This window comes from Drosophila biarmipes, chromosome 2L, assembly GCF_025231255.1.
Source record: "Drosophila biarmipes strain raj3 chromosome 2L, RU_DBia_V1.1, whole genome shotgun sequence".
NCBI classification, from domain to species: Eukaryota; Metazoa; Arthropoda; class Insecta; order Diptera; family Drosophilidae; genus Drosophila; species Drosophila biarmipes.
The window spans coordinates 14,703,163-15,253,152 of record NC_066612.1 but is presented as its reverse complement, the minus strand read 5'-3'; the positions used below and the strand labels follow the sequence as shown (position 1 = coordinate 15,253,152).

General features: G+C 41.6%; 81 protein-coding genes, 2 long non-coding RNA genes and 1 other non-coding gene across 159 annotated transcripts in view; 44 read left to right on the top strand and 40 right to left on the bottom strand.

The window, feature by feature from the left end:
• The window catches only part of LOC108034093 (uncharacterized), a 20,436-nt gene extending 3,146 nt beyond the window's left edge, over positions 1–17,290 (bottom strand). The window contains 4 exon segments of the mRNA XM_017108860.2: positions 4,251–4,386; positions 5,304–5,512; positions 13,209–13,774; positions 16,655–17,290. Coding sequence (XP_016964349.1) covers positions 4,251–4,386; positions 5,304–5,512; positions 13,209–13,284 — 421 coding nt within the window. The 5' untranslated portion in view covers positions 13,285–13,774; positions 16,655–17,290.
• Positions 4,550–5,218, bottom strand: LOC108034095 (glutamic acid-rich protein). Its single transcript, XM_017108861.2, has one exon. The coding sequence runs from the start codon at positions 5,097–5,099 to the stop codon at positions 4,623–4,625; it is 477 nt and encodes a 158-aa protein (XP_016964350.1). The 5' UTR covers positions 5,100–5,218; the 3' UTR covers positions 4,550–4,622.
• Positions 8,001–8,504, top strand: LOC108034096 (uncharacterized). The gene is made up of 3 exons (XM_017108862.3): positions 8,001–8,075; positions 8,139–8,291; positions 8,359–8,504. The coding sequence occupies exons 1-3, from the start codon at positions 8,045–8,047 to the stop codon at positions 8,445–8,447; spliced, it is 273 nt and encodes a 90-aa protein (XP_016964351.1). The 5' UTR covers positions 8,001–8,044; the 3' UTR covers positions 8,448–8,504.
• Positions 9,298–10,529, top strand: LOC127010693 (uncharacterized). The gene is made up of 2 exons (XR_007763410.1): positions 9,298–9,816; positions 9,967–10,529. It is a non-coding gene; the product is annotated as an uncharacterized LOC127010693 (long non-coding RNA).
• A 58,414-nt stretch (positions 17,291–75,704) lies between the features above and the next one.
• On the bottom strand, positions 75,705–105,332 carry LOC108033619 (transmembrane protein KIAA1109 homolog). Of its 8 annotated transcripts, none has more exons than XM_050885435.1 (24): positions 104,686–105,332; positions 101,557–101,836; positions 98,344–101,497; positions 98,080–98,283; positions 97,300–97,843; positions 96,956–97,236; positions 96,772–96,892; positions 96,199–96,294; positions 95,030–95,610; positions 89,847–90,183; positions 88,567–89,781; positions 88,311–88,475; positions 88,000–88,252; positions 87,337–87,445; positions 87,120–87,235; positions 86,400–87,055; positions 86,205–86,337; positions 85,282–86,143; positions 84,603–85,218; positions 81,120–82,088; positions 77,390–81,056; positions 77,126–77,326; positions 76,925–77,055; positions 75,705–76,862 (listed from the first exon to the last, which is right to left on the bottom strand). In XM_050885435.1, the coding sequence occupies exons 1-24, from the start codon at positions 104,806–104,808 to the stop codon at positions 76,176–76,178; spliced, it is 15,501 nt and encodes a 5,166-aa protein (XP_050741392.1). In that variant the 5' UTR covers positions 104,809–105,332; the 3' UTR covers positions 75,705–76,175. The 8 variants fall into 8 exon arrangements, with proteins under 8 accessions (XP_050741392.1, XP_050741394.1, XP_050741393.1 ...); XM_050885437.1 differs by having other exon boundaries at positions 87,120–87,175; XM_050885436.1 differs by having other exon boundaries at positions 88,051–88,252.
• Positions 82,305–84,601, top strand: LOC108033621 (xaa-Pro aminopeptidase ApepP). The gene is made up of 2 exons (XM_017107994.3): positions 82,305–82,449; positions 82,565–84,601. The coding sequence occupies exon 2, from the start codon at positions 82,596–82,598 to the stop codon at positions 84,435–84,437; it is 1,842 nt and encodes a 613-aa protein (XP_016963483.1). The 5' UTR covers positions 82,305–82,449; positions 82,565–82,595; the 3' UTR covers positions 84,438–84,601.
• LOC108033622 (RNA-binding protein 34) lies at positions 90,644–92,325 on the top strand. The gene is made up of 3 exons (XM_017107995.3): positions 90,644–91,130; positions 91,198–91,575; positions 91,636–92,325. The coding sequence occupies exons 1-3, from the start codon at positions 90,692–90,694 to the stop codon at positions 92,142–92,144; spliced, it is 1,326 nt and encodes a 441-aa protein (XP_016963484.1). The 5' UTR covers positions 90,644–90,691; the 3' UTR covers positions 92,145–92,325.
• Positions 92,405–94,887, top strand: LOC108033620 (putative uncharacterized protein DDB_G0286901). Of its 4 annotated transcripts, none has more exons than XM_017107993.3 (5): positions 92,405–92,518; positions 92,571–92,769; positions 92,828–94,328; positions 94,388–94,625; positions 94,689–94,887. In XM_017107993.3, the coding sequence occupies exons 1-5, from the start codon at positions 92,453–92,455 to the stop codon at positions 94,698–94,700; spliced, it is 2,016 nt and encodes a 671-aa protein (XP_016963482.1). In that variant the 5' UTR covers positions 92,405–92,452; the 3' UTR covers positions 94,701–94,887. The 4 variants fall into 4 exon arrangements, with proteins under 4 accessions (XP_016963482.1, XP_016963481.1, XP_050741395.1 ...); XM_017107992.2 differs by having other exon boundaries at positions 94,679–94,887; XM_050885438.1 differs by having other exon boundaries at positions 94,388–94,629.
• Positions 102,292–103,766, bottom strand: LOC108033623 (uncharacterized). Its single transcript, XM_017107996.3, has one exon. It carries the CDS (start codon positions 103,386–103,388, stop codon positions 102,630–102,632), a length of 759 nt encoding a protein of 252 aa, XP_016963485.1. The 5' UTR covers positions 103,389–103,766; the 3' UTR covers positions 102,292–102,629.
• A 430-nt stretch (positions 105,333–105,762) lies between the features above and the next one.
• Positions 105,763–106,933, top strand: LOC108034337 (uncharacterized). Its single transcript, XM_017109220.3, has one exon. The coding sequence runs from the start codon at positions 105,843–105,845 to the stop codon at positions 106,803–106,805; it is 963 nt and encodes a 320-aa protein (XP_016964709.1). The 5' UTR covers positions 105,763–105,842; the 3' UTR covers positions 106,806–106,933.
• LOC108034338 (mitochondrial import inner membrane translocase subunit Tim21) lies at positions 106,866–107,897 on the bottom strand. Its single transcript, XM_017109221.3, has 3 exons — positions 107,682–107,897; positions 107,212–107,621; positions 106,866–107,133 (listed from the first exon to the last, which is right to left on the bottom strand). The coding sequence occupies exons 1-3, from the start codon at positions 107,809–107,811 to the stop codon at positions 106,963–106,965; spliced, it is 711 nt and encodes a 236-aa protein (XP_016964710.1). The 5' UTR covers positions 107,812–107,897; the 3' UTR covers positions 106,866–106,962.
• Positions 107,898–107,995: 98 nt separating this feature from the next.
• Positions 107,996–109,457, top strand: LOC108034152 (thioredoxin domain-containing protein 17). Its single transcript, XM_017108951.3, has 4 exons — positions 107,996–108,144; positions 108,209–108,452; positions 108,536–108,617; positions 109,201–109,457. Exons 1-4 carry the CDS (start codon positions 108,094–108,096, stop codon positions 109,352–109,354), a joined length of 531 nt encoding a protein of 176 aa, XP_016964440.1. The 5' UTR covers positions 107,996–108,093; the 3' UTR covers positions 109,355–109,457.
• LOC108034151 (vacuolar protein sorting-associated protein 52 homolog) lies at positions 109,373–112,052 on the bottom strand. Its single transcript, XM_017108950.3, has 7 exons — positions 111,807–112,052; positions 111,143–111,744; positions 110,870–111,085; positions 110,655–110,810; positions 110,479–110,597; positions 110,300–110,420; positions 109,373–110,081 (listed from the first exon to the last, which is right to left on the bottom strand). Exons 1-7 carry the CDS (start codon positions 111,949–111,951, stop codon positions 109,452–109,454), a joined length of 1,989 nt encoding a protein of 662 aa, XP_016964439.1. The 5' UTR covers positions 111,952–112,052; the 3' UTR covers positions 109,373–109,451.
• A 251-nt stretch (positions 112,053–112,303) lies between these two features.
• LOC108033652 (elongator complex protein 4) lies at positions 112,304–114,072 on the top strand. Its single transcript, XM_017108087.3, has 2 exons — positions 112,304–112,415; positions 112,466–114,072. Exon 2 carries the CDS (start codon positions 112,640–112,642, stop codon positions 113,975–113,977), a length of 1,338 nt encoding a protein of 445 aa, XP_016963576.1. The 5' UTR covers positions 112,304–112,415; positions 112,466–112,639; the 3' UTR covers positions 113,978–114,072.
• Positions 114,073–114,188: 116 nt separating this feature from the next.
• On the top strand, positions 114,189–124,352 carry LOC108033648 (uncharacterized). Its single transcript, XM_017108083.3, has 7 exons — positions 114,189–114,891; positions 120,647–120,933; positions 120,996–121,814; positions 121,872–122,035; positions 122,098–123,281; positions 123,348–123,601; positions 123,664–124,352. Exons 1-7 carry the CDS (start codon positions 114,189–114,191, stop codon positions 124,054–124,056), a joined length of 3,804 nt encoding a protein of 1,267 aa, XP_016963572.1. The 3' UTR covers positions 124,057–124,352.
• Positions 115,124–116,007, top strand: LOC108033655 (cytochrome c oxidase assembly protein COX11, mitochondrial). Its single transcript, XM_017108089.3, has one exon. It carries the CDS (start codon positions 115,229–115,231, stop codon positions 115,952–115,954), a length of 726 nt encoding a protein of 241 aa, XP_016963578.1. The 5' UTR covers positions 115,124–115,228; the 3' UTR covers positions 115,955–116,007.
• Positions 116,410–118,914, top strand: LOC108033649 (glycosyltransferase 25 family member). The gene is made up of 2 exons (XM_017108084.3): positions 116,410–116,774; positions 116,825–118,914. The coding sequence occupies exons 1-2, from the start codon at positions 116,581–116,583 to the stop codon at positions 118,467–118,469; spliced, it is 1,839 nt and encodes a 612-aa protein (XP_016963573.1). The 5' UTR covers positions 116,410–116,580; the 3' UTR covers positions 118,470–118,914.
• Positions 118,869–120,489, bottom strand: LOC108033651 (ubiquinone biosynthesis monooxygenase COQ6, mitochondrial). The gene is made up of 2 exons (XM_050885580.1): positions 120,473–120,489; positions 118,869–120,417 (listed from the first exon to the last, which is right to left on the bottom strand). The coding sequence occupies exon 2, from the start codon at positions 120,412–120,414 to the stop codon at positions 118,981–118,983; it is 1,434 nt and encodes a 477-aa protein (XP_050741537.1). The 5' UTR covers positions 120,415–120,417; positions 120,473–120,489; the 3' UTR covers positions 118,869–118,980.
• Positions 124,353–124,425: 73 nt separating the features above from the next.
• On the bottom strand, positions 124,426–125,317 carry LOC108033656 (uncharacterized). The gene is made up of 2 exons (XM_017108091.3): positions 125,093–125,317; positions 124,426–125,019 (listed from the first exon to the last, which is right to left on the bottom strand). The coding sequence occupies exons 1-2, from the start codon at positions 125,259–125,261 to the stop codon at positions 124,466–124,468; spliced, it is 723 nt and encodes a 240-aa protein (XP_016963580.1). The 5' UTR covers positions 125,262–125,317; the 3' UTR covers positions 124,426–124,465.
• A 92-nt stretch (positions 125,318–125,409) lies between these two features.
• LOC108033650 (glycoprotein endo-alpha-1,2-mannosidase) lies at positions 125,410–128,077 on the bottom strand. Its single transcript, XM_017108085.3, has 4 exons — positions 127,346–128,077; positions 126,681–127,276; positions 126,392–126,620; positions 125,410–126,325 (listed from the first exon to the last, which is right to left on the bottom strand). Exons 1-4 carry the CDS (start codon positions 127,697–127,699, stop codon positions 126,053–126,055), a joined length of 1,452 nt encoding a protein of 483 aa, XP_016963574.1. The 5' UTR covers positions 127,700–128,077; the 3' UTR covers positions 125,410–126,052.
• A 123-nt stretch (positions 128,078–128,200) lies between these two features.
• LOC108033654 (ATP-dependent RNA helicase WM6) lies at positions 128,201–131,091 on the bottom strand. The gene is made up of 8 exons (XM_017108088.2): positions 130,956–131,091; positions 130,498–130,752; positions 130,214–130,437; positions 129,864–130,047; positions 129,683–129,801; positions 128,894–129,025; positions 128,417–128,819; positions 128,201–128,358 (listed from the first exon to the last, which is right to left on the bottom strand). The coding sequence occupies exons 2-8, from the start codon at positions 130,694–130,696 to the stop codon at positions 128,345–128,347; spliced, it is 1,275 nt and encodes a 424-aa protein (XP_016963577.1). The 5' UTR covers positions 130,697–130,752; positions 130,956–131,091; the 3' UTR covers positions 128,201–128,344.
• A 227-nt stretch (positions 131,092–131,318) lies between these two features.
• LOC108033862 (lamin Dm0) lies at positions 131,319–135,081 on the top strand. 2 transcript variants are annotated; one of them, XM_017108501.3, is made up of 4 exons: positions 131,319–131,466; positions 132,284–132,762; positions 132,982–133,685; positions 133,747–135,081. In XM_017108501.3, the coding sequence occupies exons 2-4, from the start codon at positions 132,291–132,293 to the stop codon at positions 134,446–134,448; spliced, it is 1,878 nt and encodes a 625-aa protein (XP_016963990.1). In that variant the 5' UTR covers positions 131,319–131,466; positions 132,284–132,290; the 3' UTR covers positions 134,449–135,081. The 2 variants fall into 2 exon arrangements, with proteins under 2 accessions (XP_016963990.1, XP_016963991.1); XM_017108502.3 differs by lacking the exon at positions 131,319–131,466 and adding an exon at positions 132,055–132,181.
• Positions 135,082–136,184: 1,103 nt separating this feature from the next.
• LOC108033864 (glucosamine-6-phosphate isomerase) lies at positions 136,185–138,777 on the top strand. 2 transcript variants are annotated; one of them, XM_050884888.1, is made up of 6 exons: positions 136,185–136,337; positions 136,816–136,923; positions 136,980–137,107; positions 137,235–137,776; positions 138,070–138,129; positions 138,600–138,777. In XM_050884888.1, the coding sequence occupies exons 2-5, from the start codon at positions 136,826–136,828 to the stop codon at positions 138,112–138,114; spliced, it is 813 nt and encodes a 270-aa protein (XP_050740845.1). In that variant the 5' UTR covers positions 136,185–136,337; positions 136,816–136,825; the 3' UTR covers positions 138,115–138,129; positions 138,600–138,777. The 2 variants fall into 2 exon arrangements, with proteins under 2 accessions (XP_050740845.1, XP_043950031.1); XM_044094096.2 differs by lacking the exon at positions 138,070–138,129.
• A 224-nt stretch (positions 138,778–139,001) lies between these two features.
• On the bottom strand, positions 139,002–140,103 carry LOC108033476 (uncharacterized). Its single transcript, XM_017107814.3, has one exon. It carries the CDS (start codon positions 140,093–140,095, stop codon positions 139,103–139,105), a length of 993 nt encoding a protein of 330 aa, XP_016963303.1. The 5' UTR covers positions 140,096–140,103; the 3' UTR covers positions 139,002–139,102.
• Positions 140,104–141,346: 1,243 nt separating this feature from the next.
• On the top strand, positions 141,347–142,631 carry LOC108033508 (uncharacterized). The gene is made up of 2 exons (XM_017107851.3): positions 141,347–141,526; positions 141,661–142,631. Exon 2 carries the CDS (start codon positions 141,864–141,866, stop codon positions 142,464–142,466), a length of 603 nt encoding a protein of 200 aa, XP_016963340.1. The 5' UTR covers positions 141,347–141,526; positions 141,661–141,863; the 3' UTR covers positions 142,467–142,631.
• A 2,469-nt stretch (positions 142,632–145,100) lies between these two features.
• On the top strand, positions 145,101–146,352 carry LOC108033410 (transforming growth factor beta-1-induced transcript 1 protein-like). The gene is made up of 2 exons (XM_044094228.2): positions 145,101–145,431; positions 145,614–146,352. Exon 2 carries the CDS (start codon positions 145,634–145,636, stop codon positions 146,168–146,170), a length of 537 nt encoding a protein of 178 aa, XP_043950163.1. The 5' UTR covers positions 145,101–145,431; positions 145,614–145,633; the 3' UTR covers positions 146,171–146,352.
• Positions 146,353–147,177: 825 nt separating this feature from the next.
• On the top strand, positions 147,178–164,271 carry LOC108034171 (proto-oncogene tyrosine-protein kinase receptor Ret). 4 transcript variants are annotated; one of them, XM_044094210.2, is made up of 7 exons: positions 147,178–147,286; positions 150,639–150,934; positions 158,098–158,870; positions 160,615–160,780; positions 160,885–162,596; positions 162,654–162,794; positions 162,859–164,271. In XM_044094210.2, the coding sequence occupies exons 2-7, from the start codon at positions 150,865–150,867 to the stop codon at positions 163,705–163,707; spliced, it is 3,711 nt and encodes a 1,236-aa protein (XP_043950145.1). In that variant the 5' UTR covers positions 147,178–147,286; positions 150,639–150,864; the 3' UTR covers positions 163,708–164,271. The 4 variants fall into 4 exon arrangements, with proteins under 4 accessions (XP_043950145.1, XP_016964469.1, XP_016964471.1 ...); XM_017108980.3 differs by having other exon boundaries at positions 150,557–150,934; XM_017108982.3 differs by having other exon boundaries at positions 147,178–147,768.
• An 85-nt stretch (positions 164,272–164,356) lies between these two features.
• Positions 164,357–167,164, bottom strand: LOC108034281 (protein MCM10 homolog). Its single transcript, XM_017109140.3, has 2 exons — positions 165,909–167,164; positions 164,357–165,843 (listed from the first exon to the last, which is right to left on the bottom strand). The coding sequence occupies exons 1-2, from the start codon at positions 167,074–167,076 to the stop codon at positions 164,675–164,677; spliced, it is 2,337 nt and encodes a 778-aa protein (XP_016964629.1). The 5' UTR covers positions 167,077–167,164; the 3' UTR covers positions 164,357–164,674.
• A 468-nt stretch (positions 167,165–167,632) lies between these two features.
• Positions 167,633–173,380, top strand: LOC108033777 (GMP synthase [glutamine-hydrolyzing]). Its single transcript, XM_017108377.3, has 10 exons — positions 167,633–168,013; positions 169,757–169,864; positions 169,937–170,241; positions 170,506–170,806; positions 170,871–170,967; positions 171,160–171,529; positions 171,602–171,794; positions 171,853–172,254; positions 172,316–172,507; positions 172,565–173,380. Exons 2-10 carry the CDS (start codon positions 169,775–169,777, stop codon positions 172,664–172,666), a joined length of 2,052 nt encoding a protein of 683 aa, XP_016963866.1. The 5' UTR covers positions 167,633–168,013; positions 169,757–169,774; the 3' UTR covers positions 172,667–173,380.
• LOC122818901 (small Cajal body-specific RNA PsiU2-38.40.4) lies at positions 170,269–170,404 on the top strand. The gene has a single exon (XR_006368384.1). It is a non-coding gene; the product is annotated as a small Cajal body-specific RNA PsiU2-38.40.4 (non-coding RNA).
• On the bottom strand, positions 173,381–174,504 carry LOC108033778 (uncharacterized). Of its 4 annotated transcripts, none has more exons than XM_044093948.2 (2): positions 173,746–174,504; positions 173,381–173,672 (listed from the first exon to the last, which is right to left on the bottom strand). In XM_044093948.2, the coding sequence occupies exons 1-2, from the start codon at positions 174,298–174,300 to the stop codon at positions 173,436–173,438; spliced, it is 792 nt and encodes a 263-aa protein (XP_043949883.1). In that variant the 5' UTR covers positions 174,301–174,504; the 3' UTR covers positions 173,381–173,435. The 4 variants fall into 4 exon arrangements, with proteins under 4 accessions (XP_043949883.1, XP_050741372.1, XP_050741371.1 ...); XM_050885415.1 differs by having other exon boundaries at positions 173,381–173,657; XM_050885414.1 differs by having other exon boundaries at positions 173,749–174,504.
• Positions 174,505–174,641: 137 nt separating this feature from the next.
• Positions 174,642–179,377, bottom strand: LOC108033776 (probable aconitate hydratase, mitochondrial). The gene is made up of 4 exons (XM_017108376.3): positions 179,206–179,377; positions 175,828–177,465; positions 175,261–175,764; positions 174,642–175,199 (listed from the first exon to the last, which is right to left on the bottom strand). The coding sequence occupies exons 1-4, from the start codon at positions 179,236–179,238 to the stop codon at positions 175,011–175,013; spliced, it is 2,364 nt and encodes a 787-aa protein (XP_016963865.1). The 5' UTR covers positions 179,239–179,377; the 3' UTR covers positions 174,642–175,010.
• A 628-nt stretch (positions 179,378–180,005) lies between these two features.
• LOC108033986 (5'-3' exonuclease PLD3) lies at positions 180,006–181,848 on the top strand. The gene is made up of 2 exons (XM_017108710.3): positions 180,006–181,357; positions 181,421–181,848. The coding sequence occupies exons 1-2, from the start codon at positions 180,140–180,142 to the stop codon at positions 181,688–181,690; spliced, it is 1,488 nt and encodes a 495-aa protein (XP_016964199.1). The 5' UTR covers positions 180,006–180,139; the 3' UTR covers positions 181,691–181,848.
• On the top strand, positions 181,693–182,349 carry LOC108033987 (NADH dehydrogenase [ubiquinone] 1 alpha subcomplex assembly factor 2). The gene has a single exon (XM_017108711.3). The coding sequence runs from the start codon at positions 181,838–181,840 to the stop codon at positions 182,288–182,290; it is 453 nt and encodes a 150-aa protein (XP_016964200.1). The 5' UTR covers positions 181,693–181,837; the 3' UTR covers positions 182,291–182,349.
• Positions 182,297–184,762, bottom strand: LOC108033985 (nucleolar complex protein 2 homolog). The gene is made up of 2 exons (XM_017108709.3): positions 183,689–184,762; positions 182,297–183,631 (listed from the first exon to the last, which is right to left on the bottom strand). The coding sequence occupies exons 1-2, from the start codon at positions 184,715–184,717 to the stop codon at positions 182,354–182,356; spliced, it is 2,307 nt and encodes a 768-aa protein (XP_016964198.1). The 5' UTR covers positions 184,718–184,762; the 3' UTR covers positions 182,297–182,353.
• Positions 184,763–185,057: 295 nt separating this feature from the next.
• On the top strand, positions 185,058–187,634 carry LOC108034017 (exonuclease mut-7 homolog). Its single transcript, XM_017108752.3, has 3 exons — positions 185,058–185,954; positions 186,013–186,995; positions 187,053–187,634. Exons 1-3 carry the CDS (start codon positions 185,179–185,181, stop codon positions 187,178–187,180), a joined length of 1,887 nt encoding a protein of 628 aa, XP_016964241.1. The 5' UTR covers positions 185,058–185,178; the 3' UTR covers positions 187,181–187,634.
• On the bottom strand, positions 187,536–189,536 carry LOC108034018 (5'-3' exonuclease PLD3). Its single transcript, XM_017108753.3, has 3 exons — positions 189,249–189,536; positions 188,160–189,194; positions 187,536–187,974 (listed from the first exon to the last, which is right to left on the bottom strand). Exons 1-3 carry the CDS (start codon positions 189,426–189,428, stop codon positions 187,714–187,716), a joined length of 1,476 nt encoding a protein of 491 aa, XP_016964242.1. The 5' UTR covers positions 189,429–189,536; the 3' UTR covers positions 187,536–187,713.
• Positions 189,537–189,693: 157 nt separating this feature from the next.
• Positions 189,694–191,201, top strand: LOC108034086 (ubiquinone biosynthesis O-methyltransferase, mitochondrial). The gene is made up of 4 exons (XM_017108852.3): positions 189,694–189,862; positions 189,919–190,095; positions 190,159–190,691; positions 190,984–191,201. The coding sequence occupies exons 1-4, from the start codon at positions 189,834–189,836 to the stop codon at positions 191,112–191,114; spliced, it is 870 nt and encodes a 289-aa protein (XP_016964341.1). The 5' UTR covers positions 189,694–189,833; the 3' UTR covers positions 191,115–191,201.
• On the bottom strand, positions 191,112–191,785 carry LOC108034087 (M-phase phosphoprotein 6). The gene has a single exon (XM_017108854.3). The coding sequence runs from the start codon at positions 191,658–191,660 to the stop codon at positions 191,172–191,174; it is 489 nt and encodes a 162-aa protein (XP_016964343.1). The 5' UTR covers positions 191,661–191,785; the 3' UTR covers positions 191,112–191,171.
• A 224-nt stretch (positions 191,786–192,009) lies between these two features.
• On the top strand, positions 192,010–194,873 carry LOC108034085 (transcription factor E2F2). The gene is made up of 6 exons (XM_017108851.3): positions 192,010–192,391; positions 192,444–193,236; positions 193,300–193,409; positions 193,752–194,010; positions 194,182–194,521; positions 194,590–194,873. Exons 2-6 carry the CDS (start codon positions 192,919–192,921, stop codon positions 194,691–194,693), a joined length of 1,131 nt encoding a protein of 376 aa, XP_016964340.1. The 5' UTR covers positions 192,010–192,391; positions 192,444–192,918; the 3' UTR covers positions 194,694–194,873.
• Positions 194,874–196,166: 1,293 nt separating this feature from the next.
• Positions 196,167–200,239, top strand: LOC108034185 (protein deadlock). 3 transcript variants are annotated; one of them, XM_050885042.1, is made up of 3 exons: positions 196,167–196,365; positions 196,426–198,120; positions 198,178–200,239. In XM_050885042.1, exons 1-3 carry the CDS (start codon positions 196,222–196,224, stop codon positions 200,086–200,088), a joined length of 3,750 nt encoding a protein of 1,249 aa, XP_050740999.1. In that variant the 5' UTR covers positions 196,167–196,221; the 3' UTR covers positions 200,089–200,239. The 3 variants fall into 3 exon arrangements, with proteins under 3 accessions (XP_050740999.1, XP_016964494.1, XP_016964496.1); XM_017109005.3 differs by having other exon boundaries at positions 196,426–198,123; XM_017109007.3 differs by having other exon boundaries at positions 196,168–196,365; positions 196,426–198,108.
• Positions 200,240–200,569: 330 nt separating this feature from the next.
• LOC108034229 (probable ATP-dependent RNA helicase DDX47) lies at positions 200,570–202,549 on the bottom strand. The gene is made up of 3 exons (XM_017109075.3): positions 202,256–202,549; positions 201,935–202,193; positions 200,570–201,733 (listed from the first exon to the last, which is right to left on the bottom strand). The coding sequence occupies exons 1-3, from the start codon at positions 202,460–202,462 to the stop codon at positions 200,646–200,648; spliced, it is 1,554 nt and encodes a 517-aa protein (XP_016964564.1). The 5' UTR covers positions 202,463–202,549; the 3' UTR covers positions 200,570–200,645.
• Positions 202,550–203,192: 643 nt separating this feature from the next.
• On the top strand, positions 203,193–211,360 carry LOC108033624 (intersectin-2). 4 transcript variants are annotated; one of them, XM_017107997.3, is made up of 12 exons: positions 203,193–203,276; positions 203,522–203,929; positions 204,011–204,409; positions 204,703–205,142; positions 205,260–205,533; positions 205,591–205,738; positions 205,794–206,060; positions 206,133–207,023; positions 207,511–207,759; positions 207,844–208,117; positions 208,247–208,420; positions 210,918–211,360. In XM_017107997.3, exons 2-12 carry the CDS (start codon positions 203,766–203,768, stop codon positions 211,244–211,246), a joined length of 3,609 nt encoding a protein of 1,202 aa, XP_016963486.1. In that variant the 5' UTR covers positions 203,193–203,276; positions 203,522–203,765; the 3' UTR covers positions 211,247–211,360. The 4 variants fall into 4 exon arrangements, with proteins under 4 accessions (XP_016963486.1, XP_050741521.1, XP_050741522.1 ...); XM_050885564.1 differs by lacking the exon at positions 203,193–203,276 and having other exon boundaries at positions 203,291–203,929; XM_017108001.3 differs by lacking the exons at positions 203,193–203,276; positions 210,918–211,360 and adding an exon at positions 208,856–210,813 and having other exon boundaries at positions 203,292–203,929.
• On the bottom strand, positions 211,296–242,009 carry LOC108033626 (sodium/hydrogen exchanger 3). Of its 29 annotated transcripts, none has more exons than XM_050885542.1 (22): positions 241,791–242,009; positions 231,139–231,635; positions 229,682–229,904; positions 227,785–228,048; positions 225,976–226,175; positions 225,738–225,858; positions 225,524–225,662; positions 225,247–225,464; positions 224,891–225,183; positions 224,703–224,828; positions 224,173–224,360; positions 223,645–223,783; positions 223,120–223,134; positions 221,810–221,866; positions 221,631–221,717; positions 221,390–221,564; positions 220,557–220,679; positions 219,636–219,851; positions 217,952–218,164; positions 216,951–217,293; positions 215,631–215,909; positions 211,296–213,837 (listed from the first exon to the last, which is right to left on the bottom strand). In XM_050885542.1, exons 2-22 carry the CDS (start codon positions 231,550–231,552, stop codon positions 213,345–213,347), a joined length of 4,326 nt encoding a protein of 1,441 aa, XP_050741499.1. In that variant the 5' UTR covers positions 231,553–231,635; positions 241,791–242,009; the 3' UTR covers positions 211,296–213,344. The 29 variants fall into 29 exon arrangements, with proteins under 29 accessions (XP_050741499.1, XP_050741506.1, XP_050741502.1 ...); XM_050885549.1 differs by lacking the exon at positions 241,791–242,009 and adding an exon at positions 237,545–238,026 and having other exon boundaries at positions 216,951–217,254; XM_050885545.1 differs by lacking the exon at positions 241,791–242,009 and adding an exon at positions 237,545–238,026 and having other exon boundaries at positions 221,390–221,561.
• Positions 242,010–242,635: 626 nt separating this feature from the next.
• Positions 242,636–244,276, bottom strand: LOC108034286 (malectin-B). Its single transcript, XM_017109146.3, has one exon. It carries the CDS (start codon positions 244,075–244,077, stop codon positions 243,037–243,039), a length of 1,041 nt encoding a protein of 346 aa, XP_016964635.1. The 5' UTR covers positions 244,078–244,276; the 3' UTR covers positions 242,636–243,036.
• Positions 244,277–244,669: 393 nt separating this feature from the next.
• LOC108034006 (WD repeat-containing protein 75) lies at positions 244,670–252,575 on the top strand. The gene is made up of 7 exons (XM_017108736.3): positions 244,670–244,926; positions 244,989–245,375; positions 245,439–246,093; positions 246,160–246,338; positions 246,398–247,587; positions 247,655–248,025; positions 252,051–252,575. Exons 1-7 carry the CDS (start codon positions 244,835–244,837, stop codon positions 252,405–252,407), a joined length of 3,231 nt encoding a protein of 1,076 aa, XP_016964225.1. The 5' UTR covers positions 244,670–244,834; the 3' UTR covers positions 252,408–252,575.
• On the bottom strand, positions 248,100–250,226 carry LOC108034007 (uncharacterized). The gene is made up of 2 exons (XM_017108737.3): positions 249,863–250,226; positions 248,100–248,461 (listed from the first exon to the last, which is right to left on the bottom strand). Exons 1-2 carry the CDS (start codon positions 249,950–249,952, stop codon positions 248,318–248,320), a joined length of 234 nt encoding a protein of 77 aa, XP_016964226.1. The 5' UTR covers positions 249,953–250,226; the 3' UTR covers positions 248,100–248,317.
• Positions 252,576–252,641: 66 nt separating the features above from the next.
• On the bottom strand, positions 252,642–256,852 carry LOC108033550 (uncharacterized). Of its 4 annotated transcripts, XM_050885039.1 has the most exons (4): positions 253,539–253,589; positions 253,177–253,464; positions 252,889–253,117; positions 252,642–252,802 (listed from the first exon to the last, which is right to left on the bottom strand). In XM_050885039.1, the coding sequence occupies exons 2-4, from the start codon at positions 253,296–253,298 to the stop codon at positions 252,710–252,712; spliced, it is 444 nt and encodes a 147-aa protein (XP_050740996.1). In that variant the 5' UTR covers positions 253,299–253,464; positions 253,539–253,589; the 3' UTR covers positions 252,642–252,709. The 4 variants fall into 4 exon arrangements, with proteins under 4 accessions (XP_050740996.1, XP_016963384.1, XP_050740998.1 ...); XM_017107895.3 differs by lacking the exons at positions 253,177–253,464; positions 253,539–253,589 and adding an exon at positions 256,726–256,852; XM_050885041.1 differs by lacking the exon at positions 253,177–253,464 and having other exon boundaries at positions 253,539–253,580.
• A 175-nt stretch (positions 256,853–257,027) lies between these two features.
• LOC108034341 (uncharacterized) lies at positions 257,028–258,595 on the bottom strand. The gene has a single exon (XM_017109224.3). It carries the CDS (start codon positions 258,587–258,589, stop codon positions 257,312–257,314), a length of 1,278 nt encoding a protein of 425 aa, XP_016964713.1. The 5' UTR covers positions 258,590–258,595; the 3' UTR covers positions 257,028–257,311.
• A 951-nt stretch (positions 258,596–259,546) lies between these two features.
• On the top strand, positions 259,547–261,435 carry LOC108033278 (sodium channel protein Nach). The gene is made up of 7 exons (XM_017107544.2): positions 259,547–259,709; positions 259,762–259,888; positions 259,955–260,239; positions 260,303–260,390; positions 260,605–260,690; positions 260,747–261,228; positions 261,284–261,435. Exons 1-7 carry the CDS (start codon positions 259,547–259,549, stop codon positions 261,433–261,435), a joined length of 1,383 nt encoding a protein of 460 aa, XP_016963033.1.
• A 355-nt stretch (positions 261,436–261,790) lies between these two features.
• On the top strand, positions 261,791–263,768 carry LOC108033353 (uncharacterized). 3 transcript variants are annotated; one of them, XM_050885388.1, is made up of 4 exons: positions 261,791–262,087; positions 262,542–262,680; positions 262,748–263,176; positions 263,255–263,768. In XM_050885388.1, exons 1-4 carry the CDS (start codon positions 261,938–261,940, stop codon positions 263,626–263,628), a joined length of 1,092 nt encoding a protein of 363 aa, XP_050741345.1. In that variant the 5' UTR covers positions 261,791–261,937; the 3' UTR covers positions 263,629–263,768. The 3 variants fall into 3 exon arrangements, with proteins under 3 accessions (XP_050741345.1, XP_043950112.1, XP_016963152.1); XM_044094177.2 differs by having other exon boundaries at positions 263,233–263,395; XM_017107663.3 differs by having other exon boundaries at positions 262,748–263,766.
• Positions 263,769–263,999: 231 nt separating this feature from the next.
• Positions 264,000–265,448, top strand: LOC108034359 (uncharacterized). Its single transcript, XM_017109247.3, has 3 exons — positions 264,000–264,381; positions 264,439–264,713; positions 264,772–265,448. Exons 1-3 carry the CDS (start codon positions 264,030–264,032, stop codon positions 265,423–265,425), a joined length of 1,281 nt encoding a protein of 426 aa, XP_016964736.1. The 5' UTR covers positions 264,000–264,029; the 3' UTR covers positions 265,426–265,448.
• A 106-nt stretch (positions 265,449–265,554) lies between these two features.
• LOC108033279 (uncharacterized) lies at positions 265,555–267,189 on the top strand. Its single transcript, XM_050884995.1, has 4 exons — positions 265,555–266,148; positions 266,203–266,471; positions 266,530–266,689; positions 266,750–267,189. Exons 1-4 carry the CDS (start codon positions 265,833–265,835, stop codon positions 267,187–267,189), a joined length of 1,185 nt encoding a protein of 394 aa, XP_050740952.1. The 5' UTR covers positions 265,555–265,832.
• A 75-nt stretch (positions 267,190–267,264) lies between these two features.
• Positions 267,265–274,237, bottom strand: LOC108034278 (uncharacterized). The gene is made up of 9 exons (XM_017109137.3): positions 273,915–274,237; positions 271,557–271,702; positions 271,304–271,498; positions 270,493–270,584; positions 270,291–270,428; positions 269,377–269,531; positions 268,512–269,178; positions 268,186–268,284; positions 267,265–268,121 (listed from the first exon to the last, which is right to left on the bottom strand). The coding sequence occupies exons 1-9, from the start codon at positions 273,926–273,928 to the stop codon at positions 267,570–267,572; spliced, it is 2,058 nt and encodes a 685-aa protein (XP_016964626.1). The 5' UTR covers positions 273,929–274,237; the 3' UTR covers positions 267,265–267,569.
• Positions 274,238–280,401: 6,164 nt separating this feature from the next.
• LOC108033832 (estradiol 17-beta-dehydrogenase 11) lies at positions 280,402–294,003 on the top strand. Its single transcript, XM_017108459.3, has 8 exons — positions 280,402–280,975; positions 288,762–288,915; positions 288,980–289,104; positions 291,952–292,062; positions 292,137–292,262; positions 292,324–292,445; positions 292,546–292,662; positions 293,567–294,003. Exons 1-8 carry the CDS (start codon positions 280,766–280,768, stop codon positions 293,796–293,798), a joined length of 1,197 nt encoding a protein of 398 aa, XP_016963948.1. The 5' UTR covers positions 280,402–280,765; the 3' UTR covers positions 293,799–294,003.
• Positions 294,004–294,333: 330 nt separating this feature from the next.
• On the bottom strand, positions 294,334–299,046 carry LOC108033831 (integrin beta-nu). Its single transcript, XM_017108458.3, has 6 exons — positions 298,838–299,046; positions 298,697–298,773; positions 298,215–298,401; positions 296,093–296,843; positions 295,831–296,026; positions 294,334–295,733 (listed from the first exon to the last, which is right to left on the bottom strand). Exons 1-6 carry the CDS (start codon positions 298,941–298,943, stop codon positions 294,633–294,635), a joined length of 2,418 nt encoding a protein of 805 aa, XP_016963947.1. The 5' UTR covers positions 298,944–299,046; the 3' UTR covers positions 294,334–294,632.
• Positions 299,047–299,992: 946 nt separating this feature from the next.
• LOC108033735 (uncharacterized) lies at positions 299,993–373,621 on the top strand. Of its 2 annotated transcripts, XM_017108286.3 has the most exons (4): positions 349,473–349,608; positions 369,695–370,717; positions 371,540–373,097; positions 373,320–373,621. In XM_017108286.3, exon 3 carries the CDS (start codon positions 371,598–371,600, stop codon positions 371,898–371,900), a length of 303 nt encoding a protein of 100 aa, XP_016963775.1. In that variant the 5' UTR covers positions 349,473–349,608; positions 369,695–370,717; positions 371,540–371,597; the 3' UTR covers positions 371,901–373,097; positions 373,320–373,621. The 2 variants fall into 2 exon arrangements, with proteins under 2 accessions (XP_016963776.1, XP_016963775.1); XM_017108287.3 differs by lacking the exons at positions 349,473–349,608; positions 369,695–370,717 and adding an exon at positions 299,993–300,206.
• LOC127010640 (uncharacterized) lies at positions 367,749–368,252 on the bottom strand. Its single transcript, XR_007763363.1, has 2 exons — positions 368,138–368,252; positions 367,749–368,067 (listed from the first exon to the last, which is right to left on the bottom strand). It is a non-coding gene; the product is annotated as an uncharacterized LOC127010640 (long non-coding RNA).
• Positions 373,622–394,773: 21,152 nt separating the features above from the next.
• LOC127010697 (uncharacterized) lies at positions 394,774–396,460 on the bottom strand. The gene is made up of 2 exons (XM_050885135.1): positions 396,020–396,460; positions 394,774–395,156 (listed from the first exon to the last, which is right to left on the bottom strand). Exons 1-2 carry the CDS (start codon positions 396,258–396,260, stop codon positions 395,089–395,091), a joined length of 309 nt encoding a protein of 102 aa, XP_050741092.1. The 5' UTR covers positions 396,261–396,460; the 3' UTR covers positions 394,774–395,088.
• Positions 396,461–408,709: 12,249 nt separating this feature from the next.
• On the top strand, positions 408,710–413,286 carry LOC108034268 (probable multidrug resistance-associated protein lethal(2)03659). Its single transcript, XM_017109127.3, has 7 exons — positions 408,710–408,848; positions 409,044–409,292; positions 409,357–409,510; positions 409,579–411,332; positions 411,388–412,597; positions 412,657–413,073; positions 413,127–413,286. Exons 1-7 carry the CDS (start codon positions 408,781–408,783, stop codon positions 413,154–413,156), a joined length of 3,882 nt encoding a protein of 1,293 aa, XP_016964616.1. The 5' UTR covers positions 408,710–408,780; the 3' UTR covers positions 413,157–413,286.
• A 166-nt stretch (positions 413,287–413,452) lies between these two features.
• LOC108033350 (endonuclease III-like protein 1) lies at positions 413,453–415,120 on the top strand. The gene is made up of 4 exons (XM_017107659.3): positions 413,453–413,607; positions 413,669–414,175; positions 414,231–414,401; positions 414,461–415,120. The coding sequence occupies exons 1-4, from the start codon at positions 413,497–413,499 to the stop codon at positions 414,875–414,877; spliced, it is 1,206 nt and encodes a 401-aa protein (XP_016963148.1). The 5' UTR covers positions 413,453–413,496; the 3' UTR covers positions 414,878–415,120.
• A 96-nt stretch (positions 415,121–415,216) lies between these two features.
• On the top strand, positions 415,217–416,315 carry LOC108033387 (replication protein A 32 kDa subunit). The gene is made up of 4 exons (XM_017107707.3): positions 415,217–415,344; positions 415,405–415,466; positions 415,528–416,108; positions 416,172–416,315. The coding sequence occupies exons 1-4, from the start codon at positions 415,332–415,334 to the stop codon at positions 416,248–416,250; spliced, it is 735 nt and encodes a 244-aa protein (XP_016963196.1). The 5' UTR covers positions 415,217–415,331; the 3' UTR covers positions 416,251–416,315.
• A 447-nt stretch (positions 416,316–416,762) lies between these two features.
• On the top strand, positions 416,763–420,699 carry LOC108034144 (microsomal triacylglycerol transfer protein). Its single transcript, XM_017108938.3, has 6 exons — positions 416,763–416,991; positions 417,737–418,536; positions 418,592–419,522; positions 419,582–420,122; positions 420,187–420,354; positions 420,414–420,699. The coding sequence occupies exons 1-6, from the start codon at positions 416,925–416,927 to the stop codon at positions 420,562–420,564; spliced, it is 2,658 nt and encodes an 885-aa protein (XP_016964427.1). The 5' UTR covers positions 416,763–416,924; the 3' UTR covers positions 420,565–420,699.
• Positions 420,700–420,885: 186 nt separating this feature from the next.
• LOC108033709 (GTPase-activating protein skywalker) lies at positions 420,886–462,918 on the top strand. Of its 12 annotated transcripts, none has more exons than XM_017108237.3 (12): positions 420,886–421,005; positions 422,950–423,164; positions 436,954–437,492; positions 451,826–452,028; positions 452,097–452,301; positions 456,522–456,646; positions 456,712–457,040; positions 457,102–457,273; positions 459,102–459,158; positions 459,769–459,927; positions 460,070–460,290; positions 460,355–462,918. In XM_017108237.3, the coding sequence occupies exons 3-12, from the start codon at positions 437,342–437,344 to the stop codon at positions 460,494–460,496; spliced, it is 1,764 nt and encodes a 587-aa protein (XP_016963726.1). In that variant the 5' UTR covers positions 420,886–421,005; positions 422,950–423,164; positions 436,954–437,341; the 3' UTR covers positions 460,497–462,918. The 12 variants fall into 12 exon arrangements, with proteins under 12 accessions (XP_016963726.1, XP_016963724.1, XP_050741315.1 ...); XM_017108235.3 differs by lacking the exon at positions 459,102–459,158 and adding an exon at positions 458,425–458,511; XM_050885358.1 differs by lacking the exon at positions 459,102–459,158 and adding an exon at positions 457,557–457,586.
• A 116-nt stretch (positions 462,919–463,034) lies between these two features.
• Positions 463,035–464,388, bottom strand: LOC108033355 (uncharacterized). Its single transcript, XM_017107665.3, has 3 exons — positions 464,134–464,388; positions 463,481–463,639; positions 463,035–463,416 (listed from the first exon to the last, which is right to left on the bottom strand). The coding sequence occupies exons 1-3, from the start codon at positions 464,180–464,182 to the stop codon at positions 463,193–463,195; spliced, it is 432 nt and encodes a 143-aa protein (XP_016963154.1). The 5' UTR covers positions 464,183–464,388; the 3' UTR covers positions 463,035–463,192.
• A 212-nt stretch (positions 464,389–464,600) lies between these two features.
• On the bottom strand, positions 464,601–466,481 carry LOC108033361 (uncharacterized). The gene is made up of 3 exons (XM_017107672.3): positions 466,040–466,481; positions 465,710–465,883; positions 464,601–465,106 (listed from the first exon to the last, which is right to left on the bottom strand). Exons 1-3 carry the CDS (start codon positions 466,089–466,091, stop codon positions 464,889–464,891), a joined length of 444 nt encoding a protein of 147 aa, XP_016963161.1. The 5' UTR covers positions 466,092–466,481; the 3' UTR covers positions 464,601–464,888.
• A 479-nt stretch (positions 466,482–466,960) lies between these two features.
• LOC108034333 (uncharacterized) lies at positions 466,961–469,541 on the bottom strand. Its single transcript, XM_017109212.3, has 3 exons — positions 469,375–469,541; positions 469,144–469,317; positions 466,961–467,311 (listed from the first exon to the last, which is right to left on the bottom strand). The coding sequence occupies exons 1-3, from the start codon at positions 469,433–469,435 to the stop codon at positions 467,103–467,105; spliced, it is 444 nt and encodes a 147-aa protein (XP_016964701.1). The 5' UTR covers positions 469,436–469,541; the 3' UTR covers positions 466,961–467,102.
• Positions 469,542–472,252: 2,711 nt separating this feature from the next.
• On the bottom strand, positions 472,253–474,351 carry LOC108034336 (uncharacterized). Its single transcript, XM_017109219.3, has 3 exons — positions 474,176–474,351; positions 473,498–473,674; positions 472,253–472,733 (listed from the first exon to the last, which is right to left on the bottom strand). The coding sequence occupies exons 1-3, from the start codon at positions 474,234–474,236 to the stop codon at positions 472,525–472,527; spliced, it is 447 nt and encodes a 148-aa protein (XP_016964708.1). The 5' UTR covers positions 474,237–474,351; the 3' UTR covers positions 472,253–472,524.
• A 1,053-nt stretch (positions 474,352–475,404) lies between these two features.
• LOC108034323 (uncharacterized) lies at positions 475,405–476,323 on the top strand. Its single transcript, XM_017109194.3, has one exon. It carries the CDS (start codon positions 475,410–475,412, stop codon positions 476,151–476,153), a length of 744 nt encoding a protein of 247 aa, XP_016964683.1. The 5' UTR covers positions 475,405–475,409; the 3' UTR covers positions 476,154–476,323.
• LOC108034324 (uncharacterized) lies at positions 476,175–481,190 on the bottom strand. Its single transcript, XM_017109195.3, has 3 exons — positions 480,964–481,190; positions 476,992–477,204; positions 476,175–476,903 (listed from the first exon to the last, which is right to left on the bottom strand). The coding sequence occupies exons 1-3, from the start codon at positions 481,031–481,033 to the stop codon at positions 476,686–476,688; spliced, it is 501 nt and encodes a 166-aa protein (XP_016964684.1). The 5' UTR covers positions 481,034–481,190; the 3' UTR covers positions 476,175–476,685.
• Positions 481,191–483,830: 2,640 nt separating this feature from the next.
• Positions 483,831–484,860, bottom strand: LOC108033280 (uncharacterized). The gene has a single exon (XM_017107547.3). The coding sequence runs from the start codon at positions 484,799–484,801 to the stop codon at positions 483,953–483,955; it is 849 nt and encodes a 282-aa protein (XP_016963036.1). The 5' UTR covers positions 484,802–484,860; the 3' UTR covers positions 483,831–483,952.
• A 122-nt stretch (positions 484,861–484,982) lies between these two features.
• On the bottom strand, positions 484,983–493,869 carry LOC108034295 (uncharacterized). Its single transcript, XM_017109157.3, has 3 exons — positions 493,560–493,869; positions 489,141–489,326; positions 484,983–485,621 (listed from the first exon to the last, which is right to left on the bottom strand). Exons 1-3 carry the CDS (start codon positions 493,627–493,629, stop codon positions 485,398–485,400), a joined length of 480 nt encoding a protein of 159 aa, XP_016964646.1. The 5' UTR covers positions 493,630–493,869; the 3' UTR covers positions 484,983–485,397.
• Positions 493,870–494,627: 758 nt separating this feature from the next.
• LOC108033523 (uncharacterized) lies at positions 494,628–495,497 on the bottom strand. Its single transcript, XM_017107868.3, has 2 exons — positions 495,311–495,497; positions 494,628–495,256 (listed from the first exon to the last, which is right to left on the bottom strand). The coding sequence occupies exons 1-2, from the start codon at positions 495,383–495,385 to the stop codon at positions 494,732–494,734; spliced, it is 600 nt and encodes a 199-aa protein (XP_016963357.1). The 5' UTR covers positions 495,386–495,497; the 3' UTR covers positions 494,628–494,731.
• Positions 495,498–498,009: 2,512 nt separating this feature from the next.
• On the top strand, positions 498,010–502,044 carry LOC108033373 (intraflagellar transport protein 80 homolog). The gene is made up of 6 exons (XM_017107691.3): positions 498,010–498,156; positions 498,217–498,673; positions 498,810–499,037; positions 499,095–499,474; positions 499,538–500,065; positions 501,426–502,044. The coding sequence occupies exons 1-6, from the start codon at positions 498,020–498,022 to the stop codon at positions 502,021–502,023; spliced, it is 2,328 nt and encodes a 775-aa protein (XP_016963180.1). The 5' UTR covers positions 498,010–498,019; the 3' UTR covers positions 502,024–502,044.
• Positions 502,045–502,071: 27 nt separating this feature from the next.
• LOC108033953 (glyoxylate reductase/hydroxypyruvate reductase) lies at positions 502,072–503,722 on the bottom strand. Its single transcript, XM_017108647.3, has 5 exons — positions 503,587–503,722; positions 503,036–503,445; positions 502,635–502,972; positions 502,450–502,575; positions 502,072–502,261 (listed from the first exon to the last, which is right to left on the bottom strand). Exons 2-5 carry the CDS (start codon positions 503,434–503,436, stop codon positions 502,143–502,145), a joined length of 984 nt encoding a protein of 327 aa, XP_016964136.1. The 5' UTR covers positions 503,437–503,445; positions 503,587–503,722; the 3' UTR covers positions 502,072–502,142.
• LOC108033954 (glyoxylate reductase/hydroxypyruvate reductase) lies at positions 503,604–505,344 on the bottom strand. Of its 2 annotated transcripts, XM_044094137.2 has the most exons (5): positions 504,878–505,344; positions 504,273–504,604; positions 504,090–504,215; positions 503,901–504,025; positions 503,604–503,728 (listed from the first exon to the last, which is right to left on the bottom strand). In XM_044094137.2, exons 1-4 carry the CDS (start codon positions 505,279–505,281, stop codon positions 503,907–503,909), a joined length of 981 nt encoding a protein of 326 aa, XP_043950072.1. In that variant the 5' UTR covers positions 505,282–505,344; the 3' UTR covers positions 503,604–503,728; positions 503,901–503,906. The 2 variants fall into 2 exon arrangements, with proteins under 2 accessions (XP_043950072.1, XP_016964137.1); XM_017108648.3 differs by lacking the exon at positions 503,604–503,728 and having other exon boundaries at positions 503,827–504,025.
• Positions 505,345–505,883: 539 nt separating this feature from the next.
• LOC108033952 (glyoxylate reductase/hydroxypyruvate reductase) lies at positions 505,884–509,101 on the bottom strand. 5 transcript variants are annotated; one of them, XM_044094136.2, is made up of 5 exons: positions 509,003–509,101; positions 507,342–507,761; positions 506,655–506,992; positions 506,465–506,590; positions 505,884–506,130 (listed from the first exon to the last, which is right to left on the bottom strand). In XM_044094136.2, exons 2-5 carry the CDS (start codon positions 507,737–507,739, stop codon positions 506,012–506,014), a joined length of 981 nt encoding a protein of 326 aa, XP_043950071.1. In that variant the 5' UTR covers positions 507,740–507,761; positions 509,003–509,101; the 3' UTR covers positions 505,884–506,011. The 5 variants fall into 5 exon arrangements, with proteins under 5 accessions (XP_043950071.1, XP_043950070.1, XP_016964135.1 ...); XM_044094135.2 differs by having other exon boundaries at positions 507,342–507,770; positions 509,003–509,050; XM_017108646.3 differs by lacking the exon at positions 509,003–509,101 and adding an exon at positions 507,913–508,169.
• Positions 509,102–509,220: 119 nt separating this feature from the next.
• On the top strand, positions 509,221–511,710 carry LOC127010630 (uncharacterized). The gene is made up of 2 exons (XM_050884922.1): positions 509,221–510,074; positions 511,692–511,710. The coding sequence occupies exons 1-2, from the start codon at positions 509,722–509,724 to the stop codon at positions 511,708–511,710; spliced, it is 372 nt and encodes a 123-aa protein (XP_050740879.1). The 5' UTR covers positions 509,221–509,721.
• Positions 511,711–513,752: 2,042 nt separating this feature from the next.
• LOC108033536 (uncharacterized) lies at positions 513,753–514,516 on the top strand. The gene is made up of 3 exons (XM_017107881.2): positions 513,753–513,992; positions 514,056–514,232; positions 514,293–514,516. The coding sequence occupies exons 1-3, from the start codon at positions 513,753–513,755 to the stop codon at positions 514,470–514,472; spliced, it is 597 nt and encodes a 198-aa protein (XP_016963370.1). The 3' UTR covers positions 514,473–514,516.
• A 1,168-nt stretch (positions 514,517–515,684) lies between these two features.
• On the top strand, positions 515,685–516,402 carry LOC108033501 (uncharacterized). The gene is made up of 3 exons (XM_017107843.2): positions 515,685–515,924; positions 515,984–516,160; positions 516,223–516,402. Exons 1-3 carry the CDS (start codon positions 515,685–515,687, stop codon positions 516,400–516,402), a joined length of 597 nt encoding a protein of 198 aa, XP_016963332.1.
• A 536-nt stretch (positions 516,403–516,938) lies between these two features.
• On the top strand, positions 516,939–518,858 carry LOC108033961 (uncharacterized). Its single transcript, XM_017108666.3, has 5 exons — positions 516,939–517,760; positions 517,883–518,055; positions 518,120–518,208; positions 518,308–518,619; positions 518,676–518,858. The coding sequence occupies exons 1-5, from the start codon at positions 517,003–517,005 to the stop codon at positions 518,808–518,810; spliced, it is 1,467 nt and encodes a 488-aa protein (XP_016964155.1). The 5' UTR covers positions 516,939–517,002; the 3' UTR covers positions 518,811–518,858.
• Positions 518,859–519,274: 416 nt separating this feature from the next.
• On the bottom strand, positions 519,275–537,240 carry LOC108033962 (protein FAM107B). 2 transcript variants are annotated; one of them, XM_017108668.3, is made up of 3 exons: positions 536,492–537,240; positions 519,823–520,024; positions 519,275–519,746 (listed from the first exon to the last, which is right to left on the bottom strand). In XM_017108668.3, exons 2-3 carry the CDS (start codon positions 519,972–519,974, stop codon positions 519,467–519,469), a joined length of 432 nt encoding a protein of 143 aa, XP_016964157.1. In that variant the 5' UTR covers positions 519,975–520,024; positions 536,492–537,240; the 3' UTR covers positions 519,275–519,466. The 2 variants fall into 2 exon arrangements, with proteins under 2 accessions (XP_016964157.1, XP_016964156.1); XM_017108667.3 differs by lacking the exon at positions 536,492–537,240 and adding an exon at positions 523,035–523,357.
• Positions 537,241–538,046: 806 nt separating this feature from the next.
• On the top strand, positions 538,047–547,363 carry LOC108034000 (protein PALS2). Of its 2 annotated transcripts, none has more exons than XM_017108729.3 (10): positions 538,047–538,405; positions 539,082–539,179; positions 543,579–543,731; positions 544,255–544,689; positions 545,228–545,326; positions 545,393–545,554; positions 545,617–545,827; positions 545,962–546,293; positions 546,356–546,430; positions 546,592–547,363. In XM_017108729.3, the coding sequence occupies exons 1-10, from the start codon at positions 538,300–538,302 to the stop codon at positions 546,766–546,768; spliced, it is 1,848 nt and encodes a 615-aa protein (XP_016964218.1). In that variant the 5' UTR covers positions 538,047–538,299; the 3' UTR covers positions 546,769–547,363. The 2 variants fall into 2 exon arrangements, with proteins under 2 accessions (XP_016964218.1, XP_016964217.1); XM_017108728.3 differs by having other exon boundaries at positions 544,255–544,752.
• Positions 547,350–548,498, bottom strand: LOC108033999 (proteasome maturation protein). Its single transcript, XM_017108727.3, has 3 exons — positions 548,364–548,498; positions 548,034–548,299; positions 547,350–547,617 (listed from the first exon to the last, which is right to left on the bottom strand). Exons 1-3 carry the CDS (start codon positions 548,364–548,366, stop codon positions 547,482–547,484), a joined length of 405 nt encoding a protein of 134 aa, XP_016964216.1. The 5' UTR covers positions 548,367–548,498; the 3' UTR covers positions 547,350–547,481.
• Positions 548,499–549,990: the final 1,492 nt, after the last annotated feature.

Sequence of the window (549,990 nt, the reverse complement as noted above, 5' to 3'; positions counted from 1 at the left end):
AGGTTTCGGATTAGCAGGCTATCACTGGATTGTCGGATAAGGTGGACACTAAGTGGAGCAGCTGGTTGGGTAGCCGTCTGTGAGACCCCGGCTTCAGCTTTGAAATTTAACAGTTCTGGGTAACAACTCAAGCTTTAATGAACTCGGCACTGTTTTATACGACAATTTTTTTTTATTTTATCTCATTCAAATTTTTGAAAAATCTTATCAACCGAAAAATCAAAGCAATTTCATTCATTTTCAAGTAATTTTTTCGTTGAGCAAGTGTATTTTACATTTAAAATTTCAATGGTTGGGCCTATAAATCTATACCAACATGAAATGGTAATATTTAAGATAATGCTTTGAAGAGCTGAATATAATGAATATTCGCTGTGGAATCATTTGTTTGTGTTTTCTAATTTATCAATAATTATGTAAAAATAAAGATATACAAATCTACAAATTGCTCATTTTAATTGTGCAGAATTGTATTCCCAAAAACCAAAAATATTTAGTTTCCATCCCAAATTAAGTTGTATTCCCAACAAGATTGACGGTTAATTTGGTTTTAGTTTCCACCAAAATTCTATCCCCAGCTGCGAACTTTTTCCAGCCATCAAGTGGCCAATTAAATAGATTCCCATTCGCAACAAAGAGGACATGCTAATTTCGTTAAAGCCCAAATAAAATTGAAAATAATAAATATCCAAAAATGTCGAATGCATCTCCATAGTGTGCAGTTTTTGTGCGTTGTAGCATTTGATTTTTTTCTTGTTGCTGTCGTTTTTCCTTTGTGGGTCACTGTGTTATGGCCATGAAGTCCAGCTGCTGGACAAATGACGATGGGGGAGCAAGTGGTGGAAAGGGGGGTCTGGGGTAAAAGCCATGTCTGCTGGCCGACCTGGCTGCCTGCCAATTGGGTCAAAAACTGTGAAAATCGAACAAAACTAAAGCGAAACTTCAATTAAACATAATCGATAGTTTCGCACTGATGAAAAGTTTAGGAAAATGAAAGGAAACTTCAACGTTTATCGCACAAAAGAATATTTCTTTCACACTTTTTCATCCGCTCCTTAATAATGGTAATAATTGCGCCAGGACTTTGCGAAATACGAAGCGAAGACGATGAGGAAAATTTAGGAAGGATACACTGTAACCTTTCTTGATGGTTTATTTCCACTAAATAAATATTTTAGATTGGAAAAAAAATCATATTGATGCCCTAGTCAAACTATTTAAGTATTATATTATTTATTACATCCATCTTTCTAAATAGAGTCTCGGTAATATCTATTTATTATATAATTGTTTATTTATTTACCTAATTCACTTCTTTTTCATTAATAAATGTAAGCTTTTTGTTAAATAAAATAGGCAAACTCATTTGTGCGACTCTTTGTATAGAAGTGCCCCAAAAAGGGTCAGGAGAAATTCCTTTTTCCTTCAAGACACTTTCCTTTGTCCTCTCCTCCTTTTACTCCGTTTTGGCCTTCTTATTGTTCGGCTTAACCGAACTGAACTGCATAAATTATTATTTCCAGCGACTATTTTTACTCTGTCCTGACATTGATAAAGCTGTTGATATTCTGTGGCACTCCTTTACGTTTTTCTCCCTTTAATATTTGGCAAAATATTCAACATATTTTCCGTTGTCGTGCGGGTTGAGGGGGCAGGGGACTTACATTCATCCCCTCCTGGGCTCCGCAACAGTATCAATTGGTAATAATTGCTGGGCATTTTTATTCTTTAGCCGCCATTGTCCGGCATTGTTTGCCTCCGAGGGCCTTCAGACAAGGGATCAACATGGATCCAGTTTGTTTTGCGTGGGTCGTGCCCTGGGGTTCGTTTTTGTGCCGGCCCTGGGTGAACAATGGATTCAATTGAGCAACTGAAACAAATATCTAAGTAAATCGGATGCCTAAATAAACTAACAATTTTTCACCTTAATAGCTTTTTGGTCCACGCATCCACACAAAAGGGTCAAGGGGGCGCAACTGATTGAAAAGAAACGAGTTGCCAAAGTATTCTACAAAAGAACTCCAACTAGCCCTAAGTATTTTTTGTTAGCTAAGGTGGCTTTAATTGTTGATAAATACTCGACCTTAGTTATAGGACTTTTTCTCTTAAAGCAAAAAAGCACGAAATATTGCATTTTATAAATATGAACTCGACTAGATGCCAGATCAATGGCAATTTTAGAATTTCTACCTTAAGTGCAAATTGTAAATCCGTCTCCTTATCATTATCGACTACTGATATTTTGGTGACATTTAAAATAATTCTTTTTAACCATGTGGGCAAGCAAATTTCCACATGTGAATCTTTAGAAGGTATTTCCGAGATTACGCCTAACCAATTTTCCCGACCGGATGTGGCCATCATATGCAGCAGCACCGGGGCGCCGGTATTTTCCGCCATTTTCGCGCGTTTCCACCCGTTGAAATCCCACATTTTCAATTTCCGCGCATGCACTGCAGTTATCGCATATGTTGACTCCCCAGTTAATGAGGCCTAATTAAAGGAAACGGGTCAAACTGCATCATTTTTCGGCGTCGGAAATACTTCCTAACCGTAATTTCCTTCCATTATTTCGGTCACAATACAAAAATAAGAACCAATGCGTTCTATCACTTATTTCGGTAATTTAAATGAGATTTTTAGAAGGCAGCTTAAATTCATCCCTTTGCCAATTTCTCTATTTATCTGTGTTTTTCTGCCATTTCTTTTTCTGGCTTACTTTCTCGTTTGCCCTTTGATGGCATCAAGTTTTTCCACTTTTTCCGGCTCAGAAATTCATTAGGTTTATTGATCCGCAAATCGTCGTCGTCATTATGCTCTGATTTAATCCGCTTACATCTGAGCTGAAGAGCGGCTTTTCCCCGTCAACCCATCGGAATTTTTCCTCCTCCTATTCCTGCCCATTAAAGTCTAAGCGTAATTGAGTAATTTCCAGCTGAAAACGGAAGCTCTGATTGGTGGACTTTCCTCCTCTCTGTTTCCCCAGCTGAGGAAATATTTAGTTAGCATAATTATGCGATATACCAATTTTGATTGCCCCTCTCCGGAACCCTCTCGGCAGTCCAGTGGGCGGAAATGAAGGTGAAATTTACCTGGCTCAAACAATTGTGCCGACAACTGATGTTGATAAACATCATCACCATTATGGGGCTTACCAGTTGGATATTCGGGTCAGATACGTGTCGATATGCTGCGCATTTAATCCGTTTTGAGAACGCCGTTGTAGATTCTGCATCAGTTTTGATTGAATTAGCCATCTTTATTTGCAAATCTATTAGCAAATATTTATTATTTCTTTAAAACTATATATATTAGCGCGGATATCTTCTTAGTTTTCAAGGCTAACAAATTGTCAGAAGAAAAGGAAATAAGCATGGCTTCAATAAATCTTTCTTGCCTTTTTTATTTATACTTTCCCGTGCAGATCCACTTTAAGCTCATCCCAAAGTGTCTGATTAAACTTAAAATTTATATCTTCTTCTGAGTAAAGCTTTCTGCTCGCTTTCCACTGTTATTAAACACGTTTATTCTAAGTTTTCCTCCGCAGCAGTTTTTCATATTGCGTTTGGTCATATTTTTGCGCCATGTTTTGTTGGATTGTGCAAAAATTTCAAATTAAGTTGCAGACCGGGCGAAAGAGAGGGGAGATGCTGTGCGAAAGAGAGGGCCAGCGAGTCTGGGGCTGTGAAAAATCCCGAGCTGTAAGTGAGCAACAGAATTGCATCACGTACATGGGCAATTTGCCAGAGGAATACAATACAAAGAACGCACACACACACACTGGAAGTCTGTGTTGGCCAGGAAAAAAGGATGGCCGAAATCCATTCCGTCCCTCTTCCGCACGGTCTCTATCTCTGTCTTCCTGCGCCCGCTGGCTTTTTTGGCACAGGTTTTCTGCTCGAGAATTTGTAAATCGCAGCGAGAAACAATGCCGTGCATAAACTAAATAAATGTGAAATATTTTATACATTTTCGCAGTGGGCCAGACAGAGACAGGCTGATGGGGAGTGAAGGAGAGAGAGAGAGGTCGTTCGAGAGAAGGACAGGGATATTTCCAGAATAACAGATTACATTTCGTCGCTTAGTTCGCTCGCTGCAATTAATCTTGCCGCTTTTCTTCCGCCAAGTTCTGGTTCTCGCTGTCTCATTCTTTTGTTTTGCAAAACAGTAGCTTTCTCCCTTCCCCACATGGCGTGCTCTTTCTCCCACCCTTTCGGTGTGCACGCTTTTTGCTGGCCACTTTCACTTACCCACAACAATCATGTCCTCGTGACCGGAAACCGTCTGAAACGAAGGCGCCTCGCCGGACACTTCGCAGCGATATCGGCCAGTTGACTGAAGGCTAACTGAGCGCAGGACAACAACCACGTCCGTCGAGTTTTGCAACTGCAAGAAAAACGCAAGGGAAATGGGGTCAAGAAACGATGAGGCAAAAGTGAGAGCTCCCGAAAAATGGAAAACCATTGGGTATTACTTTTTACAGAAAGTATATTAAATAAGAAAAAATATATGCTTAGATCTATTTTAGAAATATTTAAATACAACAAAATTTCTCTTTTATAAGTTAGCCAATCTTACATTTATTTCGTGCAAATCCTTATCTAAATATTAAATTTATTTCCTTAAAATAAGTTTTTATTTTGATCTGAGATTTCCCTTGTTTTGTTGCTTGTTTCTTCACCATTGTCATAGGCATTGTTCAGGTCTTCATCCTCTTCATCATCATCATCCTCATCTTCGCCTTCTTCTACATCTTCATCCTCCTCCTCCTCTTCCATCTCGCCCTCATTAGCCTCATTAAGAATCACCTCCGTCAGGGCCTCCAACATCTCTCCGAGGTCCTCATCTTTTACGGGCATCACTTCATCCAGGGATTCGGCTGTAGGTGAAATGTGAAAGGACTCCATCGAATCCCTGAACTTCATGGCATCCTCTAGGTGCAGGATGCTCAGATCCGCCTTGTAGCCCAGACTCCGTTCAATGGGATCCATGAGAGGCTGGCGGATCTGGTCGGCAATCGAACGGACGACGTCCTCGTGGTCGACGGGTGCCACTGACTCCTCCAGCGACTGCAGCAATTTCGATTTCCTAATACTCATTATTAACCATACCAAAATAACAGAATAACTCAAGAATTTTCTCTTCCGAAAAATGGAATTTATAAAATTCAAACTTTGCCTACGACAGAAGCAAATAGAACGCCTGCTTGGATCTGTTAGGTTTGCACTTTATTTACAGGTAACATAATACTATTAGCTACTTTAAGCAATTCTGAAAATATAAGTCTCTGGATGAGTTCTTACCTCCACATCTACTCCGGGCAGCGGGAAAACCTGGCCCGGGGGCATGTCCCTGGGCACATAGCGATAGAACTCGAAGCCATCCTTGTACCACTTCACCGAGTACAGTGACTCCCCGTCGAGATCGAACTTGCAGCCGAGCACGGCGTCCTCATGGCGCATTATGTGCTTGGGGATTTTGATTTCGGTCATTGTCAGACCTTCCGCGGATTCTGCAAGACAAAAGTGGAGGGAAATTCAAATAGTTGTTCCTTAGAAATTCAGGCAGGCAGAGTGGCGCTTTAATAGGTCCTTAGTTCTGTGGTGGCTTCGCGGTTTCAATGCCAGTGGCAGGACATAAATAACTTGCAGCAAGTGCATAAAAGTCAAGGAAATCGAAGGAACCTCCCCCTCCGCAGTCTAGAACAATGCGCTTTTGTTTTGCCAACACAATGGTTAGTTGGCTGGGAGGGAAAGTGAATGCGACTAACTTGAGCAACGTGTCCTGGTTGGAAAGTCCTTTCCCAGGCAAAGAAGCTACCAGGGTGCCGGCAGTGGAAAGCTCTGGGGCCCCGGCAACATAGCTCAGCACTCGGCACAATGCTGCAGTGAAATGAAAAGTTGCCAACTTATTTAACAGCCCAAGACAAAGACGGAAAACTGAACTGTGGTAGGCCCGAGCACAACTGGGAGGGCAATTTGGGTCACGCAAATCGAGATATGAAATTAATATTGCAGGGCTGAAATGAGCAGTTCGAAAGTGGGGCAATCCGTGAGGCAGAGTGAAACGTGCAGCTTAACCCGTCACGGAGGACTCTCGGATGAGGCTTTGGTTGGTGTATTGCTAAACGGAATTAGGTGCTCGATTAGAAATTCCTATCCACAGAACAGCTCACTTGAATAATCATTTATGTTAAAGGGCCAAGCATTTAGATTTTCAAAAAATTAAACATAGGTGAGGGAAGTAAAGAAGTCAAGCTAAACTTTTTTTAATCTTATAGTAAGTATCTTATGAATTAAATGTTGTAAAATAAACTAAAAGTCTTTGGGGAATTTATTTATAAACAAGATTTCCTTGAAATTAACTGGTTAAATAAGTTTTTTCCTACCAATCCCTAATATTATCCCCATCCAAAAAACAAACTTAAGGTTTCTTTATAACAAATCTGCATCGAAATATAAACGCCTGTCATATAAACACACCTGTAACTAAGTAACAGAATTTACTTAACCTTTACTTTTGTGCTTTGCTTATGCTCAATTAGCTAGTCTTGCGTCACAAAACACTGAAAGGTGAGTTAAAACAAAACCTTCTATTAAGTCATCCTAACCAGTAATGTAATTCCCTTGCCTGCCTATGCTTTTACATTCAGGTGTCAACGCCTTGTTGAAATTCAATCAATTCCAACGCACAAGTACGAGAATATCTTGGCTGTCAAATCAGAAATAGACAAAGCAAATACCACACTTTCTCATTAAGTCCGTTCGAGGGTTCGAAGTTTATTTTTGGGCAAGTTCACAGATAACAAAGCAATAATGTTTAAAAATACAATTGTTGTGGTTCCAGAAAAGGACCGCGTGGGCCTAAAAATAAGGCCAGACTTTCATTACCTAACAGAAAGAGGTCTTAAGAGGTATTTGTAGTTTGGTGTTTTATTTTTGGAAAGAATTGGTCAAACAGTTCTATCTCGTCAAAATTTATAGAGATAACGTATTTACGAAAAATTACTTCGAATTCTAATGGAAAATATTTTTTCATGTACTTTAACTTGAGATTTCAAGACTTCATAAAAATTCGTATTAAAAATAGTTACTTAATTTCGCAATTTTTAAGACTTAACTAAATTAATTTAAGTGCTCTTTAAAATTTAATTTTTTTATTTTTTAAATTATTTTACTTGTAATTGTATTATTTTTAGTTTTTCTAATATCAGCACCACCTGACAGCGGCAGAGAGCTATGTTTTTACAGGGTATTGAAAGTTTGGAGTCCTCGCAGCACTCTGATTTCCTGTTTTTTGTGGTCGTTCAACCGCCAACGCAGCGACAAACAAACAAAAAGAGGGCACAATGCGCAAAGGTTGGAAAAAGGAGAACCGCCGCCATTGAAGCCGATGACGATGTTGTGGCTGTAGAAGTAGATGTTGCGGCAAACGGTGGGTAACCAGGAAGTGGCCACGCCCACCGTGGGCTTTGCTCCTTTGAGTGCATTTCCGCTTTGAGGCGGCGGCGTCGTTTGAGCTGCTTTTTCCGGCCGGTGCGTGGCTCCGCTTTGGTGGACACTTTGTGGAATCCACGTAGCACGCCTGTGTGTGCGGCTTAAGTATAATTTACCATTTTGCACTCTCCAGTAGTTTGTTTACTGCCGACTCTTTGGCGGAAGACAAACAAAGTGCGTTGCCAAAAGGTTTCCACCGCAAAAAGGAGCCTGCCAGTGGAAAACTCCTCGGCGCTCCTTTTTTCGCCGCACAAGTAAGAGAATTTTTAAGGAAGTACTAGAAAAACATCCTTGGGGCACGGGGAATTCCTAAGAAATTCCAGCTTGACTGTAAGAATTTTTTTAATTTGGCTTATACCCTTTTGCAAATGAATCTTCTAGAAGCTTAAAGAAGACGTTATCTTTTAAGCAAACCCATTAGCATAGGGACAACTAAGTAAAAACCCCTTGCCCTAATCAAATTTATCCGTTGCCAATTTAATTATTTATTTTTTAATAACATTATTCCTGACTAAGGCTTCAATCTTGCTACGCTAATACATTTTGTGATGAAGCTTTACATCGGTATAGTTCTTATTGGTAGGTCTAAAAGTATTTTATTTAACTTTTAAATTCTTTTTATTAATTATTTTTCTTTTGCAGCTGTGAATTGCAGAATGGCTTGGAGTGCGATTCAACCTTGCCTCCGCGATGACACTCCCATTTGTGTTGTTCACGAAGATTGCAGTTACACATTGTACAACCGCTGCTTATTAGACTTTCATAAACAGATTACAATAAATGAAAATAAGCCACGTAAGTAAATGGAACAATATTTATTTTTAAGAATTTTGAAAAAAATGTAATCATGACAAATTCACAGCTTTGAAAAAAGTTTTATCTGGATCTTGTCCCAAAGCTGCAAAAACGTGTCCCTACAGCACTTTTTTACCGGGCATAACATTTGATTAATGATGATGTTTTTTTAATATTAAAAAATAATATAAAATAAGAAATATTACAAGCAAACATTTCATAAGACTTTTTAACTTTTAGACTAAGGTTACAGATAAAATTCAGTTCTCTACAAAACTCACTTTTTATTACCCCAAGCCGAGTACACCCACAGGTAGTTGAGTCACGGATTCCCAGCGGCCAATTATTAGGCCAGAAATTGGAAAGTTTTGGCATTTAACCCGAGCTTAATTAGGAAAAGACAGTGCCAGAAAGCCAAGGTGGAATTGCCACGCCGACGGAGCCGTAAAGTTTTCCATTTGATGTCGTGTAAACGTCATAGTTACGGTCGAAAATGGATCACTCGGCACTTCTTTCGGTTCACCTTAAAACGAACTGCAGGACTGCCGTCACAGACAAAAGTTTGCTACTTAATTATTGTTGATTTTTAAATGATTTCATTTGCCGCCCGAGGGCAACAAATGTCAGCCGCAGACAAAAGTTGTCCGCCTCCCGTTTCCTTGCCCGAAATGAGTTCCTTTTTGGGGTTTAGTTGTGCTCGAAATCTAATTCAATGCTGGGGGAGGAATGAGTTGCTGGGGATGGGTGTCAAGTGCAGAAGTTTACGGAGCAAAGTTTAGCTTTGCATATCATTATGGCTTTTTGATGGGGTGCGCAGTGTCCTCAGTCGTCTAAATAATATGCCGGGGGGGTGGTATTCACAAGAAACTAATGAATTTTTCAAGGGTTCGTTAGTAGTCGATTTTCAAGAGGGCACCAGCAAGGCATTGATTTTGTTTGGCTAATGAATTCCTGGAACATATTGTAATACTCAATATACAAATCACTCAAATACTTTACCCCAAAATTTTTAGCCAGTATTTCAATTTTTAGATTACATGTTTGAATATTTCATGCTCCAAAGTTATTTGATATTTCAATGAAAAGCTGTGGAAATCCAAATGTTTATGAAATTCTATTGCTTTACAAAAGTTTTGACAAAGAAAATTTCCATAAAGTCAATCTTGTGCAATCTAATTCATATTTCGATGTGCCCCATGTAACAAATATTCAACATAGTATGCCAGTTTTGTTTGAAAACAATAACAAATAGAAATACAAGAAATATCATATTTAGCCAGAATCCCATTTAGAAACCAAATGACGATGGTACCAGCCCACTGAAACGGATTAGTTACACAATGCAAACATTGTGCATCAATCTCGGCAATTTTTTTCCCCTGATCCTCCGGAAAAAATAAGTCCGGAAAATTCTCGGCAGAACAATTGCAATTTGGATTGGAAATCTGACTGTCACACGACTCAGCTCAGCTTGGACTCTCCGCCCCTTGCCAATCTCCTACCATCAATAAAACTCGACAGGCAAGTGCAAAATGCAATTAATTTTATTAGAGTCCATTGAAAACTCATTGGAAAATCGGTCCACAAAGGGGGGCTTTTTTGTTCGAAGGGCTGCCGAGCCAAGAATTTACGGCCCTGCCAAGGCTTCACTTACAATGCAAATTTTTCCAGACAGCCCAGAGGAGACAAGAAAATTATGATGCGGCTTGGTTGGAGAGCTTACTCAGGGGTTGTGGGACCGGATGCGGAGCCTTGAGCAAATAAAGATGTTTTTTCCATGTTTCGCAGACGCCAGCAGCATCAATACGCATCAATCCCCGCCAGCATTCTCCGCAGATCCACTGGACCCCTTTCTCATCCGAGGCAGACGCCTAGGACGTGCTTAATCTGCAATCAGAGGCGGAAGTTGGTCTCCTCCCAGCGTCCTCCATCGACCGTCTGTCTCGTTGGCTTTCGGTCCAGCTTAGAGTCCTGTCCCCGTCTTTATTTCAGTTGCAGTCTGAGCCCTGGCCTGATACCCTTGGAAGGGGTGCCATTACTTGCACCAAAAAGTGATTCTTTCGAGACTCATTTAACAATAGAAAAAATAAAAAGTAATAAATTGACGCAATAAGTAATAATTTCTATTCATATGATTACGATTCAATAATAAAGAGAAACAAAGATATAGAAAAAGTGGAATAAATGAAGGCAAGGTTTAATTTCGCACGAATTCGGAATAAAAGATTTTTAAAACCATTTTTATATGATATTTTTTTTTTACTTTATTTTTACCTATATGATATATATAGCTAATGTTTCTGTTTACACTCTCCTCGTAGTCCCTTTTCCTTTGACGACCAGTGCATCCTCCTTGTCCTGGTCGTTGTCATTGCAGTCGGAAAACGGGAGCACGTCTGCCACTCCCCCTGGGCCGCCCAACGCCCCTTTAACCCCTTCTGGCCACCGAAGCCAACAGCTCCCAGTTGTCAGCTCAGCTCAGCTCAGTTTTTGCTGCATTGCAGGCGCACTTTCATTTGCATATTTTGCAAAAAGGAAAAACCCGTAGAGGAAAACAAAAAATATGACATAAAGTATAGGGAGAGATGGGAGCAGAAGAAACTTGGCAACAATCGATCGGATCCATTGAGTCTGTTTCTTGCTAGATGGTTAATCGCAGGGCGCATAAAGTCAAAGTTTCGCCATCGATTTGGCTTGAGGGAATTCTTTGACCATGTTTATGATTGCCATTTGTCAGCACGGCGAAAAGCCAAACAGGCGATTTCCATACCGATTTCAAATTGAATCCTTGCAAATACGTCTGTCAACAAATCCATTCATTTCACGCCAGCCCTCTGTTATTCCCCATAATTACCCCAAATTGTGTTAGGCTTCAAGCCGAAATGACAAATTAATCAGGTCAAGCTATGTCGTCCATCAAAGGGGCATGCATAATGCACATTATTTTCTTTAATTAGAAAATCAATTAAATTACTCCTCGCAGTCACAGCTGTAATAATATAATTAGAACGCACAGCGCCCTGCAAAATAATGTCAAAGACGTTACGTAGCCAATTACCGCAAATACACACATTCCCCTCCTCCTGAGTGTTGGTTAATTCAATTAAAATAAAACATGGATTTTGGGGTTCAGTGATTAATGGGGGGGGTCTACGCACATTATGATCTGCCACATATTATATTAAATATTTAAAAATAATATAAATTGGAAGGTCTAAAGGGCTTTCAAAATAAATCCATCCATCCATACGAATCATGTTCGCCAAAATCTAAAGGTAATTAACAGCCACCTTCCTACTATTCATCCCGTTGGCCAATAAGCCCTTACAAAAGCCGACAATCTGTTGGCACCTCCTAACTGGGGCCCCTGAATGGGCCCTCAAGAACACTTTAACCCCAACTAATCGCTAGAAAGGCACTTAATAATACTTATAGGTATTTATGATGCCTGAGCAAACCGAGCCAAATCTTTAATAAACTCCACTCGAAGGACCTCAAGTGCCTGGCGTCTGCAGGAACTTTCATTAACTGAATAAAGGGGATGTATCGGGAAATGGGGAGAGTGCGTGTCGCTCAACATTAGTTTCATGTGCTGCCAATAAATGTGTACTTCCCTCGGACATCGCTGGCCTTTCTTTTTGTTGGCTACAATTAGGCCAGAAGTGTGCGCCACGTTAACTTAATTTCATTATTTGTTGCTCGCTCCCAGAATTTTCCCCTCTGTGCGGCAGGCGTACGTGACCTCATAATAGGAAAATAAGATTTCTATCTATAATTCAGGCGGCGCTCGCTCGAACCCAAGCCGGCTAAGTGCCAGCAAATAATAATCATTTCAGTTCCCCCCTTTGTCTAGACAGAAATTGTGTTTGTCAGTCATTATTATTTCGCTCCGCTGTCGCAATTGAGCATGGTAGGGAAGCTAAGTTAAATAGTAAACACAGATCTGCCACAGAAACTTTTCGCTTTGACAACTCTGCCGCAAAAGGAACTGGCAACGGAAGTGGCAAAAATCTTGAGCATGTTTATTTATTTAATTAAATGCGGCAGCGGCAAAGTTTCATTGGAGTTTTCTATTTTTTTCCCGCTCTGCCCGCCGGCAATCAAGCTAATTAAGTTGAAGGTTTTCGCACACACACAAAAAATTAATATTAATAAAATGTATTAATTGCGGCTGGCGCTAATGAAAGATGTGCAAATAATTGAATTTAATTTATGGTTCAGTCAACTGTAAGTTTCATTAGCTCTGCGAAGTGACGGCTATTCAAACGGATATTGAGTTTTTTAGCACAAATAACGAATGTTTTTCAGCTCTGCCAGAGGGGATTAAGTAGTTATAATTTGTTTTCAGGGCTTTTCATTTTAAAGCAGTATTAATTACACTTAGTTTCAAAAATATGGCAATGTTTTTTTCACTTTCCATAAAATATGTCTCCCTTTAATCCCTTTCCGAATTTTCTTTTGAGGAGAATATATAGGGTGTCTAAAACCCATTCCCTCTGACATCTCTATCATCTTCGCGTAAAGTTTCTTACTAATTCCGCTTTTGAGTGGTTAACCGAGGCTTTCGCTTGTTTGCCAGTTAATTTTGCTTAGTTTTTGCTCCGCAGTTTGTTGAACTTAATTAAAAATAAATAACAGGCAGTGGTGGCAGTGGCAAACTTGTTGTGTATTAACGCCCTAGCAAGGTCTTGAGGGCGGAAGGGACTTCGAGAAGGGATTTATCTCGCGACCTGACAGCCTTGACTTTGCGCCCGACTTTCGCAACTTAACCAGGCCTCGAAAGGCTTTCGAATATCGATTATGGAATAAATTTCAAATGAGTTATCTCGCCGGGGAAACACATGGCGAATGAGTAATATTTCGAGGAAGGCAAAGTTAATTTTTGGGGTTATTGAAAACTTTTGACTTTTCTCTTACCGCGGCAAAGTTGGAGCAGCAGAATGACGAGGATGCCTTGGGCGATGAAATATCGTTTGCTCATTGCAGGATCCATGCTGCAGATCCTTGTTTTCTTTTTTGGCTTATATTCCTGCGAGTTTTCCTTTGGCTGAAACTTTAATTTTTCAATTTGTTACGGAATTTTCGGTTATTTTTCTTGTCCATGCTCGCGCTTTTTTATGTTTGCCTTTGCTTCGTTTGCGTTTTCTTCTTGTCTCATTTGTGCAATGCAATAAATTTTCCTTGACCGTCAACGAGGGAAAGCGTCAACCAATTGTTTTTCTTGTTGCCCGGCTTGTCGTTGTCGTTGGCTTATTTATATTTATTTTCCATGAGCTCGTTGCTATTTGCTTTTCCTATTAAGCGCTCGCCCACACAGAGACATCTATGGCCAGTCACATTTACATGCTATGTCCTGCCACTATTTGTATTTGCCCTCCCAGTTTTGCTTCCTATTTCGGTTTAGTTTCCTGCTTCGTTATTTTTCTGTGTCCCTCAACGCAGAAAATTTAATTGAAACATCAGCAAAAGTTTCCGTAGACAATCTGTAAATAGAAGAAAACAATGAAATATTGAATACTTATAGTTGTAGTTGAAGCTTACTCTTGTCATTTAATTAAGTTTTTCCATTACACCCAATCATTGAAATAACCGATTTGCTTACCACTTTCTGTGTTCGTCGCGGTAAAGGTAATTTGTCATTTGCGTTCATTTATTTTTGGTTACCAATTAATTTTTCCGGTATCTATTTCTCGTTTCCTAACAGTGACTTCTTATTTATGGCTCCCTAATGCTATTTTAATACCTGCTTTTTGTGGGCCTTCTGCGAGGAGGAATATGCCTTGTTCAAGTCGATAAAATGGAATTAAATAATTGCTCTTGGAAAAATATATAATAATCATACGTAGTGCATTCTATGAATCAATCAAAATTTGTAAAATGTCAAAAGTCTTGGATAATTTGCGACTTAAAACCATAATATTAAAGCCCATCATCCCTAGAATGCCTTCTTCTCTTTGTCGCATTGACCTATAATTTACAGAACTATTTACGCATTCCCAAGTGCCATGAATTTTACATTGAATACTTGAAATAGGCATTTAGCAACAGCCCAGAGCTCGCAAAGCGCCAGTTGGAAATGTCCCGAAGCCAAGAAAGACAATCGTTTGAAGTTGTCAACGCTCAGAAACAAGGAATCACATGAATTAATCATACAATTTATGGCCAATAACTGTTAATTTGAATTAAATGCTCTCCGAAGCGAAAGCCCTGAGGAAGAGGCCAGGGCTCAGGCTCAGAAATCATTGAGCAAAGGCATAAATTAACAATAATATTGTATGGCTGCGATTGTGTAATTGTTCTCAGGCAGGCAGAATTAAATTTGCATAAAATCAATTAAAACCAAAAACTCCCGGCAAGCTTACGGGCTGGCACTTGGGGGAAAAATGTGAAATCTGTGAAAGCCTTTTGGGCAGCAAGTTTTCCAAAATCATGTTTTGTAATTAGAGGCCATGAATAATTTTAGCACCTTGTTGTCAACTATTTTAAGAGCCACGCACACACCGAGTCACATGTCGAACGTTGAGTGGCTTATGCAAAATAGTCGAGTCGGACCCCGGGCACACACACGCTGCGTATACTTGATGTTGGCTCCCGAGCCGAGTCTTTTGCATAATTAATTATGTGGCAAGCATGGCGCTGGCTTGTTAAATATGCAAATATTCGGAGAACAAGGTCTAAGCGGACTTAGACACCGCAGGTCACTCACATCTTGGAAATCTGTGCTCCCAAAATTCTCCCCTTAAATTGAGTTCCCTGCCTGTGACATTCTAGAAGCGCTTTTTTGGCCAACGCTTTAAACAGATTTGCCTGTAAGGCCATGTCCAATGGCTTGTTGCAACACACACAAGCAACCATTTTTGGGGGCACCGAGGGAAAAGGGGCATACAGGGGCTTAAGCGCCTTGCATGAGAGCCCTCTGAATGCCGAATGAAGAATTGACTGAATGGCCATACGAGAAATGCCTCACTGACTGACTGACTGACTGAATGACTGGCATTGCCCTCTGTGCGAGGGTGTGTGTGTTGGCCATTGTGGGTGCCTGTGAGCTGGCGTTTTCTGGGGCCTTGAACGGCCCTTGATGTCGGTGCTCTGGGGCAGAAGTCGGCTTTAAAATTTTAGCCCAGAAAGCAGAGAAACTAAGCAGTAACAAAATGTAGAATAATTTTTATGTGATGTGAAAATTAATCAAAATGTTTATCTTTGTGATAATAAATATAATCCACAATCACGAGCAAAGAAAGAAAAAAGAAATTGAACGATTCATTTAATACAAATTATCATACAAGATTTAAAAAAAGCTGCAATCCTTACAAATCACAAAAGTAGCCCCTCAAACATATATGATGGGCTAAAATAAATCAATCAAATAAAATCGTTTTAATCAGCAAACAAACAAGTATTATATTCCCAAAATATGGCACATATTTATTGTCCTCGTGATAAATACAAACCTTATTTCCCATAACCGCAACCATTAAGCCTGAACCAATGAAATAAATTTGAAAATTGCCTGCCGGAACTCTAAAATATGATTTCCCCAATACGGGGAGCGGAAATCTCTTTATTTATCTTGATATTTAAGTTTTAAGTGTCAATTGATAAGGCCATAAAGACCAGTCAGCCGTGGTACTGACCTACGCTGGAGTTCAGGACTTTAACGATGTGCTGGTAGCACATCTGCCCTCAGCCTCGACTTCCCCTCTGGCCTGCCTCGAACTAAATGAGACTAATGAAAGGCCATAACTCAAAGACAGGACAGAGAATGCCCGGCTCAGCGACTCAAATTAATTGGTATTGTACGGGAATTTCATATATACGGCGGAAAGTGGAGGTGCCCACACGGCTGCGGTCAAAATTATAGGGCTTATAAGGGTGCTCTGTTTCTCTCAATTTTATTCTATATAAAATAATTAAGAGGGAGAAGCCAAGAAATTCTAACAAACAAATGTCTAATTATATAAATAATTTTAAGTTGGTAAAAATGCTAAAGAGTTATAGACCAAAAGAAAGTAACTAAGTAATATTGTTAAGTCCTTAACACCCATTGAATTGGTTTATTTATCGTGCAATTATGGATCTAACAATAACCCCTTGTTAGTCGATACTCTTGTGTCCTTGGCTGTGCCTTGTTTATTGGTTATTGCTGTTGGCCCGTATCCGGCTATGGAATTTCATAATTATAATAATTTATGTTGACACCTGAGGCGTGTGCACAAATTGAACTGGCCCCAAGGTCCGCGCCAAGTTAATAAAACTTTAAGTTACAATTTGTGTGTTGGTTTGTCGCCGCGCTGCTTGCTCTGCCTCGGCTTGGAAAATCCCTGGAGAAATATGAGGAAAATTGTATGTCGCATTATACTCACTTATTGCTGCTATTTCTGCTGCTGACGATGCCTTTTCCCCTATATATTTATTTTCTGTGTTGCTCTATTTTGTGCAGAGAACTTTAAAGAAGGTCTCGCCCACCGTCTGAGTTCCTGGGGGTGGTGCCTTTTTTTGTTGTTGGTTAGTGTCGGTGTTTTAGCAAAGTTTAGCTTTCGCTCTCACACTGTTTTCGCCTTTCCGCTGGCCCACGTGCATAATAATAACAAATGATTGGTTGTCACGCACGCAACGGTACTTTCATTCATAATTTATGCATTTTAATTTGTCAAACTAAGTAGGAAAAGGGGGGAGGCTCCTGCTGCTGGCTGATGCGAATGAATGCGGAGTTTTTACTGGGGGATAGAGATTAGTTTTCCAGTTCGCCAAGGTGAGTTGTGTTTGTTTTTCCCATATTTTTCTGTGCTACATTTTATTCATAATTTGCCTTTTCACTGCAACACAAGCACACTCTCGCCCATGAGCCACCAACACAGTCGCACGTCCGCACGAGTGTCTTCGGTTCCAGCGCGATTTTGGGGACTCGGGGACTGGAGCACTGGAGTGGAGAACGGAGAATCGAGAACGAAGAATCGAGAATCGAGGATTGCCGCACACGCCTTCGCCAACCACACAGCACCGACAACCGACCAAGACTAAAAGCTTCGCTCTCCTTATTACCTGGTTTTTACTTGGCGCCCAGCACGCACACCCCCGCACACCACCGCGCACCGGAAGCACACACACGAGCCAATTCCCGAGCCCGAAAACGACGACCGGATATCAGGATAAAAAACGAGCAGAACGCACAAACTGGTTCGCATTGTCTGAGGTTGCGACATCGCGCGCCAGAGAGACGGCTCTCTCCATTTTCCCCGAGAAAGTAAGAGAAAGCGGTGGAGAGCGCTTATCTCTCGCTCGTGATTTGTTTGTTTCAATTCCATGTTCTACAGTCGATTTTCCACAGCCATGTTAGGATAGGTAACCCTGTAAAGAGAAGTTATGGCATGAAAATAGTGGGAAATGTTCTGGTTTACAGAAGTACAACAGCATTCAGATTGGAACTGAAATATTGTTTACTCTTTGAGATGTGAATACAAGTACTAACCAAGGAATAAATTAAAAAAAAAAACAAAGATATAACCTTTTTGCATTAATATTTAATAAAAAAATATTTTTTAAAATTTTAATTTAAACAATTTTATAATTAATACAAACAATTTAAGCACATTTACATTTGCATATTCAACTTGCCTGTACTCAAAGCTCCATTGAAACAAAGTGGATCTTATTATAAAGAACAACATGAATGCCTAATGAATAAAACAAGTAAACACGACTATATTAGCCACATGTTATTCCAATAATAGGTATTCACAAAAGTAAACACGGTAAGGATTTGAACCCACAACTTAGGAGCACATTCTCAGCCTTCTCCTAATAAACCCGGAGATGTTGTTCGTCAAATGCCTAGTTAAGTCCTCGCAGAGCCTGCATCAACAGCATTTCTTTTGATACGCACACAACATTGGTAAACAACGAAAACAATGGAAACAAGTGGAAGAACAAGGAGCTGCCCAAGAAGTAGAAAAAGTCGGAGAAGTAGGAGCTGGAACAGAGATCCCTGCCCAGTGAGGCATCAATAGAAAATACCAATAACATCGGCATCATCCTCCGCATCATTAGCCCAAACAAAAACTGCTGACTGGGGCACAATGCCAGCAAGCAAATCGGGTGAGGAGCGTTCTCCCCGCCATCCTATGTCCCAAAACCCCTATCCCGAATAGTCTATCCCCCAAGCCCCCCTTCGTCGCGTTCATGTCCTTCCTAGACCATCGTAACCCTAGCTCAAGGGGCTCCAACTTTTTTTGTGCTGCACATGCCCCGCTGGCAATTTGAAGTTGAGCCAGCAGCTTGGAGTTCTCCTCGTTCTAGTGCTCTCCCTATATCTGGCTTTGAACCGCCCCATCTCTTTTTACACAAAGAAAAATGTTTATCTTTAAATGTAAAGAAAACCACTGAGCTTATACTGTGAAAACTTTATTTAACTATAATCAACATTTGGAGTGGGCACTAAAATAATCAAAAATAAAAGCTAACTTTTTTTTACACTTTCCAAAACATTCTTCTCATTACACTAGAATTTCTCACAGTGCACCTGCCGGCATCGGCTCATTGACAGTCATAACGCTGAAATGCGCCTCAACTTGAACTAATTTGTGCGCAATTTGCGCGAAGAAAGGCGTCGGAAACACCAAAGGCAAAGCGAAGAGAGAGGGACACACAGATATAGCCAATGAATGGGGAAAGAGACGGGGCGACCCTACGAGAAAGAGGCGGCTGATGGGCGGCAAAAGAATGGCAAGCATTTGCACTTTTACTTAAGCGTAAAACTTTTCTTTTGCAGGTTGCAGCCAACTAATTTTGCTTCCTTTTCCTCGAATGGATGGAAAAAAGTGATGGTGGCACAGAGACATTCAGATAAGGAGAGATAGAAATACTGTTACTGATTGCGTCAACTTTTTCTGCAACTTGCTTTGTTTCAAGTTGTTTGTATGCTCTGGAGTTCTCGATAGGAAGGTATATAGGTGCCAAGGAGAAGTTGTAGATCTAAGAAATAAAAAAAAGGTGTAAACTTGAACTTGAACTTGTAAATTTAAAAAATAATGGTTTACTTTTACCATTTGTATCTATTTTGACAGTTGATTGAGGTATTTGTTGGTAAAGTTTGACTTAACATATAAAAAGTGTGTGGCCCTTCTTGGCCAACAAATATCATTACTTAAAAAGCATTTATAATGCTTCAGAACCAGCTTTTAAAATATATAGGTTGCTGTTTTAATGAGTATATGTTAGTCTATGTATTGATTTTATTACCTTTATTTATTTTATTCTATCATGTTTCTCCGTTTTTGTTTTTCTGTTGCTGTGCAAATTGCATAAATTTGATTATTTAAAATTCAGTGTAGGTGAGAAATACGTATTCGCACTCCCTTCAAGCTGAGATCCAGTTAAGTTCGTGCCTTTGTGAGGCAAATCCAGTCCCTAATTGTCTTCGTCATGGGCTGATTGAATCTCTTACACTCCACAGGCGGCTTTATTATTTAACGTTTCAATTACACAGCGACGAGTCTAAGTCGCAGTCCGATTCAAAATCGGGGAGTGGCATATGAGTGGGGGGATTGAGAGTCCTTTGGCGAGGACAAGGCAAAGGCTATTTAGCATGTAAATGCGAGTCAGTGCCAAATAGTTGAGTCCCCGAGCCGAGGAGTCTCAGTTTTAGACGGAGGCAGTGTCTAGTTTGCATACAAATGGATTTTCTTTATGTTTATGGGGCCAGTGCGAGGTAGACTGGCAAATAATTTTGCAAATGTTTCATTTGATTACGGAGTGAATCTCTTCTTGGATCTTTCAATCTCTAATTGTCTTTTATGTCGAATGCAAATTACGCTCTTTTGCCCTGATGGCGGTAACCCAAAATTTGGATTACAAATATACAAATTTAATGCTAGTGCTGTGTTAAAAAAAGGCTTGTATATGCTATTTAATTTTTACAAAACTTCATAGGAAGTGGTAATTAAAATAAAAGTAATATTTATTCAACAAATGAAGTTTCCATTCCCCTGACCTTTATATTTTTTACAATTATTTGAACATTCTAAAATCGCCTGCATACTTTCAGCACAACCTAAAAAATTCCGCGTTTACATACCTAGTCACGAACAATTAAGCCTTTTAATTTTCTGTACTTCACATTTATGGCCAGAATAATTAAGAACCTGCCGAATGATGAAACTCAAGCCTCTAAGGAAAAAATTTCACTTTCCACGAACTATTTGCCGCAGGAAAAACACAATTTAGGCGAATGAAACCCCTCATTCACATGCAGCAAAAGCGACTTCGGGCTCATTGTCGAGGATTTTTAGTGCTGAAAACAATTGAAAGTGTTGGCAGCTGTGCGCTGAGTGGACGGGGTAGTGGGTGGCAGTGGGGCAAGGGGCTTGTTGCAAACACGACATGCAAACTCATAAATGCGGTCGCAAAACCAGAGTCGCACACACGCACACATGAATACAATGCAGCCACAGCCAACAGCAAAGGCAGCAGAATCAGAAGTAGTAACTATAACAAAGAACTCGGTCATTTGGTGCACAAAACGCAGCCAAAAGCACGCCCCAATGCTGCTAAATGCTGCACAAAAAAGGAGCAGACGGGAAAAAATGGAAAAAGAATGCGGCAAAAGGACGAGGAAGCACGCACAGGAGGCACCCGCAATTGCATGCCTGCATGTGTGTTTGATGGGTGTGAAATGTTTGCCAAGCAGGCTTCAAAAATGCCAGAATCGCTACGGATCTTTTGCTAAAAAGTGCACGGCAGTTGAAGGATATTTTGGGCTTTATAAAATACAAATAGGACAAAGGTTCCAAAATAATATTAATTTTTTGTTCTGTTTCTGATCTCTACAGGATTATAAAGTCAGGATATTAGTAAGCAGTTCCTAATATTGTATAATTTAATTTAAAGGATAATTACAAACCACTTTTCTTTCGATTGTAAATTTAAATGTGCCTAAGTGCAAAGATACAACAATTTGTTTAGTATTTATATCCTTAGGGTGCCTTATATTCTACTGAAAATATGTTAATCTAATCATTTTCATATTGAATGTAAATTTCAATTTTTATTTAGCTGTCCTAACAATATTTAACTATATATTTTTTTTTTAATTTTCACCTATAGCTAAATAATCGCTGATTTGATGGTGTGGAAATGATTTTGTTGACTTAAGTTATGACTCCGCACTTGGGTGAAGTCAAAAGAACTCCCCGGGGAGTAGGTGCTGGAATATTTATTCGATTCAATTTAGCTGCGACCGTAAACTGATTAATGTTGAGTGAGGTGGCCGCAGAGCTGTGAGGTTCCGCTGTTCGCATGCTATTTATAAGCCTGCGGCTTTCGGCATTCCAATGCATTGGCTTCAATGAATAATTAAGCGGTTGGCGCTGCCAGGATTAAGAAGCAGCCCCAACCGACCGCAGCCACTCACTCGCACTTGCGGGGCTCCTTTGCCACGCCCCCGTGGCGCAGCCAACGCCCCTAAAGCACACACACACGCCAGGCCAAGAAGTGGCGAGGATATGCGTGTGCGGGACATTTTTCACTTGTCAGGACATGGCGCATACGCCTCGTTAGCCAGGCAAGGCAACCCAAAAACCTGAAAGCGAGAAACGCCATCTAATTTATAGAACGTGGCGGTTATTTCTTTTAAGTGCTCGACAAATAGAAACAACAAGCACAAAGCACATTTCGTCACGTTCCCCGACAGCCAGCAGCAGCATCAATATTTTCATTTGAATGCTGTCTCCCTTTTTGTTTATAATTTATTTGCATTTGCTCATTGAAATGCTGCACAAACCGAACGGGCCCAAGTGCCACGAGCCTCGAATAAATGGCAATCGTGGGAAAAGCGGGGGATTGATGGCACGGGAGTGATATCGTTTTGCTGCTCAGGGACATTTTGAAAGGATAAGGCGTTTTGGGTTAGGCAGCCAAGAAAGTATGGTATTTTCACAGCACATTTCATAGCATACTTTTCAGGGCAGAAAAGTCAATTAAAATTAAAGTTTCAAAGATTGGGTTATACATAACCCACTTTGTCGTTTCTAAGAAACTGAATTTAAATTAAAATGTTTTTGTACAGTGTACACATTGAAAACAGTTTTTTATATTTAGCCTACTTTTGTTTATTTTGTGTGTCTATTTTTAGTCAAAAATTCTACAAATTCCCTAGGGATAATTTTCCCTACACTGTTTACCTATACTGATAAATATATATTTTCAAATGGGCCTTTTTTTCAGCACCAAAAAAGTAAAAGGAAGAAGAATAAAACGGAATGCTAAACGAATTCGAAACATGCAATTTCTGCTGTTTCTGCTGGTGCTGGTGTTGTTTGGTACCTTGCGATGGTCCGCATCCATGAAGTGTCCGTCATAAATTCTCGTTATACAATTTAAAAACATTTGCTAAACACGCATTTCCTGCATGGCAATGGCCAGTCCAAATGGCCAAGGGTTCCGGGTGTGAGAATGGCTCTGGGCCCGAAAACATAACATAAATTTACTTTTCGGCTGCCCAACGGCCGTCGCTTAGACGGTGCAAAAAAACGCAGAAAAATAAAGGACCCTCGAACGCCCGTGGAGATAAAATTGTCAAAATTGTTTGATGAATGCGAAACGAAATGAAAATTTATTTATATATATATATTTCCGTGTGTTATTGCGGATGTGTTTGAATTCCTGCTTCATTTGGTGTTATTTGGCTTGTGTTTTTTAGATATTTTCACAGCATAAATAGATCAGGGAAATGTTTGCAATTCGCCACTCCCACTCCCATCGTGTTTGCGTATGCAAAAAACGTTTTAAGTTAATTTGCCATGAAGTTTTGGCGATAGCAATAAACCAGGAATTCATTTTACACATACATCTTTTTTTTTGTAGGTTTTAGCCTTTTTGTCATGCCACGAAAATTGAGCTATTGGCATTTGACTTGCATTATTTATGTTGTCTGTCCTGTCAACACATCAAACCCAGAAGCCCTTTATTATTAAGGGCTTCGTTCGCTTGATTTCTTTAAAAGTACTATTGCTCACCGAAGCACAAAATTAGTGTTGAACTAATTTAGCGCCTTCTGGTAAGGGAACCCATAGATAGCCGTACCGAAAACACGTGTCGATTCTCCCACATACTCGCATCCTTCGGGGAGTGGCAAAAAAAAGGAGGAGGGACTTCGAATAGGCGCATGGACAACGTGACGTGCCACTCATCGCCATGAGCCTTGAAAATTTATTAACACATGCCAATCATAAAAAGCGCAAATCGCATTTTCATTCGAACAAAAGCCGCTCAACCAGAAATGGAAACTGAAAGAAGACCCTCACATAGAAAAAATAGGTGTTCCTGAAATGGTAAAGAAATCATGATTTCTAAAAGATGATGTTGGGAAAAAAGTCTTTAAGGCACAACACATCATATTTTAATAGAAATTTAAGTTTTATATATATTTTATTGAAAGTGCATTAATTATCTAAAATAGGAGGGCTTGAAAACTGTGTTATTCTACAAATAACAAGGATCTGACTACTTATATATTTTTTAAAATTTTTTCTGACAAGCGTTTTCAATTTCCAACACGAGAATTTCCAAGGAAAACCGATCTGAGAACGTCATTCAAATGGCAACTTGGCTAGGCAGCTCAAAAATTACAGTCACGTTTTCGATTATGAAAAATTTTATTTCCAATTTTTTCCCTCTTTGCTTTTTGCCATATTGTGCCCCCGCCCTTGTGGTTTTGTCCGTTGATTGTAGGTGCATTCAAACATTTATTTATTATTTATGGCCCGCAGACAAAGGACAATGGCCAGGACAAAGGGAAAGCGAGGCAGTGCCACCGTTGCAGCAATCAAACATAGAGGGGCGATTGGCAAATTCGGGCTGGGGAGGGGAAAAACTTTAAGGACCGCCTGCGGTTAGTCGAAAACTGTTAATTGATTTTGTCTCTCGCACCGACAAAGTTTCCAAGGCGCCCGGCGATCCCTTATCCCATGGAATGTGCACTTGCACCCACCTCCCGCCCCTCGGATTATTGTGGCTTTTGTGCAGTGGGGCGCGGCATTAGCCCTCCTGCACGCCGAACTGAACTGCTTAACTTTCATGCAATTTGCAGGCGGCCAGCAAAATAAAAATAGACTGAGCGAAGTCAACTACTTTTGGGCCCGCATAAATCTCGGCCGCAGTTGGGAGAGGGAGATAGCCAGCGAGGTCCTTTTGAACGACAAACAATTTTATTGTGCTGACCACGGGCAGCACACTCGCACACATCCCTGGACAGTGGTATATGAGTGAGGTTAGTGGCCAACAGCGACGAAAATTGCAAAAGGATATGGCTTGCAAACACTCGAATAGAGGCACAAACGCTCACAGTCACAGAACGCAATCTGGGGAAATAGCAGCACAGTTATGGGACATTCCATCTCAGCTTTATAGTACTTTATATATATTTATTTTAATCCAAATTATTTATGAAAAAAAAATATTTATTTATTATTAATTTGTTCTTGTCAGGAATTTTCTCTTCCTTACTCACATTTACTTCAATAAAAATTTACATTTGCAATATAGCAAATCCTTAGCTAATATCTCAATAATCGAAGTTTAAAATATTACTTTTTATAACTACTTTAATTTCTTATAACTTATAAATTTTCATAAATTAATCATTATACTTTAATATAAAAATATATTAAGGACGGATCCTTCCATCCTTCAAGGACTACGAGGTATTAAAAATAGGATGGTGCCACACTTCTGTGTATATACGTAGGTATATATGTATGTGCATGATACAGCCTCACATGCGATTGCAGCTTTGTGCGTCGGCATGGCTACCGGCCACGCCCCCTGTCACAAGGGGCGGAGGGGCGGTGCCGGCCACATAAGAGCATTTCCCAGCACAGCTTGATCCTTTTTTATCTTCTATTTGATTTTCATTTTTAATACGAAAATAAGTTTAGCTTAAAATTGAATTATTTGATTTATTTTTGGAGAGAAAGGCGGAGAAGCCCGGGCGAAAAGGGAGCGAGTGGAGATGGAGTGTGCCGAAAAGTTTTCTTATTTGATGCAACCGGGCCCCATCCCAACTTGGCCAAAAGTGGTTTGCCGGCCAGTGTTTGCTGGCCAGTTTTGTCTGCGCTTTTGACTTTGAGCATAATTTAATCGGATATTTGTTGCTGTTCCGGCTTCCGTTTGCCAGTTTCATATTATTTAAGTTTTTCCCTACGCTTCTGCCCCACCAAGTTTTTTTCGCATAGATATTTTACAGATTCCATTTGACAGACAAAACTAAATGGGAAAATTTTGGTAAATCAAATTTACGTTGCTCTCTGCGGGCAGTATATATATGCCCTCACTTTTTTCTTCCTTTGCCAGTCATGGCATGCAGAGCAAAACAAAAGATTTTAATCATCTTAATTAGTTTACGGTTCTGATTTCAACGAAGCGAAACAAAGTGCAACCGGAAAATGCAACAAAAACCATGGGGAAAGCCAAGGAAAACAAAAATCGACGGTGTAGATACTTTATAATTTTTGAAAAAGCTATAAGAACTTTTTTTTTAACAGAACTTTTTGAAATTCTGAAGTCACTTAAAAATGTTATTTAATCCCGAAACTATTGTACCTTATTATATATTCTCGATGAGGTGAAATTCAAAGTTCTTGACCCCTTGCAGAGTATCAAGATGGGGAAAAGTAAGACTAACATCTCCAGCAGCTATTTGCTAGGATGAAAAATGGCTCTGGCAAACAACTTCGCACATGTTGCAGCCAACTTGCAACTGTCTTTGTGTGAGTGCAACGTGTTTGTTAGCCAAATTGAATTTATGACCTGTGGCGCTACACTTACACCGATATACACACACCGGGACACACCTGCAGAGGAGCTTTTCCGGGGGATTCCCCAGGTGCAGGCCACTCCAAGGGGGGGCCGGAGGTGAGGTTGCCCGGGCGACATTGTTAAATTTTGCGTTCTAATAGCCAAAGTGTTGCACCTGACAGGTGGGACAGCCGGCAACGAGCCAGAATCAGAATGTGCCATGTCACACTTGACCCCAAGCCGAGCTCGTTGACTCTGTTTCCATTTTTTTTTTTTGTACTTTTCCCCGATGGCATGCATTTTGACTGTTTTAATATGCTGGCTTAGTTGATGGAGCTCCTTCACCCGTGGAGCGGTATAAAGTCAAAAACTGCAAGGGCTACAAATGACTTGGTAAGGAAGGATTTATGGTTGTTTTAAGGAACAAGCGGTCGGAATCTAGTTTTTGAAAAGCGAGCTACATTTTACAGACAGATACAGATACAGTACAATAATTATTTTACCAAGAGGATAAAAAATTATCAACACAAGGTTATTAAACGGGTAGTTACAAAATATAAAACTATCTAGTCTTAAACTGTTTAGAAAAGTAGTCACCTAAGCCCCTAACTGCCACTCGAGAAAACGAAGATATCTTTTTATTTTCTAAAAATTATTAGTTTTATTTTATAGGTTAATTGGCAACTTTTCCTCACAAAGTATTTTATATGTTAAAGAAGAAAAGCCAAACCTAAAACCGAGGTATCAAAACTCTAAGTATTTAATTTTTCTTCTATTTATGCAACTTTCAGATACTTTAACAATCTCTTTAACTTGAACAACCTTTCTCTATCGAAACGAACCTTGGAAAAGAACCTGTTCAACACCCACCACCAAACAAAGGTGATAACTTATCATTGCTCGTAGCACCCATTTACAAGCACGCCAGTTCTTGGCCAGCTTCAATTAATTGAAGCCAACTTGCTGCCGAAATGCAATCGACAATTTGCTGAAATCCCACGAGGACTTAAAGGTGAGTGACTTCTGCACCCGACCAATTTCCCTAAGCCAACTCTTGGATGTGTGGGGTCTGGATGGGGTGTCAGCTACTAACTGGGTTGCAGGGCATCATCAATATGTTGTCCACACCCAAAAAGTATCTATTGCCAGGGTTACACACACGCACAGCTCACACCATATTTTGCATGTGCATAACTTCCCCAGGTCGTTGGGAAATTGTGGGTGGAAATGGGGGCTTTTGGGAGTCCGGTGTTGGTGGCAGGTTAGTAGGAAAACTTATGCGCGAGCCGAAGGCAGTTCGAGGTGCCATTTGTATGCATTTGCCTAGCAGAGCCGGACTTCGAGCACGTTCCTCCAAGCGAATTCATGGATAAAATACAAAAAAAAATAAAATTTAATAAATTCCTAATGTAGGAAAAAATTATAGGATAGCTATTTATTTAGAAATTCTGTAACTTTTCCAAGGAACTGATACTACATACATTATACTTTATATTATAATAATAATATTATTTCATTTGATTTGTATTCGTTTATTATTTTTCATTATTTCAACATCATTCAAATTATTATAAAATATTATTATAGAGTTGTAAAGCATTAACAGTAAGTTAAAGGATTTTATTTAACATACCTTCTACAGAAAGAAGTATTGCAAGTACTCTTTTTTCCTCAGTACATGTGAGTATCTTTGTCTTGGCTACCGCCGGCTTCCTGGGACACATCCGAGTCCTTGTCCTGACCCGACCCATTCAGGACCTTTGCTCGTGTAGGAGCAGTGTTTCGGGCTCATTGTTGATATCAACACAATTTAGTGTCTTATACATGCGACCTGAGTTGCTGCTCTGCAGTTTCGCCTGCAACTAGGCAAAGCTTTAGCTAAATACCTGCCATTGGAACCGCCTCCACCTCCACCTCCGCCCAACCGGCACTGGATGCCTAAGCAAACACGCCACATGGAGCACTCCGCCCACTCACACGGTCACATAGTCCATGCACCTGCACGGAAAACAAAATGAGTTGCATGTTGATTAAGTCACCTGTACACACTTCTGCACAAGCAAACAGCACAGCCTGCTACTCCCACGCGGGGAATGGGAATGGGGATCGAGATGGGAATGAGGATGGGCATGGTGCAGAGGGTAGCACATGTTGAGAGCTCCCTGGCTTAAGCTGGAAATTGTTGCTTTTTATGCAGCATCTGCAGCAGTGGCTCCTGCGCCAGCAGCCTGCTAAAAATTGCTTCATTAAGTGTTTCTTGTTGGCCTCTCCGCATTCATGTATTAGTAGCGCTTTTATGCTAATGTGCTTCGAACCCAGGAAGGCCGCAAAACAAACCGAAAGCACTAAACGCACTTATGCAGTTGCAAAAATCATTGACTAACTGTTAAATAGTTTAATAAAGTAAAAAATTAATCCTGAAAAGTAAATGTCATTCTGCTTAGAAATATAAATGCATTTTCATTATATTCTTCATTAAGAAAGGGTTACTTTTTTAATAATACATAATTGATTTCTTTCTTTAATTTTCCATTTGCATTTTTAATGCATTTTTCTGTTGAGCCATTAGATTTAATTATAACCATATGTAATATTTTGATATCTTCGGACCATACATCTTTTGCTGTGTATTCAAAAGTCTAACATAAAATTTGGTATTCTTGAAGGTTTCTTCTGCACACGTGACCTAGACAATCTTTAGTTCCGATGACCCAACAATCGCTAGAAGATTGGGGTACGACCTGCATTGCATTTATATTCCAGCTTTAACAAAAAATTCGTATTAGGTTGATTAAACTAGTAGTAGGTGCTCTGTTAAATAACAATAAGCTTGCAAAAAAAGGATTATATCGCAGGATTATATTCAGGAAATCATATATTTTAGTTGGGCTGCCATTTGTTTATGGTTTCAATCACCTTCCATATAAACTAAGTTGCTTTAAGTTGAAGGCTTAATCTACTCCTGTTACTTCACTTGTGCCTATCCATTTGCCAGCAGTATCTTTAGGCTTTTGACAGTCATCCCAAGATTTACAACGCTCTAAATCTCCGTTTTCCTTCCTTTTCCCCACATCATCCACTATGCTTCTTTGTCTGTGCTTCAGCTTGACGTGTAATTTATTCTTGCACTATTTTTCAATTATTTAATTTCCTTCACAAACACACAGGCACACACTTGCATCGCATCTAGGCAGTAAATGAAATGTAAATTGAAAATTCTGCATCTGCTTGGCAATCAAGATAGGAATACAAGAACAACGAGCACTTTGTAGTTCTCTTTTCGCATATGTGCTGCAAGGCTAGGGAAAAAAATTGGAAAAATATAAATTTTATCTAAGCTCAGGTAAGAACCATTTTTGAGCAAACAAAATATATTAAATATTAAGCTTTAATAAATATTTTTAAATGTAATGCTTTAATTAACATAAAAATCAGGATATATATTTTGTATCTATAGAGTTTTAGGATTATAATCTAAGCGTCAAAATCTGACAGATACCTTCCTATCCCGAGTCTGCCGATGCTTCTAATTGCCACTATTGCAGCAGCCACATAGTTTCAATTAGACGCAGTGCGGATTGCCTTCACGATTACTGCCACCCTCCTCCGTGGGAGGCCTGACTTTTGCCACCTCCGCCGGCGGAATTAATTCCACACCCAATCACACACGCAGTCGAACCCTCGCACATATTTGTGTATGCAAATTTTTCCAGCTATTTGCTGTGAAATTATGCCACTGGCTGTCGACGCGCAAACGCGGCTAATAAAATACGCAGCAAACTACGCGATGCTTGAGTGATGAGGCAGCCAAGCGATTGCCATAATTTATGTTGCGGTAAACCCCATCCCCGTCCCCCGATCGCCCGGCCCATTTACCTTTTCAGCACCGGGACCGGCGGATCCGGATCCGGGCTGTTTATATTGCTTATTTAATATGTGCACGGCTGCCTGGCTGAGCAGCAGGAGCAACAGCCGGAGCCACAATGCCTTTCATTGAGTTATGCCGCTCATTTGAAGCGTCAGCAGCCGGCTATGGCCGTAGTCACAGCCATAACAATGAGCTCATTGCTGCTCCTGTTCCGGCTTTTCCGGCCCGCCTTTCACCGCCCCCCCTCGCAGACTTTCCCCGCCCATGTGCTGAACTTTAAATGGGGGCGCGTGTCAATTTAGCGCTAGGATATGACATACCGGCATCCATCAGCAGCTGCTTCGGTTTCGGGGTAATACTTATTAGTTTTCGTGGTTTTGGTTATACTTTATCACACAGTTTAGTTGAAGAAAACGGTACTAGTCGCTCCGAATAATTAGTTTTTTAAGAAAACATTTTTAATAAAGATGATAAATATAATAAATTTAAAAATAAGTAGTTGACAGAACTTGTCAGTTTAAATAGTTTCTTAGACAAGAAGATTTCCTAGAAACAAGCTTTATTTTAATTTTGTACAATGACGGGTATTACTCCCTACTTTTAAAACCGAATTCAATTGAGTGGTCTTCCCTTAATCTGTAAGTAAATATTGACCTTTAAACAAACCATCCAATAAGTAAAGACCCCAATCAATAACCCTGTATTTAACTGGCACTCCCATTAAAAACCAGAGATTGTGTCCACCGGCCTGAACCCGTAAATAAATATCCACTTGCTCCCATAAATATCCATATCACTTCATATTTCTCCCCACATCGTTTTCAAGCGAGTAAATCTGAATGGAAGCGAGTTCATTGAAATTATTGACAAAATGCAGCGCCAGCCATTGAATACTTGAACGAACACCTTGCATACCAAAGTCCCTTCCCTGTTTTTGAAAAGTATCGCAACAACTTTTGTCCGGCTCCATCAATGGATGCTCCTTATCAAGCATTCACAGCCAGTTGGAAAGTTTCTATGGCGGCCAAAGATGTTGCAAAAGAATTCCCACATTGCGTAAGTTCTCCCCGACACCTAGATAAATAAACCATCTTGTTTATAAATTCAAATATTTATTTAAAATTTAAAGAGTGCTATTTCAGTTAAGTCACTCTCTTACACAGATAGGATGCATATTTTGCAATTTAAACACTTTTAAGCTTTTTAATTTTTTACGGATTTTAAGTGTGGCTCTATTTTATTGAATTTTCTCGCCATGCACTGGCTCATTTTATACACTTTTTTCCTCAACCCTTTGACTATGACGTGGCAAAACGCAGCCTAACTGGCTGGCAAGCGACACTTTCCTTCAGTTGGGTTCAGTAAGTTCGGCTGGAGTTCAGTTTCAGTTCATTTTTCATTCATACAAAGCAACAGACGCAGTCAGCGGCAATGCAGTTGCTTTTGTTGATTTTATCCATTAGTTTGATACTCTTGCGAACAAAAATTTTAAACAAAAATGAGAACTTAGTGCAATGCTACGAGAAAAGTAATTAAATTCTTTGAGTAGCTGTTTATCGTAAAACAATAAACATTTTAATTTGTGTAAATGTGTTTCAAGGAAATTTGTAAAACCCACGAAATGCATAAAGAGTTTTCTATGCTTTTATATTTATAAATGCACATATTCTGTTTATAAATTATTTAATTAATATTTTTGACTATTTGATTTCTAAACTCTAAAAAGCATATTTTTAGAAGTGTTTAAATTATATGGGCATATAAATGGTCTGCCAGCCAAAGGATTGTTTACACAATTTTATATGTAATATCACAATAATATTATGACCTATTTATAAAAAATGGGAATATTTGCTTAAGAGTTTAGGTTTGAAATAACCGCAACGAAAAAAAAACTATTTTTTTTAATTACAAAGAAAAGCTTTCCAGGAAACGATCTCTATTTAAGGGTGTTTGAATGTCCTGCCAGCCCAAGACCGTCTTCCCATCTTATTTCGATGCATTCTTTCTTCCCACTCTCCGGGCTCCTTTGTGCCTGGGCTGCTTTTCATATAACAACAATATTTTATGCTCAGCTGTCTGGCTTTTTATGCATTTGCCCGGCTGCCTATGTGAAAAATTACAAAAAGCCAGCAAGTAGTGGCCAAGGAGGTGGCGCAGGGTCAGAGTGCACCGGGAACGGGGGGAAAGTGGCCACAGCCGCAGAGACGGCGTCTAGGGCCAAGTGTTTGCCATGCACTTGACTGTGTTATTTTTGCCTCCTGTCCGGGCCCGACGCATAAATCAACCTGCTGCAAGCACACAGGCACACGCCCAAGGAGCAGATACACTTATACATAAATATATGTATGTTTGGGGAAGGCAACCCCGTGACAGAGATCGGGATAACTATTAAAGCGAGTGGAGGACCTTAAAGATGAGCCCGCAATCGGATGCGACAAATTTTATTGGCCATCTGTTCAATGATGCAGCACAAAATGACAATGGTGCAACAGCGAGTGGGCAGGACCAAAGGGAACAGTATACCCTTTAAAATATATATACAAGTACATCATTGCGTTGGGGAAACTATGAAATATTTTGAGAATATAATTCTCAAAAAAATTAAAGACAAAGCATAGAAAATCCCCACTTCCCTTATAAAAACAAAGGATAGTCAACCTGGCTGTATTCCCACCCTTCCCCCGTAGTAATTGCCCATGCAAGAAACTTTTGCCCATTAAAAGAGTCAAGTTTTCCAGTCTCTTTGGCTTGCGAGGCAACGTTTATCTCTACAAGATGAAAACATGAAATGGGTTTGGTTTAATTAGCCCACAAAAGCGAAACAAAACAAATGCTCGCCGGATAACTCAAGGCGCCTTGCGCACTAAATATCTCCATTACCTTTCCCTTTTGGCCATAAAGATATGTGTTAATTTCGAGTGTTTGTGTGTGGTGCGTGTGTTGGTTGCCATTTTAATTGGGGACACAGCCAAAACTTAAGCCCTGATAAAACTATAATCAAGCGCAGGTTTCCGCTTCCAGGCGAAATCCAATGGCAGCTGCCAAGGCCAGGATACAGGACCCCCATCCCTGCTTCCTCTCACTTTTTCGCCGCCAACGCGCTGTTTGCTTAATGCGGTCATTATGTGAAGTCTTCTATTCCAGGGATCCGCTCGGAAAGTCTATCTCACATGGCTGTTGTCCCGACAACAGAGATTGCAACTGGTGTGCATGAGGTTATAATTTACAGTTGAAAAAATATTCAAAAAAATGTATTGAATTAAAACAGTTAAATAATATGAAAGCAAAGAAATTATAAAATTGGTAAATTAAGGTAAGCCAGAGTTTTGTTCATTTTTATTATTTTCTACATCTCAGTGTAACTATAAATATTTATAATCATTTTAATATTTTTGTTTATGACATATTTTCTTTATCTGTATTGAGCCAAAATATTCTTCGGTTAATGATTATCTAACATGAACACCGCCGCCGTTTCTTTTAGAAATTTTGCATTATTTTTTCCAGCAGTTTTCGCTCTTTTATGGCACTTTTAATGACAGTTGAAATTTGATGTGCATGGATTTAGGGTAGAGTTTGAAGCTGTCCTCGGGCTGAATGAGATTTTGCGGGTAAAAATGGCTTACTAAAAAATGAGCGGATAAAACCTGGAATATGGCAAAAGCTCAAAATGTTATTTGTGACTATATATATGTATATGTTTAAAAGAATATATTTAACTAATAATGCTGATGTGGAATTATGCTACTTGAAACAGTAATCCTAAAGTGTTTCGCCATTTATCTTTTAGATCGCCAGTGCAGTCTGCATTTTATTTTAAACCCTAGTCTTTTGCTTTCTGCTTGTTTTTGGCACTTTGTGGCGACTGCCGAATCCGTCGGAATGCTTTTGGCCACTTGTTAAATTTTGTACTCAGCACTACGCTTAATGCGTTTACACAATAACCATGCGTTCTCACTGGCCAGCTCCTCCCTTCCTGGCCCCCAAAAACACCCTTCCGACGCCCTGCTAATGGCCTTATAATTACTGTCCACGTCCGACGAAAGCCAGCAGTGGCGAAATGCGGAAAAGAATTGGCCCAGACCAAAGTTAACAAGAAGCAGAGGGAAATATAATGAGATTTTGCTACATAGAAATTCAGCGGGTTTCATTAAATGCTCAAATTATGTACTTGCTAGTAGTGGTATGTCCTTTTCTCTAGCCTTCCTTCCTTTCGCCCTTTTTTACACTCTCCCAGGGCGAGGCCAAAGTGTTGGCAAGCTTCAAAAAGTTGCCTGCCGCGGACAGCCTTGACTTGAACTCGAGAGCGGAAGTGCGTTCTTTGAAAAATGGGTAGACCATTTTTATAAATTATAGATAGTTAAATGCAAGTACTCTTTGTACACTCTATCATAAAAATGTATAATTAAAACTGTATTTTTCCGCTACTTTTTAAATCAAAACAAAAGGGGTGTTTCTGATTGCTTCAAAATCAAATAATAAAATCTTAGATCAGCAATAAAAAGGCGCAAGTATAAATATTTTTACATAAAAGTATTTCTTCTTTATTAAGCAAAAACGCAAAAGCACCTGTAAGGTCATGCTCTAACGAAGATATAATATTAAGTGGTCCCAAAGGAGAATCTAGGAACCACCAAAAGAAAAAGTTGCTCAGGACTGAAAGATAAAGCCTTCGAAGAAGCATCACCATTGGGCAGACCCACTGGCGTCCTTGGCGAAGCTCATAAACTATGCAGGAGCGTAAGGGCTCCCCGCTTATAAGGCAGCTGGAGAAGGGGGCGTCACATCCGCCCCCCTTGGCTGGCCACAACTTTCAAATAAGAAAAATGACTTTTGCATGCATGTGGCTCTAGTGGATAGATAGATGCAGACGCAGATGCGCGTACGGATACGCCGACGCCAGCGGATGAGGATGCGGATGCAGATGCGAAAACAGGGATGGATGAAAAATGCATCTGATGGAAATTTTCACGCATGCAAAATATAACAAAAACAAAACGAAAGCTGACAGGCGCCGAAATAAGTGGTAAGCTACAGTCATGATAAAAATATATCTGCTTTTATAAAAAAAACATAGAAGAAAAATTTTGTTTTTGTCTTATAATATCTTGTAAATGCAATTCCGTTGGTAGATACCAAAAAATACTAATTATGCGCTACACAAAACTTAAGAATATATCATTATTTGGAAATGTTATTTACGGTAGCGAGCCGCACTGTAGCAGCAAAACGCATTTCGTTCTTTGGCTTGCAAGTTGTGGCTTAAAGCGATTGGAGCCCTTAAAGAGCCAAGTGGAGCCAAGCTAATGCAGATGACTCCACGATGTTCACTCTCCTAGCAGGGTTATCGTATTTTTCGGTGGCTTCCAGGGGGCGGTGACTGGGTGTGTGGGTGGAAACAGGGGGTTCGGATGGTTAGTGGCGCCTCAAGTTGCGACCAAGTTGACTGCACGGTTAGTTGGATCCGTGTGGAGCGGAGCGTCTCCATTGTCATTTTGAATTTGTAACAACATGCGCACACGACAATTTGCATTTCCGCTTGCCAATGGGATAGTTTTTCAGCCATCCGGTCTCCCCCACATCCCCACTTCCCCACAACCCTTATCCCAATCCCTCCTGGGCCCGAACATTTGCTCGGGTTCTTTGGGGAGAATTTCATTTCACTTTGTGTGCATACTCCTGCCCGGCACGGACCTTTAAAGATGCACCGGAGTTCCCCAAAACAGCAGTAGCACCAACAGCAAAATGCAAAAAAACACCAAAGAAACCAAGCAAATTGACAAACAAAGATTCAGTGAAGCCGAAAAGGAAAAACAACATGCAAGCAAACACACGGACGACAGCGAAACGATGCCTGCAGCCCAAGCTCAGCTCAACTTAGATCTCACTGAGAAAAATTAGAATATACAAGGAATATATATCTATACGGAACAGGATGGATTGTATCAATAAAGTAAGAAATAGTATTTTGCAGATAGTGTTTGGATGTTGCTAGTTATACTTACCTTTAGTTTTTAAAGAAACACTCAGAGCAACGATTTTTTCCAGTGCCATTCGGGTAGTTTATAATTGAACTGTGGTCCAGTCAAGCGAATCGAATGGCCAAACGGCTGCCTGGATATACGAAAATAATGAAAATGCAACTTAATTTCTTGCCCAAAATGCAGAACACATGCCCACAAAAGGGCACATAGCAACGCACATTACCAACAGCAACAGCAATGAGGAGCAGGGGAAAAATCCAGGCAGTTGTGACAATTTTTGGTGTAGATGGGTACTCTGTCTGGCCCCCGATTGGGACACCCTACACCCATTCTTTGTGGCTCGGTGTGCATCAATAAAATGTTGGCATAAAAGCTTTGAGCTGGCCCACAAACTGGGCACTCATTGCGTATGCTTATTGCGTATGCAACGGAGTTGGGCGCCAATTGTGATTCGTGATCCCATAGTGTCACAATGTTGCGACTTCCTTATAAAGATATAACGTAGAGAGTAACGTATTAAGTAACACTGTTTTTAAATTTTTACAATAAATAGATAATAAAGTAAAGCAAATTACTATTTTAATATAAATTGTTGAATGGTTCACTCACCTTGTTAGATAATTTAAAAGTCCATCCTAGAGGTATCCCTTTCGTTCTCAATGAGCAATCAGCCTTCATTATACACCCTCTGGTAGCTTCTATGAATTTCCACTCAGCACGGGTTCCTGAAAAGAAGAGATTAGGGGGTGTGCCCCAGTAACCCTGGCATTGGACACAATGGACACTAACTAACTGGTACGTCTGATTTGAATGTAATGGGTCTGCGGCGCTTTTTTGCCCACTCCGTTTACCTTTGAACCTGGTCCCTTTGAGCTCCTCTCCCTGGTTTTCCAAAATCAAATGCAACCTCAACCTAAGCCCAAAAAAACCTGCAACAATTTGTGGCTTTTTGGGAGGGAAGGCGGGGCACTACGCATAGTTTTTCATTCCCAATTTGAAGACCTCAATCAGTTTTTGTGCCTTTTGAGTTTGAATTTGATTTGGCCCAGAATGCTGGTGTGTGCGTGCTCGTTGTGTGTTCGGGTGTGTGTCTTTTATGGCTGCTTATTGGTTTCATGTGGCAGGTGGGCCAGAACCGAGCAAACAAAAAACATTTTATGAGCTTGTTATTGTCGTCGTCGGCCACGCCTTTTGTGTAGTCCATAAAGTTGGCTTTTATTGCTTTGTCGTTGCCGCCGTTTTTGGTCAACTCCTAATTGGAAGTTCTAAATTTCATTGTTTGGCTTTTAAGCTTCAATTGTTTGCGGTTCCAATGGCCATAAATATTGAGTGCTGTCGGGCTCTAGACTTCGCTTCTATTCATTGCCAACTTGCATGACCTGTGCGGCGTGGTCAATCACTCGAACCAAGCCATGAGTCAATAGAAGGTGTCCAAATTAGGGGTAGAAAGCTACTTATGTGGCCATTAAGGTGAACTAGGCAAGTTCTTGTTTTAGTTTAATCAAGAGTTAGGTAAGAACATATTTTGTAACCGTAATAAAAGCCTACAACTCTTGAAAAAAATTTTAAAATTGCCCAACCGTCGAGCATTTCTCTGGCATCATTTTCAATAGCAACCGATTCCATTCTCCTCTTGGTTTCCCACTTTCAGCAGGAACATTTACCAATTTGGCCGGCTAATGTAAATCAATGACCTCTTATTAAAAACTTCGAGACCCACAAATTGTCTGGCACGCTAAACTTTTGAACTTCCCGCTGGCCAAGCTCATCCGGGGGCAGGGGCAAAACCTCTTCGCCGCACAATGGAACGCTTTTTGCTATTAGCGCACAAAAGTCAACAAACATACAGGGATCCAAAGACGTCGAAGCCAGCGGCCACTTGAAAATAAGTAGGAAGTGCAGAAGAGGAAGATTGGCACTCCAATCGTAATCGACCTCGGGAATATCCTTTAAATTTTATTATATTATTATTATAAACGAGAAATTATAGATTTAAATTGTTATTTTAGATGTAATGTTTACCTTGTTATGTTGGGTATATCCTTAGGATATAGACAACCCTAATAAACGCTAAATAATTATTTTTGAGTTTGTTTATGTTAATTCTCATAGTCATACGCAAAAAACAAGTAAATTAATAGTATGGCGTAAACGTACTAGATCTAAATGTACCCATACCCTACGGAAGAATACTGGATGCAAAAGGAAAATCCTGGCGAGTAATGCCAAGAAAACTTTTCAATTTGTAGGCAGCTGGCTCGGCGGGAAGAAATCGAGAAAATGCAAAAAAGTGGAGAAAGGCATCGGGCATTGGGAAGCCCTCGCCGGCGTTTGATCCGTGGGCGGTGGAAAAATGTGCGCAGCCACTTGGAGTCGGACTTCCGACTCGGGATTTGTGGGCACGCAAATTCTGTTTGCCCGAGTGTAATTTCTTAAGTAAAAGGTAAACACTTGGGGAGCTGTAACTGTAAGTGTGGTTACAGCCAGGCTCGATGCGAACGACAGGCGGTGGAGTGGTTTAGGCAGTGGGTGGGAAGTGGATCACCCACTTTCCGACCCCCCACCCCCCAAAGTGGTGGCGTCAAAAGCACTCGCACTGCCATTCGACTATTTGCAGTTCAATTTGAGTGAAACGCAGAAAAATATAATTTTTAAGAATGCTGGTACACAAATAAATAGCTGTCCAACATTTTCTATTCATTTATTCGCTGTATATATAACATTTCAAAACCACTTAAGAATCAATTGCCGTAGATCAAAGGAAGACAAATTTTAAAGTTGCACCTTCGCTGAAAATTAAGTAAATTGTCACAAATTAAGTTTTAAACGAATGCTCAAAAATACGATTTAAGTGCTATAATAAAACATATTAAATTGCTTTATTTTGTCATTTATATGTGGCAAAATGGGCCTGCAACTTGTGTTGCAATCTCTGCTATTTATGCATTGATCTCAAATTTGTTTACCTTGTAAGCTCAACTGCAAACACTTTTGAGCCACAATAACAACGGCAGCACATGATTACAGCATCGCAGCCAGATGAGATAGGCACACACACCCAGACGCCCAGTCACAGATACAGTCACAGACAGACACACTCACTTTACATAGATTTATGTTGTATGCCTCACTTAAATATACAAGATTCAATGAATTTTCAATTAACTTTGATTGGCACTTTTCCTTATACACAGAGCACACTCCTTCGCAGGAAGCATGATGTTGGATATTTGTGGTTGTTTTGGCAGACCGATGAAGATATATTTTTGGACCAGAAAATCAGGAGAGGAGCGTGGCCAAGCCGAAGCGAAGGACTAGACGATGCCGCAGACGAGATGAGAAGAGGGAATTAAAGTGTATGCATGTCCAAATGATGGACTCACTTGGGCGTTTTATGCAAAAATCATGCCCAAAAACTGTCAAATGTGAAGCCGAAGGCACAGTAAAAAAAATGTTTATAGTTGTTTACAAAATAAAACAATTTTTTTTTATTTCAAAAGGTCGAAATTGGTTTTAACAATAGAATGATTGTTTTTAAACTATATGTGTAACTACTTTAAAAGCATATTATTAGTATTACAATAAAGGGATCATTTTTAAATTAAGCTGTGGATCCAAATTAATGCAAACCAATATTTTTAGAATATAAGAATACGACATTTTACTACTTATGTTGTCTAAAATAATTTTTTAAATTTATATTTGATTAGTGCGAATTTAAGTTTTCAATAACACATTTTAACATATATATTTTGAAGTGCATTCCCGAGCAACAACCAGCTGTAACAACCATGGCATTTGGTTTGGCTATTTGCTTCGGTAAGTCCGCATCAGCAAGCCATGTCAAACTGGAAAACAAACATACACAAACAAACAACAGCAAGCGGCAAACAAACAAGTTAGGGATAACAAAAACCATGTCATCACAAAAATCCACCCATGGCTATTTACTAAATAAAATAATGGAACGCCAAAACGTTACAATAATAAAATCCGAAATCAAATAATTACTTTGACCAAATACTGTTTTTGTGGTAACTTGATGAAATTTTCCATATTTCGTTTATATTTCATACTTCCACTGCGCTGGCGTTAATTTGTAATCAAACAAGATATGCGAATGTCAATGTTGTCAAACACATTTTCTTTTTCCTTAGGCGTAAAATTGATTGCACACTTTAAGGTGTGGATTTTTAACACATGTTTACTTGATTTCTCACAGTCCAACAGCGGTCACTTAATCTTAAAATTAACGCCCCAAGAAAAGTTACTGAAGCAAATAATGAATTTATACATATTTATTTTGAATGAACTAAAGTAACTGGTCTTTACTTAATATAAAATATGCATGGTAGAAAATTATGAAGATACATTATTATAAAATGAAAATATTTTTTTTAAAGAATCATTTTTTTATTTTCCAAAATTTATGATTATTCCGAAATAATTTAATGTCCAACAGAAAATACGGAACACAATCAAGTTCATCCGTCAAGTTGTCCCAGTTCAGGCAAGCGTTTTTTGCCACATCTTTCACATCTCACAGGCATTGCCAAAACCGAATGGTCTAATTAATCCCACGCTGTCCACACACTCTGCCGTCAAGGTCTAAAAAAAAAACAGCAGTATATATGTATACCATAAGGACTATAAAAAGACCTGCGTTGCTACTCAACTTTTTACGCTTCAAGTTCAGCTGGGAGTGCAAAAAAAGGGTGAAATTTCAGCTGCAGCTGAAAATATTAGGCGCACAAATGCCAGCAATCAAAATGCAAAGCTGTAAATAGAAAAAGAAATCGGGCCGAGGGAGGGTCACTGGCAAACAAACTACGACACGCTTGGCAAAAGGCTTATTAAAAACTCATAAAAGAAAACGGCTCGTTTACAAAGCTGGCTCACACGCACACACACTGGCGGGCTTGCAACAAACACAGACGCACACATATGCACGAGGCACTCGGGCGCATAAATCCGCGCTAAATGAGTTTAACACTTGGCTTAATAGTTTGGTTTTATGAAAAGCAGAAAAAAACAAGAAAACCCAGCGGGAAAAGGAGAAAAACAGAAAAAAGAACTCAACCATGGAGGGAAAAAAGGAAAATAGGCAAGCAGGCAGTGGAAAAAACAGGTTCCATAGCATACTTTTATGCGCAATAGAAAACTTGCAAATCGCTTTTTGTTTTCATTGCAGGCCGTCGTGGCTAAAACAGGGAGGCAGAGCGGAGAGGGGGATGGGGCAGGGGTTTTATGTGGGTGGCTCTGAGCCAGCCGCCTTTGAGCTTTTAGCCCGGCTTAGTTGTGTGCAGTTTTTGTTTTTATTTCTATTAGCAGACTGGCTTGGTCCAGTGACTAAATGAAAAGTGGAAAATGGGCGGCGCTGTGCACCCACGTCGCTGCAAAAATATACGACTTTTTTCAATGAGCGAATCTCAGTCGGTTGGCCAGAGACTCAACATTGGCTACATCACTGTGGACGGCAGTCCACGTAGTGACGAAGCGCACAAGGAATGATAAAAATTGAGTATGTGTATTTGTGTACTATATCGTATAATACATTTTCGTCAGACAAATTGATATCAGAAGTCTAGTTTGTTGATATCAGAACTTTAGTTGTTGCGATCGTCACTAGATTTTCACCTCGTTAAGAGAAGTTTTTGTTTGATTAAAAAAATACACTACAGAGAAAAGCGTCCTGTTAAATATTTGATTTGCAACTGAAGGATCGGGAAAATGTTTGTATTTCTTTTGAATGCTCGTTTTTTCAAGAGTTGCAAAAAAAATCTTTTATAGCGTACTTTAAGGTAAAATATTCTGATGTATGGTACACCTACAATGTTAAACAGAATCCAAAGAATGCAGTGATGCAAAGCTTACCTATTTGCTTTAGAAAAATAATGAATTTCAAGGGTAAGCCGCCTTCTAAGATTCGCCCGAAAGTCGTCAAGTAATTGCAGCTGTTTTAAATATTTAAGATATAGCAGTGCAGCATGTGGAAAGGCAAGTCAGTAGTTAATATTTCACAAGCTTTTTACTTTCAACGTAATTACAGTTGCGGCGTCTGGCGGCACGCGTTTCGAGCACTTTGAAAAACTATTTGCACACAGGTCCTGGCGAAGGATGAAGGACGAGGGTCTGGAGGTTGGAGGCTGGGGTTTTTCCAGCAGCACTGGAAAAGGAAGAGGAGACAGACACACATGCTGGGCACATACATAATTTAGCACGGCACTTGGACAACATTAACGTGTGTAGCCTAGCGCTGAGTGCTGCTCCTTCGGCTGCTCCTGCTGGAAAACCTAAACGGATACGCCTCACAAACACACTGAGCGGCGGGCAAGGACACCCAGCACCTCCACACCTCCACTGCCCCACACGGACGCAGAAGTGCACCTGGTGTGCCTACATATATATAAACATTAGCTGACGTGCACGGCAAATACTTTCCTGGGCTTTTGGTCCGTACAATTAATGTGATTGCTTTCAGATTTATTTCACCTTTGCAAGCCAAATGGTGGAACTATATATTTATGGAAATCTTGGACTAAGGATTGGGGCCTTATCTCAGTTTTGGTGACCAAGTTTACTATTCTATATGTTTCTTTACTTAATTTTACCTATGCCAATATAAAAATAATTTTAAAAAGGTACATTTTTATTTACTTGGGCATACTGATATATATTTTAATATTAAAGTTTGATTTAAATTTGTAACCTCGTCATCATACATTTTCTTAAAGTTTTTTTTTTTTTTGCAGTGCATAATATATTTATCTCCATAATACATATATAATTTTGCGGAGTTTTTGCTGTTTCTCTTGTATTTTATTGGTAGCGCATCCTCTGCCAGCTCTGGCTGCACTTTAATGTCGCCGCTTTCTTTTTTCGACCGCGCTTCCTTTTTCGTGGGCCCTGTTTTTTTAATATTGTGTTTACCTTTGCTACTTTATGTTTAAGTGCAGCTGCACAAAATATCCTCGAAAAAAGGACGTCACAAGGCTGGGCATGAAGAAGAGCCCAACCATAACAAGCAAACAAGCGATGACAAGCTTTTCCTTGCCATCTGTGGGTGGCACTTTGTTTTGGTAAATACTTTCTATTTTTTGCGGTGTCTGCAAAAGTATTATTCATACGGAAAAGCTTAAAAGTGTGCAACGATTGTTCTTTAGCTGATAATCGCTCTATTTACAAAGTTTTTATATGATGAAATACCAGCGTTTAAAAATGCATTTTGGATCTTCTGTAAAATTAAGTATTTATACATTTTGTAAAATACTTTGGGTATATTCAATGCCTACATAACATAACATAACATAATAATTTCGGATTAGCCTAAAAAAATATCATTATAATTTATGAGTGAAGCAATATATTTTATTCAATTGAGATCTATTTTCCCACAACGTTTTAAAGCTGAAATGCATTCATTAGTGAATGCGGTGCCAAACTTCTTCCGCAAAACTTGGGCATTAAAAATTAACATAAACAAACAATGCAAGCCGGGTGCGTGCCTGTGTGCTGGAAATAGCCCCTCTTGCCCTGCCACAAACTTACCTCCCCCAACCCCAAAGGAACAAAAAACATTCGTGATGGTAAATCTTTACAGCTAACAATTAAGTCGCATAACGAACGCTGCCGGGTAGTTATGGATGGCTGGCAGAAGAGACAAAAACGAAAACTTTTTATTACCACACACTTGCGGGCTTTTGGGCAACTTTCCTGCTGCTTCCGATAAGCAGTTCCGACAAACTTTGCGCCATATAAAATCCCACACAGCTTACAGCGGGAAAACAGTGACTGCAAGTACAACTGTTCCAGCCAAAAGCAAAACTAACTAGCCGCAGTGAAAGACAAGTCGAGGCCCAGAACCCAGCACCCAGCACCCAGAACCCAAAAACCGAAGCCAAACTACAGCGGCAATTAATTTCGGAACCCCTCACCCCAAGCCAGAAAAATGAAACAGGAAGCCAATGAAACGTGCCGGTTCTGGGGTGTTATCATTATGGAGCATCTTGTACCATTTAAATAATTACGAACTAACTAACCGAGAAACCAACAAAAAAGTAAACGCATTGCGTGCCAAGCGACCGAATTTCAATGGGGTTTGGCTTGCATTCTTTTCCCAATGACGAGGCAGCACTAAAAATTACCTAAAATGAATTAGTTTCTGTTACCCCTTAGTTATAAATAGTTTGGTCAATTACTTTGCTAGTTGTACTGCTATTGCCGTTGATAAGGCAGCGAACTAATTGGGCTCAGATAGCGCAGGTTAAGTGAGCCCCAGGCTGTCTGCTAATTAGCAGGGAGAAGTAATTAAAGGTGTTATTAGCTTATCTTTGAGCATGTATGAATGTTTATTTTTTATGTTTATTTATTTATTTATTCTTCTTTAGGCAATTAAAACAAAATTTTAAAAATGTATTATTGAGAAAAAAGGGTAGAAATACAATGAAATTCATATTTATTTTCTTATTTTTTTATAAACTCAATGGTTTATTTTCCAGAAAGATTAAGTCAATAAAACTCGAATATGTCAGAAGTAAATCGGGAATTTCCAAGGATCTGTTACTGATTTATTTGTTCATTAATTCGTTAATTTGCACTATTTATGTATTATTGAACGATTTCCGAAGGATACCCCTGACAAGTGATGCCCTGAGCGCTTCTCGCTGCCTTTCGAGCCCTCGGATCAACTGTCCGGTGTAATAAAGCTCTGTGCGATATATTAATACCAAATTGACAGTGTCAGGCTAAAGTGTTGCACCGCTGGCCTCGAAACCTCGATTCTTTGCCGTCGTCTCCGCTGATGCATTTTTCACTCGATACATTTTTTAATTTTTTCCCTTTTTCTGTATTATGTACTTTTTGCCCCACTCGTTTTACGTTGTCAAACGAACGATGCTGGCTGAGGCTAATTTATCACACAGCTTGCCCCAATAGATTTAAATTGTCACGTCGTTTGTCATGAGAACAGCAGCAGCAACAAGGGCGGTTAAACGAGGGGGCGGGGTAGAGCATCTGATACTGATCCAAGTGAGCCAGTTTTTATGACATTATTAATACAAAGCGTGTTTGCATATATAACTATTAATTATTTTTCATAAACACAAAAACGAGGGGTGGAAAAAAGGTCGAGAGCATTAAGCCGGAAAATATATAATTAGGCAGGCGCATTGAGTCTAACTAATTATGAGCATCACATTGTTAATAACAATGACAACAAATTGCCAATAATCCGCTTCAAAATAAAAAAAAAATATAATTACATTTCAAACACCGAAGTGGAAACTTCCCTTGCTCTAGATAAATATTAGGGCTCCAATAAATTACACTACATGAATACAGATAAAAATTAAAATAGTTTTTGGTGTTAATTTTACCTACAATGTTTTAAAAATATTGTTGTGCTTAATATATATAAAAATAAATATAAACAATTTAATTTATTTTCTCTTTAAATAAAAAAAAGGTTGCCAATTACGACTAGTAATCGTAGTGCCACTCATTATTCACTTCTTTTCTCCTGCCCATCACCGACGCCATCTCTAATCAGGCAAATTCAATTGGCATTAATGCGACAGCTAAATAATAAAATAATTTATGCGGCGCACCGAAGTGCAAACGTAGTCGATGGCAAATGCTTATGGGGGGATGGCAAGGCGGAAAAGCGGAAAAGCCTGGCAATGGCGCCGAAGTAGAGCAGAGTGAGAGCATTTGGAAAATCCCCCGACAAACAATTGAAAACTAAAACGTAGCAAGTGTCTCTAAGCTATCCAGCTGGGATTTCTGTGTATATACATATCCGTCTCTGCTGGCTATGTGTGCTGGAAATGTGCTAGAAATTAAAAGATAAAATACCAATTAGTGGCTCTCCTAGACAGCTTTCGGTTGGAATTGCATGGAGTGGAATGGAAGTGTTTGCTAATTGAAAAACAAACTACATTTGCAACAAATTAAGCCATAGACACGTACTCCAGCAGGAACAGATCATGGGTAGGTGGTACTGGGAGATGTACGAGTACCTACCTACATGTTCCACATTCCACATTCAGAGCCAACAGAAATATTCGCAAATTATGAAATATTCAAATACAGTTCCGGGCTGGGCAAACACGATGATATGAGTGCGTTTGCAAACAAGGAGAAGCAATTGCAATCAGCCGAGCTGAGTGTTGAGCAAGCATTGTGTTTGACACTGTTCGGGATGCACTGCATCCTCCTCCCACTTTCCATTTCCCGTTTCCCCCATCGCCTGGCGAGCAACGGAAACGGAAGTTGCATTTGAGGCTTTGATGATGCGTATGTGGAACATCCCGGAGAATGCATTTCGCCCTTCTTGTTTGCTGTTTGTTGATTTCCAGCTGCCTCGTAACACATTTAGCCCGCATCTCAATGCAGTGCCTAGCAAAATGCAATCTTTTCTCTATCCTCTACACTTTTTTCAATATTTATATTTGAAGCGCCGACATATTTTTCATATTTGCTCGATTAGGGAGTAGATTTAAACGAAAAATGTGTGGCGAGTGCGGCAGAAATGGGTGAACACTATCGTTTGTTAGTGAAAAATAAATACCATTTGATAACAAAATATTTTTAAAACGTTGAATATAAATAAAACAGATGGAATACGCGATAACAACAGCTAATAAAAATATCAGTGACCGAGAATAATTTTGAAGAGAAGCCCAAACTTTATTTACACTAGTCCGCAAAAATTAAAAGAACGGATTTTCAAGGAATTAAGCATAGCAAGCACAAGTAAGGACTATTTTCGGTCACTGAAAAATATGTATATTGATGCAGTAGCCCATCCTGTGAACAGTAATTACCATGGCAACTGCATTGCGATTCCACTTAACCAAGCTGCTGGCTCAAGTCGAATGAGTGTGTCACACATGACGTATGTGCAATTAATTTACGGCCATAAATTCATAGCGACCCTACAACAAAATGTCACGCAGCGCAGATATATGCTTCGATATGTACACATAAGGTCCATCATTTTAAGAGCCCACATTGCAGCATGATTGCGACTTAAGCAATTGCGGCAGCTCCGAGCGGAGAAGGCAAGATGGGGGCAGAGTTATTGAAATGAAATGCTCGAAATATGGCCAATAAAAAATATGCGGGAAATAAACGAAACGCTTAACTCGAGCCGAGCAGCGGGCACTTGGCGAAAAATTTTTGCCAACCAATATCAATGTGTATATGGCCGGGCCATGTATGCATATGTACCAGTTAAATGCAAGCCGCACACACTGGCGAAGTTCATCTGGCGCTGCAGGCTCTCAAAGTATGATAAATGAGCGTAAGAGTTAAATGCCGGCAAAAGCAGCGGGCCGGGCTCAGGCCAAACGACCGCCATTAAAGCTGGTTTATGGTCAGCTTGTGCAGCCAGCTGGCCGGAATCGAATGGCCAATATCCTGGACATAGGCATAAATTCTCCAAATATTTTTATTAGTTTTCTAAAATTATTTTATTTACCATTTTCAATTTTATTGGCCTTACTGTATTATATATGTTTTACTTCTTAAAAACTTTTAATCAATATATAAGTTCTAATTAACATTTAACTTATTTAAAAAAGCCCAGTTTTCCTAATATTAAATTTAAAAAACACACTTAAAATTAAAAAATATAATTACACAATTACTCTAAGAGCTATCATTGCAAATTTTTAAAAATATTATATATTACTAACTTATAAATTAAATATTGTGAAAAATAAATTTTTGTAAACATTTTTAGACATGGGAATTGAAGCTCCTTTGGAAATATAATTTTCGAACCATTTATTACCGCTCATTTAAATGGAAGACAAAGGTAAAGGCCAACTTCTTCTTTGCCCGGTTAACTCGGGCCACGAATGAATGCGGAAACCCTTTTAACCCCCTTCCAATGTCCGCGTTCCGCTGTAATTGCCATTTTAAATACTTGCTCTCTTCTGAAGCACTTCTTTCCTGCCCCGCCATATTTCTCTGGCCAGTGATTGATCGAAATGAGGGTAGAAGGGGCCAAGACAGTCACCGCCATATGTCGTATTCCTTGGGCCATGTGCCATATGCTAAGCAGCTTACTGGAATGCCAAGACACGCATAAGGAGCTCAAATTAAATTTTTCCGCTCGCTCCGCTTTTGTTTTCCTCTGGCCAAAAGGAAAACTGTGCTTGCTTATGAGAAATTGCTCGAGCTGCAGCCAAACATGCGAATGAATTTTTCAGCATGTTCTCCTTAAGCTGTCTTAAACAGCCAGGCTAACACGGATCCTGGGATACAGTGGCGCCCATGTGTGTATGGTGTGTGGCCGTGGAGAAGCTAATAAATAATTGTCTGGTTAGCGGAGACAAAGGCGGCGCCTACAAGTGGATGGGTTGAAAAAATCCCCACACCATTGCAGTGCGAATAAGTACAAATAAATCATGTGTCTGCTGCTCAAGTTCTTCCCCTTTTTTTCTCGGCAAATAACAACAGTCTGCGGCAGAAATTAACGTCTTAGGGAGAGAAATGAAGTCCTGGAAGAATGTGGTAGAAAGTGACTGAAAGCGGCACTTAATAAAAGCTGATTTTAGGGAAAAATACTTAAAATAAAGGGGTTTCAGACTTTTATTTAAACATAATATTTACCCAGCAATGCGAACAATAATCTAAGGGATATCTTTCTGTCTTAGGCCACTTCTATGCAGGACAGCACCCCAATTAACTGCAATAGGCATCTGATACAGCGTCAAACAAAAGGTTAATTAGGTGGTTAAGTTTTGATTGTTCCGGCGGTTAAATTATATCCACTCACGCACATAATTCGTCAACTAAAATTGCATTTACAAACAATCGCGTTAATTTACACTACGCCTAGGTGATGAAATTTAAATTGACTTGGAGATCCGGTCACTTGGCTGAAGTAAATCGGATTCAATTATCTCCGAAATCAACACTACTCTTGGTCTTAATTCGATTTTAAATGAAGTTTAATTTCTTTGATTGCTTATAGATGAAGAAAAAACACTATTTATTTAATATTTAAGTCAAGAAATTAAAAGCTATCCATGTTTTCTATGATTTGTATGACCAGGATTGCCAGCCTAAGCCTTGATTTATTCGTTCTTTTGTGTTACTTCCTTGTTGTAATTAGATCCTTATTCATTTACCAAGTCCAGTGGATTCCATCAACTTTCATTGAATAATTCAGGGCCATTGCTCGAATGTGCAACTACGCACATTAGGAAAACAATGCTTAGACCACAAGCGATTTATAACAGGCTGCGTAGTGGCAACCATAGTTAATGAGATATTTTATCTAGGCATTAGCCAAAACACCTATAAGAACAGCTCTGGAGCAAATGCTCCTTGGAGAGTGCCTCGAGAAAGCTAACAAGTTATAGCAGCTAAACACTCAGAGAAATGGTATTCAACAACACTTTCAATTTGTGTTTATGATGCAATAAATAAAAAGATGTTTTTAAATCAAAAGATTATAAGTAAAGGACGGTTTTCTAAAGGGTTTACGAATATATAATAGGGATTCTAAAAAGTCCATTTTATAACTTTTTAACATCTTCTCAGCGTATTTTTACGAGTGCATCCGGAGACTTGGGACTTCTGGCAGCACCCACTCAAGAACAGTGCCTATACATATGTGGGTGGGTGTTTTTAGCAAATTAGGTTAACAAACTAATAGATACACGGGCATGCAGATGTGTGTGTATTGCGGCCCCATTGGTATTTGTGCGGGGGCAATCGGCAGTCGGGAGCAACAACAACTTCATTAGCTAATTCAATGCGGGACGCAGCGGATGTTGCCGTCGAAGGTGAGGGGCACTGCGGTCCCAGTCGTATGCCAATAAACACAATTTTACGCTAATTGGGTAACAAATATAATTGCCAAGAGCAGCGTAATAAACCACAGGCAAACACAAGCACACACACTCGCTCTTGAAACGGCATGTGTGCAGCCTAAATATCGCATTTGGAGTAGCATTCGGTACTACAAATGTTGATATAGAGGCCACCCAAAGGGGACGGGTTGTGGGGGTGGAGGATGCCAGTCATCCATTCCATTGGAATCCATTGTTTCTGGCCTGTCGAGCTCCTGCGATCTCGACCTCAACAGGTTCATTAACTAAGTAGCTGCGTTGTCCTGGCAACTCGACAACTCTCCTCCGCCCTCGCCCTCGCCCGGAATTTCATCCTGCGGCCCTATTCCAGGTGGAAATGCTAACTGGAGAGCAGCGAAGTCAAGTGGGGAACAATTCCACCCTTTGTAATTAGCGTCAAAACGCTTATTCAGCTATGGGCATCATCAGCGAAGGTAGAGCGATTGAATATGCCCAACCAATAGTCATATGTTTGCTCAAGGTTTGTCTAGTTTTTATACATATTTAGCTGACTTTATGGTAAGAGCGACGCCAGATATATAATCCATTGATTCCCAAATAAAGAAATCAAAGTCTTAAAACACAACCACTGAATTTTGATTGATTCAAAACTATTTAATTTATTTATTTTACAATGAAATCTTACTGTGTTGATCATGAAATCGCAATCTAAAAAAAACTGCAGGAATTTATATAACTGAAAGTTAATCCACCAATTGATCGACCTCCCCTCGCAACCACCTTGTGCCGTTTGTTTGCCGCCACGTAATGAGTTTCTCAATTCATTATTAATTAAAGCCTAAATAAACTCCGGCTAAATTATTATCAATCCAACCCAGAGCCATTTGCAAAGTGAAAAATTCGCCTCACTTTCGCCGGCAATTGCCCAACCTCCCCGCAAAAGTACACCACTCCCTGAGAGGAAACCCAAGGCAAGGGCAAAAAGCAAAGGCAGCGAGCGTAAATGTTTGTTTGCTTAACGCGGTTCGATTTATTTGCATTTGGTTAATTGAAATAATTGTCCTTAATTTGTTTGTGCCCCAGAGCAATGACAGAGCTCCCTCCACTCCCACTGCCACTTCCCTCGCCACTGCGATGAGTCCTTCTTTGGGCCACTCCGCAATCGATTGTCTGCGATTCGCGTCGCTAATGGCGGGGAAATCAATTACTCCTAAGCACTCGATGGGAAGTGAAGGCGGGGATCTGCACAAAAAATTGATTAAAATTGATTTACGGCCGACAACCACCGACAAAAGTCAAATGCCAGGCCAGACACCGCGCCCGTCTTCTGTCACCGCGATATTCCGCGTTATTTGCCTTGAATTTCGGTTGGAAAATCACTGAAAACCCTTAGGTTGTTAACTTTATTAAAAATACACTGATGCTGGTTCTGCAAATTTGTATTTCTTAATTTAATTTCAGCAGTAGTTGCCAAAACTCAGCACATTAGTTGTTTTATAATCTTGAAATCATTCATCATTTAATTTATTGATGGTTGCTTAAATGAAGCATCCTCCCCTAATTAGGAATAGACGATTAAAGTACTTGCGTAAGTAAATAAATATATATCAGTAACATTCAACTAAGCAAAATCATTGCTATATAATTGGATTTGCATCAGCCAAAATGCTCTGGCTTTATTTATATCAAATATCCCTGCGTTATTTTGACAAAAAGCTGTAATTTTCGCAATTAAAACAGGCAAGCTTAGGTGATAGACATCTTATTACCTTCTGATTATAAACTTTTAAGTGCTATACAATTGACAATCTCTGAAAGACAGTCCATTAATACTTTAAAATACTTTAATTTAAAGCCCGACCCCATAGGAGTATACCCATCTACCGCACTTTCCGGGGTACTTGTAAAGCTCTCGCCCCAACCAATTACCCCCAAAAACATTTCATTTCATTTTTCGCTGACTTAGCGTCGCCCAGCGATGTGTGCGAAATACTTTTCGTTGACTGGTAATTTTGCGAAATTTTCATAAGCGCGCATTATGAAAATATTTGCGGTTATTAACGAACGAGCGGGCGAATGGAATTGAATTGAATGTGGTCAGAGGGCTGGGGACAGCATCGAAAATTGTGTGTGTCTAATGCATTTGCTCCAACGACTCCAAATCAATATCAATATCGATAATAATATTCTGCCTGCAGTAATAGCAGCGTGTGTTTGTGCGCTGCTTTCCCATTTGTGTCTGTATCGTTTTGACCAGGCAATTAAAATGCGTCAGCCACAAAGTGTCGAGCTCCCCCTAATGCCCCCATTGCATGCACTGCTAGGAGTATAATTGATGCATTAGCCATCGGGGTCCTGCGGGAGGTCCTAAGCCATATCCCTCTCGAACTGTCAACTGTCGCGTTGTCTATTCATAAATCAAATGAGCGAAAATGCATTTTCAATGTTTTTTTGCTAAATGTTGATTATGACTATTCGACTATTGATATTTGCCCCAATCGAGTGCTGCCATGGTGCCGAGGGGGCCGGAGCTGGAGCTGGGATCTGCGTTGCAACCGCTGGCCAGGGCTAACAAAATATTCATAATGCGGCTTACATGTCGTATGCGTGATGTGTTATTCTTTTTGCGGCTTTCGGACTAAATCCTGCCGCTGGATTTCGATGAGGTGGCGCTGCGTGCTTAGCGGTTTTTCGGTTAGCTGCATGTTTTCACTAGCTCCCATATCCGTCGCCCTATTAGCACCATCTGACACTTTTTCCCGTCCCCCGCGGGCTTCATCCGTATCTCGTTTCCCCAGCCGAGGATTTTCAAATTGATATAAATTGAAATGCGTTTCCAGTGTTTGTGTCGTTTTCGCGCGGTTGAGGAATTTGAGGAGAGTAAGGTTGATACGGGGAGATTTATGGCAGTTGCGTTGGGTGGGCTCCCCTTACAGAGTAAACTTACTTAGGAGTTTATTTTAAAATTGGGCTAGTTACCACCATAATTCCTAACAAAAAAACGTTGTTAAAACTGAACTTAAACTTACTTAAATTCCCGAATACTATTGCAACTGCTTTTTATCGACACCTATTCAAATTTGTGTATGCCGTGCCAAGTGAGCTGCATAATGGACTTGCCATGGCCATATCAATGCGCAGGCAATGTGCCATTGGAGGAGGCAAAAAAGTGGGTGAGTTGGTGGCAACAGCTGCCCAGCCTGCCCCGCCGCCCTGTAAGGATTAAAAACAAAGCAAAATCGTAGCATACTTTTAAGCGCAGCAGGACACCAGAACAAAACATTTTTGAAATCAAGCAGAATGAAAGCAATTTATTTAATTTTAGCTCTACATTAAAACATAAACTTCTTTTAAAAAGAAGCCTCGAAAATTGTATTTGCTACTCGTTTTTCATGAACTTTTCTTATTGGCAATACTATAATTTTAAGATTTTCCTGGAATTTTATTTTGTTTGCCAACACAAACCTGGCATTTTGTATATTTATATCTATATTATTTAAAGGCATTTTATTAATTATCAGTTATTACCCATGTGTTTTTACTAAAAAATATCAGTGTACCTCGCCCATATTTATTTGTTGTCCCCTACTTTATATTCTGTTTTGCTCTGTTTGGCTTTTATTTTTCCATATGTCGCTTACTAGTTCAATGTTCGGTGCTTTCATTTTAACTATTTTTTGCCTACCATGTTTTCAATCGCATCGGGCGAGGCAGAGGTAACCGCGGCAATCATGAACATACAGGTGCACCGCAGCGGTAGCAAAAAAGCAATGGAAATAATAATAACAAACTCACCCACGGAACGAAGGAAACAATGCTTAAAAACAAAACAAAAATCGGATATGAAGCAAGTATTTTTATACGGAGAAGAGTGCAAATGGAAAACCGGAAACGGAATTGTTTATTGTCTCGCTTTTTCTGTTTTATGTTTTACAGTTCAAGTGCATAAATCGATTCATTTGGCAGTTCAAGCCAGTGAGACAGAAAATTTTAACTGGCGCTGAAGGCTTCCAAAATAAATACATAAAAGAATTCCATTGCCAATTGCCTTTTACTTATATAAATAATTCTTACTTTACCAACTTTTAAATGAAATTTTCCTTAAGGCCCTAAGGAAATATACCTTGAAAATAAATTGAAATCAATTCATTCACCAGATATAACCCAAAATCAGAACTGCAATAATTACATAAATTTTCAATTTTTTCATAAAACAATATACCACTAAAATGCAAACACACACTATTGTACAAAAAGGTAGCCGAATATGCAATTATTTCATTTATGCCAGTCAATTCATTTCCTTTCAATTGTTCCTCTGCCGAGGTGCACACATGGCGTATGCTTAATTTTGTGGGCTAGTTGGCTGAGGGCAAACAGAAATGGTACTTGAAAATTAATTAACAGGTAGGGGAACGGGCGCCCTCGCTTAAGAGAAAATAGTTTTTAAGCCACAAACAGAAGGGGATCAAATTAAAAAAAGGGAAAAACAAAAACGAACCAAAAGCAAAGTTGTACCTTCAAGTAGGAGCCAAAGCAAAGTCCCAAAAATTTCATTCAAATGCTGCAGATTGGATTGGATTAACCAAACCTAAGGTACGAGAAAAGCACTTGTTCGCATACACACATCTGCAGCTGGCGTAGTAAATCAGTTTTAATTGATATTTACCAAAGTGCTCGTTTAAGCAAACACTTTCCGATTTGCGTCTCTCGAGCAAAATTTCCACGATTTTCCCCACCCTATGCCGAATTTTTTGCCAAAAGACTGCAGCGGGGATGGTGCTCAAAAAATCCTAAAATAAAGTAAAAATAATTATATTTTTGTGTATGGCTCTGCGTTGAAATTGAGCTAGGTAACGTTTCGGTTTATTAGTTCGGTTTTCGTACCGTGTATTTTTTCTATTGGTGGCTATACTGTTTTTTTCGCGGGACCTCGGGTTAGTTAACTAGATAATTAGTCAGTTTACAAGTTAGTCTATAAAAAAAAAGTTTAATAGCTATTTTTTTGTTCCTAATTTATAAATACACACTGGGAGGAATGCGTATTTTGACAAAACTAAAGTTAAAATTACTCTTAATTTAAACTTGTCAGAAAACGTAGTACGAAAAAGGAAAGCATAAAAAAAATAATATATCTATATCTTTTTGCAGCTGCTATTAGTTTTTAGGCTTCAAAAAATTCTTGGTTCTATAAGATACAAAAATTAGACATTTTCAATGAGTTACTAAATGTCTTGTATCAATCAAACACGTCGATTCCAAAATGTACATAAAACAAGTTAAAGTTCTGAGAATATTCAGCTTGGTTTTTTCAAAATACTCATGGGTGCTAGTGTAATATAGTTACCTGTACGGGTTTAAAGACTTACAACATTTATTTTAAAGTATTCTGCTTTACTGCCTAGGTCAACGGATATGAAGGGGTATCCCTCGATCCCATTCCTTCGAGGGCTGCGCGTTTCCAATCCTTGTCATTGTTGGCAATCGGTAAACCAAAGCTGGACGCACTTGGCCAGCTTCTGTTGACAAACTGTTGAAAAGTGGTCGGTGGGAAATTAACGTTTCACCGCAAAAATGCTCGCCCGTTGGGGACTGGGAGCTTGGAGCCCAGAGACCCACTATGGATGGCAGTCGGAACCCGATTCCGGACGGGCAGGAGCATAGGGTTTTTGGGTTCCAGTTACAATTTCAGCTGCAATTGCACTGCACTTCACGCAGACACACAAAATGCTAACCAAAAAAGTGCAGGCAGTTTGAGTGGTTGTCACTACGTGACATGTGTGTGTTTGGGAGTGTGCGAGTGTGTGTGTCGGCGTATTGGTGTGAGTGCGGCTCTTGCGGTATTGCCTCTGCACACACATTCAACGTTAATTGATCCAGCAGCAAGCGGCAATAAAGGACTTGATTTTCAGCCTCACAAAAGACAGTAACTCGAAACTCGGACTCTATCATTTTCTAGCTCAGCCTGCCAACTGCTGCCCCTACACTGGAAAAAAATGTTGAAGTCAACGCTTATAACACACGAGAACTAAGAGTATTTCTGCCAACTAAGAAACCAGCTCAAGTCTCACTAACGACTTAAAAAATATCACAAGTATTTATTTAAAATTAAAAAAAAATGCCTAAAAGAAACTCATACCATCGGAATTCGTAAAATATACCAAACCATTTTTGTAATATTCATTCCAATCTTTACATTTTTTCCCAGTTCACATCTCGTTTAACAATCAACTTGTGACCCATTGCCTTGTAATTGAATTTTAAACTTTATTTACTGTGTGCGTCCCTCAATCCAGTTCTAAAACTGCACGAGACAGTTACGCCTACCGCCGAGGGGGCGTGGCAGTCGGCAAAAAAGTCCCCAAAGTGTAGGGGAAGTAGCGAAATCCCTGATGCAAATGTACTTACAGTTCAATTACCCAAGCAAGGAGTGCCAGTAGCCAAAGTTCTCCCTCTTAGCCACACTCCAGCCGGATTCCTCGATGGTTAGAATATACAAAACTCGGCAATTTTCAGCGATTTCGCGCTGTTCGACCTGTCAATCAGAAGAGCGCACAAGCCAGACAACAGACGAAGGCTCACCGAAGATTTTCGAGGGCGGAGATGACAGGGTGGGTTAAAGGGGGTGGCGAGTGGGGCAAGCGGGGGAGGCGAGCTGCCAGCGGAGACAGTTGGCAGCTGGCGGGCGTGAGTGAGTTATGGCCAAGTACTGCTGGGCCAAAAGGATACGGGGAAAAATCGGCGAGACTTCGGTTGGGAGTGGCTTAAAGTCAGGGAAAGGCACCGTGGGTATTAAAGCTTAACCCTCTTCATTCGAAATATTTAACCTTTAAGAGCCCCTTTGACTTTTATTCCGAAGATCAATAAATGCAGGTCTCACTATTTACAAAAATAATTTAGAAATAAAAAAAGAAACAAATATTTTTTAGTATTTTTTAAAGCAATAATTTGTTGAAGCTGAATGAAGTATTTATTTCGTTGTTGTTTCAATTTTAAGACAAAAATGTCAGTCTCCTTAAAAATTCTGAAACACAGTCATCACTAGAAAATAACATAAAAAATCTCAAAAATATTTGCATAGCCTTTTTTAATGCTTTACTGGGGTTTTTATCCCAAACCTGCATTGTTTTCCACTTGACAACTAAATTTGATTGTTTGGATTATTTGAAGCGCCGTGAAAGCCCCCCTGTGCGAGTTAACTGCTGTATACAAATTCCAGCCACAGTAAGCTCTTTTTGACACTCTGCCAAAAAACGAGAAATGCAGCTGGAGGAGAAGGGCTAGATGATCATGAATGTTGCGCCTCCTTTGACAACGACCAAACACAATAATTTTGTGCTGACTTCTTGTTGAAATTTGTAAATTTACGCTGAGCCAGGCCAAGCCTCGAACATGTGTCAGCCCATGCAGATGGAATCGCAATCCGGACTCGAATCTGAATCGGAATCCGAATCACAATCGAAATCAGACAGCTTGTAGATAATCACGCCAAGCTATTGACAGCTTTGGGCTCCAATTCTGATGCGAACAATGCAGCCGGCAATAATAACAATAATGAAAATCATAATAGGGAAAATCGAAATGGAAACGAGCAGACATAGTCAAAAAAGGCATAATGCTGGGAATATTTAACGTTTGTCTGCCCGATTACAGGTCCAAAATAACGTCAAAGGGAGCGGGTTGCTCTCCGGTTTCGTTGGCTGAAAATGTTTAGCCAAGCGGAGTCAGCAGAAAAAAATGCATTATTAATAAGTTGTTAAATTTGCCGAGTAAACAGAACATGGCAAATAAATAATTCACAAGGGTAGGGAAATGGAGGGGACAAAATAAGAGCAGCAGGAGCATTGCACAGAGCGAAAATCGTGTCCACAAACCATAAAAATATTCCAAAAATTTTTAGATCACAAATGAGAGAGAAACCATTCAAACTATAAACTAAATATACTATTTATAAACAAAAATACAGATAGATAAGTGGATATTTATATTCGTTTGTTTTTCATACAGATTTCTCTCAGTACCCCAGGGCAATGCAGCGAACTGCATCGAACTGAACCAAACTGAACTGGAAATTATGCACATCGACTGTCGGAACGATGAAAAGCAACTTTTCCTCTCCCGTTTTTCCCGCCTTGGGTTCGCATTCTGCGATTACAATATTTTGAATATTTTATGCCCGCGGAGGGGGCGGGCAGGGAAAACCGAATGTTCGATGACTGTGCCGCAGCTTCCTTCCATTTTTCCCGTTTTCCGTACTGTCATATCGCCGTAGATGAATATGTGGATGTGCAGGCGGCTGACTCTAATGCAATTTTCCCCGGCGAACGATGTGTTGCTTGATGTCAACGTGTTGTCCGCCATCGATGGCTGTCTTTTTTCGAAGGAAAAAGCAGCAGGATCCGTAGGAGAAGGACTGGGAGTCGCACCAGGACTCGATGCGCACAGCTGGCGATGGAATAATATCAAACTGTGTTTATGCATTTGCAATGCAGCACAAGGAGCCCACGGATAGGGTTAGGAGCTGTGGCAGGTCCTTAATGTATGCAACTGCAGCCCCGAAATTTCTGATCTATTTTTGCCAGTACACCAAGCTCGATAACGCCTTGAAGCTATTTTAGCTTTTAATATCCTTTCAAAGGACATGAGTGCTTTTAAAACAGTTGACAAATCTAACCGAAATTAACTGACCAAACCATGATGATTTATACATAATTGTATAACATCATCATATCAGAATAGTAGAAAGAATAGTATATAAGTATAATTATGTTCAAATCTTATATTTTCGTTGTGTGATTAAATACAAAAAAAATTTTAATTTTTAAGATAAGATTTTTTCATGCTTTTTTAAGGGCAACAAATTTTACAAAAACTTAAAAAATTATAAATGTACATTGGTCAATTAAACACTACATTTACAATTTTACAATTTTTGTAATTTATTTACTATTAATTAATCATTTTGCAGTATTTTTTTGTGCGGCTTAAAACAAAATCTTTTATTTGCTGATACGTTTCTTCAAAGATCTTCATCTCTTTTTGAATGTAATAACTTATCTATGATGAGCTAAAAAATCCGTAAGATTATCGGGGCATGATATAGCCAAAAAAATTCGATTCACTGGACACGCTGCAATAAACAGTTAATTTCGTGAGAAACTTGCAACCGCAGGAGGGTGGTGGATGGACAAGCTGCGGAGCAAGTGTCAATTACGCCTTAATAGCCAAAGGATGACCGAAAAGGCCGCAGCAAAGTGGGCGAGTGGTCAAACTGCTGCTGCTGCTGTTTCGCTTTTGCTGCTCCATTCTGCAGCTGCCACTGCAGTCATCCGCAGCAGGACGCGAAGGAAAGTGCCAGTGAAAGTGGCGAAAGGCGGGCGACAATCAACGCTTTTGGCCAGACAAGGATATTACCGAGCTTTGAAGTGGCCACCTCACCATCGCATCGGGGATGATGAGGGCCACGATGATGACAATGGTTTGACTGGCGTCGGTTTGGTTTGGTCTGGTTGAGTTTCGTTTGCTCTTCAAGGGGCAACAGAAACAGCAACACCAGGACATCGCGACATCAGCAACAGTCAGAGAGGCAGCAGCGACAGCAAGTGCGAAGCGGAAGCCAACAAAAAGCCGGAAACAGGAAATGTTGCAAACACTAAATCAGTGAAGAGCATTAGGACATTCCTGCATACAATAAAGACCAGCAAAATAGGTAATCAGCGATAGAAATTACAATGAAAATAAATCTAATTAATATTAAGACATTCTACAATTGATTGGATATATTTTTATTATCTGTCGAAAGCTTCTAGTTAATTTTAAATAACCCTTAAAAACCTACACCATTTCACATATTTATAACATCTTATAAGAAAGTTGAAAGATCTCTTTAAAATGTATAATAAATTATTTTTAATTTCAACAAAATATTATTCTTAAACAAAACTGATGTATCATTCAACAATTTGATTTGATTAATAAATCCAACTCAATAAACCCACTTTTAACTACTATTATTACCTCAATTGTATGTGCGTCCATATATTGTGTCCTTCCGCATGTGCACTTGATATAGGACAGGAAGTGCCTTCGGCTTGCCTTTGTGGTGTCCCCGATGCCACTGCTTTTGGCAAATATTGATGCCATTATAACAAATGAATTGAAAGGATCTTGAGCGCTTGTCTGGCAATTGACGTTTTATGGCGACAAGCGATGGTCATAAATCACATGGGAGGATGCCAAGCCCGAACACTTGTTCATTTCAATTAACTTTGGCATTCTCTTTGAAGTCGAAATTAGCTGTGCCAAAGAAAATACCATTCCAAAGCCCCAGGATACATGCAAAATATGTGACTACGTGCGACCAGCAACCCATTCGTGCATCTATGCCTGGTTCTGGAACGTTGTGCTCCTCTGGCAGCCTACAGCCACATCCTCGCGGGGATCCCTTATCAGTGCTGTTGCCCAATGTCAAATTAACCGCAGACATCGCAGTCTGCTATTGTTGACAATTTCCTGTCACAGCCCCTGTTAGTTGTTTTATTTTCTTAAAAAGTGTAGGAGTTGCCAAGACCTACTTAAGGGCGTGGCAAGCTCTCATTGTTATTCAAAGATTGCATCAAAAAGCGTTGAAAATATTTTTAAATCTCAAGCAGTAAAAAGCAAAACGATTATATTTTCTAGCCAGCAGGAAGTTATCAAAGATGTTCAATTGAGCTAAATAAATTAAATATAACTGGCTAATTTCAAACATTTCCAGTTTGCTTGCCGAAAAAAAGGGGCCAAAAGAATAGACGTTAATTGAGACACAGACAAGGAGAATAAAGAATAAACGTATGGCCAGTAAAAATCCCGAGGAAATAGAGTTTAAACGAAAGCTTTTTTGGAGAGACATTAAATGACTAGACAGAATAATTTAAGGGTATCATGAGAAAAAGAGGAATATGTAAAAAACACTTTCCTTTTTTTTAGGTTCTTGTGAAAATTCTTAGGGATTTTATAGGGTTTATAAGCTAATTTAACCTTACAAATACCTAACAAATTAACCTTTAGGATATTCTTGTACAAAAAAATAAGGATATCTTATAGAAAATGTAATTTATTTTAACCGCATTTCTAATGTAACTGGCGAATACTTGTAACTTATAATTTCTTATAAAAGGGTTGTGTGAAATAAGTAGAGCTCCATTTTACGGTGTGACATCTGAGAGAACGGATTCTACAAAAGGCAGGGATATGAGAAAAAACGTGCAACTCGACTCCCTTTTGTTGTGCTGGCTCCACTTTGGGTTCAACTGCTGCATCGCGTCCCCTGGGCTTCCTTGTCTTCTCACACGTTTAATGGACTGCGCCTGCCGGGTCGGTCCTTCCCCCTTCTCGGGCTCATGGTCCTTTCCGAAAATGCTGCTCCTTCTCCCGAAGCACTCTCCGGAAACCCTCCACCTGGTTGCTCCATTTTACCCCTTGTTGCGGCCGCATTGCGGCTCCAAGCCGACAGCTCCAACTCACGGCTCTGTGGCAGCTCCTCGTGCATCTCCGTCTCCATCTGCCGCGGACTGCCAGGTAGACCAGGTCCATCACACTTTGATTTGGCATTCCCTTTTGCCAGCCCGGTATTCCAGCCCTTTTTGTCCACTTGGATTTTTAATGGCATTCTCGGCATTCGTCCCGAATCCGGCTAACAAAAAATTCTCTGCTGTCTCCACTTTCGGGCTTATACTTTCCCTCGGCTCTGGTGCCCCGGCAAAAGCAGGTGATTACTTAGCGGTTTCTCACGAGGTCATCATGCGGCATCATTCAGGGTATGACAAACTAGTTTGTTAATCGGGGGACAAAGGCACAGGGTTTATTCTTGGATTCACGTTTTATTAATTCAAGATTCTACTTTAATAAAACAGGTTCATTATTAAATTACTATCCAACAAATTGTAAGTATAAAATAACATAAAACCGATAAAGGAAAAGATATATTAAATTATGTCTGATTAGGAAAAAGATCAACGGAGAAGGAAATATGCAAGTAGCAAAGCGTTTGTTTCCAAGCTCCCACTCTTCATTTGCTTATAACTTTTTGAAATTTTGTTAAAAATATACGGGTTTTAGTGTCATTTTATCAAACCAATAGTTCGTGTTAATGACATTTTAGGCTCCTGTGATATAAGATAGAAACACAAAAATTAAATTTAAATTTAAAATAACCCAAATCACCCATGTTTTTAATACCAATTCATGGTAATACCTATCCATAAGATGGCTAGTCAGTTCCGCCTTCTCGAGACACATTAAAAGGATCACACTTTTGCCTCCCAACCAAATTGAGAAAAGGAATTCCAAGCGTGGTGGACTAATAATGGCAAACTAGCCTGAAAATGGCAAATGGTCGGGCACATAAAAGCCAAGTATGTGTTTCTTTTCCAGCCCGTTTATACGGGTTTCCATTGAATTTCGAGTACACGGCAAATGGGTTACACATAAAATCAACTAAATGAGGCAATTTGGTGAAGGACTCCCATTTTTATTTTGAACTCTTTGCAAAGCTCTGTTGCATAATTGTGTGTTGCTCCTTTTTTCGATGATTTTTATTGTTATTTTAACATTGATTGCCACACGAAGGGGCGTTGGGAGGCGTGGCAACAGCAGCATTATTGAATAACAAAGCTGGTAGGATAGAGATGAAAATGGAAAGGATGGCAAAAAAGATGAGTTCATGTGTGCCATAGTGGAGACAAAAGGCATAACAAGTGCATGTAATGATGCCGCAAGGAAATCACAATAGTTACTATTATGCGACTGATTCCAAAGCCGGATCGACTTTTTAATATCCCTTTTTTTGATTATATGGTATTAATAATATAATCACTAGACATTAAAAAGAAAAGGAAATGGAAAAGAAAATAAAAGTAATCAGTAAAATCGGGGCCATTCCTAGGCTTGCATCCTTCACGCAAATTGGAAACACTTTCGTTTACTCATCGCAACAACTATTTCGACAAAATAGGAGAGCACTATGTGGAACAAATGCATAACTAAGATTTCCTATTTCAGTTAACAATTTGATAGCTACAACTGGTTTTTGTGTCAGCAGAGCGACAAACGAGCGTTTCTCTAGATTTTTGCATTGTTTCCCTGCTGACTGAACGGGTTTTATTTACTCTGCACACTGAAAATCAAGTATACGACATGGTGGTCGATATATACGGAATTAAATTATGCTCGGAAGTTATCGAATTGCTTTAGAAAAACTAGAAAGTGCAGAAAAAGAAATGTATAAAAATTGGGGCTCCCATGATATATATTTTTCTATGCCGGAATGTGTGTTCACATGCACAGTATAAAACATTTAAGCTTAAGTAAAAAGTTCGAATAAAATGTTTTTCCAAGTGCACTTTTCATACTCTACCATCCAATGTAATGCATTCAGGCATAACAAACAATGGGCCAGCAGCAATATGCCGCAAAAAGGCATGAGCCAGACTGAACTCCGCCATGGCTCGACTTCATCCAAGATGTAATTTTTCTTTTTGTTGGCCTCGTGTTTTTCCTTTTACTTGCACTGTGCTTTAGTTTTGCCCTGCCCAGTCGGCTGGCAAACGATGACAAAAATCATAGCACTGAAACGTATTCATTTGGGAAATAGATATTAACAAGCAATTAGTAGTCGGTTTCTTATGTTTTGCAACATTCTGCTTACAAGCAAGGGAATGTAGTTAGTGCTGGAAAATCGAGAAATGAGAGAAATTCCAATTAACGTACTTTGTATGGTTCGGTTGCCTTAAGGAACATAAAAATAATGAAAATTTAAGCAGTATTTGGAATTAAAATGGCATTGCCAAGTTGGGATTATCATTTTATGAAAATATAATATATATTATTATTTTTTGTTGACACCATCATTATGGCTATAAAGTTTCGATAGTGGTAGTGCCCCTTCTCTAGAGCAGCAGGAAAAGGGTGCCGATCCTGAACTCGTTAAGTTTTAAATTCGCCCCCTTACACGCCGTTTGCTCTCTGGTTTTCCGTGTTTTTCCCGCGCCCACCTCCTCCTCTGTTTAATTTTCCTTACTTTTTTGGCGTACACGCAATTGTCATTTATCACTTTTTATTGATTGCCGTGAATTTATCAATATCCGCTTTTGCCGAGAACAACGACAGGAGCCGCCCGCGGTGAGTGGTTGTAGCCATTTCCCTCTCATTGGCATATACCCACGTAACAATTTTTAATGCCTTTCAATGGGGGTTTTCTTTTGGGTTTTTCTCTTTTTTCGGGGCTTCTCCTCTTATTCAAGGCATGAAATTGATGCGCTCTACACGGGAGTTTCCGTGGGCGGGGATAATATTTAATGTGATTATTTTGAACATTTTTATTGGTTAAGCGTAAGCCGGATATCGGTCATGATATGAAGAAACGCGGAGTGACGTGAACAGGTGCATTTATTATCCGTGAGTGGGGCAAGAAAACTCACCTCGGTTATTTATAGCCCTCCATTCGTGAAAGAACAGGGGACGAAACGCCAATGTCAGCGGAAAGTGCTAAAAAATGTTTGCTCACAATGATTCGGCCATGAATGATAGCCAAAATTGGAGGAACATTAAAAGCTTCTTAAATATGCACAGCTACGTTCTTTGTAATTTTCAACGGAAACCGGTCTCTGTTAATTCAACTACGTGTTTCAATCTGTATCTGGAAATTGCTGTACAAGAAGTGTTTTTTATTAATAAATACCTGGTTTTAGCATTGACGTCTCAATGTCGTCTCAACTAATTTATTTAAAAACATTTGGTAATTTAAATGTATCTTGTGATAAATGTTACTTAAACGTGTTTACATTAACCGGTTTAACGACCACCGCTTACAGCAGATTTGGGTGGTCGAGCGCTTATCGTAATGCCGATTAGCATTATGGGCCCCCCTTTTCCAACTTGGCTTGGGTTGGGAGGGGTCGTAAAAATCCCGAGTTCATATCAAGGGTGCCCGTTACCCCTAAACCGAATTGGAATAACCCAATCCAAACCCTTTGTCCGCAATGGCAACTTAAGTCAGCCGAAATCCCGGGGACTTTGCGCTAAGACCCCACTCGCATGCAATTTGGCCAAATGTATTACATTCAATTTGAATACTAAGCCGCTTACCAACACTAAAAGTTTGATGTGCGCACAATAAACAGGATTTTTGGTTACAATTAGCATGTAAGCTTGGCTGAAATGGGTGGCAAAATGGCTGGGTGAAAGGTCAACCCGAGGTTGACTTGGGCACTGACTTCGCCCAGGCAGCGCAATTAACACAAAGGGAACTTTGCCCGTACATCTGCATGTAAATATGTATATATATTTTGCATTTGCGGGTAGATCCCTTCGAGTGCAAGGAGGCGGAAAGAGCGGCGAAAAGAAACGGATACTTATTTAAAATTTATGTAGCGTAATTACAAGCGATTTAACCCTTTGCCAAAGGGCCACGGAAAGCGAAACCTTTCTCCTTTTTTCTCCGGCTTCCCCATTTTCGCCGAGTTGTTGTTTTCTCGCATCAAATTAGAAAACCGTGTATAAAAAATAAAATAGAAGAACCACTTTTGGTTGGGGTCAGTTGTAGGGGACAATTGCGGTCGGTGAGTGGAAAAACTTGTGCGTAATCTTTATCGAAAACAATCTCATACGCTCGAGTGGTATAACCTTTTGGTGGCCACCTTTAATTAGCCGAGTGGACTCCCCGGTGTCAGGATAATGGGGCGGATAAAACAGCTGGACTTTCGTTGTAATGTTATCATTTATTGACAGGAGAAGAGGTGGAGGATTATTTGGAGAAGCAGCTTAAGGTTGAAAAACTGTTTTTTTTAATTCAGTACCAGGTGTTATAAGTTTTGTTTTTAAAGTCAAAACAAAAATTTTTTATAGGCAAAAAAAAAACTTGTTCATTTTTCGCATATTTTAGGACTAAAATCGGTTTTTGATACAAAAAGAACTTCAATAATCATTTATTAAAGTCCCTGATTATTATTTATGACTTTATTTTAATTAAAGAAAGTTATAAATAATAGTATATAAGTTGCATACAACATTATTTAATTTTTGAAATCTTATTTGAAATCGCCCATCATCTTATTGTAAATGTGCACTATATTTTTATGTATATGTTTATGACCTCGTGATTAAAAATATGTAAAGCTTAGTTAGGGATTTTTCAAGTGATTTAAAAACTCTCCTCATAGATCCCGAAACTGTTTATTTATAAAAATAATAGCTGTACAATTCTGTGATTTTCTACCACTGTGGGCTCTACCTCAGCTGCAAATACACTGCGATCTGTTAGATTTATGGCACCAGCAGCTCTTTAATTACACCTGCGGTGGGCGTTAAACCAAATCTGGTCCGTTCACCCACCTTGGTTTCTACGAGGGGTTCTGCTGCTGCCTGTGGATCTGCCTGCTATGTGTATAATTTAATTAGTGACACCCACGCAGACCGAGTGGAAGTGGAGCGGTTTGTCTCTGGCCTAATGATTTTCATGTCTCGGCATACTAATTTCCTTCAGGTAGCTCGGCTCCACCTCTTTCTCGACTGTCCGACTGCCACTGCCCACTCCAGCCCCATCGTCCTAGTGCTCCTAGTCAACCCGGGCTAAGTTATGGCGGCACATTACACCGAAGGCATAAAGAAATTACTCACCATTTGATGCCCGAATTTATTGCGTGGGGTTGTCAAGGGAGTGGCCCCCGCCAAAGGGGCCGGCGGGGAGATAACGAGATTCAAATCGAATGCTGATTAATGCGCCATGCAAATTGAAACTGAAGTGGTATCGTCTTTCACGGCCACTGAGGCTTGTTAATGCGCCCTGTCAAAAGGTTGACAATTTGCCACATTTCGCTCGAGTGCCATTTTGTGGCAAATTATCGCAATGAATATGCTGCAAGTGAATGGCTGAATGTGAATCCTTTTCAAATGGGGGCGGCATCAAATTTCTCGCTTAACTATGTGTCAGCGAATAAGTACGTCCCAAGGGCGAAATAAACCCATATTAGTTTGGAAAATGAGTTACAATTATGTCTCTGATTTTTAAAATTATTATTTTAATAATTTTATTCAAATAATAAACCCATTTTGGTTTTGAAAATGTGCTACAATTATTTCTTTGATTTTTTAAATTATTCTTTTGTTATTTTTTTTTTAAATAATTAGTTAGATAAATCTCCCAGTTAAACCAATAACCGAAAAACCACTTCCTCTTTCTCCCACACTGTCCCTTTTAATCAGGCCGTAAGTACGCCATGAAACTCTTAAATGTTGATTAGCGCCTTTAACTTGGGTCACTCAATTCGTGATAAGACGGTCGGTCAGGGCATTAATACTTTTGATTTAATAATTACGCAGCGCATAAATTAATCTGCGAGAGGTCGCGCCCGGACATAAACAACCCGGTAAGCCGAAGGATCCAAAAGGATCCCAATCTCCTCCTCGGACCCAGGGCATGAATAAATTCCTGGAACCGCGCACAGTTCGCCTTCGGTTATCAGTCAAGTCGAGTCGTAAAAGCCGCACACCACAGCCCCAGACTCTCGAAACCCAGAAAGCTTGTAATCTTAATTATATATTACAAAGTGTTGGGGTTTTCCGTGGGGCGGGGCCGGCGTAGCACAGTGCCAAGGCGGCTCGGTCTGACCCGTTTTGTCGTGAAAAATAAGCAGGAAATGAATGAATTTTTCAGTGGCATAATCCCAAAATGTGCCAATGTGTTGCCACCCCCCACGCCTCTTTTGAAACCGCAATCCACCAAACCATCTTAGAAGCTAAAGAGGCACCACCTCCCCTGCTCAGCCCACTTCTTGGCAACCCTACCCCTCCCCAGCACTTGTCATAAAATATTGTCTGGTTGGGAAAAGAAAAACTTTTCAATGCCCTGCCCCAAGACGACGAAAAGTAACCACACCGAAAAAAAGCGAAATATAATTTTGTTTCGTTTCTTATATGGTAAAAAAACGCTGAGATTCATATATAAACAATAAGAAACGTAAATATTTTAATTAATTTATTCAAACCAAAAAAATATTTCAGATTTCAATATTTTAATAGATCATGAAAGCAAACTTGGAAAAAAAGGTTTCAAAATAAATAAACCAAAATTAAAACGTATGAAATATTTAAAGATATATTCAGGAACTATTTTTGCAAATGCCATTGAAAGAAAAATAAAATTGTCTTGTTCTTCTGTTTTAGACAAGTGTTTGTACAATTGTATTTTAGTTTGAAATACTAATAAGCATCTTCAAGATTTCAATATTAAAAATAAAGCCAAATGAAATTAATTTATTAACATTTTTTTTAAATATCTTGCCCACCATTTTGAGCGTATTGTATTGACATTAGTAATTTTGACTTTAATTTTCTCAGTGCAGCCCCTTGCTAACCACCCGCTGCGTAGCAAGCCCGCCCAGTAGGGCATCCCCTCCTCTAGTGCCAGACATTGAAGTGTATAAGAATAAGTGTTGGGATTAGGCGCTTGACTTGAAAATTTTATAAAACAAAATTTTTGCATAAGCTCTGCGGAGGATGCCCTCCCAAAAAAAAGGGAGGAAAGGGAGGCTTTGTTGGTTAGCAGAGTTAAGCGCGTTAGCTGTTCAAGGATTTAATGGAAAATCGCGTTGGCGTTTGCCCGCTGAGGAAAAAGCAGAGAGCAGCTACTTGAGAAGTGGGAGAAAAGCGAGCCGGAAAAGCGGACGGCAATGGGAAACGGCAACGGGGTAAATCACGCATTTAATTCCAAAACATTAAACAGTTTATTTTTTGGCTGGCTCTTATCTAATATTTTACAAACCGATGATTAGCGTAAAGTGTTTTCGGTAGAGGAATCAAGTCGGGAAAATTAGAAAAAAACAGTCCAAAGAGAAAGTTTTAAAATTTTAAAAATAAGACGCATTACAGTTGATGCACATAATTCTAAAGGAATTTTATTTGCATGAATTAAAGAAGTACTTTTATTTCAGGAGATTTATGGAAAATAGTAACTGCATAACTTTCTTTTCTTTTGCCCGTTGAGGAGCATTAAAAATAATTGCACACTTTTTTCGCCGTCAGAAAACGGATGTCACGCCCCGGACCATGGAAATTAAGTGAAAAATTACAAGGCAACAAATAATTATACACTTTGCCCCTGCACTTGAGGCTGCCACACACTGCGGATGGGTGGGTGTTAAATGTGGGTGGATGGTGAACGGTGGATGATGGGTGGTTGGGTGGTTGGGGGCCCCTGCTAGGAGGCAGTGAGGTCACACAATGGCATTTGTGCTTGCATAATTATGAAATTACTCTGCCACAGTCGAGTGGCGAAATTCTTGTGTGTGCACTTCCTCAGCCACTTCCTCCCTTCCAGTGCTTTCTCTTTGGCCTTCGTTTCTTTCTTTTGTTCTAAATTACGAGCAGCGTGAAGATATTTCAAGGCATTCTTACACTATTTTTTGTTAAATTCTTATGCTATTCTATAAGTGGGGGGAATTTGTTTTATATATATATTTGCTCCTAATAAATGTCTTAAATATTAATTACTAGAAATCAATACAACTCTTTTATTCTACAAATATACACTTTATATTAACTTTCTTATAATATATCCCTTTTCTGGTAAGATCTTCCTTCCCTAAGAAGCCCCTCCAACTTTCCCTTTCCCCAGTTAATGCTCACTTTTAATTCCCCACTCCGCCGGGTAACGCTCATTAGTCTTACAAACTATGCACATGCGAGCCTTTGCCATTGTCCTGCCACTTCGTCCTCTTGGAAACTCCCCCCTGCTCCAGCTCCCATCGAGATCTCCATGAATGGCCGGCAAATCCTACTGCCAGGACCCACACGGGGACGCCTACGACGCCATTCAAGGACCGCTGCGCTGTGGAAAAATGCCTTTTTATGAATGAGTCGCGGTGCCATTTGCATATTAACGGCTTGTAGCCCTAATATGTGCACACTCCCGACCCTTGGCCCCGACCTGCCACGCCCCCCCGCCACCCCGTATTTGCATAATAATTTTATGGTTGGCTGCAGTGGAATAGGAATAGGAAAGGCCAGCACCAGAGTAAAAGCCATTGTTGCCGGCCAAGTAGCAGGCCATTAATGGAAGTAAAAGCCTCCGAACATGCAGCGCGAAGTACATCTACCATTTTTAGTATCTCGTGCTCTTCTAGAACTCCAAAATGTTTCGAAAGAGGCTATGGGCTTTTCACAAAAAATCGGAAATATATTCAAGGTTATTTAACATATTATTAAATTAAGTACTCTCACTAGAATTACGTAATCGGAGAACAAACCACCTACTTTTAGTTTTATAAACTTTACTATCATCTTTCATAAATAAATAAATATTCCAGGTTAATTAGATCTGAAATTTTAATTATTTATTTATTATTGAGGACCTACAAAACGTTTTTATTTCGAATTGGTTCTGAAAGCTAACATTTATACTTTTGGCATATCATTTAAACACCTGACAATTTGATGATGTATAATTAGATTATTATATGCAGCCCACACGCAGTTTAAAATATAATTCATAAAACACTTGACAAGAGTTTAAAAGCATTACATAATGGCTAACCAAAGAATCAATACATAAATATATAACTAAAATGTTCACATGTTTTCAAATTAACTATAAATAATTTCTTTACTTTGATTGATAATTTTTAAATAAACACCCGGAATAAATCCGAATTTTTAGCTCCCGAACTGGTTATTTTTAAATTTATTGCAATTTAATGTACTCGATACCCATTCCAGAAAACAATTCCCGATGGGACGAAGACGAACCGGGGAACATCATTAAATTTGACACTGCCCCGTTCCGCCCACAGGCTTTTGCTTTCATTTTATTTTCCCATGGACTGGGCATAATTGTGCTAAGAGGAATTGCTGCGAGGACAATAGATGGGGAGTGTCCTTAGCGGAGGAAGCTGGGGACGCTGGCCACAAAAGTGCCGCATCAAGTGACGGACATTTACATAATTATTAGAAACAGTTAAATGTCCACAAATTGTACACTGGCCAGCACGCGGGGGAGTCATTACTTACATTACCCACTGTTGGAAAGCAGGGAGCGAAGTGGGAGGCGGGTGCGGATGCGGATGCCCACGCTATCTGGCAGCCAAATATCTTGGTTGTAATTTAGAGACTCGACTCCCAGGACGAGGCTCAGACTGCTCCCGTTGACGTGCGTGCCCTCGACTATTTAAAATTGTTTGCGAGGACGAGGAAACGGCTGGAGGAGGGCGGGAAATAAAATAAAATGTAATTTTTATTAGGCTTGGTGGTTTTTATTGTCTGCTTTATCGTTCTTACAAGTCCTTGTCTGATATTTGTCTATGGCATGTCCTGGTCGGTCATGCCACAAGTCGCACACAGGCACAAGCACACACCCCCACACACAGATAAACAGTCTTGGCCACAGGACATGGCCTCACGGACCGCCTCCTTGGCCCCTTTGAGAATCTTTTGGTTTGGTTCCTTGTCTTCTATTTTTTTATGACTTTTTTATTGACTTGATTATTATGTTGTTTGTTGTTCTCGGCCAGCCAAAAGTTTTCTTAGGCCCCAGCAGAGGAAATTAAAAAATAATTTAGAGCCTGGGTTCAAGGGTTTCGCGGCATAAATTGTGGGGCACAGCCTGTGCTTGATTGCCATCGACTGGTCTAATAAATAACTCTGGGGAGTTTGGTCCTCGAGAACGAGCCTGGAGTGTTTTAATACCCTGTAATTTGTGCTAATATTGTTTCTGCGAGCTGCATTCTTTAATCGATGTTCTAATGAAAACTAATTTTAATTGCAAACTTACCAACAACTGGAAACCTTACCTTATGGATAAATTTCCCAATAACATGATAACTTTTGTGACTAAGATAAAGTAAAGTTAAACAATTTTAAGCTATTTAAGCTAAAAACTCGCAACTAAATACATTGTTTAGAGACATTTGTAGTTAATAACTTATCTTTTTTAGATGTGTCTTTAGAGCTTCTATACTCATTGTTTGCCTTTTTTTCTTTTTAATGTCGCCTAGAAAACTAAGGCACATTGCATTTGAAAGTATCTAGCCATATGCGATTGCTATTAGAGCTAGTCTCATATTTCACAGGACCCAGACACGAATGCCAGCTAAATCAGGTGTGTACAAAATATGCGATGAGTGTAATTCAAACCTGTGCGTATTCAATAAATTGCCAAATAAAAAATAAACAAGAAATAAGAAGAAAGTGAAATTTGAAGTTTCGCCAATTAATTGAAAGAAGTGTCCAAGACACCTTGAGAACATGCGTTGACAATTTATGGGGCAGATGCCAAATGAAATGCTACACGAAAATTCTTTGGCTAACTTTCCTCAAGCGTTTTCCGGGGAAAACTAATATCGAAATGGCTATCGAATGACCGAAGGAGGGGCCAGATTAGAAAAGTTCAATGAATGCATGATATCTTCTTTGTATCTGTGTACTCAGGGTCCTCGAGTACTTCTTGTTTAAAAACCCATTTGAGCAAGCCATTAAGCTGCTGGCGGTTTAAATTAAGTGCCACCAAAACGTCAAGGGCGTCGGGGAGCCACAAAAAACAAAATCCAAAGAAAATCAAAACAAGATGAGCCCGAGCACAAAGTCCAAAACGGGGGCCAAGAAAAGAAGCCCCGAACGAAGAGCAAGCCTCATAATTAAAAATTAAGCCATTCGCCTATTAGTTTTAACCCTCATTAACTTTAGATAAACTAATCTCCAAAGTAAACCACTCGCATTCAGGGCCCAAGTTAAACTGACACGAGACCCTTGCCAAAGGGGGAATCCCCCGAAAACCCTCCCCTACCGCTTTCCGCCCACCCCATTAGAACCTCAGACTTTTTTGTTTTTTATTCCGAGCGCGCCTACAATGCGTGAAAAGCTCATCAACTCGTGGCAACTGCTTTGCAGAAAGGCAGCGAAATGATGTAGAAACTGAAGCAAAAAACCAGAACCTAATATGCTAAAAAAGAAGAGGGAACCCATCACATCGAGAGCAGCCAGGGAACGGAAAGATAATTAAAAACGCAACCTTGATGGGAAATGAAATGTTTACAAAGACGCAGCCCCGCTCTTCTCAGCCTCCGAAAAAGAAAGCAGTGACAGGCGAAAGAAAACGATGAAAGGCGCCAAGAAAGTCGAGGAAAACATTTGCACTGCTCAGCCAGCGGGACAAAACGAAAACATAAACGGATACGCGCTGCGGATGCAAAGTTTACTCGGGCAAGAAAAACGAAAAAAAGCAACTGGGAGGCCTAGAAAAGTCAAAGGGTCTCCAGCCAAGGCCAAAAGGAGACGGCGGAACAACCGAAGTCAGGTCGAAATCAACCGGAACCTTTTCTCATTCAGTCCGTCAACAATCGCATCTTCAGCTAAAGCCCATAAATATAAAACGTTAAGAAATATTCGAACTTAAGCTAGCAATAATGTTTACTAAAAAATTGTACCGAACTTTGATCCATTCCGATCGTACTCCCCAAATTCCGCGAGGCCAGGTAAAATGTACTCAAAAATATAACTATATCACGGGAAGCACTTATTCATTATCCTATTAGTGTTGTGCTTTACGATAAACAGTAAAACAATGATAGCTTTAAAACCAATATGTTTGTGCCCTTTCGTTATACTCACTTACTCAGATACACTTTAATTTCGTATAGTTTTGCTGGGCCATGAAAACACAAAAATGTGATGAAAAAATTTAGTATAATTCAAAATACAGTTTAGGTCCGGTCGATGACCACTTTTTTCGTTTTTATAAACTGTTCCACTGAAAATAAGAAAATATAAAAAACAGTCTCCTTACTTTTGCACACAGTAGTTAATATTTTAACCTATCCCATAGCAACTTAAAAGTGCTGCGCTTTACGACAAGCAGAACAATAATAATGACTAGCAAAGCAAAATGAATATAATTGACTAGCGAAATGATGGGATTTGAGAACCCTCGCAGCTTCGTGAAGAAGGTAAGTATATTCAGCATCCAGGAAACTCCCATCAGGGCAGAGAGTCGTATAAACCTTGCGTAGCTGTGGTCGGTTATTTCGTTTCTTGATATCCGAATTCCGAATTAAATTTAACTTACTTCTGACTATCGAAGTTAAAGCAGCTCCTCGACGGCCTCTGCGTAAACTTCAGTGGCCTTTTCACTTTCCAAATATTAAAGGCCGTTAAGATAAACGTGACCAGATTGAATATGCCGAGGATCTTTAACGGCCCAAAATAATAGATCCAGGAATACCAAGTCCCAACTGTGAACGAAAATAAATAGGTAACTGAATGAATTGAGAAAACAAAAAACGGTCAAATAAAACATACTTCTCAAGAAGCATGCTGCGAAACCAAGCAGAGGCACCCAATTCCAATTATGGAGGTCATTACCCCAAACATTTTCCAATACAACGATAATCCCAGTCGCTGTGGCTGCAGTTCCCCAAGCAAGTAAGTTGTAGTGAAGGAAACGATACCGCGGTGAATTAGAATGAAGCGATCTGAACTCTTTCCATAAGTGGTAACCGATCACGCGGATCCAGATACTATAAGCCATTCTGAAAAAGTAAGTAATATAGCCTGCAAGGAAACAAATAATATTATAATCTTACCCCATCCTCACACATTTCTCCATTTTATTTCATTAATTCACCAACTCCCAACAGCTTTCAATCTACTAACCTGCTACTACGCACATCTTTTTCAGCAAAATAAAGTGGTAGCATAAGCTGCCAATAAGACACTTGCCTATCACATTCCGTAGCTTATTTACGAAAAGATGTACTGCGATTGTAAGAACATTACATACCACTGCTACCATCATGACTGAAATTGCAGAAATTGTAAGGAAATGCAAATAGGAGATCCTATTTTAGGGTGAATATTCTTACTCTCGAAGCTTTGTTTAACAATGCAAATTGACTTTGGGAATTCCAAGTTAAACTGATAGGGATAGAGGCAGTATTCCTTTCTTAATAAACTCAAGTTTAGCGATTGCAGAAACAAATTCCCGTCCTAAAAATCCTCTCTAGATAAAGGCACAGAAGACAATCGAAAGACGAACCTTAACCTTATAACGGTTATATCCTTAAGATTGTATCGTGAAGATACCATCGACCCGTCATTTGGGGCTAGCGTCAAATAGGGATTGACACGAGCGATCTTCTCCTTCAGACCATCGTTACACTCGCCGTTGTCCAACAAGTTTTTACGGGGACAGCAGATCGCAACGCAGGGCCTTAGTTTGCACACACAGGCAATCAAATGCCTTTCTGCAGACTCCTTACCTCCATTCATAATCGCGATGAGGTCCTTTTCCCCAGTTAAGGCATCAGGTTATCATATTTTGTATACGATTGGTTTTCCATTTCTATCATTGTTAAGTCCACTGTATCATAGTAGTTACAATCTGGTAAAGACGCCCAGCAATTTTGCAGAGCCACGAGAACCAAAACTGTTAGGAACAACATCCGCAGCATTTTAGAGCTTGATTTCACTTTTTTTTATATTTATCGGGATCCATTTTCATAAGCCTGAACGGCAGAGAAACTGATCTGTAATTGAACTAAAAATACTACGATTATCAAATCAAGGCCATTTCGTTATACTCACTCAGATAAAGTTTCTTATCGTATTCGCTGGACCGTGAAAACACAACGATAATAATATTTAATTGAATTCCAATCATGTGTTTCATATTTCTTATACGCAGGGCCAGTTTGTTACGTAACTCTGAAACTTTTGAAAAATACTTTCTGTCATTCTAGAATGGTTGTTGAATGGTCTATAAATTTTTGATGTCGCTTAGTTCTGGAACTATGAAAGCTAAAAAATAAAATTTAGCATGCAGATTCTAAAGCGTCTTGCCCATCGCAAGTTTATTTCCTCAGAATCCAATCTCCCAGGCTATTTTACAAACTCCTGACTAAAATTATTATACCCTCTGTTTATTTTTTAGTACGTATTTTCGAAAGTTTATTCACTTTACTTATCGATAGACTTACACGTTTTGTTGTATATAATTAAGTATACTATATTCATTTAGGGCTACTTATAGTTTAAACACATTTGCTTTGCTCATTGTTGCATAGTAAATCCTAGAATAACAAAACCATGTATGTAATAATAGTTACAAAGCGCCAAAATTGAGCAAATTACACGAAGCACTTGACTTTACACCTATAAAAAGAGTATACGCTTAAAAAGTAGGGAAACGAGAGCAAACCATTTACATTGTATAAGAAGCTGCCTTTCTGGCCAAATAATACCGCGAGTTTTCTTTTTAAAGCATGCTAGGTCAACCAGGGTAATAAATAATAAAAACTTTACACGGGTGAAAAATCTATACATCGCTACTTAAACTAAACCGAAGGACTTTGGGCAATTGTCACTTGTCATAGATGTTTCTCTGCCATGGCTAATTCGTTGGTGGTCGATGGTTCTGCTGTTGCTGCTTGCTACTTCCACTGGCCCCACCATCCCGCTCCACTTTGTTCTCGCGCACCATCAGCAGCAGTTGCAGCATCATCAGGGCCTGCACCTTGTCCAGCGGATCCATAAATCCGCGCTGCAGCCACTTGGGAATGGTGGTGCGGGCGTGGCTGAAGCCCAGTTTGTTAAGTATGAAATCAACGCCATATGGCTCAATGGACTTGCCCGCCCAGGAGAGTAGGCGCACTGTGGGCTCTAAATGCCAGGTCTGGCACTCAAAGTGCCGCCAATCGCGCACAAACGATTCGAGATCAAAGGTGGGCGGGGAGCCCTCCTGTTGCGGCTGCTTGCCATCACTTGCTTCGCTGGAGGGGCCTGTCGACGGTCCAGCAGCTACCGCTCCAGGCGACAAGGTTGTGGATGTTGATGTGGCTGTCGTCGTGTTCGTTGTCGCTGCTCCGGACGTATTGGCAGCAGTGTTCGCTAGGCTTGTGTGGCTGCCCTGCAGCGGATCCAAACTGCTCTTGCTGGCGCTCATCTGCTTGCCCTGAGCAGTCAGGTTCGTGTTAGAGGCGCCCTTCTTGTCCTTGAGTATCTCGTCGGTCAGATATGGCTTCAAGTTGGCCTTCTGCGAGAGATTAGGGGAGGCTGCCCTTGCCGACTGAGCTCCAATCTAGAGTGGGATATTGAGGTATAAGTTAAAATTTTCAAACAATCATCACCATCAATACTTACCACCTTCTCCTTTTCAGTCACATAGGAAGTGATGAGGTCGTGCAGGAAGAAGAAAGCGTCCGCATCAACGGTCACAAAGATGTGGTCATCGAACTCGGTGATGAAGCTGCACAAAACTTCCGGCTTGCTTTCTGCAATTAAATGAAACATAGGTCTGTGAGTTAAATTCTATTTTCAGATCATATACTAATAAGAACTTACCACTTGGCTCTGGTGTGGTTGGTCCCTGCTTGTGCTCAGTCTTGAAATGCAGCTGCAGGCTGGGTAGGGCAAAAATGACCTCCCGGTTGTGGTTGTGCTCCTGCGCCTTGGCCGCGCTGCTGCTTCCGGAGGCCCGCGTTCGTTCGATAGAATTGGAGGCGATCTCCCGTTCGCACTCCAGCATTGGGAATCGATCCACAGCTGTATGGGAAGAAACACAAGATTTTTGTCAAATTGTCTAAACAAAAGTTGGATTATACTCACCATCAATCTCACTGTTAGCAAAGGCATAGTGGAACCACTCATTAAGCGTCTTGAACTGGGGCGGGAAAATGATGTTCCTGGTTATTCGACTGACGATGGCCATAGAATGGTTCTGCTGTTGCTGCACCTCTGTAGTCTGTCCCAAAGAAGAGGTTAGAGTCTGAGTGACCAGCACTTCGTCTTCGCTCTGCCGCGCTTCCGTGGCGAAGTTGATGGATGGGGATCTCAAGCTGAACAGAGCCCACGACTTTGACTTAAAGTTAATGCCATGGAAACAGGCCAAGGAGATGTTCTGCCCACGGAGTTCTACGGTGCCACCCAGCACATTACCATGGCGTGGCAAACGGGTCACTAGTGAAGGCACCACCAAACCTACGGCCTGCGCCAGTGGCTTCTGCCAATGACGGTGATGACGTGCGTCTGTATTTTCGCCGATCAAACCCTGGATTTGAACTGGAGCAACGAGTTCTCCGTTCGCCAGCTTCTTCTTGAGCTGCTGCCGCCTCTTGATGCTGGCGGTGCGATCCTGCAAGCGTGGCTCCAGACTGGAGAACACCCTCTTGGAGGACTTAAACTGCTGTGTGAAGAACTCCTCCAGTTTGAAGTACATCTTCAGCAGATCTGCGGTTGTTGACTTGCTAATCATAATCTGCAGTTGGTCCCAGCTAAGATCACCATGGATAAAGATCAGAGCTCTGGGTTGATCCTTGCCATGGGACGGAGCTGCTGCCGCCTGTGAGGCAGTGCGCCACTCATCCTTCATGGCAGCAGAAAAGCTACTAATCCGTGTCATCAGCACTGACGTTCCCATGTAGTCTAGTCTTAGCTCCAGCGCCATGAAACTTAATCCCATGGTGTGATAGGGCTCCATACCGGCCTCCTCCTTGATGTGGAATCGTTTGTTAATCTTGTTCACCTCGAAACTGCCACCGACTATACCACCCTTGGCATCTAGAGCTGATCCTCCTAGATAGATCCCGGCATACATGTTCTTGTAGCCAGTGCTGCCGATGGAGAGGCGTCCATCCGATTGAAAGTCTTTCGTGAGCCACACAACATTGCCACACACATTACCAATGTTCATTTGCACATTTAGTTTAGTGAAGTTAACTGCAAATATAACCAGAGTTTCCCAGGCGGTGATTTGGTTCTTTTCGGAGGGCGGCGTTCCGGAGGATTCAGCGCTGGACGACTTGCCCAGGTTTTTCAGTTGTCTTACAGCTCCAAAGTGTCCAAGTTGCTGCTGCTGCGATGGCTGACCATCAAAGTCTAGGCGCATTTTATCCTTGGCCCTGTTAGCGTCTTCACTGGGTGTTGGTGTTGCAGGTGCGCAACCTGTGGGGGTTTCTGACCCATTTCCTTGTTGTTGTTGTTGTTGTTGTTGCTGCTGCTGCTGCACACTAAGATCGCCCAGGAAAAGCCTTCGCACAATCCTCCTGCGATACCAAGCCTTGGGAAAGGCTAGGATCTCCGTCAACCTCCTCATGTCGTACTTGAAACTGGCACTTCCAATATCCACAATGGTTGAGAACCGTATGACTGCTCGCGATTGGTCAAGAGATCTCTTGGAACTGGGCAACGGTTCAATGTACACCTTTCTGCAGCGCGTGATGTGGAACTTGACAAACTCAACGTTGATACTCAACGAATCCTTCCTCTCACTGTCGCTCAGAGGCGAAAACTGTGTTTCCTTGGAAGTCTTTTTGCCACCGTACGGGTGGAAGATGAACACATTAAAGTCGGCCAGGCAGCCGGTGACACTCAGTCCACCGGTGGGCAGCTGCTGCTCCGGATGTGCATGATTTCCGGGCTGTGCTGGGTTCTCCTCGTCGCTGCTTCGCTTGGAACTGAATACGATATCCAAACTGGGCAGTTGAAGCATGCACTCCACTCTAGAAACTGGCAAACAACTAAATCTGAAGGTAGAGGGTTGCATATGGAAGTAAACTATAACATCCACTGGAAATGAAGCATAAGTCACATAGTTGGCAGGCAGTATGTCCAGATTAACGGCTGTGTTATGGGATGGAGTCGGGGGAACACTACTGGATTGTCGAGCAGGAATCGGCTCTAGAGTCTGTTCTAGGAATTCCAGAATATGAGGTGATATGATAGTTTCCTCTGGGATACTTTGTAGGGTCATCCAAGCGCACAATGTAGCTCGCTTGCTGCCCATTCGACGACCCTGAGGCACTTGATCTCCAGTTAACTGCTCCGCCAGGGTTTTAGATTGGTAGTGAAGCTTTACATCCAGCCCTGGGATGTGGAAGATGGTGAGATCGGCCAGCAAAGCGTTGGCATTATAGCGAAGCTTGCTTTTGTCCCTCTGCCTTCTCGAGGGAGTTGGACTACCCCAATCATTTCCTATGCTCCTTTCCCGCTTGTGGGATTTTACACTTGAAGCAGGTACTCCGCTTGAAGCTGCTCCTGAACCACCAGCGTATCCTTGCGCTCTCTCCTCTCCAGTATCCTTTGTATGCAGCACGCACTTTCCAGAGTTTACCAGTACCTTGATGTCCAGTTCAAAGTCAATGTTGGGCTCGGGTTGTTTCTGACCGTGGCCATGCTTGCGTCGCATCTCCACGGAGGTGCCGTCAACATCTATCTCACTGGGCGTGATGTCACCTCGCCAATCAAGCTCGTTGTCAGCCGTCTCCGTATCCGTGTCTGCATTTGGTAGAGAAGTTTGTCGCATAGCCTCTGTAAAGGTCACTCTTCCGAGAGCATTGATACCTCCCCCAACTACTCCTCCTCCACCAGTATGTTTTAGGGAAGCACTGCGAGAGTGACAAGATGCCGGTGTGCTCTGCAGACTAGATATCTCATCATTGGAAGCAATAGTGTCAAGTCTCCTCCCTGCATAACTTCCATTGTCCAAAGTCTGGGGAACACCTACACCAACTACCGACGATCCCGCACCAATGTACGAATGCGAACGACCGTAGTTCTTCAGTGACCTTCGCAGCGAGGGTCTCTTCCACTTCTGGATCATATCTCTGCGGAAATACTTGTAGCAAATGGCTTGCAACTCTTGCAGTCGCCTCTCCTCATGGGCCACTGTATTATGAGAGGCTCCCAGAGTGCGCAGATCATTGATGATCTTCAGCTGTTCGGCCATTTCTTTTTCCATCATAAACGAACGCTTCTTAGAATCAATTGTGGGATCGAAAACAAACGATGGCAAGTTATCAAAATCTCCTCTTCTTCGCACAAACGTATCTCTGCAGCTCTGATCTCCTTCATCGCTGTCGGGCGATTCCATTTGGGTCTCATCCTCCTCAAAGCCCGTAAGCATTGTGAGAGTGTGACCCAGAGAACTTAGCTGTTTGCCAATATTTACATCCAGGTGGATGTCAACGCCCTCCATTTGCCATTTCACATTCAGCAGCCACTTGGCGTTCTCGCCCTTTTTGGCAGCCGTGGTGCGGGAACAGACCTCAAAGGTTCCCTCGGACACAACGCACACGTTCATGATTGGCTCTGCACTGTTGGGTTTCCAGTCATCCAGATTGGTTTCAAAATCGTCGGCAAAACGCAGGCACAACCCCTGAAACTTGCCCTTGGACACCAAAGCCCCTGAGTTGCAGGCCGAGATTATGGTGTTCTCCAGCGTGATCACCACAGCTCCCTTGGCATCAAAGTCCTGATAAGAACGGGAGCCGAATGTCTGCGAAAAATATGTTTTTTTAATCGCAAACCCTACAAAACATTGTGCAGGTTTTTTACTTACCGTGGTGTTGACCTGTTTGAGAGGCAGGCAAATGCCCATGTCCTCCACCGTGAGTTGAAGGAAGAGCGTGGATAAATTGGTGCTGGCTATCTGGCCAAAAGCCACGCGATCGAACACCTGTGGATTCTGCAAATTATGGTTCTGATGCTGCCCCGAATACTGACCAAACTGACTGTGTTGGGTGTTTTCATGGCAGAGATTCGCGCGCTTTTCCGCCCAATACTCGTAGGCATTCTTGTAGTTGAGCCACACCAGGATGGCCTTATCCACGGCAATGGGCTGGACATAAACCAGTGGTCTCTTCAGGGTGAGCAGAATCAACTCCTTATCCTCGTTGAGCAGTTCGTCCTGGAAGGCATTCCTTAAATTGATGGTGGTGTGGAAAAAGGCATATTGCTGAAACTCGGGCTCTGCCTCGTCAAAAATCACATTACGTATGATTTGCCCCAGGGATAGATTGAAATCGATGTGAGCCTTGAAGAAGAGCTTGCGGTTACTCATGTCCCCAAGGTTCTTAACGCGATTCGAGAGCTGCAGCTCCAGGATTCCGGTTTCAAAACGAACCGCAGAGGAGCAGGGCGTGGTGGCCGTCAGTTGAATGCGTTTCATCGAAATGTTGATGGAGAAGAGGATGCGTTTCAGAGAAGACTCCTGCACAGCTCCTGAGTTCTCGCCACTCTCCTCTGTCCACAGGGGAACGGGCTTCTCACCGCCGTACACCTTCTGCAGCACCTCGTTGATTTCGCGCATGAACACCTTCTGTACAAAGACCAAATGGTTTAGGAGGTCTGTGGTCAGGCAACGCTCGAACTCCCCGATCTCGGCACTGGCATTCACGTAGCCACCTTGACGCAGGACAATGCCCTCCACTGTTTCAGTGTGATCCTGGCGATGATCTGGAATATATTCAGCCAGAACGTGAACAGGTGGCAGTCCAATACACGCTTCCGATGGAAGATTCATTTCGTTCTGCAAAGGAAGCAAACAAGTTTTAATTTTACCATTGAAATATTAATCCATACAACTTATTTGGCATTGAAGAAAGCTTTATTAAGACCTATTAAACAGCGTTATTCGTATGTTATATTTTTTCAGAAAATATTTTAAACTTCGCGCCTTTTTTCGAATTCACGCAGCTGTTAGTGTTACCTTTTCTATTCAAAAGGCAAAAAATACTAAAAGCGAAAAAGCTTTATGATCTAATACCCAGCATTTTTGCGCAGCCATAAGTTGCTAAATTTAATTTGTCATTGCAAAAAAATTAAAAACAAGCAGCGTTAGTAAAACAAATCGCACCCTGTAGTTTAAACAATAGTTTGACAGTCGTTGAGTGAGTGACACCTAATGTTCCCGGTTATTTATGTATTTATGGGATAAAGTACCCGATTACGGATGATTATCTTATCGTATCAAGTTGATTAGATTCTCTGTTTTTTCCCCTTTAGTTACACATTTTGCTGCCATTGAGGAACCACGATGAAGCGGAGCACCACCGAGATTCTGGCCAAGCTGAGGCAGCTGATGCTGCGTACCCAAGTGGGCGAATCCAGCGGCATTTCGGCGTACATAGTGCCCTCGGACGACGCCCATCAGTCGGAGTATCAGTGCCAGCACGACGAGCGGCGCTCCTTTGTCAGCGGATTTGATGGATCCGCAGGCACGGCGGTGATAACCACCGATAACGCCCTGCTCTGGACCGACGGGCGGTACTATCAGCAGGCGGAGAAGCAGCTGGACTCCAATTGGGTGCTGATGCGAGACGGTCTGACCACCACGCCCTCGATTGGCGCCTGGCTGGCCAAGAATCTGCCTAAGGGCAGCTTTGTGGGCGTGGATCCCCGCCTGCTATCGTTCCGTGTGTGGAAACCCATCGAAACGGAGCTTATCTCGGCGGAATGCCAACTGGTGCCCATTGAAAACAACCTCATCGACGAGGTCTGGGGTCAGGACCAGCCCCCGCAAACGTCCAACAAGATTATCACCCTGAAACTGGAGTATTCCGGCGTGCCAATAGCCAAGAAGTGGGAGGTGGTGCGCAACCAATTAAAGGACAAGAATGCAGACGCACTGGTTGTAAGTGCCCTGGATGAAATCGCTTGGTTCTTGAACCTTCGCGGGTCGGACATTGACTTCAACCCCGTATTCTTCTCCTACTTGATTGTGACCCATGATGGGCTGCTGCTCTTTGTGGATTCTGGCAAATTACCCACCGATTTTGCGCAGCACCAGACGGAGAACAATGTACAGATCAGCGTTTTGCCCTACGCCTCAATTGGTTTGGAAATCAGTAAGATTGTGTCGACCAAGGAGTCAAAGATCTGGATTGCACCGACCAGCAGCTACTACCTAACTGCTTTGATACCCAAGTCACGTAGAATTCAGGAGGTAACGCCCATATGTGTGCTAAAGTCCATCAAAAACGATGTCGAGGTCAAGGGCTTCGTCAACAGTCACATTCGCGACGGAGTGGCTCTTTGTCAGTACTTCGCTTGGCTAGAAGATCAAGTCAAAAAGGGAGCTGAAGTGGATGAAATTTCCGGCTCCGATAAGTTGGAGTCATTCCGGGCTTCGAAGGATAAGTACATGGGCCTTAGCTTCACTACAATAAGTGCTTCGGGACCGAATGGCTCTGTTATTCACTATCACCCCAAGGAGGAAACCAACAGGAAGATAAACGACAAGGAGATTTATCTGTGCGATTCGGGCGCTCAGTATCTGGATGGCACTACGGATGTGACTAGGACTCTGCACTTTGGTGAACCCACCGAATTCCAGAAGGAAGCCTACACTCGCGTTCTGAAGGGACAACTTAGTTTCGGCGCCACAGTATTCCCGGCTAAGGTCAAGGGACAGGTTTTGGACACTCTGGCTAGGAAGGCCCTATGGGACGTAGGATTGGATTACGGCCACGGCACCGGCCATGGAGTGGGTCACTTCTTGAATGTCCACGAGGGTCCCATGGGGGTGGGAATTCGACTGATGCCCGACGACCCTGGTCTCCAGGCGAACATGTTCATCTCCAACGAGCCTGGATTCTACCAGGATGGAGAGTTCGGAATCCGTGTCGAGGACATTGTGCAGATTGTACCTGGTAAAGTGGCACACAATTTTGCCAAACGCGGCGCCCTCACTTTCAAAACTATCACCATGTGCCCGAAGCAAACTAAAATGATCAAAAAGGAACTCCTATCCGATGTTGAAGTAAAGCTTCTTAATGACTACCATCAGGATGTTTGGGACACTCTCTCGCCAATCTTGTCACGCGAAGGCGACGAGTTTACTTTGGCCTGGCTTAAGAAGGAAGTTCAGCCAATTTAATATCATTTTATCATATTCTATTCGTTATTCATATCTATTTTTCTGTCACATACTCTTTTTCCCAAGACTAAACTATTAATAATGCTTTTATAGATCTTAAAAAAGCTAATTATACAAATGCATTTTGAATAAATGATTTTTTGCAAAGAAAGAATATAAACTCACCTGAATCTTCGTGTTAAAGCTGAGCGTGTGCGTGGGCAGATCAATGACAAACTTGGCCCTCTGGCCGGTCACTCCCATGGAGCTAACATGATTCATGCGGTACTGGGCCTGTAGCGAGGGAAGCAGTGCTGCGTTGATAGACAGACTTTGCAACAGCACGTTGAACTGCATAACTAGGGGCTGGAGCAATCCGTTCTGGTGCTGGGCTGTTCCGGTCTTCGACTGCGCCAAGTGAGCTGCCCGACGAGCCGCCTGCTGTGGTTGCTGTTGGGCTCCTGCTCCGCCGGAAACAGTTCGCTCCCGCATCTCACCGGCCACTCCTGTGCCACTGCTAGCACCGCCAGAGTGTCGGGCATGGAACGGCGACTCCGGCTCCTCGGCCGTATGTGAACGGAGTGTGGACCGCCCGGAATTACGTTTTACTCGCAGCTCCTGCAGCGTTGACGACAATTGCTTGGAGCTTCGGGTCATCATTCCATGCAGGGCCACCGGATGTTGCGGAATGTCTATGTTAACAGCCCCAATCGATAGCAGGCCGCTGTTCTTATCCTTTCCCCGCTTTGAGAGGCTCGAATACAAAGTCTGGCTTTTGCCAACAGTAACCTTCACCACGGTTCTGAAGAGAAGTTAATAAAATTATTAAAAGTTTATTATAAACAATGTGTAAAATAACACTCACTGTTGACTGGGAGCCACTCCCTCAAGCAGCACAATCATGGCTCGACCCACTTGTCCAGTAAGGGAGCACTCCAAGGAGACAGGTCGAGCCTTCTTTCTCCAAGTGGCTGTGCTGTTGAGAGTGGTAATCTCCGACTCCAGCTTCAGACCGGAAAGCGTGGCCAGGAGACGAGTTTTGTGGATCTTGGCCACCCCGAAGACAATCAGACGCGTTCGCTCCTGGGAGGGCGCATCTACCAGCATCATCTCTCGGTGCTGCGGCAGTGGTGTGGGTGCACTGGCCAAGTCATCCTCATCATGAGCGAATCCCGCTGGCTTGCTCTTGTGCTCATTCAACGAGCTCCTTTGAACCACAGTCTTGGTCTCCGGCATTGTTCCGTATAACTCCAACAGGTGGTATATGGTCTTCCAACAGTTGGGCGTCTCCAACATCGGAGCCATCGTTGGCATTCCTGCCTTGGTCAGAGTGTTCTGGTAGTCCCCGCTAACGCTGGTGGCACAGGCCCCATTGAGGGAAGCCTTTGACTCCGTGGTCATCTTGAGGATGTTTTGCTCATGGAGCGACATTGTCGGGCTATCCCTCAAAGGCGATGAACTGGACTCATTCAGATTAGTGTAACCCAGCTTGCCCTTAACGGATTTTCCGGTGGAGCGAAGTTTCTGGGCGAAACTCTGGGGCCGGTTCTTGGCGTTTGGAGAGGGTGTGAGTTGTATAATGGGAGCCAAGCCACCAGGACGGGGCCGTGCCACCATAGTGGGCATTGTTTCGTTGAACTTGTCGTAGCGTTCATCCGAGTAGCTTTCCCCATGGCCAAAGCGTTCCGATAGCGAGTTAAACGGCAGGATGTCTGTGGGTTCTGAAGCTGCGATACAGAAAATTTAGTTTACTTTCTGGGTTTATTGTTTCAGTATTTAGATTCTTACCTAAGCTGCATTCATCTTTGGTCTGGCTCTTTTTGCTCAACTCGGGCTGGTCATGGAACTCGTTCTGGGCATCCTTTACGTTCTGGTACATATTGCAGATCTGATGAAGCAGTCTCAGCAGCGGCATATTCACCTGAGTTACGAAATAGTTTTAGTTACCTTACTTTAATACTTCTTTGTATGATTTCCACATACCTGCTGCGATATGAATCTCACATTGAGGCTGAAATTGATCACAGTGCTGGTGTGCTTCTTCAGCTGACGACGCGACATATAAATGACATTCTGGCGAGCCTGATCCACCATGCCATCGGACATTTTCAGAACTTCCAACTCCACACCCACTCGCTCGCATATGAACAAAGGAGTGTCCATCATTATGGAAGCTCTGCCGCCGTTTGCCTTCTTGTTCAGCTTAGCTGGTTTCTGGGCTGAGTTCTTTTTGTCACCCGCCTCGCTGACCACAATGTCCACCCGAATGGAGTCAAATGTTCCGATGAGGGACAGATTAGTGCCAAAGTTTTCCAGAGAAGATATGTCAGCATTGGAAAACTTGTTGATCATCTGCTGCGGCATCACTCCTAAGCAAGTGAGCAGTGGTTCAAAGATTAGATGGGCATCCAGCAGCTTAATGGAATCCTGCATTATGCCACTGCGAGTTTGTCCTGTATGTCCATGCAGCTTTGGCGGAGCCGGGCGAGCGTGTTCCTTCTCGGCAAAGTGTTTTTTCTTGTTATCCTGCTGCTTGGCCATCCAGAAATACAAATCCTCCTTGTGGTTCTCGGCTCCAAGCCAGAATTTGTTCACCGAGTTCGTGGAGCTCAAGGAACCCTCTTGCAAGGCACCGTATTCTAAGAAGGAAAAGCATAAAATAACCAACCGTTGCCAAGAACTCTTAAATCGAAATGAACAAACCGAATTCCGGAACCTGTTTCTCCACCAGCCCAGAAATAATGGGCAGCATCTGAATGCTGGAACGAGATGAATTGCCATGTGAATAATTCGAGGCTTTGCTGTGCACTTTATTTAGGCTGATGCACATGGATGGTTTTTGGAGAAAAGAACAGATCACAAGCATGACATTAATGAGGCGTAATGATGTATTGTAAGCAGGCAAAAATTAAATACTTACCCGCGACGAGGATGGTGTATATTTGGCGAAGTGGAAGTTGATCGCTGGGAGGCAGTTCCGTGGTTTCCAACCTCATGACCATACTGAACACCTCCGTACTGATTGTTTTCTATATAGGAAAGTCAGAAAATAATCGTAAATAAAGGAACATTTTGAATAGAGGACGCGCACTTTTTAAGAAAGCACTCTTCTCGGGAAGTTGTACACTGAACGAAAAACTTTTAAGGACTCGAAGGTAGAAGTAGGATTAGAAGGTTCTCGAATACTATTTTTCGCTTAGTGTACAACATACTTATGTTTAAATTTAGTTCCATAGATATAGATATAGTAATAGCCAGAAAGGATAGAAGAGTTGTATTGTTCTGTAGTATAATGCAAACGCAAAGCATCAAACAATATGAAGTGGTGAACACTCAAAGCGGTGAATAACATTTGTGTGGTAAAAGTATTTACAGAAGAGGAAAAGAAAGGAAACAGAGGGTAGATCAAAGCAACATACACACGCAGACACAATTTTTTAAGTTGGTTAACAAACAATCAACAAGTGCATCAAACAGGAAGGGGGAAAATAGAGAGAGTCTATAACTATACATATAACTAGGTTAAAAGGAGATAACCACCCGCCAAAGACGGCGGGCAGAAGAGCGTTAATCAAAAAAATACCAATGTGAGATCGATGATGCTGTGTTTGCCCAAGTAATAAAGCATTCTCACTCTCTTCCGGATTCTCGCCGACGCCCGCAAAGGCGCCCATTTCAACATCACCTTCGCACTCATCATTCTCCGCCTCCTCCTCGTTCTGTGGGAACGAAAAGGTCACGTTGATGGGTCGGGCCAGCTTATTCTTATACTGGTGCTCAAACAGAATGGGATTGTAAAGGGTGTTCTTCCACTGTCGACTTAGCACAATGATGCCCTAAAGGAAAAGGAAATAGTATTACTTTTAGAAAGTCATTTGTGGGTCGGTCACTAACCTGTCGGAGAGTGTTGAGATGAGGAACATCGTGCTGCTTAAAGATCGACTCAATCCTCTGAACACCCTCATCCAGGACCAGTTTCTGCATAATGTAACACAGCTGGCAACTGGGATCCTCCTGAAGCGTCTTTGACAGCAGCGTGTAGTTATTGGCGTAGCGACTCTGTAGGGGAAATAAATTATATGTATTAGGATTCCATAGTTAATTGATCAGAGGTCTACAAGGTGAAGCATAAGTATAGAAACCTTTATACCTCTTTTGTTACCTTCTTGATCTTGGGGTTTCTCTGGATTTTCTCGTTATCCATGGCCTCCGCCATAAGACAAGCAGCTACTGCCGTCTGCCTCGTGTGGAGAGCCTTCATGAGGGACACGATCTTGATGGCCAGTCGATTGCTGGGGTTCATCCATGCTGTGATTGCCGGTGAAGCAGTGCTCAGAAGATTCCAATCCAGCCGCGTTAGGTCGATTTTGCGGGTAATAGGCACGCACGGTGGAGCGGCAAAGTTAAACCAAACCGCTTTTAGTTCAATCACGCAGGAAGAAGTCTTATCTGTTTCCTTGACGTTAGATAAAACCTTGTCGTAGGCATCCTTTGAGTTGGTTCCCGCTCCTGCAGCGGGCTTTTGAGCTCCAGGCGGAGCGTTCGCTGTACTGGTGCCCTTTTCCACATCTTCATCTGGGGGCTTGGGTGTGGATTTTCTTTGTTCGGCTGCAGAGGAGCTTTCTCCCGCAATATTGTTATCGGAGGCTGGTTGAAACTTCTCCTTGGGAGTTTTGGGGGTGGGAGGCTTTTTAGTTATCAGCCTCCAGGCAGCCTCAGCCTTTGAAGTGGCTCCGCCATCTCCGGAAGCCGTTGCTCCGTCTGCTTGACCCACCAGATCATTAAGATTAAAGCCGCCGCCGGAAGTTCCTCCACCTGCGCCAGCTCCCGCCATTTCGGCTAGCTCCTCCTTGCTGTTCTCGGACTTTTCAAAGTGCGAACGCTTAACTATCTTCACACCCACTCCCTCCAAGCCACACTCGAACATAATGTAGCCAATGCTTTCGATGCCCGTGCTTTCCGGCATTTTCAGGCACTCAAACAGCACTTTGCTCTTGTGTTCTGGAATGGCGGTGACGATAATGGGTGAGTCCTGAGCACAGGATTGGCCCTCGGTCTTCAGGCGTCGCAGCTGGGCATGCGCTCTTCCAATGTCCAGTGTGATTACCAGTTCCTCCAACTGCTTTTCCGATGTCTCGATAAGAATGGGCTCCCCTTGAACATTGTCGGGTCGCGTCTGTGATGAGAGATGGGCCAAGAGAGCGCGTGTGCCCTTCATGATGCCACCCTTTTTGTTACTACTGCCCGACTGGACCGTTTGCTGGATATACACGTTATGCATGGAGGCTCGCGTCGTCTTACCCAAGTGGAACTTCGTGGAAATGCCCTCCATGTAGAAGGTAAGCAGTGAGACGCAACTCAGATCCTAAATACAAGAATGTTAATGGTCAGAATTATCCCATTTTTAAAGAATATTTAAGATAAACTTACTTGTACGTTATCCAACGCAGCAACCGAGATAATCTCCTCCACAATGGAGGACTGCAGCATGGTGATGCTGACCTTTGGCAGCACAATCAGTCCCTGAGTCTTAGTCGAGATGCTCTCCTCGTAGACATCGCTGAGGAAGGAATCCCCGGGTCCCTGGAGATGCCTTTCCGTTGTAGATCGTTTTGAGTTGGAATGAACCTGGGACCAGTAGCTGAGGCTCTGATCCCGCTTCAGGATGTTGTCGTTGTTAACCTTGGCAATGCAGGAGGTGTGGATGAAGTTTACCACCGAGAGCAAGTGCATCGATTGGATTGTTGGGACGGCGGCCTCCACCATTCTGGAAACCAAGAAACAGAGACAAATATGCGCTGTACTAATAACTATAGATTTATGCAACAAATTTTTATTTTTTAACTTTTTAAAGAACGTTAAGATATATTTGTATAAATTAACACAATATTAAAGGCTGGAAGCATTTAAATAAATAATGCTATAGTCTTGAAAAATTAAGATATGTTTTAATGGTTAATCAATGATTATCGGATGATAAAATTGAAAGGTGCCGCCTATACTTTTTCTCCTATTCTTTTTAAACATAACTTATTTTTCCAAAAATCTGATCTACTGCTGCTGTTAAGTGGATCTAATAAAGTTAACATTTATGCCAGTTAACAGTAGCGAATACTCTCTCCTGGCATAGCGGAGTCAACACCTAGGCGTTAGGGTGACCATTTTTTGGTATACTTTTTAGTATATTTGAATAAATGTAAGTGGTATATTTCCTTATTCCAACACGTGTAAGAAAAAAACATCATATCGATATCAGGAGAAGCAACTTGTGCAAAATGAAAACACCAAAGGCAAAAGAATTAAAAAAAGATGAATTAAAGCCGATTAAAAAAGAGCCCGGCGTGGCAGAGGATGGCAAAGTGAGTAAGAAATCAAAAACGAAGCCCAAGAAGAAGGCGGTCAAAGTGCCCACGGAGGAGGTAAAGGCCGCTGTCAAGGAGAGCCCCAAGAAGCTATCGTCCAAAGACCTGGCCAAGATCGAGAAAAAGAAGGCCAAGAAGCAGGCCCAAAAGCTGAAGAAACAGCAGAATAAACAGAACCCAAAGGAGGTCAAGAAGGAACCGGAAGCATCGGTAAAAGTTGAAGGAAAAGTCATCAAGAAGGAACCGAAAGCATCTGTCAAAGTTGAAGGGAAGGTTACTAAGGAGGAGAAAGTAGGAGCCAAGACGGCCTCAAATGTGACTAAGAAAGCCAAGGCCAATAACAAGAAAGAAGGTAAGCTTACGCCCATTCCACAACCCAATCATTTTAAAAACTAGTTCCATAATTTTTGTGCCCACAGAAGGTGTCAAGCGGGAACGCAATCCCGCGGATGAAGCAGCCACCGTGTTTGTGGGCAATCTGCCCATCAACACCAAGCGCGTCCAGCTGATCAAGCTCTTCCAGCAATATGGTACGACCCAATCCATACGGCTACGCACCGCCGGAGGCAAGCAGCTCTTCAAGCACAAGCAGCGCAAGGCAGCCGGTTCCCTCAATGCCTATGTGGTGTTTGCGACTCCGGAGATTGCGCAGCAGGCGCTGGCCCTTAATGGCACACTCTTCAAGGACAATCACCTGCGAGTCACTCCAGCGGCTAAAGCGGAAGGACAGGGCAAGGATGACCAGCCCAGTGACAAGGATGCCAAGCGCACCATTTTCGTGGGCAGCCTCAAATACTGTAAGCCAAGAAGCATATAGTTGTGTTACCCTGTTGCTAATTTAAAATGTATCCACCCAGCGGCCAACGAGGAGAAGCTGCGAGAGATCTTCTCCAGTTGCGGCGACATAGACTACATTCGCTGCCTCCAGGACGGCGACAAGGGCTGCAAGGGAGTGGCCTACGTCTGCTTCCAGAAACCAGATGCCGTGGGCCTAGCTCTGGAGCTCAATCAGACCCTTCTGGACGACAGGCCCATCAATGTGGAGCGGTATCAGGTCAAGAAACTAGGTGCCAAACAAGTGCGCGACGCTGCTGCCGCCTCGGCTGCATCCAGCACATCCTCAAAGACCAAAGCCAAGAAACAGAACTCAGCGGGTGCCAAGAAGCGACTGGACAAAAAGAAAGGCAAGGAGAACGGCACGGCGGGAAAAGAAACCAAGGGAGCGGCAAGCGGGGGTCAGAAGAAAAAGTCGGAATATCGGGGCGTGAAAGTCGACGGCATAAAGAAGGCCAAGAAGCCGAAGAAGAAGACCAACGACCAACAGACTGCACTGGCCAAAAAAATAGCTCCAAAACCGAAGAATTAATATCAAGCCTAGGTGTAAAGTAAAATGTAAGTTGCAATGCAGTCGAGGAAAATCCATTTGATTTTGTGTTACGAAGTTGACCACCGGATCAGTAAAGGATACCCAATGATTATGTTGACAAAGTAATCGTTGAAAGATTACTCAATACAAATAAACAGCGGATTTTTAAAATTGTTTAAAACTAATTGCGTTTTTGGGGTTTTTGATTGAAAAAGCATGTGTCAAAACAATATAGACCTAAACCGAAGAAGGTTCTGAAATTATGCTCAAACCAATTAACTACAAAAATTTACTTTTATGGAAATAAAATGTTTCTGCTTGGGATCTGTTTGCTTTTCAGTGTTAACCCTTTGTTATTGAAGGCTTATCCTGTGGTAAGTAAATGGAGGGTGGACTTTTCACCGAAATAAACTATTGATCCTACAGGAGTCCCAAGTTAATTCAAAAGAACCCAGCGACCTGACTGCCCACTTGTCCGATCCAGCCGACTACCCCGATTTAATAAATGGCCTCACTGATGCTGAGGTTCAGGAAAGCCTTCAAGATCTCACCCTAGATGATCTCAATTCCTTAGACAAGCTGCTCGATGAGCACATCGGTCGAGATGTAGAAGCCGACTCAGACGGTAAGTAGAAAAACCAGATTATCATCCATTGTCACCGGCGGAAACCTTTCAAAGCAAGCGAGTCGAAGAGCCCAGGTTAGACAAGCGAAGGCCGCCGACCGCAAGCAGGACCTCCGCTCCATGAATGCACCGCTGCCGCTCGACGATGGCTGCCGGGATGAGGAGGATTCCGATGAGGCCAAGCCTAATCTGTGCAGCAAGCGACCCACCTGTCCGACCACCAAGCGCTGCCCAAAGAAAACCACATGTGTGCCGAAAACCACTCGATTGTGCACCCCCCGACCGGTTAGCGACAACTGCAAATCAAAATCAGGTGGCTACATGGATGATGACATGATATCTGACACCACAAAATGCCCAAAGCCCAAGAACAAAAAGTGCAAGAAACCCAAAGATGATTTCGAATGCGAGGCTGATGATTTCCTGTGCCACGCCAGCAGGCGATCTAGGGGAAAGGAGAGCAGGAGCAATCTTCAGGGAAAGCCAGTGGATGCTCCAGCAGAATATGTTCCGGGTAGAGAGTCAACTGGGTTAGAACCGCTGAATGAGGAGATGCCAGCACTAAATGATCAAGGAGAACCATTGGATGAAACCTTTAACTTCGGGGACATTAACTTGGAGCAACCATTCCATCTGGATCAATCAAGCTCTGAGTTTGATTCTAAAATTGATTTAGGGCAAGGGAATCAAGTCAATTTGGAGCAGGGCCATCAGTCCGACTTAGAGAAGGATAATCCGATTAACTCAGAACAGAAACAAACAACTAATTTGAAGGATTCCGGGATTAACTTGGAAGACTCAAAACTAGATTGCAACACAAATTTAAAGCAAGAAGACACAAAACTAAATAGTAACACAAATTTAAATCAAGAAAGTAATTATGAGGTTGGATTGGAAGACACGAAACTAGATAGTCACACAAATTTAAAGCAGGAAAGTGAAGAAAACTTAAATAGTGAACTAAATAATCACAGAAATTCGGAGCATGAAAACATAGTAAAGTTAAAACACGAAGAGCAGGCCAACTTTGATCAGGATTATCAGGCTGAGTTTGACCGAGAACATCCCAATGACTTGGAGCTAAGAAATCCGGTCAATGCTATGCGATCGAGTCAGATAAATAGGGACCAGGAACAACATAACTTGGATTCTAGCAACCCCGATCATTTTGAGCAGGATCATCCGGACTTGGAAAATCAGTACAATGCTGGGCAGGAACTCAATTTAGAAGTTGGAAAGAAACACCATGCTAGCTTCCATGATGAACGCCAAGCTAATTTACATCAAGGAGAGCAGCTTATAGGTCAGGAACAGAAAATATCCAACGTTGAGGAAGTCGAGCATTCCGAAAATGAGGCAGAACTATCTCCTCTAGATCCATATGAACGCCATACGCTTTCCAGGATTGCCCATCGCAAGAGAGAGCAGGCTGATGCGGAGAAACGAAATGAGGCGCCAATTTACAATGCAAAAGATAAAAATCATTTTATTGCCAACGAAGAGCTTATGCCACTGAATGCAGATATCACCAAACAGGATCCTCTTTTCGATAGCGACAGGTACATCTCACATCTGTCACGATTTCCATAAAATATTATTCAACTTTACCTTCCCATAGTTTCATTGCTAACAATGCTCGAGATCCACCACGCTACTTGATTCAAATGCAAAACGACTGCATCCAAAGTGATAACGATCGTGGCGAACGGCGATTGCGAGAGGACCGGAGCCAAAGCGAAGCGTTGAACCTGGACAAACTCACCGAGGAGGATGCCAGCCCCGTGGAGGATTCGAATTTTGAATACGAATATAAGCGGAGCAAGCGAGAAAACAAAGAGACCGATGATGATCCCGAGGTAGGTGGGTAATCCCTTATCTCCTCATTGAATATATATTTGTACGCAATTAGAACTCCAAAGAAACGTATATAAAGAAGCTGATGGACTCATTCCCGCGGGACCAGGGAGGCCAGATCAATGCCAATGCGGCGTTGTGCTGCTCCAATCTCGCCCATATGCGCATCAAGCGAAGTTGAGTTTTTTTTTGTTTTGTTACACAGCCTGATAAATGTCTTTGTATATTTTATAAGCTACCATAAATTGATAATGCATAAATGCGCATTATTAGACTTTTTCGTCGCTTGGATTCATGGCAATATAGAGATAAACGCAAGGTTTCGAAGTATGTATATGGATAGCAAATGGGGTTTCCCTTTGAAAAATAATACGCAGTACTATTTAAAATTATTTTTATCACTCACCGTTGTAATCCCTCCAGCAGGAGCGGGGTGAGGAAGACATTCAGTTGTCCTTTTAGCCGGGCAACCACCGATGTACAGGCGGCTCCTCCCTCCGCCTGCAAACTCATAAACTCGCCATCATCAAACCCGTTGGTGGTCTTGTCCGATTCCTCCTCCTTCAACAGCACGCTGGGATCCCAGGGATGCGACTTTGGTCCACCCATGAAAGTGGCTGAACTGTTGCTGCCAGTGGCGTTCTCGTATCGAGGAACCACTTTAATCTCCCGCCAACACGAGTAGAGATCAAAGTGGGGCAGCATCTTACTACCAATGTAGGTCAGTCCACCGTCTTCGTTCTCGGAGAAAAGAGGCGTCGAGAACACATCTGTGCCCAAAGGAAAGGAGCATCCGTTCCAGTTGAAGCACTTCACCTGCGACAGGTGATTTAGGTAGCTGGCCATCAGCAAAGGTGAGTCGATTATTGGCCGGTTGACCTGCTGGTGCAGATTGACCAGAGCCACATCCTCCTGTGACGACATGGCCGATATGAAGGAGTTGGAAGACAATGACGGTGTGCCAGATGATGAGCCACGAGAGTCAGCCTGTAGAATGGATAGGAAACTGTCATATTAGAATGAATTGCCACAAAACAAGACTACTTTTCGGCTTCTACAACTAAAATAGCCAGATCAAAGGGCACAAGCAGAAAATCGTGAGAAACGTATATGTTCGGTGCAGCCTGTTCTAATCCCCAGAATTTGAAGATCCAAACTCAAATTTATTTATTAATCTTTGTAGTACTGTTAATGAAGGAAAGAAAAATGTAAGAACCAATTTAAACATGAAAAGAGACAAAAACTAACATAAGGCTCCTATTTAAGAATTGGCAGCTCTATAAAATCCAAAAAATACAAGTTTAATAAATGTTTGATCTTGAAACCTCTGAAGAGCTTTCAGCTTAAAACCAAAAATCCTCACATGCACTTATTTTCAACATCCATGCAATTGTTGATCGCCGAACCATGTATCAAAAAGGTAGAGAACTTTGGTAAAGCACCAAAAATAGAAATTCTATGGGTACATTAAGATTGTTCAGAACAGACTAGCATACAAATTTGGTTTTAGTTGCGCTACTTGTTAGTAAGAAGTGGTTGGTTGTTTGGTTGTTGTTGGTACTAAGAACTACTCACATCATGAACAAAATGTCGGTACTCAGGTCGTGATGAGATATTTGTTATTTTTCTTATTGGTGTGGCAAGACCGTGAATGCGTCTCGCGTCTTCGTTCTGGATGAGTTTTGATTTAGGTTTCGGTTTTATATCGATTTGGTTAGTTCATTGATTGATTTTGTTTTCGATTTAAGATGAGTCGAGTTTGAGGAAAGGAATAGATTTTAGGTGTGGTTTACAGTTTACAGAATTAAAAACGATCTCTCAACGCGTTTATCATGTCTTTCGATTTAATCGGACATTGAGAAATCGTTGCTTAAAAGTTATTCATAGTCTATATTATGTAAATGGAATTATGTTGAAAGCATGCACTGACAGAGACTCGAATCGAAAAGTTTTCGAAATGGGTTCATGTTGCCGCTTTGATTAATAGTTGGGTGATATTGGAATTAATGAGAAACATAGTGAAATATAAACTTGGCTTTAAAGCAGCAAAGCTAAAACCGCTTGGTGTACATAAATCTCTGAGTAAATCGGCCTAACATGGTAATATACATATTCAAAGTGTCTGAGTATTGGATGTTTCAGCTTTACCAGTTCTGTAGTGCTCTGCGGGCGTTTTGGAAGTGTTTTGTTGCCATCGGGAGCATGGATCTCCAGATCGCTGCGATAAGTGGGCAAAGTGTGGCTTCCATTGTCGTTTTGGGCTCCAATGCTAGTTATAAAGATGTAGTATTTATTAAAATTATATGGGGTTTAAAAAATTATTTGTACCAACCTTAAATCCGATGAAAATCGCTTCTTTCCAGACAGCACCACTGATCCACTGTTACCACTATTTCGCTGCTTAATGGATCCCCGCTGCGACATCACGTTGGATATGTCTTCTTCGGCGGAGAAGAACATCTCGGAAGGGTTCTCCGATGTCAGCGATATGGTTCGCTGCACTTCACGAGGCAGGTGATCTCCTCCCAGTCCCTGAACATGAAGCGCAATATCCGCAATCTCGAACTCCAAGGGATGCGAATGAGGCGCCGAGTGGGACATCTCGTCCGGTATCTGCAGTGGAAACAGAAAAATGTATTATTTTATCATATTTGGCCCAACAAAGGCGTAACTCACCTCATGCTCATCATCCAGAACATCCCCCGTAAGTCTGGAGTCGGAAATGCTCGTTTTGGGCGGCGACACCCGAAGCCTGTTCGAGTCCGAGCCGCGCCGATGACCAGTTCCTATGTCGCCTGCAGCCGCTTCGTGCTGCATCTGTAGTTTCTTGGAGGGACTATCCAGCAGGCGGGCGTAGGGGACCTCAACGGATGTCTGCCTTGTGCAGGGGTAACGCTTGCTCCTCCTTTCCAAAGTATTCGGAGAACCGATGCTCTCCCGGGACTTGTTGCGGCAATTTGGCTCTGGTTTCTCCACTCCGGCAGTTCCACTGGCCCCGATCTTAAACTTAGTGCCATCGGGCAGAGAGCAAAGGTCCGTCTTCTTGAGGCTTCCGTTCCGCAGATCACCAGCTGGCCTGTACAGCCGGCCTTTGCCATTGAAGTCTGCTGTGTCGTAGAGGGAAACGCAATGCAGACTGTAGGGTGGGGTATGGAAGACAAGTTGACCCTGGTGGAGTATGCTCTCGCCAAAACCGAAATCCTTATTATTGTTGATGATGCTGAAAATATAATAAGAGTTCATTAGTTGTATGTATACTCTTACGAAACGGTATCCTAAAATAATTGTGGATTATTGTGGACAATTTCAAACGATTCGAATTCTAATGATATCACTGTTTTTCATACGAAAAGCATTCTGTATTTATATCATTCTTGTGATTGTGTATTATAAATAATAACAAAGAAGTAAGTTGGATTCCAGAGTTTCTTTGAAGACGTTCGCAATTATACTTACAAGTAACGCGCAATGTTGTAGTTGTCATGAACGTCCTGTGCCGTTGGTTTAAAGAACTTCTGTCCATTTCTATTGCTTCCAAAGAAGACGCATCCACCGATACAGCCACAACGCGATATCTCACTGCCAGAGGACAGGGCACTTCCATTGTGGGACCACAGGAACCAAAGGCGCTTGAACTTAGCATCGTGCTCACGCAGGAAACTGCAAATCGAAGAAGATTATTAATTTTACAATCAATGAAGATATTGCTTGTGGTCTTACTTGTGCTGCACGAGATGCAGTTCGTGATCTGGAATGGGTAGGGCGGAAGCTCCCTCCAGCAAAATGGGTCCCAGCGAAGTGCAGCCCACCTCCACCCAATTCTCGGAAAGCTCTGATGTGTCCGGTGTTCGCTTGGTATGCGGCTCCGAAAAACTATCCCTTAGCTTTCGCGTCGCCTCCTCTCGAGAATCACGGCGTGAACAGGAGTATGAGCTGCGCTTTCCCGCCTTTCCGTGCGTCCCATAATGTGATACTCCGGCATCCTGAGACTTTAAGGAATCCTGGTCGGCTCGTCTCAGTTTTCCCGATCGATTGCTGCCCGTGGTGTTGGTGTTAAATGACGAACTCGTCGTGTGTAGCATAAACAAGCGCACTAGAATGGAGGGCAGCAGTCCGGAGATTCCCGACTTAACACGCTGGCCGTGAAGATTACAATTTGCCAGGCGGATGGGCGAGATCCAAGCATGCAATGCAGTGCCACTCTCTATCAGATAGACATCCACCGCGTCCACTGAAACCCGCGTCATTTTGTACTTAATATCCTCGGAGGAAGGACACTTGTACTTCTTCTCCTCCTTGGTTTGCGGGCATAGATTGCTGGGCACTCCATGGTGGCAGTTCCTTACAGTCTTAGGTGACTTCAGACAGTTCTCCGGGTCAATGGCCAGGAGGATGAGTGTCTCCAGACCAGTGACCACGTTCACCAGCTGTGGTAGAGTTAATTTACCGGTAAGTTTACCCAGCTGCACTTCCACTAGCCAGGAGTACTCTAATGTATCCTCGTCCAGAGCACAACCCTCATTACTGAACATGGCATGTCCTCTAACCTGGACTGCTGAGAGCATGAGGTGACCCTGGTTGATGTGCTGCTCCCTCTGCGAACGCTGCAGGCAATCTGAGGTTAGTAAATACGACGGACTCACTAGCACCTGCAGGGTTGTTTCATGATATTTCTTATTCATCTCGAAACCGAATCTCTCAATTAACACCACAGGACACGGGGGATCATTTTCATTGCAATTCTTCATTACATGCGCCTGAATGTCATGCACGATCACAGAAACCATCACCTCCAGGGGACGATATAGACGCGGATCGAAGGGTTTGCGCTTCTCCTCGGGCGCTTGAGTCTCTGAAATGGACTTGTTGGCCAGCTCTTTTTCTTTAGCCAGCAGTTGGTCTTTGGGGTTTAGCTGGGCAGCTCCGGGCTCCTTCATATTTACATTCGATTGCTCCATGTCCGTAAAATTCTGATCCTCGCCAAAAATATTCTCCTTAAGGTTTATAAAGTTGCGCAGCACATTTCCATAGGCCATAAGCACGGAACTACCTATTTCAAGTTCCACAGTAACATGATCCGCAGCCAGTGTTCCGGGATCGAAGTTACTATACTGTTCGGGTGGCTGTTGCCAGTTGCTCACTGGTGATTTTCTAACTTTAGGTATTCGCATGGGGCTCAGTAGAATCTCTTCTTTTTCCGGTGTGGTTATATCCGCTTGGGGATCCGGTCCTAAGGGCGGAACTGGGTGATAAACATACTGAATGGACAGCGCCAGGATAGGCACTGCCCAACAGTCGATCCAACCGGCAGAGCGCTGGCAAATCTTGCGCCACTTTTTCGAGTACAACTCCGGGCGCCGGATGAGCTTGCCCTCCCTGGTCAGCAGTCTTGCGTTCTCGTCTATAGCTAAAACAATAGGACGCACCGAGGACACTTCCGGTACGTACAAGCTCAAATCCAACCCCTCGCCGTGGATCCAGAACTTTAGAGTAACGGTTTTGGGAAGGAAATCATCAAAAGGTAGAGCGAAACTCATCTCAAACACGTCTCCACAGAAGGCCAAATGATTGTTCTCCTGGTTGGCACTACTGCAATCGATCCAATTATACTCGTTGCACAGCATTAGGATCTCGAACTCGTGCAATCTTATGCTAAAGTTGCAGGTGTACGGAACAAAACTGAGTATGTCCGGCCTGGCCTTATTCGCCCAATCCTCGATGAGGTCCTGGAAGAAGCACTTGTGTTTGTACACAATGAAAGCACTTGTCTTGCAGCCGGCCAGAGAGATGCTCCAATCTTGTGGTGCATTCCACTTGGTTGGATAATGGATTCGCACCTTGTACTCTAAGGACTCAAACTCCGCCAGGCTGCGATACTGCAGCGATGTGGTTGCTTCCACGTGAAAGAGCTGTCCCTGTATCTTGGAAGTATAGCCATCGGGATGCGTGACCCAGGGAATTGTAACCTCTACATAAGACGCTGGTCCCACGGTTATGTGCATGGCGTTCGTCTCTTTTTCTTTGGAAAAGAGTATGTCGATAGTGGCTTCATTGAGCACGCACAAGGTTACATCGAAGGATTGATAGCTGCGCAATTCTCCAGGCTGAGGAGTGGGTGTTACCTCCGCTTCCTTCCAATCCGAAGGATAAAAGTACCTGTAAAGGTGATCTCTTTGCCGATCTGCCCAGGGCCCGTAGCTGAAGTCGGTGCCTTTGAGGCACCTCGCATTTATTCCCCAGACTGGCGGCGAAGGCTCCACCACATCGCCGTTGGGCAGGACAATCTGAACGGGTTGCTCCGGCACAACGCCCGGTTCATCCATGTAAAAGTACAGATCCATTTGATTGGACATCATCACCACGAAGCCTTCGCCCATATATCGAGGTGGTTCATCAATCAATCCCGTGTATTTGGGACTCGGGCAGAAGAGCACTTTGGCATTCTCGACTTTGGCCTTCACGAAGTGCATAAAGTGATCCAATCTGCAGACAGCTGGCTTGGTACTGTAGGTACAGTGGGCCTCCTCCACGGAAATCGAGAGGGTAGTTGGCGTCAGTCGGTTTCCGAAGACAAAGCGACCGGAGCAGACGTCAATCTTGATCACTGGTATCAGATCCCGCCAGGTGGTGGCCTGCATTGCCTCCGAGTTCTTTACATTCTGAATCCTCTGGCTTTGACGAGCATTTTCCAGGTTCATGTGGTGCTCCTTCAACTTGTTTCTCTCCTCATTGCTCACCACATCCGTCGGTATGAGCAAAGATGGCTCCAGTCCAAATGTCTTCTCCAGCGTGTCGTACAAATCCGATCTATTGTATATGTGCAGTTCATAGCCATTTAGCTGGACCGAAAGTCGCGTGTCCGAGTGCGAAAGATCTAGTAAAAAAATTGTTAATCATGCAGGGTTAAGAGATCAAATTGCATTCCCAACTCACCCTCTGAAACATCCTTGGGCACATAGGACCGCCACCAGCGGAATATGAAGTATCCGTCCTGCGCTCGCACAGTGTAGTCATAGGTGATATACACAAAGTCTCGGAACATTATCTTGCCAGCCAGCGGGTTCAGGGCTACCGAGCCGATCTTGAAGTACGCTCCCTTGATGAACCAGCGGTTTGCGATCTTCGTTATCAACATCCCAATCACACGAGAATTGTAGAAGGTGATGTACGTCACCCAGGTGATCGTGGTCAGCAGCGAGGCGAGCAGCCATATCTGAAGTTATTGAGGATCAAATTAAGTACCAAGAAAAAGTATATATCGATTATCAATTATAAACTGGTTTGCTGTTTGGATCATCTTATGTAATATTTTTTACAAAACCCGTAAACGACATTCTAATTTGTTTTTTATTAAGTATAACCGTCAAGATAATGAATTTTTAAGTGCTCCAATTATGTGTGACTTTTAAGGCATTAAAGTTCAAATTCAAGCATTTGTCTTAATAATTTAAGGGATATTAAAATTCATTAATTATGTTTACTTACAACCTTTATTAAGTATAACGGTTAAGATAATGGATTTTTAAGTGCTCCAATTATATGTGACTTTTAGGGCATTAAAATTTAAATTTAAGAATTTTTCTTAATAATTTAAGGGATTATTTGTTGAAAAGTATTTTCTCATTCGTTTGTTCACACATTAACCAAAAACAAAGCAATGAATACAAATTCTCTGCCAAAATACAAGTTTATTACTACTTAATAAATTTTAAAAATTAAAAAACAGTATTTTATAAATCCTCCTGGAGAAAAAACGATCCAAGAATAATTTGCTCATTTGTGTTTAGTAGAAGAAATAACATCCAACTGATAAATTTTTAAATGTACTATAGATGGGATTGGGTAGATCCCCACAAACTTAATCGAAACAAAATTGCCAAAATTTACTACGTAAAATTTTCGGATATATCCCTCGTGTGGTCGTGGATTCGAATTCTCAACTGGACTTTAATGGGTACACAATCACAGACATGGAAATGAGCAGCTGGGCGACAACCTCGAGACCACTAGCAGATCCATGACTCGAGGACCTTGCAGGGTGTGTCGGTGAAGATGCAGCCGGTGAACTGATCACTCTGCTCCTCCTCGATTACGGTGCAGCCATTGGCATTGGTGAAGGCCAAGCCCCGGCCAAGGAGCTGGGACTCCCGGCACTGCTTCCGGCTACAGTGGGCGGGCCGGAAGTGGGCACGGCCAGTCAGCGGATTGATAAAGTCCGCCCAGTAGCCGTTGTGCATGATCTCGCGGGAATTGTGGCTGGCGAAGAGTACGAAGGAGCGCAAGGCATTGTCGACATCCGAGACCTGGAACCTCATCCCAATCATGCTAAAGTTCATCGAGCTGTCAAACCGGGCGTACGGATGCTGGAAGAGATGACGCATGTAGGCCACCAGCAGCTTGGGGCAAGCCACCACCCACATATCGGAGGGTGAGATCACGGACCGAAGGACATTATCGCTCCCCTTGATCAACGTCTGCGCGTCCTCCGGATAGTAGGAGGTGGTGTACGGCTGATCCACCGATGAAATGAGACCCTGGTACGCCGGACCCACGAGGTGCGGCATGTAAAACAGATCGGTGTGGCGGCTGTGGAGGATCGGAAACTGGGAATCCAGCACTCCCTGCTCATCCTCCGGTTCAATGTCCTGGTCGTCGGGGAAGGCCAGCACCGGAAAGCTGCTGCTTCCACTGGCCCGACGTATGTGGGTCATCACCTGGGCCTGCCGCGTCGCCAGGTAATGGATTAGCATCCGCAAAGGCGGCATATCTCGTCTGAGTTTCCGGTGGAAAAGTTTCGGATCAAAAAAAAAAACTAATGCTGCCCAATATCTTAGCGATTAGGGGAAATTTGGATGAACTGTTCGATGAGACTGCGTTTTAAAATAGAGATTGAAGACTGATTTGAGCTCTGATTTCTGGTTGATGACAGATTTTCGGGGGGTGTGTGCGATCTTGGTACTTTGAGTTTGTTGATTCTCAAGGCAACTTGTTCTTCTATCTAAGGACTACACAGTTCTGGCAAAGAGGGAATGTTAAATTGCAATAAACACTGACTTAGAAGATTAAATAAATAAATCGTTTATAATGGAAGATAGTCTGAGGGCTAGGAGTTTTTGAAAGGATCGAAACATCACAGAATAATTTTGAAGTATAATGCTACGTTTGCTAAGAACTAACTTGTTTGTTAGAAGGATAAACCGAAATATACAGACTTATAATTTACATAAGCTACAGAAAACTGCTTAAAGTTTGTTTTTAGAAAACAAATGCTTCTTATGGAGTAAACTTTTAACAAGTTGTTCAAGTTGTTAACTTCAAAAGAAAGAAATTCAATTCTTGTTATACATCTACAAAAGACTCTTTGTTGGTTTATTTTAATTTTCAATTTATAGTATAAGGATCAAGTTCTGAATTAAAAACGACAATAAGTGTATAATCTTGAGAGTCTTATCAGCTGAGAAAAAAATACTTCTAGTCAATATAAAAACTTTATTGTGATTGTTTTTACTTAAATTATTAAAGACCAGCAATTCCAAGCAGCGAACACTTAGATTTTATGGGTTCACTGAAAGGGCGAGAATTAAGGCACGTTATAAAAACCAAAAGGGAAATATTTTTTCTACAAATGCATTTTAAGCCTATCCAGTTGCAAATTATCTTTATTGCTGGCCGAAAAATGATTTTAGAACCCAATATTGTGAGATAAGAAACATTATTAAATTATATATATACGATTTTCAAAGGCAACACAATTACCCATTGTGTCGCCTTTTTAAAATTGAGTATTTTGGGTTTCTAATGATGATTACAGAATATATAGCTGTGGATCAGCCTAAAACCCCAGTAGTGTTATCAGTGGCCAGTGTGTCATTGACCAAATCCCGCTGATTGATAAGCCTTCCGCTTCTTCCTGCGGCCATTAAAGCATTAAACGTGGAGATAATGCCATTTGTCGGTTGATTCACTGGCATACCAGACTTATTAATCAAATTAAGTGTGCCCTCCTGATGCCTATTCAGTTTCGCATTCAACAGTATTCAGTACACTAAGGCCCCTTCTCACCATGCGCGCATCCAGATTCATGTCGTTCAGGGACACATTGTGGGTGCTGTTCCAGGTGCCCACTTCTGGGAACCCCATGGGCAGGCTGTCGTCGCTGGTGTCCTCCACTTCCAACGCCTCCATCGCTGCTGGTGTGTGTGTAACCGTGGGCGGGGCGGGGCGGCTTCGGATTAGGTGCGCCTGCTGTTTTTGCAGTTGTTGACGTTGTTGTTATTGCTGCTGCTCAGGTTTCGCACTCGCGATTATCGATTACTCATTGCCGCGCTCATTATCACCGATCACTGCAGGCTATATACATTGGCATCTTGCGATTATTGATTGCCTTACATTCGGCTTCTTAAATTTAAATTTAATTTACTATTCTACACACACACACAGTACACACTCAATACACACGCACACAGGTTCGATTTTTCCCACTTTGTTTCGGAGGTCGCGGGTGTCTCAATTTTCGATTCGTATTTCACGCCTATTTTCATCGAGGCAGCGCACTGCCTTCTATCACAGCGAGAGTTGCAACTACGCGGCCGCGTTTTAAGCTGGATTTGCTCGGTAATCGCTAGCTACTTAGCGCGAAAATAATAAAAATAATTTCGCCTCGAACGAAAACACTCCCATCGTTTCTTCTTCTTCGTATACAGCTGACCGACCAGGGCTGGACACGTGCCTCTTCGCGGCGGTCTGGCAACGCCGAGCGGCTGCGATAGTTACAGAGCGCACCAGAGACGCGCTCGTGTTTGATCGTGCATGTTGGTCGTTAATCATTTTAAATGTTTTAAAGTTAAACATGAGAAATTTGAAATTTTATTCCTGTTTGAGTTTATTTATTTAGTTAATAACACACATGTGTTTCGGAGCTATCTTTCCTACACTTTCTCGAAAAGGCACCACCGCATATCATTTTCAAATTCAAATTTGTTGTATATCTATAGATGGTACTAATAACAAATAAACTAACATACAGTTATTATTAAGAACCCAAACATGTAATTTATTTCGTTATCACCATCCTAAAAACTTTTAAAACGATAGTTTGATGCAAATTGGGATATGCCTTTCAAAAGGTTGCCTGGCAACGATTCAACGAAAACAATTTTTCACAAATTTCAGCTGACAGCAGGTGCTGGCTTTTAGTAGATTAATTTTATAAAACCAAAATGAGAATTATTCCGCTTCATACGACCAACACGGCGATCGTGTACAAGAATTCGGTGTGCTCCTTTGCCTCTCTTTTGGTCCTGGTTCTTATTGTACTTTCCGTAATGGTGCCCGTCCTTCTGGTGTCACTCCTGAGCCCCTACTCGGGTATATCTGAGTCCCGAGTTTTATACGAGCAGCCGAACCTAGAGTTTACCAACCAGTACATTTTTGTGGGTACAACTGAAGCAGAAGAATTCGAGGACGAGGAATCCCTAGTCGCCTGCAGCAGTTTCAGCAATTTCAACGACCAAATGGAAACTTTTACCAATAGCTGCACTACCACTAAGTATTGGACCGAAGATATGGACTACGATGGCCTGACAGATCGGGCGCATTTTCAAATAGAACTCCAGGATGTGCCAACCCGATTGCTTCGCTTTGATTTGCTGCTCTTCTTCAAAGCCAAACTGAAACACAAGTGTGTTCTTCAGCCTCCTTCCATGCTGGCCCATCAACTTCAAATGACCACTCGCTTCAAAAACGGGGAGATTAAGCTGAAAGGAGATCTAAGTCTTAAGCAATATGTGGACTTCACCTGCCCATTTCCGGGCCGCAACCTCAAGACTCAGTTTCGGGAAATTGAGGTGGACAGAAATGCCACCACAGAACAGTTCAAAATGGAATCCCTGCTAGCCCAAGCCAAGGCCAATCCGGCTTACTTCCAGCTCGCCGTTCAGGAGACATATTACAATACGTCATCTAGTTTTGAGCCAGGGCTCATCATTGATCTAGAATTCGACGTGCTCCAAGTGCCAGCCCGCTATCATCTTAGCATTTGGGAACGTCTTGGCCAATTTTGGCTGTACTTCGCCTCCTTCTTCGGGATCTCGTTTTACATCGTGAACAAGCTGAAGGACTATCTCTTCGGACGCCACATTGTTCGATCCTGGGAAATCATACCCTGGAAGAAGCTATACTGACACAAGCGCCGTTTTGGAGATGGACAACTTTTCGACTGGCGAGTGAGTTGGGCTGGCTGCTTTCGGTTTCCCAAGGCTTATTCATTGTCAGTCAAATAATAAATATAACAATTGTACAGAAAATTTAAGTGCAGAACAGAGGATCGAAGTGATCCGACTATTTATCCTGGTTATTGGACATCAGGGCCAGGTTGCCGAAGGAAGATGAAGCGGGCGTAGGCTCGGGAACGGGATCGAAGGCGCGGTTGTCCTCCAGAATGATAGTGGTGTGGGGATAGTGATCCAATTGCACGAAAAGATAGCGGTATTCCAGTTTGCCACAGCGAGCCTGAGAAAAGATAAAGTTAATAAGTAAAAAAGAGCTAGGGTTTTGTTATACAGCCTTATAAATAATACTAAAGCCTACCCTTCTCGACTCCAGTTGCACTGTAGCCTTGTTCCTCAAACCCTGAACATAGAACTGCATTCGCATGTGGGGCTTTCCATGGCGCTCGTAACTGGAGTGGGCCACATGCTGTCTACGACCCCGCCTAGATGTCTCGCCGAATCCCTTTATTGGCGCTCCAATAGCATCCTGAACACGCGGATCCTCAACAACACGTTTCAGTGCGTCTGCGTATATATTGTTTGGACTCTCACTGGAGAAAAGCTCCCGGAAAATGGCGAAGAACATCACGCAAGTGACCCCCAATCCGGCGATGATGATGGCCGTGTAGCTGGCCGTCTTCGTGTTTTCCTTGATCTTCTCACCGATCGGACGCACATCCGTGGACACTTGGGTGTTATCCTGCGCTCGTTGCAGTGATCCGCCACCGTCTGCATGATAAATTTAGTTAATAAATGGTAATAAACTTAACAGGAAGTCAATGCACAAACCGCGGGACGCTTCCTGGCGCAAATGTGGACTCCAGTGCATCGCCGCCGCACATCTTAGTCTGCTAAGGTTGGTGGGCAGAAGATTCTGCCGCTGGTTGACCAAATTGCGCAATAAAGCTAGCCGTGACATTGTTTAAGTGCAAATCAATGGTTAAAAAACAAATAAATGCACTTTACGAAAAAAAGAATTTTAATCAGCTGTTGACGAAAAGTGTTGCCACCTTATCGGGTATTAACTATCGATAAGACCCGCAGCTATATTTCTATTAGCCTTTAATTGGCATTTGCTTTCGTCTATATTTAAACATTTTTGTATCTCAGCAACTATTTACGTACATTTCAAAATCTTTTTAAATTCTTTAAAAATCTGTTTAAGTTGTTTATTTTCGATAATAGCTAATTTTGGCTTGAAATGGCCAAGTTCACAATTGCAAAAAAGCTGGCAACGCTGTCATCTGTTACTGTAAGCTTTTTTTACGTCAAAAATTCAGAAACCTGATAAAATAGGAAAAGTCATTCCCCTCCAGAAGCCAGTTACTCCACAGTTCGCCATCACGTCGCTCCCAACGTTTTTCGGTCGCATTCTCAGACGCTACTACGCGGTGAATACCAATCCCAGCAAGATCATGGTCGTCACACACAACGTCAAGGGATACGAAGAGTTCTCCAAGAAGATGGAGGAGCTGGAGAACGGAAACGAGGCGGTCCACGTCCTCTTCAGTGGCGGCAAGGACGAGAACGGACAGAGCTGGTGCCCCTACTGCGTCAAGGGTGAGAATCCCCTGATCCCAATGCGGTTAACCGCTTGCTATCCGATTTCCTAACCAATACATCACGTATGCGTACGATTGCAGCGGAGCCGGTGATACACGATGCCTTGAAGAAGGCCCCTGGCAATTCCCACTTTGTGCATGTGGATGTGGGAGAGCGGGCATAGTAAGTTGACAATTATAATAACACAAAAACAAATACAGCTGCGGTCAGAAAAATATAAGGGAATTATATCATATCTCCCCACCCTAGCCAGAGTTCGATATATTTTTGAACCTGGAGTTCAAGTAATGCTAAATTGAAATACGTCCCATTTTAAAACAAATAGTATTATTTTATGTGTTTCTTATCTGTAATGTTTATTTAAAAATATTTCTTATTGAGACATGTTTTCTGTTTATTTGCCATCGTTAAATAACATAAGTCACAATTGCTGCCAATCCTTGAAAACAATTTATAATTTAATAACGCGTACTCGCTAACATAATGTATTACTTTTGTATGGGGTATAAGTAAAAGCTAATTTATATACTACCGGATTTCGGTAATTTGCAGCTAGTCATTCAACCGCAACTGTGTGGTGATGAAATAAAAACTCGAGTGCTTATTCACACGCCGAGAACATTCATGATAAAAAACCATTAAACAGCGATAGCTTTACAATGCTCTTGAGTTGTGTTCATGCTGCCTGTTATCACTTGTTATCAAACCGTGGTGAACAATAAAGTAACACTTGTTTTCGCTGCAGCTGGAAGGACTTGAACTGTCCCTTTCGTAAGGACCCCAACACCCATCTGATCTTCTTGCCCACTTTGCTGCGCTGGAAGCAGCCTCAACGATTGGACGGCGAACGCTGCTCTAACCAGGATCTCGTCGAGATGATGTTCGAAGATGAGGATTAAGTCTTAGCGCCAGGGCAGTTTAACGTATGCATAAATATATTTTGGAACTTTACTCAAGTTGGAATACACAGAAGTCTACATACAATTAAAGCGTCCCTCAGTAGTTACTTTTGTACTTCTTGATCTCCACCATCACCACATGGATGTTGGTAAGCTGTGCGCGGGCATTGGGCGTGAGGAGCTTGTGGAAGCGGTGGTAGTACTGCACTAAACTGGCCAAAGCCAGCTGTAACAGCTGAGAGCCCGTTAACAGAGAAGGAAATGAGAGGAGCACTTCCCTGTTCAGCTCTTCCAGAGATTTTTTCCAGTTGGCCGAGAAGCTGGCCACCAAAGCAAGACTTCGTCGCTCCTGCTTTCTCAGCTCATCCATTTGGTCTTTCTCAAAAAAGTGCTCGCACTCCTTGACAAACTGAATAATACCTCCAAAATGTGGAGCCAGGATTTCCTCTACATACTCGGCACTCCGGGCAGTGAGCTGCTCCCTAAACGCCTCGGCTTCCTTGGAATTATCCCGCGTGTGCTCCATTAACACACCCAAAACCAAGTCGTAGTTATTTATCAGATAGATGAGCTGATCCTTGCGCGTTGGAAATATGGCAGCCATGCGCAGGATGAAGCACTCCACTTCGTTCTGGAGTTCCAGGAGCAATCTGCTAACCAATTCGTTAGGAAAGTGCTCCGAGATTCCAACAATAGCTGCGCTGAATTCAGCATAGCGGCGGGTTATCTGAAAAATATACGCATTTTATGACGGGGCATTTCTTTCAATCTGTTATCTATTATAAGCTATTGCTAAGGGTCTCCTCATGACATTCATTTTGCAGGTATTCATTAAAGGTGGTTTGGCAATAAGTTTTTGCATTTATATATCAAAAAGAACGTTATCGAATTTGGAATGGAATGGCATTCTATTAACAAAAAATGGTATGAACAAAAGATTCTTACATAGTGCGGTCCCAATTCCTTGTTGAACTTGGTAGGATCACAGTCATGAATGCTCTGTATATTTAAGCGGAAAACCAGCTCTAAACGTGGCCAAATAACCGCTTGCAGGGAGTCCCAATATCTGAATAGAAAATTGTTAGCAATGGTGGTTAGATAAAACGCCCACAAATTTTGCTTACTTGTCCAATGCAGGCACACAGCGTTTGTGGCACATTAGTTGATAGCGGAATATGAGATGGATGCATAGGAACATGGCTATGGTGTCAAAACAGTCGTGTATAGAGGTCTCCAGATTTTTCTAAGATCAAGAATTAGTTATCGCATTTGCATTTGAAAGTGGTTAACATAAACTTACAATCATGAGTGTTAATGTTTTGCCCATGATCTGGTTGAACAAATCTTGAGCTTGGGTACCGCGAACCATGAAGAATTCAGTAACAAAGAGATATTCCCGACAAGCGTTATCCACCAGGGCATATTGTTCCGAACGAAAGAGAGCTTCCACTGTGTACTATTAAAAAAAAGCAATTATAAAACTAATTATGAAAATAAACCAGCCATATATCCTACTCGATTCTTTAGCTGCGCATGGGGAACTATTATAGGTGCCTCTAGCTGCTGGTTCAGAATATCGCCTCGCTTTCCTATTGTAAAAATTGTGCTCTTGTGCTTTAAACTCGTTGTCTTGGAAAACAGTCCCTTGGAGACATTGTCCTCTATGCCCATTAGATCATCCTTTGTGCAGGACTCTTCGAATTTGAGGCTCGTCAATCGTGTGGAATAGCTCTGTAAAAAGGTATTCGAGGTAAAGTAAATAAAACTTTCACAATGTCACACACGAACCTTAAAGTAACTATAGTAAATCTTGCCCATCGTATCGATATATTCGCTGCATATCTCCTGGGCCACATGCCTCTCATTGGACAGGATAAACTCAAAGAAGAACTTGTGCTTCAACATGGCGTTCTGGGGAATCTGGTAGTTAGTCATGGGCTTGCGGAACTTGTATATCTGCTCCAGCAGATACGAGCGAATCTTGGACATGGCTTTGAGCCGGAGCTTCTGCAGCACATCGCTAACATCACTGGTGGACTTGGACTCGTTGAAGCTAAGCTCTTTGACAAGCGATAGCTTGTGATTCAGAACATTCAACTGGGTACTGAAATCCTTCTCCGTAACAGGGGTCTCCATTATTATATTGATCATTTCCTCGGAAACGGCCATGTCCTCAATAAACTGGGAGAGCTGAGCCTTGACTGATTGACGATTGGTCAGTTGAAGAGACATGGACACGGATTTTCTCTGCAGCTGGGTAATCTCTGTGCTGATGTTGTTCAAAACGCTCTGGAAGCTCATTAGCATGTTTTCCATTCGCTCCAACACATCGTCGCAATCGTTGATCTGATTGTGCAGGTTGGCTATATTCTGGGATTCGGCAATATAGTCTGTTGTTACAGGGAGATCATTTAAATATTTGATTACATATGTAAAGCAATGCCTTTCTTACCCTCTATGGACTTATTCTCCACCTCCTTGAACTCCTTTTCAATCTGTCGTGAGTACTGGCGCAGATCGGTGGTGTTTTTCAGGATTTCCCGCACCTCCTCGTTGTCCAATTGTTCCGTCATCTGCGGCGACGTCACCTCGGCCATTGTGACGTTAATTTTAAGGCAATTTTCCAATTGTTTTCCGCAATTACAAGAAAGAAAAGTATGTCATCAAAAAATGCACAGGTAAAAACAGCTGTTTTGTTATCGATGGGTGCAGGCTTTCTTGAATACCCCTAATGGTACTACAAATGATTTAGCTTTACAAATATAGCTATTTTTTAATGAATTTTTAAAAGCTTTCTTCAATTAATTGTATAAGGCCAGTTACCATGCAAAAAACATCGATACCATCTTAAAATTATATTAATTAGAAAAAAACAAGGAATAGGAATAAAAAAATGTATACCTAGTAAGCATTTCAAAATTGTTTTATTGACTTTGTAAGAGTGTTTTTTTATAAAGCTATCTGTGATTTTCTTATACATACTTAGCACCTGTGTCATTTGTTTGATAGAGAGAGCAGTGCTAGACAACTTACTTCTAGTCAGCAAACTGTTTAAAAAAAAGTAAGTCACTCCAAAACTTGGAACTAATTTAAAAATTAAAAACTTTTCAGCTTTCTTCAAGCTGTTTTCAGCAAGCCATCGCGCTTTTGCAAATTATCAGCTGTGCGTCTATCGATACACCCGCCGAGAGTGAGAGTGTATTGGCAGCCATCGAGAATAGTTTACGCGAAGAAGAAACACGGAGTACGCAGAAAATAAAGGTTAGCTAAATCCGTGCGAAGAAGATGCATAGTTTCCGAGCTTCAACGAAAGCAGTCACGAAGCCGATCCGCGGCACCCGCACCTCGCCGCACACGGCCCAGGTGATAACCTCCAGCGGAAATCCGTATTTGGACGTGGTCATCGGAGGTGGCTTGCCCATGAGCTCTATCTGCCTGATCGAGGAGGACCGCTTCATGACCCACGCCAAGGTGCTGGCCAAGTACTTCCTGGCGGAGGGAGTGCTCTCCAGACAAGCGATATTTCTGGGAAGTCTCGACGATATTCCGGCGGAGATGCTCCGCCGCCTGCCTAAGCCGCTGAACGAACTGGAAACGGAGGTGGAGCAGCGCGAGGATCAGGCCCAGGGCGCTGGCGGGGCCGAAAATGGCTTGCGGATCGCCTGGCGTTACAATGACCTGCCTCTGGTCAATTCTGAGCATGCCACAGCCAAGATTGGTCATCACTTCAACCTGATGGAGCAGATGGACTCGATGATGCTCTACTATGCCAATACCACCATGTGGGACGATAGCCACAAGGAGCCAGTGTGGGACGTTGTCGTTGCCGAGGAGCTCTCCAAGAGCAGCTCGGCGACCACTTCTTCGTTGGAGCAGCAGCCCGCGGAGGATGCACCGCCGATTCCAGGCGAGGAGAATGCTCCGCAGGATAATAATCCGCAGGAAACGATTCCGCCCCAGGAGGAGAGCTCAGCTAACAACAACAATAATAACAACAACAGCAGCAGCGTGACCAGCAGCACAAAAACAGGCAGCCAGGAGGCGCAATCGCAGGTCTTCCACAATCCCCGGTACGCAGGACTGCTAAACGACATCCAACACCTGTTGCGGGACGAGAGCTTCGTGGCCGGGACCAAAAAGAACCTGTGCCGCGTCTGCCTGACCTCGTTGGGATCGCCGCTGTGGTACGACGAGCACTTTGGCGAGGATCTGATCAAGTTCCTCACACTGCTGATGGCCAGTGTGCGGAACTGCAACGCGGTGTGCCTGATCACAATGCCCATGCACCTGATTGCCAAGTACGATGCCAGCCTGGTGCCCAAGATCCGCCAGCTGGTGGACTACGCCATCGAGCTAGAGTCTTTTGCCGGATCGGAACGCGAAACACATCCGGCCTTTAAGGAGTACAGTGGCCTGCTCCACTTGCACAAGATGTCGGCGCTGAACACGCTTGCCGTCCACATGCCGGACACCACGGATCTGGCCTTCAAGTTGCGCCGCAAGAAGTTTGTCATTGAGAAGTTCCACCTGCCGCCGGAGTTGCAGGAGTCATCTGCCAAGCGGGACAATTGCGCCTCCGGTCTACTGAGCAATTCCAATGCCACGGCCTCGCTGGATTTCTAGCTGTCAGCGGGATTAGAGACTAAGTGCGCGTATGTAACCACGAAACAAAAACTAAATTGCATAATAGTAAGCCAAGTAAATGCATTAATATATCAGCCCTGATTTTGTACGATTTTGAAAACTAACCGCTCTTCTGGTCTTTCCGTTTATCGATTGCTTGCTGAGCTGGAACAGCTGTTTGGGTTATCGCTTTCATTTATAAAATGTAAACATGGAGTTAAATCGTGTGTTTGGTGATTTAAGAGTGTATTATGAGCCGAATTTGCAGTGGGTGGATGTGGAGGAGTGGCTGTATGGCGAGGAAGGCGAAGAGGGTGTGCTGCAGCAGCGGGCGGAGAAGTTCTGGGCCCTGCCCATGTGCCTTCAGGATATTGGACACCAGGAGACGCAGTTGCAGTTGCTCCGGGATTTGTCCAGTGTCATACGCTCCATGAGGGACGACAACCAAGGATGCTATAGCAACACACATGACAACTGGGCCAATATCATCGGGGTTTCTCCGGCAAACGCATATCTTTCATACATCTATTCGCTTACGAGCCTGGTCATTCCGCCGGAGCATGTGCAGCAGGCTGCTCCGCAAGGCCTGAATGAAAACCTCAATCTTCAATTGTCCCTGAATGCTGCGAGCACCTACCTGCTAACTCTGACCATTCCGGGAGCCAAGAGCTATGGCATCTTTGATGAGGATGTGATCGAGCAGGTTCTCAAGATCTTTAGGCTGCTGGAGCTGAATAGCAACAAAAGCGTCCGGGCCAACACCATCTGGATGTTCTTTCTGACCATCTGCGACGACCTGAAGATTGTCTTTCGCTATGTGCACTTCAAGGAGCACCTGAAACCGCGGGACCGGATCATTCGATGCCTCATGGAGGTTCTGTACATGAACTTTAAAGTGGGATATCAGAATTCATGTGAGTGCAGATTTATATTTTAAAAAAGATATCCCTGATTAAAAAATGTCTGTGTTTATTAATTAATGGAAGTAGGCTAACTCTTAACATTTATTCTGAAGATTATTTTTTAAAACACTGAATCGTTTATGAAAATTTAAAAATGTTCAAGACATTTAGCCGGCGATAACAAGCGTATTCTTTGCCTATCGATAATTAACTTTTTCCGAACAGCTGATAAAACTAGGTGTGTACACACTTTAGCATACCTAACGACCTCAGATTATACAAACAAGTGGCAAACTAAATGAAAACCTTAAGGAAATTATCCCTAAAAGCTGAAAGTAAATAGTTGAAAATGCTGCGCAGCCTGTTTTCCCTCCGTGGGCCGTGCCAGCAGATGTTAAATAGCTCCCTGCGTCATCACAGCCCGTTGCAAAAGCCACAACAGTTTTGGCGGATGAAATCCACAGATTCTCCACAGGAAGCTGCTCGTAAACTGAGGGCCAAATCCACTTTGTACTATATAACAGCAGGCGGAGTGCTGATCGTGGGACTAAGTTATGCGGCGGTGCCACTATACAGCATTTTTTGCCAGGCGTACAGCTACGGAGGCACCACCTCGCAAGGACACGACGCTGAAAAGGTGGAGCACATGAAGAAGGTCGAGGATCGGGTGCTAAAGATCCGCTTTAACGCCGATATTGGATCCTCCATGCGCTGGAACTTTAAGCCGCAGCAGTACGAGATTAAGGTTGCTCCCGGCGAGACGGCCCTGGCCTTCTACACGGCCCGGAACCCCACGGATAAGCCGGTAATTGGCATCAGCACGTACAATGTGATCCCCTTCGAGGCGGGCGCCTATTTCAACAAGATCCAGTGCTTTTGCTTCGAGGAACAGCAATTGAATCCGCACGAGGAGGTGGATATGCCCGTATTTTTCTACATTGATCCCGAAATCACGGCGGATCCGGCACTGGAGCACTGCGACACCATCACCCTATCGTACACCTTCTTTGAGGCCAAGGAGGGTCTGAAACTTAACTTCCCAAGCTATGCGAAGCCCCATGCAGCGACGGCGTAAAGAGAAAGTTGTTTGATCCTCGGGATTTAAGCAATAAATGTTTGTTATATCTATTTTATAAAGTTCTATTCAATGTGCTCGTTTTGAGATCTGCTTTTAAATGAAAGGACGATTATGTTCTGCATTAATTTTTTCAGTCGTTCAACAGTTCCTCCGAATGATACTTCTATGAATATCAATTATCCGACCATGGATATTTAAAGTATTGTAGTTCATCAACTAATAAGCTTTCCAAATTGCTTTTCAATGAAACATTGCAATTTGAAAGAAGTGAGAGGTTAAGAGTGAAATCCAGAGCATTGGATAATGAAACAAATTGGATATAATAAATAGTACAAACTGAAGGCAAACACAAAATATGCAAACTAAATATTGATGACAATAAATTCCAACTGGAAAAATATTCAAACCAAGCCAAATCGATAGCAACCGATAACACAGTTTGAGATCTGCCACAGCTGATGCTGTTTGAGAGTCACTCCATCTGGAGCTGGAGAAGGAGGCAGTTTATTAATAGATAAGGCTGATTCTCCGGCATCTTCGAAACTAACCGGACGCTTCCGCTCCGCCAGATTGTGCGTAGTAACCCCTTTAACCCGGCGATGTGTTAAATCAATGACGTGGAGATGAAGAAACAAGTGATTTTTGGCCTGCTCCTGGCCAGCGTTTCGTTGTGCATTTCTGGACAAGAAGAGGAGGACTACCAGGAGCCACCAACGATACTGGTTGCCCTGATGGTGCGCAACAAGGCCCACACACTGCCCATGTTCCTAAGTTATCTGGAGCAGCAGGATTATCCTAAAAAAAGGATTGCCTTCTGGTGGGTATATCTCGAATTGCGAATTCACATCTAATTTCGGAATTTAATAGGCTGCGCTGTGATCATAGTAGCGATGACAGCATAGATCTGCTGCGGAAGTGGCTGAACAACTCTGGAGATCTCTACCACAGCGTGAGCTACGTTTTTGAGCCGGATGAACAGAGTTATGCCAACGAGAGTTCACCGTACGAGTGGCCCGCGTCGCGTTTCAAACACCTGATAGCCCTGAAAGAGGAGGCCTTTCAGTACGGTCGCGACATTTGGGCTGACTTTGTGTTTTTCCTGGACGCTGATGTCTTGCTGACTTCAAAAGACTCACTAAAGGTCCTCACCCGTCTCCAATTGCCAATTGTGGCTCCGATGCTGATCTCGGAAAGCTTGTACTCCAATTTCTGGTGCGGCATGACAGAGGATTATTACTACAGGCGCACGGATGAGTACAAGGAAATCTACCACGCGCGGAAGCTGGGAAGTTTCCCAGTGCCCATGGTCCACACGGCTGTTTTGGTGAACATGAACCATAAGGCCGTCAGGAATCTCACTTTCGATAGGAACAAGTTGGTGGAACTGCAGAGGAGCAGGCAGCAGGTACCGCTCTACGACGGACCAGCTGATGATATTATAGTGTTTGCCATCTCGGCCAACAGCTCAGGCCTTCCCCTGCATATCTGCAATGATATAACGTTTGGTTATATACTGCAACCCCTCGAACCAGGTGATACCCTGGACCACGATCTCCAACAGCTGGTGAATCTCAAAGGCATCATGGTTAACGATGTGGGTGCAGTGCCTCCCCTGCTGGACTACTTTAAACATTTAGAAAAAAAGCCTGAGAAAAGCAAGCTCTCTCTGGATCGCATATTTATGATAAATCTGAAAAGGCGCCCTGAGAGGCGGGCGAAAATGGAGGAACTCTTCCAGGAGCTGGGAATCGATGCAGAATACTTCGAGGCTGTTGACGGCAAAGAACTAACTGCAGAGCGGTTGCAGGAGATGGGCATTCGTTTCCTGCCCGGCTACGAGGATCCCTATCACCACCGCGCCATGACAATGGGCGAGATTGGCTGTTTTCTGAGCCATTACAGAATTTGGGTTAAGATGGTTCGCAAGGGGCTCAAGGAGGTGCTCATCCTAGAGGACGATATACGCTTTGAGCCCTATTTTAGGCAAAACGCGGTCAGAGTTCTTAATCAGGCTAGAAGCGTTGTGGAATACGACCTCATTTACTTTGGTCGCAAGCGTTTAAAGGAGGAAAGTGAGCCGGGAGTGACGAACGCGGATAGTCTGGTGCATGCCGGCTACTCCTACTGGACACTGGGCTATGTGCTTTCCCTACAGGGAGCCTTGAAGCTGCTGGCAGCCAAGCCGCTGGAGAAACTGATTCCCGTTGATGAGTTTCTGCCCTTGATGTTCAATCGGCATCCCAACAAAACCTGGAGCGAAGCCTTCCCTAAGAGGAATCTAGTCGCCTTCAGTGCCTCACCACTGCTGCTATATCCCATTTACTACACCGGAGAATCTGGTTACATTTCTGACACCGAGGACTCGAAGCAAATCAATGTGGATACGAGCGAAGAGGGAGAAGCTCAGCTAAAGAGCGATAGGGAGCTGGTTTTCGACCAGGAGGTGGAAAGCACCCCCGATCAGCAACTTAAGCTTGGCGAAAGTTTGTCGAAAAGCCACCAAGAGCTATGAAGTCCCCCGATTACAAACAAATCATGCCAAATTTTATCTAGACTAATCTTGCCAAATGTGCCTTCAACCCGAATCCACCAACTAAAAACATTAACAACGAATGTTAAAGTAGAATTAGGTTTTGTTTATCAGGCTGATTATTTTGTGCAATTAATTATGTTGATTGTGTTCAAGAATGTCAAATCTTCTACATTAGAAATATTGATTTCTATGATTTATGTTTAAAATAATTTGAAGCTGATTTTAACGATACAAAATAATGACTAATAGTTTAAATCAATCCAAAAGCAATATATCTGCTTAAGGTAAAATATATATTAGAATCGTTGCACAAATTAATGGCCAAATCTAACCTTTAGACTACGTTTTGAGCAGCATGCCATTGTCTTAGCCATTAAGTAGGTTTTAAGAACTGATTAAAACTCGCACTTTATTCCACTCACAAGTGATTTGAAAAACTTTAAACACTTAAGATTTGGCTACCCCGATTGAACCATTTATTGTCGTTGATTTACTGACCCATCGCTCCCCGCATGAACAAGTTTTTGATGGGCGGCATGTTCTGCGTCAGCTGAAGTCCCAGACTTCGGAGCAAAACCACAGGGCTGAACTGCGTGGAGTAGAGGGTGTGCAGTCCGTGGACGCCCAGCATGATGGGCACATTCTTGGCCAGACATTTGCGCTCGTACTTGATGAGGGGCTGCTTTTCGCCCAGCTTAAATCCTGCGTAGGCTCCAGCTGCCAGGGATTCCACCAGATACCTCACATCGCTGAAGCCCAGATTGACGCCCTGTCCGGCGAGGGGATGCACTCGATGGGCGGCGTCGCCAACAAGAGCTGCTCCATTGCATACGTACGAGGAGGCGTGCAGGAATCCCAGTGGAAAAGTGGCACGAGACTTGTCCTTGACGCCACACACTCTGGGAGGATATTGCACCTGATGCTGGCTGGCATTGTGTCCAAAGAGAGAGTTCAGCGCCTGGACTGCCTTGTCCGCTAGCTCCACGCGAGGATACTGCCTGCAAAAGGCTTCGTTGAGGGCATCTACAAACTCAGCCGGCGGAAGGGCTTGCAACTTCTTGGCCTGCTCATTGGTGGTGCTCCAGACCAGGGAACTCAGTCTATCAGTTAGCGGCAGCAAAGCCACTGGTCCATTGGGCAGGAAGCGCTGCCAGGCCACGGAGTTGTCACAAGCATCTTCACCCAGCTCCAAAGTGGCCACCAGGCCCATTCTGTCGTAGTTTAACGAGAATACATCAACGTTCATCTCCTTCCTGACAACAGAGTTGGCGCCATCGGCTCCAATGAGCAGATCGCAGGAAAAGGAGCGACCATCCTGTAGCTGTAGCTCGGAGAGATTGGAGGCGGAGTCTCTGGGCAAGCGGACGCATTCGACTCTAGCCTTGTTCAGTATCTCCACATTAGGAGCCTCCTTCACCCGCGCATATACGGCGTCCAGGATCAGATCGTTCTCAATGATGCAGGCCACATCGCTGGCAAAGTTATCGTGCTGGAACTGGATCAGGGCATCCGTGTTGGACTCCCACACCTGCATCTGCTTGACGGGCTTGTAGCGAGCGGACTCGATGTGCGACCAGGCATCTATGGACTTGAACAGCTCGATAGAGTTGTGGTTAATGGCGGATACTCGATTTTGGTACGGGCCTGAAGGATCAAATCCACGGAACTCCGGAGCGCCTTCCAGCAACAACACCCTCTTGTCCGCCAATGTGGTGTTCTTGGCCAGAGCGGCGGCCAAAGTGGTTCCCACCAGACCTCCGCCTCCAATGATAATATCAAAGTGCTCGCTGGCCGGCGATTTGGTCGATTCACACCTCGCATTTGACATGTCAGTGGAGGACCTGCTGGACAGCAGGCGGGCGGACAGGAGGCGTGCCTGTCCCACCGAAGCCACCGCTCCTTGGATACGCAGTACGCCCAACATTTTCTGGAATTTCGAAACTTATTCGCCGTTTTCACGATTATTTCATTATTTTGCTTGCCTTGCAGAGGTGCAATAAATTTCGATTATGTTATCGATAAATTCGATTTTTTAACCGTTGGCAATACTGCGATATCACTTTTTCTTATCGATTTTGTAACGTATTTTTGAACTCTGGTTTTAAAATTATTTTACTTATACTGACTTAACTTTAAAAATTCATATTACTCTTTAGGTGCTCCCGCCTTGCATGCGAAATGTTTCGAGCTTTTTGGCGAAATAGCCAACGAGCATAATGGAGACGTCTACGAAACTCTTCACTTGATTATGCGACAGACCTTTCCCATGCACGTTTACACGGATAGTCCCCACAGTGTTGGAGCAGGACGTCGAGGAGGGGCAATGCAGAGCGGGGAGCACATATCGGACTGGTTTATACAGCTTATAGACAAGTACCCCGACATTCTAATCCGTATTCTGCATTTCTACATTGAGTGTGTGGTTTCCAATCCCATTAAAGCGGTGAATATATTGAAAATCTGTACCTGTTTTACTATCTGTACCTACATCTTACTTTATTTCAGTGGAAGAGCAATGATGAGAAGGTAGCCATTGGCTATGCGGCCAAGTACGACAGGATACTGTTCTCCAAGTGCAATAAATCCTGCGCAGACTTTGTCCTGGAGGCAGTAAAGGCAGACGATGCTGTGGGGATTCAAACTCGAGCCTTGGACCTGATCGAGAAGATCCTCATGCAGCAGAGCGAGGTGGAGTGGAGCATCTTCCGGTACGATGTGTCCAAGGTTCCAAGGGAGGTCCCTCTCCTGAGGGAGGTGATGCGGTGTCTCAACGACCGCACTTTTACTGTACGTCGAAAGGCTTGTCAAGTGCTCATCCTGGCCCTGAAACAAGGATCCCCCATGACCACAAAAATTATGGACGAGAGCATTCGTTTCGTTCAGTTCGAGGATGCGGATGTGGAGGCACTAGCTGAGCCTTCGGTGGAGCAAAACGAGCTGCGCTTCGAGAAGCCAGGGATTGTCCAGTACGCCTTCAGTTTTGAGGGTCACGAGGAACTTGAGGAGGAGGTCAAGAAAGTTCCTCAAACGGTGTATCAGCGTTTTCTGGCTGCGGACAATGGTTTAGCACGTACTGCTGGCCTAGCCTTACTCGAAAGATTGGTGCTTGTCAATCCCCTAATCATCTATAATACGAATTTCGTGAGGGAAACCTCTTTGTTGGCCGTCGATCGTCTGGCCTCCGTGAGGAGATCAGCGCTGGATACCATGGAAACCCTGCTCGAGGCCTACTCCAATTGTTTTGCCTTGATTTGTGTGTACTGCCGTATTTGGGCTTGCCTCATGAGCGATGAGGATGCAGCGCTGCAAAAGCTGGCTATTATGGTGAGTGGTTAGTTTAAGGGATGTATTATTTTCATTTATTTATAATTAATCTTTCAGAGTTTTGATCGAATGGTTTTGAGAAACATTCAACCCCTGGAGTATTCGAATGAAGCCAAACATTTTATGCCCTGGCGAATTATTAGTACCTTGCTCATGACCCAACCCAGAGCTTATCTTCAGGAAAGATTCGCTGTTTTACTGGAACGGGAGTCCATTGTAACGTAGGTTATAGTTTTATTCACAATTTAATAATATTTAAACCTAGCCTAACAATGCATTTTAGACCCCGGCTGGTGAACATTATAATATCGCATTTATCCACATCCATGGCCACCGATGCCTGGGGCTTGCTGTTGCTCCTGTCCAGCCGAATTACCAACAATATGGACGCACTGATTGGCATCTTCAATGGTCTCTCCTCCTACAACATGAAGTCCAATCAATTTCTGGCCCTTCAGCTTATCATTGGCTGTTTGAAGAACTTTTCCAAGCCAGCCCTGAATCAGTTATTTCAGAGGCTTCTGAATGCCCTGCGCACGGGGAGCATTTGGCTGGGCATCATCTCGAGTGCGGTTAATTTGCTTAACCAAATCCATCACCTGTCTGCTAGCCGGGCTCCAGCGATGGATTCCGATGCACCAGACTGGCAGCTTAGTTTGCTCGAAGACCTCACCGATGGAATCTTGGCCAGTGCACAGAATTTCCAGGACGAACACAGCCGCCTGCAGTGTCTGTTGGGTGCCTATACGGAGATAATTGTGATGCTGCCGCAGGAGGTGGACAACAGGATCGTGGGCATTGTGTTTAAATACTTGCAGGAATGCACCAAGCTCAGTGAATCGCAATTCGATTCGGATAACGAGCGCATGACCAACTGGATGATCGTGATAGCAGGTCGCTTGTGCCTCAGGGAGAACCACTTGGCCAACAGTGTGTCCAAGCTTTACAGAACTATTTTGAGCAAAAATGACCGGCCGCAAATCATCAACACCACTCTGATAGCCCTGAACGATCTGGGCAAGAAACACCCTTCGATTCTTGAGAGCAATTTCCAGGTGATTTTGTCGAAACTCCATTCCAAATTCGCCATGACCAGAGTGCGCACCTTTCGGTGTGTGAAGGACGTGATTCTCTCCGGGAATATCAAGCTGAAGGGACCAATTCTCATATCTATGCTGGCTGGTTTGGTGGACGAGAGTGCCGAAGTGGCCAGGGAGGCAGATGCCTTCTTCATTCGCTACAAGAGATTGTACAACAAAATGCTGTTTGATCATTGTCTGAAAGAATGCCCATTCGACCTGAATGGCCAGGCTTCTTTGAGAGGAGTAAGGACGGATTCCAACTACAAATCGCCACTAAAGGGTTCGGCCATGGCAAAAAATCGTAGGCTGCTTTACAATCATATCATGGCCTCGGTGGAGGAGAACACACTGTTGCTCTACTTCGGACAACTAAAGTTGCTGGCTGGTGAGTAAAGTTTTCCCTATTCACAAAAGGCATAATCTAAATAACGTTCAAACATTTATGTTCTAGAAAAAACCAGAGACAGTGCTTTTATAGGCAATCCTGACGCCTTGATCGTGGTTCAGGACATGCTTTTTATCATGCGACGCATTTGTTTTCGCACAAAGGGGAAGGGAAAAGAGATGAGCTCCCGAGGCGAAGGCGACAACAACGATGACGGTGAGGAGGAGACACTGGAGGCACCAGCTCCACCACCCAAACCAGCAGCAGGAGAAGCACCAGCCCGAGGAAGAGGACGAAAGGCAGATAACTCCGAGGAGCCAGTATGTTTATATTCACCTTTTGGTCATAAGTTTGACATCTGACTATATATTTTCGTTTTCAGCTTAAGCAATTGGAGCGCTGTCTTCGCTATGTGGAAGAAACACATCGCAACCTTAAGTCTGTGATGAGTCCCGAACTCAAGCACACTTTTGAAAACTTTTGCCACGCCCTGGCAATGAGATTTCCCAACTACATTGAGTTTGCTCAACCTGCTGAGTTCTGGCAGAAGTATCGATCCTCGAAAACCCCCAAGGGAGGCAGAAAGAAGCGACGACGCATGGATGATGATGCAGAAGATGAATCCGAGGACGATCAGCAGTCGGAGAGCGACAGCGACAATGAAATGCCGCTGGAGAGGCACAAATCCACGCCAGTCGCGTCCCGCTTGTCCCAAAGGAAAACCAGCTGCGATATGCTGGTTACGGAACTTATTTTCCAGCCACCGGATTGGTAGCTCTCGCAACTATTTTGGTCATTGCCAAAAGGAAAAGTTGATTTTTGCCAATGGAAAACCTGTTTATTTTGTATTCAACTTGAACTTTTTAACATTAGCAGTAAAACATTGTAGATATGGTACTTAAAATCGAATATTATGGATTATGCATTATAAAGCAAGTAATGAACAAATATAAACCTTTGTAACATAGGAAGATTGAACAAAATCAATTGTAAATTGTACTGTATAGAAATATACAAAAATTGTGAAAATGAGAATTCATTTTAAGTGAAAATTAAATACAATTATACTTAGCTAATTTCCTTAAATAATTAACCAACTAATTTTGTAGGGCTTTTGTATATTAAAGAAATAAGTAAATTCTAATCCCATTTGTTAGATAGATTTTGTTCATTTACTTAAACATTCAATAAAAATCTTTATTATATTCGCAGATTTTTTCCAAGATACCCTTGTAGCCGCGGATGAATTCCGCAAGCACCAACTGACCCACTTGGAGTTCGCTGAGTCCCAACTGCTCGGCTTCAGTGGCCTGGATGAGAATGCATTCCAGCAGAGAGGCGTTGACCGGCTGGACGAAGAGGTTCCGCTCTCTGCGATCATCTTGCCGCAACGGAATTACTGGAGCAACTGGCAGCTGCTCCACCGGCGGTTTTGTTATTCTGACTGGAGCGGAGCCACTAGTTGGGGGACGAGCAGCGATTATGTTAATAGAAACCGGCATTGGTGGTTGACCTGCTACAAAGCCAAGGGGTTTGGGCGTAGCCGGGGCTTTTCCGGGTAGCCCTACTCCCGGTCCGCCTGCCTGGAGCCCCTTCATCTGGACATTAATGCCCGCCTTGGCAGCCGCAGCTGCTGCCTTTGCACTCATGGCAGCTGCCTTTTGCCGTTTCACGGCACTGGAATTCTTGGCCCCAGAGTCGGAGTCCACGACCTTGCGAACCTCCGTGTTCCTGCAACCTGTTTAGCGATGATATTGGGTGTGTTATAAAAACAAAGTTCTCTAAATATATAAAGGTAAAAAAGAACCCACCAACGCATCGACAAAATTTGGTGCAAATCGCCATGGACTGGTAGCAATCGCAGTAGTTTTTAATGCACTGCGACCTCTTGCAACAGCATCCTTTCACACCGTTTGGTCCTTGGCCTTTGGTCCTTTTCCCTTCGGGGGTATCCATATTTTTTGGCTTCGGAGTTGACATGGTACTGCGTTAATCTTTTTCAGTAAGAAAATTAATGACTTGTTTTTGACAGCTCCCATAGCTTGACAAACGTAACAGACAACTTACATTTAAGTGTTGAAAAAAGTGACGGTGCAACTAACAAGTCCCCAAAATAAAACACTTTTGTTTTTGGCACTAAACTATTAAAGCTTAGATAAAGTATTCATATATTGTACTGGTAATAAAGTTAAAATTTTTTAAGTACCAATCGTTTAACAAGTGTTTAGTTTATATCCGTTATAACATAGATAATTTTCTTTGGTGTCTACATAATATGGCATGGCATTAAGTTATGATATTGTTCTCCTCTATAGTCTACAATAATTGAAAGCTAGTATAGATTTAATAAAAAAGTATGTCTGGCTCTAGAGTTACTTTTAATTGATATCAATTTTAATTGCTTTCTTTTGCGTTTGATTCATGTATTGTCGAGTGTTTTGGCAAGAAAACGAGCTAGAGTTCCACAGCTGGGTTTTTAATTGTCCCTATGATTGGCATTCGGTATAAATGTTAAGTAATCATACACAACCGTTCGACAGCATGAGTGAATTTAATTTCTTGCAAAAAAACTCGACCTTTAATTGTCTTTCCCTTGATGTTCCGAATTAATCTGAGTTATTAAAAATATCACTATCAAAACGATATATGTAGTGTATATATGTGTAGCAGAAGACTCCTTAACAGTTCGAAAGTAATTGTGTGGCCTGCAATTGTTGCTATTGCTTCTAAAGTAACTAGGATTATCTCCGTTTCGGAAGTTGCTGGTGCGCCTAGCAAATAGTCCCGTTCAAGAGCTCGTAGCAATTTTGGGGCGATGCCGGGGAAGCTGCCGCCGCCGCCTCCTGGCGGGTCTTCAAGAAGTTTCCCACCCAGTGGGCTGTGAGATCCAGATACTTGGTTCTTGAGCCAGGATTGTAGTCCAGGAATCCGGCACGGGGCATCACCTCCTCGATTTGGCTGCCATCAGGCCAGTTGTTGTAGCTGGCTATGTTTATGAAACCCACATGGTTGAGAATGGCTGTTCGCCAGGCTACGCCATAGTACTGCGAGGGTAGATGTAGTACGTCATTAGATAGTCATCTTGAAGTCTTTTTAAGATTTCTACCCACCCTTCCATTGCTGCGATGCCGTTGAATGTCCCCATGGCGTGGGAACTTGTTCCTCTCCGCAAATCCCGGTCCCACAGTGGGCACAAACAGCATTTTGTAGGATAATGCAAACGATTTCAAATACGACCAGTTTTTCCAGGTGCTGGCGAAGACAGCTCCATTACTGGGCAGCTTGCTATAGAAACCGTCGAAGCACAACCGTCGCACGACATCTGCGTGGCTTTTGAGCCTGTGCAGAAGAGAAGATTAACAATAAGTTTGGATAGTAAGTGTTTTAAGGACAGCTTACCTTATGTGTCCTATGAATAAGGCGTCCAGTACCCTTCTCAGCCCATCCGGCTCCACCAGCGAAGGCGTCCGACAGAGCAGCCTGCCCAGGCTATCACTCAGTTTGTAGGCATTGCTCACGTAGAGCACTGGCAAGGAGACGCCTCTCGACTGACTCCACACCTTGTAGAATCCGGGAAGACTGGAGTATGTGGCGATCTCCTGAAGCTGCTGCCGCACATACTCCACGCTCTGGTTTCCAGCTACACTGAGCTCAAAGGTAACGCTAAGATTATGCTGCGGTGCCAGTTCCAGGATCTGATGGAGTAGAGCCGCCTCCGCTGGCTTGCCACCGGAAAAACTCAGGATCAGCACTCCAATGCCACAGCTCCGAATGTTCTCAAAGTGCTGGGAGAGCAGCGAAGCACTGGGCTTGTACAGACCCAATGCCGGATAGAAGGCTGTGTTGAGAATCCTGACTGGTCGCGGCGTCGTTACTGGTAAGTCGTTTGGATGCTCTGCTGGCGGCGGTGGTGGCTTCTTGGACTTGTACCACGGCACTGGGGCTGTGTAGAAAATGTGCACTGCTGAGATCACCACATCCAAAGTGGTTCTTGACTGGAAGTATTTTTTAATTAATAATAAACCCAAGTTTGTTGCTTATAATTCAAATGCCACTGATATTACCGACTGCTCTGCCTCGCGGTCCCGCTGCTGCTGCTGCTTCATCAGATCTATTTTACTCTGGATGATGCGCTCCTTGATCTTCTGCTCGTCGTACTTCTCGGGCACAATCACTCCATTCTCCCGCTGTGGCTGGAGCAGGGCAACAGCCGCTGGCAGTGGCTTTTCCGGCGGTTGAGGCTGGTCCCCGGGCCTGTAGGCTCGGGCAATGAACCGCTCGTCCAGCAGCAGTTCGATGGCCGCATTTCGTCCGCTGGAGCCCAGCACGATGATGGTGATGACCAGTAGACCGACGATGGCCAGCAGGAGAAGGATCTTCACCTTACGCCGCGTTTTCACGTACTTTTTCAGCAGCATTTTCGCACGCGTGCATTTTCTCACATTGTTTTGTCGTTGGTTTTGTTTTTCGCCTCCTGTTTTTCCGACCTCCTTGGGCAACCCCTACCACCCTTTCCCCATCCTGTCGCAATGCAGCTGCCGGAAGCTCCGAACCATTGCGCATGTCCTGAAACGGACACACTAAACTATCTAGAAGTGTTCCGGAATTCAAATTCACAGTAAAAACTAACCAAGCTTTTTGAATTTCCCAAATGATTATTTTTGAGGGACTTATTTTAATGTTTGGTTTTTTATTAATGTATATATTTTTAATCGTATTGTTAATTGCAATGCTCTTTGTTTAAAACTCCAAAAAGACTTACATAACCCTTTACTCTATTAAAGTAAATAATTTAATAAAAAATAAATCATTTCGCATAGACAGAAATTTAAACGTAAAGCAAATGGGAATTAAAACTGAAAACAAATTATTTTTCTTTCAATTCCAATCCCAAAATAAATGCCTTACAGGTTGTTCCATTTTTGTACGTCAACACTTTGTCTGAATAATTTTTATTTAGTTATAAAGTAGAGTTTTATAAAAGGTTTTAGTTTGTATCTATTCGAAGTGCATTTAGTCTTACGCAGTACTGTTCTGGTCTGATTATCATGCACTTTCGAGCTCTAGCGTCCCTCAACTGCAAATAAAAGCAATTAGTAATGAGATGGATAGGAAAAGTTGCAGTAGTAACTCACTATATGTGGACAGATCAATCTCCTCCGGCAGCTCGCTGATGTTCACATCGAAACGATCCTGTACTTCGTTAAGTATCTTGGCATCGTTCTCGTCCGAAACAAAGGTAATGGCCAGTCCCTTGGTACCGAAGCGACCAGCACGGGCTACGCGATGCAAGTAGGTGTCGGAATCCTCGGGCATGTCATAGTTGAACACAATGTTTACTCGCTCAATATCCATGCCGCGACCAAAGAGGTTGGTGGCCACCAAAATGCGCTTCTGGAAATCCTTAAACTGCTGGTAGCGGTTCAGACGCTCCTCCTGGGTCATGCCGCGATGGATGCCGATAGCGGGGAAGTTTTGCTCCGTCAGCAGCTGGGACAGAGCCACGCAACGTTGTACGGATTTCACAAAGATGACCACCTGAAACAAGGAATGTTCGTTTTAGTTAACAAGTTAATAAGAATTAAATACTAATTAAGAGTTCGCTTATTTACCTGATTGAACTCGAGCACATCGAGCAGTTCGAACAGCTTCTTGTTCTTCTCGTTCTCCTTCAGGTTGACGTAGTGCTGCTGCAGTCCGTGCAGCGTCAGCTTGGCCTCATCATCGACGTAGACCTCCATAGGCTAGATTTGGAAAAAGAATGTGGCGCATTTTAAAGGAAACAATTAAGAGGGGTAAACTGAAATCGAACTAAGACTAGGCTCGCCTCGGAACATACAACAATATGCTTAGAATTTTCTACATACGGCCACGCTACCACCACACCTCATCAACTAGACTCTGAACTGCTCCCGAGGATCGACGATCGCTCTGAGAAGTGTGCGGATTACAGATGAGCGGCATATCGCATCGCATTCGCTTTGGATTCACCTTGCTTCATCGGCCAGTCGGCGGGATTTGCTGGTTTACGTAGTTTTATTTGGGTATTGCATTTTCCTATCGTTGGTTTGTTAAATCAGTGTGATTTTAAATGATTCGTTCAGCGGTTTCTTGTTGTTTATGCTTTCGCTACGGTTGCTTTTCACGCGTTTAACCATTTACAAAATGGTGTCTGGTAGTTATCAACTAACTTTTTCGATTCGAGTTATGCTCACAGAGCACTGGACGTTTGTCTTTTCGCGTTTAACCATTTGCAAGATGGTGGTTGGCTTATATGGGGGATCGAGATCGAGAAATCGATATCGGGTGGCGTTAACAAAATAATAACTAATTGTCGTGATAGCGGTGGATGCGAGGTGGAGAAGTACGAGCATTTTGGTTATGAACACGTTGATATTTACATCTTGCATGAACTTTTTGCAAACGGGACGAATGTCCTTGCTCAATGTGGCAGAGAACATCATCACTTGTTTGCCGTGCGGTGTGCTACGGAAAATCTCTTGAACGTCACGACGCATATCTAAGGGGCGGAATTCATCATTAGTAAGGCTTCGATGGATTTGGTGACATATGCCAACTTACCCAGCTGCTCCAGCATCTTGTCGCACTCGTCCAGAACAAAGTGTTTCAAATGCTTCAGGTTGAGTTTCTTGTTGCGAATCAAGGCCAAGATACGACCAGGGGTGCCCACCACAATGTGCGGGGTTCCACTCTTGAGGGTCTCCTCGTCCTTCTGAATAGCCATTCCTCCAAAGAACACGGCCACCTAAAAATCAAACAATTTATTAATCATTTGACCTACATATAACGACGACCACGGTTATTGTAAATAATGTGTTTGTTTTGCTTTATGAGATACAATGATTAAGATTTTGCCCAAATTGTTTATATATCGGATGTTTAAAACTAGCTTAAACCAAGACTGAACGCACCTTGACTGTGGGCATGTACTTCGAGAAGCGCTCATACTCCTTGCTGATCTGGAAGGCCAGCTCGCGGGTGTGGCACATGACGAGGACGTGGCAGGTGTTGCTGTCCGATGGCTCCAGCTGCTGCAGCGTGGCCAGCACAAAGACGGCGGTCTTGCCCATACCGGACTTGGCCTGGCAGAGGATGTCCATTCCCAGAACGGCCTGCGGAATGCACTCGTGCTGGACTGCAGGGCAGGTAGAGAACGTTAGCGACTGTACCTTTGATACAGGGTACTAGAACTCACCCTCCGAGGGATGCTCGAAGCCGCAGTCCACAATGGCCCTGAGGATCTCCGGTTTCAGGAGGAAGTCGCGGAAACCGGAGCTGTGAATGGACACGTAGGTGCCCTTGACATCCTTTTTGGGCGCCTCCTGGTTCTCAACCGCAGTGGTCTCGGTCTGCTCCTCATCCTCGTAGTCCAAAAGATCGTCATTATCGGCCATTTTTGGGGGTGGTTCTCTTTTTATCTAGACCTTGGCTATAAGGACGAATCGGAGGGCTGTGAAGGAAAACGCGTGTGGTTTTGTAAGTTACATGTGTTTGTAAGTGAAAATGCCGCTTTTTTGCGGAACCGGTGCCGGCGTACCCTCCGCCATCTTGTTTTTCACCGCACCACCTTACATGTATTTCAAAATTTAACGAAATAACCATTGCAAGCATTCGTTCACCCAACTGCAGGGAGATTTATTAAGTTGAACCTACCGTTTGCACACGTTTTCACTTTAAAACACAGCTATTAAAGCGAAATTTACTATGAAAAAACTTTAACGTGACGCAGAGCAGAGCAAAAAGCAGAGCAGTGTGACCACAGAGCTGGAGTAACACCGATTTATTATCGATACCTGGCTTGCCAAAAGCAGATAAAAATAGACCGAATTTGTTAATGGCAGAAAAGTGTATAACTATATTGTATATATGTATAACTATGTAAAAATAATAATAACAAATATTAAAATGCATTTCAAATCCTGCTTTCAAAGTATTCAATAATTTATAATTTGCTAACAACAAATACTTATTTAGCTACAAATCTTCAGGCAATCTGGTCACACTGCCCAGCCTGAATGTTATCGATTTACATTGCCAAGGGGCCATCTCTAGAACCATCGCAACAATCTCGATTCGATTACAAGTTTCAGCGACGCCGCGTTTTGTAGCAGAAAAATTATTTAATTTCCTATTTGTGCTTCTTGCGTTCGTTACAAAACACCAGGTGAGTGGCGCAGCTGCCCATAAACAATAAGAGGTTGTGGAAAACAAGGCGAGTTGAGCGATATAACGGTCCCGAAAAGTGGCGGGGGGCTCGCTCGAAAGCGAATCAACCCCCCTGCCTGCAGATGTGTGAAAATGCCGCAAATGTTGAATTAAAACCGCCATATTGTGCAATTTCCGCGAGCTTATCAAAACGGCTAAAGTGAGTCGCCGGGATTAGGAAAGAGTGCGATTGATTAAATTCGTATTAGCCCCGCCTTTTGGCCCCACGCCCATAAACAAACGCCGACAAACTCACTTTTCTCCTCGCCCGCTTTAGTACAGTCGCCTGAGTGAAAAACGGCGTACGTGTGTGTTTGTGAGTGGCAGCGGGAGAGAGAGACAGAGAGAAACTCGTTTAGCTTCTGTTTTGAGCGTTTTGCGCGTTTCCCCTCTTTCGTTTTCGTTTTCTGTTTGGAATTTTATCAGGGCGCAAAAAAAGTGTTCCACACCGAAAGAAAAAATAAGCTTGAGAATATAAATATTGTGTTTTAAAATGAATCTAGTAGGCTACAAAAATCGATAAAAGAGGAAAATATTTGTTATAACTGTCAGTTGGTTTTGAAAAGAGGTGCAAATAAAATCATATTCAGATCTAAGCCGTAATCAAAAAAGGAAAATAAGCACAGAGCATTTATTGCGTATAACTATTATCATATTTAAATTATATTAAAAATGTAAGAAAATTAAATGGTATACATTTTTTTCTGTGCTGTCTTAAGGGGGTCAGAGCCACCAAATTCTCACGTGTTTGTTCTGCACTTCTATCTGTTTTGTAGCGTGATCATGTCGAGCAAATCCCGACGTGCTGGCACCGCCACGCCGCAGCCCGGCAGCACCTCCACCCCACGAGCCCCATCGGCGGGGCCGCAGCAGCACCACCAGCCGCCGCCGCCCACCCACTCGCAGACGGCCTCCAGCCCCCTGAGCCCCACCCGCCACTCCCGCGTGGCCGAGAAGGTGGAGCTGCAGAACTTGAACGACCGCTTGGCCACCTACATCGACCGGGTGCGCAACTTGGAGACGGAGAACTCCCGTCTCACCATCGAGGTGCAGACCACCAGGGACACGGTCACCCGCGAGACCACCAATATAAAGAATATTTTCGAGGCCGAGCTGCTGGAGACGCGCCGTCTCTTGGACGACACTGCCCGGGACCGAGCCCGCGGCGAGATCGACATCAAGCGTCTTTGGGAGGAGACCGAGGAGCTGAAGTGCCGGCTAGACAAGAAAACGAAGGAGTGCAGCACCGCTGAGGGTGAGTGTTAGCCAGTTGTATCAGAAACAAGTTGATAAAACATGAATACTTAATCATAATCATTAGAAATTATTTCTAACATGCATGGTTATAATTTATTTATTCATTCATAACAAATCAAAGACAACTTTCCACCCCTTTGATCTTTAGAGATCAAATCCACCCTACTTACACAGCAATTTTAAACTGGAACCCTTGATTGATCTTCCCACCCTGCAGGCAACGCCCGCATGTTCGAGTCGCGTGCCAACGAGCTGGGCAATAAATTCAACCAGGCCAACGCCGACCGCAAGAAGGCCACCGACGAGCTGAGCGAAGCGCTCAAGGAGCTAGACCGACTCCGCAAGCAGTTGGAAGAGACACGCAAGAACCTGGAGCAAGAGACACTGTCGCGCGTTGACCTGGAGAACACCATTCAGAGTCTGCGCGAAGAGCTCTCGTTCAAAGATCAAATCCACTCGCAGGAGATCAACGAGTCGCGTCGCATCCGCCAAACGGAGTACAGCGAGATCGACGGCCGCCTCAGCTCCGAGTACGATGCTAAGCTTAAGCAGTCGCTACAGGAACTGCGCGCCCAGTACGAGGAGCAGATGCGCATTAACCGCGACGACATCGAGTCCCTGTACGAGGACAAGATTCGTCGCCTGCAGGAGGCCGCCGCACGCACATCCAATTCGACGCACAAGTCCATCGAAGAGTTGCGCTCTACTCGCGTCCGTATCGACGGTCTAAACGCCAAGATAAATGATCTGGAGCAGACCAATGCCATTCTCAATGTACGCATTCGTGAGCTGGAGCAGCAGCTGGACAACGATCGCGAGCGCCATGGCCAAGAGGTGGCCCTTCTCGAGAAGGAGCTCATTAGGCTGCGCGAGGAGATGACGCAGCAACTGCAGGAGTACCAAGACCTGATGGACATCAAGGTAGGTTCACCCCGTTCTTATTAGTTGGTTCTTTTTGTACTGAAATCTCGATTCCTTGAAGGTCTCCCTGGATTTGGAAATCGCGGCCTACGACAAGCTGCTGGTCGGCGAGGAGGCGCGCTTGAACATCACCCCAGCCGCCAGCACTGCCACCGTGCAGTCCTTCAGCCAGTCGCTGCGCAGCTCCACTCGGGCCACGCCCTCACGTCGCACGCCCTCCGGCGCCATGAAGCGCAAGCGCGCCGTGGTTGATGAGTCTGAAGATCGCAGCGTGTCCGACTACTATGTGTCGGCCAGTGCCAAGGGCAACGTGGAGATCAAGGAGATCGATCCCGAGGGCAAGTTCGTGAAGCTGTACAACAAGGGCAGTGACGAGGTGGCCATCGGCGGCTGGCAGCTCCAGCGTCTGGTCAACGAGGGCGGTCCATCGACCACGTACAAGTTCCATCGCTCTTTGAAGATCGAGCCCAACGGCTTCGTGACCGTTTGGTCGGCGGACACCAAGGCCTCGCACGAGCCGCCGTCAAGTCTGGTGATGAAGTCGCAGAAGTGGGTCGCCGCCGACAACACCAGGACGATTCTGTTGAACGCCGAGGGCGAGGCTGTCGCCAATCTGGATCGCATCAAGCGTGTGGTGTCCCAACACACCTCCTCCTCCCGTCTGAGCCGCCGCCGCAGCGTGAGCGCCGTGGATGGAAACGAGCAGCTGTACCATCAGCAGGGCGATCCCCAGCAGACCGGCGAAAAGTGCGCCATTATGTAATGCCCCACACAAACAAATCTTTCTGAACCAGACAAATTAACTACAGGCGGAGAGCATAAAAAAGAACCCACAAACACGCAGAGGTAGAGAGATTTTTTAATCAGATAAGTTATTTTTGTGGCCACAGGGCCAGTAATTTAATCAAAAATCATTTGTGTAGATTGGTCTAAGCAGATTTCGGAGAAGTTACGTTTCGTTTTCTTTAAAATTTCCTCTCACTTTGTACAACACTATAGTTTATTGTTCCATTGACAACGTATTTTGCCTCTTTTTGTGTTTCCACGTAAACAACCTATTGTAAACTTTACTTGGCATAAATTGGAGTCTAGTACCTCACTTGTGCCACATAGAATTTACACAGCCCTTTCACTTTTTGTATTTGTGCCGCCAAGGACTTTGAAAATATTGCATGGAAACAATATTTTCGATGTGCTTGCGCACCCTCTCTATGAATAGTCTTTAAGCCATATCCAAGATTAACCAGCCATCAACTACAAGAACAACGAGAAAAGGAGGGAATCTTAAAACACAGGTCAAGAGAATTTAGTAGAAGGCGCTCCTGACAACAGACATATTTATTTAAGTATTTTTTGTACAATCAGCATAAAATACAATATACATTATACATAGAAACACGCCTACGGAAATGACAAGAAGAAGCCAGCAATATATATTTTTTAGCCGTGGCCATAGGGTTACGATCCCCACCCCCAAAACCGCTTTCTCCCGGCTCCAACCGGTTCTTGAGCTTCCTGCAGACACTTCACCGGACAAGCAACAATAACAACAGCAACTACAGCAAGGAGAGTGTGCAACAATTATAAAAAGAAAGAAATACACAAGCGGCTCAGCGATCCGTCGCTTTTTTATGGGTGGGCGAGGTCGCGTTTTACGTCGGCCAAACAAATCCAACGCCCACCCAAACTATTTAAACAAACTGATGAACACTACATTTTAAGTACATCTACGTTTATGTATGTAATTGCAAGTAAATTGATAATAAAAATAAAGAAACCATGTTTAATAAAAAAATCAGAAATACATAAAATGAATAACTTACTTAAAAAGTCAAATGAAGTTAACTTGCAGCAAAGATTTACTCAACATTCTCGCCACAACCAATATGCCTTGTTTGTAGGGTATGCATTCACTTTCGCCGCCTGGTGGCCCTTTTTCCTCGTTTGTCTCGCACTTACATTCGCCGCCTTGAGTTATTTTTAGGTTTCAAATTTATTCTCAGTTGGTACAGACACACATGCAATGCGCGCGACGCTCAAAATTTATTAGATTTGAGTTAGAAGGATTTGAGTGGATATTGAGTAGTGCAAGCAGTGCTTCGAGCGAGGTGTCAACTCTGTTCGATAAAACGCTCAAGAGCGCTGAGTAGCAAATGCGGAAGGGAGTTTCGGATGCGTAACGAACCGCTCAAGAGCGAGAGAGGCGGCTTGAAGTGGGAGTTCATTAAACCGCGAGATACAGCAGCACCCACAATATCGATATAACACTCAAGAGCGCAAGCTGCGGGGCAGGAGTTCATTCAACTGGGAGATGCAGGAGCTAACCGCAAAACCCTGACCGTTCGACCGGCGATAACGATAGCAAAAAGTATCTCAAGGCTGCGAAGTGCATTCGCGATTACCACATGCACACGCGTTCTCTTCATCAGCCGGAGAGCGTTTTCGACCGCAACCGCAAGTGCGAACTCAAACTCGAGCTAATCGCTGCATAAATTGCCGTCCGAATTGAACCATTGAACAGTCTCAGTTCGCAGCTCAAATTGGAAAAAGGCGACGGGCGAGAACACTCCCGAAATCGCCAGTGCGAGCACTCAAAGTAACACAAAATAATAATAATAAGTAGCCAGCTGTTTGCGTTCGCGTGCTTTGAAGGTGAGTAGCCAGTAGTACTAATAGATTCAAGTACGAGGCGCGTTGCCAAGTGAGAACGAAAGTGTTTTCCGTGGGGCCAACGCCATAAATGGGTTAATTGTCAATAATGGCCGAGTATGTGTTTGCTGCTTATCAGTCGAGTACAACAATAAACAGGCTATTTCTGCGAGTACTCGGCAAATACACACGAAAACACAAATGAATGAGTATCTTATCCTACAACATCAACACCTAATCTTAATCTGAGGCGATAAGGCCTTTGTTTACCATTTTTAAACACCCATCGCTTTCTTTCTTCACAGCTGGTATTGCTGTTATCCAGTCTTGTTCGTTGAGAAGTACGGATGAAGCAACTATTTACTACTAATATTCATTTTCCAACTCAGCACTTTGCCTTACTTAATAATTTCATTTAGCCTTTTATGTATATATTGGTTCTGTATCTTAAAAGTTATTTATATTCTGAAAACGCTTTCAGCCGTACGAAAATGAGATTGGTGATACTGGAGACCAGCGATTCGGTTGGCAAGTGGGCGGCCAAGTATGTGATGAAACGAATAATTGACTTCCAGCCAAGCGCCGATAGGTATGGCCTTTGCATAAGAATATATTTTAAATTTAACAACAATCACTATCTCTCAGATACTTTGTGTTGGGCCTGCCCACCGGATCCACTCCACTGGGAATGTACAAAGAACTGATTGAGTTCCACAAGCAGGGCAAGGTGTCCTTCCAGTATGTGAAAACCTTTAACATGGACGAGTATGTGGGTGAGTAGTGGCCTCAGCCATGATTGATTGATAGTAGAACGATCATTTTAGAAAGAAACATTGTTACCTTGGTTTTAGAACGCGTTCCTAAGATCGATTTATTATAAAATCCTCTTCAACTTTTAAGGTCTGCCCAGGGACCACCACGAAAGCTATCACTACTTCATGTGGAACAACTTCTTCAAGCACATCGACATTGAACCCAAGAACGTCCACATTTTGGATGGCAATGCAGCCGATCTGGTGGCGGAGTGCAATAAGTTCGAGGATCAGATCCGCGAGGCTGGCGGAGTAGAGCTGTTCATCGGTGGCATCGGACCCGACGGGCACATTGCCTTCAATGAACCGGGATCCTCGTTGGTGTCAAGGACCCGTGTGAAGACCCTGGCGCAGGATACGCTGGAAGCGAACGCCCGTTTCTTCGAAAACGATATGAGCAAGGTGCCGAAGCAGGCTTTGACGGTGGGCGTTGGCACTGTGATGGACTCCAAGGAGGTGATGATCCTGATCACAGGAGCCCACAAGGCGTTCGCCCTGTACAAGGCCATCGAGGAGGGCGTGAACCACATGTGGACCGTCAGTGCCTTCCAGCAGCATGCCAACACCCTGATGATCTGCGACGAGGATGCCACGCTGGAGTTGAGGGTTAAGACCGTGAAGTACTTCAAGGTATGCCCGCCCTCGATTTCCTCGATTTTATAGTAAACTGGGCTGAGATAAGCTGGAGTACGGGTGCTTAAGTAGCTGAAGGTGTTGGCCTAATAACCCCTAATCACAGTTGTACTATTGCCAAAAAAATCTATCTAGTAGTTCTTATGGTTGTTATGGTTATATGGTTGTTAAAGGAGACTTAAATGCTTGTAATATACTGGCTTCCATGGTTGTAACCTTGTGGTTAAGTATAATCTTAAGAAGAACAGATCTTTGTTAACGACTGGCTGTGTGGCCATTCAATTTCACAGGGCATTCTCAGAGATCTAGACGAAGACTCCCGACAGGAGGCCTAAACATACTGATTTTGTGTAAAGTATTTTCTTGTTTTGCTTTATTACCAAACTCCACACTCAATGTATCCAAAGCTATTTTTAAGTCGTTATTATATGAATAACCATTAATAGAAGATTATTCAAGGGAAGTCTGATACTGTATCTGGAATCAAAAGTACTGAACGAAGCCAACAACTGTCAACTTTCAAGACTTAAAAATGGAAAACTCTTTAAAAAAAGTTTAAAGAAAATCTTGAATAAGATTTACGTGTCTGTGCATTTATACCAATGTTACATCTTTATAAGAAAGAATACAGTTTTTATATTTTATGTATTTTACTTGTTATAGTTATTTTTAATCAAAAATATTATATATGTATGATATTATTTTATTATTATGCTAGTTATACATGTCTTAAGTTAATGTGCAATTTAAGGTCGGAATAACATGTTTATGATATACAGCAAATATGTTTTCTAACTGATAATGTTTTTAATTATTTCAGAGCCTTATGGACGTTCATTCCAAGCTGATAGAGCAACAAAAGACGACGTAGCCCCTGAAATTCGACATCATCAAAACCATAAAGTATAGAGTTTCAAATCAAACGAATTTTTATACGAATCATATTTTTTGTATATGTTAATATTTCAGATTTTATAAAGTTTTGTGAAAAGCAAAGATTTTTATTGTTTAAAAATTGGGAGAGCAGACCGTCAGGGGTACTTTTCTTTCAATTTAAATTAATTTTAACAATTATAAACAACTTTATGTATTTGAATAGTTTCAAGTTTAATCTTTCAATGTCCAATAACACCATTCCTATAAAGATTTTAAGACTTTTATCCTTTTTCCTGTGCATCCTCCGTTATGACTTAAATGGACAAACTGAAAACTGCATCGTTGATTACTAATTAACTAGTTATAATATTTATTAGTTTAAATTTACTTATAATTACAAATACATTAGGGAAGAAATAAATGGCTATGCCAGTTAAGAGAGAGCCATCAAATCTTGCCCAGAATCTTGTTGTCCGTGTAGACGAACTCCTCGTGGTCCTCAATCAGGCGGAAGAGCTCCTTGGCGTAGTAGATGGATCGCACTGACTCCTCCAGGATGAACTGGTGGTTCTGCACGGCCCGGCGGACCTGCTCGTGTATGAACATGGCCTCCAGTTTCTTGGCCCGATGAGTCAGCCGACAGGCCTCGTGGCTCCGCAGACGGGCTTCCCCGGCCGTGAGGCGGCCCTCCACGGCGGGCTGATGACGTGCCGCGTTGTTGTGGTAGCTGCAAATGTCGCCGATGACGCCGGCATTGGCATTGAAGATTCCATCGGCAGCACTGATCACGGTATTGCAAGCGGCCGGAGAGCAGACCATTTCGCGCTGCAAGTGCTCCCGGATCATCTCCTGCAGGGCCTCCCGGCGGGCAATGGTCAGGTAGCCCCTGCGAATGTACTTCCTTCCAATCTTCTCGCGCATCGACTTGAAGCAGAAGACTTGCGTGCCCCAGACTCTGCCCTTCAGGGGCTTTGGGTTCTTGCGATCCGCCCGGGGCTCTCGGAAGAGCTGCCTCTTCACCCGCTTGAGGCTTTCCTTCAGCGGCGTAAGTCTCTCCGGCAGGAGGCAACTGTTCACCTGGTGCCAGACCTCTCCGGGCGTGCTCAGCGCCATCGCACTCGTGGTCCTCCAGTACATCTTGTGACCCATGCCGTTCATCAGGTACAGCTGGCGGATGCACTCGTTGAGGAAACTCCTTTTTGTGGGACTCTTGAAGTTGGGCGGATTGTTGAGCACGTAGTGATCCCGCTTGTAGACCACGCAGTAGCCGTAGTCCTTGTCTCCGTTGAGGATTCCTGGCTTCTGGTACACAATCAGCTGCTGGTCCTTGTAGTCAATCGGCGAGTTGAATATGAAGATCTGGTTCTTGAGCGCCTCTTCCTCGTTGGGAGTGCGGAACATCATCAGCTTCTGGGAGTTCGCGGACTGATACTGATCCATGGCTGTTGGCAGTTGGAATGTGAGTGATAATGATGTGGTTGGCTTGGTGGGCTTATATAGTGGGACAGGTAGATTATAGCGGTGGGAGGGACCCTGACACGCGTTGACCTGCTCCCTCAGGTGTCCTTTCCTGCAGGTCAAAGGTAGGGTTTTAGGGAGCTTAGAAATTCCTATAGCTCAGCTCTACCTGTAAAGCGACAGATGGTTTTCAAAGTACATTTGCAGGTTCCAGTATTGTCTGCCAATTTGCAAGTTTCTTTAAGATGAACAGGGAAACATCATTTATTTTTAAATTTGAAAACCATTATAGATGGATTTTAGAGCAGCCCAAAGTTTATAGTCCTTTAACTGAAAAAAAACTGAAAAAGTCTTAAAAATGCGGTATCAGACCTTCGATTTTTAAAGATATAGCTAATATTTTTAAACAATAAATAGAGTTGCAACTGAAAATTTTAGCATTAACTTTTAGAATTAAACAGCTGAGAGTATTTTTCAAAAGTAAAGTAGTTATAACGATCCTGGCAAACTTGCAGTTTTAATATTGTGCGTCTAAAAAGCAAGTTTGAGTTCCCTTAAAACCAAGAGTACTGAAAAAGTCTTGAAAATACTGTGTTTTAACGATATATATAGGTGCAACTAAAAATTGCAATATTAAATTTTAGAATAAAACAGCTGAGAGTATTTTTCAAAAGTATAGTAGTTAAAGATCCTGGATATTTGTAGTTTTAATATTCTGCGCTTAAAAAGCAAGCTCGAGTTCTCTTAAAACTAAAATTTCTTAAAAAGTCTTAAAGTAAAAATATGGCTAGTGCTTTTAACATATATAGAGGTGCAACTGAATATTTAAGCACTTTGGGAAAGGAGCCTAAAAGTTTCTGTTGAATTAAAGGACTGAGAGCAGTTTTCACAAGATTCGAACGTAAATTAGTCTTATAAAGTAGTGGTGATATTAGATGTTATGGTGTTGTCTAGACTTTTAAAGAATGTTGTTAAATTGGTGAAATTTCTGATATTGGAGTTTACATGTAGCATCTGATAAGCTGCCCTAGAATTCCCTACTTGTAGTTCAGCCTATTTAATAATTTTGCAGTGGAAGAGGTATCTTTAAATTAAATTAAATTTTCCAGCAAGAGAGATTGCATAGACTAAATGATCTGTCAAAAAGGCTTAGAGTGTTGGCTAACAGATGGCCAAGTCACGAGCTATCCCAGTAGGTCATGCGTTTTCATCTGACTAACAGATATACGAACTTAAGCAACTCCAGTGCAAAGTTTAAGAACAGACTGCTTTGAGTTCATGCAAATACATACGGCAAACTGTTGAACCCTGAGAAAACCAGTTAAAAGCAAACAGGAACCTAAAAAGACTATAAGAATTAAGGACAGGCCAAACGAATTTGAGGCCAGGGCGCACGGCTCGAAAATTACCCAGGTAATTAACCAGGCACGGGAGCTTCCTTTTGGAAAAGTCTATTAGAACGAATCCCACAGAGCATTCGATTTGTGTTGTGACTCGCAGCAGGCTTAAGTAATCGAATTGTGTCAACTTTTGTTAATCCATGCCAGGTGTTTGGGCCATAAAACAGCGACACGACTGGGCCGGCAAATCGGGGCGAGAAAGCAGCCCTAATTTGAGGGCAGGTAAAGCTCCTCGCCAGGTAAAAGCCTACTTGTGCATCGCAGAAACCCCTTTTCATGCTGGCATATAAGTCGGAGGGTTGAGGGATTGCAGCTGTCAGAGAGAGTCGAGGCTTCAGATCGGCAACAACATGGGCAACGTCATGGATCGCAAGGTGTCCTGCTCGGAGGCACGTGCCGCAAGTGCCCCGCCCCAGGATCAGGAGACCATGAAACCCGAGAAGGAGAGCGAGGCGCAGGAGATTGTCCCCAATTTGACTTTCCACCTGTTCAGCTACCGCCAGCAGATGGGCTGCAAGAAGCATCAGATGATGAAGTGGGCCACCTCCAAGCTTCTGCTAACCGAGGAGCTGCTGAAGCTACAACGAGAGCATCTCGGAGAAACCACCGAGTCCTGGACCGACTACGGCTCCTACCTTACGGACGAGGAGGACGAGGAGAACCGTGCTCCAGCCGGTGCCTATGACCCGCTGGCCCTGGAACTGAGCAACCTGAAGAACTACCGCCTGGAACTCAGGAGCACCATTCTGGAGTTCGCCCAGGAGAAGATGAAGAAGCGGGAGAAGAAGAAGCTGAAGCGTCTGAAGCGGCGCACCCTGATCTCCTCCAAGAAGCCCAGCAACAAGAACAAGATCAAGTACTGGCACCCGCAACTGGAGTCGGATGAGCAAATGGATCCGGATCCCCATGACGATCCGCAGGATCCCCAGGCTGAGGTCATTGCCATCGATTAGCCCAGTACGTGTAGTTCCTAAGTCTTAGTTAATTTAGTCGTTACCCTCGTTTTAATTGTACATATTCCCATCCCCTAGTCTGTTTTTATATCCATTAGTAGTTACTATAATAAACAATTAACTTGATATCCTATCTGACCAACTGCCTCTTGTCGGGACTCTGGAAATGGCCCAAATCAAAGTTCAATGCGCCCTTTGGCCTGTATCCTGCATCCCGCATCCTGTATCCTGTATTCGTATCCTGTATCCGTTCCCCGGATGCATAATTAAAGTGTCGCGTAATTGATTGCGACTCCCGTGCCTGTCATTGCCCCTATTTGATCCCGTTCCCGTACCGGGGTCAAACAGGAGGGGTTCTTTAAATTATTTGATTTCAACTGCATTTCATACACTTTTATGACACAAAAATGTATTTTTATAGTTTATTAAAAATGATTGTTTTCTCCTTTATAGATAAATTAAAGCATTTGTGTTTTATCTTGTACCTTTATTATATTATATATTTTTGAAGGATTTAATAGTGTGCATCTATAAAAGTAAATCTATTTTGCATCATATTATATTTAAAGAACATACAACCAATAACTTTTATTTTCGTTTTCTGGTTTTTGGCTAACCTGAATTTCCGACTAATTTACAAGCCCAAACCGAAATTACCCAATAGTCCGCAGACAGTTTATCTCCCCGAGTGTGTCACACTGCCTAACCCCTAAATCTCCTCTGACAATTTGTCCAACTGCTGACGGATTTGTGATGGGCCGTTACCCCTTTTTGGGCCACTTTGGACCCTTCCCCACTTGGCCCAATCTAATCTTGCGACTAATTAAATTTACTCACTCGAAAAAAGCCACCCGAGTGCAGTCGAGAAGCCGAAATAAATTATTGTGGGTCATGCAACTGCGTTGCAATTACGGGAAAGTTTGAAGGATACATTTATGTGGCCCCGGGGAGCCACTCGACTCTTTGAACTTGTCCCAGAAACGCGCCAAAAATGCTGTGCCACTTTGAGCAATTATTATAGAAAGCGCGAGAGCCAAATGCAATTATTGCATTTACACGGCGCATACTTGGTATTTAATAAAATAATTATGTGTGGTCTGACCCATTTGCGGGAGGGGGAATGCGCATCTGGATTACGACGAGGATGTGGACGAGGATTCGGGCTGGGCACGCACTTTGGCATTCGCAGACAGACGCCTGACACAAATTCCCTTCCGACTTACACAACCAGCTCGTCCGCAACGAGTGCAAATAGCTCTCGAAAGGGGCTGCCATTTCGAATTCCCTGCCACGCATCAAAGCGCAAACCAAATTGTGACATGTCCTCTCGCCGAGGACACCCACTCCCGGTTTTTCCGGCAGTTCCGCCCGGGACTCCGCACCACCCACTGCGTGGCGACCGCAAACAATGCTGCACTCCACCGAGCGGCCATCGAAAGGGAACAAAAGAAGTGGCACAGGCACTGAAAAAAGTCTAATTAACTGAAAATTTAAAAAATATTACCCGTAAATAATTACCCATAAAATTAAAAAATAAAATATTTATATATATTCTAACAAATTAAAGCTAGTGTATACTAAAATTAATACTTGAAGTGGAAAGGCTCGGGAAACTGAAGTCCTTCGGCCCTAAAAAAAGAAAAAATAAAATATAATTTCTAATGTTCATAAAAAACATTATTATAGAAAAATTATGGGAATTATTTATTATTTTGCCAAAAAATTATAATGGAGATTGGAGATGGAATGGAAATACTTTTCTAAAAATAAAAAAATACCTTTCTCAAAATATTTGTAAGAATAAAGAAGTAACCCAAAGCTTGAGAAATTTAAAAATACCCAACAATTTTCCACTGATAAAAACAAACATTTAAATCATTTCGATTGTTTAAATTTTAATTGGTATGCACCAATTTTTATTGGTGTAAAAAATATTAAAACAGCTTGTAATTTCTGATGTTCTAAATATATTTGTAAACAAAATTCCTTTAGCTTCCCTTTTTTGTAGTGCATCCTGGCATCGAAGGTCCTTTTGGGGGTTGCGTGGGTGGGCTAGCCCTTTGAAGAAGTAGACCGCCCCACCCACCATGCCTCTCCTGCCACTTCCACGCATGTGCAGCCGTTGTTAATTGCCGACTGAGCGGAAGTTCCTTGGCATTTTTGCTTTAATTAAATTTTTTAATAAATACGTATGCAACACATTTCATTAATTGCAAACATTTTAGCAGCGCCTTCAAGGAATGGCCGACCGCTTGTTAGAGAGAAGTCACCCTCAGAAGTGCAAGATATCCCTATTCCCATCATTCTTGAGGCAATTTGGTAATGGTTTTTGGTGTGACTAATTCAAGAGCTTGAATTTCAAAGAAAACGGCTATAAATTAACAAGTAAAAATGAACAACCACCACCAATAAATAACATGACACTTTAATAAATTTATTTAGGTTTCTGCTTAAATTGTAAAAAATGTAGAAATACGATGATGACCTTTTTGATGCACATCCAAAGGCCTTTGAGTGCCGGTCCTAGTCCTTTTCTATTATTAATCAGCGTACAAAACTTCTTCAAACTTAATCAAGTAGTCTGGAAATGGAGTTCGGTTTTTTGCGTCTAGTAGGTGATGACTCTAAGATCTTCAGATGTCAGACAACATACCCAGCGTTCACATCGAATATCTCATTCAGTTTTTGAGTCTTGCTAAATTCATACGTTTTCATTCGTTTCGTTTTCTATATTTAAAAAAAATCATCAAAATTCTCCAAAAAAATAGTAGTAAATTTTGTCCGAATCCGTACTGCTCTTTTTTTGTTGTTCTATCATTCTGTGTGGACCTTCTGAAAGAAAGTTGAGAAACGCGAATAACGGAGTTCGGAGAAATCATTAAATTTTGGAGATACGCAAGAGAAGCGAAAAAACGGTGACCAAGCATTGCGATAAGGAAGGAGAGGAGTAAACAGCTAAAAACAGGTAAGATTTGGCACCCCAATATCTAAATTTGGTAGGGAAAGAGTAAAATCTGTTATAAAATTGAGCATTGTTCCGCTATTTTTTGTGCTTTCTTATGTAGGGTATTCCTATATTTTAGATATCGATAAATTCTTATTATTATTATCGGACTTTGACTTATTTGATGTCATATTTCCCTGCAGATAACCATCTCACAAGCAGGATGGCTGAAAACATGGTGTGCCACAAGTGCAAGGAGGCCATCACCAAGCGCATGATCACCGCCCTGGGCAAGACGTGGCATCCGGAGCACTTCCTGTGCCGCCACTGCGAGGAGCAGATCGTGGACGCCACCTTCAACATCCAGAGCGGCGAGCCGGTGTGCAACAAGTGCTTCGTGGAGCGGTACACCTACACCTGTGCCGGCTGCAAGAAGCCGATCCTCGAGCGGACCATCTGCGCCATGGGCGAGAGTTGGCATGAGGATTGCTTCTGCTGCGGCGGGGCCTGCAAGAAGCCGCTGGCCAACCAGTCGTTCTACGAGAAGGACGGCAAGGCCTACTGCAAGCAGGACTACGAGGACCTCTTCGCCGCCCGGTGCGCCAAGTGCGAGAAGCCCATCACGGACTCGGCGGTGGTCGCCATGAATGTGAAGTGGCACCGCGACTGCTTCCGCTGCAACAAGTGCGAGAACCCCATCACCACGCAGACCTTCACCATCGACGGGGACAAGCCGGTGTGCCCCGCCTGCCATTGCTGATGTCCTCCGGGATGTCCACGTATCCCCCGCCCCGGCACTAAATTGTTCAGAGTTGGCCGTTCGTTTCCTCACAATAATTTTGGTTGTAACATAATGTTAAAAGGATAAGAGGCATTATAAAGCACACTGCAGGCAGTCTAAGCACAAGACTCTACCAAATAAAAGACAACATAAAAATTAAACTTTAGATGGTTTTTAAAGGGTTATATGAATATTATAAACAAATATTTAGCAATCCCTTTAAGGTATTGGCCCATTTTAAGCATTATAACAATTCCCTTGGACTATTTTTGCATACATATGTCCATCTCTCTCGCACCCTATGGCATTTGCTTTTTTATTTGCATATAACTTTTAATTGAATAATCAGATTTTAATAATTTTGGGAATATAGATGGGTATCTATAAAAGCACTAAATCTCATTTAAATTTTTCACAAAATATTAATATTGATATAAATATTTTTGGAATACTTATATGACCTTTATCTTCATTCACAAAAGTCTGTAGTCCTAGCAAACAACCCAATCTTAATTAGAATGCAGCCTCTGAATTTTCTGGCAAACAGAAAGATCTATTGGCACAAGGTCCACATTTCCCACAATAGCCAAGCGATAACCGGGAGATAAGTCGAACCGAAACCCTTTCCCAATATAAAGCAAATATTTTGTGAAACCCCTGGCGAGAAGCTGTCCAGGAAAGTGCTTGATATGAGATCATGTTTCCGAAGGTAAATAGAGGCGCACAGCAGTGGAACATGCACGTCTGATTATCTCATATACCCTACTAGGCGATGGTGTGATGTCGGGGCTTGGGGCGACCCAAGCCCAGTAGTGCGGCGGAAAGTGGAAAATTCGACGAGGGTGTTTCCATGCCGTCGTCATCGTGGAAGCATCGGCTGGCCAGCACGAAGCGACTTCGTAGTCAAGTACTCTGCGCGATTTTGTGGGTTTCTGCGGCTTTGGAGTTGCCGGCTGCCGGTTTCAGTTTCATTTTTCGAACGGAGCTCGTGCGAAGCGGTTCGGCGGTTCGTTGGCTTAGTGGTCTTGTCAGCTCGGCGATTTCCCACAAATCCAAAAGTGTTTCCGCGGAAAAGCTGGCCAAAGACGCGAGAAGGTGGCTAATTAATTACCTTGTTAAACTGTCCCATAAATAACTGACATTCGAGCCGAACAATTAAGGAGTCTGCGAAAAGCTGCAGCAGCTGCAAGACATCCATAAATCGTGTCTGCGAAAATCAAGATCGTGTTTACCTGTGTAGCGAGCGCTGAAATTTATTTGCGAATTATGGCCAGATTTTCCAGACTCGGATTTGCCAAATGCAGCCAATATCCTCACTTCGACTGGCACTGACAACTCAATGCAGAAAATCGTGTAGATTGGCGCCGGATAATTGGGACCCAGCCGTGCGTGTCGGGCTTGGATTAGTTTACACAATTTGTGACTACAAATAATTGCAGTTTATTGAGGGAAATATTTTAATATGTCGAAACTGAAGACGGCCAATTAGACACACAAATAACTAAATGCAGGTGTTCAAAGAATCCCTTGCGCAAAGGCACATCTTTTGCAACAAAAAAATACAAATTAAAGTTAAGGTGGGTTAGTTTGAATATTGAGAATGAATCTAGTGTAACATATTTTTAAATATATTTCGAAGAGGCTTTTAACAACCTTAATTACAAATGCAATTCATCAAGTTAAGAATGTCAGAGTTGATGGCTTTATGAGGTGTACGTTAGCACAGGTGTAAAGCTTATTAAAATGTTAATATTTATTTACCTCAAACTAGCTATAAAATGTGACTTTAATTAAAAATATTTCTTTTTAATTACCTAGCTGACAGAAGATTAATTGTGAACATATTCTAATGTCTGTCAAGAGATTAATTTGCATATTGCAAATACCTTACAAGCGATCGGGTCTCGAAACTCAAACAATGAGATCAATTAGAGTTTGCTTGATATTTGCCATTTGTGTTTGCTCTGGTTCAATGAGAACATCACGCATACGCCACCTTGACAGCGGCTGGCATTCCAGAACCCTTTTTCGTGGAAACCAAACAAGAACTCTAGCTCCCAGGCCAAAATTATTGATGCTACACTCGCATTCTTTTCCAATTCGCCGATGTCTGTGAACGAAAAAATAACAGAGACAACTAACAAGAAGGGTGCACTAAGCAAAAAAGTGTTGGGCAGATTTTTATATTAAGTTCTTTGATAAAAGATATCTTGGTCAATAGTGTACCACTTCTATCAACCAAATTAAATGCTCGTCCTTACCTTTCAAGTAGGTGTTTCAAAAATATTTTAAAAAGATTTTATTTGTTGATTAAGCATCTTATAGAATAACACATGAAACACATGAACTCAGTATTTCAAGGAGGTATTTATAATCTAATATATATCTAGCTTAACCGCCAAGAAAATAGGGAAATATAAGATTCTTAAGTTTTATTTACATTTTCTCCTACTGAACTAGAACCTTTTGTCGCAGTGAACTTAAAAACAGTCGGGGGCAGTCACTGACACTGAGGAACCTCCACAGTCGTACTTTGACTCTTGCGGTCGTCGGTTGTTCGTTAGTCGCCGCTTTCGAATAGTTTTATATGGCAATTGCCATTTTAGGCGCAACAGGACGGCTGCAGACGCACCTTAAAAGTGCGCCCGGATCGCCTGGGTCGCGTAACCTTCAGTGGGGGAAACGCCATGGGCCCCGGCCTGGGAGGCTCTCGCAAATTGGCAACGGGTTGGCTCCCAGTGAATGCCGCCTGAATCGCTGTGTGCCTGCTGCAAAGCCTCCTTGTGTCAGTCGTGTGTCATTAGCATCCGCCAACCGAGCTCCCAGTGTGTCAAAAGATTTGAACTTTAAAGTGCTCAGGTGCTGAAGAGGCCCATAGACGAAAAGTAGACAGCAGGCACTCGGACTGCCAGTCAGTCGGTCGGTCTTTGAATGCACTGCGAAGAAATAGTGGTAAAATTATGAGCATAAATAACAAAAAAGGCACAGTTTATTTTATATTTATAATACTTTATTTATGAGAGGAAACAACCCAGAAATAAAGGTAGAACATCGCAGACTATTATTATATTTTAAGAGTGTAGGTATAGCATAGGGGCTTAGTTAGGAACCCCAGTTTAAGCTTAGGAACCTCAGATACATTTTAAACTCTCAAATGTAGGTGAATCCGTTCGCCCAGTGTTCGTGAATTGCTTATCACGTTGTTTGACTTTGGGGCTCGTTTGAATTATGCGTGCTATCTTCCATTGCCATTCCCCTGGCCAGCGGGTAATTCACGCCGCAATTGTCTCTTTCGGGCTCTTTTATCACACCTGCCGTGCACCGCTGGATACCACACGGCGCGGAGTGGAGTGCCTACTCCACAGAGTGGGTACTGCGGAGGTAGGGTACACGTACTTCCACCTTTTGGCGCTTTTCGCGGCACGTCCTCCTCGAGTGTTTGCCTTGGAGGTGCTTAGAATTCGTTAGTTTGGGTTCACCGCAGCTCTCTGTTTTGTTTTTCAATTTTCCACTTGTGCCTTGACTGAAATTACCGAAAAAACGTAGTTAACACTTACTAAGTCTTTTAAATATATGCAATAGTTTATGTACAATTTACAGACAACTATATGTAATTCTCTAAACGCTTTCGAAAACCCATAAACTTTTCGAAAAGGGCAACCAAACAGACAGTGAAGTAATCCCCACAGACAGCAACCATTTATTTTCCCGAATATTTTAGTTAAATTATTCCATTTAAAAACCAATTGAGCCAGCCGACATAATATGCCGATTCGGCATAAAGTGAATTGGCAAAAAGTTCGATTAATAACAATAGGACCGAAACAACACGCCCAACGGCGCTTGGCCTTAGAACCTCCCAAAAACGTAGAACCGAAAAGTGTGCGGCAAGAAATAGCAACAAAGCAAATAAAAAGCAGATATCATAAGCTTCTCACCTGGCGCTGGCCAAAAATAGCACTCGAAGACCATTTAATAGCACTATCAATAATAATGTAATGCCCAAAAAGGAAAACAAATTCGAAGCTCATTTCGAATTGCAGTAATCAAAATTCGTAGACCCCGAGGCTCTCGAGAATGTTGAGCGGAAGAAACCAAGTGATGAATTTGAAGTGGGAGTGTGGGCGCCGCTATCAATAATAATAATTACTATTCATACTCTTTCAGAGGGTATCTATATATTTTAAATGTTGTATTTTTATTTAGTTTCTGACAATATATTTTTCAAATACAAACTTCAATAAATGGTATTTTATTCTATACACAGGCTAGGGTATATAGACTTCGTCCTCTCGTTTTTATCAACAGTAGTACAGCAGCAAAAACAAAAAACTATTAATGTTCCTGGTCTCTATATCTGCCAAGCTCATTGTTCTTTTTTCATATTTCCCACTCTGCTTCTCGCACATTAATTGATAAATGCTACTTATCAATTTGTGATCAAAAGTAATTAAGTTCGTGGACGAATCGTACGTGGCTAATTGCCAACATCATTGAAAAAGAAGACCAACACACAAAAAACCATAACAGACAATCGGGAAAAATAAAAGCAACAAAATAAGAGACAGTTCGCAGTGAAAACCCATTAAAATGTGTAAATATGTAATGTGCGTACACGAGTGAGCGACAATTTGCCCACAGATATCTGACTTTTTGCAACAAAAGTGGCTGCGATGGAGTCTTTTAACATTTTTATGGTGACGCTGCTCACAATTGTCACACAACAGCGGAACAACTGTGCGGGTAAGTAAAAAACAAACAATTAAAGATGACAAAAAGCCAAAAATTGATCACACAATGTGGTGGGTTGGGTAACTTCTTGATCCCATGTTTGATCACAAGGCGATTTCAATTTGAATTTGTGTTGCTTAACCCATAAAGAGTTTTTGAATGCCATTTCAGTTGTCTTAAAAAGAGTTTAACAACGCCTCTTAATGTACGAAAATGTGTTTGAAATGCTTTTTAAGTAATATGTACTAATAAACTTTTTTATAAGCTTAACAATTTTAAATACCCATACAAATATTTATCAGCTCAGTATGTTGTAGACTGAAAAGTATCCTTTCTAAGTTTTCTATTAAATTTTGAATAATAATTATACTTAAATATATTTTACTAAAATTCTTCTATAATTTAATAAGCCTAGTTAGATTGCATAATGTATTTTATTTGCTTTTCGTGCATATCTAATCCTTTTGTATCTTTGATTGGGCTATTAAAATGCGTAAATATCTAGTCGACTTATCAGTGGAAACGCGGGCCCATTACCCCTTTTCACCTAGTTCTTGAACAAATAGAGAGCTCATAAAAGGCAATTACACTAATTTGCATCGAGTGCCGGCGAACAAATCTCACGGATAGCTTAGACTCAAACATTCGCGCCGTGGGAATGCAACCGAAGATATGGAGTAATAAAGTGCGAACCCCTTTTATGACCTCTTTGGGGCGGGCTAAGCTCGGGCTCAATGGGCTTTTATGTGCTTTATGATGCACAGCTTGGCTCTTAATTATAAGTCCGGTGCGTTCTAGGCGACCCATACGATTTCTTCAGCCGGCTGCCACAGGTGTGAACTGACGTTTTGACAAGTTGGTAAGCGATATGTGGGCCTGGCCTTTACCATTTGGCTTTGCCAGCGACTGACTGACGGTGATGGACTGGGCTACCGACCAACTCCGCAGGGGCGTTCCATCAATGTCTGGGACTGAAAAAAATATTAACTTACTTAGAAATATTGTTTACAGAAATAATAATATGCTATGTTACTTTTCAAATAGGAACTTTGATAAGTCCCCTATAGAGATTAATATGTATTGCATTTATAACGTGCCTAATATATTAAATGGGCTTAAGTTAAAACATTATTACATTTTTAATTTTGCGATATGTTTAAATAATATTGCTATATTGAAAAACGAATTATATTTATATTTTTGTAACTTACTTTAGGTACAATTCGTACATAACTAAAAAAGTATTGATAGTTGGATAAAGAGGATTTTCTTCTTAAATCAAGTAGAACCCATTCTTGACTTTGAACCAAAAGTGTGATTAAAATAAGATGGTCTAAGCCCATTTGATTTGTTCTTTTTAAAAACTTTTGATAGATTATATAAAATACATTTTTATAGAGTTCAAAATATAAATGATAAGCTAATCATTTATATTTTGAACTCTATAAAAATGTATTTATTTGATTGATTTGATTTAAAGTATGGTTTTTATCCATTACTTAACTTTAAAAGTCGCCTTTGGCCTTCCAACGTTTTTTAGTACAAATATGAGTATGAGCCTTTTTTGTGAGTGTATGACGTGCCAGGCGCGCACACGCCCAAAAAATTATTTCATCACGCTGCGAAGACATATCAAATTTTTCGGGGGATGACTACACCCGCTTCACTCTAGCCCAGCTGACACCCGGAGGTTCCCTTTCAGGCCCTGTACTTTGTCCCCGTCAAGTTGAATGCACCTCGTACGGCATGGTGACGTGGTGACTCCTTCGTCGGTCAATCAGTCACTCGGGTTAAAGGTGCCGAAGTGGCCGCCAGCTGTGCATGGCCCCTTCCCCGCCAGAAATTCATGAATTTATGTGCAATCAATTAAGTCAATAGGTGTGTGCCCCCTACGTTTTATTGTGCTTAGTATCTTTTCGCATTCTAGAAACTTTTAAGTGGCCTCCGGCTGTTTCATGACTGCAATTAAAGTGTTTTGTTTAATGACCGACTTTTAGTTATTTCGCCTCCAGCTATTTATTAAATCAAGAAAATTATATAGAAGTCTTTTGGCCGCTGATCAAGATAACTTGAGCTGTAAAAGGTTTTGTGAAAGTTTTCCATTTTCAATTTAAAAGTGGTTTGAGGCAGTAAAAGAAAAATAAAGCATAACTTTAAAATCTGTTAAGCCAATCTCCATTTCCTTCTTAACCAATTGTATGACAAATCTGAAATCACTTTGCCTGCCCGAAACTTTTGCAAAGTTTTTCATATTTTGCACACACTTTGGCTGGATTTATGAGCGAGCTTGACACATTTATCAGACACTCAAGGTTGGTCCGCTGTCTTCTACTGTCGAGTACTTTGCATAGCAAAATAATAACAAAACTAAATGCATTTTCAGTTATGAGATCTGTCGCTGCCACTGTCTGTCCATTTGTCGCACCCAGGTTCAGATCCCAAGCAACTATGGATTCCGGCTTTATAAAGCACTCCATTCAGCCCCTTTAAGTGGGCGTCTGAAATCTGCATTTATTTATTGGATTTCTTTTTTATGCCTTTGCTTTCCTGTGGCAAAATACACTTACTGCTGGAAATAAAGTGTAATGCTCTTTGAAAAATAAAGAATTTTAATAAGGCATAGGTACAAAGTTATGATACTATGATAATTTGCATTAGTACTTTAAAATATATTTTAGCCACTGCAATATTAAGCTTCCTTAGAATAACACCCACATTGAGTTTGCAACGCAAGTTGACTAATGGAAGTCCACATTAATTAGCCGTAATTAGCATAAATTTTAAGGGGACCATGACTTTGACAAATGCTTTTCATTTGACGACAGGCCACAATTGGAGAGCCCGCCCATCGATCACCGTCGAGGGTCAGTTATTTGTGGATGTGGTCTTAGTTGTCTGAACGGGAGTGTCGCCCCCCACTCAATGCCAGAGAAAAAGTCTTTGAAGTTCGCCTGGTGACTGCTAGTCTGCGATTATTCTGTAATTTCCTTTACTTTCTCGGTCTCCCATCTACCATGACTGTGCACTTCTTTGTGCCAGACTGGAAAAGGAAAAACTTGAATGAAAATTACATTTAAATCAATAGCATCTATTTGTTTCCAGCTGGTGGAGATACCCTTTCCTTGAAAACCTGAATCCAGATTACTGAATATATTTTACTACGTTAAAACATTATATACTTTGAAATGTATAAGATATTCAACAAAGAAAATTCGGTTCTATATAAAACATACGTTAATATTACAAAATGTTTTAAACTACTGCAAATATAAGTACCATAATTTTAAAGAATACAAGAAAATAGTACATGAAATACTTTGTGCAGTTGGCTTTTTAAATATAAAACAAGTAGTATAGGGTATCAGCGGCTTTTATCTAAGCTCAACACGTTTTCAATTTAATTTGCCTTGGCTCTGGCACAGAAACATTTCATGGACAGGAAATAGAAAAACATTCAAGACACTTTGTCTGCACACTTCGATCGAGTGAAAGTAGAAAGACAGGAGTGGAATGGATTTAATAATGCGAATCCGAACAATAACCAGGGCCAGAGATTGGCCAATGCCAGCAGTGGCAGCAGGAAAGAGCCACGGCAACAGACAAACGCAGTCAGTGCCAAGGAAAGCAGAAAAGCACGTCTGGCATACGCGACGTATGAGTAATGAAAATAACAATGCAACAGGGAAAAGAATGGGAAAGCAGCGTTACAGGGGAATAACTAAAAACCCTGACAAAGACAAAGTTTTCATTACGCAGCAGTAGACAAACATAATGCGAGGCGGATGCTGGAAGCACACAAAACTATTCCAAATGACTCATCCTCATCCCGGAGTGGCGACCAACAAAAAACAAGGACAATAAACTCCGGAAAGTCGGCAGTTGCGACCAATCAAACGGGCAAACAACTGTCGACCCAATTCGATGCAAAGTCAATTAATTCGGGCAGATTAATTAGTTTATGCGAAACTAGTTGACATTTCATCCCGGCCGCACCTCGTTCAGAGTCTCCATTTCACCTGGCCACTGGCCACCAAGTTCAGGTACACAGGCCCAGCTAATGGCCGTGTCGCGATCCGAGTCGCCGCCCATCAATTGTCGACGGTGCTGTCATTAGCAGTTCTGGTACACAGCGAGAAAGCCTAGTCCCTGCTGAAAATAAATAGAATATAAATAGAACAGAATAATTGCATAGAATGATTAAGTAAAAAAAGATAACATTTCACTAACCGAGAACATTAAATTAGGAACTGATTACCAGATGTGCTATCTCCATATTTTCTCAATCTTCTGCTTCGATGGCCCACTTTCCGAATATTTTTTCCAAGTGTATCAACTCCCAACGAGTCCAGTCACCCCGTGAGTTCTCCCCCGAGCTATCCAGTTCCTCCCCCAATTTTAAGGCCATGTTTTATCCTGTTTTTAATGCGCCATTCGCTGGCTTTTTAATTGTCAACCTAATAGATAACCTAATAGTCTTAGTCCTTCCCTGTTTACGCTCTTCTTTTTACCTGCCTTTTATCGCTATTTTCGTTTTGACGGTTGTTGACTTTTGGTCAGCCTTTTGTGGGTGGTTGGGGTTTTTTAGGCACTGCCCAACCCCACTCACCTGAGGAGTTTAAATTGGTCTTTGAGCCGGGGTCCCCCGGGAATCGATGAGGTCAAGTTGAGCTTTATTCGAGCACTGATTGCAACAAATCGAGATTTTGATTGTTCGAGATTAGTTGAGGACTTTTGCTCTGGGGACCTGAAACTATATGTATTTCAAAAATGTTATATTTCTTTGAAGTTAAAGGATTATAAATGGTGGTTTTATAAGCCACAGAAATGTGTGTGCAAATAGAAAATTAATGAGGACAAAAAATAAAATATTTTAGTCTTTTTGGTCACTTTTTCAGCCTCTTCCCCCATGCAGGCCACTTTTTTTTGCATTTTCTATAGTTTGACAATTATAAAAAGTACTCAAGGAATATCATTTTATAAAGTCATTGGAATCTAATAAAAAAAGGGACCTACAAACAATAAGATTCATTAAACAGTGCTGTTAAGCGCAAGATATCTATTATTAAAATCCTTTTTGTGTATGCTCGAAGTACAACATCAAATCTCTTGTAAAATCGAATGTTTAAGTGTTCCCAAGTTAAAATCTTAAGTGCTTAATCAGGATAACCAACAGTCAATGTCCCCAGTTTCTAGGATGACTCATCTATACATCATTGTTTCTCCATATACGTTCTCAGTTTGATGTAAGGAAAATCTAATCTGTTGACTACAGTTTAGATTATAGTTTATAAGTGTTAATCAGATCGTTTTGTTCTTTCAATGCATATTTTTTGGATTTCTTGTAAAGCCAAGCACTCGGCACTAAAATATGGGAAACGCTCCATCCATAAACAGCACAAGCACTGGCGCCAGCGTTTGGCAGGAATCAGCGGAGTTGGGGCCGGTATAATCCCGTTGGTAACCCCTCATATTTCATTGGAAACGCGGACAGCATTAATGTTTTTTCTGTGGGTGGGTATTCGCTGCCAAAGCACCTCGTTGGGCGCCAAGGACACGCATTTAAAATGTCATTATAAATGCGCGCTTGTTGGAGTGAGCACATATTCAACCCAAACTCCCCTCATCTACATATTTTATCAGCATTTTTCGCATGCCTGGGCGTCAGCAATTGTAATGAACGCATTTTATTATTTATAATGTGTGCTATATGCCAAGGCCCATATCAAGGAGCGATTTTCCCACCATCGCTGTGGATCAGGGAAAAAGTTCCCCCTCCTTTCCGCGGGTCTGTGTTTGGTTACCTCTCGAAAGCTAGGGCATAATTATGACAGGCATTTAGTGGAGGTAACACCGCCTGTGTTGTGGGCATCCAATTAGCGGCTTTTTTATTCATTTATTCCAGCTATTTACATTTTCCTCACTTGAGCTTAGTGTTGGCCCTCCTCTTCGTTTTGGGAAAACTTCCTAAGGGGATGTTAGGTGTTTGTTTTGTAAAATATACAAATTCGGCATTTTAAAGAGAGAACATTTTGCAGCAATTCATTTTAGTACTTCAGTTGCTTTGAAGGAAAATACATCCAAAGTGTCAGAGCTTTTCACATTATAATTACAATTCAGGCCAATAATCAGTTAATTAGATCACCCAAATCTTCATTGGAGAAACTTCCTTATATTTCTTAATTATCATAATAATCAAAGCTAAAATTTAATTTTTGTTTGTTCAACACGATACGCCAACCTATTTACACCCATGGCATTACATGAGTCTTTTCGGGTTCCCCCAATGTTTGTCCCAAATATTGGGGCATAAACTTGGGGGCAGGAAAATCATTGACGAAGGGCGAGGAAAATTTGTAACCAATTATGCCTGGGGTTGTATTTTTTCCGGCTAACAAAAACTATATTGTTATCATAAAATCAATACGCAACTCGATGACGCCGACACTTCAATGGGCATGATAGCAAAGGGGGAGTTATGAAAGGGGCAGGACGAGGGGAAGGCGTCATTTTGATAACCCATATGCTAATAACTAATATCTGTATTATATTTATTTATGGCTTGTACTGGACTTTGACTCGCATGCAAACACACGACCACAACAATCGAGTGTCATTAGAACGGAGCTCTTATCAAATTACGCATACGCCCTGTTCAATTTGGCTGTTAGCTTGGCCTGGGAGCTACAGTTATGGCCAACTCTATTAAGGTCAACATGAGCTTATTAAATGAATTCATTTGATTGGATTTGATGACGACTGTCAGCGTGTGTCCGTCCCCTGATGTGGATGATGGGTAAACAAAGCCAAATTGTGATAGCAACCCTCGGGAATATATTTTTTGGTTGGGGGTTTTACCCTTAACACGAAGTCAAGCAGAATACTTGGGAAAATATATAATAAATACTTGAAAGAGATAGGCATTATATTTTCCAACATTTCCAAGTTATTTCACTCTTTAGAGAACAACTTCATCCAATACTCCAATACTTTAAACGTATTGACTAGGAAATGAATATAAATCCGCAAATGGAATCGAAGTCCCACTTCCACTGAGTGGGTCAATTGTGGTCAACCACTTGTGGCAGCATCCCGAACAATGAACCCCACCCCAGCACAAAATCCCACATGACGCCATCCCCATTAACTAGATTTTTCCACCCTCTTTTCCCTTGCAGCCGTTGATGTATATTTTCCCAGCACGTCGGTGAAATTCAATCTGCCCATCAACGAGGAGTCGGAGAGCATCTTCTCAAAGATCCCGCTGGCCCAGTTCCAAGTGCTGCGGATGGAGAGCAACCGGTTGGCCACCGATTACCTGTACAGCCTAGAGGACAATCCCCTGCTGCGGATAAACAGCTCCTCCGGCGAGATATATATGCGCACGGACTACAGCACACCGAATTCGAGTGTCAGGTATGTGGTGACCGCCTTTCCCAGGGATCAACCGGATCACGAACTGCTGCCCGTGTCGCATCTTACCTTGGAGGTCACACCCCAATCTCTGGAGGATTACTGCTCGGAACTGGAGCACATTTGCTTCTGGAGCAGTGTCGAGTACAGCATAGCCGAGTCGCAGGGTCAATATCGGCGTAGGGATTCCTTTGAACCGGTACTTGTCGGGGCCCTCAATTCCCGGGCCGCCAAGTATCTGTGTCCTCATGTGTCCCTGGACTACTCCCTCAACGCCGGCAGTTCCCACTTCTCCCTGAAGCAGAACCGCCTGTACACCCGACAACCCCTGGATCACGATGAGCTCAATGGCCTGAACGCCAAGGCGGGACAGCTGCAGGCCAGGATTACCTGTACGATTAAGCTATCCAGTCGGGATCAGAGGAAATTCTCGCGCAGCTTCGATATTAAGTTGCTGGATCGCAACGACAACGGACCCAAATTGCAGGAGAGCGATTCGAGATTCGAGTTCTACCTGGAGCAGCCCTACTTTCAAGCGGTGAGTTTCGGAATTCCAGGGGGTTGGGGGATTTACCAGGGAGAGGATTTCAGGGGTAGAGGCATCTCAACCAGACCCAGCCCAGACTATTCGTCTGCCGGCTGTCTGGCCGCTCACTGGGTGCGGGCTTATTGAATTCACCCATGATGAACGCCCCCTAAGCACGCAACAAAGTCAGCTACACTGAACAAAATGAATACTGATTTATTTTTAGGGAATTTCCTAAGTTAAGGAAACCCTAAAATCTTAACTATAGTTTTATAAGCATTATTAGAGGGGTCTAAAAGAGTGCTACAAATTTTTAATTGCTGAAAGATTACGATTCACTTTTTACTGCATACTTTTTGACAGCCATATAAATGTTTTTAAAAACTCCCAGGGATTTCTCAATATTACAATTATTAATTATGTTTAAGTGTATCGAAAGAGCCCGCCGTTGAAAGACGCAAGTCCGGCCACCCTGCCATTATTTGGCCATTACCACGTCTGGCTGCAAAGGTCCTTTTGGGGTAGATGGATAAAGTTGGCCACTTCCTCGACTTCTTTCCCAAACTCCCCCATTCCGCCTCATATGTTGCCATTAAAAACGCGTAACGTTTATGGGCTTTTATGATTGGATCATGACAGACACAGACAGTAGGGAAAAGCCACAAGGAACCGGAATGGGAACGTCAAGTGACTTCAGCGCGAATTGAAGCCCGGAGTCCGAGTCCCTTAAAGTTGCCACCAAAGTAAATTATGTTGTCGTGTTCGAAGCAAGCCAAGCCTATCCCCAAGGATCTGCAAACTGTGTCAGTTCAGGTGCAGATAGTGCGATCTCCTCCCTCCGAGTGAAATAATTGGTTCTGCACTAAAGTCCGGCCATTACAAATTGCTGTAGGTGGCTCCGCATTTAAATAATGTACATTTTATTTTATTTCGAGGAAATTGCTGGCGACATGTCCCATAATAAAAGGTTGGGACCGGCGAGGTGTGGCTTAGGTTTAAATCGGTTGGGTCAACTAAATGGAAACATGTTTCGTTCCAGATAATGTTAAGGGTTTTTTCAATAGGTGGCACAGGGACATAAGGAGTAACGTTTTTTTATACCGCTTTCATACTTTCTATCCTGAGGTAGGGGATGATTTTTAAGTCTAAGGAATGATAGTTTTTATCTTAACATATAAATATACCTCAGAAGTTATTTTATCTTAATAAAGCTTTCTTAGTAATATTAATTATTCCGGCATAAAAAATCCAGGTATTACGGGTACCCAAAAATGTATAATATTTTTTCACTAATTAAAAGATACAAAAGCAGCAGTTTTCCCAAAAGATTTGCTCACCCAAGCCCATCTTTTCTTTCCACAACATTTGGCTTTTCCTAACACCATGTAACAGTCGCCAAATGGAAACTTCAACCCACCTATTTTTCAAAAGTTGTGTCCATCCTACCTTAACAAAAGCAACCATTCCAACTCCAGCCTAAGTCCGGGGAAGACACCTGGCTAATATCCCTGGGATCCATTAAAAGGGTTTCGGGTGAGCCACCACCCTCCACGTAGGGAAATGTCAGGTCCCCGAGGATCTGAAACCCCAGCCTGACCTTGTGCACGAATTAAAATGCTAATCACCAAGAGCGCATCCCTGGAGGGCAATGCTGCAATTTGCCAGGGGGGTGCCAAGTGGAATTTAATTAGCGCTGGTCAGTAAATGCTAATGAAGCCACCTGCTAATGCATACGCCTCTGTCTGTATACCCACAGGACGAGGAGGCGGGGAAGAAAATCATCTACGTGGACAAGGATACGCTGGCGGCGAACGCTCACCTGGTCTACGCCGTGCACAACGACTCCAACGGACTCTTCCGGCCGGACTGCCACGCCTATGAAGCAGATCACACGGGCAGGCCACACACCATCGTCAGCTGTCGTAAGTAAAATGATCCTTATACCTTATAAGATATATTTTTTATAACCATTCCTTGAAAAGATATCTACTTGATTATGAAATTAATTAAATTGCCTCCCAACCAGAACTTCGATTCTCCCGGAGCGGCGTTTTTCGGGAAGCCCGCTACTGTGTTTCACTGGAAGCTCGAGATCTGACCATTGAACCCCGCAACGACGCCATGTCAGCCACGGCCTATATTTGTTTCCATATAGACTTGAGCAATCTTCACGAATCGGACCAAGAACTGCCCCAAGCTCTTCCCCTGCGGTCCCGTCAGCACCGAGTCTTTGAGGGTGAAGACTTCAATGGTGATTCTTCAGGCAGATCCCAGGCTCCCTTGACGGTGGATTACGAAAAGGACGTCTCTTTGTTCCGGTCAGCTGCTTCCTATTATCGGGTAGTCCAGCCGGAGAGTTTTCTGGAACTAATGAGGTCGCGTTCTGTAAGATTCGATATCGTGGAAGATAAAAGTGGAGCTTTCGGCATTACCTCGACCTCTGGTATCGTCTTCGTGAAGAATCCCCAGGCTTTGGCGGAGGCGCCCGAAACCATATACTTCCTGAATGTCACCTGGATAGATCAGCAACGCCTCTCGCATGTCCGCGTTATTAATGTCCATTTGATTCACGGTAGACCCGAGAACACCAGCTGCGAACTGAAGATCAAGTCCCGATCACAATCTTGTGCCCAGGTTAAGTTTCAGTCGCAGTGCAATCGATTTTGTGGTTTGGCAACTGGCGGCGGATCTTGTCAGTGGCGGGGAACCAATTCCGCGATGTTCAGCTCTAGATATGGATCCTGCGTGCCTGAGTCCCGCTTTTGTCCCGACCATGTGTGCGATCCCTTGGAGGAGCTGAATCCCATGGCCTGTCCGCAGGACTGCACGCCTGCTGGCAGAATAGTGGGTCCCCATTCGAGTAATGAGAACAAGAGGGGCATCTATAGTGGCTCGGGAACCTGCATATGCGAGGATAATGGCAAGTGCTCGTGTGCTCCGTTGGATGAGGAGCCCAGGATTAAGAAGCCCCGCAAACGGAAGAACGAAACGGAGGCGGAACCCCTGCTGGGCGGTCGGAAAGGTACTGCGGCCGATCAATCCGTCCAGGATCCTTTGCTCCTGGGAGTCCTAAATGTGGCCGGCTTCGAGTGCGATCGCTCCTGCATGTTCTTCGTGATCAGTTGTCCCCTGGTCTTCGTTCTCCTGCTCCTCTGCCTGCTGATTGCCCAGCGAAAAATGCTCCAACGCCGGCTGAGCAAACAAACGATGACCCCATCCGACAAACAGGCTCTTCCGGAACTGGGTGACGGGGATCTCGCCCTGATGCCGCTGCAAAGTGGTTTCAAGTTCGAGAGCGGCGATGCCAAGTGGGAGTTTGCCAGGGACAAGCTGCAACTGGACACGGTCTTGGGAGAGGGTGAATTCGGCCAGGTCCTGAAAGGCTATGCCACAGAGATCGCTGGCCTGCCGGGCATAACCACCGTGGCGGTGAAGATGCTCAAGAAGGGCGCCAACTCCGTGGAGTACATGGCTCTGCTCTCGGAGTTTCAGCTGCTGCAGGAGGTGTCTCATCCCAATGTGATCAAGTTGCTGGGCGCTTGCACCTCCTCGGAGGCTCCTCTCCTGATCATCGAGTACGCCCGATATGGCTCGTTAAGGAGCTATCTTCGCCTCAGCCGGAAGATCGAGTGCGCCGGCGTGGATTTCGCAGACGGAGTGGAGGCCGTCAATGTGAAGATGGTTCTTACCTTCGCCTGGCAGATTTGCAAGGGCATGGCATACCTCACCGAACTGAAGGTGGGTTTTTGGGAATACCTTGGACCAGTAAACATTTCAATCCCTTAATTTTTGCAGTTGGTCCATCGCGATTTGGCCGCTAGAAATGTACTCCTGGCAGATGGCAAGATATGCAAGATCTCCGATTTTGGACTAACCCGAGATGTTTACGAAGACGATGCTTATTTGAAGAGGTCTCGAGATCGTGTTCCCGTCAAGGTGAGTTCACAGCACACCCCACTTTAACCCCAAAGGATTTTATATATAAATGTTAAATCTCCAGTGGATGGCTCCTGAGTCTCTGGCGGATCATGTGTACACTAGCAAGTCGGATGTGTGGTCCTTTGGCGTTCTTTGCTGGGAGCTGATCACCCTGGGAGCCTCTCCATATCCTGGCATTGCTCCGCAGAATCTGTGGTCTCTGTTGAAGACAGGCTACCGAATGGACAGACCGGAGAATTGCTCGGAAGCTGTTTACTCCATAGTTCGCACTTGCTGGTCAGATGAGCCAAACGGCAGACCCTCCTTCAAGTTCTTGGCCTCGGAGTTTGAGAAGCTGTTGGGCAACAATGCCAAGTACATAGATCTGGAGACGAATGCCGTTTCCAATCCGCTCTATTGTGGTGACGATTCTGCCTTGATGACGACGGAATTCGGAGAACCGGATTCGCTGCAACACCTTTGGTCACCACCGAAGATAGCCTTTGACATCCATGACCAGGGCACCAGCTACGATCAGTCGGAGGAAGAGGTGCCGGTGACTTCGACGGCCCCACCTGGCTACGATCTCCCACGACCTCTGATCGATGCCACCGCCAAGGAGCAGGTTCTGCGTTACGAAAACGATTTGAGATTCCCCTTGAACATTCGAAAGTCCAGTTGCACTCCAAGCTACAGCAACATGAGCAACGGATCTCCAGCGGCCACCTCGTTGCCACACTATTCAGTTCCTGTGAAAAGGGGTCGCTCCTATCTGGACATGACGAACAAGAGTCTCATCCCGGACAACCTGGACAGCAGGGAGTTTGAGAAGCATCTCTCCAAGACCATCTCGTTTCGCTTTTCCAGCTTGTTGAATCTCAAGGAAGCGGCGGAGGCGATTCCCGGACAACAAGCTGAGGATGCCGTCTAGATCCCTGTAACGATTACCTTGCCCATTTGTGTATAGTTTTCGCCCCAACCACTGCGTTCCGAGTTCCTGTCCCACATCTGCGCCTGTTTTTTAGTTCAAACTGTTTGTTGATTAGTTTTAGTTTAACACTTAGTCTCATAGCTTTATGCTGATGCCAAATAAGGATTGTAAAGGAAACGAATTCGATTTCGAATACTCCCATGCATTTATAAAAGAATTTACTTAGCCAAAGACAAACTTAATTCTTAGGGCGAGACATTCAAAGCCCTTAACCCAAAAAAAAACAACCATTTCAGATAAAAAAAACTCCCCAATTTAAACTATTTAAATACTAACAATTTCTGCCTAGATATGCCATTAAGGTTTAAAAAAAGACTATCAGATTTTTACAAACTTTATTATAGTTTGTTCACAATATACATTTTTCTATTTTATACGTATGCTTTTGAATTGTGCCTGTTTGCTTAAAGTTTCTCTGTATTCAGAGTTATTTAAGTATTTAAAAAAATAATAATAAGATATTTAAGATTTATATGGATGAAAGCTTCTACAATTACCCATTTTGAAATTGTAAAATTTTGCTAGGATGAGTTAAGAGTGATTCTTAATTTCTAAACATTGTTCTGCATTCCATAGTAATATTCAGTCATAATCTAAGATTCCATTTATTTAAGTCATAAGTCATACAATCATTAAATTAACATTCATGCTAAATCAGAGAGTACACCTGGTACATCTCTCTATTAAAGCGCACTTACAATCTCACAGGCACTTAGATCTTTAGGTATCGGAACCTTTGTACTTATTTATCTACTACGAATCCGTTTTCTAAGCCAAATAGCGATCAACCAGAGGACTGTAAATATTTGTATGTACTGCATTTGCTATTTAAATTTTAATTATTCCTAAATTTAAATATATAATTAAACAAATCAAAAATACAACAACGAGCAAAGAGTTCCTGTTTTTACTCTTCGTCGGGTACCAGCAAGTTGAGATTAGCACTGCCGGCCAGGCTGCCAATAAAGGTTTCTTCGTCTCCTCTGACGGATAGGGATTCCCTGCCAGTCAGGACCTTCTTCTCCCTGATCATGGCCGCCCTTTCCCATCGCGAGCCCTTGCAATTCTTACAGCTCTGCTTGGGCAACTTGAAAACTGTGGTTGTGCGATTCCCGCAGTCCTTGCACTGGAAGAACCGCTTTTCGGCATCAACCACCTTCAAAGGGTGCTTCTCCTCCTTGCAGCGATCGGATGCGGAGAAGGCTGTGTATTTGCACACCTGGCAGATTACCGCCTTGCAGGGCATCTTGTAGGTGCCCAGCATCTTTTCTTCCATAGCCTCCTTGCGTTCCAGCTTGTTGAAGTACTCCTCCTGAGCCTCCCGCTCTCGCATCTCTACGAGATTCGTATGGGATGAAGTGGCCGCCATAATTTTCTCTATTCTAGACTTGCGCATCTGTTCGCGGTCATCTTCTTCCATTTTCTGGCGCTTGGCGTTGCTATCGAACTTCTCATTGAGCTCGTCGATGGCTCTTCTCTTGCCACTTTCACTGCCTCTTGTGGAGTTGGGATTGATCTTCTCTAGTGGTTTCTTCTTCAGCAGGGCTGCTGCTTTCAACTTGGCACTTTGTGCCTGACGAGCTCCCACATTGATCTCAAACGAAAAGTTTTCAGCGCCAGAAAGTTTGGGCGTCAGACTGGTATCAAAAGAGAAGCCACGATTCTTGAACTTATCCGGCACAGGTGTAGTGGGCATGCTGACAGTGGGCGTGGTTGCCTCGGGTTCTTTTTTCTTATCACTTCCTAAAACATGACCTTGGGCCTGCTTTTCCTTTTCAAAACGCTCATTTTCCGCTTTAAGCTTTCGCAATCGCTCCAGATCTTGAACCCTCTGTTTCCTAGACGCCTCCACACCACCAGCCAAACGGGAAACTGGACCACCTCGCTCGGCATATGGAACTTTAGAGGCTTCGGCTGTTTTAGGCTTGGAGGCGTGGTCGATGGTATGGGCGAAGGGCGAAACATCATAGCCAGCCAGCATGCTCAGACGATCGCGTTCCTTGGAGATCAGTTTGGCACTCTTTTTCGCGGGAACTGCAGTAAAGGTTTGTCCGCCATAGAAGACCTCGTTTTTGCCTAAAATAAAGAAAGTTAGCTAATAAAACAAACGTTCGTATTATACGAAATTCGAAGCCTCTTACCCAAAACCTTGTTTCTGAGCTCATTGATACCACGACCTGCTGTTGCCGATTGGAGTTCCGAACGCCGTGACATTTTTCCATATTCCTGCTTCACATGAAAGATGCAATAGTCGCAGTCGGTTAGATTTACCACCGAAGTGCATTTATCTCCATTTTTCTTCGTGGCCCGACAAGTGCCCAGATCCTTGGACTGACCTAGGATCATGACTTTCTGGGAGCTATCAATAGACAGACATGCCACATCGGAGCTACCCGCCCTCCTCTCAAAAATTGTCGGATTTAAGACAGCCAGACACAAGCCCTCCGTTGTTTTCCACAGGGATTTGTGGGCTTCCTTGAAGAGGAAAAGTGAGATGGTTTTGATCTCGCCTCGGAGATCGGATAGCTTCCATGTGGAGTATGGATCCCCCTTCTTGGTATTCTTAACAGGATTCTTGGAAACAAGGGCGCCGGCAATGACCCAATCTTTGGCCAGATCACCACGCTCTATGTGAAAGGCAACGCCGGAAAAGGGTACCGCTTTTCTGCCCGCCATGCGCTCCTGGAGCAGAGAACTGGAGATCAGGGGATTGATCATGCGCAGTCCGAAGACCGGATCCGTGTAAACAGCGGAGACGGGAGCACTCGGCTGGGATGTGGATGCCACGGCAGCGGCAGCTGTCGGAGGCCGTTGGAAGGTGCTGCTCACTGTCGACTGGCGCTTGATGGGATTGTGTGGATTCTTTAGGGGCTGCGGCGTGGATGTGACCATCTGGGTGGTCTTTTTCAGCTCCTGATCCACCTCCCTGGCCACCTTGGATTCATGAGCATTCTCCCGCTGCTGCTTAAGGTTCTTGTTTATATCACTGCCGTACTCGTTGTACTTGCGTTCCAAGAAGTTCTTCACTTCCTCGTCGTCGGAAGAGTCCAGCTCCGGTTCTTTACTGATCGCGCTCTTCTCCTGCTTGGCAGGTTTCACGGTCTTCTCGAAGGTGAACGCGTTGGCGAAGCTTTTGTCTTCCCGCAGTTTTGGCACTGCATTGGCCAAGGTGGGTGTGGGTTTTGGTTTCTCCGATTTTGCAGTATCGGCATTGTCGTTTTCCGCTTCACCCAGCAGTTTTTCCAGCGCCAGTATTTCCTCTTCATCGTCGATACTGATGTCTGGCTGGGATTTATTTGCGGGACTCATTTCATCCAGTTTTCCTAAGATTTTACGTGTTTTCTTAGTTAATCCGACGAGTTTTCCAAATGAGCGCAAAACAAATTACTTTTGGCGGGCTTAGTGTGGCCGTAGGTGCGTAATATCAAAACTATGTTTATTGTGGTTCTTAACCAACACTGAATGCTTATAGGTGCCATTTTCCAGTATTTTATATATAGCTTTAAGCGATAGTATTTCTTCACATTTATATGTTGTTCAAACGTTTTCTGTAATTTATTGAAATGGCAACCAGGAAATTTTAAAAAATGTAAATTCGGAGAATTTTTCTATAACTCCATTTGATTTATAACATTTTCATCTGTTTATATAACCACTTATTCAAATACGTTCATAAAAGAAAGCAATATTAAAGTTAAAAAATATATATTCACATAATTATTAAATTTATTATTATTAAATTCTGAAAAATTAAACGGCACTGTTTTCAAACCATCATGCGATATATCGCATTAGTGTTCATCACCATAAAATACCAGCATCAAACGCATTTTGTATTTTTGCCTTGCCGCAAGCGGGGTAATTTCTCGCTTCCAAGTTACGGTCTTACGCTCGTCAATAAGTCATCTTTCGGCTTTAATTCACGAAAAAATTGCAAAAAAAGCGAAAAGAAAGTGCCTAGAAGCGGCCGATCGAACGCAGCCGAGTTGCAGCCGTGAAAACCGTAGTGAACACTGTGCCAGCGGCGTCGAGCCACCGTGGAAACGCGGAGAAGCAGCTGCAGCAGCCGCAGAAATTTGGCAAAGAGAGCGACGGTGATAGGCGAACGGGGAACCGCTAACAACGGATCGCGAACCAAGTACTTGGGCATTAAGTTTTTCCGCTGCTTGCCACGGTTTTCCACGGCCTTGCCCACGGACATCCCGCCCCCTGGAACAAGCGCCTGCCAGGCCCCAACGACGAGCAGGTGAGAGGCCACTTGGCCACAGATCTGCCAGTCCCAACGGAATCGCCATGCGGCACAGCTCCGCCCAGAAGTCAGCGCACCACCCACCACCCCCTCGCCGCCCGCCGCCCGCTGCATTCGCAATCCGCTTCAAACGCATTTGGCATTTTTCCTCTTTTTTTTCGCCCATTTGCAATGTTGTATATAGTTTGCAAACATCTCTCGTGGCCATTTTGTGGTTATAAGCGCCGCTTGTAGGCGGCTCCACGTGTGTTGGTGTGTGCTCGCGTGTGTGGTTGCTGCTCGGGCATTGAGTTACAAGCACGCGGCCTCCCACTTTTGTTATTGTTGTTTTCGCCCTCTTTTCTGCTTCTGATAACCTTTTGCTTGTTGTTATCAAAAAATCGGAGAGCCAAGCGCAGGGCAGGGCTTACATCACAGGCTTCGCATCGCATCAGTGACCTAATGCACTTTTAACCCCCGGAGTTGCCTTTCCGTTCGCTGTTGCTGCTGCTGCTGCAGCAGGCAAAGGAATACGTATGAAAAACAAAAGATAACCCGTAGAGTTGCCACTGCCAATTTGCCTCCTGACGTTTCTTTATATTGTTTATTTTTGTGTCATTTTCCTTGCGCATTTTCCTTTACAGCTCTGTTTCTCTGTTTTCGTTCACCTGCCATTTCTTCTCTCATCTTTCGCTCTCTGTCCGCTTCCGCTCTCACTCTCTCCTTTCCATTTTGGCCTGTCATCTGGCGGTCAGTAGCCGGCGCCCCTCCCCCATGCCGTTCCGTTCCGCTTCCTCTCCGCATCCCCATCATCTTGCTCCCAAATTTTTATTCTATAATGTACGAAAATCGTCGATAATTTCCACAGTCCGAACGTTGTATTCCCTTGCAAGTTCCAAGAGGGAATTTTTTAATAAAATTATCGGAAAATGGCTGTGCTAACATAATTTAAAATTTGTTTTTAAAGGCTTCGCAATTATAAAGTTAAAAAGTTTGTATTTATTATAATATAACCAAACTAAAAGTATGCGATGGTAATTAGTCTGTAGACGGTCTGTAGACGGCGGTCTTTACGAAATTATTATTACTAAAATTTATTATTTATTATTTTTTAAAAGATAACTAAATAAAATTAAAAATTAATGTATTTTTTTTATCTTTATAATCATAGGGTTTAAAACCTTTAACACCTTTTAATAAAATCCTAAAAAATCAGCAATTTTTGAGATGAAATAACTTTATTGTTGATAAATGTTTAGGCTTACCTAAAAAATATCTGGCCTTAACAATGTAACCCCTAGCTAGGGTATATAAATCAGAATCGCCATCCCGCACCGCAAATCATTTTTCGTAGGCGTAGCCTCTTTGGCCTTGTTTTTCTTCGCTTTGAGTTTTCGCATTGGAGTTTTCCTTCCACATTGCACATTTCACCTTACTGTGACGAAAAATCTTTGCCAATGTTTGTTGTCTATCGTAGAGCGTCCTGGCCAGCTGCATGTTGAATGTTTCTGCGAGTGCTCCACAAGATATTGCCGGTATGTGAGCCCTCTGTACCTCCCTGAATCTCGATCCCCGCGATTTTCCCAAATTAAACCCCGTTTCACCCGCCTCCCAGTCAGCTTTTAGCCTTGTTTCTCTAGAGTCGATTGCAGCCACAACTGGAGCATAAATAAGCCGCAGAAACGACACCACCAGCCAGTCGAGATTCGGTGTTTGTTTCGGCGATTGCTTGACTGACATTCAAATTTTTGCTCTTTGCAGTGCTGCAACGATAAAGAAATGAACTCAAACATATTTCTGGGCACAGCGGAGAACGGCCTCCGGCACGATAAGATTGTTATACTCGATGCGGGAGCACAGTACGGCAAGGTGAGCTTATCCTGAATAATTCTTAGAGTCCCTGCTTAAATTTATTAAATATATAATGCATTTTTCCCTCAGGTTATCGACCGCAAGGTTCGCGAACTGCTTGTAGAGTCGGACATCATGCCACTGGACACGCCGGCGGCCACAATACGAAACAATGGCTATCGAGGCATCATTATCTCCGGTGGACCCAACTCCGTCTACGCAGAGGATGCGCCCAGCTATGATCCAGATCTGTTCAAGCTTAAGATACCCATGCTGGGAATCTGCTACGGCATGCAGCTCATCAACAAAGAGTTCGGGGGCACAGTGCTGAAGAAGGATGTCCGGGAAGACGGCCAACAGAACATCGAGATCGAGACCTCGTGCCCGCTTTTCAGGTGAGCCAGGAATACAGCATCTTTGGGAGAGCAGCAACAAGAAAGTGCCTGAATTTAAAAAGTTTATTTAAGTGCTGATACAATGCTGCCAGAGCAACTATAATGCCAAGAACAGTTCAGTTTAGTGCAGTCTATAAACTGATCTACACGTGGCCATACATATTTACTATTTCCGAAAGGTTTTACTAGGATCTTATGTAGAAATTCTTAACTTGAGTCGCTTTAACATAATCGCATCTAACACAACCCTTTTCTGTTCCACAGCCGTCTTAGTCGCACACAGTCCGTGCTTTTAACCCACGGCGATAGCGTGGAGCGGGTTGGCGAGAACCTGAAAATCGGTGGCTGGTCCACAAACCGCATTGTGACGGCCATTTACAATGAGGTACTCCGCATCTATGGCGTCCAGTTCCACCCAGAGGTGGACCTAACCATCAATGGCAAGCAAATGCTATCGAACTTCCTGTACGAGATCTGCGAACTGACCCCCAACTTCACCATGGGCAGCCGAAAGGAGGAGTGCATACGCTACATTCGCGAGAAAGTGGGCAACAATAAAGTGTTGGTGAGTTTGGAAACATTTTGACTGGCAAAGACTAGCGTATTCTAATGAAATCTAACTCTTACAGCTGCTGGTCAGTGGCGGCGTCGATTCGAGCGTCTGTGCAGCTTTGCTTCGCCGCGCCCTGTATCCTAATCAAATTATTGCCGTGCATGTAGATAATGGTATGGCAAAAGATAAGGGCCTCAGTTAAAGCCTAAGAATAGAACGTTGTATTGGAATTCGATTTTTTTTTGAGCGTGTAGTCGAAAATACTTGTAAATACTTCAAAAATTAACTGTTGGAGGCGCTGTAAACGTAGTATATTTCCTTTAAAACACACATTGATATTTAAACAACTTATTTTCTACCTAAAGGTTTCATGCGTGAGAAAGAAAGTGAAAAGGTGGAGCGTTCGCTGCGCGATATTGGCATCGATTTGATCGTCCGAAAGGAAGGATACACGTTCCTCAACGGTACCACGCAGGTCAAAAGGCCCGGACAGTACTCCGTGGTGGAGACGCCCATGCTCTGTCAGACTTACAATCCGGAGGAGAAGCGCAAGATAATCGGTGATATATTCGTCAAGGTGACCAACGACGTGGTGGCCGAGTTGAAGCTGAAGCCTGAAGAGGTTATGCTGGCTCAGGGAACCCTCCGACCAGATCTGATCGAGTCCGCCTCGAACATGGTCAGCACGAATGCAGAAACAATCAAAACGCACCACAATGACACGGATTTGATCAGGTAATGGATCATTTGAATTTGGTCCTCTTTTCTTACTGATTTGCTAATTTTCCTTATGACTCAATGTTTCAGAGAACTTCGCAATGCGGGCCGTGTTGTTGAGCCGTTGTGTGACTTCCACAAGGATGAGGTGCGCGATCTGGGCAATGATCTGGGCCTGCCGCCGGAGCTTGTGGAGAGGCAGCCTTTCCCCGGTCCTGGCCTGGCTATCCGCGTCCTCTGCGCCGAGGAGCCATACATGGAGAAGGACTACTCTGAGACTCAGGCATGATTACTGCGCTTGCTTCCCATTAGCAAACAATTAATTTGTTAATATATAACAGGTGATTGCCCGCGTTATCGTGGACTACAAAAACAAGCTGCAGAAGAACCACGCTCTGATCAATAGGGTAACGGGCGCCACAAGCGAGGCGGAGCAGAAGGACTTGCTACGAATCTCCGCCAACTCGCAGATCCAGGCCACCCTGCTGCCCATCCGTTCCGTAGGAGTGCAGGGCGACAAGCGATCATACAGCTACGTTGTAGGCCTGTCCACAAGTCAGGAACCCAATTGGCAGGACCTTCTATTCCTCGCAAAAATCATACCGCGCATCCTGCACAACGTGAACAGGGTATGCTACATATTCGGCGATCCCGTGCAGTATCTGGTGACGGATATCACGCTCACCACACTGGGCACGGCTGTGCTAATGCAGTTAAGGCAAGCGGATGCCATCGCCAACGACGTAAGTAGCTTTATCTTGGGTATGCAAGAGCAAGTTATATTAAATGTGGTGCCCATTTCAGATTATTATGCAAGCTGGACTGTATCGGAAAATCTCACAGATGCCTGTCGTTCTCATACCCGTGCACTTTGATCGCGATCCCATTAACCGCACTCCTTCCTGCAGAAGATCGGTGGTGCTGCGCCCGTTCATAACGAACGACTTTATGACTGGTGTGCCGGCTGAGCCGGGATCTGTTCAACTGCCACTGCAAGTAAGTACATTGGCAGGCTGTTGGATATGTGCATATTAAAAAGTCATCCGTTTAAAGGTCCTAAATCAAATCGTGCAAGACATATCCAAGCAGGATGGAATCTCGAGGGTGCTTTACGACTTGACAGCCAAGCCACCGGGCACCACCGAGTGGGAATGATGCGTTCAAACCAAAACTTTCAACAGCCATTTCATAAAAGTAGATGAGACAAACAATAATCAACCAACCAATAAGCGGCGGGCGCTCGATAGGACAATGGCCGATCGGTCGGTCGGTCAGTTGGCATAACGATCGAACGGCGGATGGATCGATCCTAGCCTTCGAGGCCATCGCAGCTGCTCCTGCCTTTTAGAGAGACACGTAAAACGAGCAATTTATGAGGCGCAAATACAGAACTGGAACTGCCGCTTCGAAAATTGAAAACAATTCAGGTTCATAATATCGATGATACATGTGTGTGTAATTAATGCGGAATTAAGCGAATCGAGATCTAACACAGATGGCAAACTATTTGCCAATAATACTTATGTACATTTTCATGTTTTGTTCCTTTTGTGAAAAGGAATGTGCCCACAAACCACGTAACAAACAAAAACAATTAATTTACGCATTTTTAGTTATATACATAAAATATATATATTATATACATACAGATATTAAATAATTGCAAACTCAAGTTCTGAAAGTTGTATATTTGCAAGAGAGCATATGTTTTCGTGGCAAAAGGCATAAATAAAAAGATTGTAAGAATACGAAACAAAAATATTGTAAGCTAAAATTATGAATTGTTATATAAAACGTCTATATTTAAAAAATGGCAAAACCAATAAAAACAAAACGATTATGATACAAGAAATGTAATAACACGAAAAATGGATTTAAGTCTTTGTATTGCACTCCCTTTACATCGGAAATTCGGAACTAAATCCTATGATTTATTGAATCTCTCGGTTAAATAGTAAGGTCCTCCACTGGTGACCTTTTGCATTTTTTGAAAGGCTTCTGGGGACAGAACCAACTTGCTGTTTTGGTGATTTCTCAACTTCTCCAGCGAGGCTAACTTTTCGCTGATGGGTGTCCGAGATTTGGGTTTCTCTCGAAGTGTGCGCAGGTTTCTTGAAAAATGGTTTTCAAGATGAGCTCCAGAAGGCTTGATCGGCATAGGCTAGTTGAAGAAGAGCACAACAAATTAAGAAATAAAAGAAAAACACCACGTTATTTAATAATATTAAACTTACTACCTCTTTAGGTATAATTTTCTTTTCTCTGTTGAACATGTGATTTAGGAATGCTAGTTTATCCGCATAGTAAAGTTTGGGTTGCACTGTGCCGCCAGAAAACCTCGCCTGCTGCTCTTGGATTCGTTCCAGCTCGACATTATAGCGCAATCTGTGGATAAAATGTTTCCAAAAGTCGGGGGGCGAGTCCAGTTTCATTTCGTCTGCGATCGCCTCCCAGATTTGATCCTTGCGCTCAAAATTAAAGAAATCGGGGTGGCATTGATTCCACAAGCATTCGTGGTCCTCATACAGGGCGATTAACTTTAATTTTACCTTCGCGTTTTGCATGAAGCCCGGGCTGGGTGAGAAGATAATGGGAGTCCTTCTCAAGGAGGTCTGATCAGTGTAGGAATAGTATCCCGTGGTGGAATCAAAGGACGTCTTACTCCTTTCCCCGCGCTTCAGTCTTGCAGCCATTAAGGCTCGACTTCTTCCCAAGGAAAGCTTCTCGGAGTGGGAATCGAAGTCCATGCTGGAGGTAACGGAGGTTTTACTCCTTCCTTTGCGTTTCATTGTAGCCACTTGAAATTTATTTTAGTAACAAATTTGACATACTTTACTGATTTGGTTTATAAAATTGATGCTCTGCTATTGACAATAAAAGTCAAGTCATTTTACTTTTTCTCGCCTAGTTACTTTATTTGTCCCATTTTGACTAAAACAACTTCGGTTAATGATATTATGCTTTATTTTCCACTACGTAATAATAATATCAACTCTCTCTCGTGTCTTACATCATATAATTGATACAATTAATTTATTAATGGGGAAAATAAAGAGGACATAGGATGTATTAAGGAAACTTATTGTCCGCTTTTCCGGTTTACTTCTTGTTAAGTAAATAAAAGAATTGGTTTAATACGTATTTCTTTGAGTTTTATTCGCACTTAATCATCTTCATCGTCGAGGCAATCTGCAGAGCATTTAGACAAATTCGAAAAGAACAAAATCGAAGGAAACATTCGTAGCAAGAATTAAAATAATATTGTGTATAATTATATATATAAAACTCTTACAAATTCTCGCCGCCTTTCGGTTACATAATTCACTTTTAAAATAGCACACTCAACATACTCGAAATAAAATATAAACAATTTGAAAAAAATTGAATAACAATACCATAACTCAATTGCTTGCGTTGTGAGTCTGAGTGTGTTCGCCAACTGGGAGAAGGGGGCTAGGACAGGATTCTGGACAGGGTTCTTAAGTAGGTCCAGGACCTTTTACTGTGCCAGCTCCTTCATGCGGTTGAGGGCGCTGCCAGCCTTGAACCAGCCGATCTGCAGGTCGTTCAGGGTGTGGTTCAGCGTGATCTTGTCAACCTTGTCGCCGTTCTTGACCTCGCACTCCACGGGCTTTCCAGGCGCCAGGGAGTTCAGGTTGAGCAGGGAGATCTTGCTCGTGGGCTGGATCTGTTGGTATACAAATTATAAAGGTGAAATCTTGTGCCCATTTAAGCTACACCTCACAAACCTTATCGTAATCAGCGGGGTTGGCAAAGGTAAGGGGCAGCAGACCCTGCTTCTTCAGGTTGGTCTCGTGGATTCGGGCAAAGGACTTGACGATAATGGCGCGACCACCGAGGTGACGTGGTTCCAGGGCGGCATGCTCGCGAGAAGAGCCCTCGCCGTAGTTCTCATCGCCGACGGCCACCCACTTGATGCCGTTGGCCTTGTAGTCACGGGCCACATCGGGAACTCCGCCCCAGGTGCCGTTGCGCTGGTTCTTAATTTTGTTCATCTCGTTGTTCTCGTAGTTGGTGGCGCCAATAAACATGTTGTTGGAGATGTTGTCCAAGTGGCCACGGTACTTCAACCAGGGTCCGGCGGCGGAGATGTGGTCAGTGGTGCACTTGCCCTTAACCTTGATCAGCACAGTCAGGTCGGTAAGATCCTTGCCGTTCCACTTGTCGAAAGGCTCCAGCAGCTGCAGGCGGGTCGAATTGGGGTCGACTGCCACCTTAACATTATCGCCGTTCTGCGTAAAACATTAAATTGTTAAATGAACTTTAAAAATGTTTGGGGATTTGTTTAAACTCACAGCGGGGGGTGCAGTGTAGGTGTCCTGGCCGGGGTCAAAGCCCTGGGCGGGCAGCTCGTCACCGAAGGGAGCCTTCAACTTGAACTTCTTGCCGTCGGATCCAGTGAGCTCGTCGGTCAGCGGGTTGAAGTCCAAACGGCCAGCGATGGACAGGGCCGTGACCAGCTCGGGACTGGTGACAAAGCAGTGGGTGGCCGGGTTGGCGTCGTTCCTGCCGGTGAAGTTACGGTTGTAAGAGGTGACGATCGTGTTCTTGTCGCCCTTCTTCACGTCCTTACGGTCCCACTGTCCGATGCAGGGACCACAGGCATTGGCCAGCACGGTGCCGCCGAACTTGTCGAACACCTCGGAGATGCCGTCACGTTCGATGGTGGCACGGATCTGCTCCGATCCGGGGGTCACGTTGAAGGGGATCTTCGACTTCAGGCCGTGGCTCATGGCATCCTTGGCGATGCTGGCGCAGCGACCCATGTCCTCGTACGAGGAGTTGGTGCAGGAGCCAATGAGACCCACGCGGATGTCCAGAGGGTAGCCGTTCTTCTTGGAGTTTTCGCCCAGCTTGCTGATGGGGTGGCCCAGATCGGGGGTGAACGGTCCATTAACATGGGGTTCCAGGGTGTCCAGGTTGATTTCAATCAGTTCGTCGTACTCGCAGTTCTTGTCAGCGGAGAGGATCTTGCCCTGGTACTTCTGGGCCTCGGATGCGATGCCAGCGCGGCCAGTGGACTTCAGGTAATCGGCCATGCGCTGGTTGAAGGGGAAGAGCGACGTAGTGGCTCCGATCTCAGCACCCATGTTGCAGATGGTGGCCATGCCCGTGCAGGAGATGGAGTCAACGCCCTTGCCGTGGTACTCAATAATGGCACCAGTGCCTCCCTTGACGGTCAGGATATCAGCCACCTTCAGGATAACGTCCTTGGGCGAGGTCCAGCCGCTGATCTTGCCAGTCAAGTTGACGCCAATCACCTTGGGGCACTTCAGTTCCCAGGGGATGTCGGCCATGACGTCGACGGCATCGGCGCCACCAACGCCGATGCAAAGGCCACCCAGCCCGCCTCCGTTGGGGGTGTGCGAGTCGGTACCGATCATCAGCAGGCCGGGGAAGGCGTAGTTCTCCAGGATGATCTGATGGATGATGCCACTGCCTGGCTTCCAGAAGCCCAGACCGTACTTGGCGCAGGTACTGGCCAAGAAGTCGTACACCTCCTTGTTCAGGTCCTTGGCGCGAGCCAAGTCCTTGGGTCCGCCGATCTGGGCCTCGATCAAATGGTCACAGTGCACCGTGGAGGGCACAGCCACCTTCTTAAGTCCGGAGGAGATGAACTGCAGCAGGGCCATCTGGGCGGTGGCGTCCTGCATGGCCACGCGATCGGGACGCAGGCGCAGATAGGATGTGCCGCGCACGATGTCCTGGTTGGCGGGATCGTCCAAATGGGAGTACAGCACCTTCTCGGAGAGAGTCAGGGGGCGGTTCAGGCGACCACGCACCACATCCAGGCGCTTGTTCAGCTTCTCGTACGGCAGGAAGACGTCCGAGTCGAATTTGGACAGAGCCACCTTGGAGGCGGTGTAGCAGGAGGCGTGGAACTGGCGCACCACGGGGGCTTCAGCCACCACATGCTTGCCCAGTCGGCACACCTGGAAAATAGGGAGAGAAAGGAAACACGCTTGAGTTAAATTTTCAAATAAGAACACAATAAATTTTCACGTTTTTTTATGTGTTGTGAGCAAACAAATCAAGATCAAGTAATTAGCACAGTGTCAGAACATAATTTAGCAGTCATGACTATGACTAAGATGGGCCAATCTCTTGACTTTTATCAGCTGTTTTCTTTTTGGTACCCACTGTACTCTAGCTGAATTGATTGATTCGATTGAGGCCGTAATAAACACTTGATTATCATGTCAGGAGAAGCCCTCTCAACTTTAATTAGATTGGCACAGCTTTATCAGGAATTGAACAAACCTCAAAAAGTTGTGATGTTTTGTCAAAAGCACAGATAGGAAAATTTCGATCATAGCTGAAAATATTTCTATTTTTCTGCCATGAAAATCATACTTATGTAAATGTTTTCTTTTATTTTTTATCTAACGGCGCAATTCAATTTATCTTTATATTTCGATCTTAGTTGTTGTGGATTTGTTTTTAAAAACAAAACATTTGGCAACGCTTGCACTTTATAAACAAGGGCTATTTCAAGATAGCTTATCTATGGCAAAATATTTTGAAGCTTTCTTCTGGAAGGAATCTGTTTATCTCCTTAATTATTTTATATGACTAAAAATATTCCACACAAGGTTATCAGACTACAGATTGGCAGCCAATTCTAAAAGGTAATATTTTTTATGAGTATAAAGAGGCCCGAAAAACTGCATGAGAATAACAAAAAATGTATTAAAATTTTATTTATGTAAAATGTAATTGTTTATGCATTTGGTTGGAAATAAAGTCCAACTTCGATGTAATATAAAAACAGCTAAAATGTTGCATGAAAATATAAAAAAATTATAATTGTTGTTGGTAAAAATGACAAATTATTTGGTAAAAACGATAATTCCTAATTGTAAAGAGCAATACTGATATACAAATATATTTGTTATAGAAAACAGCTGGGATTGCTGTTTGTTTTGTTTATGCACAGATAGAGCAACTTTTGAAATTGTTGCAAATTGCGAGAAGGCCTGGCAATTAAGTGAGCCACGTGACACACACAAACAAATCGCAACAATTGCAATGGCAATTACGTCAAATAGGTCATTAACTTGTTGGCCAGTACAGTGGAGCCCTTCTCGGAGCTGGCGTGGAAAAGCACCACCCGCAATGGCAGGCTCCTCCGAGGCGCGTGATTCCCGAGTTGAAGAGGGACTATAATTAGTCCGGTCATTATCAGAGTGTAAGTAAACCTGTCACAGATAAGACGGACCTCCCCCCGAAGATATATGCTATAGAGGGTCTCCTGGTTAAATAACTGCGGCCCGGCGATTATGTAAAGCCGAAAGGCGTAGAACCCTCGCGAACTGCCGCTAATTGCTGCATGCCACCGATTCCCCCGGAGCACTACGTTCTGCCTCCAACCCATGCAGGGATGCAGGGGCTGTAGAATCACAAACACTACGAACTCGGTTACCTAACATCTTTGGACTTTGTTTTTAGGTTAGAAAACGCTGTGCGAAAAGTTCGCGATTTTTCGTTGCCCGCATCCTGCTGGTGTGCAAAATACTGCCAACTATTTCTCGCCGACTATCGCGCAGTGCTTCCAGTTGTCTTTATCAGCTTGGATTTAGGGTTTTTCGACATTCGGAGACACTACATATATGTATATATTTGCGTGGCTTATTCCGTCCGGCTGGAGGCACAGGCTCCGGGCTAGCACCTACCTGTGCCTGGGCGCTCATCAATCTCGCAGCCATTGTTCGCGTCCTGATTAGGCGATACTCGAATACACTCGATGGAAATGGAACTGGTATGCAGCGGAAGCTTAGTCGTCAAAATTTTCAGCCCTCTCAGCCGGAAGATTTCAACACAGACTAACTTCTTCGGCAGGGCGGCCAGTGTTCGTAGCCGGCGCGAATGAGCGCGGTGCCAGTTTGGCTGGTTTCCCGCCAAATCTAGCTGCACTGCGCAAAAAGCTCGTGCTCGAGAATTAGATGGTGTTCTATGGAAAAAATTAATTTCTTGCACCAAACTGTTCGAAATAAGGATAAAAAACGTCTCGCACATCTTTTATAAAAGTTGACCAAAAACCACTAGGTGGAATCTTTGACATTGTCCCACGAAAAGAAAATCTTCTTCATTAACTTGCAGCTAATTGTAGGGAAAAAAGGCCTTAAAGCAAAGACCTTAAACAAAATTGACACATCTACGTTCTTTGCGAAAAAAGGAGTACGGAAAAGCAGGAGTAGGAAAACTAGCTTTGTTCCATAGAAAGCAAATGCATTTTTTTGGTCGCCAAAAGCAGGGGGAAGTGAACTAGCGTAGTTCCACAGAAAGCGAATGTATTTTTTTACGTCGCCATTAAATGTCCATTATCCTTATCATAAATGGATGCTATATTCTTTAATCCAATTATCTTAAATTTAATTTTAAATTCAAACAATTAGAAACTGCAGGAATTTTTTTACTGTCTAGTCTGGCTAGATTTCACCCTTCAGCACTGACGTCACCCGCATAGCTTTCCAACACTGCACCGCTGAGTTTGTTTGCGTGGGCGGGCGATACTTCCCCACAACTGTGCGAATAATAAATAAGTTCGGCTGGGAAAATGTTTGACGATGGTCAGTCAGAGCTAGTCCTGACCCCATTGCCATCGCCATGTCCGAGCGCCGAGGAGTGCACGAGATACCCGGGGACTACCAGCCAGTGCCCCGAGAACAGGACGATCCGACTCCTGTGACTGCATCCTGCTGCCGGCGTCCCAACTGCCAATTTGCAGTCCAGGATGAGAGGAAAGACTGCTGCTGCAACCACGGCTACATCATACCCGTGTTTATACTCTTCGTCCTGGTGATGATTGTCCTTTTGTTGCCTTGGGAGACCTTCCACCGAAATGAGAACACAAACAGCCCCGTTCCCGTGGAGGCTCCGTTGCCATGCCAACTGGAACTAGTCGAGAGCCTGCCGCTGGGGTTGAACTACAGCCAAGGGGAACGGGAGAGCCACCCCCAACTGAAGAGCACCATTGAAACCTGGCAGTTGCTGCTGGGCAGGGCCAAAACCTCGCTGGACATAGTCTCACCACACTGGACGCTGCGCGGATTGGACGTTAACGACACTAGCACCGTGCCGGGAGAAAAACTTTTTCAGCGGCTACTTTCAAACGGGGATGTCGGCAAACCCAAACTGCGACTAAGGATTGTTCTTAATCGCAGCCAGGAGAGCCTGTGGCATGCGGATGCTCGCATCCTCGCCAACTACGGAGCGGCCGATGTCGTGGGCATCAACTTCCTGCACTCCAAACTATGGCTGGTGGACGGGGAACATTTCTATTTGGGCAGCGCCAGCATGGACTGGAGATCGCTCACGCAACGCAAGGAACTGGGTGTTTTGGCCAGGAATTGTCCTCATCTGACCCAGGATATGGCGAAGATTTTCAAGGCCTATTGGTACCTGGGCAACAATGAGGTGCCGGAGAATTGGCCTTGGATCTACCACACCCACATCAATCAGAGAAGACCCCTTTTGCTGAACATCAACAAAAACCATACAATGCAGGCTTATTTAGCCAGTTCACCACCTGGCTTGGCAGGCACTGGAAGGAGCCAAGAGCTGGACGTCATTCTAGAAGCTATCGATAAGGCCACTGAGTTTATAAGTATAGCTCTGATGGACTATTTTCCGCAGTTGAGGAGCAGTAAGAAGCTGGAATACTGGCCCATAATAGACAATGCCCTGCGGAGAGCCGCCTTGGAGCGGGGTGTGGTTGTTAAGCTGCTAATTTCCTGGTGGAAGTACTCGGATCCCAGCGAGGATCATTTTTTACGGTCCTTGCAGGCTCTCAACAAAGTGAGGGATGAAGTGGATATACAAATAGTAATGGGAACTGCTATAAACGAACGGATGTGAAATGCTGATTACAAACCTTTTCTCTTTCAGCGTCGCTTTGTGGTGCCCACAACGGATGAGCTGGATAGGATTTCAGGTGGAAGAGTAAGTTGCAACTCCTATTTGGTCACCGATAACGTTGCCTTCATTGGTACCTCGAGCTGGTCGGGCGAACATTTCACTTCATCGGCCGGCATTGGATTACTCCTTCAGGATATGGACTACAACAACAACAGTCTGCGCACCGACTTGCTGGCCGTTTTCCAGAGGGATTGGTTCAGTCCTTATGCCTTGCATTTGCAACCAACCTTAAGAATTTGAATTAGTCATTCAAACCCGCCGGCACTTTGCAACACTGCCATCAGCTGTTCATGTCATAACAAACGTCAGACCTAACCTCAAATCTCTGGAAGCTAAAATAAGTTTAAATTTCTCGCCACTCTATTAATAATAAAGCAAACTAAAAGCATGGCAAACAAGCCGACGCGCGACGTACTCGGCATCATCTTCCAGAACTTCTGGAAGTCCTTGCGGCCGCGTCAGTTCCGTGGGGATCTCATTGGGGAGGACTATTTCGGCAATAAGTACTACGAGATTCCGGCCAATCCTTCAATTGGAAAGAGGAAGCCCTCGCGGTGGTTTGAACCTGCGGACAAGGAAGCCTTCGACCAGGAACTTACCGCCGAGTGGGAGGCTTGGCTGCGGGGACGCCGGGATGAGCCGCCTACCCGTGAGGAGCTGGTGAAGAACCTGCAGATCATGGACATGAAGAAGCGCAATGCCGCCGAACTGGAGGCAACCTACGCCAAGGGCAAGGACGACAAGGCGCTGCCCAAGCAGGTGGACGGTCCCACCATCGGAACTTTCCCCAAATATAAGGAGTACGAGTTTATTCCAGGCAAGGAGCCACCGGAGAAGTAACTCTAGTTTTGGTATTTTTAAAGAATTTAATGTGTAAATATAGTTAAATTGATCTTAAATGTTCTACCAATCGTTCAAATCCAAGTCCTTAACTATATCAACGGCTCCACCAGCCTCATCGTAATCATCTTCCACTGTTGCTGGCTGGGACTTCTCCTTTTCTGCTTTTTCCTTCTTGGCCTTCTTTGCTTTAGGTTGCTCCACCTCAACTTCCACTTCCTCCTCATCCTCTACTTCGTCGTCATCATCGTCTGATCCCACGTGCAGGCCATCGTCGCCTTCATCTTCTGAGTCCGATGGGAAGAGTTCAACCTCACCGTTCTCGTTCCTTACTGGGACTCCCGATTTAGGTGGCAGCTTCTTCAGCTTGGGCACATCATAGTCTGCGTTAATTTCATCCGTCTGCGCCGCCTGTCGTCGCTTCTTGATCTCGTGCGTCTTCAGCCAGCTGGCGTAGTAAATGTCCAGGGGCGTGCGTTTTAGGCGGAGCTGCTGCTCCCACGCGGCAACAGCTTGAGCGTCCTTAATGTCAAAGTTAACGCTGCTCTTGCCGCGCTGCTGTTCTATGAAACGGCCGCTCTCCTGGATCTTCTCTAGCAGTTGCTTAAGTTTGCGAGTGTAGTTCGCATTTCGGCAATCCTTTAGGTACGATTTGATAGCCATCACAGTGGGCACCACCAGATCGCTAAAGGCCAGCGATGCAGACTCATGGGCGAGATATTCCAGCAGAAGACCGCACACTTGCTCGATCACCTCATCCCGGAAGCCATTTTCTGCCAGCTGCCCTTTGTTAAGCCTCAGGATGCAAGTAAACTGCAGTGGCTTCATGGACACCGCCGAATGCTTACGATTAAAGGTGTTGCTCTTCAACACTTCCACAATGAGCGGGAGCACTGGCACATATGTATTGGTTTCCTTCGACAGTGATATAAGCGTTTGCAGACAGTGGAATCGCAGTGGGAAGTACTGAGCAGTGGGTATCAATCGGATCACTCCAGTGGCAATGGTAACAAGGGGATAAACCAGAGGCTGCAACTGCGGCTTGTTCGCACTTGCTCCCAGGAGATCCGCCCAAAGGCGCAGGGAGTTAATGAATTGCCAGTTGTATACGGCTTGGAAGCTGTCCTTCTTCTTGAGGATCACCGCGTTTCGCAGGTGAATGGCCAACTGACGGATGTAGAGGAAGGCATGTTGATAGGTGACATTCAGATCCAGGGCGAACATCTCCACTAGCGAGCGGCGCATGAAGTTGATTCCGGGCAGAGTGTTAGGGGACACGAACTTGGAATTGCGCACATAGGCTAGGTACATCGCTTTCAGAACGTGGTTAAGCATAGTGGCCTGAAAGATTTAATAACGTAAGCAAAGTGGATATACACATAAGGCAACTGAATCTACCTGCTGTTTCCTGGTTATCTTCAGTATGCAGAGGAAGGCCAGCACTCGAACGGTTTCATCTCCAGTGGCCCAGAGCACAACTAACCGCTTCAAAATGGTCTTTCCTAGGGCCGAAAAGGGAACCACCATGCCAGCCATTTGGTGCAAGTGCTTGAGCAACACTCCCAGAATATTGGGACTCGACACCTGCTCCACCAGACGAATAAGATCCGTGAGGTAGTAACGCAGGCAGCCGCGCACCTTGACCCACTTCTTGTGCTTGTGCAGCGGGAGGCTGCTGTTGGGCCTAACGCCCAGCAACTTGATAATGGCGGGCTGCAGGTGAATCACGCAGAGCTGGATGACTCCGTTGAAGGCGGCTGCTCCGACGACCTTAAAGGCGGCTGCATTGGGCTGGTTCTCGCCGCCGTCAGCTCCGTCGGCCGAAATGCTGGCCAAGGCTGAATTGAAGGCCTGGATCACCTTGCGCACAATGTCGATAGAGACGTTGGCCTGGCTCAGTTGCTGTTCCCACTGGTGCAGCAGGTTGAGGGTGATCTTCTGGGTGGCGCCAGATGCGGCCTCGTCCTCTTCCTCGAAGTCACTCTCATCGCTGGCCACAGCCAAGTCCTCGCTGGGCTTATGGTACTTCTCTTCGTCATCCTCGTCGTCTTCGCTGTCTTCAGCCGCCTTCTTGGTCTTGACCTCATCCTCCTCCTCCACGTCATCGTCGTCGTCACTGTCTAGAAGATTAAAGTCCAGCAGCTTCTTGTCGTTCTTCTTTAAAAAATCGTAGAACTCCGGATCTATATCCTTTAGTCCTTCCAGCTCCTCCTTGTGTGATTTCTTGGCCCCCTTCTTCGCTGGCTTCCCATTTTTCACTAGTTCAGTGCCTTTCGGCTTTGATTTCTTAGTGATACCCTTTGACTCTGAGACGGTTTCCGACTTCTTGACCTTCGACTTCTTCAGGGCATCCTTAAGCGGCTTCTTTTTGCTCAATCCGAGCTTGGACTTGCCCAGGGTCTTTACTTTTTTCGAAGCCAACTTCATTTTTACACGAGCAAACTAAAACAAAATCGCACGTGTGCCGCTCAACAGGGTTGCCAAGTCGGCAAATTGCTATGCAGGGTAGCCCCTTCTTGAAAATGAGATATACACATTGAGCTACAGGAAAGGCGAAAAATAAAGCTAAAAGAAAACTTACTATTTCAAATATGAATTTAAATTTGATAATAATGGGAGGGTCTTCTGTAAGCTGTAATTAATTACTTACATTTCTGTTTGCGGGCATTAAATAGTGTACAATAGTGAATACAACTATTAAATATACTATGTGCACAAGGCGACAGCGATAAAACCGCCAAATGGCCAGCCCCTTTGGCGGTTTCTCCAATCGTTTTTTGTTGTTGGCGACTCGGTAAGTCGTAGGCGAAATTTTTACTTGTCAATTGCAGTTGCAATTGGCAATTGCACTTGCTTCGCTTAACCGGAAAAAGCGGCGCCGGTGGAAAATGGCACGCAAGAGCCACAGCCACATGTACAACGCAATTCCCGCCGGCCTGGAGTCGGACGAGGAGGAGATGGACAACCTGATGGCCAACCTGAAGATCAAGCGTCTGGAGGACATCACAACAGGTGCCGGGATCGATGGGCGTAACTTCGACGCCACTTTGGACGCGGAGGCGGAGAAGTTCTTCAAGTTGTTCCGCGAGAAGTGGAACATGTACAGCAAGAACAAGTCGCCGCATCTGCGGCAGGAATTTGGAAAGGCCTTAATGGGTCACCAAGAACCCCTCCTGCTGGCCCTCAAGATATTCGCCAACTGCCCGGACAGCAGCAACATCAAGCCGAAGAGCTTGTCACATTTTGTGCTGGACACGGTGTGCAAGCTTCACGAGGAGTACCCGCATCTCGGCGAGGGCTGTGACCCAAACACCAGCATGATTGCCTTTAACTTTGTGAAGACCTCCGGCCTGCTGAGCCTCAACAATGCTGTGATCTATGCCTATGGACTGCGTAATATTCGCGATCTGCTGTTGCCCAAGTTGCGCGAACTCCTGGACAATGGTCTCTACAAGGAGGTCACCCAGTGGTCAATTAGCCTTAAGCTGACCCACGAGTTCGACATGCTGGAGCTGGCCTTCCCACTAATTGCCATCGAGAAGCTGCCGTTGGCCGAGGAGTATCTGGACCACGCCACACAGCAGCGCCTGCCGTTTGTCAAGTTCTTGGATTCATTGCTGCACAAGGAGAAGCAAGTAATAGAGCTATGCGAGCATCTGTTGGGGTGAGTTATGAATGAGTAAAGATCCCAAACCTGGATAAACATTCTGTCTTTCCTGCAGTCGCTACAAGAATCTTAAAATCTCGCACCACGTGCTGAGCTACCGGCCCATTGCCAAGATCGTCGCTCGGCTGGCCAAGAAATACGGCTTTGACGATGCTGTCACGCCCAACTACAAGTTCACCAAGACGTGCAGTTACCTGCACTATCTATACCGCGAGTACGAGAAGGCCCGTATCAATCTGGCCAGCTTCCGGGAACTGGTCAGCGTGCACGCCTATGACTACGCCCTGCGCAAGGACTTCGTTAGCTACATTGCCTCAGCTGGAGCTATTTTCGAGGCCATCTACTGGTACAAAGAATTTAATATAACTCCAAACGATTGTCCGCTAGAAATCAAGACGCAGATTTCGCAAAATGGCGCTGGCAAAGCTGCGTGCTGGGAATCGACCAGCGAGGACGACAGCTGCTCGGCGAGTGGCTGTGATATGTACCTGACCATGGACCTGCCCGACGAGTGCCTTATCATAGTGGACAAGGCGGCACAGTTTGATCGCATGTTGTACCACCTGCAGCAGGAGCACATCATCTACCTGGATTCAGAGTGGATGCAAAACGTGTGCGGGGACAGCCAGCTGTGCGTTCTGCAGATTGCCACAAGCCACAATGTCTACCTGATTGACTGCTTGGCAAGGGAGAGTCTGCGAACGGAGCATTGGCGGCTGTTGGGCGCGAACGTTTTTAACAATGTGAACATCCTCAAGGTGGGCTTTTCCATGGTCAGCGATCTCAGTGTATTGCAGCGCTCACTGCCTCTGCAACTGCGCCTTCAAATGCCTCACCACTACTTAGACCTGCGCAATCTTTGGCTGGAGCTGAAGAAGCAGCGCATCGGCGTAGAGCTTCCCTTTGGCAATGTTAACCGGGCCGGGGACGCTCTCACGGATCTCTCTTTGGTGTGCCTCGGGAAGAAGCTGAACAAGTCAAATCAGTGCTCCAACTGGGCTAATAGGCCGCTGCGACGCGAGCAGATTCTTTACGCCGGTGAGTCAAGTCCTGACTCTCCTTAATCTAGCAGGACTAATATACTTTCCTTTCCAGCCATCGATGCGCGCTGTCTGCTGCTGATCTACAACACGCTCCTTGCCCGCGTTCCCTCCATTCATGTGGCAATCGAGAAGAGTATCGCCAGCAACAACTTCCTCAGGCGCGGCGCCAATGTCAAGTGATAGACGAGCTGGCCCCAAATAGATCCCAGCAAATCTAGTTGGATAGCGATTCTCATGTAGATGACGACAAAGGCATTCGCCCAACCTAAACTTAGTTCAAACGTTAAAGTTGAAAAGAGTATTTAACGTATATTTAGCGACTAGCAAGGCAGCTTGGTTAAACGCAGTTAAGACGCATGTTACAAATCAAAAGCAAACCATGTGACTGCAAACCAGAGATGAAATAAGGAATTTAAGTTCTTTTGGAGGTGGCACAGAAATCAGTTTCAGGTTTCTGGGTTTACTCGTTTTATGATTTTTTCGCTCACTGTACATACTTTGAACACTTACATTATTCCAATTCACAGAGTACATGTATTATTTTGTATTTTCTGTTATGGCCGATAAACGAGCCTTTTATTTAACCCTCACGCATAATCAAAACTGAATAAAAGCAATGAATAGGATTGAACAATTTGTAGAGATCTTAAATACTTGGGATAATATTTGGGATCGGATTGAAACAAGTGGAATAAAATAAAAGCCGGGAACGATTACTGAAGTGGGGTTGCGTACTTGCTATTCCAATCCCGCTCGAAGACGTTGCGCAGGTCGCTTCTCAAGGTTTTGGTGCTCTCCGTCTCGTGGGTTTCGCTTAGTACCAAGCCGATGCCGGCGGTGTCTGTAAAGTAGTCGCCACTCCAGTTGGAGGTGCCAATGTAAGCCACTCGATCGGTGACCATATACTTGTTATGGTTCACCCGAGCAAAGGGTATCTTCTCCTGGCTCGAGTCAGTGGGCACAATGAACCAGCGCTGGAGAAGAATGATTTAAAAAGGCTTGGTTAATTTTTCTATTTTGCACTTTAAGAACTATTTTCACATTGGTCAGATTTTTAAGCACGTGTCATTGGGTGATTAATTTTGGTATTATCAAACAATTTAAAAAAAATTAAAAAAAATTTGGCTTATTTTAGACTTTTTATCAGCTTTATACTCACAATTTGAATATCAATGTTATCTTTTTTGGAGGTCAGGTCCTGCAGGGACTTGAGGTACTTGGCCTCGCTGGGATTGGAGTGCTTCCACCAGGAGATAAGGAGCTTCACCGCTACTCCTCGCTCCACAGCTGCTCGCCGCAGTGCATCGTCGATGAAAGGCCAATAATGCTGGTTTTTCTCGTAGATAATCAGTGGATAGTAATCCATAACCGCAATATTTACGTAACTAATGGCTGTGTTTATAGTGTTGAGGATGGCGTCCAAATCATTTGTTCGCCCCCTCGCCGAAAGAGGTGGCGGGGAGCTGGTTAAAAAGCCCTCCATACTGGTGTTCTTGTTTACTTTTATCTGCATGGGACTCTGCAAATTGTAGTATGTGTTGTATGAAAAGTCCCAACGGGGAATTTGTGAGCTTTCACTGTTGCCCATAGCCCAGTACTCCCTAAAGATGATGGACACGTCCCTTGCCAGTTGCCCACAGTTCTGGACCAACACGCCCATCTCCTTGACTTGGGTAAGGGCCCGCCAGTCCATGTTGGCGCTGCCCAGGTAAAAGTGCTCATCGTCAACCACCCAAAGTTTGGTGTGCAGTACTCCGCTACCAAAGTACTTAGGGAAGTAGAGGCTGACCACCTCGGCAGCTCCGGCGCTGGCCAACACTTTTGTGTTCGAATTGGGCGATACAGTGGAGGGCTCACTCTGAGCAATGCGAATCTGGATTCGGGGCGACCGGCTGCCGCCATTTCCGTTGGCCAGAAGTCTGGCGAATATGTCCTCGCCCGGCTGAGTGCTGTTATCGGCCACACCGGGCGTGTCTTCGGCCTTGAGTGTCCAATAGAAGGATGCTATATCCAGTGAGGATTTCGCGCTGTCCAAGAGCTGCTTCCATGCTTCGTAGGTGCTCAGGAATTTTGGGCTGCCTTCAGGATACTTCAGTCCAACGGGTATGGACTCCACCAGCTGAATGTCGCAGTTGACTTTTCCCTTCAGTCCATGGCCTCCGGGCCCACTATACTGATGGAGGCGCGGCCGGGGCTGAAGTAAGGGTTGTTAGTGGTTTAAATAAAGTATGTTTGATTATTTAAATACCTGGAAGTAGGAGCTGCCGAGGAAGAGGAGCATGAGCAACGACACCGTCACCATTTGGGCCGCCTGTTGACTCTCCGCCGGCCTTTGTCTCTCCTCGGTGTCCTGGCCAGGGGTCTGGCCAGAGGCCTGGCCATTCTCCACATCGGTTTCTTGGTTTTCGAGCTTCTTGTAATCCGGCATGTCGAAAAATCAAAAGGTAGTGATTAGCCAAAGAGGCTTTGTTATCTTTATCGATATGACGGGTGCTATAGACGGTTCCCTCTCGAATTTAAGAATGATAAAGAACCAATGATCGGAACTTTCGGTAGCGTTCCATTCCATTTTTCCTCTCTCTCATTCCACTTCTGACTTTTCAGGGGTGTAGAAAGGGATCAATTAGGGCTTTTTAAAAACGTATTTTTTGTATAACGACCAACAACATGGATCTAATCAATTACAAATTACAAGGAACCATATAAAATGAAAAATATATTTTTTTAATTTCTTTATTAGACCCCCTGAAGCTCCCTCTGCGCCCCTGGCAATCCACTTGCAGCAAAACAAAATCAGCTGTTTTATTATCAACGTTTATTATTGCGCTCAAAAATGCTGCGGAAATCACTATTTGCCAGCGAGTAAGTGACAAATAAAACCGCAAAAATATATCAAATTACAAGATTTGGCATTCCAGCAAGCTGAGACAATCGCTGGTGGGTGCTCTGGTGCGAAATTCGACCGGGAGCAGCAGCAGCGCGGCGTCACTGGATGCCGGCACCCAAAAGGAAGTGCGCCACCATGAGAACCATGCCTCCGAGTGGTGGAATCGAAATGGAACCATGGGTGCTCTGCATGCGCTGAATGAGATTAGGTAAGAGATCCCAGTTCCAAGGTGTTTAAATAAACATATTGCTGAAGACTTGTCCCCTCTCAGGGTTCCCTTCATCAGAGATGGCATCGTTTCGCGGGGCACAGTGAAGCCTGGTTACGTAAATACCACCAAGGTGCTATTGGGGCAGCATATTCTGGAGGTTGGATGCGGCGGTGGACTGCTAACGGAGCAACTGGCGCGCCTAGGTGCCCAGGTCACGGGCATTGATCTGGGCGAGAAGTTAATTGAAGCCGCTCGCGATCACCTCAAGTGCTCCAGTCCGGAACTGGCCAGCAATGTGCAGTATAAAATGGAACCTGTAGATCAGCACGCCAAGGCAAATTGTGAATGCTACGATGCCGTAATAGTATCCGAAGTTCTGGAGCATGTCGACGACAAAGTGGCGCTGCTGGAGGCCAGTGTGCGAACCCTTAAGCCTGGAGGATCCATTTTCATCACTACCTTAAACAAAACAATCCCCAGTTGGTTTGGCGGCGTTATCCTTAGCGAATACGTACTGAATCTGGCGCCCAAGGGAACACACCACTGGGACAAGATGATATCCCCACTGGACGTTCAGCGTATCTTGGATACAAGTAGGTGTCCCTCTATGTATTCATTTTGTACAAACATTATTCTTGAAGTCTAGGGTCTTAGATTTTATGAAGGTCTAAAGGTTTTCGATATATAATCAGGTCGGAAATAGTTTTCGGCACTAAGTGGTTGAGACTTCGACTGTCTCTCCTTGGTCTTTTTATATGATCAATAAAGTCTGGAGTTTTCTCGGCATGGATAGGGTTTTGTCCCATAAACCTTGATACCTAGGTAGAAAGGCAATGCTAACATTTTTCCAACCTGTACTTATACTCTTTTCCTCTCTATTTGCAGTGAACTGCCAGACGGTGTTGGTGAATGGAAGCACCTACGACTTTTGGAGCAACACCTGGCGCTGGATCAATAACACCCAGATGTGCTACGCCTTGCAGGCGGTGAAACAACCCTTGAGCGAATCCAACTGAATTCAATTATTTTATTTAACTAGTAGCTAGGTCAGTGTGTAACAACTAAGGCGTAAACTAATCGTCATCTGAACGCGGTTTCTTGAATTGCTGCTTCTTTTTGGGATGCGGGCTTTCGCTCCCGTTGCCGTTCTGCTTCCTTTTAAAGTCCTTTTTGGTGCTGAACTTCTTGCCCATGCTGCCGGCGACCGTGGGCGCCTTGTTGGCATAGTAGGCCTTGGCCATGTCCTGGTCGGAGACCTCCTTGGGCTGCTCCGGCTTTGTACGGGCCTGCTTCTCCGCCAGCTCCTGCTCCATAAGCAGCTCCAGCTCGGGATTCATGCCGCGGAAACTGAGCCGTCCGTCAATTAGGCCGGCGCAAATCGAATAGCTGGATTCCACGACGAAGTTCGAGGTGGAGTTCAACATCTTCTCGTTGATCTCGTTGGAGTACAGTGCCCTGCTCTGCTCATCATCCGCCTCCTTCTCTACTTTGACCTTGGTTCGCTGCATGAACTTCATGTCCAGGACGCCGCGCGAAAGCCGGGGCTTTGTCTTTGCTGGCATTTTGCCGGTATATTGTTTAATCACAATAAAATGGAAATACTTTTTCCCTTAAAAGTAAGGCACGTTGATTTTTTGCCCCAAGGCAGAATGAGCGAACAAAACAAACGGTGGAAAAGTAAGTGTTGCAAAGCGCCGTTAGGCTGGCCAAGAAAACGTGGCGCGCCCTCGTGTTTATGCGATGTTTAAAATAAGTATTCAAATTACTTTCGAAAAAAAGGACCATAATATATTTTCAACGTTCCACCCTGCCGTGCACTATAGTCAATATACTCTGGCAGCGTAAACCTCTTGCAATGGGACCTACTCAAATGAAAACCTAAACCTGACTGGCACCTCCCCAAAAGAAAAATTATATTTAAAATGTTTCCCCAGGACTTACTTACTTTCTTATCAATGTCACGGAGTTTGTCAAAATTAATTATGTTTCTGTAAATTTGTCGTCCCCACAAAAAGCAATGCCCAACTCCAGCTTCATGGGCACAATAAGGAAGAACTACCACAGCCTGATCAGCGTATTCGTTAAAAACGATTCAGAATCACAAGATCGCCAAATGACAAATGCTTTTAATATGAAGCGCAATCGGAGAGCCAATTTACTGGCCCAAAAGAAAGTGATTGTCCTCAATGGAGAAAGCAGTAGAGAACCGGAGAAGAAACCAAAAGTTGCAATACCACAAAAAAGTACGATTCCCAAGGAGTACAAGGCGCAACACATAGCAAACCTTTGTGACGTAAGGAATTGGGCACATTATATTTCATTAAAGCTAACATTTTAGTTTTTAGGTAATTCGTATAGACTTGGAGCAAATCAGCGATGAGTTCTTTTTCGAGACGAAGTGGAAAATACTGGATGTGCTGCGGGATGCACAGCTAAAACAGCTGCAGGATACGGTTCGAAGCAGAGCCGAAGAATCTAATTGCACGTGCTTATAAAGATAAATTCAAACAAAAGATAATAAATGTGAACAAATTTAAATAAAAAATCAGTGCTGCAAAGGGCGCGCGGATCGATTCATCGATTAACTATCGCATAACGGCGCGTCGCTTTGCCACACTGCGCATTGCGCACACAGAATAGAGGGAGAATGAAAAAAGTGACATAAATGGCGGAAAGCAAACCTAGCGCCAACATTCGTATTTTCGTTTAATTTTCGCTCCAAACTACAATTTATTCGCGATTATTGGTCAGTGCATACCGAGTGCAGGCACACAACGAGTTACCAGGACGGGAAAAGAGCCTTTGAATAGATTGCGTACCATGTACAAGCGCAAAACGGCGAGTATTGTTAAAAGAGAAGGCAGCTCCGGAGCGGGCACCTCCTCTGCGATGAAGATGATGATGATGGGGGCTGGCAACGTGGATTCGGATGATTCCGCGGCCCATTCGCAGACCTATGAGCCCGCATCCACCAGCATGGACACATCCCCGGATCCTCCCACGCCGATCAAGTCCCCTTCGCAATCACAGTCGCAGTCACAGCCCGGACAACAGCGCTCCGTGGGCTCCCTGGTCCTGCTCACCCAGAAGTTTGTGGAACTCATGAAGGCCAACGGCGGCTCCATCGACCTGAAAGCGGTACGACCCGGGCTTAGTTCCATGAGTTCCCCCTTAAATCAACCATTTATCTCTCCTCTGCAGGCCACCAAAATATTGGACGTACAGAAGAGGCGAATATACGACATTACCAATGTTCTGGAGGGCATTGGACTAATAGATAAGGGCAGACACTGCTCCCTAGTGCGCTGGCGGTAGGTGCTCATTTGCATTTAAGGGCGAACTCAGTCAGCTCGAACTAGGTAGAAATGGCCTGTAAATGGAGTGGAATGGGGTGGCACTCTCTTTGTAAGATACAGCAAGTACTGTACAAGCAGGTGTAATTTTACTCTGCTATTGGTGTTATCAATTGACAAATCGGGCTCAAACTTATTTTTTTGTCTTCAACACTTAAAGTGTAATACACTGTCCAAATAAGTAGCGCTTTCATCCAAGATTCCACAAAGAAGTTGCTATTTTTTGAGACTTTATTGGGTTAAAATATTTGTTTTTCCTTTGTTACTTCCTCGTACTAATAAAAGTATAATTTTCATTAGCGGTGGGGGCTTTAACAATGCCAAAGACCAGGAGGAGTACGACATGGCGCGCAGCCGGACCAATCACCTGAAAATGCTGGAGGATGACCTAGATAAGCAACTGGAGTACGCACAGCGCAATCTGCGCTATGTGATGCAGGATCCCTCCAATCGTTCATACGCCTATGTGACACGGGACGATCTACTGGACATCTTTGGCGATGACTCCGTATTCACCATACCGAACTACGACGAGGAAGTGGATATTAAGCGCAATCACGTATGTTACATTGCCTCTTGTATACTTATTAACATGGTGCAATAATAGAAAAGAGCTTTAATAATTGTATACCCCTACTTATTAAAGTTTATCGGCCTTATTCTTCGTTTATGTTGTTCGATATCAGCACAAGTGGTGAATGATTTTAAACCCATGTCTCTTTATTTGCAGTACGAGCTGGCCGTCTCGCTGGATAATGGCAGCACAATCGACATACGCCTGGTAACAAACCAAGGCAAAAGTACCACAAATCCGAACGACGCGGACGGGTTCTTCGACTATCGCCGCCTGGACACACCCTCGCCTTCGACGTCGTCGCACTCCAGCGAGGATGGTAACAATCCAGCGGGCACGGGGAACGTAGTTACCGATGAGCACGGGTATTCCTGCAATCCCGAGATGAAGGATGAGATGAAGATCCTGGAGAACGAGCTAACAGCAAAGATCATCTTCCAAAATTACCTGTCAGGACACTCGCTGCGACGATTTTATCCTGATGATCCGAATCTAGGTTGGCATTTCTTGGCCGCTTTTCAAAAGACCCCCCCTAATTTTATGTTCTCCCTTCTTGTGTTGCAGAAAACCCTCCGCTGGTGCAGCTGAATCCACCCCAGGAAGACTTTAACTTTGCCTTGAAAAGTGACGAAGGAATCTGCGAGCTGTTCGACGTACAATGCTCCTAACTACTCCTTACGAATGTAGCTACCATGCAACTGGCCGCGTGCGTTGTGCAAATATTTATGATTAGTACAATTCTGACTTTTGATTTCCCTATATCGTCTAGAAATTTTAATTAGTTTAATTCCTTGTAATTTCGCCAGACTAGCAGCAAAACCAATAAATCCATAAATGCACACATTTGAGCGTGTGTGTTTGTTTATACATTTTAAACAAACATAAATGGATGTGAGGAAGTAAACCTTTATGGGATGGGTTGGTATATTATTTTGATGATCATATAATATATGATGGCTAGAGCGACTCGTCTAGTGATGCTGATCAAGAATATATTTACTATATCTAGGATCGGAAACACTTCCTTTTTCCTGTTACATACTTTTCGACAAGAACGGAGTAACCTTCTCAAGGGAGATGACGTTACAAGTGTTCCCTGTACCCCAGGACTTCTGTCTGAAACTCATGTCAAGCGGTTTCGAATTCCAAAGACCTTTGAGGAAGCATGCCAGTTGCCTTAACTGGCGTCGCCTTGACGCATTTAGAGGACCATGCCGATATACCAAAAGCTCCTTCATCAGATCCTCCGAGCCGAGTCGAGCCTCCAGTTGCACTCGCCATCTGCTACGTCACTCGGTGGTACGACGGTTCAAATGTCCCCAGTGTCCAAACTCCTATGCACGGGGCAAAAGCCCCACAAATATACCTTTAAAATTATTTTAAGATATTAAAAGGAAAACAAACTATTTGGTTTTTTTTTGCCTGTAAAAAATATGAGACGGGTACCGAATTCATTAGTTAAATTATTAATATTTAAGATTTATTTTTGCAATAAAGAACAAAATTTGTCGAACTGACTATAGACATATTTCGAATCAAATTAAAATAACTTGCAATAGTTCGATGCAAATCGATATACAAATCTATGTATATATGTAAATAGGGGAGGTGGAGCCAAAAACTTCAGTAGATTCCTCGAGCTGATCACACAGCCATTCTGGTCATCAGTTTTATTACTGCATATCTAAATGGATATCTGGGAGTCACGGGACTTGGAAACCCCTAGTAGCGATAATTCTTCTCCAGGTTGGGGCCATCCGTACAAGAAGCTGTAGCCAACATAAAGGCCTCTCTGGAGGTCAACAATATAGGGTTAGAGAGGATGGACCAATCTTAAAAGGATATTATCTCGCAGGTCTCAGATAAAGTACAAACTTTACAGATAAACTTAGATGAATCTTTTTATATATCTATAGAAAACCTATTGGAACTATTTTAACGTATTTGAATTTTTGAAATATTTTAAGTCTATCTAGTTTAGCTATTTATTTTCCAAACAAATCAGCGCCTACAATGCCGAAATATAGCAGCTCGTGACCCAAATTCCACCGTTCCACAATCGCCGCTAATATGGACTCCATCCTGCCGCGTGCTTAAAATATGTTTCCATGGTCACACCGGAAAGTACCGCAAAACTTGCGAAATCAAATTCTTGAAGTTTCTTGTGCGTGGCTGGCGTGGAAAGCAGGTTTCAAGATGAAAATGCGCCATAAAATGGCCTGTTGGCAGCAGATTTTAACCATTTTGGGATCTTCCTCCTATCCGGACTCAGAATGGGCCACCATCTTCGCTGCTTTTCTGGACACCTGGGACAATCCCTACTACATCCAGACGAGCACGGTATGTTTTTCGTGCACTTTTCTTTCCTGAGAAAACTATTTGTTATTATTCTACGAACAGGATCCAAACATACCGATAAAGACCGAATATCTGGTGCGACCTAGCAAAGCTTTTCTGGAGTCCCTTGCCAAAGGGAGCGCTACTGGACGGAAGACTTCAGAGTTCCTTGAACCATCTAGTTCCAGCGTCCCTTCTTCTCGGTCTAAAGCCACCAATCCCGGCAAGCGTCGCGATACCATATCGCACTCAGTTCCTCCCAAAACCCCTAGTTCAGGCAAGCGGCGTGATACCATTGCGCATTCGGTTTCCGGTGCTTCTGCCGAAGAGCAAAGGTCTTTAAGTGTCTCCACTGCTAAGTCTCAGCTAAAAAACCCTCGTCATTCCGAATACGCCAAAATCGGGACTCCGCGCAAAAGTCGAGAATCGATTACAAAAGTTTATTCCAAAAAGATCCAAAAGGCATCTGCTTCGACGGATGATAAAGTCGCAAATGCCGTTAATCGCCGAAAATCACGTGCTAGTGTTTCCACAGCTAACTCCACCAAGCGCGAAGAGTCTTGCTCCTCGTCAGACGATTCCAATTTGAGTTCCACAAAGAACCGAGATACCTGTGCCTCGCAGGATGTTTCTACTTCGAAGCCACATAAGTGTCAAGAATCACGCGCTAGTCCATCTACAACTAATACCATCCAGCGCAGTGAGTCATGTTCCTCGTCCGATGATCCTATTTTTGATGTCCTTAAGCGCCAAAATACATTTGCCTTGCCAAAGGCTTCGGACTTGAATCCCACCAAGACCCGGGACTCATGCGATCTTATAGATGATGTCATTATGAATCCCATTAGGCCGAGAGCTTCAAGTGTTTCCAAGACAACTAATCGCAGAAAATCATGTGTTCCTGTTGAAGATCACAAAGCTTCCTCAGCCCATTCCATTAAACGTCGAAACACTTGTGTTTCTACAAATGCTCCGCAAGTCACAAACCGCAATCTGACAAAGAGACGTGATACAGTAGCTAATCCTATCAAGATCACACAGCAGCCCGAGATTTCCTTCCCCCACGGATGTGAGCAATCAAGCGACGAAGGCGATGACCAACTGCCCCTTTCCAAATGGTTGATAAACATGAAAGTCAAACAACAACAAAAACCAGCACACGTGGCCGTCGCTATTCAAAAGCAGTCGCCGACTCAATATTGCAATGCTTTACCACTGCAAGAGAAGCGCAAAAGAGGACGCCCCTCATTGCAGGAGAAGGCTCTGCAGCAGGCCAGGTTAGAGGCGGAGCTCTGGAGCACTATGGAGCAGCCTACGAAGCCAGCAAGCAACTCTTTATTGATCGGACAGAAAAAGCATTTGGCAGAGCGGCCAGAGATAACAAAAAAGACCCAGAAGCAGCCTCATGAAAACGATCAGCAGCTGGTCAACATGGAGACGGAGATCGGGGAAGCACAGCAGCACATGCAGATACCAAAGAAACACCAGACTAAACCATTGCTGAAAGGTTCACAAAAGCAGTTGAAGGAATCACAGAAAAGGCTTAAAGCGCTTCCGCTGAAAAAAACAAACCCACATAAATGGCTGAAAACTCCGCAGACTCTGGTCAAGCCAAGCACTCATTGCGAGACAATTCAACAACCACAGAACTTGTCAAAGTCATCGGGAAAAAAGAAGCCACTAAACTCACGCCTTGAACTGATCGCACCAATCTCAACGCACCACAAGAAAAGGACCTTGTCAAACGTAGGCGTAAAAGCAGTAAGCAGTTTTTTGGATTTTACATTACCTAACCACTTCCTTTTGTTGCCACAGATAAGCGCCAAAACACCGTTGATGCCAGACCACACGCAACCGAAAGCGATCAACTTGAAACGCGCAGAGGTCGGTGAATCTGCTGAGAAGGATGCGGGCCATAAGAACAATCTTTCCGAGGGTCAGTCGATTAGGAGACCCAGCCATCTCTGCGAGCATAACTACAACATGGCTGTCGACAACGATAGCCGACGAGGACAACCGGTATACGCGTCCAACAAGTTGGATGAGGATCAGTTGCAGGACGACGACATGGAGCTAACCAGTCCTGTGGGCGGTAGCGAGGCCGGCGAAGGTATCCAGTTAATAGAAGATGGGGAGTGTGTCTTCTTTGATACACCGAGTGAAATGTTCCGTGAGGTGGAGGAGATGGAACGCTGTCTAGAGATCTTTAACAATAAAACGCCCAGCGAAATTGATAGTCAGCTGGTCCACACCACTGAGTTCTTCGAAAAGCTGACAAGTTCGACAACGGTAGAGGAAAATAAAGCCGATTTGGCCGGCGTCTATATGGGGGAGAAAGAAGAATTGGACTACGAGGACGACGACGACGATGTGCTCTCGGTGGCTACTTCCTGGGATGGGCTCGACGACGAGACTCCTCCTGAGCCGAAACCAGTTGAGAAATTGCAAACCGCCGAGCAGAAACCCAAGCCCATGTCGAAACCCTCAAAAGAAGCGCCAGAGAGAGCTGTCGGTGCAGAAACTCCAAAGGTGCAGAATGTGAAAACATTCCGTATACCAAAAGTGAACCAAGAGGTATTAAAGACACAGCCCTCTGTGATGCGATCGCTTTACGAGCGCCAGGAGACTGCAAAAAAAAATAAGCAAACGGCCAAGCATGTTTCACCGCTGCAGGTGGATCCTACGCCAGTGGCATCGAATCGCCAGCAACGCGAAGAGGCAACCGCTGCTCGACGGGTGAAAGAGCCAGTGCCCGTTTTTGGTCCACCCTATCGCGTGCCTTCGGAAGCGACAGTTCCGTTGGTTAATGCCAGCAGCAAAGAGTTCACACCCCAGCTACCCGTTGCCCAGCCTCCACAGGGTAATATCTGGTTAAGAGAAGTGTTTGGGGTAAAGTGCATGCAGTCTCTGGACAACAGGTGCCGCACGTTCAACTGCGATCATACGTTGAACAGCTTGGGCGAAGTCCAGAGGCGTCTGATCAAGATGGATGAGGAGGCATTGTTGAGCGCCTATCGCCTGATGCTGCGAAGCTTTTTTATGTTCCAGACCTACTTCACCTCATTTGTGGACATTTTTGAAAATCGCCAGCTCCGGCAGCAGCTGCTTTATATGGTGGGCGACTGTCGCTTCTACAAAGACATTGCTGCTCCTTTGCTGGGCCACGTCTATTGCGTCCTCCAAAAATGCGGAATGCAGGAAGTGGCCATTGGCTGCATAATGGAACACTTGTGGCTGCCAAGCAAGGCTCACAAGTTTCGAGATATGACAGTGATGGTGTTGAATATTTTGTCCAGCGCCAACTGGGATAAATATAGCGATAAGCTGGCGGAACTCAAGGAGCTTTATGGATTTGAGATACCGATAGAAAACTTGATCACCATGCTCAACTCTTCTTTAGACCAAGGAGAAAAATTTGCAAAAGCCTTAACGCTGATAACCTTACATCAAGAAACTACTTGCCGCAATAAAACCATTCTGTCGATCCTATCAAACCGCAGTGAAAATGCAATCCGGCGACAATCAGTGCCGGATTGCGGTGCTCCCCTGCTTGTTCCACCACATGCTGCTGGTCAGCCGTGTCCACCATTTAGAAGCCACCCCGTAGTCCCTAATTTTAGAGAACCACCTCTGCCAATAAACGCCCATAACTTTAATGGAAACAACGGATTTCATCATCCAAATCACTTCCCTAACAATTTAATTACACAATATAATCGAATTTAATTATCTATGAAATGATCTGAGCATCGAATTATACTTTTGTTTTGACATTTATCATACTCTTAACCAAATGAAAATACCAAGTTTATTTCTAACCCATTTTTTACAAAAATTTTGTATTGAAACGATTAATAAATGAAAAGTGTAATTGTTATGGCTGTAGCACCCTTGATTACAGCACAAAAAATATGAAGCTCTTGTTACTCGCTGCTGTTAGCGCCATGACAGGAGTATATGATAATGATCAGGAATATATATATTTTATAGGGTCTATGTACGTCTCCTTCGCTGCATTGTTAGCTTTCGACTGAAATTATTATAACCTTTGAATCTAAAAGCAATGACTTCGGAAACCACCTTTTCAGGACTGCCGCAAAAATTACTTTGCGCTCACATAGAATCCTTAGACATCAATATACATTCTTTAGGGATTTAGGTCTAATTGATTTCATTGGCACCTCCGCATATTTCAAACTAATAAAGCTTTTCTTATTTTCTTTTATTAGGAAATAGATTACCACTAAATAAAATCGAGACTTAGCTATAGGGTAGACCTGAGTCTATCTCTTCTGTTTGCCCTTGCTCCAGTTCTTTTTGCCGAAGCCCTTTTTTCCACCACCTCCTCCGCCTTTGCCCCCGCCGCCACCCATAGGCTTCATGCGTTTGCGGGCGCCCGTGAAGTGCTCCGAATCATCGTGGTTGTCGCCGCCCCGCTTGTGGCCCCTGCCTCCCTTCGTATCCTCCAGATCTTTCAGCTCCAGCTTGGCGGTGCGTTGAGCCTCTGCCACTCGCTCTTGGAGGGCCATGACCTCGTCTTCCTCACACTTGTACAGTGGCAGTTGCTTGCCCAGCAGGTGCTCGATGCGCTGGTACAGCTCAATGTCGTACTGGCTGACCAACGTGATGGCTTTGCCGGACCGACCCGCTCTTGCAGTTCTTCCCACGCGATGGATGTAGTCCTTGCTGTGAGTGGGTATGTCAAAGTTGACGACCACATCCACATGGGGGATGTCCAGACCGCGGGAGGCCACGTCCGTTGAAATGAGAATCGAACGATTTTTCGCCTTGAATTTGTTCAAAGCAGCTAGTCGCTTGTTCTGGGACATTTGGCCGTGCAGGGGGATGGCTGCCAGTCCCAATGCCCGAAGCATCAGAGCCGTCTTAACGGTGTTATTGCAGGTGCTGCAGAAGATCATAAAGCTGTTGCCCGCCAGTTCGTTGAGGATATGCACCAGATAAACATCCTTGTATTTAACGGGGATGAACAGATATGACTGTTGCAACTGCTCTACCGTCTGGTACTTGTTGGAGACCTCGACCTTCACCGGATCCTTCAGCGAGGCGCGCTGAAGTTTCTTCACCTTCTTGGTCATGGTCGCACTGAACAGGAATGTCCGCCGTTCGCGCGGCAACACCTTCAGGATCTTGTCCAGCTCCACCTCGAAGTCCATGTTGAGAATGCGATCCGCCTCGTCCATGACTAGGTATTTAATGGCCTTCAGGTTGAAGCCCTTCATGTTCTCCAGGTGATCAACCAGGCGACCCGGTGTGGCAATGATGATGTGTGGCTTCTTGGCCAGCTGCAGACCCTGGGCTACCATGTCCATGCCGCCGACGACCACACAACACTTGATGCCAATACTGCTGCCTGAAAGAACAGTAGCTAGCATGAGCTTGTGTGACTTATGATTGAATTACAACTAGGGGAACGGTTTTAACTCAGAGGTAGTGACGAATAAAGAAATAATAATTTCATATTTTCGTTTGAAAACAAAATCAAAACAAGTTTAACATCATTGTGTGGTTTGGTAATAATAGAATAGACTTAATAAGTTGAAGGAACACTCACCAAGCGCTTCGAACTGCTCGCCGATTTGGAATGCCAGTTCCCTCGTGGGAGTTAGCACGAGGGCGAAATATCGCTGCGGATTCTCGAGCAGAGAGTGCAAAATGGGCAGGGCGAAGGCTCCCGTCTTGCCGGACCCAGTCTCCGCCAGGCCAATCACATCCTTGCCCTGCAGCGCCACCGGAATGGCCTCACGCTGGATCTTCGAGGGCGCCTTCCACTTCAGTTCGTTGCAGGCCTGGCACAAAGTCTCATTGAGTCCCTGAGGTGAAAAGAGAAACCTTAGAGGCGATCCTGAAGAGGGATTTCGAGTGGCACACATACTAGATCCTTCCAGGTCAGCTTCTTGTCCTCAGCCGTGTCGTCGTCCTCCTCGGAACCACTGGCTGCATCACCGGCGCCATTTTCCTCCGCCTCATCTTCATCGCCTTCCGCTTCCGAATCACCTTCCTGCTCCTCCTCGCCACTTAGTTCCTCCTCTTCGTCGCTGGTTTGCAGCTGCGCCTGTTCGTCCTCTGAAGTTTCCGACATTTTGTTACATGAGTTTCGACAAAAAATTGGGCACGCTATGGATATTACCACCAATCTCGGCACGTGGTCGGAAAGAAAGAGGAAGAGCGTAGAGGTGGGGAAACGCCGATGGAAATATCGATGCATCGATGTTTCAACATTTTTAGAAGCATTGAAACACAAATAATAGCCCATTCACACAGCTATTCTTTACACAGGCTCGATTCTACGATGAGCTTGGATCCCTTTACAGTTTAACGCACCTCAACCCCAATTAAAACTTTTATAGGAGAGCAGGGAGACCAAATTCCTCTTTATAGGGTTTCCAAGACGATTTTGTCGTACATTCCACAACCATTACTGAGAAATATTATTCTAGGATGCCCAAAATTAGAATCCATTGCTTTTACCGCGTAGTGAAAATTGGACTTAAGTTGATATTCCAAAATGTAATGATTTCTTAATCTTAAATTTGTTTTGCAATACAAAGTTTTTCTTATAACTAGGAAGCTAGTATTGGCCGAAGTAGAAAAAAATTTGAAACTCGACTTCCTCAAATTATTGGTGAAGTCCGGAGCGTCCAAAATGGAAACGCTTAGCACTTATATCGAGAAATCTCGACAAGCAATCGATGTACGATATTGTATGTATTTTCTTACATCACGAGAAATCGAGAAGCGTCGACAAGCAATCTATCGATATATATTTTTACATCACGGCGATATTGCGAAATGTCGACAAAAATCGATGCCCGCTATCGATGTATATTTTTACATCACATCACTACTATTGATTGAATTTACGCAAATACAAGATTTTCCTCTTCCAATGCAAAGTAAGCTCCAGAACGGCCGTTAAAAGTGGCAGATTAGGGAAAACCGAGCGCGTAGGCGGTGATTGTGCCAGAGCATCGCTTATCTGTAAATTGCTGGCTTAGCTTTCCGGTTGGCCAGGGAAAACGCCTACTAAAGCGAAAACCGAAGGCGTTCAAAATCGAGTGGGGCCAATTGATACTGATACTGACAATCTGCCCACGGATGAGATGTGATTCGGTTGTTAATTTTCGCAATTGCATTGCAGGTAAACCATAAAAATCCATTGTGAAAATTTGTGGGGTGGTGGGTGCCAAAACGGATACTCAATAGGCGACAGCCGTAGTAAAGAGAGCGGCGAAGAGAGTGCGCAGCGAAAGGGAAGAGAGCGTATTTGATGTGTACTCGAAGGCGGCCGAAGAGAGCGCACTAATACACACTCGGGCACGGAAAAAGGACGAGCAAGAGGAAGAGCTTTCCGGAGAAAGTAGGATAAAGTGTGTTTGGCCAAAATGAACCCGGCGGTGGATGCGTGGGCGGTGACTCCGAGGGAGCGCCTGAAGTACCAGGAGCAGTTTAAGGCCCTCCAGCCGCAGGCAGGATTCGTCACCGGCGCCCAGGCCAAGGGATTCTTCCTACAGTCCCAGCTGCCACCCCTGATCCTGGGCCAGATCTGGTGAGTATTTGGATACATGGGTCGCCCCATGAATCACCTCCAGATAAGCGCTTTAATACTTACTCATTCGCTTATCTGCAGGGCTCTGGCCGACACCGATTCGGATGGCAAGATGAACATCAACGAGTTCAGCATAGCCTGCAAGCTGATCAACCTCAAGCTGCGCGGCATGGATGTGCCCAAGGTCCTGCCGCCAAGCCTGCTGGCCTCCCTCACCGGCGACGGCCAGAAGACGCCCTCGATGACGCCACGTGGCTCCACCAGCTCCATGAGCCCCTTGGATCCGCTCAAGGGAATAGTGCCGCCTGTCGCCGCAGTGGTTCCTGCTCCCGTGGTGGCTCCTCCCCCGGTGGCTGCTGTCATCTCGCCACCCGGCGTCGTGGATTTGGCCAAGGTGCCCGCTGGCCCCACACCGCCCTCCAGCAACCCACCCAGTCGCCACATGTCCATCTCGGAGCGAGCGCCCTCCATCGAGTCTGTGTGAGTATTCATCGCATTTTAATCTAAGGGAATTCCAAGTGGGAAAGGGCTAAGTAGTTTCGACCGCTTACCCATAATGCCTTTTTTATGATCTGACATAAATTGAAGCCATATACCATTTACCAAAACAACCCAATAATAAAACGATGAAATGGAAGTATAAATTGAGGGATGGTTATTAGGGAGTATATGGTGTTGTCTTTATGATATTTGCAATATGCAAATCTCAGCCAGATTACTTAGATATAAATCATTTATTACACATTTTATTTATTTTTTATTTATCCTTTTAGAAACCAAGGAGAGTGGGCCGTACAAGCTGCCCAGAAGCGCAAATACACGCAGGTGTTCAATGCCAATGATCGCACTCGATCTGGTTACTTGACCGGTGCCCAGGCACGCGGCGTTCTGGTGCAGAGCAAGCTGCCCCAGGTGACGCTGGCGCAGATCTGGACGCTGTCGGACATCGATGGCGACGGTCGCCTTAACTGCGACGAGTTCATTCTGGCCATGTTCCTGTGCGAGAAGGCCATGGGTGGCGAGAAGATTCCGGTTACCTTGCCCCAGGACTGGATTCCGCCCAACTTGCGCAAGATCAAGTCGCGTCCCGGCTCGGTCTCTGGAGTGGTTTCGCGTCCAGGCTCGCAGCCCGCCTCCAGGCACGCCTCGGTGTCATCGCAGGGCGGAGTGGGAGCTGTGGATGCTGACCCAACAGCCGGACTGCCCGGTCAAAGTAAGTGTTTGGAATTCCATAAATTCCTAAGCCATAGGTATAAACAACATTGGGGCATTTAAAAATTACTCATTACTATCTTCAATGTATAACCAATTGTGTTCTCTTGTTTCCCAGCTTCCTTCGAGGACAAGCGCAAGGAGAATTATGTGAAGGGCCAGGCAGAACTCGATCGTAGGCGCAAGATCATGGAGGACCAGCAGCGCAAGGAGCGGGAAGAGCGGGAGCGCAAGGAGCGCGACGAGGCGGATAAACGTGAAAAGGCTCGTTTGGAGGCCGAGCGCAAGCAGCAGGAGGAACTGGAACGACAGCTCCAGCGTCAGCGGGAGATCGAAATGGAGAAGGAGGAGCAGCGCAAGCGGGAACTGGAAGCCAAGGAAGCGGCCAGAAAGTAAGCATAATCAACTCTTCAAACCACAATGTAGTGATTTAATTCCGGACCCATCAGGGAACTAGAGAAGCAGCGCCAGCAGGAATGGGAGCAGGCTAGAATCGCTGAGATGAACGCACAGAAGGAGAGGGAGCAGGAGCGTGTCCTGAAGCAGAAGGCACACAACACCCAGCTCAATGTCGAGCTGAGCACACTGAATGAGAAGGTTAACTAAAGTTTAATTTAAATTGAGCAATCTGATTAATATGAATCAATTACAGATCAAGGACCTCTCGCAGAGAATTTGCGACACTCGCGCCGGCGTGACCAACGTAAAGACCGTAATCGATGGCATGCGCACTCAGCGCGACACTTCCATGACCGAAATGTCGCAGCTGAAGGCGCGTATCAAAGAGCAGAATGCCAAGCTGCTGCAGCTCACCCAGGAGCGAGCCAAGTGGGATGCTAAAAGCAAGGCCAGCGGCGCTGCCTTGGCAGGCGAGAATGCACAGCAGGAGCAACTCAATGCGGCCTTTGCCCATAAGCAGGTGAGAAAAACGTTGTTTAGACCTTATTTGCCTTCAAATTTTTTACTAATAATATATTTATTTCCTTAACAGTTGCTAATTAACCAAATCAAGGACAAAGTCGAGAACATTGGCAAGGAGATTGAGTCAAAGAAGGAGGACATCAACTCTAATGACGTACAAATGACTGAGCTCAAGGCGGAACTCTCCGCTCTGCTCACCAAGTGCGAGGATCTGTACAAGGAATACGACGTGCAGCGCACCTCGGTGCTGGAATTGAAGTACAATCGCAAAAACGAGACCAGCGTAACCTCGGCCTGGGGCACAGGCACTTCCAGTGCTTGGGGAGAGACGGACACGACTGCCGCCGACCCTTATGCAGGTATGAGTAACGACGTAACCGCCGTGGCAGCTCCAGCTGTGGACTTGAGCGGACCGGCGCCCGAAGGGTTCGTGAAATATCAGGCCGTGTATGAGTTCAATGCGCGCAATGCCGAGGAGATTACTTTCGTGCCGGGTGACATTATCCTGGTGCCCTTGGAACAGAACGCCGAGCCGGGATGGTTGGCTGGCGAGATAAACGGCCACACCGGCTGGTTCCCCGAGTCCTATGTGGAGAAGCTAGACGATGGCGGCGCTGCCCCTGTCGCCGCCGTCGAACCACAAATTGTGGCCGAAGTGGCCGCGGTGGCGGACACCTACAATGACAATATAACTACCAGCGAGGCTCCGGCGGCTTCTGCCGATCTAAATGCCGCCGGCGATGTCGAGTACTACATAGCCGCATATCCTTATGAGTCCGCCGAGGAGGGCGATCTGAGCTTCAGCGCCGGCGAGATGGTCATGGTCATCAAGAAGGAGGGAGAGTGGTGGACGGGCACCATTGGCAACCGCACCGGCATGTTCCCCTCGAACTACGTCCAAAAGGCGGACGTGGGTACGGCCAGCACGGCCACTGCGGATCCGGTGGAATCTCTGGATCAGGTAAGTGCAAAGCTTATTAAAAACTGTAGTTTGGTGTGGGTTCATTTTTAATAAAAGTCGACTGGCCAACAAGCAAGGATTTAAGATATTTAGAAATGATGTTTGAATGCATTCTAGGAAACAAATATTATAAAACTAATGTAATAATAATTAAATGTTCTAGAATAATGATCAGGGAACATTGATGACATATATAATTATGTTTAATTTAAAAATTTATATACTCAAACAAACTTGAAGATAATGTGTTAGATAATGTTACATTTTAGAAAATTGTATGTTCAGAAGGCAGGTAAAACTATTTTGTAAATACAATAAGGATGCCAAATTTGTAGTTCGACCCACACTGTTGTTCACCTATACAGAGTTCACAACCCCAAAGTTTAGAGTCGTGTCTAACCGTTGCCCTCATGTCCATCTACTAATCCAATGCTTTTCATGTGCTGTGCTTTTTGCCACCGTTGTCGTTACACTTGCACTGAACCAGGAGACGACGCTGAACGGCAACTCTGCCTACGCCGCTGCTCCCGTGGAGGCAGAGGAGCAGGTCTTCCAGCCGCTGCCTGTCCAAGAGCTCAGCGAGCAGCCGATCGCCAGCCCAAGCGTTGGCGCCGAGGAGGCCCACGAAGACCTCGACACTGAAGTTTCCCAGATCAATACACAGTCCAAGACACAAAGCAGCGAGCCGGCCGAGAGCTACAGCCGACCCATGTCACGCACCTCTTCCATGACACCCGTAAATAGTTGACACCGCCCGTTACTGCGCCTCCAATAGTAGCACTTAATAAACCGACATCTTTTTCTTGTAACCATCTTTCAGGGCATGCGGGCCAAGCGGTCGGAGATTGCTCAAGTAATCGCTCCCTATGAGGCCACCAGCACCGAGCAGCTTTCGCTGACGCGAGGCCAATTGATCATGATCCGCAAGAAGACGGACTCCGGCTGGTGGGAGGGTGAGCTGCAGGCGAAGGGCCGGCGACGCCAGATTGGCTGGTTCCCGGCCACGTATGTGAAGGTTCTCCAAGGCGGGCGCAACAGCGGACGAAACACTCCAGTTTCCGGCAGTCGTATCGAAATGACCGAGCAGATCTTGGGTGGGTTTAAGATATATAAGCATATATGAAGCTAAACTAAAACATTAGCCTTTGGATACTTGTTTTTGCTTCAGTACCTACAAAATGTTACGTTTTTTAATTGACTTTTCATGTTTACTGCCCCCACAGACAAGGTCATAGCGCTCTATCCGTACAAAGCACAAAACGACGACGAGCTGTCGTTTGAAAAGGACGACATCATCAGCGTGCTGGGTCGGGATGAGCCGGAGTGGTGGCGCGGCGAGCTGAATGGCCTTTCCGGTCTGTTCCCCAGCAACTATGTGGGACCCTTTGTGACGTCCGGTAAGCCGGTGAAAGCTAATGGCACCACCAAGCAGTGAATCTCACAACTGCAGCTCCAGCCCTCTGCTAGGCGTAGCTCTCTAACTTCCACATTCCATATATATATATTATTTATTAATTTAACCCACTATTATGTCGAATAAGCCATGCCAATTTGTTCTCGCCTCGTCGCTATCGAAGAGCCCTCTTATGTTTAATGTTGACTTGTTGCAATATTCCCAAGATGTATCTATTTGTTAATTGTGATTATTTAGTTTTTAGATCTACTCTTAAGTTGAACGATGGCGCGCTCTCTATTTTTCGTTTAGCCAATCTCTAGTTTTAATTCAATTGTGTATTTATTTAGCCTGCATATTTATATTTTGTACTGCATTATTTGTATTTTGTGTATAAAGTAAACCAATTAAATGCGATTTCGATTTTAATTGCCAACAGGAAACGTATAACGAGCCTTTGGCTTTGGCCTCTAAGCGGCAACAGGCACTCGCTTACACAAAAAACCGACAAACAAATCTACACCATCCCTTGGGAATTGGGTTATCTTAAGATCAGCCGCAGCATCAATATCCTCCAAAACTACCCATCCGGAATTCGTACGATATTCTAAAGAGCCCAAAAGTCGGCTATTTACATTGTTCAACCTTAATGCTAGTCATACGACGTTTTTTCACAAAGTTTATCCTCTTCGGTGTGAAATTCCCCTTACTTGTTGATAGAGTTAGTAACCAGATCTCATCTGAAACCATTTATAGAATCAAACATTGCTCTCATGTTCGTAACCAATCAAACGAAAGATACAACCGAAATCTAGTAAGTCACATTTTAAAGGATTTATATAGTAATCTGCATACGGAAACTACAAAATACATAAGGATATCAAACGACAATTGCAATTTCGTTGTATTAGATGTGTTTATCGATCAAAGCCAGAATATTCAACAGTTTTTTCCCAAATGCTACTATACACACACGCATATAGTATCTATAACGATGGTTTTCTGTGTTTTCCAATAATATCCGAATATAATTGTATATATTTAAAGTATTCCAACCGACACGTGGGAGTATACATTATTGTTAACTAAATATTAAGCATGATGACCATTCTCTTAAATCTTAATGAAAACTATGAAGACGTCAAGAATAATGGAAAAGCGGGATATACATATATTAGCTTACACATGGGCAACAGTATTGATAATATTAATGATATTTATAATGGCTTTATTTCTTTTTTGAGTAACGTACTTGATTTAACGACTAATTTAAGCGCTTGTCTCAACTGCCATAATTGTATTTGTTTAATGTCTATTGTCTCATTGATGAATGTTGAATTGTTTGCCGCTAGTTTAAAGTATCTGTATCCGAAGCACAGGAATGGATGAGATGTAAAAATTGAGTATGTACAAAATCCACACAGAGTTCATTCAAGCCGATCGGAACGACAGTCGGATATTATAGAGGGCCACGTTATGCTGTTCGAATCTGTTTATGCTAGTTGCAGGTAGTCTATTTATCAAAATCACTCACATACTTGTATGTATCTACGCTATTTCGTACATATGAAGAAACACTGTCGAATGCCTTTCAAAAAATGATAACCAAAAAGTCACCTTACATGGATAAACCTAATCGTAACTTGTTATTGCATACCACGACTATTTATGCGTCTATAGCTCTATTAAACGAAACCAAAGTGAAGAATCGTTATAAGCCCCGCCAGGCGCCGATCAGTGGGCGGAATAGGGCCAAATGATCGGCGGCTGGGCGGGGAAGTTCTAAAAGCATAAACACATATTTATGTAGCTAATGTTGGGTTGATTATTGATTCCACACATATGTACTAATAAATTTAAATGAACCAAAAACTATGATATACATACTATATAGAGAAAGTACTAAAATTTCTTTAGAAAAAGCAAAGCAAAAGTGTTAATTGAGATAATCGTACATTTCGAGCCCCACATATACACCCCCGCATACATATAATGCTCATATAAGCGTACTTGTTTAATCGTTAAAAAGTTAATTATTGTAAACAATGCTTAAGAACAATACCGACGAGGAGGAACCCCAGTTCTGTACGCATTAGCACACTCACCTACACTGAGACTCACTTTAAACGCGAAATGGTGACCATCGATATATCTACCTATATACAAGCCGGACTGAGGATCACTTATAGACATCCTCTGCAGACACACAATGCATACGAGTATATATAAAGTGAATTCTTCGGGAAAACAAAACTAAAAATACCATTAAACATATTGAAATATATCAGTTTCAAACATAATTAGAAGAAAAGTAAAAGAGAGAAAACAAAAAATATTAAATTAAATTATGAAAATAAAAAAATACACATATTTGGTGCAATAAATGTATAAAAGGAATTTCAAACAAAATGCTTTTGAATGTGCATGCCTGCTGAAAGGGAATTTCAATTCTACACTCTTCAATAGATGTTCCATTACTATATCGTGCCATATGCCCACAGAGATCCGGCGTCATCAAGGTGGCAGTGACAGGAGAGCAAACGGCGTACAGAGATTATGGCAACAGTGGTGCAGGTCTGAAGCAGATTCGGGTGATCAGGCGCAGGCCATGTCCAAGAGCAAGCTGCAGGGAACCATCCAAGCAGTTCACATATCCAAGCGGCGCGATGGACAGCTCATGGGATGCGCCTACGTCCGATTTGAGTGCACCGAGGCGATGGCAAAGTCCATGTTCCAGGAAAATGGCAACCGTCTGGTTGGCAAGACCGTGGTGGTCGACTGGCAGCCCCAAGCTCCCAAGAAACGATTCGGTCCTTGGCGATGCTGGTAAAAGCACCGCCACCCTCTCCGATACCAAATTACAGGAGTTTCGTTTTAAATTATTTTGTTTTTTCATTAAATTTATTTTTAGTAAAATTTTTTTCTTATATAATATTTAAAATCAGTTTAACAATTTACAATTCTTTCGGGTTTGCATCGTGTTTTTTGAAATTTTTGTTATTTTGCGCTATCAATATTTGTATTAATTTTGAAGTATGCACAACTTAAGGCCTACGGTATGAAAACTGCAAACACTTTCTCGATTTAGTCATCAATTGAATTCAAGGTTAGTTTCTTAAGCAAGTAATTTATGAGTCAGCGTCCCATATATAAATTGCCTATCCCACAATCCAAGGTTAATTTCGGAAATTGAGTGGAACTCAAGTTTATATAGAAGACCTGCTCACAATATAACACAGCTCTGATTTTTTATGTTTTTCCATTAAAGATTTATTGAAATGACAATTTCCAAGAGCTCGCGTCTCTTGAAGCCGTTTATTGTCTTTCTGATCGAAATAAAAATTTGAAACGAACTAAGATTACCATTTCTATCTGATCTGGTGTGCATATTCAGAAGGCAATTTCTTGGATAGAACATAATGCGAATACGAACTACTTAAGTCATAGGTGGCTAAATTAGGGCTTGGTACTAGGGGCGCGTTGCACATCAGTTAGAAAATATATATTTACTTTGTTTTACTCGTAGTAGGTAGGTGTGTGTTCCACTTTCACGATTACCGTCAGCAGTCCCCGCAAATATTTCTAGGTAGGTAGGTTCCAGAACACATCCCATCGTCCTGGATATTGGCTACTGTGTTCTCAGTTGGCTCCGTGCTTCTCCTTGGGTCCGGTCTGGTAATTAGAGTTTATTCTTCTAATGCGTTTTCAAATCTACGTCAGAATAGTGCGTTTATTTCTAGTTTACTTTACTTGGTTTTGAGCATGTTAATCTGTTTATGCTTGGTTAGCTCAATCCTAGTCATGCACTCATTCCACACACAATCGTTCGCAAAACACTTGCTCGTTCGAACATTTCCACCGTTAGGTATTTATCTTTACCGTTCGTAAATGTTTACAAAAATAATTTATAAATTACATAACTCTGTCCATTTACCTGTCCACTATTAGTTACTTGATTTGTGTATATTTTATAGTTGGGGTCAGCCAAAGATTTACTCAGCTGCTCCAGTGGCATTCTTTAAATAAAACTGCAGAAGCTGAAGGATTTAAGATCTTTTCATTAAGAATCTACTTTTTAAAATTTCAGTAGAAATTTCTTAGTTCTCAAATGCAATAAAATGACTAAACATAGTTTCAGCTGAGTAAAACTTTGCTGTTATTCCTAGTACTGACTCTGCGGCTATACAGAAATTAATTACTGCGAACTTATTAATTTAACAACTAAGGCTAAAATTCAACTAAACTCTGCGATTTCACTAAGTTATCGAACTAAGTACGCGCTTAAGTACGGTTAGCAACACATCATCGCAATGTGATCTCAATTTGGTACATTTTGTCTAAATTATAAACAAAGAAATCAACGTTTGTCATAGGCTTAATAAGAACTTTGGCTACGCTTTGTTAGTTATTACACAATTAAGTTGCTTGCTTGCTATTTTGGAACACATCTGCTGTCATCACTAAATCGGGTTTTCGATATATATACGTCTGTGGTACATAATAACAATTGATCAGGACTAAACACTAAACACAAACTGGAAGTTATAAATCTTAAGAAGCGACTTAAAGGATCGAGAAGAAATCAATTTGTTGTTCCAATGAGGTGTTATTTACAATTTTTTCGCTATCTCATTTCCTAAGCTTTTGCCCGATTCTTGTGGTTGGGTAATATAATTATAAAGCTTTTTGTTTTAAACCATTTTTTTGGGAAACTATTTCGCAACTCTTTGTCAACTTTAGGCTTACAAACTAGGTCATAGAAATGTGTGTGGGGTGTGTTCCGAAGTTAGTTAGTAGAACATCTCGTATGGAAACAGACGTCGCCGTGGACTCTTCGAACTGCGGGACAGTGGAACTGGGATGGCCCGTAAATCCTCGTCATCGTCACCATCCAGTTCCTCCTCCACGTCGCCATCCGTGCTCGATACTCAAATGATGCTCTCGTCGTTGTTGCGGGTCAGCCGAATGCTTGTCGTGGTGGTGGTGGCGGTGTTGGCTTCCGATCCCGATCCTGGACTGGAACCCGGTCTCCTGCCCGTGGCTGGGGTCGTAAAGGTGGTGACCACGATGTTCTCGTCGTCGTACGAATCAAAGTCCTCATCCTCGTCGTCGTCGTTCTCCTCGGACTCCGTCTCGGAGTCCTCGTAGTCTAACAGAGCCTTGGTCACCTGGTTCCTCCGGCCCGCTTGGGTGACCGCTGCCCCGCCCACCGCCCCCGCGTTCATGCGTCGGATCTGGGCGCGAGGCGTGTTGGAGGGGCGTGGCAGGAGCGGTTCCCTGCCGCTCAAGCGCATCATTCGCTCGCTGTTGGCTCCGCCGACGGCGGACAGCGCTGCTCCCTCCCAGTCATCCGAGTCCGACGGCTCGCACAGGGACTTGGAGTGTCCATGCTGGTACGACGACTCCTCGGGTATTGTGTCTCTGTTGGTGGTGTTGTGTGGTGTGTGCGGTGGTTGTAGGTGGTTTGGTTGGTGGTTGGTAGTCGATGGTGGGATGAAGTGAAGAGAAGGCGTAGAAAGTTAATGTCATAGTTGTGATCAATTTTGGCTAATGATTGGGTTTGGGTAATCGTTTTGGGTTGATGTTAGCATGTGAGACTACAGCTAATTAAGGAAGACTTTTAAATTACTTCGTAAAAAACTTACACTTAATAAGAAGTAAATTTAAAAAATATATATTTATTGATTTTAGGCACTACATTTAAGCAAATTAAAATGGAACAGAAAGATGGAAGGTAAGCTTATAAGGAAGACTTGTTTAAGGCACAGTACAACAGTTCTACTCTACATTGACACTACGAGTTTCATAAATACAATACAATTTCGTTGAGTCCGCTGTTTGGATTTTGTTTGTAAACTAAGATTTTGGTGAAAAATGCGTTAGGGATTAGCACAGAGAAGAGAGTAGGTGTTAAGTGGGTTCGATTGTTAGTTGTGCCGAGCCCAGGCACTGTGTTATACGTATAACACTTTGGAAAGATACTTTGTCTAATACTTACACATAGTTTGTGTGCTTAAGCCGTTTAAATTTACACTTTGTTTTAGGTATAGAAACTTTATCAAGAAAGAGTTATCACAGGTGCTCGCAACTGTATAACAGTTTGGTGTCAGTGTGTTTTGTGTGCGTGTAGAAATATGTGGTGTGTTTTGTGCATTTAGTGGACAGTTTAGCTAGTTAATTGCTCTGGCTCTGTGCTCGTTTCGGGTTTGACTAATCAGAATCGAATGATACGCCGCTAAAAAATATAATTTTTCATCAAATCGTTTACCAATGTGGATTTTAGTTTGTTTAGTACTTAGTTCGGATATGTTTTGGTTTTTCGGATGGGAAATTTCACAAAACAAATAAAACACAGCACAGCAGACATCATGAAGTAATTTACTTCATTTTATATTAATTTTTTAAATTGTATTGCATTGGCTGGAGAAAGGGTTAAGAAGTTGGATAAGAAGGGCTGGATGCAGATCGGGATCAAAACAACGCATAAAAACTGTTATATGTATAACACAAACACACATAGACATAAACAGAAAGCAGAAATTAACTTGATGGTTAATAAATGATTAAAATTACATTCATAATATGGTTATATAACTGTCCTATAACATGTCCTAATGAAATCTTAGCTTAATTTTGAGTCATAGGACTGTTATACAAGGGTGCTAGACAATAGAACTGCAAATAAAATTGAACAACAGCAGCCCAGCATAGTTTTTTGAATGCGGAATATGAATGCCTGGCACTGAATCAATCGATCACCAATTAACAACATCCTAATTTCAAAGTTATATACAGTGGAGAGTAAGGCGAAGTTTGTGGGGCCAGGTCAGAGATCTGTGGGAAGTGAGTGCGAGGAATGAAGTTCGAATCCAATTGCAAGACTAGTATTATTCACCGGAATCAATTTTAAGAGAACCAACTCCGGCTGAGATGAAAAGATAGATCGCTGTCAAGGACTAACCTACAGGGACTGACTGTTACTCTACAATGATATGCTCTGATCTGTGGCTCTATATACAAATACAATACTTCGCATATAGAGTTCGTGTGGTTAGTATCTAGAGAGTTATCATATGTAAGCTAGTATATGTGGTAGTTTAGCTTTGTCTCTTGGTTCACAGAGTTTCGAAATTCGATAATGGCCGGTTTGGGTTGCTCAAGACAGTTTGATTTCGGTTCGGTTCGGTTCAGTTCGATCCGGCTTAGCTCATTACTTTGGATAGTATGTGAATGTGACGCTATCCTGGGATCTCGGGGAGGTTGGCGTCGAGTAACTCGCGCTGGCTGATGTTGTATCTGTTGAATTGTTGGTGGTGTTGTTGTTGTTCTTGGTGGTTGATGTGGTTGTTGTTTTTACTGTAGTTGTTGTTGTTATTGTTGAAGTAGAAGGAGGTGGAGGAGAAGGAGTTGTGATCTTGGCTGACTCTAGTAAATTAGTTGCTCCCGGACTAACTTGCAAAATTCTACTGGGCCTTCGTCCAGTTGCAATGAGTCTGTAAAATAATCATCACAATAAAAGACACAGACGAGGGCTCAACCACAAAATATCCACAAACACAGAATAAGGCCTTTTTGGGAGTACAAATTTTATAATAAGCCAGCTTTTTTCAATTTGCGGAAAAGGGTGCAACAAAAGAAGGTGAATAAAAAGCCATATTACAGCAGGAAGAATATCATAGGAAAATGGGGATATAGTTATAGGAAAATGAAAAGAATGCCTATATTCGACTAATGAAAGTCTGGGCTTTTCATAATTAAATCCCGATAGGGGAATCATAAGACAAATATTGCATATTATAGCAGAATCAATTGAACATCCGGATCACTTAGTTGAATAACTTATTCAACAGAATTGATACAATTATCATTATTGTCATGCTAATTTTAAAAGCTTAATTAATAATTTAATGTATGATTTTTCGACTTTCATATACTAAGAAATAAGCTACAAAATATTAAAACAACAAAAATAAAAGCTACTGAGAAGTATTAAACCAATAAGAAATTATAACTTGATGCGTATTAGTAAGCTATTGTATATACAAGCATAAAACAAAACCTTGTACTGAAATGGGCTTTCAACTGGGTCTTCGGCTTATATTGAGAACTTGGTTTAGACATTAATTCTATTTTGGATCTTCTAGCGAGATTAAGGGATAAATTTGTTTTAATGAAAAGTATGTAATGGAATACTGCTGAAAATTCGGCAACAGATATAATTGGATTTATTTTTATTATCATGAAAAGGCAATTTTATCATACATTGAAGTAAGACTTAACAAAAAAATTATTGGTTATATCTATTAATATTCTTTATGTTTTCGTATAGATATACTCAACTTCAGAGCTACCATTATGCGAATAAGATGCCAATATCATTCAGTTAAATTTAAAGATGTATCAAATTTTGAAAATACCCATTTCAGTCTGGTAGAAAACACAAAAACACTAGATGAGTATCTGCACAAACCAATGAGCATAGACAATTAGGTGTGTAGTCATTCGGTGGCTGACCAAGTGGACACGCAACTTACCCGCTCAGCTCCAGCATTGAGCCCCTGCGCACGTTCCGCCGGTGACTGGCCGTGACCGGAAATGGTCCGGAGTGACCATCCGGACCCAGCTGATGGGGCCCGGCGCCCAGCGAACCGGAGGATATCGACTGGGAGCGCTTGTCCAACCGCGGATTGTGCATGGACGTCGATGGCGCGAGGGCCAATTGATTGGGCATGGGCGCCACCATCGTATCCGACCCACTGGCGGCTGAGTCCACGGCCCCCGTGCTGCCGATGCCAACGCTTCCGGCCTTCGAGCTGGAACTCTCTCGCCGGAAGAGACCTATGACGGACTTGGGCTGTTTAGGCTTGTTTATACCACCTTTTTGCGGGTACGTTGGGCGCGTTTTCAGAGGGTTTTTACAGGGTGTTCGTGTGGTGTTTCGTGGAGTGGAGCGTGGTGGGTGTTGGAGTGGGCAACAGTTACCGAGGGAAAACAATGCGGGGAAAAGAGAGAAAGAAAAAGGAAAATTTTAGGAAAATCACAACGAAATGAACAACAGATCGGTAAACACACAAAAAGTAGGGTGCAATTTTGCCATCGAATATAGTTGTTATATTTTTGTCACTTGTGCTCATAATACAATCAAGTAAACTATATACACTTAATAGTAGACGAATAAACAGCCAGATTGATAAATACAAATCTGAAGGGCCTTACACAGAGAAAAATAATAATTCCGCAATGGGTTTTAAGTTTTTGAAAAGTTCAAAGCGTTTTATTTTCTTTTTTTCTTACAATTACATAAATTTTAAATAATTAAGTCAAGAGCTACATATTTTTCTCTGTGCAGTCCCACTCGGCTTAGCCAATTTACAAACAGTAATCAACTGAGGACACGAATATATAGAAAGAACAACCATAGGAGAGTCCCCAAATAACCTTTCGGAAATTGTTGTGTGATTGTCGGAGAACTCGCCTCCCACCCCTTTGTTAAATATCCTAAAACGCTCAAGTGACTTGTGCCTTCATACGTTACCTAGGAATGTTGCACTGGGGGAATTGTAGGCCAAGTACTCCTTGTTTGAGGCCCAGGCGGGGAATTCGTTCTGCTGGACTGCATCCGTGCACTCGTCCCCTTGGCGCTTCCACGGCAGCTGGGATTCCGTGGCGGTGGGCGTGGCCACCCGCCTCTCCCCATCGGACTCGCGGGACAGGTTGCGATCCTCCTCGGGAATGGGATGCTCGGCCACTAAATATCAAAAGCAATATTTAAAATTACAAATATACATTGAAATCGTTCTATTGGATGGGAATATCATTCTAAAGGCTTCGCTTGGGCATGCAGCATACAGTTTTACACTGCAGTTTTCGCTTTAGCATCGGTTTTCGAGATGGGAGGCCATAATGGGAGATATTGTCAACGTATTTTTAACATAAGCGCAGTTGATGGAAGAGGAACACAGTCAAAGGGCAAGAACAAACGAGGTGCACTCAACTCAAGAAAAATTAGATGTCACATAAGGAAAATAAGTATGCAAATCTATAGTTTTCCTAATGAACAGTATATCAAATAAAACAGGTCCTGTCTTATCATTAGCTGATCTTTTTTATAATTTTATAATTTTACAGAATATTAAAGAACAGTTGATATAAGGCATTATGACGGGGTGTTTCCAAGGTCCCCTTCTTGGAAAGCAATATGTTTTTGGGCTTCTTTGCTATGGAAGTATTTAAAAAGAGCTAATCATTCAATTACACCGAAACAGTTCGATTTCTCGTTATTAGATACAGTTTAAGGGGTATTAAGGAAAACTATTTTGTAAAAAATAATATAAAATTTGGTCATGCACAAAAATGCCATGCTTGTTTCGACGTTTCTTCTTTTTTTCATACACACAAATCTTTAATTTGTTGTGACTTTTCAAATTGGTTTTAGGTAAGTTAATGAAGCTAAATGCAGGTAATTTCGAGCTTTGGCAATGGTAACTTTCAACTGCATTCGAGGAATAGAATTATCTACCAATCAATGGCAATTACATCTACGAGCAATTTTACGTTAACGACGCACGAACAGAGTGTAATGACAACTAATTAGATGGGCAGCTACGTCTAGGCAACACTTAGCATGGCTAATAGTTTCGGGGGTGGAAATCAAGGTAACCGACTCCATCGAGTTAGAATAATAATAATATAAGGCACTAAATGATAAACTGATAGTAACCAACGGAAAATTGACCAAGTCGCGCAAGGTGCTGAGCACAAAATACGATTGGTTGAGCTAAGCTTAAGGCGCTCTATAAGAATAGTTATTAATGACTGGCCTTTTATGAGGTCTAAGTACACGTAATGCTGCGCAATGAAGAGATGGAGTTGTGGAAAAACTGATGGGATGTAGTATTGCTTATTATCTCTAAAGCCTAAGTAGGTTTGGGACTCCGGATCTTTGAAATTAAAATTTTTTGAATATTGGAACTAGAACAATTTAGATTTTTATCAATTGATATATGATTTATTTTAGTAAAATTTAACCTCAACGGTTTTGAAACCACAGTTAATTTATATTTATTTATTTTAAATGTGTGGTCTGAATATAACCAGGGGTCTGAGCATGTAAATGATCGATGGGTGAGCTATTCATAGCGTTCAAAACGATTGTTGTAGGTGTCGTTGCTGTTTTGATTTATGGGTGGAATGATGGATCTGGAGATGATGTCTTTTACCAATGCTCTGGTATGAACGGTCCCGCCGCCACGGCAATATCAATTCGGCGGCCGTGGGCCCAATGGCCTGATCCGGCGACTCTAGATCTGTCTCCGGACCGTCGTCGACCTTCGGCGCATAATGCTGGACGACGATACGCGCCTTGGAGGCATCGAAACCCGGCAGGTTTTGGATGTGGGCTATCAGGGAATTGTTATTGGCGCGATCCGAGTCAGCTAATCGTAATTTTTTGCATTCAGTTCATATATTTTTTGCGCCCAGCAACATTTTATCGTTTTGTGTTTTTTTAAGTGATTGGTTTTCGAAATAATTGGGAAGGCATAAAACAAGAAAAAATATGTAGAAAGTTCGTTGTTATAGCTTTTATTAGGTACTCCTTAGGAGGTAGGATAAAAACAAATGCATTAATACAAAAGGAAATTAAATCGATAAAGAAAAAGTGAACAGGACTAGTGAAGCTTTATCCGGTAAATAGGATATTCTTTAGTTTAAGATAATTGTGTTATTTATTTCATATTTAGTTATAGTTACCTACTACAGAAACCTTGTTCAGCTACTCAACTAATCGATTCATGTACAAGTACTCATAAAACCTTTTGAAGATTCCTTTCATTTCAGGCAAAAAAAGGTACGATAATTAAAATGATGGCATTTTTGTGTGAACAAAACAAGGAAGGTGGGCAATTATCAGAATATGGAAAACATCAGATAGTGTCATATGACTTCTGATCAGGTGTAGAAAACTGTCTCGAAGACCGGGAGAAACAAAGATACGCATATAGATAGGAGCCCATACAACCATAACCATCTAGGGGCTGCCTATGCTCTATGTAGACAACCTCATAACTTAAATGTTTTTACGGAAATTAAAAATTGGTAACAAATACGGATGGCTTTTGGGGAGTAATGAGAACACTTACGTGATGATTTGGCGGTGAAGGTCAGGCCGTCATCCCAATCGTCGCTGGGGCCAACAACATTGATCTCGTTGGGATTCTGTTGGCACTCCTCGGCTGTTTCGTTAAGCACATTGTTAATATAGTCTTTGAATGGTTCGAGGTCGAGTTAACAAATAATGGGCACAGGCAGAACATTTAGGTGTGTGTGTTGCAGTTGGGGTTATTGTTTTCGATTAGTGCACATATTTTGTTTTCAGGATTTTTGGGCCAATTGTGTGTTTGTTTTTTTGGCATCAGTTGGAGGGGAAAGCGATGCAGGGGAGAAAGAGAAGGATTCGGTTGAAATCAAATTAGTTACCAATTAATTATCACATTTTTAAGGTTTTCTCCTTATCAAATCAATTTAGGGAACAGTTTATCTAGGAGTTTTTAAGGTAGTTGGCATTCAGAATATATTGTATTTGATCGCCGATTATAGCGAAGATTGCCATTTCTACCTTACAAACGTCTTAATAAAACTTATTAATTTGGAATATAAAAATAAAAATTTGTTTTAGTACGGTGCTTTGAATAATAACAAAAAGTCATGGTGAGTTAGGTTAGTATGACGCATGAAATTGTGTTTCAACTTAAAATTCACTAAACTTTTCTCTACAAACTGAAACTGAATAGACAGCGCATGATACTTTTTTAAACATTAATAGCCGTCGGTTCATTGTACAACGGAGAACTAAAATAAAATAAGAGTAACAGAATTCTACGAATTGATTTGAGAGAAACTCTACGGACATTTCTTTCGACTGGAACAAATTACTTCGTTCGTTAAATTTGTTGCTGATTTTAGCGTCATTTACCTATTTCTAATCTACGATATTTGTTAAGTGAATTGTGAGTATGTCTTTTTCTGTAAGATTTTTTTCGTGAATGGTTTGAACTCGATTCCGTACCATTGGTGAGCTGCTTGGTGGTGCCGTTCTGTTGGAAATCATGGAACGAGACATGATTCTGCTTAACGTTCTCCTTGGCCTCCTGTGGATAGTGGGGGTATCCATTAAAATAGGACTCTTGGGGTACAGTGCTTAAGAGATGGCTCACCTTATTGCTGGCCCCACGTTTGCTGCGCTTGTGATGTTTGCGATCATTGAACATGCGCCTGAAGTTCATTTGCATTTTGTAATTGACCTGCAAGAGAGTTACGTTTTGTTTAATTTTAGGTTCAATCGTTTAAAATTGGCAAAGCCAGTGGCTGGTGCTTGGGGTGGACAGGTACTCACCTGGGTGGACAAATCTCTGTCATCTACTGCGTGTCGGCTATAACTAAGACGACGGTGCTGTAAAACATTGATGGAGCAAATTAAATTTCGAAATCATAATATGCCAGCACAATGATATAAGTAGAGAGATGTGGCCTTGCAATCGGATTGCAAGATAGGACAGTTACATTTAAATAGGTAGTATATAAAACACGATTAATTGCTTTCAACTAACATAAACACGAACTGAGTAAGTGAAACGGCTTTCCATAAACATTTGTACATCCTATGCGTAGAGATTAACATTTATAGAGTGCTGAGCCCAAAATACATTTTTCCGAGTATTTTAGATTTGCGTTAGTTAATTGTGAACACAACAATATTTTGCAGACAAAATGAATTGGTGTTTAGTGTGTTTGGACAAAGAGGTTGAAAAGTTCAATACAAAGTTTGGAGGGAAAATAGGTGGTTTTGGAAACATAAACAAATGCAGATTGTTAGTAATAAATAAAAAAGTTATCGTGGAATAATATGTTATTCATGGATACTTTATAAATTGTGTGCATCATAAAAATATTTTGTTTGATAATTGTATGTCGCATTTACATAAATTTCGATTAAAGTGACAAAAAATTGATTAAAAAAAATGTGTATTATTTGATTGTGTTTAAGATTAACATTTACATTTAGCATTGGCAAAAAAAAAATGTTTAGAAATATTTATAATAATATATAAAATGTTATCGAAAATATTATTAAATTACTCTAAGTACAATTACGCAGTCTTTATTTTTATTGTCTTAAGTTATATGGAAAGCGAATTAATTATTTTTTAACGACAGTTAAAAGAAGTTACTGTGCTTCATTTATTTTTTGAATATTTGAATTTTTTTTGAATTTTTATCCTTGAAAATAAATGATTTAATTCGATGATTTAAATTTTTTACTTAAGTTCAAATTTTTATTCAATACAAGGGATTTATATTTTACAAAATGTCATTCATAATTGAAAGGATTTTTTTTTTTAATATTTGAAGCCTACTATTATCTTCTACGATAAAGGTTTTATTTAGTCATTCTTGTTGCTGAACGCTGCAGTACATTTGAGCTCGTTTAGATTAAATAGTAAGGCATAATTTTAGGATTGTTTTTAATATTATAACACCAATTAGAAGACACATTTAGAATATTTGCAGTCAAAGAGTACAGACACACAACGTGTAACATTTAACAAAGTAGTCATCATTAGTTAATTCGAAAGGAGTTTAAAATTAACCAAGAAACAGATCAAATTAATTAGAACAAAAACGAATGAACCAATTTATTCGTACCATTTGTATTGAGGCCTTTATCGCGATATTTTGAAAATGTTTATATTTGATTTGTTAGGCACACGAAAGTTTGAAGCGGTTTTGATATATTAAAACACGTTGTTGATAAGTTGATGTTGAGTTTCGAAACAACGGGAAAGAAATTAAATAAACCATTAATCACAGATATATTTATATGGAATAATAATCATATATGTATATAGTCAGCCATAAATATTTATATTCAGAGCCAGAAGCGCAGAGTGTGAGGAAAGTAAATGCCCAAAGTACAGAACAGAACGGAAAAGAAGAATGTGAAGATACAGTAGAACTTGGCACAGACTCTTTAGTGACTACTATAGAGCGAAAAGGTGGTGTCTTACATTGATAGATATAAAATATCATAAAAAGAAAGAACTTTTGGGCTGTGATTATCTTTGGGGGTAATTAAATTTAAAACTGTTTGCTATAGAATATCCAACCAAGAGTTTATTATTACAAAACGTGAATTGGAAGTAAAGCTAAAATTATGCGTCCAATACATACCCTTCTATAGGGCTTCAGTTCTTCGGCCAACAAATGATGGATCCTGGCATCAGTCAGATCCTTCTTGGATGGATTATAATCCAGCTCAGCCATGTCCAGATTACGCGAACAGGTATTGTCTAGATTTGTCAGACTGGGACTAAAGAATGTTTCAAACAGGCATCAGTATAAGTTTATCACAAATAAGTTCATAGATTAAGTACATCATTACTTGAAGTCAAAACCAAAGAGGTGGTGAAACGAATTTTAGATATAAGAAATAGAAAGTTCGAGCTGGTGTCACATAAATCGACTTTATAATTAAATTAAATATTATTAAAGCAACAGCGATATAGAGATTTCTGTGACACCTTTGCTCTTTTTGTGTTTGTTAGTGGCCAATTGGTTTAAACTAATGATTAGTGCAAGTTCATGCTAATATTCAGTTAAATTCACTACATTAATTTTGAATTTATTCGTACTCATGCAATATACGATCGTTTCAGTGTGAGTACAGGCAAGATATCGTTCAATCCAAAATTCGTTTACCAGGTGGTGTATATGGTTGGCGGTGCCCACCTGCCGCCAATATAGTTATTGGTGTAATTCCGGAACAGGGCGCTCATCGACTCGGTGCCCGTCATCTGACCAATGGTGGATGGATTCCGCCTCATCACCTCCATGGCGTCGCGCATTGTCAGTTTGGAGTACGTCTCGATGATCTTCGGCTCAGCGCCCTAAATGGGAAGGACAAAAAACAATGAATCGATAAAGCTCCATTTCAATTTTATTAATAATCTTATTACTAAGTATTGTCATCGTATATATTAAGGTTCTTTGATGACTTATTTTTTGGGGATTTTTTTGAATCTCGACGCTGCGGCCTCCAGCGCTTCTCATCAGCAGTCGATCCACCACTTCTTCTATTCTTGTTTAACTCTCGCTCATAACTTTGCATGGGAATGTGGTCCAATAAATGCAATTCATTAATTTCCTGAGTGGCAGTTTAGGTTTGGATATAATAAGGCCCACTTCTAGAACTTTCCAACCCAATCTCCCCACTTAAACGTTAGTAATACCTTGAGATCTCTGATCAACAGCGGGCGAATGAAGCGATTGTCGAAGCGCTTGAATTTATCACGCACATTGTAGTTGCCTGTCTTGCCCACAATGTCCTCAATGCCGGCCATCAAGTGATCCATGAACTATTAGAAAACACTCTTTAGTAAACCAATTAATGCATCTTGTAACTATGAAGACAACTGACCCTTTCATGAATTCGCTCGTTCATGGTTGGCTTGCGCTTGTTGGCACGCTTCACATTGAGGATCTTGACCAGCGGCTTGATGGTGATGCCTTGCAGGAAGACGGTAAAGTAAATCACAGCTATTGTGGTGGTCACAAACATGTTCTTCTGCTTGACCACATTCTCATCGACCAGCAGTACCAGGGCAAAGGCCACAGCACCACGCAGTCCGCCGTAGGACATCACAAACTGATCCACCCTGGATAGTTTGTGCAGACGGAAGCGATTGGCCAGGGCGGAAAGCAAAATTACACCTAAAATGTCACAAATAGAAGTCAATACTTGGTTTAAGTATTATAAGATATTGAGATACTTACCAATAACACGAAACACCGAACAGAAGGCAATGGTCAGCAGGACAAACCACGTATTCCATACGTGCATGTTGTTCACAGTGGCCACGCCTAGGAACATAAAGATAATCGTCTCCGCCGAACTGGACAGCATCTTCAAGGCATATTTGACAGTCGTGTGCGACTTTTGGGAAATATTCGATTCCACATAGTTTTTCATCGTTATCCCGCAGAAAGTGATGCTGTTGAGTAAGTTCCAAAAGTGAGTTACGAGAAATGATACCTGTTTTGCAAAACTCACGATAAAATGCCGCTCATATGGAAGATTTCCGCATTGAGATAGGCCAGGTAGGCCATCACAAATATGAAAATAGGTTCTATGACACGCACATGATCGGTGAACCGGGTTACCAAACCTGTGAGAAAGCCCCAGATGATGCCTGGGGATATGAATTTGATTGCCAGTTAAAATCCAATTCAATTTTCATAAACGAATCAAAAAAGCCAGCGCTCACCTATGGCAGTGCCACCCAGTGCAACCACGAAAAACGAACCCATGCCGCTGGCAATGTCCTGGGCGATGATTTTGTCCAAGCCAATCTCATTGTAGGACTCCATCATGTGGTACATCACAACCTGGGAGGGCGGGAGGCGGATGCAGAAGGGTGATTTAGTTAACCAGGTCGAGCACTTGTTGACTTAATTGCTCCCACATCCTGTGGCCCACACTCCTAGGTGATAAACCCATCTTACCGTAACGGCATCGTTCAGCAGGGACTCGCCAAAGACAACAATGTACAGGATCTCGTTGACGTGTATCTCCTCGAACACGGCCAAAACAGCCACCGGATCCACGGCGGATATGAGGGAGGCAAACAGAAATACGTCCATCAGACCCGGAGTCTCGCTCTCCCCGTAAATTCCCATCTTTCCGCAGGCGTACAGCGAGCCACCTGCAAGGGAGAAAATCAAAGAAAGCCAAAGAGGTGAGACAAATAAAATCAGGCGGGGCAAGGGGCGTGTAATCTATTTGCAACCCATCAATTTCCCAGAGTCCTTCCCAAGACTCAATTAGACACTGGCCGATCGAAGGCCGTTCGAGCGGCATTGACATTGCAGCAGCTGGTTGTTGTTCTCGAAATGCATCTCCCAGTCACTTAAGTCAATTGATAAGCGTGTTCTCCCAAGAATAATTGAATTTGCCACGACGCAAATTGAATGTTTGCCATCATATTGCTTGTGCGGCTCTGCAATGAGCACAAATTGTGCCACCAGTAAGTATTGTAAGCTGCAGAAGCTTTCAAACGAATCCATTTGTGCATGGCAATAGTTCTTGTCAATTGTTTGTTTTTCAATTATTCAAAAAGTTGAATAAGCGTTAGTCATAACGAAAATATCGTTTTTGGAATGATACGAGTATGTAAGTTGAATTCCCAGAGTACAAGTCTTAATGCATCAAATTCGTTATATAAGCAAGCGGAAAACAATGTGCGAATTCCCTGAAATGAATAATTGAAGCGGAATTTTCACTTTTCCAAATGAATCGCGAGAGATAAACTAACAGCTCGGTCCGCCCATTGTGATATGTAATCCAATTTGTTAAGCATAAGTAATTGGCAAGTCTGGTTGTTCGGCGGGCAAACAGTGGCAACTCGAGCGTGTATCCCGCCGTCCGTTGGCGGTTTCGGTCATTCATCTAACTGGCGTCCGCCACCCCTTTCCACCCACCCACGGCCCCCCCTCCCCCTTTTTCATTGTTATTGGAGCACTTCAACATCTGCGGTGGCAGCTCCAGCATCCACATCAATCGCATGTTTTGTTACCCTCTGTGTAAATCACGTCTAAGCGGCCATCTAGGGCGGTGCCACGCCCCTCGCGTGTCGCCTAATTTATTGGAAGTGAAAAAAAGGTACGCCCCCTGTACGCCCTCCTTTTATAGGGGGTCACAAGAGGCGGGCATTTTTTAATGGATGCTTCGGATGATTCAGCTTCTGTTTACTCATCTGTGTCAGGTGGCTAATTGCTGGCGTTGCCGACACCTTTGGTAATTGTCACTGTCAATATACCTGCTTTGTTCAGGCTGGGAGTACTTCAAATAAGATACAAACAATAGGTAAAAGCAAAAAATTAAACAACAAACTAAAAACCACTCAAAGTGGTAAAATTATCCATTCAAGAATTCTGAATTTTTGAAACTATAGTTACCATTACCTAATCAAAATTGAAAACAAGATTGCTCTTTTAATCAACCCAAAATCCTTCACCCAAGTAAATATTTGTTACAACCCAATAGAGACTGCCTTAACCCATTGTTTGTCGTTAATAAATTTAGCTCAGTTTACTCATGTGCCAGCCCCAACCAAGGCAAACGAATATAATGGACCCCCAGCAATCGACGGATCTAAACGACAACTGCCATTGACCGTTTTTCGCTCGATGGACATAGATGGATGGGATTACCAGGCGACCACCTTTGTTGACTTGGCCATCAGCCGGGCGACAGGACAATTCCCCCTGCGAGCAGGAGTCGAATCCATCTCGGGTTACCGCCGCCCTACTCACCAATGGTGGCTATGTTGAAGATGGTTCCGACCACCGCCATGAGCAGGATGGTGCCCAGGTTGTCGAAGAACAATCGATTGGGCATGAAGTAGCCTGCGTCCAGGATAATCGGCGGCAGCATGTAGAAGAAGAAGGTGTTCGGGGTCAAGGGGGAGACGGCGACGTCGGTGCAAAAATAGAGCACCACCCCGATGACCACGCCCACGACAATCAGCAGGCACGACTCCGGAAATATTAGATGCAATTTAGGCGTCATATGGAAACCTGAAATAAATTGTAAAATACGAGTATATAAACTTTCCTGCTAGATAAACACGAGCAATTCTGCAACGCAAAAGCTTGTAAAATTGCGGGTGGTGGATCGGAAATATTTCCATTAATTACGAACAGGCTGCCATAAAAACGAAAATATTCCCATTTGATGGAAATGATGGCAAATTTGCATGCAATTTCGAAAGGCCTTTGCTTTGGTTATAGTGAGTCCTTTCTAGTTTATACCCTTTTGCCCTTTAAACCCCACTTCTCCCTCTGCTATTTCTGCATTAGTCCCCTAACAAAATATTTTGGGTTCAAGGGCACAAAAGCGAAGGATAATTATGCTTCGTAGACAAAGCTAAATTGTGGGAAAGTTTCGTAAAAATGTAAGGGCTCAATTTGCATTTTTGGTGCTCGGAATTTAATTAGGAAACTTATAGGGGGTTCAGTTTATGAATAAAGTTTTTAAATATTTGGAAACAAATAAATTTAATAGAAATGGAAATAAAAAACAATGGATTGAAAAGAAATACAATTAGCATTCTTTCTTTAAATATTCTTTAAAAAACAAACAAAAGTTTTAAAGCTTTAAAAGATATCAGATTTAAGGAAAGTTTCCAGTATGTTATCTGGCAGTAAAAACTCGAGTTTATTTCCTCGTCGAGTGCCAAGCCTCTCATTTTACAATCGACCTTCCCAGCAGTTTGTTTTTGGCCAAATGGCATTCGCAATCAAGTTTCGCCTACATATTTCTGGGCCCTCTTAAAAATAGAAATGGAAATGGAAAGAGGAGCCCACGAAAAAAAAACCAGCCAGGGTCCTTGATTTGTTGGAAATCGGATTTTCTCTCGCCTGCAATGAAGGTTATGGCCAGGGCTACGAATAAACCTGTCTGGCAGTGGCAAAATGCCGACATTGGGGCCAGAAATAAATAAGCCGAAACTAAAAACCTTGGTAATGAAGTCTCGGGAGGCCTGACAGTGGCCGAGAATCAAAGTAAATGATTAATGCACTGCCTTTTGGGCCCAATTGTTGCTCGGGGGCAGGGTCAAGGCCCAAGTCCTACGGCTTGTTGCACACATATCCATCCTGGGCTTATGCAATGTCCTTCGGCCAGGACTCGCAGCCAAGCGCCCACACGGTTACGTCGCCGACTTGACGCAAATCTGCATGATGGCGGCGTCGTAGTCACAGGAATTACATAAACCATATTGATTTTGCCTGGCAACAGCAGAAGGAAACTAAGGGGGACACCCACGCCCAGAACCACAAACTGTGGCTTTTATTCCACACCAAAAGGATTAATGGCTGCTGTGGATTATGCACAAGTTAAATCTACATTATATTCGCTAATTGGCCAGTTTTTGTGGGTTAAAAAATAATAATAATTTAGTTAAAGTATTCAAAACTTCTGCATATAGTACCACCACTTCTTGGGAATATATACATAATTAATCTAGACCTTTTTTACTACTATTTCACCTCGTTTCTGTGGGTTTAATTAGGAGCATTTTAGTACTTCTCAGAGTCTATGGTATATATCCCATATTTAACCGAACATACTCAGAATTAAATTAAACTAATAAAAGTTAATAATGTAATTAATCTTCAATGCTTTGATTAAGATGCATCCTTCACTCACCTATTTTCGCTATGCTGGCGGACAGAATCCAGATTCCGATGATGAACGGCGTCTTTACCCGAGCAAAGTCCACGCTGGAGAGGGGGTACCTTTCCATCTTGTGCCCTTCGCCGCCCTCCGCATCCTGGTCGCTGGATTTGAGTGGCTCGGCACGTGGCAACCTCGCTGGTGGCGTCGGATCCAGGCCCACATCCACCACATCCGTGGGCGAGGTCTGGGGCAGCTGGTTTTGGCCAGGAAGGAAGAGCGAAATAATTCAGGCATTAGTGGTTTATAATTGGCAAACAGAGTGCGCAAAATTGATAAATGCCAATAGCCGCCAGGCAAACATTAAATATTTACATGGGCGTATAAACTGCGGAAAATAAAATCCAGACCTGGTGGGTTGGGAACCGTTCGGGAACACGCCATTCAAAATTACATTCATTTTTATTAACGACTCGAACACGAAAGAGTCAGGTTTTTGTTTTTGCTTTTTATTGTTTTTGAATCGTCAGCGGTTCCAATTCCTACACATAAATTCTGGTTGAAAAGTTGATGTAGGTCAGTGAGAAAACTGATAGAATGTCGGATGTATTTCCCCCATTAAATGAATATTAAATTGGGGTTAATAACGAGTCGAGAACTTAAGGAGATAGTAAATACTTTTGTGCGCACAACCCTATTCAACTGACGTCAAATCATTGGTAATTAATTGGGGCTTCCCAGCAATATAGTTGGGGTCCAATACAAGTTCAATAAAATCTATTTTTAGCAGTGTTCCAGTGTTACATTTAAGGAAGCAAAAAATTCATGGTGGCATGATATTTAATTAAAGTATTCCTTTTTTATTAGAGTTTTGATATCTTATCATGTATTTACATTGAAAAACAGAAAAAAAACTCTTTTGTTAATCAAAGTTAAGAACTCAAACAATCAAGCAAGGCTAAGAAACTACTAAATCATCTTTACGATTTCCGCAGTGAGTGTTTATCATAACCCATCCTTAGATACACCTTGTAGTTCCCATATAAACTTGTCGATATTCATCACTAATTGCTGCCATTGACGGTATAGTTTACGACCCTACTTTTTTTTTAAGTTGAGCTACAGTCAAAGTATTTTTTGTGGAATCATTCAAGTAAATCTTGGTAAGGTGGTAAATTAAAAACATTAAAAACAAGCTCTTGCATAATATATAAAACTAATTTTGATAAAGAATATGATTAATAATTATTTTATTTTTAGCTTCATTTTAAGAAACCCCTACGAATAACTAGTATAACCTCTTGCCAATCTATTAAAAAGATTTTCTTGAAAGGTTCTCTTAGGCGCATTCTACTGTACTTCCAATTAAATCCGGAGCTACGGCAATTGCAATCACCTAAAGAGCTTTGGTTGCACCCCGGATGTGCCGGTAATGCCCGACTTAATGGCCGTTGAATTGGATTGTGGATTTCGGATTTCGCCATACTCACATTTAGCTGGGTGACCGCATCCGCAGTATCCTTGCCATCCTTCCCCGGGGCCACGCCCACGGCACTCGTGTTCGGCCGCCCGTGGGCGATTCCAAGGATTAGGATGAAGCCGCAGACGAGCAGCATCCTTTTGCTGAGAGTCCCCCGCCAGCCGGAGAAGGTGCAGGTTGTTTTGCGTGCGGCGAATGCTGCTTGCGGTTCTGCTCGTGCTTTGGTTTCATCTCTCGATGGCGATGCTTCTGCATCGATTTGATTCGCAATCTTGGAGTTATCTAACTCTAAGCGACTGGCTGCGTCGGGGGGGAAATCCGAGCTGGAGGATTTGGTCCTCCAGCAGGCTCTTCGGGCCAGATTCATCTGCTGCTGCAGCGCCGGAGTGGCACTGTCGTAATCCTGCTCCGTGCGGTTGCTCATTGTGACTGGATTTCACTTTCTTGATCCTGGCATGCTATGATGTCCTTCTACTTGGCCTTCTTAGTTGCTGCCCTCTTTTTTAACTGCAAGGAGAGAGAGTAAACAAATATAAGTTAATTCGTTTTACATTTGTTGTTATTAGCACTCTTCAAGTCGACCGACCTGCACCAATAACCAATCGAAACTGGTTAAAACCCACGGACCTTACCAACCATGAAGACTTCTGGCCAAAATCCAGATATACTCCATTAAATCGCATATTTATATTTATTCCCTTTCCGATTAATTCTCTTTGAGTTGCTGGAACATTGCAAATAAAAATGTGCTAAAATGAAATCCCATTTCATCTGCTGCGGCACGTGATTTTCTTAAAACTCCGAGCCAAGTGGGTGTGGATTTATTTAATCATCGTTTATTATACGCCGAAGCCTAAGCCGTTTACCAAAAAAGCCCTCGTTTATTTCCAATGTTAATTTGCAATCTATTTGCAATAAATCCAGTAAAATTCAAGCGCTCTTGTGTGTCCACTTGGAATATCGCTTTGCAGCCACTCTTTTTTCAAGACTTAACGCAAACTTATCAAGCAGACAATATTTGCTTTTCGAACTGGATAGATCCAGTGCACTTAGCGCCATGCGAAATTAGCGAGTTAATACCAATAGTAAATATGGCAATAAGGCAGAGTAAACAAATAAAAGTGGAAATGCCGCCAGTTCGAGTCCGATAAGATCTGATTTGTATTATTGGCGAAATTTTATTAGCGCAGTAGCGAAAGCCTATCTGTCGGGTGCGGGAGATAGAGCCTCCCAATCAAGTAATCGGGGTGGTTCGAGTGTCACATTTGAGATGCTGATTCTTTGGAGGGCAATGCACGGGTCGATTTCTGTAATTGTTTCGACTTGAGCAATTGATTCTGTTTGTACGGCCAGTTCGCTTTCTGTTTGTGCAAGTGTCGACTATCTCGTTATACAAAATTGATGGCCAATTTAGGTTTATCCCTCCAGGCGTCTTCGCCTTCCTCCATCCTTCTATTCAATTGCTCCTGCCAATGGCCGTGAATTTTCTAGGCTTTCCCACACAACCCACTACTTGGTGCAAGGTGGTGATTAGATTAGCGCCCACAGAATTTCAAGTTCAGTGACTTTGGTTACAAACCGTTAACAGTTGGCCAACTAACCGGCTTTAATCGCAAGGTTAACCCAATTTTCCACAAAATCTGTCTGAATCAAACTCAAGTGGCCTTAGTGCAAAGCCGTTTATTTTAATTAATCGCTTAACAGAAGAACAGTGGAATGAATAAGAAATACAGGAATCAAATTTATGGGTAAGATTTAACAATCCGTATAGAAACGTAATTGCAAAAAGGAATAACTACTAATAAAAATTGTAAAAGTGAGTATAATTAAAAAAATAAATTCAAATTAAAAGAATGTCTCCTTAGATTTTACTTCCAATGTTGTAAACTTTTCTTTTTGTCTTGTCTTATATTATCTAGGTAACTCGAAACTTTATGTCACCCAAGAGAAACTTTTGTTTCCTGTTGCAGAAGCTATAATAAAAAGTGGAATCCAACTTTTGCAATGTATCATTGTTTGTGGCCCACTGTAAAGAATCTTTTTGCAGAAATATTCTCGCAACGTTGACCCAACATCTACAGCAATAAGTCCTTGAGCTTGAACGAATTGCGCCACGATTTAATTGATTTCTTCGCAAATCGCCAGCCACCGAACACCCCCGAAATGTGTTAATATTTAATTTGAGTTTACTCTTGGGTCCGCAGAGCCCCTACACCTTGGGGTATGGACTGGCACTGTATTGACGCCCCCGCAGAACCCCTTTCTGCCAACAACCCACTCCACGGACTTATGTTTATGTTGGCCAGTGGGGGCGACTAATTCCCGAAACAAATGTAAATATTTGAGGCGGGAATTTTCGTCTTTCATGGCCAGAGTTCAGTTCAGGTTTAGACAGCGGAAATAATATATTTTCAAAGGTCAAACGATTTTGTGAAATAAGTATACTATATTTGTGAGAAATAACCAATTGAGAATACGATGTACATTTTGGCCAGCCACCAAGAAAATGTTTTTCTGTGCCCACTGAGCGAAAGACTTTTTAGCAAAATATGGCAGCAAAATATGTGTATAAAAAGCGCAACAAAGTAAATGTATTTCTCGGTAATGCAATACTGAAATCTGGAATTGAACGAGGTGATCAGTGACTATACTGGAAAGAAGGAGTGCCATTTGAGGTAACTGTACCAAAACTGAAAAGCTGAAGACGTAATCTAAAATGATTCTATAAAAAAGGCAACAAAGTAAATGTATTGTTCAGTAATGCAATACTAAAATCTGGAATGGAATGAGGTGCATATACGAGACTGAACTGGAAAGAAAGAGTGTTATTTGAGGTGACTGTACCAAAACTGAGAAGCAGAGTTGAATTTTCTGTGGGTATCAAAAAAAAGGCGTAACGTAAAATTATTCTTCTTCTTTAATTTACCTTCCCGTTAAGGATCGTTAAGTAAACGTATTTTTCCAGCTGTCACTGCCACACATTAATGTCAACTTTGTTTGTTCAGGTTCCCGAACTTTGCCCCAACCGTTTTGAGGTTACGCTTTCGGCGACAGCTAATCGATAACATGCGCCACAAGGGAATATGGAAAATACCATCGCAGTTGCAGGGCGAAATTATTTATAAACAAATCAAAGCCAATTGATGTATGAAAAATGCAACAGCGAGTGCAACGGCAGACTTCGAACTGGCCGAAAGCCCCTCGAACCGGTTTAAGGCGATTATCCAGAATACAAACTTGGGGACCGCGGCAGCTAACTTGGCCGAAATTTAAATCAATGCATCTGGGAGCCAAAACTAATTGCCTCGGAAAATATCGTTAAGTGCTTATTTTACCACATGCCCGAGTTTATGGAAATTTCTACGATACTAACTTAAATAATGACTGTTTACGACCACAGCAAATATCTATTGTCTGGTCTGTGTGAATTCGATGGGCTTCCTGGACTCGTAATGTTTTTACGGACATGTTCCGGCAAAAGTAGTTGTCAATTATTGTTACAGTTTGGATTGATTTTAATAGGTTTATAAAGTTTGAATACTGAATACAAACTGTTGATGACATATTTTATCATTGTTATCAGTTTAACAGCTTGGAAAGATAGGGCAAAACATTTGCATTGCTTATAATCAACGATTGGTTTTAATATTTATTGGCATTATGCAGTCCAGTGACAGGTACACTTTGATTATTATTTGCAGGCACGACTTTGTTTTCTGCACCTGTGCCTCTGACAGTAAACATTTAAGCGAGTTCTGTTTATGTAAGTAAGTAAGCAATTGTAGATTCACCCCAGTAAGAATTTCTATGGATAATATAATAATTGCGCTGCAATTTTTAAATGGTAACTTTACGCTTATTAAAGAAAAATGTTAAAAAGTAAAATGAAAATTACTCCTAATTTGTTACCTTAACTGCTGTGTTACAATTTATTCTAACCCTTATATCTGCAGCTTAGGAATTTATACCAAGCGTTCTTTATCCGAAAACAAAATGAACTCGACATGTCAATTTGGCTTAGCCAAGATATAAAACATGGAATTCGGCACTACCGCTACAGACCTTTTTGGCTTCACAGAAAAAAACGAAATGATCATTTGCATGAAAAAGTTGCAAAGTAAATTTACATACATAAAAATATACAATAAACACAAATTTGGAAAAAGAAAGTCAAAAACGAAACGAATTCCCTTTGTGTTTGCGACCAATTCCTTACTGAGTCTCGAACGCTGTTCCACTAACAGAAGCAGTGGATTTCATGAATGAAACCCCAATAAACTTCCATCATTATTGATACTGAATTGTCATTTATGGGTTGCCTTCCTTGAAAAACAGCTATGTTTGCATACATCAATAGGGGAGCCCCACGTCGACATCTAGATTGGGAGCTAACGCGTTGAATTCACCCTACTTTAGATAAAAAAAGGGATATATTACATGATTACTGTTTATAAATGTATGTACTTTGTTATGAATGCTGGCACATCTAGGAAATTATTAATCAGTAAGACTTTAACAAAATAATTATAAAAGATGATTTAAATAAATATTGCCCGCCGACTTTCATGTTTATCTAAGAGATACAACAAAATGAAAGAACGTCGTTGAGTAATACTAGTACTTTGAACGTGCCTAAGCTCCCCTTAAATAAACAAACAAATAAAAAACCTCTGCATAAAGTAATGATGTATTGCGACTTAAAATAGCTGACCAATAAATTTAAGCCCGCTGCTTAAGTGACCTTTATTTTTATCTACAATAAAAACTTTGTTTCCTGGAATGAGAACACCCTGCTGATAAAATATTTCTGGCCATCGGTCAGCTCGAAACTGGACGTAATTAAGCGATAAAAAATCGATTTTCTATATTTTTCGTTTAAATCTTAAATGGATTTTTGGCAAAAGACCTTGTACGGACTACTTGAAAACTGATTACAGGCCAAAACAAATGCCAATGTGTAAGGTTTATCAACAAAAACCATTATTACATCGATTTTCGTCAAGGTCTAATGATGTATATTCACTATAAATCGAACATTTGTTGTCATTTTTTCTACCAGATATGGAATATTTATTGCTAATGATATGCACTGTTCATCAGGTAACACGTCTCCAGGAAATTTGATTTGTGAGTCTCATAAAATAGAACAAAAGTATAAGTAAAATTGATTGTTGTTTTCCTAGGAACCCATTTTTATGGAAATTCTCGGAAGCTTCCGATGTGTCATATGTTAACCTATGCTCGAGGCTCTATTAATTGATATCATTTTTACAACAACGCTACTGACCAGCTAATTAACAAAACACGTTAGAAAACCATTGAATAATATTTACACATACTTTCATAAATCGGTGCTATATCTATGTATGTCTGCCCATATCTTAATTTATTGGCTGATAATTGATAATGAAATCAACTTGATTGACAGTTTAATTCCACTAGCACATTTTTTGACAGCCATGTGTGGCAAAACCGAGTGTTCATATGTATACTGGTAGATTTATATATGAAGATGGTATATACATATGTACATCCGGCTTCTTTTATTCGTTTATGCATACTTGAATGTAAAAAACGGGTTTTCGATAGGTTAAGCAAAAAAAAGCACATCTTTGGAAAAAAAGAACATTTTTTTTTCTTTAAGATTGGTTTGATTTTATACAAAATACAGTTTTAAATTGCAACAATTTCTAAGAGAAATAAAATATGATTACATTCAAAAAACAGCGTCGCGAGAAAAACCTAAATTTAAGAAGTATATTCATGGTAACCCAAGAATTATAAAATAAGATGAGTCAGTGGAAATATCTGGCAAATATGTATGTATATGTATGTTGCCAAGCTCTTCCACGTTATCAGGTTGGCAACAACAAATACATATGTAGAACAAAAAGCAACAATTACGAATGTTTTCTATGTTCCACATACATAAATACACTCGTCATATGGGCATTTTGGAATGCGAAATGGGATCAAGTAAGTAGAGCAAAGCGAATGGAGAAGTGAAAGCAATGGAAACGACTGAGCCGGCAAAAGACCGAAATAAACTCAAGTGCACTTTTGGTAGACGTCAAAAAAATAAATAATAGAGGAAAAACGCTGTCTCTAGAAACGTGAAAAATATAGAAGCCAATTTAAAAATAGACGAAGAATATATACATACATTTGTACAAGCAGCCAAAACTCATTTTACATTTGTTGAACAAGTATCTACATACGTTGGAGAAAGTATCTTTGAGATATTTCGGTGTCTTAAATGGGTTTCCTAGCATAACACACAAATACAGATTCAATAATATTTTTTATATCCCTTGCATAAAAATATAAAACATTTTTGTAGCATGATTTCAGCGTTGAATTGGCATTTCATGTTGGTTAGGAATTGCTTTTATTGTAGATATAACATCTTTACGCACGTTTTTCTTGTTCTTTCTTGGTTTCCTTTTCCGCAACAAATCAGCCGGCAGCTGTTAGTTCTTTTCCACTATGTTTCGCACTCACTTGCGCCCACTCTCTCTTCCTCTCCTCCTTCTCTCCTTTTATCACTCTCTCTCTCTGCTCCCGTTTTTGTTTTGATTCGCACTGCAGACGTGTGCAATAAATAATGATTTCAAATTTATGCCCGCCAAACGGCACAACGCGCATTAATATTTATTGACGAAAAGAGGCGCACTTATTTTCGTCACACAAAATAAAAACGCACGACATCACGAAGTAAGGGAAAAACACGGCTTGCTTTCGCTTCGATTCACATATTTTATACATAAACTTTTCCCCAGACGTTTTTGAATAATTCTCGAAAAAAAACTATAGTTTTGCTGGGCAATGGAAGCCGAAAATCGAATTTCAGCGAACGAACCGGAAAGTAGAAACTGCTGCGCGCTCTACAGCCGAGAACTGAATGCGAGAATCGTAGGAAAATGTATTTGAAAGAGCGGAGAACCCGAAATCGGTCCGATAACAGCGGTGTTCCAGCGCTAACAGAGCGTGGGTCTGTTAGCCGGCACCCACACTGGCGTAACAGCTGTTACGGCATAGGATGGGAAGGGGGAGAGAGCGGAAGAAAAATGCACTGCAAACAAATGGCAAGAAAATGTTGCGCCAAAAGTATTAGTAAATATTTGTTAAATGTTAAAATAGCCATGGATTAAACGGATCTTTAAGAACACTAGATTGGTAAAATTCAATACAATTTTGTTAAATATGGTTTAGATATATTTATAATAAGAAAATTCTACTGTTAAACAATTTAATCTTTAAGTTACTAAATCGGCAGTTTTTAAATATAATTTTAACTTGCTCGTTAAACAATTGTATAGGGATTTAGTTTCAGGAATGGTGGAGGTAAAAAAGGAAATCAGTAAGTTTTTGTCTGGTAGAAATACCGCACCTTTCTTATACACATATTAAAATTATTGTTCTTAAAACATTATTTTTTACCTACATCAAAAACAAACATTTTCTACTACCTTTCCGAACTATTCGAACTTATTTGGGAGTTAATTTTTTTTTTTTTTGTAAATTTTATTGTAGGGAAAAATAGAAAAGTGATACATTTTTCCAGTGATAAAGAGTAATCTTAATTCAATAGTATTTATTATATGTTGTGCATAGTAAATCATTACATAAACATGTCTAGACTAGGGTGAACAATCGGGAATTGATTGGTCTTGAGAAATACAAAAACATCAATTAAGGGATATGCTTAGACTCAAACGGACATCGTTCGCCGTTTTCCTGCATTCTAGCCCACTTTTGTAAAGTAAATTGAAAGAATAATTAAAAGCGCCAATGCAGGCAACCGCAATTGGTCAGGAGAAGCAAGTTCCCCGCAATGGAAATTGATTTTTTGTTATTTTTTTTGTGGTGAGGTCCTGTGGGCAAGGATAGCACGATTGTAATTCCTAGATAATTGCAAAGGGCACGGAGCAAGTGAATGTGTGCAGCACTTTCAGAGCAAACATTTCAATATCGTGGCATTTCCATAATATCGATCCAAAGCGGGCAGCGGATGGCGTGGGTGCAGCTCTTTTATCTCTGCCCTGAAAACACGAGACAGAGACCGTGGAGTACACGTTATCCTTGTACTTGAACGACTGCAGCTAAGTGCACGTAATTGAATCCTAAGGATGGGGGTTCATTTTGCGAAACTGCGTCGTCTGTTGCCTTGATTGGATGTCCCTAACGACGATTTTATGAATCGAGAGTGTATATTTTTACACACTTAACCACAGGCAGGGCCACTTTTGCACTGTCAAAAACTTCGATACATATTGTTTGTCGCCCTTTAGTACGACAATGAATTAAGTTGAACACTATTAACTGCTTTTCTATACAATTAGTTATTCCAAACGGGAACCTAATCTTACAATCGTATTACAAGTAGATACATTAAAGCATAATTTTTAAACTCAAGAACATTATTCCCGAAGCTTTGCGCAGTGTTTGAAATAATAATGCTAATGATATCCAGAGCTGACAATGGCTAAAAAGTTCTGATTAGATTGGCTGTGCGGTATGTAATTGGATGGGAAGTTGGGAAGAAATTCAATTTCTCTGCTTTTACATTATTAAAATGGCATGGGTTTATTCTTAACAGTTTATTGGTAAATGCAGAATATTTACAACATTTTAGTTTAAAAATACAATTTTCATTACCCATAATACCTTAATAATACATTTTATAATATTGCAGAACGAACTCCATTAAACAAAAACTTTAAAGGTTTTGATAACCAGAAAAGACAATCCCACAAAAGCCATTTTGCAAGCAAACAAAAGGCCGTAAACAGAAAACCGTCAAAGTTTTCCCAAAAGTTGCTCGCTGAAGAGCAGAAGCAATAGAAGTATATTCCGTAGTCCCTCTTTAGGTTCATTAGACCCGAAGTTGAGTGCGTGTGTGCGGCTTAAACTTTCAGCTGAAAAACATAGCAATAATAATAATAACGCCCATCGACCTCCCGAAGCTTTCTCTCCACAGTCGCCGGCTATTATGTAAGCCCCAGGCATTCCCAAGGACACGCCGCAGGACGAACCGAAACAGCAAATGAGACAGCTCCTCCATCGCCATCTCCTCGACCACCACTCATCAGACAGATAAAGGGCCATGGGAAATGGATTACAACAATTTTATTACATATAACACATTTGCAATGACCATGGGCGAAGGACAAAGGACACAGCACACACTACAGTAAATCAGGGAAAAAAAGCCAACTGAGTTCTCACTTATTTGGGGCGTGACAAGTGGACAATAGTTATGGCTTTGCCGCAGCGAAATCGCAGCCAAAAACCTAATAATGCAAACTACAGTAATACCGTGGCCAAATCACTTGCAGGCACTTTTATTGCTTGCGTGATAGATCAAATTTTGTAGAATTGAAAACTAGGAAAGAATATATTTTGATTTTTCAAGACTGAAGTAATTTATAATTTTCATTTTAATTTAAGTTATTATACAAGGTTTTGGGAAAACTATTGAAAAATAATTTGTTTTTTTTTTAGATATATTGCAAATATCGTATTAAAGACATTAAATTCAATTTTATACTGTACCGGATTCCTTTTGCTAATAAAAAAAATAATAATAATATTAATATCAAACACGTCTGAGCTCCTTACTCCTAACACCTTAAATATCCTTGCTTCCCTGAAATTCCTAAAGGCAATAAATTTATACTGCCTCATATGAAAACTAGACTTGCTAAAAATTTAAATATTTATAAAATAAGCGTAGCTTAAGGCCATAGTAGTTATAGCTGCAATAAAGGAAAGGTATTTGGTACTTTTCAAATACCCTCCACCTGAGAATAAATAAATAAGTTTAAAGAGGGTGAAGTAATTAAAAAAAAATTTTTTTAACTTTATGTTACGAAATATATAACGATAATAAATAAAGATATATAATCTTTTTATTCAAATTAATTAAAAAAGAGGTATTTCTTTTTTCAATTATATAATACATATTAAGTCCACGCTACACTATGACTTTTTTAAAAAAGCAGAAAGCAAAGGTCAACTTTGAAGTGCAGAAAAGGTTGTTTATCTGCGGTGCCATTGTCCACATGACGGAACAAAATCATTATCCGACAGATACAACAATAAGGACTATAACGAACTGTGCGCTAGCGGTTCTTCTCGCATTATATAAAACTCCCAATCGCACACACGCACACATACTTGTGCAGCCACCCACCGAGAATGAAAGAAATGTAGCCTGCTTTCGAGAGCTGAATGCAGTTCTTATTGTTTTTGTTATTGTTACGACCTGCAGCAGCGGTTGTGACGTAAAAATGGCGTCGGCATAGACAATTTGTTTTTGTTTAGCGTAGGCACCGTTACATGCGCACAGGAGCGGCGAAAAAACATCTGTTTGCCGATTTTTGTGAAAGCGCGTGGGAGAGAGTAACGGTAACTTTGCGAGAGGGAGAGTAGCGATTGAGAGAGAGAGAGAGACCGAAATTTTTTTCTACACCTGATGACAGAGTGTTTTTTTCCGAAGGATTTATGTCTTTTGGCAAAGTCAAATTCTGCAGAAAGGACAGACGAAAAGTCGGCAAACATTATACCGAAATGGTGGCTCCGTTATTATGCAAGTGGGAAATCCATCAAATACGCCGAAATAAAGTGCTTTATTATTATGTAAGAGCGCAAGGAACTTACCGTTATTTAGCTAGACACGCCTAAATTGAACAGTAATTGTTGTATTTCTTATCAAGGACTTTCACCAGCTTTTCGGTTTTTCGTTCAGACATTTCTAAATTTTGCGTTAGAGCGTTAACGGATTTTCCTTTCGATTCAGCACTATTTTAAATACACTAGCACACACAGCCCGGAATTAACTCTTTTTTTAATTTTCTCTGCGGGGGGAGGAGGCGGCGGCGGCTGCGACGTCGACCGCAGCAGCGCTTACAGCGAACGCTTCAGCACATTGAAGTTTTGCATCAAATTCGCCGTTTTCATGTAAACGGCAAACAACTTGATGTGGTTCTTGTGGAAACTGGTGTACTTGCTGCTGAAGAACCGCCGCTGGCACATTTTCACTGCCGATTCGATGGACACGCGCTGATGACTGAATTTTCCTCGCGACGCCAGTTTTCCAGCCCCACAGGACATCCGCCAGGGATGGCACCGATTCCGATTATCCATTGATAAGCCGGCTATCGGTTCGCAAAATGAACTGGTCCTTTACACAGGAAAAAAATTGTGTGATTCTATGGATACTAAGAATAACAATCTAAAACATTATTTTCTTTTATTTACTAAAGTTAAAATGTACCAAAAGTAAATAAAAAATAAATATATAAATATAAATTTATGTCTAAGTCAGGTTCAAAAGTCTCGGTTTCGTCCAATTACGACACAATTTTCATTAAACAAAAAATCCATGAATCTATGCATTTTTAGGTTATCAGTAGGTCAGAACCGGCTAGAACTTAACGTAATCTTAGCCTAGACCCAGAATTTTTACAAATTTCGAGCGATTAAATAAGAAGGTACCAGCAAAATAATCAAAAACTTTTTGTTCGATAACAAACAAGGTTTATTTTATTTAATTGCATTCAAAACTAACAGTTTCCAAGCAAAACTGTCCCAAAAACCGCTAAAAATTTGTGCGCACACCCCCCGAGTCAACCGATCAACCAATCCGGGAATATAAATTAAGTGACTCAACGATTAAGTACCCGAGCCTGTGACGGCAGTGGTCAACGAAAGGAACACATGAAAATGCTTATCAAATATGGAAAGTACAGGGCGATAGAGAGCTGTGCGTCTTGGGATCGAGGGAGCCGATCTCTAGGGTATGCCTAACGTACGAACTAAACGATAAGTCTTTTATCAAAATCACAAAATCACAAAGCAGGAAATCAACGCAGGCCGAGATCGTTGAGTGGGCAACGGATGGGGATCACAGCTTGCAAAGGCAGAACAGCAGCGGTATAAATGCCCCGATGGCGATGAAAACCGGCAGAAGGATCGAGGAGTCGTCCATCGAGTACGGATTCGGTTGACGTGGGCCACTATAAGAACGCTTGGAGTCCGCCGATTGTTGGGATGGTTGGTCAGCGCCCAGCTGGTCGTTTTGCTGTTCGGGAAGCTCCTCCTCGAACTCCTCGTCGTCCAGATCCTCGTCATCTTCATCAATATCCTCACGCTGGTTGCGCACTACCCTCTCCACCTGATTGCCTGACTTCTGTTCCACAACTGGCTTGCCCTCCGGCTTGATCCGTTCACTTGCCTCAGTGCCATGCAGTCGCGGCAACTGGGAAACATCTCCTTTAAGCAAGGCGAAGGCATTGATCTTTGGATTATCCAGTGCCCCCTTAATAAAGTCCAGTCGCAGGCGGCCGTTCCGTACATCGGACACCTCGCCCTCGTAGTTTAATCGACCATTGTTGATCTTGAAGTACACGATCTCGTCGTGGGCTGAGCCCCTGCCCACCTGGTTGTAGATGTCCAGCTGACGGACCACCGTGTGCTTTCGGTTGAGAAGCACGTCGAAGACCTTTTTCTGTGGCGCATCGAAGTAGACCTCGCAGAACTTCATAATCAGGGCGTAATCTCCATCCCCGTCGCTGGGTAAGTCGTAGCCAAAAGTAGTGGTGTGATAGCGCTCGGTCCTGTAGAGCACCTCGTCATGTTCGTGGACCCGGCCAATCATCAGCAGGTGTTTGCCGTAGTCCGAGGCGATCCCAACGCCTTTGAGGGGATCCGCGTCGTATTGGACGCCGTTTAGGTCGGTATGTTCATCTCCGCCAGCGTTTACGGCGTATATAACTTTAAGGGTTTCTGCGGCAGTCGAGCTCCCGATGAGGAGGAGCACCAGGATAAGGGCCATCCAGGTCCTTTGACCACTTGCCCGCAAGTAGTCCCAGAAAATCCCCTTTTTCCATGCTACGTTGCACATGTCAGCAGTTGTTGTTGTTGTGCCCTGTAGTTCACTATGCATTTTTCCCCGTTCGGAGTGCCTCTTGTTTGGCGGTTGTCCCCGGTTTTAGGTCCTCGTCGGGCCCGTCTCCTAGCTCGCTGAAATAGTAATGCCGTGCTGATGGGGCCGAAATAAATCCATTAACAAATTTATTTCTATTCTGTGCAGCCTTTTTGCGATAGGTTCTCAACCGACGGAACCAGTGAACCAATGAACTGTTCTTTGGATCTGGTATTTTCCGAGCTGCGGTATGTTTAAGCAAACATTTTGAAATTATTAACAATTGTTTTATATTTTAGTAAGCAATAACATTACGAATCCTGTTTTTTAAAATATATATTTTGATGTGTTTTTTTTTTATGTAAGAATACAAAATTGTATGGATATATATAAGTACAATGTTATTAAAATCAAATGTGTTGGTACTTTTTAAACTAATGAATTACTATCGAAAATAATCTTAGCTGCCTAAGAAATTATAAATTATTACATTCTGTTAATGCTATTACATTCCATTTTTAATTTAATTTTTTAAATTTAAATTATTCAAGAATAACCCAAGCCATAAGCTGGTATATTATCGTTTGCTTAAGTTGGTATATTTTCTTGGCGCCCAGTGAGCGGGCACACTTAGCTACACGTGCATTGATGTGATTGAATTTTACTGGGAAATAATCCACGAAAAGTGGTTTAAATCTCATATATTGAGCGAAATTCACACTGAAAGACAGTGCCGGAGCACTGAGGATTACCAGTGAATCGAATCCGCGACAGGACCATGAATTTCGACGACGAGGACCGCTTGGAACTGCAGTTCCTGGCGGGCGGCAACATCGTGGAACATGCGCCTCTCTTTTCGCCCGATGGCAGGTTAGTACCCAGCCAACACTAGATTTAACTTTATATGTAACATTCCGATTCCTGTTTAACAGATTCATGTTCGTGCGGTGTCAGGAAAAGGTGCAGGTGTACGCCACCAGAACGGGCGAACTTACGCGGGTGTTGGACGACGCCACGGCGCCATTGATTAGCTTGGAATTGGATATAAAGCAACCGGATCTTCTGATCGGGTGTACCAGTAAAGCGGAGATATTCCGATGGAACTGGCGTGCGGGCGTTTTGAAAAAAACCGTATCCCTAAAGCTCCCTCTCGGACAGACCATAATTTTGACCTGCCACCTGCTGAATCTGTATAAAGGTGGCGACACAGCCTGTGCCTTTGTCACCACAAGGGGGAAGAGTGGCGAGCAGGTCAATTATTTTGTGGTCAACACGAGTACGGGCGATTTTATCGATATCAACTGCGGCCTTAAGCTGAAGTGAGTTACCATCTTCTTGGTCAATACTATCTGAAATGCAATAACTCTTACTTTCCGCTACAGAGTTCGGACTCCCCTCGTGGACGTGGGCAAGGGCCAGTTCAAGTACATAGTCATGGCTCAGGGCTTCTACATCTACTTTATCAACTACGAGACCTGGAAATTCTGCCGCTACAAGGGTGCCTTACAAAATCCCATTACCTGTGTTCGGATGAGTCCCTGTGAACTGGTGGCGGCCACCGCCGATTCCGTAGGCATGATATATGTGTGGCGGGATTTCGAAACGCTGGAAACGATGACCAACACGCGCTTGCACTGGCATCACACGGAGGTGACTAGCTTGGCCTTTTCGGCCTCGGGCGTGAGCATCTACAGCGGTGGACATGAGTGCGTTCTGGTGAAGTGGACCTTGGCTAGACCAGATATTCGCCAATTTCTTCCCAGGATGTCGAGTGTGATACGACATATTGTAGTTAGCAATGACAACGAAAGCATCTTGGTTTGCACGGAGGACAATGCCATTCAGCTGGTGGGTGGCAGTGATAACAACATAAAATCCACTGTGCAGCATTTTACGTATGAGACAAATGACAAGACGGGCAGGAGTAAGTTTCCTATGGGGTTACGCTTGAATCCGAGGACGAATACATTGGTGCTAAATGGCAGATCGGGACATTTGCAGTTTTATTCAGCTTACACCAGGAGCATGTTGTATAATGTGAGTGAATGTTACATTCTGAGTGCATGATTTGTATCTTAATTAAGAATTATATTCCGTATCTAGCTACGCGTGGTAAACAGTAATATATATAGTGAGGAAGCAAACCACATTATCTACAATACGAGAATTACACAAGCAGCATTCAATATAAATTGGATGGCTACTGGAGAGGTGTATAACGATCTGGAGAACTTTGCCGAAGTTTGTCTCAAATTCTGGGAATATAATGAAAAGTTGCAGAGGTAATTTGTGATAAGCTACAGCATAAGATTATTTAATAAAGCAAATAATTCTCCTGCAGTTATAATCTGAACACAGAGATTAACCTGCCTCACGAGCACGGCTTCAAGGCCATAATCTTCTCCAACCAGTTCCAAGTTGACAATTTGCGATGTGCCACCGCTGGCGAGGACAACGTAATTAAGATGTGGGGTCTGACAGACTCAGAAAACATCTATAAGCGTGGTGTGATGTGGAGTTGCCTGGCACAGACAAGCTACAGAAACCTACCCATTGGTTCCCTTTGCTTTTCTCAGGATGGGTCTCTGTTGGCCGTAGGTTATGGCAACATTTTGGCACTCTACGATGCGAGAAATCCGCGACTGCCCCTTCAAACACTAAGCTGTCCCCCTGGCTTAGACGGTGTAGTATCCAAAGCTCAACTGAGATTGGCACAGTCGCCATTGAATGGTTCCAGAAAAGAACTTATCCAGCAAAGGCAACAACTGTGGGACCTGCTCAAGACCCTTCTGAATAGTAATGACGAGCAATTAGTCAAGCAGGCCAAGGACTTGATAGTGGGCCCTCCAGTCAAGGCACAGCTAGTGAACCAACCAGAAGATGCCACCAAGGAGACTGTATTTAAGTACATCATGAAAATGCCCGAGCTTGGCTTGCATCAAAAACTTCAACTGCTGCGTCGTTTTGGAGTCGAATGCTCCATTCCACATGTCCTTCGGAATCGCTTATTGGAGCATCTCCAGCAAAGGGCAGTGATTCCTCAAGCAACGAAGTTGAGGCTTCGCAAACTGGATGCCCGACTGCATCGTTTACACACGCGACATCGTTACAAAGCCAAACATCGACTGAGCGATTTGACCAAAAGGCGACAGCACTTTGAGGATCTAGTGCCGCAGGATATTATGTCTCTTTTCAGTGTCCTCAAGCTGGATGAGAACAGTCAACCGAAAAAGGATGTAAAAAGCAAACCGAAAAAGAATTCAAAAGGCAAAGAAATCCAACCTAACAGTCACCCAAAAGTGAAGAATATTCCCACAAAGGCTGCTCCTCTACAGGGTTTGGCGCAGATTTCACATGTGCAATTTGGAGCTGGCGATCAGGCTCATTTGGTGGCAGTCTGCACCGAATCAAGGGTTCTCATATGGAATTTACTGACGCTCCGACTGCAGGCGGGCTTGAAATTATCCGTCCGTCAACTCGCGTTCGATCCCCTAACCAACCTAATGGCTGTAATTACGAAAAATGATGAGTGTAAGTTTATTTAAATTTGCTATTAACCATAAATCATGGTTTTGATTTTACTTCTTTTCATCAAAAGTGCACGTGTTCCAACCGAACGTTCCGCTGCCCCTGTACCAACGCAGCAACCTACCGAAAACCTATGGCCTGGCCTGGTTACCTAGAAGACAGCCCAAACAGAGCTCCATCAATGTGGACTGGCAGGCGCAGTCCACGCTGCTAATGCTTACACACTCGCAGGAAATCGCGTACCTGGCGCTACCGGGCCAGAGTCCATCGGACGATGCGCCCGCACCAATCACTTTTGCACAGCCTGCCGACACCGATATAGTGTATAGAAACGAGACATTCGGACTTTATGTGACCAAGCAACAGCAGGTTTCCTCTGACTTTCCGGAGAAGAGTGGCCCGCTAATCGTGGGACGAGGAGAGCACAGTTCTGTAAATGCGGTGAGTTGTTTACTTTATAATTTTTTGGGTATTATCAACACCACTTGTTGGCGTTCCCAATTACAAAGGGTATATTTTATTTAGCTTTCTTATTCGTTTTATTGAAATCTTACATATCTATGAAGTACAATTGGTTAGGCTTATTATTAGTTCCAGAAGTTGTATAGTATTTGGTAGTATATATTTGATTTAGCTTTGGTCTGGTTTAGAAATCCTTTAAAAAATGTAATTTTAATTGATCTTGTTGCTCAGTCGTTTTGAGTATTGACGATGATTGTCTGTGGGCCGGATACTATTTCTTCTTACGCTTAAGGACATCGCCCAGTCGAGGTGCAGTAGGGACTCGCAAATGGCGACAGCGGCGCATCATCAGGACGTCATGCTTAAAGTAGCGCAGACAGTGCCATTGGGGTACCTTGGGCATCAGTTGTTGGTGCTAAAAAATATTATAGTATGATTATTTGGATTATTTGGATTTGGGCAATGGTTTGATAAGCAAGTAAGCCTTCCCAAAGGAGTTGAAATTTAGGGATATAATGGCCATTTACATGAATTTTCCACACTCTGACGTAGTTTTGGTTTGTCGTCAGTCGTCACTATCTTTTGTTCCTTTTGTTTTTGTTGTTGTGGTGTTCTTTTGTGTTTTTTGCCTGCGCCCATCTGGCGTTCAACTCAATTTGAATAATTTCCATTGAGATTTATAACGCTTTTTCTGAAAGTGGGTTTTATTTTTGGACCCGCCTTTCAATTGTCTCCGTTTAGGATTGAGATTGGGTCAGAGAATAGCCTAGCAACTACACAATCTGCGCTTCAGGCACTTGTTGTTAGGGATTTTGGGATAGGACTAATCACTGTGAAATTGATCGAGCTGAAGAGGTACTATCATCACATGATAGCTGAAACACATGACATGATAAGCCAACCATATTGTATAATATTCAAGTAATCTGCTGAACTTGAATTGAGCAATTTGGGGGTATTCTTTTCCAAAGATCATTCCAGTAATCAGTTGTTATTTTTATAATTTATTATAATTACCTTGTTTATTCTATGAAGAAGACTTCGCGGGAATTGATAAGGGGTAGGATCAATATGGAATATTATATAAACTGCTGTCGGCTATAGAAAGTCTCGCTGGTATTCAGAACGAGTCGTTTGCATCCCGTCTAAAATTAGTTGTTCAGATTAACAACACACGCCGCAAACGTGGGTGACAAACAGAGTTTGTTGATTTCCTGGGACTATCATTGTTTTTAAATGATGTAGAAATAATCATTATCTGCAAATTGATTTTCTACATTATATACCTTCTATTATACTGCATTGCAATACTCAATAATGAAATCCGGAAGGGATAATTTAAAAGGAACATGAAGCACTTTGGATCCTATAGATACGATGCTAGCATTTGTAATATAATGCATTTAGAAGTAAATTAAAATTTCCAAATTAATAGGGTATATAAAGTCATGTCGCTCCTATCTATTTTAGAGTAAATGCGGTTGGTTTTCAGCTTATGGAATCGAAAATACAGGGGTGTTAGGAGTTATGTAAAGTGTGCATGAGTAATCCGATGCTTGACTTCCTAAATAAACGTTTCTTTTTATGGTTTTGTTCCCCCGCTGTTTTTAATTCAAAAGCAATCTTTTAATTAAGAGTGCACTTTGTTTGCCTCGCGATTCTCAACGCCCACTTTTAATTAGCGAGTTTGCACTTCCTGCATGTTGCAGCTGGCAGCCATTTTATTTTGGAATGCGAGTGAAGTCATTGCCCCAAATTCGTGCCCCCTGCTGTACTCCTATTTCGCATGCCCCAATGCCCCCTGTCATCCACTCACCTCATTCACAATTGGCACGGGTCCAGCGTTCGCCCAAGCAAAGAATGCAAGGCACAGCAGGGAAATGACTGCCACGAAGTTGGGCCACATTTTCCGATATTCCTTTGCTCGGATGCGGGTGAAGAAGGCGGTGTTGTCGCCTGGAGTTCTACTTTGTCTCGACACTGCCCGCTGCACCGTCCGGAATTTGTTTATTTCTGTGATTGAATCGTAAATCGTTTAGTCTGTATTGTGGCACTTTGTCGGCTGCAGGCGAGGATGAACTTTTGTCCGCCTTTATTTCCGTAAACTTTAGCGGCACGCGCTTCCGGCTCTCTTCTTTCCGGCCAACGGTTGTTGCTGCGGCACACAACGGTAAAGTGTTGAGCTGTCGCCGCGGCTCTCGCCAATTTATACTCGCAGCTCCCGACTTCGGCTCCGGACATCCACTTCGGCTTCGGCACGGGCTTCGGCTTCGGCTTCGTCCGCTCTCCGCCATTCTTGGTCTTGTTAATATTGTGGGTTTCGCTCGCTCTTTTGTGCTCTTTGCTCGGATGACTTGTGCACTTGGCAGCGCCCATTGTGAACGGGCAATGGGGCGCTGGTGCAAGCGCACCGCCGCCCACCGCTGCACAGTGGGATAGAAGGCTAGAAAACTTATCAAAAACACGGTGGAGCTTTTCAAAGCTGTAATTAGATAATCCCAACAAATTGTTAATCTAGCTCTAGATGTTCTACTAAAAAACAATCTACAAATTTGGAAACCTAAGTTTTATTGCTTAGAAATATATTAAAGGGTAAAACCCTAGATAAAGAAAGCTAGAAAATATTTACTTGTAAACAATATTTATTACCACGCTACTGTGATTATGCCAAATTAATGTTAATGAAACAATGGGTAATCCTTATTTAAAAAATAGAGTTTTGCGTAGACGGAAGCACCAATTATAGCGTTTTCAAAAGTAAAACGAAAAAAATGTGAAAGAAAAAACAGGAGACCGACTGATATTTTTCTACTTTATAAGACCCTTATAAAAAAGTATAAAGTATTTAACAGATTTTTATTTCTCACTAATCAGTTATTATCTATATTATACATCTATAAAAATCATTATATCGATTTAAGTAAAGTTCCTTACCACTGTGCCATTTATTGAACCCATTCCCCCTGCTCTGCCAAGCCATTGTTCCCCCAATTTATTGTTTATGCGTGTTTCGAGCTCTTTCCATTGCGTGCTAGTGACACTTTAGTTTTTCCCAATAAAACTCGATTATGTTGGGCCAATAATTAAGATCGCTTTGTTCGACGTTGTAAATTTTCCCGACACTGTTGCTACTTGCAATATTGTACTTGCCTTAATTACTTTCCCCAATTGCCATAGTTTTCGAGGATTGTTACTAGTTTTATTCGGTTGCTGATAATTAACTCAATTCTGAATGCAGGCTTGTCGCTACTGAAACGCTTTGAGTCATCAGTGAGTGTCTTTTCCTGGGGAAAAACAATAATATTTTGCAACTTGCCACTTAACGAATTGACAGACATGTTTGCACTTGGATTGTTTTTGCTGATTCCGTTTAGTTTGCATAAAATTGGATCAACCATATCCACAGGCGCATGCGCGAAGGTTAATAGACACGCAGCACTCGGCGCATTTTAAAGACGCTCAGCAATGACAAAACAGAAGCCGAAAAGTAATCATGTGATTATCATTGTCCAGCGCTGAACTTGAACCACAATCTCGACACCCAAAAAAATCAAAATAGTATTATGGACGCCTCTAAATAGTGTTGTGATTTGGGCTTTTTTAAAGCTACTTACAGGTGTTTTATGGATTTTGTCTTAAGTCGATCAAAAAAATTGTTAAGTATTTATTTTTCTGCAGTAAATAATAAAAAATAAATAATAAAAAAATGTACATTTTAAAATGCATTTATTATTAGGGTATATCTTAGAGAAAGTATGATTTTAAAGGACTTTTAAATTGTTGTTAAAATTGATTTAAAATGTGCTTGAGCTTAACATTTTTATTAAGGATGGGTTATATTAGCTTTTTTTTGGGGAACAATATTATATATATAATTAAAACCAATCGTATTATAAACTCTAGCTTTTTTCACCTAAAAAAATGCGACAGCACAGCCACTACTAACACAGTTTTTGAACTTCAGCAAGGTCAATGCCAATTAATTTTTCATTTCTGTATTACAGTTTGTCAATCTTTCCTCCCACACGATGCCTGCCATGAGCCTGATTTGTGGCGAATTTGTCAAATCGCTGCTGCTTCAGGCGGACTCAACCTTAAGGCACTCTGCGGCAGCTGGAGATGTTGCAGTGACCAACGGAGGAGTAGTCAGTGGAAATGGAGTGTCGCATGGGGACAGTGATGAGGAGCCGGAGGATGCTGAGTTGGAAGAGGTGTCAAAAAGCACACTGGAAACCCGAAAAACGCTGCTGGAGCAGAAGGAAAAGCTTGAGGATCTGTCACCCGCAGCAGAAATTGACCAGCAGACGTTGGATCATCGATTGAAGACCATCACGGCGTTGAGAACCAAACTGAGGTTATGAATGTAGAAAAAGCTATTAGTTGCTCTAACAAATTTTCTTCTATTTTTGTATAAGACTAAGAGATAATACAAGTCATAATGCAATAAAGACGTTTTTTTGTGTATGTGTGACGATAGATTCTTCGAAAAAATGGAAGTTAATAAAACAAATTTTAATATATATACATTATTGAGTTCGTATATTTCTTACTTACCAAAACAACAAGTCCAAAAAATTAAATTATTTTATTTTCCTATACTAATGACTGACTTTTATTTTCATAATTTTACAGTAGATAAACGATATTAAAAGTATTTGTTAATTTAAAGGAAACGACGACGTGGTATTAAACCAGCATGAGACAGCACATTGTAGATTTCCATGCGCGGAATTTTCTCAGCCTGGCGGTCATAAACCTAAAGGAAAATTACACAGATATTTAAGACATTTTTAAAATGGTTATATTCATTAAAAAGCTTTGGATAAGTGTAATAATACTCACCACCTCCTCGCCGGGTCCAAACCAACTGGATCTGGCCAGGGCGTCCCTCACCCTGGGAGTGTTGTAGAAGGGATTCTGAAACTGCTGAGGAAGGGTCTTTTCCCAGGCGGCGTTCTCCACCACGGCGATGTGCTGCAGATTCCTCTGGGGCCTGGCCTCGACCACTATGGAGAGACCCACCATCGTCACCATGAACGCTGACCAAATGAAACGACCGGGCAGGAGGCACCTTGAATGACAGAGGAGAAGAAGATCACGCCTCGTTGAATTCGGCTGACTGACAGATACCACTTGCTCGGCTTAAGGTATGAGATGATCATTACATAATTGTGGCGTGCATATAATATTACAAGTTTCCGCCTGTCACGCACACACACGCATGCCCCATCCCCCATCCCCCATCTCTGCATCCAGTCCACGCCTAAATGACCGCTTTTCACTCTCGGGAGCCCGGGACAACTTGTTGGCCAAGTCAGCTGACTGGGCTTCCACAAGGGGGCTGTGCTGGCCGTGCGGCTTTATATGTATCACAGTCAAACTTCCACTGAGCGACGGATGTTACATTTTAATGTTATACTATTTTAAGTTTATAGAAAAATATTCTAACATAATAAAGGCGCTTTCGGTTAAAATATTTTACATTCCCAAACCTTAATTTAATTTATTTTTTTTGAGACATTTTCCAGGCAACGCTGCCTGTGGTCACTGGCAGTTTCTATTTGTTTGCCGAGGCAAAACTCGGTTGTCATGTGGATGCCATTTCCTAGATGTCGCGTGCTGCGAGGAGAAAAACTCTGCTGCAGATATATGCATTTTCCAGCGTCATGCGTCTGCTGGTTGGCTGGTCTGTTCGGCCCACTTCGGCTGCAAAAAGATCCCTGATCTTTGCTTTTAATTGGATAACCGGCAGTGACGACCGCTTGCCGCTTGTTTCTGGCCGGTGATGTAAGCTTTGGACTTGATATTGCCACTTGCGGCACTTGGGCTTTCGCAGTGCCTGGTTGGTTGGCCAAAAGACTGCCTTGCCGCCCTTCGGTCAACCTGCCAACTCATGGCTAGCCGAAGGTTCATGGCATTTTATAAGGCGAAAAGATCGCCAAAGCCGGGCTTGATAATGAGATTTTTATTCAGTGGAGGGGGGAGGGAAGCATAATGATGCAACTTCAATTTTTCTGGATACCAACTACAGTTAAGTGTGGCCATTTATATGTCTGCTACCCTTAATATAGCTATTTAGGAGTTCAAACTGTTGATGGCCTACTATTTTTTCAGCTGTGGATAGTTAAACATAATAAGCAAGTTGATAGAGGTTAATTTTATAAAACTGCGTCTATTAATATAATCCAAGAAGTTTTCACATTATTCTTAAAATTTATATGTCAAAGAAGCATTATTTGTAATTCAAATAAAATTGAAAATTTTGTAAGTTGTAATTTAAATAATAGATTTTAGAATGTACACACTCGCTTTTCTGGTCCAGTTGTCTTGTTGGAAAGAAAACTATATTAAATCTATATATTAAAATTTTTTTTTTTAATTTATGAAGTTGTTTTTAGGATTTTTACAGTGAGATTTAATATAATTCGAAATGAAAAGTATAAATGGGAAAGTGCCACCCCCGAGTTCGCCCATTTAGTTCAGTTCACTGACCCACCCTGATGGGCATACCCCACTTTAGGTCCCCTGGATCACACCCAGGTGATGTCCGATGACTTGTCGGCTGCATTTCGCCTTCGGCTGCTATCCCAAGCCGTTTTACCGGCCATCTTATGCAATTCTGGCGCTTTGTGCATGCGAAAAGACCGCAGCCTTCCCAGTCAAAAATGTGTTGGCATTTTCAGGTTTTCGTGCTTATTTTGTGTGCCAAGCCAGGCAATCGCTGCTGGGACGACTCACCGACTACTTACTTACGATCTGCAACTACGCGACTTGCTGTTGGGTCTGATTAGGTCAATGGAATCCAATTGGCGTCAACGTCGCGTCGCTGCAGTTTTCGCTTTTCACAGCCATGTATGCAGAGATACAGCGAGTACGACGCTTCATTCCATTCCATTCCAGCATTCCCAATTTGGGTCATGTGGTTAATTGACAAAGATTGACGTATTGTGTATTATTGTTATGCTACGACGTCCACAAATTTGTTTATACTATTTTGCATACAATGAGGAAATATGCTCCGCGCATCTGTTACAATTTTCCATCGTGTTTCCCTCGACTGAGTGGGATCAAAAAACTGGGTCTGAGAATTGGGTTGGATGGCTGCCGTTATTGGGTGAAAGGTCGCAGGAACCTTGATACGACACCGGAGCCCGAAAAGTAGCCGAGATGATAAAAGCCCTGTCCGCACTTAACGCTCATTACAAGTTGAGCCGGCAAGTGAGGCAAGTGATCGTTAATTTTCGAAAGTGTGAACTTTTAAACCGTTTCAAGGTTGCCGTCGTCGAGGATGGTGTTTCCCGTGTTTTATGCACATTTCACTTCCCCATGAAGTTTTTAATTAAAACTCTTGTATGTAATACATTCTTTATGAAAATTTGGAAAGCTTTTGGCACTCAAATAACTGTGAGCTATTATTTAAGAGTGGCTACTAAAATGATTTACCTTACATACAGGTGTGGTTTTAACAGATATATATTACATTAATTTAGCTTTAGAGATATGGAATGTTAAAAAAAAATCAGATTAATAATTTGTAAACGATTTTAGAATATTTAAATGCTTTTACAACTATAAAATTCGATTTTTAGAAATTTTACTTGCAGTTTGTTGAGACTTAACAACGTTCATGATATTTTCCATTTAAGATTGTTCCTTAATATACTATTATAATGTTTCACCCAAGTCCTTGATAATTCCCAATACAATTTGTAAGAAGATGTGCAATTTATTGGGATCTTTAGCCCAATTAAAAATTTCATCATAATCGCTACTGGAAAAGTGTGTCAGCTTTTTGGATCACGTATTTCCAAAAGGTAAACTCCCCTGTCCGCCCCCGACACACCTACCGCCCCACGCCACGCCCACTTCAACGTTTGTGGTCAATATTGATATGCGGACATTGTGGATCATTTTTATTAGCCAAATGGCGTAAGTGGGCAAAGCGCTTGGCATTTGTCTTGGGTCTTCACGCGGGTTAATTGAAAATACTGCACAGCATGACAATCGTAACAGTTTTTTTGGATACTGCATTATTGTTATTATTTTTTAGGGTTTATTGTGGCTGGTTTTCATGTATTAGGCTTGGTTTTTAGCAACCATTTTTGTGCATTTGCTAAAAAAACGTGACCATTAAACTGAATTATGTGTTGAGTACACCCGTCGTTGGTCTTTTTTAAGATTTTACGCTTGTCAGTCAGTGTTGCCGACTTTGCTCTATTGTTGTAGTTGCTCTTGTGATAGGTCAAGTTGTTTATGGTTATTTTCGTTTTTGTTGTGGTGCGAATAGTTTTTGTCACAGTTTTTCCTGGCTCTTTGGGTGGCAGCCGCATCGAATCTTAAAATTATGTCGTGGGATCGCTGCTTTGTTCATGCTCAAAGGTTATGCAATATTTTGTCTGGAGATCTTACTAAAATTTAAGTTAAGCTCAAGCCTAATGTTTTTTTTTATATGAACTTTAATAGACTAACATATTATTTAATAATTATAAATACTGATATTTACTAAATTTCCCTTATTTTTAGAATATCTTTTATGTTGTTATTGTTTTAAAATGATATAATATTAGTAAACTTTTGTTTAAAGTTGGTCACTACAACATCTTGAGGTTTTTTCGCGAATTTAAGTTTTGTAATTAAATTGAACAAGTGCCACTTAATCACACAACGAATTAAACTCACATTTTGATTAATTGTTATAACCCGGCTCAAATATATGCAGAAACTTTTTTCTTTTACTTTTAAGAATCACAGGGGCCGTTTATATTTTCGAAGAGCCGCGAAGTTGTTGATTTGAACGCGGCCAATTGGCAACTGAATTTAAGTTTACGTTTACCAACAGTCAGAGACTGTCCGAAGCCGGAGATCGGTGGGCAGGTTTTGGACACAACTTGAAAGTTTTCAAAACCGAAAACCGAGAGGCTAAACGAAAACGAAAACTGAAACTCAACGAAGCATGCGGCAAAAGCTGACCAAAGCTGGGGTTGAGGGATTCGCTTCTTTATATTTAGGCCTATACTTAAGTTTTAGAAAATATGCACACAGTAACAATTCACTTTTCAGTTTCTAAAGTTTTAAATTTTTAAGCATGGTAAATTTAATTTTAACATTTTTTACACCTTATAATTTTAAAGCTCATAATGACAATTGTTTAGTTACAAATATGTTTTATTTACTAATTTTTATGTACATTAAAATGCGGTGTTCAAATGCTGGATAGCCAAGTATAACTATATTTTTTGAATATAACTTTATGTTGAAATACTCCCTATTCCTTTTCATCGTTGAGCACGAACTGATCCACAAAGTCTTGGATCATGTCCAGCATTCGGTTCCTGTACAACTCATCTGTGTTAAAGGCCTCCAGACAAATCTCAATGCGTTTCTTACTGAAGAAGTCGCTGAAGCCGTCCGCAGAGCTGGTCAATTTCTGGGTGCAAGAAGGTGGGAGCATGACCAGGTGGCAGAACAAACAGCTTTCAATAAGGCCAATACTTCGGAACTCCTCAACGGACTTATAAAAACTTTGTTCCGGTATAAAGCGAGCTATATCCAAGCCAGCTCGCTTCAAGAACTCGGTCATAAAGCGGTAATAATCCGACAGAAGCTCGCTCAGATGGGCATCCCTGAATGCCTTCGAGGTGGGTATGGTCAGCACGGTCAACACATCGAGGACAGGCGGGGCGTATCTGGCCAATTGGAAGTCCACCAGGCGACACTGCAGGGGACTTTCCCCGTATTTGCCGTACTGGAACATGATATTATTGGCCCACAAATCGCCATGGAGTAGGGTGTTTGTATACACTTCTGAGGTCTTGACAGCCTCGAAAATATAAGACATCTTTTCGGTGAAATTCTGCAGAATATAGTCCAACTTCGTCTGATACTTGGGTATTAGTTTGACAAACTCCTTGAGCACCTCGCAAGAGTTTAGGAAGTTTACCACCCGCAAATTTTCTGGTGGCACATCACTGGGATAGGCATTTTCCACCACCGATTTGGGCTGAGTTTCGTTTAGTTTTTTGCCCGTTTCTTGTTCCATAATAATGGAACCCGCATGCAGGGCGGCCAGGGTCTTTAGGCAACAGTGGAGCTGTTCGTAAGATAGTAAACCATCGCGCCCAGCTCCCATGCGGTAGCCTTGGTCTGCGAGGTTCTCGAAGACCAACAGATTCTTATCTGCATAATAGCACTTTGGTGCGACCTCGGCACAGGCCTTGTGAAGCTCGGGAAGCACGTGCTGGTACACAGCGATTTCCTTCTGAAACACTCCAAAGTCCTCCAGGTATTCCATTCGCGAGGCATTACCCTGAGGCGCTGACTTCGAGAAGAATGTCAGCTGCTTGATTTCCTCGGAATTGTGCAGCTTCAGCGTGACCCGAAGGTAAAAGTGGCTACCCAAATATCCAGCTGGAGCATCCGAGGTGGGCTTCAGTTTATAGCTGACAATATCAAATCCGGATTCCGAATCGGAAATATTCTGGTGCAAGTAACGCTGGCACAGGCCGCGAATCTCAGTGGGGCTCAGCTCCAGATCGGTTGCCATCTCTAAATCAACTGTTTGGAGTTCCTAGGGTGGCGTTAACCTTTTATATACCGAAAGTGCAACCCTATCTTCAGACTTCTGTATCAGTATTATCTCGAGATAAAGTCAGCAGATACAGAAGTATGCGCAATAGAAGGAGAGAAAAAGATACTTAAAAGGCGTTAACAGAAATCCAGATTGGTTTATTTGCTTTTGGTTCAGACTGAGGATCACGCATTAGGGGTCAGCTTTTGGGGGTGTGGCAAATCAGCTATTTACCTGATGAAATCGAGGAGAAATTGGTGAAATTGGGTTGTAATGAGTAACATGACCATGGTAGATGGTGTACAAATATGTTCCTCCTAAAATAACAATACTTACAAAACAAATGTTACATTTACATGTTTATAAGGTTTAAATTACTTATCCTATTTTTAGGATGTAAAATCCAAAAAGGATGTTTTACACAAAGCCATTTTACCAAAGTAATTTCAACATAATGCAATAAATCTCCGAAAACATGTATCATGTATTGCCCAAAACATCTTCGTTTCCAAATATATTTCACCTTATGTGTCTCACTTTTTAGTATTTCTAATAATAAAGTTGCTTGAACTAAACAAACAACTTTTTTTACGCAAGCTCTCGCACTTCCCAGTCCGCTTTTTTGGATCAACTTTATTCCGAGATTTATTAGAGATATAACTTATAAAGCTGACGTGGTGAGCTGATCAAACAATGTGACTTGAGCCTTTATTTGCGTGGGGTAAACAAAGTTTATTTCACCTTAAACTAATTCGTGCGCAAATGTTGATTTGATTCCCGGACACTTGCGTGTTAGAAGTCTGGGAAAATCAACAGCTGAAGGAATCAAGCGAGATGGATAACCGAATTTTGTTACTAACGAGGCCTATGGTTTTCGTTACAGCAGCGAAATAAATTAGTCACGGACTGGACCTCAAAGTGACCACAGTTGCCATGAGATTTAGCCGAATTATAGAGGAGTATCTGAAGAACTCCACCTTGCATGGAGCGCGGTTCATAGTGGACAAGGATGCAAGCTGGATAGAGCGTATCTTCTGGGTTATTTGTCTGGTAGCCTCTTGGTACGCCTCCTGGTTGCTGATCAAAGCCTCGTTGAGTGAGTGACCGAAGATAGTTTTAGGATATTTGACCTTGACGATGCCACTTAGGTGCCTTCGAGAACAATGCGATCAGTTTTGTGGTAGAAAGTTCGTTTCGCGACTGGAACACAAACTTCCCAGCCATTATAGTCTGCGAATCGAAAAATATGGACCGAATACAGGAGGTGGCTGAACAGTAAGAGGAGATCTGATGGTGATAATCATACAATCGATATTAATAGTGACTTGAAATAAATTTCAGACTGTGGGGCGCTGACCACGACTTCACTCTGGAGGAGGTCCTGAGCGAAATCGCCTTCTTTCGCGGCGAGTCCTATCATACAGTCCACGAATGCAGTGGCGAAGAGGTGACTGCCTCATGTTTTTACTCCAATTTCTCGTATTACGCTGAGCTAGTTAGAACCAGTTGTGTGGACTCAATAAGTAATTGTGAGTGGAATAGCAAGCCATTTGAGTGCTGCAAGTACTTTCATCGCATGGAAACTGAGCTGGGAATTTGCTATGCCATTAATTCCCTACAAACCGGGTGGGTCTCGAAGAAATGTAATTTTTATTTGTAAGAGCCTTATATTCCCATTTAATTTTTAAGGAAACCCAAAGAACCCAAGCTAAACATGTATTCCAATCGAGCAAGCGGACCGGGCTCCCTGGTAATGGAGTTGCATATAGAGGCTACGGTGGGTAAAATAAATTTGCAAGCATTTGTTTAAATAATATACAAATTTTATTAAATAATTTACAAAAGGAAAACATATGTAACCTAAGCAGATTACTAAGAAATTATTGTTTTGTAGACTTAGTAAAGTTAAACCTAAAAGAGTACTGCATTTGCTTAAAAGCTCTATTATACTGGGCTTGCTTTGATTAATATAAGACATTCCATTTTTAAAGGTGTTTATACTTGGCAATGAGGAGGTTCCCACATTAGTCACACCTAAAACGGACTTTCTAGTGGTAGGACCCTATATATCCTTTGTGTATGTACGTTGTAGGCTTATATGAAGTATTATCAATGTTAATTTTAATTTATCAGACGATATGTCTCAAAGCGCGACATCGAGAACGATGAGGAGATCCGACAGACCAGTGTCCAACAGAGAAACTGTCGTTTTGCCGACGAGAATATCCTGGACGTGCACAAGTTCTACAGCTACAGCGCCTGCACGGTCCAGTGCCGCAAGGACCGGCAGATGGAGTTGTGCAACTGCTCCAGCCACCTGTCCCCCAACTCCCCCGACTGGCAGCTGTGCAACATGGATGGCCTCGAGTGCCTGAATCGCAATTACGAGGACCTCTCGGTGATCATCGCCAAATGGTCGAAGCGTCGCGGTCGAAAGGGTCTGGTCTGCGATTGTCTGCCCTCCTGCACGGAGGTGGACATCACCACGGTCTTCGATAGCAAGGAAAATATGGCGGGCAATCAGAATCCTGTCTCCAAAATCGAAGTCGGGCTCATCGAATTGCCCACGGAGCGGTACAAAAGGAACTTGGTGCGTGGCAAATTGGATTTGGTTGGTGAGTTAAGCAGATAATGCTGTTGTCAAAGGTCTTGAGTACTCCTTAATTTCAGTGTCCATTGGTGGCACCACCGGCTTATTTGTGGGTGCCAGCCTTCTCAGTTTTGTGGAGATTTTTTACTACATTACCATTCGTCCTTATACCACATATATAAATGAGAAACGGCGCCTGAAGCGCTTGATTTTGCCCAAGAGATTTCATTAACATTGCTTTATTGTAATCTAAAAAAACTGATTTAAGTTTTTTATCACTTAAAAATATTATCTACTCTGAAAATTAAATTTTTATTAGCAGAAATTTATAAACATCTTTAAAAAAATTACAAATTAATTATTCTAGACTATTTCCTCATAGTTTATCCGCTTATCTTCATCATTACATCTGTTTAATGCCAGACTCTGTATCAAGAACACAGCCATAAGCCAAATCTTATCACCCTGCATATCCGAACAACAATATTAGTTATACTACTACTCCTATAGGCTTGCAGCTGTTCATTCAATAGATGTAATAGTGTGAACAATTTGCTCAGAAAATAAAAACTGAACGAGGTTCTATTTTTGCTCAGTTGTGCACGGCCCACTGTAGCTATAGTTGGCTGAGTGGAAAGTGTCGGAAAAGTCGCTCAGCCCTAGCTGTTTTCTAGAAAGCAGAGAGTGAGATCGAACGTATACGTAATACGTCCACCTTGCGTATACGCAACATAATGCTCAGCCGTAGTGAGTGCGAGAAAATATTGAAAAATGTACACAACAGTGCCGGAAAGGAGAAATTATTGGACTATCACTTGGCTAGAGATCTCAGTGCGATCGGTTATCTTGGGGACTACTATTCACTGACTCTAAGATATTGCTATGTAAGTATAATATAGACTTTACTAAAGTGGTATTATCTTAATGGTTTATCTCTTGATGTAAGATACAATGTTAACTTTTTTAAAAAATATGGGGATGTAAGCGTGTGTCTATAATAAATAGTAGAGCAAGATAAGTGTCCATAAGGGTATTTAATGGCCATTTTAGTGACATAAAACAATTTTTAATGGAAAATAAAATGTGAAATATGAAAGAAAACTATAAATACGATACTTATGGGTTGGCGCACTCAATCGTAGGTACATAACAACCTTTTGATTTCTTATCAATATATTATTGCTTGCATAGTATTTAGTCGACAGATTTTAATCAATTACATTGGAGGAGACTAATTAGTGAAATCAGAAGATAACCGTTGTCAGTCACATCTAGAAAATAATTTGCATTTTCGCAGCATAGCAACCTATATGTTTATATTTTGTGACCTACTTTTAGGAGGCCGATGAAGGCGCAAGAGAAATTCAACTTTTTGTTAAAGCTATGCCCCAGCAAAGTGCGGAAGTGTCTAAGGAGGAAATTTTTCAAAAAGAGTCTTGGCTTTACGAGAATCTTATAAGAAAAATGCAAAAATGTTGTAAGTAAGAGAATATTAAAGAAATAAAGTCGACTAATTTGTGTAACCATATAAATCCCATTTACAGCCACCATAAAATGGAGCCCTGACTGTGTTTACACTCGGAATGATTTAATAGTTCTAGAGGACATTAGACTGAAGGGTTTCAGATCAGCTGGTTCGGCAGAGTTTAATGAGGTTTTCATGGAACAATTGATCAAATCAATGGCAGCCTTTCATGCTGCTGGTTTGGTACATGAACATCAAACTAAAACCAATATAGGTCAGGCCTATGGTGATCGTTTGCTAGAGATCACCGTGGGCTCTGATATAGCCTGGTTCACCACAGGACTTTCGGCTGTCCTCGCTGCTGTTCGAAGTCTTCCCCAGTATCAGGAAAATAGGGAACTATCTTTTATAGACAACAAACTTTGGACCATAATGGAGGAGATCTATGAGCAGGCTGCACCTTCGAAAAAGTTCAAGAATGTCCTTTGCCATCGTGACCTTTGGGCAGGTAATATTTTCTTTCCCTCGGAAAATACCGGACCCGCTTTGCTAATTGATTTTCAGACCTGTCGCTACACTCCCCCAGCATCAGACCTTAATTTCTGTCTTCACATGAATTTGAGTTCAAAGAATCGAAAGCAAGTGGAAGGGAAGTGCATTGACTTGTATCACAAACTCTTGCTGGAGAATCTTTCGGAGCTTGACCTTGGGAATCTAGCGATTTCCAAATCAGAACTGATTGAATCCTACGAAGAATTTCGTTTGTTTGGAGTGGTCTACAGAGCTGTAGCTGCTACGGTTGTAAAGGTTCCCATCGAGTTTGTTACAAATGATTTCAAGTATGTGGATCGCAGCCGAGTGATCCTCTCTTATATGAAAACGAATGAAGAGTTTGGCACCTACATGCAGGAGTGTTGTGTGGATGTCATGGAAGTGGCCTTGGCCAGGGCAAAAAAGTGAAGAAATCTTGCTGATAAGGATCACGTTTTAAGTTGATAAGCAGAGGTTGTAAATAAAAAAAATTAAATTTTCTAAACGAAACGTAAATACTCTTTTTTATAATAAATGTTTTGTTATCTTCAAAGGTAACTATAATAAAGCTACCATAACTTTGTACATTTATTAACAAGAGTGCTGTAGTAAAAAAATTAAATTTATAACTTTTGGTAATCTTCCGGATTTTTTACAGCACCTGAACAATGGTTTTTAAATAAATAATTATTGTGGTTCATTTCTTGAGTTCCTTACGCCCCAATATTATAGGGTAAGTCCTCTTGGTATAACAATCAAAGCCAACTGAATAAGAAAACAGTTTCAATTCAACCGTCAAAGTGCTCAGTCGTGGTAGTGGATTTCTAAAAATGAGTAACGACCAATATAAGCCAGTTCTAGCGCGGAAAAATCGTACGGAATTGTTTACTACAGAAGAGTGTAAAGAGATATTGGCCCATTTATTAACCGATAAGAACGAAAAGGGGCACCTACTAAGCTTTGATATAGTGCCAGCCACAGAACATGTGGGTTTTCTGGGTGAATACTATCACTTGTACCTTCGGTATCAGTTGGAGGGTCAAAAGGACGAACAAACATCTCGATTGTTTGTCAAGTCGGTGATCTTCCAAAATGCTGATATGGAATTCTACATGGAGAAAATAGGCCTTATCAAGAAGGAGAGTAAGCTGTATGAAGTGCTGAACGAGCTAAAGAAGTTTTGTAAGTGTGTCGACTAAAGGTGCTGTTAAAGAAGATTATATATTAACGTAACAAAAGCTCCCCATGTTTGGTGTGCCAAGAGCTATTTCACTCGCAAGGATCTGTTTGTGATGCAAAATGTGGAGGACATGGGCTACGTGGCGCTACCTTCGGGAACTCGCTTTCTTAGTGAGAATCAGATGGGACCCATTTTAAAATCACTGGCTACGTTGCACGCCAGTAGTATTGCCTACGAAAAACAGAAGGGGAAAACCATTGGAGTGGAGTTGAGAGAGTGGCTAAAAGAAGTCTCTGTTAGCCCGGATGTTGAGTGGTATACTACGGGTTTACGAGTAAGTGAGAAGTTTTTAGAGATAAACCTTCTTTATCTTATGTTTTTCGTTTATTCAGGCTATCCTGGCAGTGGCTGCCACCCATCCGTGTGTGCAAGATGATGTCGAGGGCCAAGAGTTTATAGCAGCCCAGTTGCCGAGACATCTGGACAGGGTTTACTACATGGTTAATCCTTCACCAGTTCATAGGAACGTCTTTGTGCACCGAGATGCCTGGGGTGCGAATGTCTTTTACCACCGTGAGCAGCCACAGGAGAAACGATCTGTTCTGGTGGACTTTCAACTGTGTCGTTATTCCCCACCTGCCATGGACTTCCATCTGGTCAGCTATCTAAATTTGGAACCTTCAAAAAGAAAACAGATCATTGGGAGTCTGATTGAAACCTATTACAACGCCTTGGTTGAGGAACTTCAAGAAATGGGTGTTGATCCCAATCAGGAACAACTAAGCAAACAGGAATTCGAGCAATCCCTGAGGGACTTTGAATTGTTCGGAGTGACCTACAATTGCATAGCGGCAACCATTCTCCATTTACCTGATAATTATCTGAAGAAGCTGAAGGCTGAACGTCCGGCGGATTTCCATCGCTTTTGCAATGTGGACCGCACGGAAGACGTTCTCCGTCTGATGAAAGATCACCCTGAGTTCGCTGATTATATGTACGAGTGTGTGGGGGATCTGCTGGCCCTAACATATCATAAACGAAACTGATTAAAGGAACTTGTAGCTCACTATATTTTTCTGTCCCCCTGGTAACACTCGGGATCCTATCAGTTTGGTTTGTTCTCTCTGTTTTGCAATCTCTCGGTATTATCTTATCGCTTAAGTTTGATGGGGTTTGTTATTCACGTTTTTTGGGGTATCTTAGCTTTTTAAATGAATTTGTTTTCAGATAACAGCTTTATAAAATATTCTTTCTACAAGATTCTATTAAGTTATAAAGGCATTAGGGTAACCTAGATGATAGATAGAACACCTACCTATCTTGCCCTCTCTTAAGATTATTTTGATATCTTACCCCACAAAATCATAAAAAATATATATCTTGAGGTAGATTCTCAAGTAATTTTACTTATACTTCAGAAACGGAGTGGATAACACCTATTAGTTCTTCAACAATGGATCTATTAAGTTCAGATGAATGCCATCTTATAGCCCATAGAACGATTCCAGAGATCGACAAGTCCAATCTTATAATTCTAAATTCCCAGCTGGATGCAGGTTCCAGTGATCTAATGGGATACATGGGAGAGTACTATAAACTTTACTTGGAGGTAGAGGATATAGGAGAAAAGAAAAAATATTTCCTACACTATTTTATCAAAAGTTTGCCCCGCAAAAACGAGCCACAAAGGGAAGAGTGCGCACGCAAGGGAGTTTTTCCTAAGGAAGCTGCCGTCTACACCCGTTTATTACCGAAAATTCAGCAATATGGTAAGAAAGCTGATAAATTAACACTTTGTTAAACTAAACAACATGTCTTTTTAGCCACAAAGAAGTTGTTTCCCGAATGTTACTACAGTCGGCCAGATATCCTAGTGTTAGAAGATCTTACCCAGAACTACAGACATCTCAAAGCCACAGAGAGCTATACCTTGGATCATTATAAACTGGTTTTGGAACACCTTTCAGAGTTACATGCTGCAAGTATTGCTTGGGAAGAAATCGAACACTTAAATATTTACGAAAATTACAAAGATGTGCTTACTGAATTGCATTTGGATTCAAATAATTCTTGGTACATAACTGGACTTAAGGTTGGTAATACGTAATACGAGTGTTCATTTTTATAAAACACACTCTTTAATTCTGTAGGCCATTGTTTTTTTAGCAGCTCGTCATCCGCAATACCAAACAAGAAAAGCACAAGAATTTGTCCAAGATAAGCTCTACAACCTTCTTACCAAAGCCGAAGAATTGGTTGAACCCTCACAGGCTATAAGGAATGTGCTTTGTCACCGTGATGCCTGGGATCGTAATATCCTTTATCATTTTGAAAAAGATTCTGAATTACCCAATGCCTGTTGCATTGTAGATTTTCAAATCGCCAAGTACTGTTCTCCCACCTTAGATGTTTTATTCCTACTTTATATTGTTGCCCCCGCTGAAGTCAGAAGGGAGATATATGACGAGTGTCTCGAGCACTATTATAGATGCCTAGAATCTTATCTCGACCGCCTGGGATTGAAAAAGGATCTTATAACCCGAGAGATCTTCATGAAAGAATGCCACAGAACACGATTAGCTGCCCTTCTTATTTGGGCTCTCACCGAGCCTCAGACGAAAATGTCACCTAGCATTTTCAATAGATTGCGATCCCAAGAACCAGAGAAGTTTGACTATTACCTCAACGTCGATCGGAGTGACCTGTTACTAAGGGTAATGGAGATTCAACCTGGCTATGAGGAGACTATCATGTCGCCCATCCGGGAACTGGTAGATTACCTCATGGAGAATGAGAACTTAAATGACTGAAAGCTTTTTTGTTATCTGTAGATAAATTTGGTTTTCTGTAATTCTTTGTTGTTCTAAAATAAAAATTCTATAAAATTTAATTTCGAAAAATTTCACTTTATTCGGAACCTAGTTGTAGAGAGAGTCGCCTAGCTATAGTCACATAAATACATGGGTAAATTTCGACAAACAATTTAGCTAGCTAGAAAATTTCAGGCATATGTGGCTCAAAGCAAGATCATCCCGGAGATCTGCATAGCAAGTAAGAGGTTTCCCAAATGGATTTCAAAGGCGGCAAGCTAATCAGTCCAGCAATCCTCGTCGTCCTCCTCGTCGAAGTCGCGCACATTGAAGTCCTCGTGGAACAGGTCCTCGCCCTCCTCCTCCGAGGACTCCGACTGTCATCTGTGGCCATTGACGCGCTGCGGCAGTCCGACCACGCCCACTCCCTTGGGCGGTCTGGGTATCCGGATGCTGGTGGACGGACCAGCCAAGTTTGCTGCCGATCCCGAAGCTGACCCCGCATTGGTTTTCCCAGAGACACTTGGTATCAACTGGGCGTTCAGAATGGTCGTGTGCTCGAAACAATTGCAGCAGTACTTGTCGCATCTGACCACCATAATCAGTCCCGCCATCACCCAAATTAGCAATCCCGGCCAGGAATGTACGGCGCAGCCACTGAACAGGATCACACCCATCAGCAGCGACATTCCACAGATCACGGGACTCACGTTGATCACACTGCCCGTATACTTGGGTATGAATCCCATCATTATGGTTACAATCAGCACTCCAATTCCACCTGTCAGAGCCGCCGGAGCCCAGTGCATCATCAGACCAGCCATGCAGAGGGCAATACCCAGTCCAATCACCACAATGGCGAACATGGTTACGCGCCAGGAACTCACTGTGGGCACTCGCACACTGCGCTCCAAGGGACCTGCTGTGGTTACCTAGATTAAGAAAAGTTGTATATTCAAAATAAATACAATAAAGGGAATTTTCACTGGTTCTTACCTTAATCTTCTCGCGATACTCATCCACAATGGCATCAATGTCCGTTGAGGTGTCCGAATCGCTCTTGTCAAACTTATCCGGGTACTCAAAGTCAGATGGCTTTGAAAATAAATTTTAAGAGTTATATTTAAGTAACAAAATATTACAATACTTCAGCACAATCTATTATTATTATTAAATGGATTTGCAAGTTGTGCTTCTAACATAAAACTTCGAAGTTAGAAGAAGATAATAACGTAACAATTAAATACTATTCACAAATTAAATATTTATAATCAAAGACTTTTATAAACTATCATGTTAATTAAATTTCCAGCTCCACTCACCGGAGGCTCCCCATCGGACAGAATGGTGGACTCCACATCCCTGCCCTCCCGTTGCGGACACGGCGATGTGGGTTCGCCCAGTAGTAGCCACTCCTTCTCCAGCTCCTGTTTATTTCTGGGCTTCGTCTTCGGCTTCTTCAGGCCACTGTGCTTGGGCAGACCGATCTTCCAGAGACTCCTCTTCAAGCGGCTAGAACTGGAAGTTGCTGAACTGCTGTAACTGCTGCTCTTGGCAATGGGTGCTGTGGACAGACGACTGTACGACAGTGAAGACTCGCTGCTGGGGGCCATGAACTTGGGTCTGTAGGGGACATACAGGAGATAGAAGGCTCGCAGGAATACCCCGCCCATGTGACCGGCGGCTAGTGTATAACTGAGATGCTGCAATGGACAGGCGAAGGCCAACATGGCGCACATGCTGCCGGCAATGAACACGGCCAGCACGGGATTTCCACTCTCCGAGCTCTCGTAACTGATCTGCTTGGACAGTATGCGCCACTCCGAGGTGGCCAGGCGCACCACAATGCCATATAGTTCCGGAAAGAGCTCCAGAAAGGCCGCCGAACTGGTTAGGAGCAACATACATGCCGAGGCAGGCACCAACTTATGGAAGCCACTTTCGTCTAGGATGTTGAATAATGGTACGGCTACATAGTCTTCGTGGGTTCTGAAAATAAGTATCAATACAACCATTACAGTAAACAAGGTTAATAATGCACATAGAGTTTGTCAGATGAAAAATTAGTTTCCACATTGGTCAATAAAATCCACTACAACTAATCATAAAAACTTATTTAATTCACAGAAACAGATCTGAGTAAATAAATTTGTAGTATGTCAATGGCTATCTCATTATCAAACTTACTTGTAGTGCACCATGGTGGAGAGACAAAAGGCTGTCAGCAGCAGCGAAACGCTGACCAATCCGGTGATTAAGGTCGCCGTGAATCGTCCACTTCGATGTTGTTGGGGCCAATCGCTGGGGAAGGAGTACGTGAGCAGGGCTGTGGCCAGGAAGACCTAAAGGTGGTGGTTAGAACCAGTTATTAGCCGGATAATTCCTCAAATAGCAGCTAAGCTAATAACAGACGTCTTTAGTCTGCATTTGTTGTTTACCCTATACAAAACTGTTCTATTCCCTAAGATTTCCTAAGATGATATCAATATCCTAAGAAAAATATTATTTATATGAAATTATAACTTTTCTTTACTTTTCTTTACTTATCACTTTTAAGGTATTTTTTCCAGTTATAGGATTAAAAATATAAGCCTTAAAATACGAGCAACTTTGAATATGTATTTAAGAAGTAAAGAAGTATCTTGAAATAAGTAGCTAGTCCTTGAACAATACATATCATAAAGCTTTTATTAAAAAGTTTGAAACTGGTATCCAATTAAGTAACCCCAAGACTTTGTTTTAAGGGAGATTTTAAGAGTGTTACCGAATGCGGCTTCATGGGAAGCCAAGTTTCTTGCGAGTTTTTGCTGTCTGACTGGCGGTTTTTCACCTAGGAATGCCGGAGAAAAGGGGGCTGGAAAACAAAAACGAAACGCGGCAGAACGTGTCATAATCAAAAGCCCGTATCCTGTGCCTTCAGCCGCGGTCACGCAATTGTTCCCAGTCACGACAGCGAAAATCGATGGCAGTCGGCAAACAAAAAAAAGGGAAACCCTCTAAACATAAAAAACTCAGACTGGCACAGTGCACTGACCCAATAACGAAGTTCCAGATGGTAGGTGGTAGTTGGGGACTGGGATTCTATGGCTACGACCACTTACACTGCTAATGCCATCGGGCTGGAAGTAGTTGTCCGCAGACCAGGCCAACATGTCGCCCCGCCACCAGCCGACGGCGCTGAGAATGGCGTTCAGGCCGAACATTCCGAGTGTCAGGATGAGGCTGAAGGCCCTCGAGTGCTGTGAATACGTTAATGCAATGAGAGTGGGTGTCTAGATTTGGACTTGGGCAAGGAGTACCCACCTCCAGGCCCAGCATGAACATCCCAGTGACGAGGAAGACAACGGAGACGCCAAGAACATCCGGCCATGGCTCGTTCGCGGGTGCATTGCGGCCTGAAAGTAGGCAACGTTTTATTTTGCAGTTAGCCAACACAGTTCGTGACGAAATATTGAGTATACGTGAATAAAATAAGTTTCATTAAAAACGTGACTTTAAGTAATGTTTATAAATATAATTCAATTAATAGGATTGGGCTTAATAGCCTGAAAATATTTCTAGCTTTATGTTTTAAGCCCTGAATTTTGTGTTTTGAACTATTTTTAGTATTTGTTATTATAGTTTCCATTTGGTTTCACTTTGCCAGATTTAATTTTAGCAAATGCAATAACCTGGGCCAATACTGAAAAAAATACCATTCCTTTTCTTAGATATTTCAGATATTTACTTACATATTTATATTTAGATATTCCCTAAAATGTATGTATTAAGTGTAAACAAGATGAACAAATTGTTTTAGTTTTTAGTTTTTTAAAAGAAAGTCAAATAAAGTGAACTTTAGATTTTAATATATGAAAGCTCTGATCGCACAACAATTTACTTTCCTTTTGATTATCCTAACTGTTACTTGCTTAATTATTTTATTATTTTATTATTTTTTATTATTATTTTTTATATATTTGTGTTTATTATTTTTTGCATTTTTTATTGTTCGCATAACGATATATTTAAATTGGATATTTTGTAATAATTTTTGTAATAATTTTTTGTATTTCCATTTTGTTGTGAGCATTTCTGCTGACTTTAATTTACTTCAGTCACATTTCCTACTCACCCAGTATGAGGATCCTGGCCAGACCCCCGGTCATGGCATCCAAACAGGCGCTGAGGGTCCTGGCCAGGGCGGCACAGGCACACATGGCCGCCAGAGCATCCAGCCATGTGGCCAAAAACAAGCAGCCAAAGTCAAACTTATTCGTGGCCCTCACATACGCCATTTGCAGGCTGCGAAGACTTGTTTTGCAACGTGCTGGAATAATGTATCTTAGCTTGGAATATTTATGCAATACATATCGCCCGACTCTCACCCGCCAGTGTGCCATAGATGGTGGCCAAAAGGACGGCGAACAGCAGGCTCGGAGCGGATGCCTCATTGTAGACAATCAGATACGAGATTACCGAGGTTCCCAGGGCCAAACGGGCGCCACTCCCACTGCAGAGCACGTCCAGCAGGCTGCAAGGATAAGGGAAGGGACAAAATGGGGTAAATTAAATTGTATTGCCCGGGAGCCTTGGCCTAATGAATATAAAATTGTGGAAATTAGGCTGAAAGATTCGCTTGCTCTCAAATGAATGTAGGAGGCCAGAATACCAAGTGGTTTTGGTAATTCAACACCGGCGTCTCCTAATGAGCTTTTTATTTTTATTGCCAGCTTACTTTTAAGTTAACTCCTTAGTCTTTTCCTGGGGCAAAAAATTATTACTAAATCAAAGTCTACAACACTTGTGTCTCTTTTATGAGTGCTCGGATTACAAACCAAAAATGTAGACAGCAGTTAAAAAATAAAAAAAATAATTAAGGCTAAAGCACATTTTTCCTGCATAACAATATTGACGTGATGACTCTGTCACCTTCGCCAGGAAATGACTTTTGTGGTTAGACACCCATACAATCACAGAGAATGGAGGGTCCGCACAACCACAACTGTAACCACAACCACGTGTGTGTTAACACGGACAGGAAGGACATGCAAATTTTTTGGCTGCCAATTTTTTGGCGCCAAGATGGCACTGCGATGAAGTACACACGAAAAAATATGCTTTCCACTAAGCTCTTCAAGTATGTATGTATATATCACCCGATCTCACAAAATGCTGCCATGAAATATTTTGTTTAGTATGTGTAAAGTACTGTACACTTAGATATTAAAAAAAAACGGTTTTATTTTTCAATAAAATGTTTATATTAGATGAAGTATTACTTAAACACGTGAATATATTTCTAAGAATTCTAACAACTTTTTTTTTTAAATGTATAAATATGTCGATCGAAAAATTGTGATTTATTTTATTTCTTTGAATATTTATACTTGGTGAATAACACAATAACTTATTATATGAAGTATTAGTTAAATATTTTGTTGTTAAGTTGGTAATGCGATGGATTAAACAACAAAATTATTTCAGATTAGTCATGTCTAAACATTTCTCGGCATTCCAACAACGGTTTTTTTAATTATAAATTTTTGTAGATCTAAAAATTGTGATTTATATTATTTGGTTGAATAATTATATTGGGGGAATAAGACTTGAATATTTTTTAAAGTGTGAAAAGAAAGAGGGAAAGTGGTGAAAGGAGACTGCGGTTGTTTGTTCTTTGTGGCTTGCCCAGCTTTCGGATGCTATGAGTCATTCGGGGATATCCTCTTACACCATTGAAATTGGAGCTCCCACAGCAAGCCACCCATTTCCCCACTTTCCCTGTCCAATTTTCTTCTGATTGTAATTATGTGTACTTTTCATGCATATTTTAGGCAGCTCGATTATCCTAATTACATGACTAGCTGCTGGAGGTTTTCCACACCTCTTTGTCCTTGCTGCGACTGGGAGGTAATAATAGGTGGTGTAAGTTTGGGACGCTCTACTAACGAATCCTCGCTAATCCGTCACACATCTTAGTCTATTTTTAGTGAAAATGTTTGAGAAAGTAAATAAATAAATAAATATCACAGCACGTCGCCTCAATTTGCCTGCCCTTTTTCTTTTGTCTCTGCTTGTGTGGGATTAGAGATAGCAAAACGCGTGGCTAACAAGCTGAAATAAGTAAAAAAGTGGAACAAGTTTGTTATGTTGCATACAACTTCGTTATAGTCATGATATGACGGAATAGTTATAACAAAAGAATACTTGTAAAATTCCCGGAAACGCCTGATTTTAATAAAGAATAGTTATGAATGAAGAAAAGAATCAAGGGAATTTGCAAAGAAGTGTACTAGAACAATTTGAGTTCAGGGAACTAGTGCGATTTATCTAGAATTAATGGTCGCTTCTTGCAATTTAAGTACATTGGGTCTTAACAATTAATTTAATTAGTTTGCAAGTGCTCTTCTGTTTCTGAAATTAAGAAGCCACAGCCCAGGCATATCAAGTATACGCACTTTGGGCGGCCGGCTGTCTTGGCAAAGGCAAAATGAATGTGAGAAAGCCAGTCAGTGTGACGCCGCTAGGAGAAAAACAAAATAGAAAGTACCAGGCTGAAGACAACAACAAAACAAGAAGGAGGAGAACCAGAACGAGGAAGAAAACCCACACACGTTGCAATCAAAAATCAATTTATTGATTACACGACAAATATCAGTCATAACAACTATCAGATACGGTCGAAACGGCTGTCTAGTATATGCCAAATGTATATATGATGGGAATGAATATGGCTAGAATCCTACCTGCCACTCGACATGGTCGATGTTGTTGCTGTTGTAAATATCGCTTTTGTGGGTTTCCCTCGGCTGGCAGTTGGCCAGGTTCAAAATGTGATTTGTTGCTGGTCTTGTGGCACAACTCTGCCAGCAGTGGCACGCATTTTGGGCTCTCTTTAATTTTATAATTATATTCAGATACTTTGACACTTGAGCTTTGGCCTTTAATTGGCCAAGTCGTTCGAAAGATAAATTCGGCTCCTTGACACGTAACCTGGGAAAATAGGCGTGAAAATTCGCAGGTAACGCGTAACCGCTTGCTTGAATTGGCCGCAATCCACTGACTGCTCACTTGAAGCTTTTCCTTGGCCGTCCAAGGAGCTTTCACCCGATTCCGACGCACAGCTGTCCGCCGGAATCGGAATCGTACTATAGCTCGGATATGGGTTCGGAGTGAAAACTGTCCTGCGCACTGGGCATTGTTTACGTTTACAGTTGGTTGGCCTGCCTTCTGCTCTTTGGTGGGAAAGTGTGGAAATGTGGGCTGAGCGGGGAGGAAAATCCGGAGGGTCATTGCTTTTGATGCTCCCCAAGTGTTCCCCAAGTGCAATCTCTTCGCGTAGTTAATGCCTTATATTACTTCCTTGGCTGCACTTTCGTTTTCCCACAAGGTCTGTTAATTGGGTTTATTTTAAGCCATGCTTTTAATGTAAGAATATTCGTGAAATTCTAAAACTACAATAAAAGACACACAAATGTTGTTTAAATAATTCTAAATTAAGCATGTTTAACCGTAGAAGCTGGAAAATCTGGTTATTTATTTTTTTTTTCCAAAATAACAGTCTAGACAACTTGTTTATAGTTTTGTTTCGGACTCCTCTATAATAAATTCAAACAAGACTGCATTTCAAGTCACGTAGAAAGATATATACAAATAAAAGTGTACAGTTTTCAAAGATAAATTTAAGACAGAAATGAATATAAGTATAAATGGTTGCCATTCCTATAATGTAATGAAGTTTTTTATAATTGTCCTTCCAGCAATTAAAATAATTATTTGACACTTGTCTTTACAAATTTTATTCATTTAAGGTCAAGTATGTCTAAATCATTGAGATGTCTAGCTAAGATACTTGAAATGGTATAACTTTAGTAATTCCTAGAAGCTGCCTTTGAAGTAAATCAACTTATAACAAAAATATTTAAAATTCAACAACTATGGAGGAAAAGATAAGTAAACAATGACAGAAGTCTGACAAAGAATATTGTTTAGTCAACAAAAACACATTTTGAATCATCAATTAACAATAACTCGCATTTTTTTAAAATTTACGCCTTCAAACGATATTTTCACACCTACAATGTCTTTGCTTTTCACTCATCTATAAGTAATGCAAACAAATTACGAGTTCTTAAAGTAAATGTATGTATAAAGAGTCAAAAGATATCCTATACTATCTTTTCAATTGGATTTGAATTAAGAAAAAGTCTTCCTTATTATATAATAACATCCAACTAATAAATTAATGTTGAATTCACCCCGAAGAATGTTGCATTCCAAAGTTGCTAGATCTGGCATTTATCCGAGAAGACGACCTTGACTTGTGCAAATAACTCCCGCATTTGTGCTAAAATTCGAAACAAACAAATGAGAGAAGCGGGTAAAATAAACAGCTAAGACGGCAATCAAGCTGATCGCAGACCTTGTGGTAATCAAAGAGATAAACATATAGATAGATCCATAGAATCGCATCCCCTCGAGAGTGTTCTAATTTCGGCAAAAGGGTAAAAACTAGCGGAGCTGGCTTCAATGGCGATTTATGATTTTGTCTTGAATGAAACGGGTTTTCTGCGGACCATTAAACGGAAAACAACGGCCATAAAAATCAAAATAATAAAAGCCAAACTATCTAAACCTATAACAAGACATTTAATTCGAACGTGTGCACTTCAGCAAAGTATCTCTGGAGGTTTGTAGAGGCTGCTCTCATCAAATCAACGACTCCTAAGTTCGACCTTCTGGCCAAATTTGTCAGTTATTTTGACCTTTTCACTTATGATTTGTTTACTAATTCAATTTCAAGTTTTTTTTTCTCCTACATGGTTGAGGTTATCCAGTTTGGTTTATAAATAAACTTTTGGTGAAATTAATGGCTATTTTAAGCCGCCCTCACCTATTTGATAGAGTTTAATTTAATTTATTATAATGTTTGAGAAAGAAATCTTCAGGTCAATGCCAATGATCCGTCGATTTTCTTACAACATTTTACAACTCCTTTGGGTGTGACAGATGTTCACGATAAGACTTTAGAGCGTTTATGTTAATTGAAATCAAAGCCAGAAACAATATAATCAAAATTCAATGCCACTTCGGCTTAAGATTTAGTGTTTCGTTCGATCTTTTTCCATGGGCTTTGGGAATGTGGCTCTATGAAGTCGGAAGTTGTTGGTCAGGTTTACAGAAAACACATTATTGAACGAAGCAATTATGATGTGCTGTGGCAGACCAATGCTCAACAGAAACATCGAATAATTAGTTTCTAAAATATCCATATTTTTTGGCACCCCCATAAATATTCAACAAGAGAAGAACTCTTAAATTATAATATTTTTGACGTAGTAATTAACATACAGTCGTTAACATTTTAATTCTGATGAGTCACAGCCCATGTATATTTATGGGAAAGAATAAGGTAAAAATAAAACGAAAAGCCGGTACATTTAAATATTTTAACACACAGTTTATTAAAAAATCTATTCTTTTATTTACCATTATAAAAAGTAGTTTTATTGAAATGTAAATTTTATTTATTTATTTATTCTCAGAGAGAGGGTAATTGAAAAGTACCAAATACCTTTCTAAGGTAATGTGGCCTTAAGCTATGCATGTTTTATAATTATCTACATTTTTGCTGTATCTAGTTTTTATATGAGGTGGTATACATTTATTGATGGAAATGAAAAAACTGAAGCTTTGTATAGAAAATTCAAATTCAACAGGTAATGGCCAAAAATATGGTATTCCATAATCGTAAATTAACGGCTTCTAATGAGATGAAAATTGGTTTCTCAAACAAGAGAACCAGATTGTGTTGGTTATCTAATTCGAAAGAATTCTACCAACTCCACAACGCAATTCTTTTGAAATGAAAAAAACGAGCTTTTCTGAACGAGAATCCCCCCAAGCATATCAAATCTGCAAATAAAGAAAAAATATTAAATACTTCTGGGGCCGAAGACGCAATTAGCACATCGCAAATGAGATTCCTAAGACTCAGAAAATATTGTTTACGGTAGCATATCGAAGGCCTTGAGGTATTGGATTTTTGGCAAATAATTAACGTGCTCCTTATTGTTGTCATGATAAATCATAATTAATAATACGCGCAGCTTAGGCTTCTGGCCAAATGGGCCATCATCGGCATAGGAAATATGAGCAGCATAAAGTCCAAGTCATCGGACAAGCACATGGCATAAAACACGTTCGGTTTCGTACGGAACCCCAGCCGGAAGTCAGATGCCGAAACGAGAATTCTGATAGGAAGTGAAATAGGTTAACGTTCAGACTGGCGCTTGGCTTTATAGACTCGCCATTATGCTGGTTCTAACGGGTTTTATTTTTGGCGAAGGCTACCAGTTGATTCATTTGCGATTGTCTCTTTTGTGGGGTTCTTGTGGACAGCACAATCTCCGAGCTCTAGACTTGGATTCGGAATCGGTCAGAGTTCAGCTTATTTTCGGCGCTCGGTCAACAGGGCACGAGGTTAAATTCTCGAAAAAGGAAATAGCCACTTTTTAACATGCGCCGCGACCTGCTTGCTTTTGATTGCACAGAACAAATGGAATTTGGATATTTGGGGTTTAATTATGGCGGAAATTTTGCGAACGATAAATTTGGCAGACGGGTTCAAGAGGGGGATATTAAGATTTAGGTGGCGCAGTGTTTTTTAGAGTGGAGTTAACTCTTTGACAACAACTTATGTATATAAGCATTTTCTAACTAATGTGACACTAACACTTTTAAAACTACCTGTTTTTCAGTAAGTATAAATTATTATTGTTTCTCAATTTGAGCGTTTGGCATGTCTCAATTTTAGAACAAGGGATTCTCTTTTTTAAAAAGCAAGCTAAATTATTTACTCAAAGGTGTGAAGTTTGTACTCATTGTAAAAAGAGCATAAATGTACTCAGTTTTTTTTTTATTTTACTTTATTTTTTTTATTTTTTTTTTTTAGAAAATTTTTAATGAAATTAAGAGTTATCTGTACTTAAAGTGATATTATTATGTTCATGCACAATTTTCAAGCCGAAAATTCTCAATTCGACAGCAAAATACTTAAATAAATCTTTCTGAGTACAAAAATATGTAAAATATTTTATTTTTAAATTTTAGATAATTATTGAGTATATTTAAATGATTCAGCTTTAAAATACTTTCATACATATATAAATTTTTGCAATATTCGGCAACCCTGTTGTACAGCTGATAGTATCGATCGAATGTCACTCTCGAAAGTACTCTCTCTTACTTATAAAACAACCACTGCAAACCCTGAAATCATCAGGAACAGCTGGGTCTCCCGCCTTTTTTGCCCCTTTCCTTCAGCCCCCCTAAATCCCCTTTTTGTATCTTTCACTGCGCCTGCGTCACAAATGTCAGAAGCGCCACGCAGTGGGAAACGAAGCTGAGGCGAAAAACAGTCGAAAAATATAAATAATCACATAAAATAAAGCGAACCAGACGCAAAAAGAATGCTCGGAGATCCAGCAAAATAATTTGCATTTTTGGGTTATTAATCGATCAAGTAAGTGCCGGCTAACCCAAAAACAGACATATAAAATAATAAAATAAGCCTAATTTGGTGTAATATATGTACTTCGAACGGTGGCAAAGAAATTTCATTTAAATAGAATTTAATTGGCTTAGAAAGTGAAAGAAAACTCAATAAAATTCTTTTTGTTTTTGTGCCCAACATGTGCTCACGAAATCCGAATATGGCCTTAAGCAGTTTTATAAGGTTTTTGACCCGCAAAACTTCTTGTTAAAAATGCAAATCGAAATCTACAAAACGCACGTAGACAAAACAAACGATATCAAGTCAAATAGCTAAAATTTGCTTATTATGCAATCCGAAAATGTGACGAAATCTTTAAGAATGGCCAGCAAATAATATTTCAATCGATTAACATAACCTGTTTTAAAGGCGAAACAGCAAAATACCAAGACCGCATCGCTGGCTTGGGGTGTGTGAGTGTGAAAGAGGGGAAAAGGAGGAGAAGGAATGGGAAGGAAGGAGAGCCCGAAGTGCATTGTGATGTTGACAATGGGGAAAGAGGATACAAGTTGGCCAAAACTGTATTTAACCAAATTTACGGACAGTCGACTTTCATCTGATTTGCAAATAACGTAAAGGAAAATACGTAAATCGGGATTTGAGGGGAAAGTGAAGTATCGATTTTTATTTTAATAATGAGTTACTGCGATAATTTACCTTCATTTTAAAGCTTTTCGAGCTTAAAGGACAATTTTAGTATATTTTTAACAATTATAACAGCGCAAGCTTTGCGGTATATTTTCAAAAATACAATTATTATTCTCTTAAATTTGAACGGATTTTGGTTTTTTACTCTATATTCTGTGGCTTTTCTTTAAAAGTCTTTTTTAGGCAAATTTCTATTTCTTCCACACAATTCTAAGTCAGTAATAAATTGTGTTTGTTAGAGAAATTGGTGGTTTAAAAGTGAAGTGATTAACAAAATAATTAAACTTCCCCAAAAGTGTTTCGCTTTAGTAAAGATATTTCGTATAATTCATATTATAGAACGACGTTATAAATGGTCATGTATTAAATATTTTAAGGGAAGTAACAAGTAAAAAATGTGGACAAAAAATAGAGAAGCATTAATGCCAGTGGACATTGAGTAACTAACTCAGTTTTTAAAGCTTAAAAAGAATATTAAGAGACTTGAAAAATAAGTAGCAAAATCTTAAATTACTAATGCAGTTTAACACTGGGAAGCATTTTCGGAAAGTGTTTTTTTATAACCAAGTGATTAAGTATCATAAAAGGGCCCTAAAAGTTGTACCCAACCCACCCGAATTAACAAAGAAATGCATCACCCAAGCAAGCTGTAACTTAACTTTAATGTTCCATAACGCTAATTAGTCATGTTCACACTGTCCTTCTAATGCAGCTGGTGATAAATTAAAAAATTATACATACTGAATCATAAATCTCAATTAGTTTGAAACAATTACACAAACTAAAAACAAAAAAATTAAAGATAAATAGCTTATAGCGAAGCACAGCCCAAAGCAACACAAGAACCGAGCGACGAGCAAAACAAAAGTAAAACAAAAAAGTATATGCAATAAAAACAAGCCGAAGCTGCGCTTGAAGCTCGATGACGTCACAAGCGGAGCTTCGGCTGAGCGGCGAGCGGCGAGGCAGCGCGGTCGACGTCGACGCCGGCGATACATCCAATAGCGCGCCAAAATAAGAAGTCGAAATTCATTCCTTTCGAGCCCACAACGTTCAAATTCGTTTGCTGCGCTCACGAGAGCGGACGTGCCGAGCGGATAAATCCGACAGAAGTCAGACAAAAGCCCCCAAAAGTCCCCAAATCCAAGCCGTATACAAAAAGCAAAAAGCAAACCTACAAATCACTCTCGAAATTAACTTGAAACAAAACCCAAATTGATATCGCGTCTGTTGCTTGCGGTTGTGTTTCGTTTGCATTTAAATTAACGGCAAAACAACCTACGATTTACGAAATTGCATAAAAAGAAAGCCAATTAAAAGAAAAACTTGTGTCTGAGGAAAGTGTGACCCAACTATAAAACAACCAAACAGATCTAATTAAATCGATCGAGAGAAATGGAGAAAAACAACAATAACCTTCCCGCCGAGGATGAGCCACGTCTTGCCAACGGACACGCCCTCGCGAACGGCAACGGACTGGTCCACCCCAAGGAGGAGGCAGCTGCTCCTGCAGCCAGCGGGTGGGGTCAGGTCCTGTGGAATACCTGGGATGCCTTCGCGGACGTGGCCTGGTTCATCATCTGCTGCATAGGATACATTCTACAGGTGGGTTTTCAAAAATATTCAAAAAACAAGTTATGTTCTGGTATTCTGGTTCTCATTAGAATTTATAATTACGAAAAGTTTTAGACCACAATTCATGTTAAGTAAATGACATATTTGAATGTCGACCAATATTAGAGAGTGTTCAAAACAAGTTGTTCTCCTAATAGATGTCAAATCTAATTTAAAAAAAGTATTTTTTCTTGGGAAAAAAACATGAAAAGTAGTTTCAGACCTTCACACGGATTTTATTTGATTAGGCTAAGCTGAAATTTGCTTCAGCTTGAATTATCTTCAAATAAAAAATACCCCTGAACAAAAGGTTCCTAATTTCTGAGCCAACATATAAAAGGCACTTTATTGTCTCTCAAACTGTCTGACGACCGCGACCTTCTCACTTTTGTTTACAACGGTTTAATAAAAATTGTTAAACGATTGTCGAAATCTCAGTGGCTTCCACCGCTGGCAAGAATAATTCACCTTCGCTCTGGCTTTGGTTGATTAGCAACATTGTGTGATTTGGCTAACGCTTTTTACCTTCGGCTCTCGTCGAAATGTGTCAATGCTGTTGGAGAGAATCGCACCGAGAATGCCAAGTCTGGCGATCGCATGGCCGGCAAAAATAATGAGCGACGGCGATTAACTTATTTAATTAGCGGCGAAAAGGATGTGATGAATGTGATATGTGGCCACAGGTAATGGGCACTGCCGATGGCAGCACGTGTGGCGTTTAATTGGCACCGTGAAAGAGATTTAAGGCATTGAGATCCAGCGGATACGAGTTGAAAGATCGCATCTTTGGGCACCAGGGAGGGGCCGGTCGACTTAGGGACTGCGCGAGATGATGTAAACCAGCCTGCGAACGATAATTTATTTTGACTTGTGAATTTGGCTTGCGAGATGTAATCAGAGGAGGGAAAGGACGGTCGGAACCAGTTCAGAATTGAGTTATCACGCTTGTTGATTGAACAAATCAGGGTCATAAACTAGTCAAGTTTATGGAGTAAAATTCATATATAGGCCAATATAGTCTTTCTTTAAAATTAAATTAAAATTCAAATACAATTTAAAACTTTTTTCTCCGAAAGGTTAACAAATTATAGTCTAATAAATGCAACATTATGTGTTGAAAATAATAACTTGAATAAACTAATAAGCTTTGTGAGTTTGTAATACATTTTCTAAATTATAAATTCCATTAAGAAATTCCCCATAAATTTAGCTTAAATTATTAACATCTGCCAATAAAACAAGATTCGTTTAACAATGAATTGGCACTGCAAGTAATTATTATTAATAAAAACTAGCCATCAATCTCAATTTGAAACGCAAATAAGTGCTTAAGTGACTAATGCAACAGCTTAGCTATACGTGTTGGTCACATGCCTAATTGATTGCCTTTTCACAGCTGAATGAGAATGCAAACTTGGAGAACAACAAGCCGTGAGTTCATTAGGGCTCTCAAGCCAATAAAACGGCTCAGGGCTGTAAAGACCTCAGGGAATATGAAAACTAGGCCCAGACCCGCATCGGGTTCAAAACCGACACTCAGACACGCTAAGTGCTTTTTAAATAACCAAAAATAAAATACAAAAAAATCAATTTCAATTTCATTGCATAAGACGCGGTTTGTGGTAATTATATTTTCACCTCGCCGCAAAAAAAACATAAAACCTTTTTCAGCCAAGGGTTAGTGAGATATGATCGTGAAATATGTGTGGCATGATAGCCAGGTCCATCGGCACTCATTATGATGCATGGGAGAGGCCGGAGAAAAGTGGAGATGGCTGGTAAAAAACTGTTGACATTTTGCATGCCTAATGCGAAACCAGCGACTCAGAAAGACAACTGAATTTGCATGTAAATTTACGGATTTGGTAAACGCTTAAATGTAATTCTAAGCGCTATCCGCTTGACTGGTTTGTCGATGATAGCTGGCAGATGTGCAAATTGCCGGCTGATTGCTGGGATTGAATTAACAATCGTCCGGATAGCGCGTAGGGTATTATTAGCTTGATTTATGTCAATGCATTGCTGGCATGCATTTAACAAAAGACTTGGGCAACAAACTGGCGCTGAAACTTCCACCTACAAGATGGACATTACTCTGTTGCACTGCAAAAAACATTACTTGTTTAAGAACAAGTATTAATATTCCTTTTAACAGAAGATGTAATCAAGAAATCGTGCGGTTAATTACATTTTGTATATTTTCTATTTTACAGATTTTTTTTGTGGTTTCTAAAAATGTAGAAATTTGTTTGGCAGAAAAGTTTAACATTAAGAACAGAATAATAAATTCTTAAATTCTTAAACTCTCCACAAAATATTATATTGCATTGCAATTCTTTAAATTACCGTAAGAACAGCTTTTGCTATAGTCGGCAAACCCTATAAAACTTTACAAAAATGTTCTTATTACACTTGTTATTCTTAAGAATAACTGACACTTTTCTTGACCATTTCGGGCCACGTTTCTCCGAGTGCCCGGGGCATGTAATGAGCCAATTCAGCAGAGTTACTGCCCGCTGCTGAAGCCGCTGTCAACTGCGCCGCTGCGTTTGGCTTGTTGACCTAGTTCAACTTTTGCATTTTGCCGGCTTTGTGGTGGTGGTGCTGCTGCTGCTGGCCACTTGGCGAGCCTGTTTTTATTAGCTAGCCGCAAGAGCCACACACTCACACTGGCAGACTCCGCATTGTAATTGTGGTAACAACAACAGGCACCGCAATTTCGCGGGCATTCGCGGCCTCTGGTGTGTGCGTTGCAAAGGCAAACGCAATTGAAATTGAAAGTGTTTGCGGCCCCCCAAAAGGCAAGTAGCTAAACACAATATCTTACTACTGGATGGGCTGCCTTAGCTCACCTCTTTGTCGGCCGTTGGCCGTAAGTCGTTTGTTGGCTTAGAGACCGGGCCGGTTGCAGGTTCATAACCCGCATGCGGCCTTGTGCTTTCGACTGACTTACGGCTGCCAGTGTGTGAGGCCGAAAAATGGGTTACGGGGCGGGTGTACCTCGTCAATGTCCATATAAAATGTACAAGAAAAACCGCCTGACAGGCACATCGTACATCACCTCGCAAGAAACATTCAATGTGTGCTGGCGAACAATTATTTGAGGAAGCTAATTATTTCTCTACAAATTCCTTAAGCACCTAATAATGGTTTGGAAATCAGTAAAAACATGTTTCGTTAATAGATTTTGAATCAGGCTTAATCGATTTTAGATCTATGCAGCAACCGCAAATTCTTTTGTTCAAATCTTGGTTTTCTAAAAATATTGTTTTTATCATGAATAACTTACAAGGTTATAAAGCAATTTTAAGTATTTTTGTTAAATGTTAATAGGTTCAATTAACTCATACTTTTATATTGCAATGAAATTTCAGAAGCTATATATTTTTTCATTGATTAAGTTCAACAGAACTATTAATAACACCTGCTGGTTTCCCTGCCTTAAAGTAAGTGCACTTCTAGCCAATCACTCGACATATCCGTTGCAGCTGAGTTTGGCTTGGCAAATATCCGCTCCGGCAGACAAATTGCCACTCAAGTCACTCAATTCACAAGTTGCAGCAGTCGAGATCGCATAGAACGCGATGGTGCGATTTATGAGCGCGTGTCTCCACAGCAAATACACTGTTAGATGCCTTCATTGTGATGCTAATTTTCACCGAATCTATAAATGAAAATTGCCATTGAAGGCCGCACCGGCAACCGATGGCAGCGACCACCCGCCTGCCATAAAAATCAGAAAAGCAAATGGCACAAAAAGCAAAACAGCGAAAAGAAGCCAGACATGTGCAAACAAAACTTAAAGTGCAAAATCATTGGCCAATTGGCCAGGTAGGCTAAAAACTTTCAAGTGTATGAGGGGAGGGGAGCGGATACTCGATTCAAATGCAATGCACCATGCTGCAGCTCAGTGCTGCTGTGTTTGCTGCTTTTGCTGTCGACGAGCTTCAATTTCAGGTTTATTATTATACTTTGTGATGCATTTGCACTCTGCCTCGGGGTATAATGATTTATTTGTTGAATGCTTTAGGAAAATTCACATAAAAATACAATATCATGCCAACCTTTTTTGGACTATTTTTTACTTTAACCAAACCTTCTTCAATTGAAAAACAAAACCTAAGAATATAGATTTTATATTTCATTATACAATAGGCCAAAACATTTTTTTATAAATACCATATACTCACGTTTTACTTATAAAAATATTTCGATTTCTTTTTAACTGACTTTAATTTTAATTATAAAAAATAAATAAAATCAAATTTTTTTATCAAATTCAAATCTAGAAGAACAAGAAACATAAGAAAATATATTATTATAAAATTTAAGAAAAGAGTATTCAAAAGGCTACAAACCAAGTCTGTGATGCATTTAATATTGCTGCCGCAGCATTTTTTATTTTTATTGCAACTGCTGGTGTTGGTGTCTGTGTCTCGTTTCAAAGCATTTTGGCTAAGAAGGTCATTCAGAGAGGGGAGGCGGGACTAGGAGGCGGGTGGCGGACCACCAACCGACGTCTGCCAAGTGTTTGTGCACAGGCAGCATTGCAACACCGGCGTTTACAATGTTTTGTGGCAAGTTCGTGCCTTAAGTCTTTTGTTTTGGCTCACTCGCGCAAAATGCACTCAAAGCCACTGTGTGCTTGCACTCAACTCATGCAAAAAGTGGCCAGAATTGGAGCCAATTTGGCTGACAGCCAGGTGCGAGTGTGTGCGATATCGAGCTTTTTAGTGGGTTGGGCAAGCGGCCGCCGGCCTGTGGTATTCGGTTTCACTTTCGGCCGGCTCTAGAACCACGTTACCCACCTTAACCATGTTAGCCAGGCGGCGGCGACTGCGGCTTGTTGATTTTTTCGCAATTCTCTTGGAACCGAAAAAAAGGAGAGAGAAACAAGTTTGTCCATTTGCTTTTGTCTGCAAACATTTGATTACTGGCCGAGAGCAGAGCTACCACAAATGATGATGATAATGATGATGGCGGGAATGGAAATACCCAAGCCGGCCTAGCGCCTTAGAAGTCTGAGCGCGAGAAGAGCCTGAGATCCAGAGATCAGCCACTTGGCATTTGGTTTGCATATATTATGCAAGATTTTCGCAATCCCCAGAGACGAGAGAATTCCACACATATTGGCTTTTTAATGGGGCTAATGAAGGGGGAAGACTCGTGTTAATTAATGTTTAAACAGCTCTAAGGGGCTAAACACTTCTGCCGTTTGTGCAACTTGTGTCAAATATTACCAGAGATTTTTATGCTATGGCTAACGATGTTTGTTGGATGCTATGCAAAAAAGTCAAGTATAAACATTGCAACGCTACACCAGTCTAATAAAAACGAACTTTTATGTAAATTCGAAATTAAAATAAAAAACCTCAAATACAACCTTCAAATGTAAATAATTTTCCACTCTTGTAAGCTAAGGCATCCATAATTAACCTGTCTGATTTTACGCCCAATCATGGACAAATTTCCGTTACAAAATAAAATAACCATAAATCATTTTCAAATGGCGCAGACCTTAGAAAATTTTCCAATCACTTGAAGCAAAGTCAATCAAATTAAAAGCAGTGCATCTGATATCAATCCGATTATGTGGCCCTCAGCCTCTTACAAAGGTCAACTCATTGGACCTTGACAATCACCAGAAAATCAGAGGACAGACGACAAATGAGCCACCAATGCTGCGGGACCATTAAATCCGCTGAATGGACTTTATGCTGACTCGGCAGGTTTTTTCTTGGATACAAATTTTGGCCAGACAACCAAGTTCTCAAATGACTTGGCTAGAATTTGAAACTTACCTGCCAAATTTACATTTGTCTGAATAAAAGTCTCGACAAATTTCCGTGATCTTGGGGCAAATCTTTCCCTTTCATTCTTGACCACCAAATTCGATTTCAATTTGCATGTTTCTGTCATCTTATGACATGGCATAACATGAAAAGAAATCGCTGCTCGCATTATGTTGATTATAGTATTATGTATAAATTATAATTGCGCGCTTCCTGTCCTTGTTAGTCGAGTTGAGCTGAGAAAAGAGCACATTGCATGTTAAATTATGTGACAAAATGTCTGTCAACGAGCTGGCAGCAGCAGCATGGAAATAAAAGGGCCAAAAGCAACTCATCGTCGTGGTTGTCAGCAACATCAGCCTGCCCAAGACACCGGTAACAAGTTTCCTTTGATTAATTTTAGTATAATTTATGATATCAGTTTTTGGCGGGGCAGGAAAGCGTTTGCGAAAAAAAATGATGGGAATGTGTTGATAACAAAATGCACCGAAAGACCTGTACTCTTGGTGATAAAATGATATTTTTATTTTATTTAAATAAAAATATATTCACAAATTAAAAAAAAAAAATTACAAAATTAAAACCTTTTTTAATAAAAACAATATTAAAAATAAATAAAAATATTTATAAAAACCAAAATTTAATTTTGTAAATTAAAATAAAACCTATATATTTTTGTATTTAAATAAAATAAAAATATATTCAAAAATTAAAAAAAAAAAATTACAAAATTAAAACCTTTTTTAATAAAAACAATATTAAAAATAAATAAAAATATTTATAAAAACCAAAATTTAATTTTGTAAATTAAAATAAAACCTATATATTTTTGTATTTTAAAAAATTGTAAAGTAGTTTTAAAAGGTTATCAACATTATACAGGAAGGAAAAATAAAATTTTCCTAAGTTGCTGATCTAATATATGGTTTTATTGCACTACACCCTTTTCGAGGGCATAAAAAGACACAAAGTTGCGACACATTCATTGTTAATGTCAAAATAATTGGACACGCTTGCCGGACCTGGCTCGACTCCCCGGTTCAGACTCAGGTGCAAAAGACGGCCCAGGAGACCAGGTGCCCTGAGCGGATGGGGCGAATGGCTGGCGGCAAGTTCGCGTGTGGCATGAAAATTTATGGGATGCCCCCGCGTGCAACGCAGAAAGTGCTACTGTGCAACATGTTAAATATTAAGTTCGCTGCCTCAGTCTTTTGTTTCGCCTTTCCCTTTCGAGCGCTTATTTCCCAGCCGCAAAGGAGGCGCGATGGTCATAAATTTTGACAGCTTATTGACACTAAACGATCACAAAATGTATTTTATATTTTTTCTGCCAGTTTTTGACTACCTACACGTATCAATTAATTGCGGAGCAGTTGAGTCGAACTACTCGCCTCGCCCACTGACGCCCCCAATGGTGTGCCAAGGCGGCGAAATGCGGTCTATTAACACGCAGATGCCAAGTGGCAACAGTTGTTTACAATTTTACACTTTGTTTGGGCTTCCTTTTGAGTATTGTGTAAACTTTAAATTTGTCTCTATTTGCATACGCGTGACTCGGATCGGTTTTGCTGTGCACATATAGGAAATGAATGAGACGAAAACAAAAGACTTGAGCGACAAACTCATTTGCATAGCGCGGGGCAAGAGAAGAAGAGAAATTTTATGGTTTTATTTTGCTGAATGGGAATTTTTCGGAATATATTCAAATTTATTTATTCGATATGTCAGGCGGATCTTGATTCTAAGAACTTTTCTAGATTTTGTAAATTAGTATTTACGTCATGTAATATTTATGAACTTCTTATTTATGAGCACTGTCTGCTCAAAAGAAATGTAATTCAACGCATAAAAAGGGCTCACATTAAAGACGACATTCAATAAACCATATCAGACATAAATATTCTTAGGAACCCTTGCCAAATTGATATTTAATTAACTTAAATATAGCCTTGCTCTAATTAAATTCAATTTTGTCTCGCTTCCAGGATCTCTACTACATAGCCTTTGGCTATCCCGAAAAGGAGCTCAGCACAGACGTTGCTCTGATCACAGGTGGTGGCAATGGACTCGGACGTCTGCTGGCCGAGAGACTGGGAAAGATGGGAACCAAGGTCGTTATCTGGGACATCAACAAGAAGGGTGAGTTCCCAGATCACACTCGAGAGGGTTAACCGACAATTGTACTATAAACCTCTTCTCGCAGGCATTGCGGAAACCGTCGAAATCGTCCAGGAGGCGGGCGGCTATTGCAAGGGATACGTGGTGGATATTTCCAAAAAGGAAGAGGTCTACAAGGCGGCCGATGTCATCAGGGAGGAAGTCGGTGATGTAAGTACACAGAGAACTTATTTTGTAATCATAACTTAAATATTTATATACTAAAAAGGGAAATGCTAAACTTTTAATTTATGTTGGAAATCAATTTCAAAAGCCAGAAAACACTGGAATACCTTAATAAATTTATAGAGGCCTACTTTTCACATTTTTTTTTCATACAAAAAATTGCAATTAGGGCCCTTATTCGAGCGAAGAAAAGTATATTTTGAGCAATAGCAAACGAATGCAAGTACCTTTAAGAAATAGTTACCTCCATTGGTGGTATTTCGGTCATCATTATCCGATACTTTTCCGTGTTACTCAATTCAGGGGGAAAGGCGGAGAGTGCGTGCGGGAATTGAAGCATAAAAGTCCAGTAATTGCTGTTTACAGTCGAGCGCCTAATGTGGCATCAGACTAGTCGTCATATAATTGTTTGTTGAGGGGCGTTTAATGGCCTTATGCCGGCCAGAACCCAGCCTTCTTCTTGAGAGCGCGGAACACATGTAAGCCGGCACCATCCAAGACTTGCAACAGTGGCTGCCACACCCCGTAGCAACACATTTATGCATATTCATGTCATAAATTTAAACCGAAGCCAGGGCGGAGAGGAAAAAAATTTGTATGCATGAGCGCGTCGTCATCGTTGCGGCAACCTTGAGAAATTGTTGCACATTACACAAATGGCAGGAAAAAAATGCAGAAGCCAAGTCCAATCCGGTCTTCTGCAAACTGGTTGCCACTTCGCATTCGATCTGATCGTTTATCACAATCTGGGGCAGTTTCCAGGCGGTGCAACAATGCAAGTGGTATTCAAAGTAATCCACAAATTTTTGGTCAGGCTTAAGTGACTTTTCACAGTTTTAATCAATTTACTTTGCTAATTATATAGAATTCTTTTGGCATTGTACTCTTCATTAGAACTCTACAAGTATGAGTTTTACTAATGAGTGAGTAAGTAGTCAAGGTTGAGGTAGTTCCTTAATTATAGGAAGAATAATTATTATTACTCATGAAATGGATTTTGTTGAGAAGAAATCAAGCAAATATTTTTTTAGTTCTATACTTACACAAAGTTAAACATTTCGAATGAATTTCGTTTCTTATTTTTTAATTGGTTAATGTTATAAAATATATTAATAAATTTATTTTTTAAGAATTTTATCTCTTAACCTAACAATCATAAATATTTAGTAAAATGTATATTTTATTTTTTAAAACCACTTTCAATTGAACTAAAATGTCAGAATAAAAGTCCCATTTAGCAACCCGAAATTTGACCATTTATACAATTTAATGTCAGTTAATTGCTCAAAAATTGTTGCCACAAGCATCTGAAGCCATCATTAAGAGATTTTTCATGCATGGCCAGGTCAAGTTGCAAAGTTTACTGAACTGCCGAAACCCCCACATTATTCGCTGAAATTATAACTTTAGTTGAAAAACGATGGAAAAGTGGTTAAAATTATGACAGAAATTCAAGCATAAAAAGGCAAGCAACAAGAACACAAAAAAAGTTAGTGAATAAGGAGAAAAAAACAAACAAAGCCATCATTTTGAAAGAGTTATATAATGACAGCGGCAACATCGTTGAACCTGAAAGTCACAAAAAGTAAATAGAGATAAGAGTAGTGGCTAAAAAATAAAAATTTAACTGCTTAGTAAGTCATGCGTTATGCGGATGACGCGTTGCTTTTTTGCTGTATTTTTTTAGTTTTAAATTCTGTTGTTGTTTTTTTGGTTTCTCTCAGTTTTACTACGGCTCGAAGCCCTCTGAAATATTACATTTAATATTTTTTAATGGCCTGGCTATGTTGTTGTTTGGTTTTAATGGTCCGCCGCTGTTGTTTTTGCTTAATGCACGCCTCGTTAAATGTTTTTGCCCGGTTACAGCGGGGCAAATGCGAAATCGCTCATACGCAATGTATGACCTGCCCCTGCCCCTGCCTCACACACCGATTGCACTTGAACTCGCCCTCAAATGGGATCATTGTTGTGCACTTGTTGTTAACTTATTCAACCACCGGCTGTAATCGGATAGGTTTCGGGGGGCCTAAGTAGGGGAACTGTTGTTACTTCAGTTTTTCAAGCATCTTACATTATTCGCATTTAGACCTTGACATGCCCGACACTATGGTTGGCTGCCATTTGAAGGATTTCACTTTTTGGAAAATAAATCTATGTAGCTCGCAAAATTCAAGGGAAACTTTTTTAAAGATTCTTACATCACGCTTATAAGTTTACAAAACTAAAAAAAATTAAGCCTACGTTGAAATTTATAATTTGAAAGGAAACCTCACTCAAAAATTCTTTAAAAGCAAATTTAAATTAGAAAACCAAATAAATCTGGTAAAGTTATCGTTTAAATTTGTTAGAAAATCTAGTTATGATTTTAATGCATTTACTTAAATCTTGCCAAATAAAAATAGGAAATGCAAGCTTAAGTTAGTTTTGTTTGGCAGGTCGTAAATCAAAAAGCTTATAGACCAAAACGACTGACCTAAGCCAGCCCACACCTTTAAATACTTTACAAGACAGTCAAACTAGTCGAGAATATGCATTTTTTGGCATTTTGGTGTTAGTAGCACGACAAGAAATTACGCAATCTGCAAATAGCTGACCACTTTTTGGCAATTTAATTGAAAATATTTTCTTTTTTTCGATAAGAATTTTTCTGAGGTATAATCATAACTTTACGTACTACAAAGTGGTTACAATATTGTGCCACTTTTTGCCTTTTAGCTTTAGTATATTAAATTAACATTTTTTTTGTTAAGTTACCTTTTTTATAGTAAGTATCGCTACGTAATTACATACCTTTCCCAACTGAATTATAACAACCTCCTGTACACTTTGCAGGTCACTCTGCTGATCAACAATGCGGGCGTTGTATCTGGACTGCATCTTTTGGACACACCTGACCACCTGATCGAGCGGTCGTTCAATGTGAATGTCATGGCACACTTTTGGGTAAGTCCATAAAATTAAAACCACTTTGTGGCGAGAATGTTGTGGATACTAATGCCGGTGCCTCAATGTTGCAGACGACAAAAGCGTTTCTGCCCAAAATGATTGAGAATGATCGAGGACACATTGCCACGATCGCCTCGCTGGCCGGCCATGTGGGCATTAGCAAATTGGTCGATTACTGTGCAAGTAAATTCGCAGCGGTGAGTGTGCTTTGGTTTCCCACTCCCGTGCTCCCCCTGCATGAGTTATCGATAATTACAGGTTGGCTTTGATGAGGCTTTGAGGCTGGAGCTGGAAGTCCTTGGACATACGAACATCCAAACCACCTGCATCTGCCCCTTCTTCATCCAGGCCACTGGCATGTTCGACGACGTGAACGCCAGGTGAGTGCCATCCAGCCATCCTACCATCCAACCATCCAACCATCCAACTGCCTCTCCCGTTCCACGAGAACTGACATTTTGACTTGGTAAATGATTGCAGATGGGTCCCCACACTGAATCCCAACGATGTGGCCGATCGTGTCATTGCGGCCATCAGGAAGAACGAGAAACTGGCCGTCATACCCGGCTTCCTCAAGGTCCTCCTCTCCTTCAAGTGGTATGTAAACAAATGGACTTTCGCCCCAGCCTAATAATGATAATTTGCCGCACTTAATTAGGCGCCATAATGGTTGTAAGGGACTTGTAGGCCCCTAATGGGAAGTGCTTGACTTGAATATTTTAATTTGAGTTTTTTTAATGGCAGGGTTCCCGTCGAGGGGGGAAGTTAATCATACATGTTAGCGGGAAAGGGTTGCAGGTGTTGCAGCTAATTTTGATTTAATTGAGGAATAGAATACAAAATCTCAAGTTTTTTAATTATGAAAAGGGTAGTTTGTTCCATCAACATTGTAATCTTTTAGTAGATAATATTGTTAGTCGCAAGAGTGTTGTTTTAAAACTCGGTGTGTTAAAGGCAGAGAAACCTTAAGATTTTGCAGACTCATGGGAAACATTCTGAAGTTCAATGTTTGCAATAAAACTTTAATGTGCACATTTTGTGGCAATGCCAATAAAAGGTAAAAATTCTACGTTTTTAAAAGCATGACCACAGCTTTATCTACCCCATCAAATATGATAAAAAGCAAACCTACGTTGGAAATGCTCGCTCATCCACTGCACTGGCAAAAAAAGCAGATAATTTTAAAACCAATGTTTCAATATTAAATACAGAATAATGTTTTTTTAAGAAAGAGTTTAAATAATTATAATGAAAACTAAAGGGTCTTAACTAAGGACTTAGGCTGAAATTGGGAAATATATAAAGTGAAGTGGAATATGGGATTGCTCTTAGCTTTTAGAACTCGAGTGTAGATAACCCCACCTTAAATCATAGCGCACCCCCTCGGCCACATTACCATGCCTAATGGTCTCGCTTTAATGTGTTTCTCCTAAATAATGCATAATATTTACCTTTGCCTTGGCCCACCTTTTGCTCACCCACTCTGCTTGTATTTTCGCAGGACCTTCCCCTGGGGCTGTGTGGGCGGTTTGCTGAAGCGCCTGGTGCCCGACGCCTCCCCCCACGGCCTGCCCAGCTCCATTGCCGCCCCGGTACCGCTGAACTCCAACGCCAAGTCGACGGCCGCCGATATTGCCGCGCTCGATGCTGAGCTAAGTAGCGTTACCCTGCCGGCGAAGCCACCCTCGATGCTCATCCAAAGGACACCGTCGCTGGGGGAGCGCGTCCTTTGAGCGCCCAGCGAACTCCATACCACCGCGCACCACCCCACACCGCACCACCACCCACTCCTGTTGTTACATATATCCACATTATACCTTCTTTCCAACGTTGTGTGCATTTTATGAGCGTGGAGTTACGAGCATGTGTAATTGAATTTCGTGTTTTTGGCATTTTTCGCTGCGAGGAACCATTTACTAAATCTAAGCTACGAATCTAGTGATATTACATTTAGTTAAAGTAGTTTGAAGGGGAAAGCGTTTAGCCTTAACTAATCGAATTGTATTTTTGTAATGCCTCCTATGCGTACGTCTCTATGTTAAGTAATGTTTTGCATTTCCGATTTGCCAGTAGTCATCACTTAGTTTAATCAATCCCCCCTCAGCCTGTTTGATGTAAACAAAGTCTTAAGCCATTATTTTTCTACTAATGTAAATGCAATCAATGCTCTTGCTCAAAGGAATTGTCCGATTCAAAACCGAAAACTAACCTTGTTAAAAACATATTCGTTTTTTAGCTATAACAAATTCTTAGTTAATTTAGCTTAGCTATTGTATAGGAATTACTGAACAAATTCATCCAATTTTATGTATAAAAAACAAATTTATGTTCAAAATATATTATATGAAAACAATGAGTTTGGTGTCATTTGTTCTGGTGTGGTTTTCTAATACAAATGTGATTGTTATATTTAAGAACGTTGTTTTGCCTAACTTAGGCGAAGAGGTATTAAGAGTACCTAAACATATTATTAGCTGGTAAACATTATAAAATTAATTAATGTTGTAAATTTCTAATACTTATATTATAATGATTGTCTTAGCCATGTTCTAAAAACTTAAATTAGATCAGCTGGCAAATGGATTCTCATCATATTTGACACTTAGAGCCTTGGGCACTTCGTATCTACCCACGGGATCCCTGTAAATGGGATTATTGTATCGCACACTTTTGCTTTGCTCCTCCTCAAACTTGGCATATTCCCTCGCATCTTTCGCCCGAATGCACCACTGAATTAGGCACATAATCAGGAGTCCAATGAGCAGGGTAAATGCCGATATATAACCAACCAGGGCCACATAATCCACTGGCTGGCACTCGGCATCCTGGATAATCAGATAATTTGCATGGTCGATGACCTGATAGACAAAGAAGCTGTCACATTGGATGCCATGTTTGTTCACAATTCGCACCAAGCAGGGATCCTGCTCGGGATCCAGTTCTGCCACAAAACGCGGCGTGAATTTGTCTTGTCTATCCAAACTGCTGCATATTTCGGTCAGGTTGTCACATTCGCCCATTCCCTGTTTCTGCTGAATCAAGCAGGTGACGCAGGGCTCGTAGAACAGACAGAGTTTGTTGTCCTTTTCGGGATCGATTTCGCAGAATTTTCCAAGGTAGGGCTCATCGCACAGGCATTCCTCGCACTCACAGTGGCCTCTTTGTGAGCAAATTTCCGCCGTGGGTCCCACACAGGCATCAGTGGCTCCATCGCAATTGCATTTGGTGCCCGACCATCCGTACTTGCAAACGCACTGGCCGCAGAAGCATTCTGCTAGCTTCTCATCACAATCGTAGCACTCGCGGCACTCGCAAAATGGACCCGTGTATCCCGGATCACATAGGCAACTCCCGCAATCGCAGTCCCCGTGATTGGAGCAGACCAGCTCCGACTTGGTTTTATCCGAAAAGGGTTGACGGCATTTCTGGAGCAGGGACTCGTTGTTGGTGACATTTGTGGCGTCCGTGGGACAGGTGCAGAAGGGGCCAGTCCAATTTCTGTCGCACGTGCACATTCCGCAGTACATGTAGCCCTGGTCATTGCACTGGAAACGGCCTTCTATGCTCTCCGGATCCGGTATTTCCTGGCACGGACAAGAGCGCTGCAGCTCGACGTCCAAGTCCATGTGCTCACTCAAGGAGGCTTCCTCTACCCGGATTTTGTGGTTCTAAAAAGGGATAAAATGGAATTTAATATTAATATATCTTTTTAAAAAATTAAATACATTTTTTGTAGAATCATCTTACTCAGTGGGTTATACTCACATATACTCCATTGTCTGGATATCTTTTGAGGGTGACGTCCACATAGAAATCGATCTGCTTGCCCAGGCTGACATTATTGCAGAAACTTCTCTTCTGCAAACTGGGAAACTGACCGCCACAATCCGTATAGTAGACCATCTCGATGAAGTCCGGGCTATTATCGACGAACTGAGTGCGTTTAAGTAGGCTTTCATAACTGAGAAGGAAGGGGTATGGGTTAACAACGGGCTTAGAAGCTTTCAAGGGGATTTCCCCAACTCACCTCTTCTTGATAAGTTCCAAGATGTTCGAGGAGTCAGCACTCAGTCTGTCCACATAAGTGATTTCCCTCATCAAGTCGCTGAGTTCCCTGTAGCTGTATTCAACCTCTCTGGTAACAGCGAAAATCACATTGATCTTGCGGCGCAATAATTCCCTGTAGATTTCCTCCAGCGAGGGATAGTCAAAGTCCAAGGACGCCGTATATTCTCCGTCCTTATTTAAATGGCATTGCTTGTCGTTGGGCTGAGTAATACCAGCCAGAAGTCCCTCTCCAGCCAGGTGCATAAAACCATCGGTTACCAGGATCACCACTTTTCGGGCTCCCTGATTCCAACCGATTTCCTTGGTGCACACTATGACCTGCATTAAAGCGTCCAAGCCACCTTCGAGATTGTCCAAATTTCCTGTGATCTTACTATTGGCCACAGCCGAGGTGAAATCATGGATCTGATCGGTCAACGACAACTGGTGTCTATATCCATAGGTGGGTTCACACTTGGTCCGCTCCGCAGCACACGGATTCTCCGCATGCTGTGGGAGTATCATCGGGAAAATTGGCTTGTCGGCAAAGGAACCGAATCCCAGTCGATAGTTGGCCGTTAAGTTCCTCAGCGTCTGACTGAGTTGCGCTCCCAACTCCTCCAGCGTTTCCTTGTCGTCCCTCATCGTCCAGGTGAGGTCCATCAACACGTACAAGTCGAGTGGATTATTGCGTGCCGTTCTATAGCTCAGCTTGATTTGTTGCGTGTTTCCTGTGGGACAAAAGAAAGGGGGCATAAAGTTATAGATCGGTTTACTGTCTACCCGTTAAGGGCCACCTTGTTTATGAGCTGTTTTATGGGCTGACACATCTACATAAACGGAAACCAGTCTGCTCTGGATTCCACACCCAGTCAATTTTGCAGAGAGGGAAATATTTTAATAAAAATCTATATTGAATGTACAAAGATTATACACAGACTTTAATAACCGGTATTATCTGATTAGTTTTTTTTACATTTAAAACTTTAGAAGTAATGGATTTAATATCCTTAATTTTCTCTATAACTTTCTTTCAGTGTCGACTGCTGCTGCTTTGTAACCATTCATTACCACTTGAGCCAGTTCACACCCAGTCTAAATGTTTGGTTTCCTTGTAATCCTTAAGCGTGCAATTTAACCGGCTTTTTCACCACTTTTTGACCTTAATTACTGGGTTTCAGTAGCTCCTAAGCTGACTGCGATCTCTACTTAAGTGATGTAAATGTTTATAAAATTGGCTAATGAGCCGTTTGTGCAAGAAAATTATTGACAGACGTTAAAATGGGCATCGATTGGTATTTAACTCAACACTACGATTGAGATATGAATCTTTAATTTCGGTGCTGAGGAATTGAGATGGCAGTCACGTTAGTGCTCAGGGCTTTTAAAAGATGAAAATATGTCAGGAATTAACATTTTCCATTAAATTAAATTGTTTTTTATTTAAAAAATAAAGAAATTAGAACAATGAATTTAAATATTTTCTAATAATATATTAATTTGTGTTTCTTTTATAAGTGGAAGAGTTTAGGAATTAAGGCACATGTGCCGCTTAAACTCATATCGTTAACTTGATAGGACAAATTCCATTTTATCATAACTATTCTTCGTTCAACTGAACTTATGAACAGGTATCGGTCAAAAACGTGACCTGTTCAGTTTTAATAATATTTCAAAAACTTTCTCGTGATTCATTTTTGCACGTCGGAATAAACCTTATTCAAACAGAAAATCTACTAATCCTTAGATCCAGGTATCATACTTCTTATAAAGAGGGTTCAGTAAACTCATTGGGCGACAAGGAGGGATGAAAAGAGAGGGAGAGATAGACAGGTATTCCCACGCCAAGTACAATAACAATAATAACAAGAAGATGTGACAACCACAAAATGCTGATAAGCGAAGCGCGGACACAAAACAAAATGTTAGAAAATGATGTGGAACAAATCAGCAAAGCAAACACGCAGAAGGGGAAGAGAAATGAAAGAGTGACACACTTGATAAAGAAAAAAATATAAGGTGTTGGAGAAAGGAGAGGGAGCTAGCCGCATAGTGACACACATTTGATAAGATAAGCAAATAAAATAATGAACAAAACACACCTTTGACCAACTTTAGTTTGGCTCGCTGCGGCGTCACCTGAACCGCCTGATCGCTGCTTTCGAAGTCCTTTAGAGGTTTATTCTGCAGGACATCTAAGGACGGCTGATTCTCGTATATATCCGACTTACTGCAGTTGTACTCCAGGAGTTTAGAGCGGGAAAGACATCGATAGCCCACTTGATATTCCTGGGAGAAGGTGAGAAATTAGGTTAGTAATATTGCTGAATCATACTTTTTTTTTTTCATTTTTAGAGACATATTTTATTTGGAAAGTTATAGTGGATAATATTGTTATAATTAATTTATAGATTTGCAAAACAATAATATCCTTTAGCTATAGTCTTCCATAGGTATTACATTTATTTAACTTAATATTTGTGGTGTTTTTAATCTAGACTTTTACGAATATAGTATATTTTTGGTATACAACCCTGTCTTTAAGGATCTTCGCTAAGTCTACTGTCGTCTCGCTCCCACTCACCTTGTCCGTGCACCAGGCGCACTCCAGGTGCGCGGATAAACACCTTTCACAGCTGTCCGCGTGCATGCACTGTTCATCTGCGGAAGGGAGATGGCGATAAATAGGGCGTTACGTAACGGTTAAGTTATTGGGCCAACAAACCGATGGAGGCTGCCTGCGAATAAGTAGTTTCCCAAATTAGGCAGGCCAAAAAGATCCACAAAAGCACTTTTACGCCTAATGACGTCATGGTATTCTCACTTAGCATGTGCAAACTGTGCGATCACTGTTCTTATTTCTAATATTTGTTTGGGGAGCAGGCAACCGTTCGGCATGAAAGTTCAGCGCAACTAATATTTATTCAGTACGAAAAGCGTTGATTTGCTCCGCTCGTTGGCTTTTTATAAGCGTTATCTTATCGGGTGAGCGTGGTAAAAAATGTGTGAAGTTATTCGGGAAATACTTTGATTAGAAAATTGGCACTCTCAAAGAGAGGGGTCTAGTTATTACGAAGGGAGATAGTACAAATAAATGAAAACAAATCACTTTCACTTGTTGTCTTAGTCATTCGAATGAACATATGTACTCCTACTCACGTTCATTCATTAGCAAGTTTGTTGTTGTGGATAATGAATCATTATAAATTATGAAGCGCTGAGTGATTTAAATTTTAAACTTTAAGATGAGAGAATTTTTTAACCTGTAACTGCTTTTAGGATCTGCGAGTAATAAAGACGGTACTTTATGTTAGGATATCATTTTAATCATTTAATTCACTCTTTTTTCCAAACTTCATGGGATTTTAAAATCATATTTTGAAAATTCACTTCTTAGTTTCGTAGCTAACAGAGCTTGAGAGACATAAAAAATACTAAAACACCGAAAACACTCGACTGATAGCAGCGACTCCAAAAGTAGAACATGTAAAATATTTATAAATAATTAAATGTAGCGAGCTAATATTAAGTAGAACTCAATAAATAAAAGTAAAAATTAATAATGAGTTTCTTTTTAAAACCAGAATTTCAAGGGTGGCTTTCAGGCGACTGGTCACACTACCCGGCTTAGCTGCCAGAAAAACATGTTTGGTGAGAGCTCTCTACCCCTCTCAACGGGTGGTATATCAACCTAGCCGAGTCACGGTCCCACTACCCGCTCTCTGCATTCCTCCCCCGCACCAACGTTATTGCTCACACAGCACCACATTGTTATTCTTGCTTCTTAACGGGAGCGGGAAAACGAGAGAGCGGAGAGCGCGGCAGTGCGACCATACTGTGCGCCAACAGAAATACAGAAAAGTAAGAAACCGGATTGAAATACTGAAAGAGAGACCCAACGGTCAGTCGGCGAAAAATTTTCAAATCGCGGGGTTGTGTTGCGGACGCTGTTCACTTTGGAGTGCAGCGCGGAGTTTCGCGTTTTTTGTGTTTTTAGCGGAAAATCGGATGAAAAACTCCAAATGTTTACCAAATGAGCGGCGACAATTACGCGACCAATTGACGAGATCGTGTGTGTTTTATCCAATCAAACGGTGAGTGAGCGACGGAGATGGAGGTGTAAAGTATGCGGTCTATTCGAAGTGCGGCAAAAAAAGTCTAAAGGTGAAAAAGTCATTAATAAAAAGCAAAATAGAATTGCTGTGTGGAATACAAAAAAAAATACATACATATATAAGTCAGGAGACGACGCGCAGCGAAAAGGAATTTTTTGTGTACTACGGCGGCGCCTTGTTGTTGTTGTTGGCGTCGTGCAGTTGATTTTGTTTTGCGTGTTTGTGCGTTGTTGTTGCTTTTGCTTTTGTCTTTTCGCCGTGTTTTTGTGATTGGAAAAGCAGGGAAGAAAGCAGGAAAACTGAGGGGGAACAACAAAAACGAAACAAAATAAGAAATTTGCCCATTTTCCGAATTTTCTGTCTGAGAAAAGTGAAAAGTTTAATTTACTAAACAAAGCGGCAAAACTGTGTGCGTGTGCGTGGGTGGCTGAGCCGCGGCGTGAATGTGTGTGTGCGTGTGTCTCTCTAGTTTTTGCTATTCCCACTGCACACGCTCTTTCGTGTTGGATTATTGGATTATACCGCCAATAACGGCACACGCACAGCAACAACAACAAGAGCAATAAGAGCAACAAAAAGCGATAAAGGAGCGCAGACGACGCTGGGATTAATCATTAATGTCCTGAGAGATAAAGAACGGGAACCTGGAAGCAGACGGGAAAGCAGTTGGCCAAGCAGCGGAAGAGGAAGCAGCAGACGAACAAGAAGAAGACGGCAGAAGGTAAGCCAAAGTTTCAAAATGTCATTTCCATTTCCCCCTCCTGATTTCCTTATTTTTATTGAATTTTCCTCGATTTTAAAGTCTGCATTTGTAAGCAAAGTCTAAGATACATCTTTAAATTTAAACATCCACCAGATAGAACATCCTTTTCTCCTTTTCCTTTTCAAAAATGTGACACTTAAAAATTCAGTTTGATCTCGTGTTCTTTAACTTTTAAGCTCACTTACTGTTATCAACATAAATTTGTACTTTAAAAATTAAACCTTTTTTCTTTTTATACGCTAAACTAAAATTAGTTTCGTATATACATATCTCCCAATTTTTAAACGTTAAAATAAATGCCGTAAAATCATATCACCTCCCCGTGTTTAACAGAAAGTCATACTTAGAAATAAGTTCTTAAGTTCAGTGAGTTACAAAATAGTTTTCTAATCCAATATTCACTTTTCTAAATGATTTAAATGCGTGATAAATAAAACTTCCAATTTGCTTGTGAAATTTCCCATCCTAGAACTCATAATTGTTGCAACTTGAATTGAACAGAGTTGTTTCCCATCAATTCGTTTGCTTCACTTGGTCGGGCGCTCATTTTCCAATGAAAATTTATTCTAATGACGCTTTTCGCGATCCTAATCTGCTGCACATAAATTTCTTTGGCAACTTTGGGTGATTTATTGCCTGTCGATTGTCGTCGTAGTCGCAGGCGCTGCTTTTTGGCCAGTCCCAGAGACTCGCAGCGATTCAATCCGATCCGTTGCGAAAAGCGGACCACAGGCCCCCCGTCCGGAGACCAGACGGGGCAGGACGGGACAGACTGGTGCCAGCTAATGTACGCGTCTCCCAGATGCCGCGGATTAGATAAAAATTCTCAATTTATGCGTTGCGCCAGTTGCCAATTGCAGTCCACCTCCTGAAAGCCCCTCCTCCGCCCTCCCTCCTCCTTCTACGAGAAACATAAAAAAACTTGTCGCGCCTACTAAAATCCTCGCCCCAGGCCCTGAGATGCCTTCATTCCGGTCTTCTCCGCAGTCTATCATTTGAAATCATGTCCCGGCGATAAGAAATTATAGTGGCCCGGTCATAATTTACGTGATTTGCCTGCCTAATGTCCTGCCGCATGACACAAGGACAAAGCGGGAGCCATAAAAGTAGAGAAGAATTCACATTTGGAGGCTGGTCTAAATGAGACGGAATTAGGCCGGGAAGTTGGGCTCCAAAAAGATTAGTGGTTGCAGCAAAATGTATTATGGATGTTTAACTTGGAGGAAGAAATGGAGCAAGAATTTCTAGGGATTTAAAGATAAATAAAATACGTAATAATGTACATACAACAAAGGTTTTGACTAGTATTTTCTGGGAGAATATGTTTCTTATCAAGAGTTCAGACACTCTATACAAGAACATTTTTGTTATAACACCTCGCTCTAAATGTTCCTATTCTTAAATACATATTTTCTATCACAAAAATGCTACCTTTGAAAGGAGTTATAAAGATAACGACAAATCCCTATGAGTGTTGCCAAACAGCATGCTAGGCTCCGAGTGTTTTTAAATATTTATGCACTCTGGCGTCTATGTCCTAGCCCATGGACAACGCAGTGTAGATTATGTTCCATCCCCATAACCTACAGTAGACCCATTATTTTCCCGTGGCCCATGGCCAGTTTTCCCTGGGGAATGGCACTCTAGGTACACGCATACTGGAAAATCCGTTTCGTTTTGACATTTATTGTTTTTAATAGTCTCGAGAGCTAGGGAATTTTATGACACATCCTCGAGCGATAAAAATCTTTACTGCCCCGGGGTACATGCATGGTTTATTCGTTCCTCCGTTCAATAAGAGCCGAAGGTAAATAAAGTAGGGGATAAAAAGAGGGAGAACTTTGGAATTAGCCGAGGCCACCTCATAAAGTGAAAAGTGTCATAAAAATTAGTCAAGAAATCACGCTGCCCACTCCCCAATTTGTATTTCTTTCGGACGGCTCTTTTCTTCTGGTCTCCTAACGTTTCAGTTCCTTTCGGTTATTTGGTTGTTTGTTCTGACACATTTGTATGCTAATGAGGGAGCGGGATACGGAGGTCTTGTATGGCCTGGGTGAGGTGCTTCCGGCGGGAGTCTCTTGGTCTCTTTCTTCTGACTGGAATCTATCAGGTTTTTGACGAGGGTTTGGGCCGGGGAACCGCTTTCGGAGGATAATGCATGCAGCTCAGGTCTTGCATATCGAAGTGGCCGCTGATAAAGGATTTGGGAAGTAGTGTAGGCCATTCGGACGGGGTCATAAATTGAATTATAATTCAGGCATAGGCCTACCAAATTCTTTCTGTCTTTCCGAGAGCTTATGTCTAATGTTCCTTGGATTAGGGTCTTCGGGTTGAGTTGCTTTCGCCTCCTCCCCGGAGCGTATTTCTCGGGCCTTTAAGTACTGAATTTTTCTCGGGTGAATTAACTTGAGTTGAAAGCGATAAAACGAAAACATATAAAAATATGCATTTTAAAGGCTTTCCGGGAATGGTTTAAGTTATAATGGTGTAAGAAAAGCGACGCTGTACACAGTCCGTGTCTAAAACAATAACATTTCGTATCCAAGTGCGGCGAATTTCAATAAAACGGAAAACTTTTTCCAGCCACTTGAACCCCTTTGATTGGCCCTCCTTAAAGGCTTTCTATTTCCGATTAGCTATCCCAGATTTCCTATTTTTTGTGTGCGTTCCCTTGAATCGCTTTGGCTATCTATAAATAACATTTTGCTTGCCTTTCTTATCAACTTCCGCTGCTTAATGTCTCCCCAACCAAATTGCAGCTAAACTCTTAGTTCTTCCCTCCGCCTCTTTCTTTCCACGGCCACCCATCTCTTTCACTTCAGCTGCCCGCTCTCTTTCTAGCAAATTGCCTTCTTTAGCTGTCTTATCCGAAAGTGTGTGTGCGAGTTTGGGTGTGTAACAAAGATATCAATGGCAACGAAAAAAGAAATTAGGGAGTGGGAGGACAACCTTGAACCTTGAACCCGAGGAAAGAAGAAAAACAGGCAGGGCTCATTTCCGTTGCGGGTCAGACAAAGACAAATATACGCGGCTAGAGGGAGATAGCCGGGGATAATGCCACAAATCTAGAATCCACAAATGCCACAAAAAGTCAATAAATGTGCGCCTTTGCTAAAAATTATCAACAGCTCGTTAGCAGCCCCAAAGAAATGGACTTAGATGGATGTAGAACTGAAGTGCATATAAAAAAGATATAGGAGCAGAGTGGTGCGGTGGCAGGGAAAGACAATCAAACGAGAGGAAAAACTAAAACAAACAAAAGACGCACGAAAATGAAAGAGAATTAAGTGAGGCCTGGCAAAAAGTAAATGGGGAAAAAAGAAAGTTCCGCAATTCCTCTTGTTCTTGGGCAATTTTTTATTCCCAGCAATTATCCGGTGGTCAAACAAAAGTCATTAAATTGCGGAAATCGGGTCACCAAACCGACAGCAAACCCAACTAAAGAAAAACAGACAAACGGAGGCGAAAAACCCCGAAAAGCAGTCGAAAGAGAACATACGGCTAAATTGTGAATTTATTTACATTTAATTGCATCTAAATTACAGAGTACAAGCGGTTTGGCAGCATTGTCTCAGGAATTATACTTTAATGTGTGTCCTCCGCTTTCATTGTGATGATGTCCCTCCATGCCCTCCCCTATCTTCCTCCGCTTTTCTTACTTGCCTCAGTGTCGAGATAATGATGATGATATGACTCATTAACCCCGACGCATGACCCAAGCAAATTAGAACTACAAGAAAACTCATTCCAGCCACAAAGTCACCATTTCTCTACACTTCCCAGCAAGGTGGGAAACAGCACTTTAAATTAGGTGTTCTAATGATGGGGTTTGATTAAACTGGGAAAAATGTAGGGGCTTACAATGCTAGCTTGATATTTGTTTAAGTTGTAACCCCTTTTTAAATACACATGCTCTTCTTTGTATCTGTTCCACTGGGGATTTTGAAGTTGAGACTTTAAGATACATTTACTTAATTGAATTAAAAACAAACAAAACGTAATCTTTTCGCTGAACAACTTTAGAAATAATCCCTTTAAATTGCATTTTTTCCGACGATAATCCGCTTTTGTTTTAAAATATCTGCCCTGCAGCTCAGTGTAATCTTTTTTGATGCGCATATGAGCGGTATAGATACATATTTCAGCCGTCTGAGGCAAACCCGGTTTGTTTGAGCTGTAAGTGTCTTTTGAGGCCGTGTTTTATTGCTGCTAAGTTCGCTTGTTGACTTTGGCTGAGTCATCATCTCGCGGTTCGTCGGCTTTGTGTTAGAAGTTCCCCACTCTGGACTCCCCCGAATACCCCTGCCCTGCTGGGCACTTAGCTGACATATTTTCCTTTGTAGAACTTAATGGTCTAGATAAAGTTCGGTCGGCTGACTGCGGTTTGATCGCCTAAAGTTTCCTAAACCGAGCATCGCACGCTTAGCATTTAAATGAGCTGAAAAACGAAGTTTTGCATTGAAGACCTGGCGATGATTCAATTGGCCGTGCATTCGCTTGGCTCTTGCAATCTTTCGGATTGCAATTTGAACTTCGCCGACCACACCTTGGAACCGTTTGCATTTTCCATTTCCATTCGGATTCGTTGGTTTTGTTGTTCTGCGCTCGGGGTTCGTATTCTCGGGTTCGTCATGATTGCAATATCATCTGCAATCCGATGCGTCTCCATTTCCCACGTTTTGTATTCTTCGGAGTGCCCTGCTTGTGCAATTAGTTTGGAATTTCGAGTCATGCCTAATGAGGCGAGTGGGGTCAAGGGATTTAATTGCATCTTAAACGGTTCTCTCGACTTCAATTTTAATTCTGCCGCAGCGGCCAAGGCGAATGCAAATGCAAATGCACTCGTCGAGCTCTCCTAACCACATCCCGTGTTTTCCCTTGGAAAATGCCTGTGTGGTGTTTGTGCTTTGTTTATTGTTCATTTGTTTATTTGTTTACATGGCAAACATAAAGCAAACAAGCGCCGACGCCACTGCTGGTGGCAAAAAACTTTTAAGCCCGAATGTGTTTACAAATGGCCAAAGAAGTTGAGCCCTGCTGTGGAAAGTGTTGGGTTAATTTTAATAAATGATGCGAAGGAGCTGCCAAGGCGCTTAATTGCTCCGAGGAAATATTGAGCAGGGTCTGGGTCGCTTTTTTTTCTTGCCCCAATTGAAATGTGAAAGCCAAAAATAATAATTATTATTTTCTAATTCGAAAGCGGTCTAAAATATATAAAATTACCAAGCAGAATTCCGTCTAGCTACCTGTTTATTGTCGCATTAATATTAATTGGTTTCTTAGTTTTCCTCCTAAAATTGAGCATTCGCTGGTTTCCGTTTGGTAAAATAGGACGTAGAACTTGTATTTTCATGTAAGTAATGAAATTGTGAGGCAATCACTCAGAAATAACTACTTTTCACTGCGATAAACTATTTGGGTGTCTATCTAGCCCCCTACAAAGACACATTCCCAATTGTTTTCGATTCCACAAATTTGTTTACTCTTGAATGCAATTGAAACCTTTGTGGAGGTTAATTTTCTTGGAGTTTCGTAGAAAAACAACCTCATTGTTTACTCGTATTTCTCTCAACTGGCCTTAGCCTGGATTCATTTGTGTTTACGTGCCACATACGGTGCCTTTGTTTACACGGAACTTCATCACCCGGAATTCTCCAAAGAGTTCAAAACAGTTTCCACTTCTTTGGGGCTTTCTTTGGGGTCTCGACGTTAAATTTCGGATTGCAAGGCTGTGCTTTACCAAATTATAATCCGCATTTATCGCTGCTGTTAGTGTTAATGCAGCCTGCAGTAATTTTCAGCATTTTTCTCGCTCATTTTCCTTCTTTTTTTGGCAGTATGTGTGTAATGTGTTTTAATTACTGCGGGAAAAGAGGTTTCCGTTCGTCAGGATGCGAGACTTTCTCTCCTCGCTGAATTTATGGGCATTAACTGGAAATGTGCAAAGTAAATCGTGTTAAAAGGAACTTATCATTTGCATTACGGCCTCTTCTTTGCCATTCGGTTATTATTATTTAATTGCTGGCACTTTAATTATCGACCAGACATGAAACGAACTGCAATTTAACATTTCATTCGAGAAAAAATAAATCAAAACGACAACCGCTGGCAAGGAAAGCAATTTCCGAACGAACCCATGGCAAATTACATGCCAAAAACACAAGACAAACGCTTCAACCGACTAAAACTAAAAGTTGCATTCAGAAAAAAGTCGAAGGAAAACTAAATTAAGCGCCTTTGACATAGAAAATGCAATTTGCTGAAAAAAATGTATCTGCATGGCGAGAGGGTTCAAATAAAAGTGAAATGCATGTGGGAGAAAGGCCAACGAAAAAAGGAGTGAAAGAACTGTACCTAGAGGAATAAAAAAGGAAATTACGAGCAGTTTTATTCTAGTTTATCACACGAATTGAGTTTGAAAATGCGTAGCCTGGCAAAGTGCCACAGGAAAAGGGGAGGAAAAAAAGCAAAGAAAAAGGAGTGGTGAAAATTGCAGGGGAGTGGAAAAGGGAAATGCCCTAAGATAGATGCATCAATTGGAAAGGCAGAAGAAATGGCACAGAAATCGACGACGATGTCGGGGACGTTGACAAGCGTAAAAGACACCCAGGCACAGAGGACATGTGTGCGTGTGGAAATCCTTTAAAAAGGCAATTTTGGTAGCACTTAAATGCAGACACACAGCGAAAGAAAATCAGTGAAGGGAGGCAGAGTGAAGCCAGGACACGCGACTTCTTCACCAGTTCCGCCTTTGGTTTGAATACCCATTAAACGTAGAACTCGGGGGAATATTGTGTAGCCAAATGATTATAGTAATAAAATGTATGTATCTATACCGACTGTAAAGAATTGAGAAACTGCGGCTTACCAAACAAATTGTAATTTAAAAATCAAAATATCAAGTTCAAGGTATTTATTTCATCATTGAAATATAACTTCCTATGACGGGAATGAAAAGTTAAACTTATTAGGCTCCCATTTTGCTGCTGGTTATACCAGGTACTAGCAAGTCGGGAAGCCCCTCCATAATATTCTTAGTGGTTTTCCTTGGCCTCCCAGGGAGGCTGGTGTGGGTGGTGTGCCTCCTGCCTCCTTTGTCCAATCGACATTCGCCTGCCACGCCCACAGACACATCCGCCGCATAACTAGTTGCCGTCGAGAGTGGCAGAATGGAACGGAACGTGGCGCTGCCGAGCAATGTGGCATGTGGTGGGGCGGTGTGTGTGGCATGTGCCATAACTCCTCGAGCCACCCAGCCGCCACCCACTCTTACACACAACCCCATTATTTGTGTGGGTTTGTGCAATGATGACACAGGATGCCAGGTTCTACACTGCAAATGGCGAAGTCTTGAAACTAAATGTAATTTGTATTCCATATTGGGTGGTTTTTACAACCTTTATGTCAGTTGAAATATACCATATTTAACTAACAAATTTAAAAAAATATCCTTTTTTACTTTTAAAGCCCAATTCTTGACCTTTAGAAGGTTTTTAAAGCAGTGTTACTCCCTGCTGAGCCACATGTTGGCGATGAAATAAGATCCTGCGTTTGAATCGGCTAGCTGACGCCTTTAATTAGGCAGAGAACTGCTTTGGCAGCTGCTAGGGCTGCAACATTGGCTACAGGATATCGAATCAAGGATTTATATATCCACTGTAGTTACACCGAGTTCCACCGACAGAAGAGCCCACATCCTGTGCCGTCGGGTGCAGTGCATTAAATTGTGTCACAATAATTTTGCCACGCCTGGCAGGAGAAGGAGGAGAAAAAGGGGAGTGGCAGCAGCAGCAGCAGCAGATTCCTGCCATCAATGCAATTGCCAGGATGTGCCATTCGCAAGGATGCGCTGGGAAATGGGCGGGCAATGGGCGGCGGAGGAGCGGCGACAGAGGCAGTCATTGCATAATTGCAATTAACACAGTCCTCGGTTGAAACTAAAACAGTTACTTAGTGCAAAAGACAACTTCCTCTGAGGGCGGCCCGCTGCCCTCATCCTGCATCCCTCTGCACCCCGCCATCCCCGCCGTGTGTGCGTGGGTATCTGTGTGTGGCGTGCGAAAAGGTTTCCCCATTGTGCACTCAAGTGTGCGCAACACTCAAACACAAAGGCCGCATACAAAATTTCACACGAATCCTCCTCCAGATATATGTGTACTTAAATATATACACATGGAGGAAGGAGGATGGGGGACGGAGGACGGAGGATGTTCTCTACCTTTTCTGGCCGGGCATAATCGATGAGGTAAGCAAGAAAAAGGAGCGCAAAAAAGGAGGCATGTTCAACAGAAACTGAGCAACGAAATCAACGCCATGTCCTCCTCGCCACACAAAGGACATTTTGCTGCAGTGAAAACGAATATGGAAAAAGTCCAAAAACTTCGCTCGTCAGGCAAAAGGCTGCCGTACAGTGGGGATTCGCATGAATGAAGTGAAGAGGCACGAACAATAGCATGTTTCCCGCATGCAGGCCGAAGGGTATTAAAAACAGATCAATTGCCGGCAAAATTAGCCAGCGGGAAACCATAGTTTTCGGGGTGCAGATGAACACTGTCTGGGAAAAATATGATCCTACTTGGATAATGACTTAAATGTATGGGAGAGTATACAGATACTTTATTCTTCTTTAATGTTGAAAGCAATATGAAACTATAAATAGTAAAGTGCATCAAGTAATTTTCAAAAAATTATATTCGAACTTGGAAAAAAATCTGGAAGAATCTTAAGGTATATATTTCCAAGATACAAGCTTACAGTGTATCTAGGATAAAAGGAGAACTTCAGCTCTATTAAACTCAATCAATTTTAATAGCTCTTTGATTTCTTCATCGCCGAACCTTTCAATCAAACCCAAAATCGAACCGCAATCATGAATTGTTCCCATTTTAGATTGACTTTTTCGATAGTTTGGAAGTTCCTTAACAATCAGTTTGAACTCTGAAGTTTTCCGCTTCATAAATCGATTGAATTTTAAATATGTTATGGACATGCTCCCATCCCCTTTTTGCCATAAATGTTTCCCTACTCATAGGATTTTTTGTATTTCCCCCTGCGGATGGTGGTTGTCATCGCCGGTTTTCGCGAGCAACAACTGTCTGTGTTTTTGTGCCGTTATCGGCGAGGATTTTAAAGGAATTTCACCCTGCCATGTCCCTTATAGGAACCCTGCCCCCGCCCCCAATACTTTTCCGATTTTCATAACCCCCCTCAACTCGTTTGCCAGCGAAATATTACTGTGGCTGGTTTTAACATTGTACAATTTGCCCAATAACATGACGCAGGCATGAAAATCAGACCAGCCAACTAGGGGTGCCATGACCCCCGACCCCTGCCACAACCCCTCTTCGCCGCCTCTTCTAGCCACCCCTGCGCGTGCGTGCTGCTGCTTCTTCCTCTTACTTCACTTACGCTGGTGGCAAAAAAAAAGGAAAAAAATTTACACCAAAGCGGCAAAAACTGGCGAAAGGTAGAAAAATACAATGTGTACGAGGTATATGTATAGGAAGAATATTATTTTTCGGTATAATGGCACATGAACACGAAATGAGCAGCGGCGTACTGAGCGCAGCCGAAAAGTTCTACAGGGGAACCGGGTACGGCGGTGAAACGGGCATTTGGGGAAGCGGTAACGGTAACGGTTGCCGGCTGGCGGGAATGGGAACGTCGTGTGATATATTTTATTTTTATTGATTATTCTCGACTCCTGCTCCTGACTCGCCGGGAACACCGACGCCCCCACATCTTACACACGTTCTAACGCCTCCAAAAGGTGCACTGAGAGAATTGGAAGGTCCTTAGTTTGGAGATTGGCGGGTACTTTTCAAAAGGCCCTAGGTTTTATGACATATAATTCGAAAACTGAAAACTTAAAGTTTATCAAAAAAGGTTTCTCTTTTAAATATTATTTGTTGAGTTGTAAATAAAAATTGTTAAAAAAAAAACAAATGGAAGAAATTTTAGTTTCCATTACACATTTATTTTACAAATATTTGAATGATCGCTGAAATAATTCTCATTTCAGTGTGTTAATATAAATTGTAGTTTTACGTGGAAATCGTTAATAGTTGGCAGCTTATTTTCCTTGTTTTCTAACGTTTTGCTATGGCCAACCTGCCACGAACACTTTAATCAAGCACATATTTTATGCACATGTGGGGGCGGGCGTGGGCGCTGGCTCCTTTTTAACGTTGTCCTGCATTCGCTTTCATAATGACAGCGACAACAACAAAAATGGCAACAACGAAAACAATACATTGTTGTCGTTGCTGCAATTTTCATAATAAAGCAAAAACAAGTCAGCAGCAACAATAAGAATAATAAAAACAGAAAACAAACACCTTGACCCAAATGCGCGTTACCAACGCAGAAAATAAATTCTCCTCCGTCCATAGAACCTTTACTCTTACTATTTTTAATTTGTCTAAACATTTTTTAGTTTTAAAAAAAAGGTAAAAAAAAGAAAAATGATATTTGAAAAGGAAAGGAAATCCAGCATATGCCCCAGACAAAAAGGCTTTGTTTGCGTTTTTCAGATCCTCGCCGAGCTGCCTGCCCCTCGTTGCTTTAGCATAAACAAGCAGACAATCGCCTCCATGCCCATAGAACCCCAAGAAGAAACCCATCCACCCACATCATCCAAAAAAATGCATACGCAAATTTATACACCAGATATAACTGTGGGGTTGAAGGGGGGGCCTTTGGTGGAAAATACATGAAACATGTATGGAAATTTTCAGTAAAAAGCAAAAATATATTTTATGCACTGTCGTTTGTGGCTTCGAGTTCTGGTTCTCGTTCTGGTTTCTGGGTCTGCCTCTGGTTTAGTCCAAAGAAAAAAACACACGAATAATAATAAAGTTTACAGGGGAAATGCATGCGGTGAAATTTTCTTTTTATTGTGATACCCTTTTGCCCATAGATATGCTCAAAGTGTTGAGCGAGGCTTAGCCGTGTGGGAACATTTTGTGTTCCACTTTGACTCATTTATTATCATTTTCCGGCTAAAATTTACTTAAATATATAAATCAGTTGAAATCACTGTGAGGAAATAAACGCATGTTTCTCAAATGTAGGTCAGATACCCAATTTTTATATGGCCATTAATTGTGTAAAACATCCCAAATATACAATATTTTATGGTACTAGCCCTCTTAACATTTCCATATAAGAACTATTTTTCTTGTCAGAATTTTTTGTTCTCAATTTTGAACTTAACTGACAGGGTTTTTTGCATTTGGTGCTTCTGCTTGTGGGTTTAACTAGATTTGCTTTAGCTGCATTTTATGCGAGTTTCCCAGTTCCTGCTCCTTTTTCTTCGTGGGGCATCTTCAGCTTCTGGCTGGCATATTTTATGTGCAGAGAGTGTGTGTGTGTGTGTGTGGTGAAGCAGCTTTTTTGCAAGTTTTTAATTAAAGCGAAAGTGTCGACAGGCATGCTGGGAATATGGCCAAGACCAGCGGCGATGTCCTGGGAGCCAACGAGCTGCCACTTTGGGCTTTTTGCAAATTGTTGCAGTTTATTTTATTTAGTTTGCCGAGCTGATCGATAAACTTGGAAATTTTCGGTTGGCCGACCGTTTGGTTCATCGCCTGCTAACTGGAAAACTTTTGTGGCAAAACTGCATAACCGGATGCAAGAGGATGTGGAACAGTTTATCAAGAAGGCGGGTAGCAGTTGGCATTAATCAAGACATCCTTCTGCCAAACTGGTGGGAATCAAAATAAATATCGCTCTTGGCAGCTTTTGCCCTTACAAGTATTTTTTATAGCTGACCGTTGTTCTGCCATCACATCATTTCAATTTGCTCACTTAAATTTTCCATAAACTTGAAATTTTAACACGACCTCCCTGCAGCCCTCGGCCCAAACAAAAAATCCAGCAATTTGTCAAACAAGTTGCTGCCCACGCAAAAAAATAAAAAAGCATAAGAACCCAAACAGAAGAAAGAAAACGAGAATTTGTAAATCTTCCAAATTAGAAACTTGTCATTCCGATTAGCTACAGACACACAACAAAAATGTTTCAGCTTTTTGTCTGCTCCCAGCCGAAAAACTTAACTTAAGAACAGGTTTAATCTCGACCCAGAGGTTGCCTTTAAGGGTTTAAATCGCACACAAAAGGAAGGAAGAAGCGAGGAATAATAAAAGGGACACGGCGACATTGTGGCCAAAAGGATCTCGGCGGAAAAAAGGGTCCAAATGAGAGAAAATGCGTGCACATAAAACATGATGAAACAAAGGCCAAAACGGCATTAAATACAATAAAAACACCGAAAAAAATATTATTAAGAATGCGCAGAGAGAGAAAGAAAAAGCAATTAATAATAATTAATGTTTTTATCTTTTTGTCCAGCCTTCTCCCGACGTTTTCTCTGAATAATATTTCTCTCGCCGAGAGAAACAGAAACAGGAAACCCAATCCCAGACTTCGGACTCCAGAGTCCCAGAATCCCAGAATCCAGTTCCCACATCAGCCGCCTGGCTCTGTGTTTTATTATATACATCGGTCCCGGAGTTGACTTAATTGATAATTGGAATTTCTTTTTCTCCTGCAAAACGTATTTAAATTTTTCAACATCATTTCGATTCATTTGTTTCATTGCTCTGGCGACTGTAACCCAAAAAGGCCGCAAAACTGCGAGCAGAAATAATTGTTCAAAAGAATCTGCAAGCCGGACGAAAAAAAAAGAAGAGAGATACAAACAAAACCAGCAATAATAAAACCCAAAAACCGCAGCCACTGCAAAAAGAGTGAAAAACATTTTTTTCATCTCTTGAAATCGTTGCAAAAGTGTTGGGAAGAGTCGTTCTAGCGTTTAAAAATTGTTGTGGCCGTCGCCAATCGACAGCAGCCGAAATGTATCTTAAAGTTTGCCACTTGCCTTTCTGATGGTGTTGATGTTGATGGTTCTTCGGCTTGACTTTTTGGCTGCGGGCGGTTTTTGTTTTCTTTCCGTCGAACGCCGTCGCTGCCCTCCACCAAAGTGTATCTGTATCTGCAGCTGGGCTTGTGTATCTTTTGGGGAATATGTAGCTTCAGGTTCAGTTTCAGCCTCAGCACTTTTTAGGGAGGCCTCCGCAGCTTCAGTTCGTTTGTTATTGCTTTTGTACAACATTTAAATGTTTAGCTGCCGTTTGAGCTTCGTTTTTGAGAGTGCTTGGTAGAGGATATGAGGGGTATTCTGGGATTTAAGAAGTGTGAACAAAATTTGGGACCATACAAAAATGGAGAAAAAACTTAGATCTTTTATAGAAATACAATTTGATATTTTTTTTACCACTTTAACTTTTAAATTTTTATAAATTGCCTTTCTAATTTAATTAAGGAGGTTTGTAACATAACATTTATAATTATACCACCATAATTTACTATTCAGTGAACGTGCATATCTTAACTGTCAAATCGGAAAATATCTGTTATCAAAACCATATTAATTAATGGGTATTTCCTAATCCATAAACCCCCAATTCGAAAGCCCACTTCCACTCACGCTTTCTTGTTCGCAGAGGCCTCTTCCTTCGGCTTTTTTGTAGGCGTGAGTTTTATTTCAGCTCACTTAATGCGAATTAAGCTAATTTAAAAGCGATTCGAAATTAACTTTAATGTGTATGCAAAGCAACACGAAACGAGAGGAAAACAACACAGAAACCAAAGCAAAAAGCGTTTCTAACACTTTTACTCCCTTCATTATGGGCTGGGTTTTGTATCTTTGGGCTTGAATTTTTCGGTATTCGATTTGGATATGTGTGCGGCTTAGTGGATTCGATGTGTGGGCGTCTTGAAGTGGCTTCTGTTGCGCCCGCTTTCCCAGTGGATCGAGCCCCCATGTTCGTTCTATATATCCATTGAAATTGCTGTGGTTGTTGTTGCCCAGCTTGTTGTTGCCGTTGCCGCTCTGACCCAATTGACGTAGTCAACGTCGTCGTCATCGCTTCGCTTGTTAGAGGAGCTCTTAAAATAAAATTGAAAAAAAAAGAAAATCAAAAAAGGAGGAAAAAATAAGGAAAACCAAAGTAGAAGAACTGCAGGTCGCTGGTAAAATGCACATTGGATGAAGATGGTAGGTTCCACCACATGTCTATAGATACACAGACACACACTTTTGGCCATGTGTGCGCTTGTGTGTGTCTAAATTGTAGGTAGCAGGCATGTATCTTAATGAAGGCAATTTGCTTGTCGAGTTTAGGCAAGTTAGTTTACCGAAAATTGGCATATGGCCAGTAGCAACAAAAGCCCCGTTCAGGGCCCTGCATTTGAACCCACCCGAAAAGCACCTACCGCCCCCTCACACCTTCCCGGTTGCCTTACGTTCCGCATACAGTTTTAGTAGCCTACAACGAACCATTAACTGGTTCAACTATGTGGTTTTTATGGCTTACATAATTTAAATGTTTAGCTTCTAAATTTTGTCTTAGCATTTATTTTTATATATTAAATTGGACTAAATTGTAACTATAACTTTTGCTAATTAAAATACTAAAACTTGCTTCTTTACTTCTTACAGTTTCAAATCTGGAAACAGTTAGCCAAAGGACCGAAAGTCAAAAGTAAGTCTAACAAAAATAATAATAGTAATAAATATTAGTCAAAAAAGAAAGAGCGCAATATTTTGTTATAATATTTAGTACCGTTGGTAACTCTTAGACTAATCTTAAAGCCTTCTCAATATCCATTTTTCAACAATTTCCCTGAATTTTCCCGATGTCGCCGAATATTAAATTTAGACTTGAGGAACTTCCTCTTTAGGAATTTCGACCGTATCCCCCCTAGTCATTCACCAGTGCGCACATGTCGATAAACCAACTTACACACATCGATGGCGATAGGGAACACTGTGATGAAGGAGGGCAGGGACAAGAGGGCTTTGAGGAGCAGGGGCTGCGAGCGAGGACGAGGATGAGGACATGCCTGGCATGCACTCTGGGGGGTAATGCGAATTTGGCTGCTCAGCTCCCCACTATCCACTTGCCACTTTCCAATCCCCAGCCCGCCCTCGGTCGCACTTCCTGCTGACCCTTTCCTACACGCAGCGAAAGAAGAGTTATGCAAGCTGCAGATACATTTCGGCCCACATGCTCCAGTGTGCGTGCCTATCTGTGTGTGGTATGTAGATACAGGGCTCGAAAGGATGCAAGTTTGGGCCCAAACAAAGCCGAGAAGCGATGGATTAGAAATGATTTACTGGCCAGTTGGAGAAATGTTCAACGATTTCCTTTCATTCAGTTGCGAAAATTTAATGGGTGTAATTTAAAGGTGTAAAAGTTTAAATATTCGGTATAAGAAGCGAATTTTACCAAAATTATAAACTGGCTTTCCCAACTTTTAATAGCTTCAATACATAATTAAGATGTTCCCTTTATTTTAACAAGAAATCGTTTGGTCAAATTTAGCAAACAATTAAAAATTAAATACATTTCCCTCGGGGCCATTTTGGCACTGCTTTCTTCATGCTTTCATTTACCAACCTTTCTCCATTTTTAATACAAAAATTCTCAGCAATTTAACGAACTTGGCCCTAAAGTTTTGTCATGTTTACGCGCCAAAAAACTTGCAAACATTTATCATTCTGCAACATTTTCGGGTCGGCCATTAATCAAAAGGCTTTATGTATTTTTTGCCGTGTACATTTCGGGGCTCCGAAAATGCCAAAACGAATTTTGCCTAAATTGCGAAAATTTAATAATCTAATAAGGCAAATTTTAACAAACTATTTAATGGCTAAACTGAATACAGACCCGGTCAAATTCATGGAAGGCAAAAGGGGGGCAGGCAGCCAAGAGTATTGGAATTGGCCTAAGGCGGAGCGTTTAGCTTAAGTTAAGCGGAGACAGCAGCAGTCGCGTTTAATGTCTGTGAAATTGAAAAATTTACTCTTTAATATGCGAACGGGTTGGTCGGTTAGCTCGGCCTGGCTTGGCTTGGCTTCTGAGCCCGAGAACCTGCCGGAAAGAGTCAGATACGGATGCTGGATACTGGATACTGGGTACTCGGTGCTGGCTGGTCAGGCCAAATGGTGTGGAAGCCGCTTTGCTGCTTGAAGTGCAGTTAGAGCAATTTCACAACTCACTAACAATCATTAATGCGTCGCCGACATTTTGCCGCCCAGCCCCTGGACTCTTTATTTTTCTGCTTTTTCCTAGAGAAGGAAGTCGGCCTCTAATAAGCAGCCTCTCTCGGCGAACTTAAATCATAAACAGGCCGAGCTGGCTGCTTTATGAAATGGAAAATGTGCAGCAGCAAATGAAGGAAAACACAGGCCAGGCGGCGGCGGCGGCAGGCGCACAAAATAAAATTATTCCGAGTCGAAGGAAAAGCTTTGGCGTTGTTGCGATGGATGGCTGGTCGGATGGTCGGATGGCTGGATGGTTGGGTGCCTCGTTTGCTTGTGTTTGGATGTGATTGAGGCCTGCGGCTCATTTTGAAGTTCATGTCGTACAGCGCTTGCTAAATCGACACGCAGATAGATATGGGGAAAACAGTAAAATAGGAGTGGATACGGCTGCTGGGGAGGATTTGGCGGAGAGAGTCTAATGACAGCTGCGAGTACTCAGTGGAGCGTGCGAGGTGGGTTCGAGATGTAGATGAAAGGGGGACTATTCCATGGAAGTTTGTGATTATTATTTGACTTTAAAGTTCCTTGTCTAGCTTTGGGTGAATAGCTTATGAAAACATTTTGGCTCTTTACTTTAATATGAACTCTTTATTTTATCTTATTTTTATGTACTATATCTTAATCAATTATAGTATTTAATTCAATAAATAAAATGTTGTATTTAAAATTTAAAAATGATATTCCCTTTCAAAGAAAAAATTCTAGCTACTTTATGGGCCTGCATTATGCCTTTTTTATATGCCATGTACCTTCCCGTTAGACTTACCCTACTTTGTTGACAACCCACGTTCGCGTCGTTTATGTTATATCATGCAGCAACAGCGGCTCTGATGACGGCCTGTTGCTGTTGCCTCGGGAGTTTGGACTTTCCCCCACTCTCGGCTCTATGGCCGAAAAGATCGTAAATGTGTGCCAAATTATAAGTCATATGAAACAATGACTGCTACTTAGTTATGACCATAAAAACGAGGCCAAGCGGGGGGATGGTCGCTGTGTGTGTATGCCATGCCAGTCGCGACTGCTGTCAAAGTCATTTTGGCGCATAATTTTTACAACCAGTCCCTCGCAGTTTGGCCCCTCTTTTGCTGTTAACTCGAAACTCGTCGCGTTCTTCATATAACTTTTATAGTCTCCCCTGGTCGTTGCTAAAATATTCTAATTGTTTTCAACAATTTTTGAATGCGCCGTGTACGCGCGGCAGTGTCATAAATCTCTTTTGGCCATGCTGCAGCGGGATGGGGCAGGCAGCGAACTGAAATGGCCAAGACAAATTTGCTTTAAAGCTCGCCAATAAAAGTTAACAGCATCGTCCATGCGTTGCTATCCTCTCCAGCTTTATGCTACCTATGAGTGTGTGCTTTTTGTATCTTTTGCATAATCTAGCCAAAAAGAACGCATTTGAGACTGGTTTTTATGGCTCGCATTTGCAAAGGGATGCTGTGGGGGGAGGGGCAGGGTGTGGGCCATGATTGAGTGGAATGTACGGAAATCGTAATTAAAATTTGTTGCTTCACAAGAAGCTCTATCTGGATGGCTGAGCATGTCTTTTTATTTTTATGATATTTATATCTATTTAGATAGTTGGTACTTTATAGCTCCACCTGGCATACATACAGATACACTTTAGAGCCTTTTTCCGCAGTCATTTGGGTGGATATTTTATGGCTAAAGGATTTTTGCAGATATCGTAAATTTTATGTCTAATGTGCGGGTAATTCAAGATTGAATTCTAGCTTACGGTGCTTTGAATGTCGCTTTTGATGGGGGCCAACCTGAGGCATCTTAATGTTCCAAATAACTTTCCATGACCATATATAGTAGTATATTTATCTAAGAAATGTAAATAATCAAGACTGCATACTATAAGGAAATATATTTTCTTATTTTAATAAGACTATACACATCTAAATTGGTGCATAGTAAAGATTCCCAAGCATAGTCAAACACCTATCGTTGTTAATAAATTAGGTAAAGAACAAACATAAATTTCACTAAATCGCATCAATATTTCATAACATTCTCTCGAAGCCTCAGAGGCTCCCACAGCAGTTAATACAAACTCAAAGATACACAGGGCAGATTACGTAAATATTTCCTCATACATTCCTCGCTCTCTCATCCGCAGATACATTTTCACATGCTTAGCCAAGTTAAGCGGCGCATCCGTTAGATACACCCGAAAATAGATACTTTCGCCCATAACTTAGGGCCATTGCACGGCAGCCACTTGGCCCGAGTTCATTGCCAATTCGCATGCAACTTGCAGATACTTCGCACTCATGTCTCAGCTACTTTATATCATTTTAATAATGTATCTGCTAGGTAGCTCGTAACCAAGAGCTCCGCCCAGAGTTCAAAGTAGTTTGCACTCAATTTCAATATTTTACAGACCAGAAAACAAAACCCAAAAAGGAGAAATACGGAAGGCAAGGAGGGAGTCTTGCAGCTGGCAAGACGGCGAACACAATATATCCCCTAGATACATATGTTTTGTACATATACCTATATTGCTTATTATATATTAGCGTGTGTCTGTTGTTCGGGGCCCCTGAGGAGCCAAAGTAACTAATATGAATAGCTAATAAATCACATTTGGACGGTGATTTATGTGACAGGTGCGTATTGCGATTTGAAATTGGCAACAGTTTCCATTTCGTATCCGCAAATTGGCCAATGCGAAGCAGCATGTGTTACCTTTTTTTCCTGCTTCGTTTTGTCATGTAAAATATCGAATAACACAAAAAACCTAATCCAAATGTGAGCGTTAATTTCGCCCTAAGAGTTGTCAAATTAGTTCAGATGAAAGGTCTCCTGGCTGACCCTCAATTACGCATTTCTTTGGAAAACTTTGTTAATTTGTTGTGTCGACTCAAACAATGAGCCGGGGCTAATGGATTGGTGGAGTGAGTGCAGAGTGGGTTAGGACATCGGTTCGTTATTAGCCACCGCCCCGAAAAGAGATACAAAAAGAACAAAAGCACAAGCGGGGAGCCGGACCTTATCGATGCCATCGGAGAGCTAGTGGTCGGTCTGGTCTGGAGCTGGGGCTCCTCATTATGTAACCTCTCATAATTCTTTCATTAATGAAATTCCCACACGACGCTGCCACCATCATCTGCATTATGTAAATCTTCCATCAACAACACGGCTCAGCACGGAGTCGGTTTCATTTTTGGGCTCGCTCTGGCTCACCCAGTCCACTTTTCTGCTCCTTTCATCCTTGTCAACTAATTTCAGGGTTGTGCGGCCGACCGACTGCCTGCCTGTCATGTTTTTTAAGACTGTTTTAATTTTCATCCTTTTCAAGTGGAGAGGCGAGCGGAGAACGAAGAACGGTCAGGCGCATCGGCTTTTACTTTCCTTTCCTCTTGGCCTTAAAAATGTTGGCCAAAAACCAAATAAGAGGAAAACTACCTGTTCACAAAACCCACACACACCGCAGAGGTAGCAGTAACAACAGCAGCCTCAACATATCCCCCAAACGAACAGCGAGCACCAACGTCAGGCGAGGCGAACTGAACTGTCGAGCCAGCAAACAACGCCCAGTGGGCACAGTGGTTCCGGCGCTGGGTTCCTTAATTTAAAGGGTTAATTAACATTTAATTGGCAAGTAAATTAGCTTAAATTGCAGGGAATTAGGCGAGGACTTTGTTGTAGTAAATAGTTTGGTCGTGGCATGGAAATAATGTCAGGAATTGTGAAATATTGAGGCAAACCAGATTGGTGTTTGTTAGTTAAGGCCAAAATATCTTTCATTTAAAATTAAAAATTTTTAAGATACAAGAAAATTTGATTTTGGATTTCATTTTATCTTATAGTCTTCCATTAAAAATATTTTTATTTTACTAGACGCATTTACATACATAAAAACGATTCTTAGAAAGTCTACCATGCTAAAGATATTTCTCATTAATTGTATTTCAAAAATCCTCAGAACTTTACCACTGTGCAGCCGCATTTGTCTTTTTGACTCCCATTCCCTCTTGTCTTTTTTCTGGCCTCACCGGGGTTCTCCTGGCTTGAGTTCGGGTTTTTTAGCCTGGCTTGGTGGCTGCTTTTAAATACCCTTTACCTTGGCCATATTAATGCGGCTCCCACTGTTACTTGGGCATTGTTGTTGCTGTTGCTGCCGCTGTTGCTCGTGTTGCTGTTGCTGCTGCCGTGCTGTTGGTGTTGCTGTTGTACTTCACATGTAGTTTGGTTGTCATTTGGCAGCGCCCGCTGTTTAGTGTCCAACATGAGGGCCGTTGGTGTCGGCAACGCTGCTCCCTGCAATTGGGGAATGCGAGAAAGGGAGAGGTGAAAGAGCCAGAGAGAGATGGGGTGGAGAATGTGGAGCTCCGATGGAGTCTCCTGATGCTGCTGCTGCTGCTGCTGCTGCTGCTGCTTTAGATGTTGCTGCTGCCGTGGATGTTGCTGCCGTGTCTCCTCGGTCCCTGGCATTGGTATTTCGCCTGGTAGCCCCAGCGACAGTTGTTGAAATTAAATGCTCACATGTGGGTTTTGTTTTCTTGTCTGCCTCTGCTGCCCTGGCGCTGTGCTTAAAAAGTCCCAAGTCAACACAGTAAAGGAACAGAGCCAATACAGGCGAAATTCCATAAATCGAACCAAGAAATGTAGAGCTTGATGAAAAGTCGAAAAATAGTTCCTTTAAAATGTAGGATCGCTAAGATAGCGCTTTTATAAAAGAATGTATTATTTTTTTTGAGGCCCCAACTTTGATCAGTCACACTTAGCAACGCTTCACTGTACCAAAGAACACACATCCCATCCAAATAAAATGGATGGGAGTAAGCAAGGTAGCACAGGAGGCAAAAAGGATTGCTCCAGCCAAATAAGAAAAAGACAGCGCAGACAACAACAACAATGCTCAAGTCTAGGGCGAGTGCCAAAACATACGGAAACATATTCATACGTACATATGTACACAACAGCAGCAGAAACAAAAAAATAAAGGAAGAAGATGCTTTCATTTCAGTTGCAATCTCCAATAAAGCTTAAAACATGGGCGAGGGAAGTTTTAAAATTTTAATGATTATTGATGGATGGAAAGTTGGTGAGCCAAAGGTAAAAAAGCTTGCGAAGTCTGAAAAAGGGAGGTAACAATTTGGGGCTTACCAATTTTGTAAATTATGGTGCATTAATAAAAAATAATGGCCTCAAAATAAGAGTTTTAATTATAAAGTTGTGACTTTTGAGAGGGGCTTAAAGTCATCTTAAAACCGAGGGTGTTGGGTCCGTTTCGAATTACAAATTTTTATAAAACTTGGTTACTAACAGAGACTTTTGTTTTAATAATATTTACAGAAATAAAAAGATTGGTTGATAATAAATATATTTTATTTGTTTATTTTGAAGTAAACAGAAGTTGTGGAAAACCCAATCAAGTTTCGTACGAATATGCCCTTAACTTGGATTTATTTCTCTAAAGTTTCGTTTGAAACTTCAAAAACTCCAATAGCCACTCTCCCTCCAAAGATCGCCGCCCCGACTCCTTGAGCAAATCAAAAGCAACGCTTATGTGTAGTTTCTGCTGCTGTTATTGCCAAGTCTTTACAATTCGGGGCCAGGCACTTCATTTGCTCCGCTCAAGTTCCGCAGATACTCGTACAGATACAGATACTTTGGCATCGTTCGCTTGTCTTCTGGCTGCATTTATGGTTGCATTTACTTTTTAATTTCATTTGCTGTTGCTGCCGATGCCGCTGCCGCTGCACTCCTTTTACGAATTCAAGTGGAGTCAATTTCTTATGTCATGACAAGACACATACTTCAATACACACGGACACAACAACGGGCTCAAGTCGGGATAAAAAGTACAACAAAATAAAATAAGAAATGCCAGACAGCAGTGTTCTGTTCGGTTCAGTTCGGTTCAGTTCAGTTCTGTCTTGGGATCCCGATCCCTCGGAAGATGTTGTCGCCATTCGGGAATGGGGGGAGTATATACCTTTAGCATTTTCGGGGCACTCACACCGCCCTGGGCTTAAATATCTTTACTTATTTTTGGACATACTTGATTGAAGTATTTATGAGATTTCAGGCATTTCTGTAATTTCCTTTTGAGCTTTAAGTTACGCTCTTCTTATTCGGGTGCCCCATCGTCAAATGTTCGACAAAAGAGTTAAATGTTCAATGTAGGAGAAGAACAGCAGACAAGGGGCAGAAACACAGATATATTTACATATGCATGGGGCCTCCGTCCAGGTCCATGTTTGTCAGATGAAAAGATATGTCTTTACATGTTTTAATTTTCTTGGAAATTGTTGTTCAAGTTGAGCCGAGCGGAGGCACAAAACCGAAACCGAAGAAACCGAAACCAAAACCGAGAATCGGGCAAAAACACACAGATACTGCTCACTCGGCTTTCCAGCATTTCTTCCTCGACTCTCGGTTTATTTTTTGTTTTTAAGTGAAATGTTAAACCTTTTGACAGCGGTAGTTTTCTTATTTAATTTATTTTATTTGCGGTATTTACTCTCGTCTCGTCTTGTCTCGTCTCGGCTCCCTCATCATCCCTGCCTCCTATACTACTTCACTCTCGGAATTCAATTTTGGCTTTTTGTTTAGAGCGGGTTCTCCACTGTCTTTCTCTGCGCATTTTAATGTCAAACAATTGACATGGTAAGGCTTAAAGTTCTCCGAGCGTGTCTCAGTCTGAGTTTGGTTTTTGTGGCCAATAATTAAAGTTGACAACTCGGATACGGATAAGCGGAGAGGCGCAGACGCAGACGCTGTCACTAATTTTGCCTTAAATTGCTACACTTTTCTTCTGGTCTAGGCCAGAACCCCAAAGTCGAGGTTTTCTGGTGCTCAAAGAATTAGACAAAGATGTTTTAATCTCCGTGTGATAATTGAACACCAGGTTTGGGAAATAAATTAAGAGTTTAAAAATTAGAAAAAGACAATTTGAGGTAAAATATTCCTTAGTAGTTTATTAATTTACTGAAAAAACACTAAGATATGTACCAATTAATGTTATACATTATCAAAGTAACAAAACTTTTTTAGCCCGTCTCAACCATTTCCAGAAAACTTTCAACAGCAAAATGTTCTCCATATTCCCTCTAGCAATTAATCCGTATTATGTGCCGACTACTTATGAAACTCTAGCTAAACTCTACACAAACTTAAAGCATTTTTCTCACTCGAATCATTTATCTTCAAGAAGGGCTAAAGTTTTAAGTTTTGGTTCCTTTTTTGTTTTTAAACTTTTGATTAGAGCAATTCCTCAAGTTGCCGTGGCTGTAACTCAAAACGCTTTGGGGACACCGCGAAAAAAAAGAAGTATAGGAATATCACAAATACTTTTGTCATTGCACCTAGCTCTCGTGCTGCCAATGAGTTCCAATCGATGTGGACAATGCTTTCAAGGTACCCACAAAAAGAACTTTCTTCTCGTCGTCATTTCTCAAGCTCAACATGACGAAACGCGCAGCTTGGATTATTAATTACAGTGCCCAGAGAGATGAGATGAGATGAGATGAGATGGCTCGGTGGAGTTATTTAGGTGTGTGTGCTGGCAGGCAACCGAATCGAAATCGAATACGAGAATCCCGAACTCACCTCCCACCAACCGTGCGACAATTTCGACTTTTATAAATATTTTGACTTGTTTTTGTAGCTGACAGATACCGCCGTTCGCCAGCCACCATCCAATATCTTTTGGTCTGCTCGGGTTCTGTTCTTGATGCTGCTTATGTTCTGGATGGCTGTGTGCTGCCGGCGGCGTATCTGTGACAAAACATCATTCAACGTGTGCAATGATTGATGATGCAACTCAGAGCAACTTGTACTCAATTTTCACTGCCCGCTGAGCCAGGAACGTGGGGCTCACACACACCGACCCACAATCCGGCGAACTCACATAACTTGCCGGGCATGACAAAATGTCACAAATATTCTACAAGCAATTTGTTTAAATATCGCATAAAAAAGGAGAGGGAGAACCAGTAAAGCTAAGGTAAAATGGGGACATGCAGGTAGATGTGGGGATGCCCTTTAAGAGGAGGAGGCAATTATTTATAAACTTTAAATGACAAATAATGGGAAATAAATTGCACTACTAATATTCGTATAATAAAACATAGTAAAAATTAGAAGTATAGTTCATTAAATATACAATAGAAGGTCTTGAATCATATAGTTAATTATCTTTTTTTAAGTATTTTTATAAAAACCCATGATTTTCCCGAAAATAGCAACCCTAATGTATTCCAAGATAATAAATAAATAAGTTAAAAAATGTGAGGCGCGCATAAAATAACATCACTCAACCAATAAACCCCATTGGTCGAGGGTACAATAAAACGAAAGGCGGTTGCGTGATGCAGCCAAAGACCAAGCGGGAAGTGCTTGATGGGGATTCCAGGGGATATGAAGGTATATATATGAGGGGGGAGCAGGGGTGTGCCTAAGTCTAAACTGGAAGCCCAGGTGATTGGGGAGCCACAGAAAGGCGCGCAGCCGTGCGGCAATTAATATGTGAGCAAGATGCAACCATTGCCATTACCATGTGCCTTCAACTTGAACACAAAATAGTTAACTAAAAGGCACACGGTGCCGGGGCAGGGGCAGGGGCAGGGGCAGGGACAGGGACAGGGGCACGGGAGGGGCCGAAGTCCAGGTCGAAAAGCTGGCAACGGCAACAGCTACATGATGTGCAATTACAAGGCGGGCTAGCAGCAGCAACACTGCAACATTGCAGTCGACCAGCAGCAACAGCAACAAAGCAGCAACATAAGTGCAGTGTCTGCCCTGCCCTGCCCCGCCCCCTTTTTGCAGGCAAAGGAAGAGGAGCAGCAGCAACAACAACAGCAGCAGCAGCAACAACAACAGCAGCAACAACTGCTGCAGCGGCAACAGCAGCAGCAGCAGGCGAAGCAAAAAATATTGCATCTTCTCAAGCATTTAATCTTCTTTGCGCCTTTTTTAACCTTTTATTATTATGCCTTCAACGTGCAAACGTTTTGCTACGCTTTACCCTTACCTTTCCATTCTGTCCCAACTCGCCTTCCGTTTTGGGGCGCACTTACTCACACGCCAACCCTGGAGATGCCGTATTATTCCCAGACCCGGAGCCAGTCCAAGTCCCAGTCCCAGATCGCAGCCAAGTGGAATTCCAGCTCCTGCTTTTGTTGTTAATAATTTCTTTTCACTCCTCGCAGCTTGGCTTTTGCAATTAGAATGCGTGTTAAGTGCACAAAGGTACAAAAGATACATTTCAAGGGAGCAGCCTAGCTAAGGGATGGCTACACTGAAAAAAAATTGTTACAAACATTATTATTAAAAAATAGATTGGCTAAAAATAAATCTGTAATTATGAAATTGAAATATAAATATTGAAATATCACTAAAATGAGAAAAGTATCTCAAACGTAACTTTATCTGTAGACCCTCGTTACACCCCTTCTATACGCATTATTTCCCTGAACAAATTCCACCGATTTTGCATACAATCACAAAGCGATGGCAATAAATTTCAAGACAATACAATTTAATTAATTTTCCATGTGGGCCCAAAATCAAATTCCCTCCTTGAGTAACCCCTAACCCTTCAGCATCAACCCCTCGCGATGAATTGTGTCGGATGGCCAGGTCTTCTTAAGCCGCTGATTGGAATGTTTTTGTGTATTCGCTCGGTCCAAAGCTGATTTTACGCTCTCATGCAATCGGCAGTGTTGAGTGGAGTGGTTGGAAAAACTGTTGTCGATAGAGGGAACTGGGGATTTTCAATTAGATACGTCCTTCGCCTCGCCTGTTATTGCGATGATGGGATTGCTATTGTGACGGGTTCTTCGGGGGTGGGTCAAGCGAACTCGCGGTTTATTTCGGCAATTTGTCTAAGTGAAATTTGCATTAATCCCATGCAGATCTCTCGCTGGATATTTTTCTATGCCATTATTGGCCAACGAGGCCCAAGTAATTTGCCGGACTGCGATAACAAACAAAAACTTTAAGCCGCCCAGACAGCTCAAAACTCGTTTAGGGGTTGGAAATTAATTAATAAGCCGGGTGATGAGATAAAGCGGGGATTTATGTGAGGATTTTCGGTGGGGCTTTCAACGCGAAAAAACGTTTGCTTTTACTGAAGGTAAAACCATTTAGTTGTCTTACGTTAAAAATTTATTTATAATTTAGATACATTAATGGCAAAAGCTTTTTAGGACCATAAATGAGTGGTATTTTTCAACATCAATACCATCAATGAGTTAACCTACACTCGTAGACACTTTCTCAACCTCGCAGAAAGAAAAATTCTTTCCCATAACCCCAGAGCTTCATTAGCATACCTGTAGTTTTCACACCTACGCAACTCATTATGAATCACCCACCAAGATCACTCGGCTACCGTAGCTGCATTCAGAGCTCTTAAGAGCTGTGCCACAAAGGAAAAGCCATCCACACACGCACTAAATATGCCATGCTGAAAAAGTGGCTTGACAAAAGCAAAACTGTATCTTATAAATACGATTATAGACCAAACTGGCCACAGCTCACGAAGAATCTCGGGGAGGAGGGCAGCCACAGTATGCCACGTTATAATTTCACGAAATATTTTCATGAAAAAAGCATCTACTGAAAAATGCATTAAGTGCAACTCTGACTGCAACTGCAGCGGCAGGGAAGCCATACGAACGAGTCGCCAGTGGAGTAGGTATTAGGGGGTTAAGCTTGCGCCAGGGGTTAAGAGGGGGTCTCGGTCTGTGCGCGATGTATGCTTAAAAACAAAACTGGCTTCAGCTTTATGGCAGCGCCAAACAAACAAACCAACTCACACAAAGTTCTACTTCTGCTGCGGCACCGTGTGTTTCTTTCGTTGCTTCTTTCTGGTGGCAAACTGAGTTGACTAGACAAACCGCCAAAAGTATTTATAAATAATATACTCAAAATAAAAAAAAACAATTTCTCTGACAAGTCTAAATAAAATGCATATTATATTTAGAAAAAATTATATTTCTTTAATGCTTCTAAAAATTTTTATTTGATTAAAAATTACATTTCTTTGATTACAATTTTTCAGCAAAACACTGTGCTTTTTATAGTTTTTCATCTAAAAGTAACTCAATAATAAGGAAAAAATCTGATTATCAGGTGAAAAAACCAGGTTCGCCCAGCAGATAGCCAGGTTAACAGCACTGTGTGGCATTGCCACTGCGACTGCGCCTTAATTCTGTCCACTCCTCCAAGCCACTAAATCTCTGATATATCCGAAAATGCAAGCCAGATTTGTGGAAAAGAGTGGAGGTACAAGGAAATAAAATAAGGGGAAAGAAACATTCTGCATCTGGTAGATACATGCGCTCGAATGGTTCTGGCAAATATTAGAGCTATGCTCCTGCGGCTAAAGATTTAATGATTTGCACTTTTATGGAAATAATTTCTGCTCCTCTGCGAGGCTGCCCCAGTGCATTCAGCAACAGCAGCAGCCAGCCAGCATTCTGTGCATGGCAGCAATTAAAAATATTTAATTATCGTGCAAAAAGTTGTCCGAACATGCGCAACATTTCTCACATGTCCAGAAGATACAGCGACGAACCGAGGAGATTAGAAATTCGGTTTGTTGGCTGGATGGTTAAATGTCTGGGCAGCGCGCGGAGAAGGTGTTAGCATTCTGTATTAGAATCTACCGAAAAGTGTTGTTTGAAAATTCGGAGGCTGCCAGCGATTTCCTGTTGTCCAAAAACCAGAAAAAGGCAACTCTGAGATACGCTTCTTGGGAAACAATTTGGCAGCTTTTGGAGGCGAGGAACCCGACACATTTCGATTTATTCACTTTGAAGATGGACCGCCACACGTTGAACCCCGGCTTTCTAGGCAATTTAATTCGATATAGACTCTGAATATTAAGCCCCCCATAATAAAGTCAACAGTTTATTGATTATTTCGGTGGTTTTCTGTGTGGTGCTGGCGAGTGGTGTGTGTGTGTGTGGTATTGAGAACACTTTTATGACTCAGAAATGATTTAACTTAATAAACTGGGAACTATCAAGCGCAGAATTTATGAATGACTCGTTAAAATTATGAACCATTAGGATTATATCTTATGACTAAAGTCTAGACTCTTGATTTTTCACTACGCTTTTTCCCTGCGGATGATAAAAGACAAAATATATTCAGCAAATTGAAAAATATTTGCAGTCGATTTTAGATAGCATTTATGTTTAACAATAAAAAAGCAAGGACCAGAAAACTGCTTTGGTATCTAGGTGCTGCCAATTTATGGTTTATGTGTTTAATCATAAAAATAAAATCAAGAAGCGAACTGTTATTAGAGTTTTAAGATTAAGTTTACGAGCAAGAACCTGCGTTGGTCTATGTTTTAAGTGTGTATATGTACTTGCACGGGTTAAGAATTACATTTGACGAAGATCTTTAAACATGTGGTAAAAGCTCAAACCACTCAGAATCACTTTAGGGAGTTAGCTAATTGATATTCATTTAAAAGAAATTCTTTTTGGGACGTGTATTAAATGAAAATTCCGACTGCAACTGGTCTCTTTGCCTAATGAGTTGGGATTCCTGTCATTCGATTCATTATCCTTAGCGCCCTCTTACTATTTCAAGATCCCAGACCATTTGCCATTTACCATTTCCAAGCACAAACTATTGCAGCTGTGAAAGGCAATTTGTAATTGTGTCGTTGGGGAAAAAAGGAATAAAATGCGAAACAGATGCCTGGGTGGCTGTGGAAAAAGCATTGCTCTGTTTCAATTTAATTAGCCATTAAAATGTCTGCAATTGTGTGTGCGAGAGTGTGTGTGACGTCACATGCCAAACAACTACGTGACGGCTTGCATCCTTTTGCACTCCACTCTCTGGGGGATTGGCACAACACCCGAGTATCTCGGGCATCTTTGGTCTGCCTCGGTACGGTTTAGTTGGGTTGAGTTGGGCTGGATTGAGTTGGGTCCTTATCCCCAGCCGATATCTGCAGTTTACCTCACTTTTCCACCTGACACTGGACTTTACTTGACTCCACTTCACTTTTATTTGTCTTCATCTGCTAACTGGCTCTGGAGTCTCTTTTTCATTCATCTCTGCTTGCCTCTGTTTGTGTTTGCCTTTGTTTGTGAATTTAACTAATTAAGTTTCCCATTTTCTCTCTCTATTTGCAGATGTAAGTGCTCGAACGGATTTTTCCCCAGCCTCAAGGGACAAGTGTTTGCGTGTGTCCGTAAATCAATTTACAATTTATGCGACATGGATCTAGTCCATTGGATGTCAAGGTTTTGTTTGTTTTCTATTTTACGAGAAATTCATTAGTATTTTGGCAAATTAATTTATTAAGCTGAGGGATAAGAGCATGGTCATTTAATAAGAGGGGACTTTTTGAGTGCTGTTTTATACTTGAACAAAAATATTCATTAAAATATTTATGTTTTTTATAACTTTATTATAAATTGGAAAAAATATAGTTAAGGCTCACAGCTGCAAAGATCTTAGAACTCCAACTTGGGGGTTTTCTATTCAAGGAAATGGGTGTAGTTTTATACCCAACCATCTCTTCAGTCTTGAGATTCTGCAATGCAATTAAGTTTCTCGCACTACCAATCAACATTCAACACTCTCTCTGCGAGTGTAATAACTCAAAGATATTTTAACCCATTTACCATGAATGGCAATCGTTGGAGCTCGCATTTAATTGACTGATTGCTGTTGAAATTGCATGCATGTGTCATATAAAAAAGAAAAATCTGAGAACGTATAAAAAAATCCTTTTCATGTTTGCCGCGCTCTAAATCACAAACACATAAACCAAATTTAATTAAAATCCACTCAGAACGGCATCCGGATTATGTGCATGTGTCCTCTTCTCTATTATTTCCATTGATTTATTTTGCACACACTCAGTGGGTTTTTATTTTAACATTTTCATTAAGAAAAACTGCAACTGAAACTCCACTTGCTGGGTGTTCCCAGTCGAATAAACATAATTCCCATGATTTATGGATTTGGCACAATGAATAAACACTGGCAAAGTGCAGACTTTGTGCAAAGGAGATTGGGAACACACGAGCATTTATTTTGTTACGGGCCAGAATGTTGATATATTAGCCAGCCAACAACTATGTATACATGTTTATTATTAGCCAAAGGCTCGCCTCTAGAGAAAATCCAACGATCGGGGAACCATGGGACTTGGGACTTGGGGGAACTGGCACCAGGGAACCCGGGCAAACGGGCAGCCGGGGCCCGACCGGCCCGCAATCATAATAAATGTTCATTGAAACCTTTTAAAAATCGCGCTGCCACAGCCGCCGCGCCTCAATGAAGCACGGCAACAATAAATTTTAGCCACGAAGCCGGGCTCTATACACCAGCACATAAACATTAATAAACTTGTTGCAATCCAAAAGATAATTAGCCGTGGCTAGAGCTGCGGCAACACCAGCGAACAAGCCTCCCGACCGACCGCCACACACATCACATAAAGCCAAAAGACAAGGGCCAACAACAATTTGCTATTTAGTATAAAGTTTCATTAAAAACCCACTACGACTGACTGCACGGCCCATCATGCAGTTGTGTATCTTGAAGATACAATGGATACACAGGCACAGAAGAGGGTCCGCTTCACATCGCATCGCAGCGCATCGCATCGCCTGCCTGCTGTCGATCATAATTTAACATAAAAATGATTTGATTACTATAATTTCTTTTGTGTTTTGGTATCACCTGGTAAGCTCATTTACTACAACGGCAACGCCGCCTATTACTCACACCGGTCGGCAGATCCCAGATCCCCAGGTCCCCGGGTCCGGTTGTGGGTCCTCGGTATTGGGGTTTGGTCTCGGTATCGCACCATGGACCTCACCGCATGCAGCGTGTGTCGTTCTGTTGTATGGCCAAGAAGAACCAGAAACAAAAAAACCAAGGCAGAGATGAACACAAGTCGGGGAGAAAAGGCGCAGAGGCCCGAAATGAAACTGCGGGGAGGCAGCACCCAGAGTGCCATCATTACACTGGGAAAAGTTGCCTATAAAGTGCGTAATATTCCATCTGGAATTGGGGAAAAAATCTTACTGAGTAGATACATCACTTTTTTTAAACTGCAAGTATTTGAAGAGGTCTTAAATTAAGGTCTTGTAAGTTTGAAGTTAAAACATTACATTTTTCTACCTCCCGTAGGGAAATCAAATTAGAGGGGAGCTTATTATTGATTTTTGATATAGAAAAAGTTACTTTAATTTGTATGAGGTGTTATAAAAAGGCACAGACTAACATAAAAATCATGATTAGAAACAGTTTGCAAAAGATACTACTACTACTTTTAGATTTTATACAATATGTTTGTGCTAGTGAACATAAAATAACTTTTTCAAGAATAAAAAGTAGGAAAATTTAAATTATTTAATTGTAGGTCTACTTTATTCTAATTTTTCGTTCAGTGCATCACGAAAACTTGCCGGCCAGCGAGGAGTCAAAGTCAAACTGACAAACCCGTTCCGGTGCCTTGCAACAGCCTTCTGCCGCCCGCCTCAGTCTCGCCCAAAGTCAGAGTCCCAGTGCCAGTTTAAGACGAGAAAGAAGTCCGAGTCGAAGACTCGCAGGCAATAATAGCATTGACTTAAGAGCCACGAAGAAGTATACTTCATCGGGTACTGGTACAAATATCTTGTTTCATGTGTGCGCTGGACGTTAATAGCAGGCCGAACCATTGTCCAAGAGCCAGTCAAAGTCCCCCGTTTGCTCCGCTCCTGTCTTATATATATACATTTTTTTTTTACCTGTACCGCTTGCATCTTCGCTGAGCGCCGCTTCTTGGCAGCCTTCGCTGCATTTCATCATTCATGCACATTATTTTAGCCATCGCGGGGATTTCAGGGATCCAATATGGGGAGTGTAGATACACTTATGGGAGAAAGACTTAGAGCTACATTTGTTTTAAAATAATTCCAACCAAAGATATAGATAGTATCTTAGACCTACTGTACTGAAAGGCTACTCTTCCTGACCTCTTTTTAACTCAATTCATGTTTGATAGTGACCAAACTTTTAAGTCTTCTGAATGGTAGAGATCATCTGGTATTCGTTCTTAAATTGGTGTACCATTACTCCTTTTATTTTTCTGGTGCACTCCAGTGTTTTGTGTGCCCCGGACCCCGTGCATCGAGTCCTGTCCCGCTTGCGTTTCGCATTGGCCAGGCTTAGAAGCGGAGATTGAGTTACATTGCTGGGGATTATTATCAACTGTATTATCTGCCTTTTCTTCTCCTGTTTTCCCCCTTTTTGACCACGGCGGCAACTGCTCTTTGGCCAGAAAAAAGCCAAATAAGAATTCGTTACGCCGCTGCTGCTGCAGCGCTTACTCAACTGAGGAGTGAGATTCGTGGGTTTTGGTTTCGGGTTTTTCCGTTTTTAGGGTTTGTGCTTTTTTAATGATACCCTCTCAAGTATTTTCTCTTCCTCTTTCGCAGCAGTCTTCTTTCAGCTTTGTATTTTGTGTGTGCCTGATGCGGTTCAAGTGCCTTTTGGTGCTGTCGTAATTTGTTGCTTTGTATTTTCCTTTTCCCCTTTTTTTTTTTTGGGAGGCGACGGACATGCATGTTTCATAAGTTTTGGGGGCAACAATTGTGTAAAATTATGAGCCGTCGTCCATATTTGCCATTTGGCATGGTTCCAGGGCATCGGCAGAAGCAGCCGAAGCTGGCCAGCAAGTCCGAGCCGGTCTTTTGTTTCATTTTGTGGCCATAAAACAAACTGGAGTAGGTGTTGTCGTTAAGTTTTGATGTGCCACATTAAGCTAGACTCCCCGAGCAGATTGGGCTTGAGCCGGGCCACCCCATTGTGCAGTTTATGATTGCAGATGAATGAAGCCACTAAAAAAGCGAGGAAGCCCACTGTGCCCTAATGGGAAATCAGATTTAGCCTATTGGCATAAAACTCTATATATTCCTCCGTCTGCGTTTCTTGGCCTTGTTTTTATTGATTTCTGTTTTCGCATAAAATTGAGAGACGACACTTTCACACAGAGGCAACGTAAAATACCTCTGGATATTGGCTCGGCCATAGATCTCTTCGGAATTGAAATTGAATAAAAGTGAATGTCGCTGGGGAGTTGAACTTTGAGAAAATTAAATCAGTTCGTGATGGTATTTTTTATGGGGGGGGGGAAAGTTTATGAACCTAACTGTCAAGCTAATATACTATTGAATTTATAGGAATTTATTTCAATAAAATAAATGCCTAGACTAGGCTATAAAACTAAGTTAATTGGATAGATCTTTTTTTGGTATAAAAGAAAAATGAGTATATACCATTAAAAAGTTTTTAATTTACATATTTTGGTTTTACGTTTCCTTCAATAAATTTGTAAAGTTTTTTATACTAAACTTAATGTTTTTAAAGTAGCCTTCGAAGTAGAATGTAAAACAAAGTCCCGAAGACTTAAAAGTTGTTTAAGTTATTTTCGTTCTGTCTTGGAAAACTTTTTTATTACTTTCGTATACAATAGCCCACTATTCCGACCCACAGTCCACCCCTAACTAGGTCACATTACAGTTGGCCAATGTCTGCGGTAAAGTTTTAAATCATATTTAAAGAATACGGCAATAGATTCGGGCCCAACTGTTCCGATGGCAACCGCGAAGACATATAACACTCGGGGCACTGTGGAAATAACCGCAGGGAAAGCTCTCGGGCACAAGTATTGCACCACACTCGAATGGTGGTGGTGCTGGCGGCGGTAGTATCATGGTATCGTGGTGGTGCTGCTGCGGCCCGAGATGGAAGCCAAAGCGGCAAATGTTCCAGGAAACTATAAAAGACAATAGCGGCAATATGCCAGCTCTGGTTTTTGTGGTTTTTTATGCTCGGACTCTAGGAAGAAGAAGCCTTTCTGGCTCTTGGCGTGGGCCTAAGTCAACAACAAAGAGGCGAAGCCTCAATGCCCTGGACGGCGCCCCTTTTGTTATATAAATATATACGTATCTATACGTATAGGAAAACCCTCCAAAGAAGTGGGGCTCGTGGGGTGGAGGCGCGGGCGGAGGTGGAGGAGTTGTGCTTGGTAGCCAAGTTGTGTGTGCTCACGCATTAATATAGTTCCAAGACAAAGTGCCCGGAGGAAAGGGGTACACAGGAAGAAGTTGTCCAGCAAATTAAGAAAATTTCTTATCTCTGGTATGATAACCGATTTCTTAAGGGGCTTAAAGGACCATTGTTCTGGCAATAGTAATATTTTTGGGAAATCCATTGTAATTCCCTTAGAAAAATAAAACTCCTTATAAAATCCTTAATTTTGTTTACTGCTTAAGCTTGTTTTTCTTATGGCTACCATTTTCAAATGGATTCATTTGAAAGGAATAATATATATTAATTTACTTTTAGACGATTTTTAAATAATGTAATTAAACTTTTCTTTTTAAGTTTAAATTACTTTAATTTATAGTTTTGGCATGTTTCATAATTTTTTTCTCTGCACATATAGATATAGATGTGTGTGAAACTAGTTTATGACAGGGCCGAGTTGGTGTGGGGTGGCAAATAATGTTGTTTATGTGTTGGACCGAACCGTAAATATGACGCACCGCGGAGATGGGGCAACCCGTAACCTGGGCCAGCTGAAACCTGGCTGAAAGTGGAGTGGTCAAGTGTAAGGTACGCATCTGCTCCTATTCCTATTCCTATTCCGATTCCCATTCCAAATCCCATTCCCATACCCATTCGCACTGGCAGTGCAGTGCCGTTTCCATTGTGGTGTCGTCCACAGAATCGCAAGACGACTGCTGGTCAAGTGTTGCAGTTGCTTCCTGCCTTTCGGCCTGACACTCACCTGGCCCTCTGGCATTGGTCTGCTTTTGCCTGTGCTTCTGCTTCTGGCATTCAATGGCCAATTCCCCACGCAGACGAGCCATCCTTGTGCCTGTACTTGTACGAGTATTTATATTTTCTTGGCATTGGCCTCTTCCCATGACACCGGTTAGCCGCATCTTCAGCTGCTCTGCGCTTATTTGGTTACTTTATGCCATTACCTGTATTCCCCGCCTTCGACTCGGCTCCTCTAGCACTTCCTCTCTGGCGCGCTCCGATAATAAAGATGACAAAATATCTAGAGAAAATCATAAACCTTGTGTGTATGTTTGGAAAAATAATATCTTGCAGATATAAAGTACCATTTATGTCGTGCTTATATCTTATTTCGCCAAAGTCGTGCCATCGCAAGAGTCGCGAATCCCGAATCGCTTTTCACAGTCCAAGTCAAGACTTGGGAGTCCCAGTAGATGGAGCAGGCCATGCGGCACTTTAGTTTGGTTTGGCTGGCTCTTTGGAGAACTGCTGCTGCGTTGCGAGATTGCTTTGCAGGCACGGTTGCGTGGGTCACAGTGGTCACAATCGGATGGATTGTGCCATTTAAATGCATGTTTAGGTAATGAAGTTGGAAATTTAATAGGGGGTAGGAAAATGTTTCCTGATAGAAAAGTTGTAGTGTATTTAACGATACGGTATAATGAGAGGTAATTCTTTTGATGATGAATTATTACTTCCTAATTTTTTTTGTGATGTGGTTCAGTCTCATTTATGACCAAATGGCGAATTTTTCTATAAACATTCTTAATTTGACTTTTCTGTGTTTTCGCACCACTGTGCGCGGACTTGGCTGGAGTTCTGCAGCACTTCTTCACATGACGGCGACAGGCAATTGGCCAATGCAGCGCCAGCGACGCCAAAACCATGGCCACGTTGTCATCTTGGTCAAGAAGACCAGCCGGCGGAGGGGGAGGATGAAAGTCGGGTCTATTGGCAATCTTTCTGCTCGTCCAAGTATCTCCTCTTTTCTCCTTTTCAGTTCGCTTATATTCGGATCCGTTCTGGCCCGTCCTGGCCGACTTGTATATATGCTTTCATTACGAGCTTAGTTCACGTCACAATCAGTTGTTGGCATCGTTTATGCCGCATTGCCGCACCAGCACAGGAGCTGTTGCAGTTATAGGAAATGTTGGTTTAAGGCATTATTTCAACTACCTTTAAATTTTAATATGTCAGCAATATAACAACCCCAAAATGAGTCTTTGTATCTCATACAAAACATTAATTTTTGCGATTGCCGTAATTATTTATTAAAAACCTTAAAGTTATTAGCCAGTACATTTACGTTATATTTTCTCTCCTATTGTGTCGACCTCTGCTGTGCCCATAGTAACTAGTTGGCTGCTGTGGCAGCTTCTTCAGCAAAATGTCTTCCAACTTATCGCACTCGCACACATATGCCGCATACGTATCTATGTGTATATCCTGTGGAGGCTCGCTGGCAATTTGCATGCAACCCGGAGGAACCCTCCGCCACCCACTTGCCCACTGTACGTGCATGTAATTTATGCGTTTAGATAACACTTTGCTAATTTTGAATGGCATAAATTTTTTCCTACATTAGAAGGAGAAGACGGAGTGGCCCAGTCCTTGGGATCGTGCCTGTAATTGTGTGTGCGTGTCTGTTACTTATTTTCCATACTCCTTTTTTTTCTTCCCCCCAGCTTTTCTTTCTTATTTTTTGCATGCCGCACTTATGATGATGTATTGATTGTTCGAGGTGTCAGATTTTTGTTGTTGCAGCCAACACTTTTGCCAGCTCTTTTTCTCCGCTTGGCGTAATTAAAGGAAATATTTGAGATATGCCAAGATAATAGTGCTGGAATGTTGTTGGATTAATTAATTGAAAATGAGTTGTGGCGCAGAAGGAGGGGGCTGGCGGGTGAGGAGGCCGAAGGCAGATATCTGGTCTGCCAGGCTTTATTTGGCGACTGTTGCTTTTGCGTCCGTTGGCCATGTCGCCCGTTTGCTTATCAGTGGCAGCATTGGCTTTTTATGGCCATGAGCAAGAGGTCTCCTCGTGGACCGCGACTCTCTGTGATTAATAAGGATTTTCAAGTCGTTAGCCGTCTTCGCCGGCCGTTCATCGCGTTTTTTATGGCCACGACGACGAGGGAGCGAACGACGAGAATCGAATCGCGGGACGGGGCAGGCAAATTACCGATTTCAACAATGTCGCTCAAGTGGCTTAACTTAAGTTTTGGCTTTGACACAGGCCCCTGAAAAACGTAGGAAAACTGGAAGAAGAAGGAAAATAAAGTAGGGAAAAGAGAAAAACCAGCAGTTGATGCTTGAATAATGATGTGATAACCGTAGGCATAAACTGGCCCACGGACCCAAGATGATCCATCCCAGTGTCCACAACTTTGGCCAGATACAATTACGGACTAAAACATTCCTAGCCAGCTGTGGTGCCAGTTTAGCTATTTTCTAGCGAAGTTTTGAGAAGCTTTGAAGGGCAAAAAGAGTTATTTTTTAATAAATCATAATGTTACTATTGTTTTATAAATATTTTGGATAGTTTAGACCAAGTTTCAAGACATTTAATAATTTTTTTTTTCTGATTGTAAAAATTTACTTTAAAACCTTTTCTTAAGCCTTAATAAGGTGTCACAGACATTCTCGCAAGACAATATAAAAGTTCCAGCTATTAATTAAAGCATAAACTATATTATTTGCTACCTAGCAACACTGATTACCGCCCACGTACGTACCCCTGCCTTGGAGCAATCGCGTCACAGCTGCATTCGCTGGCAAAAAGTTGCTGCTTAAAGTTTTCAAATTATTCTAAGTAGGGCAGAGCAGGGGATTATGCCTGGGAAATGCTTCTTTCTTGGCTGTGGCTCCTTGGATTAGGCTCGAATTAAATTGGAATTAAATTTGCCGCTTTAAGCGCGACAGAGTGAACTGAAACGAATTAAGCATTTGCCATTGCATTTGCCTTCACAATCTGAATGGGTGAATCAAAACAGAATTGCTCGGCAGAGGGTGAAATTGTCGACATTTACTCCAAATGAATATATTAATGTTTTCATAAATAATGCGCATGAAATTCGAAATCATAAATAAAGCTAAGCACTTGCTGTATTGCTATTAAAAACATAACAATTGCATAATCAATTTAGAATTTTTTCCTTTCTCTAGTTCAAATCTCACTTTAATTTATGCAAAATATTTTTTTCGCGACCGAAAACAGCCGCGTTAAACATGTCTAATAAGTTTGCCATGCAAACATTCGGTAATGTATGAAAACACAATGACATTAATTATTTAGCTTAATTTTATTTTGTTCTAAACGGCTCTTTGATCTTTCCTACATAAAGTTGATTATGTGTAGAAAATGTAAACACTTGTATTGAGCATACAATAAACAAACCAAAAATTACCGAAAAATGTGTAAGAGTAATTTTTTTTTGCTAAAAATATATAGAAAATTAATTTGAGTGTTTACCTTTACCGTGTATATGTATATATTTTTTTTTGTGGCATGAAAATTAGTTTATTTCTATTTTTATGCTCATAGAGAAAGAACTTTCCCCATGAGTTTTCACAAGCTAATGGAATGTTAGGACTTTCGGCTGTCACTTTTGACAGCGAGGTTACCAAAGTTTACCAGACTGTGCTAATTAAAAAACCAAATAGTACCAAAAATCTGAAACCAGTAGAGGTAGAAAGAAAGTTGAGCGAACAGAGAAATGGATGTGGGCATAATCAAAACCGCACGGAAAAGTTGTGGCCACGGTTCTGGTTTTTTCTGTTGTGCCCCACCGAGTTCCCACCGAAATGCATTCACTAATCATATGCAAGTGTGGTGGAATTAGAGGCACTAAAACTCAATCAAATTTCATAGCATTGCAACGAAACGCGAACCTCAGATGTGAACCGCCGCCGGCCCAAAGGGGCAGCGACATCTAAACAGTTACGTTGGTCTTAATTACATATCAAATATATCGCCTCGCTGATTGATCTCAAGCCAAGCAGAAGCCCGAGGAGCCCCAAGTGGTCCCCTCTGAGTTGGGCGGCCATAAAATCAACATAAATCTGAGTTATAAAAAGTCATGTTCGGCTGCACTTAATTAGCGGCCGACCGACCTCTGCGGAATGGGTGTCATGCCCATATGTCCTCTCTATTACGATCCCATCTTCATCTCGGCCTCCATAAATACCAGAGGACCGCTGAGGAGTCGGAGCCTTCTGCTCCTCCTCGACAGCCGACTATAATTCACACAATTTGCTGATGCGTGTGCCACGAGTGTTGAGCCCAAAATGTCAACAATACAGCACCGCCATGCCCATATCTTTTCTAAATTCGGAGCGTATTCCCACTGTCTGTCGCCCTGTGCTCCAAAATTAAATGGTGTGAACGAATTTTATGCCGAATCATGCGTGGAAAATGATGAAGATGCCGCCGTCGCGGCCAGGGAAACCTCATCGAGTTTCCACGTTCCATGCTCGGTTGAAATATATTTGCGTGCCTCGTTTCATTTGTTTATGTTTTTCTAAAGAGATTTACAGTCGGAAAAAATAGGGTAATAAATTATGGAGAATTGGTGCATTAATTGTTGGGCAATAGGGTGGCCCTAGAGATGTTAAATTAGTATTTAATGAAATATTATATATTTTTGAAGGGCTTCTAAACATTTTCTGAATAATTTGCGGATTTAACTTCTGGCCTGTCCCTGTTGTCCCATCTATTTTCCGAGTGTAGCGGAGCCTGCATGTGTGAGGCCTCGTTAGAGAAGCCAGTTGTCTTGATGAAGATGCACACACTTGGCCATGATAACTGGGCCCCGAAATTAAGTTGAAAACAATTTAAATTTGTTAGAAGCCGCCGGCAACGAGGCGAGGCCCCAGAGTGTGTAGTCTCCATGCCAAAAATGGGTAAAAACACTTTCGACTCCCCAGCACCGGGCATCAAATGGAGGATGCGGCCCAGAGAGATGTTGACGTCAAACGACAGCCACGAGACACTTCACTTCTACTCGTATACACACTCGTACTTGTATCTTCTGTTCCTCTTTTTTTTGGGTCGCACTTTTATGAGTAATTTCATGTTGTGCGAAGCGTTTTGATGGAGTTGCAATGTCCTCTCCCCGGGGAATGGGATTTTTCGGGAATTCAGTCTCTGGCGGAGTTTCTTTTCGGAATTTTATGGCCTAATAGAGTTGGTCTTGAGTGTACATTTAGTGCTGAAAAGGTGTTGATTGTGAAGGAGTAGCTCCGGCCATGGAAATAAACCAAGTCTGCGGTTTACGACTCCGTTTATGTTTTACAAATAACTCGAGTATTTACGGCTGGCCAATGGAATTTTAATTACTCTGCACTAGGCGATTTCAAACAGGGTGTATAGTTTTGTTTAGTAAGTTAAACGATAATAAATGTTATGGAAGCTAAGATCAGTGTTATTTTAATTAATCATATTACTGTTAAGTCATAGCAAATACGTTTATACTTCTTTAATAGACGGAAGCCAACCCCGAGACCTATAACTAAAACCATGTGTTCAAAGATCTCCATTTCAATCAACTTGAGCCATCAGAAGAGCGAACAGATCGGGGAATCTCGTCAATCCAGAAAATATCCCTCATCAAAACATCACTTTTCGGATCGTTGCGACTTCATTTCATGCGAAACATCTTCGCTTCTCGGATTTCTCGACTGTTTTGGCAGCCTGTGAAGTCGCTGCCTCCCTCTATTCCCACTCCTGGGTCCCCCTTGATCCCTTGAAAACCCTCGAGTACTCAAGTCCACCCAACTTGGACGACAATTAAGTGATTCATTAAAAATGACAGAGCATGAATTGAACTGAGAGCCAGGGTCGGAGTTAGAGTTGAGTTTGCTGTTCTGGTTTTTGGTCTTGAAGTTTGAATAGAACCCATAATAGTGGTGGGCTATGTAGAGGAAATGTCAGTGCGTGCCACAAGATAAAGGAATAAAAGAAAGTTGTTGATGTTGCCGCTGCCGACTACCGTTCAAATTTAGGAGCGTACGTACGTGCACAAGTATTTGAAAAACTCATTTAAATCCGATGGACAGACGACCCTTCTCGAGGGTGCGACCTGGGTTCTGTGATCTGGGAACTGGGAACCGAGAACTAGTGAAAAGCAAATGCAAACGACGGGGCTGACGCTGACATTTGATGCCAAATTTTCAAGTGGAGCGACCAGCGGCAGTGGCAGCCAAACACTTGAGGAATTGCCGTCGCTGTCGTTTAAAAGATGATGGCATGAGATACTCGACGAATGTGCGAATGTGTTCTGCCCCAGAAACAGTTGAAAAAATCATGGTTATTTGAAAAAATATGGACAAATAAAATTAGGCAGAAAAATGTTTAACTGAAAAACCTATTGTGAACTTTACAGATACATTTACTCATTTAAAATCTGAAAAACTTCTCTAGCTTCCTACAAAGTTTCAACAAATTTCAAACTATTTTCGAGCTTTTCGATTATGCTAAATGCATATTACCTTGATTACCTTTAATGAAAAACTTTTCTGAAACATTTCTACCTATCATAAATTAAAAAGAAATACACTTTATAAAATATAAATTTTAAAATTTCATTTGAAAACCATCTTTTTTCGCTCGGTGCCTTCGTCGCCCCAGTAGCAGATTCCATCCTCCGCCGACTGGACCAGTCGTAAATATGAAGCACAAACAAAGCAGCTCGTCCAGACAGAAATCAGTGGAGTTCGAGAGGAGGAGGCGGCACAGCAGAGCGATTGCGAGGCCGTCGCATTAGTATACGGAAGCTCGAAAACGAAAAAATTACAATCTCAACCGTTTGGCAGACAGACGATGACAGAAGGAGCCGTGATCCAGTGATGATGGTGGTGGCCAAAAGGAAGAAAAGTGGAAGGGGCGGCAGATTCCGTCGGCGGATAGCTATAGTCGGCCCGAGCAGGCCATAAACTGGCGACTATGAAGATATATTAGGCAAATAGATGGATGGATGACTATAGTACGCCATCTCCATCCGTTTTCTCTGCTATTTTTTGTATTTGCTAGTCGCCAGCCGGAGAGAAACAATTTTCGACAACGTTTTGGCAAATGCAAATGGAGTTTGACAGGCCGCCGCCAACGTTCCGCCATCAAATAATAATAAAAGACTCACGGAGAATGATGGCCCCGGCAGACTGGGCAGCCTCATCGATTGGATAATACCCTGAAAATGGGTTTTCTTACAAATTTTAAAAGAGGTTTTTCTTTAAACTAATTTAAGGTTTAATAGAAACACTAAAAAATTAAAGTATTCATTTTTAATATTCAAAATACATCATTCAAACATATAATTTTAATTACAATCTTACAGCTTCAAGTTAGTCAAAACCATATTTTCCCTTGCCAGATATCCTGTCTTCCTTCTTTTATTTTTATCTTTTTGCGTTGTTCGAAATGCCCAATTTTTAGACAGAGTACACAAAGAGGTTATCAGCCATATTGCGGCTTATGATGAGTATGATGAACATTAGAAAAGAAGTTTTCCTTTGGCTACCTGCCGCACACACACACACACACACTCCACTCACGGCGCACTGCGTCTCGAATTACATGACCATGAGATGGGGGAAAAAATTTATTACAAAAGATAGACAAAAGATGCGAAATATTTGCCCCTGACTGACGATGGCGATGGCGATGGCGATGACGATGACTATGGGAATGCCGGCAACTGCTGCTAGAAGCTCGCACAGTGCTGCAGGAAAGTTAACGCACGCTGAATGTGCAAGCAACGAATACAAAAAATACAAATATGTCTGACCGTCCAGCCAGCCGCATAAATACTCTCCGGGGAGTTGTTAGTTTCGTGGGGTTCTCTCGTGTGGATTGAGCGAAATATGCGAAGCCTCCAAGCCGGGGTTTTCGCCATATAAATTGGTGTGGGAAATACTTTTTGCCAACCCTCTTTTCTCCCAGGGCAGGTCCTTTAGCACTACACTAAAGGAAATACTTATTCACACTGCTCAAGAGATTATTCAATTTAAGAAGACATTAAGAGAAAAGCAATTAACATTTTATAGTATTTCTATATAAACTTAATTTGTATTATCAAAGGACTCCGATTTTATTCAGCAGGATGTATCCATAAAAAGTCCTAATTTAAAAAAGGTTCCTCAAAAGATGTTAATGATAATATATTTGTAAACATTCTGCCCCAAAAGATTTATTTTTTCAAACGCTGATCCGAACTTAATTAGCTCAATGAGAAAAAATATCCTGTAGGATGTGTACACAATATAGGAGAAAGAGATTTCCACAAAAGGTTTCGATGATAAAATATTTGTAAATATTATGCCCCCAAGATTTATTCTTTCAATCAGAGTAAATCAGGACACTTTTTGTGAATTTCGAAAATATTCTCCGTATACATTTCTTTGCCCCTGGGGGCGGCGATGGCGAGTGCCACCCAAGTTGCCTGTTTATGAATTACTTCAGCCGTGCAGCACGTGTACATATGTACGACGTAGTTATGCATGTACACTGCACAACATGTATTTATGTATGAGTATAAAATGGAAAGCATAAACAACGACGGCGAACGAAAGCCCTGTAGCTGCAACAAAGGGCATCTCCCTGAAATATGCTGCAAAACTGCGAATTGCAAACTGCAAAACGAAACGAAACCAAACCAAACCAAACGAAACGAAACGCACTGTGTGCAACAATTTATGGCCAACATTCAACAGCGGCGAAAGCGAAGAAAAAATACAAACTGAGTTGTTTGCGGCAGCATAAAAAGTAGCCAAACAGATGGGCGAAGGGGCGGGCCCGGCAACTTGGTTGCTGCATTTCTTTGCATAAATTGCAACATTTTGTGGCACCGAGCTTGAAGTTGCCACTGCCGCTGCTTAGGCAATTTGTCATTGCAACCATCGCAGTTCCGTATGAAGATATCCAGATACAAATCTAACTCGCCGGGCGAGAGAAAAGCCACTTTCAATAGGGCAATAAACAGGTTAAAGAGCCAACTTAAAGTTTGATTGCCCAAAAGTCCCTTTGAAAAGTTTCATGCTTAGAAAATGCGATGCGATAAATGTATGCGAAAACTTTGGGGCAACTCCGAGTCAAGAATAATGTGGGGAGTGGCAAAGGGCACAGGAAAAAAAGGTTGTTGTAAGCATTCAAGTTGGGTTTTTAGTATGTATTTAAAATAATACAAAAGCTTCTAATAAATATTATAATGTAAGCCATATAGAACCATATTTTAAACAGAAAGCTTGGTTCCCAATTTTGAATTTTTTTTCTGTGCAAGTTACAAGTCTCAGAGATCACTCAAGAAGTGCGAAAGTACTTCCTCATGCCCCGGCAATTGAGGAGAACGAGTTGAGGCGTAAATATGCTGCTGCCATACCGAGATTACCCCATAGCCCCCGAAATGCATTTACGCCAACTCAACTGATGCAAATCTAATTCTCGAATGTCTCTCGCACACACATTCTGCACAGTCAGAAGGGCGCAGTGGAAAATATAAACCTCTCAAGTGCAAAAACCATTCAAAAACTAAGCTAAATTTATTTAAGGAACAGCCAGGCAGCGACAGCGACTGCTGCTGCTGCTGCTGCTGCTGCTGCTGCTGCAACCAGAATATTTTTTCCGCTGCCTTCTGTGTTTTCTCCGTTTTCGGTTCGGTGTGCTGAGGCTCCTGCACATTTCACTTAGCAGAAATAAAAACTGAAAGGAAAAGCCAACGCAAGTGCGAGCAAAGCCCGAGCCAAACTGAACCATACCTTGGAATACCAAAAGAATAGAAAAGGGCTAAGCAAGTTACTTTTGGGGGCTATGTGTAGACGCGTTTATATCCTAAAGTGGCCCTATGAGTCAAAAACAACACCTTTCTACTTATAAGTTAGGTAGAAATCTTTAGTAACTTACTAACTTACTTTCATCATAATTAAAGAAGAATTATTTTACTTTACAAAAAGTATTAACCCTTGGTGACATAGAAATTTCCACTTATGTAAAGGCTTTTCTGAGAGATCCCAAAAATTATGGTATATTAATACGTTCGACTTTGTAAAAATCTTTCAGGTCTGAAGTTAATAATTTTTGTTCTGTTTTTTTAACAAAATAACTCTGGCATTAAAAACACCAAAATCAAAACTTTGGCCATTCTTTTTGAGTGTTTATTTATGTTTTTTAACAGAATAGGGCTTGCACCAAGAGCACCCCTAATCCAGGGTATCCCAAAGAAGTGGGAAACCCATACGGAGGCAGCAGAGCAGAGCGAGAGCAGCCGACAAATGTCGCCAGCGCAGAGCAAGAAGTGGAAAGCGGTAGTCGGAAAACCGGGGAAAATCGAGGGGACATCTAGTGGCGGTTGGGGAAATTGCAGGAATGAAACTCAGGTGCTGGTGGTGACGCGGCGGCGGCTGGAAAACACTCGGGAAATACGTTGACTGGGCCCTCGTCTATCGTCTCGTTCGCTCCCCGGCTCTTTGGCTCTTTCGACCACGTCCTGGTCCTATGGACGTGTGCATGCAAGGTGCTCGTATAATGCGTTGTGCGTGTTAAAAGATAGTTTTGCCCGGCTCAACGCGAGGCCAAAATCCAGCAACTTTCAGTGGCAGCAGTCGGAATGGCACAAACTCGAACCCAAAACCGAACCCAAACCCAACCACACAGCCCAGCGACAGGTAGTTTTACACATTGAAAAATCCCAAACACCGTGAAACGGCTCGTTTTTGCTGGGTTGCGTTCCCTTTTTTTCTGGGCTGGGAACTGTGCTCCCGTTTTTGGTGGCTACTGTGTGTGCATGGGGATGGCTCCCTAATGTAATGGGTCTGGGGATCAGGGCAACGCGAGACAAATGCACAAAGCCCCTTCCGCCCTCCTTTGTTTGCTCAGAGCTCAGCATTTGCAGCTGCAGCATTGGCATTGGATCTTTTCAATATCTGCCGGCATAAAAAACGGGGCGTGCCAAGGGGATTTCCAGGCATTTGGCTGCGATTTGTTCGGGGGAAGGTCACCAAATGGCCTCATAGGGATTGCCGTTCTTTCACTCACATTTTAATGGAAATTGTTGAAAAATGTTTCGGTTTTTCCTATGCAAGTGCCTCAAAGGAGTGTTATTTTTGATCCAAAGGAACTATTCCTAAAGCCAGCGAAAACTTTTTGTTTTTAAAATGATTCATAATTTATTGCTGCTGCCCTGTCTAGGCAATTATTATTACGGCACCATTTTTGCTTTCTGCCAAAGTTGTTGTCCCACAATTGTTAAACCAACACGGACCAGGGATCTTTTGTTTTTTCGGTCTTTGGCCCTTTTTTCCAAGCTGCGCGTGCTTCTTCATAGCCCTTAACCCCAGAATGCCCAACATGGCAGGCAGCAACCATTGTCATCATGTGTTGCTGGTAGGTCTTCGAGTTTTTTTTTGATGCCCCGTTTTCCCTCTTTTCGTTCGATGTTCGGGTTCCTAGACAAATATTATTGTTTCCAACACGCTGTTATTGCATATTTGCCTTAAATATATGTACGTAGATATTTTTTCAAAGTGTGAATGAAATTAATGCGTTGCACGGTCCCGTGTCTCGGCAAATGGGGAAGGAATTTTCTCTTTTTCCCCGATTTTCCCATACAATTTGAAATACTCTGTTTTTGTTTGTTCTCCTTTTGCCTTCCTTTTCCCCCTTTTTTTTCCCCCGCCCAAATATTCTTTTTCTATTTTCACACAGGCTAAACGTTATTAAATGCAGGCAAATGCCTCGCCGGTCCAATGGTATTTGTAGTGTTGTCTTAGTCGCTGTCGTTGTTTCCATGTTCTTGTTGTGTAGTGTTGTGTAGAGGGCAGAGTTCCCCCGACGATATATATATGAAATATTCTCCTTTTTTCCACCCGCTTTGAGTGTTTATTTTTTGTGTTGCCTACATTTTTGGGTGTTGCTAAAAAAGGCGGTGGCACAGTGGGTTACAAATTGCGGAATTTGATATCTACGGTTTATTGCTAAAAATTCTCTTTCATAGAATAAAGCAATAGAAAAATCACATAGGGCAAAAAAGAACTTACTAAAGGTATGTTTGAACCTAATGAAAAATACATGGTAACTCAAATTATGAAATATTTCAAAAATTTTGTTGCTTATTGTTTGTCAAAATCCCCCTTCAAAGACTTTAACCCACTTTAACAGCACACAACTCCCCCACTTAATTGGTTAAATTCATATAAAATTCCCTTCACATGGCTTCAATTGCATGGCTTCAAACTTGAGATGTTTTCTACACACTCAGAAACTTTTACAAGCATAGGAGAACTTTCTGTTGTGGCCAAAATTAGCCCTAACTGATTTATGTTCTTTAAGGACTTTAGTTGGCTCCACTTCCCCCGTAGATACATGGCATGGCTGGGTAATCCCAATGAATAACGCAGACACCTGTTCGTTTCATGCATCATTGGGCTCTTTTGGGGCACCCAGAGTGCTGAGTAATGTCATTGGCTGCTTTTCACCACCTGTCACCGGCTGGCCGGGTTTCGCAGGGCTGGGGCCCACTGTGCCTGGCTTTAGTCCTAATGCTAAGTAGCTTTAATGCTGCCGCATCGCTGGCTCGTTAAGCGGGGGCGCGGTGGGCGTGGCTGCACACAAACGAATGCGGCGGGGAAAAAATGCCGCCCTAAATGCTACTAATTAATGGGGATTTAGTGAAAACTGTTTTCGGTTTGGTTGAAATAAAAAAAAAAAACAGAGGTAAATTCCATTGCACCACCCGCCCTCGCATTTCGCCTTTGGTATTTGTAATGCAGTTTGGGGCGTTTTCATTTCCCTGAATTTGTGTGTTCGCCGACATTAGCATATAAATAGCGTTTTAAATATTTCTAGGCGCACATAATTCTAGGTATTTTCGACCTTACCCCCCATCCGCTACAAAGATATATTACCGCCGTTTTATTTGTTAAGTATTTCTCGTGGCCTGGCCATGAATTTGGTGTGTTTGCGCCCAGGGCTCGCGTGTGCCAGGACCCTAGGTCTTGGGTTGTGTAAACAGGAAGCGATCCTAGACACACACACACCCGCTCCTTAGTTGGGAAACGAAAAAAAAAAAAACGAAATAAGAAAAATATACCCACTCGAGGCATTTAACGCCCGACTGGCAAACGGCAAACAAATGTAATCAATGAAATTTTATGTGCAACAGAAACGCACTCCAGATTTTCAACAATATCCTCCATGGCATGGCGTGCTTAGGCGCGCTCTTTATGCTTTTATAACTTTATTTAGCCGGGCCAAACAGTTCAGATACAAATTACAATTGCGGCGCGTAAGGAAATTAAAAAAGGATTTCCATGTCTGGCACAGCAAGGTGGCTTTGCCTTTCGCAAACAGCGGTGTTCGAAATATTAAGAGCCACCGTTGGTTCTTAAAAAATGTATATTTGAGCCGTTTAACTTATAAAAATGAGATTGGAAGATGGTTTCTGTATGTGTAGATCCCATAAAATTACCGCTAAATATTTATTGTACAGCTCTGCCATACCCCATGCCATTATATTGGTCACATCTGTACATTTTATTTATTTATACCCCCCGGCTAATGCAAATATTTTACCTTGCTCTCTTTTTACAGACAAGTCCGTTTCACTGCTGCTGGAACCCTTCGTCCTTTCGTGCGTCCCTTGCTGCTAATTGCTTTGTGTGCCCTGCTCCTGGCGCCTCCTTGTCCTCACTAAGCAGGCCAGATCCTCGCGCACTCCAGGCTCAAGGTTGGTATTATACCCAGTTTATACACATTGTAATGCGTATTCTCTTGTTTTTTCCTCCTTTTCTGTGTCGAGGGGTTAGCAATTGGTTTTATTTTTGGGGTTTAATTGCAAGGCTTTGGACAGATTTTAATTACTGACAGCAGCGGGCACGAGTTGTGTAAAAGGTCATTTCGAATGTTATCCAAACAGAGGAATATTCAAATTGAAATTAACCTAAATATATGGGTAGCGGACGCAAAAGGGTAAATAAGTATTTGATAATGAAAGTCGCCGGAGCTTGACCTTTCCCTTCAGTGGATAATAATGAAAATGAGAGAGGTAATTTAAAAGTTTTGAGAAGGATTTAATGAAGTCTTAATTACACTCGAAATGTCAGCTTGCGAATTTATGGGCTTTATTATTTATAAAACAAAATGAATGAACTGGGATATTTCTGGAAAATACTGTTCAATACTGTATTTTGGATGGGTTTTGATAGAGTCAAAGACCCTGATAAATCAATCCCCTTCAATTGCAGCTGAGAAACTTTATCCACAAGAGTTTCCAAACAATTGCATTCAATAAAATCAAGTGAAGCCACCAAATCAAACCCCATCTAAACAATGAAACACAGGAACAACATTAGCATTTGTTAATCAAAGTGTAATTCCGCAATTGCTACCAGATTCCAGAGAAGTTGAGCCGTTTCTCGGCTAAAACTGCCAACTGAAGAGCCATAAAAACCTCCAGCCAAGCGAAATAAAGTGAGACACACGGCGACAGATAGAGGGGGAAAAGGAAACTTTCTTAGCCACTCCAAGCGCCACAAATCACTTTAAACTGTAAGGACAAACTTGGGGCCCAGAGATGGGGGCTTTTTGATGTCAGACCACCGATTGCCGAGTCCCCAAGTTCACCTGAGAGTTGAGCCACTTGCTAGCTGCTCTGGCCCGAGCTATTAAATCTCGCCACTTGTTCAACGAAATCGTATATCTGTATCTGTAAGATATACAATCACTTAAATCGTTGAGCGGCTAATCCAGCCGCAGACTGCTGCCGCCGCCTGGAGTTTATCATATATCACGGAAAAAACTTCCCCTACACATTGCCAAAGTGAAAAAAAAAACCCGAATTGCTCGCATTTCAAATGCCAAATATCGGTTTACAGGCCCGCCAGAGAACAAATCAATAATCCCGAAAACCCCACGAAAAAATCAACACAAAACCCAGAAGGCATATCAAATTTTGTTCCCTTCTTGATTGACGTCTTTTTGGCTTCGCTAGAGGGGCGATAAAATGGGCGGCGGTTAGAAGGTTGTCTGAGCTGGAAGCTCTTTTGAGGAGTTCCTTTCTTTCATTCTTTCACTGATTTCTGCTTTTACTTTCGATTTGGCTTTTGTATTTTGGGTATTTGCGCTGATTAGCACAGGGAAGGGAGGGTGGCCAAAAAAGAAAGGAGAGGTACACTATCAAAAAAAGGTTTCCAATTTGAAATAGTCTAAATTAAAAGAAATAATAGCTTAAGTCAAACTTCCTCGGAAAAGTTTTTTACATAATTTAGCTATAAATATTTCATCTTTAAAATATAAATTGATTAGGACATTGGTTCTCAAAACTACACTTAGCTATAAATATTTCATCATATTTCTCAATGAAAATGATTTTTTCCTAACCCGTTTGTAGTGTAGTTTTGAAATGTAATCCCTTAAAATGCATAGAGCATTTGCTTAGAATGTTGGTTGTTTTTTTTTCCAAGTGAATGCTGGGAATTGCAAAGCGAGTCCTGTGTAAACGGAAAAGAAATCAAATGTTGTCATCATTGCCGGCGTCGGGCTAATCTCTGGAGCATGTTAATAACCCAAAGGGCCTGTGCCACGCCTTCCGACCTCCCCAGACCCAGACCTCCGTCCCAGTCCCATCGCATCCCATCCCATCCCACTCCCTGATCAGTGTTGTCCATGTAATTTCATGCAAATATCATATTATACGACTGGCGATGGAGAACTGTACGTGTTGTGGGTATGGAAACGGCCTCTGACAATGTCGCACACAATATAATCATAACAACTCTTGGCGGGGGTGGTGTGGCCCTTACAACTGCCCAGGGGGTGGACTTGTATTATTTGTCAATAGCCAACCGATGTGCCGACAATTGAGATGGCTAAGCAGGGAAATGCAGGGAAATGGAAATGCGAACGGCAGGGAAACTCAAAGTGGAGCGGACAGCGTGAAAGCAGGCCATAAATAAGCAAATAAAATGTAATAACTAAGTGAAAATGTGGAAAGCGCTGTCGAAGGCCGTCGCTTTTAATGTGCCCCTGGAGTGCTGGACTAAATGAAAATGTCGGGTGAATGGCGAAAGGATCGGGAAAGCTTTGTGTTCCGAATCAAAAGTGGTTTAGATAACCATGAGGCAATTATATGGCAGTGGTGGTGCGAGATGTCTGAGATTTGGCGTTGTCCTTGCCAATATAGAAGTTCAATGAAATTGGTTGATGCATAGTTACTTATTCATTTCCACGTAATTTAAATAATTACCAAACCCCTAGTCGAAATTCATTTGATAATGAATAATGCAGAGTTCACTGAGTTAATCACTAAAGCGAGTATTTCAGCTGCAGATATTTCGCAAAATCTTTGCACATGCACCATAGAGCCAACCTGCTCTCTATCAAATTCGCACACGTGCCGAGCTGTGAGCTCTTAACTGGGATATTTTATTCATGGCACCCGAAATCTATTTCGACTTGAGCTGCTTAAGTGAGCTTCTGCTCTTCACCCGGCTAGTTAGCTATGCATTTTGCCACGCCCACAGAACTACTTAGCAGCTGCAATTCGAACGATGCACAGAAAGAAATCTCAAACAGTTAAAAAAGAAAAACTTTGTAAAAACTTACTCAAGAATTGAAAGTATTGGATGATTCTTTGAGACAAATGCAGTCTAATCTCAGTAATTTCAAAGGACAATCTTTAAGATAATATTTTGATATTATGCTGTATCTTGTAAAAAAGACCTTAAAAATCCTTGATGATAGACTGTATAAATTGGATTGTTTTTATACATTTACCAAACGATGGGAAAAAAGTTAGATAGTTAGAAAAAGTAGATACATCCCACCACACCCTATCTTTTTCTCCGTGCAGCATTTGAGCTCCACACATTCCACTATCTCCCCCACAGTCTGCACACATTTGCTGCCCCCCTATTCGGTATTCGGTATTCTCCGCCCTGATAAGTTGCAATGCATTTCTTGGCATTTCTCTCTGGGCTGTCAGCTATCTGCAAAGCGCCACGCTGCCAACTAAACAATGAAGAACTAATCCACAGAGTATACAAAAGAATGGCCATAAAACTGCTCGTGTGGGTGGAAAAAAGGGAAGCAAAGCGGGCAGGAGGGAGTGGACTTATAGGTGGGATTGTGTTTGTGTAAGGCCACTTTATGGCTGCCCTTTTGCAACAATTGTGCAGCGCTGCATTCAATCAACAAACTTTTAAAGCGCAGTTACAAAACTCAAACAAACTGAAGAAGCACGAGTGGCACGGACCCATGGAGAGAAAGGAAAACATGGGGAGAAGTGGGGAAAGATACGTGATGGTCAGGGAAATTGCACAACAGCAACGGCAGCAGCGTTTAATTATGACAATCAATACTCACACACACTGGGGCATTTTTCCCACACAGATACTAGATTATATATACAGTTGAAACTCTTTAGACAGAACAAGAGTATAAAAGATTTTAAAGGCAATCTGAGAAATTAATTACAACCCCTTGTTCGTTTATGGCCGCCAAAAACTAGTTAAAACATCCTACTAAACTCGGTTCTTATGTGACGTGTACTTCCTCCGAAGCTCCACTGTGGCAGACTCACACATATGGCAGATTTTATTGCTGATGTGCTCTCATTGCTCATCTGCGCTGCCCAGGGACCTCGGACTAGTGCAAATAAAACTTGATTAAATTCCATTGGCGGTTCCAATTTCGCACGGGTTGAGCTCTGGGGTCGGTTGTGGAATTGACCGGGGAATCTCTGGAGATAGTTGGCGGGCGAAAGAAGCTGAAGAACAAGGAGCTGGCCGTATTAGAACAATCAAACATAACCTAATTAGATGGACGTCTGTGTCGCTGCGGTTGCTGTGCCCTCCATGCAAACCCGCGATTTTGTGGCGAGTGCCTGGAACTCAGGGGTTAACTAAAGTTATGTAGTCAAGTTATTTACTCCACACAACACAATATTAATTGGGGAAATTTTAATATAAAGCCCCGAAAGGGGAAACAATTTTTTATTACAAATTTAGCTAATTATGAATTTTTTCTTGTTTATTATTTGCTTGAATTTATGCAAAACTTATGTAGGTTATCCACTAATTAGCTCAGACATATTTTTAAACCAGTTATTTAATTTGTTATAAATTATTACACGGAAACTTTATATTGGCTCCAATGCAAAATTCCTACTTTTTATGATTTCCTCTAATGGTTTGGTATGAGATACAAATGATTTCACCAAATGACAAACAGAATATGCTTTAATTAAACCGAGAACTCAATACAAAATTGCCAAAATAGGAATGAAATAATATTGAAGCATTGAGATCGAAGTAATTAATTAAACAGTAATTGCTGCTCCCAAGTAGGATATCGAATAATAGTTAAAGCCCCTAACTGGCGGGTATCGGGTATCACAAAACCCAGCAGTGCTCTTCAAAGGACTGATTATTGTCGTTGCATTGTTATTGGCTTCGTTGGCGGTCGTAATTGCATTACTCACATCCTGTCCGTACATATAAGGCTATCTCTTTCTTCGTCCCCAATGCCATCTCTTTCTTTTTTGGGATATTATCTCTGTCCCTGGATTTTGCTGTGCTTGCAATGTCTTCAATTAACATGTGCGCTACGCACTTTCCTTGACCAGATACATACGCACACACCGTAGGGGCAAGAGGGTACTTTCACTAGAGATGGGATCGTGAGGGGCCCTTATTTAAGGAATAAGCTAATTTTAATTAATTTAAAATGATTTAAAAACCGACTTGTCTCACCTTAATACTAGAAGCCCCCCTTTTGCGAAGATGATATCTTTTTGCCGCAAATGCTATTTAATCATGCTTAAATTAATTTAAAACTATTTATGCACAATATCACTTTACGATGCCTGCTTTTGATTAAAGCCTGCAACACGCACAGTACTCAATGGCACGTTCAATATTTCCATCACGCACGCATCTCCAATCTGCCTTGCATTAACTCGAATGTGTGTACATCTGTGCGATAGAGAGTCTCATGTGAAGTGGCGACAATCAAACACACACTCAAAGATTAATCCTGACACTCACTTGCAAACTAATTACATGGCTCTTAGGCAACGCCCCATGCCCTCAAAGAGGACCCAATCCAGAAACGCCCCCTGTGACCCCCCACAGGCTGGAAAGCAACCTCATAATAAGGTCGCCTTTGCTGCAAATAAACATCGATTGAATGCAACATTTGATTGGCAATAATTGAAAATAGTTGTTGCACATTAAGAGACGGATGGTTGGAGTGATGGTCGGTCGCATTGGAGGCTTGCCTTCAACACCCACTGTGTTGCCATGGCGGCCTTTGTGTACACTCACATCTACGTGTATACGGGGGCTTTATTAAATTCACACCCATCGGATACCAGGCAACGTCTGTTGTCCTCATCATTATTATCATCGTCATCCCCATCATCACGGTGGGTTTCTTCTTATGCGAGCATCTTGACCAACACAATGGCACTGGGCAGCAACAATAAATGCGTAATGATAGTCAGTCACTGTCACCCCCCCAGGAGTATCCACATCCACCCGTCCATCCACCCAACCGCCTGAAGCACCCACACTCGCCTTTCCCTACAAGCCATTTCATTTAACTGCTGCGAACAAACAAATGAAACGAAGCTCCAGATCAGCTCTCAACTCGGAGCGAAATACTTGAACATTTCGCTGACACTTGGGAAAATATCAGACAGTAAGGAAAATGTTATATGGTTGTGGATAGTATTATAACATCCCTCTAAAGATATTTGCAAACAGATAAAAAATATTTATTGTTTTATTTGAAATTTTTTTTGCCATCTCAGGAATCCCGATGTTCAAAAGATACTTCTCATATTTTTTCCCTTTTAAAGCAATATTTTAGTATTTTTAAGACTAGTCATAGTTTTCTCCAAGTGCAGTTCGGAGTTCCTTTGACAATCCCCAGCACCAATCATCCCGCGCAGCTCAGCTCAGATGCCCGGGCATTGGTCATTTGTTTATTTCATCTGCTGTAAACTGTCATTACTTTGTCATGGGCTATCCGAACTGAGCAGAGCAATCAGGGGCCACAGCTTGGGCCGACTGTCAGTACGCTTTTCACACGCCTCTCTCAAGGTTTTTCTTCGCCCCTCCTTAGCTCTGCAATTTTTCAGGGCTTAGCAGGAGCATCACAAAATAAACAGAAACGGGGAAATATGATAAAATGACAGATCTTATCTGTCCTTAAGCTTTGGGAAAAAATGGTAAAGGTTGTTTACATCTAGTTAGGAAATAATTCAAGGTGGGAAGCCACCAAATGGTGACCAATTTACAAAGGGTGGAGCTGGAGTTCTGTTGTCAGGGCAACGGATGCCCAACCTGCAGCAGTCGCATAATCCCCGTCAATCTTTCAACCTATTCGTTAGAAGTAAGCCCCATAAGCCTCGAGTACATCGTAAATTCAAGAGTCGAACACATAATTAAGAGCTTTTCAAAGGCTCGCAGACATCAAAAGCCACAAATCGGTAAACGGACAAACGGAAAAAATATAACAACATGCTCTCGAGGTTTCAGATAGAAGTGCTACCGTGTGCCAGGCAGATACATATCGCTCTTTCCTATCGCATATTGTTCGGTATTAATCGCATTACTTATTAAATCAATTAAAAACTTTTTCAAGCGCATAAATAACAACATTTGTTGCGAACGCCAAACGGAAAGCAGGCAATCACAGAGCATAATCTTTTATTGTGTCCGTCTGTCTGCACTTCACATCCACAGCATTGTTGATTTCGATGTAATTATTCGCACTGCAATTACACGAATCATGGCTAAAAGTTTGTTCTCGGCGGCTTCTGCTTTATGTTTGCCGCTCATAATCTGCAATAAAAACACCAGCTGACAGCGGGCGATGCACATTATTATGTGATTTCAAAGGACCGCTAGCACTGCTGCCATGCCAACATCCAAACGTTAAAACACAACACACACACGTCCCTTCATCTCACATTGCATAATGTGCGGAATGCCGTTCGGTAATTTTATACTTTTGCATCCATCCATCCATCCATCCAGCCATCCATCCATCCAGCCATCCAGCCATTCGTCTATGCCAGCACTCAGCCACCCATCCATAACACTGAATATCCATAACCCTTTCTTCTTCTCGCTAGAATGCAAAATGCAGCAATCAAGTTGAATAGCAGCGAATGGGGAAAATACCTTGCAACTAATATACTCTTTTGGAGCACACACAAAAAAATCAGCATCAAAATGCCTTTAAATGGGCGTTGTAAATAAATAAGCCAGCAGCCACACTAAGCAAAATTAAGGGTAAAACGATTTCAGAAATAAATATTACAATGGTGCTTGAAAGATACATATGTGAAATACAACTTATTAAGATAGTATTAATTTATTTCCTATAGAAGGAACCTATGTTTAATAATCAGGACCCTGATTTCGATTATTATGCAATAGATTTTTCTCTCCATGCACGGCTTATATAAACCCGCCGGTGTAAAAATGCAAAATACAAAAAGCTGAATGCGAAACAAGAGGAAACCAAATTGATTGAAATATTCATGGAAAATCCCTGTAAATTGCTGATGACTTTTGGCGCTGATAGCGTTAAGGTAGAACTTGGCATTTTCCGTTTGAAGCTTGTCGAGAGAGTCTGTCAACTTCATTTCTGCCAAGGAGATGCTCTGCTCAAAGGGAGGAAGCGTTTAATTAAAAACATTTTGTATACACATTTGCTTCCTTTTTGCGAGACATCCAGATTGTAGCTGCTGATGGTGATGCTGCTTTGCTACTACTGTTGCTGTGTGTTATTGCGATTCCGTTTGCAATTGCTATTGCCTCGGTTTCCTCTGCTCTGCTCAAAGTACCCATTCCCCCGGATCGGATCTCCCCTGCTGAAGTCACCGTCCTGCTCTTGTTAATGATATCACCAAATGGCTGCTTTTGTTGCTGCTTTTGCTGCCTCAGCCTCTGCTCCTGCTGCTCCTGCTGCCCCTGCTGCTGATGTTGCTGCTGTCAGTTTGTCTGTTGTCTGTGCTGCTTGTTCGTTGCTGTGTTAATGATATTTAATGATGATGCCAGGGCTGTTCCTGCAGCTGCCACGCCCCCCAGGCGAACCCAACCGAACCCAACAAACCGTTGAGGCCACCCAGCCCATGGAATATTTTGGCATCTCCACCAATATCCTGCGCCGCACTCCCTCCATTGCACATGCACATGGAAAATTTGTTTGTCTATGCGGGACGTCATTTGATTTTGTCTGCCGCTCTTGCTCCTGCTGCCTGCCTTTTAATATGCGCCCGAAATATCCTTTGCCGACCCCCCAAATCTACCGCCCGACAACCCCGCCTGGTAGGCCCCTGAATCTGAACTAATTTTGGTTAGGCAGGCGCCAGTTATTGCCATGGTTCTCACTCTATATCCATGGATCTGCAGACTGAGCGAACAGGCATACACAAGTTCTGGCTCCCACAAAATAAAACAAAAAATAAAAAATTTAACAAATATTTTTTAACATTTCTTATACTCGTATGTAAATGAAGCTGTATAAAAACTCACTATATGGTATTATTCTATTATGGTATGTGGGTAAAAAGAAAGATTTTATTATTTAGCTTATTAATTTTTTAACTTGTTTTAAACTTATAATATTATAAATATTTTTTAGCACAAGATTGTTATCCATTAAAGAAGTATATCCCATTTTTCCCCATGCATTTACGGTTTGGGTTTTGGTCCCTGCATTGAAGGCCCCCGCAGGCCACAATCATTATCAGTTTTCCGTTCGCTTTTTCGGTCGGATGTCTGCATCCAAGGGATTCTTCATTTTGTGGAAAGCGAACGGAAATACAAATGCACATTTCAGCTTTGAATTTCGGCTTTTATCCATCTCTGACTAATTTTTTCCGTTTTGCTATTTGTGTGCTATTGAGGTCGGGAATTCGAGAGGAGGAGCTGCTGCTGCTGCCTGCTGCCTGCTGCCTCACTTGTTGCTGGGTCACTTTGCATTGCATTCAATGAGCAGTGAACAAATGGCAGTTTGCACCAAAGTTGGTAATTGCTATTTGCCAGCCCGAAGATTGAGCTAATAAAACGTTCATCAGTGGCCATCAATGAGAGTAGAAGAACAACTGCAAGAGGCCAAATAAACTAGAGACATAAAAATTAATTACAGACGAAACAAGAGCATTTTAACTTTAAGTGTTACACAGAAAAGCCTGGCGATTGTCGACGAATTGCGAAATATTTGTCAAATCGACAGTGAAAGGCTAATTAACTATCTCCCATTTGTCTTGTTGCCTTGCACTTTTATTTAGCAAACAAAGAGGAACTATAATTCTAAGTTTTAATAGTCACATAGCTGTCTATGTTTTTACATTTACCAGTTACTAAAACGAGAATGTCTCGTAATCCTCGTGGCTTATTTCACGTCAATCTCCATTTCGCTAGCACAATAATTGGTGTTCAATCAATCATTTCGTTGGTTTGGTTTGGGGAAGCCATCTTTCCACTCCCTAGTTTCCCTATCAATTGCAATTACCTGTTTGTGATAACTAATTTTAGCTACCCACCAATGAAATATACTTTTGGCCTTGTTGGCTCTGAGGTTACCCAGCCAGCAATACAGACATGCACCACCTTCACTGCCATGGATAATATCTAATTCCGCCTCAAGGACGCCTCTCCTAAGGGGTAGAATCGAACCGAACTCCCTCTTAATTACTCTGAGTCGCGCTTGTCAATCCGTCGCGGTGCCATCCATCCTTTTTGGCGAAAATTTCGAGAGGCAGCCAACGAACGGACTAATTTATGCATGCTGGAGTGCCGAGTACTTGTATTTCGTATCTATGAGATACTCTCCCGAACCCGTGGCTGCGAGTTTATTTAATATGCGTGCTGCGTCAAAGTTTGTGATGATTATTTTGGCAGAGTAAAGGGGGCGGAGCCGAAAAGAGGGCAGACGGCTGACACGCCCCCAGTTCATGCATACAAAAATAACCAATATTGATTTGTCATGGCGCTGGATTTTCAGCGTGGGCGGGTGGCTCTGAATGAGGACACGGCGACGGTGGTTAGGGGGATTTTCCCCGGTTCATCGCTTCTCTGTCAACGCTCCTTTGTGTGTGCCTTCTTTATTTTTTATTTTCACTTTATTTCTATATTTTTTTTTGCGACCGGTTTTAATGATTTCGGTTGCAGCTTTGGTTCAGCACACAAAAACCCCCACCCACATATGCAAACAATCCCTGCCGCAAACTCATCCTAGCATTTTTTCCTCCATTCCTGAATCTGCTTAGCCAGGTCTGCTCGAGGATGTTCCAAACTTTTCATAAATGTGTAAAATTGCCAACTTCACTGCTTTGACTGAATTGCATTTTATGCTACGCTTTCAAATATATAAAATGTTGCTCGAAACTTTTTAGACGTTTATAAACCGCTAGAATATATGTTTAAATAATGAACAAAAGTGGTGAACCATTTTTCTAGTATATATATAGATTTTTATCGAAGTCGAATTTCAAATATTGGAGAATTTTAAGGATATTAGCCTTGCCAGCTTTATTTAATTTTCATATGAATTTTTGCCTTTAGCAAAAGATTAATATCACCTTTTCGACATAAAACTTTCTGGAGAATTAATCCATTAGTTGAATTTCCCCATGGATTTTATGAAAAATGGGGGTTGAGGAAAACCTTTTGGAATTTTCCCATCCACATTTGAAGTGTAATTTTTCCCCTTACCAGAACATCTTCCAAAAATGTAATTTCGTTTATTAAATTGTTTTGTTTGCCAACTCTTGTTGAGATTTTATTTTTGACGTTGGCCAAAAGCCCTTTGCCAGACAGCCCGCCGCTGTGTGTGTGAGCTGCTGTGTGTTTGTCTGGATGCATTATGATGTTGATTATGCAGATTATTATTATCAGGAAAGGCAGAACATAGGCTGCGAGTCTTAGACTCTGGGAGTGAGCTTCATCATCGTTGCATGATTCATAGTTAGTTGGCCCTGTGCATGCCTCAATGGTCTGAGCCGCTTAGGCACGCTTGATGGGTTCATGCCAAAGTTGGGCCACGTAATGGAGCGCCAGCCAAATGCATTCACTGAACAATTGAAATTTATAATTAGTTGGAGCAGCACACGCACAAAACACTCGGCACACACACCCGCCGGGGAATATGATTAATACTTCCCAAAGTTATTTGTTATTAGATTACACCTAGCCGATGCACAAGGAAAAATGTCTTGAAAATGTTTCTAGGGATTATCCTAAAATTTAATGGTTTTGTTGGATTCATAAGAAATAATATAGATTTTCAAGTCAATAAATTTTAAGAATAATACGCAGGTGCTCACTACTTATAACTCCAACTATTGAGTAATCGAATCTAAAACAAAACCATTCATGTATCTGTATTATATATATCTGTAACCATACACTTTATTTTACTACTCGTTATAATAGCCCTCTATTTTTTCCGAGTGCTTTGGGTTTGGAATCATTTTGGGGCTGCATTGTACTCGATGCTGCTCCATTGTCTGCTCGCCGGCATTGTCTGCCCGGCTTTGTTTTCATCGCCTACGACGTTCGTTGGCTGCGATAAGAGTCTCTTTCTAGGTATTTTGGTGGGTAGATTGGTGGGCTGGCTGTCTGGCTGGCTGGCGAAGTCGAAACTTCAAATTGAAAACTTTAATTAGAATTATTGTTATTGTTGTTGCTGCCGTCGCTGCTGCTGCTGCTTCTGCTTCTGCCGCTGCCATTGTCAATGCGTCCGCTTCTCGTTGGATCTTAAGTGCCCAGACCAACTGAAACTCACCTTCGTCGGGGGGTCCTGGGTCCTGGCTCCTGGTCCTGCAAAAGTTGACGCAAAAGTTTGCCGCAGGAACTTGACGCGTGTTCAACATACTTGAGCGCCTTGTGCCATTCCTTTGCCGATGGTCGAGCATGGGGGAAAATATCCATCCTGGCAAGTGCAGTTTTAATATGTTGAAAGTTTGCTTCGGAAATCAGTTAGCCGCTTAGTTTTCCACCCCCACTCGGGAATGTCTGGCACGCTTCCACGCCCTGCGACTGGAACCCAAAGCGCTTTTATCAATCATGCAATTTGGAGAAGTGCAGACAATACATCTTGATGTAGTGGTGGGCCCAACTATGTACTTCCTGCTCAATTGTCAATTAGTGGGCGCATATTTTGTAAGCGTTTTTCAAACTCAATCAGCCGCAACCAATGGATCCGCGCCTGCAATCAATTTATTTATTTGGCATTTGCTGTATGTGTCGGCAAACATAATACCGAAGAATGCCAAGTAGGGTAACAGCAGCCATTAATTAGTTAGGCCGCAAATTAGTGGAACATTTGCCGCACATATAGAGTTTTAGCCGAGTTGTATATATTTTATACATTCGCTTTTTTCTGCCTTAGTCGGGGCTATGTAATTATTAAAAATTAATTTCCATCTAATTTATAATGAGATGGTTTTGTCAGGTCCATTGTGGCCCTTGTTTGCCGATTCTTTGCCTATTCACAAACTGAATTGTGGTTGTGGTCCTATTATTGGATTTTCAAACAAATTGCTTTATGGCCAAATCAAATTCACTTAGCGTGTGATTTTTGTGGTGCGAAAATGTTGTTAGCGCGCAAGATTTCTTTACTACAAATTAGTGAAGGGCCTAATGGGTAGTACAAAATAATATTAATTATACGGTTGGCAAGTTTTTCGAGCTAAAAAATGAATTGATTGGCCAACAACATGTTCAATCAAACTGGTTTTATTGGCACTTTTGTTAAGAGTTCTTTATTTAATTTTGGAAAAATCTGACCAAAGTACTCGTAGAAGAGCAGAACAATCAGTTCCAGATAATATAAATATCTCCTCCAATCAATCAATGTCATGTCTCCCCTTTGATTGTCGAAACACTTGGTTAAATAAGCATAAATATAAAAAGCGAACAGTGAGCCCAGTCAAATGTCACGCAATTACTGCACATACAGATAAAACTTCGGCCGTTCTCATTCGGTAACGATCGAGTGTCGATCATTTATCAATATTCATGGGCCGATCAATTTGACCTCATGCCACACATTTGTTGTGGCTCCAGAGCGCGTAAACCTCCAAATTGTGCGCGTTTCGCCATATTGTTCTAATTGCAGCCATTTGTTTGGCTCTTTGGGCCGAAAATAAACTGTGGAACCCGACGAGGAATAAAGTGAAATGCGTGTCGTTATTTTGAAATCAGCTGTGGCCCAGACACTTTTGGAGCGGGCTCCCTAATTGATATTAAATAACTCAACGCACACCACGAGACAACCTGTTACGCAGAGCCCATTTGGATGTACATACGTGAATAGGCATATGTATATATTTTAATAAATGCAAAGCCATAAATAAACTGCCGCCCAGGTTGGCGGGAAATGTAAAAATCGAAATAAAGAACCCCGACACAAAGGCGAGAAAAAACAAAATACACGAAAACAATTTCTCAAATTTCTCAGTTCACAAAAAACCACACTAAACGTTTATCATCCAAAAAAAGCTGCCATATTTTATGCATTATTTACGCATTTTACTACCGATGGAAGCGTGACTAATTAAGCAATTTTTGAGCCAAATCAGAGGTCGCATTTTTCGCTTTGCCATTAAGGCTTACTAATTATTTATGGTCTTAATGATAAGTTTTTGTTCGGCTTTTGTTCGGTTTTACATTTTTTATTGTCCGCTGCCACATTGAAAAATTATCCGTTTTTGTTTTTACACTTTCCTGAAAGGTGGTGATGAAAATGACCACAGATACCCGAAATTGGACGGAATTCAGTCGAATTTTTCTGGTCATAAAGTTGTTGGTTTTAAATTTAGTCATCGAGTTGGAAAAGCAAGGAAAGTAACTTTAAGTTTCTCATAAAAATTTGTTATCTTTCTCCTACATGACTAAGAAATTAATATAATTTCTGAAAATAACTAATTTAACAAATTTTTGTACTAAAACACAAGGGTTTTATGATGCTACCTCTCTCTATCTTTATGTCGATCTTGTTCTACCAGTAGAGTACAATAACTTCGACTTTAAGCTCGGTTCCCTCTATTCCTTCTCTACTTGACTTTTATTTCATAAGTTTTAGTGCCTTCATTAAACCATTTTTACAGCCACGACTTGACTTTTGTTTTAGCCTGGCATCTTGGCCTGCTCTTTTTTAATTCCCTCCGTTGATTGCCTGCTCTCAGTTCCCCATTGATTCTTAACCCGATTCGTTTTCGTTATTGCCATCTATAAGTGCGTAATTTACTTAAGCTGCTTTCGGCTTAATATGCGCATTTTAATAGATTTGTTCCACTATCGTCAAGGCAATAAATTAATAAAACGCTCAGCCCCAGCAGCGAACCTGCCTTTTCTCCTTCGGTTTCCCCTCCTCTTCCTCTTGGTTTCCTTTTCCCTCTGGCCTATCCAATGCATTCTGCACTTGACTTGGGCATGGTTATGGCTAATGCACTGGGAGAATTTAAACTTAAATATCTTAACAAAAAAGGAAGGAGGAAAATCATTAATAGTTAAGTAATATTACCTTGCAAGAGTGCATAAAATTGTCCTCAAAATCATTTTCATCAATTAATTTATATCTTTTTATACAGGAAAACGATTCAAATTACCAGAACATGTTGGGAATTATATATCCAGTAAACAAAAATCTTCAGATAGCCCATTTTATGTATTACAAAAATTTAAGTTGAAAGTTATAAAATCCTTAAAGACTATAATTTCCAAAGCTTAAATTATTATTATTTTTAATACAAGTAGAACAAATATTTTCCCCAGTGTAGAGCCGGGGAACGGGGCTGAAAGCTTTTCAGCTGCGGCTGAGTGCCTCTAAGATGCAACTAATGATAACGGCGGCACAGACACCGACTATGGCTCTGGCCATGCCTGTGGATGGGGCTTGGGCCTGGGTTTTGGGTATGGGTTTTCCATGTGCTTCGGAACTGGGCTTGGAGCCGTATTTTAGGGGCTGTGGCGGAGATGCAGCTAGTAGATGCAGCTCGATTAAGCTGCTTACCTCTGCAGGGGCGTTGCATTTTGGGTGTAGCTGCCGCATCAGCGAGGTCGCCACAGCTGACAGCTCAATGGCCCCATGTGGGTTGAGTTTGTTTTGTGTCAGTTTACAGTTGGCTCCATTCATAATTATCAGCCTGGATGCCTGCCTAACAGCCAGCCTCGCCTTTGCCAGCTGAGAGCGAGGGAAAACTGGAGGAAAACTGGGGGAAAAGGCGGACGGCATTGCTGTGCTTTTTCACGCTTTGGCGGCTCATTAAAAGAACCGCAACTGACATTGCCTTTTGTCCCAAAAACTTGCACTGACACATCAGCCGCGCCTCCCTAGCACTGCAAACAAATCATTAATTTAATTTAAGAACTAGGTTTTTCAAATGTATAATATATTTTACAATGATTTCTCAAAGCTTTGTGCTTTTTTAAATACATTCTTTCAATTTAAAAGACATTTAAATAAGATCCAACATTTGGATTAACATTTTTAGAGATCTAAGCATAATACAGAACATTACGATATTCGATATAATTTATAAAAGCTTTTGTGGAGTCATAAAATATTTTGAATGAGATTTAAATTGTCCATAAACAATAATTAAAATTTGAGGAATTTTACTAAAATATATTTTGATTGCAAACTAGTTTAGGTCTTTAATTTATCTATGATTTGAGCTGTCTAAATTAAAATGTTTTTGGTCACTACATATGGTTACTTGAACCTACCTTTTTTTTGTAAGTAAACACCCCGTCTTCAATTGCAGTGTAACAAAATCAGTGGGCGTTGGATATTGTGCCAAATGCAGAAGAGATTCGAGACATGCAGCCAACCCCTTCGGCTATGAATTATGTTTGCCGCGCACAAGATTGATAGTTCTCCGCAGGCTCCGTGGGCAAGGCGTCATCTCTTCGTCCCCATAATAATGCTCCTCTTTGGGGCCCGGCGAAGTGCCGCTGGCCCGGCTACATGCATATTCGCCGATGTCATTCCCGTGACCCAGTTAGTTGGCCCCCCTTAATTAGCATATGCTGAGGCAGGTGTGCGGGCTTGTGCGAAACGCGATAATTTGTGGACGACTGCCATTTGAATAATGCCCCTTAACCAAGGAAAGTTCGGACAGAGGCAGGTGCTTTGCAGGGGGAAGAGGAGATAGTGGTGGAAAGCACAGAGAGAATTGAAAATTGACCTGCTCATTATGGAATTTTGGCCTAATGGATTTTGGTCATCCGTTTGAGGCACTTTTAAAGCAATAATAAAGGTTAATCCTAGCCCTATTATCATAAATCGTAAATTATGATCAAATAGCTATAAAACTCATATAGACTACCATTGAATGAACAAGAAAATATATTGCAGATGACACCTCAAGGGACAATCGCAAGTCGCATCCCAAGTTATGAATCTGGGCCCCACTTTTCTCATATTTCCAAAGACTTCTAAAGGCATTCCGAACCAGCGGAACCCGGAGACATGGCGCTGCATCAACAAGTACATACATATGCAGCAATTTCAATTCGGCTTCTCTGCATAACAGAAATCCCTTCTGGCACTCACCTCCGGCACGTGTGCGAGTGGGCTTATGCCATACATACTATATGTGTATCTGTATCTGCGCCTGGGTCTGTGTCTGGGCCCAGAACCGTTCTAATCCCTTTTGCCATGCATCAACCTCTGCAGTCTGGCTAAAAGAGGTTAAATCCAATTCGGTTCAGCTTTTTGGTGGCCTCTCCTCGAAATCCCCAACCTCCGCCAAGCACAACAACAATGGTTGCCTCGGGTCAGTCGAGAAAAATGGAAAAGAAAAGTTAAATGCAAGAGGGAAACCCTAGATTTCCAGAGTGCAGGCACTTCAATTTCAATGTAATCTCTTTAAACGTGAAACCACTCGCACAATCGAAAACCCAAATGAGTTTCGATTTCGGGGAGTGGAAATCAATTTTAGATGCCGCTACACTTTATTTGATTTCATTACTCCTCCATTTTATTACTTTTCACGTATGGACAATCAAACATTGATGTCAGAATTTAATATGCTGTATAAATCGTTTTGAGCCATTGACACATTCATGCGTTCGTCGATTCGTTCGTATTTCGAATTCGTATTCGTAGAATCAACAAACCGGAGTTGTCTCCATGGAATGTAACTCCCCATCGCCGTCATCCGTTTTTCGGTATTTGTATGGAAAAAATATTTATATTTACGCGCAACTCATACAGCGGCAGCGTCACTTTACATATATATATGTATATATTTTCCTTTATTTTTTGTTACTTTTTGGTTCTCTGAATAGGCGGAAGGAGAATTTTTCACTCTTATTGCTTTTCGAAGCTTTTCCATGGTTCACATTTCATTTATTTTCACTCCAGTGTGTGCCGCTGTGTGTGTGCACTTCACAACTTAATACACTTTATTATTGAAAATATTTTTTATTACAAGTGGGCTGGGCCTGATCGCCGAGAGGGTTTCCCGGAATTACTCGTTGGGATATACGCTACAGCTACATACAGTACTCGATTTTTGTGTTTGGCCCTGACACGCAGCTCTCATAGTTCCGTTTGTTGGGCATTGATTTGCTGCACTCGTTTCCACGAAACACAAATATAAATACACAGGCCCAAACACTCTTGCCATGCATACACACAGTAGTGCCCACTTTCCAAGCGCCCCCATCGGTATTTTTTATACACCCCTTTTATAGCAGCTCCCTCTCCGATTTTGATATTCATGTTGCATGTTGCTGACTTCTGAAGTTTTTGGCAATTGGAACTTTTTCTTTTTGTCGAGTGGGCGGGCCGGGTTTTTGGCCCCGAAAAACTGAAATAAAAAACAATTCGGATAGCTCTCTTTGCATTGTTTACTTTAATTTACATTTATTTTTCGCTTTTTATGCGTTTCATTTTTGGGGCTTTTCAGGGGGCTTTCGTTTTCGCTTTTTCCGGCTCGTATGCAAATTCCGCCTGAACTTCTTTAATGAACTAATTTTGTGGCAGAGCTGCTGCGATCCCGTCCGATTATTTATGTATTTCTCGCTTACTCTCGCAACGCTGATTTCAATTAGGCCTCTCATCCCCAGTTTATTTATGTGGCGTTTGCCGAATGGCTGCCTCATTTGCAAAAGTTGCCAGGGAAAAGATTCGCTCCAGCCTCACGCGCCGCTTTCTGTATGTGTCAGTTTGATAAATGATATCAATTTCTTATAGACCCCACTCTCCCAGGCCCACACACTCACACTCAGTCGGCACGGAGGGCATCAAAAGTTTGTTTTAGAACGTTTCTGTTTTTGTTTCTGCTTCCTCCTTCAGGTCCAAGTCCACTTTTGCCAATTTGACACTTTTAGCGATGCGCGTGTGCCCTGGCACTTGAATTTCAAATGTATCTCAAGGCCTGCCAGTTGAGAGCATGAATTTTTAATGCGGAGTGAGGCAATCTCTTAGGGAGCCCCTAGTCTTCCCAATATGCTAATCGGCCCAGCGAGTTGAGTCGCGTCAAGCGGAAAACTTTTCCTCCAAGATTTTCCTAAGTAAATTATCCAAAAATTGGGCTAAACAGTAAAGGGTATTTAACTAACGAAAGCAACAGGTATATTTTTAATAGGCAACTTTAAATTAATATAGTTCTATAAAATATATTTAAAAACTTCTTCATTATGTAACAGTATTTGTGTTCAATATCTAAATTTTTGATTAAAGATCAAATATATGTAAATTAAAAAACATTTTGCTCAATGACAGCAGAGCAACGAAAGTAAATGTTCCCATATAAATTTTAAAATTCTCCTCCAGCAGGTCTATAAATTATATCATATATGGCCCGACTATCTTCCCAAAAAAAGCAAATCTCTGCAACAATTTCCAATGCCAACGGACATTCATAACGAGCATACAATTAACACAAATTCCCATTGGCAGCCAGCTATTAGCCCAGAAAAACACACATCTAAACTCGCAGATACATTTGTATCTGCGGGCCCACCAAGTAGCCAGATACAAAGTACAAAAAACACAAACGGCGACAGACGGACGACGAAAAGGGCCGCGGGGCAAACGGTTCCCAGATCCCATGCAAATGACATGGAATGGAAACGAAAACATTTTTTAGGGAGGGGTGGCGGACTAGAAAAACTTTCGGCCACTAATCTATAATGCTGTCAGCCATTAAACAACTGAAAAACCAAATTTGTAACTCATTAAACAAAAGGGAGAGGGAAGGGACAAAGAAGCATAAAACGAAACTAGCCAAAGTGAATGACTGATAAATGCCACTCGGCTGGGCTGTCTCATTTGGACTGCCAAATAATATTTAATTATAAACAAATAAACGAGACCCCGGGGTTATGCACGTCCCGTAAAAGGTGCCGAGTGATTAATTATTATGTCAGGGAATTAAATCAAATATTTGAGTTGACACAGCCAGCGCGTACCTCTCCTTCGTTTTTTGTTCAAACGTTGCCCGGGCTTATCTGTCTGTTCGAAATCACGAAATGCAAATAAAAATGACTTTAAGGAAAGCCAGGGCAGAAAAAAGAGGGGAAAATGCCATAATAATTTCTTCTTTTGCTGCGGCGGCATGAAAAATTGAAAAGCCAACAGGCCGCCGCGTTTAAAGATAACATAATCCATGGCCTGGAACCGTGAGGAACCTTCTTTTCATTTTGGGTTGCTTTTGTTTTTCCGTATTTCGAGGGAGTCGGGCACACAGAAAGAGGGAAAAAACATTAGCATATATCAATGCCAAATGCAAATAAATCATCAATAACATTTCTCTGCCACTTATGCACCACTTACAGATACTTACACCGCCGAAGATACCTGAACTGCAGCTGTGCAGCCTGCGCTGTTGGCCCCGAGGAAAATGGGAAAAGAGGAAAAATCCGAACGCCAACGCGTCTCGTCGACGTCTGTCATGTGCGATCCGAGTTTTGTGGCCCCTAACTAAGGCGCCTTGCTTAAATTTACGCCAGAGGATAAGCCCGAAAAGGGAAAAGGAGCGGAGAGATGCGATGCGAAGACGACTGGCAAGGCAAACATAAAGCAATTTTATGCGTTTTTAAAATGCGGCAATTGACTGAAACAACAAAAGCGAACTGAGACTGGAAAATTCAGGCGGGCCGCATGTGAGCACGTTCACCGCTTTTCCGAAGGGTAAATCAAATACGAGACCAAAACCGCATCGAAAGGGAGAAGGAAGACCAGGACCCCTACCCTGCGCACACCATAGCGTATCTCAGTCGCTGATAAGCAATATAACGCAAATGCTTGATGGTTTGTTGACGACCAACAAAAAGTTCTTGAGCGTGTGTAAACATTGGGCCGGCAGCACGGGGAAATACTGGAAAACAGAGAGCAGAACGGCGGAAAAACAGAAAACAGCAGCAAGGACATCGAACCAAGGAGCCAGCCACCAGCCAGCCAGTCAGCCAGTCAGCCATCCAGCCAGCCAGCGTTTATAAATGCGCTACAGTTACAAATTGTAGCCACAGCTGTGCGTGTGTGTTTTGGTGCTGTGCGGCACATGTGCGCTCTAAACCATTTATAAATGTAACAAAAGCAGCGCACACACGCCAACGCCAGCAGAGAAAAACGTGAAAAACCAAAAAGAAAAAGGAAAACAGTAAAAAGCTGAAAGCCCTTGGCACAAGTGCAATGCATAAATATAAACAAAGAGATACGAACTGAAGACGGCGAAAATACCGCCCAGCACAAGGTGCTATATGTACACAAATATCTTTTTTATTTTTGGAGAAACAAAACGCGTTTTAAATCGATAATTTTGAGACAGTGAAAAACCTGCAGAACGAGCATCCCAAAAGGTATCTCATAAAAAAGTGGCACCTACAATGTGTTCGAGTGCTAAAGTGTTAAATAATAAAATCGAATTAAAACTTAATAAAATGATTTATTTCTCAAAAAAGTGCACATAAAAGAAGATACAAATTGAATATAAAAACATGAAATGCAAGGAAAAAGTGTTATAATTTTCAGATACACAAAATTCAATCATAATTCGATGAGAAGTGGAGAAAAGGCCATTAAATAAAACGTCAGAAAAACAAATTGATATCTTCATAAAAAATCACACCATTCGTGACCAAGTGCTAAAAGTGCAGTTTCAGCAAATGTATCTGCAAGATACATTAGCGTTGCGTGTGTTTTTGTGCGTCCGCATAATGACAATTTGACACAGGCAAAGTACATGAAATTGAGCAATTTATATGCCAAATGTGTAATTTTGAGGCTCGGTCGAGATACATTTTGTATCTGCCAAACAGATGTCGGTTGAACAGGACTGCAGGAACTTTAATTGCGACCAGTTGGCGAAGTGTGTGTGTGCTGCAACATTGCGATACAAAGCGTAACCATAAGATACTTTTGGGTGACTGATGTGCAACAATAAACTTGCAACGAACATTAATTGCAACTGCTGCTGGTAGAGTGGCAAATGGCTGCGATGCATTTATACAAAACTAAATAAAACATTTCATAAAAACTAAATCAAAGAAATAAATATCTAATTAAATTTAATTACATAAAAACGATTCTACCCACCATAGATCTTTTTTGCCGCCACAATTAGACAAGTGCAATTAAGCCAAAGCCAATCAATTATTAACTGAAATCCCCCTCTTTCGCAGGGCATCGTGCATAATTAGCGCCATCGGAGCCAGGGAGCCAAGAAACAACCAATGGAACATGTTGATGCCGGTGCGGGAGTACAACAAGCACATAGCCAAAATACCAAATTGCAAGATGAGGCAGCGGCCAGCGCTTAGAGCCACCTTCGCATCCCTACTGCTGCTGCTCCTCCACGTCGCCCAGGCGCTCGACCCGGCGGCTGCCAGTGGCTCGGCCGGAAGTGGTGCTGCGGCGGGTGGTGCAGGTGCTGCCTCCACCGGCGGGGCAGGCGGCGGGAGTCTGAGCAGTGGACCACCCACTCTCATTGCCAATCTCACGGAACAGGGCAGTCCCGGTGTGTATAATTCGACAATGGGTTAATGCTAATTACCCGTCCATATATATATATGGCATTTACGTGGCTGTTTAGCTGACCTTTCAACCTCTTAGCCCCCCACCAAAACAACGCTGCCATTTTGGTATTTGCTAGGACGTTTATGCGTGGTACTTTAATCAAATTCCTTGCAGTAAGCTGTTAGAAATGTGTAATCCGATTACAGGGCTTAGAATTAGGATTTTCGTATTCATTAGTAAAATCAGTGTGACTGTGGGTTCAAAAATAAGCACGGAGGCATCAATACACTGCATTAAAATTGCATATTTTTGATTTAATACCATTAATTTCATTACAATTTAACAGCGGATTACGCTTTTAATTGGATAGCACTAAGTAAAAATAACCTGTCAGCTGTGCTACTTAAGTTTGTGTGCTTAAATGTGCACTTATTTGACTAAATCCAAGAATTCATGAAATTCTTACCATAAACTTGGTATGTTTTGTGTGTGCCAATGTTTGTGTGAATTTCCTTGTGCGCATTTCCGGTTTCCGCTTCCGGTTGGCAAGCGACAAGGGGTGGCAAAAACTATTAGCCACTTGGCGCTAAATAACACCACCCCCGCCCACTCATCCCTGCCACTGAGGCAAAACACTAAGCATCAATTAACCCAATTTTCAGAATCCATTTTCACCTGCAGTTACGGCTTCAGCTCACAACTCCGGAGCTTTGGCTTTTTCCGAGTATTTCTCTAGCTGCGTGTTTCACAGCTCCGTGCTTGCATGTATATGTTTTGCTGTATTTTTTTAGCACACATTTTCCTTTGCGCTTTTCTTTTTGCCAGCAAATACCCAAGTGGCGGTGTTGAAACCAACGTCCAACTCCCAATTCCCCAGGCCCACCTAATCCTATAGGTTTAATTCCGGCCACTCTTGGCCAGACTTTTTCGTTCTGTGTTCTGTGCTTTTCCGTCTTTTCTTTCGCAGGCGTCGGCGCTATTGTTGTAGTTTGGTTTGGTTTGGTCACTGGATCTGGAAATGGAAATGGAGTGGAAGCTGAAATCATAATTAATCCATTGATTTTCGATTTTTTTCAGCTTAAATAATTCACACAAATCATTTCAGCAATAAATATGAATTCTTTCACAGCATTTAACAATGAATATTTCAGGCAACAAGAGTTTTTTCCAGCCTAGATTTTTTTTGGTGAATAACATGGGATCCAATTACAAATTGATGAGCAGGTAATGAACGAAATGGGAAAAAATCGAATATTTTATTTTTGAAATGCCACTGTTGCAAACTTTGATTTGCTTGTAATGTCATAAATAATTCATTTTAACACATTCAACATTTATGAATAATTCTTTTTGAACTTTTTACATTCTAGCTGTCGCTATTAATCAAATTATACGTTTACTACATGCATTTTTAAATTGTTTCTTTATGTCGCTACGTGCATGCAGCCGCCTGGAAATGTTGTGTGACAGAGTGTCATAAACTGCAGAATGCGGGTGGCCATCATTCCCGGCGCTTGATTGAGAGTACCGGCCAAAAAACACCTGGAACGATGCCAGATGTCGGGGATAATAAATTCGTGAAGATGTGACAACACTTGGGATGCATTTTATGTGGCTGGAAGTCTGCTTCTAAACGTCGAAGAAATTGATTGACCAGTTGGGAAATTAATTGTGTTATATTATATGAAATGGCTAAAATGTTCGATTCAATTAAAATTAAAACTAAAATACAAGTACTTGTTTTAAAGAACATTTTAATGTAATTTTAAGTATTTGAAATGAATAAGAACTAAAAGTATTAAGAACACTGCACTTCCAAACCCTACATTTGCAATGTTAAAGCACTGGAGGCAAGAAAAATATACGAGAAAACATGTTAACTTCTCCAGCTCATTTATAACCCTGTTAACTAACTTTAAGATCTGTAAATAAAAACTAATTTATATAAAACACCGTGAAATGTCTTGTGGTGTGTCATTCCGTTTGGTTTCGTTTTCATGTTGGACTGTCGATCAAGTAACTCCTCGCTGGCGACGGGAGGTCGAGGGACGCAGGAAGTTGTCTTAACCTGTCCATAAAGATGGCACTCCTCGGCCTACACGATTGCCGTTAAGAACTCGTTTTAATCTGAGACTCTTGCCTACCTTCTTGCGGTGTGTAGTACTGCGCCGTGGCTCTTGTTATTGTCGTTGCCGTAAGATACGTCTTTTATGCATTTTCTGACTGCATCTTGATAGGCCGGAGACGGGCCGGGCCAAAAAGATTGACTCCGCTGGAGTGTTGATAAGGCCCCGCTCGAACGGCCGATAAAGTCAATCAATCAGCTGGCAGACAGCCGCGGCTCAAAGCGGACTTAATTATCTGTTTAGATAACCGAGGCCCAAAATAGCCTCGGTTTGCGTTAGTGTTATGTTAAATATGCGCTATAAAAGCGGTAATTTAATATGCCAATTGTGTGGCGAACAATGGCCACAGTTGGCTTATGGTTATGACCATATTTAGGTGGCTTTTAGAGATGCTCGGGCAAGACTTTGAATGGCTTTTATTAATATATTAAACAAGCCATTTGGACAGCTTAACGTTTGCTTGGAACCACCTGGGAAGTGTGGGATATGTATGGCAAATAAACAAAATTCATTCATAAAATGGATTTGAATGGAGAGCCGCTTGCCTGGTTTAATACAAGGTAGGTGTTTGAAATGGCGCTTTAGATATAATTTAAAAAATAAATACATGTAGAGAGAATATCTTGGCGTTACAACTAACTATACGAAAGTAACTAACAATATTTATTTTAGTTTTAAAATTGCTTGCAACTATGGAACTCTTTATACATTGAGATACATAGAACCAATATTTACCAAGCCTTTTATATGCCAAGTCTTTCACATTCCCGTTGAAAGAATTTATCTTGAATTTGATTCTGTTAAATTGCCTCTAAAATTATGTGCCGAACAATTTGCCAATCCAATTCCTGCCGAACTTAGAGCCACCCAAGAGGAAAACTTGTCGATTGCCAGGCCCTGGCCGAGGCGAAATAAAACTTTCACATAATGGCTTCGAAAGTTCCACACCCCGGCGCAGCACTGAAGCTCACCTTTTTGCTTTTGCCTGGCGTGGCCCGAAACTTGTTCTTTTCGTCTGCCAAACAAATAGTTGGCCATAAGAAGTTGTTCAAATATTTATTTACTTTTTCAAGTTGCTAGCATATTTCTTTTTTCCTACCTTTTGCGAATCGTGTGTGTTGTATGTTCTTCCCGCCCAGTTTCCAATGTTTATGTATAATTCCCTGGGCCAAGTTACCCACCGGCAGCTGGTGCGGCTGCTGTCACTTTTTGCACTTCTACCGGACCGAAACTAATAACAAATCTTTTCATTAGTTGCGTTAGACAAGTTAGTTAAAAAGTGCACTTTAGGCAAACAAATGCGTGTCGGTAAAAAGAGAAAATTCAAAGCGAAGCCCAAATTGAATGGAACAGGAGAAAAATCAGCTAAGCCAATAACCAGGAGGAACTTGGCCCGGAACTTGGTCGGATGGGAAACTTTTGTGGGGGCTACTGAGCATAATGAAAGCATAACATTTAGTTAGCACTTGTGCATTCGCTATGTAAGCCGAGGGCCTGCGTCCGCCCTGCCCCTTCATGTGTACACCGGATAGACAACAACTTTTCATTAATAACTCAAAAATGTTTTGTCTTCAAAAAGTTCACCTCACTACGAAGAAGTTCGGGCCAAGGATGAGTGCGGGTCCTCCGTTCGTTCGTACAAAACTTTTATACTGTTGTGCTGAAAACAAATCAAAGGAGTTTCCGACAAAGTTATTTTTTCCTTTTTCCCCCCCTTTGATGAGCACAAGGGGGTGATCTGGGTGGGGGTCTGGGTGGAACAGTCTGTGACAAACAATGACAGCGGCAATGAGCAAGCCCAGCCATGACAATGGCAATTAAAGCTGCAGCTACAACTACAGCTGCGGAATCGGTCCAAAGTTGGTCCATAAAAAGCGGGGAAACAACTATGGCAAATGGGTAAAAACTCTGGTAATAAAGGAAAATTATGATGATTTTCTATTTGGCATCGCGCTGAACAAAATCGTTTGGCGTGAAAACAAAGAATCATAAAAGCGGGTCGGATTCTGCAAGTGAGTCCAGGCCGGCGTCAAAGGAGAAGGAGAAAGCGGAGAGAGCCAAGTGGAAAAGAAATTAAATGACAGGAAAATATAAGTATTAAGCGATAACATTGTTTTTCTACCCCGAGAGCGTTAAGTGAAATCATTCACAGTCGAAAGAACTGGCGACACGATTAAAGGATCCATCCATAGGATTATACCAGTGGGAACTAAAAAGTTACACAACTTCGAAGTTTTGAAAAAAAGTAGGGCTTATTTAGAGTCGACGAAAAGGATTAAACAAGATTTACTTCAATAATTCCTCAAGCCACATTATTGAATCCATTTAAAACTGTACTTTTCAGGGATTCGCCGATTATAATGCATTAAATAAAACAATTTGCTTTATAGATTTAAAAAAATTTCAAATGTGAGATTGGTAAGTGGATAAAAAAAGGTTACATAGTTTGAATAGAAAAAAAAAGTAATATTGCATAGGGAAAAATGCAAAAAATATACTTCTACTACTTACATTCCCAAATTATTGTTGATAAATATGAGGAATGATCTTTAATCATCTTATAAATTTTTTTTTCTTGAGTCAGAGTTTCCAGATACCCAAAAAATATTTGGATTTTAGATTAATTGTAAAAAAGGTTTCTCTTCTTTGAGTCTTTTATATATTCTATTTTTATTCAAAAAAGACAAATGAAATTTAAAAAACTTAGAATTGACCGTTAAAGGACTTAACGATATATTTTTTTAACTTATATTTTGATTTATATGGCACTTACTAAAATATATTGGTTGAAACATTTTTCAAAAATTACTTCGAATAGTTTTGGATAAGAAAAAAACAGTGAAGTCTTACCACACTTTTCTTTTTAAACTATTGTATATACATATAAATGGAAAATAAATATGGTTTATTTCAAAAGAAAATACTTGTTTCTTCTGAGTCACTCCAAAAATAGTTGGATATTTATTTGGCCATTAATTTTCAAGTTGGTTTCCCTCCTTTGATTCCTTTCTCTGTTCTATCTTGTTCCATCTGTTTGACAAATCGCTGGGTGAATGATTTTCCAGTTTCCTGTCAAAGCGCCCGCAATTTCAATTTCCATTCTGCCAAGTGCCTGGTGCTAGTGCTCCCTGTCGTTCATTATCTGCTTTGTAATGTCTGTTTATTAACAATAACGTATATAAAAAAGATGGTCCAAAAGAAATGAAAGGCAAGGCGGGCAACGGAAAGGCGAAACGGCAAAGGGAAAGCGCAAATAATGTTTAAACAATTTGTTGTCGTTTCGTTTCATTAAATGTCTATTCGCCCCCATTGAGCAGCCCCACAGGCCCCTGCCCACCCGTCACTAACCGACTACTAGACAGTGCTCCGTATTCCGTACCCCGTATCTGGGCCGGGGGCTGTCATTATAATTTGCAAAAACTCGCTGGGAGAGCGAAAAAAGGAAAAAAATTAGCAATAAAATGAAAAGCAAAGTGAAATGGCCGCAGGAGCTGAATCTCTGCGAGAGTCGTGGCCACTTGTTGCCAGTGATTTCCTGCAATGATAGTGGAGTGGCTCTTCCGCGGGGCAGGGGCATCTGACGTTGCGGGGGCGTTCGGAGGCGACTGACGCTTCCTGCAGCTTGGCGCTTCCACTTGGCAGTGTTCGTACGCGAAATTATTATTGCTCTGCCTTCCTTTTCGAGGCAATCCATTTATACCCTAGCAGAGGGTATTTCTAATAGTAATCTGGGATCTGAGCTTAGAACTGAGAAATTCCAGTGTGCGGTATGGTGTCCCTAATTATAAGGCCTGGTATTTAACGAATAACAGACTTTTTGGTTCTATTTCCATTTCCATTTTAAAAAGTCTGAAATAGAATTACGCTATTAGAAAACTAAGATGTGTGTTGAAGTATTTACAAATTTTACTTATCAAATGCTTCAGAAAATTTAGAATGTTGGCTGTATATTTTGCGAATCGGATTGGTTTTCCAATCGCATTCAACAAAATTCTTCACATAAAAATATCACAAATAATCTGTTTATTCCATTTTAAAATATCTTAAATAGCATCACAATTTTTGAAAACTTAGATGTGTATTAAAGTATTTACAAATGTTACTTAGCAAATGCTTCAGAAATTTTTGAAGTCTGGCTGTACATTTTGAAAATCGAATTAATTTTCCAATCGCATTCAACAAAATTCTTCACAGAAAAATATCATCAATAATCAATTACTTAGAATGCTTCACAACTACTACAAAACAGATTATTTGTATTTTAAAGGCACCATTAGCATTATTAGGTCACATTTATTGAATTATACATTGAATTTAGCAGTTTAGATTTAAATAATATACTTAGAATTTAATATATAATTTTCAATGTATTCAAGCCGAGAAAGCCAAGACTCAACTGTGTTACTAAAGTGAGAACTGGCTTTGCCCGACGCAAGGGTATAAGGACTTCAGCTCTCACAATCCAGCCTGCGAAACCATAAATTTTTCTATGTTCTTTTTGTTTGTTGTGCTGTAAAAATTATTATTTTTATGCTGCCTGGCTGGCTAGTCAAGTCGAGTCTAGGCCAGAGTAGTCTCGGGCCAGTGAAGTGGACTGCTGAGGAGCGAGCGGCGGCGACTCGAGTCTGTTGCCGTCTTCATGCCACTTGAATGACTCATTAAAAGTGATTTCATTTTAAAACATTTTCCTCGCTGCGGTCGCCCGCTGCCCGCCGCTACAGCCCCTGATCCTTCGGCGGCAGATATTCCCGCTCCACTTTCTTACTCATTGTCGTTTTCTCCCCGGCTTAGCGCCTTATCAGCTGGCTGAGCCGCCTCTCATTTCCTCCGTCCTCAACTTGGCCGTCATTTAATTTACTTTCGAGTTTACTTTTTAATTCGCTTAGCTACTTTGACTGTGCGTTCGCTCTCGTAAATCCTTGAAAGAAAAAAGAACAAGGCAGAAGGAATGGAATAGGACAAGGGACTGGTCCTGGGCCTGGGCCTGGGACAGGACACTTGGCCGACGATAAGCGGCGTGAGTCAGGCCAAGTTACTTTGCGTAATAAGATACGAAATTGCAATGTGCAGCAGCAATATCGCCGCTTTCGTCAGCCTTTTTACCTAATTCCCCAGATAAGCTGCATTATGCGCCACACCGGTGGCACAATAACAACGTGGCCCACTCCCACTCCAAGTCCCAAGTTGGCCATGTTGAGCGTCTTCCTCAACGCTGCTGCATGTGTGAGTGGGCTCCTCTTGAGCAGCGGCTTTGTGATGCCTTCCAGAGTGGACCGTCACACGTTCGACCCCTCAGGTTGTGCTCCAGCAAGCTGGATCATCCCAGCCCGGCCTCTGCCACTCAGAAAACAGATCAAGGGCTTCCTTCATTCAAATCAGCCTGGATTATACTCAAAAATAGGGGAGTTAAGGAGAAAAGCTCGAGGAACAAGCTTGAGAATAAATAACATTTTAATATTGGTTTAAGGGGCTTAAAGGTAAATATATCCTTATTTTTTTTATATTTATTGCCTCTGATATGTGATCGTTTTAAATATATTTGTAATAGTTTAAAGTAAACGTTTAAAAATTTTTATTTCATAATAAATTTAATAAATATTGGAAATAAATTTGTTTAATAAAAATTAAAATATTAATGAAGACATGTGTGTAATCTTTGGACAGCAGGTGAAATGGGTTCTAAGACTTGGAACTACTGCATCTACTTGAGACCAATATCAGGCCTAGGGTCTAGGGTCACTTCACCATTGCACTCCACTGTAGCTCGGTAAACGCAACCCCCTGCGATTCGCTTTCATTAGAGTTGCAACAGCAAGTTGAGTGTGTGTTTCTGGGGTCTGGAATTGGTGGCAGCTGTGTGGGCGTTGCTGGTGGGCAATAAATTTCCATTTAGCCATGAACAACAACTAACGGCTTCTGCCGGCGACCAACTCAACTCAACTCAACTCGCCTCAACTCGACCCGACATCCGTGCAGGCCGCTGGGAGCCGAGTGAGCAGGCGAGCGCGGCCCAATGAAGCGTCACGTGGAAATGGTTATAATTGCATCCGCGCTACGCCCCTCCGCACGACCCTGCCCCCTCCCTCGTTCCACTCCTTTTCGTACACTCAGAAATAGTTTTTTGATGTATATAAAAATTGTAACTATTTATTTTTATATTAAACGAACTTGAGATTGTCATACTACCACATTAAACAGCATTAAATATTACTAAAACTATAAATAAATGAATAAAAATATTTGTTGTATATTTTCTTTAATGAAAAAATATTTAAAAACGTATGAAATAAAAAGAATCAGAAATCGTGGAAACATCATGGATCATAACTATAAATAATAAATTTGTAGATCTTTTATTAGTCCCCTGCCGCGAATAATACAATATTTCTTTAGCCAAAAATAGGTAGAGAAGAGTAAAATGATTAATTATTCTTTCGATTAAACCAAGGGTTGCAAAGGAATAGTTTTCACTGTGCAGCTAGTCGAACTTGCAACGCGAACTGTCGCTGGCGCTGGCACGGGGCAATAATTTTGACGCTTGATTGATCAAAGCAGAAGCGCAGCAGTAGCCTCCTCCCGGACTGCTGTTGTTTTTATTGGTGAACCGGCCAAGTTACAGCACTCTTACACGCTCCTGTTTGTTCGACGCCGTTTGCTGCTTTTTTATGCTCTTATGCCAGCGTTCAAATTTTTATTTTTATTATGCAGCAGACTATACACCAGATACAGATAGCCCGGCCATCATCAGCCACCAGCAGCCGTAGCAGCAGACTGACTGAATGACGGACTGACTAGCGACAGACAGCCCGACTTGAGTGTGCAATAAATCAAATTTTAAGTCGCCTTTGAGCAAAGTTAAATTGCAGCCGGAAGCCCCGGGAGAATTAACTATCATGGTTTATCAATAGTTTTAGTCAGCCGAAAGGAAACCAAAGCCATAAGAAAAATTGCAAATTAAACTGTCAGATGTGAGGAGCTGCTTAAACTCCGAAATCGAAATAAAAAAGTTTTCACAAGACATTATTCACTAAATTAACTCTTCAAATGGCTCTTTGTTTAGCCAGTGCTCTGTACGTATTTTAAATTGATCAACTTTGCAATTTTACTTTCTTTGTCGAGTGAAATGAATTATTAAATGGTCGCCCTTTATTTGTTTTTAGCCTGTATTTACATACATTTGTTTTGCTTAATTAAATTATAATGGTAGTCATTTATGGATAGCTTTTTGCCAATAAATACAAATTATAAAACCAAATGGTCAGCACATAATTTATTAAAAATTAAATCAATTGCAAGCTGCCGACCCACTAGAATCATTTCAGGCAATAAAGGTGTAACATACTATACTCTACTGAAAACATAAAAAATATGTAAAAAAAAAAGCTGGTAATATTATATTACCTTAAATGTTAGTTACTTACTACATCCCAAAGTAACATTTGTTTTCTACCTACCTAATTTGAGTGCATCACCAGATTGAAGCTATTTTTGCTTTGGGAATGAGAGGACTTTGTTTCAATTTGCCAACACTTATTGTGTGCCGGCATTAATCCCCAACGCAGCCCTGATGAAAATTCCATCTCATGGTTGGGTATCTTGTGGGACAATTATGAATGCCACTTGCAAGTGCATAACAATGCCCAGACCAAGGCATCCGAGATCAGAGCTCCAAGCTCCACTCACCAATCAATCCGATTTTCCCTCGTTCATCCCAGGGGCCATCAACAATCTCGCATTTCCCCTCGATTGCTATCTGTACACCCATGTTTGTGTCCCGCCGTATAGATACATGTTTGAATTGAGGACGCCCTTTTTTGGACTCCCCCGAACGACCTGGAACCCTCGATCTGCTATTCACTTTTTCGGCCCAGGTCCCCATCTCACGTTCCTCCAGCTCTGCTCGTAGCCCAGTTTCAGTTACAGTTCGAAAACAAAGCCACTGGGCAATAGTGCCAAACAAAGTGCACGTATCTGCAAGATACACGAACGAAAGCCCCGCAGAAATGGGAGTTTGGGGCAAGAGGAGCACCCGTGGGTGTCGGCAAGGAATCCGGCATAGATTTTGGCTTAGGCAAATGCTGCTAATAAAACAATTATGCACTACACAGAGCAGGACAGCCCAGAAAAGGAGACAATGCCACAGTTTCTTTGCTAGAGATGAACTCATTTTGTAGAGTGGGAACTTGGATACATCTGAGTTGCTTATAACACAGTATTTTTTCAATTACAATAATGTAATATTTATAATGAAAGCAAAATGAAATAAAAATTTAAATCACATTGATTTTTGATTTCCATATTGTGTATGAGCACATTTTTTATATAATAATAAACAATCATTCAGTCACACTAGAAGGACTATAATGTCTGTCCCATTTTTTTTTAATTTAAAGATGTATACAATGTTAGATGCTCAATAGTATTTCCCGAGTATAACATAAATCAGTGTGTGTGGGGGGTATGCCATTCACGCGCCCATCTCTAGTGTGACCAGCACAACATTCGATGCAGTGCATCATTGTTGGATGCTGCCATGGCCGTTGCTTTTGGCGCTTTGGAGCGAGACCAGACCATTGTCCGCCCGTCGGCGGTGGCCTGTAACAGTAACTATACTATGCGAAGACCGGGTGCATATGTGTTCTGTGGCTGTGTTGGTGCTAGGCATGGAAACTATGCCAAACAATGGCGCCTCAATGCCAGAGACCGGTCCCCAAAAAGCGAACTTCGCTGGCTCTAAATCTGAATCCGAGTCCGAAGTTGGAACTTTTCGGTAACTCTTGGTCAGGAGGGGGCCTTGCACTGCATATGAACTAGAGGATTGGGGAAGTACGTCTGAGGCTTGTAGCTGGCAGCTTCTGGCCGCCGCGCGCATAAGTTACAGGCCAGAAACAATGGCAGCCAAGTTGGCCGGCGAAAAACAAAACCGAAAATTTCGTTGTAATGAAACTTGTTCGGTGCTGTTTTGTTGTCATCGTTGTTGCCGCCGCCGCTGCTGCTGCTGTATGTATCTTTTAGATAATCTTCATTTCTCGTTTGCGGCTAATGGCCTGGCACACTGGACTCGCACTCAAGGATATCGCCGCCTGCCGGAGTCATGCTTTATGGCCACTATCTCGGGCTCGAGCTCATTCTTCACTACACTGTGCACTCGAAAAAAAAGTAGTTTCCTAAAAGTGTTTTTTTTATCTTTGTGTATAAAAATAAAAATCATTTTTAAGTTTCCTTATTTATATGTCATTAGGCTACATAATTTTTAAAATTTTAAACATAGTTTTATTAATTTTCTTGGCAAAATACTTTTGGTTAAAGCTGGATTGTTATTCTGATAAATAATTTCGTTGATGTTAGTTCGAGTTAATTTGAGCAACATCTGTTCCTAACACAAATCTCAAGGAAAAGAGTACTTAGTAAATAGCTGACTCGGTGTATCTTTAATAGTTTGGTTCATCCCTTTATTTTCAAACTCCATTGATTTTTAAACTTTTACATTCACACATCCAGAAACAAATATTTCAGCTGATATTTTCTCTAGGTGCACTCATCTTCTCACTATCCCCGCTTCTTCAGCGCCTCCTTCCGCCGTATCTTTCTTGTGCTCCGTCTCTAAATGGGACACGTTGCGGTCTGTGTGTTGATGAGTGCGCCCCGGCTAAGTGAGGACCGGGAACCGAGGACAGAGGACCAGCATCATATCATCCTGGCCTGCATTTCGGGCCTGGACTTGCCTTTTTGCGGCAACATAGTGACGCACGCACACATGTGCATATTTAGAGATACTCAAAATGAGATACAAAGATACATTTGGACTTCCTACCATTTTGGCTGCTTTGTTTGATGGGCGGCACACACGACGACCGAGATTCAGAATGAGAATGAGAATGAGAACGGGAACGGGAACTGTGATTCCCTGGCCAGCTTCCTGGGACCCACAAAAAAATGCAGAAAGAATACCCGAGACTGGGTCGCCTCTTAGGCTTGGCAGAGAGATGTGTGCCACACTGAAATTTGAGATAGTCGCCCTGATATTAATACAAAAGGCCGGGCCCAAGGAGCGGCCTCGCCCAGTCCCAATTTTGCCCGAACAGTTAGCCAGCGAACGCATCTCGGATCTTCTCGCTCTGCGTCGAGTGGGCGTCTTCCGAAGATTGCTTTTTTCGACGGCCCAGCCAAGGAAGATGATAGCGTGGCAGGAATGTTGTCGAAGTTCATACTTTTCGTGAATTAGCTGTGGCCCAAAAATTACAAAGTGCCCGGTTTTATTGCTCAGACGCAGTTTGTGTTTTAATGGTTGTATACAATTATTTGTAGCTTAAACATGGCGAAGTCGGAGTTCCTTTCAAAAACGCACTACAGAATATTTCAATAGGCAAATTTAACATATTTAAAATATTTAACGATTTGGGTATTCCAAATAACGAATTGACAACTTGATATTTAGAAGACGTAAATTACTTAAAGCAAAACATTTAAATTATATAGGATTATTTAAGTTTATTATAGAGTTAGAAAGGCACAGGGAATAAAGACTGTGAATGCAGCACAAAATCCATGAACTGTCACTTTTATTTAAATGACTTAGACCAAAATCCCCAAACCAATTTCTGCCTCGGGCAATTAAAACCATTATTGTTTTAGCTATTCACATTTTTTTTGCATATTGTCTAGTCTAGACACAGATGTCAGTTTGGGTGCATGTGCAATTAACAGATTTATCAAACGCAGTACTTCGGCCGAGGCATTAACATTCAATTCCATTACCTGTCCTGTATTAAAAATGTATTTAATTAAAATTTAAATGTTCGACTGCCACAAATTAAATAAACAATTTTTAATTGAGCCGGGCAAAAAGTTTAAGCAAATATCGAAAAAATCCATAAAGCACAATGTGCGAGCCATTGTTGGGCAGCAGAGAGTATATAATAAATATGCAAGTGCATACATATTGGCCTGCTTTTGCACATTCTGTCAATAAACCAATTACAACAAGAACAGCAATCGCCGAGGAGCAACAATGGTAATAACATGCTCTGACATGCGTGCAGTGAAATGCAATTAAAAAATATGTTCTTTAATTGGTCGCCACCTTTCACCCACCTGCCGTGACATTAATTTGTGTTAGCCGCCAACACCAAAAACGGCCACGAACCATTCTGCAGTCCGCAGTGCGAAACTCGAGAATGGCCGAAAAATTCGAATTCCAGCCAAAAGTTCCCAAAGGTTCTGCAGCCTTTTTGTGGAGCGAAAGTTTCAGGTAATTTGAGCCGAATATTTATCATAAAAACTCATGGGGGTCCCGGTGTCATTGTCGTTGTCGCAATCACTCGACTGGCGCCTTTTAAATCAAAGTGAAACCAAAAATGAAACGCAAAATAAAGACAAATTTCTGAAAATAAAGAAAATTGATGACGCTCAAATTTGGTGAGCGTTTTGTTTTAACCATATTTTTTTTTTGAAGCAATATTGGCCACGGTCCTCTCGTTGGTATGCATTTCCACTGCCTGAAACTGAAAATATTAATATTAAAGATGACAAAGTTTTTTGAGGGGAGTGAATGCAAAGTCTTTCGTTTTGGGGGTTGCATTTAAATAAGGTCTGGAGAAGGCGAAAGTGCTGAAATAGCTGGGATGGTTTCTAAATATGAAAGCTTTTTGACAAAGATATTTTCATATTTTAAGGGATGAACAAAAACAAAGTTTGTTTGTGTGTTTGGGAAAGTTTATAAAGTTGAAAGCTATTTTTAATAGATTTTTTAAAGCGTACTTAAAGCCATGCCAACTGGCTAACTCTGCAATATGTTGAAAAGTACTTTAATTCTTAATAAAACATAATGCATAAGCATCGAAATAGCTTAAACCTACTAAGTAGAATACTTACCAACTCTTCATACAGGATCTCCGCAAATAGTTTGCTCACAAGACGACGGAGTAGTTTAGGAAGCATATTACCAATCATTCCCTCAATCTTGTGGACTGATTTGGGTGAATTCTGCAGGCACTTCTGCGGCCACTCAACACCAGCCATAATCCCAGAAAAATGTTTGAGTCCAGTGGAGACGGAGACCCTTGGCTTGATTAGCATCCAAGGGGCCGTGGGCGATTGTTTGCCGCCTGGGCCGTAAACTATTTGAGCTTGGACCGGGAGATAGCCAACCCAATGCAAAGCCATCTTCATCTGCGGCCCCATTTCACTTTGACCCTTTTGGCCTCTGCCCGTCTGTCCCACTCCCACTCCCTGTCCCAGCCATCCTCCCTCCCCCTTTGGCTCGTCCCCTGAATGGTCACATGGCCAAGCATTCAAACATTACCAAACATTACAATCCCCAGCAGCAGCAGCCGAATAGGATGGTGAGGCGGGGCGGGAGGAGCGGCGGGACAGCGTCATTCATTCGGCATGCAAATGCGCAGATCGAACTGATAACATCATGCCATATACGTCGGACCCACAAGAGATGGGCCCCACGAGGGGGATGAATATTCGCGCATAGCTTTTCTTTTTCAGTTTTTTTAATGGGCATTTCGGCTGATGGTGGAGTATATTGGTTTAGGAACCAGTGCAGTCAATAGTACCAAGTCATAAAAAATCGTTTTTTATTGTTTTATAAATGGGTAGATAGTAAAATGGTGTCAATAGAAAACTGAAATAAAAATATATTTAAATCTAAAAGAAGAAAGAAAAATAACTTTGGCAAGCCGAATTTTCTATACTCTTGCAGGTTGTTTCCGTAAGAGCATTGCAGGGTTTTCCGAATTTTAGAAAACTAAAAAATAAAAACAGAAATGTTCGTAGACGAAATATAAAAATTTTACATTATTTTGATATTAATTTTCCGATCGTTCCTACTGCAGCATCATGATATAGTAGTCTGATTATTATTAAAAGAGTTATGGAGTTGGAGAGAGTAATATTCATTTTCGGTTGCTTTAGCAGCTATTTGTCCCTTTTTTAATTTTATTCGAAATACTAAAGCAGTAATATAATGATGTACCCAAGTCTATTCGGTAATATGTCAAAAAACATAAAACTTATAATTTATAAATTTTTTTTTATCATTTTTGGTTAGTTCCTTGAAAGCTGCATGTTATATTGCATATTGATGTCGCCCCAAAACCCTTATTTATTGTTTTAAAGAAAATTTCTTTCCATTTCCCTAAATCTACCTAAAAGGATTGAAAAAAAACCCCTCAATATGCCGCTGAGCAAAACTCATTTTAGTGGATGTTCCCTGGTCTACTACCACTCATCTGCCTCTGTTCATTTCTCCATTTGGCGTGCAAATAACACACGGCGAGATGGCCGGGCTTTCTCGCCTAGTCAGAAGCGGCAACAATGTGGTAGACAAAGTTTTGGCAGAACACAGATAGTTTCGCAAATTAAATTGCGCCGACAGCGCGCGGGTGCAGCCAGCAGGGGGCGGTGGGAGCAGGGGGATAGGGGAAAACTAGCAGACAGAATGAGGTCATCATCAGGACGACGACGACGACGTCGTCGACGATGGCGGCGGTTCAAAACCCGAAAAAGCCAATAGGCCAAAAAAGAAGCAGCCTGGAACAAAAATAAAAGGCACCCAGAAAATAGTGGCAACATACAGCCATCAAAAGCAGCAACACGAACAGCGAGAGCATCAACAGCCACGGCCGTGGATGTGTGGCAAATGCAACACTTTCGCTAACAACCCGCCAACCAACTAACTCCGCCAGCTGTAATGCATTGTTGTCTGCCAACCCGAAAGTACCGCCCCCTGACCCCTGCGCCCGCCGAAAAAAGGTGGGAGGTCGAAGGCGGCGCCACCGCTAAGTGCAACTTTTGACTTTTGCCGGGCAACGTGCAACGTGCAACATGCGTGCATGTAACGCATCACGTGTGCGGAAAACCGATTGCAAGCCCAACCACACGGGACGAAAATCTGAGCACAAGTTTGTCTTTAAATACATTTTGATTTGTACATATATGTGACTATTTTTTTAATGCTAGTAGTATTTTTGTCTCATAATATTTTTAGGTTTAAATTATTTAAAATCGAAACTTAAACTTTTCAATTGCAGGTCAACCTTTGAGATTTTATAAAAAAAGGTAAGATTTTATATAAATTGTAAATCAAGGTAAATATTCATTGGCTTGAACTAATTCGTTAAAAATCATATTTCATGGACTTATCACTTAACAAAGTTAGTAATATTTTATTCGAGCAGAAAAATTCGCTATTTATTAAATATTTTTGAATATAGAAAAAATATAAACATTTTTTAGAGTAATTTTTTTTATGTACTGCATATTAAACCAACTCGCGCATAAAGTTTGGTTATAAAAATGTTAACAACGCTGTCAACGACATGTCGACGAGCACGACGTGCACCGGCAACAGCAACAACTCGGAGGCAGCATTAGGAGCACAGCAGCAACACTTGCAGCGGCAGCAACAACCCCCGATCGCCGGCAAACTAATAAAGTCTTGAGCAAGTTGCATCAGCTATGCAAGCACGCACACACTCACTAGCCTACCCACACATACATAAGTAAGCCACTTACCACCCACGACCCCACCCCCACACCCACGTCCTTCTATAAAATTCGCATTTTTATGGCAAGTTTTCGGAAAATGAATTTTTGATCAACTGCAGCTAAGTTCAAACGAACTCGCACATTCTTGGAGGTGTGCCAGTGTTGGTGGCGCACACTCACACAGATACTCTGGGAGCCTTTCTTTGAAGCGGCAACGTCATCTTCATCTTTATTCACCCGAATTCCAAATTCCCAGTGCTAAAAAAGCCAAGGGAAAAAGTTAGTTCGGCTGGAGGACTTAAAAAGTGTTGAAGATTGGGTTTCCAAAAAACACGAGTGATGAAAGTGGAAGACAAGGGAAATGATTGGGGAGGAAAAACACTCAAAGGACCCAAAAAATACAGGCAGAATGGGAAAAATTCAACTGGATATTACTTTAAATGTATAGAAAGTAAAAATTTAAGTAATGAATTCTTAGGCATACATCACAATACTTATGTGATACTTTCAATGCAATTGTTTTAATAAAATCTTCTAAAGAAATATCTTGAAAAAATAGAGTGCAATTTTTCAGCTCTCCAACTGGTAGTTATAAGCTTAGACCATAAATAACCCCACTTACCCGTTCTTTGTGGTCCTCTCTGCGCTTTCCACACTGCCAACGCATCCTTTTACCCATCCCCCACTCAATTAACCATCTTCGCTTTGAGCTCCTTGCCCCGAACACCCACTAACATTTCCCCATTGGCTTATAAACTATATTTCCGCCACATGCCCACATATGCACAGAGGAAAGGGACGACAGGAAGCGGGGCCCAAAGCGAGAGCGAGAGTGCAAAGAAGCCACCGACAGACCTCCGAAGCATTTGCCATTATCAAAGCGAAAAGGCGCCACAACACCTCTGACCCACCCACTGCCATTCTTCCCCTTTTTCCCAGTGTACACTAGAAAACTCGGAAGATTTATAAGATAACTAAGCGCAAGGAACATAAATCAAAATGAAAGGTATATATCCATCGACTAAACGGAGACTACGTTTTTTATTTTACTTACTATATTTTTATTTACCTTAATCTTACTTAGAACATTACTTGACTTGTTGATATAATAAATATAAATCAATCTTTAAAGGATATGTTAAGGAAAGCATCAGCAATTATTTTCATTTATAAAGCATTCTTGAAATACTTTTAAACCTTAGTTTACATTTTGCTTAAAGTTTCTAAGTGCCTGAAGGTAAAAAAAATATTTCTCTAATTTGTTTAAAATTTAAAAAGTAATATTTTCTCTTTGTGCACACCTCAAACTCATTTTTGTCGGCGGTTACTTTAGCCATTTGCCTTACGGCAACTTATTTTTGTTGCTGTTGCCATTGATGTTGCTGCTGCTAGTTGCCACTGTTTTTGAGCTTGATGCGGTCCTGCAGCAACTTCGACAAGGACAAACGTCGGGGAGCCAGCCCATCAACTTTGCTTTCTATTACACTTACACATGCCACACACTCACTCAGGACCACACGCACACAGAGACAATTGTCGCCCTCGGTGACCCCGAGTGACGTACCAGAAAAAATTGCGTCAAAAAATGATTGTAAAGGAGCTTCTCAGATAGGCAAAGTTTCTATACCCTTTCTCAATCATAATGTAAGACGCTTTTTATTTAAATAAGTTTATTTCTGAAATGGAAATACTACTTTTAAATGGTATTCTTAATAAAATTGTCATCGATTTCATACGTAAGAATAAGAAAAACATGTGTTTTTGTTTATTCGTACATTTAAAACAAGCTTGTTTTGAGATAGGATTAATCAAAAAATTTTATAAGTATTTGATCTATATATTTTCATTCGAAATCTGCAGTTTTAGGCGTGAATCAATTACCCCACAGCCTGTAGTACCCACTGCCAACGTATGGACCCAAAGTCGAAACGTTGTAAATTCATAAAATTTGCTGTTTGATGCGTTTTCAAGTAAATTGAGTTCCAACCCTCGAACGAAGTGAAATGAAATAAAAACCGCACAGACACCGAAAAGGGGGTCGCAGTGACGAGGGGTTGGCTGATACCAGCCCCAAGTCAGGAGACGAGACGGCGACGCTTGCCGCATGTTAAATGTCATTTTTATGGCGCTTTGATTATATTTTCTATTATCGAAGGCATTTCGGGCTCCACTCACACACGAACCGTCCCTCGAAGTGGATGAGAAAAACCACCCTTACCACCGAGGAACCAGCCACCCACATCGAAGATGCTCGCAGCAGAGCTTTCCTTAAGCTCTCGAAAATTGTGAGCTGGGGCGAATGTGAAATCAAATTAAATTCAATAATATAATCATAATAATAATCATAATCAATGCTAAATTATGTGGACCCGCCAACACGGCGTATGCATAATTTCGCCCGGGCCAAGGCAATGGGACTCCCCTCAATCGCACTCAATGTAATCGCTTTGAGTGATGTGATGGACAGATTGATGGGCCCTGCTGCTCCGCTCCTCTGCATACATCGATGTTCGGGCATGTCCTATATGCGAGTATGCCACATCGAAGAACCATCAAATTTTTGCATAACAAATCAATGTGAAATATTAAAATGCATTTGCCGCACAGCAAGACAACAACGAGGGGCGAACGAGAGCAGCAATAAATAACTAAAGTCCATGTTTAAATTTTGAGAGGGGGCGTTGGGACAACAACACTCGAAGGCAAATGCAAATTCCAATGTTGCTGGCATGTGTGCATAATATATGTACTTTATTTGTTTGCCATTTTGTTTACCGGCCTGCTGTATTAATTATGACTTTGGCCAGCACATCTCTCGCTCTCTGTGTCTTTGGCCAATTTTCATTTTCTGCCCAGCCACTTATCAATGTTTCAGGCCGGGATTCTGATATTTCCGAACCGCTCCCGGGGGCCATGGATCGGCCATGACGTTAATCCGAAAACATCATCAAATATGAAAGGCTCTAAGCTCTTAAACACAAACTAATAAATACACACACTCGGCCCGAAACTCCGAAGGCGTGTGTGCAAATATATGCAGTTGTGTAAACTTGACTTTTGTTTGTTGTTCCGGGCACATCATTGAAATTATAATATTAAAATCACTTCCCCAAGGACTGTTTTATAAAAGGAATGTAAGTCTTTAGGCTATAAGGCTAAGTTATAAATGCAAGAACTAAACTATAAGTAAAGAGTTTATATTATCATCTGTATAAAGCTTCAACAACATCAATTCAAATTTAACTGAAGTAGTCCGCTCTTCACTAAAATTATTAAAAATACATCGTTAGGTATGGAAATTGAGCTCAACTTAAAATGTTATTGGGTAAAACAATAGGTACAAGTTTCACTAAAAACCATTCAACAAATTCCAACACATTTTTTCATAATTTCATCTAGCATAGAAACTGTTTGTATTCAGTGACAAATATGTAGTTCCTATTTTTATTTAGCCATATTCAGAGAGCAAAAAAGAAGCCATACAAAAATGCAATTAAATCACTAAAATTCAATTTGACATCATGCCAGAAAAACAAACAGAAAGCTTGTTTTCTCCAAAAACAAAAATTTAATCTTCATTTCTGCCAGGGATTACAAATGCAATTCATTTGTTTGAATTTAAATCTGTTTGCTTTGTCACACTCTATCTATTTACAAAGGCCGAAACCAAAATAAATAATCGACTAGGTGAAAAATAAAAAGCAATAAGATGCGAGTCGGATTTTGAAGGCCTGCTACTGTGATTGCAAAGATGTCAGGCCAAGAAATTTGTCGATTTCCTTTAATTTATACACATATTGATTACAATGGCAGATTTTCCGTTCGCCAAAAGAACAAAAACATCGAGATAGGAAAACAGTAAACGAAGAAGATTGCGGTAGTGAAGGAAAACCAAAGCACTTTCCAGCTAACCCAATCACAGCAGCAATAAATCTTGAACACACTCAGCACTTGCAATATAAAAAATACATAGATAAAGCTGCACGGAGAGAAATTCGGATACCACAAACAGACATTTAAGTTTAATAAATGTATATTTAATGGGATTCTATCTATACAACACCTATGTATGTACCTCAAAGCCAAGCCAAATTATCTTGATATTTTTTAACCAATTGATAAGAACTACAATTAAATTAGATAAAATATCTTACAACCAATTGTTTCCTGTGTGCACCCATGAAAACCAAAGATTTTGCTTATGCGCATTTTCGGTGGGTGGCTGTCGGGCGGCCAAGGACTCTCAAGTGACGGGAATAATCCGCTTGGCGCTTAAATGCAAACAAGTGTAGTTCTGTGTATGTAAATACTAATAGATGATTATGTAGTTGGGCAAACACCAACAAACACACTCGCCAAACACGGCAACAACATCGGTCACACATAGTTACATGTACACAAAGTGCACTCAACCGGGCGAGAGCTCCATTTGTTGTTTAGTTGTTGGCTTGTTGGGTGGATTTGTTGCCTTGAGGTCATTATATCGAAAACAGCAGTTGCCCAAAATGTTCCCCAAAGCTTTTGTATGACAATTCTCCCGACGGCCGGGGGCGGGGGCGGGGGTCGCCGGTCTGCAGTTGGGTTTAGTGCATTACATGCTTCAATTACAACAGCAGCGGGAATTGTTCGAAATTCGAATGTGAAACATGGAAAAAAGTTATACAAAACATGAAAATATATGTCATTGACTAAATGACAAATAACTTGAACGTTTTTCTTTTTGCACACAATTTATAGCTAGGAATTGGGTGTAGAAGCACGTAGAAAAATGTTTATGTGCATACTGGAAAAGTCGGTATTTAGAAAATAAGATTTTCTAACTTTGAATTTCAATTAGCAAATTATAACTAATTAAAATCTTAAATTAATCTATTTATTCGGCAAAATAAAGTCATTTATAAAAGTTTATTATTTATTATTGCTTTGAACTTGAAATGTATATATTAGTTTTATATTTTTCAGAACTATTTGCTTGTATTATTTTCATAAATGCAAATGGCATATTACTGGAATTTTAGTTTTGAACACGAGTACAACTTACATAGCTGTTGGCTAATTCGCTTTAATGACCGGAAATGTTTCCTAAAAATGTTTGCACTCCTGTTCGCTCACCCGTGCTTCATGGGTTCGTGCTTTTGGCCAACTCTCAAAGCAATTGTGATTTTAATGCATTTCAAAATCCTGCCACCAACACATTCGCACTCAGGGGGCACAAAGCTGTCAAAGACAAAATTACAAAAACCTAAACAAAAAATGAAAACGGGGAGAAAATCACTGAAAGCCAAGTACCAAAAGCGAAATATCTACTCAAAGCCGCTCTAAAGTTGTTGACTCTTTGGGCCAACAACAATGGTAAAATGCAGAAGAGTTGAGGCGCTCATTGTGGCGGGGTTATTGAGTGGTGATTGACCTGCCCCGCCCACGAAATCGGGAAAAGTTGTGGGTAAGCCCGGCGACGCGGAGAAGTATGCTACGCTTTTCAGGTCGTTCGGGTTGTCCAAAATTTCAATTTGGCAAACATCAGAAAGTGGAAGAAAAAAACAAGAGAAGTTATATTTGTAAGGAAGTATTTAGTACCCCTTTTGAATACTAATTTATCTATATAAAATCCTTATTTTCTAAAGGAGAATTTTTTTCCTATACAAGTTTTTCTATATTTCAAAAATATGAAGTCCTAATTCTAATAAATACTTATGAATTTTAATTATATTTAAACTATAAATTTAGATATTTGTATATTTTAAAAGAGAATTTCAATTTTTTTTATTATTTTATTTAAACCATAAGTCGTCATCTTTTTAAAATCGTAATAACCCTTCATAAACATAAGCTCCTTCGAAGGGGTCAATAGAATTGAGATATTAAATTCGAGTCCAGACAGACATCAACTGATGCACTCACACCTCACCGTAGTGATAAGGGCATTTCTTTGGCTTGTCGGTGGCAGCATCCTCGTCACCGAACGCCCCTTTTGCATCCCAGCCCCATGCTCATCATCGTCGTCCGCATGAAACTGAACAACTTCATCGTCGACTGGCCGGAGACGCCACAAAAGGTTATCTTCGTGTCAATTTATATTTGTTCGACGGGCCATTATATTTATTGTTAATGTCCCTGTTCGTGTGTACGCTGCATATGTGTTCTTCTGGAGCAGTTTGCATGTTTTCCTATGAATAATAAATACGTTTTGGTAATCGTAAACGCTGCCGCTGCACTTTTGACCCCAAGCTGCTGCTCCAGCCGTAAAAAATTATGTACACGGTAATAAAATATCTAAAACTTCCACTGACTAACTTCAGTGTTGCTTAAGTAAATTATTATTTACTTCAAAAAAGTGCCTATTATTTCTGCCAGTGTACTTGTCTGCAGTATCAATTTTGCTGGCTGGGGCGTGAACAATTTTATTACTCCAGTGACCCCTCCACTCGAAGGTCGTGTTCCGTCTTGGTCCTCGGCATAATCCATTTCATTTATATCAGCCCAGATTAGTTAGCTGCTCGCCAAGGCCAGACTCATTTAGTTAATGTCTCCGTCCGACTTGGGAGCCAGTCGGTAAGTATGCCTTAATTATTTGCATAACTCATAATGGACTAAGGCCGCGGGGCAGGACACTCGCCCCCCAGAATTGATTGATGACCCAAGGATCGGGGTTTCGGGCCTGGAAGAGTTGAGCCGACAATTCAATTGGTTTGGGTGACAGTCATTAATGCGATGGGCATATTAATTTCAGGCAAATTAGCCCCAAAACTGGTTGGGTGGTGTGCCTAAAATGTGGGGCAAATTAATTATTTTGAAAACTTTCCCCACTCCGAGTGGCTGGCTTTATAATTTATAAAAACGGACATTCTGTGGTTATCAGACTTCCCACCTCAAATATTGTCAACCGCAAAACCCACAACGTTGCATAATTTCTATGTGGTAAGCTGCACGATATACGAGTATTTAAAGAATACAATTTATTTTGTTTGCATAATCTCTTGTTTTTGTTCTGCTTAATTCTAACAGTTTCGTGAGGTGTGTTATACTAATCATATTTATTGAGTGTGGTGTTATACTCGTGTTCTGTTATCTGGATCACGCTTTATTTCATGCTTGTTTTAAGTTCTTTATTTTATTTTATCTTATTATATTATTTTATTTTAATAAGCAAATTATCGAATGATTTGTGAACTGAAATTCTAATAATTAATTTTATTATTTAAAAAAGGCAGTATATAGTCATGTTTTAATAAATTAAGTATACTTATATTCTGTTAGAACTAAAATAGAAATCGGATTACGTTTGATACATATTTGTTTATTTTAAAGAGTTTATCAATAATAATATCTATTAGATATTACGAAGGCCTACTTTATAAGAATCTTCTGGGCTTAGATCAGCTTGGGTCTCCCTTATGAACCGATCCCAATGCCCCAGAAATGCGAAAACTCAGTTTCACTTGAACTAGGCCTGAGCTTGTGCCTCCACCACCCACTCCATTGACCTAATGGGCATCGTATCTGCGGCTGGATTTCACTCACCTCTGCCTTTGATCCGCTCCCTCCGTATTCCGATTTCCATTTTCCACCTGGAACCTGGAGCGAGGCACAAAAGAAGCCACACAATGGGCCCGAATATCGAATTCGGCTTGCATTTGGGCAATGCCAGAAGCAGTGGCTTCACTTCACGGCGAGAATAAGAAGAGGGGCTCGAGTGCGGGATCTGGGGAGTCAGGAGCGGAAGAACGGCATCACGAAGCCAGACAATATTAATGATGCACATTGTCAAGAACTTTCACTGGCCTAGGCCACTTCCATTCGGAATGCGAATGGCACAAGGTCTGGCGCTGCCATTGCCACTGGCACTCGGGCTCTGTGATTCCGACTTTGGTTGTGACCCTGCACCACCTCTGCCTCCAAACACTCTTTAACACGGCACTGAAAGAAAAATTTAAAAAAATTAAAATATAAATGTTGTTAATATTATTGAATAATTTTACTTATTTAAATGATATTCAATTCGGTTGACATTTTGAACATTTATAATTTGAATCCGGAAAAAAGTCATGATAATTCGTCCGCCAACTTAATGAAGAAAAAATTCTAAAATTGAGAAAAAAAATTAAAAAAGATTATGATTTGAGCACAGAAAAAAGTCACGATCACAAGTGATCTTAATTTGAGAGTTCGCCTTCTGACTTATTCAAGAAAAACCATTCTTAAGATAAAGACATGCTCTCGACATGCTCAACATTTAGCATTAAGGTATAATTTTAAGCCCATCCACAGAAGGGTTTTGAAAACGTTTTTTTTGGTGCATACCATATTATATCTTAGGAATTTTGTTGTTCCGACTTTAACTTAAAAATCAAGACATGGTTTTAGGAAAAAGTTTTTTTAGACTTTTTCGCTCAGTGTGCTCCCCCACCGCTTGACCCACTGCAGTGTGGCCAAACCACAATGACACGCGTCGCTTCAATTGAAACCTCGGGCAGTCCGTGGACGGAAAAGAAGCGGCGCGGGCGGTGCGGAAAAGCGGGGCTCAATTGAGACGCACTCTAATGGCAATAATTATGCGGCAGCAACAGCTTCACCACCGAAAAGAAGCCAAGAAGAAGCGGCAGACAGATGGGGACCAGGTCAGGGCGAGAGGGCGGCAGATGGTGAGATAGAGATGGAAATTGGGGAGTGCGGGTAGCTAAGGAATCACCATTAAAAAAGACAAAAACGATGATTGAGTGTGCGTATTTTGGGTTTCAATGGTGACCCACAATGGGGGGCTTGGAGATAGGGGGACACTTTCAGGGAGGGGGTGGCAATCGGAGGTCGGCGTGGCAAGAAAGCAGGGGAAATGAATAGAAGGCGGAGTGGAGAAGCGGCATTCACCGCAAAGATGTCGAGAACAACGGATAATGCACTTCAAGAGCGGCTCATTGTGTCTGGCAGTTTGCGCTCGCCCCGTCCTTTTCCCTCTGCCCGCCTCCCGTCTCTTTCTCCGCCCCACTCTCCATCTCTATCAACTTGACTAAGTTCCAATTATTTGTGCGGTCGATGCTCAACGAGCGCCTTCCAATTGCAAATGTCGCTTGTTAGGGCGGGAGTAAAAAGTGGGTGGTGGAAGTGCGCTAAAGTGCAGGGATACACGGAAAACAAATTTAGGTTGAAGTCAATATAAACCAAATTTAGATTGTCTCTTGAAAAATGTGGAAATATGTTTAGCTTTTCTTACATGGAAAAAAACACTATTTTTATATATGTGACTTGCCCTAGAAATTTTTTTTATGCCTGTATAAAGTATTAGTTAAAAAAAATTACTTTTAGAATAAAAATGTTAGATTTATTTAAAAAAGTATAGAAATTATATAATAATAAAGTAAATATTTGTAAAAGAAGAATGGCTGAAAACTTTGAAAACAAAACAGTTTGAAAATTAAAATGTCCTAGTTCAAATAAATTTAAAATAAGACATATTTTTTCTACATATAACAAATTTATCTGTTAGTTTATATACAGTAAGTCTACAAACTATTTTTGCAGTGTAATCAGGCAGAGGAGAGTGAGGTTCAAAGGCGATTGCTTTAAAGTGGCGTTTGAGGGGCGGGGGCGTGCCTGTCGCCGCCACTAGTTGTTTTACAGGAAATGGTTTTTTTTATTTTCCAACTGCACTTTGCTCCTATTCACCGTCCACCCCCTCCTTTCCAGCACTTTTCGTTCTTAACAATTTATTTTGTTGTTGTTATTTTCACATTGGTTGCTCCATTTCGCTGTTGTTGTTGCGGTTTTGACTTATGTGCGCTCTTAATTGTTGTTAAGAAGTGAAAATCAGCAGCAGCAGCGGCGTTGGCGGCAGAGAAAAGCGAAATAAATCCGGTGGAAAGCCGCCGCCGCCATCAAGCGACGGGGAAAATGTGGAAAATGAGGACCGGAAGGCGGTTGAAGGGGAGCGGGGTCGATTAATGTGACTCACAGTCTTGACTTAATTTCATTTTGGTCGCACACAGGGCACAGAGATTCGGCGACCTACAACCAAAACCACACCAAAAACAGTTGGCATTCTTTTAAATACAATTTCTCAAAAAGAATAAAATGTACGCCATTTGTTTTAAACACGTTAGTCGAGATATTTTTTTTTTTGTTTTACCTACTAAAATAATAAATACTTTACATCATTATAAGCCATTATATAAGTTCCCTTGAAAAACTAAAATTTTGGTGTACCATTACTATCATTTAATAGAAAATAATATATTTCTGCCTGTGCAAATTCAGAGAAGAGCGTGGAAAATACGGCAAGAGCTCAAGAGGAAAACAGGAGGAAAGAAAGGAGGTGAACTCAGACACGGATATGGGTTGCAGGGTAGGAAAAAGAGGAAATTCAGTGCGGCTCAGCCGCAATCATTTCGACGTTTTTGCATATTTTCATGCAGTTTTCCAGTTTGCCAAATTCCGCTGCAGGCGTCGCAGTGTACACAGTGGGGCCCAGATTTCGCGAAATATATTTTTTAAATTACTCATAAGTATAAAAAAGTTGTGTCAATCTTTGTTTATTTTATTAATTATTTATAGGCATAACCTTTCTTTTGAGGTTTTTAAATAAAGGGTGAGTAACCAAAATAAATAACAAAAAAATGTTTGCCTATCAATTAGTATTTTCAAGATGACACTCTTTAATTATAATTCTCCACATTTCTTTTTTAACGCCTACCACCATTTATCATAGTTCAAAGAAGTTCCCTAGTTCACGGCACTTTCGTGGCTATCCATCAATCACCCATCAATTTGATGGCTGGCTGTCGTTTCGTCCCACTGTGCGTTGACGCCTTGTTGTTGCTTCGCTTGCTATCATCAACGCCTACGAGCATGCCAAAAAAGCGGGTGAAAAAATGCAGCGACTACAAAAGGAAAAGCGCGCGGAAGGGGGGCTGGGGAAGGGGGAGGGGATTGGTCTGAGGATGGGAGCGAAAGAGTGGAACAAACTGCATTCATGACATCCTCCGCGAATATCCAGTTGCTGTAGTTGCTGGCAGTTGGTAGTTATGCGCCGCTTAGTCACAGCTGTGGCGCTGACAGCCCGCCCGCTCCCCTTCTCAGCCCCCCGCCTGCCCCCTTCCGGTGGTGGCCCAAGAAACACCCCACCACCCACCGCCCACAGCTTGCATATGCATATGCACTTGGCTCGCAAATGCACGCAAATGACACTAAGAAAGATTTTCAATTTAAATGTAATTCCGAAAAATGTGACTTAGTGCTGGAGTTCTTATTTCTTACATTGGACTTTATTTTTTACTAAATAATTCTTATTTTTTCTAAAAAGAAATCACTCTTAACCAACTCCAGAGGTAAGATAATACCAGTATTTGTTGTATCTACAAAATGCGTATTAAAATATTCAAAAGAAATTTTAATTTTACCTATGGTTGTAATATTTCATTTGTTACAACAATTTTTTTGTTTTTCTTTTTTACCAACAGAAAATAAATAAGTAATGCCTTGTAATATATGATACAAGTTTATTGTGTAACTTTTTTTCCACATTTCTTCCAGTGTAGAGCTCAGCAAAAAGGAACGCCAAAAAAACGCACGCGCATTTTTCTTAATCTTTTTCTTGTGCTCTCCTCTTCTGGTGTGTGTATGAGTGAGAGTGTGTGCATATCCATCATGCTCAGTGAAGCGACCTCTGACCCCCCTGTGCCCCCCGAAACCCCCTTTCACCCCTTTGTGTTCATGTTCATGCCACGCGTTGCTGCTTTTACTTCTTCGCAACTCTATTTTGCATCTTTTCCGCTTTGCCTCACCACCCTCCTCCCCACCCAAGTTGAGCTCCACTTGATCTTTGACCCAATTTTTTAGCATTCTTTGGATGTAAATGCAAAATCTCCATCCGTCGGCGCACTCTCCCTTTCGCATTTTGATTGTGACGACCTGACAACTAAAAATATTTAAAACCAGGATTTCTGGGAATATAATAATATTTAATAAGAACCATTTCCAAAACGAACCCAATTTTTATTTACCATATATATTGAAAAATTAAGATCCTAAGAATTTGAACTATGATAACTTTTTTTGTGCCTTTATAAAATTTTATTTTATTTTATAAATAGGTTGTTTAATATAATTTTTTTACCCTTTAAGCTAAAGAAAATTTCATACTACCTTCATAAAAGTCTAAGTTGGAGTACATTTTATTCTTTCCCTAAAATCAAATCTGTGAACATAGCCCATTTCTTGTTAGTTATCTTTTCTTTTCACGTATCCCGAACCTACCTTTGGCCCATACTCCCTTCTGAAAACTAAAGATACTTTCTTGTTGCCACCCTGACAATGCAAATAGCTATTGTTGTTGTTGCTGACATCCAGGCGCTGCTTTAATTAAGCGCATTAATGTCACTAACTTATGAGTCGCCGGCTGAGTGCGTGTGGGAACGGGCCTCTGGAGAATCAATGCGAACTTGACATAACTTTAAGCGTTTTGTTGATCTTCAGTTTTAAGCCTCGCTGATTCCTTTGTGGCAACGAGGGGGTTTCCCTTGGGGCATGTTGAATTTTTTGCACCCTATAAGGTATTGTAGGAACAGCATGGAAATATCAATAAGTATTTCATTATTTTAATGTCTTTAATTAAATGAATTAAGTCTATGAAAATATATATATGTTTAAAAAAGTAATAGGAAATAAGTGAAGTAAATAATTTTGAATTTCATTTTCAAAATAAATAAAAACTATAATAAGATAAAATATCACAGAATTGTACTGTGCCTGTTTATTATAGGCTTTAAAGTATTATTTTTAATTATATAAAGCAAGACTTTTAATAATACTAGCATTAAGATAATAATTTTAATAAAGAAGAGCATTCCCTTATTCGTTTTAAGCAGAGTACAGCTTAATTTTTATTTGTTCGTTGATGTCCCATGCAAATTTACGGCAATTGGCCGCTGCCGTTGACAGCCCAAAACCCCTCCCCTATGCGCCCCCTGCCACGCCCCCCGGTCCTGTATTGACAGTGTTGTCAACGCTCGTAATCTGGTTTTATTATGAACGCTGAAGATGCGTGCATTAAACGAAATCAAAAGCGCTGCATATTGCACATTATGCCTTTTCTGTATATAAAGTTGTTCGTTGGCTGGAATTTGCACACACACACACGTGCGCATGAATGCAGGCACACAGATACACTCGTGCACAGAGGCAGATGCATCCGCGTTAACATTTCTATGCGGCGCTATCATCCAACACCTCCATAACCTGTGCTGCTAACTTGGCTTTTTCCTGTGTAATTTTGCGTCTAGAAAAATATACATTTTTACATCTTAACTGTAGGAGATGGAAATAAGAACAGCAGATGTAATTTCACAATCCTAATGTTGTTTCATTAATAATTATTTCACACTTTTTTGGATACTTCAATTTGTCTTATTAAAAAAAAAATAAAGTAATTTAGTTTTTTTGATTAACAACAAAAAATAAAGATTTACAAAGGCTTTAAGCAGAGACAAATTTATTTAATTTAAGTTTTCGAAACGCAAAAATAAAATAAACAAACAAACGTGATATTTATTTCTTCTAGTTTTAAAACGGAGATTGTTCATTTCTTGGCTGTTTGATTTTGGCACTTTTTTAGAGAATTGATGTCAACACTGTTGCCTGTCCCAAGCCCTCCTTCCCCGCTCCACCTCATCCAGGTGCGTTGCGGGCCGCCAAGTTTGTGAAATTTATGTTATTTGCGGTAGCCGTTTGCATAATTTGCGTGTTTGTAGAAATGCATGTATACATGGGAATACACGCACACTTGCACTCGCACACACATGACTTTATGTAGATGAGGGTATATGCACTTAAAAAACGATAAGCTCAAAATGTTTTATACAAAATTTAAGTTGGTAAACCATTGATTGATTGGGAATTGAAAACCTTTTGAAATTTTTATAATAATGAAAATATATATCTCTTATAGATATATTTTAGAATATAAAGACAGTGGAGATCCATAAACAAATGTGTGTAGTATTGTATTTATTAAAACTATAAATATAACTTTATGATTCCTGAAAAGAGCAATAAATTTTATTTACCTATATCATTTACCAAGAAGAAATCATTATTTTGAAATAGTTTACCAGGGTTTTACAAGTTTTTTCTCAAATTTTTTTTTTCACAGAAAACTTTTGAAACCCGCGGGAACTATTTTTTGAGTGTGACTTTACGCGTGCGGCATACCTCTGGTCACTCGCCGCTGGCTGTTGGCATTTCATTTTCATTTTCACGAAAATTGTTAAAACTATGTTTGCTCTACATATAACCCGAAAAAGCAACAGAACAACAAAACAAAATAAAAATAACACAAACAAAATGATCCAGAACAAAACAGCAAGGACAACAAAAAACAAAAAATCGCAGAGACAACAATGAACAGTCAATTGAGGGAAAATTGCAGAGCACTTTTTTCATGTCTGAGCGCTTTTAACTATGGCCGTGGGTGAAACGCTGAATGAGCTGCAATTAAGATATCCATGCAGTACGGGGGAATAGTGTTCAGGAAAATGGGGAAAAATGAAGCATACATAAGGGTTAGAAATTTTAAACAAGGTTCAAAGTTAGGGCCAACAAATAGTTCTAATTGGTTCAATCTTGTTGGTATGAAAATATCAATAAATTGCTTACGTTATAATTACATATCACTTTCTATTCGAATTTTTTCAGGGGTAACCCCAATACCATTCCCCAGAGGATAAAATTTCACAAAATATCTAAAAAGTAAATGGGCTAAACTTTTTGGCAGTCGAGAGGGAAAACCCGAAATGCGGCTTAAATTGAGCGCGGATGAAACTTTTATTATTATGTAGAAACTCACATAATTTTTTGCGTTTGAATTTTGGTGAACTTTTGGCTTTTGTTCTACTTGATATGAAGTTTGTTTGAATAACAAAATAAATATGGAAAATACAAGGAGTGAGTCAGATGACAATAATTAATGCTCGGCGTAGATTTGAAATTGTTGAAACGTAAAATAAAGCTGGGATTATATCGGGTTTTCAGCGGGGAGTTAAGGGTCGATGGCAAATGACTTCCGCGACCTGGGAGCTTCCTATCGTATGCATAATTCGAAATTGGCCGAAAACTGAACGTGATGGCCAAAACGGTTACCTAATTGGGTCAACAATGCAGTTGGAAATTTCAGCTTGGCGACCCCACCCCGGTAACCTGCCTCTAATGGCTTTCGTTTGGAGCCATTGTCCTGAGCGTTTTGCATGTCATTTCGGTTAATTAAATTATTTACGTCGTTCACTTTTGGGTTTAGTCGAACGAGCACGCAAATTATTTTAATTAGCAATTTCTGTCAAAACGATTTCCGACCAATTTTTCGTATCAAATAACTGCACTGAGGTATTTCGGACGTTTTTATTTTGTTTAAATTTACTCTACATCACTGGAAATAGCTCAAGATATACTCAGTCACCCAGCTCATTAAATATCTATATATAAGCAAAAAATATATAATATCAAATAAAATACGAATTTCTTATTGAAAATATATTTAATAATTTTTAGGTACACTTCCCTGTAATAAATATCTAATAAATAATCAAGAATATGGGCCTGCTTTATTTTGTTAAGTTGTATACAACCTTTGGTAAAAAATAAATATTTGCTAAATAAAATATTCATAAGCACTTGGCTTTAGTAATTCAAAGCACGGCTCGGGACTCCCCTTTTTATTTTCGATGAGTAGAAAATTGCATTTAAATCAATTGTTGTGTCCCTTTTTCCATTCACTTTTAGCTGCCCGATTGGAGGCCTCGCTGCGTGGGGCTTTATCGCCGTTTGCATAATGCAGCAATTCCAATTAGTTTTGGCAACTAAATTTCAATTACATTTCAAACACACTCGCACATGAGTAGCTCGAAATGCCTGGGCAATGGAGTTGGCCAAGAGATGGTTAGGGCCCACAAAGTGTTGCCTAGTTTGCCGCGCACGTTTTTGGCAAATCATAAAAATGAAATGCGGATAGCTGAAATATAGGAATATATTTCGCGAAAATGCATGAACACTTGTGTGTGCATAGATGCATTTGGGTTTTTTTCGTTGTTTAGAACGGGGCTAAAAGCCCAAAAGCATATCATTTGTTGCTCATTTAAATACCGTAATTAAGTGATATCATGGTATCTAATATGAGTTCCCATTCCGCATCAAAGTGGCGTGTTCGCCGTCCATGGCTTCCACCGTGGGGCGATGAGGCGATGAGGCGATGGGGCCATGCGGCGATGGGGCTTTGGAAGCGCAAACAGTTGCTTATTTTGAAATTTTATTTAGAGCTAATTGTTTCCTGGGCCAGTTCAGCAGCAGTGGCCGGCGAGCCAGGACCCGTGCACGTGAATAAGCCAGTTGGCAAGCAACCCCCGGAACCCAGGCACACACACATATGTCTGGCTAGGTGGGAACCGGGCCTATATGCATACGCACCTCGGAAAGGCAAAAGCCTGGCCGAAAGCCAAGGGACGGCCCTCGATTGTTTGTTTATTTGCCTGTTTGCCATTGCCCGTTCACACCGCAGCGAATCGAACGGAACGGAATCGAGGAGGATTGGTATTGGGCTTGGATTGGGATTGGGGCGTTCGGATTTAATATTTTCCTGCCGCTTTGGATATATACGTATTTACCTCCTGTGGCACGAGGGCAACTTGCAAGTGTTTAAAGGGGGCAAAAGGCTGTGCTCGTACTGGAAATGTCGGCCACGAAACGCGCCTTGCCTTGTATAATTATATAAAGTATGTAAGAAACTCTAATAATGGGCGGCAGGTGCTCATTTGGCGTGTCCAGTATTATTTATTGATCAATGCGGGTTTTTTAATTTCGATACTTTCAAAAGGTAAGAAGCGTTTTCATAAATATTTTACTATAAAAAGACACTATAATGGATATCCTTTTAACCTTTTAATTACAATTCTTATATTCAAAGATTGGTCATGTAAGGTGAAGTGTCTAATTTATCAAAACGAAACCTATTGGTTTTTGATAATAACAATTTTATATTGATCAATGTCTATTATTTCATTATTTTGACTATTATTGATAAGTATATTATAATAACCCATTCATAATCCATATTTTTCTAGAGTCTTGAACTTTTTGAAGCGATTTTAAAACCTTTCTGTATCTCTTAGTCAACAATTCTTATTTTCAAAGGGTGGTCACGTAAGGTCAAGTGAAGTTTTTAATACCCTTGTGTCTTTGTTTATCAAAACGAACCCTGTTAATTATCTGTTTTGATAATAACAATTACATCCAACGGTTTCCTGCACACGCATCCCCTTCCTGCTTTCAGTCCAGGATTAGGCCCGGACAGATCCGCATGGGGTCCGGCAGTAAACCTTATTTACCGCGACCGCCCGCTGCGAGCGAAAAGTCAGCGGTTGCCACTGGACAACCCTTAACCCCTTAATAGGTCTTAGCACATGCTTCCCCCTTTCCGACCCCCATTCCTCAGCTCACCCACACAATCGCGTTGCTAACCACAATCTTACACTGAAATAATAGTAATGAAGTAATTACAAGGATGTGTTGAGCCGATTTGTTATTGTTTAACTATTTTCTCTGTGATTTAAATTATTCAGTTAAGAAATAAAAAAAAAGATATTACACAATAGAATGTATGGACTTGTGTATTTTAAATATCAAGTTTCTTTTATTAGTTATGAAATTATATTCTACAAAACCTTCCTTTTATAATTCAAAATATTAAGTAATGTCGTAAAAAGGTAATTTCTATTTAATATAAACATTGGTAAGCTATAAATTAATAAACTTGGGACCCACTTTATTTTATTGAGATAATACACTTTTTACTTTTTCAACACTTTTTTCTGCGTGCAGGTGGACAGCAGCAGAAAGAGAGGGCGTGTGAAGGACGAAAGAGACGGGGCGAGTTGCAGCTGCAGCTAATGAAACACATCTCCGCTGGGTGGACCGCAGCAAGACGTGTTTAAATTTAGTTTTCGTTAATTTTCGTTTGTTGTCTTTTGTTGTCCAGCGGTTGCCTTGCCCTTCTGACCCCCAGCCCTCGCGAAACCTCCCCCCATTTGACGTTGTTGTTGGTATCAGCAGCCGTTGCTGATAAGAGCGTTGCGGTCGTCAATTTGTAACGAAACATATGTTTGCCCCAAGTGACAGGCGCACTCACGCTGCGCTCTTGTCCGCTGATAAGGAAAAAACAGGGAACAACGATCTGAAGGGGAGGGGTGGGGTTGGAGGTGGAGAGGGGGTGGGGGAGCGGCACTCAGGGAACGGTCAATGTCCGTTGGGTCCACAGCGCTCCATATAATTACGGGGCTTACCCATCAACAGGGCAGCGAGGACTTTACCTTAAAAGAACCTATCTGAATTCTGAGTTTTTTACCTTCATTCTATGCTTATAAGAAAATGTTATTCACATAATAAATATTTTATAATGACCAAACCGAATTAGTAATAAAATATTTGTTTGTACCTATTGAAGCTCAGTGATAATAAAAGGGGGGGTATTTTTAAAACAACTAATAAGTTGCACAAAAGTATGCAACACAATTTTTTAAATATCCTTTACCATTTCAGGAGATTAAAAGACTTTTCTCTTAACAATTTATAATTTCTTTCTGATAAAAAATTCCTGAATTTAATACAAGGGTATTTCAGGTTTCGCATCCTTCTTCCTCTAGACTAATTCCTTCAATCCGATTCGATTCAGCCGGGAACAGTTGTCTTTACTTTACTTTCGTTGGCAGGGTCACTTCAGCGAGTTGTCATACAGATAAATATGTTTATTTGCCCGGACTTACATTCCAGTGCGTCCCTGTATGGGTGTGTATCTGTGTGTTTTCAGAGCTGAACATATATTTACCTTATTACTCCGCTTAATGCCAATACACGCCGTCCGCATATCTATTTCTCTGGTTCTTTTTCTTCATGTTTGCGTTTCGTATTAGCTCACATATCGCTTTTTATTTTGAAAATTCCCTTTTTCTTTTCCTTCTCTGTGTCGTTTTTTTGTTGCATTTTCCCTGCCACTTTTGCGGTTAATTAAACCTTGTGGTCGCTTATTTTATGTAAATACACGATAAAATATGCACACACATTTATGTTTATTTTCATGTGAAAAAAGTGCAGTTCGTGACCAGCTGCATCCGACTGAAACTTGTGTGTCTTTCAATTTGTTAGTTAATTTTTATTTGCTTATTGATAGCGCGGCACACACACGCTGAGGATGATGGATGGCTTAATTAACAAATATTTAAAGACGCAAAAAATCATTTTGATTTGTTTTATTAAGGGGACAGCATGCAGGGGAGGATTAAACTATATTTGCAGGAATATTAATACGGACACATAAGAAGATGCTGCAATAAATTTGACACACAGATGGCACAACAAAGATAATATTGCTCAGAAGTGTGAAGAGCAGTGATATATTTATAAGTACAATAAAAATATTCTAATAGTCATAAAATCTTATCTTATGGCTCCCATAGGATCTTTGATTTATGTAAAGTAATTCATTTTGATTTAAATTTATTCAAACTAAGTATACAATACAAATTAAATTGGTTATTGGCATACCAAAAAATGTATAGTTACAACTAATAATTTGCGTATACTGTTGTTAGTCTTGTTTTATGGCTAATTAAAGAATGTTAACGATATACTTAGGCAAGTGCACGTCCCTCTATTAGAGATGCTAAAAACATGGAAAAAAGTAACGAATCGTTCTTATTTTTCTAAAGAAAACCTTGATGATAATTAAAATCTATTTTAAGGTTTGCAGTAGAGTTATCTTTATTGGATGCTTATCTATCCTAATAAAAATATTACAAAATCTTATGAAATAAAAGTATTTGTTGTAATTTCTTTAATCCTTTAACTAATTTAATAGTAAGGGAAATATTTTGTATATTAAATAAAAGAAAGTAAGTACTTACTATTAAAACTTTTACAACTCGAATGCTAAATATAGAAGATTTTCCCTTTGTTAGCAACATAAACTACCCAGATTATTTCCGAGATAAGCTACGTCATCCAGGTGAGAAAACTTCCGTGAGTTTTATCACTCGGTGGGAGGCACTTAAATATGGACCAGAACAAGTTGAAAAGCGAAACCCCACGGACGCTTTTATCTAACATTTTTTAAATTGTTCAACGGAAAGTTTTAGTTTTTAAAGATAATTTAACGTATCTATTTGGAACCAATCAAGTCCGTAAAATTATATCAAACTAACCCAAAGTTACTTAAAAAAAACTATTGATTAATTTTAATGATATAAAGTATAAAAATGCAGGCCAATAGACTGCCCAAAAATCCGCGGGAATCTGCGGGGATTTTCTCCGTTTTAATGTTCTGGTATGTATTAATGGATCTGGGATCCAAGTGTTGTAAAAATATACCCTTATCAGCAGATAAGAGGGGCAGAAAGATCACGTCTGTCACTTCTGCTTCTAGTGTTTATATAAACTTTAATGGCAGTGGGTTGAGCAAACGCACAGCTATGCTTACAATTATAATAATATTTACTAATATTGTGTCTTCCACTCACAGCTTCGCGTTGCCCATTCTTTTCAAGGGCAGAAAAAAGAATCTAGAGCCCACCGACCTGTATACGACTTTAAAAGGGCACAAAGCGGATACTCTGGGAGATAGGTTCTTTGAGACTTGGCAGGCAGAAGTCAAGTCCTGTCGGGATAAGCCGAAAAAGGAGCCAAGCATTTTAAAGGTTATATTAAAGGTATTTGGATGGAAACTGTTCGTATCGGGTATACTTTGTGGAGCTCTGGAATTGGGAACGAGGTTTGAATAATATATTATGTTGATATAATACGTTCCTCATTGTTTTCAAATTTCCTTCTAACAGAGCTACCTTACCCCTTGTTCTGGGAGCTCTCATATCCGAATTTACCAGGAGCGGAAATGGAGATGGAATATGGGCTCAAATTTATGGATTAACCCTGATTTTGACTATACTGTTTTCAGTTCTAATGTTTCATCCCCTTATGATGGGTATGATGGTGAGTTTATTGAGAACTAACATACGTATTTCCTTAATCGCCAATTTGCTATTATATATTTTTTGTAGCATCTGGCCATGAAAATGAGAGTGGCAGTGAGTACGGCTATATATCGAAAGGCCCTTCGACTAAGTCGCACTGCCCTGGGAGATACAACGACGGGTCAAGTGGTTAACCTCTTATCCAACGACCTGGGCCGCTTCGATCGGGCCCTAATACACTTCCACTTCCTGTGGCTGGGACCGCTGGAGTTGCTCATTTCTTCGTACTTCCTATACCAACAAATAGGAATAGCCTCTCTTTCCGGAATCGGGATATTACTTCTATACCTTCCGGTTCAAACCCTTTTGAGCCGACTCACTTCGAGGCTGAGACTGCAAACAGCCCTGAGAACCGACCAGAGGGTTAGGATGATGAATGAGATTATATCAGGCATCCAGGTGATCAAAATGTACACCTGGGAGAAGCCGTTTGGAAAGCTAATCGAGAGCCTTCGGCGCAGTGAAATGAGCTCCATTCGCAAGGTGAACTACATCCGCGGTACGCTTCTATCGTTCGAGATTACTCTGGGCAGGATTGCGATCTTCGTGAGCCTGCTGGGCTTTGTCCTGATGGGCGGAGAACTGACTGCGGAGAGGGCTTTCTCCGTAACCGCCTTCTACAATATCCTGCGACGCACAGTGGCCAAGTTCTTCCCGAGTGGAATGTCCCAATTTGCGGAGATACTGGTTACCCTTAGGAGAATCAAGGTCTTTATGATGAGAGACGAATCTGCAGTTCCGCAACTTGAGGGAGGACATATAAATCCGCTTTTCAAAGAGGAACCACTAGTGGAACTGAAATCCTTTCGAGCGCGCTGGAACCGGGATCACGTTGAGCCCGTTTTGGATAATATAAACATCAGTCTGAAGCCACCGCAATTGGTAGCTGTTATAGGACCTGTCGGCTCTGGAAAATCAAGCCTAATTCAAGCTATACTGGGAGAACTTCCTGGCGAGTCTGGAAAGCTTAAGGTCGAGGGAAAGATTTCCTATGCCTCCCAAGAACCCTGGCTTTTCAACGCCTCGGTAAGGGATAATATTCTTTTCGGTTTACCCATGGACAAGCTGCGATATCGTACTGTCGTCAAGAAGTGCGCTTTGGAAAGAGACTTTGAACTGCTTCAGGGAGACCGCACTTTTGTGGGCGAACGAGGAGCCTCCCTATCCGGGGGTCAAAGAGCCAGGATCAGTTTGGCAAGAGCTGTCTACCGGCAGGCAGACACCTACCTTCTTGATGATCCTTTGAGTGCCGTGGACACCCACGTGGGTCGCCATTTATTCGAGGAGTGCATGCGCGGTTTTCTCAGGGACAAACTAGTGATCCTGGTGACCCATCAACTGCAATTCCTGGAGCACGCCGACCTCATAGTTATCATGGATAGGGGAAAAGTAACAGCCATTGGCACCTATGAGGAAATGCTGAAGAGCGGTCAGGATTTCGCCAAACTTTTGGCTAGGGAGACGCAGGAGGAGAAGGAAAAATCTGATGAGGATAAGCTGAAGGCATCGGGAGATGCCAAGTCGGATAAGTCAAACTACTCGCGTCAAAGTAGTCGTGTTAGTCGATACAGTGTCACCTCCGTGGAGTCCAGTACGGAGTCTGTATTCGAAGATGAAAGGCAACCGGCTCAGGAAAAGCGATCCCAAGGAAAAATTGGATTGAGCATGTACGGGAAATATTTTTCCGCCGGTTCTGGATGGTTTCTGGTTTTCCTGGTAGCCTTCTTCTGCCTGGGCACCCAAATCCTGGCTTCTGGAGGGGACTACTTCCTTTCTTACTGGTAAGTAGTTGAGAAAAGCTGTTAATTTTCACTCCTTAAGCCTCTCCATCCACAGGGTGAAAAACAACGACTCCGCTTCTTGGTTGGACATCTACATCTTCAGTGGAATCAATACAGCCCTCGTGATCTTTGCACTGCTCCGAACCTTGCTCTTCTTCAGCATGGCGATGCACTCCTCCACCCAGTTGCATAACACCATGTTCCAAGGTGTTTCCCGCACTGCCCTGTACTTCTTTCACGCAAATCCCTCAGGCCGAATCCTCAATCGATTTTCCATGGATCTGGGACAAGTGGATGAAATACTGCCCACCGTCATGCTCGACTGCATTCAGATATTCCTAACAATCAGTGGAATTATAGGAGTTCTGTGCATCACAAACCCATGGTATTTGGTTAATACCATGACCATGTTCCTGGCATTCCACTATCTTCGTAAGTTCTATCTGAGTACTTCGAGGGATGTGAAAAGATTGGAAGCCGTGGCCAGGTCACCGATGTATTCCCATTTTAGTGCCACTTTGAACGGCCTTCCCACCATCCGAGCTATGGGTGCTCAGCAACTACTGACCAGGGAATACGACAACTACCAGGATCTCCACAGCTCAGGATATTACACTTTCCTCTCAACCAATCGAGCTTTTGGTTACTATCTGGATCTGTTTTGCGTGGCCTATGTCATATCGGTAACCATAATGAGCTACTTCAATCCCCCGCTGGACAACCCCGGGCAAATCGGTTTGGCCATCACCCAAGCTATGTCCATGACTGGGACTGTGCAATGGGGCATGCGGCAATCCGCTGAGCTAGAGAATTCTATGACGTCCGTGGAAAGAGTGCTGGAATACAGGAACCTAGAATCAGAAGGCGACTTCGAGTCTCCAGAGGAAAATAAACCACCCAAGAGCTGGCCACAGGAGGGAGAAATTAAAGCGGATGAACTTAGTCTGCGATACAATCCCGATCCCAAGGCGGATCCGGTTTTAAAGTCACTAGATTTCGTTATTCAACCACGCGAGAAGATTGGCATAGTGGGAAGAACGGGTGCCGGTAAATCCTCCCTTATAAATGCCCTCTTTAGATTGTCCTACAACGACGGGTCCATGGTGATAGATGGCAGGGATATAGCCGAAATTGGACTACACGATTTGCGCAGCAAGATCTCCATAATACCCCAGGAACCAGTACTATTTTCCGGCACCATGCGCTATAATCTGGATCCCTTCGAGCAATATCCTGACGACAAGTTGTGGGAGGCCCTAGAGGAGGTGAGATTCCGATGCCGGTAGTTTAGCTCTCTCTTTACATTAACAATCTCTTTTCTTAGGTTCACCTTAAAAAGGAGGTGTCCGAGTTGCCGAAGGGTCTTGAGAGTATGATCGCCGAAGGGGGTGCCAACTACAGTGTGGGACAAAGGCAACTGGTCTGTTTGGCCAGGGCAATTCTCCGCGAGAATAGCATCCTTGTGATGGACGAGGCCACGGCAAACGTTGACCCTCAAACGGACGCCCTTATACAGTCCACCATTCGCCGCAAGTTCAAAAACTGCACTGTGCTAACCATAGCCCACAGGTTGAATACGATCATAGATTCGGATAAGGTAATGGTTTTGGATGCCGGCAAGCTGGTTGAGTTTGGTTCCCCCTATGAACTTTTGACACAATCCTGGAGCAAGGTATTTTACGGAATGGTCTTGCAGACGGGTCGGTCCAGTTTCGAGCACCTTCTGAAGATGGCACATCAGGTGCGTGGAAACCATTACAATTATATACTTTTTCGCTAATTTTTTGTTTTCAGGCCCACGAAAGTAAACTGCTATCGGAGTGAATGCCATCCTTAAAAGATTTGTACATTTTATATTGTTTACAATGATGAGAACCTTATATACATACGTATTACAAAAACAATTTAGTTTAAAACATAATAAGAAACTCAACAAGTTTTATACATACTTTTAAGCTATTTTAAATGTTACGCCGTTTTTAATAATAAAATTTAATGGTTACCTTAATACTATATGTTTCCTATTTCTAATTTTTAAATTTGACCGCGCATTTCATTAAAGTGTGACCGTTCCTTCAAATAGCCTTTGTTTTGGTATCAAAATCGATAGGTTCAAAAAGTAAACAAACATGAGAGTGTGAGGAGCACAGAATTTACATTAATTATGGCCAAAAACTTGAATAAACCATCCTTGGCCAACAAGCTGGCCAAACGGGGAGATGTGATAAAGCCCGCAGAGATAATTAACCGACAGAATAGGGCGGATAATGTGAGAGTAAGTTGCTCACAGTATTATTATTTAATAATAAGTAACGACGCAGTTTCTAAACGTACAGGATATTGAGGATCTGGTCGGTGGGGCAGGATCAAGTACCTCCATCTACTTCTCTCGGATACGAACCCGCAAGCAGCGTCTCTTTAAGGGAGAGTCCCTAAAATTGGAGGCCCTTAAAAAGGAGCCCTTATCTCCAACTCGAGTTCCACCAAAAATAAATAAGAAGGAAGATCATGCGGTAACCAAAATTCAAATGGGTTCCGCAACTGTAGTCAAGTGTAAAGTGGTGCAAGCGGCAGATTCTCCCCTAAGGATTGAAAAGATCAAGAAGGAAATGGTACCGCAAATAAAGCAGGAACTGCATGTGATAGAGAGTCAAGAGGTTTTAAATAGCATTAAGACAGAACTGGAGCCCCAAGTGGATCCAAATTTATACCAGGAAGTACAAGCACCGCATTCCTTATGGTATAGTCATTTGGAAAATATACGCATCATGAGAAACTCTAAAACTGCTCCTGTGGACACCATGGGATGCCATCGCTGCGCGGACTCCAAAGCAGATGAAAAGGTATGCCAAGTAGGAGACCACTAATGGAAACTTGTAAATAATAGTCATTTCGCAGACCCAACGCTTTCAAAACCTAGTAGCCCTGATGTTGTCCAGTCAAACCAAGGATCAAACCACTTTTGAAGCCATGAATCGCCTTAAGGAGCGAACTCTAACTCCAATCAAATTGAAGGAAATGCCCGTGACGGAACTGGAGAACTTACTGCATCCCGTTTCCTTTTATAAGGTAAGAACAAAAAACTTGTAAATTAAATGAACTGATTATCCTACACCCATCCATTGCAGAACAAAGCCAAATACCTCAAGCAAACTGTGGAGATACTAATGGACAAGTATGATTCAGATATTCCGGATAATCTCAAGGACCTCGTGGCTCTTCCAGGAGTTGGGCCCAAGATGGCCCATATATGTATGGCGGTGGCCTGGAATAAGATCACCGGAATCGGAGTGGACGTCCACGTGCATCGCCTGTCAAATAGATTGGGTTGGGTACCGAAGCCCACAAAGGAGCCGGAGCAAACCCGAATCGCGTTGGAGAAGTGGCTGCCTTTTGATCTCTGGTCGGAGGTTAATCACCTATTCGTTGGATTCGGTCAAACCATTTGCACCCCAGTGAAACCTAATTGCGGAGGATGTCTAAACAAGAATATTTGTCCTTCAGCCAACGTTGAAATTAAACCAAAAAAGAAGAGGGACCGTTAGTAATATAAATTGCATTCCAGTATTTAAAAAAGCCATGCCTATGCTTACAAATTTAGAAGTATTAAGCGATGAATTGTGTTAACCATCTCAGGAAGAATGAGTTCCATAGGGACTGTAAGTGCCAAGTTATATATTAAATGAAGATTCGAATATTTAGAAAGACCTAAGGGCTTATAATTTCACAGTTACATGCATTCCATTAAAAATACAAATAATAAATTTAACACTTAAATTAAAAATAAACTTTACAATTGTGGTTCTCTTAAGTATAATTAATAGAATTCAAATATTTAAATTTATTTCTGTATTTAGTATATACCAACACTTTGATATTCTTTCCAATTCCACTTACGGCCACACTTGCAGCTCTAAATTCGCGCGTTTTGTTGTTTACCGGCACCCTATTGTGAAATTCGTTTAAAAAAGCAGTTCCAAGCCACACAAAGCCGGCAAAATGAACGATTCATGTAAGTAGCTGCCGCATACTTCCAAAAATAATAAAAACAATTGTTTAAATGCATTTCTAGTTGGAGATTTCAATGCCACACAAACGGCGCCCACTGGAGCAGCCAGCAATCAGAAGGGAGAGGTGAGTGCATAAAACACAAATATTACACAAACCATACATGCCTTTGGGTAACCAAACACAGGGAATAGTTCCACTGGTGATAAAGCAAGTTGTGGATGCCCCCGAGGGCAACATCGAGCTGTTCGGCATGCAATATGCCATGGTCTGTGTGGTGGGCATAGTGCGCAACGTCGAGACCTCCTCGACGAAGATTACCTACACCGTGGAGGATCACAGTGGCAGGATCGATGCGCACTACTGGCTGGAGGAGGGCGACGCGCTGAAGGCCCCCGAGGTCATGGTCAACAACTATGTTAAGGTCTACGGCACCACGCGATCGCAGGGGGGTCAGAAAACCCTGATGGTCTTCAAGCTGCTGCCCGTGCTGGACCCCAACGAGGTGTGCACCCATCTCCTGGAGGTGCTCAATGCCCGCTACAGGGCCGAGGACTACAAGAACAAGGGGGGATCTGGTGCAGTGGCTTCATCCGGCTCTGGCTCCATAGCCGACTTCACCACCTCCCAGAGCTCGGCCATTGTGAGTGGGCTGGATCCCAAGCAGCAGGCCGTCTTCCAGGCCATCAAGAGCAATGTCTCCGAGGAGGGCATCTCGCGCAAGGAGCTGAAAGCCAAGTTCTCACACATCAGCGATTCGGAACTGACGTAAGCAATGCTTTTCAATTTTTATTCTTTGCACAATTGTGTAATTTCCGTTTATTTTTCTAGCAACATTCTGGACTTCATGATTTCCGAGGGGCACATTTATTCCAGCATTGATGCTGATCACTTTATCTGCACCATGTAAATCGAATCTTAAAGGCAAAAATGTTATTGCTCAAATGCATATTAAATATTAAGTTTAAGAAGAAACTCGTCAAATTGGCACATTATATGTAAACATGGATGTCTTAGTCCCAGGGGATTTATTTGGGATCCGTCTGTGTCCTTACGGATGCTCTTAGTATTTGATTTAGCATTTTGGATGGGCTAAAAACTTTAAAAATAGGATGGCAGAGTGGAACAAATAACAAATAAATTGAAATACAAGCAAATAAATGTAAAGTGTACATTCAAAGTAATACAATGGGCACTTATTTTGCGAACAAAATTAAAAATTGATATTTACTTTTAATGTTTAAAAAATTCTCTGCTAATTAGATTAACTGATTTTACTGAGCTGAAAAATAGAATAAAAAATACTTTTTTTTGTCAGGCCTAATAATGGCGCCCTCTAGGCTTTTCGATCAGCTGTTCAATCTCACCACGGTTCACCGTCAGCTGCTCTTACTCACCACCAACCGCCCGGCACTTAATTCTCTACACACTTTCTTTCGGTTCTCGGCTCGCGTCGGTTTTAAAAGCGTTCTGCCCCAAAGTCCGTCGCTGGGCGGCCTTACAGCAGGCTTATCAATGAATTGATTCAAACACCTCAGCTCAGCCAACTCAACAAGCACACAGTCGAACAAAAGCCACTGAAACATGGAGAACAAAGACAAAAACAGGCTGCAATCTCTGCTTCTTCTCGCACTCTTTTTTGGGAGTTTCGGTGAGTTATAGTGCCAATTTATGATATTTGATCGGGAAATGGGGTTTTGGCGGTTGCAAAAGTACGTAGAAAGTTAAAAGTAAAGTTGAATGAACCTTTCGTTGCTCACACACACAAACAAGTGATAAGCAACAACATTGACATTGGCGCTTCCCCACTTACACAAACAAAAAGCCAATGATAACTTTTATCTGACACACTTTCCAATTGGAGCAGCTGATTTGGGACAGTGGGTCAAAAGGTTCGCGGGGGTGTTAAAATTTTGAAGGTCAATGAAATGATAAGGTTAAGTATGTTAATTTGAATATTTTTATTTGTTTTGTTAAAAAAAATTTTGTATATTATTTTAAATACCCGTCTTCATTTGATTTTTATTTTCCTATGATTCTTAAGTGTTTAACACTTATTCTCACTTTGTTTAATTTTCAATATACAATTTTGAATATTTTCGGGATAATCAATACAATACAAGCTTTAAACTTTTAAAGACATTGGAACAACCGAACATAACCGACCTTTGCTATCTATCACCCCATCCCTTCTTTGGATTATCTCTTCCTCGAACACATTCTTCCACCATTTGAGATAATGCCGCCCACTGTGCAGGGCCACTTGTTGATAACCTCGACCCAGGCTGAATAAATGAAAAATATCAGCGTGTAGCTCTGCTTCTGGGTGAAAGTTATAGCAATCCAATTGACTAATGACGTGTTCCATTCTTTCTTCTTTGCCCACATTTCTGTAGACCTGGGAAGAGCGGCATTAATCCCTCCGAACAGCCAGCAAATCTTCAAGCTGCAAAATCAAGTAGTTCTAGAAGAACTTACCAGAGGTTCAAGTGCCAAGGAGACGAGCTATAAATTTGAAACCGAGCTTAAAATCAGTTCGGTGTGGAGTCGGGATGAGGATCAGCTACTGGAGGTCTTTATCAGCGGAAGTCGAGTTGATGCATCTGGAAAGTCCCGCCCTATTACCCAGATACCCGACAGACCCTTTTACATAAGTCTGGTCAAGGGACAGCCTGAAAAGGTGATAGCCCACAGTTCAAAGGACCAGTCGGTGCTCAACTTGAAGCGCGGGATAGCTTCACTTCTGCAGTTAAGATCGGATGGATCCCATGAGGAGGAATTGGATGTGTCTGGCTTGTGTCGAGTGTCCTACAAAGTAAAATCTTCAACGAAAGTGGAGAAAAGCAAAAAGCTGTGTTCTCTGTGGGATCTCCGGGTAAACTATCACCCAGAGGAAGCTCTCGGCATCACTCAGCAAGCGCAGGAGCAGGTCTCCTACGAACTGTCTTCGGAGGGAGCTCTTTTGAAGGCAGAGTCAGTGGAGAGTCACCGCCTAAGCCTCGCAGCCAAACCAGATGTGGGAAGCTCTGTAAAGAGTACCCTAAGCCTGCAACACATCTCCCAGGGATCGGAGGAAGTGAAGCAGCTGGAACTGGACAGCTTGGAAGAGGTTATCCAGAGCCTGCTAGACTGGAATCGCGTCTTCGAGCTGGAATCCGATGTAGATGGCATGATCAGCGAGATCAAGGAGCAAACTGTAAGCAAATGATTAGAGATTTGCAATTTAAAAATAAACAAATATTGTTTTCCAGCTTGAGGAACAACTGAAGGCTTCTGTGGAGGAACTGCAATCCGAGGACGTGGGAAAGTCTTCGCTGGCATTGGCTTACGTCAAACTAATCCCCTTGGCCCGTGTCACTAGGCAAGATCAGTTCGAAGATCTGCTTAAGGAGCACTCGCAATTCTTGCCTCAGCTGGTGGATCTCTTGGGCGCTGTTCAAACCTTTGACGCTCACAATGCCACCTTTGGATTCCTCTACAAAGATGCAGAAACCTCTAACGAGCAGTTGGAGCTGCTGGAGAAGTACTTGCAGTCCCTGGCTGTGGCAACGCATCCGGATAGGAAAATAGTTGAACACCTGTTCGAGTTGCTAGAGCTGGAACCTATTAAAAAGCAGCCAAAGCTGAGAGAAAGCATAATCCAAACTCTGGCCACCTTAACCCGTCAAAGTCGGTTCGATGTTGAAGACCCATTGCTGCAGCAAGTACGAACTTATCTCCTCAACGGCCTCTCCTCCAAGGAGCCCACTTTGTATATCAGGGCTCTGCAGAACCTGCAGGATCCCGCCACTATTGAATCCCTGCTGGAACAGGCTCAAAGGGACGAGGAGCAAAACCTCTCGGTGGCTGCTTTGCAGGCCCTGAAAGCTTTTCCTCCCAGCTCTTTTAGTTCCTCGCATCGTAAGCAGTTTGAAAGCATTTTCTACCAGCAAAAGCGGCGCTTTGATAGCTCCGCTCGCACTTTGGCTCTGGATATCATCCTATCGCTCAGACCAAGTCAGGAGCAATTGGGTCACCTGTTGGACTACCTGGCCTCCAATGACCGCCAATTCGAGATTAAAACCTACGTGCTGCAAAAGCTGCGCATGCTGGCTGAACAGTGTCCGCGATTCAGGGCTTTATTCGAAAGAGAGCTGGCTAAAAGGAAGCAGGTCAACAACTACAATGTGCTGGGACAAAAGGGTGAGTGGTTACTTACTTTAGCTAAATGTATAATATTTTATTAAACCAACCATTTGCAGGTCTCACGACTGTCCTCACACGGCAGCTATCTCTGGCTCCTGCCTTCAACGAATCTCTACTTAGTACCCAGGAAGTGTACCAGGGAATTCTCAAGCGTGGCTCCGTCGAATTTCTGCTGCACGCAGGCCGCTCCCAAGCAAGCAGCTTCAAATTGGGCATCTACACTGCCGGCTTAGGTTCGCTGGTGGGCGACAGTGACTCCGGTGATGGAAATGACCAAATCCCTGCGGATGATGAACTTGGTGGCGAGGAGACCGTCACCGCGGGCATGGAGATTAGTGTGCAGGGCGCCCAGCTGCGACCCCTGGTCTTTTTCAGCGGTCAGACGGAGTTAATGGGTCACGTGTGGGGAGGAAGTGCGTCAGATTCGACACCCGCCTACCAAGCAACCACCTTGGCCCAGGACAACGAGCACTACATCATCCTGGCATCGGGAGCCACTCTTCACTGGCGAGTTCTGGGCGCCAGGAGTGTGGACCTGAATGGCAAGGTGGGCTTCAGCCTGTGGAATCGAAATGCTCAGACGGAGATTCAGCAAAAGTGAGTTGGTTGCTGCAAAACTATTTAAGTGACTATCTAATCCATGCTTTCTCTTTGTCCTTAGCACTGGTAGCGCTGTCCTAGGTCATGTGGCTGTTGGTTTCACCTATGCCAAACTGGAGCAGGAATTCAGCCTCACTCACGAACCGAAACTGAGCCTGAATGCGGACCTGGACTTTTACAGTGGCATTAAACTCTGCATGCAACTTCAGCGACCTGAACAGCTTGTCAAGTGAGTTTACCCAGCCGCATTTGTTAAGCATCTTAATTAACTCAATATTTTCTGCCCAGACAAACCTCCATTCGCTCGGTTTTCCTGCAGTCCGTGGAACGACCTTATGCCAAACATGTGCGCGCCACACTGTCGCACAAAACTGCGGGCTGCACTTTCGCCCTCAATCAGAAAAACAACGAAATGTGCAACCTTATTTTTAGCGAGTAATGGAGATTATTGAAGATTCCTCATACAAAAGAGATAAGCGCTATAAAATGTAATGCTATACTAAACACTCAGAGATTAAGACTCAATATAGTTGTAAACTCAAACGAACAAATACAATCAAATTTTCAAAAAAAATATGTGTTTTATTTAAAAATGGTAAATAAAATGAAAAAGATTTAAATTAACTAAATGATCTTATTATTAACAACACGAATTTTACAATTTAAAAGAACCGCCCCTAGTGTTGAGAACTACGAAATTGCAAAATATTTATCGATAACTCGAGTTACAAACTCCCATCTCCAAGTTCCACAGCACTTTCAAACACTACAAATGCTTCTTCTTGAATCCGCGGCAAACAAAAGTGCACAATCCAAATGCTTGAAAAGTAAATAACAATATTGTGAAATTATCAATAAAGGCGCCAATCATCGTGAAAAGGTTTATAAATGCAAAAGTTATTAAAGTTCGACAACAAAGGCTGTGCAAGAAATTGGGCCACCAAATGGTGCTCTTCCTTTTCTCGGAAGCATTAGAAGGCTCGTCTCACACACACACGCACCCAAATGCCAAATCAAAATCCTAAATCAATTGCCCAAAATAAATACTCCTATTTGCCAGATTTAAAAGCGAGTCGGATACAAATGTTTGTTCCCAATAAATCGATATTTGTGTCGCCAATTTGCGCATTTGTATAAAGTGCTAAGCGAAGTACTAAAATTAACAACATTTTGCTTGTCTTTTTTTTATTTTCGCACACAAACACAATTGGAGTGTGAGAGAGGCCAAATGGGAGAATAGAAAAGGAGAGAGAGAGGGTTGTTGTTGTTGCGCTATGCGACGTGTTCCGTTTATTTTGTAGATCCCATGAGTGTGTGTGTTGGAATTTCTGTTGCGTGAAGTTGCAATACAAAAAGACCACGTGTGAAATGGTATGCAGTTTCCACATTTTTGTTTGCTTAAACCTAATATCTGCTTATAATAATTAAAAAACTTAAGTTGTCAAGGTGCGTTTGTTTGGCAGTCGAATTTAAAGGCATTACCAGCCGGTTTTATCATAAATTAACCGGCAAAATTAGCATTCGTATTTTTCATTATCACACCCATACAAGGGTATTCAAGAAAGAGTGTAAATACAAGAAAAGGGAAAGAGAGTAATATAAGATCCAACAGCCTATCCTGACTGACTACTTATAAATATTATTATCTTTACATGTACATAATTAATTGATATTAAAAATTAGCAACTATGAATAGGTATTGCCAAAAATTGTAAATTTGGTTAGGAAAGTTCTGGAATATTGAAAGCCAAAAGCCCAAAGTGGCACTATTTTTATAAGTGCACTCAGAGAGTGGACACCTTCTTCCCCACACACACTTGCGCACTTGCTGCTCTCTCTCCCAGTACCCCATTCTTGTATTCTCCCACTTTTTATAACGGTATTAAGCGCTCTGGTTATCGTCACCCCGAAAAATTCACAGGGCTTTTTAATAAATTTCCAAGCTTTTTGATACGCTGCAATGGCTAATGTCTTTTGTTTTGGAAATACCAATTTAAAAATATATTTGATGTTTATATTATTTTGTATCTTTTGTGGTTTGAGCTGTCACCCTCTCTCTAACTTCCCCAAATCTCACAGGTTCGACATCGAACCTAAGACGTCGCACGGTGGGCTTTAAAAAAAAATGTTCCACTGATCATATTTCTGTTTTAAGGAATACAGCAACAACCTGAATCATCTAGCCAGTTACCCATCTAGCCATTTACCTCTGGGTCTACTCTTCGGATGATAATTATATTACCAAGTTTCACGTCAATGTGAATCTATGAAATTTAAAGATTGTCCTAAGGACAAAAAGCAAGAAAAAATGAAATGAAAAAGTTCAAACACAAGTTCATACACTATTTTGAAAATTATGTAAATACATTTTTAATGCAAAATAAGTTACCAATTCTGTCCCACTGTTCGTCAAACCTTAGAGAGCAAAAAAGAGAGCGGGGTTCGAAGACCCAGTGCACGAAAGTCTATTTAAGCAGCCCGCGGAACGCTCTCTCTGTTATTGCTCGATAAATTTCCGACCGCGCTGCTTGTGTTTCGGTTACCGTTGAAAAAAATAAGATATATAAACAAAGAATATGGATATAGGTCGAAAGAAATTCATCCGCTACAAGTACAAAAAATAAAGGATTTTCGTATATATTGGAAAATATTTGTAACGATTCGCTCGCAAGGTGTTGTTTTCCCTCTCGCTCTCTCACTCTTCCGCTCCGCGTGCGTGTGTGTGTGTAAAGGCCAAAGAGCGCCCCACCGAGCGCTCCCCGCCACGCCCCCTGTGGCAGAAGAATAAATTGGGTAAAAAAGAATATATATCCTGCTCTTTTAGAATTTACCTGTGAAAGTGAAAACGTGACAACACGATAAAACGAACGAGGCAAGCAAAACAAAAAACGAGTGCATAAAACACGACAACGAAAGGAGGAGAAAAAGAACAAGTGCAGCGATTCTGAAAAAAGAAAAAACGGAACAAGAACACAAAAAACAAAAATAATCAACGAAGGAAGGCCACGGAAGGAAAAACGAAGCAGCAGAAATTGACAGGTAAAACTTCTCTTTCTTATCACCCTCTCTATGGGAATTTCAAGTATTACCTTTTTCTCTCGATATCCTCTTCCCCATGATTCATTTATTTTCTGATAACATTCCTGCGGTCTAAGGTTTCAATCATAGAATTGGTTTTATGTATGATTCACTGTGCTCGTAAATTTTATTCAAATTGTTCCTCCTCCAAACCCCTCTAGTTTTATAAGCCTTAAAGTTCCATGTGTTCGGGCTTTCATGTGCTCTTTCGTAGCCAACTGATTAGATAGTCGTTCTTTTTAGTTCAACCTTGCACAATTTATGACGGAAGCAAACCATTTTTCCACGGTGATAGTGGGTAAAAAGAATACACAATTGCTATTTATTTATGCCTCAAGTATGCTGCACGTAGAAAAGGTTTCGTTATTTATGGAATTTGCACGGGGATTATGTTTGGTTTACAACTCAATGTTGCTTTTTTATTGTAGGCAGCTAGTTACGTTGAAATTTATGCTATTTAATGTGCCTCTATGCGTTTTATAATATTAAATGGGGGTTTCCACAGAACTGCAAATAAGTGTGTGATTTTTTCATCACTTTCTGTAAATTCCCGAATTTAATCTTACATAAATAATTTATTTATTTCTTATATTACCTCCTATGACTCATCGATATATAGAAAATGGAAATTGACAACTGTTAAAAAATTACCCTTTCAAGTTATTAATAATAACTTTGTTTTAGTTTTCAACGAAAAACCAATGCAATTGGCAATGCAATTGGCAATCGGGCAGCATTGGCCCGAAGTTTCGTTTTGGTATATCTTATCTTTGAGGCAGATTGGCTCGAAAACGAACCCAATTAAATCGGAATAGAGTGAAATATTAGTAAGACACCTTTGGAAAATTGAACGTTTATCTAAATACATTTGACTGCCGATGGATAAATTGTATTTGGGTAAGCTGTCTGTCAGCTGGACTCATCGAATCGCTCGCTCACGTGAGTTTACCGATACAAAACGACTTTTCAAATTCGCCTCACAAAATCATAAAAAAGCAGTCATGCAATTTACAGATCCGGCAAGCGAGCCAGCCAGAAAAAAACCAAAGCTGACCGACTGGAATCAGAATCAATCGATTTCAATAAGTCAACATCGCTTTGCACCGAGTCTCACATCCATCCATAAATCTATCCGTTTATTCAGAATGCACAGAAAAAAATATACACATCAATTACACACAACATTTTTAAAATAAAATGTACGTGTATTAATATTTTCTCAATAAATAATTGAAACTTATATTGTTTTAGTATTAAAAATAACATATTAAAATTAAACCAATTTTGGTATGAGGTAACGAAATATTAAACTGTGTTAAAACATATTTAATATTGTTTAACAATAGCTAATATTTTTGTAGTGTGCACATCATTTCGTATCACATATTCAGCAATATGTGTACGTGCCTAGCCGACGACAACGTGATTTAGTTGGTGATTCACTTCGATTATTGTCCAAGTGCAAACGACAAGTTTCTGTCTATGAGTCTCAACACTGTCAGCCACTTGGTCCATTGAACCCTGCCAAAGGGTCTGAACTTTATCCAGAGTAACCAACTAACCCAGTGCCTCCAACCCTTGGCAACGCATTTAAGGTGGGCAGAAAATCAATATTTTTTCGGGCAAATCGCCTGTCTAAAATCGTTTGGCTCTCACCTTTGCTACGAATTTATTTTTGTGACCACGAGAATGTTGCACAAAATGCGCGCCAGTTGGCCGTAAATCTGGCTGGGGTTGTCATGGGACCTGGTTTATGTTAAATTACCAGAAAATTAATTGTTTCTGCTTGCGTTTGGGTAGACAACCGAATTTCGAAATTTGTCCCCTTTAGCGGACGATTGTTGGCATTATATTATTACGGAGGCCGACCACACGAAAAAAGGGGTTGCAATAAACAAGTAGGAAACAATTAGAAAGCAAAAAATATAATAATTTTAGAAAGTCAATAACAGTTAAAACACAACTAATAAACCTTAAGAATGCCCACACAATAAATTCAAATGAATCATTAGGTCTTTAATAAATCCTTTTAGAAGTTTAAATGATACTTTAAACTTTTAGTTACCAGCGAATAAGATACTATTGTTGTTGAACACTTCTTTCCCTTGCTTTTCTTATAAAAACCAGTTTGTTTAATTATTTATGTTATACAAACTCAAATTACTGCACTGCAATTCGATCAAACTATTTGCCATATACCTAAGATGGCAAACATTAAACAAAAGCTGATAGGATCCCCTAGATCAGTTTCTCTTACAACTGATTCATTTTGATCCAGTTGGGTCCATTATTTTATCCACTAATCGGACGATATCAGTTATTGGACGTGATCACCTGATGTAGATACCGGGGGAACTTCACACATCGGGCTGCTTCGTTTTATGAGGGGCTAGCGAAATTGAAAGCCCACACGCTCGTAAATCCTAATCAAATTTATTAAATCAAGTACTGGCCGCGATGTGTTAATGACAGAACAGAGGAGCGAAACAAAAATACGCCCACCAGATGGATTTCCTACACTCGAGCATAAAAAAGCGAGACTAAAATTAAGTACAGAACGCTGCACATGAAAGGCAATTGGCGCGATATGAACGCACAGCTCTGTGTCTATATAAATCCTATATAGAGATCAGTTACATAGCAGGCAATCAATTTGTGCCCGACTTTGGATATGACTTTGTCGTTGGCTCTTTGGGTAAATGTGCGGCATTAATTTGTGCAAGCAATTGCATGGGGCCCGATCTCGATTGTCGACAACAACTGCACGGGCGAAAATGAAATATTTAACAGATGTCCGTAGAGCTGTTTACCGATATCCGACGGTTATTGGATATAAGTTAATAACAGGCCGCCGGGCAAATGTATCTGCACTTCCCCCATTAAGTTAAATAACCTTGATTGCGCCCGACATCGTGTTGCCGTGTTGTAAACGTTATCCGTGCCGGATAAGCCGTAAATCAATAACCAGATCTGGTTATCAGATGTTTTTGCCAGGTAGGACGTGCTGTAATGTAAGCTTATCGACTGGGTGAAAAGTAACTCAATTAGGCTTCGCGAAAGGTGGGATAAATACCAAAAAAGCTGAGTGGAATATGGGAAAAGTTGGATTCATTTTTTATGTCTTTATCTTGACTTTTTGAAAATAAACTAAATTATTTTATAAATATTGGGATATTACCAAAATTAGGACTGTATTTTGAGAATCTGGATAGGGCTAGTAATTGTATATATTGGAACACTCAGCTCTGCTTATGAATGTAAATTCAATTTACATTAAATGGTTCATTGTGCTCTTATCCCTTGTTATTCACAATTAACTAAGTGCAAGCCGACTGCAGATCCCTTGTGAATCTATTTTGAATTATACTTATCCGTTGGCTCCTCGAGTGGGCTGCCACTTTGGGGGCTGATAACAACCTTAGCCTGTGTCCAGAGTGCAGTGTGGCAACTTATCCGCTGCGACAATTTCCATACTTAAACACCCGTAATGCCCCCAGAGACGTTCTCATCGCTCTGTCCGCGTTGTCACTCTTCATTGAGATAAGTTCAATTCGCATAAAAGCCACAGTTGGCGGGGACTGGCTCGAAAACATCCGGCCCCAGTCTTTTGTATCTGAATCTGCGACCAGACCCCAGGCAAACCAGCAAAAATCACGCAGAAAAAAGTACCCAATGTGATCTTAATTGATACACATTATATAAAATAAACTTAAATGCAGTTTTTATAGGGACTTCTTTTTTATCAAATATAACGTATTAGATTACACAAGCAGTTCTTACACTTTAATGCTCGTTTAGCCCTGCGAAAAAGTGCCTTTCATATTCCGCTGATCTTCTTAAGGACCTGGCTTCCTTGGCACTATTTTTCCCTGTGCATCAAAGCAGTTCGCCTCGACAATAAGCCGCGTAGTTCGCTTTTTTCGCCCATTGTGCTTTGCATACAGGCGTTTATTTTATTATACATATTTGAATAAAGTGAATTACGCGCAGGGCAGACAAAAAAATGCAGAGAATGAAAAAGGTCCCAGACGCCGGGTTCAAGCAATGTGTGCTGAACTCCGCCCGCCGACGCTTAATTGAATTGAAAAATGAAAAATGAAAACTGAACACAACACTGAACACTGAACCCAAACCGGACCGAACCAAACAGAACGAAAGCGAAACGATTCCTGGAGAAGCCATCGCCGGAATTCAGGTTGTGCGATTTGCGAAAAATTCCTCAGCTTGGATTCGATGTCCCCGGGGTTCTGCTGTTTCGCCTGAATATTTGATGTCTGTTGTTTATTTTCCCTTGGCCAATTTGAGGCGCTTTCGATTGCTGAGTGATTCAATTATTTGGTTTTTTCCCCAGTTGTGCATTTCGCCGCCGGAATAATTCAATTTACTTCTGCGTGGGTCGGGGTCGGTGCAGATTTGTTTTAATTAATAATTTGTATTTTGTTTGCCGTGTTGTGGATGCAAATTGTGATGCTTCCGGAAGTGCCCGTCATGGTCACTAATTATTCAGCATCTGCTTTGCTTTCCTCTGCTAAATGAATTTAAATTCCCACAGCAAACCGATGAAGATAGTAAATATAAAGTGCTATTTGTGGACCGGGAAATCAATTGCCCATCTTCAATTTGCTTAAATAGGAGGAGGAAGCAAATGTTTAAAATTATACCCCACTGGTTTATGTATGGGAAGGATGTTATTTATTTAATTGCTATTTTTAAATCTTAGTAATTACGAATTATCTTAATCAATTATTGATTACTCCATTAAAATATTATCTTTTTGAGGCACTATTCAAAAGACAAATTAGACTGTTTCAAATTCCCAATCCCCAATCCCTTGTAAATCCGAGTATTTTAAAGTACTTAGTAATTTAGATGGCAAAGTCAAATTCTTATAACAACATTTTGACCACTCGATAATTAGTTAATAGCAAACCTTTTTTAGGCAAATACAATTATGGTCTTAGCATTATTGTGTGAAAACCTACCAAACAAACTCCCTATTCACATGCAAATGAAATTCATAGCTAACTATTTCATTGTCCACGTACTTATAAGGGTCTTCTTGGAAAATATTCCATTACAAAGTTGCAATTGACGCAAAACCCCTGCATCGCAAGATTGGCTTTGTTACTTCTGCGTGTCTATGAAATTAGCGAGTCTTCGCCTGCCTACGCATCCGTATTCCGAACTCCCTGGACATTTTTTGGCGAACGTGATCGCACAATAAGAAGGCGGTGTTAGGCGGTTAAGAAAGTTGGCAAATCATGAACACGCCCACCCAGCCAACCAAGCGAACCGAGCGAAATGAACTCTGCCGCCGGCAGACTTGGCCGAAATTGTATAAAATGTTAACTCGTGCCTAACCTAAAATGGTATTGTATAATAAGCGATACCGAATTACACAAAATGCACGGGCCCACAGACACTGGCACGCAAATGAACACGCTATAAATATTTAGAAACAAGCCTCCCATTGTTTACAAAGCCAAATAACAAAAACAAAGTGAGCGCTGAAAAAGCGAGCAGAAAAGCGGCGATAAAGCGAATCGACTCGAAAAGCACGTGACGCTTTTGGCGGTTAACTTGGAATCGCAACGCGAACCGAAACTCAAACTCAGACTCGGCTCTCGAATATCATTGGAGTTCGCTGGAATGCCAAAACAAGTGTGCGGACAATCGCACCCCCTTAAATGCGGGAGACTGACTCATAAAAATGGCTTCAATACATTTTGGCAGAAATTGGCGAAAATATGCCGTGTAGGTACTCTTGAAAATGTATTTATATGAGTGTGTAAAAAGTATATAAGTATAAATATGATGCCATGATGATGGCATCGAACCGGTTCCTCTCGGCCGGCGAAAAGTTCAATATAGCCGAATGCACATTGATGATGAAGCTACAGTAGATATAATTTATATCTCATGTGCCTATAAAACATTCTGGTTTATAAGAATGATTTTAAAATGTATCTACATCAAACAGAAGATTCAGTTTATTGAACTTTATTCAGGAAATCGCTAGTTTAAACATATTTTCTGTTGATTGCATGGTCACACTGTAAAAAGTATGCGCTGCAGACTGCACGGTCACACTGTATGAACAACTTTAATAAGAAATAATTAGTTTTACAGCCTTACGTACGTATCATTCTGCTATATCTACTGTATATCAATGATGAAGTTGCGCTGCAGCCGCCTCTCAAGTGGGAGGAGTATGATCTGGTCGCACGCTTTGAGGTTGGCCATTGCCGAGATTTACAATTCAGCCAATGTCAGCAACTATTTTTAGTCAGCGGACCAGCTCCGACTGATAGCTCGTGACACAGCCCCGTAGTTTCAACTTTAAACGCTTATCAATGGCTGCCGAAAAAGAAAAACTCAGCGCTCGATGCTCATGTTTCGCAAAATCAAAATAAATTGTGCGTCGCTTATCAGCGAGTCCCGTACAAGCCAACCGACTAATGCTTCTCACTTTGCAGCTATCTTATCGGCAAAAATATAAATATTGTGTGTATTATGAATATTTTATGCCGTCAACGCGTGTTCCAAGTCACAATTTATGTCGCTCGCCCGAATATTTGACATAATTAATTTTTTTCGTTAGGTGCGTGCTCGATTAGTTTTACGAGAGGTGCAGGCTACTAAGCAAAAGTATATTAAAAGTGGGAAAGTGTTAGACAATTACAAAACTATAATTATTAGAGGGTGTTTTCCTTAACAATTATCAAACCATGACAAACAAAATCATTAATATGTCAGCTTATCATGTCTACGATTTCAAGGATTATGTTGGTTATAGATTGCTAAACTCACTGCAAGTAATCTTGTTTCCATCGTTTGCTGATTTCTAAAACCTGGTAAATTAAACAAAATAATTAAGTAAATTGAAATATGCCTATTTACAGTATTTAAATTATAGTTTTCGTAATTTATGGCCAAAGGCGTAAAAATTGTTTATTGAAACAACTTAAAATTTTTTTGTGTGTTGCAATTCGCCAAGTGTAAACAAAAACCCCGTGGTTCCATGTTTTGCAACCCAAGGGATGGGATGTGCGGACAGAGGGCGTCAGAATTTACATTACTTCGTTATATAACAGCACGGCTCTTGGCCATGTTCTCCGCTTCGTATTCCTCCAGACATTTGCCACCGTTTTAGGGACCATTAGCTGCCCCCGAGGCGACATATGGGAATGTCTATTAAATTGGCCATGTAATTAGCCATAATGCGAGTGCAACTGCCACGGCTGCTGATGTCTTCATAAAAATTTCATTGACCAGGCCCAAATGCGAGCATTAGCTAGTGATGGCCATATAGAAAGCGTTTTACATGCATATTAAGTGTCGAATAGTGGCAAATTAGCCACAAAATGTTTTCTTTGGGCTATATCATTTCTTTTGGTTTTTCAAAAACACTGCCATATGGCGGGGGTCGAATGTTTCGTCGCGCTGTGTAATTATTTTTGGGTTAATGGATATTTGAGCGATATTAGAAGTTTCCCCCGGCCAACGCGTCGTATGAGTAATATCGACTGCTTTTCATCCGCCGTGTTATCCAAACAGAAAAACAAAACCTATGGCAATCATATAACAGCAGCGATAATGTAAACACATGTAGTTCTCGGTACATCTCCATATGATTCATGTGGTTTCATTTCACCAGCCCCGAAAAACATTCTCGACCGAAGGAAAAATTACAGTAAAAAACCTGCCAACGATGCACTTTGCCTATATTTTCAATTTTTCCCAATTTTCTGCTGCTTGCCATTTTTCTGGGCTGCAATGCGAACTTTTTTATTTTTTCTGCCAGCCAAGCAAAGAAAACTGGGCAAGCAAATATGTTGAAAATGCGCGCTTACATAACACATTCGCTGGAAGTTTTGTGGCCCCTTTTGGGGAGTTGGGTTGTCGGATAGTTGGGTGTTGGGTGTTGGATGGCTGAAAAGCAGAAAAAAGCTTCAAGTGGCTCCTGGTTACGAGGCAGCCTTTGTTTGGCGGCTCCAGGGACATACATATGTAAGTCGCCAACTACGAGGTTTGTTTAAACGAGTTCAGGTGGGTTACTCATGGCATAATATATTTTTTGGGCTAAATAGAAAAGAAATAGGCAAAAGGTTTTTCTAATAATCAATAAAATCCAAATTTGCCCGTCAAAATGGTCTCATTTACTTTCAATCCATCCGATAAAATCGCTTGTTTATTTAATTTAGTTAATATTTTTTAAAATAAATTTAGTATATGAAGCTTTATATTCTCAGTTATACATATATGAATTTATTTTCTGAGTGTATTTTCTATGCGATTTTATCTAGGAAGGCCAAGCCATATTAAGCCGCATTAATTTGCGCTCACTTAGCTCCCTTTTGTGTCCTGCCATAAATCCTTTCTTCTTGGCCCTTATTTCTATCTTATCTCATCTCCCAAAGCATTAGTTACCCAATATTCAGGCTTAACTTCGAGCTCCAACCCACTTACATCTCAGCCGACTTTTGAAGTAACTCTCGCAGCCGCCGTATTTTTATTTTCCTGCCATTTGACGGCAGTGGCTTTTCCTTGTGTCTAGGCCAAGTCAAGTCGGATTCGGTTTGAGGTACCGATTCGGATCCAGAGGCCTGGCCAAATGCCCATATATAAATAACAGAGCCCAGGGCCCGTTTCACGTGATTTTCTTGCCGTTGTGCTCCTGTGCAATGATTATGAAATAAATTGCAGCCGCAGCTACCGTTGTCGTTGCTGCAGTTGCAATTTTTTCCTTTGGGCCTGGGTTCACTGACCCGCTGGTAAGCTCGATTGTTGTGCTGCTTGTGGCAAGTGCAGTGTACAGGTTTTCCTTTGTTGCCAAAAAAAAAAGAGAAGAAAACCAACAGAAACGGCGAAAAAGCAAGAAAATACAGCGGAGACCCATAAAACCTTGCGTGTGTGGCATTTTCAGCCGTCACGAAGTCTGCCGCCAAAATGGCAACAAAAAAAATGATAAAAATATAAAAATGTTGGGGGTACGATGTGGAGGCATACTGGAATCAGGTCAACAGCTCGGGGCCCTGTTTTAATTGTTCGAGCTGTCTGACAAATTTCAGTTTCGGTTTCAGTGGCTGTCCTTGCGGCAAGTAGAAGTTGATTTCCTTGCCAAGCCATCCGCACTTGGCCCAGCTTTCCGGCTCCGTCGTTTGTCCTCTGCTTGCCCTCTGCTCCCTAGCCGTCTGTCGTCCCCAAATAGGCTTAAATTGATTCGATTACCCTGGGGAACCGAATTGGTTGCACTTGCGTCAGCAGGGGATAGCGACGGAGTCAAAGAAGTACCATTACCCAATTTTATTTTGTTAAGGAATACATAATTTCATTGTTTTTTCCAGCTATCCATTAAAATGTAGATAGAATAAATTGAATATCCTAGAAAAGTTTGAAAAGTTCTTAGCATGTTGCGACATTTTAATATAAAGTTATTTTCCATTGCTTGGCTTTATTAAATTTATTTTACCACCCCTGAATTTGCGTCTTTAAATAGCCTTCCAAGTTTTGAAAATTTAAATATTGTTCCAAGATTAGATTACAACGTTCCACTAACTTTATTAGGCAAGCTCCTTGCAGGTCCTGGCTTTGCCATTGCCCAGACCTCTCTCTTCCTGCCTCTGCTCATGCGTGTGTTGGTACTTTCATTCATTGATTTCAGGACCCTCCCCGGGACTCTCTCTCTCCCATAAGTAGACCCCCTCCATGAGCTTAGCACACACCCAGTTACCCAGTTCAAGTTGCCACTACGCAGTTCTGGCTTTGTTGTTATTTTTCGGTCTGCTGCTGCTGCTGACGCAAAGTGTCCTGTCACACCCACACCAGAGCAAATAAAATAATACACCAACACAAGCCCAGGCACACGCACACACCCACACAATGAGCCTGGCGCTGTCCCACATTTTCTGTACTTTAAGGACTTGCCGAACCGAGCGATGGCATAATTTCGCGTTCCACTTCGACTTTCTGGTTCCATTCGTATTACTTCATTCCTCTTTCCGTCTTTCCCTTTATGAGGATTTCCTCTTCGGTGTACTCTATAACTCTGGGTACTATAGTATTTTGCATATTGTACCTCTTAAAAGATATACCTTACCGAATTTCAAAGTACTATTGGTAAAAGTATCAAGTACTGTATTTAAGAGTATATGATTTTCGACTGGTTTTAGTCAACGCTTTTCGCAGTTTTCAGCTAAAATTGACACTACTTTCATTCGTAGCAAGTAGGGTTGGTGGGTGTTTTGAGGTGTTTCAGAGGGTTTCCGAGGGTGGCCGAAGGACCTTGCCGAAGTCAATGCACTCTCAAGGCATTCGAGGATTTTCGTTTGTAGTACTGACAGCTGCTTGGCCTAGTTGGAAAACGTTTCAGCATCGCTTCCAAAGGTTCCTTAGGTGCGGCTTAAAAGTACGCCCGCCATCAAAAACGCCCCCTCTCATATCGTATGCAAATTGTTCTTACCTTTACTTTACTTGGCTTGCCTTGAGCCCCAGCCAGGTGACCTAGTTATTTCGAAAATGTCACCTATTTGGATGGTAATTAAATAGAAAATAAATGGCTTCCTGACAATGTATGTTGAGCAAATAGTAACTACTCTTCTTTCATACTATACTAAATACTATATAGTATGTGGTTTGGAAAATAATTAACTTTTTATACCATTTTTTGTATATATTGTATAATCGTTAAATGAATATTAATCTTAATATTACTCATAATTTGCTCTGATGAACAAGTTTTTTATACAACTAAATGTTATATAACCTACTCACATTCTTCTCTCTTCTGTGGCAGTCAAGGAATACCTGATTTTAGTCACTTTAGCAATCTTTTGCCAATCTAACATGCTTAACCATGCTTATCAGGAGGGGATTAGCTTTTGTATTTCAATTCATCAACACAAAAAAAAAAAACCAGTCGATTCGAAGCTAATAACTTCAGTGAACTTTTGCCGTAGTGGAAAACTACTTGGAAACCTCAAAAGTTTTTCCTCTTCGCTAACTGACGTAAATTGCACCGAGAAAAACGTGTCGAGAGTCGGATCGAATCGAATCCAGTCGCGACTTGACCCACCGATTCTTGCACTTGCGTCACTTTAACCACCCACGAGCCCACATAATTGTGGCGGCATTACTTGGGCCTCGGGGTTGGGTCTGACAATCGACGATTAACCCATGGTAGCCAATGATTAGCACCGAAAATGCTTAGCACCTGCTTTAGGTGCATGCCTAGCTGATTGCAAACGAATATTTCATTTTTTTTTGGGCTGTAATTGACTTGTTTTGGATTCGATTTTACGGCTAATGGTTGCCAGAGGCTACTGTCAAAATTAATTAAAGAACGAGGCGTATAAAACTAGGAAAATAGATATTAACGTTAAAGTGGGTACATTTTTTAGTGTGGGAAACAAAAATATTGTTGGAATTCTTACAAATTGTATGAGTCATGAAATGAAGTACAAAATAAAACTACATTCGAAAATGAATCACGAATAAAATGACGAATCAACAAAAATGCATCCATTGTTCCTTTATTTATAGATAATTTTTATATTTATTTACTTTTTTAATATATTTAAATTTTACTCTATTAGGACAAATTGTGTCGCTTATGTATTCTGACAACTTATTTTACATTTTTAATTAAACGATCCAGAGTATAGTAGCGAAATCTTTGTGCGGTTTTTGGTTTATTAAACCTCCGCCAAGTCAGCATCTTTTTTCCACCGATTTTCTCAGCTTTTTGGCTGACATCCCGCGACACCGACACGACAGCGTGTCGCCCCATTAGCATAAACGTTTTAATTAGCTGCTGGTTTATTCAATTCGGTGCCGAAACATTTATGTTTCTCGAGGATTAGTTAAGTTCAGTTAAGCTAGTCATTGTAAGCTGTCTAGATGAACCCAATTGAGTGGCACTCCGCCTGATTTCATTAGCGCAAATTGGGTGCATTATAACATCTAGACAATGTTCTCGGGTCCGCAGGCAGCCAACAACAAACAGACAAGCAGCTCGACCAGAGTGTAAACGATTGTTAATAACTCTATATGCATGTCCGAGCGATACCTGTTGCCGGTGTTTGTGCAAAGCCGTGTTGCTGACGACGTAACCCGAGGCACCTTGAAAATACTAGACGTAGCATAATATTGACATACATATGAAAAGTGCACATTTCCAATCAAATCGAAGCGAATCGAGTCAAGTTGAGTCGCGCCGGTGGAGTGGTATTAAATGGAACTGTTCGTTCAATTAACGCGGCTTAAGTGCCCCGATATTTGTTCTGGGGAAGGGCGGGGCTCCTACCTGGAGGCTAACGATACGAACTGAAGCGCTGCCAAGTGTTAATTATTCAAGGAAATGTTTCTCGTATGTAATATGCAGGTATTTGGTGGGATTTAAGGGACTCAAAATTGGGTTCAGACTCTTGATATGGTTCAAACTTTTAAATAACTTTAATTTGCATATCAATATTGTCATGTTGTGATGACATGTCATGGCTAGATTTTAAAGAGCCATCTCTGCTTCCTTTCCTGTTCATTAAAACGCACATCGGACAAACTTTTCTTATCTGAGTTCGCTTTGAAGCTGCCACAGATACAACTTGTCTCGGCCACAAATCCGCCTGACGGCACCTGTGCCCCGCCCCTGCCCTGCTGGCCAGGTAAAAAGCCCGACACCTCCTATCGGACAGCCAATCAAGCAAACGCAGCGATCTATCAGACCTGTCTGTCTCTCTATATTTCCATCCGATGTCGGACCCTCTTAGTCCCCCACAAAGCCCCCTGAAATGCTGTTCTTGACAGGCGAAATCATTAAGAGTGTCAAAGGAAAATGGAAAATAAAAAAGCCCAAGAAGTGTTTGGCCGTTGCTTGGCTTTCGATACGTGTCCGGAATTTCGTTAGAAATTTGCAATTCAATTTCAGTTTTTAGTTTGCTTTGACGCTCATCGGACATGCGAATTGTGACGAAAACAGAGCGAAATGTGCGTTTCGTTTTCGGGGCAGAGTAGTGAAGGGAAAAGCACTTTAGATAAATAGCCGGTCTTTAGTTCTTATAAAATAGCGATAGGAGGTAGGGAAAAGGAATATCGAGTATACGCAGCGTGTGCCACGGTTGATTGGTCTAAATGGGTTTGTTGGCTTAAAGTTATGAAGGAAAGTATGCTAAAAAAATTTTCCAATTACAAATATATACATTACATACAACTACATTTTTAAAAATTGTATTTCATATAATTTAAATAATCTCACAAAAATTCGAATCTTTTATGACTTATTAAATAAATTGCTAAGCAATTTCTTTTATAATATAAGTACGCGCGTTTGTTTATGGTCGAGTGAAATATTTGCGCTGAATATTATGGTTTTTTTCGATTTCTGTTGGCTTTAATTAGACATCAAACCGGCTGCTCTTGGTAAAGTCACCCTCAGCAGCAAAAAAATAATCTTATATATGCGTGCCATTTTTTATATATTATAAATCTGGCCAGTTGGCTTTTTATAGCCGGCTCGCAATTAATGAGCGGGCCAAGTATTTTATAGGCCAATGGCGCCTTTGGCATTATCTACTCTACAGCTCGGATGGGTCATGTCATTGAACTGATTTCGATTTCGACTCGAAGGATTTGTTTCCATATGCTATTGCTATTTTGTCGATCGATGTTGATTGATTCCGATCTATTTGTTTGGGCACTTCGAAAGATATAAGAAAATAATAAACTAACTTTACGCAATTTAATCTCATTGCAGACTTGGAAGCGACCACCCTTGCTATTTGGTTATCACACACAGCTATGCTTTTGCAGTGTTCGTTGTAAATCGTTTACTATAATGAATTCCGCGCGGCATCATCGTATTGGAGTATTTCTGTCTCCATAAGTTGGCCGCTAATTAAATCACATGAAATAGAAATATAATCATAATATTACGAACACATAGAGAACCGAACAAGGCTCGCAAACTGATTGCCAAACGAGGGAAAGCAAAGCACTGCAAAGCAAAAAGCCATCTAGTCAAACGGAAACAACGAAGGAAATTCGCAAAAAACTGCCTGGAGTGAAGCGCGGTCTCGAGTGGAGGCAAACCCAAATCAAGACTTGACAGAGGACCCGGAGCGACCGCAAAGCTGGCTAAGAAGATGCCATACCATCGGGGCGGAGATGCCTCTTCCCAGGCCGACAAGTTGAGCGGCATCGTGGAGGAGAGCGACCTGTACGAGGGGTTCGCCCCGCATGTCGAGACGTCCGAGATCAAAACCCTCGACTTTTACAATTTACCAAAGCAAACTGGTAAGTGGTGGGGATTTTCCAGTGTTTTTTAATTTTATTTATGGAAAGATTCTGTGGGGTAGACATATGCTATGTAACAAAACAAATTTTCTAAAAGTTATAAAACTCTTGTTTTCATTCAAAATGTATTTCAAAGGTTGATTTTATCTTGCAAAGAAATGTAGACGTCACATGGTAACCTAAACCTTACCCATATTTTCGGAAAGAGTTTTAAATATAATTAAGTGTTTATTATATAGGAGGGAGCCTATTAATAACCATGAACCGGGGATAAAACATTATTTCATTAATAAATAATTTTATATATAGATAAATATAACAAGGCAAATAAAATTATCATATAAATTTATTTACCTGTCGCATTAATATTGTCTTCTACTTCGTTTCTTTTTCGCATTCGTTGCAAAAAGTATATGTGAGTCAAATAAACAAGATATATTTTACGTATAAGAATCGCATAAATATACAGTGCAAAGGCAAATACCGATTAAAAGAATATCTTATGGTCCGAGAGTAAAATCGCTTCAAGGGGTCCTAACTTTTAATTAGTTTTCACGTGCCTCCCACACATAAATAAGAAAATCAGATGATCTACAGAGCTATATGAGCACATGTTTCATTGAGTGGGAAATTTTAATTTATGCATTTTCGAGAGAGTATTTATTTGCTTCTGATTGTGCTTCGTGCGAAATACTTTAGTCAATAAACAGGCCGAAATGGTCGGGCGAGAACAGCAAGTAAACACCGAAATTAATTAATTATAGGTATTTGAAAATAATCAAAGCTAATATGTCCGAAACCGAGCAGTGCAAAAAACTCGCTTCAATATATTATCTCAGCACCCCAACTGGATATTAGGCGTATACAACTTTGTGGGACTCTTACAGCAAGTCAACGTAAAAAAATGAAATAAATATATTTATATTTACTTGGGAAAGCTCCGACGGCAGCAGCCAGTCAATTTAAGGCAACAGTTTTTTTTGCCAATATCGCAAATGCAGAAACATTCGTATTAACGTTCAAATTCTGCACGCAAAACGCGAAAAATTAAATGCATCATTTATTTTTTTGCCAGTGAAAATTTATGCTGTTCTTATATTTTTGGTTTAGGTGCAATTACAAGTCACTCACACAATTTAAAACAATTTTGCGCTTGGTAAACATGGTCTTAAATAACGGGCTTACAAAATTAAAATGAGTAATGAACAAATACCACTTGTGATTGAAACAAATCAACATTCGGTGAAATGACAAAATCTATAAACGTATTTCCATAGGCCATCAGAAGCAATTGCATGTTACAATTTAAAAAATAATTTGTTTACGCTGCAATTGATTATGAACGAGGATGAGCAGAATTGATTCTATATCTAACGTTATATACCGAGATAATTTACGTTTCAGTTCTCCTTTGATATTTTGCTTACCACTCTCGCTGTCAGAACGCCAAAAAGGCGAAAGCCACTAAATGCAATTTCAATTCCAAAGGAAATCGGGCGATAAAATCCATCGAACCATTAGTGCATCACCCGCAGCCCCCTCTGCGGTCGACATTGGCCTTGATTTTGATTTACAAAATAATGAGTCTTGTGCACAACGGCATTATATGCATATGGATAAACCCCATTCAAATACATATAACACAATCTGTACACTGTGAAAAATGGCATGTGCGACGTGTGCTGACCACAATATTTATCGGAATACACTGTTTCAATGTGGAAATTCCTCTTATGAGTACTGAATATTCGATTATCATGATGAGCCCCGAAGTAGAGAATATTTTTTGGTCCGCGTTGTGGGAAAAGCAAACAAATAAAAACATTCACGTTTTTATGGCTCTTGGCCAGCTGCCAATTAATTTGTTTAAAAATAAATGCATTTTTTTCATCACTCTCGTGCTTGTTTGCTTTTTCTTCGTTTGCTTATTTTCCGGATCGTTTTTAATAAAAGTTTTTTTTTTCGGATTTGTATTAGCCGCTGATCATGTGATTAAAATTTGATGGTATCTTGAAGAGATTATGTTTATGACCGGTTCGTAGCTCAGATTTTTGCAGCGAACATATTTTAGCTGTTCCCATTTTTTATAATATATTTCTTAATTGCGGTCTTATTATTTCTCTTTTTTTATACAAATACATCTAGTTTTTTTTTTAATACTACTAAACAAATCATGCTGTACCTAAAATTAGCATTTATGTATAGATATCATCCTATAAGAATTGAGCCAATATTGAAATCGAAGTATTTTTGGGATATTTTCTGTGTCATACTGGCCACGTGCCATTTCATTCTCAAAACAGATACAACAACAAGGCATTAAAATAGCAAACGAAAATTCGAATCTTTATGGCTTAAAATTTTAATTTATTTGTTGTTAGCAATAACAACATTTTTGCTTACGCAAGCAAATGGAAACAGAATATTTTCCCAATTTTTTCTCGTTCTGTTGACGTCGAGAAAAGATTTTGTTTTGCTATTTAATGCCAAATTATGTATTGGCAACGCGGGAAATAAATTTTCATTCAAGAGGAATTTTTTATGATCCACTTGTGCGATTGGAAAAATGTTCCTCCAACAACAACAAAATCGCGCCATTTTATATCTTTCGAAATGAAAAATTTCCACTGATCAGGCGGTCTGGGGTATGTATAGATATGGTTCTGTCCATACCCCCAAATTGCGGCACACGCCCACCGGTTCATTGCGGCCTTATGGCACGTGCTTCTTGGGGAAATGCGCGAAAAGTGTGCCCCGAATAATGAATCTCTAAAATTCTGTAACTGACTAAAACTGGTTTGTGCAAAATTGGTTTGTTTCGTTTTTTTCTGGCGGCTTTTTTATGTTTTGTTTTGTTTTGGTTCTGCATTTATTTTTAGTTACTTTCTGTTTAATTTGTTTTCAAGAGGATTTTTTGCTGTATTTGATGGCGTTGCAATTCGCAAATCTTTTATATAAGTCAGTCATTCGCATATTTTATAGTCAGCTTATAATTTTTTTTTGTTTTTGCATGAGTATACATTTTTGATATATAACTCACGGGTTTTTCCTGTTTTCTTTTTCATTTCTTTTGACCGCTTTGACCGCTGCTCTAGAATGAAATGAAAATGAATAGGTGTATAATAATTCCCCAAAGTTTTTCAAGGAGTTGCTAACCACTTTAGCCGGATTTCTATTTTAAAGTTTATTAGCGTTTGATTAGATTATCGCAATTACGCGTTATTCTTTTTAAAGCTTTTGTGATAGCATGTTCATTGTCAGTTTTATCGCATTTCTCCTCTTATGCTCCTGCTTGGGGGGTGTTTATTTAGGTCAAATATACATAGCATATAAGAAAAAGTTTAAAATGTATTTTGTTTTAAAATTTATATTTTCTTAAATTGATTAAAATAAAACAACTTGAAAAATTTGTGGATAAGGATTTGCTTTAAAAATAAGTACAAGCTTTTTATCATGTTAGTTCCGAGATCAAATCCGTTAAATCAAAAGCCCAAAAAACCACACCACCCACGCCCACTTGTCGTTGTCTTTTGATCTTCGGTGGCATAAAACAATCAACAGCTTTGGCCTGTTGGATATCTTGGGGATTCGGATGACGGAGGAGCCAAGTGAAAGGGCGGCGGATTTATTTATTAATGGCTCTGTTTTTTTTGTCTCGGCGTCTTTATCACGAAACTTTGCGTGTCGAGTGATCGCGAATGTTGTTCAGTGACGGTGGCCGCTGAGTTCTGGATTTCAATTAGGAGCGGAAGGTCTTTCGTCGAACATGGAATACAATTATAAGAAATATCAAATCGTAAATCAAAAAAATATGCAATGAAATATTTTATTAATACCATTTTTATGAGATTATGTAGGGAGAGATTCCAAATCAAAAAAGAAATACCATTCATAAATATTTCCTAACACCTTTTTTGTGGAAATTTCATTAATAATTTCCAGGAAATATTTGACCATTTGCTTGCCTATTCTCCACACATGTTTGAATGTATATCAAAGATATAAATCTGATTGATAAACATTCCAGCTAACTGATTGATGCCATCCATTTAGCGAAGGCACAAATCGATAAAGTCCGCTAATGGAAAATGTTTAACTTGATTTTATTCCCAACCTTTTCCCTTTTATGTGGCGTTTCCTTCTGCTCTTTTGAACTCTATGTCAACAGCGGCGCCTCTAATTAGATAAGGATACACAGTGTACATATGTAGATATTAGATACACTTCTACACATTTGTACATATATTTTTAGGTGTTTGAGGTCACTGGGCACAGTATCCGCTTTAAGGCAATATCTCCGTTGCGCTTTGTTTACATGCTCTTTGGTCTTCAAATATCTGAGAAGATAAAATTTAAAAAAAGATTAGGAATTTATTTTAGGTTTGTATACTCTTTTATCTGTTATTTAATTTAATTTATTTTGGAATTTTAATTTTGTAAATTAAATAATTGATAAAGCAGTAGAGCAATAGCAAAGTTAAAGGAGTCTTTAACTTTTAAAATATCTGATCTGTGAGATGCAAAAAAAACTAACATAAATATATTCTTTTTGATAGAGTATCAAAGAAGGAAAAAGCAGAACGAAAAGGAAAATGCCTAACAATTATGTATATACGCATGTACAAAAAAGCTAAAACGAATATGCCGGCAAATAAAGCTCAAGCCGTCTCTTTTAAATATTTTTTGCTCGTTTTTCCCCTCTCTGCGATAACATTGTTTGTTTTTCTCACTGTTTTTATAACAGAGCGAGATGTTGGGGCAGCACCCGGTCAATATTTTTCCTTTCCTCAGATTTGCATCGTAAAACTTTGTATTTATTTTTGCCGTTTTCCCCCTTTTTCTTTTACATTTTCTTTGAGTGCTCAAAGGCATATGCTGTGTGAGTGTGTGCAGGAATAATAATTGAGTTGTTGAGTAGCCCGGAGCTGTATTTAAATGAGCTGCCTCAAAGTATGCTTTTAAAATTTTCAATTCAATTTCCCACTGCTGTTGCGTGTGCAGGTGGGACCTTAAATCGCGGACACGACTGTTGGTCAACAGTGACGGTTTATGCTTGGGTATTAACCCTTTGCGGGGTCTATGAGGTAAAGAAGGTTATATAAATTAATAAATTTACAATTTAAAATGCATTATAACTGAAAACTTATTAAACGTTTTTGGAATTTTTTTTTTGTAAAATAATAATAATAAATAATATAAATAACAATTATAATAACAATATATAGATTGTATTTTTCAGCAATACAAAACTAATGTTCCACTCAGTGTTAAACCAACATGGTTCGGTCGATGATCTATCAAAACGCTTATGCAAAGAGCAAGCAAATTAGTTGCGAAGCACTTAGCTGAAAACTCACTTCATTTGCGATTTCCCCATGCGCCCGTCTAATACATTTACCCTTGCCATCGCAGGTGTCGCGGTCCATTGTCTTCCTTTCCACCTCACTCGTCTGCAAATGCGACACTTTTGATTCACACTTCAATTGGTTGCCGGATCGGCGATTCAATGACCACAGATCCGTGATCACATGATGACTTTCAGTAAACTAAGGCTAATTTCAAAGCGATTAAAGGTGTAATTTCTCAATAAATCGGTTGTTATTGCAGCTATTGATTTAAATATGCAGTTTATGGCTCATTGAATTGATGATAAGGGGGTTGTGTGTGGTGGCTAACACGCTTTGCTGAATTTTTTCCAGAATACTTTCAACGGTTCCGGAATATGAAATGCATTTTTCTCGGGACGCGCCCCTCGGAATTTTTTTTCTCGAAGTTGAACGAACCTTTGGGAGCTGATACAAAAAACAAATATTTGATACCTTGTGGCGAGCTTTTAATTAGTTAGCTTTTTGTTTTTGTTCGATGGGCCAAAAGCTCTGATAGAAAATGTGTGTCCCCGATGCATCGTTCACCTGTCTTTCGGTCACTCTCCCATTTTCTCCGGCGAAGCGAGAGAGAGGAGAAAAACCAGCGATCGACGGCGACTTCTCAACCTTAATCTCAGTATAATTCCAACCCTCGGGCCCGGTGGTTGTGGTTGTCTGTCCCTGTCTCTCGCTCGATCGGCCGTAGTTTGTATCCCAAAAGTTGTCAACTGTCGGATCACGAAAGAGGAGGAGAAGAGGCACTCACACGAGTCGAAACGAAAGAAAATCGAGAAACAAATTGGAATACTTTTCGAAACAAGTCGCGTGTCAACGTAATTACTTTATATGTTTGCAGAGTGCGTGTGTAAATATACATGGGGGTAAATGGGTGCACAGAAAAAAATTATCACTCTTTATTCTAACCACCTTATTTTTAAAGATTTTGAAAAAAAAGAAGATACATTTTATTAACACGTTATTTGTTGGATTTAAAAGTCCTTAAAAATGAATATAGCAAATATTCAAATAATGATTTTTTTTCTGTGCACCTTCGGCAGCCTCCAAAATTGCAATCGGAATGCACATTAAAAGCAAAATCGACTTATAAATCACGGCTCGTTAATTATCACGCCTAGCTGCCAAACCAAAAAGTAAACATCGAAAAAAAAACCCAACACTTTTAGTCGAGAAAATACACAACGCCGAATTATAACATATAAACATGGCTTTTATGTGCTCGTTGTACATAGTCTCGTGCGTTGCGCTCGGTTGTTCAATGGTCAGTCACTCGATCGGTCAGCCAATGCTATATGTATGGTTAATGGCTGTGCGTTACGCATACGCCATGTGTGCACTATGGATGCGGTGCACAAAAAGCGGATTAAATCAAGATTTATTGGACAGAATTCACAAAAACACATATAACTCTTTTAAAGAAGATTTAGTCATACTCTTCAAAATAAATATATAGAAGGGGATGAATAAGTGAGCACAGTATGAAATTCTGATATAAATGCGCTTAAAAGATTAAAGAATTCTTGTATGATATGCGTTCTTTTATATAGTATCTTTTGTGTAGTTAAAGAAAAATTATAAAAAAAAAACGGGATAAGAGAATAATTAACAACGAACTCAGTTTGTTTACGCTGATTTTCTAGAGCAAACAGTTGCCGCAACAATCAAAACTGAATGAATTGTGGAGGTTTTTTTCGCTCACCGGTTTAATTAAATGCAAAATTATGCCCATAATAAAAGAAACGTGCTGTATTTAATAAAATACACGGCGCACAAAAAATAAGTGGAATATTAAAACCGACCGCACTCTACGGAATGTATAATTCCGAAATCAATTCAATAAAGTGCAGGACGAGTGAGTAAAGGCCTAAACCAGTTTCTGGCGCTGCTGAAAAACTCATCTCAAGGGTGAAATAAATAATAAAAAACCGAAAGCGTTCTGCGCCAGGCTCAAACAGGCGTCTATCGGTGCAGTTAACACGGCAATAACTTGATTAATTTCCAATCTGGCCAGGACACGGTCGAGGCTCGTGGTTCGCATCGAATCGCAGCAGTTCCACACCCCCAACCGCCCACTTAGGCCCGGCGTTATACGATCCCCGGCGAATGCCAATTAATACCCATTGGCGAATCCCTCCCCCAAAAAGCGGAGCTCGCCCGATCCCAAAGGTCGCCCGTCATGTGGCTCGTCCCTCGAAACTCAGAAATATGACTGGTGCTAATTGACAAATAGCTAGCTCACGACCGTTCGATCGGCCCGAGATATTTATAGCGCGTGCTAAACAATCTGAACAATCTGGCAGAGCCAATGCAGGCTCGTTGACTTCGTTCTCTCGATCCCTTGACTTAATTGATATGAATAATTTGCCCAGCGAGGCATCTAATTTGGACAAATAAGATATTGATCGGTTATGTGTATTGATTTGTTTGTGCAAAAACTCGAACGATTGTTGGAAGAACTTATTTTGGGAGCACCGAAATTTACACAAATCGATTCGTCGAAATAAATAAATGTATTTTAAGTATTATGATGTGGCTTACCGCAATTTGCAAGTCCCCATATAATTTGCATTTTAATTTCCAAGAATAAAAATAAGTTGTTATCAGATAAAATAAAATAATCAATATCATTGCTTATTGGCGTTCTTATATATTTATGAGTCATGTATTTAGGAAGTGTATGGGCCTACCTTGGCTTGTATAATTAAACGTTCTCCTATCTTTCTATCGGCGATGGTATGACCAAATAAAACCGACACTTTTTCGCCGATTCGACGGTGGATTCCCACTTTTCGTTTATGTTTTTGGGGCCCCCAATATTGTTTCGCCCAATGACGCCTTGTTGTGCGATGCAATTAAGCCGAAAACGCTGACAATTTGGAAGGGAAAAGCGACACAGGAGGGCATTCGGCAACAATAACAACATTAATCTGCAGTTTGCCAAAATGAAAAACGTTGTCAATTAAATTTAGCTGCAGCCGGCAATTGTTTTTCCCATCGACCTCAGTTGGCAAGTGAAGCGGCGGCAATGTCGTCAGAGGGGAAAATGTAATAAATTGCACTTGCAATTTGCAATTTGCATGCCCAGAATGTGTTTTTGTTGCCGCTAACCTTTCGCTCTGGCCCCTTCAACACAGATATGTATTTCTTCTCGGTTCTGTTTCTATTCTATTCTATTGTTTCCTGTTCTTAAAAATGGTACCTTAGATCATGTCACAATTATTTTTGTACATTATCTGATGTTGTTGATTCCAAGCTAAAGATATCGTTCAAAAGCTCTTTTATTCGGTCTGATCGTTGAGCAATAATACTTTTATCAACTCTCTAGAACTAGTTATCAGAATTAAATATTTGTATCAGAAAGGCGCGTTAGTCTTATAAATGGAACCTCACGAAGTTCTTAATAACCTACGTCAATTACGGTTGGAATGAATCAAATAGTTAATTGACCATTCCTGTCCCGCGGTATAAATATTTACCTTTTTATACTTTTATAATTCTTCGATCGCTGCAAACGCACTGATCGTAAAGATAGCGATGCAAACTTTATCTGTAATTTCTTTACGGCCACTTCAGTAATACAAATTAACTGCCATTTAGGCTCAGATAGCGTATTTTGGTAGACTTTAATGGAGCACTTGATTTCACCAGACTTTTGCCCAAGAATAGCTATACCTAGAGATGAATAATGGCGCAAATTGTGTACGTTATTCCACCCCACGTAGGAGTGGCACAACAGATTGCTCATGCGGCAGTGTCTGTATCTTTATATCTGTTCTTTAAGGTGTTTTGGGGCAACACTTAACTGTAGCCAAAACTCTTGGCAGTCCCGCGCTCATAAACATAAGAAATATTCTATAGAATCCGATATAGTCAAGTCAAAGATAATTGCCGTCACGCTTTTTTATTTTGGGCTTTTCTTAGATGTTTCTGTATATTTCTTCAACATTTTATGTACGAACAGTTCGGTTAATTAATCACTGGCTGTGTGACAAGTGTGAGTGTCATGAAAAGCGTTTTCCCAATGGCCAATGGCCACGCGTTGTTGAGTTTTCCCCTTTTATTTATACATTTCTGGTATAAACAAACCGCTGACTTGGTTTTATTTTGTTTCGCCTGACGAAACATGTGAAAAATCAATTTGTGAAGGCACTAAAAATAAACCAATGGATAGGATAGAAAAAATAACAAATGTTGAAATGCGTTGCGAAAGGAAGGCATCACGTGAGGTGTTTAAAAGTTGAGAATTCACTTTTAAGTCAGTCCAGTGGTCACCACATTTGCAATGTTTGATGCAAATCATCGTAATTGAAAGTGTGAGCTTAAAAGGAGCACAAATTAGAAGATTCTTGTTAGGTTTTGTTGAAAAATATCTCAATATGATTCATTCTTTTTCGCTAAGATTTATTTTACTCTTAAATTTATGACACATTGTCCTATATTTGAGTGTATTTGGGATACGTTTTTTAAATAAAAGCGTTTTTAAGCATTTTTAGAAACGGAAGTATTGTTGGCTTTTTCGCTAGCAGTATCTATGTACATTTTCGTATACCTTCCTAGTTTGTTTTCACAACTTATCCGCTCTTGTTTACCTGCTTCGCCCTAGTGAGCTTTTCACACAACCACATTTCGTTGAAATTCTACGAAAATGTTCCTATAAATATTGAGGCTGGCGAATAATTTTCTCTTGCCTTTTACAATTCGCTTTACCTGATCCGAATAGAAAAATTCCACTTACTGAGGTTACCCCATAAATTCTATTTTGTGGCATACAAATTTTCCTCGCCATCTTGCCAACGTATCTGGAAAATGCTCATAAATTAAAGTTACGTATACGCAGGAATGCCACAGAATTCTTCGCTTGCCTGGGATTTTCCAAGCTCTTTCTCGCCGTGGCTTGCGAAATTTCCCCCAAAAGCTATTTATAAAGGTATTTACACTAGATTTGGATGTTTTCTTGCCCCTTTTATTCCGCCTCGAGAGTGGGACGACAACAGAAAACAGCTGTTTGCTCTGTGGCGCCCGATAGTGAAATGCACAAACAAACAAAAAATAGTGAGAGGAAAAGAGGAAAACCAAAATAAATCAGAAAATAGAATAGAGAAGAGCAGAGACCCGCGAAAAGCTTGATCCAAAGCTTGCACGCGCCAGGTTTTTCGATCGCTCTCGTTTTATTTACTCAGGGAGCTTTCATTGAGAAGGTCCGCGGAATGAAACCGGCCTGTCCGCCGGAAAATATCTGAGAACCCCGAACGCATCCGAGCGCTCCGCACGTAGACCCGTCCGAGAATCCGCCGCACTCCCGATTTTCCCAACTTCGACGCGATCCCCAGTAGTGCCGCGGGGGAGGCCCAATGATTTCGTTCAACCCTCGTTAAGATATTGAAATTCATTTCGAAACAGAGCCAACGAAAAATGTGAACTGAAAATTTAAATGCTAAATGTGCTGCAAATTAAATTCAAGTGCTGCCGGCGTCGCTGCTCGGGCGACAGCAAATTGCAGATCGCAATAAATTAAAACAATAAAAGGCAGCAGTGAGCAGAGCGTACAACAAGCGATACAGAAATTAAGCAAGACAAAAAGAGAGACTGAAGTCTACATAAATGATGTCGTTCTCGGTGCCAAAAAAGCGAGTGAACAAACAAAAATTAAAATAAAGCAACCGAATAACAATAAAATAAGGCGAGCGGAGCCCGGAGCCCCGTGAATCGAACAAAACACAAATTAAACGAAGGAGAGAGTCGCGAACGCAGAGTGAAAAATGGTTGGCAAAGTCTTGGGCATCAAAGACTTGGAGCAGTTCAGCAGCCGGCGCAGCAGTGTCTACGTCGATCCCGAGTGCGACAAGTTCTTCGAGCTGCCGCTCTTCATCGCGGCCAGCTCGAACGACATCACCACCAAATGCCAGTGCTTCCAGTTCAGCCCAGGTAATAAAACCACAGCCACGACCACAGCCCACCAGCCGCCAAAGTCCAAACGCAAACCTACAGCCAGCCATGAAAATAAAAAACAAAAAGTAATGGGTAGTTCAGACATAATTGTCTTGAGAGAGAACATTATGTAAATTTAAGGGTTTCTCTAAATCATTTTTGGTATCCATCAAAACCAGAAGGAATCGACTATTGCTGTTTAAATATTTCAAACTTTAAACTATATAAATAGGTATTACAAATCAACCTCAAAATATTGCTTTTGGAATTATAAATTATCTTGTAAACATAGTTTTTTGCCTCGGAAATTCGACAATTAACCTTGCTTTGATAGTTTCAAAAATTGTGAAAACACATCTAAAATCTCATTCTTGACCCATATTTCATTTAAGAAAATTCTGTTTATTCAAAATGTTTTCCTCCAGTTACAGCCTTGTGTGAAAATAGCTTTGATGCTTTCAAAGATAGCCTTGGGCACTAGAAACAGAACTCCCTGTTTACCAAACATTCACTGCAGGCCCTCAACGGAATAGTTTCCTAATAAAACCGAATAAAACCTAATGCAGCCATAAAGTGTGCGAGAAAAAGTCGAAATGAAATCGATCTAAGTCTGTTTTATTTTCCGAATTTCCCAGATGGAGGTGGAAAACAATGAATGATACTTTCGTGTGTGTATTCATTATCACATTAGAGGCGATAAAAGCTTCGGCTTCAAAACAAATGTTATCCGCTACGCGGTCTCTATATAATTGCCGCTTTAATTACTATACGTTTTGTGCCCTTAATCAGATTGCACAATTTCAATGGTGATTTAGTGCATTTAAAATATGTGAATTAATCGTTAGTGCTCTGTCTTTGGCACTCGTAGTTATTTATTTATAAGTATGTCTGTATACTGACATAATATCCAATTATGATGCATTTTTTGTGGGGATTGTTTTCGCAAACAAATTAAGTTGATTGCGTTGATAGGAAAATTACTGCATCTGTTGCAAATGGAATGTGCAGTATACGCGGTGACGATATGCATCGCAGTATTTCCATATTGGTCGTTCGAAAATGCAAATGGATCCGAGAGATGCTGTAGATGGGGATTAATTACCCCCAAGCGGCGCAGCGAATGAGCGGAGCGTCACTCAATTATACCAGTTTTAATTGTTATTGCATTTGCTGCAGTGAATACACTCAGCACACCCCATATCTTATCGCTCTCAAGTAATTTGATAGTTCTCCCCGAACTTTATTGGCCCAATGCCGAAAGATTTGTGTTTTAGCGACATTCTAAACGCTGTTTAAATCGCCATAAAGCGAGCGAGCAAACAAACCAGTGGGTTTCTGCAACTTAGTATCTGATTTGTAGCCCGATATTGATAGGCGCTGCCCGGCGCTACTTCGCTGGATTTCCACCTTATCAGCTATCGGCGATAAGGGGGCATGCAAAAATCGATCAGCTGTCGTTGCCTGTAATGGGACCTGTCCGCAGTGCAATCAATTACCCCGCACCGATAGCTAATCAATATGGCAGCCCTGATGAGGTTCACTGCGGCATTGAGGTGGCCAGATACGGCTGGCGGAGGGTCGGGATCGGGCGCCTGCTGGGGGGTGGGCTCTCGGGGTTGTCCTACATACGCAGTTGACCAGCTGACCGGGTGATAGTCGATCTGCGGCTGTCACCTAATTGACACATCTGCTTGAAAAAGCGCGGGGGGTTGGGTTCATCCCAGCACAAAGTGCTTGCTGTTAAACTGCTATATTTGGCAGAGTCAGCAATCGTTTTAGGGCCTTCGGTAAATAGTGTGGTTTTTGTAATTTATATATATTTTTCAATTGGTTTTTAATCTACTATTGAGATAGGTCTTAGAAATAGGCATAGGTTTGCTTCGTGCGCTGCTTATTTTGCAATTAAATTAGGTTGTTAGCTAAAGACCTAATAAATGAATTTATAAAAGTATTATTTTACCTTAGAACTGCTCCGATTATTAATTGAAAAATGTAATATGTATCAGCACTTGGTTGACAGACTGATAATCGAATTTCTAATGTCCTCGCTTACTGAATAAAAAGTCCCCAGGCTTTTATTCCAAATCAGCTCCAATAATAACAGATAACATTAGTTGTGTTAAAATGAATTAGTTTTCCCTTGAATCTTACAAAGCTTATAGATTATAGCTCTTATAGTCTTTTGTGATATTCTGATAGGGGTATTTCTTTCCTGGAATGTTTCCAAAATAAGAACTCTCCAGTTGGGCGACCATTTCAGAAGAATTAATAAGGTGTTACCACGTCAAACGTTTTATATGTGAAAAATGTATTTTTTTTTAGGGTTTTCCGAAAGCTAGGCCAAAGCAAAGGCCAACAAAATTATTGCGGCATGTTCATCATAAGTAAATATAAGTTTTTTATCAACGCTCAACTTATCAGATGCACTTTTTTGAAGTATTTTATTTTGACCACTTGGGCCGTGAGTAATGTCGCTCCTTACACACGAAATTTAACTACTTATCGGCGGTTCACAAGTATTTTTATATCTGGAGCCGTGTTGGTCTACAGCGCCTCGCGACTTTGATGATAGTGGGGATAGCCATAACAGAAACAATCGTGTCATATGATTGCCAGCGTAAAGTGAAGTGCCAAGAAATACCGAAAACGGCAGCCTCGGCCACTTGAGAACTCCGAGTTTGTTTTGGGACAAACAGTCCGCAGGGCCGGAGGATGTGTTTTTGTTAATGTTAACGACCTAACCTAAGTGGGATTAGCTTGGTGATAAATCGAATAAAGACTCTATCTTAAGACCTGCAATTTGCTGTAAGGTGCAAACTTATTGAGATTAAATGATACCTTAAGTGGGGATTATATGAATGATTAAGATTAGTACATAATAAATTCGGTGCATACTTAAGTGTTTGAATAAGCACTTCTATTTACAACCGGGTTTGTTCTGGTAATATACCCTACATATAGATTGTACTCCCACGCAGAAGCTTTAATCTAACCCCGTGTCTAATCTGTCTTTGATTATAGGCAAAGAGCCGGCACTGCGCTCCTACACCGAGATCCAACAGCTGTTGCAGCAGGGCAAGAAACGTGACGTAAAGAACATACTCAGGGAGAACTCGTGGCCCATCAACTCCCCCATCCGATCCCAGCTATGGCCGATGCTGTGCGGCCAGCACCAGACCAAGCAGCAGATGCTGGACGGCTTCTACTGGGAGATGGTCCACCAGGTGGGTGCCAAGTGCCATGGCCAATCATGTGTCATCAATATTAAATGTGTACCTTCTTGATCTCTCAGGTCTTTGGCACCACCGAGCTGTCGGAGAAGCCGATCATGCTGCCCGCCTTTGTGGACGCCACCCACTGTTTGCCCTACCACTTGACCAGCACGGGCCGGGCCGTGGCCGATCGCATCGTGAATGTCCTGGGCTACGACTGCCCCGATATTACCTACAGTCCAGTATTGTATCCAATTACATCGATACTTTTGCATTTCATGTCGGGTAAGTTATCGGAGTGCCAGCACTCCACTACACACCATTCCACTCCACCGCGCACACGTGAAAGTCAATATTTGATCGAGTCATTTTTATCGCCTCTACAAAGCACACAGCGAAATAAGTGGCACAATTGTAAGGCTCTACTCTCTACCTCCCTATATATTCCAATACATATATGTGTTGTATGGGAGGGGATTCTCGGCGCGTATCGCAGCTGGTTGCAAATTGATGTATCGTGATTTTCTGGCTAATTGATTTGGCCAACATGCAATGAGCTACCAAATAATTTCTAGTGTAAATCTTGCTATTCCTTTGTGGCGTGGGTACAGTGAAAAACGATGGTGTAGGGCATAAAAACAGAATTTGATGAAATAGGTACATAAGAACTCCCTCAATGCACATTCAAAATCGTTTTCAAACGAAACCTTCACTCTATTTATCATCTCTTACTCGAAACTATGTGTTTTGTCCACTTTTATTTATTAAATAAATAAGTAACTATACTCATGGGCCGTGCTGTACCGCCCTGTACTTGACCATAGTCAAATGATCAACGTCTAACTGTCTGCTTTAGTTCCGCATTTGTTGTTGTTTCTGAAACATTTTTCGAACTACTTTATTATCAGCTAATCATTATTTCATTGTTGTTATGGGCAACACAATAACAAAATGGAATATTTAACTACAGTACAGATTGCTTACTCGGAATTTGGTTTCATCCAGTCAGGTGTGGACTTGGAGTGAGTAGAAATCCGCTGAATTCCGCTCCATCAATGAATGGGGAAAATTGTGGAATACGAAATGAGCGGTATTTCAGCTGAAATGAAAATATTATTGCAACCTTCAGAGATCCATATCGGAAGTTCATCATGGGAATCGCTGGATTGGAGGTCTAAGCCCCAGATGGAATTGACAGCTGGTCATGTGCCTGACCTATTGATAACCCCTCATTAATGGCGATTAGTACTATCTTCCGTAATCTAATCACTGGCAGAAGTTGGGCCCTCAGTTATATTTCACTTATGGAATATTGAGACCATCTATTGATCTATCATAGGCTTTTGTCAAAGATTACTATCCCCCGCCCGTTGCAAAGTACCTCGATTTGGTTTGGAATCTATATATATATATGCATACACTTGTAGAGCTTATTTGTGGGAGCTGCTGATAAGCTGATTTTTCGAGGAGGAGGTCAGACAGCCTGTCAATCTGAAGGTTTGTTTACACTGTGCGAAATACTTTTGTCCTCCTTTGTGTCCGTCTGGCAGACGTTAAAAATTCGATTCCGGTCTGGACTCCAAGGTTACTTTTCTCCTTCCAAAAAACAGGCTCAGTCTTGGTTTTTGATAATCTGAGTGCAGCTGACACAAAATCAACATGATCGCCTTTGAATGTTCTTCACTGTGTCGCACTTTTGCGTTTGTGCATTTTCAAGTTCAAGAGTCGCAAATAAACAAATGTTTAAAGTGATATGGATAGCCCATATGCATATGTCGGCCTGTTTGCATTTCGTCGTTGACGTCATGCAATTCGATTCGGTTTGATTCGTCTTCTTTTTGCATTTTGCGAATTTCGCCTTTGCCACTTAAAGTAAACAGAGCAAAAGACGACGAAGAGTAAGGAGAATTGGGAGATTTCAAGGCCCATTCGGTTCCTCAGTTTACTGACTCGCATTTGAGGTAGTTGTGGTTCTACGAGATAATATCCGTCGCATCTCTTTTTGTGTATATGGGTCAGGAGATAATAAACTAGATGGCTAAAATTGCACGTTTAGAGGCTGTAGAATTGTTTTGGCTGGGCGTTTTTTGTACTTTTTGTTCTAGAATCTTTAATTTTTTCACTGGTTTCCCTTTCTGGCCGACACGTGAGCATAAAATTCACATAAAACGCAGCCAGAAGACCGGGTAAATGCGCACATGTGTGTGCTCTTGCGTTTATGGCTTTGTTTGCCAAATCTATTCTGCTCCATTGTGGCTTCGCCATTCTTCTTGCCCTATTCTGAATACCCATTGTTCTGTTTGTGTTTTTGCGCCCTGCCCAAACATTATCGCCTTGTGCATACTTGTTTTGCCCGATTTTTATATGGGCTGCTCGTCATCACATCAAATAGTTGGCAATGCCGGGCACGCACAATTCAGATTAAAATATATGGAATATTCTCCAGTACTTGGCTTTAATGGCACGGTATGCTGACGTCAGTCTTGAGTCAGGTAGAGAGCGAAAATCGGAATATAACCCTGCTTCAATTTGCATTTGCTACCCTTTTCCACCGTACATATTCATGAGCTGAGCAAGCAATCGAAGGGGGAGGTTCTCAAGGTTCCTCGGATGTAACGAGGGGCTTTCCTTTATGTCTCTTCTCTTCCTGTAACCTTACAGAGGGGTTTTACGGATACAGATAAACGTTGTGTATCTTATCACCTACAATCGGAAAGCACGAAGCAACTAGAGATAAACTTATTTACCTTTGAGGGTATTTTCAGCTTCTTCATAGCTGGTAAATTTCGCATCGTCTGCTTCCAACCACCGATTAGCAATTCAAAAGTGTTATTTTCGCCTTTATTTAAATTTATTAAGTGTGCGTTGCGTCTTCTTTCCGCTTTTGTTTTTGTCTTGGCATATTTGCATTGTTTATGTTTGAGTTTGTTGAGCTAATTAGGGCAGAAAGAGCAGATGGATTCCTGTTCTGTGTTCTTCTATCTGGGTTATGGGTGTTTAGTCTATCTTCTTGCTATTTTCGGCGGCTTATGTCTCATAAATAACTCGGCACGTGCTCTCTGACGTCTACTGACTTTTGAGTCTCCCTCATCAGCAAACCGACCTTTGGCAATATTTAAATGTAGCCGAAGACAGTTGCTTAAATTCCGCTGATTATCAGTCCTTTGATTAATTTCAATTGGAAATTGTTTACTTCTGCTTTTGTTCTGGCTGATAATGATGATGAGAGGTCGTTTAAATTTGTGTTGAATTGTGCCGAGCTGAATGCAAATGTTGGCAGATTATTGCAATTGCAATGACCGACGTACGCCGCGTTCTATTCATAGCGAGGGCCCTTAAATATTTAATTAACTTATCAAATGTTTGCCCTCCCACTAGCCGTCTTTCCGCAACAGATAAAGTTCAGACCGGCGAATGCACTCCAGACTTTGCTCCAATCCAGCCACTGGCAATTGAGAGCAATCTGGGGGAACTAAGAAGAACCGCCTGGGGCCAGTGTAATCCACTGATAAGCCGGCGAAATCCGCTGATAAGGCCTTTGTTTACCCCGCGGCATTTGAAACTAATTAAACTTTGTAATGCTACGGCAAATCGATCCGATGACTCCTTATCGCCCCGCAGAAGTTCAAGTCGGTTCAGTATCTAAATTCAATTTGATGTCCGCTCCCACCCCTACCCCAATTGAACTCTAATTGCTAACAGGTCGGCGGTGTACCTGCAAAATTACATTTTAAATGGCTGGCAAATATTTTGAGGTGCGCTAATGACTCGCTCACGACTGTCTGAAAAACAACTCGAGCACAACTCCGAGAGGGTATTTATAGCCCCAGCACTTCGACATTGCATAATTTGATCTAATTTCGAAATCAAATAATCAGAACGCACATATACAGGGCTGTTGGAAGAATTGTGCCAGCTAATTATGGAAAATTGAGGGGGCGGCGCGGATGTGGCCTGGCCAACGGCGGTGACGATGGTCAAAGTGCACTCCACCGACGGATGTTCAACGCATTTTCAATTTAATTTGCGCTGCGTCATTGCGGTAATTCAGTGTTCCCTATATAAGTGAGAACGATGCACGTACATATGCACACAAAACCATCTCCGCCCACTGCCTCCACCTTGGGATTGCGCTGTCGTCCACCACAAATGCCACAAGTCGAGCGCTGCAGTTCCACAACTAAATTGCCGGCGGATCTGGAGGGGGTGGGGTGCAGGGCCGCGGGCTTCATAAATTGTGGCTTAGGCTAGGCCTGTTTTTAAATAGATAATTGTTATGAGAACTGCCATTCGATCCCACTTACAAGTGGCAACGGGGCGGATTCAGTATCGGCCATTACGTATCCGACACGTCTGGTTCGTAAGCAAAAAGCGATCGAGTGTCTATTTGAGCGATTAAAAAAGCGCCTGCTCAACTTATAAATTACTAAACGGAACATTAAAATATGTAAATATTTCAGAACGAATTATATCGGGAGTACTAACATGTTCTCTTTATTTTACAGAGGAGGAGGCGTACATGTGTTTGGCCGGTCTGGTGGGCAGCAAGGAGAAGGTATTCATCAATCAAACCAAACTACAGCACGAGGTCACCTGGAAGACGGTGATGCAGATAGCCAAAAAGCACACGGTATGTTGTTAACACCCCCTTCATTAAATACATAGATAAAGTAGTAACCACAATTTGTTCTGCAGAAAAGTGCCACTTCGTATTTCCAACGTATTTGCCCGGGCCTGAAGCTGGAGCGCATCTTCATGGACTGGTGCTGGTGGATTCTAGCGGGTCTACCCTTCCAGCATCTGGTGCGGATCATGGACTGCTACTTCCACGAGGGCATCAAGGTCCTATACCGCGTGGCCCTCGTCATACTCAACCTGTTTCACAAGGAGTGCCAGTCGAACAACGAATGGAGTCCGGATAATATTAAAAACGACATTGGCAATGCGCTGATCAAGTTCTGCAAGAAGATACCAGTGTCGCCGGCGAAGCTGCTCCATGCCGCGTTTAGTATTAGGGGACTGAGGTAGCTACCACCATAATTGCAGTCCCTAAAAAGCAGATTCTAAAGCCCCCTTTCATTTCAGTACCCAGTATATTTCTAGAATATTTATCAAGACTGAAATGCTACTAAAAAGCCGTTCCGTGCTTACCAGCGGTTCGAAGCAATTAATCAAATCGCGTTCAAGTGATAATCTGCCCACTAGTCAGTCGCAGGTCAACATCCAAATGATGTCGCACACCTTGACCATCCGAGAGGTATGTGAAGATAGCCCCTTAACCCCATCGACACGCCCCCTAACCCACCATCACACAGGATACAGAATACAGATTATACAGAATACAAACAGAAACCAAGTTAGGCATTCCCTCAGTTAGAAATGACCCAGATAAAACTATTTACACAGCACAGCACTACAAGCAAACACCTGGTCTAATGGTAAACTCTGATTTATTTTTATTCGTTTTCCGTTTATGTTCCTCTCACAACTTCTTCAACTCTGAAACCGAAACAACGCACCCAAAAAATAAACAAAACCAGAAGCTGCACTCCGAGAGCTGTCGCAATTTGGTATGAGGCTGGAAAAAGCTATACAAAATTATTATTAAAGACAATACTGATAATGCCGATGTTCGATTGACTCTGCTTGTTCTGTTGGTTTTATTTCCACACTGCCTTTGAATGAGTTTGAATCTTCTTCTAATTTATTACATTTCACGAGTCGAGGTTTAAAAGCATGAATTTAGGGAAATTATTATTTCTAGCTTAAGTCAATTATGTGTATATACAAAGCGTACACTTTCGGAATCAACTGGATCGAGATTGCAGAGTTTAAGTCCAGTTAATTCCCAATCTCTCCTCCCAGAACCGACTCGACTCGATTTTTGTGTTCGTTCTGCTTCCACTTGACTTTTATTGTGTTGTGTTCGATCTCTGTCTTATTATTTCGCCGAATGAACTAACTTCTTGCCATTTTCGTTTCGTTACTTATCAATCAAAGCAAAAGCACAGCCTCAAAAATAACCACATCTATAATAACCACACAGAACAGCTTTTTATTCGTTTTCGCTGCTCTTTGTTGTAATAAAAAATATATTGCCAGTACTCACATACAGAAATACATAAACAAACAAAAATCCTCAAGTGAAATTGCTCCCTATATGAAATCTATATATAAAACGTTATTTCTATTTTTCTTGTACTTTTTTTGCTGCCTTGGCAACGAATGAATGAATATTAACGATACAACAAAATAATAATTGCAAAAAACCATATAAAATTTGCGTACGCTTGATCAATGTATACATATTTTCGATATCGATGAAATACATTCCCACGGGTTCATTTGCCGCATTTTGGGTGCACACTGTTAAATATTTCATCCATCATGATTATGTACAAACCATAGGGCGAAAAGTCGCCCGGTCATAGAGCCATCGCGATGGGCGTTTATCCCATACACAATCTGAAAAGTCAAGCTTGTAAGAACGAAGATGTAAGTGAAAGTCAAAGTCCACTCCACTCCACTCCAATAAAAAGCCAATCAACAATCCCCACTGAGATACCCACACAACACACTTTTAATCGTACTTTAAATATATATACCTCCAATATCTATGGAAGCTTTTGGCTCACGTTATGATTCCACATACCATTCAATCCACAAAAACTGCATGAAGTGCCAGAATTCGTTTTCTGTCTGATAAAATTTAGTTGAACGATTCAGTTATTGATTTTTGTTCGGTTTTAGCTTTGATTTGCCAGTTATTATTCAAAAGATAATTTTTTAGGAGTAGAGTTGCCAAACCTTTCATTGTCTTATAGGTACATTTTAATTTTTATTAAGTAATCCCACTAAGAGTTGAAAACTACTGATTGCAACCGATAAACTCCGAGAGCGGATTCCATAAAAAACCATTATCATTGTTTCTACTGATATTTTAGGACACAGAGTATAGGAGATCCAGCTAGCACAACTGTATCTGCTGAACGGTTTAACCCCAAGTCGTTTTCATGTGACCCCCCGACCTCATCCGCCATATTGCATATAATTTTTGCTATATATCCATCTATATCTTTTCATAGCATTTTGGTTTGCCGGGCACAAAGAATTTCATAAAAACCTGGACGGATAGACAATTTGTAAGCATTGCATTGCATATTGAAAACCCTCCAACCTGTTATCCCCATTCCATTGTCATTGCCATCCATTCCGAAAATCCATTAAAATTGAATGCAATTCCACGAGACTCCCATCCAAAATTAAAGCAAAACCGTTTTCCATTCCGTGCTGTCTTAGAAAATATTCGGACAAGTCTTTGTCTGTGTAATAGTGTCATTGTCCTGCCGTCATTAAATGTTAGAATTCGGCAGATCATCTGAGAATTGAAAGCGCTGCAAAAAAAGTATCCATAAATGAGCTTACAGTTTGAGATGCGCTGCTGCCGCTCCGCCGCCGCCGCTTACAGTTTGAAATGAACTGCGTCGTAGTTTGTTCTGTAGTTCTTAGCCCTCTTCGAGAGTTGTTGCCTCGTATGTGTTACTAAACCCTGGCTTTTAGTTGTTTATTGTTAATTTTTTGGCCTTTAAGTTCATGTTCTTTCACTCTACTTTACCCACGCCAACGTATTTTGTTCTGTCATTGGCTAATTGCTACCCCTTTCGATACGTTACTCGTAGTTGTAGCCGAGTTAAAACCTCCAGGCGGTTGCGAGATGAGTTGCTAACAAAAGTCCCATTCGTCTTCCCATAGCTGTTCACGCTGTGGTCCTGGCTGCCCGTGCGGATAACAATGTACCAACCGGTGCTGCTCTACACCACTGAGGAGCACGGCTGCTCGCTGACCACGTTCTACGTCCGGGTGGAGCAGCACGAGCCCACGCTGCTCATGATTAAGACGTGCAATAATGAGGTGAGTTGTTCAGTTCAAATGCTTTTAAGGGGTAATGAATCGAGAGGTATTTCGAGGTCAGTTGGGTCAGGGTAGCTGGAAATTGCATGCTTTGACGACTGTTCAATATATTTTAATATTAATTCATGATTCTTAATTTAAGGTATTCGGGGCCTATTGTTCCTCGCGCTGGTTTGAAAGGAATGTAAAGGATGACAAGGGCCAGCGACAGGCCTACTTCGGCACCGGCGAAACCTTTTTGTTCTCCCTATATCCAGAGCGGGCCAAGTACCCATGGGTTGGCATTGAGGGCGACAAGGATCTGGGACACAGTTCCGAGCTGTTTATGGCGGCCGACTCCAAGATGATCACCATTGGTGGCGGGTAAGTTGTGTCACTGGCCCTACCATCCGCCTGTCAATTAAATGCTTTCATCTTCCTCCTAAAGCGAGGGTCAGGCTATCTGGATGGACGAGAACATACGTTTTGGCAAGACGGACAGCTGCAAGACCTTCAACAATCCACCGCTGTGTCCGTCGGGCGACTTTGAGATCCGGGTGCTGGAGGTCTACGGCTTTGTGGGCATCTAAGTAAACTTCTCCTCAGTCTGACCTATATTGCCCGCCGACGATCAAGTGCTCAGCAAACCTGCTCGACCTTCCCCCCGCGTTTCCTACACCCACTCAAACACCTTCAGATTGCTTTCGTTTCCGCCCATTATTGGCGGACGCTGATGATACCAAGATGAGAAAATGTGTAAACATTTATAAAAACTTATTTATAAATATGTATCGAAAGTGGCCAAGCAGCAGCAAATGCCGCCGTCGTCGTGTTAATGTTAAATGTTAATTAAAAAATGCAAGTCTAAAACAAATTATATATTATATAATGGAAATACTCTGTGAGTTCATGTTTCAAAACGCAAAGCTTTGAAATTACAATACCCTAGTTGTTATAACTCCTAAACATGTATACATGATATCTATACAAGCATATACATAAAGAATAATTATAAAGTGTATATCTAAATGTAAAACGTATTTCTATAGCCATGTAACGCAGCAAAGAAAAAATATTCCTTAAAAATTGAAAGCAGAAAACAACACCAGAAAACTAGGGCTGCAACTTCATTACTGTTTACTAGCGTTATTATTTCATTTAGTTTATAAATTATGTATGTTTTTCTTTCTGTAAACCAAATTTACTGACTTGACTGAATTCGTTATTAATGTTATTAATATTATTATTGCTATGTGTATAGAAAGTGTATCTTGTAAATTGCATTGAAAACAACCGAATGTTTCTGAAAGTTGTCCCCCATTTGGTCGCAAAATATATAGATAAAGCAAAACCAAACCTCTTTCGATTAGTGCTGCTGCTGCCGCCAATGATATGCTCAGATATTTCAGATATATACCATAGTTTATATAGCCCCCAATTTGATAAACATAGCGCTAATGCCCTTCAGCAGCGGAATTTGTAGTCAGGTCAAAGTGCAAAAAGAGGATAATGAAAGAGCAGAAAGGCGAAAGTTCTCACCCATGTGCAATTGATCTCAAAATGAAAAACGAAAACGAAAAACAAAGAAATGTATTACAAGTTGAAGGCTACATAAGTAGGCATAAACAAAAACAGAGAACAATCAATAATTATTTTAAGATTCCATTCCATTTTCAATACCAACGAAATTCTTTGCTCACCTCCACCCAAAAACTGCACGTACACAAAATTTTTGCACATTTTTCTAGTCAATTTTTATGTTTAACAAAAAGAACATGGTGTGTTTCCGCCCATTTTACTCGAACTTTGCCCATTTGCCTTTGAGTAACTGCAGATTCCGTTGGTTTATTGATCGTTGCACCACTCAAGCGAATTGTTACAATTTAATGGAGAAACCACAACGAAAATTGATGAGTAGGGACCGTAGTGACCACAGATTGCAGTGTACGACAGGTAGCGCTTCACAACCATAGCATTACGGAGCTGGTACTCCACAAATCCCAAACCAATATCCCGTACCCAAAAAAAAATTGAGCCCTTCCATCGAAACCCAGGTCACCTGCAATCTGTGAACTGGAAAGAGCAGCAGTGAAAAGCAAACTAAATATGAATAGTTTTTAGGTTTTAAACAAACTCTCTGTGTTGTTGTTACTATGATTCAAAGTATATGTGTACGCAGCATTATATAACCGAACTCTTCATTATATACCCAACTACAAATAGTTGAACAAGTTGATCCATACAAGCTTAAAATATGAAAAAGCAAATCTGTTTGTTATTTGTTTCTGAGTGTAAATCATATTGAAACAATAAGTTTTACTATATTTGGTTGACTAATTGTTATATGCGGATAATATGAATTGTTGATAGTGCTTAAGTCGGGACGCGCTTGGCAGCTGTCCTCGATGGATTCTCTGAGATTTCTCGGGACATTGCCAGTATGGACAGTATTTGGTAAAGCAAAGCAAACAATCTTTTGTACATAAATTGTTTTCTATCTGAATTGTTCTCAATGTGTAGTTTATAAACAATATCTTAATAAATATCCATATATTTATATTTGAATGTTATTTATGTGTAGCCCAGAAAGTGACACGAATATAATCCGCAGCTAAAACCGAGAAAGAAGATAAACCAAGGTGTTTACTATATACCCACATACAATAATTTATACAATAAACTGGATAAATATGAAAATCTAGATGTGTTTGACGATCGACAAATGTATTGACTAAAAATTTAAACAGCGATTGTGTGTATCGATTTTGAAATGTTATTTTTATTTATTATATGCATATTTTTTTATTTATAAGTCCTAATTAAAGTACACACACATACTTGCATACACACGCAGATTATGTAGGAGACGAGTAAATTTTATTCAATAAATTATATTAAATCAAACAAGAATAATTATATTATATAAATATATATGTATGTTAAATCATTTTAGTGGATGTAAAAAAAAAAAATGGAAACAAAATCAAATAAAATTAAAATTAAAAAAAACAACCATGATAGCTATATTTGTTTGGGTGGTAAATAGGAATTACAGGAGACCTTCCACAATAAAAAGCCGTCGAGTTGGAGTTCTTCTCCCTCTAAAACTTCAATAAAACTATTTCGACTTTCAGAGACCTCGGGTAAAGGTGGTTTTAATTAAAGAAGTAGGTCTGTTAGTTAGTTCGTCATAAGGGTACATCAATCGTCTATACAATACTGGAGTATATATTGGGTAATAGGATACATTGAAAAAAGACGCTTTATTATGCGCTTCTCATATTTCTTAGTTCGAAAGTAGGATAAGCAGACCAAGTGCTGTAAGGACTTTTGCCATTGGTATTGCGCTTGTTCCTGGTGCTGTATTGCACAGATCCGTGCTGCAGAGTGTACATCCCAGGAAATTCATTGACGGCACAACAGGATCTGGTCCGTCATCGCAATTAATGCTTATCGGGGAGGAGTCGCCAAAGTAGCAGGAGCGCCTCACAAAGCGGGTGTCTCCGGGCACTGTCAAAAATCAGCGATTGGTTGGAGCTTCTTTTAGCCTATTTTCGCGAACTTATATACTTACTTCCTTCGTGGTACTTTGTAAGGCAAGTGGGCTCCGCTCCCAGGGTTTGCGTGTTCGCCACCATATCGCAATCCGTCGTGGATATGTCATCGCCAGAAAACTGCTCCCCACACCCTGGATTATTGACGGAATCACATTCGTAGCAGGTAATGGCCCGAGCTGATGACGACATGCGTAAATATGTGTGTCAACGCGGGCACACAGTAAAGAAAACAATGGATCGAAATTGTATTCAAAATGTGTTCATCTTTGTATACATTTTGTTTGCAAATATTACCTTTTCATTTTATGATCTTTAATTTTAGTAGGGAAAAAAGTTGAATGCTTTTTGACTTTTAGATTTAGATTTGATACTTGCCTTTTTTAATGATTTAGTAAATATATATATTTAACTATTCCTAAACTTTATAGGAGAGCTGGGAAACAACAATATTTTTATTTGGTGTATATTTTCATCTAATTCAATTAGCTCTCTTAGTTAATCATTGAAAAAGTTTGAGGTGTTTAGTGATTTGCTGAACATTGAATTTAGAACACTGTAATTCGAATAGAAAACGTATCTCAGATTTATTGCTCTGTGCTCTTTTGGATCGTTAAAAAATATTCCGAATATTTTCGGGCTGAGATAGAAGAGTTGAGGGCGGGAAGCTCACCTGAGTTGGCCAGCGTGACGAGAAGAAAGAGCGAGGCAAGCAGCGCCATCGTACCGCCCCCGAAAACAGTCTATCCCACTGTCCGGCGGTCGCGGTGAGTCAATAGCTATAGCGATGCCGATACGTGCGCGAATACAGATGTTGTCTTCTCAGCTGCCGGACCGATTTTAATCACATGATAGACCCACTATATAGTCGCGAACCGCCGACCAGCGACCACCGACTCGAAGCGTTGCACACACGCGACTGAACCGAACTGACTGAACTGGGCTGAGTGAGCGAACAATCGCATTCAGAATGTGAATTTGGTTTTCCTTACAGATTTTCACTTCTCCCCCGTAGGCATTTTTCCGGCCAACGCGTGTTGACATTGTGCCCTGCCTGCCCTGCCCTTGCCTTGCCGCGTCGATCCATTTGTTTCGGGCAAAAGTTCATTAGTGGCATTTGAACAAATAAACAATTGGGCATTCTGTGTACAATTATTTTTTTATTAGTTTGCATTTGGCTCGTTCGAAATTTGTTTGCCAGCTTTTCGGCTCGTATCTGCTGATGTTGCTCATACGCCCTGTTTGCCGTTGATTGACCATTAATACAGTGGGGCAGATTTGGCCAGGTTGCGGGTGGTAAGAATGTGGGTTTTGGTAATTGATGGTTCTGGGCCCTGGGAATACATCTAAATAGACTAGGTTTACTTAAGTTATTGTGCCTTTTGTTGTGCATTTCCTGTCCCAAAATTGCGCTGCGTCCTCCAGGTTTTAGGTGAGAAGCGCTGCCAAGAGAAACAAGACCAGACTGGCCAATATTTTCCCCTTGTCCACTGGACCCTCCGCTCCATTGCAGTAGTTATCGTTGTCGCACACATGACAACTGCTATTCTGCACCGCCGTCAGAGTGGGATCCATCCTGCACCACACATCGGTGGCATTTACATCGCCAAAAAAGCAGCCCCTAACGATCTTACGCACGCCATTTTCTGAGAAAACAAAACATTTAGTTAGTCTACTTTCAGGCTGATCTCTCATGAATAAACATATTTTATATGTATGTTCTAGCTTTAATGGGCTATATGTGCGTATTGTCCAAAACATTAAGAGGCTGCTGAGGAGTCTATGAAAATTTAAGGTCACAGCTGTCTGAGCAGCAGAAATACAATGTGTCATTTCTTTGGGCAATTAATAATTTTATTTGTTTTGATTAACGTCAAGCAGTTCGGAATAGTTTTTTTTGGAATACATCCAATGGATTACTAAATTTTTTTCTAATGGAAACATTTTATTTGCAACAACAGGTGGTTGAACCTTTTTTTTTAGTATTACCTTATAGATTAAGTCTCAATTTACTCAGTTCACAAGACTTTATATAAGTATAAACAAGATTTTAGTTTATATTTTTTGTTATACAATTTCTCCTAGCTCGATGCACTGCAAATGTCATAAATGTCATAAGAAATTCTAAAAGCAAGAATACTTTAAAACTGCGGTTGTCTTGCTCTTGTATAGAAATTACCTTGTTGGTAAATGCCAGATTTAGGTCCAGTTCAAGTTTTGATAAAAGATATATTCTCCCCTAAACATACCTTTAAACACCCGCTTCAAACAGGCAGTGGCGTTCACGCTGAGCAGATCGTTCTCCAAAAAGCGCGGCGGGGCAACGAGGGCGCAGTCGAGCTTGAAGTAGTTCTCCACTTCGAAGTCCTCGCCACAACTCGCATCGTAGACGGATTCGCAGGCGAAACACTTGATGGCGTAAGCTAATGGCATTGGGGAGATGAAACGACCAGAGATGAGTCTTATTTGTGTCAGAAATGAGATCAGACGGGGACAGCCGACTCGTCGTCAAACAGAAAACCAAAAACACAAAGTAAAACCGAAAGGCAAATGCAAATACAAACAGATCAAAAACAAACCTGAGGCCAGCAGCGCGTTGAGCGCGCCAAGCAAAAGTAAATATTGCCGCATTGTTGATGGGAGGAAAATCGTTCCGCCCCCTTTCTTCGTTTGGTGTTTGGTGTTTGGGATTTCTTTTATTTGATGGTCTTATGGAAAACAATTCAAGTAGCAGTCTTATTTATAACTCTGCTCAACGCAATTGAAACGATCCGCACGAGATTTAAATATAAGGCATATGTATATCCGCTGACTATAATATATTCAATAAAAATAAATGTGAATTTTCTTTTCTCCCAAATGACTTTTACATATTTATTTAGGGTTGGTACGTAAGGAAATTAAAATGTAAACACGCGTTGCCAATTTTCCCTGGGTTTTTATATTTTGATTTTCCCGATTGCCCGGCTAAATTCTTGGAGCCGTCTGACAGTCGACGTCCGCACACGAAATCGAACTAAAAGAATGCCGAAAGTATTTTCCAAATTCAACTCCTTGCCTTTTTCTCTTTTTTGCCTGACGCTCTCTTTGTTTTTTTGCGAGGCAAACACTTTATGGCCATTTCGCCTGGCGTCATCGCTCAGCGCTTTAAGTTGTCTAATTTTAATGAACATTTTGTGTTTTACTCATCCACCGAGTGGAGATTTGACGCGGAATTTATAGCACACATGTGGGAGATGGCAGGGGAAAACTGGGAGTGTATGGTCAAGACGCGAGGAAAATGGCAGAGAGAACTTTTCCGGCTGTTCTATAATCGGCGGCCAAGAGAGTTCCAAAAGGTGGGCAACAAGAGAACAGCAGAAAGACGTTTTGTGGGTGGGGAAAAGTGTAAAAGTGTGGCCAGGCACGCATGTATTTCCCCTTCTCCAACTCCCCCATTATCAATAAAAAATCGAAAGTTAATTAAATCAATGCCAATAAAAGGCCAATTTACTTAAGTGTCGGTTTAAAATAAATAACGTGATTTTTATTGTGGACAAAAAAGGTGTATAACATCTAAAAGTGACTAAAGCGCTTGTGTTCTTTTTAAAAGCGGGTTCGATGTGGTTGCTACCAGCGGCACTTCTGAAATATACTTCATCCTTAGGCCAAAAGTCGAGCCACGCCGAAGAAGAGCAAGATAACTCCGGCAATGGGGGCCAGGGTGGAGGATCCGTTGCACTCGTCCTCGGTGCAGACCTCGCAGCTCAGTAGCTTGTTGAGCGACAGCGTGACATCGGTCTGACATCCGGCCGCCTTGTTGTTAAGGTCGCCAAAGAAGCAGCTCCTTACGATCTGCGGGTTTCCAGGAACTGCAAATTAGAAATTAGCCATTTAACTAATTTTGACATTTTATGTACTTTGTACAATCTATAACATCAAGCAAAACCTGTAGTTTGTTTGGGATTTCATAATCGATTCGAAATGTCTTTAGCGAAATACTCGTATATTATAGTTCATCAATATTTTCGTATGGTAAATTGGTAATTGAAATCGGCAAATGTTCGGTCGTGATGTGCATACTGATGTGTGCGGAAATAAATATGTATAGTGGTGACTATTTAAATATTTTATTTCTCTGCATTAGATTTTGTACGTGGTTGGACCTTCAATTCTATCTGCATATCGAGTTTCAAACTTTTTTCACAGAGAAAAATCAGTCCAAATGTTTTTAAATTAATAATACAAGGTTTTAAATCAATACCAATTGGTATTGTGTTTGGTTTACATTTTAAAATACTTTAAACATTAAAAAAAAAAAGAATTGTAAAATTTGCATTAGTGTACAGTATTGTAGAGTAAACTTGTTTTTTGAACTCACGACAATAAACTTATAGGGCGAAAACACCATCCTTAGGTTTGTCTGAATTTAAGAAAGTTTTTTCTTTTTTGGAAATACATTTTTTTTCATTAAATTTAGACTCGGTTTTTTTTTCTTTAGTGTAAGCTTGTCTTCTTTTTTATAGTATTTATTTTCATTGCCTTGGCATTTGTCCGGCCAATGTATGGAACTATCTATATCTATATAAATGTTTTGTTATGTGTAACATAAAATGAAAGGAAAATAAGTAGTATTAGAAGCTTCTTAAAACATACAAATGAATTCTACCGCATATAGTCATTTTCATGTAAAAAACATGCAATTAGCTTGATACCATTTAAATTTTTTTTGTTATTATCCTAAAAATGTTTACAAACAATTAGATCAATTAAAAAATAACAAATTAAAATTTTGTAAAGCGACCGCAAGAAATATTCTATATTATTTTGCCACTAATATAAAATTTTTGATAAAGATTGCAAGTACCAGTGTAACTGTGACTAATTTATACTATGATACCAATTGACCGAGAGTCAATTACAGCTGCCACGCCCTTCGCTCGGCAAAATAAGAATCGAGACTTAGACGGTTGTTTATACAATTAATGAATAATTGCCTGAAACAAACTTGCGGCTACCGAGCATAAATACTCCTTAGAGGTATACGAGAAACTACTCAAAAGTAAACTGGCTGCAATTATTCAGAGTGCAATATAGGCCCAAGGGAATATTTATGCCTGACAATTGCTAAGCAATCAAACAAATTGTCTGAAAACGTTGAGAAAATAACTCAAATAGGTACTTCAGTACTAACATCTAAAGCTCGTGATGAATTTTTAATGAAGGGAACATATAGCTAAGGGACTGAGGCTAATCTCCTATGGGTTAAGCGAACACACAATATCATTAAAGAATGGATGATGCTGAAGTCTGAGAAATTGAGGTTATAGATTAAAATGAATATTGTGCTGAAAAGGAAAAGGAAAAACAAGAAGATTCTTCTTATCTGCACCCTCTCTTTAGAGACATATGACTATAAGATGTTGTTTCTTTCATGATCTTCATGCGGTACATATTGAACTGGAAAGCATCCAACAAAGACTTGGAATCTTATTCACTTCTAAAAATATATCACTCTTTTTAATTTATTCACCTTCGTAGTTAGTTTATTATGTAAATTTAAAGATCAAAGCTCTGGTGTGTTGCTTACCCTACTGTGCCTATAAAACCTTTCTCTCAATTAACTGACTAAATTAATTGTATGAGTGAAGATGGTTTCGAGTGACCTAGCGAAATGCTATGCGATGCCAATCCCCGTACTTACTTTCGATTGTCTGCTTCATGCAACCGGTGGCATTACGAACTGGGAAAAAGTTTTGAAGGAACCGAGGAGGAGCTGTCCTGGAACAATCCAAGACCAGGTCATCATCGGACTTCATATCCTTTCCACATTTGGGGTTTGTCAAAGAATCGCACTGATAGCACTTAATGGCGTACCCTGCAATTCGATTTGTTTAAGATCAATTCGGTTACGCAATTCCACGTATTTCCCTACCCGTGCAGGCCAAAGTGGCCAAGACGGTGAAAGCCAAGATCAGTTTTACACTTGACACCATTTTCACGTTTGGAAATTTATTTTTCGACTATTTCTTGAAGCAAACCTTGACAGCACGGCGTCTGGCTAGCGTTTGTGAGCGATATCGCAGCGTTCTGACCGTTGTCCATATTTTAACTTGGTATTCCTCGCAGAATTCCACTCACTCAAAATCAAGCTTCCACTCGAAGTGACCGTGAGTGAGTGCTTTTCTTGTGTACGTTGCGTGTTTGAATTCTGTTTTTGTTGTTTTTGAACTTGTATAGAAGCTGCCGCAATGTTTTTTCTTCCAACATTTGACACACAAACGAGGCGCATATATATGTACATAAATTTACAGAATTTTCGCCGATTTGTTTGGGGTGATGTCAGCCGTTTTGTTGTTTATTTTTGTTTTGCTTTGGCATTCTGATGAAGACAATTCGGGTTCTCCCAAAAATTTGCTTTAAATTAATTGCTTCTTTCATCATTTTTTCGAGTATTATGTATGCAGCAAGGGCTTTTGGGGCTTTCTTAGGCCGGTCTGAATGTCATGGGGGTCCCAAACCACTGGAATAGTCATCGTACTCAAACCAGTTGCCTCTTAATTCTGGTGCGCAGTTCGAAACACATTCGAGTGTTTGACTGAATCTCGTTGTTTTGCCGCCTTCAGCAACTAACAACGCTGTCACCTAACGATATGCGCTAACTCACCGAAGCTCAAGCCCTCGATTATTCTGTGTTATATTAGTCACTGCTATAATTGAACGAAAGTGTTTCGCTTATTTTTATTTATTGAATTTGCTTTAAAAATTCCGAAGCACAATAAAATACCAGAAGAAACGCAGAAGTCAACGCGAAGTCGCAATTGCGACTATCAAATACCCATGGAGAATGGGGGTATATAAGCAGCATAGCGAGACAATCTATTCAAAGTGACACAATATTCTAAAAAATCACTTTTTTTCCCAAAAACTCACTTATATTTTTGTCACCAGCGAATTCGACCGTTTTTTAAGATTTTTATTTTATTGTTGTCTTAAAAAAAGGGACAAAATAGAGATTAAAACCCCGGGCAACACCAAAAACTATTTATTTTTATATTTTTTTCCAGCATTCAACGTTTTTCGCTTGAATCTCAAAACTGATAACAAACAATATTTTTTCGTTTATTACTTTTTAATTTTTTTACGAAGTCCGCCAAGACGAACTTGCCAAGTTTACTGCAGCCAGAATAGAATACACTGCATGCCAATTGATACAGTTATCTTCTTTGATATGGCTTAATTAACTAGGAGATGATTATAATTTTATGTGGGTTTTGCAAAAAAGGCTAGAAACATTTAATTCTTTAAATTAACTTCGCCATGTGAGGATGGTTGCGCGTGGGTAATCGTCCATCTTACTCGGGCGGAATAATTAAAACAACCGGTGGAGCTATCGACAACAAGACTTTCATCTGATCCACACTTGAAATTGATTATATAATTGCAATCATAGCATTTAGTGGCATAACCTGGGAATCAATTATATGTTAAATATTTTTATATAATAACTCCCTTTGATGTAGTACCAGTACAGGCCATATTGAACAGAATAATAAGAACTATGATCAGTTTAACACACGCCGCCATTTTTGAGTTTGGGAATTATTTTTTGGATTGTTTTTAAAAGTAGACCTTCACCACGCAGCGGTTGACGAGCGTTTAACAGCACTAACTTTTAAAACATACAGTCCTTATCACTTGAATGTGGAATAATTTTTTGTTTCTCGAAAAAAAGAAGATTAAAAATATTTTTTTTATAATTTTTTTTACTCTTTGTTTTTTTTATATAAAGCCTCAATTTCTCCACAAAGTTTTTGAGTTTGGGAACTTTGTATTTGTTTCCAGAATAATGGCAGATTAAAAAACCAAATGTGTATGCGAAATAGTATTCTGATAATTCTTTTAATTTTTAATTTCTGTTTTTATAGTTTTCTAATGTTAATTTATTTTTTATTTTATTTTTCCCTGTGTATTTAACGGCTTTTGATTTTTAGATTTTGTCTGAGCGTGGACAGACATTTTCTATTTTCTTCAATTAAGTAATTTCTGAAATTATGCTAAACGAGTTTGGGTTAATTGGTACAGGCGGGGGTGGAGGGATCTCGGATGTTTCAGCTTCCAGAGCTCTGCGATCTGGGGAAGTGCCCTCGGATCTTGCGGTCTGGAGTTTCTTGACCTTTGCTGACTGCATTTAACACTTTGTAAACTCAAAGCCGAAGGGTGGGATACTGAAACTTGACTTGCAAATGAAATTGAACCCAATTATAAGTAATTAAGTAGGCAGACGAACATAAATCCCACTTCTCGGATGAAAAGGGGGAACTGTGCGACCGTTTTTACCAACATTCAAATTGTTTGTTGCTTATGTGGGTGCACATACTAATTAGGTCCCAGGTGTTTCACTCTCTAACCCCAGACACCATACAAATTGCAGCTTTTGTATGCCACTGACTCATTTAAATATATTTTTAACTTTATTGTTATTCGATGACTTTACTTAAAAAGTGTTCTCCGTACAAATTGCGATTACTGCAGGTCTACTGACTTTGTAAATGAAGTACCTACTTTTTTTTTGCAGTTAGTCATGTCGGCTTGTGTGATGATTATTAAGGGGCTGGGTTGAAGTTACAAAGCAAATAAATAACTAGTAATATTTTTGCCTTAGCTTGACTTATTAGTCATTGTAAAGAAAGGCTTGGAAGATGAATGTCGAAAAAATCTACAACTATCGTATCTACAAACTAGAACAGTTTTAAATTAGCATGTCAAAGTTGATTTATATTTTCGTTGACTCATTAATAATCAGATTTGGATATGATTATACCGATTTCTTCTTTGACTTTTTATTTATTTTTTAAAATTAACCGACAATATCTTTTATAAATAATTAACTTATCCATTGACTCTCGAACTTTCCTAAGCCAAGATTGCTCAACCCAATAAAGTTACAACATTTTTTGGCATTTTGCTAGGACAAACTCCTGTCCCTCTTTTATTATCAAATGAAATAATTAATTTAGAAGACATTTACACAAAGCACGACTTTTGGAAACTACAAGCAATTAAGTTACACGCTAGTTAAGATCTAGGCCAGCAGGCGGGCTACTCCGAAGAAGAGGAGGATGGCTCCGGCGACGGGGGCCAGCGAGGAGGATCCGTTGCACTCGTCCTTGGAGCAGACGTCACAGCCCAGCTGCTTGACGAAGGGCAGGGAGGGATCCGACTGGCAGCCAGCCTGGACGTTGTTGATGTCCCCGAAGTAGCAGCTCCTCACGATCTGCGGATGTCCGGCCACTGGAATGGGAGCAGATTGTTCGGTTTGGGATGAGTAATGGGGCAACAACTTTCTCTGGTGGGTCTACAAAATGAACCGATTGTTCACCCAACTGGCACTTGCTAATTGTTTACTTGGGCTGTATTGTGATAAAATACAAGGAACAACAATTCGCTTCACACCGCGTTAAAAAGTATTCAACATATATATTTCAAAGAATTTCTGTTGTTTTTCACCTGGGATCTCATCATTGTGAATTTTTCTATAATTCTTATAATTGATTCGTCTCTTAAATTAACTAGGGTCAGAGCTGATTCTTGATTTAAAAGCGTTGAAAAACGATCATAACATTTATGACGGAATATTCTAATGGCAGATCTGCCTCGCAAAAAATTAAAAATGCAAGCCGTGAGAGTGGGAATAGATTGCGGCATTCAATCCCAGCACGAATTAGGGTCTCAATTTGATGTAATTACACGAAAATAAGTCGCAAAAAAGAGACTAGAAATCACGTAGAATGAGAAATAAGAGTCGTACAAAACACATGAAGCAAAATATTCACGCATGACATCAGAGACTAAATTCAAAAACCTATTTGATGATCTCAGATTTGTGTTGTCAGACTTCGCTATCTGTTGCTTGAAGAAAAAGCTTCAGAACCTCAGTTTCATTGGTAATATTGGTAATATTTGTCTTAAAATAAAAATGACTGTTATAAGTTCTTTTGAGGAAATAGTGTATTGTTTTTCTGGGCTTAAAATATTTTTTTTAAATGTGAACTCACCGCTTTCGAGGGTTTTCTTCATGCAACCAGTGGCGTTGCGCAGGGGGAAGAAGTTCTGCAGGTAGCGGGGCGGTCCAATTCGGGAACAATCAATCAGAAGGCTGTCGTCCGCCTCGAACTTCAGGCCACACTTGGGCATTGTCAGGGACTCGCATTGGTAGCACTTGAGGGCGTAGGCTGTGGGGAATATTAAAATATTAAACAATATTTTTTATAGATTTCGAAGCCTTGGAAGGTAACAGTAGGCTTTTCAAAGTCAGGGTCTTGTGCTAAAAATGTATTATATAGTTCTATGATTTATTTGATTTTGATAAATATTTTTAATATTAAAAATGCCGTGCCATAAAATTTATTCTATTTTATCTTTAAATTTATGTTTTGAGCCTTTAGAGAATAGCTGGAGGCTTTTCAGTTTAAGGATATTTTAAGGGTTTTCGTAAAAAAGATTAACTGTTACAATTATAAAAAGAAAATTGTTTCAATGAAGTAACAAGAAAAACGACTGGAGTATAAAAAGGAGAGGCCGAATAAAATATTTCAAGAAAATAATGCTTATAAAAGGTTATTTTCAGAGAAGTAAAAAGTGATCGTTTAAATCTGTAATATTTCTCAGCTGGCTCTCCTTGAACTCCTTTGAATACACCGTTTGCACTGCCCACAGTTTCGAGCTCAACGCACCTGAACAGGCTAGACTGACAATAAGGGCCATGGCCAAACTGCATTTCCGAGCGGACACCATTTTCACCAACACTTGATTTCTGGGTACTGAGTTTTGGGAAATAATTTCTTGTGATCCTAGGCACGAGTATGAACCGCCGACGACGATATCTGCTGAACGTCTGAAACTGTCGAGCGTCGCGAGTTGGAACAACAGCACAGTTGCAGTTCCAGCAGCAACATCGACGGCTCGGCAGCGAACACCCCTCGAATGAGGCATATAGGCAGACCCAAGAGGCGTTCTCCGGCTTATGCTTTGAGTGGAAAATCATATTGTTTTTTTCACGCCTGGGAAAACTGGTTTTAATGCGCTGTGGGTCTGGGCATGTAGTTTGATTTTGGGCTAGACAAGAGCATTTATACACATTCATTTTCATTTTGATTTGAAGGGGGATCGTAAGGCACGAGTATGAGTCAGGAACAGCTTCATTAGCAAGCGCTTTCTAAAGTGTTGTTTTCTGGGCGACAGACTTTACTTGCTAATTGTAAGATTCGGTAGCCGTATTGCGACAAATATCAAAGGAGAGATAATTAGCTTAGAGAAACACGAGTGCTCTTTAAAGACTACTGCCAGTATTTTTCTTCACCGCCCAAAAGTATGTCACACAATTTAAGGCAAGCAAGATATGATTATTTGGCGCATCTCATTGAGCACGATCGAAACCTAATGAGGCACAGATGGGGTGTCACTAATCAAGAGGGACGGCAAATAATTTGCATAAATTTAATTAGAAGTGCCCAGCTGGCCAGACAGGGGGGCAGAAAGTAGCCGAGCGGAAGGCTTTGTTGGGGCCAGTGGCACAAGGACGCCGGCAGGACATCAGCGAGGGTTGCAATGTGTCCTATGTAGGTCGGCTAATTGGATTCAACTTATATGGCTATCCCAGTGCATTTTCGGATTAGTGTAACAAGAGTATCCAGGGGTTTGGCCTCCTTAAAAGCGTGGCTTAACTTTCGCTTGTGCTGGATTAGGAATACCTATTTATTCAAAGAATGTAACTAATACCCAAAGAAAAATTAATATGTTGGCCATACAACTTTATTTTTAATGTTAGTCAAATGGCTGTACTAAGTCCAAGTACTCCTTATAGGAGTATATTCTCCCGTGAGAGCACTTTGCGGTAGAGCCAGGCTGATAAGCTCAGATGGCAGATAACCCAGCAGCTCTCAGTTCAGTTGCATTTCAAGTCTCGAGATGATTAGTCAATTGCTTCTAATATTCCCCCCGCTGATCGTGGCAACTGAGGCTACTTTGGGAACGCAGGTGGTCAGCTACGACAACAAGCGGATGCTCCAGCTGATCGAGGACTTCAATGGAACCGTTGCCGAGCAGCTGTCCCTGGTGTCAGCCACCTGGGGAAAACTGAAGGCCGACTACCCGAGGGATGTGGCCAAAATCGAGGACTTGGAGGAGACCCTGCAGCATGTTGTGTGTCGCAAGGAAGCTAATGTCACAGTTCGCCAGCACCTGCAGGGCTACCTCATTCGCGAGCAGATCCGCGAGCATTTGGAGATCCTGAACACCACCGAGCTGTTCCGGCAAGCCTTGGACTCCGAGGAACACGAACTCGGCAAGTGGCAGCTGGCCATCGGCCTGCACTCGCGAAGATTCCACTGCCTCTTCAAGCCAGACCAACTGAACAGGGTTCTGGAGAGAGTGCTCCGAAGGGTTTACACCTTGCCGGGTTCCACGAAGCTGGCTGCGCTTTTTTACCAACTCTATTTGACCGGAAACCGCCAGTCCTACGGCCTGATGATCCGAGCGGAGCTGATGCTCTACGATCGCTATAAGAGGGGCGGCGAAGTCAGCCAGGAGTTCTGCGGCTACATGGCCAAACTCTGGCAGAGCATCCAACTGGAGGAGTTCTATTCCGGTCTGGATCAGAGCACTAAACAGCGACTGGTGGATGCTGTTATTGACCTCCTAAAATACCTCTAGGTTCAACCCATTAGGCAGGGCTTAAGTTATGTGAACTTTATTCGGTGTAATCTGTATGTCTTGTGATTTAATACTTTGATTTTAACTTGGTTTCGTTTGTCCAGCATCTGAGTTAATTACATAGGTGAAGGCTTGTGTTCTTTACATTAAAATATCATGTTGTACATAGACCATTTTGTGAGTATTTACTGTGCTTGCGAGTTTAAACTCTACTGATTATTGTTTTGCTTACTTAATCGTCTGTGATTGGATTGGGTTTGTAATAGGTTTATTTATTTATACTCTGAATTGGTTTTCTCTGGGAATATTCGGGCTTTGAGCTTGGCAAACATTGGCACTCGGCCAGGCAAATGATAAACTTATAAAAGAACCTTAAACTTCAATCTGACTGTAAGCTAATGCGGGGCGAGAACAGTGCCCCAAAAACTAAGTTAAATCGAGCTAAACGTAAACGTTAATCAGCCACAGCTCGGCCCGTGAGGCCAGGCAAAATATCACGTTTTAACTAAAATAGAATAGAGGGAGGTCTCGCTTAGATGGCCAACTGTTGGATCAGGGCCAGGATGGGCAGGAGCAGCAGGATCTCCCAAACGTAGGCTCCCGTGAAGGCTCCATTGCAGCGGTCGGTGAGGCAGTCCTCGCAGAACACCCGCCGCACGTTCTTCTCCGGACTGGTGATGTTGCACAGCTCCACGGGATCCGACTTGTTGGTATAGTAGCAGAAGCGCTTGGTGATCAGCTTGCCATTATCTGGAGGGAGGAATAATATTTATGATTAGTGTTTAAAATTATATTATTATAAATTATTTAAAGACGTAATACTACACAGATTACTCACTTTCCTCCACCGTTTTGCGGCAAACGGCGCGCTCGTGATCGGAATTAATGGTGCTGTTGCACTTCCTCAGCAGATTGATGTTCCGCTCCTTGATCAGGTCAGTGGGTATGTTGTCCTCCTGGAAGGTCACGTCGCAGAAGTCCTCCGCTCCAATGGTGTCCGAGCTGCAGTGCCAGCACTGCAAGTGGTGTTTTTCGTGCTGCTCATTTCCAGCTGAGGAGAGGATAACAATCGGTCACCGGTAGAAAATATATTTAGTTGGCAAATATGCCACTAAAAAATGAAGTTTGTTTGTGGTCTAAAAATAAAAGAGGGTGACACAGTTTTGTGACCTTCTTCCCAACAGTTCCCAACCGGAGTGGTTGACATCATCAGAATCATGTGCCGCCCACTTTTCAGCCCACCCACTGCGAAAATGGAGAATGCGTGGCCAGTCGATGTGGCGCCTCAGGCGAATTTTATTATGTATAAGACACTGAGTTCTTGCTGTTAAAGTGCTAGTGAAACTTTCCCCAGATTTATGCAGGACAGATGGAATAAGTTTATGGCTGTATATTATCTGTTTTTTGATGGAAAATCATATTAAGGTTATAATAAAGATAATAGTATCCGTTCCAACACAGTTTATAAGCAATATATAAATATTTATAAGCTAAGTACAATCCCTAAGTACTTTCGTAAAATTGCTTTAACATCAGTAAGATCATTTATATCTAATATAAATCCCATAAGATTGCTATCTGACGGATCTACTTCTACTTCTTATGCTTATTTATATGGTTTTTCCTATCACTTTTTTTGGGAATACTTTTTGCTGGTTTTTGCTCATTAAACATTGTTTACTTTGGCACCGTTAATGTTGAATAGTTAGCTTAAACGAGGTGAATCATTAATAATTGAATTTAGACACCACTGGAACATATTTTTATTTCGGTTCTGTGTTTATTTTTCTTTTCATAATAATTTGTTTTTCTTCCGTTCACCGCGTTCATTTCGCACATCTAAATTAATTTTCACACCCAAAACATAAGAATTCGTATAGAAAACTGTACGGATGATGCTCTACTATAAATAGAATTCCGCAAATGATTTAATTAGTGCAAGAGCTTGGATGATGTGATTTATGGGAATGGCTATAAGGGGGACCTGCTCTAATTGTGCTGATAAGGTTGCGTGATTTCGCGCGACAGTAAATCAAGATCGCCGGCTGCGTCCTTGAAAGAGTTTTGCATGTCCTGCCAGGGGAAGGTGCCAGGACTCGCCTTGTTTACCGCAGGAAAAGGCAAACATGCCACAAGTCCGGCGAAGCACTCGGGCAACTCGAAGGCAAACAATCTTGGAAAGGGTTTCCTCCGAGGAGTGGCGCCTGTCAAATATTGACTATAACATATTTATATATTTCGCTTTTCCCTGCTGAATCACATTATAATACCAGAGGTGCGATATTACGTATGCGCTCTGAAGCCTTCAATTGTCGTGGCCTTGGACTGCCAGTTGGCTGGAGAGTGTGGCAGCTTTATATTGACTGGACATATGCAAAACCCAGCCCCACGCCGCTTGTACTAGTTTTCCCTGCCTTGTGGGGTCTTTTGTTCCAGTTTTTCCAAAACAATTTCAGGTAATTGGCACAGGCCTTAACTTTTTAGTGTGAGTAATTGATTGTTTCCTCGGCCATACATAGGAAGTAAAATATTCGCAGATATATTTGCTCAAATGGTGTATTTTAATTGTAAAATATTTTTATTTTATAGAACATAGTAATAATGATAACTTCTGAATTTTATTTATTAAAGCTTATTTCATCGCGACCCATGCCATGACCTTTTGTACCATTTTTCCCAGTGCATCTTATGGGCACATCAAGGCCGCTGTCTAAGGGTTTTATATCGCCCACGCTTAACGTTCTGAAAGTATTTCGTTGGGTCACGCATATGGCCTGACTTGGTGGGGCCTCTTTTAAAGCGCTGCTCGGGTAATTGAAAGTTGAGACTTGTTTCGAGGAAGTTCCACTGCACTCCCCTTTAAGCATTGTTTTTGTAACTTTACACCCCGAAGGCCATGAATCTGGTTTAAAGTAAACAAAAACATCCCTTGTAGTGGAAGAATAACAAGGATAATACGATACAGATCGGATGTGTGTCAGGACAATCTGCGCTTCCTGTTGATGGAGGTAGCCCCAGCTCGGTATCTCCATTCATTATCAGTTTGCGCAAATTACGCAATTCAAGTCGGAAAACGGAGAACTAACCCCCGAAGAAGACCGCCAGACTCTGACATAGTTTTCTGCCAAGCGGGGTTGGGATTTTTTACGGGGCGACGGCGGGATGTCAGATGCCGAAGACAGCGGGAAACTGGAGCAGACGACATCCTGGCGCCACTCTGACATGCGCACTTCCCGAATCTGGTAAACCGTAAATCCAGATTGAAGCCAGGACAAAAACAGAGCAATTAGATAATTGCAGGACATTGAACAGGGCTAATTGAGAGCAACAGGGAGCACGAACTGCTGCTTCGATTAGCCACCTTGTGACCCAATCACAATCCCCAATCACTCTCATCATCATCAGAGGCAATGCAAAACTATTTAACGTGCCATGCAAATGTGGAAACTGCATTGGCCGTTTTCACTCTGTTTGGAAAATCAACTGAGCCACGCCGAAACTGGCTGTGAATATAAATATTGAAATGTCTGGCAGTTGGCGAATATTTGTATTTATAAGGCGTGCAGGTTGCCAATCATTCGGAAGCGTGAAAACCACCGAAATGCGAAATGCACGTGTATACATTTAGCGCTGTTCATCAAGGAAGCATTGACCCAGGAATGTTTCATATACGAAATGAGGAAATTTCCAGTGTACAAAGAAATTTAAAGCATGTTTTTACACCTGACCAACACACTACAAAAGTGCTAAAGGAAATATGGAAGAATGTGAGAATCAGTACTACAAAAATTTAAAAATGTATTTAAATTTCATCTAGTGTAATCTAATTAAATTAAAGAAACCTTTAATTGTTATTATAAAGATAGAAACAAAAAAAAACATATTGCCATTTTGAATTCGGGTAGCCTCTCGCTGTAAATCACATTTCCTCATCATTTTCAAATGTCTTTCCTCTTTCTACACGTGTTTGGAAGCCAAACAAACAAATGGGCACTTTCTATATTAAAGCCCACATCACCGCCTGTTAATAATTCATTATTTTTCACCCATCCGATCCGATATAAATTTGTTTACGACAGATAAAAACAGCAGAAACCTCCATCACTTTGAGTATCACCCATAAATCTTTCTCTAGAATCGCGAGTAACATAAAAGTGCTAAGTATATTAAATGGCTTCCACCTGAAACTTTTTTAGTTGTAAGCCAAAATTTTGAGAATTTGCATAAACACCGCAAGGGAGAATCGTTAAATAGCTGGCGGAAAAACTACATAAACAAAATGGGAGAAAATTGGAAACAGATTTCATTCATGGGCTCTAAGTAGAAAAACCATCACACCTCAAACTTTATGTGGATCGGCGACCTTGCGGGAAAGATGAAATTACAGGTGCACAGGAACAAATTTTAGTTCTGGGTTTGGACGGCTACTAAAATGTACATTGAGTTATTCATATTACAAATTTACTCTTTAGTTTGATTTATTGAATGACTAATTTTTTTCAAAAACGATATAATATTTATAAGAGCTATTGAATTGTATAGAAATTATATTAAAACTTATCCCCATTAAAAGGGAAATGTATACCTTTGCATTATTCTTAACTATATATATATTTTTTTTAAATTTAAACTTTAAGATCGCACAAACATTATATGTATTAGTTTAAAGCCAACGAAGCCCCTCGATTTTTCTCCGTGCATACCCGAGAATGTATTAAAAATGGGACCACCTCTTGGGGTTTCGCGTTTACAAGGAGATAAAGAGTGCTTTATTTACCGATCGACACATCCCCTCTTGAATGTTGCTCACCTGTGATGTGCCAGGCGTTGGCCAGCAGGAAAACACCAGCGAGGAGGGCTTTCATCGGCACCACTGACATTGCTTCCTTGGAATGTTTATGGAAATCCTTTCGGGACGCGGAACGCGACTTGGCGGCGCCTGTGGGGATTGATATACTATATCCTTCGAGAGGGGTTTGGGTTGTGGGCACTTCGAAATCGCTTCGAGAGCTGCGCGCGATGCAGACGGTTGCTCGGCCGGGGAACGACTGTGGATGTTGCCGAGGCTTCTTCGCCAGAGTGCCACATTCTTGGTGCTGAAAGTTCTGGCAGCGCAGCCGCGTCGCTGCCGGCGGGGCAGTTGTTGTCGCCTGGGCTCCTGGGGAAACCCCTGCCAGCCCTTTATTTGTTTTACTTCCTGAGAGACCCGAAAAAATCCCACCAGACAGCCAGCCAGACTCACGCATTTCGTGCCTTTGGTTTTGCTAGTTGCTTGCCCTTTTTCAATTTTTTCAGGGAGCAGCGAACAATGGAGCTTAATTGATGACGCTGCATTTGGCAACGTAATGATGTAAAAACACACAAGCTTCAGGAGTAAGTGGGTGGGTAATTTAAAAAAAATATACTGTTTTACAAATTATGAAACATCAAAATGCCTATTTTAAAATAGTAAATGCAAAATATATCTTAAAGAACATATATTATACAAAATAAAATAAATATATTTTTAAGCGCCACTCGTAAAACAATATAATATACAAGTTTTTAATGACATTTACACAGGTATTCATTTTCAAATTTTGCTTGTACTACCAAAAATTACACAAAAATTAAACTAAATAAAGCTAAATAACATTTACCAATCGTAAGGAGCAAAAGCCTGGGGTTATATGTAGGTCTAATGACTTTTTAATTAATTTTAAATATTTGTTAAACGATTTTATTGAAAAATATGTATGACCTTTTCATTAGACATTGTAAAGTGCCTGTAATTACAAATTCCTAATTACAATTTTTTTTTTTAAATAATCACTTGAACTAGGTCTATTCCACTCTTCTACCAAAAAAAAGTTTCAATATTTTAGAAAGCGCCATTTAGTAGCACCAGCATAAAAAACCAACTAAAAATGAATATAAGTAAGACAAAAATAAGAGCATTATGCATATTTAAACATCGCGCCTTTTAGGGTAAGACAGAATTTCAACGGTCTGGCAGCACGGAGTCTTTTTCTTTGGGTTGTGTCTTGGGTTAGTGGGGACTGCATCCGCAGCTACAGAGCTTTTCCTTTTAAGCGCGTCTTTTGAATGAATAATTCCAAAAAACGAACAAGACTCAAAAACTTCATTTAACAATCAATTAATTTGGCCACAATCGACAAGCACCACTCCTCAAGTGATGTAAATCAGCTAATACCCTTAACCACTTCTCCCTCATTAAGCAGTTGACATATCTAGATTTGAGTGCGGCTAGCCATTAAAAATGATTCACATCAGCAACAAAAATGATTCATGAGTGCAGGACGCAGTGGCACAACATTTGGCAACCGCAAGTCGGAGGCATTAGCCAAATTTGGCAACACTCTTACCAAATTGGCGACGCACGCACCTGGCAGATATACGATTTCGTATGCAAATTTTGACACTAATCTGCGGCATTACTGCGGTTGCTCCTCCTCCCAGTAGTCCGCAGCCGGAGCTTGACAAAGCGTGAAAAATGCGCACGCACCCGCCAATCGAATCGGTTCGGATCGGATCGGATCGGGCCAAGAATAGTCGGGGTTAAGGCCTGATCGGTGGAAAATCGCATTCGAATCGCTGACTGCGCATGCGCAGCGACCAACAGCCAACAGCTGCCCTCCGGGGCGTATGCGCAACATTCGATTGTCGATTCTCAATATATTTTCCTCAGCGGCTGCCCCATGATAAATGGCCAGTTTTATTGGAAACTCTGTACGACATTTTCGCTGGCCAACAAACAACCAGAAAAAAACTGAAACCCAAAAAACAAATAAAAGCCGTGCGACAAGTTTAAATGGCCAAAACGCTTTATTCGCAGCTTAGTTGCCACCCATTTTATATATATTTATTTATTTTGCGTTATTTCACCCGATGTTGTAAGTGTTTTTCATTTTTATGACAGCCTTCGCTTTTCGTGCCATGTGACAAATTTTATTTATATACACCGCTGGTTTTATGCGATTTTAATTAAGGCATAATGGAATTATCACGCTACTGTGGGGCCCCCAAAAAAATTAGTTCCAATTTGTCTTTTCATGCAATTTGTGATCCCTGCAAATCCTACGCTCAATTGAAGAGGGTCAAAAGTCGCCAAGTCGCAAGCAAAGAGTTGGCGGAGATTTTGAATTTGCTTGGTGGGCAATTAACGAATTTCGCCAATTGAACGACAGGCTGAACTCATTTCCGCTTGGAGACCACAAACGAGTACTGAATCATACATATATGTATATATTTAATACGATGAACTGCTGCCAGAAGGCAATCGTTTGCTCCTCAAAGCAAATGCAATGTCAGGCTCAGTGAAGTGAGACAATTACTTTTGATTTGCCTGGCAAAATGTATTTTTAATGTGGGTTACGAGAGCTTAAGTCGGTGACTATATGCATCTGGTCTTTATACTATACAAAACGGGGTGTAATGGGGCTGATGTCATCACGCCACCATAAGTATACATTTCCCAGAGCGCTTTACTTTTACATAAGCTTACTTACTATTATATTGCTTGGTTATTACTAAACAAGATATAATATAGATTTATTTTACTAAGTATTACGAAAGTGATAAGTAATAGTCTATGAAAATATTTTGTTAGTAATCATTCCTTAACCATTTTATTTGTAGTAAGATATTGCAACAAATTAAAGAATCAGACTCTTAATCTTTTTGGTTTGGTTGGCTTTTATTATAGATTAGAAATTCTGAAGAAATGGGTTACAGGGGAACCTAGAAAATGTTAGTCTTCGGCAGACTCTTTTGAAAACTGATCAATTTTGAAGATCCACCTAGTCGGCACTGGGCACACATCCCACCTTGTAGATCCTGAAGGGCACATTGCGTCGGCGCTCGTCCAAGGTGATCAGCATGCAGTAGAGAAGCTGCTGCAGCTTGCGCATCCTGAGGACATAGGGAGCACTCTCGCAGTCCTTGAAGAGGGGCCTTCCCTTCGCCTGGCAGTGGAAGAGGAAGAAGGCTCCCCCGGAGGCATATTCCGGTATGAAGCCGAAGGCCAGGGCCTGATCCCTCAGCTGGAGGATGCCCGTTTGCAGGTGCTGGGCAAAGAACGCACTCAACGCCGATCCCAAGCTCTTGGTCTTGTTGTACAACTTGCCGGACGAGAACTTCTCGATGTCCACCCAAAAGTTGCGTCCACCCAGGCAGCAGAAGGTGTTCAAAGTTTCCAGGGACAGTTCGCCCACCAAATCCCTGCGCTGCCTGGCGGCCAAACTTTCATCGTAGTATTCCTCCCCGTTCACCAGAATCGTGTCCAGTAAATGGGAGTCCCAGCAGTCCAGTGAATGGAAGCTGCCGGCACAACAGGCCACCACACAGCAGGCCAGGATCTTGCCGGGAGCAGAGGTCCTGCCGGATGCGGACTCCGAGGAGGTACTACTCCCCTCGGGTTCCACTTGGTGGGCGGTGCCCCACAAGGACCACAATCGGTTGTCGACCTCCACTTCGTAGCTCGCCTCCTTGTCGTCCTTTTTCCTCCGCAGGCAACCATCCGCATTGTGGTCCAGAAGACGACTCCACAGCGGCAAGGGATTCGCAAGAGTTTTCAAGGGCTCAGGAGTGGCCAGGTCCTTGTCCACCGCCCGGGAGGGAATGGACTTTTTTTTGGGTGGCGCCCACATTTTGGAAGTCGAAATTGATGGGAAAGTGCTGGGTGTCTCACGGCCAAGTGTGATGTGTATTCTTTTAGATTTTCACTGATTCTGGATATCTAAGTTTACATCGTCTTTATGCGAAATGATCTCACTCCATCCCCTTTCTTTTAGACCACCCTTTAAAACCCCAGTGAAACCACTTCTCTCATACCATCTAATTACGATTTATTTATTTGTTTCAATTACAAGTACAATAATAAAGATATTACAAAGATGTACAAATTACAACAAAGTTAAGAGTGATCGAGTGTTTATGACGGGTGTGGAGTTGTGACTACGCGTAACTGTTTGATTTTCGTGGGTGAGGTGATGTGAGGGTGACCGAGTAACATTTACATGGACGATGTCGAGAGGGTGACCCGGGTGGCCAGAACGGAGAACTGCTCCAGCCGACGGCATCCCGCGCTCCTGTGTGTGATTTGTGCAGATTCGTGAGGGCAAAGTGACTAAAAACTCGTTGAAGAAATTCAGTTAAGTCCGGGCTAAGCACCGAAACTCCCGGCCGGCTTTAACTTCAGCTTGCAGTCCCGTGATTAAGTCCGGTTGGGGCCGGATCCGCCAGCTCATTTGCATAGCGGCAAGTGCCGGAAGGATGCCAGCAGGAGGGGCAGCAGCAGGAGCAGGAGCAGCGGGGCGGAGCCACTGCCTCCGTTGCAGCCGTCGGTGGTGCAGGTGCGGCAGTAGACGGTCTTTATGTAGGACGAGGTCTGGTCATTGGCGCACTTGTCCGCCGAGTCGTCCATGTCCTCGTAGAAGCAGGAGCGCGAAATCACCCGCTTGCCGTAGACTGAAAAATATTTAGGAAGAGAGAGCAGCGTTTAACATTTTAATTTAACTATTTTAATTAATGTCTGCTCTGTGAGTGCGCATTAAATATAATTTATGTGTGCGTACGTGCCGGCGTGGGCTGCTTATTCGAGCCATGAAAAAATCTCTGAAATGACATTTGAAATTGCCGCAAGGCAAAAATAAAATAAAAGCAATGTAGTCATGGTTCATAGGCTGCTGCCAGCAATTAAAAAAATAATAAATAAAAGGGGGACTTGTGTTAGTTTCGTAGCCATTTTTTGTTTAATAACACCATACCCTTCATGCTTCTTTCCCTTATTCTACTTCTTAGAAAGTAGTTAGTAAGACATTTGGTCACCCCTTTGGGCCTGCAACGGGTTCAAGGTTTTTTATATATTTTTTTTCTCCGCAAAAAATATCAAAAAAAAACTGAGCCGCCTCCAAAACGCACACGATTTGCCGAATCGTACCTCAAACTCGACGAAACTGGAGACAATTTGCAATCAGACGGCAAATGAAAACCAGAAAGAGCAAATCACACAAAAAGTCCCCAACAAATTGCGTGTTTTGTGTGTGTGAGCAGCAAATAGAACAAAACGACAAACTGGTAAAAATATTTCCAACGGAATACGGCAAAAGCGAACTTTAAAGCCGCTCGAAATGGTCAGAGCTGGCCATTTTTGTGATTGGCTCAGACGACGGACGGTGGGCCACCGTCGAACTAATAAAATTGTTGACAATTGTCGCCTTATCACGGCCGTCGCATCAAACAAGGCTCAGAGCCGCCATCAGAATGCAGCGGCCGCCGTGTGTGCCACATTGCGCATACGCCGCGTGCTCCGCTCGCCATGGCAGCCCGGCCGAAAATGCCGCTCGGACATTGTCTACCGCACACACAGCGCAATAAATTTAAATTTTAATTAATTTAATTATTTATGGCTCGCTATGTGTGTTTAATCAAAAATGGTTACAGCGAACATGGAAAACTAAAGCGAGCAATATAAGATACTTTACTCTTGGGTAAAAAGCATATTTTACTAAGATTTATCTTTGCTTTTTAGATATTCTGCAACATTGAAAACAAATTGCTTTATTTTCTAAAAAATATCATTAGCTCACAGTCAATATAGGAAAACCTTTTAACTTAACTAAAATAAATCAATAAATGTTATTTGAAAGTGGTCAAAGTCAGCCCCAAACTAGTTAACTTGTAAGCCAAAACATGTATATCAAAAATTGACTTTATGCTTGCCTCCCTTTTGGTTCCACGATTCCCCGGGGAAAGGAGGCAGAAAGAGGCTGTTGGCCGCCAAAAATGGTCCTAGACCGACTTGCAACTTATTGGGAACCGCGAAGCCAGTGCAACAGGTTGCAAAATATTGGCAGTCACAGACTTAAGTCGACAACCTGCGGCTAATTGCCTGGCTTCATATTTTGGCTTTTGGAATACACTTTTAATTTGACATTTGCCAAAAGTTAGCCACTCGTCTAAGCTTAACTTCATAAGCAATTAATTTGCCGGGCAATCAAAAAACCCCGATGGCAACAACAAGTTGCATCGCCTAGTTGCATTTTTCTCAGACACATTCTGCCGCCATAGCCCCCGATCTGCGCCCCTCATCTGGGACTCGTAATTGAGCGCTTCACGCTGTGCAACAACTTAATTAATTTATATGTATTTTGTGTATTTTTTCCTTAGCCCGCTCGGCCCGTATATTATGTATTTTGCGCATTACAAGCGCTGCTCATGTTGCTCTGGGACCAAAACCCAGTCGGAGATACAGATACAGCGACGGTCGAGAGTCTGCAATTGCAATTTTAATTGCCAACTGCCAGGCTCAAAGCTTGCAAATATTCGCCGAACCAATTTGTAGACGCATGATTGCAAAAATTTAATGGTGTTCATTAATTGGCAATAAGAAATTGCTTAAATCCCGGCCGCTGCTTTTGATGGGCTTTAAATTGCAACGAATTCATTCGTTGCTTTTTGTTAATTAATATATGACAGCTTAACTTTTGATTTACCATTCCACCTTTACGACCTAACTAACCCTTCATAAAAACCTGTTTCTTTTACAATAAACAAAATGTTTTTATAATGTATATCCACGTTCTTTAGTGGCTTCAATTCGTATCCATCAATGGTGTTGCAGTTTTTCATGCGGCTTAGATAAATTACTGTTTTTATGGAGCGTGCAATAGAGTTTTTCCAAAGGCAATTACAACATTTGTAGTCAACAGATTGTGTATTTCATTGTTTGACTGGTTGACCCACATTAAAAGCAAAAACCGACTCGTCTGCCGGTAGGTAAATTTATGCGGCGACCAAAACAATGCAAAGTGAATTTAGATCAAAATGTAACGACGCGGATCGCTTGGTAAGTTTGGTTTTGGCTTTGTTTTGGTCTGCCTTTCTTGTCATATGCAAATGAACAAATTGCTCTGGCCACAGACAACAATAAAACCAGCAGTAAAACCGGGTGGACAGCGCTCTGAAATCGGACTTAAGATCGCCGGGCCCACCTCGAAATATCACTCATACGTCCCGTTCGCCGGCTCTTTCTCCACATAAATTTGCCGTAAATTAGCGGCACATGCAACTGCGGGCCAAAATGTCGCCACTTGTTGTTGTTCCTGTGGTGGTTGTTGTTTTCCCGCCCGGTCGCTACCTGCCGCGCCCCCTGGCAAACGCCCAGCAGCCGCGGCAGCCGCCGTTGCCTTTGCAGATCCAAGTCGTTCCATTGGCAATTGTCCGCTGTTTTGCTTTTTCTTTTTGTAGTTTTTGTGTCGCCTGCACTTGTTTGGACTTTGTCAGGGCAATAAATTTCAATCTTGTTTGACTCTCGGCCGCAGCCGGGTGTGAGTTGCGTCGATCTAGCGATCCCCGCCCTCCGCACCACTAAAAAAATATACTGAACAAATTATAGTTGATATCTTAATACTTAAGTTGGGACCATGTAATAATTTTGTAGTGGAAAATAAATTATTTAAGATATTAAACACTTTTCAACGAATCATTTTCATTTTTGCAATTGCTTTTTTTAAATAGAAAAGGTCAATTCTTTGAATGGAATCTAAAATTTCAGGCTAGATATTTTTTTCTTGAGTTAGCAGTTAATGACATCAATTTTATGTCGATGAAGTATAAACCTGAAAAGGACTATTAGGCATGTTTCAAGGATCGGAATAAAGGTTGGCTTATATGTTATCCGAAACTATTACCTGAAAGGATATGGATTTGATTTACTCGAGAATTTGTTATTAAAATGATCCTCCTGAATTTGTTGTATTACTTGTGTCTGAACAATTTAATATTTGGGAATATGTTCTTGTACTTTGTTTTTCTACGTGTAGCCTGTCCAAAGACCGCACACGCGGTCACAACAATGCAAATGCAACGGGTGCACAATTATTCATGCCTATGGATTTTCTTTTGGAGGTGCACTGACACCGAGTGAATACAGGTTGGCCATAAAGCTATTTAGCCTTATAGAGGGGGTTCGGGGTTCGATCTCACCTTCCTGCACCAGTTTCTTGCAGACGGGCCGGGCATTCACCGACTTGGCGCCCACGGAATAGGTGCAGTTCACGTAGCTCCAGTAGCGCTGCTGCTCCGAGATGGACTCCGGCATGAAGGGATCGTTGCAGAACTCGCCGTTCGAGACGTCCGTGGAGCAGCGCCAGCATCGAAGCACCGCGTTGGCTGAAAAGGGTAATTAATATCAATTAATGGGGCCATTTACAATCCAGATAATCTTCCTGGCATTGAAAGATATTGCAAAACCATTTCTCAACATGTGTCTTTAAGTGTAAGCAATTGGCATTCTTAAGTGAGATATATTTTCAATAGAAGTTTGTAGGGCATTAAAAAAATAGAATATTAATAATTTCTCCAAGTTACATATGCAAATAAAAATACTTCGAAATTTTTGAGCAAAATCTCCCCACTTTTCCTAACTGATATTCTGTGTATCCATGAGAACCAGCTATGGAAATCATAATAAAGTAACTAACTAATCCTTGCTTTCGGAATCATAACCGTTCCACTAATGAATCGCATCCCATCATATTCAACTGGAATTGCCACTAGGCCATAATTTCCTGCTGCGTTTAGTGCCGTTGACGGAGATCTTTGAAATACTGCCGAGCCGCCACTAGCTTTAGTCGGGAGCCTTTTGGCCGAGTTATTTATGCGACAGCCTATGGGGCAACTGCCTTATAAAAGTGTCAAAAAGTTCGACTGCGGCTGGTTTATGCGTGCGATTAGCCCCTGCGACTAGTGTGTAAATAATTATTTGATTAAATAGAGCCAACGATTGTTGCACCGCGAAAAATAATCATTTAAATACCAGGTTTCATTTTTGAAAAGCATCGAAGATCATTAAAGTGTTCGAAACTTGTAACAGCTGATTTTCCGATAGAAAAAGATTGGAAATGTGTTAAATAAATAACATTTTTCATTAGGAAATAATTTTAGTTTTAAAAACCGAATGCCCAAGATTTATTCTTGCTGCGTGTGGTGCCGAGAATACTTGAGTGATGATGATGACTGCGGCTGTGATGGCGGCCATAAAACTCGTTTCGCCGGCCAATTTAAACGTCAAACGTTAACGTTCGGGTTAAATGCACTTAGCCAACACTTTGAGGTGCGTTTAAACGAAAGCCTAGATAAGTCGAAAGGCTGGAAAGACGGAAGCGGGGGGAAAGGGGAAAGGCCGGAGAAGTGTGCCAACGCATTGGCCGAAAACGTGTTTTTTTCGGCCAGCGACCGCATTTGGCCATAAACAACCAGCATAAACATTGCAATTTGCGTTCGATTCGCATTCGCATTGGCAGTTGGCAATTCAATGCGATCGAGAGCCGAAAAACTGCCGCGAAAACGGCGTAACCGAGATGGAAATTATAATCATTTACAATATATTGAAATTAATTGACAGCTGAATTGTCAGATCGTTTGCAGAATTGTTTATTTGCGCGCCCGCTCCAAGTCGGTGGCAGTTTACTAATGGTAATGACTGTAATTCCATGGAAACTGAAAATTGATATTGTGCCTGTCAGTGGCTGTGGTTGCATTATGCCAACCGATGTGGCAGCCGCAACTGCCCCCAAACATGGTCAGAAGCATACGAGTCCGAGTCCGAATCCAAATCGAATCGAATTTGGGCCCGAATGGTGGCCGCTAAGTGCGTAAGTATTTGTTGGACGAGATGTTTTCGCCGATTCTTTTGGCCATCGGAATTCGGCTTTAATCGCCGGGGTAAAAGTAAGAGGGGTATGTTATAGGAAAAGAGCCTGATTCAGAACGAATCTTTAGGTTAAAACCAAGCAAGATTTCTGAATATTATCATAACTTATAACCTGGATACATCACTGGCTTACGATTATATATCTTTATTTAGTCACTTTTCGTTCTGAAAATATACCCACTAATCAATTCCTTCCTGTTCTTCCTACTTCAGCCCTACCTTAATGCACCCTTAAAAGAAACCCACTAATTACATACCTTCTTTATATTTTCCTACCCCTGACAATCCAGTTCCAGCTCTGCCAAGCCTATGAAAAAGATGGAGTTTGTGGCCCTTTGCGACCATATGGGCATTTGGAATTCCAGTACATCGTCAGTACGAGTCTCCAACAATGGGGGAAAAAGTTTCCCACACAGCGACAACGGGGTTCACATGCAATTGTTCCATTAAGCCCCAAACTTGAGGCGAACTGCAAGTTGGACTTGCAACATTTGGGTCTGCCCCCGAACATCTATAATACATAAGTCCGCAAACCCTACGACTTTGCCCCCAAAAGAAACGTGTTGATTACCAGCCCCCTATATTTCCCTCCCAAAAACTCCCACAAATGTCGTCCGTATCGCAACGCATTAAACTGGGAAACCTACGAGTGTGTGGAACATCCACTGTGGGGTGGGTGCCACTTTGTGACCCTAAAAGTAATAGAGGTTCGGTTGAGTTTCGATAGAAAGTTTCGCTGTGCCTTTGACTGGCATGCAATCTGGGTTCGTTCAACTGCGAAAACACAAAATGCACAGCCCGTCGTCAACGTTTATCGAAATTGCAGCATATTTGTGCCGAATGCCTAATTTGTTAACCAGCTAGGTAGGAATTCAAGCATTGCAAAGGGTTGGGCCTTGGTAGGTACCTAGTAAACACATTTCAAAATCTTGGTAAATAACATTTAAGATTTGATGCATGAAAATGCGCAATATTATGCATATCACATATACTTTTCGAAGTGCTTTGACTTTCGTTTTCGCTTTTAATAGATTTAATGGCTAGTACAATGTACATATTTGGCATCTGCAGTGACCATAAAATGTGGATATGCGGATGGATTCAAAATATACAATATATGTACTAAACTCACAGAAGACGAAGTGTAGAGAAAAAAGTGGAAGGAAAGGGTAGTTTTATTATTCACATTTATAACACATCCTTTCATTACCATTCTTTTATTTGGTCATTATACTAAAAAATGCCAATTTTTAAAGCATAAATCCCCTTTTACTGCTTGATAATATAGTGCAATTAATAATCATTTTACCAGCTCTATTTCTTTTGCTTTTCTAGGGTTATTAGTTCAACTATCATATTCAAGATTATTGCGTTTTACATCGCAGTAAATTGCCGTGAATTAGTAAGCGCTAAATGGATTTAATTAGGCTTGGCCCAGGCCCCTTCTACAACAGCGGATTATTAATTAAGACGATCTGCCGACTGGCATTTAAGATTACGCAGAGGCCATGGCTGGATATGCCTCATCGAGTATCTGGCTAGCGGATGAGCTGTTTATACTGAAATAATTACAAGTCTCGGTAATGTGTGTTGATTCTGGCCATACCCTTTAATTTTCATTACTTCCATATCGTTCTAGTTGATCTGAGATTAGTCATTCCGGTTGAGGTGGGCCCGAGTGGTCAGTTGGCTTTATGCCTTTCAAAGTTGTCAATTGCCACGCCCACGCAACATAAACACAAATAAACTTTTAGTTGATGACATGACCAGATATGCGACACGCTTTTCCATTGAAATTTTGATTCAAGTTTGAGTAATTGCTAAGGCCTCCGTAGGAAAAAAATTCTGTTTACACCCCCTTATGCGGAATGAGAAAATGTCCAGAAAAAAAACAAGAGTAGCATGTTTCATTTCTCCGCATTTTTCTCCGACATTCTTGGCTATTTATGAAATTTATTTTCTCTGCATTTTTAAGGTTGAGAAAATGTTTTCGTTCTCATTACCGCCGAGCGTCGTGCATTTGAAGTAAAAATAAACACCAATGAGCTGAGGAAAAATATCGAACGAGTGTAGAAATAATAATAAATCATGGAAATTTCAGCACTCGTTGTTTTTCTCTTGCCTCTCTTAAATTGCAGGTATAGGTATATCAAGAGGAGTTCATCTGTCCAGACAAATTAATGATAATGCGAAAAGTATATGCAGACAGATGGCCATTTCAAGAGACTTATCAATGGGGTCAATCGTAAAAAACAACTGATTACATTCAATTATCACTATTGATTTATTTTTTATTGAATTATATTCTTTCTTATTCTCCCAAGCAACAACGAGTATAATTAAATTTTAACCGAATAAGTAAAAAACATTTCCCTTTTTCGTAAAAATCCTTTAGTTTGCTTTAATATTTCCACACCTTTAAATGATTTTATCCACAGTCGCCTTTTTCTTGAACATAGTTTCCCGAGCTCTCAGCAACCGCCAAATACTTTAATCTGGCTGAGTTTCCCCCATTTTCCGCATAAGCGAACCCTTTTCACTTGGTTCAGTGAACTCAGCTCGTGTTGTTGCACATTTAAATGGGAAATCACGCCCAGGCACTTAAGTCACTCCCAGCCACCCAAAACTCCCACTTCACCTAATTAGCTGCCATTTTATGCAGGTCGCCGAGCGCGGAACTCAAAACCCACCTGTGTTGAAAAACATCAGCAGGGATAGAAGGCCGAGCAGAAGGCAGCCTGTTGAGCCGTAGGATGTCATGATTCCTGCTATTCCTTGTATATTCCTTTGTGGGAAACGCTAGATGTATCACTGCACAAGCACTGCACTTTCAAAACGGTTGAATTTTCTATTTCTTAGGGCCTATGGTATTCCAAAGTAGTTTTCGGCTTGCGCGACTCTGCGAACACGCATGCGACCCGTTGACAAACTGACTGCGAACTGAAGCCGAAACGAACTGAAGCTGAGAACTGAAAACTGAACACTGGGCACTGAACACTGAACACTGAGTGCTACGCGACAGTTGAACCAATAACAAAACGAACCCAACCCCGACGCACACGAGTCGCCATGAGAGAGATCGTTGAAGGCGGTGGATTGAAAGGCGGGAAGCCAGGCAGCGGTTGAAAGAGTGCCGCTTTCAACTGGAAGAACACTATTCGGGGGTCTGCCGTTCGGTCTCGGATTGGGTTGAGTGGATTCGAGTGGATTCGAGTGGAGTGGAGCGGCGCTGGGTCGGGTTTGGGAGTTTACTGCTCCGCGATATGGCTGCACTTTTTTAATGGTGCCCGCAAACACTTGCAGTTTCAAAGGCAGCACAGTGGCGCAAAGTAAATTTATTTTGAATTTTGGAAAGGAATTTATACATACGCCTATAACTATTATTTTATTTTTCCCCAAAGGTCGTCGGATAACAGAGAAATCAAAAGAAACATTGTAGTTGACTGCCTCCACTATCACATACCCTTTACTCTAACCTTTATTTGCTCAATGGTTACGCCACCTAGCGGATATAAATATTTAACAGAAATAAGAATTTTTAATCCCTTCAAACTTAGTGGCAAGAGATATATTTATAACAGAAAATTCAAATAGAAGCACTAGTTGATTGCCTCGACTATCACATACCCTTCTGTATGGTAGCGCCACCTAGTGGTGTGGCCATTTCGAAACAGTCGAATTTTTGAAGAATGCGTAATAAGATACTCCTTACCCATGCCTTATTTCATTAAAATTGGAAAGAAATTAAGTCAAAGAAATATTTATCGTTTTACCATTAACAAAATATATATATTAACTATATTATAACCTTTATCTAACAACTGACTAAGGCGCCGAACCAAAGTCGGTGGAATTCGTTCGGTTAGGTACTTGATTCCGCTACAGGATCTTCCTCAGACAGCTCCTTTAACCTACTCATGGTAACCTGCACCTTGATTTTAACAGATTCGAGATCCACCAAATGCGATACCAGTTTCCTATATAATCCCGAATCGGTGGGATTGTCCCTCAGGTTGGCACCAGTTGCCGCAGTGAGGCGACCTACAGTTTCAATCACGTTGGTTAGGGTGGCATAGAACTCCTCAGCCGCGGCCAGGGTAGCTATGTCGTTCCCCTGCTCGGCCAGCAAACTGTTGCAACTCCTTAGAATGCTTGAAAACATAGAGCGGTCCACAGGAGGCATCACAGACTCGGCGGATCTGGGCGAAACAGAGGTGAACGAGGCCGAAGAGGGACCTTCAGAGTAGAAGGCATCGGATATGCCAGAAGTCGTTGGGAAAGTGGGTTGGGGTGTGGCACCCGTCGAGGCCAGCCACGCGGCAGCAGGACCCCGAGATCTTCCCACAGGACTTACTGCCGCCACAGCCACGTTCTCATTGGGTTCCCCCTAAGGAGTATTTTTTTATATCTATAAGTTTACTCTAAGTTTCCAGATACTTGCCACCACGTCTTGAGCATGGCTCCAATTTGAAGAGCCTGCGATCTCCACTCTATCTGCTTGATTTCGAAGCGACATTGTTTGGTCTTAGTACAAACTAGAATTTTATCGCTTTGAATATTATAAACGTTATGCAAAACTGTAAGAATGTGTTTACGTTGGAGTTGTGTAAAGCCACACTGACTTTTATTCTAAGGCTAAGATGATCACGATATTTGGCTTTGTTAAGCAGATTGTATATATAGATTAGAACTGCAAAGTTTAGAGAGTGCTACTAATAAAAGTAATATCCTGGTTGTTAGTTAAAGTGGGGATAACATCCTAGATAGGCCATGAGCCCTCCCAACAAGGGATTATTTAAATGGTAAACTTGTTTGAAGATCACATACGATGCAAAAAGAAAAGAAAATAATAATTAAAATAATAATATACCTTTAAAAACCAGAAGAAGAAACGGTTTGTTAAGTACTACAAAATGAATATGATATATATATATATGATATGGTATATTGACCATAAAAATTCTACCAGTAACTACTGCAGTTTTTCGTATTTATTTGTGGCGATAAAATCGGTATTGACCCACTGTGCACTGCAGTCGATGTGTTTTGCCGGACCATTTGACGCCTAATGGCAGCCACCGTCGCCGTTTCAATCGTCATCGTCACTCTGGTTCTGCTCCGACTTTTCCAGTGCAATATTCAATATTCACTTCGATTTGGCCGTCAGTGTCGCCCGTCTAATCAAGTGCAACTCTCTGATAAGGAAACGCATTCGGTTGAAGGGGAATATTTGGCAGGGGTTTTTCCTTTGCAACCAAAAATGTTCCACGTACTTTATGCTTTTTCAATTGCTGTCGGAAAGTGTGGGTATTTTGGGGTTTGTCTTTTATTGCCTCTGCGGTTGAGCGAGTGCGTTCGAATTCAATGATGTTTGTCTTGTGTTCGGTTTAGTCAACGACAACTGGATTTTGTTACGACTTTTTGTGCGAATCCAACTGATACGAGTTAGTTATGAAAACGTTTTATTAGATGCGTTTTATAGCCAAAGAAGAGAGAAGCCTTGAGGATTTTACGTTAGTTTAATCACATTTCAAAATATTCCATATACGAGCTTAGAGAAAAAGGAAACTTAATATTGGGCTTATGAAATTTTACATTGAATTACACACTGTTTTATAAGAATTTATAATTGAGCGTCATTAATTAATAATTAAAGATATTTGGACTTTAATATTTCGAACCTTTTCCCTCTTTTTAATTAAAATACAATATAAATATAGAAAAAACAAAAAATAAATATTGGTTTTCATTTCGGGCTAATTTCATACAATTACGAAACAATTTTTCCTAAGCTCAATTGCTGTCCAAAGCCAAGACAAGTTCAATGGCCAGACAAATAATCGGCTAATCACTAGTACCTCAGGCCAAAAAACCCTATTGAAGGAGTCTACATTGTGTCAGTCACTAGTAATCCCAAAAAACTTTCCCTTACACAAATAAAGCGTGAGTTCTTAGATACAATATAGTACTTGGACATGAAAAATGAGTTGAGAAAGTTCATTGAACATAAAAAGTGTCACTTCGGTGAAGGAAACCCAATAAACTACGCCTCCTGCGATCAAATTGGGGATGATTAGGCAGAAACCCAAAGATAAAGGTGGAAGGAGCCCTCCAATAGATTGATTGTCCTAAGTGAGTGGATATGCAAGCTCAGGAAAGTTGGACAATGACGTGTGAAGTGACTCGCTGGTTACTTTCACTGATTGGTCAGGTTTTTACCGATTTATTGACGAAATTCGTTTGTTGACTGCCAACAAATTAGAAAATAATTAGAACCTGCCCCAGCAAATCGATTAAAGGTAGTTAGTGTTCAAGAAACTTATGTTCATTATGCTCAAAGCGATTTGAGGGCAGCAATTAAGAGGACAGGTTATAAATAATGTAATAGAAATTCGAAAATCAGTTTGATGAATTGCCGGAAATTTTCTCCAGCCATCAAAATTACCTTTAATCTGATCTTGGCACGATTTAGCATTTCCGTCATCCGAATCTTGTTTGCTCGAACAATTCTCGTCTGCGTCTCAGTCACTGACAATGATTATGGCAAATTGAGGCTGAAAACAGTTTCGCTTGCTTGACTAAATAATAAACTTTAATTATAGGTGGGCTCCATGGCAACTCCAAAAAAATCGCAGCTCAAAGTGCTCTTTTTTATCTCAGACAATTTGCTTACAACGTTGATTACAAAAGCGGAAATTGGCAATTGCCTGGCTTCAAAATGTTAATTACTCGTAATTAAGATATTTAAAATGTTAAATATCCCAGAAAGATGATGGTATGATTGTTAATACAACAACAGTTAATGATGAGATCATTTAAGATTTATTTAAATTAAAATACAAAGTTATATTTTATATTAAAAATTAAATTGTGTAAAATTCTGTCAAAATATTTAAAAAATTAAATACAAGAAACAATTAAAGCCTAAGATATAATTAAGAAATGTCACTTACGATAAAAAAAATTTGAAGACACTGAATCACGTAAGGGAAAACCGTTTCAGCCCATATCACAACCTTTTAGTCAATACCACAACCTGATCTCCATGGCAACCGAATGCTACACTTAAATTAAATCACCCTGACAACCATAAGGCTTAGCCCAAACAAAGAATGTGTTTTGTTTTTCATTTGAAAAATACATTGCCGGAATGAAGTTAAAAACGAAGGTCTGCAAGAAAAACTCAGTAACTACTTCAGAGGCTTCTGAGGAGGAGAGCCAAAAGGCCACCAACTATCCACTCAGTTGTGTGGATTGGAGCAGCAACGAGGAGATCTATTTTGTGAGGTTAGTGGCTGAATTTTGACAGTTTTAAATGGGCAGTGAATAATGTACATTTTCCCACAGCGACGACCACCAGATCCTCAAGTGGAGCGATGTGAGCCGAGACTCTGTGGAGGTGGCCAAGCTGCCCGATGACTTTGTGCCCACGGATCTGCACTGGCTGCTTTTGGGCGGCAGGAGCAGTGGCGGTGGCAAGGGCAGTGACAACCTGCTAATCTGCAGCAACGATGGAAGGTTCGTGATCCTCAACAAAAGTGCCCGGGTGGAGCGGAGCATTTCCGCCCACGGAGCTGCCATAAGTTCCGGCCGTTGGAGTCCCGATGGAGCCGGACTTCTCACCGCCGGCGAGGATGGTGTGATCAAGATCTGGTCGCGATCGGGGATGTTGCGATCCACGGTGGTGCAGAACGAGGAGGCCATCCACTGCGCTCGCTGGGCTCCCAACTCCACCTCCATTGTATTCTGCCAGGGCGGACACATATCCATCAAGCCACTGGCGGCCAACAGCAAGCTCATTAGGGTAAGTACAAAGAAAATCTATAAAATTACTTTAGGATTACTATTATTTGGTATTGATTGTATTGATTTCTGTTTCTTTTGGGAAATAAAATATTTAAAATATATAAATAAAATATATTTTAATTCAACCTTTTTAGTGGCGTGCCCATGATGGCCTGGTGCTCTCCCTCAGCTGGTCTACGCAATCCAACGTCATAGCCTCCGGAGGCGAGGACTTTCGCTTTAAGATCTGGGATGCCCAGGGAGCTAACCTCTTTACCAGTGCCGCTGAGGAGTATGCCATCACGAGTGTGGCCTTCAATCCCGAAAAGGAATTCCTGCTGGTGGGCACATTCAATCTGCTCAAGTTGTGCCACAGCAACGGCGTGAGTCCTTGTCAGGATTAGAGTGCTATATGCTACATCTGATAAATTTCCTTTCAGTGGACGTATGACAGCGCTCGCTTCACCACTCCGGTTGTGGGCTCCTTCTTTAACCTGTCCTGGTCGGCCGATGGCACCCAAGTGGCCTGTGGCACATCCACGGGTCAGTTGATTGTGGCCTATGCCATCGAGCAGCAGATAATCTCCAGAAACCTGAAGGCCACCACTAAGAGTCGCAAGTCGATTGCCCTGAAGAACATTGCCACTGGCAGCCAGGATATGCTGGACTTTCCGCAGCGAGTGGTTAATTTCGGACTGGGCTATGGTCACCTGGTGGTGGCCACCACCCACCAAGTGCACATCTACAACGAGAAGTACATCAATACGCCGATTATTATCGATGGAAGGAACGATACAAGGGTAATTGAAGTGGGCAAGAAGTAAGTAACATAAGATAAATTACATTTTCATTAGATAACTGAATTATTCGCCTTATATTTCAGGTACTTTATGATCTTGGATGCCTCATCGATATGGGTGTACACCTACACGGGCCGTTTGCACCTCAATCCACGATATCCGGGCTCCCAGGCACAGATTCCTCTGCTCACCTGGCGCTCGCTATCCTTGGGCCTCGATGTCCTGGCCGTAAGGGATAACTCTGATCCCACTTTGCTGCACCTCTTCGATCTGATCCCAGGTGCTTCGCGACAGTATGAGCCCCATTCCCTGAAGGCCAAGCAGCAGCTGGCCGAAATCGCGGCCTGCCGAGCGGGAACTTCAGATGATCAGTTTGTGGCCTTCATCGACTCGAATCGAGAGCTTTTCGTCAGCGGAACCCGCAGTCTGAGTGGCGAGCGCACTGACGAGATCTACAAGATCGGCACCCAGCTCACCTCGATTATGTGGGCCAGCGAGACAAACATCCTGGTGGGAGTGCACGACTCCTGCTACAGCATCTGGTATTGTCCCGGGGAAGGGGCTGCCGATCCCACAATCATTGCCCTCACCACCGTTACACTGGATACGGCGTGAGTAACCTTATTAAATATTAACCACTTAACCAGAAAGGTATATAGCCTAAGCCTAAGTAAAATCAATGTCAAAGAAATATTCTAGAAAAATCAAATTACACCAACACACGGTCCTTATTAGACATTGTATTTCACATAACAGCAATTATTTTTATTTTTAGGTTTTACAATTTTTTTTAAACTTTTTCACAAATATCCCAGAAGGGAAAAGTTAATTTCCGACCAGGTGTACACAAGTAAATACCTTTTGTTAGCTAAACAAAGTATCTATTCTAATGGAGTCGATGAATGGTAACTCCGAAAAGATCAGTAAAGGATCGAGGACTGGCCACTTATTGTGGAAGCTCACAAGCTTTAATAAAACAAAAGTGCTGAGCACTCACATCGGTTGCTTTGTAGATGTAGTTTTATCCAACCTGAAAACACTCTTGATTTTACACAAAATACTGCCCCTTGCACAGAGTGGGTCGGAAGCAGTTTGGTCATTTTCTGTTTGCCCTACTTTGAATACATCCTTGATAGTTTGTGCTATGTCCTTTGGAATGCTGTTCATGTTAGATACAGCTTTACCAAGATTCTCTAAACTTATGGATCCGACTTTAAGCAAATTTCCGACACTGGAAACAGCCTTGTGAAATCGTTGCTTAGCGGCATCGGGCATGCTTTTGAGTTCAGCAAGTCGAAAAGCTTATTGAAGAAGTATTGGTTTTGTTATTTATTGGCATGAACCAAAAAAATAATGTAAGTTACTAACCACAAAAAATACTTATAAGTTGCAGCCAAATTATCCACTTGAGTCGGGCCATCGCTTAGTTGTGGCGCATAGCTACTTCAGCTAACAGGCTGTTGTATAAGGTCGTGTAAGCCAAATGATTACGCCTGTGGAACGAATTAGTCTTGGATAGCCCCTAGCACTGCGACGAAGATATACCTCGTGCTTATTTTATTCATTTAGAATAGTGGAAAAAGGATTACCCAGGGTACTCAAAGCTACATTAGATTTATAATTCTTTGAAAGTAAAATGTTTTTGTTAAAAAACTATTATAAATTTGTTTAAATTTATCAATACATATTTCAAATTATTTAATTAAACGTGGCCTATATAATTTATATACCCGTTTCTTGTAGAGTAAAAGCTATATTAGAAAAAACTGGCTCCTAGATATTTAATGTACAATTAACATCGCAATTGATTCCAACTTTCTGGTGATGTATTGTTTCTTATTTTAAATAATTATCACGATTTTTTGGAATTGATTTCAAATTTGACCCAATATTAGAAAATTGTAAATACATTATTGATTAAAGTTTAGTTTAGTACGCATTAGTTATGCTAAAACACAACCTCTCTTGTAGGGAGTTTGGCAAGAACATCACCATCGAGAGCTTCGAGGATGCGGTGGTCACCTTTCGCTGCGCCGGCGCCCTGCTCCCGGTCAACGTAAACATGTACTGCGAGGTCCTGCATCGCGCCCTCCTCGAGGGCCAGTGGCAGCAGGCGCTGAAGATCTGCCGCATGGGCCAGCATGCCAGCTTGTGGGCCACCCTGGCGGCGGTGGCCACTAGGAAGCACCAGCTGCAGATCAGCGAGGAGGCCTACTCGGCGGCCCTGCAGATCGACAAGGTGAGCTACCTGCAGCACCTGAAGACCCTGACGCCCTCTAGTGCCGAGCAGATGGCCGAGAACTCACTGATGCTGGGCAGGAATCTGGAGGCGGAGACGATCCTGCTGCATGGCAAGAAAATCGAGCAGGCCGTGGGCCTGGCTCTGCGGATGCACAACTGGCGGAGAGCCCTGGAAATCTCCCAGAAACACACGTCGGAGGAGCCGGACCTGATGCCAAGGGTTCTGCAGGAGAGAATCAAGTATCTCAAGGCCCTGCAGCGGGAGGAGTGGGATCCACTCTACCTGCCTTATGTAGTTAAGGAAGAGGCTGATACTCCAAGTGAATGAAAGTAATGCACCCTTAAACATTCCCCAATGTATAAATTAATTAAATAGTTTTTAAACTTTCTTAAAGTATTTTTAATTTTTAGGAACTTATTGAAACATATTACATAGTCTGATCCTTTTTAGTAGGCGGGTGACGGCATGGGCTCACCAGCCAATCCTCGAAGCACATTTTGAGATGCCAAGGTGGCAGCATCGATACGCGTTCTCCTGGTAGCATAGCCCACATGCGGAGTGACCACTGTACGAGAAGAACCGAAAAAATATGTTAAGTGCCTATGATAATGAAACTGGGAAGATAAGAACTTAAAGTGCCAGGGGTTGTCAAAATAATCAACCCGAAAGATTGAAACGGGTATCTCAACAAGTTTAAAAAACAATAAATCTTTAGTTCTAAAAACGAGTATAAAAATAACGAAGAATACTTACCAACATTGTCTAGCGCCAGTAATTTGTCTTTGGATGGGAGAGGCTCAGGATCCATGACATCCAAGCCAGCTGCAAAGATCCGCTTCGATTTCAAGGCTTCGTAAAGGTCATCCTGGTTGACAATTTCTTGAAGACGGAAATCAAATAGTTATGATAATTCTTTAAATATAAACATAACAACTTACTGCCCCTTCCGACATTGACCAGCACAGCTGTTTTCTTCATTTTATTAAATGCACTGGCATTGAACAAGCCCTGAGTGTCCTTGTTAAGCGGCGAAGCAATGACCAGGAAATCACTTTCCGCCAAGAGGGTATCAAAATCCACCTTACTGGCCTTAAACTTCCTCTCGATCTCCTCACTAACACGATTCCGGGTGGTGTACAGCACACGGTCGATATCGAATCCGGACAAACGCTTGGCCACCGCCTGGCCAATGCCTCCAAAGCCGTAGAAACCCACGGTGGAGTCTCGAATGTCCTGGCCCAGCATCCAGTCCAGGTGGTCCTTGTCCCAGTTGTCACTAGAATGGCAAAAGTGGAATATATTATCTAATAAAACCTTTACAATATAAATCCTTTACTACCTGTCGATCTTCCTTCGGCCCTCTTGAAATCTCCGAGCTGCGGCGATTAGTAAACCCACAGTTAAATCGGCAACCGCCACTGTCAGCATCGCAGGAGTGCTTCCCAAGGGAATGCCCCTCTTCTTGAGCTCCGGCACATCGACATTGTTGATGCCCGAGGACATGGTGGACACGGCTTTCAATTGCGGACCGGCGGCATCTAGAGTCTCGGCATTAAGGATGTCTCGACCGCCCCAAATGGCCGCATGCACGCCCTTGATCTTCTCCAGAATCTCAGCCCGGTTTTGAGGGGGCTCACTCGTCACCTGAAGGACCTCGCATGTCTCCTTCAAGATTTCAATGCCCTCGGGGGGAACATCGGTATGCGCGATCAGCACTTTGTAGAGCTTGTTTGTGGACATAATTGGGTGCTTTAATGACGAAATAGATATCATTTGATAGGTAAAGTAGTTACTAGTGTCACGGGGAGCACTTGATAGATAATCGCTGTGCAGAGATTTCCAAAATAATCTCTTCTCTTGCGAGCAATTCAACTTTTTCTCTTAACTCACTTCGAAACTCTTAAATAGGCGAAATTATTTGTTAGCACTGACGACTGCTGCTCCGAGTTTGTTTGACGACTGACAAACTACAGATTGTGGTGGCACTCTTTTATAGAATTTCAGATATGCCAAGCACTTATCACCTGAAAAGCTGACAACAAAATGGAAAGCTTTTACAAACACTTTCTATGAAAAGTGATAACACAGAATATGTTCTAATGCTAAAATCAAAGAGTACTAAACTTGCAATTTATTTGAACGTTTTTGAATAATTTTCATTTATTGTTGTTATTATTTTTTAAAAGGTGTCGGCAGTTTCTTACATTTTCTCAGTAGGCAGGCCTTATCATTGGCTTTCCCTCGATGCAATTCAAGATGTTGTTGGCGGCGAGCAAACTCATCTCAATCGTAGTCTTCATTGTCTGGGTGCCCATATGGGGCAGGATAACTATAAAAATGTAAAGTAAACCAGTTGAAGTCTATAAGGAACCAAGGACTCGCTCTCCACTCACCGCAATTGGGCAGCTTAAGAAGAGGACTATCGGCAGGCAGTGGTTCCGGAGTGGTGACATCCAAGCCAGCGGCAAAAATCTTGCCAGTGGTCAGAGCATCATGCAAATCTGTTTGATTTACAAGACCTGAAAATAGAGAATTATGTAAGCCTAAAATTGAAATCAACTTTATCAGGAACCTACCCCCTCTGGCCACATTGACAAACACCGAGGTGTTTTTCATTAGCTCAAAAGCCTTGGCATTGAACTTTTCCCTAGTTTCGCTTGTGAGCGGAGCAGCTACCACTAGGAAATCACTCTCCTTCAGGAGGGTCTCGAAGGGCACGTGCTCCGCCTTGAAGTCCTTGTCGTTTTCCTTGCGCGTGCGAGTGTGGTAGATGATCCTGGCCACATCCCAGCACTGCAACCGCTTGGCAATGGCCTGGCTGATGCCGCCGAAGCCAAAGAAACCGATGACTGAATCGCGGATCTCCTGACCCATCATCCAGTTGATCTGCTCCACTTTCCATAGGGATCTGGAGGATTTTGTTGTTATATATAATATGGTTAAAACGCTTTTCAAATAGTTAGATTCTTAGAATTAAATTCAAAACTATTTGAATGGTTATAGTATAACTTAATGTTTTAAATGGTTAGTATTTACCTAAACATTTTTAAGATACCTATCAAGATTCCAGGAAATAAAGAATTCTCCTGGAAAGGGCATACTTCATGGGTAGTTGGCAACCCTTATAAGAAAAGCTTCAGTAAAAGCTTTTAGTGCCAAAGCCCCCATCAGCTGTTCTCACCTCTCGATTTCGGTGCGTCCGGCGTGAAAATGACGACCGGCCGCAATCATCAGCCCGATGGCGAGATCGGCCACCGAGTTCTTCACCACCCCGGGGGTGTGACCCAGGGGGATCTGCCTCCTCTGGAACTCGGGAATGTCTGCGTAGTCGAGTCCCGAGGACATGGTGCTCACGCAGCGCAGCTGCGGTCCGGCAGCATCCAGAATTCCAGCGTTCAGGGGCTGATAGTGGGCCCAAAATATGGCGTCCACCCCAGGCACCTTCTTCAGGATCTCCTCCCTCGAGGGCGGCACACTCTGGCAGATGATGGTCTCCGCCCCGCGGGATCGAAGGAGCTCCAGAGCCGCAGCTGGAACATTCGGATGCGAGACGAGCACTTTGAAGGCACTTGTAGCTCGAGACATATCGAGGGAAAATATCTGTAGGATTTAGCGGTCAACTGTCTGCGGTCGGTTGCAGCCACAAACTGCCCGGTGAAAATTTCCTCACCTAAAAACGTTCTCAAGCTTTTTCTGTTCGCCCTCTCTAAGCTGCGGCTTTGCTCTTGGATGTACTCTTACTTTGGCATGCGAATTATAGAGTTTATTAGAGGTTTTTATTCTCAGGTTTCGTAAATTTCACCCAAGATAGATAAATGTTTAAATGTATAAAAAATGTTTATATTTTTTGCAGAACGACTTATTTTTACTTCAAGCGGTATTACAATATTTAAAAAAATGTTTCAAACTTACCTAAATGTTTTTATGTGATTTTCCTTTTTAAAGCTAAACTACCAATAATTGCCACAAAGGGTTTTTAAGCTTACAACCTATAAAATTAATTTTTAAAGTGTGCTCGATAATCTCAATTAAAGATAAGAGCTCAATCTAGCTTAGCGAGTAGTATTCAGCCAATTGATAACATCGAATGGTAAGCACCTTCGACTGAACGCAAGGGTATCAACATTTTCCACCCCTGAACCCAATGACTAACCACATTTAAATGAAGCACTTTGCACTGCAAACACTTGTTTTCCAATTATAATTTTTATTTTTACATCCATCAGCACACCAAGGTCGTCGGTGGCCTTTCACACCTCACTGAGCTGGCTTCCCACACCAGTCGAAGCTAAAAGTGATTTCCCATTCCAGTTTCCTAGTAGGCGGGCGACAGCATGGGCTCCCCGGCCAAGCCGCGGAGTACGTTGTGGGCAGCAATGGTGGACATATCGGCACGGGTGCGCTTCGTGGCGGAGCCAATGTGGGGCAGGACAACTGAAAGTTGGCAGAACACAGCAAGCGGTTAGTTTGAGATACGATAAAGCGTAGGAAGATAACCAGTTCTAACAAGTCACCAAAAAGACGAACATGAAAGGGTACGAGGACGTAAAATATGATAAAACCATAACCTATTCTTCTTGGTAACCTTCAAGAAACCTTAATGAAATCTCACCGAAATACTTTTAGACAGTTTCAACCACTACACAGATAAGACGAAATCTCTGAGCTGATAAGACGGGCAGAAAACGAGTATTTCCTAGGGGGCCTCAACGGCAAGTCACACTGATATCAATAGACCGAAATTATTTTGATTGCCCGCCCCACTCACCGGCATTGTCAAGCGTCAGCAGCTTGTCCTTGGGGGACAGGGGTTCCGGATCCGTGACGTCCAGGCCGGCGGAGAAGATTCGGTTCGACTTGAGGGCCTCATAGAGGTCATCCTGGTTGACAATTTCTGCGGGGGTTAGAGCAACCAATTTTAGGATCTGCCAAAAGGTCGATAGCCACTGAAAACTTACTGCCCCTGGCGATGTTGATCAGGACAGCCGTCTGCTTCATCTTGTTGAAGGCGGTGGCATTGAACACGCCCTGTGTGTCCTTGGTCAGGGGGGAGGCGATCACAATGAAGTCGCTGTCGGCCAAGAGGGTATCGAAGTCGACCTTCTTGGCGTTGAACTCCTCCTCGATCTCCTTGTGCACGCGCCGCCGGGTGGTGTACAGCACCTTGTCAATGTCGAACCCGGACAGGCGCTTGGCAATGGCCTGGCCAATGCCTCCGAAGCCGTAGAATCCCACGGTGGAGTCGCGGATGTCCTGGCCCAGCAGCCAGTTCAGGTGGTAGTTCTCCCACTGGTCACTGTCGAAGGAAGTGTAATAAAAAGATAGGAAATGAAAAAAAAATAAAAAATAAAATTTAAAATAAACGAAAAATAAATAAATTTTAAATATAGAAAAAAACAAACAATATAATAAAAACTTTATGAAAAAGGATCTTTTTTATGATTCTTTGAATAAGAACTGAGTTTTAAACTTTTTAGTTTTTTTACCTTTTATTCCTTAATTTTATGTTGTTTAACTATTATATTACTCTTTATCTTATTTTTATCGGAATCAAACGATTGTAAATGCCTTTAGGGCTTAGAAATTATAATTTTATCTAGGTAGCTTCGTGAATTATTAAAAACATCACTGGATTTAGCACTCACTTGTCGATCTTCTTGCGTCCCTCGTGGAAGCGGCGGCTGGCGGCGATCAGGAGACCCACGGCCAAGTCGGCCACGGCGGTGTTGAGGACGGTGGGCGTGTGGCCCAGCGGGATCTTGCGCCTCTTGACCTCCGGCACGTCCACGTAGTCGATGCCCGCCGACATGGTGGAGATGGACTTCAGCTGGGGACCGGCGGCGTCGAGGGCCTCGGCGTTGAGGGGTTCGTGTCCGCCCCACAGGACGCCGTCGACCCCACGGATCTTCTCCAGCAGTTCCGCCCTGTTGGTGGGAACGCTCTGCACCTGGATGACCTCGCAGTTCTGCTTGAGCAGGTCGATGCCCTCCTGGGGAACCTCGGGGTGGGTCACCAGGACCTTGAAAGCCTTCTCAGTGGACATGGTGCGGTTTTGACTCTGACTGCTGCTGCCCCTGCGCGGGAGGGAGGCATTAGTGTCGGCGATGGCCAGGGCCACGATCAGTGGTAGCAAGAGCTGAGCTATCGATCTCATCCTGGAGCGTTGCGGTCGCAGTCGAGTTTCGCGAGCAACTGAGCCCCAAGCGGCATACGCACCCGGCTTTAAAGAGCGACGCGGACGGAAGGCCGCTGCTCCGGCTGCTGCGACCCACGATCGCAGCCGAGAAACCAATGAACCTGCTTAGCATTATAATCCGCGCTCTACCTCTTCCTCCACCTGGGAATTCTCAGCTGACTTCGATCTCAGCTCTCTTCCACGGCGTATAAGACGCCAAACTGGTTTAAGAATTTATTGGAAAGGCGGCGGGAAAAGATATATTTTAGCTTTTATAGGGAGGGGATTCTCGTTGAAACAAAGAAGTTGACCAAGTTATTTTAGGAACCAAAAAAAGTTACGCCTAAAATAAAATGAAGTGTATCTTTTCCAATCGACTCAATATAAGATCAAATTAAAAGCTTTTAACCAGCAATAATTGAAAAAAATAAACTTGTTGAATTAAATTTGGAGACAATTGGTTCAGTGGAAATTTGATTACATAATTTGTAATTAAAATTAAGTTAAATTAAAGCAAAATATTTTAAATCTATTGTAACTTTTTGAGACAAGAGTGCATGAACATTTTGACAATTTTTTCAGTGGAACTTTGTGCACTTTTTTAAATTATATTTCTTAGCACTTTGGATTTAATAAAAAATGAGTAAGTCCCACGCTCAAAGTCATTAGGGTTATTCAATCGTTATCTCAACACTTGAGACCCCCAAGATTTATGGCGAAATTCCGAGAGCAAAACCATTCGGATATGCTGACATCTAATCACTTGTCCACGACTCCCGCAACACTTTTGACAATTTGATGCTTTTTTCGCATTGTTTATGGGGGGGAATGGAAAAAACCCACACTGAGTTTTGATACTAATTACAATTGTGTTCAATGTCACAGAAGAACGAACTATCACTCTTAAAGACTCTCTTAACTAAAGGGGTTTACAGCAGCAACGGCCGTAAGAGAATTAATATTTTCCAACTATATATTCTTTACACTACAAAAATCTCTGTTACCAAACTCGCACGACGCGAAAAATGAACTAAAACTTTTTTCACAAGTCAATTAATAAAAGCTCTTTTAATTTCTCTCGACCACTTTAATGCTTTCTCTTGATGTATTTTCTCGTTTTTGCACTCTTACCGTGAGATCTATAGAACGAGAATACTTTTCAGCTTTGCGTTTGCCGCACGACTGAATGATCGAAACTCGAAGCTTAAGCCTTATATAGGGCCAACTCATATCGCAAACAAATTATCAGTTCCGAAAAAAAGAGTTAATAGGAGATAATTTTTGATGAAAATAATTTTGGGGGTAAACTTAGTTAGGGATTTTTATAAATTAATAGGTAAAAGAGGTGCGGTAAAATCACTTTAGGGGCATAGAGATGTGACGTATTGTAGATATAATATACCTATCTTATGTTATTCATACAAATTCAAAAAATAAGCTTATAAATCTTTGAAGTTAAACTATATATCATCCTATAAACAATACTATAATACGCAAATCTCAGGAACCTACTGTTTTTACCACGGGAAAAAATGATTGAGGTATAAATACATATATTATATTAACAGTCATTCCCGTGTTATCAGCACCTTATCAGCCGCACGATCGAAGACTCTCTTAGTCTCTCTTCTGATTAGATCCGCGATCTGCCGTCCCTTTCTCTCGTTGCACACTGCGCCCTGCCCCCAGCCCTCAGTCTGTCCCTTTCCAGCTGCTTATCTCGCTGCGTTGTGCCATTGCTTCTTATCGGTGCGAACGAGACGCAAGCGGAACTCTTCAAGGGGGTGAGCAGTTGGGAAAGCTGCGCGCCTGCTCGAAATACCAGTTGGGGACTTTTCCCATGTGCTCGCATGCAATTTCCAATTGGAATGGGCACCACCGCCGCTGGAGCCACTGGAGGAGCAGTGGAGCCATTTGGCCGCGGAGCTGGAGCACCGGAGGCGGTTGGAACGTTGTGGAACCTACAACCTAAGCGACCAGCACTATTTCGCAGTTCCGTGCGTTTTTTTGTGAGCGGATCTGCTCAAATTTTGTCCGCAGAGCAGCAGGCGCTCAGCGACGGCCGACGCAGACTCGCTCACTTCGCCGCCGTCCCCCTTTTTCTGGTTGGACTTTTTTGTCTGTGTGAAAGCGGCGGCAAGAACCGTTCGCGTTGGCGTCAGCGTCGCCGCCAGTTCTGCGCCCTTGGCTTGAAACAAGCTAGGTGCGGCTATCAAGCCATCTTTGATATATTTCGCTTTTTGTACAACAAAAGTATCTATACATTTGGCATTGCGTATACGTAACATTGGAAGTATTGCCTACTTCCAAGCAGCATAAGCAAACCTAGTCTTAGCTAATTTGAATTCTTTAAAAATTATTTGTTACTTGTGGTTTAATATGTTTACCGGCAAGATATTACAAATTTATAAAATATGTTTTAATATAAATGTTGGCATCAAGTATACGTCGAGCTTAAAAAAACATACCTTTAGGTGGCTATTGAAGTACCGAGTCTTCTTTTTTTCCTACTTAAATTAACTTTTAAGTAAAGCTATTATTTTATAATGATACTTGTCTTTCTAATCAGAAAGTAAGCTAATAATACAAGTCATTTAGCTGCTTTTAAGCTGCCACCACTGATGTTTGTACACGTAGGTACTTACATACACATGTGGTTTTGGGGTTTTCTGTTGTTTTCGAATACATACATATGTATACAGGTTGCCTGCACTGAAAGTGTTGGCTCTTCCTCTTCCTGCGGCGACTTGGCCCAGACACTGCACTTTGCCTAATTGAAAGCGAAACGGAAAACACGAACCAAGTCTTTGGCGCTTGGTGCGAGGGTGGATTTTTTTGTTGTCGTGACGCTGCGTCGTGTGTGTTTGCTTTTTTCCGTCCCCCACTACGCTTTATTTTCTTCGTGCTTTGTTCTTTTGTTTCGTGGTGATTTTCTTGCGCGCTCCAGCGGTAGAGCGTCAGCCGAGCAGCGGCAGGGCGTCGCATATTGTCCGCTTTTCTCGCTTTTATGCTTTCCTGGTACCAAAACACGATGCGTCATTTTGACTGACGTAACCGGGAGACAACATTCCAATTGGAGACAGCTGTCTATCAGACGCGACCGTTGTCGTGGCTATCGCTATCGCTTTTTTTCTTTGTTTTTGTTGTGGCTCGCCTGGACGTCGCGGCGGGGCGTTGTCGTTTACCGTTACGTCTGCTGCCGCCGGCATTGCCAGCGCTAAACTGCGGTTTGGCGAACAAGCCATCAGAAACTGATGACAGCAGACAGCCGCCCAAGAGAGAGTGTGTGGGGCAAAGAGAGAGAGAGGCGGAAGGAGATGGAGCGTCAGAGAGGAGAGATAAGGGCGGAGAAGTAACGGTGAAAATGTAACTGCGGCGAAAGCTACCTCAAGCAGGCACCGCTCTCGATCTCCTCTCTTCGGCATTATCTTAACCCCCCAAGCACACACAGTTATGTATATTGGGTCTTTCAACAGAAATGTAGATTTTTAGTGTGGATCCCCAAGATGCAAGCTTGTAGTTATTAACAGGCGTGACACAGAAACTACTAGTAGTTAAGTACTTCATGCATACTAAATTTGTGGCTAAAAGTATGCTATTAAATATAAACCGTTATCATTTCGAATGGCTCTTTTGGTTTTTAAAACGGTTTATATTCATTTCTAGTTTTATGTCATAAAGATATATGTCTCAATATGAAGTAATAAATGATAAAATGTTTGTTTTCAAATTTAAATTATAACTTTATAATTAAAGTTTGCAAATACTACCTAATTGACCTTATATAAAGTATTGAGTGAATTTATTTTACTTTTACAAGATACATTTCTTACGACTGACCATTAGTGGTAATCACCTACATAGCCCCCCATCACTTCAGGGTTAAGGGCGAATGTCAAGGGCAAGTCGCAGACACCTCCTAAGCAGCATCCGCACACATCTCCATGCTGCTTGCAGCGCATTCTGCTTTCTTCATATTTGGCGACAGAGCAGCGGGAATCGCAAATGGCGACCGAGCGACAAAGCTGCAAAGCGAAGCGTCGCGCACTCCGCGCAGGCGCCCTCAGACCGCCCAACTCCGCCGCCAGCAAGGAAGCAGCCAGAAAGTCGGGGGCTGGGAGGGCGCAAAAAAGTGGCCGAGCGTCACCGATTTTTATGGTGTAGGCTCCCTAAAAGTGACGCGCAACATTGAGGCAGGTCCCTCTACGCGATACAACGGAACAGGCGCCCAGAGTCGCCGAGCAGCCAGAGCACCCGACCGGAGAGACAGAGAGAGGCCGACGGAGCCCCAAAGCAGGCAACCAGAGTCTGCGGGTGTGGTGGTGAGCCCAAGTCGGTGGCGGTGCCTACGTACGTCACAGCTCTATGCATAAGTAGCGAAAGAGCGGGAGAGCAAGCATCAGTAAGCCCCTCAGCGAGTGAGAGGGTGTGAGCTCCGCCAACAGATGGAGAGAGGAAAGGAGAGTTGGAGAGCATCGCAGCAGTAAATGTAAATATACAGTGAATGCTCGATGTAAAACAACTATAATAATTATTTTCATTTGCTTTCAAAGTCAACTTAAAAAATAAAGAAAAAAACATATTTTATACACACTTAATTATACATAAATACACATTTACTTCGATGGGTTGTTGTAAATTGTTTATTCCGTAAACGGTACACAAAAAAATGTGTAAATGGGCTGATTACTTATTTTATTCATCTGATCAGGTCAAGTAAAATATACAAACAACTTATTTGAAACAATAAGGCAACAAGGAACTAGGACCTACTTCTATTTTTAGTTTCAGCTCAATTTAAAGTTGGTCCAGTGGCGTAGCTCTCCCTCCCCTTTGCTCTGCAGTCATGTTAGCATTGACTGACGTCAGGCACGGGTCGTAATTTACATGTATCTGTTAGTTTGTTTTTTCACTAGTCACTAGTCACCGTTGCTTAGAGCACACCATAATTATGGGAATGCAAGTGTTTTGTTTTCGTTGCTGGCGCGGTTAAAGAATTGGGAACACGTCCAGGGTTAATGGAAAAAAGGTGGGGGTGGTGATGGGAAAATAGGTCATGCATGCAACACACATACATACATATGTATTTCAGGCGTAGGACCAATGGTTTCTTTTGAAATTCATAATAAACTATGTCGTTGATCTTGACAGCTTTTTACTCTTTGCAAATAACTCAAAAGGGCTGTTGAACTGATGGTATGGAAGGTTGTGTTACAGAAAATTATACGAAATTTTAGTATGTGCAAAGAAAATTGCATAGAAGAAAAAAACAGTAATTTAAAGAGAATAGCATGAGCTGTGCTTGAGTTACTTTGGCCAAGAATATAAATTGAAGTGTCTTAAAGACCTATCTCATAAAAAAGTCTTGAGACATACCACTTCTTTGGCTGGCAAACCTAAACTTAACTTCAATTTTATAACTTTTCCGAACAAAAGTTAGTGAAAAAACCTTAGGGATTGGGATAATAATAGAAAGTGTCCAAAGTCACGACTTTGGAAAGCTTAAAAACATTGGAAAGCATACAAGAGGAGGGATGCTCTGGGTGTATGTATGTATATGTATTTTACAAAACTATAAGAATCATATAACTTTGCAGTGTAATTTATTGGAAGCTCACAAATGTGAGGTTGGGAGAGGTTGCCTTCAGGTTAAAAAAACGATCGTTCAGAAAAATAACGTTTACTACTGACGTGATTCACATTGACCACGACATTGTTGTAATACAGATATTCCCGGAATGCAGTGTAAAGCAAAGCAGAGCATTGGAGCAATGGGGAGAACAAGATGACATCCTGGATAACACAACGAGTTGTTAGTCCGCAATTATCTCCCTTGGCATTCGCTATATAAGGCCAGATCAGTGATAATTTGCGCACCACAATGTTCACAACCCTGTTAGTTCTAGTCGTGGGCTCCCCCGCAATTTTTGCCACTGACTACATCCTTCTGATTGATGATCCGGACATCTACACGACGTGCAAGGACGGACCACCCGGCTCCCAAGGACTCAACGATGCCTTCGACACCAGCGAAATGTTGGTTGACATGGACCCCGACGGGATTCATGTCTCCGGGAACGTTACCTCCAGATGGACTACGCCTCGCACAGATCGAATTTCCGTAAGACTATCCCATTCAAGCCGATCCCGACTTAAAGCTGTACCGAATTTCATTCACTTGAAGGCCAGAATGAGCATATTGCACTACAACCGCGGCAGTTGGGAGCCGACAGTATTCAACACCCACACACCTGACTTCTGCGCCGCTATGTTCGACCCGAATCAGTTCTGGTTTAAGTACTGGTTTAAAAATTTTGCAAACCGCGAAGAAATACAGGAGAAGTGCTTTTCAACGGCAGGGGTCAGTACTTATAGTCTTTGACTCGATCCAAGATTGCTTTGAAACGCATACTCGTTTCAGACTATTTTAGTGTACAACCCGTTCACCGTAGTTCCGCGTCTAAACAACATCATGGGAGCTCCTTTAAAAGGACGATATAAGGCCGTGCTATTGTTTGAGGCATTCGACGAAAAGAACGAGAGACGACCGATGTCGGTGTGCTTTGAAGTCACAGGCGACGCCGAGAAAATCCAGAAATAATTATGTTTGCACATTTGTATAATGGCTTATAAATTTAAATATGTAAAATATTTTAATATACGTTTTATTGTAATATTTTCACTGGACATGAAACTGACTTGAGGTGCCCGTCACCGAGGCACTTCCTTCATGGTTTTGAAGTTGCAAAGTCGAAGCACTCGCTGAAGCGTTCTTTTTTGTTAAAAATTCTAAATTTATGTTTTAATTTCCTGGTAGCCTTCATGTTAAAATCTATTATTTCGATAGTAACATCCGTCTTAGAATCGTTAGCGTTACTTGTTTAATCATATTAATCTGAACGGCAAAGTTAATCTCAGATCTATTGATTTTTAAATAAAACAAAATATCCACTTTTGTGTGGGAGATTACTCAAGACTTTAGTAATGAGATTGACTTAATTAATATTCAATTCAATACAGTCATATCCGATGCTGGACGTGGTTGATTTCAGGTATGATCAACGGTCGTTCGGCATAAATAATGTTAGCTACTCACGGTATAAATATTAGCAACGAGAGTGCGTAAAGTTTGACATTCCTGAAATTTAAAAAAATGTACTGTGATGTGTACCAAAAACAGATTTAATGACATCCGTATTTAGTTTCCGTGGCCCCCGGTATATAAGGCCAGATCATGGATGCTGTTGCGCATTACAATGTATACTGATTCTCGTTGTGGGCTCGACCACATCCTGCTGATTGAAGATCCGGGCATATACACGACGTCCTCGGAAGGACCCCCCGGTTCCCTAGGACTCAACGAAGCCTTCGAAATAAGCGAAATGACGGCTGAAATGGACCACGTGTCGGGGAATATTACAGTCAGTTGGTATTTACCAGGCACAGATCGGATATCCGTATTCCAGACTTATCTGACCTAGATAAATCCTAGAAACTATACTGACTGAAGGAACGTTTACTTCATGTCAGTTAAAAAAGTAAATGTTTTTATTTTGTTAATTCGAATATAGTGACATTTATTTTAAATAACCTGCGGACCAGGGATTAGTAGTCACCTGGATCAAATTAGAACATTACATTTTACGACCTACTCCATACTGGATATTAACACGAAAACCTTAGAAATAACAGAACTGGTGGTTTTTCGTGATGACATTCTAGATAACCGACAATAATCTATAATTGGAACCACTTGTTCCGCCCATTTTAGTGGCTATATAAAGTCGGAACATACATTTTCCGAGCGACAAAAATGTGGGCGATTCTTCTATTTCTGGTTGTGGACTTGGGCAGCGCCTGGGCGACGGATTACTATTTGCTGATCGAGGACCCCGATGTCTACTCGCCGTGTACTGACGGACCCCCTGCTTCGATTAGCATCAGCGAGGCCTACAACATGGATAACATGGTGTTCGATCAGGACGAAGAGGGCATTCATATATCGGGGAATGCCACGGTCAAATGGAGTCTTCCGCGCACCGATCGCATTTCCGTAACTTGACCGTAACTCAAACTGTGGACTACGAAACTCAGTCAGACCTTCATTTTTAGGCCCGCTTCAGTATTATGCATTATAACCGGGGCACCTGGGAGCCGACTGCAGTAAGCCAGGTCACTCGGGACTTTTGTGCCGTCTTCTACCACAAGGATCAGTACTGGTACAAATACTGGTTCAAAAACGCTGCAAACCTAGAGGAGATAAAAAGGAACTGCCTCGCAACAAAAGATGTGGGTATCAAATTGTTTGCGTCGGGTTTTCGTCTTGTGATACGAGTACATTTGTATTTCAGACCGTGATGGTGTTTAATCCGTTCGTTATGCAGCTGCGCTTGAATAACATCAACGGAGCTTCGTTCCGAGGTCGCTATAAGGCGGTGTTCCACATCGAAGCTTTTGACGAAAAGAACAAAAGGCGTCCCACATCCCTGTGTTTTGAGTTCAGGGGAGAGATCGAAAGGGTAAGAGACTAACTGTGTTTCAGTAATGAATCCATTTGAAATAAAGAAAAAAGGGTGATGATTTTAATAGTTTCGATATATGTGGCAGTGATGGGGAAGGCAACCTTTTCAGTTTTTTATAAACCATGAATGGAGAAAAGCTAAAATTAAAGACAATTTTAGAAGGAGCTCAGCGCTCACTAGAGATACAAAAAAAGGAAAATACATATTTTAATTAAAAAATAGGCCTCTCTCAGGATGAATCCTTGCCCAATGTATTTTAAGGGGAATATACCGTACTCTAAACCAGTAGTTTCCTGTGAATTAAACTTTAAAACAATATAATCTTTGCGAGAGCCGGAAGTTAGTTTCTAAATATTATCCTAACAACTTAGTCACTAGTCGCAATTTAGTCGCAACGAATATAATAATTTTTTAATATGCGAACAACGGGTTACTCATTTGCTCGTTATTAACATTTAAATATGATTAATAATTGAATTTCTATTATACTGTGCATTACCTGTGTTGATTCATGCTTTTCGTTAAAAAGTCTACATAGTAAAAACCGTCAGAGCTGAAGGCCCTTAGTCAACACAATCAGTTGCAGAAACACTAACTATTATCGACAATATGGACAAAAAACATTTTAATATGGCCTCCCCTTACCCTTTTCCTCCAGGTCGACGCGTTGAACCTAAGAAGTACTCGCCACAGGAGTACAGGAAGAAGATCATCAGCTTGTTTCCGCTGCCGCCGAGGCCCGCAAGTATGTGCCACGATGCTTTCGTGAAGAAACTGCTGGAGCCCTATGTAATGGAGGCCAAAAAGGAGGTTAGAGCCGTGAAGATGACCCAAGATTCCAGTAGCAGCCCCAGTGAGGATCCCAACGAGGCCTTCCGGGCGAAGATGTACAAGACGGACTACTCGGCACGAGCTTCCGTCTATATGGCCAGGGCCACTATGGGCGGAAGGATCAGTGCTAAGTCGATACTTAGTCCCCAGCAACGCGATTCCGCGGCGTTGACGACCCAAATGTTCAAGGTGCGCTTCGCCAATCTGATATCCGACTTCCGGAACGTGTGCATCATCTACCAGCTGCTGCAGCTGCAGGAGATCCTCAACGTGATGCGGGAATACCCGCCGGCCGGCACCAATCCCAACGACACCATCTTCGGCTGGTCCTACAAGAAGAATCTGAAGCGTTTCGAGCAGCAGACCAACACCGTCTATGTGGACATTCTGGAGAAGAATAAATCAGAGGCCACGCTCGATGACCTCAAGTTCTACGTAGACTTGGGCGAGCTAATAGGTCTGGTGCAGGCCCTGCTGGACGATGTGATCAAGGATAGAGATCTGTGTGCCCCTCATGGCTTCATGGAACTCCTCAAGTGAGTCAGCAGCACGGAGAGCTCTATTTTAAAAAGTTATTGCATACTTTTAGGTATCAGCGGTACCTTTACTAAATTTACATATTTACTTTTACCTATTATTATAAATCCTAATAACTTAGAGACACCCAAGTGGACCTAGACAAGCTGATTGCCGTACCCTACGAGACAATAATGGCCGAGCACGACTCTTTGGTCGAGGAGAATGAGAAGAAGAATCGCGTTGGAAAATTTCACAATCCAAAGTTGGTGGCCAAGCAGCGCATCCTCAATAAGGAGCGCTTCCAGATCGACTGTGAGTTCTAAGAATCCAAAAGAGCAGTTTGCGCCTTAACCTGAAGTACATCTTATTTTTTTAGACATGAGCCCCATAGAATCTCGGTATAGAGTCAATTGGACCCACAATAATGTGGAGCAGGGACAATACATTGATTACCTACGCTGCAAGGTTTGTGCTTCTGAAACCGGTGAAAGATGACCTTAGTTTGCAGATGTCTTGTACCTACCTTATGTTTATTACCATACAAAACATAACCTTTTACCCTAGGTGCTTTCCGATGAACTGGACAAAATTGAAGACCTCACACGCAAGGACTCGCATGTGTGGAGGAGCTGCCACTTGGAGTACGTGACCCTCATTGAGCAGTACAAGAATCGTATTAACATGGTCCAGCAGGCCTACGACGATGACATGGAAACGGCCGAGAATATGTTGCAGGCCACCATCAGCAAGGTGAACAAGTGCAAGGACGACCTTAGGTTATACCAGGAAAAAGTGGAGGACTTCCACGTGAAAATCCAAGAGGTGCGCGACAAGATTGCAAAAGAGGCGGAGAAGGAACGTGCCCGTTTGTCGGCGGTAAGTGAAACTAGAAACTTCAATATATTCGGATAAAAACCTATCTTTCTTCAAAGGCACGAGCTTCGAAGAGAATGTCCAGGATTCTGGCGAAACAGAAGGAGGAGAAGAAGGCCGCAGCGAAGCAGGCTAAGTTGGAAAAAAGGCTGGCGAGGCGAAATAAAACTGATGAACCTGCCCCAACAAATTAAATATCCTTTATCGCCACTTGTAAATACAATAACGTTTATACATGGAAATTTGTTTTTTAACTTTTTGCCTACAATAAAATTTATTAATTCCAGAAACTAAATTTGTATATAGATATATGTTGTATATAGTTCTGTAATCTGTTTAAACTTCTTTGCTTGACATAAAATAGTTGTTCTATGTGTGTAGATCAAATATCTTTCGGCCACGTTCTGTCTGTCTCTCTGTCTTACTTTCTAACACATTGCCCTGTTTACAGCATTTTCGGTCTCACTAATTTTTAGATATACATATACATAACTCTACACTAGATACATTATATTCAATTTTGCAGTTTGATTTGGAAGAAGAGGGTCCGTTTAGAAACTAAAACTTTATACACATGGTTTATACACAACGAAATTAGCGCAAGAAAATGATAACTTAGATTATTAATACGGACTAACAGACTAAACAATTAAATGGCTTAGGCTAGGAGTAAACTTTAATTATAATAACCAACTAGTTTTGCATAATATCAAAATGAAAACCGCTCACAAAGTTAACACATAAAACACATGGTTTCCTTCCACACAATTTGGTTAGGTCTGTTGCTAAAACTAAACATAAATCAAGTGCTGAGGATTATAGGATGAGGGTAATCCGAGTGGGCCGCTCCTTAGTTGTTGGCGTGCGCCGTGCGCAGCTTGGCCCTCACGTTCAGATACTCGGGGTTCACGTACTGCCGCTCCTCGGCCTCCTCCTGATCCTGCTTCTGGGCCGCCGCCTCGTGCTTCTGCGCCCGCTCCATGATCACACGGCCGAGTTCTCCCTTGAGTCCCGGAATGCCGCCAACGATCTCCGCATCCGGGGAGTGCTGCTCGGCAGCGGCATGCCGCTCCTTCTGCTTATCGTAGGCACGTTGCAGCTCCGATTTTTGGTTAAGCACGCTCTTGCCACTAAAATAGTTAGGGAAATTTCAAATTAGATCATTTTCTTTCTTTCTATATTTTGATATTTCATTCTTCTACTCACACTCTGGCATTGAACTTAAGCTCCCGATGCAGTTCCTTGCGGTCGATGTTCTCCATGCAGGGATTGATGAGCTTCTTGGGCAGGATCAGCCCGTCGGAGTCCGTCTGGACGCCAGTGGGCGTGGCCGGCGGGGAGCTGGTCATGGACATCATCGTTCCGTCCGCGTTCTCAGGCTCCGCCAGACTGTGCCTGAATGCCGTATCTGAAAGATGGATGCAGAGAATTGAACGATTAGTGAATGGATTCGCATTCTTTCCCAGGCGTCGACTGCACGGAAAAAAATATTTGTGAATATTTATGAATAAATATGTTTTTAACAAGACACACTTAAGATAAAGATGTTTTTATTATACCATGCTATACAAAGTGTGCACCTTTTATTACCGGCAACCTCATATCTTTAAATTGCCATAAAAATGCAAAATTTCATTTCTCCAGTGTATATCTGGACGCTGTCCCCTTGTTTGACTGTGCCAAAGTTTAATTGGCACTTGGCCTTCCCCTCACAAATCAGTTCGGGCCTTAACCACCCAACAATGCACACAACAACCGCTCGAGAATCCAACAGAGCCAAACAAAAGACGTCCAAAGCAACGTTGTCTTCGCCGTTTATTAAGGTTAAATATTTCTCCCCATTCATGTCATTGTCAATTTGTTATTACAAAAAAAAAAAAATAAAAAAGGCCAGCAACAACAGCTGTAAAACCGTAAAAAAGAATTATGAGCAGAGGAACAGAGACTCGATTCAAGTCAGCGGTAAAGTTCTTTCCGACTGTATTCTTCTCGTTCTGGTTCTTCAGCTCTTTTTGTGAATTTTTCCGAGCCGTCACCAGCGACGAACTTCTTTTGTTCACCCATCATATTAACCCACATCGCGGCGAACTAGTTAGTAGCTCGAAGCCCAAAACCTGAACTAGATTAATAGCCGATGATAAGGGCCGAAGTGAAAATGAATAAAAAAGAAAAGGCGCTGAAAGGGCAATGACATGGCTAAAATGGCTTCGCAGCCGAGATGAAAATCGCAATAAGTTCAGTGGGTACAGTTTTGAGCAGAATTTGCTGACTGGAGCACCAGGAAACTGTGCCAAAAAAGTCGCAATCCAAGTGGCATTAAATTTGTATAAATCAGATACATTAAACAAGTGCAACGATTGCATCTTAATAGGTATGGCCTAAGGCCAAATATACAATAATTATATATATAAAATTGTATTTTGAGCTCTTATGATGGATTTTAGTGCAGGGACTTAAGCTGAAGTCCCAAGAAGTGGGTCATTGTTTTATTTTCAGCTTAGTTCAAATAAACTCTGGCGAATAAATAAATAAACACTGAAAGTCGGTCAGTTAAAGCACTTGATAAAAATAAATAAAAATTCGAAATACTGAAGATTTAATTGCAAACATCTCCATTAAACCACTAACAATACTTCCAAATCACTCGAACAACATACTATAAATTGGCAAACTAGTTCACACGAGTCTCAACATTTCTTCGAGAGGGTTAACCAACCTTAATTGGCAGCTCCGCTCGAAGTTCGCGTCCGACAATCAATCAATCAATTTCATCAGAGTCATTTCGGACAATCCAACTAAATTATGGTTGATTCAATGGAAAAACATTCAGGATTTGTACGCTAATGGCCATGAAAACGCCGGTCTGCGGGGCTAAACCTTTGACATTTTGAAGCCCTCGGGCAAAAGATGACAAAACCAGCTTTATCAGCGACTGCATTATGCTAATCAATTCGCCCCATATGTGGCCCAATCGGAAATCGTATGCAAAGCCGTTTTGATTGATTTTTCTTCGATTTCAAATAACATTTTGCATTCGCCGGCTCTGAGCTCGTAATTTGCATCTACATTTTGAGCGCTGTCTGGAGCGGGCTATTCTGATAGTTTGGCTTGGAATGACCCAATCAACTTGGCAGGGAAATGGAAGAACACATGGAGGAAGTATCTTTTTTGTGTGGAAGTGTCTAACACCCTAGGCAAAGGAAATTGAGTTGATTCTAGGAAATGCAACAGACACAAGGTGTTCTAAGAGGTTAAAAAAATGTTCCCTTGATAAATGATTAGATATTTCCGTTTAAAACTGAAGGATTGTTAACCTTTCTTCCAAACTGGAATACCCAAAGGGGCGAGGGTATTTCAATCAGTTCCAGACGGAGCTTCACTTCACTTGCGATGTCCATCGTCGTACAACAAGTTTTCACTTGCGCAATCGAGTGGTTCGACGCGGCAGACCCCTCCTTAACCCCCACACGCCCCACACTCGGTTAGAAAATGGTGCGCAACTCGCTTGCATGTGGGTTAATGAGTTGCACATGTGCTGTGGGGTTTGGGTGTGAGATTAACGCAAATGAAATAAACGGTCGGGTCTCCAAAAGGGAGCCAGTCGAAGACACAACCCCGTGGACAGACGACCACTCCACCCAGGCTAATTGTATGCAATTTGTTTTCACCGAATGACCGGAGGCGACCCACTCTAAGCCACATAAATCAAGACAACACTGCAGTGCATTGTGCCGGCAATTTATGATATGGCATAGGGCTCTGAATTATTATCAAGTGCGGTTGCAAACGAAAGTTTTCTTCGAAGGCAGCCTATCCACTTAACCGGGTTAGGGGACCAACAAGCCATGACAGCACAGTTAAAGGCAACCATTGTCATGGGGGTTAACTAGCTCAGATCGGGAGATATGCACAGCGAAGGGCGAAGGCAATTTTCTGGCTCTCAAGTAGCAGGTTTCGAAATCGAATGGGCCCCGGAAATATGGTTATAACTCTACCTAACAATAGTGTTCATGATAAATAAATTAGTTAAATTAAGTAAGCCCGTCTTAAAGCTCTTACTTTAAATTCCTTTAAAGACTAAAGACATATTATACACAGTTCGGCGTGTTTCTTACCAACCCAAAGACCTTTGACCTCTTTCAGCCTTATCAGCCATGTGTGCTGGCATGTCTTTCCGAATTTTCTACACTTTTACCCGTGTTCAGTGGCAGTACTTAATCACTTTACACCATCGCCGAAAGCCGAGTCTGTGGAAAACCAAAACAAAAAGAGATGGCCACGATTTCACTGACTCTGAAAAGTGTGCACCTCTTTTGTCTGCCTATAAGAATGGCTTGAATAGAGTGATGAATAAATGCACGAATGTGTGAATACATAAGCGAATGAATTATTCACGCGGCAGCCTCGTCTTGACTCACTTTCAAAGATGGACATGCGGTTCATGATGTTGCTGGAGATATTCGGCGAGGGTCGCTGCATTTTAGCAACTTATTTTCGGCCAAATGGGTAACTAATGATAACTGTATTTTTTCTGGATTTATATTTATATTTATATTTTTTTTTTTATAAACAACACACTTGAATTTTTTCTAAATATCTGAGAATTTTGTGGTTTCCTAATTTTTAAGGCCGAAACAATCGAGTGTTGCTGCGTTTAGCTGGTTTTTGTTTGACAGCTGAGGTGTTGCTGGTGGTTCACATCTTAACTTTCTGTGTATAGACACTTTCGCTTTCCTCGACGTTCTTATCAACGCAACAAACGGCTAAAAACTGCGAGTCGAGAAGGAAAATGTTGGTAACCGGACCCCTGCAATCGATTGCTGCTGCTGCTGATGTTGCTGCCGTTGCCGTTGCTGTTGCTGCTTCTGCTGCTGCTGCTGCTGCAGCAACTTTGTGCAGTGCAACGCCAACACGTAACGCGTTTGGCTCGCTATTTTAGGCTTCCTCATTTGCAGCAGCTAACCAAACACGGCAGGGTTGGCAAACTGGGCTGGGTTTGGGGTTGGGGCTGAAAGGGGTTTTTTTGTGCCGCCGCACTGGCTTATGCAAGCCGAGCAAGCGGCCAGCAAACAGCTGACCCAGATATGCATTTCAGCCACGAACAGAACGGAATACCTAGAACGAAACGTAGCCAGCGGCGAACTAAAGCCAAAACGGATTAAATCCTTCAAAAAGTGAAAGCTCTTTGTTCTCAATCAAAAACCCTAGCCCCCAAATGCCAGCAGACAGCTCGTATGAGCCCTATATTATCAAGTTATAACTAACCAGCACGTACCAAGGCGAAGCTACAGACGCACTACTTTCACATTTTTATAAAATATATATCAATCAAATTAGTAAATTGGTTTTTCAACTTGCAATTTTGTTAACAATAACATAACTTTAAATATTATAAAATAGAAGATCTCTAAGAAAAAACACTTTCTGCAACAAGTGGTAAATAAATAAAATAAAAGGATATATTAACAAAATAAATGTAACTTATATTTATATTTTAAAATTTTTTTTTAAATTGATGTGCAATTCTGAAAATATAAATAATAAAAGTATATAAATATAAATATATACTTTTATTATTTATATTTTAAAAATTTTTTTAAATTGATGTGCAATTCCAAGGCAGGGCTTTGATTTACGATACCCTTTCTGTTCTAGCGCATTATGTCAGCTGGCACAAGGATGTTGCATGTTGGATGTGGCATTTGGCAGTGGCAGCTGGGGGCGGCAGCCTTGACCCGACGCCACCGCCCGTCTGCATAAAGGACACACGTGTGCAGGATAACAAAGGCCCCGAAGGGAGGAGAGTGAGTGCAGAGGGTGGGGGATTCTGCCTCCTACCGGCCGAAGCTTTTCCGGAAGCTTCACTCTCTCGTTCTCTTTTTCTGCTCCTGTACATCCATCTCTCGGGGATTCTGTAGGAGCATCGCATCGGCAGCCTGCTCCTGGGGAAGAAAATGGAAAATCGACAGCCAAAGGCGAGTGTTTTCCAGCTTCCGCTTCCTGGCCGCCTGGTGCTAATTGGCTCCATGGAGAAAATGGCCGCTCCACACACAACACAAACAAAGCGGCGGCCCCGTGGCCCCTTCAGCCGCATTTTCCGACCCCTTCGCAAGATGGAAGTCTAAGACGTGGAGCAACTTCTTGGACGCCAGACAATCCAGGACACTACGAAAAAAAGGACCTTCGGCAGGGGAAGTTGCAGCCACTCCAGTATTTCTCCAGTCGCAAGTGCCGGGGAGGTTTTCAGATGGGCGGCTGGTTCAGGGGGTGGAGAGGTGGTGGGCCCAAAGGGGCGGAACCGGGAGCCCGCCATTGAGCAACTCTAACTCAAATACTCCGCCTCAAATCAACCGGCGAGCAGCAAAGGCCACAGGCTGGATGGCAAACAGGAGCAACAGGAGTCGCCAAACAGGAGCTATGACGTCAGCAGCAGGATAAGACAGAGATGGCGACAGAGTGAGCGAGAGGACAGTGCAAGGAGCGGGCACGAGATGGTGAAAGCTGTCTACACAGCGGGAAGATACATTAAAACAAATTAACATTGCTTCCCGAAGAAATTCATTTACTTTAAAATTTTTTAAATAAAATTAAAGATAAACTTGTTTATAAATAAAATCTAAAAGATCAGAGGAAGGTATGGGTTTTATTTTTTGCTGTTTATTTTATATTTTTAAAGTTTTTAAAATATGAGGCTATCGTAAGGCTCAACCAAAGATAACAACCCCCGATTTCTCCGTGTGCAGGAAGCTTTAAGTTGTCTTCTGAGCTTTTGTCAACCCAACAAGCACTGCATTCGGCGTCTCTTTCCCGCTCTGCATACCTTCTCCTTCTGTGTGTGTCATATATTCATCGACCCTTGGGGAACCCCCGTTCTCTCCCACGCTCGCTCTCGCCCGGGGTCCGTGCGAAAAACATCAATAAATAGATTTCCCTGATTTTTCAACAGGATAGCAGAAATGGCAGCAAAAGTCGGCAAACAAAACATCGGATGTCTCTAACAAAAACCACCCAAGCCTCCCCCTAATTCCCTCTAACCCTAGAATGCATGAATATTCCCCCAAAGCTTTGGGTATTGTGTTTCTGCTAGGGGGGCTCGTCGTGTGTCTTTCCCTAGATGGTTGTGGGTTAATCAGCTGTGCGTGTGGTCAGGGGTTAAGAGGTTGCCTTGCTAATTTCTACAGGAGTTTCCCCTACTTCAGGGAGGGCAATATAAAAATGGGGTTGGTTTAATCTATTTGCTTACCACAAAGTGAGTGTGTTTGCCGGCTGTAAATATTGGGCCAACCAGGCCAGAAATAGCAAAAATAGAAACAGGCCAAAACAGTTCAATAAACAAAGTAGCCAACTTGTGTTTTGGCTAAAAGCAAATTTGTGTATGGTGAGAATTTATAGTTAAAAGTTCTTATACCCCTCAACTGGATTTAAGTCACTTTTTAATGCGTTCCAACTCGTTTACAGCAAACCAAAGTATGACAATTTTTCAAGAACTTTGGAATTGTCTTTTATGTCCGAACTAGAAAGTTGCAAATAGCTGTTTGGTTTGTGTGGTCATTAGATTGGGGAGAAAATTCAAGGGGAAATTTAAGTATTTACTGCAATTTTAGCTATTATCTTTTTTATTTGGTAAGTAAATATATAACATTTATTATAATCTTTACAAACTTATAAGCAAATGAGAAATTTTCCATTCTACTTTTCTAAATATTTCTTATTTTTCCTGGCCTGTCTTTCCCAATCCTTCCCACCTTCAGACCTTCATGAAACGCAATTGCTGTTTCAGCGAAGTAAGCCCAATAGCTTTTGGCTCGTTAAAGGCGCGTGTTAGTCATAGAAATTTTATATTTACTATTTATTTGTGTTTGCCACATTGGCTTGTGTTTGTCTGCCAACAGAGAACACGCAAGGCTATTTCTATTAACTTGCCGCCACCACCCCCATTTCTTCTGAAGTTCACTCTTTTTCAACAAGCCCTACGCCCCCTACCTTGGCAAAACCTATTTCTTTTTCTTTAATTTTAATGGCGTGTCAGAATTTATTGGCCACGTTTAGTCGGCCGTTTGAGCCGCTCGCCCACCGCTAATTATCCGGCAGGTGAGTCATGACATTAGCTAATCTGCCACGCCCCCGCCGCCTGCTGTTTCTTGTTTTCTTTCGGTTCTGTGGTCAATCACCCAGTGGGAGATGCAGCCACAGGAAGTCGTCCAAGTGGCCACAGGCATTCGGCAATGTAAGTCAGTCATTCCCCAGCTGCAAAGTGGCTTACCGGCTTTCACCTGCCCCGCCCCCTCATCGCCGCTCCACCCGAAACTGTCCGCTTCAGTCACTCATTCAGTCACCCATTCAGTCACTCATTCAGTCATTCATTCAGCGGCAGCCACTAATTTTCCGCGTCGACATCGTTTGTCGCGTTGTACGCGCTTTTAATAACAATTTTCAGTTTAATTTCTTGCATTTTTTTCTCTTTTATTTTTGCTTTTTGGCTAAGCGGCTTGACAAGTGGACATAAATACCGAAATAAAAAATAAAAAACCAGTCAAAGCCCAGTCAAAGTCCACGGACCGACAACAGTTGGCATTGCGCAATGGGAAAGCCTCGAAAAATACAACCTGGCAACGGGACTCAAAATGGTTACTGGGAATCGGGGGAAACGTTGTGAAAAACTCCCTGTAAAACGGCCTGACAAACTCCCAGTACAACTCCCTGAAAAACTGACCTTTCCCTGGAACTCGTTCTGGCCCCAAACCGCGAACTATTCCAAGAAATCGGAACCCAGGCATTTAGTGCGTTTCTAAATCTAAACAGCGATTTGCCTTATAAACAAAGCAAAAGAGCAACTCAGCAGCCCCACACATGTGGCATTCCGAATACAGCATTCCTCATAAACAATAACACAAACAATTTAACCGACCCCACACCACAGACAGAATTTTTGAACAATAAACAGAAAATTTGTTTTTGCCGCGAGTCGGAAACGTTTATAGTTCGAACAACTAGAAAGAAATGCTCCAACAGATTCGAATGATGAATACTCAGTGGTTTAAATCTTTAAAGGTATAATACAAAATATGTGGAGATCTTTTTAAATAAAATATTATATTACATATAAAATCCTTTTTTATTTTGTAGCTAAGAAGAAAAATACATTTAATATTGTTTACACTTTGTATAATACATATAGATGTATATTTCTCTAACATACTTGTAAATTTTTGTAGTGAATAATATAGGAAGCATACCCCTGTATCCCACATCACTGGGTACCAGTGCAGGAGGGCGCTGAGCGAGTCCATTAAAAGAATTTCGTAATCGAAATCCCGCATCGAGCCAATCAAGCTAAAAATTCTGAACTTATAGCCATGCGGGTGCAAAACGCTTATCAGCCGGAATAATAATAGCTGGGACAACAACGAAAACCAAATGAAATAAATTTAATAAACATTTTTATGATTGCTCTTCATTTCACCGCTTTTGTTTTCGGAGCTTTATGGAAATTGTACTTCTTGATGTATCTTAATAGTCTCGAGTTCTTTTGGGGGATATGCGATTATAGTAAGGCAAATATTTGGCCATGAATTAGCATTAAGCGCCGACGTCAGTTTAATTCTTATCTAAACTTATCTTGCTATCTGAAGAATTCAAGAAATCATAAAAGAGTATTTTTATAGGGGTAACGCTGAAAACTATTAAAAACTTTTGGGGCCAGATACGTAAAACTTTTAGCTGTTTTGCGTAAATATCATTAGATTTTATGCTTCCATTTTCGAATGGAATGTTTAAAGATTATTTTGCGTATTTTATTGGTACTTAACGGAGCACATGCAAAGAATTTCTTTATGGAAAGTTCTAAGTTCTAAGAAAACTTTTCAAGTAATAAGCTATTTTGCTTAGAGATTCTAGAAAGAGAAGGGAGAGAAACTACAAAACAAAATTTTGTTTAATATTAATTTAGCAAAATTTGACCAAAAAGATCTAAAAATAAATTTAATTCCTTTACTCGCTTATAAGGTTGTATAAATCATTTCCCATTTCGGCTTATAATTACCTAACTATTAACCCAATTTGACTTAGCTATTTGGAATAAATTACTATACTGTGTTTTTGGCAACACCGTTGTATTAGGTTCGTTTTCGTTATTAATAAATGTAAAGCTCATTCAAGTCCATTTCTAAATCTGTGAATAAGATTCTTAAAATAGCCGTAGTATCACGGCTGCTGACTTCATCCCAATCATATTCAACCCAAAATCTGATACCATACGAATATTATATGTGATTTTATGACATAATTGGAGGATCATTAAAATCGAATGCTTTGGCTGCCTTTTATCGAATGGGGTCGTAAGGTGATTAGTTAATATGCAATCGACACAATGCAGCCCCACCCCCTGGAAAACACCTTTTCAGACGGCGGCGGCAACTTAACAAGACATGGCTTTAAATCATAATGCGTGTAAATGAGCATTACAACAAAATGGCCTTGACAGGCCGAAAAGCCAGTAGCAACAATGGCCAAAGCAACAAACATCAAATTAGCCAATCAAGACAGAAAAACAAAAACATTTCACGCGCTCGCAGACAGTAATAATCATTTCAGGCAACTCAAAAAGAGTTTAAATAATTTTATATAAGCCATCAGAGGCTGAAGAAATTGCTGCGCTCAACGTATAAAAATGTGTGTTAAAAAGAGCTAAAAACAATTAAAAGCGTTAAAAGCATTCCGAGCCTTTCACTCTTTTTACACTCGCTTATCTTCCATGACCGAGCGAAATCATTTGCCTAGCCGAACTCGTAAAAAACCTCAATTGAATTTTTTTATTATTTGATAACTCCATTAAGACCCCAACAACAACAAATCAATCGGTTGCGGAAACGGAACAAGCTGTGCGAAGCGAAAGAAATCAAATGGAACCAATCAGAGGAAAGTAAAACAAATTTGCATAAGCAGCTTCAATCAAAGAAGATTTATAGAGGAAACTGTAGTTGTACGGCTTTGATTGAGATTGGAACAGGGGAAAATAATATCACTTACATTTTAAGTCTGAAAATTAGGAAACTTTAATGGTTAAAAAAAATATTTATTTATTTAATTGTTTTATTTCCATTTATCTATTTACATTTTATAGAAATTTAAATAGATCAAATTGTTAAAGAAATTTTATAATAAAATAAAGATTGACATGGTAATAAAAATAAGTAATAAATAAAAATAAACAAGTAACTTAAAAGAGACTTCAAACCCATTTATTTAATAACAAATGTCAGCAGAGAATACAATAATTCAGTTTTTGCCAAATTGAGATAAAAACTTCCCATCGAATCCATTAAATACGACCATATCTTGAAAGCTGACGTCACCCGAAGGGATTCGAAAGAATTTACAATTACTTCTGGTTATTTCTCTGTTTTTTCTTGGTCTCCTTTCCCATTATTCTCTCTCTTTAAGGCTCTCTTATGGTGTTTTTATTGTTTTGTCGTTTTTTCGCCCATTTTGTACCGCATGCAACAAGTTTCTTCATTGAAATATCAAAAATGTTCACAGGAAACCATCAAAATGAGCAGCGCGAAGTGGCAAATCGGACCAGGCTCTCGCCCTCTCTCTTTCCCCCCGTCGGCTGTGTCTCTTTCTCAAGTGCGTGTTTGGGGCTGTTGTGTTTGTGTCTGGCCCCGTGCTCTCTGCTCTTTTCTCCGCACTTTTGCCCATTTTCTCCACTTTTCCCTGCCCATAAAAGGCCTCGCGTCATTGCACTTCATGTGCCTGCAATTGTTGCTGTACGAAGTGGGGGCGGTTGGATGTGGGTGGTGGAAAGTCAACACACACACACACAACAACAACAGCAACAAAATAAGATGAGGTACCCCCAATTTTGGGGATGGGGAAGTGCGTCACGGGGTTGCCAATGGCAGGGAGCCAAACAAATGTGTGGCACACCACTGGGGGTGGCTCCGTCACAGTGGGGCCTGCAAAATTATCCACAGCTGTTAATGCAATTATCACCCCGCAGAAGTGCTCAATGTGCGATGAATTGCAGTAAACTGTCAATTACGCCTGTTAGATAATTCAATTTTCCCATGGGCGAGCCAGTGGAAATTTAATGCAATTTTATGCAGTTGCACAATTTTGTTTTTATTTTGATTGAAAAGAAATGTTGAGCATACACTTACTTTTTTAAATGTAATGTACTATTTTTAACTGTTAGTTAACATAACCGAGAATTACATATTGATTGTAAATTGGAAAAAGAAACTTGTTTGGGTATACACATTTTTTTAAAAGTATTTTATAATATTTTTACGGGTAGCCAACATAACCGAGAACTACTTAGTGATTGTAAATTGTAAAACAAATTGTTTTAGATATACTTTTTTTATTAATACTTCATATTTTTAACTGTTAGTCAACATAACCGAGAATTACCCTATGATTATACATTTTAAAAATATATTTGTTTGGCTGTATAATTTTTTTAGAGGAATAAGGTAAAACAAATTGTATTGGAATTTTGGGTATACACATTTTTTTAATGTGTTTTTTAATATTTTTAACTGTTAGTCAAGCTAACCGAGAATTACTCATTGATGACTTATACAAACTTTTATTTATATTTCTGGATGTCTCAACCTACATTGCCACAACAAGTGTTCACTCGTTGTTAGCTGACTTCAACACTAACTTGCAGGTTGATAACATTGTTAATTGGTTAACCCACAAAATCACCAAGGGGTAACCATAGATCGACCTTGAAGATAGCACCTGTGGATCGCCAGACAGACCGTGTTGGGTGGTGTAACCAATTTCCATATTCAATGCGATTCGGCACACTGTGACTGCGGTTGTGACTGTGACCGATGACGAGATCGCCACAAAGTATAGGCAACCCAACGCGATGAAGATGGTGGAAAACAAGACAATTCGACTGTCGACGGCCTGCCGCGGTTGAAAAGTCAAAGTCAAATCCAAGACATAATGCAATAAAACAATCCAACTACAAGAAACAAGAGCAACAACGCCGGACGCACAGTAATCGCAGAAAGGAAAACGAGTTTTCACTTTTTATATTTTCGAGCCACTCGGGTTCGGGTTGCCCCCCCTCAGCGGTGGGGGCACGTAGATTCATTTCCAAACGCGATTCAATTGCAGTTGGTTGTTGCATTCGTTGCCGGAGTTGTTGGTTGTCGCTTGGGCAAATTGTGGCCATAATGATGAATTGCATAAGCCGGAATCGTAATTATAATCACTGACTACGACCGCTTCAGTTGCTCATCCGCTTTTGGTCATACAGTCCAACTTCCCCCAAGTCGAACATTACAGTCCAAGCTCAGGGTTTAAAGTTCCCAAATGCCTGGCCCCGTCATTACTTATGAAACTTATAAATAGTTTTGGGCTCCCGGAAAAATGATTGCAGGTAAAATGAAGATGAACGTAATGAAAATCCCTCAAATCATCACGACAAATCGGTTTAGCACAGCCAAGCTCCCCTGTGATTGCCTTGATCAGTGCAAAAACCTGATCTTATCTCTGGCTCCCTCCTTTCTTCGCAGAGTTTTGCAGGAGTTGTGGCTCTTTTCGGGGAGCCAGCTTATCAAGCTCGCGAATTACGCGCACTCAAATCTCCACGCAAAACATGCCCAAATAAGGAGTCGCATGGCAACCGAAAAAACAACAAAAACATGAGCAAAACGTACACAAATGGCTATTTCTGTGGCGTAGCAAAGCAACAACACAGAGCGCGATGATTACGTATCAAGCACATGGCCGCCGACGCCCCTTCTGATTTTCACCCCGCCACACAATCATGGCCCCACCCCCAAGAGTCAAAAACTTTTCATTCATTCACCCAGCGCCTGATTGCTCCTATTTTACCCTTTGTACGAGTACTACGGGCGATATATCCACAAATCCGTACGATTTGCTTGAGTTTTGCTATATGCCAACAAACTTTGCTTAGCTAATCTTCATACAAAAGATAAGATAACTAGGTTATCTACTTCTTTTAGATAACTCGGAGAGGAGGCAAATTGGAGTTAAAAGTCGCCCAGGATGAGCCACGTACATGTATTTAAAGGGAGGAGTGAACAACTATTTTATCGATGTTTAACAATGCTATAAAGAATACACAAAAATTACAAGGATATCATTCATAATGCCTTTTTAAGTTATAAAATAAATAATAGTTTGGGTAATAAAGAATGTATTTTGAAAATGTTATGAAGAGTATTTGCGAAGCGTGTTCGACCCGTTTCCTCTGTTCTTTGTGCTTTGATAGCTCGGTTGTGTGACCTTGCTGCCTACTTTTTGTGTGTTTTTTTTTTGCAAATCTAATCCAAATGGGAAGCGAATACCAGAAATGGGAATGTGCTTTGAATTGGCATTTACATGCTATGTAGTTGACCTAATCGCAGTTTGAGCAAACAAATGTAAAGCGCAAAAAAGAATTATCTGCGGCAATGGCGATAAATTTGGAGCTTGTTGCTCAGGCACTGTGCATGACCATGAATTGAATGTAGGAATATACATGGAATGAGATTAAGCAGTTAAATGGTATTACTTAAAAATCTTTAAGGACCATCTGTGCAAAATTTAAATACTCAACATCTGCTGGGATTGCAGTACGCTCACTTCATCAACAAATTTTGATGTGTCAGGGGATTCAGATGGTCCATCAATCAAGCCAAGATTAATAGCCTGCAATCGCGGTTAATATTTTCCGTTTTTTTTTAGGTGTCTGAGCTCATCAGTGACAATTTATCAATCATTAACCCAACCCGAATGGGCAGCCACCATGTGACGAGGAGAGGGTTAGTAATCCCAAGAGGACAACAAAACAGCCAGTAATTAGAAATTTATAGATAAAAATCAAGTGAAATGTGAAGCGCTATATGGTACATATGGTACATATGTACCTATGTATAGTTGGGACATAAGAGTCGGTACACCCGGCGAGGAAGCGGGAGAGGGCGACCGAAGAGAGGGTCCGAAAGGGCCTGGAGCCCACCTACCCTCCCCGCCACGCGAGCGAGTGAGACGGCACCCATGGACATGCTAATCACGAACACAACGAAACGATATGAACAAAACAAAAGCGAAAAGAACGAGAGAAACCCACAAACAAACCCGATTCGACAAGTCCGCTGCCTGCTGCTGGAGTTCCTCGGCGCCTGTTCAAATAAGTTTCAAATTTTGACAAATAAAACCATGGTTTTGTAATTTACGAGCGTTCCGAGCTATTTTCATGATGATTGAGCGCGAGCTGAGTGTTTGCCGTACTGCATTCTCGGGTTCTCGAGTAGTCGGGTCCCAGTTCTTGGTTCCCAGGGGAGTGAAAAGGGCAAAAAACGAAATAAGGACCTCTCCATGTCTCCTGTTTATCCCGCTTCTCTCTCTGTCTCCAGCCTCGCAGGCCGCGCAATAAAACGGGATTATGTACGAGTGTGTTTTCGGTGTCTACTGTTTGTTTGTATAGGCCCAGGCACAGGGGAAACTCCCTAAGTGTCATTCGGAATTCATTTGGGTTCCAATGAGTTCATCGTGACCAAGTGCACCGATGCTGATTCAAAGCAGTTTGTAACTTGTGTTTCAATTTTGGAAATTTTGTTTTGCACATTATTATTCATTCTAAAACATTCATTTTTTCAAAACAATTCGTAATATTTATTTAAAATGTGGACATTTTGTTTTCAACAAAGCAGTTTTTCGTTTGTATTGTAATTTTGAAAATTTTGATTTGCACATTATTATTTAATCTAAAATAATATATATATTCAAAGCAATTTTTATAACACTTAAATTTGGGACATTTTGTTTTAGACAAAGCAGTTTGTAATTTGTATTTCAATATTTAAAAGTTTGATTTGCACATTATTATTTAATCTGAAATAATATATATTCAAAACCATAAAAAAGAGTTAAATTTTTGACATTTTGTTTTAAACAATATTTATTTTAAAATATAAAATATATATATTTCTTAAGTCTTCATGAAATATTTTTTAAATCTTTCAAATCCATAGAATTTAGTATGATTCCATTTGAAATGTAACTTTAAAAGAGATTTACTTAGAGTGCCCTTCTTGTTACAAATTTTTCTACTCCTTAATTCGCCCATGAGAAGTTCTACTGTAGGTAGGGAGCCCTTTTAGCCAGTTGGCAGGGAGGTCGGTGGTCAGGAGGCTGCTCCGGCTGCAGGCTGGAAGGGGTGGCTGTTGTCGGTGCCCAAAGAAGCTGCAAGCGACGGACGGAATGTGTCTAGACGTTTGATTACCGGGACAGACGCAGACGCAGATGCCGCGAGGTCGTGGCACAGTGGACTTAAACCGGGCTCTAATCGCAATTGCCCCCGATTTTTTATGCCACTTTATTGGTTTTCGGGGCTTGGCTCAACTCGCGTCTCGAGCTGACATAAGTGTTTGCTTATCAGCTTTTCGTTCCGTTCCCAGGCGGTCATTGGTAGTGTCTCTCGTCCCGTCGTCGATGACACACTGGTGTAAAGTAGATAATGGGATAAGTGCGAAAATGGGCGGGTAATTAGGCTGGGAGTTTATGGCGGCACGTCCGCAGACGATTAGAAAACACAATACTTATTAATGTGATTCGGGATGGCTCAGATACCGGTCTGTATTACCTATAAGTAACTATCAAAACAGGGTTTGAAGAACCACAAAGAAGGAAATATGACCTTAAAAACCAGCTATATCTTAGTATTATTAGTAAACCAGGCTCATTTCTTAAGTCCCCATTTAGACGTTTCTTTTTTATCTCAAATAGTGAGATCTTTAGTTAAAAATAACCCCTGCTAGGGATCAATATCACTTAATATATTATATCCGGTTCATAGCGTTAAACAGGAAAGATTATTAGAAGACAAGGATCTACGGTGACCAATCCGGTTTTTGGGATTACGCCACCAAGCCGGTTTGTGAGCCCGGTTCGGGTCCAAATGCTCGAATCGCATTCCAGAATTCGCCACACACTATCGGTTTTGGGTTCTCGATTCTCAAGGTAACTCGACGCCGTACGATTCCCGTGACAGGAGGGAAGGCACGTAATCTTGTTCGGGGTTGTTAGCAGTCGGAATCTGGCTCTTTTCTACCTGACTTCATTCGACATTTGCGCATATTATTGGAATCGCCAGTTTTTTCCCATTTCGTCACAGTGCATTAATCAGCATTGAGTACCCTTTGTTTTATTGCGCATATTTCAAATCGCATATTGCACCATATACAGGAATATATTCAAATTGCTCAATTGCCCAGGGATTGCAGATGGCCGTCAAGGGGATTGAGTAAATTCTTCGTTATAAATGATTTTTCTAAGAACTTATATATTTTTGGTTGAAATGCTTTTGAACTTTTCAAAACAGCAAAATGTTATTCTGAAAAACTTTGTTTCAGATAACTTCACTTTAGACTGAAAGATAATATAATATAAAAACCAACCAAACCAAGGTTGGTTGTAAATAGTTTTTTCTAAGAACTAATCAAATATTATTGATATATTTAAATATAATTTAAACTTTAAATAATATTAAAACTTTAAAAACAGCTGTATGTTATTCTGAAAAACTTGATTTCAGATAACTTTATCTTCAGACTAAATTGCGAATATATTACATATCGGGAACCTACGACAACCACTGTGCCTCAAAAATCAAGGACTCTCGATGGTTGAGCTAAATTTTTTGCACATTTGCGGGTTACTTTCTGCACAAAGGTCAAAGAGGCGCAAGTCAGAAGCGTAGTCATTGAACGGGGGCCTTGACTTTTGCACTTTTGCCAAATGTTTTTTACAGCAGATTTCAGCAGGACATTCAGCAAATCGGAGGAAGGACAAGTATGCGAAAAAAAGACGAAGCGAAATACCGAAAGACGTGCCAACTCACCACGAATGCCACAAGAGCCTGCTCAGAGTGTGGTGAGGTCCCGTCGCCGGGGCTGGGGGTGGTGGAGGTGGAGGTGGATAAACAGGAATTTCTGCCTCTCGACGGTGTTTTGATTTTTCGCTGTCCCTCTCTGGCGCTCAGCTGCTTCTGCTTTTTCGGTTTGTTTATGTGCAATCCTTTTGTTTCTTTCGCTTTTGGCGCGCAATCTCGCGTTGTTGTTATTGCTACTGCTGGCTGCTGGGGCAATTTGCAATGCAATTTTTCAATACACGCGAGACCGTTTTGTTGTTGCCTCTGTTATTGTTGCGTTGGCCGTGTGTTTGCGGTTATAGTTGCTTGTTGTATCTTTTGCAATTTTTTTTTTCACAATTTGCATTTCACGTTTCTTGCAGCAGCTTCGACGACTTTGACTTTGCTGGAAAACAGACGCACACACACACGACGCACACACTCTGACGAACCGAAAACAACAACAAAACAATCCGAGGAAGCTGCTGGCGTCTTTTTCTCCTTGATTTTCTTCCCAAGCTTGCAAATCCGATTTTCTGCCTGATTTATTGTGTTGGCGCGGCTCTATCGCTATTTCCGCCGCCAGCCGTTCGAAACCGAGATTGAGGACCGTACGCTAAGCTTACACTGACATATCATCACATAAGTATTTGCCTTTCGTGAAACCAAATTTCATTTCGTGTTATTAGGCGCGACAAATCGGTTCCCGACGTCTTCCAGTTTTTCGTTAGTTTTTTTGCTCGAAAAATTACGGACTGTGCGGTGCGCACTTGCTTTTATAGATTTCTTCCATGTTGCCAGCGGCATGTTGCCCGGCTCTCTTGCAACATTTACGCGCTCTCTCTCAGTGTTGCATTTCGGATATTTTCAGCTATTTTGTAGCTGACAGTTGGGACTCAAACGTGATGTAGTAAAACTATTAAATACATCAATAGGAATGCGAGATTTGATATGGATATTAATTTTTTATTGCTCACATTCTTAGTGTATAAGTATGCATAAGGCTTATGTAATCAAAAACAATGTTTAATTTTATAAAACTAGAATTTAAGTTTTAAACTTTTTATGGTAGAATGTCTTACAAGCAACTCTTTCTCATTTTCAAAAATCTAAAAAATAATACCTTTAAAGCAGCTAAATTATAGCTTATCTATGAAAATAAATTCGTTATTTTTGCTCAAAATATGTATGGTATATGGGTATTTTCAAACTTTTGAATGGCTAAACTTTCAACAGAAATGTTCATCAATTGTTTGAACGTCTCTTTAAATTTTAAAACAGCTTAAACCAGCAATTCAACAGTGAAGGGAATACCCCTACCAGCTAGCTTTGGAAGAACAAAACTTAGCTTTCATTTTAAAGTGACCAAACTCATCAATGGGGAAAGCGCCTTTAAGCTACAGAGTTGGCGCCGATAACAATAATATTCAAAAACCGATAGGCGCACTTCTTTTAAAATTCCACCTGCAAAAGCTTTACACTGGAGCTTTGATTTTGGCAGCATGCAACAAAGGCGGTTTTTACTTAGTTACACTCGCTCTCTCTCTCAAACAAGTCGGCTGCTGTTCCCTGGCGGAGGAGTTCGTTCTTCTCGCGCGTGCTTGTTGTTGTTGTTTTCGTGGCGTTGTTTATAACAATAACAACAAGTGATTATTACGCGAAGACAAGTTGCGTTCAAGTGGCTAAGCATATGGCCGAGACATAGGGGCTAAACCCTTTTTTTGGCCCAAAACACGAGACTTCCTTGGTGTTACTCAAGTTCGGGTGCTCTGTTTTGGCCACCTCCCAGTTCTGCCGAAATGGTTCGGTGGAGCGCGCGGTCGCGACGCCAAGCTCGCCAGGACAAAGTGGAGCTCTTGGCCAGCAACAACAAAGTGAATGGCGAGGACGATACGTCCGATAACGGTTCGTGCAGGGGTGTCCCGAAAAGGGGGTCGCTATAGGGGAAATTACCCTAAAATATTATATATTAAAGTTACAGAAACTAAAACCTCATCAGAAAACGTTTACTTGTAGTAATATTCCATATAAGATCATTTAAAGAAAACAAAAGTAATATATAGTTGGGTTATTGGTGTTAATTTTCTGTTGAAAGTCACATAAAATAGTTTGATTTTTTGTTCAGTATTGAAAAGCTTAATTATTATTTGTATATTGTCGAAAATTAGGCATGCCTAAATCTCTGGCCAAACCTGTTTGCATTCGACTTAGAAGATCTTTCTCTATTTAACCATTAAATACTCATAACAAAAAGTCTTTAAACTTGTTTAGCGTTTTTATACATTTTTTTCGAGAAATCTACCGACAAATAAAATTTAATCTTCAAAAGAAGTAAGCTAGTATCAATAGTATCAATGAAACTTGACTTGAAGAATTAAAAAAATTATATTTTATATTAAAAATAAATTAAAAATACACTTTTTTAAAAACCCCAACAATCCCTTTTCAAAGATCCTTGACGCGCCCTTTTTCCCCTGTTGAGAAAGTTAACATTAAGCTGCCAAAACGACTGTCACTTCATCTCCTGTCGATTGCCATTTTACGACTGTGGCTTATCTAAAACACTTTCCCCCCGTTCTAGCCGCCTTCCGCGACTCCACGGACCTGTCCGACCACGACGAGATCTTCCTCAAGGGTTTGTTGCGCAGTAATCCCGACGCGCCCCACAAGGAACTGATGGTAAGTAGACCAGAACACATAGGCGCAGAGTCGAGTGAAATAACTCGGTACGTTTTCTGACCCACTTACTCGCCTCCGAGCATCTGCTCAATAAGAAAATTGCGCATACGGTTTTCCACACATTTTCCATTCACATCGGCACCAACACACACACACAGTTGCCCCTTGTGTTTACTTTATCGATGGCATTGCATGCTGATTTTCGGTCTACATAGAATTTTCCGGGCCGCAATTTGTGCGTGTGTTTGCTTTCCTTATTACATCATTTTCTTTGCCTCCCACCAGCGCTGAAAAAAGCCAAATCCTTCTGAGTAAAAAATGATTTTCTCGGCTAAGTCAGATACTTCAATTGCTTTTCATTTTTGTTGTCTTTGTGGCTATTATTATGGCCCATTAGCAGAGTCGTTTTTATGCCCTCCCTCTTGTGTATTTTCGCACTAAACTTGACCTCTATTGCCTCGGCAGATGAGTTGGCTGTTATGCAGATGGTAAGAGATTTTATTAGATCATCGTGATATAACCACTGAAGTGGGAATGTCTTGACCTGACACATTTTCTGGCTCTAACACCAATTCGTTGTTTTCTGACCGAAAGTTTGGAGCCTAATCAATGTGTAAATAATGCTAGCTGTTTATGCGGAAAACACGCAAACTTACTATGAAAGCGTTGAGTTTACATATATCGAATTTTATGGACTCAGTAAAAAAATGTAAACTTAAAAGTATTTTTTATTTCAATAATACATATATATTTACTATTAAAAATCATATAAACATGCATTACTGATTAAAATTAACCTAAATTATATTTTTAAATCCTATTTAAAATTTCTTGTGGAGTACCAACCTTGAGGAATAGCAACGAGAATTAAACTTTTACTACAAATTTTATTTAATAAGTAAATAATTTCAAAATTATTTTCCTACTTAATGGGCCTAGGACGAAAGTTATTACCGCCTTAAACAAGCATTGCAGAAACAAAACCAGCCAACGCGCAGAAAATGTAATGGAAAGCGACATCGCGTGACGCGGATAATTAGAATCCAACATTTTCCGAGGTATTTTCCTGGGCAGGTTCACTCGATTGTGGTTTCATGCTGCGGCTGGCGGCTGTTGAGAAAGGCAGTGAAAGTAATTAAGCCTACGAGTCGCGAGATAAGAAAATATGAAGTGTCCCTTACCAATTCCAAGTCCCCATTTCGATTACCCCAACTCTCCTGTCGTCGCCGCTCCTTCGAGCACTCCCCCATTTTATGTAGATTACATAAAATGCCGCACAAGTCGCCGTGTCAACTCTTTGACATCAACGCCCCAAAGAAGTGGTGTGTATTTGAGTGTGAATAAGAAAACCGGTTTGAAAATGTATTTCCAACGTAAACACGACGCTTTTTATGTTACCTGAGTTCGAAAACGATGCACAAAAAGCGCTTACTTGTTGGCCTACTAATGCAGCTGCGGTTGGGAGTACGAGCACGAGAAACATATACTCGTACTGCCTGAGAAAGAGCGGAAAGCTTAGCGGCCAAGATTGAAATGAGATTAAAACGCTGTTAAGATTTTTAAAGAATTCGTAATAATTTTCTTTTCAATCTTCAAAGTACTAGAATAATAAATATGTGCACGATCTGTAAATAATGATTATTTAGATTTCAAAAATAATGCTTTTTCTATTTAGTTTAAAAATTTAACTCATATGGTCCCTATACAATGTATATTCCAACAGTTAATACTTTATAGTATTTTTTATATTTTAAAACTTTTCTTCTTATCGTATGAAATGGTAAAATTTTCAATACATTTACTTCCAAATCTCTAAAATTGTATAATTTAACTTTAATTTAATCTGTGTTCAACTTTTTATTTGGTTACACTTTTTTTCAATTTTATAATAAAATAAAAATGTAATGTTAATTTGTATACCTGTTCCTATTTTGATTGAAATATGTTTCATTAATGTTAAATAATAAATATATTTCTTTATTATTTTGATGTAAAATTAAGCCTTTTTCCAATTTGTATCCGTAAGATACCTTCAACAGAAACAGAGGACTGTTAGCTTAAGTTATGCTTTTAAGCCACTGTTAAGTGTAAGCTAACAGGCAGATAACATGCCGCGTACAGTTGTAACTGGGCTCGCTCTGAGCTTTTCACACGGCAGGCCAAGAGGTGGAAAGAGACGAGGCTAGCGAGCGAGAGAGAGACGGCAGCGCTAGCCCTAGCTCGCTCACTAACTCGCGCCGTTCGGCCCGAGAGCTTGTGAGTCAGTTACTTGCGAGCAGTGCTAAGGTGAGGTTCAGATTCCGGTTTAAACGCGCGCTTCGGTCGGTTAAAGCCCCTTCGATTGAGTGAGCACTGGGGCTTGACTGTGTTGGTGCTGGTGCAGCAGTGTGTGTGAGCGTGGCTTAAACGGGGCGGCTTCGCTTTGAGCCAAAGGGCAACAGTTAGTTGTTACGCTCTCTCTCTCGCTCTCTCTCTCTCTGCAAACGCTTTTCCAAAATCAATTGAAAAACCATGTGAATTTTAGGGCCCAACCAAAGGTGCTAATAAAAAACAAATCAATAATAGCGTTAAAACGAAAAACTGGAGCAGCTATTAGTGTGTTGTGCTAGTGCCTTGGTAACCCCGCTGCGAGAAGCTTTTCCGAGCTTGAATTGATGACGCAGTCGCCGAGAACTGTGTTGTAACCTGGCCAACAACAGTTAGCCGTCTTGGCCATGTTTTGGCATTTCCAAAACCCAAACTCCACACCACCAAAGTTTTGAAACTCTCGATCACCAAAGAGAGGCTCTCCCAGCTGCACACCGATATAGCCGCTCGCTCTTGGCTCTAAGCGCTCACTAGCGTTTTGGGAGTGGCTCCAAAACTAAAGAAAAAACAGATATAAAAGTCAAATAAAAATATTACCCACTGCTAGTGTAATTGAAAGCGTAATGGCCTTAAAAACTTATAACTTAATCGAGTTATTTTACCTTTTCGGGTTACAAATTTCGCGGCACTGTTGGCCTTCGAAAAAATAAAATGAATTCACGCAGTTGTTTACGTGTTTTTTGAGTGTGTGTCTAATTATCGCTTTGCTTAATTAGTAAGCACCTGTTGCGGTACCTCATATTTTGAGGCAATTTTAAACTGGCGTTGTCATGACGAAAACATTTTGCTGAGTGGAGGTGAAAGCCCCAGCCAGAGTATCAATAACAACTGTGGGTGTGCGAGAAAAATGGGTGGGGATTGTCTGTCGCGTGGGGCTTCCTCACAGTTTTTCACACGGAAAAGGGGCTGAACCCAAGTTAAGCGCATAGAACTCGGCGGAAATACGATCTTCGACTGTTCGATAAGTAAATAAACAGAGGATTAGTCACCCAAGAACTGGAGAGCTCTTCAGAGATGGAGATATGCACAAGCCTGTGTCTATAAAGATTTATAATCATACCCCAAGAACTTACAGAACTTTCAGTCTTTATTTGTAAGCCCTTTAAAGCTAAATAAATAAATAAACAATAGGAAAATGGAGAACTCTTTAGAGATAAGGAAGTATCTGAAAGATATATAATCAGACCTATGACTAATCAATCTTGTACAACTTTCAATCTTTAAATTTACACCATATAAATAAGTAAGCAAAAGGATTAACATCTATAAAATGGAGAGCTCTTCAAAGATATCATATCTATATCTTGAGGTTTTAAAGAAGTCAACATGAAAACACTTTCTATCTCTAAATGTAAACCATTTAAGTGATCTGCATTAAAATCTTCCCGTGTAGCTTGACATTCCCAACATTCCATTCAGTTTGATCGAGGCAAACACACGGAGCACTTTCCCAGAATAGAGTTCTTATGGAGAATGCATTCTTTCGCCTTTCGCTTATCACTTCTCCGGAGATAGTATTTCTCGTCAGCTTGTAGAGAGCCAAAGAGAAAAGCACTCCCACATTAAATACACAATAAATATTGCATGAGTTCGCAGTTGACTCAGAAGATGTTTTTATGACTTTCCCATCGTGGGCGGAAACGGCCCAGGGGGCAAATAATAGATACAAGATGCGAGGGAACAGCAAGGGCTGTGGATAGGGAACAAGTAACGCCGGAAGACGAAATTACGTGCAATTAAAGCAGCAAACTCACTTTCCACGCGACCCAAATTCAAATGGCAAGCGACCCAATTTGTGACCTAAGACTCCGCACATTCTGTTGTCAGCGAAGAGTTCGCCAGGGGTTAAACGGCAGAGTTTCGTGGGGGAAAAGGCAGATGGAGGGGCTGCCCAAAAGCTTGAACCAATTAACGCACTCACTCAATTGAGCCCGAGGCATCACAACTTGACCTAGGGCAGGCACGCCCCAGACGAGGCCCAGAATTTAATTAGGCGTACATGACCAAGTCTTCACTGCTCGTCTCTTTGCAGCTGAATCCGACCGAGCCGCAGCCAGTGCCATTGTTCCTGCCCGCTCATCTGAACAACAAGCCCATTTGCGACGACATCATCCGCAAGTTCTCACCCTCGAGGCGTCTGGAGTCGCGAGAGCTCGCCAAGCTTCTCGCCCAACCGCATTTTCGTGTAAGTGGCAAGGAAAGTCCCCGAGGAGGCCTTTCCCCACTCTCACTTGAGAGTATCTTGTATCTGGTATATTGATAAATTATATCTAAGGATATCCTTCAGTTGATGTATCTCTTAGCCTTTTGAGTTCTTGCACTCCTTCGATGTATAATATTTGAATATCCCCGAAGAGATTGTAATCTATACTTGAAGAAACAGTTTTAGTAGGAGTGCTTTTTAATGTTATGTAGATAAACCCCTAAATTTTATTTTCTGTGCATTTTTTAAATCCAAATTATTTTCAAAATTTTCCTGAATGGATCCTATCTCTTAGAACTTTGCATTATACAGCACTTTCAAAACTTTTTAATGCGGAAATGATGTCTTTATGACTAAGTTAGGTCAGCAAAAATATGAGGATGTTTAGGGCGTTAGCGTAATCTTGAAATATTTATTATTTTAACCACCGGATCTTTTTGCAACCATAATAAACTCGAAATCGAAAGGCTTCTGATAGTATTTGATTAACATATTTGCCTTTCAGGCCCTTTTGCGCGCCCATGATGAGATAGGAGCGCTCTACGAGCATCGACTGAAAGCCGCCGGTGGATCCACCACTCAACTAGAGATCGCCAGCCAACGCCAATCGGGCGGCTACCTGTTCACCGAGGACGTCCTCAGCACCAAGATGCCCGTGGAGACCATCAAGATGGTGGGTCTGCGCCGCGACCCCAACAAGCCGCTCGGCCTGACCGTCGAGCTGGACGAGTTCAAGCAGCTGGTGGTGGCTAGGATTCTGGCCGGCGGAGTGATCGACAAGCAGGGCATGCTGCACGTGGGCGATGTCATCCTCGAGGTGAACGGCACCCCCGTGCGCTCGCCCGACGAGCTGCAGGTGGAGGTGTCGCGGGCCAAGGAGAACCTCACCCTGAAGATCGGGCCCAACGTGGACGAGGAGATCAAGAGCGGGCGCTACACTGTGAGTGGGGGTCAGGTAAAACAGAACGGCATCGCGGGCCTCGAGACGGGCAAGAAGCTGACGGTAAGTTCGATGTCTGCTTGAGGAACTCTTCCCTGAGATTGCTGCTTGCTTGCATGAATTTTGACCAGTCGAGAGATGTGTTTGCTTGGTTTTCTTATTCAGACAAAGTTCAAATAATGAAATTGAAACTATTAAAAAAATACTTAAATCGATTTTACTAAATTTTACATTTTTATTTAACTTACTTACCCTCCATTTGTGTTTTTAAAGCTTTACTTTAAATACCCATTTTAGTTTATTCAGTTATTTAAGTAGCTTTAAAATAAAAACAAGGAAAAAACTTGTTTTAACCATGGACAATTATTATAATCTTCACTATTAAAAACCTAAAGACTTTGTAAGTCAAACTTAGAACAAATTCCCTCCAAAATTATCGAATCGCTTGCAACTAAGTAAGTAAATCTTGGCATTGCATACACAAGCCCTAAAATTGTAATATATTTAAATAATATTTTTATTATTCCCTAACCAACAGTGCTATATGCGTGCGCTGTTCACATACAATCCCTCGGAGGATTCTTTGCTGCCATGCAGGGACATTGGACTGCCCTTCAAATCGGGTGACATTTTGCAGGTAAATTGGCATTAAAAAACTTAATGAAATAATTTCAACCTTTGTTTGTATCTTTCCCCAACAAAGATCATTAATGTCAAAGACCCCAACTGGTGGCAGGCGAAGAACATTACCGCCGAGTCGGAAAAAATTGGTCTTATACCATCCCAAGAGTTGGAGGAGAGACGCAAGGCTTTTGTGGCCCCCGAAGCGGATTACGTTCACAAAATTGGTATCTGTGGAACAAGGGTTAGTTTGTTTACAATGTCTTCAAATAACTTTAAATTGAATATTAAAATACTTAAAAAAAGATCTCGAAGCGGAAGCGCAAGACCATGTACCGGTCGGTGGCCAACTGCGAGTTCGACAAGGCGGAACTGCTGCTCTATGAGGAGGTCACCCGGATGCCTCCCTTCCGCAGGAAAACCCTGGTCCTCATTGGAGTCTCTGGAGTGGGCAGACGCACGCTCAAGAATCGCCTGATCAACAGCGATGTGGACAAGTTCGGAGCCGTCATTCCTCGTAAGTATAAAATATAGAGATGCCTGACTTGAAGAAAAGGCATCTTATATTCCTTTCCTATTCATTTCATTAGATATTTAAGCCTACTTTGTTTGTATAACACTAAATAATAATATGTTACCAACTTTTCTTAGATACCAGTCGCCCCAAGCGCGCCTTGGAGGAGAACGGCACGAGCTATTGGTTCATGGACCGCGAGGAAATGGATGAGGCCGTGAGGAACAACGAGTTCCTGGAGTATGGCGAGCACAACGGCAACCTGTACGGCACCCACTTGCAGTCCATCAAGGATGTGATCAACAGCGGCCGCATGTGCATCCTGGACTGTGCACCGAACGCCCTGAAGATCCTGCACAACAGCCAGGAGCTGATGCCATTCGTCATCTTTATAGCAGCGCCGGGCATGGATCAGCTCAAGACCATCTACGCAGATCGCAGGGCCACGGGCTCCAATAGGAATCTATCTGTATGTTTGACGTAGAACCCCCAGATTAGGCACTCTTTTTAATCCGCGCACGTATTCCACAGTTCGATCGCCAGAGCTCCATTAGATTCAGCTCCAGACGCGCCCGTACGCTCGAGTCCCTAGCATCGTTGTATGAGGTAAAGTTTCCAGACCAGTCAGTCAGTGTGATACCTATCAAATGTGATCAATTCACTCATCCGCTTGGCGCACCTAGGCCACCCTAGTAGCCCTCTTAGACCTCTGCCTGAATACCCAGACATTGCTTAACACATTCGATTTGTATGGCTCTTTCGCACAGGACGACGACCTGGTGGCCACCGTCGAGGAGAGCAGCTTCGTGCAGCGCAAGTACGAGAAGTACTTCGACATGGTCATCGTCAACGAGGACTTCGACGAGACGTTCCGCCAGGTGGTGGAAACTCTGGACCAGATGAGCCACGAGGAGCAGTGGGTGCCTGTCAACTGGATCTACTAGAAACGAAACGCTACCCATAAGTTACTGCAATTTCGCATCTTGCATATATAGAGAAAGTATATACAACAAAAATCTATTACCTATCATCACAAGAAAAGGGATTATTCCAGTAATTGCAGCTAAAAATCGCAGCACAATACGAATCTTACAAAAAATTCTTACACTACTTCCTGCTGATCAAAGGTTTTTGTCAAGAAGGTGCTGTGCTTTAAAACTACATCTGTTGATTTCCAAATCAATTACTGCTGTTTTCCCCTCTTAATATCAATTATGTATATATGCAATGTGTTGTATAATTCGAAATGCGCCCTCCGTTTACACTTCAGTTTTCCTTAAGTCTAAGCCTAATTTTACGAAACGAATTCGTCCATTTTACAATCTCTTTTTGTTTTATTTATACGAACATTTCGATTTAGGTCGATGCATATCTCTTCAGTTTATAATTTTAACGAATCTCCTCAGTACAACAATCCTTTCTGCCAATATTTCTTGTAGTTTTTAGACTTGTTTGAATAAAATGTGTAAGTTTAACGAACTAGTTGAATATTGATGTGGAGTAAAGCAAATAAAATACGAATAAATTTGGCTCAAAGAAGTGGTACAGTTTGTTATCCTTTAACCGGGGCACCAAAGTAAGTTTTATTTGCTGAATTTGAAGTCTTAGAATGTGTACGTTGAATGCCAGGCATTTAAGCAACTAAAGTTAAGAAGAGTTACAGGTGAATTCCGAGGGATTTCTCGACGACAGCGTGGGGCTGACGCATTTGCTCGCTGTACTCCGGAAGATTCATGAAGTCCTCGAAACCGATGGAGTCAACGCGGCCAGTCAGCACATCGTCCATGAAGTTGCTGCAGGAAATTAATAACAAAGTAATCAATACGTGGATAAATGGTTAATAAGAAAAAGTTAAGCAATGAAATACAAATGTGAAGGTATATAAATGATATTTTAAGTTATTATTACATGCAAATAATTTATTTACTATAACAACGTTCTAATAACTCCTTTAAAGACCCCTCTTTTTTTATACTTTTAATGACAAATAAAATGTTTGGATAACCGGATTGGGAACCTTAAGTTTCTTTTCTGGGGAGTATTATGTTAAATAAAGAGAGATTGGGGACGTCGTGTACCCATGCAATAAGTGCTTTCCATGGTAAGAAGGGGGTTTCCCTGAATTATGAATGTTCTGAGCACAGCCAAATGGTATTATCGAGATAACGAAGGTTCCTTGCCATATTGGAGCGGATGACCAGTCACTCACCTGGACTGCAAGAAGGGCAGGCGGCCCACCTGGCGGGCGGCGAAGCGCTCCATTCCCATTTTGAGGGGCACGCCGAGTCCCTCGCGGTTGCGCAGCATCTGCATGTTGAGGTTGTACTGGTGCTCGTTGTAGTTGAGCTCCGAGTCGCGCAGCCGGTGGACGTGGGCCAGTTGGTTGAGGCAATTGGCCTCCGTGGGCATTCCCACACGGCCGGTGGCATTCAGTACGGACACCTCCGAGGGCTGCACTTTCAGGGAAGGCTGGTACTGCATTGCAAAGGTTGTTCACTTCATTAGCATCTCTATAAACAAGACAACATCACATACTCACCATTTTGTATACAGTTTGGTATATATCAAGCTTTTTGAAGCAAAATCAAGTGATTTACAAAAAATCTTGTTGAATGACAAACAAATTCCGTGCGAAATAGAGGTGGAACAAAAGCGATATTTCATTGATTCTATCGAATACGGAAAAAGACAATCGTTTTTGAGAAATTATCGATTAGTTGATTAGCTGGGACTTAAACCAAGGCATTGACAACGGCAAGCACTTTTAGCGCTGTTTCAACCCATTTTACTTGACATGTGGCCTAGACTAGACTCGAACCAAATACTCATAAGTAACGGCGGCATATTTGAAATTCCGATATTGATAAGAGCTTTCTTTCATTTCTTATAAATATGATTTTTATTTAGGCTTACTTTAGCATTTAATAATGCTCTACATATAAGTCGAAAAACCTACACTTATTTTAATAAATAGGCTTAAGGGGAGAGTTCCTGCGCAATTAATTAATTTTTTATGGTTACTTTTAGACATGCGCAAAGTATAATGGCTTCGAAAAATGAAGTTGTTTTAAGAATGATCCCCTTAACAAATGATTGCAAATGTTTAAAAACAAAGCTAAATTTTGGGTACCCCTGCTAAGATGACCCATTTTTGAAGTTTAAGGGTGTATTTAACACCCTTTAAATATTTAGCCACAATTTTCAAAACGTTATAAAATTTCCAGACAGGGTAATTTTTGTGATGGCAACAGCTGAACGTCACTTTAATTCAATACCATGCTGATAAGTAAAACTTGGCCTATGTAAATTTGTTTTATTAGCGCGTTTAGCACTTTGGTCAAGTGACGAACTTGAGTGCTGTGATTAATTACACCCTCGCCGGGCCAGCAACGAATATTCCAAATATATATCGGGCTCGGACGCAGCTCTAATCAATTCAATAAACAAAAGAACTGCTCGCTGGCTCTGGGCTTTGTTTTCCTCTTCCCGCCCACACCTTTTAGCGGCTTTTATGATCTCTGCTCCACAGAGACGCGATTCATTTGCATCGAGTGACAAAAGCGAACGAATGCGAGCCCAAAATCACACGACAGAGCCTAATTAGTGCATGGTCTCTAATAAAGATTTCGGCCAGTGGATATTGTGTTAATCAAACTCCCGCACACAATAGGCACAAACTGTCTCCGGTCGATCCGATCCTATCCAATCTGAACTTGAAACCGATAGCAGACGGATGAAAACAATAACCGGATGGACTTGAGCGGAAAATAAATGGTTTTGATTTTTATTATTTAGAGTTATTTATATACATTTGTTATTTTAAGTAATTTAATAACACTGAATTTAAATACCTCTAAAGCCACTTTAATTTATGAGCTAGCTTTTCAGTTTATTTATGCAAAGTAATTTTAAAATATTTTTAATGGTATGTATGTATATTTTTAATGGTAGTATATATGATTATAGATACTCTTAAGCTTTTTAGCTTAAATTCGTGTATAAATACATTCAATAAATATAAATTTTAAAGATCACCATTATTTTTAATGAATGAATACTATATTTAGAAACTGACAAAATGATAAACGAAAATAATCAAAAGTATCTAACGCAAATCATAAATTTAAAATAAGAATGACCATAACTATGCCATCGGACTGATAAAG

Coding starts and splice junctions, on each gene's coding strand:
- LOC108034281 (XM_017109140.3), bottom strand. CDS start 167,076: ATGAGTCCCGCAAATAAATCCCAGCCAGACATCAGTATCGACGATGAA. Junction 165,844..165,908: donor GCTCAGAAACAAGGTTTTGG/GTAAGAGGCTTC, acceptor TCTTTATTTTAG/GCAAAAACGAGGTCTTCTAT.
- LOC108034017 (XM_017108752.3), top strand. CDS start 185,179: ATGGCACGCAAGAGCCACAGCCACATGTACAACGCAATTCCCGCCGGC. Junction 185,955..186,012: donor CTATGCGAGCATCTGTTGGG/GTGAGTTATGAA, acceptor TCTTTCCTGCAG/TCGCTACAAGAATCTTAAAA. Junction 186,996..187,052: donor CGAGCAGATTCTTTACGCCG/GTGAGTCAAGTC, acceptor TTTCCTTTCCAG/CCATCGATGCGCGCTGTCTG.
- LOC108033831 (XM_017108458.3), bottom strand. CDS start 298,943: ATGCTAAGTGAGAATACCATGACGTCATTAGGCGTAAAAGTGCTTTTG. Junction 298,774..298,837: donor TTCGCAGGCAGCCTCCATCG/GTTTGTTGGCCC, acceptor TCCCTTCCGCAG/ATGAACAGTGCATGCACGCG. Junction 296,844..298,214: donor CAAACTAAAGTTGGTCAAAG/GTGTGTTTTGTT, acceptor TTTGTCCCACAG/GAAACACGCAACAAATCAAG.
- LOC108033656 (XM_017108091.3), bottom strand. CDS start 125,261: ATGTCAACTCCGAAGCCAAAAAATATGGATACCCCCGAAGGGAAAAGG. Junction 125,020..125,092: donor CAAATTTTGTCGATGCGTTG/GTGGGTTCTTTT, acceptor ATCGCTAAACAG/GTTGCAGGAACACGGAGGTT.
- LOC108033999 (XM_017108727.3), bottom strand. Junction 547,618..548,033: donor CTGCCCTTCTTGCAGTCCAG/GTGAGTGACTGG, acceptor AATTTCCTGCAG/CAACTTCATGGACGATGTGC.
- LOC108033621 (XM_017107994.3), top strand. CDS start 82,596: ATGAAGCGGAGCACCACCGAGATTCTGGCCAAGCTGAGGCAGCTGATG.
- LOC108033536 (XM_017107881.2), top strand. CDS start 513,753: ATGTTCACAACCCTGTTAGTTCTAGTCGTGGGCTCCCCCGCAATTTTT. Junction 513,993..514,055: donor CTCGCACAGATCGAATTTCC/GTAAGACTATCC, acceptor ATTCACTTGAAG/GCCAGAATGAGCATATTGCA. Junction 514,233..514,292: donor AGTGCTTTTCAACGGCAGGG/GTCAGTACTTAT, acceptor TACTCGTTTCAG/ACTATTTTAGTGTACAACCC.
- LOC108033501 (XM_017107843.2), top strand. CDS start 515,685: ATGTGGGCGATTCTTCTATTTCTGGTTGTGGACTTGGGCAGCGCCTGG. Junction 515,925..515,983: donor CGCGCACCGATCGCATTTCC/GTAACTTGACCG, acceptor CTTCATTTTTAG/GCCCGCTTCAGTATTATGCA. Junction 516,161..516,222: donor ACTGCCTCGCAACAAAAGAT/GTGGGTATCAAA, acceptor TTTGTATTTCAG/ACCGTGATGGTGTTTAATCC.
- LOC108034341 (XM_017109224.3), bottom strand. CDS start 258,589: ATGGCAACCGATCTGGAGCTGAGCCCCACTGAGATTCGCGGCCTGTGC.
- LOC108033279 (XM_050884995.1), top strand. CDS start 265,833: ATGGATCTATTAAGTTCAGATGAATGCCATCTTATAGCCCATAGAACG. Junction 266,149..266,202: donor ACCGAAAATTCAGCAATATG/GTAAGAAAGCTG, acceptor ATGTCTTTTTAG/CCACAAAGAAGTTGTTTCCC. Junction 266,690..266,749: donor TCACCGTGATGCCTGGGATC/GTAATATCCTTT, acceptor GTTGCATTGTAG/ATTTTCAAATCGCCAAGTAC.
- LOC108033986 (XM_017108710.3), top strand. CDS start 180,140: ATGTCCGAGCGCCGAGGAGTGCACGAGATACCCGGGGACTACCAGCCA. Junction 181,358..181,420: donor ATGAAGTGGATATACAAATA/GTAATGGGAACT, acceptor TTTCTCTTTCAG/CGTCGCTTTGTGGTGCCCAC.
- LOC108033353 (XM_017107663.3), top strand. CDS start 261,938: ATGCTCAGCCGTAGTGAGTGCGAGAAAATATTGAAAAATGTACACAAC. Junction 262,088..262,541: donor TGACTCTAAGATATTGCTAT/GTAAGTATAATA, acceptor ACCTACTTTTAG/GAGGCCGATGAAGGCGCAAG. Junction 262,681..262,747: donor AAGAAAAATGCAAAAATGTT/GTAAGTAAGAGA, acceptor TCCCATTTACAG/CCACCATAAAATGGAGCCCT.
- LOC108033778 (XM_044093948.2), bottom strand. CDS start 174,300: ATGAAACGCAAAGGAAGGAGTAAAACCTCCGTTACCTCCAGCATGGAC. Junction 173,673..173,745: donor AAATTATACCTAAAGAGGTA/GTAAGTTTAATA, acceptor TTCTTCAACTAG/CCTATGCCGATCAAGCCTTC.
- LOC108033523 (XM_017107868.3), bottom strand. CDS start 495,385: ATGTCGCTTCGAAATCAAGCAGATAGAGTGGAGATCGCAGGCTCTTCA. Junction 495,257..495,310: donor GCCATGCTCAAGACGTGGTG/GCAAGTATCTGG, acceptor AATACTCCTTAG/GGGGAACCCAATGAGAACGT.
- LOC108033361 (XM_017107672.3), bottom strand. CDS start 466,091: ATGCGGCAATATTTACTTTTGCTTGGCGCGCTCAACGCGCTGCTGGCC. Junction 465,884..466,039: donor CAACGCGCTGCTGGCCTCAG/GTTTGTTTTTGA, acceptor CAATGCCATTAG/CTTACGCCATCAAGTGTTTC. Junction 465,107..465,709: donor TTTGAAGCGGGTGTTTAAAG/GTATGTTTAGGG, acceptor TTGTTTTCTCAG/AAAATGGCGTGCGTAAGATC.
- LOC108033954 (XM_044094137.2), bottom strand. CDS start 505,281: ATGTCTCGAGCTACAAGTGCCTTCAAAGTGCTCGTCTCGCATCCGAAT. Junction 504,216..504,272: donor TGTCAATGTGGCCAGAGGGG/GTAGGTTCCTGA, acceptor CTCTATTTTCAG/GTCTTGTAAATCAAACAGAT. Junction 504,026..504,089: donor TCTTAAGCTGCCCAATTGCG/GTGAGTGGAGAG, acceptor ACATTTTTATAG/TTATCCTGCCCCATATGGGC.
- LOC108033962 (XM_017108667.3), bottom strand. CDS start 523,095: ATGCAGCGACCCTCGCCGAATATCTCCAGCAACATCATGAACCGCATG. Junction 520,025..523,034: donor CCGCATGTCCATCTTTGAAA/GTGAGTCAAGAC, acceptor TCCATCTTTCAG/ATACGGCATTCAGGCACAGT. Junction 519,747..519,822: donor CTTAAGTTCAATGCCAGAGT/GTGAGTAGAAGA, acceptor TAACTATTTTAG/TGGCAAGAGCGTGCTTAACC.
- LOC108033410 (XM_044094228.2), top strand. CDS start 145,634: ATGGCTGAAAACATGGTGTGCCACAAGTGCAAGGAGGCCATCACCAAG.
- LOC108033832 (XM_017108459.3), top strand. CDS start 280,766: ATGGAGAAAAACAACAATAACCTTCCCGCCGAGGATGAGCCACGTCTT. Junction 280,976..288,761: donor GCATAGGATACATTCTACAG/GTGGGTTTTCAA, acceptor TCTCGCTTCCAG/GATCTCTACTACATAGCCTT. Junction 289,105..291,951: donor TCAGGGAGGAAGTCGGTGAT/GTAAGTACACAG, acceptor TACACTTTGCAG/GTCACTCTGCTGATCAACAA.
- LOC108034144 (XM_017108938.3), top strand. CDS start 416,925: ATGGAGAACAAAGACAAAAACAGGCTGCAATCTCTGCTTCTTCTCGCA. Junction 416,992..417,736: donor ACTCTTTTTTGGGAGTTTCG/GTGAGTTATAGT, acceptor ACATTTCTGTAG/ACCTGGGAAGAGCGGCATTA. Junction 420,355..420,413: donor CGACCTGAACAGCTTGTCAA/GTGAGTTTACCC, acceptor TTTTCTGCCCAG/ACAAACCTCCATTCGCTCGG.
- LOC108034000 (XM_017108728.3), top strand. CDS start 538,300: ATGGTTCGGTGGAGCGCGCGGTCGCGACGCCAAGCTCGCCAGGACAAA. Junction 538,406..539,081: donor GGACGATACGTCCGATAACG/GTTCGTGCAGGG, acceptor CCCCCGTTCTAG/CCGCCTTCCGCGACTCCACG. Junction 543,732..544,254: donor TCGCCCAACCGCATTTTCGT/GTAAGTGGCAAG, acceptor TTTGCCTTTCAG/GCCCTTTTGCGCGCCCATGA.
- LOC108033777 (XM_017108377.3), top strand. CDS start 169,775: ATGAACTCAAACATATTTCTGGGCACAGCGGAGAACGGCCTCCGGCAC. Junction 169,865..169,936: donor CGGGAGCACAGTACGGCAAG/GTGAGCTTATCC, acceptor TTTTTCCCTCAG/GTTATCGACCGCAAGGTTCG. Junction 171,795..171,852: donor AGGACTACTCTGAGACTCAG/GCATGATTACTG, acceptor AATATATAACAG/GTGATTGCCCGCGTTATCGT.
- LOC108033953 (XM_017108647.3), bottom strand. CDS start 503,436: ATGTCCACAAACAAGCTCTACAAAGTGCTGATCGCGCATACCGATGTT. Junction 502,576..502,634: donor GGTCAATGTCGGAAGGGGCA/GTAAGTTGTTAT, acceptor TCCGTCTTCAAG/AAATTGTCAACCAGGATGAC. Junction 502,262..502,449: donor ACTGGCGCTAGACAATGTTG/GTAAGTATTCTT, acceptor CTTCTCGTACAG/TGGTCACTCCGCATGTGGGC.
- LOC108033952 (XM_017108646.3), bottom strand. CDS start 508,004: ATGCTAAGCAGGTTCATTGGTTTCTCGGCTGCGATCGTGGGTCGCAGC. Junction 507,762..507,912: donor GCGTCGCTCTTTAAAGCCGG/GTGCGTATGCCG, acceptor CAGGGGCAGCAG/CAGTCAGAGTCAAAACCGCA. Junction 506,993..507,341: donor GGACGCAAGAAGATCGACAA/GTGAGTGCTAAA, acceptor TTCCTTCGACAG/TGACCAGTGGGAGAACTACC.
- LOC108034085 (XM_017108851.3), top strand. CDS start 192,919: ATGTACAAGCGCAAAACGGCGAGTATTGTTAAAAGAGAAGGCAGCTCC. Junction 193,237..193,299: donor GCTCCATCGACCTGAAAGCG/GTACGACCCGGG, acceptor TCTCCTCTGCAG/GCCACCAAAATATTGGACGT. Junction 194,011..194,181: donor TGGATATTAAGCGCAATCAC/GTATGTTACATT, acceptor CTTTATTTGCAG/TACGAGCTGGCCGTCTCGCT.
- LOC108033387 (XM_017107707.3), top strand. Junction 415,467..415,527: donor CCAGCAATCAGAAGGGAGAG/GTGAGTGCATAA, acceptor AACCAAACACAG/GGAATAGTTCCACTGGTGAT. Junction 416,109..416,171: donor ATCAGCGATTCGGAACTGAC/GTAAGCAATGCT, acceptor TTATTTTTCTAG/CAACATTCTGGACTTCATGA.
- LOC108034096 (XM_017108862.3), top strand. CDS start 8,045: ATGAAGCTTTACATCGGTATAGTTCTTATTG. Junction 8,076..8,138: donor CATCGGTATAGTTCTTATTG/GTAGGTCTAAAA, acceptor TTTCTTTTGCAG/CTGTGAATTGCAGAATGGCT. Junction 8,292..8,358: donor AATAAATGAAAATAAGCCAC/GTAAGTAAATGG, acceptor ACAAATTCACAG/CTTTGAAAAAAGTTTTATCT.
- LOC108033476 (XM_017107814.3), bottom strand. CDS start 140,095: ATGGATCAGTATCAGTCCGCGAACTCCCAGAAGCTGATGATGTTCCGC.
- LOC108034337 (XM_017109220.3), top strand. CDS start 105,843: ATGAGAATTATTCCGCTTCATACGACCAACACGGCGATCGTGTACAAG.
- LOC108034086 (XM_017108852.3), top strand. CDS start 189,834: ATGCTGCGGAAATCACTATTTGCCAGCGA. Junction 189,863..189,918: donor AAATCACTATTTGCCAGCGA/GTAAGTGACAAA, acceptor TTGGCATTCCAG/CAAGCTGAGACAATCGCTGG. Junction 190,096..190,158: donor CATGCGCTGAATGAGATTAG/GTAAGAGATCCC, acceptor GTCCCCTCTCAG/GGTTCCCTTCATCAGAGATG.
- LOC108033862 (XM_017108501.3), top strand. CDS start 132,291: ATGTCGAGCAAATCCCGACGTGCTGGCACCGCCACGCCGCAGCCCGGC. Junction 132,763..132,981: donor GGAGTGCAGCACCGCTGAGG/GTGAGTGTTAGC, acceptor CCCACCCTGCAG/GCAACGCCCGCATGTTCGAG. Junction 133,686..133,746: donor AAGACCTGATGGACATCAAG/GTAGGTTCACCC, acceptor GATTCCTTGAAG/GTCTCCCTGGATTTGGAAAT.
- LOC108034151 (XM_017108950.3), bottom strand. CDS start 111,951: ATGGCCGAGGTGACGTCGCCGCAGATGACGGAACAATTGGACAACGAG. Junction 111,745..111,806: donor GGAGAATAAGTCCATAGAGG/GTAAGAAAGGCA, acceptor CTGTAACAACAG/ACTATATTGCCGAATCCCAG. Junction 110,082..110,299: donor AGGAATTGGGACCGCACTAT/GTAAGAATCTTT, acceptor TATATTTTTCAG/ATAACCCGCCGCTATGCTGA.
- LOC108034333 (XM_017109212.3), bottom strand. CDS start 469,435: ATGGTGTCAAGTGTAAAACTGATCTTGGCTTTCACCGTCTTGGCCACT. Junction 469,318..469,374: donor GGCCACTTTGGCCTGCACGG/GTAGGGAAATAC, acceptor ATCGAATTGCAG/GGTACGCCATTAAGTGCTAT. Junction 467,312..469,143: donor CATGAAGCAGACAATCGAAA/GTAAGTACGGGG, acceptor TCTAATTTGCAG/TTCCTGGAAACCCGCAGATC.
- LOC108033623 (XM_017107996.3), bottom strand. CDS start 103,388: ATGCCGCCTTTGCGGATGCTAATCCATTACCTGGCGACGCGGCAGGCC.
- LOC108034278 (XM_017109137.3), bottom strand. Junction 270,429..270,492: donor TGTTCATGCTGGGCCTGGAG/GTGGGTACTCCT, acceptor ACGTATTCACAG/CACTCGAGGGCCTTCAGCCT. Junction 269,179..269,376: donor TCCACCATGGTGCACTACAA/GTAAGTTTGATA, acceptor ACTTATTTTCAG/AACCCACGAAGACTATGTAG.
- LOC108033355 (XM_017107665.3), bottom strand. CDS start 464,182: ATGGCGCTGCTTGCCTCGCTCTTTCTTCTCGTCACGCTGGCCAACTCA. Junction 463,640..464,133: donor CGTCACGCTGGCCAACTCAG/GTGAGCTTCCCG, acceptor TGTCGTCATCAG/CTCGGGCCATTACCTGCTAC. Junction 463,417..463,480: donor TACAAAGTACCACGAAGGAA/GTAAGTATATAA, acceptor GATTTTTGACAG/TGCCCGGAGACACCCGCTTT.
- LOC108034359 (XM_017109247.3), top strand. CDS start 264,030: ATGAGTAACGACCAATATAAGCCAGTTCTAGCGCGGAAAAATCGTACG. Junction 264,382..264,438: donor GAACGAGCTAAAGAAGTTTT/GTAAGTGTGTCG, acceptor ACGTAACAAAAG/CTCCCCATGTTTGGTGTGCC. Junction 264,714..264,771: donor GGTATACTACGGGTTTACGA/GTAAGTGAGAAG, acceptor TCGTTTATTCAG/GCTATCCTGGCAGTGGCTGC.
- LOC108033864 (XM_044094096.2), top strand. CDS start 136,826: ATGAGATTGGTGATACTGGAGACCAGCGATTCGGTTGGCAAGTGGGCG. Junction 136,924..136,979: donor TTCCAGCCAAGCGCCGATAG/GTATGGCCTTTG, acceptor ACTATCTCTCAG/ATACTTTGTGTTGGGCCTGC. Junction 137,108..137,234: donor TAACATGGACGAGTATGTGG/GTGAGTAGTGGC, acceptor TCAACTTTTAAG/GTCTGCCCAGGGACCACCAC.
- LOC108033650 (XM_017108085.3), bottom strand. CDS start 127,699: ATGCTGCTGAAAAAGTACGTGAAAACGCGGCGTAAGGTGAAGATCCTT. Junction 127,277..127,345: donor ACCGCGAGGCAGAGCAGTCG/GTAATATCAGTG, acceptor AAATACTTCCAG/TCAAGAACCACTTTGGATGT. Junction 126,326..126,391: donor GGCATCGCAGCAATGGAAGG/GTGGGTAGAAAT, acceptor CTACCCTCGCAG/TACTATGGCGTAGCCTGGCG.
- LOC108034229 (XM_017109075.3), bottom strand. CDS start 202,462: ATGTCGGAAACTTCAGAGGACGAACAGGCGCAGCTGCAAACCAGCGAC. Junction 202,194..202,255: donor AGCTGACCTGGAAGGATCTA/GTATGTGTGCCA, acceptor TTTTCACCTCAG/GGACTCAATGAGACTTTGTG. Junction 201,734..201,934: donor CGAGCAGTTCGAAGCGCTTG/GTGAGTGTTCCT, acceptor CTGTTCTTTCAG/GCAGCAGTATTGGCATCAAG.
- LOC108033619 (XM_050885435.1), bottom strand. CDS start 104,808: ATGGAGGCGTTGGAAGTGGAGGACACCAGCGACGACAGCCTGCCCATG. Junction 101,837..104,685: donor TGAATCTGGATGCGCGCATG/GTGAGAAGGGGC, acceptor CAATAACTTCAG/ATATGGCTGCTCGCCTCGCT. Junction 95,611..96,198: donor ACCGACATTTTGTTCATGAT/GTGAGTAGTTCT, acceptor TCCATTCTACAG/GCTGACTCTCGTGGCTCATC.
- LOC108033709 (XM_050885355.1), top strand. CDS start 448,636: ATGGTTGGCAAAGTCTTGGGCATCAAAGACTTGGAGCAGTTCAGCAGC. Junction 457,041..457,101: donor TTTAGTATTAGGGGACTGAG/GTAGCTACCACC, acceptor CTTTCATTTCAG/TACCCAGTATATTTCTAGAA. Junction 458,512..459,768: donor AAGCTTGTAAGAACGAAGAT/GTAAGTGAAAGT, acceptor GTCTTCCCATAG/CTGTTCACGCTGTGGTCCTG.
- LOC108033655 (XM_017108089.3), top strand. CDS start 115,229: ATGCTGCGCAGCCTGTTTTCCCTCCGTGGGCCGTGCCAGCAGATGTTA.
- LOC108033626 (XM_050885542.1), bottom strand. CDS start 231,552: ATGAGCAACCGCACGGAGCAGGATTACGACAGTGCCACTCCGGCGCTG. Junction 229,905..231,138: donor ATGCGGTCACCCAGCTAAAT/GTGAGTATGGCG, acceptor GGCCAAAACCAG/CTGCCCCAGACCTCGCCCAC. Junction 225,859..225,975: donor TGCTGAACGATGCCGTTACG/GTAAGATGGGTT, acceptor CCGCCCTCCCAG/GTTGTGATGTACCACATGAT.
- LOC108033735 (XM_017108287.3), top strand. CDS start 300,121: ATGAAAAACTCCAAATGTTTACCAAATGAGCGGCGACAATTACGCGAC. Junction 300,207..371,539: donor GTGTTTTATCCAATCAAACG/GTGAGTGAGCGA, acceptor CCTCTTTCGCAG/GGCATCGTGCATAATTAGCG.
- LOC108033624 (XM_017107997.3), top strand. CDS start 203,766: ATGAACCCGGCGGTGGATGCGTGGGCGGTGACTCCGAGGGAGCGCCTG. Junction 206,061..206,132: donor CGGCCTTTGCCCATAAGCAG/GTGAGAAAAACG, acceptor TTTCCTTAACAG/TTGCTAATTAACCAAATCAA. Junction 208,421..210,917: donor GGGACCCTTTGTGACGTCCG/GTAAGCCGGTGA, acceptor ATATGCCCACAG/AGATCCGGCGTCATCAAGGT.
- LOC108034006 (XM_017108736.3), top strand. CDS start 244,835: ATGAATTTCGACGACGAGGACCGCTTGGAACTGCAGTTCCTGGCGGGC. Junction 246,094..246,159: donor CCAGGAGCATGTTGTATAAT/GTGAGTGAATGT, acceptor TTCCGTATCTAG/CTACGCGTGGTAAACAGTAA. Junction 247,588..247,654: donor AATTACGAAAAATGATGAGT/GTAAGTTTATTT, acceptor TTTCATCAAAAG/TGCACGTGTTCCAACCGAAC.
- LOC108033985 (XM_017108709.3), bottom strand. CDS start 184,717: ATGAAGTTGGCTTCGAAAAAAGTAAAGACCCTGGGCAAGTCCAAGCTC. Junction 183,632..183,688: donor AGATAACCAGGAAACAGCAG/GTAGATTCAGTT, acceptor TAAATCTTTCAG/GCCACTATGCTTAACCACGT.
- LOC108034007 (XM_017108737.3), bottom strand. CDS start 249,952: ATGTGGCCCAACTTCGTGGCAGTCATTTCCCTGCTGTGCCTTGCATTC. Junction 248,462..249,862: donor CCGTGCCAATTGTGAATGAG/GTGAGTGGATGA, acceptor AATATTTTTTAG/CACCAACAACTGATGCCCAA.
- LOC108034087 (XM_017108854.3), bottom strand. CDS start 191,660: ATGCCAGCAAAGACAAAGCCCCGGCTTTCGCGCGGCGTCCTGGACATG.
- LOC108034152 (XM_017108951.3), top strand. CDS start 108,094: ATGGCCAAGTTCACAATTGCAAAAAAGCTGGCAACGCTGTCATCTGTT. Junction 108,145..108,208: donor CAACGCTGTCATCTGTTACT/GTAAGCTTTTTT, acceptor ATTCCCCTCCAG/AAGCCAGTTACTCCACAGTT. Junction 108,453..108,535: donor GTGCCCCTACTGCGTCAAGG/GTGAGAATCCCC, acceptor GTACGATTGCAG/CGGAGCCGGTGATACACGAT.
- LOC108033648 (XM_017108083.3), top strand. CDS start 114,189: ATGGAGTTAAATCGTGTGTTTGGTGATTTAAGAGTGTATTATGAGCCG. Junction 123,282..123,347: donor ACAACTAAAGTTGCTGGCTG/GTGAGTAAAGTT, acceptor TTTATGTTCTAG/AAAAAACCAGAGACAGTGCT. Junction 123,602..123,663: donor CAGATAACTCCGAGGAGCCA/GTATGTTTATAT, acceptor TTTCGTTTTCAG/CTTAAGCAATTGGAGCGCTG.
- LOC108034018 (XM_017108753.3), bottom strand. CDS start 189,428: ATGCCGGATTACAAGAAGCTCGAAAACCAAGAAACCGATGTGGAGAAT. Junction 189,195..189,248: donor TCGGCAGCTCCTACTTCCAG/GTATTTAAATAA, acceptor CCCTTACTTCAG/CCCCGGCCGCGCCTCCATCA. Junction 187,975..188,159: donor ATAACATTGATATTCAAATT/GTGAGTATAAAG, acceptor ATTCTTCTCCAG/CGCTGGTTCATTGTGCCCAC.
- LOC108033622 (XM_017107995.3), top strand. CDS start 90,692: ATGAAAACACCAAAGGCAAAAGAATTAAAAAAAGATGAATTAAAGCCG. Junction 91,131..91,197: donor GGCCAATAACAAGAAAGAAG/GTAAGCTTACGC, acceptor TTGTGCCCACAG/AAGGTGTCAAGCGGGAACGC. Junction 91,576..91,635: donor CGTGGGCAGCCTCAAATACT/GTAAGCCAAGAA, acceptor GTATCCACCCAG/CGGCCAACGAGGAGAAGCTG.
- LOC127010697 (XM_050885135.1), bottom strand. CDS start 396,260: ATGTGCATCATTAATATTGTCTGGCTTCGTGATGCCGTTCTTCCGCTC. Junction 395,157..396,019: donor GGAGCGGATCAAAGGCAGAG/GTGAGTGAAATC, acceptor CAACTCTTCCAG/GCCCGAAACCCCGATCCTTG.
- LOC108033649 (XM_017108084.3), top strand. CDS start 116,581: ATGAAGAAACAAGTGATTTTTGGCCTGCTCCTGGCCAGCGTTTCGTTG. Junction 116,775..116,824: donor AAAAAAAGGATTGCCTTCTG/GTGGGTATATCT, acceptor GGAATTTAATAG/GCTGCGCTGTGATCATAGTA.
- LOC108033961 (XM_017108666.3), top strand. CDS start 517,003: ATGGACAAAAAACATTTTAATATGGCCTCCCCTTACCCTTTTCCTCCA. Junction 518,056..518,119: donor GGAGCGCTTCCAGATCGACT/GTGAGTTCTAAG, acceptor TTATTTTTTTAG/ACATGAGCCCCATAGAATCT. Junction 518,209..518,307: donor TTGATTACCTACGCTGCAAG/GTTTGTGCTTCT, acceptor CTTTTACCCTAG/GTGCTTTCCGATGAACTGGA.
- LOC108033651 (XM_050885580.1), bottom strand. CDS start 120,414: ATGTTGGGCGTACTGCGTATCCAAGGAGCGGTGGCTTCGGTGGGACAG.
- LOC108033620 (XM_017107992.2), top strand. CDS start 92,453: ATGTTTCTGCTTGGGATCTGTTTGCTTTTCAGTGTTAACCCTTTGTTA. Junction 92,770..92,827: donor TGTAGAAGCCGACTCAGACG/GTAAGTAGAAAA, acceptor TTTCAAAGCAAG/CGAGTCGAAGAGCCCAGGTT. Junction 94,626..94,678: donor AGACCGATGATGATCCCGAG/GTAGGTGGGTAA, acceptor GTACGCAATTAG/AACTCCAAAGAAACGTATAT.
- LOC108034268 (XM_017109127.3), top strand. CDS start 408,781: ATGCAGGCCAATAGACTGCCCAAAAATCCGCGGGAATCTGCGGGGATT. Junction 409,293..409,356: donor GCTCTGGAATTGGGAACGAG/GTTTGAATAATA, acceptor TCCTTCTAACAG/AGCTACCTTACCCCTTGTTC. Junction 411,333..411,387: donor GACTACTTCCTTTCTTACTG/GTAAGTAGTTGA, acceptor CTCCATCCACAG/GGTGAAAAACAACGACTCCG.
- LOC108034324 (XM_017109195.3), bottom strand. CDS start 481,033: ATGTCAGTGGTGCCGATGAAAGCCCTCCTCGCTGGTGTTTTCCTGCTG. Junction 477,205..480,963: donor CAACGCCTGGCACATCACAG/GTGAGCAACATT, acceptor TCCTCTCCTCAG/CTGGAAATGAGCAGCACGAA. Junction 476,904..476,991: donor CCGCAAAACGGTGGAGGAAA/GTGAGTAATCTG, acceptor TCCTCCCTCCAG/ATAATGGCAAGCTGATCACC.
- LOC108033550 (XM_050885039.1), bottom strand. CDS start 253,298: ATGCAGAGATGGGGGATGGGGGATGGGGCATGCGTGTGTGTGCGTGAC. Junction 253,118..253,176: donor TACCTTAAGCCGAGCAAGTG/GTATCTGTCAGT, acceptor CTGTCATTCAAG/GTGCCTCCTGCCCGGTCGTT. Junction 252,803..252,888: donor TTGGACCCGGCGAGGAGGTG/GTGAGTATTATT, acceptor ATTTTCCTTTAG/GTTTATGACCGCCAGGCTGA.
- LOC108033987 (XM_017108711.3), top strand. CDS start 181,838: ATGGCAAACAAGCCGACGCGCGACGTACTCGGCATCATCTTCCAGAAC.
- LOC108033278 (XM_017107544.2), top strand. CDS start 259,547: ATGAGATTTAGCCGAATTATAGAGGAGTATCTGAAGAACTCCACCTTG. Junction 260,691..260,746: donor GGACCCTATATATCCTTTGT/GTATGTACGTTG, acceptor TTAATTTATCAG/ACGATATGTCTCAAAGCGCG. Junction 261,229..261,283: donor TGGCAAATTGGATTTGGTTG/GTGAGTTAAGCA, acceptor CCTTAATTTCAG/TGTCCATTGGTGGCACCACC.
- LOC127010630 (XM_050884922.1), top strand. CDS start 509,722: ATGCAATTTCCAATTGGAATGGGCACCACCGCCGCTGGAGCCACTGGA.
- LOC108033508 (XM_017107851.3), top strand. CDS start 141,864: ATGGGCAACGTCATGGATCGCAAGGTGTCCTGCTCGGAGGCACGTGCC.
- LOC108033654 (XM_017108088.2), bottom strand. CDS start 130,696: ATGGCCGATAATGACGATCTTTTGGACTACGAGGATGAGGAGCAGACC. Junction 129,802..129,863: donor CAAGATGCTGGAGCAGCTGG/GTAAGTTGGCAT, acceptor TCCGCCCCTTAG/ATATGCGTCGTGACGTTCAA. Junction 128,820..128,893: donor ATGTGCTCGAGTTCAATCAG/GTAAATAAGCGA, acceptor TCCTTGTTTCAG/GTGGTCATCTTTGTGAAATC.
- LOC108034286 (XM_017109146.3), bottom strand. CDS start 244,077: ATGCATAGTGAACTACAGGGCACAACAACAACAACTGCTGACATGTGC.
- LOC108034336 (XM_017109219.3), bottom strand. CDS start 474,236: ATGGTGTCCGCTCGGAAATGCAGTTTGGCCATGGCCCTTATTGTCAGT. Junction 473,675..474,175: donor TGTCAGTCTAGCCTGTTCAG/GTGCGTTGAGCT, acceptor TATTCCCCACAG/CCTACGCCCTCAAGTGCTAC. Junction 472,734..473,497: donor GAAGAAAACCCTCGAAAGCG/GTGAGTTCACAT, acceptor CTCCCATTCCAG/TGGCCGGACATCCGCAGATC.
- LOC108034185 (XM_017109005.3), top strand. CDS start 196,222: ATGAAAATGCGCCATAAAATGGCCTGTTGGCAGCAGATTTTAACCATT. Junction 196,366..196,425: donor ACTACATCCAGACGAGCACG/GTATGTTTTTCG, acceptor TTCTACGAACAG/GATCCAAACATACCGATAAA. Junction 198,124..198,177: donor CAAACGTAGGCGTAAAAGCA/GTAAGCAGTTTT, acceptor TTGTTGCCACAG/ATAAGCGCCAAAACACCGTT.
- LOC108033776 (XM_017108376.3), bottom strand. CDS start 179,238: ATGGCTGCGAGATTGATGAGCGCCCAGGCACAG. Junction 177,466..179,205: donor TGATGAGCGCCCAGGCACAG/GTAGGTGCTAGC, acceptor CCTATTTTCCAG/GTGTGCCGACTGGGCAAGCA. Junction 175,765..175,827: donor CCTACACTGCACCCCCCGCT/GTGAGTTTAAAC, acceptor TGTTTTACGCAG/AACGGCGATAATGTTAAGGT.
- LOC108033373 (XM_017107691.3), top strand. CDS start 498,020: ATGAAGTTAAAAACGAAGGTCTGCAAGAAAAACTCAGTAACTACTTCA. Junction 498,674..498,809: donor CCAACAGCAAGCTCATTAGG/GTAAGTACAAAG, acceptor CAACCTTTTTAG/TGGCGTGCCCATGATGGCCT. Junction 499,038..499,094: donor AGTTGTGCCACAGCAACGGC/GTGAGTCCTTGT, acceptor ATTTCCTTTCAG/TGGACGTATGACAGCGCTCG.
- LOC108034295 (XM_017109157.3), bottom strand. CDS start 493,629: ATGACATCCTACGGCTCAACAGGCTGCCTTCTGCTCGGCCTTCTATCC. Junction 489,327..493,559: donor GCTGATGTTTTTCAACACAG/GTGGGTTTTGAG, acceptor TACCCTTTTCAG/CCAACGCGGTGCTTCGATGC. Junction 485,622..489,140: donor CAAGAAACTGGTGCAGGAAG/GTGAGATCGAAC, acceptor AATATTTTTCAG/TCTACGGCAAGCGGGTGATT.
- LOC108033652 (XM_017108087.3), top strand. CDS start 112,640: ATGCATAGTTTCCGAGCTTCAACGAAAGCAGTCACGAAGCCGATCCGC.
- LOC108034171 (XM_044094210.2), top strand. CDS start 150,865: ATGGAGTCTTTTAACATTTTTATGGTGACGCTGCTCACAATTGTCACA. Junction 158,871..160,614: donor AGCAGCCCTACTTTCAAGCG/GTGAGTTTCGGA, acceptor GTATACCCACAG/GACGAGGAGGCGGGGAAGAA. Junction 162,795..162,858: donor GAGATCGTGTTCCCGTCAAG/GTGAGTTCACAG, acceptor TTAAATCTCCAG/TGGATGGCTCCTGAGTCTCT.
- LOC108033280 (XM_017107547.3), bottom strand. CDS start 484,801: ATGTGGGCGCCACCCAAAAAAAAGTCCATTCCCTCCCGGGCGGTGGAC.
- LOC108033350 (XM_017107659.3), top strand. CDS start 413,497: ATGGCCAAAAACTTGAATAAACCATCCTTGGCCAACAAGCTGGCCAAA. Junction 414,176..414,230: donor ACTCCAAAGCAGATGAAAAG/GTATGCCAAGTA, acceptor GTCATTTCGCAG/ACCCAACGCTTTCAAAACCT. Junction 414,402..414,460: donor ATCCCGTTTCCTTTTATAAG/GTAAGAACAAAA, acceptor CATCCATTGCAG/AACAAAGCCAAATACCTCAA.
- LOC108034095 (XM_017108861.2), bottom strand. CDS start 5,099: ATGAGTATTAGGAAATCGAAATTGCTGCAGTCGCTGGAGGAGTCAGTG.
- LOC108034323 (XM_017109194.3), top strand. CDS start 475,410: ATGATTAGTCAATTGCTTCTAATATTCCCCCCGCTGATCGTGGCAACT.
- LOC108034338 (XM_017109221.3), bottom strand. CDS start 107,811: ATGTCACGGCTAGCTTTATTGCGCAATTTGGTCAACCAGCGGCAGAAT. Junction 107,622..107,681: donor GCGCCAGGAAGCGTCCCGCG/GTTTGTGCATTG, acceptor TTTATCATGCAG/ACGGTGGCGGATCACTGCAA. Junction 107,134..107,211: donor TGCAACTGGAGTCGAGAAGG/GTAGGCTTTAGT, acceptor ATCTTTTCTCAG/GCTCGCTGTGGCAAACTGGA.